A 509005-nucleotide genomic window follows, 5' to 3' on the forward strand; every position below is an offset into this window, starting at 1 on the left:
AATGATGGAGGTGATGGAGTGGGCAATGATGTGGGTAGTGGGGGAGAAAACAATCATAGAGGTGGTGGAAAGGGCAATGATGGGGGTTTTGCGGGAGAAGGCAATGATGGAGGTGGTGGAATGGGCAATGATATGGGTGGTAGGGGAGAAAACAATCAGGTGGTGGAAAGGGCAATGATGGGTTGGTGGGGAGAAGGCAATGATGGAGGTGGTGGAAAGGGAAATGATGGGGGTAGTGGATGAGAAGGCAATGATGGAGGTGGTGATGAGGACAATGATGGGGTGGAGGGGGAGAACAATGATAGAGGTGGTGGAGAGGGGTTATGAGGGGGCTACATTATATTCTATGAGGGGGGCTACATTCTATTCTGTGAGGGGGCTGCATTATACTACATGAGGGCTGCATTATATTATATGAGGGCGGCTGCATTCTATTCTATAAGGGGGCTACCCCAACCCCTGCTACATAATTAAGACGTGTACTACGGTACCTTATATTATACCCTGATATTAGCGTGTTTTACCGCATAATTGGTGGTCTATTTATTTCTATGTAGCTATATAGTGGGCCCAAAGAATGATTTTCTCTGGTGGGCCCAAGGTGCTCCAGTCTGACGCTGCTCCCCACATACACTATAGTTATGGCCTTGTAGGTAAGGAGGGCAGCTGTTTAGTGTTCCATGTCTAGGGAGTAGATTGGGTTACCCCCTTTCCACATTCCTTTTGATTTGTACACACTACTATGTGTCACTGATTATGGGCATCAGAACTTTGCATATTTATGGGGAAGTGGAAGGAGATACTGGTCAGCTAACTAGATATCATGGGGTACAATCTTTTAGAAGTTTTTTTTTTTTTTTTTTAACAGCCTTCAGCTCAATCTTGAGCCATGGCAGCTTGATGGATGAAGATTGAACTAGTGCAAGCCTAGGTAGGTCCACCAGGGTCTTCTTTGCCGATAGTATCAAACCATCAGCTTGCTGGTCTTGTTCTTTGCCTTGTTCCTTCTATTCTTCCGACCATGATGTCTTTCTTCAGTGATCCCTCTTTTCATATGAGTCCATAGTAGGCAAGTTGTACTTTGGTGATCTTTGCTTCAATTGACATGTTTGGCTTGATTTATTCCGAAATCTATTTATTTGTTCTTGTTTGCCATCCATGGTATTGATCACACCCTTCTCCTGCACCACTGCAGTCTATGTGAGTTGGTAATGGGTGGTCATGTATTTATATGCAGCTCTGGCAAAAATTAAGAGACCACTGCAAAATGTAAATTGTTCTTTAATTCTATAAACTTCTGACAACATGTCTCCGAACTTTCAAGTAATACATTTTGTATTTTTTTCTGAAAAGGAGAAATGGTCAAAATTAAAAAAAACAACAACAGTGCTTTCAGACCTCAAATAATGCAAAGAAAACAAGTTTATAGTCATTTGGAAACAACAATACTAATGTTTAAACTCAGGAAGAGTTCAGAAATCAATATTTTGTGGAATAACCTTGATTTTAATCACAGCTTTCATGCGTCTTGGCATGCTTTCCACCAGTCTTTCACACTGCTTCTGGCACAAAAATGTAAGCAGTTCTTTGTTTTATGACTTGTGACTGCCCATCATCCTCTTGATTACTTTCCAGAGGTTTTCAATGGGGTTCAGGTCTGGAGATTGGGCTGCCCATGACAGGGTTTTGATGTGATGGTCTCCTAATTTTTGCCAGAGCTGTATGTCTGGATAGATAAGGACATTTCCTGAATAGAGTTAAGTTGGGAAAGAGAAACTGAAAAGAATATGGCTGGGACCTAGTAAGTGGCCATAGCAGGAGGAAACAGTAGCTTGGACATCAGATAAGAAGTGCACGTAAGTAATATAGATGAGTAGAACATATACAGTGGGGGAAATCAGTATTTTATCCCCTTTGTAAGTTTTCCCACTGACAAAGACATGAACAGTCTATATTATTAAGGGTAGGTTAATTTTATCATTAAGAGATAGAATGTCAAAATAAAATCCAGAAAATCACATTGTATAAATTATATATATTTGCATTTTGCAGTGAGAAATAAGTATTTGATCCCTCTGGCAAACAAGACTTAATACTTGGTGGCAAAAGCCTTGTTGGCAAGCACAGCAGTCTGATGTTTTTTGTAGTTGATAATAAGGTTTGCGCACATGTCAGGAGGAATTTTGGTCCACTCCTCTTTGCAGATCATCTTTAAATCATTAAGATTTTGAGGCCGTCGCTTGGCAACTCAGAGCTTCAACTCCCTCCATAAGTTTTCTATGGGAGGTCTGGAGACTGGCTAGGCCACTCCATGTCCTTAATGTGTTTCTTTTTTAATCACTCCTTTCGTTGCCTTATTGTCTTGCTGGAAGATCAAGCCACGACCCATTTTTAATATCCTGACGAAGGGAAGGAGGTTGTCACTCAGGATTTTACGGTACATGGCTCCAGCCATTCTCTCATAGATGCGGTGAAGTAGTCCTGTGCCCTTAGCAGAGAAACACCCCCAAAATATAATGTTTTCACCTCCATGCGTGACAGTGGGAACAGTGTTCTTTGGGTCATAGGCAGCATCTCTCTTCCTCCACGGTGAGTTGAGTTAATGCCAAAGAGCTCAATTCTTGTCTTATCAGACCACAGCACCTTTTCCCAATCACTCACAGAATCATCCAGGTGTTCATTGGTAAACTTCAGATGGGCCTGCACATGTGTCTTCTTGAGCAGGGGGACCTTGTGAGCACTGCAGGGTTTTAAACCAATACGCTGTAATGTGTTACCAATGGTTTTCTTGGTGACTGTGGGCACAGCTGCCTTGAGATCATTAACAAGCTCCTCCCATGTAGTTTTAGGCTGATGTCTCACCTTCCTCATGATCAAGGATACCCCACGAGGTGAGATTTTACATGGTGCCCCAGAACGATATCGATTGACAGTCATTTTGTATTTCTTCCATTTTTTTGCTATTGCACCAACAGTTGTCTCCTTCTCACCCAGTGTCTTACTTATGGTTTTGTAGCCCATTCTAACTTTGTGCAGGTCTGTGATCTTGTCCTTGACATCCTTATAAAGCTCTTTGGTCTTGCCCATGTTGTAGAGGTTAGAGTCTGACCGATTAATTGAGTCTGAGGACAGGAATCTTTTATAAAGGTGACTGTGTAAGACAGCTGTCTTTAATGCAGGTAACAAATTGATTAGTAGAATCTAACTGGTCTGTAGGAGCCAGAACTCTTAATGGTTGGTAGGGGATCAAATACTTATTTCTCACTGCAAAATGTAAATAAATTTAGATAATTTACACAATGTGATTTTCTGGACTTTATTTTTGATATTCTATCTTTCAATGTTAAAATTAACCTACCCTTAATATTATAAACTACTCATGTCTTTGTCAGTGGGCAAACTTACAAAATCAGCAAGGGATCAAATACTTATTTCCCCCGCTGTAACTGTAGTAGATCATACAGGTACAGAATTATGGTAAAGTCTATTTACCTGTACAGTGTTGGATCGCCGAATGCGTGGTGCTGAGTTCAAGCTGCCGTGGAGTGCAATGAGCAATGAGTGACATTATATATGTCAGTGGAAGTAACCGTCAAATGCGCTTCCGGGTACACTGGATCATCGGGTACAACGCATTGTCTCTGACAATTTGACTCGCATCAAAATATATAAGAGATGAATATGAAATTTCTACTGAGGGGATATACCGCAGAGATATTGGAAACATCACATTCATTAACAACACTGATGCAGAGTCTGCACGTTTCAACCTTTCAGTAGACACATCAATCAATGTATCTTGAGACATTGGTCCTTATTACAAAAAGCCTATCCTAACATACCTGAGTTTACGTGTACACCACTTCTCTGTCACAAGGGATCATCTGGTTAGAGAGGACATTGGTTCCAAGAAATTCAAACTCATACAAGGCACCTTTACCACACCACGTAGAGGCACATTTCCTTGCCTGGGATGTTTACAGTGTTCAAACATCATGAAAGGGGATTCCTTCACTTACCCGCACTCGGGAAAACGTTATTTAGTTATAGGTCACTACACTTGTAAATCTTCTTTTGTCTATCTTATCAAGTGCCCATGCGGTCTTGAATATGTTGGGGAAACCACCCAGCATATTCGAGACCAGATTTCCCAACATAAATCTATGATTAGGTGCGGACGGACCCTTTTACCCATCCCTGCCCACTTTATCTCTAGAGGCCATTCTATCGCCCAATTAAGACATCAAGTCATTGAACAGACCCCCCCACCAAGAAGAGGAGATGATAGAGTTAGAAAACTTAAGGAACATGAATCCTTTTGGATTCACACTCTGCAAACCCTGTCCATAATGCTCCTCAACAGGGAATACGAGGTCAAATATTGATCCCTGATACATTACATTCCATGTAGGCTGGTACATAATCTTTTAGTGGCACATGTATTTTATTGTCATTATATACAGTATACGTGTTTGTTAATCGGCTTTTCATTATGAATCATGCATTAACCTTTTTCCTTCTTTTCCTCTAGATTCTGCAGTAGACACTAACAGGTACATCCATCTCTTTCCCCCTATGGTTTCCATTCTGTTCCCCCCCTTTCTCCCTACTTTCTTTTTTCTCTTTTTCCCACCTTTTTCTGTCTTTTTTCAGTTTTCTTTCCCCTTTTTAACCATTCCTTTTTTCTAATGAACTATAAGGCATATCTTCATTACTTTGAGAACGTTCATGCTGGCTTCACATGCCTTTTATATGCCGTACCTTGCCGCGATTTAACCACACAGGCGCAATTTGCTCAGCTTATGTACACACTTGTATGCAGGCGCTCTATATCCTTGGCTTTCTCTGGTTGCTTTCGGCCCACACACGTGCAAACAGCACTTGACCTCGGCTCCAGTGTACCCGGAAGCGCATTTGTCAGTTACTTCCACAGACGCACAGTATATAATGCCACTCATCATTGAACTCCGCACCACGGTATTTGGCGATCCAACACCGTACAGGTCAATAGACTAACATAATTTTGTATATGATCTACTACAGCTATATGTTCACTTCTTAAATGATGTTCCAGCTACTGTTTCTGCCTGCTATGGCCACATACTGGGTCCAAGCCATAGTCTTTTCAGCTTCTCTTTCCCAACTTAACTCTATTCATGAAATGTTACTCTCTATCCAGACATATATAAATACATGACCACCCATTACCAACTCACATAGGTTGCAGTGACTACTCTTTCCATACAAAATTTTCTCTATTCTTAAGAAAATTTTCTTTATTAAAAACAATCTTTTCTCTTTAATAATATGCATTTTTGTGGATTCTAGACATTAGATTCATTTTCATATTATCGCATATTATAATAAGCAAATGATGAACATGGACACCTGTTAGTTATAATTATGTGTTTGACATTATTTTAATGCTTTATGGTTTTTCATACACAGATATCTTTTGAAAAAAGCCATGAAGGGCCGAAACGTCAAGTTAATTGTATCTGTATTCACTTGGATTTGATTTATTTAATTTCTGCCTTACACAACATTAAAATTCAAAGATTATAATTTTTTTGTGTGCCAAAGTCTACAATTTTCTGCACCCAATCATTAACAGATTCCCTTTAACTCCTTTACCTCCCAAGCCTGTTTTCATCTTCTTGACCAGACCAAATTTTACAATTCTGACCAGTGTCACTTTATGAAGTAATAACTAGAGATGAGCAAATATATCAATGTTCGGTTTGGCTCACCATCGCCCAATTTGCAATATTCGCCAATTTAATAGTTGATTTAATTGCCGAATAGAGCCGAACATACACAGCACAAAAGCCGGTGTTTCCCACTTTGTGTGACAGCGAGGGAAACACCGGTGTAACGCTTCTGGTCAGCGGTGAAATCATCCCAGCTGGTCAAAGAGCCATGGTTCCCATGCTGTCAGAAGACAGCGTGAGCACTCAGCTGTGATCGGAGGTATAAAGTTTACCTCTGGTCACTGGTGTCAGTTGATGGGACTACAGCTCCCATCATCTGGCACTTGCTGCCGCTAATAACAGTGAGAGCAGGAGCGGCGGATGGGTGTATTCATCAGCCACTACTGCGCTGTAAATAAATATAAAAAAAAAAAACCTGTGTAGGTTCCCCTGTATTTTTTATAACCAGCCAGGCAAAACTCACAGCTGGGGGGGCTGCAACCCTCAGCTGTCGGCATCAGCAAGGTTGGCTATCAAGAATAAAGAGCCCCCACACCATATCTATATATATAAGAGGCATCGTGATTACTCGCTACTCCCGCCCTCTGCACAGTAGCTCCGCCCCAACATCACCACACAATCCCACCCCCACATTACCACACATAATCCCGCCCCCACCACATTACCACACACAATCCCGCCCCCACCACATTACCACACACAATCCCACCCCCTACCACATTACCACACACAATCCCGCCCCCACCCCATTACCACACACAATCCCGCCCCCCACCACATTAGCACACAGAATCCCACCCCCCAGCACATCACCACACATAATCCCGCCCCCAACACATCACCACACATAATCCCGCCCCCCAACACATCACCACACACAATCCCGCCTCCTCACCCCATTACCACACATAATCCCGCCCCCCAACATCACCACACATAATCCTGCCCCCAACACATCACCACACATCATCCCTCCCCCCAACACATCACCACACATAATCCCGCCCCCCACCACATCACCACACATAATCCCGCCCCCCACCCCATCACCACACATAATCCCGCCCCCCACCCCATCACCATACATAGTCCCGCCCCCCACCCCATTACCACACATAATCCCGCCCCCCACCCCATTACCACACATAATCCCGCCTCCCCACCCCATTACCACACATAATCCCGCCCCCCCACCCCAGTACCACACATAATCCCGCCCCCCACCCCATTACCACACATAATCCCGCCCCCCACCACATCACCACACATAATCCCACCCCCCACCACATCACCACACATAATCCCGCCCCCCCACCACATTACCACACATAATACTGCCCCACCACATCACCACACATAAACCCGCCCCCCACCACATCACCACACATAAATACGCCCCCACCACATCACCACACATAATCCAGCCCATCACCACACATAATCCCGCCCCCCACCACATCACCACACATAATCCTACCCCCCACCACACATAATCCCGCCCCCCCACCACATTACCACACATAATCCCGCCCCCCCACCACATCACTACACATAATCATGCCCCCCACCACATCACCACACTTAATCCCGCCCCCCACCACATCACCACACATAATCCCGCCCCCCCACATCACCACACATAATCCCGCCCCCCCACCACATCACCACAGATAATCCCGCCTCCCCACCACATTACCACACATAATCCCGCCCCCCACCACATTACCACACATAATCCCGCCCCCTCACCACATTCCCACACATAATCCCGCCCCCTCAACACATCACCACACATAATCCCACCCCCCCACCCCATTACCACACATAATCCCGCCCCCCACCACATCACCACACATAATCCTGCCCCCCACCACATCAACACACATAATCCCGCCCCCACCACATCAACACACATAATCCCGCCCCCCCACCACATCACCACAGATAATCCTGCCCCCTCACCACATTACCACACATAATCCCGCCCCTCAACACATCACCACACATAATCCCGCCCCCCCACCCCATTACCACACATAATCCTGTTCCCCCACAACATCACCACACATAATCCTGCCCCCCACCACATCAACACACATAATCCCGCCCCCACCACATCAACACACATAATCCCGCCCCCCCACATTACCACACATAATCCCGCCCCCTCACCACACATAATCCCGCCCCCTCAACACATCACCACACATAATCCCACCCCCCACCCCATTACCACATATGATCCTGTTCCCCCACATCACCACACATAATCCCACCCCCCCACCACATCACCACACATAATCCTGCCCCCCCACATCACCACACACAATCCCGCCCCCCCACCACACATAATCCCAACCCCCACCACATCACCACACATAATCCCGCCCCCCCACAACACATAATCCCGCCCCCACCACATCACCACACATAATCCCGCCTTCCCACCACCACACATAATCCTGCCCCCTACCACATCACCACACATAATGCCGCACCTCCACCACATCACCACACATAATCCCACCCCTCCACCACATCACCACACATAATCCCGCCCCCCACCACATTACCACAGATAATCCCACCCCCACCACATCACCACACATAATCCCACCCCCCACCACATCACCACACATAATCCCACCCCCAACACACATAATCCCACCCCCCACCACATCACCACACATAATCCCGCCCCTCCACCACATCACCACAGATAATACCGCCCCCCCACCACATTACCACACATAATCCCGCCCCCCACCACATTACCACATGAGGCTCCATCCCCACACATTACCACACGAGGCTCCATCCCCACACATTACCATACGAGGCTCCGTCCCCACACATTACCATGAGGCTCCGTCCCCACACATTACCATGAGGCTCCGTCCCCACACATTACCACACGAGGCTTCGTCCCCCCACATTACCACATGAGGCTCCGTCCCCACACATTACCACTCGAGGCTCCGTCCCCACACATTACCACAAGAGGTTCCGTCCCCACACATTACCACACGAGGCTCCATCCACACACATTACCACACGAGGCTCCGTTCCCCCACATTACCACATGATGCTCCATCCCCCCACATTACAACATGAAGCTCCGTCCCCACACATTACCACACGAGGCTCCGTCCCCGCACATTACCACATGAGGCTCCTGAGCGTGCCGAGCGTTAGCTGGCTGGAAACAGCTAGTTTTTAAATTAAGTAAATAATTTAAAAAACGGCGTGGGGTCCCCCCATTTTTGGCAACCAGCCTGGCTAAAGCTGACAGCTGATCACCCTAAGGCCGGGGTAACACACAGTGTAGGGAAATACGGTCCGTATTTTACATGCGTAATACGCAGAAATGTTCCCAAAATAGTGATTCGTGTGTCATCCATAGGCAGGGTGTGGCAGCGTATTTTGCGCATGTAAACCTCCGTATGTAATCCGTATGGCATCCGTACAGCGAGGTTCTCTCACTGGTTTGCAAAACGGACATACAATGGTTCCATGGGCTCAAATATTCATGAAAACATTATATATATATATAAATTTAATACAGCGCTAGATAGCTTAAAAGCCGGTAATTCAATTGCCGGCTTTTGCTATCTCCTTCCCAAACCCGACAGGATATGAGACATGGTTTACATACAGTAAACCATTTCATATCCCTTATTTTTTTTACATATTCCTCACTAATAATGTTCCAAGTGTCTGTGTGCAAAATTTGGGGGCTCTAGCTGTTAAAATAAAGGGTTAAATCACGGAAAAAATTGGCGTGGGCTCCCGTGCAATTTTTTTCCGCCAGAGTGGGAAAGCCAATGACTGAGGGCAGATATTAATAGCCTAGAGAGGGACCATGGTTATTGGACCCCCCTGGCTAAAAACATCTGCCCCCAGCCACCCCAGAAAAGGCACATCTGTAAGATGCGCCTATTCTGGCACTTAGCCTCTCTCTTCCCACTCCCGTGTACTGGTGGGATATGGGGTAATAAAGGGTTAATGTCACCTTGCTATTGTAAGAAGACATTAAGCCAGGTTAATAATGGAGAGGTGTCAATAAGACACCTATCCATTATTAATCCAATAGTAGTAAATGGTTAATAAAACACACACACATTAGGAATAAAGTATTTTATTGAAATAATGTCACAGGGTGTTGTAATAGTTGATTACACTCTCAATTCAATTGAAGACCCTTGTCACCTGAAACAAAGTTAAAATAAAAAATCAACAATATCCCATACCTTCCGTCGTTCAGTCTTGTCCCACACTGTAAATCCGTCTGAAGGGGTTAAATAATTTTACAAGCAGGAGCCTGCTAATGCAGCCACCCCTGCCTGTAAAAACTGGGGAATGAATGGAAAGCAGGGGAACGTAGTTACCTAGACTTGCGGTGCTGTGCCCCCTGCTGGTATAACCTCAGATGAACTAAAGCGTGAGAAAATATACAGAAAAATTCCCACGCTCGAGTTCATCCGAGGTAATGCCAGCAGGGGGCACAGCACCGCAAGTCTAGGTAGCTACGTTCCCCTGCTTTCCATTCATTCCCCTGTTTTTACAGGCAGGGGCGGCTGCATTAGCAGGCTCCTGCTTGTAAAATTATTTAACCCCTTCAGATGGATTTACAGCATGGGACAAGACTGAACGACCGAAGGTATGGGATATTGCTGATTCCTAATGTGTGTGTGTGTTTTATTAACCATTTAATACTATTGGATTAATAATGGATAGGTGTTTTATTGACACCTCTCCATTATTAACCTGGCTTAATGTCACCTTACAATAGCAAGGTGACATTAACCCTTTATTACCCCTTATCCCACCGCTATACGGGAGTGGGAAGAGAGAGGCTAAGTGCCAGAATAGGTGCATCTTACAGATGTACCTTTTCTGGGGTGGCTGGGGGCAGATGTTTTTAGCCAGGGGGTCCTATAACCATGGTCCCTCTCTAGGCTATTAATATCTGCCCTTAGTCACTGGCTTTCCCACTCTGGTGGAGAAAATTGCACGGGAGCCCACGCCAATTTTTTCCGTGATTTAACCCTTTATTTTAACAGCTAGAGCCCCCAAATTTTGCACACATACACTTGTAACATTACTAATGAGGAATACGTAGAAAAATAAGGGATATGAAATGGTTTACTGTATGTAAACCATGTCTCATATCCTGTCGGGTTTGGGAAGGAGATAGCAAAAGCCGGCAATTGAATTACCGGCCTTTCTGCTATCTAGCGCTGTATGAAATATATATATATACAGTTATATGAAAAAGTTTGGGCACCCCTATTAATCTTAAGCTTAATGTTTTATAAAAAGCACCGGGAATCTTGTTAAAGTTGAGGGACGCATGGATTCCTCTCAGTATCAGCAGATTCTTGACAATAATGTTCATGAATCAGTGACAAAGTTGAAGTTATGCAGGGGATGGGTCTTTCAGCAAGACAATGATCCAAAACACCGCTCCAAATCTACTCAGGCATTCATGCAGAGGAACAATTACACTGTTCTGGAATGGCCATCCCAGTCCCCAGACCTGAATATCATTGAACATCTGTGGGATCATTTGAACAGGGCTGTCCATGCTCGGCGACCATCAAACTTAACTGAACTGGAATTGTTTTGTAAAGAGCAATGGTCAAAAATACCTTCATCCAGGATCCAGGAACTCATTAAAAGCTACAGGAAGCGACGAGAGGCTGTTAATTTTGCAAAAGGAGGATCTACTAAATATTAATGTCACTTTTCTGGTGAGGTGCCCATACTTATGCACCTGTCAAATTTTGTTTGAATGCAGATTGCACATTTTCTGTTAGTACAATAAACCTCATTTCAAGGCAGAAACATTACTGTGTCCAACAGTTATTAGATATATGAAACTAAAATAGCTGTTGCAAAAAAAGCAATTTTTATGAAACATTAAGCTTAAGATTAATAGGGGTGCCCAAACTTTTTCATATAACTGTATGTATATATATATATATATATATATATATATATATATATATATATATATATATATGTGTCTCACTGACATTATGTATATATACAGTATATATATATATCTGTCAGTGAGACACATATATATATATATATATTTATATATATATATATATATACCTATTCTATGTGTAGACATTTATTTTAGCTATTCTGTTCTAACCTGTCAGTGTGATTTTACTGTACACCGCACTGAATTGCCGGATTTTCTATAGAACATCGCTGCGTATTTCTCGCGAGTCCCACTGTTAGTCCCTGTGTAATCCGTATTTTTCTTGCCCCCATTGACTTTCATTGGCGGATTTTTTGCGCAATATGCTGACAAACGCAGCATGCTGCGATTGTCTACGGCCATACAAGACCGTAAAATACGGATGCGTAAAATACACCAGATAGGAGCTGGGCCATAGAGAATCATTGCACCGTGTGCAATGCATATATTCTGCGCCTCTCATACGTCCGTAAAACACGCTAGTGTGACCCCGGCCTAACTGTCAAAAAGTTTTTTCTAATATCTAATCTGTGTCTCCTCCCATTCAGTAGAATTGCTTATGTTCATTCTTTTGAGCAACACTTGATAGGGTTTTCAAATGATCCCAATGGTGGAAGCCGCCTGAAAAAGACATCGTGTGCACATAGCCACCTAGTTGAAACTGAGTGGAAACTCTACAAATGCACCTGCAAATCTCATAGCTCCTCAAAAATTTGGAGTTTCTGCCCAGATTCTGCTCTAAAAACTCAGCTAAAAACCTCTGTGTGCACATAGTCTTGTTGAGCTTCTGCTCCGAAAAAGCCATAACAGGTATTTAAATGCTCCATTGACAGTCCACTGTACATTTCCCCTGACAAAGCTGTCCATGTAACGGCGACACGCGTTGGGTGTCTTTTCCACCTTGCCCTGCTTCCTCCCTCCGGGCCCTCCAGCATGGATCTTTATTAGGTGACTTTCCGCTTTGTTGGGAGCATATCCCGTTATTTGGCCCACAGAGTGGTGTGTTTAGCTCTTACTGGATACTTGTGGCGTTCTCGATCTTGTGGCCAATCAGGTGATTGGTTTCACTTTTTCATTTTGCCACTTTAATCCAGCAATTTTTCATTGAGGGCTATCTTGGCATACATGACAGTAATAAACCTTTACGTCTAACTTACTGCACAATCAGCTTAGCTTCACAAGGCAAATATACACACCCTATGATTCCTGATAAAATTCTGTGATTTGCTTTATTTTATATATTACCGCATTATCATATACTTGCACCTAGGTGTTATTATATGCTTGTACCCAGGTGTTATTATATGCTGGATCAGTGTTATATATAATATTATATGTGAGTGTTTTAAGCACTATCTTGCATTTATCATTTTAGTGCCATGTGGTGTATTTATATACAACTGGTGTATATGTATTTATCCGGAGAGTAGCAGGGCGATGGTGGTTATTGGAATCCACTGTTTTAAGTATGTTTTAAACTAGTTTAAGTCTAGTTTAATTCTTGAGCTCGCCCACATCACCACACATAATCCCGCCCCCCCACCCCATTACCATACATAATCCCGCCCCTACCCCATTACCACACATAATCCCGCCCCCCCACCACATCACACTCACTAATTCCGCCACCTGCATTGTAGCTCCACCCCCACCATATCACCACACAATCCCTCCCCCCACCCAATTACCACATACCATCTTGCCCCCACCACATTACCACACACAATCTGCCCCACATCACCACACACAATCCCGCCCCCACCACATCACCACGCATAATTCCGCCCCCCCACCACATCACCACGCATAATTCCGCCCCCCCAACACATCACCACACATAATCCCGCCCCCACCACATTTCCACGCATAATCCTGCCCCCGACACATCACCACACATAATCCCACCCCCCACCACATCACCACACATAATCCCGCCCCGCACCACATCACCACACATAATCCCGCCCCCACCACATCACCACAGGTAATCCTGCCCCCCACCACATTACCACAGATAATCCCGCCCTCCACCACATTACCACACATAATCCCGCCCCCCACCACATTACCACACATAATCCCGCCTCCCACCACATTACAACACATAATCCCGCCACCCTACCACAGTATCACACATAATCCCGCCCCCACCACATCACCACACATAATCCCGCCCCCCATGACATTACCACAGATAATTCCGCCCCCCACCACATCACCACACATAATCTCGCCCCCCCAGCATATCACCACACATAATCCCACACCCACCACATCACCACACATAATCCCACACCCACCACATCACCACACATAATCCCACCCCTCCACCACATCACTACACATAATCCCACACCCACCACATCACCACACATAATCCCACCCCTCCACCACATCACCACACATAATCCTGCCCCCCACCACATTACCACAGATAATCCCGCCCCCCAGCACATTACCACAAATAATCCCACCCTCCCGCCACATTACCACACATAATCCCACCTCCCCACATTACCACAGGAGGCTCCGTCCCCACACATTACCACACGAGGCTCCGTCCCCACACATTACCACACGAGGCTCCGTCCCCCCACATTACCACACGAGGCTCTGTCCCAACACATTACCACGTGAGGCTCTGGCCCCACACACTACCACACGAAGCTCCGTCACCCCACATTACCATATGAGGCTCCGTCCCACCCCATTACCACACACAATCCTGCCCCAACCACATTACCACACACAATCCCGCCCCCCACCACATCACACTCGCTAATCCCGCCCCCTGCATAGTAGCTCCACCCCTACCACATCACCACACATAATCCCACCCCCCACCCCATTACCACACACAGTCCTGCCCCCCCACATTACCACACACAATCCCGCCCCCCCACCACATTACCACACACAATCCCGCCCCCACCACATTACCACACACAATCCGCACCACATCACCACACACAATCCCGCCCCCCCACCACATCACCACACATAATCCCGCCCCCCCACCACATCACCACACATAATCCCGCCCCCACCACATTACCATAGATAATCCCGCCCCCTACCACAGTATCACACATAATCCCGCCCCCACCACATCACACATAATCCCGCCCCCACGACATTACCACAGATAATCCCGCCCACCACCACACATAATCTCCCCCCCACCACATTACCACACATAATCCCACCCCCCCACATTACCACACGAGGCTCCGTCCCCACACATTACCACATGAGGCTTTGTCCCCACACATTACCACATGAGGCTCCGTCCCCACACATTACCACACGAGGCTCCATCCCCCCACATTACCATACGAGGCTCTGTCCCCACACATTACCAAACGAGGCTCCGTCCCCCCACATTACCACACGAGGCTCCGTACCCACACATTATGTAATTCAACCACTTAAGCCAAGGAAAACGTACATTTAATTGCATAATCACCAGCAGCGTTAATTAGATAGCAATGTGTGTGCCGAGCGCTAGTTGGCTGGAAACAGTTAGTAATTACATTACTTGGAGAGTTTTCATCCATTTCAGGTTTTCAAAAAACCATGGTGGCAAAGAAAAAAGTATTTGTTGCTTCTGTGAAGCAGATCCTGAGGAAAACTACTCCAAACTAGGCACCTTGACATCAAAAATCTGCAAAAAAAGGCTTTAAGAATGAAAATCTCATTGCAAACTCTGCAAAAAATCCCTAGGAAACACATCATGAACATAAAAACTCTTCCCAAAAGTACCTAATAAAGTGGAGTTTTCTTAAGTGGTTTCTGCTTGAGAAACTCATTGTTTTTAAATGCCTTAATAAAATTCCATCTGCAAATAACCTAAAGATTCACACTGAGGTTTTTTCAGCAACTTTTGGATCAAAACTTTTTCAAACACCACTAGGAGTTCAAAAGACACAAGTTTTGTTTGAAGTGTTGGACTGCGCACACACTCAGTTTTTTAATGAATTTTTGGAACAGGAACTGGTATGTGCATATGACGGCTTTTAAACTCAGGAGAACTTGATGAGTTTTTGACGCAGAAGACTTTTCAAGAAATTTAGGACATTTCTTCCCCTGAATCGTCTTTTGTATCATTTTTTTGGTTGTTTCCTGGACAATGTTAAGACGGCTTTTTTCGGAAGGTTTTCCCATGGTTTCGGTGAAGTCTTTTTTTCTGGTCGCATTTTTCACTCCATTGAAAAATGAAGAAACAGTTAGCTCTTTTAAGCAAAATCAATGGCAAACACTCCAAAAAAAAGTCTTGTTGCAGTCCAGGCATGTATTGAGCTTTTCCACTGATTTGTACTGTAAAATACACAGCATGCTCCTGGTGGAAAACGTTAATAGAATGGACATGTGACTTCTTTTAACCGCTTGGCATTTTTAGAAACCTGAAGTGGTCAAAAGACATTTAAAAACCTCAAAATAGACAGAGCAAGTCAGTTTTACATAGAATTGCTTATGTTCATTCTTTTGAGCACTGTTTGATAGGGTTTTCAAATGATTCCAATGGCGGAAGCCGCCTGAAAAAAGATGTCATGTGCGCATAGCCACCTAGTTGAAACTGAGTGGATACTCTACAAATGCACCTGCAAATCTCATAGCTCCTCAAAAATTTGGAGTTTCTGCCCAGATTCTGCTCTGAAAACTCAGCTAAAAACCTCTGTGTGCACATAGTCTTGTAGAGTTTCTGCCCTGAAAATGCAGGAAAAATATAACTTAGTGTGAACACACACTCATAGCTATTTTGAGTGATTTATTCCACTTCAGGGTTTGAGAAATGCTAGGTGAAAATAAAAGGGGATATTGCATCTTTGAAGCATATCCTGATGGAATTTGCTCTAAAGTAGACACTGTAAATCAAAAGGCTGCAAAGAAAAAGCTTTAGGAAAAAAAGTCAAAAACACTTCAAGAACTCTTAAAAAGTGCTTTAGGAGCCACTTTATAAAGCTAAAACTCCTTTAAAAACTCCCCAATGAAAGGGTGTTTTTGCTTTAACCCTTTCGCGACATGCGCCGTACATGTACTGCGCATGTCTGGTCCCCTGCTTTGATGTGCGCTCCGGCGGTGAGCGCACATCAAAGTCGCGACATGTCAGCTGTTTTGTACAGCTGACATGTGCGCGCAATAGCGGCGGGTGAAATCGCTATTCACCCGCCGCTATTAACCTGTTAAATGCCGCTGTCAAATGCAGAGAGCGGCATTTAATTACCGCATCCGGCCGGGCGGCCGGAAATGACGTCATCGCCGACCCCCGTCACATGATCGGGGGTCGACGATGCATCAGGAAGGTAACCATAGAGGTCCTTGAGACCTCTATGGTTACTGATCGCCGGTAGCTGTGAGCGCCCCCCTGTGGTCGGCGCTCACAGCACACCTGCATTTCTGCTGCATAGCAGCGATCTGATGATCGCTGTTATGTAGCAGAGCCGATCGGGCTGTGCCTGCTTCTAGCCTCCCTTGGAGGCTATTGAAGCATGGCAAAAGTGAAAAAAAAGTATTTAAAAATGTGAAAAAAATATTAAAAATATAAAAGTTTAAATCACCCCCCTTTCGCCCCATCCTAAATAAAACAATAAAAAAAAAAAAACCCTACACATATTTGGTATTGCCGCATTCAGAATCGCCCGATCTATCAATTGAATAAAAGCATTAACCTGATACCTAAACAGCGTAGCGAGAAAAAATCCGAAACGCCAGAATTACATTTTTTTGGTCGCCGTGACATTGCGTTAAAATGCAATAACGGGCGATCAAAAAAACGCATCTGCGCCGAAATGGTATCATTAAAAACAACAGCTCGGCATGCAAAAAATAAGCCCTCACCCGACCCCAGATCACGAAAATTGGAGACGCTACGGGTATCGGAAAATGGCACTTTTTTTTTTTTTTTAAACAAAGTTTGGAATTTTTTTTCACCACTTGGATAAAAAATAACCTAGACATGTTAGGTGTCTATGAACTCATAATGACCTAGAGAATCATAATGGCAGGTTAGTTTTAGCATTTAGTGAACCTAGCAAAAAAGCCAAATAAAAAACAAGTGTGAGATTGCACTTTTTTTGCAATTTCACCGCACTTGGAATTTTTTTCCCGTTTTCTAGTACACGACATGGTAAAACCAATGATGTTGTTCAAAAGTACTACTCGTCCCGCAAAAAATAAGCCCTCACATGGTCATATTGACGGAAAAATAAAAAAGTTATGGCTCTGGGAAGGAGGGGAGCGGAAAACGAAAGCACAAAAACGAAAAAGGGCTGCGGCATGAAGGGGTTAAAAAGTCTTTTTTGAATGCCTCTATAAAACTCCATCTGCATATATCCTAATACTGACACAAAAAAAATTCAGACATCATTCTTAAATTTGGCCATGATTTTCATTTACATTTTCAATTATGCCAGAGATCTAATTCTATGTGGAGACAAAGACTTTAGAGCAGATTTGCTTTAAAATTTGCTTTCGTAAAAAGTTTCCACTTGAAAAACTCATCTTTTTTGAATGGCTCCATAAAACTCCATTTGCAGATAGATTAATACTGACCTGAAAAAAGTTTATGAAATTATTCTTAAATTTGGTACAATTGAAAATATAAATAAATCATCGTGCTTCTCTTTACATTTTTTACCACGCCTTACCTTACAATCATTGCTTGTATGGGTTGTAAGTAGTGTTGAGCGATACCGTCCGATACTTGAAAGTATCGGTATCGGAAAGTATCGGCCGATACCGGCAAAGTATCGGATCCAATCCGATACCCGATACCAATACAAGTCAATGGGACTCAAGTATCGGACGGTATCCCTGATGGTTCCCAGGGTCTGAAGGAGAGGAAACTCTCCTTCAGGCCCTGGGATCCATATTAATGTGTAAAAGAAAGAATTAAAATAAAAAATATTGCTATACTCACCTCACCGAGGGAACCGGCAGCGTTGTTTGCTTAAAATTCGCGCGTTTACTTCCTTACGTGAAGTCCCGGCTTGTGATTGGTCGCGTGCCGCCCATGTGGCCACGACGCGATCAATCACAGCAAGCCGTGACATAATTTCAGGTCCTTCAGGATTTTAAAATTACGTTCTGGCTTGTGATTGGTCGCGTCGCGGTCACATGGGCGACGCGACCAATCACAAGCCGTGACGTCACGGGAGGCTGGACACGCGCGCATTTTAAAATGCGCGCGTGTCCAGCCTCCCGTGACGTCACGGCTTGTGATTGGTCGCGTCGCCCATGTGACCGCGACGCGACCAATCACAAGCCAGAACGTAATTTTAAAATCCTGAAGGACCTGAAATTACGTCACGGCTTGCTGTGATTGGTCGCGTCGCGGCCACATGGGCGACGCAACCAATCACAAGCCGGGACGTCACGGGAGGCAGGACACGCGCGCATTTTAAAATGCGCGCGTGTCCAGCCTCCCGTGACGTCACGGCTTGTGATTGGTCGCGTCGCCCATGTGACCGCGACGCGACCAATCACAAGCCAGAACCTAATTTTAAAATCCTGAAGGACCTGAAATTACGTCACGGCTTGCTGTGATTGGTCGCGTCGCGGCCACATGGGCGGCACGTGACCAATCACAAGCCGGGACTTCACGTAAGGAAGTAAACGCGCGAATTTTAAGCAAACAACGCTGCCGGTTCCCTCGGTGAGGTCCATGCTGCGTCGGAGAGGTGAGTATAGCAATATTTTTTATTTTAATTCTCTCTTTTACACATTATTACATTAATGTTGTTTCGATACCGATACCCGATACCACAAAAGTATCGGATCTCGGTATCGGAATTCCGATACCCGCAAGTATCGGCCGATACCCGATACTTGCGGTATCGGAATGCTCAACACTAGTTGTAAGTTTTCATATGCATTTCAAGTTGATATTTTTCCCATGTCAATGTCAAATTGGTACCTAAAGAAAAATCTTTGTACAGTTTCTTTGCATTTCTCCCATGTAGCATAGTAAATGATCCTTAGGAGTTACTGAGCATATGCATACCTCTAACAGGCTAATCCCTACATCGCTTAAGAAAGTGTTCGTTTTCAATGGCTTCATAGCTCAGAGGTTAGAGCACTGGTCTTGTAAACCAGGGGTCGTGAGTTCGACTCTCACTGAAGCCTTAAAAACTCTTTGTCTCTCATATGAAAATTGCTTATCTGTTTGGTCAGTGGTACAAAGTTGGTGTGATTCAATATTGACTTTATGTTAAGTTACGACATCCTTTTCAAAAGTTCTGGATAAGACCTTGATCATATATGACATTCGGGTAACATGTTTGTCAAATTCCTTTCTTATGCCACCTCTATCAGAGCTTTAGGAGTCTAATGACCCTTCATCAATTCTTGATGTGTGATTTTGTAATATAAAGAATTACATATTTTATTAAAGCAAGCAGTAGAATTCTCTTCTTTGCCAATCCATCTGATTTCATTTTTTTGCACATCAGATTGCCAATAAACAGGTAGTCAGTTATAGAACTGAAGCTTTAGAATGTTTGCAAGTCATGCTTTTGCGTTGCAAGAGCAGTTGTTGGTTTGTTGGTGATGGGACATTACGTTAAGAGTGTGATTTCAAACTAGAAATGAAAGGACTTGTGTTGGTAATGCAACTGAATGGCTATTGCACTGTTCGAAATAGAGATCAAAAGATGTGGCAAAGGTTCGCTGGCTTCATAGCTCAGTGGTTAGAACACTGGTCTTGTAAACCAGGGGTCGTGAGTTCAATTCTCACTGGAGCCTTTGTGTTATTTTGAAACTGAATAGTTTAATTCTTGAGCTTATCTATAAAAATACCTGCTAAGTTGAAGGTTTATTATACTGAGAAAAAAATGTTCAGACATAATAATTACATTACTTGGAGAGTTTTCATCCATTTTAGGTTTTCAAAAAAACGTGGTGGCAAAGAAAAAAAATACTTGTTGCTTCTGTGAAGCGGATCCTGAGGAAAACTACTCCAAACTAGGCACATTCAAATCAAAAATCTGCAAAAAAGGCTTTAAGAATGAAAATCTCATTGCAAACTCTGCAAAAAATCCCCAGGAAACACATCATGAATAGTGTTGAGCGATACCTTCCGATATCGGAAAGTATCGGTATCAGAAAGTATCGGCCGATACCGGCAAAATATTGGATCTCGCCGAAACCGATACCCGATACCAATGCAAGTCAATGGGACGAAAATATCGGAATTAAAATAAACCCTTTCTTTCCTTGTAGGTTCATTCTACATGAAGGAAAACAGCTAAGAATAATGTAGGATGTATTGGGGGAGGTGGCGGAGACATTAAAGGCATAGAGGTTTAGCCCAATCACATAGAATAGCAGGAATTTTAATTTTTTTTAATACGTTCGGAGTTATAAAGATATTGACTATGTTAAGATTTTTTTTATTTTGTCAGATATTGATGTTTCACTACTTCCACGCCCTTCACCCTCTTTTTTACTTCTCCCACACTTTCTTCTTCATCATCATCAGCATCTTTGACATCAACTTCTTCTTCACCTTATTCATCTTCTTCTTCATCTTCTACCTATTATTTTTTTGTTACATTGTTCATATTCTTTTTATTTAACTATTATTCTTCTTCATATTCAACTTCTTCATCATATTCTTATTTGTGACAGGCATTCCCGTAGTTGTTATCTCTAAAAGTTTGAAAATTACACCTTCCGTTCTGCCTGTCACAAAAGAGTTACATTTGTCCGCGTTCAGTTTGGCCTGCAGCATCAGGCTTTATCCAGGGGCACCACGAGGAGGAACGGACTCACCCCCATACACTGCTTAGTCTTCTTCTGCTTATAATTTAGATAATATCTTTTGCTCTGATATTTAGTGTTATGCTTAATGTTCTTCTGCTCTTTGTTCTGCAGCCTCTTGTTCTTCTGCTTCTCGGTCTCCCATGTCGTCGTCGTCTCCAGGGTCGTCGTCTCTGGGGTCGTCGTCATCGGGGTGGTCTTCAGGGTCATCGTCTCCAGGGTCGTCGTCATCTCAGTGGTTGTCGTCTCTGGTGTCATCGTCATCTTAGGGGTGGTCTTCCGGGTCGTCGTCTTTAGGGTCTTGAACTTGGAAATGTAGTAGAAGGTACAAGAAGGCTGAGAAAATGCCGAGAAACAGCTGATGGAACTGGAACTCGGATGGCTACCCGAAGGTCCAAGAGCCAATGGAACTACCAAAGACCAGCTGACGTTACTGGAACCCGGTTACTAAACAGGAGGTACCCGTGCCTGAAAGCACTACCAAGGACCACCTGACGTTGGTGGAACTCGGATACCCAGAAGGAGGCACCTAAGCCAAAGGCTCTGCCCGGAACCAGCTGAAGGTACTGGAACTAGGATGGGGAGCAGAAGGTACAAGAGCAAAAGACACTGCCGAGAACCAGCTGACGGTACTGGAACCCGAATGGGTAGCCGAATGTCCAAGAGCCAATGGAACTACCGAGGACCAGCTGACGTTACTGGAACCCGGTTACTAAGCAGGAGGTACCCATGCCAGAAAGCACTACCAAGGACCACCTGACATTGGTGGAACTCGGATACCCAGAAGGAGGCACCTAAGCCAAAGGCTCTACCCGGAACCAGCTGACGGTACTGGAACCAGAATGGGGACCTATTCAAGCTTGTCTTCCTAGAGCCCCAACTAGTGGTGTTGGAGCAAAGGGTCAGCAGGGGGAGCAGAGTGTAGGCCGAAGCCTGCACTGGAGGCATTTGGAGGTCTGTTGTGTCTGCATGGCGTTTGCAGGACACAATGCCGGCTACACAGCAGGGGAACAGCTGGCGTTGCTGAACTCCACTGACACATTGGCGGGGTGTTTTTCTCTGTGCAGCCAGCACTTCCGGGCGCCAACTGGCGGTGTTAGAGCCCAGGGACAGCAGGATGAGCAGAGGGAGCAGAGTGTAGGCCGAAGCCTGCACTGGCGGCAGCTTTGTGTCTGCGTGGCGTTTGCAGGACACGTTGCCGGCTACACAGCAGGTGAACAGCTGGCGTTGCTGAACCTCACTGACACATTGGCGGGTGTTTTTCTCTGTGCAGCCAGCACTTCCGGGCACCAACTGGCGGTGTTAGAGCCCAGGGTCTGCAGGAGGAGCAGAGTGTAGGCCGAAGCCTTATTGAACCAATTTTTTTAACCCCCCCACAGGTGTTACAAACTAGAAGAGCCACACCTTGTGCAGCTGTAATGCTGCACAAGTGAAAGGTTGCTCTTTAAGTTTTGAAACTTGCAGACGCTGAACGAAACATGTATAAAATTTAGCCCCTTATGCAGTCAAACTGTCTTGGAGGTGTGACTTTCCTTCTTAATGAGACGCAGCACAGCTGTCAAAAATCCCACCTTGGTGCTAGGCGCAGCCTCCTGAGCATCGTTATTAGCTGTACAGGAGTCTGCGCTGTTGTGTTATCCCTTGGCCATGCGCTGTTAGCGCTGCCCGTCTTCTGACATCATTTCATGTCGGCCGGTGCGGTTCGCGATGCCCATGAATCCCAGCCCCGCAGTGTCTTTTCATTAATTCACACTGCGGGGCTGGGATTCATGGCCTTGCGCAGTCAATATGTTCACCTCTCACTCGTGTCCTTATACCTGCTACAGACTGTGCGGCGTCAGCTGCTCCCTTATCGCATGCCACGGCCATGAAGCCGTACAGTCTGAAGAAGGCGGAAGGAGATGAGTGACAGGCGAAGATATACACTGCTCATGCCCGTCAATCACACCCTCGCAGTCAAAATAAATAAGACACCGAGGGACGTTGTGTCGGCCAGGGCGGCCGCAGAGGCGCACCCAGACAACCAATGATGTCAGAAGACGGGCAGCGCTACCAAGGGGGTTGCAGCATGTCATTACAAAGGAAAGTCACACCTCAGGGACGGTTTAATGGTTTCAGGGGACACATTTTAAACGTGTTGCGTTCGGCGTGTGCAAGGAGAATAACTTAATGAGCCACCTTGTACAAATGCAGCATTACTGCTGTACAAGGTGGCTGTTATACATGCCAACGCCTGGGGGGGACAGGTTCCCTTCAATTTCAGTTCTTGTGTCTGCGTGACGTTTGCAGGACACGATGCCCGCTACACAGCGGGGGAACAGCTGGCGTTACTGAACCCCACTGACACATTGGCTGGTGTTTTTCTCTGTGCAGCCAGCACTTCCGGGCACCAACTGGCGGTGTTAGAGCCCAGGGACAGCAGGAGGAGAGGCAGCAGAGTGTAGGCCGAAGCCTGCACTGGCAGCAGCTTTGTGTCTGCGTGGCGTTTGCAGGACACGTTGCCGGCTACACAGCAGGGGCACAGCTGGCGTTGCTGAACCCCACTGACACATTGGCGGGTGTTTTTCTCTGTGCAGCCAGCACTTCCGGGCACCAACTGGCGGTGTTAGAGCCCAGGGACAGCAGGAGGAGCAGAGGGAGCAGAGTGTAGGCCGAAGCCTGCACTGGCGGCAGCTTTGTGTCTGCGTGGCGTTTGCAGGACACGTTACCGTCTACACAGCAGGTGAACAGCTGGCATTGCTGAACCCCACTGACACATTGGCGGGTGTTTTTCTCTGTGCAGCCAGCACTTCCGGGCACCAACTGGCGGTGTTAGAGCCCAGGGTCTGCAGGAGGAGCAGAGTGTAGGCCGAAGCCTTATTGAACCAATTTTAAAGGTAACCTTTAACCCCCCCCTCAGGTGTTACAAACTAGAAGAGCCACACCTTGTGCAGCTGTAATGCTGCACAAGTGAAAGGTTGCTCTTTAAGTTTTGAAACTTGCAGACGCTGAACGAAACACGTATAAAATTTAGCCCCTTATACAGTCAAACTGTCTTGGAGGCGTGACTTTCCTTCTTAATGAGACGCAGCACAGCTGTCAAAAATCCCACCTTGGTGCTGGGCGCAGCCTCCTGAGCGTCGTTATTAGCTGTACAGGAGCCTGCGCTGTTGTGTTATCCCTTGGCCATGCGCTGTTAGCGCTGCCCATCTTCTGGCATAATTTCAGGTCGGCCGGTGCGGTTTGCGATGCCCATGAATCCCAGCCCCGCAGTGTCTTTTCATTAATTCACACTGCGGGGCTGGGATTCATGGCCTTGCGCAGTCAATAAGTTTGCCTCTCACTCGTGTCCTTACACCTGATACAGACTGTGCGGCGTCAGCTGATCCCTTATCGCATGCCACGGCCATGAAGCCGTACAGTCTGAAGAAGGCGGAAGGAGATGAGTGACAGGCGAAGATATGCACTGCTTATGCCCATCAATCACACCCTCGCAGTCAAAATAAATAAGACACCGAGGGGCATTGAGTCGGGCAGGGCGGCCGCACAGGTGCAGCTAGCCAACCAATGATGTCAGAAGACGGGCAGCGCTACCAAGGGGGTTGCTGCATGTCATTTCAAAGGAAAGTCACACCTCAGGGATGGTTTATTGGTATCAGGGGACACATTTTAAATGTGATGAGTTTGGCGTGTGCAAGGAGAATAACTTAATGAGCCACCTTGTACAAATGCAGCATTACTGCTGTACAAGGTGGCTGTTATACATGCCAACGCCTGGGGGGGGGGACAGGTTCCCTTCAATTTCAGTTCTTGTGTCTGCGTGGTGTTTGCAGGACACGATGCCGGCTACACAGCAGGGGAACAGCTGGCATTACTGAACCCCACTGACACATTGGCGGGTGTTTTTCTCTGTGCAGCCAGCACTTCCAGGCACCAACTGGCGGTGTTAGAGCCCAGGGACAGCAGGAGGAGAGGGAGCAGAGTGTAGGCCGAAGCCTGCACTGGCGGCAGCTTTGTGTCTGCGTGGCGTTTGCAGGACACGTTGCCGGCTACACAGCAGGTGAACAGCTGGCGTTGCTGAACCCCACTGACACATTTGCGGGTGTTTTTCTCTGTGCAGCCAGCACTTCCGGGCACCAACTGGCGGTGTTGAAGCACAGGGACAGCAGGAGGAGCAGGCTGGAGGTATTGCTGCAACACAGCAGGAGAGCAGCTGGCGTTACTGAACCCCAATAACAGAGGAGCGACTGGCTGTTGACTGTGCAGACAGCACTTCTGGGCAGCAACTTGCAGTGTTGAAGCCCAGGGACAGCAGGAGGATCAGAGTGTAGGCTGAAGCCTGCACTGGAGGCATGTAAATGTCTGTTAGTGTGCCAACGTGGCGGTCGCATGACACATTGCCGGATACACAGCAGGGGAGCAGCTGACGTTACTGAACCCCACTAACACTTTGGTGAGGTGTTTGGCTTTGTGCAAACAGCAGTTCCGGGCAGCAACCAGCAGTGTTGGAGCCCAGCGATAGCAGGAGGAGCAGAGTGTAGGCAGAAGCCTGCACTGGAGGCATGTAAATGTCTGTTAGTGTGCCAGCATGGCGGTCGCATGACACGTTGCCGGATACACAGCAGGGGAGCAGCTGACGTTACTGAACCCCAATAACAGAGGAGCGACTGTTGACTGTGCGGACAGCACTTCCAGGCACCAACTAGCGGTGTTAGAGCCCAGGGACAGCAGGAGGAGCAGATTGGAGGTATTGCCGCACACACAGCTGGGGAACAGCTGACGTTACTGAACCCCAATAACAGAGGAGCGACTGTTGACTGTGCAGACAGCACTTCCAGGCACCAACTAGCGGTGTTAGAGCCCAGGGACAGCAGGAGGAGCAGATTGGAGGTATTGCCGCACACACAGCTGGGGAACAGCTGATGTTACTGAACCCCAATAACAGAGGAGCAACTGTTGACTGTGCGGACAGCACTTCCAGGCACCAACTAGCGGTGTTAGAGCCCAGGGACAGCAGGAGGAGCAGATTGGAGGTATTGCCGCACACACAGCTGGGGAACAGCTGACGTTACTGAACCCCAATAACAGAGGAGCGACTGTTGACTGTGCGGACAGCACTTCCAGGCACCAACTAGCGGTGTTAGAGCCCAGGGACAGCAGGAGGAGCAGATTGGAGGTATTGCCGCACACACAGCTGGGGAACAGCTGACGTTACTGAACCCCAATAACAGAGGAGCGACTGTTGACTGTGCGGACAGCACTTCCAGGCACCAACTAGCGGTGTTAGAGCCCAGGGACAGCAGGAGGAGCAGATTGGAGGTATTGCCGCACACACAGCTGGGGAACAGCTGACGTTACTGAATCTCAATAACAGAGGAGCGACTGTTGACTGTGCGGACAGCACTTCCAAGCACCAACTAGCGGTGTTAGAGCCAAGGGACAGCAGGAGGAGCAGATTGGAGGTATTGCCACACACACAGCTGGGGAACAGCTGACGTTACTGAACCCCAATAACAGAGGAGCGACTGTTGACTGTGCGGACAGCACTTCCAGGCACCAACTAGCGGTGTTAGAGCCCTGGGACAGCAGGAGGAGCAGAGGAACACCGTGTAGGCCGAAGCCTGATTGGAGCAAGTCGAAAGGGAACCTTTAACCCCCCCAAGGTGTTTGTAGCTGAAAGAGCCAGCTTGTGCAGCACAAAGGATGCAAAAGGAAAAGGTGGCTCTTTTCATCATGCTCCTTGCAAACACAGAACTAAAACACTTATAAAATGTGTCCCCTGATACCGTGAGACCGTCCCGGAGGTGGGACTTTCATTCATAATGGGACGCAGCACAGCCGTCATTCCTACCCCCTTTATGGCGTGCGCCGCCTCCTCAGCATTGTTTGACTCTGTCCCGGAGCCTGCGCTGTTATGTTATCCCTTGGCCAGGCGCACTTAGTGCTGCCCGTCTTCTGACATCATTTGGTGTCAGGCTGGCTGCGCCTGTGCGGCCGCGCTGGCCGAGATCCCGCCTCGCAGTGTCATCTAATGTAATCCCACTGCGGGCCTGGGATCCGTGGCCATGCGCAGTGCTTATCCTCGCCTCTCACTCCCCTCCCTCCGGCTTCTTCAGACTGTGCGCCGTCACGGCCGTGGCATGCTATTAGGGATCAGCTGACGGTGCACAGTCTGAAGAAGGCGGAAGGAGATGATTGACAGCCTGAGGTGAAGATATGCACTGCACATGCCCATGGATCCCAGGCCCGCAGTGTGATTAAATCAGAAGACACTGCGAGGTGGGATCTTGGCCAGCGCGGCTGCACAGGTGCAGTCAGCCTGACACCAAATGATGTCAGAAGACGGGCAGCGCTAAGTGTGCCTGGCCAAGGGATAACATAACAGCGCAGGCTCCGGGACAGAATCAAACAATGCTGAGGAGGCGGCGCACGGCACCAAGGGGGTAGGAATGACGGCTGTGCTGCGTCACATTATGAAGGAAAGTTCCACCTCCGGGACGGTTTTACGGTATCAGTGGACACATTTTATATATGTTAAGTTCTGCGTGTGCAAGGAGCTAAACAAAAATAGCTACCTTTTCCTTGTGCAGCATTACTGCTGCACAAGGTTGCTCTTTCAGTAACAAACGCCTGGGGGGGGACAGGTTCCCTTAAATTTCAGTTGTTGTGTCAGCGTGGCGGTCGCAGGACACATTGCCAACTACACAGCTGGGGATCAGCTGACGTTACTGACACCCAATAACACTGGGTCGTATGTTTTGACTGTGCAGACGGCACTTCTGAGCCTCAACTGGCGTTGTTGGAGCCCAGGAATTACAGTTCAGGTGGTAGAAAGATGAATACAACAGGAGACCTGGATACTGTAGACAGTCACTCAATTATTTAATCAGGAAGAGGAGTGGCAAATTCCTGCGAGATCCAGGCCTGGTTCATTTTCAGGAAAATAAGCCGGTCAACGTTATCGGAGGATAGTCGCATGCGACGGTCTGTTAGTACACCACCTGCAGCACTAAAGACGCGTTCCGATAATACACTAGCCGCAGGGCAAGCCAGCACCTCCAATGCATACTGGCTTAGCTCTGGCCATGTATCCAGCTTAGAGACCCAAAACTTGAAAGGGGAAGAGCCGTCTGGGAGTACAGTAAGAGGGCAAGACATGTAGTCTGTCACCATCTGACGGAACCGTTGCCTCCTGCTGACTGGAGCCGCCTGTGATGGTGTAGACACTTGGGGCAGGCACACAAAACTGTGCCACAGTTGGGCCATACTGGTCTTGCCTTGGGCAGAGGCACTGCTTCTGCTCCCTCTTTGTGCAGAGCCTCCTCCACTGCCTGGATGCACTGAGCTGCTTTGTAAAGCACTAGCAGCACTTCTCTCAGTTGGACTGGAGAAGATGATGGAATTCACCAGTGTGTTTTGGTACTCCCGCATTTTGCGCTCCCGGTTCAATGGTGTGATGAGGCTTTGTACGTTGTCCCGGTAGCGAGGATCGAGGAGGGTGTACACTAGGGTTGAGCGAAATGGATCGTTCATTTTCATAAGTCGCTGACTTTTGGCAAAGTCGGCGTCTCATGAAACCGAGCCGATCCCTGTGTGGGGTCTGCCATGCGGTACGCGACTTTCGCGCCAAAGTCGCGTTTCAATGACGCTAAAAGCGCCATTTCTCAGCCAATGAAGGTGGACGCAGAGTGTGGGCAGCGTGATGACATAGATCTCAGTCCCCACCATCTTAGAGAAGGGCATTGCAGTGATTGGCTTGCTTTCTGCGGCGTCACAGGGGCTATAAAGGGGCGTTCCCGCCGACCGCCATCTTACTGCTGCTGATCTGAGCGTAGGGAGAGGTTGCTGCAGCTTCTTCGGAAGCAGGGATAGTGATAGGCAGGGTACATAAAGCTACAAACCGCTTGTGCTGTAGCGATTTCCACTGTCCAACACCACCTTTTGATTGCAGGGACAGTGGAAGCTACATTTTTTTTTCCTCAGCGCTGTAGCTCATTGGGCTGCACTAGAAGGCTCCCTGACCCTGATAGCTGCGTTGCTGTGCCTGTGTGTACGCCGCTGTGCAAACCAACTGCTTTTTTCAAAGCACAAATCCTGTTTTTCCTTCCTTTCTGCACAGCTATCTTGTGTGTTTGTCCACACTTTTGTGTGCAGCAGTCCTTTTTATATCTGCCTGCCATACTTTTCTGAGATAACTGCAGTGAGATAAATATTGGCAAGTCTGCCTCCGTGCCATTGCTGTGTGTGGCATCTGTCTCTCATTATGTGGCACCGAAAACACTGCGTAATACTTGGCCATTTTTTTTTTTTTTGGGTATATTCTCGCTTTTCCCAAAAAAAAATTAGTGGGAGATAAATATTGGCAAGTCTGCCTCCGTGCCATTGCTGTGTGTGGCATCTGTCTCTCATTGTGTGTCACCGAAAACACTGTGTAATACTTGGCCATTTTTTTTGGGGGGGTACATTCTCCCTTTTCCAAAAAAAAAAATTAGTGGGAGATAAATATTGGCAAGTCTGCCTCCGTGCCATTGCTGTGTGTGGCATCTGTCTCTCATTGTGTGGCACCGAAAACACTGTGTAATACTTGGCCTTTTTTTTTTTTTGGGTACATTCTCCCTTTTCCAAAAAAAAATAGTGGGAGATAAATATTGGCAAGTCTGCCTCCGTGCCATTGCTGTGTGTGGCATCTGTCTCTCATTGTGTGCCACCGAAAACACTGTGTAATACTTGGCCATTTTTTTTTGGGGGGGGGTACATTCTCCCTTTTCCAAAAAAAAAATTAGTGGGAGATAAATATTGGCAAGTCTGCCTCCGTGCCATTGCTGTGTGTGGCATCTGTCTCTCATTGTGTGGCACCGAAAACACTGTGTAATACTTGGCCATTTTTTTTTTTTTTGGGGTACATTCTCCCTTTTCCCAAAAAAAAATTAGTGGGAGATAAATATTGGCAAGTCTGCCTCCGTGCCATTGCTGTGTGTGGCATCTGTCTCTCATTGTGTGGCACCGAAAACACTGTGTAATACTTGGCCATTTTTTTTTTTTTTTTATAAATTCTCCCTTTTCCAAAAAAAAAATTAGTGGGAGATAAATATTGGCAAGTCTGCCTCCGTGCCATTGCTGTGTGTGGCATCTGTCTCTCATTGTGTGCCACCGAAAACACTGTGTAATACTTGGCCATTTTTTTTTTCTTGGGGGGTACATTCTCCCTTTTCAAAAAAAAATTAGTGGGAGATAAATATTGGCAAGTCTGCCTCCGTGCCATTGCTGTGTGTGGCATCTGTCTCTCATTGTGTGCCACCGAAAACACTGTGTAATACTTGGCCATTTTTTTTTTCTTTGGGGGTACATTCTCCCTTTTCAAAAAAAAATTAGTGGGAGATAAATATTGGCAAGTCTGCCTCCGTGCCATTGCTGTGTGTGGCATCTGTCTCTCATTGTGTGCCACCAAAAACCACTGTGTAATACTGGGCCTTTTTTTTTTTTTAGGGTAAATTCTCCCAGAAAAAAAAAATAAAATAGTGGGAGATTAAGATTGGCATTTCTGCTTGAGTGCTGGTCCTGTGTGTGCCATCTGTCTTAAATTATTGGGGCACAGAAAACCTAGTGTGTAACATTGGGCCTGATTTTCCTTTCAGTGTCAGGCACCTATAAAGGTATATATAAATCCTACAGAAGTTTGAGTTCACCTCATAAGTTGTTTTACAGTAACAAATAGCGTTACTTTGGTTACATTTTGCAAACAATGAGGAAGTCTAGTGGAAGAGGTCGTGGCCGTGGGCGGTCATTGTCATCTGGTAATGATGGTAGTGGTGGTGGAGCATCAGGTGGTCGTGGTAAAAGCAGTACAGCACCTAAGTCTCGAGTTGTTGAGCCAGGTTCGTTGTCTGGCTACTAGTGTTGAGCGATACCGTCCGATACTTGAAAGTATCGGTATCGGAAAGTATCGGCCGATACCGGCAAAATATCGGATCCAATCCGATACCGATACCCGATACCAATACAAGTCAATGGGACTCAAGTATCGGACGGTATCCCTGATGGTTCCCAGGGTCTGAAGGAGAGGAAACTCTCCTTCAGGCCCTGGGAACCATATAAATGTGTAAAAGAAAGAATTAAAATAAAAAATATTGCTATACTCACCTGTCCGACGCAGCCGGGACTTCAGCGAGGGAACCGGCAGCGTTGTTTGTTTAAAAATCGCGCTATTACTTGGTTACGTGAATTCCCGGCTTGTGATTGGTCAGGTCGGCCATGTTGCCGGGACGCGGACCAATCACAGCAAGCCGTGACGAAATTACGTCACGGCTTGCTGTGATTGGTCCGCGTCCCGGCAATATGGCCGCCCTGACCAATCACAAGCCGGGACGTCACGGGAGGCTGGACACGCGCTCATTTTAAAATGGGCGCGTGTCCAGCCTCCCGTGACGTCACGGCTTGTGATTGGTTGCGCCGCGATCAACCAATCACAAGCCGGGAGGCTGGACGCGCTCATTTTGAAATGGGCGCGTGTCCAGCCTCCCGTGACGTCACGGCTTGTGATTGGTTGCGCCGCGATCAACCAATCACAAGCCGGGAGGCTGGACGCGCTCATTTTGAAATGGGCGCGTGTCCAGCCTCCCGGCTTGTGATTGGTTGACCGCGACGCAACCAATCACAAGCCGTGACGTCACGGGAGGCTGGACACGCGCCCTTTTTAAAATGAGCGCGTTTCCAGCCTCCCGTGACGTCACGGCTTGTGATTGGTTAATGGCGGCCATGTTGCCGGGACGCGGACCAATCACAGCAAGCCGTGACGTATTTTCGTCACGGCTTGCTGTGATTGGTCCGCGGCCCGGCAACATGGCCGCCCTGACCAATCACAAGCCGGGACTTCGCGTAACCATGTAAAAGCGGGAATTTTAAACAAACAACGCTGCCGGTTCCTGCGCTGAGGTCCCGGCTGCGTCGGACAGGTGAGTATAGCGATATTTTTTATTTTAATTCTCTATTTTACACATTTTAACATTAATGTTGTTCCGATACCCGATACCCGATACCACAAGAGTATCGGAATCCCGGTATCGGAATTCCGATACAGCAAGTATCGGCCGATACCCGATACTTGCAGCATCGGAATGCTCAACACTACTGGCTACACAAGGCCTCGAACGCTCTCTTTTCTGGGAGTGGGAAAACCACTTTTGAAGTCGGAGCAGGAGGAACAAGTATTGGCTTTCATTGCTGACTCTGCCTCTAACTCTTTCGCCTCCTCCTCGGAAGGTGCCAAATGTCAGAGCAGTGCATCGTCAGTGGATGCTCCTGGTCAGGAACAAGTCGCTTCCTTGTGTCCTTCACTAAAAACAACAGTTAAGGATGCGTCAGTCGACACAACAGGTTACTCCATGGAGCTCTTTACACATACCGTTCCTGGGTTAGACAGTGAAACAGTTAACAGGCCATGCCCATTAGAAGTTGAATCGGACATGGAGTGCACAGATGCACAGCCACAGCCAGATTACTATGCTGTTCCTTTGACTCAGACCAGAACATTGCCCTCGCAGTGTACTGAGGCAGAATCAAACCCAGCGGAGACTATGGTGCCCCGTCACGAACGCTATACCACCGGCTTACACGGTGACACAGACGAAATTGCACACGACATAGAAGAGGAGGTCATAGATGACCCAGTTGTGGACCCCGATTGGCAGCCATTGGGGGAACAGGGTGCAGGCGGCAGTAGTTCTGAAGCGGAGGAGGAGGAGCCGCAGGAGGCATCAACATCACAACAGGTTCCATCTACCGGGCCCGTATCTGGCCAAAAACGCGAGGCAAAAACAAAACCAGTTGGAGGACAGCGTGGCCATCCAGTTAAAGAAGCTCAGTCTGCAATGCCTGAAAAGGTATCCGATAGTAGAAAGAGTGCAGTCTGGCATTTTTTTAAACAACATTCAAATGATCAGCGCAAAGTCATCTGTCAAAAATGTTCAACTACCTTAAGCAGAGGTCAGAATCTTAAAAGTCTAAATACAAGTTGCATGCATAGACATTTATCCACCATGCATTTGCAAGCCTGGACTAACTACCAAACATCCCTAAAGGTTGCAGCACCCTCGGCCAATGAAGCTAGTCAGCAATGCTACATCCCTTCCCTCCCTGTAAGCCCACCATTTCCCGCGCCACCTGCAGTATCTGTGCAGCTTTCGTCGCCAGGCCAAAGCAGTCAGGGAATCACCAGGTTAGTAGTAGGAAACACTGCATGTAGGGCACCGGCAAGAATAACATCTCCAACCCTCTCTCACTCACCCATGTCCACCGGCACCACCGCTAGTTCCACGATCTCCAGCTCTCCAGTCCAGCTCACCCTACATGAGACTCTTGTTAGGAAAAGGAAGTTGTTGTGAACTCTGTTTTTGGGCTCCCTCTTGTGGTCACAACTGGTACTGTGTAGTGCTGTCTTTGGGCTCCCTCTGGTGGTTCTTTGTGTCATTCTGCAGGTCTGAGGCTGATCAGCTGTCTCGTTATCTGTTAGCTGGTTTCCTATTTAGTTCAACTGGACTCTCAGTTGTTGCCTGCTGTCAATGTCTTCAGTGCTATTTTGGAGCTCTTCTGCAGTCCTTCGTTATCAGTCTCTTCAAGAGAAGCTAAGTTTTGCTTGATTCATTTTTTGACCATCAGTGGTCATATGTTTCTTGGTCTATTTTTGTTTTCTTGCCCAGCTTGCTTTTCCTTGCTTGCTGGTAGCTCTAGGGGGCTGAGTTTCTCCCCTCACACCGTTAGTTGGTGTGGGGGTTCTTGTATTCTCAGCGTGGATATTTTGCATAGGGTTTTTTATTGACCGCACAGTTCACTATCTGTCTTCTGCTATCTAGTATTAGCGGGCCTCATTTGCTGAATCTGTTTTCATTTCTACGTTTGTGTTTTCCCCTTACCTCACCGTTATTATTTGTTGGGGGCTTCCTATATCTTTGGGGTGATTTCTCTTGAGGCAAGTGAGGTCTTACTTTCCCTCCAGGAGTAGATAGTTTCTCAGGCTGCGTCGAGACGTCCAGGATTTTAGGCACGTTCACTGTTATGGTTCTCAATGGCAAGAGAACATAGCCCAGCAAACATAAGAACTAGCTCTTGGAAGGATGGAAACTAAACTGACCATGAACTAAACCTGCCGCACAACTAACAGTAGCCGGGTAGCGTTGCCTGCGTTTTATCCCTAGACGCCCAGCGCCGGCCGGAGGACTAACTAATCCTGGCAGAAGAAAATATAGTCCTGGCTCACCTCTAGAGAAATTTCCCCGAAAGGCAGACAGAGGCCCCCACATATATTGGCGGTGATTTTAGATGAAATAACAAACGTAGTATGAAAATAGGTTTAGCAAAATTGAGGTCCGCTTACTAGATAGCAGGAAGACAGAAAGGACACTTTCATGGTCAGCTGAAAACCCTATCAAAATACCATCCTGAAATTACTTTAAGACTCTAGTATTAACTCATAACATCAGAGTGGCAATTTCAGATCACAAGAGCTTTCCAGACACAGAAACGAAACTACAGCTGTGAACTGGAACAAAATGCAAAAACAAACAAGGACTAAAGTCCAACTTAGCTGGAAGTTGTCTAGCAGCAGGAACATGCACAGAAAGGCTTCTGATTACAATGTTGACCGGCATGGAAGTGACAGAGGAGCAAGGCTAAATAGCGACTCCCACATCCTGATGGGAACAGGTGAACAGAGGGGATGATGCACACCAGTTCAATTCCACCAGTGGCCACCGGGGGAGCCGAAAATCCAATTTCACAACAGTACCCCCCCCTCAAGGAGGGGGCACCGAACCCTCACCAGAACCACCAGGGCGATCAGGATGAGCCCTATGAAAGGCACGGACCAGATCGGAGGCATGAACATCAGAGGCAGTCACCCAAGAATTATCCTCCTGACCGTATCCCTTCCATTTGACCAGATACTGGAGTTTCCGTCTGGAAACACGGGAGTCCAAGATTTTTTCCACAACGTACTCCAACTCGCCCTCAACCAACACCGGAGCAGGAGGCTCAACGGAAGGCACAACCGGTACCTCATACCTGCGCAATAATGACCGATGAAAAACATTATGAATAGAAAAAGATGCAGGGAGGTCCAAACGGAAGGACACAGGGTTAAGAATCTCCAATATCTTGTACGGGCCGATGAACCGAGGCTTAAACTTGGGAGAAGAAACCCTCATAGGGACAAAACGAGAAGACAACCACACCAAGTCCCCAACACAAAGCCGAGGACCAACCCGACGCCGGCGGTTGGCAAAAAGCTGAGTCTTCTCCTGGGACAACTTCAAATTGTCCACTACCTGCCCCCAAATCTGATGCAACCTCTGCACCACAGCATCCACTCCAGGACAATCCGAAGATTCCACCTGACCAGAAGAAAATCGAGGATGAAACCCCGAATTACAGAAAAAGGGAGACACCAAGGTGGCAGAGCTGGCCCGATTATTGAGGGCAAACTCCGCTAAAGGCAAAAAAGCAACCCAATCATCCTGATCTGCAGACACAAAACACCTCAAATATGTCTCCAAGGTCTGATTCGTCCGCTCGGTCTGGCCATTAGTCTGAGGATGGAAAGCAGACGAGAAAGACAAATCTATGCCCATCCTAGCACAGAATGCTCGCCAAAATCTAGACACGAATTGTGTACCTCTGTCAGAAACGATATTCTCCGGAATACCATGCAAACGGACCACATTTTGAAAAAACAGAGGAACCAACTCGGAAGAAGAAGGTAACTTAGGCAGGGGAACCAAATGGACCATCTTAGAGAAACGATCACACACCACCCAAATGACAGACATCTTCTGAGAAACAGGAAGATCCAAAATAAAATCCATCGAGATGTGCGTCCAGGGCCTCTTCGGGATAGGCAAGGGCAACAACAATCCACTAGCCCGAGAACAACAAGGCTTGGCCCGAGCACAAACGTCACAAGACTGCACGAAGCCTCGCACATCTCGAGACAGGGAAGGCCACCAGAAGGACCTTGCCACCAAATCCCTAGTACCAAAGATTCCAGGATGACCTGCCAACGCAGAAGAATGAACCTCAGAAATGACTTTACTGGTCCAATCATCAGGAACAAACAGTCTACCAGGTGGGCAACGATCAGGTCTATCCGCCTGAAACTCCTGCAAGGCCCGCCGCAGGTCTGGAGAAACGGCAGACAATATCACTCCATCCTTAAGGATACCTGTAGGTTCAGAATTACCAGGGGAGTCAGGCTCAAAACTCCTAGAAAGGGCATCCGCCTTAACATTCTTAGAACCCGGCAGGTAGGACACCACAAAATTAAACCGAGAGAAAAACAATGACCAGCGCGCCTGTCTAGGATTCAGGTGTCTGGCGGACTCAAGATAAATTAGATTTTTGTGGTCAGTCAATACCACCACCTGATGTCTAGCCCCCTCAAGCCAATGACGCCACTCCTCAAAAGCCCACTTCATGGCCAAAAGCTCCCGATTCCCAACATCATAATTCCGCTCGGCGGGCGAAAATTTACGCGAGAAAAAAGCACAAGGTCTCATCACGGAGCAATCGGAACTTCTCTGCGACAAAACCGCCCCAGCTCCTATTTCAGAAGCGTCGACCTCAACCTGAAAAGGAAGAGCAACATCAGGCTGACGCAACACAGGGGCGGAAGAAAAGCGGCGCTTAAGCTCCCGAAAGGCCTCCACAGCAGCAGGGGACCAATCAGCAACATCAGCACCCTTCTTAGTCAAATCAGTCAATGGTTTAACAACATCAGAAAAACCAGCAATAAATCGACGATAAAAGTTAGCAAAGCCCAAAAATTTCTGAAGACTCTTAAGAGAAGAGGGTTGCGTCCAATCACAAATAGCCTGAACCTTGACAGGATCCATCTCGATGGAAGAGGGGGAAAAAATATATCCCAAAAAGGAAATCTTTTGAACCCCAAAAACGCACTTAGAACCCTTCACACACAAGGAATTAGACCGCAAAACCTGAAAAACCCTCCTGACCTGCTGGACATGAGAGTCCCAGTCATCCGAAAAAATCAAAATATCATCCAGATACACAATCATAAATTTATCCAAATCATCACGGAAAATGTCATGCATAAAGGACTGAAAGACCGAAGGTGCATTAGAAAGACCAAAAGGCATCACCAAATACTCAAAGTGGCCCTCGGGCGTATTAAATGCGGTTTTCCACTCATCCCCCTGCTTAATTCGCACCAAATTATACGCCCCACGGAGATCTATCTTAGAGAACCACTTGGCCCCCTTTATGCGAGCAAACAAATCAGTCAGCAGTGGCAACGGATATTGATATTTAACCGTGATTTTATTCAAAAGCCGATAATCAATACACGGTCTCAAAGAGTCATCTTTCTTAGCCACAAAGAAAAAACCGGCTCCTAAGGGAGATGACGAAGGACGAATATGTTCCTTTTCCAAGGACTCCTTTATATATTCTCGCATAGCAGCATGTTCAGGCACAGACAGATTAAATAAACGACCCTTAGGGTATTTACTACCCGGAATCAAATCTATGGCACAATCGCACTCCCGGTGCGGAGGTAATGAACCAAGCTTAGGTTCTTCAAAAACGTCACGAAATTCAGTCAAGAATTCAGGAATCTCAGAGGGAATAGATGATGAAATGGAAACCACAGGTACGTCCCCATGCGTCCCCTTACATCCCCAGCTTAACACAGACATAGCTTTCCAGTCAAGGACTGGGTTATGAGATTGCAGCCATGGCAATCCAAGCACCAACACATCATGTAGGTTATACAGCACAAGAAAGCGAATAATCTCCTGGTGATCCGGATTAATCCGCATAGTTACTTGTGTCCAGTATTGTGGTTTATTACTAGCCAATGGGGTGGAGTCAATCCCCTTCAGGGGTATAGGAGTTTCAAGAGGCTCCAAATCATACCCACAGCGTTTGGCAAAGGACCAATCCATAAGACTCAAAGCGGCGCCTGAGTCGACATAGGCATCCGCGGTAATAGATGATAAAGAACAAATCAGGGTCACAGATAGAATAAACTTAGACTGTAAAGTGCCAATTGAAACAGACTTATCAAGCTTCTTAGTACGCTTAGAGCATGCTGATATAACATGAGTTGAATCACCGTAATAGAAGCACAACCCATTTTTTCGTCTTAAATTCTGCCGTTCACTTCTGGACAGAATTCTATCACATTGCATATTCTCTGGCGTCTTCTCAGTAGACACCGCCAAATGGTGCACAGGTTTGCGCTCCCGCAGACGCCTATCGATCTGGATAGCCATTGTCATGGACTCATTCAGACCCGCAGGCACAGGGAACCCCACCATAACATCCTTAATGGCATCAGAGAGACCCTCTCTGAAATTCGCCGCCAGGGCGCACTCATTCCACTGAGTAAGCACAGCCCATTTACGGAATTTCTGGCAGTATATTTCAGCTTCGTCTTGCCCCTGAGATAGGGACATCAAGGCCTTTTCCGCCTGAAGCTCTAACTGAGGTTCCTCATAAAGCAACCCCAAGGCCAGAAAAAACGCATCCACATTGAGCAACGCAGGATCCCCTGGAGCCAATGCAAAAGCCCAATCCTGAGGGTCGCCCCGGAGCAAGGAAATCACAATCCTGACCTGCTGAGCAGGATCTCCAGCAGAGCGAGATTTCGAGAAAACAAAATCGTGGAAAGATGAAAGGTCACCACCATAGTAATTATCTACCCACCCAGGGTATGTATCTATATATATATATATATATATATATATATATGTCTCGACTGGGACCCAATAGATAGGACCATACTGGACTAACTGCCAGACAATAGAACACAAAGCCACATGGAGAAAAAGAGCAGCAAACAGTCCGATTCTTACAAATATACAAAATTCTTTATTAAATATCAAGACCAGGAAAAAACATGACAAAGGGAAGTTATCCCTGTGCAAATAACAACATGCATCAAGTAGGGACAGGGTATAGGTGACTAAAAATACATGCAATTAACTATATACTTGCCGGCAACAATCATATTTACTAGGTCTCCTGTATCAGAGTATCCACATCTGATATAGTAAGGACATAGTGTCCACAGAAATAACAGGAAAACTCTAATACATCAGAGGATCCAAAGTGTACATACCGGTCAGTGTAAGGATCTGTCAGGCTGGAATAGCACCTCACCCTCGTCCACCCCGACGTACGTTTCGACGGATGTCTTTATCAAGGGGTACATCCCCTTGATTTCAGGGACAAAAACAACTTGCAATTATTTTTAAAATTTTGAAAGCAAGATCTATTCCCCGAGAAAAATTCAGGCAAAGGAATTCTAGGTTCAGATATAGGAACATGAACAACAAAATCTTGTAAATTTTGAACTTTCGTGGTGAGATTATTCAAACCTGCAGCTAAACTCTGAATATCCATTTTAAACAGGTGAACACAGAGCCATTCCAGGATTAGAAGGAGAGAGAGAGAGAGAAAGGCTGCAATATAGGCAGACTTGCAAGAGATTCAATTACAAGCACACTCAGAACTGAAGGGAAGGGAAAAAAAAAAAAAAAAAAAAAAATCTTCAGCAGACTTCTCTTTTCTCTCCTTTCTCTGTCAATTAATTTAACCCTTTTTGGGCCGGTCAAACTGTTATGGTTCTCAATGGCAAGAGAACATAGCCCAGCAAACATAAGTACTAGCTCTTGGAAGGATGGAAACTAAACTGACCATGAACTAAACCTGCCGCACAACTAACAGTAGCCGGGTAGCGTTGCCTACGTTTTTTATCCCTAGACGCCCAGCGCCGGCCGGAGGACTAACTAATCCTGGCAGAGGAAAATATAGTCCTGGCTCACCTCTAGAGAAATTCCCCTGATAGGCAGACAGAGGCCCCCACATATATTGGCGGTGATTTTAGATGAAATGACAAACGTAGTATGAAAATAGGTTTAGCAAAATTGAGGTCCGCTTACTAGATAGCAGGAAGACAGAAAGGGCACTTTCATGGTCAGCTGAAAACCCTATCAAAATACCATCCTGAAATTACTTTAAGACTCTAGTATTAACTCATAACATCAGAGTGGCAATTTCAGATCACAAGAGCTTTCCAGACACAGAAACGAAACTACAGCTGTGAACTGGAACAAAATGCAAAAACAAACGAGGACTAAAGTCCAACTTAGCTGGGAGTTGTCTAGCAGCAGGAACATGCACAGAAAGGCTTCTGATTACAATGTTGACCGGCATGGAAGTGACAGAGGAGCAAGGTTAAATAGCGACTCCCACATCCTGATGGAAACAGGTGAACAGAGGGGATGATGCACTCCAGTTCAATTCCACCAGTGGCCACCGGGGGAGCCCAAAATCCAATTTCACAACAGTGGACCTTGCTACTGATGGCGTTCAGTAGCACGTGTTTTATGTGTCCCTCCACATGCTTGTGCAGGGCAGGGACGGCTTGCCTGCTGAAATAAAAGCGGCTGGGCACATTGTACTGTGGGACTGCCAATGCCATCAAGTCACGGAAGCTGTCAGTCTCCACCAGCCTGAATGACAGCATTTCCAGTGACAGAAGTTTGGCAATGCCTGCATTCAGAGCCTGTGCTCGTGGGTGGTTTGACGAGAATGGCCACCTTTTCTCCCATGCCTGTACTACCGATGGCTGTAGACTGGCCTGGGAGTGTGAGGATGACTAGGAACGTGGTGCTGTGGGTGGAATAACAGTGGGTCTCTGGACAACAGTGCCAGAGGTTCTTCCATGGCGATCCTGGGAGGAAGCCGAACCAGCTGTGTGTGAGCTGGAGGAAGAGGCAACACGAGCTGAAGAGGTGGTAGCTGCCGCTGTTGGTTGGCCTAGCTCTTCAGTGTGTTTTTGTAACTCCGCCGTGTGCCTGGTCCGCACATGTTTCCACATATTTGAGGTATTGAGGCTGCTGACATTTCTCCCTCTTTTGATTTTCTGATGACACACCTTGCATTTGACAAAGCAAATGTCATCTGCAACTGTGTCAAAAAAGGCCCAGGCACTGCAAGTCTTGGGAGCGCCCTTTTTGGCTGTTGGAAGAGGCATGCTCCTAACGGGTGCCGAAGTGGAGGCTACAGGCTCCGCAGTCTTCCCCCTCCCTCTCCCTCTTTGGCCCATTCGGGGAATCTCTTCCTCAGAGCTGCTCCCACCACCTTCCTGTCCCTCACGCGACGATGGGTCAAGGACCTCATCATCTACACTATCCTCTGCGAACAACTGCTCCTCCTGGGTAGTCTCAGCAGCACAGCACGCACCAGAAAGTGGCACCTGAGAGTCATCAGCGGATGCGTACTGCGGTGTGGTGACCGGAGGCACTGGCCCACCCGCCTCTTCAGACTCAGAGAGAAAAAGCTGTTGGGCATCACTGCACACTGCCTCTTCTTCCATTTCTCCAATGCTGCTTGGCTGACCCCCTGTTTCCAAGCCAAGAGATTCAGAGAACAGAAGTAGACGGCTCCTGTCCTGGGCTCTCTGACTGCCTGGGCAATTTGGCAGGTGGTGAAGAGACAGATGGGTGCTCTCCAGTGCTCTGTGCCTGAGAGGATGTGGCACTAATTGAAGTCGATACGTTAGCTGCCATCCATCCGACAACGGCTTCAATTTGGTCTTCACGCAGCAGCGGTGTACGGCGCTCTCCGACAAAGCTGCGCATGAAGGACTGTTCCCTGCTGAAACTGGGTGATGATGAGTCACCGGTGCCCGCAGCAGGCACAGAATCTCCACGTCCTCTCCCTGCTCCGCGCCCACGCCCACGTGCCTTACTCCCTGCCTTCTTCATCTTGGTTGACTGATAAAGATAAGCAGAAAAGTACTAACAGCTTAGTGTGCTTATTCCTGAACAGCTCCTAACAGGTATAAGAAACACTAATTTTCTAAAGTGTGGACTAGACTTTAATATGAGCTAATGTGGCCTACACAACTGTAAAGTGGTGTTTGGTGAACTTTATTAGTTATTTATTTTTTTTGGGCTGAACTGACTACAGGGCGAGCTGCACTCACACGGAGACCGTGCAGACAGCCGTAAACGGCGCTGCAAGGCCCAAAAAACCTCCTCTACGTTATCCTATGTAGTGTTTTTCCACAATTTAGCTGGATACGGGTGGAAAGCCACTAATAGGAATTATTTGAAAAAATGTGCAGCGGGCTGCACTATTTGCAAAAAAGGACAATGTATTTTACGCTATGAGGCAGTGACGCACCCTGAGCTGGATACAACCGGCTGTGGCTGCACAGAGACTACAGGGCGAGCTGCACTCACACGCAGACTGTGCAGACAGCCGTAAACGGCGCTGCAAGGCCCAAAAAACCTCCTCTACGTTATCCTATGTAGTGTTTTTCCACAATTTAGCTGGATACGGGTGGAAAGCCACTAATAGGAACTATTTGAAAAAATGTGCAGCGGGCTGCACTATTTGCAAAAAAGGACAATGTATTTTACGCTATGAGGCAGTGACGCACCCTGAGCTGGATACAACCGGCTGTGGCTGCACACAGACTACAGGATGAGCTGCACTCACATGGAGACCGTGCAGACAGCCGTAAACGGCGCTGCAAGGCCCAAAAAACCTCCTCTACGTTATCCTATGTAGTGTTTTTCCACAATTTAGCTGGATACGGGTGGAAAGCCACTAATAGGAACTATTTGAAAAAATTTGCAGCGGGCTGCACTATTTGCAAAAAAGGACAATGGAATGGATAGAACAGTATGAGACAGTGAACCACCCTGAGCTGAATACAACCGGCTATGGCTGCACACAGACTAGAGAGTGGGCTGCACTCACACACACACACACACACAGAGACCTTGCAGATCGCTGTGAAAACAGCGCTGCAAGGCAAAAGCAAGATGAACACACAGCGGTTGCTAAATTAGCCTGGGAAAAACACAAAGAAGCAAATCGCTATCTCAACTGGCCCTCAGTCAGAACACAGCGTCCTATGCCTAACTGAATTCACAGCAGAGTGAGCCAGAAAGGGCGGCAGCGTATTTATAGTGCATCATGACATCATTTCAGCAGCCAATCGCAGCCTTGCCAGTAGTTACATGCCCACCATGCTGAACAGGATGTGCCCACACTTGTAATCATTCCTCATTGGCTGAATTTGTGCTGTTTGAATTATGGGAACTTCCGATTCCGGTATCCGATATGCGGATCGTATCGGATCTCGGTATCGGAATTCCGATACTGCAAGTATCGGCCGATACTCGATACTTGCGGTATCGGAATGCTCAACACTAAACATGAACATAAAAACTCTTCCTGGTGTTTTCCTAAGTGGTTTCAGCTTGCAAAACTCATTGTTTTTAAATGCCTTAAAAAAAAAACATCTGCAAATAACCTAAAGATTTACACTGAGGTTTTTCCAGGAACTTTTGATCAAAACTTTTCCAAACGCCACTAGGAGTTCAAAAAACACAAGTTTTGTTAGAAGTGTTGGACTGCGCACACACTCAGTTTTTTAATGAATTTTTGGAACAGGAACTGGTATGTGCATATGACGGCTTTTAAACTCAGGAGAACTTGATGAGTTTTTGACGCAGAAGACTTTTCAAGAAATTTAGGACATTTCTTCCCCTGAATCGTCTTTTGTATCATTTTTTTGGTTGTTTCCTGGACAATTTTGAGATGGCTTTTTTCGGAAGGTTTTCCCATGGTTTCGGTGAAGTCTTTTTTTCTGGTCGCATTTTTCACTCCATTGAAAAAATAAGAAACAGTTAGCTCTTTTAAGCAAAATCAATGGCAAAACACTCAAAAAGAAAGTCTTTTTGAAGTCCAGGCATGTATTGAGCTTTTCTACTGATTTGTACTGTAAAATACACAGCATGTTCCTGGTGGAAAACGCTAATAGAATGGACATGTGACTTCTTTTAACCGCTTGGCATTTTTAGAAACCTGAAGTGGTCAAAAAACATTCAAAAACCTCAACATAGACAGAGCAAGTCAGTTTTACATAGAATTGCTTATGTTCATTCTTTTGAGCAATGTTTGATAGTGTTTTCAAATGATTCCAATGGCGGAAGCTGCCTGAAAAAAGACATCATGTGCGCATAGCCACCTAGTTGAAACTGAGTGGAAACTCTACAAATGCTCCTGCAAATCTCATAGCTCCTCAAAAATTTAGAGTTTCTGCCCAGATTCTGCTCTGAAAACTCAGCTAAAAACCTCTGTGTGCACATAGTCTTGTAGAGTTTCTGCCCTGAAAATGCAGGTAAAATATAACTTAGTGTGAACACACACTCATAGCTATTTTGAGTGATTTATTCCACTTCAGGGTTTGAAAAATGCTAGGTGAAAATAATAGGGGATATTGCATCTTTGAAGCAGATCCTGATGGAATTTGCTCTAAAGTAGACACTGTAAATCAAAAGGCTGCAAAGAAAAAGCTTTAGAAAAAAACTCTTCAAAAACACTTCAAGAACTCTCAAAAACTGCTTTAGGAGCCACTTTATAAAGCTAAACCTCCTTTAAAAGCTCCCCAATAAAAGGGTGTTTTTGCTTTAAAAAGTCTTCTTTTTTGAATGCCTCAATAAAACTCCATCTGCATATATCCTAATACTGACACAAAAAAAATTCAGACCTCATTCTTAAATTTGGCATAATTGAAAATGTAAATGAAAATCATGGCCAGAGATCTAATTCTATGTGGAGACAAAGACTTTAGAGCAGATTTGCTTTAAAATTTGCTTTCGTAAAAAGTTTCCACTTGAAAAACTCATCTTTTTTGAATGGCTCCATAAAACTCCATTTGCAGATAGATTAATACTGACCTGAAAAAAGTTAATGAAATCATTCTTAAATTTGGTACAATTGAAAATATAAATAAATCATCGTGCTTCTGTTTATATTTTTTACCATGCCTTACCTTACAATCATTGCTTGTATGGGTTGTAAGTTTTCATATGCATTTCAAGTTGATATTTTTCCCATGTCAATGTCAAATTGGTACCTAAAGAAAAATCTTTGTACAGTTTCTTTGCATTTCTCCCATGTAGCATAGTAAACGATACTTAGGAGTTACTGAGCATATGCATACCTCTAACAGGCTAATCCCTACATTGCTTAAGAAATTGCTCCTTTTCAATGGCTTCATAGCTCAGAGGTTAGAGCACTGGTCTCGTAAACCAGGGGTCGTGAGTTCGACTCTCACTGAAGCCTTAAAAACTCTTTGTCTCTCATATGAAAATTGCTTATCTATTTGGTCAGTGGTACAAAGTTGGTGAGATTCAATATTGACTTTATGTGAAGTTACAACATCCTTTTCAAAAGTTCTGGATAAGACCTTGATCATATATGACATTCGGGTAACGTGTGTCAAATTCCTTTTTTATGCCACCTCTATCAGAGCTTTAGGAGTCTAATGACCCTTCTTCATCAATTCTTGATGTGTCATTTTGTAATATAAAGAATTACATATTTTATTATAGCAAGCAGTAGAATTCTCTTCTTTGCCAATCCATCTGATTTCATTTTTTTGCACATCAGATTGCCAATAAACAGGTAGTCAGTTATAGAACTGAAGCTTTAGAATGTTTGCAAGTCATGCTTTTGCGTTGCAAGAGCAGTTGTTGGTTTGTTGGTGATGGGACATTACGTTAAGAGTGTGATTTCAAACTAGAAATGAAAGGACTTGTGTTGGTAATACACCTGAATGGCTATTGCACTGTTCGAAATAGAGATCAAAAGATGTGTCAAAGCTTCGCTGGCTTTATAGCTCAGTGGTTAGAGCACTGGTCTTGTAAACCAGGGGTCGTGAGTTCAATTCTCACTGGAGCCTTTGTGTTATTTTGAAACTGAACAGTTTAATTCTTGAGCTTATCTATAAAAATACCTGCTTAGTTGAAGGTTTATTATAATGAGAAAAAAATGTTCAGGCATAATAATTACATTACTTGGAGAGTTTTCATCCATTTCAGGTTTTCAAAAAAACGTGGTAGCAAGTAAAAAAAATACTAGTTGCTTCTGTGAAGTGGATCCTGAGGAAAACTACTCCAAACTAGGCACATTCAAATCAAAAATCTGCAAAAAAGGCTTTAAGAATGAAAATCTCATTGCAAACTCTGCAAAAAATCCCCAGGAAACACATCATGAACATAAAAACTCTTCCCAAAAATACCTAATAAAGTGGTGTTTTCCTAAGTGGGTTCTGCTTGCAAAACTCATTGTTTTTAAATGCCTTAATAAAATTCCATCTGCAAATAACCTAAAGATTCGCACTGAGGTTTTTTCAGGAAATTTTGACCAAAACTTTTCCAAACACCACTAGGAGTTCAAAAAACACAAGTTTTGTTTGAAGTGTTGGACTGTGCACACACTCAGTTTTTTAATGAATTTTTGGAACAGGAACTGGTATGTGCATATGACGGCTTTTAAACTGAGGAGAAGTTGATGAGTTTTTCAAGCAGAGGACTTTTCAAGAAATTTAGGACATTTCTTCCCCTGAATCGTCTTTTGTATCATTTTTTTGGTTGTTTCCTGGACAATTTTGAGACGGCTTTTTTCGGAAGGTTTTCCCATGGTTTCGGTGAAGTCTTTTTTTCTGGTTGCATTTTTCACTCCATTGAAAAAAGAAGAAACAGCTCTTTTAAGCAAAATCAATGGAAAAAAAAGAAAAAAAAAAGTCTTTTTGAAGTCCAGGCATGTATTGAGCTTTTCCACTGATTTGTACTGTAAAATACACAGCATGTTCCTGGTGGAAAACGCTAATAGAATGGACATGTGACTTCTTTTAACCGCTTGGCATTTTTAGAAACCTGAAGTGGTCAAAAGACATTCAAAAACCTCAACATAGACAGAGCAAGTCAGTTTTACATAGAATTGCTTATTTTCATTCTTTTGAGCAATGTTTGATAGTGTTTTCAAATGATTCCAATGGCGGAAGCTGCCTGAAAAAAGACGTCATGTGCGCATAGCCACCTAGTTGAAACTGAGTGGAAACTCTACAAATGCTCCTGCAAATCTCATAGCTCCTCAAAAATTTGGAGTTTCTGCCCAGATTCTGCTCTGAAAACTCAGCTAAAAACCTCTGTGTGCACATAGTCTTGTAGAGTTTCTGCCCTGAAAATGCAGGAAAAATATAACTTAGTGTGAACACACACTCATAGCTATTTTGAGTGATTTATTCCACTTCAGGGTTTGAAAAATGCCAGGTGAAAATAAAAGGGGATATTGCATCTTTGAAGCAGATCCTGATGGAATTTGCTCTAAAGTAGACACTGTAAATCAAAAGGCTGCAAAGAAAAAGCTTTAGAAAAAAACTCTTCAAAAACACTTCAAGAACTCTCAAAAAGTGCTTTAGGAACCACTTTATAAAGCTAAACCTCCTTTAAAAGCTCCCCAAAGAAAGGGTGTCTTTGCTTTAAAAAGTCTTCTTTTTTGAATGCCTCAATAAAACTCCATCTGCATATATCCTAATACTGACACACAAAAAATTTAGACATCATTCTTAAATTTGGCATAATTGAAAATGTAAATGCAAATCATGGCCAGAGATCTAATGCTATGTGGAGACAAAGACTTTAGAGCAGATTTGCTTTCGTAAAAAGTTTCCACTTGAAAAACGCATCTTTTTTTGAATGGCTCCATAAAACTCCATTTGCACATAGATTAATACTGACCTGAAAAAAGTTTATGAAATCATTCTTAAATTTGGTACAATTGAAAATATAAATAAATCATCGTGCTTCTCTTTACATTTTTTACCACGCCTTACCTTACAATCATTGCTTGTATGGGTTGTAAGTTTTCATATGCATTTCAAGTTGATATTTTTCCCATGTCAATGTCAAATTGGTACCTAAAGAAAAATCTTTGTACAGTTTCTTTGCATTTCTCCCATGTAGCATAGTAAACGATACTTAGGAGTTACTGAGCATATGCATACCTCTCTCAGGCTAATCCCTACATTGCTTAAGAAATTGTTGTTTTTCAATGGCTTCATAGCTCATAGGTTAGAGCACTGGTCTCGTAAACCAGGGGTCGTGAGTTTGACTCTCACTGAAGCCTTAAAAACTCTTTGTCTCTCATATGAAAATTGCTTATCTGTTTGGTCAGTGGTACAAAGTTGGTGCGATTCAATATTGACTTTATGTGAAGTTACGACATCCTTTTCAAAAGTTCTGGATAAGTCCTTGATCATATATGACATTCGGGTAACATGTGTGTCAAATTCCTTTCTTATGCCACCTCTATCAGAGCTTTAGGAGTCTAATGACCCTTCTTCATCAATTCTTGAAGTGTGATTTTGTAATATAAAAAATTACATATTTTATTATAGCAAGCAGTAGAATTCTCTTCTTTGCCAATCCATCTGATTTCATTTTTTTGCACATCAGATTGCCAATAAACAGGTAGTCAGTTATAGAACTGAAGCTTTAGAATGTTTGCAAGTCATGCTTTTGCGTTGCAAGAGCAGTTGTTGGTTTGTTGGTGATGGGACATTACGTTAAGAGTGTGATTTCAAACTAGAAATGAAAGGACTTGTGTTGGTAATGCAACTGAATTGCTATTGCACTGTTTGAAATAGAGATCAAAAGATGTGTCAAAGTTTCGCTGGCTTCATAGCTCAGTGGTTAGAGCACTGGTCTTGTAAACCAGGGGTCGTGAGTTCAATTCTCACTGGAGCCTTTGTGTTATTTTGAAACTGAATAGTTTAATTCTTGAGCTTATCTTTAAAAATACCTGCTTAGTTGAAGGTTTATTATACTGAGAAAAAAATGTTCAGACATAATAATTACATTACTTGGAGAGTTTTCATCCATTTCAGGCTTGCAAAAAAACGTGGTAGCAAGTAAAAAAAATACTTGTTGCTTCTGTGAAGCGGATCCTGAGGAAAACTACTCCAAACTAGGCACATTCAAATCAAAAATCTGCAAAAAAGGCTTTAAGAATGAAAATCTCATTGCAAACTCTGCAAAAAATCCCCAGGAAACACATCATGAACATAGAAACTCTTCCCAAAAGTACCTAATAAAGTGGTGTTTTCCTAAGTGGGTTCTGCTTGCAAAACTCATTGTTTTTAAATGCCTTAATAAAATTCCATCTGCAAATAACCTAAAGATTCACACTGAGTTTTTTTCAGGAAATTTTGATCAAAACTTTTCCAAACACCACTAGGAGTTCAAAAAACACAAGTTTTCTTTGCAGTGTTGGACTGCGCACACACTCAGTTTTTTAATGAATTTTTGGAACAGGAACTGGTATGTGCATATGACGGCTTTTAAACTCAGGAGAACTTGATGAGTTTTTCATGCAGAAGACTTTTCAAGAAATTTAGGACATTTCTTCCCCTGAATAGTCTTTTATATCATTTTTTGGGTTGTTTAATGGACAATTTTGAGATGGCTTTTTTCGGAAGGTTTTCCCATGGTTTCGGTGAAGTCTTTTTTTCTGGTCGCATTTTTCACTCCATTGAAAAAATAAGAAACAGTTAGCTCTTTTAAGCAAAATCAATGGCAAAACACTAAAAAAAAAGTCTTTTTGAAGTCCAGGCATGTATTGAGCTTTTCCACTGATTTGTACTGTAAAATACACAGCATGTTCCTGGTGGAAAACACTAATAGAATGGACATGTGACTTCTTTTAACCGCTTGGCGTTTTTAGAAACCTGAAGTGGTCAAAAGACATTCAAAAACCTCAACATAGACAGAGCAAGTCAGTTTTACATAGAATTGCTCATGTTCATTCTTTTGAGCAATGTTTGATAGTGTTTTCAAATGATTCCAATGGCGGAAGCTGCCTGAAAAAAGACGTCATGTGCGCATAGCCACCTAGTTGAAACTGAGTGGAAACTCTACAAATGCACCTGCAAATCTCATAGCTCCTCAAAAATTTGGAGTTTCTGCCCAGATTCTGCTCTGAAAACTCAGCTAAAAACCTCTGTGTGCACATAGTCTTGTAGAGTTTCTGCCCTGAAAATGCAGGAAAAATATAACTTAGTGTGAACACACACTCATAGCTATTTTGAGTGATTTATTCCACTTCAGGGTTTGAAAAATGCCAGGTGAAAATAATAGGGGATATTGCATCTTTGAAGCAGATCCTGATGGAATTTGCTCTAAAGTAGACACTGTAAATCAAAAGGCTGCAAAGAAAAAGCTTTAGAAAAAAACTCTTCAAAAACACTTCAAGAACTCTCAAAAAGTGCTTTAGGAACCACTTTATAAAGCTAAACCTCCTTTAAAAGCTCCCCAATGAAAGGGTGTTTTTGCTTTAAAAAGTCTTCTTTTTTGAATGCCTCAATAAAACTCCATCTGCATATATCCTAATACTGACACAAAAAAAATTCAGACATCATTCTTAAATTTGGCATAATTGAAAATGTAAATGAAAATCATGGCAAGAGATCTAATGCTATGTGGAGACAAAGACTTTAGAGCAGATTTGCTTTAAAATTTGCTTTCGTAAAAAGTTTCCACTTGAAAAACTCATCTTTTTTGAATGGCTTCATAAAACTCCATTTGCACATAGATTAATACTGACCTGAAAAAAGTTTATGAAATCATTCTTAAATTTGGTACAATTGAAAATATAAATAAATCATCGTGCTTCTCTTTACATTTTTTACCACGCCTTAACTTACAATCATTGCTTGTATGGGTTGTAAGTTTTCATATGCATTTCAAGTTGATATTTTTCGCATGTCAATGTCAAATTGGTACCTAATGAAAAATCTTTGTACAGTTTCTTTGCATTTCTCCCATGTAGCATAGTAAACGATCCTTAGGAGTTACTGAGCATATGCATACCTCTAACAGGCTAATCCCTACATTGCTTAAGAAATTGCTGCTTCTCAATGGCTTCATAGCTCAGAGGTTAGAGCACTGGTCTCGTAAACCAGGGGTCGTGAGTTTGACTCTCACTGAAGCCTTAAAAACTCTTTGTCTCTCATATGAAAATTGCTTATCTGTTTGGTCAGTGGTACAAAGTTGGTGCGATTCAATATTGACTTTATGTGAAGTTACGACATCCTTTTCAAAAGTTCTGGATAAGTCCTTGATCATATATGACATTCGGGTAACGTGTGTCAAATTCCTTTCTTATGCCACCTCTATCAGAGCTTTAGGAGTCTAATGACCCTTCTTCATCAATTCTTGAAGTGTGATTTTGTAATATAAAAAATTACATATTTTATTATAGCAAGCAGTAGAATTCTCTTCTTTGCCAATCCATCTGATTTCATTTTTTTGCACATCAGATTGCCAATAAACAGGTAGTCAGTTATAGAACTGAAGCTTTAGAATGTTTGCAAGTCATGCTTTTGCGTTGCAAGAGCAGTTGTTGGTTTGTTGGTGATGGGACATTACGTTAAGAGTGTGATTTCAAACTAGAAATGAAAGGACTTGTGTTGGTAATGCACCTGAATGGCTATTGCACTGTTCGAAATAGAGATCAAAAGATGTGTCACAGTTTCGCTGGCTTCATAGCTCAGTGGTTAGAGCACTGGTCTTGTAAACCAGGGGTCGTGAGTTCAAGTCTCACTGGAGCCTTTGTGTTATTTTGAAACTGAACAGTTTAATTCTTGAGCTTATCTATAAAAATACCTGCTTAGTTGAAGGTTTATTATAATGAGAAAAAAATGTTCAGGCATAATAATTACATTACTTGGAGAGTTTTCATCCATTTCAGGTTTTCAAAAAAACGTGGTAGCAAGTAAAAAAAATACTAGTTGCTTCTGTGAAGCGGATCCTGAGGAAAACTACTCCAAACTAGGCACATTCAAATCAAAAATCTGCAAAAAAGGCTTTAAGAATGAAAATCTCATTGCAAACTCTGCAAAAAATCCCCAGGAAACACATCATGAACATAAAAACGCTTCCCAAAAGTACCTAATAAAGTGGTGTTTTCCTAAGTGGGTTCTGCTTGCAAAACTCATTGTTTTTAAATGCCTTAATAAAATTCCATCTGCAAATAACCTAAAGATTCGCACTGAGGTTTTTTCAGGAAATTTTGACCAAAACTTTTCCAAACACCACTAGGAGTTCAAAAAACACAAGTTTTGTTTGAAGTGTTGGACTGTGCACACACTCAGTTTTTTAATGAATTTTTGGAACAGGAACTGGTATGTGCATATGACGGCTTTTAAACTGAGGAGAAGTTGATGAGTTTTTCAAGCAGAGGACTTTTCAAGAAATTTAGGACATTTCTTCCCCTGAATCGTCTTTTGTATCATTTTTTTGGTTGTTTCCTGGACAATTTTGAGACGGCTTTTTTCGGAAGGTTTTCCCATGGTTTCGGTGAAGTCTTTTTTTCTGGTTGCATTTTTCACTCCATTGAAAAAAGAAGAAACAGTTAGCTCTTTTAAGCAAAATCAATGGAAAAAAAATTAAAAAAAAAGTCTTTTTGAAGTCCAGGCATGTATTGAGCTTTTCCACTGATTTGTACTGTAAAATACACAGCATGTTCCTGGTGGAAAACGCTAATAGAATGGACATGTGACTTCTTTTAACCGCTTGGCATTTTTAGAAACCTGAAGTGGTCAAAAGACATTCAAAAACCTCAACATAGACAGAGCAAGTCAGTTTTACATAGAATTGCTTATTTTCATTCTTTTGAGCAATGTTTGATAGTGTTTTCAAATGATTCCAATGGCGGAAGCTGCCTGAAAAAAGACGTCATGTGCGCATAGCCACCTAGTTGAAACTGAGTGGAAACTCTACAAATGCTCCTGCAAATCTCATAGCTCCTCAAAAATTTGGAGTTTCTGCCCAGATTCTGCTCTGAAAACTCAGCTAAAAACCTCTGTGTGCACATAGTCTTGTAGAGTTTCTGCCCTGAAAATGCAGGAAAAATATAACTTAGTGTGAACACACACTCATAGCTATTTTGAGTGATTTATTCCACTTCAGGGTTTGAAAAATGCCAGGTGAAAATAAAAGGGGATATTGCATCTTTGAAGCAGATCCTGATGGAATTTGCTCTAAAGTAGACACTGTAAATCAAAAGGCTGCAAAGAAAAAGCTTTAGAAAAAAACTCTTCAAAAACACTTCAAGAACTCTCAAAAAGTGCTTTAGGAACCACTTTATAAAGCTAAACCTCCTTTAAAAGCTCCCCAAAGAAAGGGTGTTTTTGCTTTAAAAAGTCTTCTTTTTTGAATGCCTCAATAAAACTCCATCTGCATATATCCTAATACTGACACACAAAAAATTCAGACATCATTCTTAAATTTGGCATAATTGAAAATGTAAATGCAAATCATGGCCAGAGATCTAATGCTATGTGGAGACAAAGACTTTAGAGCAGATTTGCTTTCGTAAAAAGTTTCCACTTGAAAAACTCATCTTTTTTGAATGGCTCCATAAAACTCCATTTGCACATAGATTAATACTGACCTGAAAAAAGTTTATGAAATCATTCTTAAATTTGGTACAATTGAAAATATAAATAAATCATCGTGCTTCTCTTTACATTTTTTACCACGCCTTACCTTACAATCATTGCTTGTATGGGTTGTAAGTTTTCATATGCATTTCAAGTTGATATTTTTCCCATGTCAATGTCAAATTGGTACCTAAAGAAAAATCTTTGTACAGTTTCTTTGCATTTCTCCCATGTAGCATAGTAAACGATACTTAGGAGTTACTGAGCATATGCATACCTCTCTCAGGCTAATCCCTACATTGCTTAAGAAATTGCTGTTTTTCAATAGCTTCATAGCTCATAGGTTAGAGCACTGGTCTCGTAAACCAGGGGTCGTGAGTTTGACTCTCACTGAAGCCTTAAAAACTCTTTGTCTCTCATATGAAAATTGCTTATCTGTTTGGTCAGTGGTACAAAGTTGGTGCGATTCAATATTGACTTTATGTGAAGTTAGAACATCCTTTTCAAAAGTTCTGGATAAGTCCTTGATCATATATGACATTTGGGTAACATGTGTGTCAAATTCCTTTCTTATGCCACCTCTATCAGAGCTTTAGGAGTCTAATGACCCTTCTTCATCAATTCTTGAAGTGTGATTTTGTAATATAAAAAATTACATATTTTATTATAGCAAGCAGTAGAATTCTCTTCTTTGCCAATCCATCTGATTTCATTTTTTTGCACATCAGATTGCCAATAAACAGGTAGTCAGTTATAGAACTGAAGCTTTAGAATGTTTGCAAGTCATGCTTTTGCGTTGCAAGAGCAGTTGTTGGTTTGTTGGTGATGGGACATTACGTTAAGAGTGTGATTTCAAACTAGAAATGAAAGGACTTGTGTTGGTAATGCACCTGAATGGCTATTGCACTGTTCGAAATAGAGATCAAAAGATGTGTCACAGTTTCGCTGGCTTCATAGCTCAGTGGTTAGAGCACTGGTCTTGTAAACCAGGGGTCGTGAGTTCAAGTCTCACTGGAGCCTTTGTGTTATTTTGAAACTGAACAGTTTAATTCTTGAGCTTATCTATAAAAATACCTGCTTAGTTGAAGGTTTATTATAATGAGAAAAAAATGTTCAGGCATAATAATTACATTACTTGGAGAGTTTTCATCCATTTCAGGTTTTCAAAAAAACGTGGTAGCAAGTAAAAAAAATACTAGTTGCTTCTGTGAAGCGGATCCTGAGGAAAACTACTCCAAACTAGGCACATTCAAATCAAAAATCTGCAAAAAAGGCTTTAAGAATGAAAATCTCATTGCAAACTCTGCAAAAAATCCCCAGGAAACACATCATGAACATAAAAACGCTTCCCAAAAGTACCTAATAAAGTGGTGTTTTCCTAAGTGGGTTCTGCTTGCAAAACTCATTGTTTTTAAATGCCTTAATAAAATTCCATCTGCAAATAACCTAAAGATTCGCACTGAGGTTTTTTCAGGAAATTTTGACCAAAACTTTTCCAAACACCACTAGGAGTTCAAAAAACACAAGTTTTGTTTGAAGTGTTGGACTGTGCACACACTCAGTTTTTTAATGAATTTTTGGAACAGGAACTGGTATGTGCATATGACGGCTTTTAAACTGAGGAGAAGTTGATGAGTTTTTCAAGCAGAGGACTTTTCAAGAAATTTAGGACATTTCTTCCCCTGAATCGTCTTTTGTATAATTTTTTTGGTTGTTTCCTGGACAATTTTGAGACGGCTTTTTTCGGAAGGTTTTCCCATGGTTTCGGTGAAGTCTTTTTTTCTGGTTGCATTTTTCACTCCATTGAAAAAAGAAGAAACAGTTAGCTCTTTTAAGCAAAATCAATGGAAAAAAAATTAAAAAAAAAGTCTTTTTGAAGTCCAGGCATGTATTGAGCTTTTCCACTGATTTGTACTGTAAAATACACAGCATGTTCCTGGTGGAAAACGCTAATAGAATGGACATGTGACTTCTTTTAACCGCTTGGCATTTTTAGAAACCTGAAGTGGTCAAAAGACATTCAAAAACCTCAACATAGACAGAGCAAGTCAGTTTTACATAGAATTGCTTATTTTCATTCTTTTGAGCAATGTTTGATAGTGTTTTCAAATGATTCCAATGGCGGAAGCTGCCTGAAAAAAGACGTCATGTGCGCATAGCCACCTAGTTGAAACTGAGTGGAAACTCTACAAATGCTCCTGCAAATCTCATAGCTCCTCAAAAATTTGGAGTTTCTGCCCAGATTCTGCTCTGAAAACTCAGCTAAAAACCTCTGTGTGCACATAGTCTTGTAGAGTTTCTGCCCTGAAAATGCAGGAAAAATATAACTTAGTGTGAACACACACTCATAGCTATTTTGAGTGATTTATTCCACTTCAGGGTTTGAAAAATGCCAGGTGAAAATAAAAGGGGATATTGCATCTTTGAAGCAGATCCTGATGGAATTTGCTCTAAAGTAGACACTGTAAATCAAAAGGCTGCAAAGAAAAAGCTTTAGAAAAAAACTCTTCAAAAACACTTCAAGAACTCTCAAAAAGTGCTTTAGGAACCACTTTATAAAGCTAAACCTCCTTTAAAAGCTCCCCAAAGAAAGGGTGTTTTTGCTTTAAAAAGTCTTCTTTTTTGAATGCCTCAATAAAACTCCATCTGCATATATCCTAATACTGACACACAAAAAATTCAGACATCATTCTTAAATTTGGCATAATTGAAAATGTAAATGCAAATCATGGCCAGAGATCTAATGCTATGTGGAGACAAAGACTTTAGAGCAGATTTGCTTTCGTAAAAAGTTTCCACTTGAAAAACTCATCTTTTTTGAATGGCTCCATAAAACTCCATTTGCACATAGATTAATACTGACCTGAAAAAAGTTTATGAAATCATTCTTAAATTTGGTACAATTGAAAATATAAATAAATCATCGTGCTTCTCTTTACATTTTTTACCACGCCTTACCTTACAATCATTGCTTGTATGGGTTGTAAGTTTTCATATGCATTTCAAGTTGATATTTTTCGCATGTCAATGTCAAATTGGTACCTAATGAAAAATCTTTGTACAGTTTCTTTGCATTTCTCCCATGTAGCATAGTAAACGATCCTTAGGAGTTACTGAGCATATGCATACCTCTAACAGGCTAATCCCTACATTGCTTAAGAAATTGCTGCTTCTCAACGGCTTCATAGCTCAGAGGTTAGAGCACTGGTCTCGTAAACCAGGGGTCGTGAGTTTGACTCTCACTGAAGCCTTAAAAACTCTTTGTCTCTCATATGAAAATTGCTTATCTGTTTGGTCAGTGGTACAAAGTTGGTGCGATTCAATATTGACTTTATGTGAAGTTAGAACATCCTTTTCAAAAGTTCTGGATAAGTCCTTGATCATATATGACATTTGGGTAACATGTGTGTCAAATTCCTTTCTTATGCCACCTCTATCAGAGCTTTAGGAGTCTAATGACCCTTCTTCATCAATTCTTGAAGTGTGATTTTGTAATATAAAAAATTACATATTTTATTATAGCAAGCAGTAGAATTCTCTTCTTTGCCAATCCATCTGATTTCATTTTTTTGCACATCAGATTGCCAATAAACAGGTAGTCAGTTATAGAACTGAAGCTTTAGAATGTTTGCAAGTCATGCTTTTGCGTTGCAAGAGCAGTTGTTGGTTTGTTGGTGATGGGACATTACGTTAAGAGTGTGATTTCAAACTAGAAATGAAAGGACTTGTGTTGGTAATGCAACTGAATGGCTATTGCACTGTTTGAAATAGAGATCAAAAGATGTGTCACAGTTTCGCTGGCTTCATAGCTCAGTGGTTAGAGCACTGGTCTTGTAAACCAGGGGTCGTGAGTTCAATTCTCTCTGGAGCCTTTGTGTTATTTTGAAACTGAATAGTTTAATTCTTGAGCTTATCTTTAAAAATACCTGCTTAGTTGAAGGTTTATTATACTGAGAAAAAAATGTTCAGACATAATAATTACATTACTTGGAGAGTTTTCATCCATTTCAGGCTTGCAAAAAAACGTGGTAGCAAGTAAAAAAAATACTTGTTGCTTCTGTGAAGCGGATCCTGAGGAAAACTACTCCAAACTAGGCACATTCAAATCAAAAATCTGCAAAAAAGGCTTTAAGAATGAAAATCTCATTGCAAACTCTGCAAAAAATCCCCAGGAAACACATCATGAACATAGAAACTCTTCCCAAAAGTACCTAATAAAGTGGTGTTTTCCTAAGTGGGTTCTGCTTGCAAAACTCATTGTTTTTAAATGCCTTGATAAAATTCCATCTGCAAATAACCTAAAGATTCACACTGAGGTTTTTTCAGGAAATTTTGATCAAAACTTTTCCAAACACCACTAGGAGTTCAAAAAACACAAGTTTTCTTTGCAGTGTTGCACTGCGCACACACTCAGTTTTTTAATGAATTTTTGGAACAGGAACTGGTATGTGCATATGACGGCTTTTAAACTCAGGAGAACTTGATGAGTTTTTCATGCAGAAGACTTTTCAAGAAATTTAGGACATTTCTTCCCCTGAATAGTCTTTTATATCATTTTTTGGGTTGTTTAATGGACAATTTTGAGATGGCTTTTTTCGGAAGGTTTTCCCATGGTTTCGGTGAAGTCTTTTTTTCTGGTCGCATTTTTCACTCCATTGAAAAAATAAGAAACAGTTAGCTCTTTTAAGCAAAATCAATGGCAAAACACTCAAAAAAAAGTCTTTTTGAAGTCCAGGCATGTATTGAGCTTTTCCACTGATTTGTACTGTAAAATACACAGCATGTTCCTGGTGGAAAACACTAATAGAATGGACATGTGACTTCTTTTAACCGCTTGGCGTTTTTAGAAACCTGAAGTGGTCAAAAGACATTCAAAAACCTCAACATAGACAGAGCAAGTCAGTTTTACATAGAATTGCTCATGTTCATTCTTTTGAGCAATGTTTGATAGTGTTTTCAAATGATTCCAATGGCGGAAGCTGCCTGAAAAAAGACGTCATGTGCGCATAGCCACCTAGTTGAAACTGAGTGGAAACTCTACAAATGCACCTGCAAATCTCATAGCTCCTCAAAAATTTGGAGTTTCTGCCCAGATTCTGCTCTGAAAACTCAGCTAAAAACCTCTGTGTGCACATAGTCTTGTAGAGTTTCTGCCCTGAAAATGCAGGAAAAATATAACTTAGTGTGAACACACACTCATAGCTATTTTGAGTGATTTATTCCACTTCAGGGTTTGAAAAATGCCAGGTGAAAATAATAGGGGATATTGCATCTTTGAAGCAGATCCTGATGGAATTTGCTCTAAAGTAGACACTGTAAATCAAAAGGCTGCAAAGAAAAAGCTTTAGAAAAAAACTCTTCAAAAACACTTCAAGAACTCTCAAAAAGTGCTTTAGGAACCACTTTATAAAGCTAAACCTCCTTTAAAAGCTCCCCAATGAAAGGGTGTTTTTGCTTTAAAAAGTCTTCTTTTTTGAATGCCTCAATAAAACTCCATCTGCATATATCCTAATACTGACACAAAAAAAATTCAGACATCATTCTTAAATTTGGCATAATTGAAAATGTAAATGAAAATCATGGCAAGAGATCTAATGCTATGTGGAGACAAAGACTTTAGAGCAGATTTGCTTTAAAATTTGCTTTCGTAAAAAGTTTCCACTTGAAAAACTCATCTTTTTTGAATGGCTTCATAAAACTCCATTTGCACATAGATTAATACTGACCTGAAAAAAGTTTATGAAATCATTCTTAAATTTGGTACAATTGAAAATATAAATAAATCATCGTGCTTCTCTTTACATTTTTTACCACGCCTTACCTTACAATCATTGCTTGTATGGGTTGTAAGTTTTCATATGCATTTCAAGTTGATATTTTTCGCATGTCAATGTCAAATTGGTACCTAATGAAAAATCTTTGTACAGTTTCTTTGCATTTCTCCCATGTAGCATAGTAAACGATCCTTAGGAGTTACTGAGCATATGCATACCTCTAACAGGCTAATCCCTACATTGCTTAAGAAATTGCTGCTTCTCAACGGCTTCATAGCTCAGAGGTTAGAGCACTGGTCTCGTAAACCAGGGGTCGTGAGTTTGACTCTCACTGAAGCCTTAAAAACTCTTTGTCTCTCATATGAAAATTGCTTATCTGTTTGGTCAGTGGTACAAAGTTGGTGCGATTCAATATTGACTTTATGTGAAGTTACGACATCCTTTTCAAAAGTTCTGGATAAGTCCTTGATCATATATGACATTCGGGTAACATGTGTGTCAAATTCCTTTCTTATGCCACCTCTATCAGAGCTTTAGGAGTCTAATGACCCTTCTTCATCAATTCTTGAAGTGTGATTTTGTAATATAAAAAATTACATATTTTATTATAGCAAGCAGTAGAATTCTCTTCTTTGCCAATCCATCTGATTTCATTTTTTTGCACATCAGATTGCCAATAAACAGGTAGTCAGTTATAGAACTGAAGCTTTAGAATGTTTGCAAGTCATGCTTTTGCGTTGCAAGAGCAGTTGTTGGTTTGTTGGTGATGGGACATTACGTTAAGAGTGTGATTTCAAACTAGAAATGAAAGGACTTGTGTTGGTAATGCACCTGAATGGCTATTGCACTGTTCGAAATAGAGATCAAAAGATGTGTCACAGTTTCGCTGGCTTCATAGCTCAGTGGTTAGAGCACTGGTCTTGTAAACCAGGGGTCGTGAGTTCAATTCTCACTGGAGCCTTTGTGTTATTTTGAAACTGAATAGTTTAGTTCTTGAGCTTATCTTTAACCCCTTAGTGACAGAGCCAATTTGGTACTTAATGACCGAGCCAATTTTTACAATTCTGACCAGTGTCACTTTATGAGGTTATAACTCTGGAACGCTTTATCGGATCCCGCTGATTCTGAGATTGTTTTTTCGTGACATGTTGTTCTTCAAGGTAGTGGTAACATTTCTTCAATATTACTTGCGATTATTTATGAAAAAAATGGAAATATGGCGAAAATTTTTAAAATTTTGCAATTTTCAAACTTTGTATTTTTATGCCCTTAAATCAGAGAGATATGTCACAAAAAATAGTTAATAAATAACATTTCTCACATGTCTACTTTACATCAGCACAATTTTGGAAACAATTTTTTTTTTTGTTAGGGAGTTATAAGGGTTAAAATTTGACCAGCAATTTCTCATTTTTACAACACCATGTTTTTTTTAGGGACCACATCACCTTTGAAGTGATTTTGAGGGGTCTATATGATAGAAAATAACCAAGTGTGACACCATTCTAAAAACTGCACCCCTCAAGCTGCTCAAAACCACATTCAAGAAGTTTATTAACCCTTTACGTACTTCACAGGAACTAAAACAATGTGGAAGAAAAAAATGAACATTTTACTTTTTTTTGCAAACATTTTACTTCAGAACCATTTTTTTTAATTTTCACAAGTGTAAAAACAGAAATTTAACCACAAATTTTGTTGTGCTATTTTTCCTGAGTACGCCGATACCCCATATGTGAAGGTAAACCACTGTTTGGGCGCACCGCAGAGCTTGGAAGTGAAGGAGCACCGTTTGACTGTTTCAATGCAGAATTGGCTGGAATTGAGATCGGACGCCATGTCGCGTTTGGAGAGCCACTAATGTGCCTAAACAGTGGAAACCCCCCACAAGTGACACCATTTTGGAAACTAGACCCCCCAAGGAACTTATCTAGATGTGTGGTGAGCACTTTGAACCCCCAAGTGCTTCACAGAAGTTTATAACGTAGAGCCGTGAAAATAAAAAATCGCATTTGTTTTCACAAAAATGATTTTTTCGCCCACAAATTCTTATTTTCACAAGGGTAACAGGAGAAATTAGACCACAAAAGTTGTTGTGCAATTTCTCCTGAGTACGTCGATACCCCATATGTGGAGGTAAACCACTGTTTGGGCGCACCGCAGAGCTTGGAAGTGAAGGAGACCCGTTTGACTTTTTCAATGCAGAATTGGCTGGAATTGAGATCGGATGCCATGTCGCGTTTGGAGAGTCCCTGATGTGCCTAAACAGTGGAAACCCCCCACAAGTGATACCATTTTGGAAACTAGACCCCTTAAGGAACTTATCTAGATGTGTGGTGAGCACTTTGAACCCCCAAGTGCTTCACAGAAGTTTATAACGTAGAGCCGTGAAAATAAAAAATCTAATTTTTTCTACAATAATGATCTTTTTGCCCCCAAATTTTTATTTTCACAAGGGTAACAGGAGAAATTAGACCACAAAAGTTGTTGTGCAATTTCTTCTGAGTACGTCGATACCCCATATATGGGGGTAAACCACTGTTTGGGCGCACCGCAGAGCTTGGAAGAGAAGGAGTGTCATTTTACTTTTTCAATGTAGAATTGGCTGGAATTGAGATCGGACGCCATGTCACGTTTGGAGAGCCGCTGATGTGCCTAAACAGTAGAGACCCCCCACATATGACACCATTTTGGAAACTAGACCCCTTAAGGAACTTATCTAGATGTGTGGTGAGCACTTTAAACCCCCAGGTGCTTCACAGAAGTTTATAATGTAGAGCCGTGAAAATAAAAAAATCGCATTTTTTCTACAAAAATGATCTTTTTGCCTCCAAATTTTTATTTTACCAAGGGTAACAGGAGAAAATGGACCCCAGAAGCTGTTGTACAATTTGTCTTGAGTACGCCGACACCCCATATGTGGGGGTAAACCACTGTTTGGGCGCATGGCTGAGCTCGGAAGCAAAGGAGCGCCATTTGACTTTTTAATGCAAAATTGACTGGAATTGAGATCGGACGCCATGTCGCGTTTGGAGAGCCCCTGATGTGCCTAAACAGCAGAAACCCCCCAAAAGTGACCCCATTTTGGAAACTAGACCCCCCATGGAACTTATCTAGATGTGTAGTGAGAACTTTGAATGCCCAAGTGCATCACAGAAGTTTATAATGCAGAGTCGTGAAAATAAAAAATATATATTTTTTAACAATAAAGATTTTTTAGCCCCCAAGTTTTCATTTTCACAAGGGTAACAAGAGAAATTGGACCCCAAAAGTTGTTGTCCAATTTGTCCTGAGTATGCTGGTACCCCATATGTGGGGGTAAACCACTGTTTGGGCGCACGGCAGAGCTCGGAAGGGAAGGAGTGCCATTTTGGAATGCAGACTTTGATAGAATTGTCTGCGGGCGTTATGTTGCCTTTGCAGACCCCTAATGTACCTAAACAGTAGAAACCCCCAACAAGTGACCCCATTTTGGAAAATAGACCCCACAAGGAACTTATCTAGATATGTGGTGAGAACTTTGAATGCCCAAGTGCTTCACAGAAGTTTATAATGCAGAGTAGTGAAAATAAAAAATATTTTTTTTCCCACAAAAAAGATTTTTTTAGCCCCCAAATTTTTATTTTCACAAGGGTAACAAGAGAAATTGGACCCCAAAAGTTGTTGTCCAATTTGTCCTGAGTATGCTGGTACCCCATATGTGGGGGTAAACCACTGTTTGGGCGCACGGCAGAGCTCGGAAGGGAAGGAGCGCCATTTTGGAATGCAGACTTTGATAGAATTGTCTGCGGGCGTTATGTTGCGTTTGCAGACCCCTAATGTATCTAAACAGTAGAAACCCCCACAAGTGACCAAATTTTGGAAACTAGACCCCCTAAGGAACTTATCTAGATATGTGGTGAGAACTTTGAAAGCTCAAGTGCTTCACAGAAATTTATAATGCAGAGTAGTGAAAATAAAAAAAATATTTTTTTCCAACAAAAAAGATTTTTAGCCCCCAAGTTTTTATTTTCACAAGGGTAGCAGGAGAAATTGGACCCCAAAAGTTGTTGTCCAATTTATCCCGAGTACGCTGATGCCCCATATGTGGGGGTAAACCACTGTTTGGGCGCACGGCAGAGCTCAGAAGGGAGGGAGTACCATTTGACTTTTTTAGCGCAAAATTGGCTGTCGTGTTTGGAGACCCCCTGATGTACCTAAACAGTGGAAACCCCCCAATTCTAACTCCAACCCTAACCCCAACACAGCCCTAACCCTAATCTCAACCCGATCCATAATCCTAATCACAACCCTAACGATAATCACAACCCTAACCCCAAAACAGCCCTAATCTCAACCCTAACCATAACCCTAATCAAAACCCTAAATCCAACACACCCCTAACCCTAATCCCAACCCTAACCCTAATCCCAACCCTAATCCCAAACGTAACACTAATCCCAACCCTAATCCAAACCCTAACCCTAATCCCAACTCTAACCCTAACTTTAGCCCCAACCCTAACTTTAGCCCCAACCCTAACCATAACTTTAGCCCCCGTCGTCACAAAAAAAGTTCAATGTAACCTTTTTTTTGTACGTCGCGTCCGCCATTTCCGCGGATGCGTGGCCGTAACTCTGCCCCCTCCTCCCCAGGACATAGACTGGGCAGCGGATGCGTTGAAAAACTGCATCCGCTGCCCACGTTGTGCACAATTTTCACAACGTGCGTCGGTACATCGGGCCGACGCATTGCGACCGCCCCGTACCGACGCAAGTGTGAAAGAAGCCTAAGGCTACTTTCACACTAGCGTCGTACTCAGCCCATCGCAGTGTGTCGGGCCGACGTACCGACGCTAGCGTTGTAAGCGCCGCACAACGGGTGCAGCGGATGCTGTTTTTTCAACGCATCCGCTGCCCCATTGTGAGGTGCAGGGAGGCGGGGGCGGAGTTCCGGCCACGCATGCGCGGTCGGAAATGGCGGACACGTCGCACAAAAAAGTTACATGTAGTTTTTTTTGTGTCGACGGTCCGCCGAAGCACGACGCATCCGTCGCACGACGGATGCGACATGTGGCAATCCGTCGCAATGCGTCGCTAATGCAAGCCAATGGAGAAAAAACGCATCCTGCAAGCACTTTTGCAGGATGCGTTTTTTCTCCAAAGACGCATTGCGACGGAAGCCAAAAAACGCTAGTGTGAAAGTAGCCTAACCCTAACCCTAGCCCTAACCCTAACCCTAAATTTAGCCCCAACCCTAACCCTAACTCTAACCCTAACCCTAACTCTAACCCTAACCCTAACCCTAACTCTAACCCTAACCCTAACTCTAACCCTAACCCTAACCCTAACCCTAACTCTAACCCTAACCCTAACCCTAACCCTAACTCTAACCCTAACCCTAACTCTAACCCTAACCCTAACCCTAATTTTAGCCCCAACTTGTCTTCTCCTGCCGGCCGGCAGATGGCAGCAGATGGCGGGCGCACTGCGCATGCGCCCGCCATGATGAAAAAGCCGGCTGGCAGGAGAAGACAGAAGAGGACCCAGGGACCCCGGGTGAGTATGATAGGGTCCCCGAATCCCCCTATTTCTCTGTCCTCTGATGAGCGATCACATCAGAGGACAGAGAAATAACTGATCGCTTTTTTTTTTTTTTTTTTTTGCGGTCGCCGGTAAACTGTTAATTACCGGCGATCGCAAAGCAGGGGTCGGTGCAAACCGACCCCGATCATGTTCTTTGGGGTCTCGGCTACCCCCGGCAGCCGAGACCCCAAAGAACATCCGGGTGGCGGGCGGCGGGCGCACTGCGTGTGCGCCCGCCATTTTTTCCCGGAAAAAAGATGGCGGTGCCCATGGGGAGACACGAGGAGCACCGGGGGAGGTAGGTAAGTATTGGGGGGCTATTGGGGGCCATCGGGGACCACATTTCTCTGTCCTCCGATGTGCGATCACATCGGAGGACAGAGAAATTAAACGGCAAATCGCGTTTTTTTTTTTTTGTTGCGACCGCCGGTAAACGGTTAATTACCGGCGATCGCAACTCGGGGGTCGGTAAAAACCCCCCGAATCATGTTCTCTGGGGTCTCGGCTACCCTCGGCAACCGAGACCCCAGAGAAAATCCGACTCTGGGGGGCGCTATTCACTATTTCCACTGTTCCACTCCGCCGCTGTGGATTAAGTACCCTTAGCGGCCGCCGTTAAAAGGCGAATCGGCGGTCGTTAAGGGGTTAAAAATACCTGCTTATTTGAAGGTTTATTATACTGAGAAAAAAATGTTCAGACATAATAATTACATTACTTGGAGAGTTTTCATCCATTTCAGGTTTTCAAAAAAACGTGGTAGCAAGTAAAAAAAATACTTGTTGCTTCTGTGAAGCGGATCCTGAGGAAAACTACTCCAAACTAGGCACATTCAAATCAAAAATCTGCAAAAAAGGCTTTAAGAATGAAAATCTCATTGCAAACTCTGCAAAAAATCCCCAGGAAACACATCATGAACATAAAAACTCTTCCCAAAAGTACCTAATAAAGTGGTGTTTTCCTAAGTGGGTTCTGCTTGCAAAACTCATTGTTTTTAAATGCCTTAATAAAATTCCATCTGCAAATAACCTAAAGATTCACACTGAGGTTTTTTCAGGAAATTTTAACCTCCTTTAAAAGCTCCCCAATGAAAGGGTGTTTTTGCTTTAAAAAGTCTTCTTTTTTGAATGCCTCAATAAAACTCCATCTGCATATATCCTAATACTGACACAAAAAAAATTCAGACATCATTCTTAAATTTGGCATAATTGAAAATGTAAATGAAAATCATGGCCAGAGATCTAATGCTATGTGGAGACAAAGACTTTAGAGCAGATTTGCTTTAAAATTTGCTTTCGTAAAAAGTTTCCACTTGAAAAACTCATCTTTTTTGAATGGCTCCATAAAACTCCATTTGCACATAGATTAATACTGACCTGAAAAAAGTTTATGAAATCATTCTTAAATTTGGTACAATTGAAAATATAAATAAATCATCGTGCTTCTCTTTACATTTTTTACCACGCCTTACCTTACAATCATTGCTTGTATGGGTTTGTAAGTTTTCATATGCATTTCAAGTTGATATTTTTCCCATGTCAATGTCAAATTGGTACCTAAAGAAAAATCTTTGTACAGTTTCTTTGCATTTCTCCCATGTAGCATAGTAAATGATCCTTAGGAGTTACTGAGCATATGCATACCTCTAACAGGCTAATCCCTACATCGCTTAAGAAATTGTTCCTTTTCAATGGCTTCATAGCTCAGAGGTTAGAGCACTGGTCTCGTAAACCAGGGGTCGTGAGTTCGACTCTCACTGAAGCCTTAAAAACTCTTTGTCTCACATATGAAAATTGCTTATCTGTTTGGTCAGTGGTACAAAGTTGGTGCGATTCAATATTGTTGTTATGACATCCTTTTCAAAAGTTCTGGATAAGACCTTGATCATATATGACATTTGGGTAACGTGTGTCAAATTCCTTTCTTATGCCACCTCTATCAGAGCTTTAGGAGTCTAATGACCCTTCTTCATCAATTCTTGATGTGTGATTTTGTAATATAAAGAATTACATATTTTATTAAAGCAAGCAGTAGAATTCTCTTCTTTGCCAATCCATCTGATTTCATTTTTTTGCACATCAGATTGCCAATAAACAGGTAGTTATAGAACTGAAGCTTTAGAATGTTTGCAAGTCATGCTTTTGCGTTGCAAGAGCAGTTGTTGGTTTGTTGGTGATGGGACATTACGTTAAGAGTGTGATTTCAAACTAGAAATGAAAGGACTTGTGTTGGTAATGCACCTGAATGGCTATTGCACTTTTCGAGATAGAGATCAAAAGATGTGTCAAAGTTTCGCTGGCTTCATAGCTCAGTGGTTAGAGCACTGGTCTTGTAAACCAGGGGTTGTGAGTTCAATTCTCACTGGAGCCTTTGTGTTATTTTGAAACTGAATAGTTTAATTCTTGAGCTTATCTTTAAAAATACCTGCTTAGTTGAAGGTTTATTATACTGAGAAAAAAATGTTCAGACATAATAATTACATTACTTGGAGAGTTTTCATCCATTTCAGGTTTGCAAAAAAACGTGGTAGCAAGTAAAAAAAATACTTGTTGCTTCTGTGAAGCGGATCCTGAGGAAAACTACTCCAAACTAGGCACATTCAAATCAAAAATCTGCAAAAAAGGCTTTAAGAATGAAAATCTCATTGCAAACTCTGCAAAAAATCCCCAGGAAACACATCATGAACATAAAAACTCTTCCCAAAAGTACCTAATAAAGTGGTGTTTTCCTAAGTGGGTTCTGCTTGCAAAACTCATTGTTTTTAAATGCCTTAATAAAATTCCATCTGCAAATAACCTAAAGATTCACACTGAGGTTTTTTCAGGAAATTTTGATCAACACTTTTCCAAACACCGCTAGGAGTTCAAAAAACACAAGTTTTGTTTGAAGTGTTGGACTGCGCACACACTCAGTTTTTTAATGAATTTTTGGAACAGGAACTGGTATGTGCATATGACGGCTTTTAAACTCAGGAGAACTTGATGAGTTTTTCACGCAGAAGACTTTTCAAGAAATTTAGGACATTTCTTCCCCTGAATCGTCTTTTGTATCATTTTTTTGGTTGTTTCCTGGACAATTTTGAGACGGCTTTTTTCGGAAGGTTTTCCCATGGTTTCGGTGAAGTCTTTTTTTCTGGTCGCATTTTTCACTCCATTGAAAAAAGAAGAAACAGTTAGCTCTTTTAAGCAAAATCAATGGCAAAACACTCAAAAAAAAAGTCTTTTTGAAGTCCAGGCATGTATTGAGCTTTTCCACTGATTTGTACTGTAAAATACACAGCATGTTCCTGGTGGAAAACGCTAATAGAATGGACATGTGACTTCTTTTAACCGCTTGGCGTTTTTAGAAACCTGAAGTGGTCAAAAGACATTCAAAAACCTCAACATAGACAGAGCAAGTCAGTTTTACATAGAATTGCTTATGTTCATTCTTTTGAGCAATGTTTGATAGTGTTTTCAAATGATTCCAATGGCGGAAGCTGCCTGAAAAAAGACATCATGTGCACATAGCCACCTAGTTGAAACTGAGTGGAAACTCTACAAATGCTCCTGCAAATCTCATAGCTCCTCAAAAATTTGGAGTTTCTGCCCAGATTCTGCTCTGAAAACTCAGCTAAAAACCTCTGTGTGCACATAGTCTTGTAGAGTTTCTGCCCTGAAAATGCAGGAAAAATATAACTTAGTGTGAACACACACTCATAGCTATTTTGAGTGATTTATTCCACTTCAGGGTTTGAAAAATGCCAGGTGAAAATAATAGGGGATATTGCATCTTTGAAGCAGATCCTGATGGAATTTGCTCTAAAGTAGACACTGTAAATCAAAAGGCTGCAAAGAAAAAGCTTTAGAAAAAAACTCTTCAAAAACACTTCAAGAACTCTCAAAAAGTGCTTTAGGAACCACTTTATAAAGCTAAACCTCCTTTAAAAGATCCCCAATGAAAGGGTGTTTTTGCTTTAAAAAGTCTTCTTTTTTGAATGCCTCAATAAAACTCAATCTGCATATATCCTAATACTGACACAAAAAAAATTCAGACATCATTCTTCAATTTGGCATAATTGAAAATGTAAATGAAAATCATGGCCAGAGATCTAATGCTATGTGGAGACAAAGACTTTAGAGCAGATTTGCTTTAAAATTTGCTTTTGTAAAAAGTTTCCACTTGAAAAACTCATCTTTTTTGAATGGCTCCCTAAAACTCCATTTGCACATAGATTAATACTGACCTGAAAAAAGTTTATGAAATCATTCTTAAATTTGGTACAATTGAAAATATAAATAAATCATCGTGCTTCTCTTTACATTTTTTACCACGCCTTACCTTACAATCATTGCTTGTATGGGTTTGTAAGTTTTCATATGCATTTCAAGTTGATATTTTTCCCATGTCAATGTCAAATTGGTACCTAAAGAAAAATCTTTGTACAGTTTCTTTGCATTTCTCTCATGTAGCATAGTAAATGATCCTTAGGAGTTACTGAGCATATGCATACCTCTAACAGGCTAATCCCTACATCGCTTAAGAAATTGTTACTTTTCAATGGCTGCATAGCTCAGAGGTTAGAGCACTGGTCTCGTAAACCAGGGGTCGTGAGTTCGACTCTCACTGAAGCCTTAAAAACTCTTTGTCACATGAAAATTGCTTATCTGTTTGGTCAGTGGTACAAAGTTGGTGCGATTCAATATTGATGTTATGACATCCTTTTCAAAAGTTCTGGATAAGACCTTGATCATATATGACATTCGGGTAACGTGTGTCAAATTCCTTTCTTATGCCACCTCTATCAGAGCTTTAGGAGTCTAATGACCCTTCTTCATCAATTCTTGATGTGTGATTTTGTAATATAAAGAATTACATATTTTATTAAAGCAAGCAGTAGAATTCTTTTCTTTGCCAATCCATCTGATTTCATTTTTTTGCACATCAGATTGCCAATAAACAGGTAGTCAGTTATAGAACTGAAGCTTTAGAATGTTTGCAAGTCATGCTTTTGCATTGCAAGAGCAGTTGTTGGTTTGTTGGTGATGGGACATTACGTTAAGAGTGTGATTTCAAACTAGAAATGAAAGGACTTGTGTTGGTAATGCACCTGAATGGCTATTGCACTGTTCGAAATAGAGATCAAAAGATGTGTCAAAGTTTTGCTGGCTTCATAGCTCAGTGGTTAGAGCACTGGTCTTGTAAACCAGGGGTCGTGAGTTCAATTCTCACTGGAGCCTTTGTGTTATTTTGAAACTGAATAGTTTAATTCTTGAGCTTATCTTTAAAAATACCTGCTTAGTTGAAGGTTTATTATACTGAGAAAAAAATGTTCAGACATAATAATTACATTACTTGGAGAGTTTTCATCCATTTCAGGTTTGCAAAAAAAACGTGGTAGCAAGTAAAAAAAATACTTGTTGCTTCTGTGAAGCGGATCCTGAGGAAAACTACTCCAAACTAGGCACATTCAAATCAAAAATCTGCAAAAAAGGCTTTAAGAATGAAAATCTCATTGCAAACTCTGCAAAAAAAACCCAGGAAACACATCATGAACATAAAAACTCTTCCCAAAAGTACCTAATAAAGTGGTGTTTTCCTAAGTGGGTTCTGCTTGCAAAACTCATTGTTTTTAAATGCCTTAATAAAATTCCATCTGCAAATAACCTAAAGATTCACACTGAGGTTTTTTCAGGAAATTTTGATCAACACTTTTCCAAACACCGCTAGGAGTTCAAAAAACACAAGTTTTGTTTGAAGTGTTGGACTGCGCACACACTCAGTTTTTTAATGAATTTTTGGAACAGGAACTGGTATGTGCATATGACGGCTTTTAAACTCAGGAGAACTTGATGAGTTTTTCACGCAGAAGACTTTTCAAGAAATTTAGGACATTTCTTCCCCTGAATCGTCTTTTGTATCATTTTTTGGGTTGGTTCCTGGACAATTTTGAGATGGCTTTTTTCGGAAGGTTTTCCCATGGTTTCGGTGAAGTCTTTTTTTCTGGTTGCATTTTTCACTCCATTGAAAAAATAAGAAACAGTTAGCTCTTTTAAGCAAAATCAATGGCAAAACACTCAAAAAAAAAGTCTTTTTGAAGTCCAGGCATGTATTGAGCTTTTCCACTGATTTGTACTGTAAAATACACAGCATGTTCCTGGTGGAAAACGCTAATAGAATGGACATGTGACTTCTTTTAACCGCTTGGCATTTTTAGAAACCTGAAGTGGTCAAAAGACATTCAAAAACCTCAACATAGACAGAGCAAGTCAGTTTTACATAGAATTGCTTATGTTCATTCTTTTGAGCAATGTTTGATAGTGTTTTCAAATGATTCCAATGGCGGAAGCTGCCTGAAAAAAGACGTCATGTGCGCATAGCCACCTAGTTGAAACTGAGTGGAAACTCTACAAATGCACCTGCAAATCTCACAGCTCCTCAAAAATTTGGAGTTTCTGCCCAGATTCTGCTCTGAAAACTCAGCTAAAAACCTCTGTGTGCACATAGTCTTGTAGAGTTTCTGCCCTGAAAATGCAGGAAAAATATAACTTAGTGTGAACACACACTCATAGCTATTTTGAGTGATTTATTCCACTTCAGGGTTTGAAAAATGCCAGGTGAAAATAATAGGGGATATTGCATCTTTGAAGCAGATCCTGATGGAATTTGCTCTAAAGTAGACACTGTAAATCAAAAGGCTGCAAAGAAAAAGCTTTAGAAAAAAACTCTTCAAAAACACTTCAAGAACTCTCAAAAAGTGCTGTAGGAACCACTTTATAAAGCTAAACCTCCTTTAAAAGCTCCCCAATGAAAGGGTGTTTTTGCTTTAAAAAGTCTTCTTTTTTGAATGCCTCAATAAAACTCCATCTGCATATATCCTAATACTGACACAAAAAAATTCAGACATCATTCTTAAATTTGGCATAATTGAAAATGTAAATGAAAATCATGGCCAATGATCTAATGCTATGTGGAGACAAAGACTTTAGAGCAGATTTGCTTTAAAATTTGCTTTCGTAAAAAGTTTCCACTTGAAAAACTCATCTTTTTTGAATGGCTCCATAAAACTCCATTTGCACATAGATTAATACTGACCTGAAAAAAGTTTATGAAATCATTCTTAAATTTGGTACAATTGAAAATATAAATAAATCATCGTGCTTCTCTTTACATTTTTTACCACGCCTTACCTTACAATCATTGCTTGTATGGGTTGTAAGTTTTCATATGCATTTCAAGTTGATATTTTTCCCATGTCAATGTCAAATTGGTACCTAAAGAAAAATCTTTGTACAGTTTCTTTGCATTTCTCCCATGTAGCATAGTAAATGATCCTTAGGAGTTACTGAGCATATGCATACCTCTAACAGGCTAATCCCTACATCGCTTAAGAAATAGTTTCTTTTCAATGGCTGCATAGCTCAGAGTTTAGAGCACTGGTCTCGTAAACCAGGGGTCGTGAGTTCGACTCTCACTGAAGCCTTAAAAACTCTTTGTCTCTCATATGAAAATTGCTTATCTGTTTGGTCAGTGGTACAAAGTTGGTGCGATTCAATATTGATGTTACGACATCCTTTTCAAAAGTTCTGGATAAGACCTTGATCATATATGACATTCGGGTAACGTGTGTCAAATTCCTTTCTTATGCCACCTCTATCAGAGCTTTAGGAGTCTAATGACCCTTCTTCATCAATTCTTGATGTGTGATTTTGTAATATAAAGAATTACATATTTTATTAAAGCAAGTAGTAGAATTCTCTTCTTTGCCAATCCATCTGATTTCATTTTTTTGCACATCAGATTGCCAATAAACAGGTAGTCAGTTATAGAACTGAAGCTTTAGAATGTTTGCAAGTCATGCTTTTGCGTTGCAAGAGCAGTTGTTTGTTTGTTGGTGATGGGACATTACGTTAAGAGTGTGATTTCAAACTAGAAATGAAAGGACTTGTGTTGGTAATGCACCTGAATGGCTATTGCACTGTTCGAAATAGAGATCAAAAGATGTGTCAAAGTTTTGCTGGCTTCATATCTCAGTGGTTAGAGCACTGGTCTTGTTAACCAGGGGTCGTGAGTTCAATTCTCACTGGAGCCTTTGTGTTATTTTGAAACTGAATAGTTTAATTCTTGAGCTTATCTTTAAAAATACCTGCTTAGTTGAAGGTTTATTATACTGAGAAAAAAATGTTCAGACATAATAATTACATTACTTGGAGAGTTTTCATCCATTTCAGGTTTGCAAAAAAACGTGGTAGCAAGTAAAAAAAATACTTGTTGCTTCTGTGAAGCGGATCCTGAGGAAAACTACTCCAAACTAGGCACATTCAAATCAAAAATCTGCAAAAAAGGCTTTAAGAATGAAAATCTCATTGCAAACTCTGCAAAAAATCCCCAGGAAACACATCATGAACATAAAAACTCTTCCCAAAAGTACCTAATAAAGTAGTGTTTTCCTAAGTGGGTTCTGCTTGCAAAACTCATTGTTTTTAAATGCCTTAATAAAATTCCATCTGCAAATAACCTAAAGATTCACACTGAGGTTTTTTCAGGAAATTTTGATCAACACTTTTCCAAACACCGCTAGGAGTTCAAAAAACACAAGTTTTGTTTGAAGTGTTGGACTGCGCACACACTCAGTTTTTTAATGAATTTTTGGAACAGGAACTGGTATGTGCATATGACGGCTTTTAAACTCAGGAGAACTTGATGAGTTTTTCACGCAGAAGACTTTTCAAGAAATTTAGGACATTTCTTCCCCTGAATCGTCTTTTGTATCATTTTTTTGGTTGTTTCCTGGACAATTTTGAGACGGCTTTTTTCGGAAGGTTTTCCCATGGTTTCGGTGAAGTCTTTTTTTCTGGTCGCATTTTTCACTCCATTGAAAAAAGAAGAAACAGTTAGCTCTTTTAAGCAAAATCAATGGCAAAACACTCAAAAAAAAAGTATTTTTGAAGTCCAGGCATGTATTGAGCTTTTCCACTGATTTGTACTGTAAAATACACAGCATGTTCCTGGTGGAAAACGCTAATAGAATGGACATGTGACTTCTTTTAACCGCTTGGCATTTTTAGAAACCTGAAGTGGTCAAAAGACATTCAAAAACCTCAACATAGACAGAGCAAGTCAGTTTTACATAGAATTGCTTATGTTCATTCTTTTGAGCAATGTTTGATAGTGTTTTCAAATGATTCCAATGGCGGAAGCTGCCTGAAAAAAGACGTCATGTGCGCATAGCCACCTAGTTGAAACTGAGTGGAAACTCTACTAATGCACCTGCAAATCTCATAGCTCCTCAAAAATTTGGAGTTTCTGCCCAGATTCTGCTCTGAAAACTCAGCTAAAAACCTCTGTGTGCACATAGTCTTGTAGAGTTTCTGCCCTGAAAATGCAGGAAAAATATAACTTAGTGTGAACACACACTCATAGCTATTTTGAGTGATTTATTCCACTTCAGGGTTTGAAAAATGCCAGGTGAAAATAATAGGGGATATTGCATCTTTGAAGCAGATCCTGATGGAATTTGCTCTAAAGTAGACACTGTAAATCAAAAGGCTGCAAAGAAAAAGCTTTAGAAAAAAACTCTTCAAAAACACTTCAAGAACTCTCAAAAAGTGCTTTAGGAACCACTTTATAAAGCTAAACCTCCTTTAAAAGCTCCCCAATGAAAGGGTGTTTTTGCTTTAAAAAGTCTTCTTTTTTGAATGCCTCAATAAAACTCCATCTGCATATATCCTAATACTGACACAAAAAAAATTCAGACATCATTCTTAAATTTGGCATAATTGAAAATGTAAATGAAAATCATGGCCAGAGATCTAATGCTATGTGGAGACAAAGACTTTAGAGCAGATTTGCTTTAAAATTTGCTTTCGTAAAAAGTTTCCACTTGAAAAACTCATCTTTTTTGAATGGCTCCATAAAACTCCATTTGCACATAGATTAATACTGACCTGAAAAAAGTTTATGAAATCATTCTTAAATTTGGTACAATTGAAAATATAAATAAATCATCGTGCTTCTCTTTACATTTTTTACCACGCCTTACCTTACAATCATTGCTTGTATGGGTTGTAAGTTTTCATATGCATTTCAAGTTGATATTTTTCCCATGTCAATGTCAAATTGGTACCTAAAGAAAAATCTTTGTACAGTTTCTTTGCATTTCTCCCATGTAGCATAGTAAATGATCCTTAGGAGTTACTGAGCATATGCATACCTCTAACAGGCTAATCCCTACATCGCTTAAAAAATTGTTCTTTTTCAATGGCTTCATAGCTCAGAGGTTAGAGCACTGGTCTCGTAAACCAGGGGTTGTGAGTTCGACTCTCACTGAAGCCTTAAAAACTCTTTGTCTCTCATATGAAAATTGCTTATCTGTTTGGTCAGTGGTACAAAGTTGGTGCGATTCAATATTGATGTTACGACATCCTTTTCAAAAGTTCTGGATAAGACCTTGATCATATATGACATTCGGGTAACATGTGTGTCAAATTCCTTTCTTATGCCACCTCTATCAGAGCTTTAGGAGTCTAATGACCCTTCTTCATCAATTCTTGATGTGTGATTTTGTAATATAAAGAATTACATATTTTATTAAAGCAAGCAGTAGAATTCTCTTCTTTGCCAATCCATCTGATTTCATTTTTTTGCACATCAGATTGCCAATAAACAGGTAGTCAGTTATAGAACTGAAGCTTTAGAATGTTTGCAAGTCATGCTTTTGCATTGCAAGAGCAGTTGTTGGTTTGTTGGTGATGGGACATTACGTTAAGAGTGTGATTTCAAACTAGAAATGAAAGGACTTGTGTTGGTAATGCACCTGAATGGCTATTGCACTGTTCGAAATAGAGATCAAAAGATGTGTCAACGTTTCGCTGGCTTCATAGCTCAGTGGTTAGAGCACTGGTCTTGTAAACCAGGGGTCGTGAGTTCAATTCTCACTGGAGCCTTTGTGTTGTTTTGAAACTGAATAGTTTAATTCTTGAGCTTATCTTTAAAAATACCTGCTTAGTTGAAGGTTTATTATACTGAGAAAAAAATGTTCAGACATAATAATTACATTACTTGGAGAGTTTTCATCCATTTCAGGTTTGCAAAAAAACGTGGTAGCAAGTAAAAAAAATACTTGTTGCTTCTGTGAAGCGGATCCTGAGGAAAACTACTCCAAACTAGGCACATTCAAATCAAAAATCTGCAAAAAAGGCTTTAAGAATGAAAATCTCATTGCAAACTCTGCAAAAAATCCCCAGGAAACACATCATGAACATAAAAACTCTTCCCAAAAGTACCTAATAAAGTAGTGTTTTCCTAAGTGGGTTCTGCTTGCAAAACTCATTGTTTTTAAATGCCTTAATAAAATTCCATCTGCAAATAACCTAAAGATTCACACTGAGGTTTTTTCAGGAAATTTTGATCAACACTTTTCCAAACACCGCTAGGAGTTCAAAAAACACAAGTTTTGTTTGAAGTGTTGGACTGCGCACACACTCAGTTTTTTAATGAATTTTTGGAACAGGAACTGGTATGTGCATATGACGGCTTTTAAACTCAGGAGAACTTGATGAGTTTTTCACGCAGAAGACTTTTCAAGAAATTTAGGACATTTCTTCCCCTGAATCGTCTTTTGTATCATTTTTTTGGTTGTTTCCTGGACAATTTTGAGACGGCTTTTTTCGGAAGGTTTTCCCATGGTTTCGGTGAAGTCTTTTTTTCTGGTCGCATTTTTCACTCCATTGAAAAAAGAAGAAACAGTTAGCTCTTTTAAGCAAAATCAATGGCAAAACACTCAAAAAAAAAGTATTTTTGAAGTCCAGGCATGTATTGAGCTTTTCCACTGATTTGTACTGTAAAATACACAGCATGTTCCTGGTGGAAAACGCTAATAGAATGGACATGTGACTTCTTTTAACCGCTTGGCATTTTTAGAAACCTGAAGTGGTCAAAAGACATTCAAAAACCTCAACATAGACAGAGCAAGTCAGTTTTACATAGAATTGCTTATGTTCATTCTTTTGAGCAATGTTTGATAGTGTTTTCAAATGATTCCAATGGCGGAAGCTGCCTGAAAAAAGACGTCATGTGCGCATAGCCACCTAGTTGAAACTGAGTGGAAACTCTACAAATGCACCTGCAAATCTCATAGCTCCTCAAAAATTTGGAGTTTCTGCCCAGATTCTGCTCTGAAAACTCAGCTAAAAACCTCTGTGTGCACATAGTCTTGTAGAGTTTCTGCCCTGAAAATGCAGGAAAAATATAACTTAGTGTGAACACACACTCATAGCTATTTTGAGTGATTTATTCCACTTCAGGGTTTGAAAAATGCCAGGTGAAAATAATAGGGGATATTGCATCTTTGAAGCAGATCCTGATGGAATTTGCTCTAAAGTAGACACTGTAAATCAAAAGGCTGCAAAGAAAAAGCTTTAGAAAAAAACTCTTCAAAAACACTTCAAGAACTCTCAAAAAGTGCTTTAGGAACCACTTTATAAAGCTAAACCTCCTTTAAAAGCTCCCCAATGAAAGGGTGTTTTTGCTTTAAAAAGTCTTCTTTTTTGAATGCCTCAATAAAACTCCATCTGCATATATCCTAATACTGACACAAAAAAAATTCAGACATCATTCTTAAATTTGGCATAATTGAAAATGTAAATGAAAATCATGGCCAGAGATCTAATGCTATGTGGAGACAAAGACTTTAGAGCAGATTTGCTTTAAAATTTGCTTTCGTAAAAAGTTTCCACTTGAAAAACTCATCTTTTTTGAATGGCTCCATAAAACTCCATTTGCACATAGATTAATACTGACCTGAAAAAAGTTTATGAAATCATTCTTAAATTTGGTACAATTGAAAATATAAATAAATCATCGTGCTTCTCTTTACATTTTTTACCACGCCTTACCTTACAATCATTGCTTGTATGGGTTGTAAGTTTTCATATGCATTTCAAGTTGATATTTTTCCCATGTCAATGTCAAATTGGTACCTAAAGAAAAATCTTTGTACAGTTTCTTTGCATTTCTCCCATGTAGCATAGTAAATGATCCTTAGGAGTTACTGAGCATATGCATACCTCTAACAGGCTAATCCCTACATCGCTTAAGAAATTGTTCTTTTTCAATGGCTTCATAGCTCAGAGGTTAGAGCACTGGTCTCGTAAACCAGGGGTTGTGAGTTCGACTCTCACTGAAGCCTTAAAAACTCTTTGTCTCTCATATGAAAATTGCTTATCTGTTTGGTCAGTGGTACAAAGTTGGTGCGTTTCAATATTGATGTTACGACATCCTTTTCAAAAGTTCTGGATAAGACCTTGATCATATATGACATTCGGGTAACATGTGTGTCAAATTCCTTTCTTATGCCACCTCTATCAGAGCTTTAGGAGTCTAATGACCCTTCTTCATCAATTCTTGATGTGTGATTTTGTAATATAAAGAATTACATATTTTATTAAAGCAAGCAGTAGAATTCTCTTCTTTGTCAATCCATCTGATTTCATTTTTTTGCACATCAGATTGCCAATAAACAGGTAGTCACTTATAGAACTGAAGCTTTAGAATGTTTGCAAGTCATGCTTTTGCGTTGCAAGAGCAGTTGTTGGTTTGTTGGTGATGGGACATTACGTTAAGAGTGTGATTTCAAACTAGAAATGAAAGGACTTGTGTTGGTAATGCACCTGAATGGCTATTGCACTGTTCGAAATAGAGATCAAAAGATGTGTCAAAGTTTCGCTGGCTTCATAGCTCAGTGGTTAGAGCACTGGTCTTGTAAACCAGGGGTCGTGAGTTCAATTCTCACTGGAGCCTTTGTGTTATTTTGAAACTGAATAGTTTAATTCTTGAGCTTATCTTTAAAAATACCTGCTTAGTTGAAGGTTTATTATACTGAGAAAAAAATGTTCAGACATAATAATTACATTACTTGGAGAGTTTTCATCCATTTCAGGTTTGCAAAAAAACGTGGTAGCAAGTAAAAAAAATACTTGTTGCTTCTGTGAAGCGGATCCTGAGGAAAACTACTCCAAACTAGGCACATTCAAATCAAAAATCTGCAAAAAAGGCTTTAAGAATGAAAATCTCATTGCAAACTCTGCAAAAAATCCCCAGGAAACACATCATGAACATAAAAACTCTTCCCAAAAGTACCTAATCAAGTGGTGTTTTCCTAAGTGGGTTCTGCTTGCAAAACTCATTGTTTTTAAATGCCTTAATAAAATTCCATCTGCAAATAACCTAAAGATTCACACTGAGGTTTTTTCAGGAAATTTTGATCAACACTTTTCCGAACACCGCTAGGAGTTCAAAAAACACAAGTTTTGTTTGAAGTGTTGGACTGCGCACACACTCAGTTTTTTAATGAATTTTTGGAACAGGAACTGGTATGTGCATATGACGGCTTTTAAACTCAGGAGAACTTGATGAGTTTTTCAAGCAGAAGACTTTTCAAGAAATTTAGGAAATTTTTTCCCCTGAATCGTCTTTTGTATCATTTTTTTGGTTGTTTCCTGGACAATTTTGAGATGGCTTTTTTCGGAAGGTTTTCCCATGGTTTCGGTGAAGTCTTTTTTTCTGGTCGCATTTTTCACTCCATTGAAAAAATAAGAAACAGTTAGCTCTTTTAAGCAAAATCAATGGCAAAACACTCAAAAAAAAGTATTTTTGAAGTCCAGGCATGTATTGAGCTTTTCCACTGATTTGTACTGTAAAATACACAGCATGTTCCTGGTGGAAAACGCTAATAGAATTGACATGTGGCTTCTTTTAAACGCTTGGCATTTTTAGAAACCTGAAGTGGTCAAAAGACATTCAAAAACCTCAACATAGACAGAGCAAGTCAGTTTTACATAGAATTGCTTATGTTCATTCTTTTGAGCAATGTTTGATAGTGTTTTCAAATGATTCCAATGGCGGAAGCTGCCTGAAAAAAGATGTCATGTGCGCATAGCCACCTAGTTGAAACTGAGTGGAAACTCTACAAATGCACCTGCAAATCTCATAGCTCCTCAAAAATTTGGAGTTTCTGCCCAGATTCTGCTCTGAAAACTCAGCTAAAAACCTCTGTGTGCACATAGTCTTGTAGAGTTTCTGCCCTGAAAATGCAGGAAAAATATAACTTAGTGTGAACACACACTCATAGCTATTTTGAGTGATTTATTCCACTTCAGGGTTTGAAAAATGCCAGGTGAAAATAATAGGGGATATTGCATCTTTGAAGCAGATCCTGATGGAATTTGCTCTAAAGTAGACACTGTAAATCAAAAGGCTGCAAAGAAAAAGCTTTAGAAAAAAACTCTTCAAAAAACACTTCAAGAACTCTCAAAAAGTGCTTTAGGAACCGCTTTATAAAGCTAAACCTCCTTTAAAAGCTCCCCAATAAAAGGGTGTTTTTGCTTTAAAAAGTCTTTTTTGAATGCCTCCATAAAACTCCATCTGCATATATCCTAATACTGACACAAAAAAAATTCAGACATCATTCTTAAATTTGGCATAATTGAAAATGTAAATGAAAATCATGGCCAGAGATCTAATGCTATGTGGAGACAAAGACTTTAGAGCAGATTTGCTTTAAAATTTGCTTTCGTAAAAAGTTTCCACTTGAAAAACTCATCTTTTTTGAATGGCTCCATAAAACTCCATTTGCACATAGATTAATACTGACCTGAAAAAAGTTTATGAAATCATTCTTAAATTTGGTACAATTGAAAATATAAATAAATCATCGTGCTTCTCTTTACATTTTTTACCACGCCTTACCTTACAATCATTGCTTGTATGGGTTGTAAGTTTTCATATGCATTTCAAGTTGATATTTTTCCCATGTCAATGTCAAATTGGTACCTAAAGAAAAATCTTTGTACAGTTTCTTTGCATTTCTCCCATGTAGCATAGTAAATGATCCTTAGGAGTTACTGAGCATATGCATACCTCTAACAGGCTAATCCCTACATCGCTTAAGAAATTGTGCCTTTTCAATGGCTTCATAGCTCAGAGGTTAGAGCACTGGTCTCGTAAACCAGGGGTCGTGAGTTCGACTCTCACGGAAGCCTTAAAAACTTTTTGTCTCTCATATGAAAATTGCTTATCTGTTTGGTCAGTGGTACAAAGTTGGTGCGATTTATTATTGATGTTACGACATCCTTTTCAAAAGTTCTGGATAAGACCTTGATCATATATGACATTCGGGTAACGTGTGTGTCAAATTCCTTTCTTATGCCACCTCTATCAGAGCTTTAGGAGTCTAATGACCCTTCTTCATCAATTCTTGATGTGTGATTTTGTAATATAAAGAATTACATATTTTATTAAAGCAAGCAGTAGAATTCTCTTCTTTGCCAATCCATCTGATTTCATTTTTTTGCACATCAGATTGCCAATAAACAGGTAGTCAGTTATAGAACTGAAGCTTTAGAATGTTTGCAAGTCACGCTTTTGCGTTGCAAGAGCAGTTGTTGGTTTGTTGGTGATGGGACATTACGTTAAGAGTGTGATTTCAAACTAGAAATGAAAGGACTTGTGTTGGTAATGCACCTGAATGGCTATTGCACTGTTCGAAATAGAGATCAAAAGATGTGTCAAAGTTTAGCTGGCTTCATAGCTCAGTGGTTTGAGCACTGGTCTTGTAAACCAGGGGTCGTGAGTTCAATTCTCACTGGAGCCTTTGTGTTATTTTGAAACTGAATAGTTTAATTCTTGAGCTTATCTTTAAAAATACCTGCTTAGTTGAAGGTTTATTATACTGAGAAAAAAATGTTCAGACATAATAATTGCATTACTTGGAGAGTTTTCATCCATTTCAGGTTTGCAAAAAAACGTGGTAGCAAGTAAAAAAAATACTTGTTGCTTCTGTGAAGCGGATCCTGAGGAAAACTACTCCAAACTAGGCACATTCAAATCAAAAATCTGCAAAAAAGGCTTTAAGAATGAAAATCTCATTGCAAACTCTGCAAAAAATCCCCAGGAAACACATCATGAACATAAAAACTCTTCCCAAAAGTACCTAATAAAGTGGTGTTTTCCTAAGTGGGTTCTGCTTGCAAAACTCATTGTTTTTAAATGCCTTAATAAAATTCCATCTGCAAATAACCTAAAGATTCACACTGAGGTTTTTTCAGGAAATTTTGATCAAAACTTTTCCAAACACCACTAGGAGTTCAAAAAACACAAGTTTTGTTTGAAGTGTTGGACTGCGCACACACTCAGTTTTTTAATGAATTTTTGGAACAGGAACTGGTATGTGCATATGATGGCTTTTAAACTCAGGAGAACTTGATGAGTTTTTCACGCAGAAGACTTTTCAAGAAATTTAGGACATTTCTTCCCCTGAATCGTCTTTTGGTTTCGGTGAAGTCTTTTTTTCTGGTTGCATTTTTCACTCCATTGAAAAAATAAGAAACAGTTAGCTCTTTTAAGCAAAATCAATGGCAAAACACTCAAAAAAAAAGTATTTTTGAAGTCCAGGCATGTATTGAGCTTTTCCACTGATTTGTACTGTAAAATACACAGCATGTTCCTGGTGGAAAACGCTAATAGAATGGACATGTGACTTCTTTTAACCGCTTGGCGTTTTTAGAAACCTGAAGTGGTCAAAAGACATTCAAAAACCTCAACATAGACAGAGCAAGTCAGTTTTACATAGAATTGCTTATGTTCATTCTTTTGAGCAATGTTTGATAGTGTTTTCAAATGATTCCAATGGCGGAAGCTGCCTGAAAAAAGACATCATGTGCACATAGCCACCTAGTTGAAACTGAGTGGAAACTCTACAAATGCTCCTGCAAATCTCATAGCTCCTCAAAAATTTGGAGTTTCTGCACAGATTCTGCTCTGAAAACTCAGCTAAAAACCTCTGTGTGCACATAGTCTTGTAGAGTTTCTGCCCTGAAAATGCAGGAAAAATATAACTTAGTGTGAACACACACTCATAGCTATTTTGAGTGATTTATTCCACTTCAGGGTTTGAAAAATGCCAGGTGAAAATAATAGGGGATATTGCATCTTTGAAGCAGATCCTGATGGAATTTGCTCTAAAGTAGACACTGTAAATCAAAAGGCTGCAAAGAAAAAGCTTTAGAAAAAAACTCTTCAAAAACACTTCAAGAACTCTCAAAAAGTGCTTTAGGAAACACTTTATAAAGCTAAACCTCCTTTAAAAGCTCCCCAATGAAAGGTTGTTTTTGCTTTAAAAAGTCTTCTTTTTTGAATTCCTCAATAAAACTCCATCTGCATATATCCTAATACAGACACAAAAAAATTCAGAAATCATTCTTAAATTTGGCATAATTGAAAATGTAAATGAAAATCATGGCCAGAGATCTAATGCTATGTGGAGACAAAGACTTTAGAGCAGATTTGCTTTAAAATTTGCTTTCGTAAAAAGTTTCCACTTGAAAAACTCATCTTTTTTTGAATGGCTCCATAAAACTCCATTTGCACATAGATTAATACTGTCCTGAAAAAAAGTTTATGAAATCATTCTTAAATTTGGTACAATTGAAAATATAAATAAATCATCATGCTTCTCTTTACATTTTTTACCACGCCTTACCTTACAATCATTGCTTGTATGGGTTGTAAGTTTTCATATGCATTTCAAGTTGATATTTTTCCCATGTCAATGTCAAATTGGTACCTAAAGAAAAATCTTTGTACAGTTTCTTTGCATTTCTCCCATGTAGCATAGTAAATGATCCTTAGGAGTTACTGAGCATATGCATACCTCTAACAGGCTAATCCCTACATCGCTTAAGAAATTGTTCCTTTTCAATGGCTTCATAGCTCAGAGGTTAGAGCACTGGTCTCGTAAACCAGGGGTCGTGAGTTCGACTTTCACTGAAGCCTTAAAAACTCTTTGTCTCTCATATGAAAATTGCTTATCTGTTTGGTCAGTGGTACAAAGTTGGTGCGATTCAATATTGATGTTACGACATCCTTTTCAATAGTTCTGGATAAGACCTTGATCATATATGACATTCGGGTAACGTGTGTGTCAAATTCCTTTCTTATGCCACCTCTATCAGAGCTTTAGGAGTCTAATGACCCTTCTTCATCAATTCTTGATGTGTGATTTTGTAATATAAAGAATTACATATTTTATTAAAGCAAGCAGTAGAATTCTCTTCTTTGCCAATCCATCTGATTTCATTTTTTTGCACATCAGATTGCCAATAAACAGGTAGTCAGTTATAGAACTGAAGCTTTAGAATGTTTGCAAGTCACGCTTTTGCGTTGCAAGAGCAGTTGTTGGTTTGTTGGTGATGGGACATTACGTTAAGAGTGTGATTTCAAACTAGAAATGAAAGGACTTGTGTTGGTAATGCACCTGAATGGCTATTGCACTGTTCAAAATAGAGATCAAAAGATGTGTCAAAGTTTCGCTGGCTTCATAGCTCAGTGGTTAGAGCACTGGTCTTGTAAACCAGGGGTCGTGAGTTCAATTCTCACTGGAGCCTTTGTGTTATTTTGAAACTGAATAGTTTAATTCTTGAGCTTATCTTTAAAAATACCTGCTTAGTTGAAGGTTTATTATACTGAGAAAAAAATGTTCAGACATAATAATTACATTACTTGGAGAGTTTTCATCCATTTCAGGTTTGCAAAAAAACGTGGTAGCAAGTAAAAAAAATACTTGTTGCTTCTGTGAAGCGGATCCTGAGGAAAACTACTCCAAACTAGGCACATTCAAATCAAAAATCTGCAAAAAAGGCTTTAAGAATGAAAATCTCATTGCAAACTCTGCAAAAAATCCCCAGGAAACACATCATGAACATAAAAACTCTTCCCAAAAGTACCTAATAAAGTGGTGTTTTCCTAAGTGGGTTCTGCTTGCAAAACTCATTGTTTTTAAATGCCTTAATAAAATTCCATCTGCAAATAACCTAAAGATTCACACTGAGGTTTTTTCAGGAAATTTTGATCAAAACTTTTCCAAACACCACTAGGAGTTCAAAAAACACAAGTTTTGTTTGAAGTGTTGGACTGCGCACACACTCAGTTTTTTAATGAATTTTTGGAACAGGAACTGGTATGTGCATATGACGGCTTTTAAACTCAGGACAACTTGATGAGTTTTTCACGCAGAAGACTTTTCAAGAAATTTAGGACATTTCTTCCACTGAATCGTCTTTTGTATCATTTTTTGGGTTGTTTCCTGGACAATTTTGAGATGGCTTTTTTCGGAAGGTTTTCCCATGGTTTCGGTGAAGTCTTTTTTTCTGGTCGCATTTTTCACTCCATTGAAAAAATAAGAAACAGCTCTTTTAAGCAAAATCAATGGCAAAACACTCAAAAAAAAAGTCTTTTTGAAGTCCAGGCATGTATTGAGCTTTTCCACTGATTTGTACTGTAAAATACACAGCATGTTCCTGGTGGAAAACGCTAATAGAATGGACATGTGACTTCTTTTAACCGCTTGGCGTTTTTAGAAACCTGAAGTGGTCAAAAGACATTCAAAAACCTCAACATAGACAGAGCAAGTCAGTTTTACATAGAATTGCTTATGTTCATTCTTTTGAGCAATGTTTGATAGTGTTTTCAAATGATTCCAATGGCGGAAGCTGCCTGAAAAAAGACATCATGTGCACATAGCCACCTAGTTGAAACTGAGTGGAAACTCTACAAATGCTCCTGCAAATCTCATAGCTCCTCAAAAATTTGGAGTTTCTGCCCAGATTCTGCTCTGAAAACTCAGCTAAAAACCTCTGTGTGCACATAGTCTTGTAGAGTTTCTGCCCTGAAAATGCAGGAAAAATATAACTTAGTGTGAACACACACTCATAGCTATTTTGAGTGATTTATTCCACTTCAGGGTTTGAAAAATGCCAGGTGAAAATAATAGGGGATATTGCATCTTTGAAGCAGATCCTGATGGAATTTGCTCTAAAGTAGACACTGTAAATCAAAAGGCTGCAAAGAAAAAGCTTTAGAAAAAAATTCTTCAAAAACACTTCAAGAACTCTCAGAAAGTGCTTTAGGAACCACTTTATAAAGCTAAACCTCCTTTAAAAGCTCCCCAATGAAAGGTGTTTTTGCTTTAAAAAGTCTTCTTTTTTGAATGCCTCAATAAAACTCCATCTGCATATATCCTAATACAGACAAAAAAAAATTCAGACATCATTCTTAAATTTGGCATAATTGAAAATGTAAATGAAAATCATGGCCAGAGATCTAATGCTATGTGGAGACAAAGACTTTAGAGCAGATTTGCTTTAAAATTTGCTTTCGTAAAAAGTTTCCACTTGAAAAACTCATCTTTTTTGAATGGCTCCATAAAACTCCATTTGCACATAGATTAATACTGACCTGAAAAAAGTTTATGAAATCATTCTTAAATGTGGTACAATTGAAAATATAAATAAATCATCATGCTTCTCTTTACATTTTTTACCACGCCTTACCTTACAATCATTGCTTGTATGGGTTGTAAGTTTTCATATGCATTTCAAGTTGATATTTTTCAAAAGGTCAATGTCAAATTGGTACCTAAAGAAAAATCTTTGTACAGTTTCTTTGCATTTCTCCCATGTAGCATAGTAAATGATCCTTAGGAGTTACTGAGCATATGCATACCTCTAACAGGCTAATCCCTACATCGCTTAAGAAACTGTTCCTTTTCAATGGCTGCATAGCTCAGAGGTTAGAGCACTGGTCTCGTAAACCAGGGGTTGTGAGTTCGACTCTCTCTGAAGCCTTAAAAACTCTTTGTCTCTCACATGAAAATTGCTTATCTGTTTGGTCAGTGGTACAAAGTTGGTGCGATTCAATATTGATGTTACGACATCCTTTTCAAAAGTTCTGGATAAGACCTTGATCATATATGACATTCAGATAACGTGTGTCAAATTCCTTTCTTATGCCACCTCTATCAGAGCTTTAGGAGTCTAATGACCCTTCTTCATCAAATCTTGATGTGTGATTTTGTAATATAAAGAATTACATATTTTATTAAAGCAAGCAGTAGAATTCTCTTCTTTGCCAATCCATCTGATTTCATTTTTTTGCACATCAGATTGCCAATGAACAGGTAGTCAGTTATAGAACTGAAGCTTTAGAATGTTTGCAAGTCATGCTCTTGCGTTGCAAGAGCAGTTGTTGGTTTGTTGGTGATGGGACATTACGTTAAGAGTGTGACTTCAAACTAGAAATGAAAGGACTTGTGTTGGTAATGCACCTGAATGGCTATTGCACTGTTCGAAATAGAGATCAAAAGATGTGTCAAAGTTTCGCTGGCTTCATAGCTCAGTGGTTAGAGCACTGGTCTTGTAAACCAGGGGTCGTGAGTTCAATTCTCACTGGAGCCTTTGTGTTATTTTGAAACTGAATAGTTTAATTCTTGAGCTTATCTTTAAAAATACCTGCTTAGTTGAAGGTTTATTAGAAAATAATATTTATGAGAAAAAAATGTTCAGACATAATAATTACATTACTTGGAGAGTTTTCATCCATTTCAGGTTTGCAAAAAAACGTGGTAGCAAGTAAAAAAATACTTGTTGCTTCTGTGAAGCGGATCCTGAGGAAAACTACTCCAAACTAGGCACATTCAAATCAAAAATCTGCAAAAAAGGCTTTAAGAATGAAAATCTCATTGCAAACTCTGCAAAAAATCCCCAGGAAACACATCATGAACATAAAAACTCTTCCCAAAAGTACCTAATAAAGTGGTGTTTTCCTAAGTGGGTTCTGCTTGCAAAACTCATTGTTTTTAAATGCCTTAATAAAATTCCATCTGCAAATAACCTAAAGATTCACACTGAGGTTTTTTCAGGAAATTTTGATCAAAACTTTTCCAAACACCACTAGGAGTTCAAAAAACACAAGTTTTGTTTGAAGTGTTGGACTGCGCACACACTCAGTTTTTTAATGAATTTTTGGAACAGGAACTGGTATGTGCATATGACGGCTTTTAAACTCAGGACAACTTGATGAGTTTTTCACGCAGAAGACTTTTCAAGAAATTTAGGACATTTCTTCCACTGAATCGTCTTTTGTATCATTTTTTGGGTTGTTTCCTGGACAATTTTGAGATGGCTTTTTTCGGAAGGTTTTCCCATGGTTTCGGTGAAGTCTTTTTTTCTGGTCGCATTTTTCACTCCATTGAAAAAATAAGAAACAGCTCTTTTAAGCAAAATCAATGGCAAAACACTCAAAAAAAAAGTCTTTTTGAAGTCCAGGCATGTATTGAGCTTTTCCACTGATTTGTACTGTAAAATACACAGCATGTTCCTGGTGGAAAACGCTAATAGAATGGACATGTGACTTCTTTTAACCGCTTGGCGTTTTTAGAAACCTGAAGTGGTCAAAAGACATTCAAAAACCTCAACATAGACAGAGCAAGTCAGTTTTACATAGAATTGCTTATGTTCATTCTTTTGAGCAATGTTTGATAGTGTTTTCAAATGATTCCAATGGCGGAAGCTGCCTGAAAAAAGACATCATGTGCACATAGCCACCTAGTTGAAACTGAGTGGAAACTCTACAAATGCTCCTGCAAATCTCATAGCTCCTCAAAAATTTGGAGTTTCTGCCCAGATTCTGCTCTGAAAACTCAGCTAAAAACCTCTGTGTGCACATAGTCTTGTAGAGTTTCTGCCCTGAAAATGCAGGAAAAATATAACTTAGTGTGAACACACACTCATAGCTATTTTGAGTGATTTATTCCACTTCAGGGTTTGAAAAATGCCAGGTGAAAATAATAGGGGATATTGCATCTTTGAAGCAGATCCTGATGGAATTTGCTCTAAAGTAGACACTGTAAATCAAAAGGCTGCAAAGAAAAAGCTTTAGAAAAAAATTCTTCAAAAACACTTCAAGAACTCTCAGAAAGTGCTTTAGGAACCACTTTATAAAGCTAAACCTCCTTTAAAAGCTCCCCAATGAAAGGTGTTTTTGCTTTAAAAAGTCTTCTTTTTTGAATGCCTCAATAAAACTCCATCTGCATATATCCTAATACAGACAAAAAAAAATTCAGACATCATTCTTAAATTTGGCATAATTGAAAATGTAAATGAAAATCATGGCCAGAGATCTAATGCTATGTGGAGACAAAGACTTTAGAGCAGATTTGCTTTAAAATTTGCTTTCGTAAAAAGTTTCCACTTGAAAAACTCATCTTTTTTGAATGGCTCCATAAAACTCCATTTGCACATAGATTAATACTGACCTGAAAAAAGTTTATGAAATCATTCTTAAATGTGGTACAATTGAAAATATAAATAAATCATCATGCTTCTCTTTACATTTTTTACCACGCCTTACCTTACAATCATTGCTTGTATGGGTTGTAAGTTTTCATATGCATTTCAAGTTGATATTTTTCAAAAGGTCAATGTCAAATTGGTACCTAAAGAAAAATCTTTGTACAGTTTCTTTGCATTTCTCCCATGTAGCATAGTAAATGATCCTTAGGAGTTACTGAGCATATGCATACCTCTAACAGGCTAATCCCTACATCGCTTAAGAAACTGTTCCTTTTCAATGGCTGCATAGCTCAGAGGTTAGAGCACTGGTCTCGTAAACCAGGGGTTGTGAGTTCGACTCTCTCTGAAGCCTTAAAAACTCTTTGTCTCTCACATGAAAATTGCTTATCTGTTTGGTCAGTGGTACAAAGTTGGTGCGATTCAATATTGATGTTACGACATCCTTTTCAAAAGTTCTGGATAAGACCTTGATCATATATGACATTCAGATAACGTGTGTCAAATTCCTTTCTTATGCCACCTCTATCAGAGCTTTAGGAGTCTAATGACCCTTCTTCATCAAATCTTGATGTGTGATTTTGTAATATAAAGAATTACATATTTTATTAAAGCAAGCAGTAGAATTCTCTTCTTTGCCAATCCATCTGATTTCATTTTTTTGCACATCAGATTGCCAATGAACAGGTAGTCAGTTATAGAACTGAAGCTTTAGAATGTTTGCAAGTCATGCTCTTGCGTTGCAAGAGCAGTTGTTGGTTTGTTGGTGATGGGACATTACGTTAAGAGTGTGACTTCAAACTAGAAATGAAAGGACTTGTGTTGGTAATGCACCTGAATGGCTATTGCACTGTTCGAAATAGAGATCAAAAGATGTGTCAAAGTTTCGCTGGCTTCATAGCTCAGTGGTTAGAGCACTGGTCTTGTAAACCAGGGGTCGTGAGTTCAATTCTCACTGGAGCCTTTGTGTTATTTTGAAACTGAATAGTTTAATTCTTGAGCTTATCTTTAAAAATACCTGCTTAGTTGAAGGTTTATTAGAAAATAATATTTATGAGAAAAAAATGTTCAGACATAATAATTACATTACTTGGAGAGTTTTCATCCATTTCAGGTTTGCAAAAAAACGTGGTAGCAAGTAAAAAAAATACTTGTTGCTTCTGTGAAGCGGATCCTGAGGAAAACTACTCCAAACTAGGCACATTCAAATCAAAAATCTGCAAAAAAGGCTTTAAGAATGAAAATCTCATTGCAAACTCTGCAAAAAATCCCCAGGAAACACATCATGAACATAAAAACTCTTCCCAAAAGTACCTAATAAAGTGGTGTTTTCCTAAGTGGGTTCTGCTTGCAAAACTCATTGTTTTTAAATGCCTTAATAAAATTCCATCTGCAAATAACCTAAAGATTCACACTGAGGTTTTTTCAGGAAATTTTGATCAAAACTTTTCCAAACACCACTAGGAGTTCAAAAAACACAAGTTTTGTTTGAAGTGTTGGACTGCGCACACACTCAGTTTTTTAATGAATTTTTGGAACAGGAACTGGTATGTGCATATGACGGCTTTTAAACTCAGGACAACTTGATGAGTTTTTCACGCAGAAGACTTTTCAAGAAATTTAGGACATTTCTTCCACTGAATCGTCTTTTGTATCATTTTTTGGGTTGTTTCCTGGACAATTTTGAGATGGCTTTTTTCGGAAGGTTTTCCCATGGTTTCGGTGAAGTCTTTTTTTCTGGTCGCATTTTTCACTCCATTGAAAAAATAAGAAACAGCTCTTTTAAGCAAAATCAATGGCAAAACACTCAAAAAAAAAGTCTTTTTGAAGTCCAGGCATGTATTGAGCTTTTCCACTGATTTGTACTGTAAAATACACAGCATGTTCCTGGTGGAAAACGCTAATAGAATGGACATGTGACTTCTTTTAACCGCTTGGCGTTTTTAGAAACCTGAAGTGGTCAAAAGACATTCAAAAACCTCAACATAGACAGAGCAAGTCAGTTTTACATAGAATTGCTTATGTTCATTCTTTTGAGCAATGTTTGATAGTGTTTTCAAATGATTCCAATGGCGGAAGCTGCCTGAAAAAAGACATCATGTGCACATAGCCACCTAGTTGAAACTGAGTGGAAACTCTACAAATGCTCCTGCAAATCTCATAGCTCCTCAAAAATTTGGAGTTTCTGCCCAGATTCTGCTCTGAAAACTCAGCTAAAAACCTCTGTGTGCACATAGTCTTGTAGAGTTTCTGCCCTGAAAATGCAGGAAAAATATAACTTAGTGTGAACACACACTCATAGCTATTTTGAGTGATTTATTCCACTTCAGGGTTTGAAAAATGCCAGGTGAAAATAATAGGGGATATTGCATCTTTGAAGCAGATCCTGATGGAATTTGCTCTAAAGTAGACACTGTAAATCAAAAGGCTGCAAAGAAAAAGCTTTAGAAAAAAATTCTTCAAAAACACTTCAAGAACTCTCAGAAAGTGCTTTAGGAACCACTTTATAAAGCTAAACCTCCTTTAAAAGCTCCCCAATGAAAGGTGTTTTTGCTTTAAAAAGTCTTCTTTTTTGAATGCCTCAATAAAACTCCATCTGCATATATCCTAATACAGACAAAAAAAAATTCAGACATCATTCTTAAATTTGGCATAATTGAAAATGTAAATGAAAATCATGGCCAGAGATCTAATGCTATGTGGAGACAAAGACTTTAGAGCAGATTTGCTTTAAAATTTGCTTTCGTAAAAAGTTTCCACTTGAAAAACTCATCTTTTTTGAATGGCTCCATAAAACTCCATTTGCACATAGATTAATACTGACCTGAAAAAAGTTTATGAAATCATTCTTAAATGTGGTACAATTGAAAATATAAATAAATCATCATGCTTCTCTTTACATTTTTTACCACGCCTTACCTTACAATCATTGCTTGTATGGGTTGTAAGTTTTCATATGCATTTCAAGTTGATATTTTTCAAAAGGTCAATGTCAAATTGGTACCTAAAGAAAAATCTTTGTACAGTTTCTTTGCATTTCTCCCATGTAGCATAGTAAATGATCCTTAGGAGTTACTGAGCATATGCATACCTCTAACAGGCTAATCCCTACATCGCTTAAGAAACTGTTCCTTTTCAATGGCTGCATAGCTCAGAGGTTAGAGCACTGGTCTCGTAAACCAGGGGTTGTGAGTTCGACTCTCTCTGAAGCCTTAAAAACTCTTTGTCTCTCACATGAAAATTGCTTATCTGTTTGGTCAGTGGTACAAAGTTGGTGCGATTCAATATTGATGTTACGACATCCTTTTCAAAAGTTCTGGATAAGACCTTGATCATATATGACATTCAGATAACGTGTGTCAAATTCCTTTCTTATGCCACCTCTATCAGAGCTTTAGGAGTCTAATGACCCTTCTTCATCAAATCTTGATGTGTGATTTTGTAATATAAAGAATTACATATTTTATTAAAGCAAGCAGTAGAATTCTCTTCTTTGCCAATCCATCTGATTTCATTTTTTTGCACATCAGATTGCCAATAAACAGGTAGTCAGTTATAGAACTGAAGCTTTAGAAGGTTTGCAAGTCATGCTCTTGCGTTGCAAGAGCAGTTGTTGGTTTGTTGGTGATGGGACATTACGTTAAGAGTGTGACTTCAAACTAGAAATGAAAGGACTTGTGTTGGTAATGCACCTGAATGGCTATTGCACTGTTCGAAATAGAGATCAAAAGATGTGTCAAAGTTTCGCTGGCTTCATAGCTCAGTGGTTAGAGCACTGGTCTTGTAAACCAGGGGTCGTGAGTTCAATTCTCACTGGAGCCTTTGTGTTATTTTGAAACTGAATAGTTTAATTCTTGAGCTTATCTTTAAAAATACCTGCTTAGTTGAAGGTTTATTAGAAAATAATATTTATGAGAAAAAAATGTTCAGACATAATAATTACATTACTTGGAGAGTTTTCATCCATTTCAGGTTTGCAAAAAAACGTGGTAGCAAGTAAAAAAAATACTTGTTGCTTCTGTGAAGCGGATCCTGAGGAAAACTACTCCAAACTAGGCACATTCAAATCAAAAATCTGCAAAAAAGGCTTTAAGAATGAAAATCTCATTGCAAACTCTGCAAAAAATCCCCAGGAAACACATCATGAACATAAAAACTCTTCCCAAAAGTACCTAATAAAGTGGTGTTTTCCTAAGTGGGTTCTGCTTGCAAAACTCATTGTTTTTAAATGCCTTAATAAAATTCCATCTGCAAATAACCTAAAGATTCACACTGAGGTTTTTTCAGGAAATTTTGATCAAAACTTTTCCAAACACCACTAGGAGTTCAAAAAACACAAGTTTTGTTTGAAGTGTTGGACTGCGCACACACTCAGTTTTTTAATGAATTTTTGGAACAGGAACTGGTATGTGCATATGACGGCTTTTAAACTCAGGACAACTTGATGAGTTTTTCACGCAGAAGACTTTTCAAGAAATTTAGGACATTTCTTCCACTGAATCGTCTTTTGTATCATTTTTTGGGTTGTTTCCTGGACAATTTTGAGATGGCTTTTTTCGGAAGGTTTTCCCATGGTTTCGGTGAAGTCTTTTTTTCTGGTCGCATTTTTCACTCCATTGAAAAAATAAGAAACAGCTCTTTTAAGCAAAATCAATGGCAAAACACTCAAAAAAAAAGTCTTTTTGAAGTCCAGGCATGTATTGAGCTTTTCCACTGATTTGTACTGTAAAATACACAGCATGTTCCTGGTGGAAAACGCTAATAGAATGGACATGTGACTTCTTTTAACCGCTTGGCGTTTTTAGAAACCTGAAGTGGTCAAAAGACATTCAAAAACCTCAACATAGACAGAGCAAGTCAGTTTTACATAGAATTGCTTATGTTCATTCTTTTGAGCAATGTTTGATAGTGTTTTCAAATGATTCCAATGGCGGAAGCTGCCTGAAAAAAGACATCATGTGCACATAGCCACCTAGTTGAAACTGAGTGGAAACTCTACAAATGCTCCTGCAAATCTCATAGCTCCTCAAAAATTTGGAGTTTCTGCCCAGATTCTGCTCTGAAAACTCAGCTAAAAACCTCTGTGTGCACATAGTCTTGTAGAGTTTCTGCCCTGAAAATGCAGGAAAAATATAACTTAGTGTGAACACACACTCATAGCTATTTTGAGTGATTTATTCCACTTCAGGGTTTGAAAAATGCCAGGTGAAAATAATAGGGGATATTGCATCTTTGAAGCAGATCCTGATGGAATTTGCTCTAAAGTAGACACTGTAAATCAAAAGGCTGCAAAGAAAAAGCTTTAGAAAAAAATTCTTCAAAAACACTTCAAGAACTCTCAGAAAGTGCTTTAGGAACCACTTTATAAAGCTAAACCTCCTTTAAAAGCTCCCCAATGAAAGGTGTTTTTGCTTTAAAAAGTCTTCTTTTTTGAATGCCTCAATAAAACTCCATCTGCATATATCCTAATACAGACAAAAAAAAATTCAGACATCATTCTTAAATTTGGCATAATTGAAAATGTAAATGAAAATCATGGCCAGAGATCTAATGCTATGTGGAGACAAAGACTTTAGAGCAGATTTGCTTTAAAATTTGCTTTCGTAAAAAGTTTCCACTTGAAAAACTCATCTTTTTTGAATGGCTCCATAAAACTCCATTTGCACATAGATTAATACTGACCTGAAAAAAGTTTATGAAATCATTCTTAAATGTGGTACAATTGAAAATATAAATAAATCATCATGCTTCTCTTTACATTTTTTACCACGCCTTACCTTACAATCATTGCTTGTATGGGTTGTAAGTTTTCATATGCATTTCAAGTTGATATTTTTCAAAAGGTCAATGTCAAATTGGTACCTAAAGAAAAATCTTTGTACAGTTTCTTTGCATTTCTCCCATGTAGCATAGTAAATGATCCTTAGGAGTTACTGAGCATATGCATACCTCTAACAGGCTAATCCCTACATCGCTTAAGAAACTGTTCCTTTTCAATGGCTGCATAGCTCAGAGGTTAGAGCACTGGTCTCGTAAACCAGGGGTTGTGAGTTCGACTCTCTCTGAAGCCTTAAAAACTCTTTGTCTCTCACATGAAAATTGCTTATCTGTTTGGTCAGTGGTACAAAGTTGGTGCGATTCAATATTGATGTTACGACATCCTTTTCAAAAGTTCTGGATAAGACCTTGATCATATATGACATTCAGATAACGTGTGTCAAATTCCTTTCTTATGCCACCTCTATCAGAGCTTTAGGAGTCTAATGACCCTTCTTCATCAAATCTTGATGTGTGATTTTGTAATATAAAGAATTACATATTTTATTAAAGCAAGCAGTAGAATTCTCTTCTTTGCCAATCCATCTGATTTCATTTTTTTGCACATCAGATTGCCAATAAACAGGTAGTCAGTTATAGAACTGAAGCTTTAGAAGGTTTGCAAGTCATGCTCTTGCGTTGCAAGAGCAGTTGTTGGTTTGTTGGTGATGGGACATTACGTTAAGAGTGTGACTTCAAACTAGAAATGAAAGGACTTGTGTTGGTAATGCACCTGAATGGCTATTGCACTGTTCGAAATAGAGATCAAAAGATGTGTCAAAGTTTCGCTGGCTTCATAGCTCAGTGGTTAGAGCACTGGTCTTGTAAACCAGGGGTCGTGAGTTCAATTCTCACTGGAGCCTTTGTGTTATTTTGAAACTGAATAGTTTAATTCTTGAGCTTATCTTTAAAAATACCTGCTTAGTTGAAGGTTTATTATACTGAGAAAAAAATGTTCAGACATAATAATTACATTACTTGGAGAGTTTTCATCCATTTCAGGTTTGCAAAAAAACGTGGTAGCAAGTAAAAAAAATACTTGTTGCTTCTGTGAAGCGGATCCTGAGGAAAACTACTCCAAACTAGGCACATTCAAATCAAAAATCTGCAAAAAAGGCTTTAAGAATGAAAATCTCATTGCAAACTCTGCAAAAAATCCCCAGGAAACACATCATGAACATAAAAACTCTTCCCAAAAGTACCTAATAAAGTGGTGTTTTCCTAAGTGGGTTCTGCTTGCAAAACTCATTGTTTTTAAATGCCTTAATAAAATTCCATCTGCAAATAACCTAAAGATTCACACTGAGGTTTTTTCAGGAAATTTTGATCAAAACTTTTCCAAACACCACTAGGAGTTCAAAAAACACAAGTTTTGTTTGAAGTGTTGGACTGCGCACACACTCAGTTTTTTAATGAATTTTTGGAACAGGAACTGGTATGTGCATATGATGGCTTTTAAACTCAGGAGAACTTAATGAGTTTTTCACGCAGAAGACTTTTCAAGAAATTTAGGACATTTCTTCCCCTGAATCGTCTTTTGTATCATTTTTTGGGTTGTTTCCTGGACAATTTTGAGATGGCTTTTTTCGGAAGGTTTTCCCATGGTTTCGGTGAAGTCTTTTTTTCTGGTCGCATTTTTCACTCCATTGAAAAAATAAGAAACAGTTAGCTCTTTTAAGCAAAATCAATGGCAAAACACTCAAAAAAAAAGTCTTTTTGAAGTCCAGGCATGTATTGAGCTTTTCCACTGATTTGTACTGTAAAATACACAGCATGTTCCTGGTGGAAAACGCTAATAGAATGGACATGTGACTTCTTTTAACCGCTTGGCATTTTTAGAAACCTGAAGTGGTCAAAAGACATTCAAAAACCTCAACATAGACAGAGCAAGTCAGTTTTACATAGAATTGCTTATGTTCATTCTTTTGAGCAATGTTTGATAGTGTTTTCAAATGATTCCAATGGCGGAAGCTGCCTGAAAAAAGACATCATGTGCACATAGCCACCTAGTTGAAACTGAGTGGAAACTCTACAAATGCTCCTGCAAATCTCATAGCTCCTCAAAAATTTGGAGTTTCTGCCCAGATTCTGCTCTGAAAACTCAGCTAAAAACCTCTGTGTGCACATAGTCTTGTAGAGTTTCTGCCCTGAAAATGCAGGAAAAATATAACTTAGTGTGAACACACACTCATAGCTATTTTGAGTGATTTATTCCACTTCAGGGTTTGAAAAATGCCAGGTGAAAATAATAGGGGATATTGCATCTTTGAAGCAGATCCTGATGGAATTTGCTCTAAAGTAGACACTGTAAATCAAAAGGCTGCAAAGAAAAAGCTTTAGAAAAAAACTCTTCAAAAACACTTCAAGAACTCTCAAAAAGTGCTTTAGGAACCACTTTATAAAGCTAAACCTCCTTTAAAAGCTCCCCAATGAAAGGGTTTTTGCTTTAAAAAGTCTTCTTTTTTGAATGCCTCAATAAAACTCCATCTGCATATATCCTAATACAGACACAAAAAAATTCAGACATCATTCTTAAATTTGGCATAATTGAAAATGTAAATGAAAATCATGGCCAGAGATCTAATGCTATGTGGAGACAAAGACTTTAGAGCAGATTTGCTTTAAAATTTGCTTTCGTAAAAAGTTTCCACTTGAAAAACTCATCTTTTTTGAATGGCTCCATAAAACTCCATTTGCACATAGATTAATACTGACATGAAAAAAGTTTATGAAATCATTCTTAAATTTGGTACAATTGAAAATATAAATAAATCATCGTGCTTCTCTTTACATTTTTTACCATGCCTTACCTTACAATCATTGCTTGTATGGGTTGTAAGTTTTCATATGCATTTCAAGTTGATGTTTTTCCCATGTCAATGTCAAATTGGTACCTAAAGAAAAATCTTTGTACAGTTTCTTTGCATTTCTCCCATGTAGCATAGTAAATGATCCTTAGGAGTTACTGAGCATATGCATACCTCTAACAGGCTAATCCCTACATCGCTTTAGAAATTGTTCCTTTTCAATGGCTTCATAGCTCAGAGGTTAGAGCACTGGTCTCGTAAACCAGGGGTCGTGAGTTCGACTCTCACTGAAGCCTTAAAAACTCTTTCTCTCTCATATGAAAATTGCTTATCTGTTTGGTCAGTGGTACAAAGTTGGTGCGATTTGTTATTGATGTTACGACATCCTTTTCAAAAGTTCTGGATAAGACCTTGATCATATATGACATTCGGGTAACGTGTGTGTCAAATTCCTTTCTTATGCCACCTCTATCAGCGCTCTAGGAGTCTAATGACCCTTCTTCATCAATTCTTGATGTGTGATTTTGTAATATAAAGAATTACATATTTTATTAAAGCAAGCAGTAGAATTCTCTTCTTTGCCAATCCATCTGATTTCATTTTTTTGCACATCAGATTGCCAATAAACAGGTAGTCAGTTATAGAACTGAAGCTTTAGAATGTTTGCAAGTCACGCTTTTGCGTTGCAAGAGCAGTTGTTGGTTTGTTGGTGATGGGACATTACGTTAAGAGTGTGATTTCAAACTAGAAATGAAAGGACTTGTGTTGGTAATGCACCTGAATGGCTATTGCACTGTTCGAAATAGAGATCAAAAGATGTGTCAAAGTTTCGCTGGCTTCATAGCTCAGTGGTTAGAGCACTGGTCTTGTAAACCAGGGGTCGTGAGTTCAATTCTCACTGGAGCCTTTGTGTTATTTTGAAACTGAATAGTTTAATTCTTGAGCTTATCTTTAACCCCTTCCCGACATTTGACGTACTATCCCGTCGAGGTGGGGTGGGCCCGTATGACCGCCGACGGGATAGTACGTCATCACCGATCAGCGGCGCTCACGGGGGGAGCGCGGCCGATCGCGGCCGGGTGTCAGCTGCATATCGCAGCTGACATCCGGCACTATGTGCCAGGAGCGGTCACGGACCGCCCCCGGCACATTAACCCCCGGCACACCGCGATCAAACATGATCGCAGTGTACCGGCGGTATAGGGAAGCATCGCGCAGGGAGGGGGCTCCCTGCGGGCTTCCCTGAGACCCCCGGAGCAACGCGATGTGATCGCGTTGCTGCGAGGGTCTCCTACCTCCTTCCTGGCTGCAGGTCCCGGATCCAAGATGGCCGCGGCATCCGGGTCCTGCAGGGAAGGAGGTGGCTTACCGAGTGTCTGCTCAGAGCAGACACTTGGTAAGCCTGCAGCCCTGCACAGCAGATCGTCGATCTGGCAGAGTGCTGTGCACACTGCCAGATCAATGATCTGTGATGTCCCCCCCTGGGACAAAGTAAAAAAGTTAAAAAAAAATTTTTCCACATGTGTAAAAAAAAAAAAAAAAAAAAATCCTAAATAAATAATAATAAAAAAAAATATATTATTCCCATAAATACATTTCTTTATCTAAATAAAAAAAACAAAACTATAAAAGTACACATATTTAGTATCGCCGCGTCCGTAACGACCCAACCTATAAAACTGCCCCACTAGTTAACCCCTTCAGTAAACACCGTAAGAAAAAAAAAAAAAAAACGAGGCAAAAAACAACGCTTTATTACCATACCGCCGAACAAAAAGTGGAATAACACGCGATCAAAAAGACTGATATAAATATCCATGGTACCGCTGAAAACGTCATCTTGTCCCGCAAAAAACAAGCCGCCATACAACATTATCAGCAAAAAAATAAAAAAGTTATAGTCCTGAGAATAAAGCGATACGAAAATAATTATTTTTTCTATATTTTAGTTTTTATCGTATAAAAGCGCCAAAACATAAAAAAATGATATAAATGAGATATCGCTGTAATCGTACTGACCCGAAGAATAAAACTGCTTTATCAATTTAACCAAACGCGGAACGGTATAAACGCCTCCCCCAAAAGAAATTCATGAATAGCTGGTTTTTGGTCATTCTGCCTCACAAAAATCGGAATAAAAAGCGATCAAAAATGGTCACGTGTCCGAAAATGTTACCAATAAAAACGTCAACTCGTCCCGCAAAAAACAAGACCTCACATGACTCTGTGGAGCAAAATGTGGAAAAATTATAGGTCTCAAAATGTGGAGACGCAAAAACTTTTTTGCTATAAAAAGCGTCGCTGGTTTCACACTTGCGTTTTTGTCTGCAGCGTTTTTTGCACAAAAAAACGCATGCGTTTTTTCCCTATATTTAACATTGAAAACGCATGCGGTTTTTTTGTACGCGTTTGGTCGCGTTTTCAAACGCATGCGTTTTTTTTCTGCATGCGTTCATTTTCAGAAATACAACCTGCAGTATTTTCTTGCGTTTTTAAGCACATGCGTTTGTTTGCTTTAAAAACGCATGCATTTAAACACACTGAAAAGCCACCCACCACCATCAAGGTGATAAAGGGATCCAAACCCTAACCCTAACTCTACCCCTAACCTCACCCCTAACCGTTTAATGAACATTTTCTGACAGTCATAGTGCCACGTATTTCAGTGCCACGTATTTCAGTGCCACGTATTTCAGTGCCACGTGTTTCAGTGCCACGTATTTCAGTGCCACGTATCACATATTTCAGTGCCACGTATCACGTATTTCAGTGCCACGTATCACGTATTTCAGTGCCACATATTTTAGTACCACGTATTTCAGTGCCACGTATTTCAGTGCCACGTATTTCAGTGCCACGTATTTCAGTGCCACGTATTTCAGTGCCACGTATCACGTATTTCAGTGCCACGTATTTCAGTGCCACGTATCACGTATTTCAGTGCCACGTATTTCAGTGCCACGTATCACGTATTTCAGTGCCACGTATTTCAGTGCCACGTATTTCAGTGCCACGTATTTCAGTGCCACGTATCACGTATTTCAGTGCCACGTGTTTCAGTGCCACGTATTTAAGTGCCACGTATCACGTATTTCAGTGCCACGTATTTCAGTGCCACGTATTTCAGTGCCACGTATCACGTATTTCAGTGCCACGTATTTCAGTGCCACGTATTTCAGTGCCACGTATTTCAGTGCCACGTATTTCAGTGCCACGTATTTCAGTGCCACGTATTTCAGTGCCACGTATCACATATTTCAGTGCCACGTATTTCAGTGCCACGTATTTCAGTGCCACGTATTTCAGTGCCACGTATTTCAGTGCCACGTATTTCAGTGCCACGTATTTCAGTGCCACGTATTTCAGTGCCACGTATCACGTATTTCAGTGCCACGTGTTTCAGTGCCACGTATTTAAGTGCCACGTATCACGTATTTCAGTGCCACGTATTTCAGTGCCACGTATTTCAGTGCCACGTATTTCAGTGCCACGTATTTCAGTGCCACGTATTTCAGTGCCACGTATTTCAGTGCCACGTATTTCAGTGCCACGTATTTCAGTGCCACGTATTTCAGTGCCACGTATTTCAGTCACGTTTAGGGTTAGGGTTAGGGGTAGGGTTAGGGTTAGGGTTAGGGCTAGGGTTGGAGGTAAAGTTAGGGTTGGGGCTAAAGTTAGGGTTGGGGCTAAAGTTAGGGTTAGGGTTTGGATTACATTTACGTTTGGATTAGGGTTGGGATTAGAATTATGGGTGTGTCAGGGCTAGGGGTGTGGTTAGGGTTACCGTTGGGATTAGGGTTAGGGGTGTGTTTGGGTTAGGGTTTCAGGTAGAATTGGGGAGTTTCCACTGTCCAGGCACATCAGGGGCTCTACAAGCGCGACATGGCGTCCAATCTCAATTCCAGCCAATTCTGCGTTGAAAAAGTAAAACAGTGCTCCTTCCCTTCCGAGCTCTCCCGTGCGCCCAAAAAGGGGTTTACCCCAACATATGTGTTATCAGCGTACTCGGGACAAATTGAACAACAACTTCTGGGGTCCAAGTTCTCTTGTTATCCTTAGGAAAATAAAAATTTGGGGGGCTAAAAATCATTTTTGTGGGAAAAAAAAGATGTTTTATTTTCACGGCTCTGCGTTATAAACTGTAGTGAAACACTTGGGGGTTCAAAGTTCTCACAACACATCTAGATAAGTTCCTTGGGAGGTCTAGTTTCCAATATGGGGTCACTTGTGGGGGGTTTGTACTGTTTGGGTACATCAGGGGCTCTGCAAATGCAACGTGACGCCTGCAGACCAATCCATTTAAGGCTGCATTCCAAATGGCGCTCCTTCCCTTCCGAGCTCTGTCATGCACCCAAACAGTGGTTCCCCCCCACATATGGGGTATCAGCGTACTCAGGACAAATTGGACAACAACTTTTGGGGTCTAATTTATCCTGTTACCCTTGTGAAAATACAAAACTGGGGGCTAAAAAATCATTTTTGTGAAAAAAAAAAAGAATTTTTATTTTCACGGCTTTGCGCTATAAACTTTAGTGAAACACTTGGGGGTTCAAAGTTCTCAAAACACATCTAGATAAGTTCTTTGGGAGGTCTAGTTTCCAATATGGGGTCACTTGTGGGGGGTTTGTACTGTTTGGGTACATCAGGGGCTCTGCAAATGCAACGTGACGGCTGCTGACCAATCCATTTAAGTCTGCATTCCAAATGGCGCTCCTTCCCTTCCGAGCTCTGTCATGCGCCCAAACAGTGGTTCCCCCCCACATATGGGGTATCAGCGTACTCAGGACAAATTGGAAAACAAATTTTGGGGTCCAATTTATTCTGTTACCCTTGTAAAAATACAAAGCTGGGTGCTAAAAAATCATTTTTGAGAAAAAAAATAAAAATTATTTTCACGGCTCTGCGTTATAATCTGTAGTGAAGCACTTGGTGGGTCAAAGTGCTCACCACACATCAAGATAAGTTCCTTAGGGGGTCTACTTTCCAAAATGGTGTCACTTGTAGGGGGTTTCAGTGTTTAGGCACATCAGGGGCTCTCCAAACGCAACATGGCGTCCCATCTCAATTCCAGTCAATTTTGCATTGAAAAGTCAAATGGCGCTCCTTCCCTTCCAAGCTCTGCCATGCGCCCAAACAATGGTTTACACCCACATATGGGGTATCAGCGTACTCAGGACAAATTGCACAACATTTTTTGGGGTCCAATTTCTTCTCTTACCCTTGGGAAAATAAAAAATTGGGGGCAAAAAGATCATTTTTGTGAAAAAATATGATTTTTTATTTTTACGGCTCTGCATTATAAACTTCTGTGAAGCACTTGGTGGGTCAAAGTGCTCACCACACATCTAGATAAGTTCCTTAGGGGGTCTACTTTCCAAAATGGTGTCACTTGTAGGGAGTTTCAATGTTTAGGCACATCAGGGGCTCTCCAAACGCAACATGGCGTCCCATCTCAATTCCAGTCAATTTTGCATTGAAAAGTCAAATGGCGCTCCTTCCCTTCCAAGCTCTGCCATGCGCCCAAACAATGGTTTACACCCACATATGGGGTATCATCGTACTCAGGACAAATTGCACAACATTTTTTGGGGTCCAATTTCTTCTCTTACCCTTGGGAAAATAAAAAATTGGGGGCAAAAAGATCATTTTTGTGAAAAAATATGATTTTTTATTTTTACGGCTCTGCATTATAAACTTCTGTGAAGCACTTGGTGGGTCAAAGTGCTCACCACACATCAAGATAAGTTCCTTAGGGGGTCTACTTTCCAAAATGGTGTCACTTGTAGGGGGTTTCAGTGTTTAGGCACATCAGGGGCTCTCCAAACGCAACATGGCGTCCCATCTCAATTCCAGTCAATTTTGCATTGAAAAGTCAAATGGCGCTCCTTTCCTTCCGAGCTCTGCCATACGCCCAAACAGTGGTTTACCCTCACATATGGGGTATCAGCGTACTCAGGACAAATTGTACAACAACTTTGGGGGTCCATTTTCTCCTGTTACCCTTGGTAAAATAAAACAAATTGGAGCTGAAATAAATTGTGTGTGAAAAAAAGTTAAATGCTCATTTTTATTTAAACATTCAAAAAATTCCTGTGAAACACCTGAAGGGTTAATAAACTTCTTGAATGTGGTTTTGAGCACCTTGAGGGGTGCAGTTTTTAGAATGGTGTCACACTTGAGTATTTTCTATCATATAGACCCCTCAAAATGACTTCAAATGAGATGTGGTCCCTAAAAAAAAATGGTGTTGTAAAAATGAGAAATTGCTGGTTAACTTTTAACCCTTATAACTCCGTCACAAAAAAAAATTTTGGTTCCAAAATTGTACTGATGTAAAGTAGACATGTGGGAAATGTTACTTATTAAGTATTTTGCGTGACATATGTCTGTGATTTAAGGGCATAAAAATTCAAAGTTGGAAAATTGCGAAATTTTCAAAATTTTCGCCAAATATTCTTTTTTTTCACAAATAAATGCAAGTTATATCGAATAAATTTTACCACTAACATGAAGTACAATATGTCACGAGAAAACAATGTCAGAATCGCCAAGATCCGTCAAAGCGTTCCAGAGTTATAGCCTCATAAAGGGACAGTGGTCAGAATTGTAAAAATTGGCCCGGTCATTAACGTGCAAACCACCCTTGGGGGTGAAGGGGTTAAAAATACCTGCTTAGTTGAAGGTTTATTATACTGAGAAAAAAATGTTCAGACATAATAATTACATTACTTGGAGAGTTTTCATCCATTTCAGGTTTGCAAAAAAACGTGGTAGCAAGTAAAAAAAATACTTGTTGCTTCTGTGAAGCGGATCCTTTGGAGGAAAACTACTCCAAACTAGGCACATTCAAATCAAAAATCTGCAAAAAAGGCTTTAAGAATGAAAATCTCATTGCAAACTCTGCAAAAAATCCCCAGGAAACACATCATGAACATAAAAACTCTTCCCAAAAGTACCTAATAAAGTGGTGTTTTCCTAAGTGGGTTCTGCTTGCAAAACTCATTGTTTTTAAATGCCTTAATAAAATTCCATCTGCAAATAACCTAAAGATTCACACTGAGGTTTTTTCAGGAAATTTTGATCAAAACTTTTCCAAACACCACTAGGAGTTCAAAAAACACAAGTTTTGTTTGAAGTGTTGGACTGCGCACACACTCAGTTTTTTAATGAATTTTTGGAACAGGAACTGGTATGTGCATATGACGGCTTTTAAACTCAGGAGAACTTGATGAGTTTTTCACGCAGAAGACTTTTCAAGAAATTTAGGACATTAGGACATAATAGGGGATATTGCATCTTTGAAGCAGATCCTGATGGAATTTGCTCTAAAGTAGACACTGTAAATCAAAAGGCTGCAAAGAAAAAGCTTTAGAAAAAAACTCTTCAAAAACACTTCAAGAACTCTCAAAAAGTGCTTTAGGAACCACTTTATAAAGCTAAACCTCCTTTAAAAGCTCCCCAATGAAAGGTTGTTTTTGCTTTAAAAAGTCTTTTTTTTTTTAATGCCTCAATAAAACTCCATCTGCATATATCCTAATACTGACACAAAAAAAATTCAGACATCATTCTTAAATTTGGCATAATTGAAAATGTAAATGAAAATCATGGCCAGAGATCTAATGCTATGTGGAGACAAAGACTTTAGAGCAGATTTGCTTTAAAATTTGCTTTCGTAAAAAGTTTCCACTTGAAAAACTCATCTTTTTTGAATGGCTCCATAAAACTCCATTTGCACATAGATTAATACTGACATGAAAAAAGTTTATGAAATCATTCTTAAATTTGGTACAATTGAAAATATAAATAAATCATCGTGCTTCTCTTTACATTTTTTACCATGCCTTACCTTACAATCATTGCTTGTATGGGTTGTAAGTTTTCATATGCATTTCAAGTTGATGTTTTTCCCATGTCAATGTCAAATTGGTACCTAAAGAAAAATCTTTGTACAGTTTCTTTGCATTTCTCCCATGTAGCATAGTAAATGATCCTTAGGAGTTACTGAGCATATGCATACCTCTAAAAGGCTAATCCCTACATCGCTTTAGAAATTGTTCCTTTTCAATGGCTTCATAGCTCAGTGGTTAGAGCACTGGTCTTGTAAACCAGGGGTCGTGAGTTCAATTCTCACTGGAGCCTTTGTGTTATTTTGAAACTGAATAGTTTAATTCTTGAGCTTATCTTTAAAAATACCTGCTTAGTTGAAGGTTTATTATACTGAGAAAAAAATGTTCAGACATAATAATTACATTACTTGGAGAGTTTTCATCCATTTCAGGTTTGCAAAAAAAGTGGTAGCAAGTAAAAAAAATACTTGTTGCTTCTGTGAAGCGGATCCTGAGGAAAACTACTCCAAACTAGGCACATTCAAATCAAAAATCTGCAAAAAAGGCTTTAAGAATGAAAATCTCATTGCAAACTCTGCAAAAAATCCCCAGGAAACACATCATGAACATAAAAACTCTTCCCAAAAGTACCTAATAAAGTGGTGTTTTCCTAAGTGGGTTCTGCTTGCAAAACTCATTGTTTTTAAATGCCTTAATAAAATTCCATCTGCAAATAACCTAAAGATTCACACTGAGGTTTTTTCAGGAAATTTTGATCAACACTTTTCCAAACACCGCTAGGAGTTCAAAAAACACAAGTTTTGTTTGAAGTGTTGGACTGCGCACACACTCAGTTTTTTAATGAATTTTTGGAACAGGAACTGGTATGTGCATATGACGGCTTTTAAACTCAGGAGAAGTTGATGAGTTTTTCACGCAGAAGACTTTTCAAGAAATTTAGGAAATTTCTTCCCCTGAATCGTCTTTTGTATCATTTTTTTGGTTGTTTCCTGGACAATTTTGAGACGGCTTTTTTCGGAAGGTTTTCCCATGGTTTCGGTGAAGTCTTTTTTTCTGGTTGCATTTTTCACTCCATTGAAAAAAGAAGAAACAGTTAGCTCTTTTAAGCAAAATCAATGGCAAAACACTCAAAAAAAAAGTATTTTTGAAGTCCAGGCATGTATTGAGCTTTTCCACTGATTTGTACTGTAAAATACACAGCATGTTCCTGGTGGAAAACGCTAATAGAATGGACATGTGACTTCTTTTAACCGCTTGGCGTTTTTAGAAACCTGAAGTGGTCAAAAGACATTCAAAAACCTCAACATAGACAGAGCAAGTCAGTTTTACATAGAATTGCTTATGTTCATTCTTTTGAGCAATGTTTGATAGTGTTTTCAAATGATTCCAATGGCGGAAGCTGCCTGAAAAAAGACATCATGTGCACATAGCCACCTAGTTGAAACTGAGTGGAAACTCTACAAATGCTCCTGCAAATCTCATAGCTCCTCAAAAATTTGGAGTTTCTGCCCAGATTCTGCTCTGAAAACTCAGCTAAAAACCTCTGTGTGCACATAGTCTTGTAGAGTTTCTGCCCTGAAAATGCAGGAAAAATATAACTTAGTGTGAACACACACTCATAGCTATTTTGAGTGATTTATTCCACTTCAGGGTTTGAAAAATGCCAGGTGAAAATAATAGGGGATATTGCATCTTTGAAGCAGATCCTGATGGAATTTGCTCTAAAGTAGACACTGTAAATCAAAAGGCTGCAAAGAAAAAGCTTTAGAAAAAAACTCTTCAAAAACACTTCAAGAACTCTCAAAAAGTGCTTTAGGAACCACTTTATAAAGCTAAACCTCCTTTAAAAGCTCCCCAATGAAAGGGTGTTTTTGCTTTAAAAAGTCTTCTTTTTTGAATGCCTCAATAAAACTCCATCTGCATATATCCTAATACAGACACAAAAAAATTCAGACATCATTCTTAAATTTGGCATAATTGAAAATGTAAATGAAAATCATGGCCAGAGATCTAATGCTATGTGGAGACAAAGACTTTAGAGCAGATTTGCTTTAAAATTTGCTTTCGTAAAAAGTTTCCACTTGAAAAACTCATCTTTTTTGAATGGCTCCATAAAACTCCATTTGCACATAGATTAATACTGACATGAAAAAAGTTTATGAAATCATTCTTAAATTTGGTACAATTGAAAATATAAATAAATCATCGTGCTTCTCTTTACATTTTTTACCATGCCTTACCTTACAATCATTGCTTGTATGGGTTGTAAGTTTTCATATGCATTTCAAGTTGATGTTTTTCCCATGTCAATGTCAAATTGGTACCTAAAGAAAAATCTTTGTACAGTTTCTTTGCATTTCTCCCATGTAGCATAGTAAATGATCCTTAGGAGTTACTGAGCATATGCATACCTCTAACAGGCTAATCCCTACATCGCTTTAGAAATTGTTCCTTTTCAATGGCTTCATAGCTCAGAGGTTAGAGCACTGGTCTCGTAAACCAGGGGTCGTGAGTTCGACTCTCACTGAAGCCTTAAAAACTCTTTGTCTCTCATATGAAAATTGCTTATCTGTTTGGTCAGTGGTACAAAGTTGGTGCGATTCAATATTGATGTTGATCCTTTTCAAAAGTTCTGGATAAGACCTTGATCATATATGACATTCGGGTAACGTGTGTCAAAGTCCTTTCTTATGCCACCTCTATCAGAGCTTTAGGAGTCTAATGACCCTTCTTCATCAATTCTTGATGTGTGATTTTGTAATATAAAGAATTACATATTTTATTAAAGCAAGCAGTAGAATTCTTTTCTTTGCCAATCCATCTGATTTCATTTTTTTGCACATCAGATTGCCAATAAACAGGTAGTCAGTTATAGAACTGAAGCTTTAGAATGTTTGCAAGTCATGCTTTTGCGTTGCAAGAGCAGTTGTTGGTTTGTTGGTGATGGGACATTACGTTAAGAGTGTGATTTCAAACTAGAAATGAAAGGACTTGTGTTGGTAATGCACCTGAATGGCTATTGCACTGTTCGAAATAGAGATCAAAAGATGTGTCAAAGTTTCGCTGGCTTCATAGCTCAGTGGTTAGAGCACTGGTCTTGTAAACCAGGGGTCGTGAGTTCAATTCTCACTGGAGCCTTTGTGTTATTTTGAAACTGAATAGTTTAATTCTTGAGCTTATCTTTAAAAATACCTGCTTAGTTGAAGGTTTATTATACTGAGAAAAAAATGTTCAGACATAATAATTACATTACTTGGAGAGTTTTCATCCATTTCAGGTTTGCAAAAAAAGTGGTAGCAAGTAAAAAAAATACTTGTTGCTTCTGTGAAGCGGATCCTGAGGAAAACTACTCCAAACTAGGCACATTCAAATCAAAAATCTGCAAAAAAGGCTTTAAGAATGAAAATCTCATTGCAAACTCTGCAAAAAATCCCCAGGAAACACATCATGAACATAAAAACTCTTCCCAAAAGTACCTAATAAAGTGGTGTTTTCCTAAGTGGGTTCTGCTTGCAAAACTCATTGTTTTTAAATGCCTTAATAAAATTCCATCTGCAAATAACCTAAAGATTCACACTGAGGTTTTTTCAGGAAATTTTGATCAACACTTTTCCAAACACCGCTAGGAGTTCAAAAAACACAAGTTTTGTTTGAAGTGTTGGACTGCGCACACACTCAGTTTTTTAATGAATTTTTGGAACAGGAACTGGTATGTGCATATGACGGCTTTTAAACTCAGGAGAAGTTGATGAGTTTTTCACGCAGAAGACTTTTCAAGAAATTTAGGAAATTTCTTCCCCTGAATCGTCTTTTGTATCATTTTTTTGGTTGTTTCCTGGACAATTTTGAGACGGCTTTTTTCGGAAGGTTTTCCCATGGTTTCGGTGAAGTCTTTTTTTCTGGTTGCATTTTTCACTCCATTGAAAAAAGAAGAAACAGTTAGCTCTTTTAAGCAAAATCAATGGCAAAACACTCAAAAAAAAAGTATTTTTGAAGTCCAGGCATGTATTGAGCTTTTCCACTGATTTGTACTGTAAAATACACAGCATGTTCCTGGTGGAAAACGCTAATAGAATGGACATGTGACTTCTTTTAACCGCTTGGCGTTTTTAGAAACCTGAAGTGGTCAAAAGACATTCAAAAACCTCAACATAGACAGAGCAAGTCAGTTTTACATAGAATTGCTTATGTTCATTCTTTTGAGCAATGTTTGATAGTGTTTTCAAATGATTCCAATGGCGGAAGCTGCCTGAAAAAAGACATCATGTGCACATAGCCACCTAGTTGAAACTGAGTGGAAACTCTACAAATGCTCCTGCAAATCTCATAGCTCCTCAAAAATTTGGAGTTTCTGCCCAGATTCTGCTCTGAAAACTCAGCTAAAAACCTCTGTGTGCACATAGTCTTGTAGAGTTTCTGCCCTGAAAATGCAGGAAAAATATAACTTAGTGTGAACACACACTCATAGCTATTTTGAGTGATTTATTCCACTTCAGGGTTTGAAAAATGCCAGGTGAAAATAATAGGGGATATTGCATCTTTGAAGCAGATCCTGATGGAATTTGCTCTAAAGTAGACACTGTAAATCAAAAGGCTGCAAAGAAAAAGCTTTAGAAAAAAACTCTTCAAAAACACTTCAAGAACTCTCAAAAAGTGCTTTAGGAACCACTTTATAAAGCTAAACCTCCTTTAAAAGCTCCCCAATGAAAGGGTGTTTTTGCTTTAAAAAGTCTTCTTTTTTGAATGCCTCAATAAAACTCCATCTGCATATATCCTAATACAGACACAAAAAAATTCAGACATCATTCTTAAATTTGGCATAATTGAAAATGTAAATGAAAATCATGGCCAGAGATCTAATGCTATGTGGAGACAAAGACTTTAGAGCAGATTTGCTTTAAAATTTGCTTTCGTAAAAAGTTTCCACTTGAAAAACTCATCTTTTTTGAATGGCTCCATAAAACTCCATTTGCACATAGATTAATACTGACATGAAAAAAGTTTATGAAATCATTCTTAAATTTGGTACAATTGAAAATATAAATAAATCATCGTGCTTCTCTTTACATTTTTTACCATGCCTTACCTTACAATCATTGCTTGTATGGGTTGTAAGTTTTCATATGCATTTCAAGTTGATGTTTTTCCCATGTCAATGTCAAATTGGTACCTAAAGAAAAATCTTTGTACAGTTTCTTTGCATTTCTCCCATGTAGCATAGTAAATGATCCTTAGGAGTTACTGAGCATATGCATACCTCTAACAGGCTAATCCCTACATCGCTTTAGAAATTGTTCCTTTTCAATGGCTTCATAGCTCAGAGGTTAGAGCACTGGTCTCGTAAACCAGGGGTCGTGAGTTCGACTCTCACTGAAGCCTTAAAAACTCTTTGTCTCTCATATGAAAATTGCTTATCTGTTTGGTCAGTGGTACAAAGTTGGTGCGATTCAATATTGATGTTGATCCTTTTCAAAAGTTCTGGATAAGACCTTGATCATATATGACATTCGGGTAACGTGTGTCAAAGTCCTTTCTTATGCCACCTCTATCAGAGCTTTAGGAGTCTAATGACCCTTCTTCATCAATTCTTGATGTGTGATTTTGTAATATAAAGAATTACATATTTTATTAAAGCAAGCAGTAGAATTCTTTTCTTTGCCAATCCATCTGATTTCATTTTTTTGCACATCAGATTGCCAATAAACAGGTAGTCAGTTATAGAACTGAAGCTTTAGAATGTTTGCAAGTCATGCTTTTGCGTTGCAAGAGCAGTTGTTGGTTTGTTGGTGATGGGACATTACGTTAAGAGTGTGATTTCAAACTAGAAATGAAAGGACTTGTGTTGGTAATGCACCTGAATGGCTATTGCACTGTTCGAAATAGAGATCAAAAGATGTGTCAAAGTTTCGCTGGCTTCATAGCTCAGTGGTTAGAGCACTGGTCTTGTAAACCAGGGGTCGTGAGTTCAATTCTCACTGGAGCCTTTGTGTTATTTTGAAACTGAATAGTTTAATTCTTGAGCTTATCTTTAAAAATACCTGCTTAGTTGAAGGTTTATTATACTGAGAAAAAAATGTTCAGACATAATAATTACATTACTTGGAGAGTTTTCATCCATTTCAGGTTTGCAAAAAAAGTGGTAGCAAGTAAAAAAAATACTTGTTGCTTCTGTGAAGCGGATCCTGAGGAAAACTACTCCAAACTAGGCACATTCAAATCAAAAATCTGCAAAAAAGGCTTTAAGAATGAAAATCTCATTGCAAACTCTGCAAAAAATCCCCAGGAAACACATCATGAACATAAAAACTCTTCCCAAAAGTACCTAATAAAGTGGTGTTTTCCTAAGTGGGTTCTGCTTGCAAAACTCATTGTTTTTAAATGCCTTAATAAAATTCCATCTGCAAATAACCTAAAGATTCACACTGAGGTTTTTTCAGGAAATTTTGATCAACACTTTTCCAAACACCGCTAGGAGTTCAAAAAACACAAGTTTTGTTTGAAGTGTTGGACTGCGCACACACTCAGTTTTTTAATGAATTTTTGGAACAGGAACTGGTATGTGCATATGACGGCTTTTAAACTCAGGAGAAGTTGATGAGTTTTTCACGCAGAAGACTTTTCAAGAAATTTAGGAAATTTCTTCCCCTGAATCGTCTTTTGTATCATTTTTTTGGTTGTTTCCTGGACAATTTTGAGACGGCTTTTTTCGGAAGGTTTTCCCATGGTTTCGGTGAAGTCTTTTTTTCTGGTTGCATTTTTCACTCCATTGAAAAAAGAAGAAACAGTTAGCTCTTTTAAGCAAAATCAATGGCAAAACACTCAAAAAAAAAGTATTTTTGAAGTCCAGGCATGTATTGAGCTTTTCCACTGATTTGTACTGTAAAATACACAGCATGTTCCTGGTGGAAAACGCTAATAGAATGGACATGTGACTTCTTTTAACCGCTTGGCGTTTTTAGAAACCTGAAGTGGTCAAAAGACATTCAAAAACCTCAACATAGACAGAGCAAGTCAGTTTTACATAGAATTGCTTATGTTCATTCTTTTGAGCAATGTTTGATAGTGTTTTCAAATGATTCCAATGGCGGAAGCTGCCTGAAAAAAGACATCATGTGCACATAGCCACCTAGTTGAAACTGAGTGGAAACTCTACAAATGCTCCTGCAAATCTCATAGCTCCTCAAAAATTTGGAGTTTCTGCCCAGATTCTGCTCTGAAAACTCAGCTAAAAACCTCTGTGTGCACATAGTCTTGTAGAGTTTCTGCCCTGAAAATGCAGGAAAAATATAACTTAGTGTGAACACACACTCATAGCTATTTTGAGTGATTTATTCCACTTCAGGGTTTGAAAAATGCCAGGTGAAAATAATAGGGGATATTGCATCTTTGAAGCAGATCCTGATGGAATTTGCTCTAAAGTAGATACTGTAAATCAAAAGGCTGCAAAGAAAAAGCTTTAGAAAAAAACTCTTCAAAAACACTTCAAGAACTCTCAAAAAGTGCTTTAGGAACCACTTTATAAAGCTAAACCTCCTTTAAAAGCTCCCCAATGAAAGGGTGTTTTTGCTTTAAAAAGTCTTCTTTTTTGAATGCCTCAATAAAACTCCATCTGCATATATCCTAATACAGACACAAAAAAATTCAGACATCATTCTTAAATTTGGCATAATTGAAAATGTAAATGAAAATCATGGCCAGAGATCTAATGCTATGTGGAGACAAAGACTTTAGAGCAGATTTGCTTTAAAATTTGCTTTCGTAAAAAGTTTCCACTTGAAAAACTCATCTTTTTTGAATGGCTCCATAAAACTCCATTTGCACATAGATTAATACTGACATGAAAAAAGTTTATGAAATCATTCTTAAATTTGGTACAATTGAAAATATAAATAAATCATCGTGCTTCTCTTTACATTTTTTACCATGCCTTACCTTACAATCATTGCTTGTATGGGTTGTAAGTTTTCATATGCATTTCAAGTTGATGTTTTTCCCATGTCAATGTCAAATTGGTACCTAAAGAAAAATCTTTGTACAGTTTCTTTGCATTTCTCCCATGTAGCATAGTAAATGATCCTTAGGAGTTACTGAGCATATGCATACCTCTAACAGGCTAATCCCTACATCGCTTTAGAAATTGTTCCTTTTCAATGGCTTCATAGCTCAGAGGTTAGAGCACTGGTCTCGTAAACCAGGGGTCGTGAGTTCGACTCTCACTGAAGCCTTAAAAACTCTTTGTCTCTCATATGAAAATTGCTTATCTGTTTGGTCAGTGGTACAAAGTTGGTGCGATTCAATATTGATGTTGATCCTTTTCAAAAGTTCTGGATAAGACCTTGATCATATATGACATTCGGGTAACGTGTGTCAAAGTCCTTTCTTATGCCACCTCTATCAGAGCTTTAGGAGTCTAATGACCCTTCTTCATCAATTCTTGATGTGTGATTTTGTAATATAAAGAATTACATATTTTATTAAAGCAAGCAGTAGAATTCTTTTCTTTGCCAATCCATCTGATTTCATTTTTTTGCACATCAGATTGCCAATAAACAGGTAGTCAGTTATAGAACTGAAGCTTTAGAATGTTTGCAAGTCATGCTTTTGCGTTGCAAGAGCAGTTGTTGGTTTGTTGGTGATGGGACATTACGTTAAGAGTGTGATTTCAAACTAGAAATGAAAGGACTTGTGTTGGTAATGCACCTGAATGGCTATTGCACTGTTCGAAATAGAGATCAAAAGATGTGTCAAAGTTTCGCTGGCTTCATAGCTCAGTGGTTAGAGCACTGGTCTTGTAAACCAGGGGTCGTGAGTTCAATTCTCACTGGAGCCTTTGTGTTATTTTGAAACTGAATAGTTTAATTCTTGAGCTTATCTTTAAAAATACCTGCTTAGTTGAAGGTTTATTATACTGAGAAAAAAATGTTCAGACATAATAATTACATTACTTGGAGAGTTTTCATCCATTTCAGGTTTGCAAAAAAACGTGGTAGCAAGTAAAAAAAATACTTGTTGCTTCTGTGAAGCGGATCCTGAGGAAAACTACTCCAAACTAGGCACATTCAAATCAAAAATCTGCAAAAAAGGCTTTAAGAATGAAAATCTCATTGCAAACTCTGCAAAAAATCCCCAGGAAACACATCATGAACATAAAAACTCTTCCCAAAAGTACCTAATAAAGTGGTGTTTTCCTAAGTGGGTTCTGCTTGCAAAACTCATTGTTTTTAAATGCCTTAATAAAATTCCATCTGCAAATAACCTAAAGATTCACACTGAGGTTTTTTCAGGAAATTTTGATCAAAACTTTTCCAAACACCACTAGGAGTTCAAAAAACACAAGTTTTGTTTGAAGTGTTGGACTGCGCACACACTCAGTTTTTTAATGAATTTTTGGAACAGGAACTGGTATGTGCATATGATGGCTTTTAAACTCAGGAGAACTTGATGAGTTTTTCACGCAGAAGACTTTTCAAGAAATTTAGGACATTTCTTCCCCTGAATCGTCTTTTGTATCATTTTTTGTCTTTTTTTCTGGTTGCATTTTTCACTCCATTGAAAAAATAAGAAACAGTTAGCTCTTTTAAGCAAAATCAATGGCAAAACACTCAAAAAAAAAGTCTTTTTGAAGTCCAGGCATGTATTGAGCTTTTCCACTGATTTGTACTGTAAAATACACAGCATGTTCCTGGTGGAAAACGCTAATAGAATGGACATGTGACTTCTTTTAACCGCTTGGCGTTTTTAGAAACCTGAAGTGGTCAAAAGACATTCAAAAACCTCAACATAGACAGAGCAAGTCAGTTTTACATAGAATTGCTTATGTTCATTCTTTTGAGCAATGTTTGATAGTGTTTTCAAATGATTCCAATGGCGGAAGCTGCCTGAAAAAAGACATCATGTGCACATAGCCACCTAGTTGAAACTGAGTGGAAACTCTACAAATGCTCCTGCAAATCTCATAGCTCCTCAAAAATTTGGAGTTTCTGCCCAGATTCTGCTCTGAAAACTCAGCTAAAAACCTCTGTGTGCACATAGTCTTGTAGAGTTTCTGCCCTGAAAATGCAGGAAAAATATAACTTAGTGTGAACACACACTCATAGCTATTTTGAGTGATTTATTCCACTTCAGGGTTTGAAAAATGCCAGGTGAAAATAATAGGGGATATTGCATCTTTGAAGCAGATCCTGATGGAATTTGCTCTAAAGTAGACACTGTAAATCAAAAGGCTGCAAAGAAAAAGCTTTAGAAAAAAACTCTTCAAAAACACTTCAAGAACTCTCAAAAAGTGCTTTAGGAACCACTTTATAAAGCTAAACCTCCTTTAAAAGCTCCCCAATGAAAGGGTGTTTTTGCTTTAAAAAGTCTTCTTTTTTGAATGCCTCAATAAAACTCCATCTGCATATATCCTAATACAGACACAAAAAAATTCAGACATCATTCTTAAATTTGGCATAATTGAAAATGTAAATGAAAATCATGGCCAGAGATCTAATGCTATGTGGAGACAAAGACTTTAGAGCAGATTTGCTTTAAAATTTGCTTTCGTAAAAAGTTTCCACTTGAAAAACTCATCTTTTTTGAATGGCTCCATAAAACTCCATTTGCACATAGATTAATACTGACATGAAAAAAGTTTATGAAATCATTCTTAAATTTGGTACAATTGAAAATATAAATAAATCATCGTGCTTCTCTTTACATTTTTTACCATGCCTTACCTTACAATCATTGCTTGTATGGGTTGTAAGTTTTCATATGCATTTCAAGTTGATGTTTTTCCCATGTCAATGTCAAATTGGTACCTAAAGAAAAATCTTTGTACAGTTTCTTTGCATTTCTCCCATGTAGCATAGTAAATGATCCTTAGGAGTTACTGAGCATATGCATACCTCTAACAGGCTAATCCCTACATCGCTTTAGAAATTGTTCCTTTTCAATGGCTTCATAGCTCAGAGGTTAGAGCACTGGTCTCGTAAACCAGGGGTCGTGAGTTCGACTCTCACTGAAGCCTTAAAAACTCTTTGTCTCTCATATGAAAATTGCTTATCTGTTTGGTCAGTGGTACAAAGTTGGTGCGATTCAATATTGATGTTGATCCTTTTCAAAAGTTCTGGATAAGACCTTGATCATATATGACATTCGGGTAACGTGTGTCAAAGTCCTTTCTTATGCCACCTCTATCAGAGCTTTAGGAGTCTAATGACCCTTCTTCATCAATTCTTGATGTGTGATTTTGTAATATAAAGAATTACATATTTTATTAAAGCAAGCAGTAGAATTCTTTTCTTTGCCAATCCATCTGATTTCATTTTTTTGCACATCAGATTGCCAATAAACAGGTAGTCAGTTATAGAACTGAAGCTTTAGAATGTTTGCAAGTCATGCTTTTGCGTTGCAAGAGCAGTTGTTGGTTTGTTGGTGATGGGACATTACGTTAAGAGTGTGATTTCAAACTAGAAATGAAAGGACTTGTGTTGGTAATGCACCTGAATGGCTATTGCACTGTTCGAAATAGAGATCAAAAGATGTGTCAAAGTTTCGCTGGCTTCATAGCTCAGTGGTTAGAGCACTGGTCTTGTAAACCAGGGGTCGTGAGTTCAATTCTCACTGGAGCCTTTGTGTTATTTTGAAACTGAATAGTTTAATTCTTGAGCTTATCTTTAAAAATACCTGCTTAGTTGAAGGTTTATTATACTGAGAAAAAAATGTTCAGACATAATAATTACATTACTTGGAGAGTTTTCATCCATTTCAGGTTTGCAAAAAAAGTGGTAGCAAGTAAAAAAAATACTTGTTGCTTCTGTGAAGCGGATCCTGAGGAAAACTACTCCAAACTAGGCACATTCAAATCAAAAATCTGCAAAAAAGGCTTTAAGAATGAAAATCTCATTGCAAACTCTGCAAAAAATCCCCAGGAAACACATCATGAACATAAAAACTCTTCCCAAAAGTACCTAATAAAGTGGTGTTTTCCTAAGTGGGTTCTGCTTGCAAAACTCATTGTTTTTAAATGCCTTAATAAAATTCCATCTGCAAATAACCTAAAGATTCACACTGAGGTTTTTTCAGGAAATTTTGATCAACACTTTTCCAAACACCGCTAGGAGTTCAAAAAACACAAGTTTTGTTTGAAGTGTTGGACTGCGCACACACTCAGTTTTTTAATGAATTTTTGGAACAGGAACTGGTATGTGCATATGACGGCTTTTAAACTCAGGAGAAGTTGATGAGTTTTTCACGCAGAAGACTTTTCAAGAAATTTAGGAAATTTCTTCCCCTGAATCGTCTTTTGTATCATTTTTTTGGTTGTTTCCTGGACAATTTTGAGACGGCTTTTTTCGGAAGGTTTTCCCATGGTTTCGGTGAAGTCTTTTTTTCTGGTTGCATTTTTCACTCCATTGAAAAAAGAAGAAACAGTTAGCTCTTTTAAGCAAAATCAATGGCAAAACACTCAAAAAAAAAGTATTTTTGAAGTCCAGGCATGTATTGAGCTTTTCCACTGATTTGTACTGTAAAATACACAGCATGTTCCTGGTGGAAAACGCTAATAGAATGGACATGTGACTTCTTTTAACCGCTTGGCGTTTTTAGAAACCTGAAGTGGTCAAAAGACATTCAAAAACCTCAACATAGACAGAGCAAGTCAGTTTTACATAGAATTGCTTATGTTCATTCTTTTGAGCAATGTTTGATAGTGTTTTCAAATGATTCCAATGGCGGAAGCTGCCTGAAAAAAGACATCATGTGCACATAGCCACCTAGTTGAAACTGAGTGGAAACTCTACAAATGCTCCTGCAAATCTCATAGCTCCTCAAAAATTTGGAGTTTCTGCCCAGATTCTGCTCTGAAAACTCAGCTAAAAACCTCTGTGTGCACATAGTCTTGTAGAGTTTCTGCCCTGAAAATGCAGGAAAAATATAACTTAGTGTGAACACACACTCATAGCTATTTTGAGTGATTTATTCCACTTCAGGGTTTGAAAAATGCCAGGTGAAAATAATAGGGGATATTGCATCTTTGAAGCAGATCCTGATGGAATTTGCTCTAAAGTAGATACTGTAAATCAAAAGGCTGCAAAGAAAAAGCTTTAGAAAAAAACTCTTCAAAAACACTTCAAGAACTCTCAAAAAGTGCTTTAGGAACCACTTTATAAAGCTAAACCTCCTTTAAAAGCTCCCCAATGAAAGGGTGTTTTTGCTTTAAAAAGTCTTCTTTTTTGAATGCCTCAATAAAACTCCATCTGCATATATCCTAATACAGACACAAAAAAATTCAGACATCATTCTTAAATTTGGCATAATTGAAAATGTAAATGAAAATCATGGCCAGAGATCTAATGCTATGTGGAGACAAAGACTTTAGAGCAGATTTGCTTTAAAATTTGCTTTCGTAAAAAGTTTCCACTTGAAAAACTCATCTTTTTTGAATGGCTCCATAAAACTCCATTTGCACATAGATTAATACTGACATGAAAAAAGTTTATGAAATCATTCTTAAATTTGGTACAATTGAAAATATAAATAAATCATCGTGCTTCTCTTTACATTTTTTACCATGCCTTACCTTACAATCATTGCTTGTATGGGTTGTAAGTTTTCATATGCATTTCAAGTTGATGTTTTTCCCATGTCAATGTCAAATTGGTACCTAAAGAAAAATCTTTGTACAGTTTCTTTGCATTTCTCCCATGTAGCATAGTAAATGATCCTTAGGAGTTACTGAGCATATGCATACCTCTAACAGGCTAATCCCTACATCGCTTTAGAAATTGTTCCTTTTCAATGGCTTCATAGCTCAGAGGTTAGAGCACTGGTCTCGTAAACCAGGGGTCGTGAGTTCGACTCTCACTGAAGCCTTAAAAACTCTTTGTCTCTCATATGAAAATTGCTTATCTGTTTGGTCAGTGGTACAAAGTTGGTGCGATTCAATATTGATGTTGATCCTTTTCAAAAGTTCTGGATAAGACCTTGATCATATATGACATTCGGGTAACGTGTGTCAAAGTCCTTTCTTATGCCACCTCTATCAGAGCTTTAGGAGTCTAATGACCCTTCTTCATCAATTCTTGATGTGTGATTTTGTAATATAAAGAATTACATATTTTATTAAAGCAAGCAGTAGAATTCTTTTCTTTGCCAATCCATCTGATTTCATTTTTTTGCACATCAGATTGCCAATAAACAGGTAGTCAGTTATAGAACTGAAGCTTTAGAATGTTTGCAAGTCATGCTTTTGCGTTGCAAGAGCAGTTGTTGGTTTGTTGGTGATGGGACATTACGTTAAGAGTGTGATTTCAAACTAGAAATGAAAGGACTTGTGTTGGTAATGCACCTGAATGGCTATTGCACTGTTCGAAATAGAGATCAAAAGATGTGTCAAAGTTTCGCTGGCTTCATAGCTCAGTGGTTAGAGCACTGGTCTTGTAAACCAGGGGTCGTGAGTTCAATTCTCACTGGAGCCTTTGTGTTATTTTGAAACTGAATAGTTTAATTCTTGAGCTTATCTTTAAAAATACCTGCTTAGTTGAAGGTTTATTATACTGAGAAAAAAATGTTCAGACATAATAATTACATTACTTGGAGAGTTTTCATCCATTTCAGGTTTGCAAAAAAACGTGGTAGCAAGTAAAAAAAATACTTGTTGCTTCTGTGAAGCGGATCCTGAGGAAAACTACTCCAAACTAGGCACATTCAAATCAAAAATCTGCAAAAAAGGCTTTAAGAATGAAAATCTCATTGCAAACTCTGCAAAAAATCCCCAGGAAACACATCATGAACATAAAAACTCTTCCCAAAAGTACCTAATAAAGTGGTGTTTTCCTAAGTGGGTTCTGCTTGCAAAACTCATTGTTTTTAAATGCCTTAATAAAATTCCATCTGCAAATAACCTAAAGATTCACACTGAGGTTTTTTCAGGAAATTTTGATCAAAACTTTTCCAAACACCACTAGGAGTTCAAAAAACACAAGTTTTGTTTGAAGTGTTGGACTGCGCACACACTCAGTTTTTTAATGAATTTTTGGAACAGGAACTGGTATGTGCATATGATGGCTTTTAAACTCAGGAGAACTTGATGAGTTTTTCACGCAGAAGACTTTTCAAGAAATTTAGGACATTTCTTCCCCTGAATCGTCTTTTGTATCATTTTTTGTCTTTTTTTCTGGTTGCATTTTTCACTCCATTGAAAAAATAAGAAACAGTTAGCTCTTTTAAGCAAAATCAATGGCAAAACACTCAAAAAAAAAGTCTTTTTGAAGTCCAGGCATGTATTGAGCTTTTCCACTGATTTGTACTGTAAAATACACAGCATGTTCCTGGTGGAAAACGCTAATAGAATGGACATGTGACTTCTTTTAACCGCTTGGCGTTTTTAGAAACCTGAAGTGGTCAAAAGACATTCAAAAACCTCAACATAGACAGAGCAAGTCAGTTTTACATAGAATTGCTTATGTTCATTCTTTTGAGCAATGTTTGATAGTGTTTTCAAATGATTCCAATGGCGGAAGCTGCCTGAAAAAAGACATCATGTGCACATAGCCACCTAGTTGAAACTGAGTGGAAACTCTACAAATGCTCCTGCAAATCTCATAGCTCCTCAAAAATTTGGAGTTTCTGCCCAGATTCTGCTCTGAAAACTCAGCTAAAAACCTCTGTGTGCACATAGTCTTGTAGAGTTTCTGCCCTGAAAATGCAGGAAAAATATAACTTAGTGTGAACACACACTCATAGCTATTTTGAGTGATTTATTCCACTTCAGGGTTTGAAAAATGCCAGGTGAAAATAATAGGGGATATTGCATCTTTGAAGCAGATCCTGATGGAATTTGCTCTAAAGTAGATACTGTAAATCAAAAGGCTGCAAAGAAAAAGCTTTAGAAAAAAACTCTTCAAAAACACTTCAAGAACTCTCAAAAAGTGCTTTAGGAACCACTTTATAAAGCTAAACCTCCTTTAAAAGCTCCCCAATGAAAGGGTGTTTTTGCTTTAAAAAGTCTTCTTTTTTGAATGCCTCAATAAAACTCCATCTGCATATATCCTAATACAGACACAAAAAAATTCAGACATCATTCTTAAATTTGGCATAATTGAAAATGTAAATGAAAATCATGGCCAGAGATCTAATGCTATGTGGAGACAAAGACTTTAGAGCAGATTTGCTTTAAAATTTGCTTTCGTAAAAAGTTTCCACTTGAAAAACTCATCTTTTTTGAATGGCTCCATAAAACTCCATTTGCACATAGATTAATACTGACATGAAAAAAGTTTATGAAATCATTCTTAAATTTGGTACAATTGAAAATATAAATAAATCATCGTGCTTCTCTTTACATTTTTTACCATGCCTTACCTTACAATCATTGCTTGTATGGGTTGTAAGTTTTCATATGCATTTCAAGTTGATGTTTTTCCCATGTCAATGTCAAATTGGTACCTAAAGAAAAATCTTTGTACAGTTTCTTTGCATTTCTCCCATGTAGCATAGTAAATGATCCTTAGGAGTTACTGAGCATATGCATACCTCTAACAGGCTAATCCCTACATCGCTTTAGAAATTGTTCCTTTTCAATGGCTTCATAGCTCAGAGGTTAGAGCACTGGTCTCGTAAACCAGGGGTCGTGAGTTCGACTCTCACTGAAGCCTTAAAAACTCTTTGTCTCTCATATGAAAATTGCTTATCTGTTTGGTCAGTGGTACAAAGTTGGTGCGATTCAATATTGATGTTGATCCTTTTCAAAAGTTCTGGATAAGACCTTGATCATATATGACATTCGGGTAACGTGTGTCAAAGTCCTTTCTTATGCCACCTCTATCAGAGCTTTAGGAGTCTAATGACCCTTCATCAATTCTTGATGTGTGATTTTGTAATATAAAGAATTACATATTTTATTAAAGCAAGCAGTAGAATTCTTTTCTTTGCCAATCCATCTGATTTCATTTTTTTGCACATCAGATTGCCAATAAACAGGTAGTCAGTTATAGAACTGAAGCTTTAGAATGTTTGCAAGTCATGCTTTTGCGTTGCAAGAGCAGTTGTTGGTTTGTTGGTGATGGGACATTACGTTAAGAGTGTGATTTCAAACTAGAAATGAAAGGATACCAATAAATATACAAACGACACTGGCGCTCGCCACTATTGCCCACTCCCTGAGTGGGGATAACCAATGGGATCACCCAGCTGCTGGTAACACCAAAGAATGTGCCACTTCTATGAAAAACAAATACATATAACAACTGATACCGCGCTTGGGTGATACAGACAGAACCTGGCTAGCAAAAAACCAAAACCACATGAATATATGGCAATAGGTGATAGGCTATACGTTGTGACCAATCCAAATATAAGCTAATATGCGAGCCTTCACCCTGCGTATTGTTGAGACCGTGCATTCAATTGTATGTTGCTTGCAATATGATACCATGGACACATATAGTGCCCGTACCTTATGCGTTACTTATATACTAAAATGAACTCGGTAACGGCCGTGCATAAGTTCTTACCGAATAGAGGTATGGTTTGCAGGGAACAGATATATTGTGTTGTGATCCCGCTGGTCTGCTCGTTCTTTATTATTTAAAATCATGTATTCAAATATGGACCAGTACTGGTCCATATTTGAATACATGATTTTAAATAATAAAGATAGTTCTCATATATTTTGTATTTTTCTTATATTTGCATATTTTTATATTTTTATGCATATCTGCTCAGTATGACAAATATTTATTTAATAAACATATATTTATATTTTTAATGTGGTATACACCATTCTGAATATGGTCCAGAGCTAGTTTTTGTTTGGAGGTCCTAATAAATAGTTGACAGGAAGCGTATATTTTTTACAACCTTGATATGATAGGGTAATATTAATGTGGTGCGACAAATAGGCTGTTATTTTAGACCTATATTAAGTAAGGCAGGTGGGGTGGGACCTCAAGCCCTGAGGGGCAGGCACAGGTGCGCAGTGGAGGTATAAAATAGAGGAGTTCCCAGATAGGGCATCAACCCTGATGAAGAAGGGCGATTACCCTTCGAAACGCGTTGGTTAGTCTTTTTGTCCTAGCAGGGCTCCGTAGGCTCGTGACGTCACACGCTGCTTGTCAGCGGCGGCCATTTTTTTCTTCAGTGTAACCAGGGACGCCTCCGGCCGGGACGTCTTCCTGGCTCTACACTGAGCAGCTACAGCTATTAGACCTGCACGGCTCCAGGCGGCACCAACCCTCGTCTGCCCACCTGTCCACCAACAAACGCAGGTCATCTCATCCTCGCACCTGCCGGGTCTATTGGGGGAATAAGACACATCACCTCCAGGAATCACAACGAGCAGACCAGCGGGATCACAACACAATATATCTGTTCCCTGCAAACCATACCTCTATTCGGTAAGAACTTATGCACGGCCGTTACCGAGTTCATTTTAGTATATAAGTAACGCATAAGGTACGGGCACTATATGTGTCCATGGTATCATATTGCAAGCAACATACAATTGAATGCACGGTCTCAACAATACGCAGGGTGAAGGCTCGCATATTAGCTTATATTTGGATTGGTCACAACGTATAGCCTATCACCTATTGCCATATATTCATGTGGTTTTGGTTTTTTGCTAGCCAGGTTCTGTCTGTATCACCCAAGCGCGGTATCAGTTGTTATAGAAATGAAAGGACTTGTGTTGGTAATGCACCTGAATGGCTATTGCACTGTTCGAAATAGAGATCAAAAGATGTGTCAAAGTTTCGCTGGCTTCATAGCTCAGTGGTTAGAGCACTGGTCTTGTAAACCAGGGGTCGTGAGTTCAATTCTCACTGGAGCCTTTGTGTTATTTTGAAACTGAATAGTTTAATTCTTGAGCTTATCTTTAAAAATACCTGCTTAGTTGAAGGTTTATTATACTGAGAAAAAAATGTTCAGACATAATAATTACATTACTTGGAGAGTTTTCATCCATTTCAGGTTTGCAAAAAAACGTGGTAGCAAGTAAAAAAAATACTTGTTGCTTCTGTGAAGCGGATCCTGAGGAAAACTACTCCAAACTAGGCACATTCAAATCAAAAATCTGCAAAAAAGGCTTTAAGAATGAAAATCTCATTGCAAACTCTGCAAAAAATCCCCAGGAAACACATCATGAACATAAAAACTCTTCCCAAAAGTACCTAATAAAGTGGTGTTTTCCTAAGTGGGTTCTGCTTGCAAAACTCATTGTTTTTAAATGCCTTAATAAAATTCCATCTGCAAATAACCTAAAGATTCACACTGAGGTTTTTTCAGGAAATTTTGATCAAAACTTTTCCAAACACCACTAGGAGTTCAAAAAACACAAGTTTTGTTTGAAGTGTTGGACTGCGCACACACTCAGTTTTTTAATGAATTTTTGGAACAGGAACTGGTATGTGCATATGACGGCTTTTAAACTCAGGAGAACTTGATGTGTTTTTCACGCAGAAGACTTTTCAAGAAATTTAGGACATTTCTTCCCCTGAATCGTCTTTTGTATCATTTTTTGGGTTGTTTCCTGGACAATTTTGAGATGGCTTTTTTCGGAAGGTTTTCCCATGGTTTCGGTGAAGTCTTTTTTTCTGGTCGCATTTTTCACTCCATTGAAAAAATAAGAAACAGTTAGCTCTTTTAAGCAAAATCAATGGCAAAACACTCAAAAAAAAAGTCTTTTTGAAGTCCAGGCATGTATTGAGCTTTTCCACTGATTTGTACTGTAAAATACACAGCATGTTCCTGGTGGAAAACGCTAATAGAATGGACATGTGACTTCTTTTAACCGCTTGGCGTTTTTAGAAACCTGAAGTGGTCAAAAGACATTCAAAAACCTCAACATAGACAGAGCAAGTCAGTTTTACATAGAATTGCTTATGTTCATTCTTTTGAGCAATGTTTGATAGTGTTTTCAAATGATTCCAATGGCGGAAGCTGCCTGAAAAAAGACATCATGTGCACATAGCCACCTAGTTGAAACTGAGTGGAAACTCTACAAATGCTCCTGCAAATCTCATAGCTCCTCAAAAATTTGGAGTTTCTGCCCAGATTCTGCTCTGAAAACTCAGCTAAAAACCTCTGTGTGCACATAGTCTTGTAGAGTTTCTGCCCTGAAAATGCAGGAAAAATATAACTTAGTGTGAACACACACTCATAGCTATTTTGAGTGATTTATTCCACTTCAGGGTTTGAAAAATGCCAGGTGAAAATAATAGGGGATATTGCATCTTTGAAGCAGATCCTGATGGAATTTGCTCTAAAGTAGATACTGTAAATCAAAAGGCTGCAAAGAAAAAGCTTTAGAAAAAAACTCTTCAAAAACACTTCAAGAACTCTCAAAAAGTGCTTTAGGAACCACTTTATAAAGCTAAACCTCCTTTAAAAGCTCCCCAATGAAAGGGTGTTTTTGCTTTAAAAAGTCTTCTTTTTTGAATGCCTCAATAAAACTCCATCTGCATATATCCTAATACAGACACAAAAAAATTCAGACATCATTCTTAAATTTGGCATAATTGAAAATGTAAATGAAAATCATGGCCAGAGATCTAATGCTATGTGGAGACAAAGACTTTAGAGCAGATTTGCTTTAAAATTTGCTTTCGTAAAAAGTTTCCACTTGAAAAACTCATCTTTTTTGAATGGCTCCATAAAACTCCATTTGCACATAGATTAATACTGACATGAAAAAAGTTTATGAAATCATTCTTAAATTTGGTACAATTGAAAATATAAATAAATCATCGTGCTTCTCTTTACATTTTTTACCATGCCTTACCTTACAATCATTGCTTGTATGGGTTGTAAGTTTTCATATGCATTTCAAGTTGATGTTTTTCCCATGTCAATGTCAAATTGGTACCTAAAGAAAAATCTTTGTACAGTTTCTTTGCATTTCTCCCATGTAGCATAGTAAATGATCCTTAGGAGTTACTGAGCATATGCATACCTCTAACAGGCTAATCCCTACATCGCTTTAGAAATTCTTCCTTTTCAATGGCTTCATAGCTCAGAGGTTAGAGCACTGGTCTCGTAAACCAGGGGTCGTGAGTTTGACTCTCACTGAAGCCTTAAAAACTCTTTGTCTCTCATATACAAATTGCTTATCTGTACAAATTGCTTATCAGTGGTACAAAGTTGGTGCGATTCAATATTGATGTTGATCCTTTTCAAAAGTTCTGGATAAGACCTTGATCATTTATGACATTCGGGTAACGTGTGTCAAAGTCCTTTCTTATGCCACCTCTATCAGAGCTTTAGGAGTCTAATGACCCTTCTTCATCAATTCTTGATGTGTGATTTTGTAATATAAAGAATTACATATTTTATTAAAGCAAGCAGTAGAATTCTTTTCTTTGCCAATCCATCTGATTTCATTTTTTTGCACATCAGATTGCCAATAAACAGGTAGTCAGTTATAGAACTGAAGCTTTAGAATGTTTGCAAGTCATGCTTTTGCATTGCAAGAGCAGTTGTTGGTTTGTTGGTGATGGGACATTACGTTAAGAGTGTGATTTCAAACTAGAAATGAAAGGACTTGTGTTGGTAATGCACCTGAATGGCTATTGCACTGTTCGAAATAGAGATCAAAAGATGTGTCAAAGTTTCGCTGGCTTCATAGCTCAGTGGTTAGAGCACTGGTCTTGTAAACCAGGGGTCGTGAGTTCAATTCTCACTGGAGCCTTTGTGTTATTTTGAAACTGAATAGTTTAATTCTTGAGCTTATCTTTAAAAATACCTGCTTAGTTGAAGGTTTATTATACTGAGAAAAAAATGTTCAGACATAATAATTACATTACTTGGAGAGTTTTCATCCATTTCAGGTTTGCAAAAAAACGTGGTAGCAAGTAAAAAAAATACTTGTTGCTTCTGTGAAGCGGATCCTGAGGAAAACTACTCCAAACTAGGCACATTCAAATCAAAAATCTGCAAAAAAGGCTTTAAGAATGAAAATCTCATTGCAAACTCTGCAAAAAATCCCCAGGAAACACATCATGAACATAAAAACTCTTCCCAAAAGTACCTAATAAAGTGGTGTTTTCCTAAGTGGGTTCTGCTTGCAAAACTCATTGTTTTTAAATGCCTTAATAAAATTCCATCTGCAAATAACCTAAAGATTCACACTGAGGTTTTTTCAGGAAATTTTGATCAAAACTTTTCCAAACACCACTAGGAGTTCAAAAAACACAAGTTTTGTTTGAAGTGTTGGACTGCGCACACACTCAGTTTTTTAATGAATTTTTGGAACAGGAACTGGTATGTGCATATGATGGCTTTTAAACTCAGGAGAACTTGATGAGTTTTTCACGCAGAAGACTTTTCAAGAAATTTAGGACATTTCTTCCCCTGAATCGTCTTTTGTATCATTTTTTGGGTTGTTTCCTGGACAATTTTGAGATGGCTTTTTTCGGAAGGTTTTCCCATGGTTTCGGTGAAGTCTTTTTTTCTGGTCGCATTTTTCACTCCATTGAAAAAATAAGAAACAGTTAGCTCTTTTAAGCAAAATCAATGGCAAAACACTCAAAAAAAAAGTATTTTTGAAGTCCAGGCATGTATTGAGCTTTTCCACTGATTTGTACTGTAAAATACACAGCATGTTCCTGGTGGAAAACGCTAATAGAATGGACATGTGACTTCTTTTAACCGCTTGGCGTTTTTAGAAACCTGAAGTGGTCAAAAGACATTCAAAAACCTCAACATAGACAGAGCAAGTCAGTTTTACATAGAATTGCTTATGTTCATTCTTTTGAGCAATGTTTGATAGTGTTTTCAAATGATTCCAATGGCGGAAGCTGCCTGAAAAAAGACATCATGTGCACATAGCCACCTAGTTGAAACTGAGTGGAAACTCTACAAATGTTCCTGCAAATCTCATAGCTCCTCAAAAATTTGGAGTTTCTGCCCAGATTCTGCTCTGAAAACTCAGCTAAAAACCTCTGTGTGCACATAGTCTTGTAGAGTTTCTGCCCTGAAAATGCAGGAAAAATATAACTTAGTGTGAACACACACTCATAGCTATTTTGAGTGATTTATTCCACTTCAGGGTTTGAAAAATGCCAGGTGAAAATAATAGGGGATATTGCATCTTTGAAGCAGATCCTGATGGAATTTGCTCTAAAGTAGATACTGTAAATCAAAAGGCTGCAAAGAAAAAGCTTTAGAAAAAAACTCTTCAAAAACACTTCAAGAACTCTCAAAAAGTGCTTTAGGAACCACTTTATAAAGCTAAACCTCCTTTAAAAGCTCCCCAATGAAAGGGTGTTTTTGCTTTAAAAAGTCTTCTTTTTTGAATGCCTCAATAAAACTCCATCTGCATATATCCTAATACAGACACAAAAAAATTCAGACATCATTCTTAAATTTGGCATAATTGAAAATGTAAATGAAAATCATGGCCAGAGATCTAATGCTATGTGGAGACAAAGACTTTAGAGCAGATTTGCTTTAAAATTTGCTTTCGTAAAAAGTTTCCACTTGAAAAACTCATCTTTTTTGAATGGCTCCATAAAACTCCATTTGCACATAGATTAATACTGACATGAAAAAAGTTTATGAAATCATTCTTAAATTTGGTACAATTGAAAATATAAATAAATCATCGTGCTTCTCTTTACATTTTTTACCATGCCTTACCTTACAATCATTGCTTGTATGGGTTGTAAGTTTTCATATGCATTTCAAGTTGATGTTTTTCCCATGTCAATGTCAAATTGGTACCTAAAGAAAAATCTTTGTACAGTTTCTTTGCATTTCTCCCATGTAGCATAGTAAATGATCCTTAGGAGTTACTGAGCATATGCATACCTCTAACAGGCTAATCCCTACATCGCTTTAGAAATTGTTCCTTTTCAATGGCTTCATAGCTCAGAGGTTAGAGCACTGGTCTCGTAAACCAGGGGTCGTGAGTTCGACTCTCACTGAAGCCTTAAAAACTCTTTGTCTCTCATATGAAAATTGCTTATCTGTTTGGTCAGTGGTACAAAGTTGGTGCGATTCAATATTGATGTTGATCCTTTTCAAAAGTTCTGGATAAGACCTTGATCATATATGACATTCGGGTAACGTGTGTCAAAGTCCTTTCTTATGCCACCTCTATCAGAGCTTTAGGAGTCTAATGACCCTTCTTCATCAATTCTTGATGTGTGATTTTGTAATATAAAGAATTACATATTTTATTAAAGCAAGCAGTAGAATTCTTTTCTTTGCCAATCCATCTGATTTCATTTTTTTGCACATCAGATTGCCAATAAACAGGTAGTCAGTTATAGAACTGAAGCTTTAGAATGTTTGCAAGTCATGCTTTTGCATTGCAAGAGCAGTTGTTGGTTTGTTGGTGATGGGACATTACGTTAAGAGTGTGATTTCAAACTAGAAATGAAAGGACTTGTGTTGGTAATGCACCTGAATGGCTATTGCACTGTTCGAAATAGAGATCAAAAGATGTGTCAAAGTTTCGCTGGCTTCATAGCTCAGTGGTTAGAGCACTGGTCTTGTAAACCAGGGGTCGTGAGTTCAATTCTCACTGGAGCCTTTGTGTTATTTTGAAACTGAATAGTTTAATTCTTGAGCTTATCTTTAAAAATACCTGCTTAGTTGAAGGTTTATTATACTGAGAAAAAAATGTTCAGACATAATAATTACATTACTTGGAGAGTTTTCATCCATTTCAGGTTTGCAAAAAAACGTGGTAGCAAGTAAAAAAAATACTTGTTGCTTCTGTGAAGCGGATCCTGAGGAAAACTACTCCAAACTAGGCACATTCAAATCAAAAATCTGCAAAAAAGGCTTTAAGAATGAAAATCTCATTGCAAACTCTGCAAAAAATCCCCAGGAAACACATCATGAACATAAAAACTCTTCCCAAAAGTACCTAATAAAGTGGTGTTTTCCTAAGTGGGTTCTGCTTGCAAAACTCATTGTTTTTAAATGCCTTAATAAAATTCCATCTGCAAATAACCTAAAGATTCACACTGAGGTTTTTTCAGGAAATTTTGATCAAAACTTTTCCAAACACCACTAGGAGTTCAAAAAACACAAGTTTTGTTTGAAGTGTTGGACTGCGCACACACTCAGTTTTTTAATGAATTTTTGGAACAGGAACTGGTATGTGCATATGATGGCTTTTAAACTCAGGAGAACTTGATGAGTTTTTCACGCAGAAGACTTTTCAAGAAATTTAGGACATTTCTTCCCCTGAATCGTCTTTTGTATCATTTTTTGGGTTGTTTCCTGGACAATTTTGAGATGGCTTTTTTCGGAAGGTTTTCCCATGGTTTCGGTGAAGTCTTTTTTTCTGGTCGCATTTTTCACTCCATTGAAAAAATAAGAAACAGTTAGCTCTTTTAAGCAAAATCAATGGCAAAACACTCAAAAAAAAAGTATTTTTGAAGTCCAGGCATGTATTGAGCTTTTCCACTGATTTGTACTGTAAAATACACAGCATGTTCCTGGTGGAAAACGCTAATAGAATGGACATGTGACTTCTTTTAACCGCTTGGCGTTTTTAGAAACCTGAAGTGGTCAAAAGACATTCAAAAACCTCAACATAGACAGAGCAAGTCAGTTTTACATAGAATTGCTTATGTTCATTCTTTTGAGCAATGTTTGATAGTGTTTTCAAATGATTCCAATGGCGGAAGCTGCCTGAAAAAAGACATCATGTGCACATAGCCACCTAGTTGAAACTGAGTGGAAACTCTACAAATGTTCCTGCAAATCTCATAGCTCCTCAAAAATTTGGAGTTTCTGCCCAGATTCTGCTCTGAAAACTCAGCTAAAAACCTCTGTGTGCACATAGTCTTGTAGAGTTTCTGCCCTGAAAATGCAGGAAAAATATAACTTAGTGTGAACACACACTCATAGCTATTTTGAGTGATTTATTCCACTTCAGGGTTTGAAAAATGCCAGGTGAAAATAATAGGGGATATTGCATCTTTGAAGCAGATCCTGATGGAATTTGCTCTAAAGTAGATACTGTAAATCAAAAGGCTGCAAAGAAAAAGCTTTAGAAAAAAACTCTTCAAAAACACTTCAAGAACTCTCAAAAAGTGCTTTAGGAACCACTTTATAAAGCTAAACCTCCTTTAAAAGCTCCCCAATGAAAGGGTGTTTTTGCTTTAAAAAGTCTTCTTTTTTGAATGCCTCAATAAAACTCCATCTGCATATATCCTAATACAGACACAAAAAAATTCAGACATCATTCTTAAATTTGGCATAATTGAAAATGTAAATGAAAATCATGGCCAGAGATCTAATGCTATGTGGAGACAAAGACTTTAGAGCAGATTTGCTTTAAAATTTGCTTTCGTAAAAAGTTTCCACTTGAAAAACTCATCTTTTTTGAATGGCTCCATAAAACTCCATTTGCACATAGATTAATACTGACATGAAAAAAGTTTATGAAATCATTCTTAAATTTGGTACAATTGAAAATATAAATAAATCATCGTGCTTCTCTTTACATTTTTTACCATGCCTTACCTTACAATCATTGCTTGTATGGGTTGTAAGTTTTCATATGCATTTCAAGTTGATGTTTTTCCCATGTCAATGTCAAATTGGTACCTAAAGAAAAATCTTTGTACAGTTTCTTTGCATTTCTCCCATGTAGCATAGTAAATGATCCTTAGGAGTTACTGAGCATATGCATACCTCTAACAGGCTAATCCCTACATCGCTTTAGAAATTGTTCCTTTTCAATGGCTTCATAGCTCAGAGGTTAGAGCACTGGTCTCGTAAACCAGGGGTCGTGAGTTCGACTCTCACTGAAGCCTTAAAAACTCTTTGTCTCTCATATGAAAATTGCTTATCTGTTTGGTCAGTGGTACAAAGTTGGTGCGATTCAATATTGATGTTGATCCTTTTCAAAAGTTCTGGATAAGACCTTGATCATATATGACATTCGGGTAACGTGTGTCAAAGTCCTTTCTTATGCCACCTCTATCAGAGCTTTAGGAGTCTAATGACCCTTCTTCATCAATTCTTGATGTGTGATTTTGTAATATAAAGAATTACATATTTTATTAAAGCAAGCAGTAGAATTCTTTTCTTTGCCAATCCATCTGATTTCATTTTTTTGCACATCAGATTGCCAATAAACAGGTAGTCAGTTATAGAACTGAAGCTTTAGAATGTTTGCAAGTCATGCTTTTGCGTTGCAAGAGCAGTTGTTGGTTTGTTGGTGATGGGACATTACGTTAAGAGTGTGATTTCAAACTAGAAATGAAAGGACTTGTGTTGGTAATGCACCTGAATGGCTATTGCACTGTTCGAAATAGAGATCAAAAGATGTGTCAAAGTTTCGCTGGCTTCATAGCTCAGTGGTTAGAGCACTGGTCTTGTAAACCAGGGGTCGTGAGTTCAATTCTCACTGGAGCCTTTGTGTTATTTTGAAACTGAATAGTTTAATTCTTGAGCTTATCTTTAAAAATACCTGCTTAGTTGAAGGTTTATTATACTGAGAAAAAAATGTTCAGACATAATAATTACATTACTTGGAGAGTTTTCATCCATTTCAGGTTTGCAAAAAAACGTGGTAGCAAGTAAAAAAAATACTTGTTGCTTCTGTGAAGCGGATCCTGAGGAAAACTACTCCAAACTAGGCACATTCAAATCAAAAATCTGCAAAAAAGGCTTTAAGAATGAAAATCTCATTGCAAACTCTGCAAAAAATCCCCAGGAAACACATCATGAACATAAAAACTCTTCCCAAAAGTACCTAATAAAGTGGTGTTTTCCTAAGTGGGTTCTGCTTGCAAAACTCATTGTTTTTAAATGCCTTAATAAAATTCCATCTGCAAATAACCTAAAGATTCACACTGAGGTTTTTTCAGGAAATTTTGATCAAAACTTTTCCAAACACCACTAGGAGTTCAAAAAACACAAGTTTTGTTTGAAGTGTTGGACTGCGCACACACTCAGTTTTTTAATGAATTTTTGGAACAGGAACTGGTATGTGCATATGACGGCTTTTAAACTCAGGAGTACTTGATGAGTTTTTCACGCAGAAGACTTTTCAAGAAATTTAGGACATTTCTTCCCCTGAATCGTCTTTTGTATCATTTTTTGGGTTGTTTCCTGGACAATTTTGAGATGGCTTTTTTCGGAAGGTTTTCCCATGGTTTCGGTGAAGTCTTTTTTTCTGGTCGCATTTTTCACTCCATTGAAAAAATAAGAAACAGTTAGCTCTTTTAAGCAAAATCAATGGCAAAACACTCAAAAAAAAAGTATTTTTGAAGTCCAGGCATGTATTGAGCTTTTCCACTGATTTGTACTGTAAAATACACAGCATGTTCCTGGTGGAAAACGCTAATAGAATGGACATGTGACTTCTTTTAACCGCTTGGCGTTTTTAGAAACCTGAAGTGGTCAAAAGACATTCAAAAACCTCAACATAGACAGAGCAAGTCAGTTTTACATAGAATTGCTTATGTTCATTCTTTTGAGCAATGTTTGATAGTGTTTTCAAATGATTCCAATGGCGGAAGCTGCCTGAAAAAAGACATCATGTGCACATAGCCACCTAGTTGAAACTGAGTGGAAACTCTACAAATGCTCCTGCAAATCTCATAGCTCCTCAAAAATTTGGAGTTTCTGCCCAGATTCTGCTCTGAAAACTCAGCTAAAAACCTCTGTGTGCACATAGTCTTGTAGAGTTTCTGCCCTGAAAATGCAGGAAAAATATAACTTAGTGTGAACACACACTCATAGCTATTTTGAGTGATTTATTCCACTTCAGGGTTTGAAAAATGCCAGGTGAAAATAATAGGGGATATTGCATCTTTGAAGCAGATCCTGATGGAATTTGCTCTAAAGTAGATACTGTAAATCAAAAGGCTGCAAAGAAAAAGCTTTAGAAAAAAACTCTTCAAAAACACTTCAAGAACTCTCAAAAAGTGCTTTAGGAACCACTTTATAAAGCTAAACCTCCTTTAAAAGCTCCCCAATGAAAGGGTGTTTTTGCTTTAAAAAGTCTTCTTTTTTGAATGCCTCAATAAAACTCCATCTGCATATATCCTAATACAGACACAAAAAAATTCAGACATCATTCTTAAATTTGGCATAATTGAAAATGTAAATGAAAATCATGGCCAGAGATCTAATGCTATGTGGAGACAAAGACTTTAGAGCAGATTTGCTTTAAAATTTGCTTTCGTAAAAAGTTTCCACTTGAAAAACTCATCTTTTTTGAATGGCTCCATAAAACTCCATTTGCACATAGATTAATACTGACATGAAAAAAGTTTATGAAATCATTCTTAAATTTGGTACAATTGAAAATATAAATAAATCATCGTGCTTCTCTTTACATTTTTTACCATGCCTTACCTTACAATCATTGCTTGTATGGGTTGTAAGTTTTCATATGCATTTCAAGTTGATGTTTTTCCCATGTCAATGTCAAATTGGTACCTAAAGAAAAATCTTTGTACAGTTTCTTTGCATTTCTCCCATGTAGCATAGTAAATGATCCTTAGGAGTTACTGAGCATATGCATACCTCTAACAGGCTAATCCCTACATCGCTTTAGAAATTCTTCCTTTTCAATGGCTTCATAGCTCAGAGGTTAGAGCACTGGTCTCGTAAACCAGGGGTCGTGAGTTCGACTCTCACTGAAGCCTTAAAAACTCTTTGTCTCTCATATGAAAATTGCTTATCTGTTTGGTCAGTGGTACAAAGTTGGTGCGATTCAATATTGATGTTGATCCTTTTCAAAAGTTCTGGATAAGACCTTGATCATATATGACATTCGGGTAACGTGTGTCAAAGTCCTTTCTTATGCCACCTCTATCAGAGCTTTAGGAGTCTAATGACCCTTCTTCATCAATTCTTGATGTGTGATTTTGTAATATAAAGAATTACATATTTTATTAAAGCAAGCAGTAGAATTCTTTTCTTTGCCAATCCATCTGATTTCATTTTTTTGCACATCAGATTGCCAATAAACAGGTAGTCAGTTATAGAACTGAAGCTTTAGAATGTTTGCAAGTCATGCTTTTGCGTTGCAAGAGCAGTTGTTGGTTTGTTGGTGATGGGACATTACGTTAAGAGTGTGATTTCAAACTAGAAATGAAAGGACTTGTGTTGGTAATGCACCTGAATGGCTATTGCACTGTTCGAAATAGAGATCAAAAGATGTGTCAAAGTTTCGCTGGCTTCATAGCTCAGTGGTTAGAGCACTGGTCTTGTAAACCAGGGGTCGTGAGTTCAATTCTCACTGGAGCCTTTGTGTTATTTTGAAACTGAATAGTTTAATTCTTGAGCTTATCTTTAAAAATACCTGCTTAGTTGAAGGTTTATTATACTGAGAAAAAAATGTTCAGACATAATAATTACATTACTTGGAGAGTTTTCATCCATTTCAGGTTTGCAAAAAAACGTGGTAGCAAGTAAAAAAAATACTTGTTGCTTCTGTGAAGCGGATCCTGAGGAAAACTACTCCAAACTAGGCACATTCAAATCAAAAATCTGCAAAAAAGGCTTTAAGAATGAAAATCTCATTGCAAACTCTGCAAAAAATCCCCAGGAAACACATCATGAACATAAAAACTCTTCCCAAAAGTACCTAATAAAGTGGTGTTTTCCTAAGTGGGTTCTGCTTGCAAAACTCATTGTTTTTAAATGCCTTAATAAAATTCCATCTGCAAATAACCTAAAGATTCACACTGAGGTTTTTTCAGGAAATTTTGATCAAAACTTTTCCAAACACCACTAGGAGTTCAAAAAACACAAGTTTTGTTTGAAGTGTTGGACTGCGCACACACTCAGTTTTTTAATGAATTTTTGGAACAGGAACTGGTATGTGCATATGATGGCTTTTAAACTCAGGAGAACTTGATGAGTTTTTCACGCAGAAGACTTTTCAAGAAATTTAGGACATTTCTTCCCCTGAATCGTCTTTTGTATCATTTTTTGGGTTGTTTCCTGGACAATTTTGAGATGGCTTTTTTCGGAAGGTTTTCCCATGGTTTCGGTGAAGTCTTTTTTTCTGGTCGCATTTTTCACTCCATTGAAAAAATAAGAAACAGTTAGCTCTTTTAAGCAAAATCAATGGCAAAACACTCAAAAAAAAAGTATTTTTGAAGTCCAGGCATGTATTGAGCTTTTCCACTGATTTGTACTGTAAAATACACAGCATGTTCCTGGTGGAAAACGCTAATAGAATGGACATGTGACTTCTTTTAACCGCTTGGCGTTTTTAGAAACCTGAAGTGGTCAAAAGACATTCAAAAACCTCAACATAGACAGAGCAAGTCAGTTTTACATAGAATTGCTTATGTTCATTCTTTTGAGCAATGTTTGATAGTGTTTTCAAATGATTCCAATGGCGGAAGCTGCCTGAAAAAAGACATCATGTGCACATAGCCACCTAGTTGAAACTGAGTGGAAACTCTACAAATGTTCCTGCAAATCTCATAGCTCCTCAAAAATTTGGAGTTTCTGCCCAGATTCTGCTCTGAAAACTCAGCTAAAAACCTCTGTGTGCACATAGTCTTGTAGAGTTTCTGCCCTGAAAATGCAGGAAAAATATAACTTAGTGTGAACACACACTCATAGCTATTTTGAGTGATTTATTCCACTTCAGGGTTTGAAAAATGCCAGGTGAAAATAATAGGGGATATTGCATCTTTGAAGCAGATCCTGATGGAATTTGCTCTAAAGTAGATACTGTAAATCAAAAGGCTGCAAAGAAAAAGCTTTAGAAAAAAACTCTTCAAAAACACTTCAAGAACTCTCAAAAAGTGCTTTAGGAACCACTTTATAAAGCTAAACCTCCTTTAAAAGCTCCCCAATGAAAGGGTGTTTTTGCTTTAAAAAGTCTTCTTTTTTGAATGCCTCAATAAAACTCCATCTGCATATATCCTAATACAGACACAAAAAAATTCAGACATCATTCTTAAATTTGGCATAATTGAAAATGTAAATGAAAATCATGGCCAGAGATCTAATGCTATGTGGAGACAAAGACTTTAGAGCAGATTTGCTTTAAAATTTGCTTTCGTAAAAAGTTTCCACTTGAAAAACTCATCTTTTTTGAATGGCTCCATAAAACTCCATTTGCACATAGATTAATACTGACATGAAAAAAGTTTATGAAATCATTCTTAAATTTGGTACAATTGAAAATATAAATAAATCATCGTGCTTCTCTTTACATTTTTTACCATGCCTTACCTTACAATCATTGCTTGTATGGGTTGTAAGTTTTCATATGCATTTCAAGTTGATGTTTTTCCCATGTCAATGTCAAATTGGTACCTAAAGAAAAATCTTTGTACAGTTTCTTTGCATTTCTCCCATGTAGCATAGTAAATGATCCTTAGGAGTTACTGAGCATATGCATACCTCTAACAGGCTAATCCCTACATCGCTTTAGAAATTGTTCCTTTTCAATGGCTTCATAGCTCAGAGGTTAGAGCACTGGTCTCGTAAACCAGGGGTCGTGAGTTCGACTCTCACTGAAGCCTTAAAAACTCTTTGTCTCTCATATGAAAATTGCTTATCTGTTTGGTCAGTGGTACAAAGTTGGTGCGATTCAATATTGATGTTGATCCTTTTCAAAAGTTCTGGATAAGACCTTGATCATATATGACATTCGGGTAACGTGTGTCAAAGTCCTTTCTTATGCCACCTCTATCAGAGCTTTAGGAGTCTAATGACCCTTCTTCATCAATTCTTGATGTGTGATTTTGTAATATAAAGAATTACATATTTTATTAAAGCAAGCAGTAGAATTCTTTTCTTTGCCAATCCATCTGATTTCATTTTTTTGCACATCAGATTGCCAATAAACAGGTAGTCAGTTATAGAACTGAAGCTTTAGAATGTTTGCAAGTCATGCTTTTGCGTTGCAAGAGCAGTTGTTGGTTTGTTGGTGATGGGACATTACGTTAAGAGTGTGATTTCAAACTAGAAATGAAAGGACTTGTGTTGGTAATGCACCTGAATGGCTATTGCACTGTTCGAAATAGAGATCAAAAGATGTGTCAAAGTTTCACTGGCTTCATAGCTCAGTGGTTAGAGCACTGGTCTTGTAAACCAGGGGTCGTGAGTTCAATTCTCACTGGAGCCTTTGTGTTATTTTGAAACTGAATAGTTTAATTCTTGAGCTTATCTTTAAAAATACCTGCTTAGTTGAAGGTTTATTATACTGAGAAAAAAATGTTCAGACATAATAATTACATTACTTGGAGAGTTTTCATCCATTTCAGGTTTGCAAAAAAACGTGGTAGCAAGTAAAAAAAATACTTGTTGCTTCTGTGAAGCGGATCCTGAGGAAAACTACTCCAAACTAGGCACATTCAAATCAAAAATCTGCAAAAAAGGCTTTAAGAATGAAAATCTCATTGCAAACTCTGCAAAAAATCCCCAGGAAACACATCATGAACATAAAAACTCTTCCCAAAAGTACCTAATAAAGTGGTGTTTTCCTAAGTGGGTTCTGCTTGCAAAACTCATTGTTTTTAAATGCCTTAATAAAATTCCATCTGCAAATAACCTAAAGATTCACACTGAGGTTTTTTCAGGAAATTTTGATCAAAACTTTTCCAAACACCACTAGGAGTTCAAAAAACACAAGTTTTGTTTGAAGTGTTGGACTGCGCACACACTCAGTTTTTTAATGAATTTTTGGAACAGGAACTGGTATGTGCATATGACGGCTTTTAAACTCAGGAGTACTTGATGAGTTTTTCACGCAGAAGACTTTTCAAGAAATTTAGGACATTTCTTCCCCTGAATCGTCTTTTGTATCATTTTTTGGGTTGTTTCCTGGACAATTTTGAGATGGCTTTTTTCGGAAGGTTTTCCCATGGTTTCGGTGAAGTCTTTTTTTCTGGTCGCATTTTTCACTCCATTGAAAAAATAAGAAACAGTTAGCTCTTTTAAGCAAAATCAATGGCAAAACACTCAAAAAAAAAGTATTTTTGAAGTCCAGGCATGTATTGAGCTTTTCCACTGATTTGTACTGTAAAATACACAGCATGTTCCTGGTGGAAAACGCTAATAGAATGGACATGTGACTTCTTTTAACCGCTTGGCGTTTTTAGAAACCTGAAGTGGTCAAAAGACATTCAAAAACCTCAACATAGACAGAGCAAGTCAGTTTTACATAGAATTGCTTATGTTCATTCTTTTGAGCAATGTTTGATAGTGTTTTCAAATGATTCCAATGGCGGAAGCTGCCTGAAAAAAGACATCATGTGCACATAGCCACCTAGTTGAAACTGAGTGGAAACTCTACAAATGCTCCTGTAAATCTCATAGCTCCTCAAAAATTTGGAGTTTCTGCCCAGATTCTGCTCTGAAAACTCAGCTAAAAACCTCTGTGTGCACATAGTCTTGTAGAGTTTCTGCCCTGAAAATGCAGGAAAAATATAACTTAGTGTGAACACACACTCATAGCTATTTTGAGTGATTTATTCCACTTCAGGGTTTGAAAAATGCCAGGTGAAAATAATAGGGGATATTGCATCTTTGAAGCAGATCCTGATGGAATTTGCTCTAAAGTAGATACTGTAAATCAAAAGGCTGCAAAGAAAAAGCTTTAGAAAAAAACTCTTCAAAAACACTTCAAGAACTCTCAAAAAGTGCTTTAGGAACCACTTTATAAAGCTAAACCTCCTTTAAAAGCTCCCCAATGAAAGGGTGTTTTTGCTTTAAAAAGTCTTCTTTTTTGAATGCCTCAATAAAACTCCATCTGCATATATCCTAATACAGACACAAAAAAATTCAGACATCATTCTTAAATTTGGCATAATTGAAAATGTAAATGAAAATCATGGCCAGAGATCTAATGCTATGTGGAGACAAAGACTTTAGAGCAGATTTGCTTTAAAATTTGCTTTCGTAAAAAGTTTCCACTTGAAAAACTCATCTTTTTTGAATGGCTCCATAAAACTCCATTTGCACATAGATTAATACTGACATGAAAAAAGTTTATGAAATCATTCTTAAATTTGGTACAATTGAAAATATAAATAAATCATCGTGCTTCTCTTTACATTTTTTACCATGCCTTACCTTACAATCATTGCTTGTATGGGTTGTAAGTTTTCATATGCATTTCAAGTTGATGTTTTTCCCATGTCAATGTCAAATTGGTACCTAAAGAAAAATCTTTGTACAGTTTCTTTGCATTTCTCCCATGTAGCATAGTAAATGATCCTTAGGAGTTACTGAGCATATGCATACCTCTAACAGGCTAATCCCTACATCGCTTTAGAAATTCTTCCTTTTCAATGGCTTCATAGCTCAGAGGTTAGAGCACTGGTCTCGTAAACCAGGGGTCGTGAGTTCGACTCTCACTGAAGCCTTAAAAACTCTTTGTCTCTCATATGAAAATTGCTTATCTGTTTGGTCAGTGGTACAAAGTTGGTGCGATTCAATATTGATGTTGATCCTTTTCAAAAGTTCTGGATAAGACCTTGATCATATATGACATTCGGGTAACGTGTGTCAAAGTCCTTTCTTATGCCACCTCTATCAGAGCTTTAGGAGTCTAATGACCCTTCTTCATCAATTCTTGATGTGTGATTTTGTAATATAAAGAATTACATATTTTATTAAAGCAAGCAGTAGAATTCTTTTCTTTGCCAATCCATCTGATTTCATTTTTTTGCACATCAGATTGCCAATAAACAGGTAGTCAGTTATAGAACTGAAGCTTTAGAATGTTTGCAAGTCATGCTTTTGCGTTGCAAGAGCAGTTGTTGGTTTGTTGGTGATGGGACATTACGTTAAGAGTGTGATTTCAAACTAGAAATGAAAGGACTTGTGTTGGTAATGCACCTGAATGGCTATTGCACTGTTCGAAATAGAGATCAAAAGATGTGTCAAAGTTTCGCTGGCTTCATAGCTCAGTGGTTAGAGCACTGGTCTTGTAAACCAGGGGTCGTGAGTTCAATTCTCACTGGAGCCTTTGTGTTATTTTGAAACTGAATAGTTTAATTCTTGAGCTTATCTTTAAAAATACCTGCTTAGTTGAAGGTTTATTATACTGAGAAAAAAATGTTCAGACATAATAATTACATTACTTGGAGAGTTTTCATCCATTTCAGGTTTGCAAAAAAACGTGGTAGCAAGTAAAAAAAATACTTGTTGCTTCTGTGAAGCGGATCCTGAGGAAAACTACTCCAAACTAGGCACATTCAAATCAAAAATCTGCAAAAAAGGCTTTAAGAATGAAAATCTCATTGCAAACTCTGCAAAAAATCCCCAGGAAACACATCATGAACATAAAAACTCTTCCCAAAAGTACCTAATAAAGTGGTGTTTTCCTAAGTGGGTTCTGCTTGCAAAACTCATTGTTTTTAAATGCCTTAATAAAATTCCATCTGCAAATAACCTAAAGATTCACACTGAGGTTTTTTCAGGAAATTTTGATCAAAACTTTTCCAAACACCACTAGGAGTTCAAAAAACACAAGTTTTGTTTGAAGTGTTGGACTGCGCACACACTCAGTTTTTTAATGAATTTTTGGAACAGGAACTGGTATGTGCATATGACGGCTTTTAAACTCAGGAGAACTTGATGAGTTTTTCACGCAGAAGACTTTTCAAGAAATTTAGGACATTTCTTCCCCTGAATCGTCTTTTGTATCATTTTTTGGGTTGTTTCCTGGACAATTTTGAGATGGCTTTTTTCGGAAGGTTTTCCCATGGTTTCGGTGAAGTCTTTTTTTCTGGTCGCATTTTTCACTCCATTGAAAAAATAAGAAACAGTTAGCTCTTTTAAGCAAAATCAATGGCAAAACACTCAAAAAAAAAGTCTTTTTGAAGTCCAGGCATGTATTGAGCTTTTCCACTGATTTGTACTGTAAAATACACAGCATGTTCCTGGTGGAAAACGCTAATAGAATGGACATGTGACTTCTTTTAACCGCTTGGCGTTTTTAGAAACCTGAAGTGGTCAAAAGACATTCAAAAACCTCAACATAGACAGAGCAAGTCAGTTTTACATAGAATTGCTTATGTTCATTCTTTTGAGCAATGTTTGATAGTGTTTTCAAATGATTCCAATGGCGGAAGCTGCCTGAAAAAAGACATCATGTGCACATAGCCACCTAGTTGAAACTGAGTGGAAACTCTACAAATGCTCCTGCAAATCTCATAGCTCCTCAAAAATTTGGAGTTTCTGCCCAGATTCTGCTCTGAAAACTCAGCTAAAAACCTCTGTGTGCACATAGTCTTGTAGAGTTTCTGCCCTGAAAATGCAGGAAAAATATAACTTAGTGTGAACACACACTCATAGCTATTTTGAGTGATTTATTCCACTTCAGGGTTTGAAAAATGCCAGGTGAAAATAATAGGGGATATTGCATCTTTGAAGCAGATCCTGATGGAATTTGCTCTAAAGTAGATACTGTAAATCAAAAGGCTGCAAAGAAAAAGCTTTAGAAAAAACCTCTTCAAAAACACTTCAAGAACTCTCAAAAAGTGCTTTAGGAACCACTTTATAAAGCTAAACCTCCTTTAAAAGCTCCCCAATGAAAGGGTGTTTTTGCTTTAAAAAGTCTTCTTTTTTGAATGCCTCAATAAAACTCCATCTGCATATATCCTAATACAGACACAAAAAAATTCAGACATCATTCTTAAATTTGGCATAATTGAAAATGTAAATGAAAATCATGGCCAGAGATCTAATGCTATGTGGAGACAAAGACTTTAGAGCAGATTTGCTTTAAAATTTGCTTTCGTAAAAAGTTTCCACTTGAAAAACTCATCTTTTTTGAATGGCTCCATAAAACTCCATTTGCACATAGATTAATACTGACATGAAAAAAGTTTATGAAATCATTCTTAAATTTGGTACAATTGAAAATATAAATAAATCATCGTGCTTCTCTTTACATTTTTTACCATGCCTTACCTTACAATCATTGCTTGTATGGGTTGTAAGTTTTCATATGCATTTCAAGTTGATGTTTTTCCCATGTCAATGTCAAATTGGTACCTAAAGAAAAATCTTTGTACAGTTTCTTTGCATTTCTCCCATGTAGCATAGTAAATGATCCTTAGGAGTTACTGAGCATATGCATACCTCTAACAGGCTAATCCCTACATCGCTTTAGAAATTGTTCCTTTTCAATGGCTTCATATCTCAGAGGTTAGAGCACTGGTCTCGTAAACCAGGGGTCGTGAGTTCGACTCTCACTGAAGCCTTAAAAACTCTTTGTCTCTCATATGAAAATTGCTTATCTGTTTGGTCAGTGGTACAAAGTTGGTGCGATTCAATATTGATGTTGATCCTTTTCAAAAGTTCTGGATAAGACCTTGATCATTTATGACATTCGGGTAACGTGTGTCAAAGTCCTTTCTTATGCCACCTCTATCAGAGCTTTAGGAGTCTAATGACCCTTCTTCATCAATTCTTGATGTGTGATTTTGTAATATAAAGAATTACATATTTTATTAAAGCAAGCAGTAGAATTCTTTTCTTTGCCAATCCATCTGATTTCATTTTTTTGCACATCAGATTGCCAATAAACAGGTAGTCAGTTATAGAACTGAAGCTTTAGAATGTTTGCAAGTCATGCTTTTGCATTGCAAGAGCAGTTGTTGGTTTGTTGGTGATGGGACATTACGTTAAGAGTGTGATTTCAAACTAGAAATGAAAGGACTTGTGTTGGTAATGCACCTGAATGGCTATTGCACTGTTCGAAATAGAGATCAAAAGATGTGTCAAAGTTTCGCTGGCTTCATAGCTCAGTGGTTAGAGCACTGGTCTTGTAAACCAGGGGTCGTGAGTTCAATTCTCACTGGAGCCTTTGTGTTATTTTGAAACTGAATAGTTTAATTCTTGAGCTTATCTTTAAAAATACCTGCTTAGTTGAAGGTTTATTATACTGAGAAAAAAATGTTCAGACATAATAATTACATTACTTGGAGAGTTTTCATCCATTTCAGGTTTGCAAAAAAACGTGGTAGCAAGTAAAAAAATACTTGTTGCTTCTGTGAAGCGGATCCTGAGGAAAACTACTCCAAACTAGGCACATTCAAATCAAAAATCTGCAAAAAAGGCTTTAAGAATGAAAATCTCATTGCAAACTCTGCAAAAAATCCCCAGGAAACACATCATGAACATAAAAACTCTTCCCAAAAGTACCTAATAAAGTGGTGTTTTCCTAAGTGGGTTCTGCTTGCAAAACTCATTGTTTTTAAATGCCTTAATAAAATTCCATCTGCAAATAACCTAAAGATTCACACTGAGGTTTTTTCAGGAAATTTTGATCAAAACTTTTCCAAACACCACTAGGAGTTCAAAAAACACAAGTTTTGTTTGAAGTGTTGGACTGCGCACACACTCAGTTTTTTAATGAATTTTTGGAACAGGAACTGGTATGTGCATATGATGGCTTTTAAACTCAGGAGAACTTGATGAGTTTTTCACGCAGAAGACTTTTCAAGAAATTTAGGACATTTCTTCCCCTGAATCGTCTTTTGTATCATTTTTTGGGTTGTTTCCTGGACAATTTTGAGATGGCTTTTTTCGGAAGGTTTTCCCATGGTTTCGGTGAAGTCTTTTTTTCTGGTCGCATTTTTCACTCCATTGAAAAAATAAGAAACAGTTAGCTCTTTTAAGCAAAATCAATGGCAAAACACTCAAAAAAAAAGTATTTTTGAAGTCCAGGCATGTATTGAGCTTTTCCACTGATTTGTACTGTAAAATACACAGCATGTTCCTGGTGGAAAACGCTAATAGAATGGACATGTGACTTCTTTTAACCGCTTGGCGTTTTTAGAAACCTGAAGTGGTCAAAAGACATTCAAAAACCTCAACATAGACAGAGCAAGTCAGTTTTACATAGAATTGCTTATGTTCATTCTTTTGAGCAATGTTTGATAGTGTTTTCAAATGATTCCAATGGCGGAAGCTGCCTGAAAAAAGACATCATGTGCACATAGCCACCTAGTTGAAACTGAGTGGAAACTCTACAAATGTTCCTGCAAATCTCATAGCTCCTCAAAAATTTGGAGTTTCTGCCCAGATTCTGCTCTGAAAACTCAGCTAAAAACCTCTGTGTGCACATAGTCTTGTAGAGTTTCTGCCCTGAAAATGCAGGAAAAATATAACTTAGTGTGAACACACACTCATAGCTATTTTGAGTGATTTATTCCACTTCAGGGTTTGAAAAATGCCAGGTGAAAATAATAGGGGATATTGCATCTTTGAAGCAGATCCTGATGGAATTTGCTCTAAAGTAGATACTGTAAATCAAAAGGCTGCAAAGAAAAAGCTTTAGAAAAAAACTCTTCAAAAACACTTCAAGAACTCTCAAAAAGTGCTTTAGGAACCACTTTATAAAGCTAAACCTCCTTTAAAAGCTCCCCAATGAAAGGGTGTTTTTGCTTTAAAAAGTCTTCTTTTTTGAATGCCTCAATAAAACTCCATCTGCATATATCCTAATACAGACACAAAAAAATTCAGACATCATTCTTAAATTTGGCATAATTGAAAATGTAAATGAAAATCATGGCCAGAGATCTAATGCTATGTGGAGACAAAGACTTTAGAGCAGATTTGCTTTAAAATTTGCTTTCGTAAAAAGTTTCCACTTGAAAAACTCATCTTTTTTGAATGGCTCCATAAAACTCCATTTGCACATAGATTAATACTGACATGAAAAAAGTTTATGAAATCATTCTTAAATTTGGTACAATTGAAAATATAAATAAATCATCGTGCTTCTCTTTACATTTTTTACCATGCCTTACCTTACAATCATTGCTTGTATGGGTTGTAAGTTTTCATATGCATTTCAAGTTGATGTTTTTCCCATGTCAATGTCAAATTGGTACCTAAAGAAAAATCTTTGTACAGTTTCTTTGCATTTCTCCCATGTAGCATAGTAAATGATCCTTAGGAGTTACTGAGCATATGCATACCTCTAACAGGCTAATCCCTACATCGCTTTAGAAATTCTTCCTTTTCAATGGCTTCATAGCTCAGAGGTTAGAGCACTGGTCTCGTAAACCAGGGGTCGTGAGTTCGACTCTCACTGAAGCCTTAAAAACTCTTTGTCTCTCATATACAAATTGCTTATCTGTACAAATTGCTTATCAGTGGTACAAAGTTGGTGCGATTCAATATTGATGTTGATCCTTTTCAAAAGTTCTGGATAAGACCTTGATCATTTATGACATTCGGGTAACGTGTGTCAAAGTCCTTTCTTATGCCACCTCTATCAGAGCTTTAGGAGTCTAATGACCCTTCTTCATCAATTCTTGATGTGTGATTTTGTAATATAAAGAATTACATATTTTATTAAAGCAAGCAGTAGAATTCTTTTCTTTGCCAATCCATCTGATTTCATTTTTTTGCACATCAGATTGCCAATAAACAGGTAGTCAGTTATAGAACTGAAGCTTTAGAATGTTTGCAAGTCATGCTTTTGCATTGCAAGAGCAGTTGTTGGTTTGTTGGTGATGGGACATTACGTTAAGAGTGTGATTTCAAACTAGAAATGAAAGGACTTGTGTTGGTAATGCACCTGAATGGCTATTGCACTGTTCGAAATAGAGATCAAAAGATGTGTCAAAGTTTCGCTGGCTTCATAGCTCAGTGGTTAGAGCACTGGTCTTGTAAACCAGGGGTCGTGAGTTCAATTCTCACTGGAGCCTTTGTGTTATTTTGAAACTGAATAGTTTAATTCTTGAGCTTATCTTTAAAAATACCTGCTTAGTTGAAGGTTTATTATACTGAGAAAAAAATGTTCAGACATAATAATTACATTACTTGGAGAGTTTTCATCCATTTCAGGTTTGCAAAAAAACGTGGTAGCAAGTAAAAAAATACTTGTTGCTTCTGTGAAGCGGATCCTGAGGAAAACTACTCCAAACTAGGCACATTCAAATCAAAAATCTGCAAAAAAGGCTTTAAGAATGAAAATCTCATTGCAAACTCTGCAAAAAATCCCCAGGAAACACATCATGAACATAAAAACTCTTCCCAAAAGTACCTAATAAAGTGGTGTTTTCCTAAGTGGGTTCTGCTTGCAAAACTCATTGTTTTTAAATGCCTTAATAAAATTCCATCTGCAAATAACCTAAAGATTCACACTGAGGTTTTTTCAGGAAATTTTGATCAAAACTTTTCCAAACACCACTAGGAGTTCAAAAAACACAAGTTTTGTTTGAAGTGTTGGACTGCGCACACACTCAGTTTTTTAATGAATTTTTGGAACAGGAACTGGTATGTGCATATGATGGCTTTTAAACTCAGGAGAACTTGATGAGTTTTTCACGCAGAAGACTTTTCAAGAAATTTAGGACATTTCTTCCCCTGAATCGTCTTTTGTATCATTTTTTGGGTTGTTTCCTGGACAATTTTGAGATGGCTTTTTTCGGAAGGTTTTCCCATGGTTTCGGTGAAGTCTTTTTTTCTGGTCGCATTTTTCACTCCATTGAAAAAATAAGAAACAGTTAGCTCTTTTAAGCAAAATCAATGGCAAAACACTCAAAAAAAAAGTCTTTTTGAAGTCCAGGCATGTATTGAGCTTTTCCACTGATTTGTACTGTAAAATACACAGCATGTTCCTGGTGGAAAACGCTAATAGAATGGACATGTGACTTCTTTTAACCGCTTGGCGTTTTTAGAAACCTGAAGTGGTCAAAAGACATTCAAAAACCTCAACATAGACAGAGCAAGTCAGTTTTACATAGAATTGCTTATGTTCATTCTTTTGAGCAATGTTTGATAGTGTTTTCAAATGATTCCAATGGCGGAAGCTGCCTGAAAAAAGACATCATGTGCACATAGCCACCTAGTTGAAACTGAGTGGAAACTCTACAAATGTTCCTGCAAATCTCATAGCTCCTCAAAAATTTGGAGTTTCTGCCCAGATTCTGCTCTGAAAACTCAGCTAAAAACCTCTGTGTGCACATAGTCTTGTAGAGTTTCTGCCCTGAAAATGCAGGAAAAATATAACTTAGTGTGAACACACACTCATAGCTATTTTGAGTGATTTATTCCACTTCAGGGTTTGAAAAATGCCAGGTGAAAATAATAGGGGATATTGCATCTTTGAAGCAGATCCTGATGGAATTTGCTCTAAAGTAGATACTGTAAATCAAAAGGCTGCAAAGAAAAAGCTTTAGAAAAAAACTCTTCAAAAACACTTCAAGAACTCTCAAAAAGTGCTTTAGGAACCACTTTATAAAGCTAAACCTCCTTTAAAAGCTCCCCAATGAAAGGGTGTTTTTGCTTTAAAAAGTCTTCTTTTTTGAATGCCTCAATAAAACTCCATCTGCATATATCCTAATACAGACACAAAAAAATTCAGACATCATTCTTAAATTTGGCATAATTGAAAATGTAAATGAAAATCATGGCCAGAGATCTAATGCTATGTGGAGACAAAGACTTTAGAGCAGATTTGCTTTAAAATTTGCTTTCGTAAAAAGTTTCCACTTGAAAAACTCATCTTTTTTGAATGGCTCCATAAAACTCCATTTGCACATAGATTAATACTGACATGAAAAAAGTTTATGAAATCATTCTTAAATTTGGTACAATTGAAAATATAAATAAATCATCGTGCTTCTCTTTACATTTTTTACCATGCCTTACCTTACAATCATTGCTTGTATGGGTTGTAAGTTTTCATATGCATTTCAAGTTGATGTTTTTCCCATGTCAATGTCAAATTGGTACCTAAAGAAAAATCTTTGTACAGTTTCTTTGCATTTCTCCCATGTAGCATAGTAAATGATCCTTAGGAGTTACTGAGCATATGCATACCTCTAACAGGCTAATCCCTACATCGCTTTAGAAATTCTTCCTTTTCAATGGCTTCATAGCTCAGAGGTTAGAGCACTGGTCTCGTAAACCAGGGGTCGTGAGTTCGACTCTCACTGAAGCCTTAAAAACTCTTTGTCTCTCATATACAAATTGCTTATCTGTACAAATTGCTTATCAGTGGTACAAAGTTGGTGCGATTCAATATTGATGTTGATCCTTTTCAAAAGTTCTGGATAAGACCTTGATCATTTATGACATTCGGGTAACGTGTGTCAAAGTCCTTTCTTATGCCACCTCTATCAGAGCTTTAGGAGTCTAATGACCCTTCTTCATCAATTCTTGATGTGTGATTTTGTAATATAAAGAATTACATATTTTATTAAAGCAAGCAGTAGAATTCTTTTCTTTGCCAATCCATCTGATTTCATTTTTTTGCACATCAGATTGCCAATAAACAGGTAGTCAGTTATAGAACTGAAGCTTTAGAATGTTTGCAAGTCATGCTTTTGCATTGCAAGAGCAGTTGTTGGTTTGTTGGTGATGGGACATTACGTTAAGAGTGTGATTTCAAACTAGAAATGAAAGGACTTGTGTTGGTAATGCACCTGAATGGCTATTGCACTGTTCGAAATAGAGATCAAAAGATGTGTCAAAGTTTCGCTGGCTTCATAGCTCAGTGGTTAGAGCACTGGTCTTGTAAACCAGGGGTCGTGAGTTCAATTCTCACTGGAGCCTTTGTGTTATTTTGAAACTGAATAGTTTAATTCTTGAGCTTATCTTTAAAAATACCTGCTTAGTTGAAGGTTTATTATACTGAGAAAAAAATGTTCAGACATAATAATTACATTACTTGGAGAGTTTTCATCCATTTCAGGTTTGCAAAAAAACGTGGTAGCAAGTAAAAAAATACTTGTTGCTTCTGTGAAGCGGATCCTGAGGAAAACTACTCCAAACTAGGCACATTCAAATCAAAAATCTGCAAAAAAGGCTTTAAGAATGAAAATCTCATTGCAAACTCTGCAAAAAATCCCCAGGAAACACATCATGAACATAAAAACTCTTCCCAAAAGTACCTAATAAAGTGGTGTTTTCCTAAGTGGGTTCTGCTTGCAAAACTCATTGTTTTTAAATGCCTTAATAAAATTCCATCTGCAAATAACCTAAAGATTCACACTGAGGTTTTTTCAGGAAATTTTGATCAAAACTTTTCCAAACACCACTAGGAGTTCAAAAAACACAAGTTTTGTTTGAAGTGTTGGACTGCGCACACACTCAGTTTTTTAATGAATTTTTGGAACAGGAACTGGTATGTGCATATGATGGCTTTTAAACTCAGGAGAACTTGATGAGTTTTTCACGCAGAAGACTTTTCAAGAAATTTAGGACATTTCTTCCCCTGAATCGTCTTTTGTATCATTTTTTGGGTTGTTTCCTGGACAATTTTGAGATGGCTTTTTTCGGAAGGTTTTCCCATGGTTTCGGTGAAGTCTTTTTTTCTGGTCGCATTTTTCACTCCATTGAAAAAATAAGAAACAGTTAGCTCTTTTAAGCAAAATCAATGGCAAAACACTCAAAAAAAAAGTATTTTTGAAGTCCAGGCATGTATTGAGCTTTTCCACTGATTTGTACTGTAAAATACACAGCATGTTCCTGGTGGAAAACGCTAATAGAATGGACATGTGACTTCTTTTAACCGCTTGGCGTTTTTAGAAACCTGAAGTGGTCAAAAGACATTCAAAAACCTCAACATAGACAGAGCAAGTCAGTTTTACATAGAATTGCTTATGTTCATTCTTTTGAGCAATGTTTGATAGTGTTTTCAAATGATTCCAATGGCGGAAGCTGCCTGAAAAAAGACATCATGTGCACATAGCCACCTAGTTGAAACTGAGTGGAAACTCTACAAATGTTCCTGCAAATCTCATAGCTCCTCAAAAATTTGGAGTTTCTGCCCAGATTCTGCTCTGAAAACTCAGCTAAAAACCTCTGTGTGCACATAGTCTTGTAGAGTTTCTGCCCTGAAAATGCAGGAAAAATATAACTTAGTGTGAACACACACTCATAGCTATTTTGAGTGATTTATTCCACTTCAGGGTTTGAAAAATGCCAGGTGAAAATAATAGGGGATATTGCATCTTTGAAGCAGATCCTGATGGAATTTGCTCTAAAGTAGATACTGTAAATCAAAAGGCTGCAAAGAAAAAGCTTTAGAAAAAAACTCTTCAAAAACACTTCAAGAACTCTCAAAAAGTGCTTTAGGAACCACTTTATAAAGCTAAACCTCCTTTAAAAGCTCCCCAATGAAAGGGTGTTTTTGCTTTAAAAAGTCTTCTTTTTTGAATGCCTCAATAAAACTCCATCTGCATATATCCTAATACAGACACAAAAAAATTCAGACATCATTCTTAAATTTGGCATAATTGAAAATGTAAATGAAAATCATGGCCAGAGATCTAATGCTATGTGGAGACAAAGACTTTAGAGCAGATTTGCTTTAAAATTTGCTTTCGTAAAAAGTTTCCACTTGAAAAACTCATCTTTTTTGAATGGCTCCATAAAACTCCATTTGCACATAGATTAATACTGACATGAAAAAAGTTTATGAAATCATTCTTAAATTTGGTACAATTGAAAATATAAATAAATCATCGTGCTTCTCTTTACATTTTTTACCATGCCTTACCTTACAATCATTGCTTGTATGGGTTGTAAGTTTTCATATGCATTTCAAGTTGATGTTTTTCCCATGTCAATGTCAAATTGGTACCTAAAGAAAAATCTTTGTACAGTTTCTTTGCATTTCTCCCATGTAGCATAGTAAATGATCCTTAGGAGTTACTGAGCATATGCATACCTCTAACAGGCTAATCCCTACATCGCTTTAGAAATTGTTCCTTTTCAATGGCTTCATAGCTCAGAGGTTAGAGCACTGGTCTCGTAAACCAGGGGTCGTGAGTTCGACTCTCACTGAAGCCTTAAAAACTCTTTGTCTCTCATATGAAAATTGCTTATCTGTTTGGTCAGTGGTACAAAGTTGGTGCGATTCAATATTGATGTTGATCCTTTTCAAAAGTTCTGGATAAGACCTTGATCATATATGACATTCGGGTAACGTGTGTCAAAGTCCTTTCTTATGCCACCTCTATCAGAGCTTTAGGAGTCTAATGACCCTTCTTCATCAATTCTTGATGTGTGATTTTGTAATATAAAGAATTACATATTTTATTAAAGCAAGCAGTAGAATTCTTTTCTTTGCCAATCCATCTGATTTCATTTTTTTGCACATCAGATTGCCAATAAACAGGTAGTCAGTTATAGAACTGAAGCTTTAGAATGTTTGCAAGTCATGCTTTTGCGTTGCAAGAGCAGTTGTTGGTTTGTTGGTGATGGGACATTACGTTAAGAGTGTGATTTCAAACTAGAAATGAAAGGACTTGTGTTGGTAATGCACCTGAATGGCTATTGCACTGTTCGAAATAGAGATCAAAAGATGTGTCAAAGTTTCGCTGGCTTCATAGCTCAGTGGTTAGAGCACTGGTCTTGTAAACCAGGGGTCGTGAGTTCAATTCTCACTGGAGCCTTTGTGTTATTTTGAAACTGAATAGTTTAATTCTTGAGCTTATCTTTAAAAATACCTGCTTAGTTGAAGGTTTATTATACTGAGAAAAAAATGTTCAGACATAATAATTACATTACTTGGAGAGTTTTCATCCATTTCAGGTTTGCAAAAAAACGTGGTAGCAAGTAAAAAAAATACTTGTTGCTTCTGTGAAGCGGATCCTGAGGAAAACTACTCCAAACTAGGCACATTCAAATCAAAAATCTGCAAAAAAGGCTTTAAGAATGAAAATCTCATTGCAAACTCTGCAAAAAATCCCCAGGAAACACATCATGAACATAAAAACTCTTCCCAAAAGTACCTAATAAAGTGGTGTTTTCCTAAGTGGGTTCTGCTTGCAAAACTCATTGTTTTTAAATGCCTTAATAAAATTCCATCTGCAAATAACCTAAAGATTCACACTGAGGTTTTTTCAGGAAATTTTGATCAAAACTTTTCCAAACACCACTAGGAGTTCAAAAAACACAAGTTTTGTTTGAAGTGTTGGACTGCGCACACACTCAGTTTTTTAATGAATTTTTGGAACAGGAACTGGTATGTGCATATGACGGCTTTTAAACTCAGGAGAACTTGATGAGTTTTTCACGCAGAAGACTTTTCAAGAAATTTAGGACATTTCTTCCCCTGAATCGTCTTTTGTATCATTTTTTGGGTTGTTTCCTGGACAATTTTGAGATGGCTTTTTTCGGAAGGTTTTCCCATGGTTTCGGTGAAGTCTTTTTTTCTGGTCGCATTTTTCACTCCATTGAAAAAATAAGAAACAGTTAGCTCTTTTAAGCAAAATCAATGGCAAAACACTCAAAAAAAAAGTCTTTTTGAAGTCCAGGCATGTATTGAGCTTTTCCACTGATTTGTACTGTAAAATACACAGCATGTTCCTGGTGGAAAACGCTAATAGAATGGACATGTGACTTCTTTTAACCGCTTGGCGTTTTTAGAAACCTGAAGTGGTCAAAAGACATTCAAAAACCTCAACATAGACAGAGCAAGTCAGTTTTACATAGAATTGCTTATGTTCATTCTTTTGAGCAATGTTTGATAGTGTTTTCAAATGATTCCAATGGCGGAAGCTGCCTGAAAAAAGACATCATGTGCACATAGCCACCTAGTTGAAACTGAGTGGAAACTCTACAAATGCTCCTGCAAATCTCATAGCTCCTCAAAAATTTGGAGTTTCTGCCCAGATTCTGCTCTGAAAACTCAGCTAAAAACCTCTGTGTGCACATAGTCTTGTAGAGTTTCTGCCCTGAAAATGCAGAAAAAATATAACTTAGTGTGAACACACACTCATAGCTATTTTGAGTGATTTATTCCACTTCAGGGTTTGAAAAATGCCAGGTGAAAATAATAGGGGATATTGCATCTTTGAAGCAGATCCTGATGGAATTTGCTCTAAAGTAGATACTGTAAATCAAAAGGCTGCAAAGAAAAAGCTTTAGAAAAAAACTCTTCAAAAACACTTCAAGAACTCTCAAAAAGTGCTTTAGGAACCACTTTATAAAGCTAAACCTCCTTTAAAAGCTCCCCAATGAAAGGGTGTTTTTGCTTTAAAAAGTCTTCTTTTTTGAATGCCTCAATAAAACTCCATCTGCATATATCCTAATACAGACACAAAAAAATTCAGACATCATTCTTAAATTTGGCATAATTGAAAATGTAAATGAAAATCATGGCCAGAGATCTAATGCTATGTGGAGACAAAGACTTTAGAGCAGATTTGCTTTAAAATTTGCTTTCGTAAAAAGTTTCCACTTGAAAAACTCATCTTTTTTGAATGGCTCCATAAAACTCCATTTGCACATAGATTAATACTGACATGAAAAAAGTTTATGAAATCATTCTTAAATTTGGTACAATTGAAAATATAAATAAATCATCGTGCTTCTCTTTACATTTTTTACCATGCCTTACCTTACAATCATTGCTTGTATGGGTTGTAAGTTTTCATATGCATTTCAAGTTGATGTTTTTCCCATGTCAATGTCAAATTGGTACCTAAAGAAAAATCTTTGTACAGTTTCTTTGCATTTCTCCCATGTAGCATAGTAAATGATCCTTAGGAGTTACTGAGCATATGCATACCTCTAACAGGCTAATCCCTACATCGCTTTAGAAATTGTTCCTTTTCAATGGCTTCATAGCTCAGAGGTTAGAGCACTGGTCTCGTAAACCAGGGGTCGTGAGTTTGACTCTCACTGAAGCCTTAAAAACTCTTTGTCTCTCATATGAAAATTGCTTATCTGTTTGGTCAGTGGTACAAAGTTGGTGCGATTCAATATTGATGTTGATCCTTTTCAAAAGTTCTGGATAAGACCTTGATCATATATGACATTCGGGTAACGTGTGTCAAAGTCCTTTCTTATGCCACCTCTATCAGAGCTTTAGGAGTCTAATGACCCTTCTTCATCAATTCTTGATGTGTGATTTTGTAATATAAAGAATTACATATTTTATTACAGCAAGCAGTAGAATTCTTTTCTTTGCCAATCCATCTGATTTCATTTTTTTGCACATCAGATTGCCAATAAACAGGTAGTCAGTTATAGAACTGAAGCTTTAGAATGTTTGCAAGTCATGCTTTTGCGTTGCAAGAGCAGTTGTTGGTTTGTTGGTGATGGGACATTACGTTAAGAGTGTGATTTCAAACTAGAAATGAAAGGACTTGTGTTGGTAATGCACCTGAATGGCTATTGCACTGTTCGAAATAGAGATCAAAAGATGTGTCAAAGTTTTGCTGGCTTCATAGCTCAGTGGTTAGAGCACTGGTCTTGTAAACCAGGGGTCGTGAGTTCAATTCTCACTGGAGCCTTTGTGTTATTTTGAAACTGAATAGTTTAATTCTTGAGCTTATCTTTAAAAATACCTGCTTAGTTGAAGGTTTATTATACTGAGAAAAAAATGTTCAGACATAATAATTACATTACTTGGAGAGTTTTCATCCATTTCAGGTTTGCAAAAAAACGTGGTAGCAAGTAAAAAAAATACTTGTTGCTTCTGTGAAGCGGATCCTGAGGAAAACTACTCCAAACTAGGCACATTCAAATCAAAAATCTGCAAAAAAGGCTTTAAGAATGAAAATCTCATTGCAAACTCTGCAAAAAATCCCCAGGAAACACATCATGAACATAAAAACTCTTCCCAAAAGTACCTAATAAAGTGGTGTTTTCCTAAGTGGGTTCTGCTTGCAAAACTCATTGTTTTTAAATGCCTTAATAAAATTCCATCTGCAAATAACCTAAAGATTCACACTGAGGTTTTTTCAGGAAATTTTGATCAAAACTTTTCCAAACACCACTAGGAGTTCAAAAAACACAAGTTTTGTTTGAAGTGTTGGACTGCGCACACACTCAGTTTTTTAATGAATTTTTGGAACAGGAACTGGTATGTGCATATGATGGCTTTTAAACTCAGGAGAACTTGATGAGTTTTTCACGCAGAAGACTTTTCAAGAAATTTAGGACATTTCTTCCCCTGAATCGTCTTTTGTATCATTTTTTTGTCTTTTTTTCTGGTCGCATTTTTCACTCCATTGAAAAAATAAGAAACAGTTAGCTCTTTTAAGCAAAATCAATGGCAAAACACTAAAAAAAAAAGTCTTTTTGAAGTCCAGGCATGTATTGAGCTTTTCCACTGATTTGTACTGTAAAATACACAGCATGTTCCTGGTGGAAAACGCTAATAGAATGGACATGTGACTTCTTTTAACCGCTTGGCGTTTTTAGAAACCTGAAGTGGTCAAAAGACATTCAAAAACCTCAACATAGACAGAGCAAGTCAGTTTTACATAGAATTGCTTATGTTCATTCTTTTGAGCAATGTTTGATAGTGTTTTCAAATGATTCCAATGGCGGAAGCTGCCTGAAAATAGACATCATGTGCACATAGCCACCTAGTTGAAACTGAGTGGAAACTCTACAAATGCTCCTGCAAATCTCATAGCTCCTCAAAAATTTGGAGTTTCTGCCCAGATTCTGCTCTGAAAACTCAGCTAAAAACCTCTGTGTGCACATAGTCTTGTAGAGTTTCTGCCCTGAAAATGCAGGAAAAATATAACTTAGTGTGAACACACACTCATAGCTATTTTGAGTGATTTATTCCACTTCAGGGTTTGAAAAATGCCAGGTGAAAATAATAGGGGATATTGCATCTTTGAAGCAGATCCTGATGGAATTTGCTCTAAAGTAGATACTGTAAATCAAAAGGCTGCAAAGAAAAAGCTTTAGAAAAAAACTCTTCAAAAACACTTCAAGAACTCTCAAAAAGTGCTTTAGGAACCACTTTATAAAGCTAAACCTCCTTTAAAAGCTCCCCAATGAAAGGGTGTTTTTGCTTTAAAAAGTCTTCTTTTTTGAATGCCTCAATAAAACTCCATCTGCATATATCCTAATACAGACACAAAAAAATTCAGACATCATTCTTAAATTTGGCATAATTGAAAATGTAAATGAAAATCATGGCCAGAGATCTAATGCTATGTGGAGACAAAGACTTTAGAGCAGATTTGCTTTAAAATTTGCTTTCGTAAAAAGTTTCCACTTGAAAAACTCATCTTTTTTGAATGGCTCCATAAAACTCCATTTGCACATAGATTAATACTGACATGAAAAAAGTTTATGAAATCATTCTTAAATTTGGTACAATTGAAAATATAAATAAATCATCGTGCTTCTCTTTACATTTTTTACCATGCCTTACCTTACAATCATTGCTTGTATGGGTTGTAAGTTTTCATATGCATTTCAAGTTGATGTTTTTCCCATGTCAATGTCAAATTGGTACCTAAAGAAAAATCTTTGTACAGTTTCTTTGCATTTCTCCCATGTAGCATAGTAAATGATCCTTAGGAGTTACTGAGCATATGCATACCTCTATCAGGCTAATCCCTACATCGCTTTAGAAATTGTTCCTTTTCAATGGCTTCATAGCTCAGAGGTTAGAGCACTGGTCTCGTAAACCAGGGGTCGTGAGTTCGACTCTCACTGAAGCCTTAAAAACTCTTTGTCTCTCATATGAAAATTGCTTATCTGTTTGGTCAGTGGTACAAAGTTGGTGCGATTCAATATTGATGTTGATCCTTTTCAAAAGTTCTGGATAAGACCTTGATCATATATGACATTCGGGTAACGTGTGTCAAAGTCCTTTCTTATGCCACCTCTATCAGAGCTTTAGGAGTCTAATGACCCTTCTTCATCAATTCTTGATGTGTGATTTTGTAATATAAAGAATTACATATTTTATTAAAGCAAGCAGTAGAATTCTTTTCTTTGCCAATCCATCTGATTTCATTTTTTTGCACATCAGATTGCCAATAAACAGGTAGTCAGTTATAGAACTGAAGCTTTAGAATGTTTGCAAGTCATGCTTTTGCGTTGCAAGAGCAGTTGTTGGTTTGTTGGTGATGGGACATTACGTTAAGAGTGTGATTTCAAACTAGAAATGAAAGGACTTGTGTTGGTAATGCACCTGAATGGCTATTGCACTGTTCGAAATAGAGATCAAAAGATGTGTCAAAGTTTCGCTGGCTTCATAGCTCAGTGGTTAGAGCACTGGTCTTGTAAACCAGGGGTCGTGAGTTCAATTCTCACTGGAGCCTTTGTGTTATTTTGAAACTGAATAGTTTAATTCTTGAGCTTATCTTTAAAAATACCTGCTTAGTTGAAGGTTTATTATACTGAGAAAAAAATGTTCAGACATAATAATTACATTACTTGGAGAGTTTTCATCCATTTCAGGTTTGCAAAAAAACGTGGTAGCAAGTAAAAAAAATACTTGTTGCTTCTGTGAAGCGGATCCTGAGGAAAACTACTCCAAACTAGGCACATTCAAATCAAAAATCTGCAAAAAAGGCTTTAAGAATGAAAATCTCATTGCAAACTCTGCAAAAAATCCCCAGGAAACACATCATGAACATAAAAACTCTTCCCAAAAGTACCTAATAAAGTGGTGTTTTCCTAAGTGGGTTCTGCTTGCAAAACTCATTGTTTTTAAATGCCTTAATAAAATTCCATCTGCAAATAACCTAAAGATTCACACTGAGGTTTTTTCAGGAAATTTTGATCAAAACTTTTCCAAACACCACTAGGAGTTCAAAAAACACAAGTTTTGTTTGAAGTGTTGGACTGCGCACACACTCAGTTTTTTAATGAATTTTTGGAACAGGAACTGGTATGTGCATATGACGGCTTTTAAACTCAGGAGAACTTGATGAGTTTTTCACGCAGAAGACTTTTCAAGAAATTTAGGACATTTCTTCCCCTGAATCGTCTTTTGTATCATTTTTTGGGTTGTTTCCTGGACAATTTTGAGATGGCTTTTTTCGGAAGGTTTTCCCATGGTTTCGGTGAAGTCTTTTTTTCTGGTCGCATTTTTCACTCCATTGAAAAAATAAGAAACAGTTAGCTCTTTTAAGCAAAATCAATGGCAAAACACTCAAAAAAAAAGTCTTTTTGAAGTCCAGGCATGTATTGAGCTTTTCCACTGATTTGTACTGTAAAATACACAGCATGTTCCTGGTGGAAAACGCTAATAGAATGGACATGTGACTTCTTTTAACCGCTTGGCGTTTTTAGAAACCTGAAGTGGTCAAAAGACATTCAAAAACCTCAACATAGACAGAGCAAGTCAGTTTTACATAGAATTGCTTATGTTCATTCTTTTGAGCAATGTTTGATAGTGTTTTCAAATGATTCCAATGGCGGAAGCTGCCTGAAAAAAGACATCATGTGCACATAGCCACCTAGTTGAAACTGAGTGGAAACTCTACAAATGTTCCTGCAAATCTCATAGCTCCTCAAAAATTTGGAGTTTCTGCCCAGATTCTGCTCTGAAAACTCAGCTAAAAACCTCTGTGTGCACATAGTCTTGTAGAGTTTCTGCCCTGAAAATGCAGGAAAAATATAACTTAGTGTGAACACACACTCATAGCTATTTTGAGTGATTTATTCCACTTCAGGGTTTGAAAAATGCCAGGTGAAAATAATAGGGGATATTGCATCTTTGAAGCAGATCCTGATGGAATTTGCTCTAAAGTAGATACTGTAAATCAAAAGGCTGCAAAGAAAAAGCTTTAGAAAAAAACTCTTCAAAAACACTTCAAGAACTCTCAAAAAGTGCTTTAGGAACCACTTTATAAAGCTAAACCTCCTTTAAAAGCTCCCCAATGAAAGGGTGTTTTTGCTTTAAAAAGTCTTCTTTTTTGAATGCCTCAATAAAACTCCATCTGCATATATCCTAATACAGACACAAAAAAATTCAGACATCATTCTTAAATTTGGCATAATTGAAAATGTAAATGAAAATCATGGCCAGAGATCTAATGCTATGTGGAGACAAAGACTTTAGAGCAGATTTGCTTTAAAATTTGCTTTCGTAAAAAGTTTCCACTTGAAAAACTCATCTTTTTTGAATGGCTCCATAAAACTCCATTTGCACATAGATTAATACTGACATGAAAAAAGTTTATGAAATCATTCTTAAATTTGGTACAATTGAAAATATAAATAAATCATCGTGCTTCTCTTTACATTTTTTACCATGCCTTACCTTACAATCATTGCTTGTATGGGTTGTAAGTTTTCATATGCATTTCAAGTTGATGTTTTTCCCATGTCAATGTCAAATTGGTACCTAAAGAAAAATCTTTGTACAGTTTCTTTGCATTTCTCCCATGTAGCATAGTAAATGATCCTTAGGAATTACTGAGCATATGCATACCTCTAACAGGCTAATCCCTACATCGCTTTAGAAATTGTTCCTTTTCAATGGCTTCATAGCTCAGAGGTTAGAGCACTGGTCTCGTAAACCAGGGGTCGTGAGTTTGACTCTCACTGAAGCCTTAAAAACTCTTTGTCTCTCATATGAAAATTGCTTATCTGTTTGGTCAGTGGTACAAAGTTGGTGCGATTCAATATTGATGTTGATCCTTTTCAAAAGTTCTGGATAAGACCTTGATCATATATGACATTCGGGTAACGTGTGTCAAAGTCCTTTCTTATGCCACCTCTATCAGAGCTTTAGGAGTCTAATGACCCTTCTTCATCAATTCTTGATGTGTGATTTTGTAATATAAAGAATTACATATTTTATTAAAGCAAGCAGTAGAATTCTTTTCTTTGCCAATCCATCTGATTTCATTTTTTTGCACATCAGATTGCCAATAAACAGGTAGTCAGTTATAGAACTGAAGCTTTAGAATGTTTGCAAGTCATGCTTTTGCGTTGCAAGAGCAGTTGTTGGTTTGTTGGTGATGGGACATTACGTTAAGAGTGTGATTTCAAACTAGAAATGAAAGGACTTGTGTTGGTAATGCACCTGAATGGCTATTGCACTGTTCGAAATAGAGATCAAAAGATGTGTCAAAGTTTCGCTGGCTTCATAGCTCAGTGGTTAGAGCACTGGTCTTGTAAACCAGGGGTCGTGAGTTCAATTCTCACTGGAGCCTTTGTGTTATTTTGAAACTGAATAGTTTAATTCTTGAGCTTATCTTTAAAAATACCTGCTTAGTTGAAGGTTTATTATACTGAGAAAAAAATGTTCAGACATAATAATTACATTACTTGGAGAGTTTTCATCCATTTCAGGTTTGCAAAAAAACGTGGTAGCAAGTAAAAAAAATACTTGTTGCTTCTGTGAAGCGGATCCTGAGGAAAACTACTCCAAACTAGGCACATTCAAATCAAAAATCTGCAAAAAAGGCTTTAAGAATGAAAATCTCATTGCAAACTCTGCAAAAAATCCCCAGGAAACACATCATGAACATAAAAACTCTTCCCAAAAGTACCTAATAAAGTGGTGTTTTCCTAAGTGGGTTCTGCTTGCAAAACTCATTGTTTTTAAATGCCTTAATAAAATTCCATCTGCAAATAACCTAAAGATTCACACTGAGGTTTTTTCAGGAAATTTTGATCAAAACTTTTCCAAACACCACTAGGAGTTCAAAAAACACAAGTTTTGTTTGAAGTGTTGGACTGCGCACACACTCAGTTTTTTAATGAATTTTTGGAACAGGAACTGGTATGTGCATATGATGGCTTTTAAACTCAGGAGAACTTGATGAGTTTTTCACGCAGAAGACTTTTCAAGAAATTTAGGACATTTCTTCCCCTGAATCGTCTTTTGTATCATTTTTTGTCTTTTTTTCTGGTCGCATTTTTCACTCCATTGAAAAAATAAGAAACAGTTAGCTCTTTTAAGCAAAATCAATGGCAAAACACTCAAAAAAAAAGTCTTTTTGAAGTCCAGGCATGTATTGAGCTTTTCCACTGATTTGTACTGTAAAATACACAGCATGTTCCTGGTGGAAAACGCTAATAGAATGGACATGTGACTTCTTTTAACCGCTTGGCGTTTTTAGAAACCTGAAGTGGTCAAAAGACATTCAAAAACCTCAACATAGACAGAGCAAGTCAGTTTTACATAGAATTGCTTATGTTCATTCTTTTGAGCAATGTTTGATAGTGTTTTCAAATGATTCCAATGGCGGAAGCTGCCTGAAAAAAGACATCATGTGCACATAGCCACCTAGTTGAAACTGAGTGGAAACTCTACAAATGCTCCTGCAAATCTCATAGCTCCTCAAAAATTTGGAGTTTCTGCCCAGATTCTGCTCTGAAAACTCAGCTAAAAACCTCTGTGTGCACATAGTCTTGTAGAGTTTCTGCCCTGAAAATGCAGGAAAAATATAACTTAGTGTGAACACACACTCATAGCTATTTTGAGTGATTTATTCCACTTCAGGGTTTGAAAAATGCCAGGTGAAAATAATAGGGGATATTGCATCTTTGAAGCAGATCCTGATGGAATTTGCTCTAAAGTAGATACTGTAAATCAAAAGGCTGCAAAGAAAAAGCTTTAGAAAAAAACTCTTCAAAAACACTTCAAGAACTCTCAAAAAGTGCTTTAGGAACCACTTTATAAAGCTAAACCTCCTTTAAAAGCTCCCCAATGAAAGGGTGTTTTTGCTTTAAAAAGTCTTCTTTTTTGAATGCCTCAATAAAACTCCATCTGCATATATCCTAATACAGACACAAAAAAATTCAGACATCATTCTTAAATTTGGCATAATTGAAAATGTAAATGAAAATCATGGCCAGAGATCTAATGCTATGTGGAGACAAAGACTTTAGAGCAGATTTGCTTTAAAATTTGCTTTCGTAAAAAGTTTCCACTTGAAAAACTCATCTTTTTTGAATGGCTCCATAAAACTCCATTTGCACATAGATTAATACTGACATGAAAAAAGTTTATGAAATCATTCTTAAATTTGGTACAATTGAAAATATAAATAAATCATCGTGCTTCTCTTTACATTTTTTACCATGCCTTACCTTACAATCATTGCTTGTATGGGTTGTAAGTTTTCATATGCATTTCAAGTTGATGTTTTTCCCATGTCAATGTCAAATTGGTACCTAAAGAAAAATCTTTGTACAGTTTCTTTGCATTTCTCCCATGTAGCATAGTAAATGATCCTTAGGAGTTACTGAGCATATGCATACCTCTAACAGGCTAATCCCTACATCGCTTTAGAAATTCTTCCTTTTCAATGGCTTCATAGCTCAGAGGTTAGAGCACTGGTCTCGTAAACCAGGGGTCGTGAGTTCGACTCTCACTGAAGCCTTAAAAACTCTTTGTCTCTCATATGAAAATTGCTTATCTGTTTGGTCAGTGGTACAAAGTTGGTGCGATTCAATATTGATGTTGATCCTTTTCAAAAGTTCTGGATAAGACCTTGATCATATATGACATTCGGGTAACGTGTGTCAAAGTCCTTTCTTATGCCACCTCTATCAGAGCTTTAGGAGTCTAATGACCCTTCTTCATCAATTCTTGATGTGTGATTTTGTAATATAAAGAATTACATATTTTATTAAAGCAAGCAGTAGAATTCTTTTCTTTGCCAATCCATCTGATTTCATTTTTTTGCACATCAGATTGCCAATAAACAGGTAGTCAGTTATAGAACTGAAGCTTTAGAATGTTTGCAAGTCATGCTTTTGCGTTGCAAGAGCAGTTGTTGGTTTGTTGGTGATGGGACATTACGTTAAGAGTGTGATTTCAAACTAGAAATGAAAGGACTTGTGTTGGTAATGCACCTGAATGGCTATTGCACTGTTCGAAATAGAGATCAAAAGATGTGTCAAAGTTTCGCTGGCTTCATAGCTCAGTGGTTAGAGCACTGGTCTTGTAAACCAGGGGTCGTGAGTTCAATTCTCACTGGAGCCTTTGTGTTATTTTGAAACTGAATAGTTTAATTCTTGAGCTTATCTTTAAAAATACCTGCTTAGTTGAAGGTTTATTATACTGAGAAAAAAATGTTCAGACATAATAATTACATTACTTGGAGAGTTTTCATCCATTTCAGGTTTGCAAAAAAACGTGGTAGCAAGTAAAAAAAATACTTGTTGCTTCTGTGAAGCGGATCCTGAGGAAAACTACTCCAAACTAGGCACATTCAAATCAAAAATCTGCAAAAAAGGCTTTAAGAATGAAAATCTCATTGCAAACTCTGCAAAAAATCCCCAGGAAACACATCATGAACATAAAAACTCTTCCCAAAAGTACCTAATAAAGTGGTGTTTTCCTAAGTGGGTTCTGCTTGCAAAACTCATTGTTTTTAAATGCCTTAATAAAATTCCATCTGCAAATAACCTAAAGATTCACACTGAGGTTTTTTCAGGAAATTTTGATCAAAACTTTTCCAAACACCACTAGGAGTTCAAAAAACACAAGTTTTGTTTGAAGTGTTGGACTGCGCACACACTCAGTTTTTTAATGAATTTTTGGAACAGGAACTGGTATGTGCATATGATGGCTTTTAAACTCAGGAGAACTTGATGAGTTTTTCACGCAGAAGACTTTTCAAGAAATTTAGGACATTTCTTCCCCTGAATCGTCTTTTGTATCATTTTTTGTCTTTTTTTCTGGTCGCATTTTTCACTCCATTGAAAAAATAAGAAACAGTTAGCTCTTTTAAGCAAAATCAATGGCAAAACACTCAAAAAAAAAGTCTTTTTGAAGTCCAGGCATGTATTGAGCTTTTCCACTGATTTGTACTGTAAAATACACAGCATGTTCCTGGTGGAAAACGCTAATAGAATGGACATGTGACTTCTTTTAACCGCTTGGCGTTTTTAGAAACCTGAAGTGGTCAAAAGACATTCAAAAACCTCAACATAGACAGAGCAAGTCAGTTTTACATAGAATTGCTTATGTTCATTCTTTTGAGCAATGTTTGATAGTGTTTTCAAATGATTCCAATGGCGGAAGCTGCCTGAAAAAAGACATCATGTGCACATAGCCACCTAGTTGAAACTGAGTGGAAACTCTACAAATGCTCCTGCAAATCTCATAGCTCCTCAAAAATTTGGAGTTTCTGCCCAGATTCTGCTCTGAAAACTCAGCTAAAAACCTCTGTGTGCACATAGTCTTGTAGAGTTTCTGCCCTGAAAATGCAGGAAAAATATAACTTAGTGTGAACACACACTCATAGCTATTTTGAGTGATTTATTCCACTTCAGGGTTTGAAAAATGCCAGGTGAAAATAATAGGGGATATTGAATCTTTGAAGCAGATCCTGATGGAATTTGCTCTAAAGTAGATACTGTAAATCAAAAGGCTGCAAAGAAAAAGCTTTAGAAAAAAACTCTTCAAAAACACTTCAAGAACTCTCAAAAAGTGCTTTAGGAACCACTTTATAAAGCTAAACCTCCTTTAAAAGCTCCCCAATGAAAGGGTGTTTTTGCTTTAAAAAGTCTTCTTTTTTGAATGCCTCAATAAAACTCCATCTGCATATATCCTAATACAGACACAAAAAAATTCAGACATCATTCTTAAATTTGGCATAATTGAAAATGTAAATGAAAATCATGGCCAGAGATCTAATGCTATGTGGAGACAAAGACTTTAGAGCAGATTTGCTTTAAAATTTGCTTTCGTAAAAAGTTTCCACTTGAAAAACTCATCTTTTTTGAATGGCTCCATAAAACTCCATTTGCACATAGATTAATACTGACATGAAAAAAGTTTATGAAATCATTCTTAAATTTGGTACAATTGAAAATATAAATAAATCATCGTGCTTCTCTTTACATTTTTTACCATGCCTTACCTTACAATCATTGCTTGTATGGGTTGTAAGTTTTCATATGCATTTCAAGTTGATGTTTTTCCCATGTCAATGTCAAATTGGTACCTAAAGAAAAATCTTTGTACAGTTTCTTTGCATTTCTCCCATGTAGCATAGTAAATGATCCTTAGGAGTTACTGAGCATATGCATACCTCTAACAGGCTAATCCCTACATCGCTTTAGAAATTGTTCCTTTTCAATGGCTTCATAGCTCAGAGGTTAGAGCACTGGTCTCGTAAACCAGGGGTCGTGAGTTCGACTCTCACTGAAGCCTTAAAAACTCTTTGTCTCTCATATGAAAATTGCTTATCTGTTTGGTCAGTGGTACAAAGTTGGTGCGATTCAATATTGATGTTGATCCTTTTCAAAAGTTCTGGATAAGACCTTGATCATATATGACATTCGGGTAACGTGTGTCAAAGTCCTTTCTTATGCCACCTCTATCAGAGCTTTAGGAGTCTAATGACCCTTCTTCATCAATTCTTGATGTGTGATTTTGTAATATAAAGAATTACATATTTTATTAAAGCAAGCAGTAGAATTCTTTTCTTTGCCAATCCATCTGATTTCATTTTTTTGCACATCAGATTGCCAATAAACAGGTAGTCAGTTATAGAACTGAAGCTTTAGAATGTTTGCAAGTCATGCTTTTGCGTTGCAAGAGCAGTTGTTGGTTTGTTGGTGATGGGACATTACGTTAAGAGTGTGATTTCAAACTAGAAATGAAAGGACTTGTGTTGGTAATGCACCTGAATGGCTATTGCACTGTTCGAAATAGAGATCAAAAGATGTGTCAAAGTTTCGCTGGCTTCATAGCTCAGTGGTTAGAGCACTGGTCTTGTAAACCAGGGGTCGTGAGTTCAATTCTCACTGGAGCCTTTGTGTTATTTTGAAACTGAATAGTTTAATTCTTGAGCTTATCTTTAAAAATACCTGCTTAGTTGAAGGTTTATTATACTGAGAAAAAAATGTTCAGACATAATAATTACATTACTTGGAGAGTTTTCATCCATTTCAGGTTTGCAAAAAAACGTGGTAGCAAGTAAAAAAAATACTTGTTGCTTCTGTGAAGCGGATCCTGAGGAAAACTACTCCAAACTAGGCACATTCAAATCAAAAATCTGCAAAAAAGGCTTTAAGAATGAAAATCTCATTGCAAACTCTGCAAAAAATCCCCAGGAAACACATCATGAACATAAAAACTCTTCCCAAAAGTACCTAATAAAGTGGTGTTTTCCTAAGTGGGTTCTGCTTGCAAAACTCATTGTTTTTAAATGCCTTAATAAAATTCCATCTGCAAATAACCTAAAGATTCACACTGAGGTTTTTTCAGGAAATTTTGATCAAAACTTTTCCAAACACCACTAGGAGTTCAAAAAACACAAGTTTTGTTTGAAGTGTTGGACTGCGCACACACTCAGTTTTTTAATGAATTTTTGGAACAGGAACTGGTATGTGCATATGACGGCTTTTAAACTCAGGAGAACTTGATGAGTTTTTCACGCAGAAGACTTTTCAAGAAATTTAGGACATTTCTTCCCCTGAATCGTCTTTTGTATCATTTTTTGGGTTGTTTCCTGGACAATTTTGAGATGGCTTTTTTCGGAAGGTTTTCCCATGGTTTCGGTGAAGTCTTTTTTTCTGGTCGCATTTTTCACTCCATTGAAAAAATAAGAAACAGTTAGCTCTTTTAAGCAAAATCAATGGCAAAACACTCAAAAAAAAAGTCTTTTTGAAGTCCAGGCATGTATTGAGCTTTTCCACTGATTTGTACTGTAAAATACACAGCATGTTCCTGGTGGAAAACGCTAATAGAATGGACATGTGACTTCTTTTAACCGCTTGGCGTTTTTAGAAACCTGAAGTGGTCAAAAGACATTCAAAAACCTCAACATAGACAGAGCAAGTCAGTTTTACATAGAATTGCTTATGTTCATTCTTTTGAGCAATGTTTGATAGTGTTTTCAAATGATTCCAATGGCGGAAGCTGCCTGAAAAAAGACATCATGTGCACATAGCCACCTAGTTGAAACTGAGTGGAAACTCTACAAATGCTCCTGCAAATCTCATAGCTCCTCAAAAATTTGGAGTTTCTGCCCAGATTCTGCTCTGAAAACTCAGCTAAAAACCTCTGTGTGCACATAGTCTTGTAGAGTTTCTGCCCTGAAAATGCAGGAAAAATATAACTTAGTGTGAACACACACTCATAGCTATTTTGAGTGATTTATTCCACTTCAGGGTTTGAAAAATGCCAGGTGAAAATAATAGGGGATATTGCATCTTTGAAGCAGATCCTGATGGAATTTGCTCTAAAGTAGATACTGTAAATCAAAAGGCTGCAAAGAAAAAGCTTTAGAAAAAAACTCTTCAAAAACACTTCAAGAACTCTCAAAAAGTGCTTTAGGAACCACTTTATAAAGCTAAACCTCCTTTAAAAGCTCCCCAATGAAAGGGTGTTTTTGCTTTAAAAAGTCTTCTTTTTTGAATGCCTCAATAAAACTCCATCTGCATATATCCTAATACAGACACAAAAAAATTCAGACATCATTCTTAAATTTGGCATAATTGAAAATGTAAATGAAAATCATGGCCAGAGATCTAATGCTATGTGGAGACAAAGACTTTAGAGCAGATTTGCTTTAAAATTTGCTTTCGTAAAAAGTTTCCACTTGAAAAACTCATCTTTTTTGAATGGCTCCATAAAACTCCATTTGCACATAGATTAATACTGACATGAAAAAAGTTTATGAAATCATTCTTAAATTTGGTACAATTGAAAATATAAATAAATCATCGTGCTTCTCTTTACATTTTTTACCATGCCTTACCTTACAATCATTGCTTGTATGGGTTGTAAGTTTTCATATGCATTTCAAGTTGATGTTTTTCCCATGTCAATGTCAAATTGGTACCTAAAGAAAAATCTTTGTACAGTTTCTTTGCATTTCTCCCATGTAGCATAGTAAATGATCCTTAGGAGTTACTGAGCATATGCATACCTCTAACAGGCTAATCCCTACATCGCTTTAGAAATTGTTCCTTTTCAATGGCTTCATATCTCAGAGGTTAGAGCACTGGTCTCGTAAACCAGGGGTCGTGAGTTCGACTCTCACTGAAGCCTTAAAAACTCTTTGTCTCTCATATGAAAATTGCTTATCTGTTTGGTCAGTGGTACAAAGTTGGTGCGATTCAATATTGATGTTGATCCTTTTCAAAAGTTCTGGATAAGACCTTGATCATATATGACATTCGGGTAACGTGTGTCAAAGTCCTTTCTTATGCCACCTCTATCAGAGCTTTAGGAGTCTAATGACCCTTCTTCATCAATTCTTGATGTGTGATTTTGTAATATAAAGAATTACATATTTTATTAAAGCAAGCAGTAGAATTCTTTTCTTTGCCAATCCATCTGATTTCATTTTTTTGCACATCAGATTGCCAATAAACAGGTAGTCAGTTATAGAACTGAAGCTTTAGAATGTTTGCAAGTCATGCTTTTGCGTTGCAAGAGCAGTTGTTGGTTTGTTGGTGATGGGACATTACGTTAAGAGTGTGATTTCAAACTAGAAATGAAAGGACTTGTGTTGGTAATGCACCTGAATGGCTATTGCACTGTTCGAAATAGAGATCAAAAGATGTGTCAAAGTTTCGCTGGCTTCATAGCTCAGTGGTTAGAGCACTGGTCTTGTAAACCAGGGGTCGTGAGTTCAATTCTCACTGGAGCCTTTGTGTTATTTTGAAACTGAATAGTTTAATTCTTGAGCTTATCTTTAAAAATACCTGCTTAGTTGAAGGTTTATTATACTGAGAAAAAAATGTTCAGACATAATAATTACATTACTTGGAGAGTTTTCATCCATTTCAGGTTTGCAAAAAAACGTGGTAGCAAGTAAAAAAAATACTTGTTGCTTCTGTGAAGCGGATCCTGAGGAAAACTACTCCAAACTAGGCACATTCAAATCAAAAATCTGCAAAAAAGGCTTTAAGAATGAAAATCTCATTGCAAACTCTGCAAAAAATCCCCAGGAAACACATCATGAACATAAAAACTCTTCCCAAAAGTACCTAATAAAGTGGTGTTTTCCTAAGTGGGTTCTGCTTGCAAAACTCATTGTTTTTAAATGCCTTAATAAAATTCCATCTGCAAATAACCTAAAGATTCACACTGAGGTTTTTTCAGGAAATTTTGATCAAAACTTTTCCAAACACCACTAGGAGTTCAAAAAACACAAGTTTTGTTTGAAGTGTTGGACTGCGCACACACTCAGTTTTTTAATGAATTTTTGGAACAGGAACTGGTATGTGCATATGATGGCTTTTAAACTCAGGAGAACTTGATGAGTTTTTCACGCAGAAGACTTTTCAAGAAATTTAGGACATTTCTTCCCCTGAATCGTCTTTTGTATCATTTTTTGTCTTTTTTTCTGGTCGCATTTTTCACTCCATTGAAAAAATAAGAAACAGTTAGCTCTTTTAAGCAAAATCAATGGCAAAACACTCAAAAAAAAAGTCTTTTTGAAGTCCAGGCATGTATTGAGCTTTTCCACTGATTTGTACTGTAAAATACACAGCATGTTCCTGGTGGAAAACGCTAATAGAATGGACATGTGACTTCTTTTAACCGCTTGGCGTTTTTAGAAACCTGAAGTGGTCAAAAGACATTCAAAAACCTCAACATAGACAGAGCAAGTCAGTTTTACATAGAATTGCTTATGTTCATTCTTTTGAGCAATGTTTGATAGTGTTTTCAAATGATTCCAATGGCGGAAGCTGCCTGAAAAAAGACATCATGTGCACATAGCCACCTAGTTGAAACTGAGTGGAAACTCTACAAATGCTCCTGCAAATCTCATAGCTCCTCAAAAATTTGGAGTTTCTGCCCAGATTCTGCTCTGAAAACTCAGCTAAAAACCTCTGTGTGCACATAGTCTTGTAGAGTTTCTGCCCTGAAAATGCAGGAAAAATATAACTTAGTGTGAACACACACTCATAGCTATTTTGAGTGATTTATTCCACTTCAGGGTTTGAAAAATGCCAGGTGAAAATAATAGGGGATATTGAATCTTTGAAGCAGATCCTGATGGAATTTGCTCTAAAGTAGATACTGTAAATCAAAAGGCTGCAAAGAAAAAGCTTTAGAAAAAAACTCTTCAAAAACACTTCAAGAACTCTCAAAAAGTGCTTTAGGAACCACTTTATAAAGCTAAACCTCCTTTAAAAGCTCCCCAATGAAAGGGTGTTTTTGCTTTAAAAAGTCTTCTTTTTTGAATGCCTCAATAAAACTCCATCTGCATATATCCTAATACAGACACAAAAAAATTCAGACATCATTCTTAAATTTGGCATAATTGAAAATGTAAATGAAAATCATGGCCAGAGATCTAATGCTATGTGGAGACAAAGACTTTAGAGCAGATTTGCTTTAAAATTTGCTTTCGTAAAAAGTTTCCACTTGAAAAACTCATCTTTTTTGAATGGCTCCATAAAACTCCATTTGCACATAGATTAATACTGACATGAAAAAAGTTTATGAAATCATTCTTAAATTTGGTACAATTGAAAATATAAATAAATCATCGTGCTTCTCTTTACATTTTTTACCATGCCTTACCTTACAATCATTGCTTGTATGGGTTGTAAGTTTTCATATGCATTTCAAGTTGATGTTTTTCCCATGTCAATGTCAAATTGGTACCTAAAGAAAAATCTTTGTACAGTTTCTTTGCATTTCTCCCATGTAGCATAGTAAATGATCCTTAGGAGTTACTGAGCATATGCATACCTCTAACAGGCTAATCCCTACATCGCTTTAGAAATTGTTCCTTTTCAATGGCTTCATAGCTCAGAGGTTAGAGCACTGGTCTCGTAAACCAGGGGTCGTGAGTTCGACTCTCACTGAAGCCTTAAAAACTCTTTGTCTCTCATATGAAAATTGCTTATCTGTTTGGTCAGTGGTACAAAGTTGGTGCGATTCAATATTGATGTTGATCCTTTTCAAAAGTTCTGGATAAGACCTTGATCATATATGACATTCGGGTAACGTGTGTCAAAGTCCTTTCTTATGCCACCTCTATCAGAGCTTTAGGAGTCTAATGACCCTTCTTCATCAATTCTTGATGTGTGATTTTGTAATATAAAGAATTACATATTTTATTAAAGCAAGCAGTAGAATTCTTTTCTTTGCCAATCCATCTGATTTCATTTTTTTGCACATCAGATTGCCAATAAACAGGTAGTCAGTTATAGAACTGAAGCTTTAGAATGTTTGCAAGTCATGCTTTTGCGTTGCAAGAGCAGTTGTTGGTTTGTTGGTGATGGGACATTACGTTAAGAGTGTGATTTCAAACTAGAAATGAAAGGACTTGTGTTGGTAATGCACCTGAATGGCTATTGCACTGTTCGAAATAGAGATCAAAAGATGTGTCAAAGTTTCGCTGGCTTCATAGCTCAGTGGTTAGAGCACTGGTCTTGTAAACCAGGGGTCGTGAGTTCAATTCTCACTGGAGCCTTTGTGTTATTTTGAAACTGAATAGTTTAATTCTTGAGCTTATCTTTAAAAATACCTGCTTAGTTGAAGGTTTATTATACTGAGAAAAAAATGTTCAGACATAATAATTACATTACTTGGAGAGTTTTCATCCATTTCAGGTTTGCAAAAAAACGTGGTAGCAAGTAAAAAAAATACTTGTTGCTTCTGTGAAGCGGATCCTGAGGAAAACTACTCCAAACTAGGCACATTCAAATCAAAAATCTGCAAAAAAGGCTTTAAGAATGAAAATCTCATTGCAAACTCTGCAAAAAATCCCCAGGAAACACATCATGAACATAAAAACTCTTCCCAAAAGTACCTAATAAAGTGGTGTTTTCCTAAGTGGGTTCTGCTTGCAAAACTCATTGTTTTTAAATGCCTTAATAAAATTCCATCTGCAAATAACCTAAAGATTCACACTGAGGTTTTTTCAGGAAATTTTGATCAAAACTTTTCCAAACACCACTAGGAGTTCAAAAAACACAAGTTTTGTTTGAAGTGTTGGACTGCGCACACACTCAGTTTTTTAATGAATTTTTGGAACAGGAACTGGTATGTGCATATGACGGCTTTTAAACTCAGGAGAACTTGATGAGTTTTTCACGCAGAAGACTTTTCAAGAAATTTAGGACATTTCTTCCCCTGAATCGTCTTTTGTATCATTTTTTGGGTTGTTTCCTGGACAATTTTGAGATGGCTTTTTTCGGAAGGTTTTCCCATGGTTTCGGTGAAGTCTTTTTTTCTGGTCGCATTTTTCACTCCATTGAAAAAATAAGAAACAGTTAGCTCTTTTAAGCAAAATCAATGGCAAAACACTCAAAAAAAAAGTCTTTTTGAAGTCCAGGCATGTATTGAGCTTTTCCACTGATTTGTACTGTAAAATACACAGCATGTTCCTGGTGGAAAACGCTAATAGAATGGACATGTGACTTCTTTTAACCGCTTGGCGTTTTTAGAAACCTGAAGTGGTCAAAAGACATTCAAAAACCTCAACATAGACAGAGCAAGTCAGTTTTACATAGAATTGCTTATGTTCATTCTTTTGAGCAATGTTTGATAGTGTTTTCAAATGATTCCAATGGCGGAAGCTGCCTGAAAAAAGACATCATGTGCACATAGCCACCTAGTTGAAACTGAGTGGAAACTCTACAAATGCTCCTGCAAATCTCATAGCTCCTCAAAAATTTGGAGTTTCTGCCCAGATTCTGCTCTGAAAACTCAGCTAAAAACCTCTGTGTGCACATAGTCTTGTAGAGTTTCTGCCCTGAAAATGCAGGAAAAATATAACTTAGTGTGAACACACACTCATAGCTATTTTGAGTGATTTATTCCACTTCAGGGTTTGAAAAATGCCAGGTGAAAATAATAGGGGATATTGCATCTTTGAAGCAGATCCTGATGGAATTTGCTCTAAAGTAGATACTGTAAATCAAAAGGCTGCAAAGAAAAAGCTTTAGAAAAAAACTCTTCAAAAACACTTCAAGAACTCTCAAAAAGTGCTTTAGGAACCACTTTATAAAGCTAAACCTCCTTTAAAAGCTCCCCAATGAAAGGGTGTTTTTGCTTTAAAAAGTCTTCTTTTTTGAATGCCTCAATAAAACTCCATCTGCATATATCCTAATACAGACACAAAAAAATTCAGACATCATTCTTAAATTTGGCATAATTGAAAATGTAAATGAAAATCATGGCCAGAGATCTAATGCTATGTGGAGACAAAGACTTTAGAGCAGATTTGCTTTAAAATTTGCTTTCGTAAAAAGTTTCCACTTGAAAAACTCATCTTTTTTGAATGGCTCCATAAAACTCCATTTGCACATAGATTAATACTGACATGAAAAAAGTTTATGAAATCATTCTTAAATTTGGTACAATTGAAAATATAAATAAATCATCGTGCTTCTCTTTACATTTTTTACCATGCCTTACCTTACAATCATTGCTTGTATGGGTTGTAAGTTTTCATATGCATTTCAAGTTGATGTTTTTCCCATGTCAATGTCAAATTGGTACCTAAAGAAAAATCTTTGTACAGTTTCTTTGCATTTCTCCCATGTAGCATAGTAAATGATCCTTAGGAGTTACTGAGCATATGCATACCTCTAACAGGCTAATCCCTACATCGCTTTAGAAATTGTTCCTTTTCAATGGCTTCATATCTCAGAGGTTAGAGCACTGGTCTCGTAAACCAGGGGTCGTGAGTTCGACTCTCACTGAAGCCTTAAAAACTCTTTGTCTCTCATATGAAAATTGCTTATCTGTTTGGTCAGTGGTACAAAGTTGGTGCGATTCAATATTGATGTTGATCCTTTTCAAAAGTTCTGGATAAGACCTTGATCATATATGACATTCGGGTAACGTGTGTCAAAGTCCTTTCTTATGCCACCTCTATCAGAGCTTTAGGAGTCTAATGACCCTTCTTCATCAATTCTTGATGTGTGATTTTGTAATATAAAGAATTACATATTTTATTAAAGCAAGCAGTAGAATTCTTTTCTTTGCCAATCCATCTGATTTCATTTTTTTGCACATCAGATTGCCAATAAACAGGTAGTCAGTTATAGAACTGAAGCTTTAGAATGTTTGCAAGTCATGCTTTTGCGTTGCAAGAGCAGTTGTTGGTTTGTTGGTGATGGGACATTACGTTAAGAGTGTGATTTCAAACTAGAAATGAAAGGACTTGTGTTGGTAATGCACCTGAATGGCTATTGCACTGTTCGAAATAGAGATCAAAAGATGTGTCAAAGTTTCGCTGGCTTCATAGCTCAGTGGTTAGAGCACTGGTCTTGTAAACCAGGGGTCGTGAGTTCAATTCTCACTGGAGCCTTTGTGTTATTTTGAAACTGAATAGTTTAATTCTTGAGCTTATCTTTAAAAATACCTGCTTAGTTGAAGGTTTATTATACTGAGAAAAAAATGTTCAGACATAATAATTACATTACTTGGAGAGTTTTCATCCATTTCAGGTTTGCAAAAAAACGTGGTAGCAAGTAAAAAAAATACTTGTTGCTTCTGTGAAGTGGATCCTGAGGAAAACTACTCCAAACTAGGCACATTCAAATCAAAAATCTGCAAAAAAGGCTTTAAGAATGAAAATCTCATTGCAAACTCTGCAAAAAATCCCCAGGAAACACATCATGAACATAAAAACTCTTCCCAAAAGTACCTAATAAAGTGGTGTTTTCCTAAGTGGGTTCTGCTTGCAAAACTCATTGTTTTTAAATGCCTTAATAAAATTCCATCTGCAAATAACCTAAAGATTCACACTGAGGTTTTTTCAGGAAATTTTGATCAAAACTTTTCCAAACACCACTAGGAGTTCAAAAAACACAAGTTTTGTTTGAAGTGTTGGACTGCGCACACACTCAGTTTTTTAATGAATTTTTGGAACAGGAACTGGTATGTGCATATGATGGCTTTTAAACTCAGGAGAACTTGATGAGTTTTTCACGCAGAAGACTTTTCAAGAAATTTAGGACATTTCTTCCCCTGAATCGTCTTTTGTATCATTTTTTGTCTTTTTTTCTGGTCGCATTTTTCACTCCATTGAAAAAATAAGAAACAGTTAGCTCTTTTAAGCAAAATCAATGGCAAAACACTCAAAAAAAAGTCTTTTTGAAGTCCAGGCATGTATTGAGCTTTTCCACTGATTTGTACTGTAAAATACACAGCATGTTCCTGGTGGAAAACGCTAATAGAATGGACATGTGACTTCTTTTAACCGCTTGGCGTTTTTAGAAACCTGAAGTGGTCAAAAGACATTCAAAAACCTCAACATAGACAGAGCAAGTCAGTTTTACATAGAATTGCTTATGTTCATTCTTTTGAGCAATGTTTGATAGTGTTTTCAAATGATTCCAATGGCGGAAGCTGCCTGAAAAAAGACATCATGTGCACATAGCCACCTAGTTGAAACTGAGTGGAAACTCTACAAATGCTCCTGCAAATCTCATAGCTCCTCAAAAATTTGGAGTTTCTGCCCAGATTCTGCTCTGAAAACTCAGCTAAAAACCTCTGTGTGCACATAGTCTTGTAGAGTTTCTGCCCTGAAAATGCAGGAAAAATATAACTTAGTGTGAACACACACTCATAGCTATTTTGAGTGATTTATTCCACTTCAGGGTTTGAAAAATGCCAGGTGAAAATAATAGGGGATATTGAATCTTTGAAGCAGATCCTGATGGAATTTGCTCTAAAGTAGATACTGTAAATCAAAAGGCTGCAAAGAAAAAGCTTTAGAAAAAAACTCTTCAAAAACACTTCAAGAACTCTCAAAAAGTGCTTTAGGAACCACTTTATAAAGCTAAACCTCCTTTAAAAGCTCCCCAATGAAAGGGTGTTTTTGCTTTAAAAAGTCTTCTTTTTTGAATGCCTCAATAAAACTCCATCTGCATATATCCTAATACAGACACAAAAAAATTCAGACATCATTCTTAAATTTGGCATAATTGAAAATGTAAATGAAAATCATGGCCAGAGATCTAATGCTATGTGGAGACAAAGACTTTAGAGCAGATTTGCTTTAAAATTTGCTTTCGTAAAAAGTTTCCACTTGAAAAACTCATCTTTTTTGAATGGCTCCATAAAACTCCATTTGCACATAGATTAATACTGACATGAAAAAAGTTTATGAAATCATTCTTAAATTTGGTACAATTGAAAATATAAATAAATCATCGTGCTTCTCTTTACATTTTTTACCATGCCTTACCTTACAATCATTGCTTGTATGGGTTGTAAGTTTTCATATGCATTTCAAGTTGATGTTTTTCCCATGTCAATGTCAAATTGGTACCTAAAGAAAAATCTTTGTACAGTTTCTTTGCATTTCTCCCATGTAGCATAGTAAATGATCCTTAGGAGTTACTGAGCATATGCATACCTCTAACAGGCTAATCCCTACATCGCTTTAGAAATTGTTCCTTTTCAATGGCTTCATAGCTCAGAGGTTAGAGCACTGGTCTCGTAAACCAGGGGTCGTGAGTTCGACTCTCACTGAAGCCTTAAAAACTCTTTGTCTCTCATATGAAAATTGCTTATCTGTTTGGTCAGTGGTACAAAGTTGGTGCGATTCAATATTGATGTTGATCCTTTTCAAAAGTTCTGGATAAGACCTTGATCATATATGACATTCGGGTAACGTGTGTCAAAGTCCTTTCTTATGCCACCTCTATCAGAGCTTTAGGAGTCTAATGACCCTTCTTCATCAATTCTTGATGTGTGATTTTGTAATATAAAGAATTACATATTTTATTAAAGCAAGCAGTAGAATTCTTTTCTTTGCCAATCCATCTGATTTCATTTTTTTGCACATCAGATTGCCAATAAACAGGTAGTCAGTTATAGAACTGAAGCTTTAGAATGTTTGCAAGTCATGCTTTTGAACTCAGCTAAAAACCTCTGTGTGCACATAGTCTTGTAGAGTTTCTGCCCTGAAAATGCAGGAAAAATATAACTTAGTGTGAACACACACTCATAGCTATTTTGAGTGATTTATTCCACTTCAGGGTTTGAAAAATGCCAGGTGAAAATAATAGGGGATATTGCATCTTTGAAGCAGATCCTGATGGAATTTGCTCTAAAGTAGATACTGTAAATCAAAAGGCTGCAAAGAAAAAGCTTTAGAAAAAAACTCTTCAAAAACACTTCAAGAACTCTCAAAAAGTGCTTTAGGAACCACTTTATAAAGCTAAACCTCCTTTAAAAGCTCCCCAATGAAAGGGTGTTTTTGCTTTAAAAAGTCTTCTTTTTTGAATGCCTCAATAAAACTCCATCTGCATATATCCTAATACAGACACAAAAAAATTCAGACATCATTCTTAAATTTGGCATAATTGAAAATGTAAATGAAAATCATGGCCAGAGATCTAATGCTATGTGGAGACAAAGACTTTAGAGCAGATTTGCTTTAAAATTTGCTTTCGTAAAAAGTTTCCACTTGAAAAACTCATCTTTTTTGAATGGCTCCATAAAACTCCATTTGCACATAGATTAATACTGACATGAAAAAAGTTTATGAAATCATTCTTAAATTTGGTACAATTGAAAATATAAATAAATCATCGTGCTTCTCTTTACATTTTTTACCATGCCTTACCTTACAATCATTGCTTGTATGGGTTGTAAGTTTTCATATGCATTTCAAGTTGATGTTTTTCCCATGTCAATGTCAAATTGGTACCTAAAGAAAAATCTTTGTACAGTTTCTTTGCATTTCTCCCATGTAGCATAGTAAATGATCCTTAGGAGTTACTGAGCATATGCATACCTCTAACAGGCTAATCCCTACATCGCTTTAGAAATTGTTCCTTTTCAATGGCTTCATAGCTCAACATAGACAGAGCAAGTCAGTTTTACATAGAATTGCTTATGTTCATTCTTTTGAGCAATGTTTGATAGTGTTTTCAAATGATTCCAATGGCGGAAGCTGCCTGAAAAAAGACATCATGTGCACATAGCCACCTAGTTGAAACTGAGTGGAAACTCTACAAATGCTCCTGCAAATCTCATAGCTCCTCAAAAATTTGGAGTTTCTGCCCAGATTCTGCTCTGAAAACTCAGCTAAAAACCTCTGTGTGCACATAGTCTTGTAGAGTTTCTGCCCTGAAAATACAGGAAAAATATAACTTAGTGTGAACACACACTCATAGCTATTTTGAGTGATTTATTCCACTTCAGGGTTTGAAAAATGCCAGGTGAAAATAATAGGGGATATTGCATCTTTGAAGCAGATCCTGATGGAATTTGCTCTAAAGTAGATACTGTAAATCAAAAGGCTGCAAAGATAAAGCTTTAGAAAAAAACTCTTCAAAAACACTTCAAGAACTCTCAAAAAGTGCTTTAGGAACCACTTTATAAAGCTAAACCTCCTTTAAAAGCTCCCCAATGAAAGGGTGTTTTTGCTTTAAAAAGTCTTCTTTTTTGAATGCCTCAATAAAACTCCATCTGCATATATCCTAATACAGACACAAAAAAATTCAGACATCATTCTTAAATTTGGCATAATTGAAAATGTAAATGAAAATCATGGCCAGAGATCTAATGCTATGTGGAGACAAAGACTTTAGAGCAGATTTGCTTTAAAATTTGCTTTCGTAAAAAGTTTCCACTTGAAAAACTCATCTTTTTTGAATGGCTCCATAAAACTCCATTTGCACATAGATTAATACTGACATGAAAAAAGTTTATGAAATCATTCTTAAATTTGGTACAATTGAAAATATAAATAAATCATCGTGCTTCTCTTTACATTTTTTACCATGCCTTACCTTACAATCATTGCTTGTATGGGTTGTAAGTTTTCATATGCATTTCAAGTTGATGTTTTTCCCATGTCAATGTCAAATTGGTACCTAAAGAAAAATCTTTGTACAGTTTCTTTGCATTTCTCCCATGTAGCATAGTAAATGATCCTTAGGAGTTACTGAGCATATGCATACCTCTAACAGGCTAATCCCTACATCGCTTTAGAAATTGCTCCTTTTCAATGGCTTCATAGCTCAGAGGTTAGAGCACTGGTCTCGTAAACCAGGGGTCGTGAGTTTGACTCTCACTGAAGCCTTAAAAACTCTTTGTCTCTCATATGAAAATTGCTTATCTGTTTGGTCAGTGGTACAAAGTTGGTGCGATTCAATATTGATGTTGATCCTTTTCAAAAGTTCTGGATAAGACCTTGATCATATATGACATTCGGGTAACGTGTGTCAAATTCCTTTCTTATGCCACCTCTATCAGAGCTTTAGGAGTCTAATGACCCTTCTTCATCAATTCTTGATGTGTGATTTTGTAATATAAAGAATTACATATTTTATTAAAGCAAGCAGTAGAATTCTTTTCTTTGCCAATCCATCTGATTTCATTTTTTTGCACATCAGATTGCCAATAAACAGGTAGTCAGTTATAGAACTGAAGCTTTAGAATGTTTGCAAGTCATGCTTTTGCGTTGCAAGAGCAGTTGTTGGTTTGTTGGTGATGGGACATTACGTTAAGAGTGTGATTTCAAACTAGAAATGAAAGGACTTGTGTTGGTAATGCACCTGAATGGCTATTGCACTGTTCGAAATAGAGATCAAAAGATGTGTCAAAGTTTCGCTGGCTTCATAGCTCAGTGGTTAGAGCACTGGTCTTGTAAACCAGGGGTCGTGAGTTCAATTCTCACTGGAGCCTTTGTGTTATTTTGAAACTGAATAGTTTAATTCTTGAGCTTATCTTTAAAAATACCTGCTTAGTTGAAGGTTTATTATACTGAGAAAAAAATGTTCAGACATAATAATTACATTACTTGGAGAGTTTTCATCCATTTCAGGTTTGCAAAAAAACGTGGTAGCAAGTAAAAAAAATACTTGTTGCTTCTGTGAAGCGGATCCTGAGGAAAACTACTCCAAACTAGGCACATTCAAATCAAAAATCTGCAAAAAAGGCTTTAAGAATGAAAATCTCATTGCAAACTCTGCAAAAAATCCCCAGGAAACACATCATGAACATAAAAACTCTTCCCAAAAGTACCTAATAAAGTGGTGTTTTTCTAAGTGGGTTCTGCTTGCAAAACTCATTGTTTTTAAATGCCTTAATAAAATTCCATCTGCAAATAACCTAAAGATTCACACTGAGGTTTTTTCAGGAAATTTTGATCAACACTTTTCCAAACACCGCTAGGAGTTCAAAAAACACAAGTTTTGTTTGAAGTGTTGGACTGCGCACACACTCAGTTTTTTAATGAATTTTTGGAACAGGAACTGGTATGTGCATATGACGGCTTTTAAACTCAGGAGAAGTTGATGAGTTTTTCACGCAGAAGACTTTTCAAGAAATTTAGGAAATTTCTTCCCCTGAATCGTCTTTTGTATCATTTTTTTGGTTGTTTCCTGGACAATTTTGAGACGGCTTTTTTCGGAAGGTTTTCCCATGGTTTCGGTGAAGTCTTTTTTTCTGGTCGCATTTTTCACTCCATTGAAAAAAGAAGAAACAGTTAGCTCTTTTAAGCAAAATCAATGGCAAAACACTCAAAAAAAAAGTATTTTTGAAGTCCAGGCATGTATTGAGCTTTTCCACTGATTTGTACTGTAAAATACACAGCATGTTCCTGGTGGAAAACGCTAATAGAATGGACATGTGGCTTTTTTTAACCGCTTGGCATTTTTAGAAACCTGAAGTGGTCAAAAGACATTCAAAAACCTCAACATAGACAGAGCAAGTCAGTTTTACATAGAATTGCTTATGTTCATTCTTTTGAGCAATGTTTGATAGTGTTTTCAAATGATTCCAATGGCGGAAGCTGCCTGAAAAAAGACGTCATGTGCGCATAGCCACCTAGTTGAAACTGAGTGGAAACTCTACAAATGCACCTGCAAATCTCATAGCTCCTCAAAAATTTGGAGTTTCTGCCCAGATTCTGCTCTGAAAACTCAGCTAAAAACCTCTGTGTGCACATAGTCTTGTAGAGTTTCTGCCCTGAAAATGCAGGAAAAATATAACTTAGTGTGAACACACACTCATAGCTATTTTGAGTGATTTATTCCACTTCAGGGTTTGAAAAATGCCAGGTGAAAATAATAGGGGATATTGCATCTTTGAAGCAGATCCTGATGGAATTTGCTCTAAAGTAGACACTGTAAATCAAAAGGCTGCAAAGAGAAAGCTTTAGAAAAAAACTTTTCAAAAACACTTCAAGAACTCTCAAAAAGTGCTTTAGGAACCACTTTATAAAGCTAAACCTCCTTTAAAAGCTCCCCAATGAAAGGGTGTTTTTGCTTTAAAAAGTCTTCTTTTTTGAATGCCTCAATAAAACTCCATCTGCATATATCCTAATACAGACACAAAAAAATTCAGACATCATTCTTAAATTTGGCATAATTGAAAATGTAAATGAAAATCATGGCCAGAGATCTAATGCTATGTGGAGACAAAGACTTTAGAGCAGATTTGCTTTAAAATTTGCTTTCGTAAAAAGTTTCCACTTGAAAAACTCATCTTTTTTGAATGGCTCCATAAAACTCCATTTGCACATAGATTAATACTGACATGAAAAAAGTTTATGAAATCATTCTTAAATTTGGTACAATTGAAAATATAAATAAATCATCGTGCTTCTCTTTACATTTTTTACCATGCCTTACCTTACAATCATTGCTTGTATGGGTTGTAAGTTTTCATATGCATTTCAAGTTGATGTTTTTCCCATGTCAATGTCAAATTGGTACCTAAAGAAAAATCTTTGTACAGTTTCTTTGCATTTCTCCCATGTAGCATAGTAAATGATCCTTAGGAGTTACTGAGCATATGCATACCTCTAACAGGCTAATCCCTACATCGCTTTAGAAATTCTTCCTTTTCAATGGCTTCATAGCTCAGAGGTTAGAGCACTGGTCTCGTAAACCAGGGGTCGTGAGTTCGACTCTCACTGAAGCCTTAAAAACTCTTTGTCTCTCATATGAAAATTGCTTATCTGTTTGGTCAGTGGTACAAAGTTGGTGCGATTCAATATTGATGTTGATCCTTTTCAAAAGTTCTGGATAAGACCTTGATCATATATGACATTCGGGTAACGTGTGTCAAATTCCTTTCTTATGCCACCTCTATCAGAGCTTTAGGAGTCTAATGACCCTTCTTCATCAATTCTTGATGTGTGATTTTGTAATATAAAGAATTACATATTTTATTAAAGCAAGCAGTAGAATTCTTTTCTTTGCCAATCCATCTGATTTCATTTTTTTGCACATCAGATTGCCAATAAACAGGTAGTCAGTTATAGAACTGAAGCTTTAGAATGTTTGCAAGTCATGCTTTTGCGTTGCAAGAGCAGTTGTTGGTTTGTTGGTGATGGGACATTACGTTAAGAGTGTGATTTCAAACTAGAAATGAAAGGACTTGTGTTGGTAATGCACCTGAATGGCTATTGCACTGTTCGAAATAGAGATCAAAAGATGTGTCAAAGTTTCGCTGGCTTCATAGCTCAGTGGTTAGAGCACTGGTCTTGTAAACCAGGGGTCGTGAGTTCAATTCTCACTGGAGCCTTTGTGTTATTTTGAAACTGAATAGTTTAATTCTTGAGCTTATCTTTAAAAATACCTGCTTAGTTGAAGGTTTATTATACTGAGAAAAAAATGTTCAGACATAATAATTACATTACTTGGAGAGTTTTCATCCATTTCAGGTTTGCAAAAAAACGTGGTAGCAAGTAAAAAAAATACTTGTTGCTTCTGTGAAGCGGATCCTGAGGAAAACTACTCCAAACTAGGCACATTCAAATCAAAAATCTGCAAAAAAGGCTTTAAGAATGAAAATCTCATTGCAAACTCTGCAAAAAATCCCCAGGAAACACATCATGAACATAAAAACTCTTCCCAAAAGTACCTAATAAAGTGGTGTTTTCCTAAGTGGGTTCTGCTTGCAAAACTCATTGTTTTTAAATGCCTTAATAAAATTCCATCTGCAAATAACCTAAAGATTCACACTGAGGTTTTTTCAGGAAATTTTGATCAAAACTTTTCCAAACACCACCAGGAGTTCAAAAAACACAAGTTTTGTTTGAAGTGTTGGACTGCGCACACACTCAGTTTTTTAATGAATTTTTGGAACAGGAACTGGTATGTGCATATGATGGCTTTTAAACTCAGGAGAACTTGATGAGTTTTTCACGCAGAAGACTTTTCAAGAAATTTAGGACATTTCTTCCCCTGAATCGTCTTTTGTATCATTTTTTGGGTTGTTTCCTGGACAATTTTGAGATGGCTTTTTTCGGAAGGTTTTCCCATGGTTTCGGTGAAGTCTTTTTTTCTGGTCGCATTTTTCACTCCATTGAAAAAATAAGAAACAGTTAGCTCTTTTAAGCAAAATCAATGGCAAAACACTCAAAAAAAAAGTCTTTTTGAAGTCCAGGCATGTATTGAGCTTTTCCACTGATTTGTACTGTAAAATACACAGCATGTTCCTGGTGGAAAACGCTAATAGAATGGACATGTGACTTCTTTTAACCGCTTGGCGTTTTTAGAAACCTGAAGTGGTCAAAAGACATTCAAAAACCTCAACATAGACAGAGCAAGTCAGTTTTACATAGAATTGCTTATGTTCATTCTTTTGAGCAATGTTTGATAGTGTTTTCAAATGATTCCAATGGCGGAAGCTGCCTGAAAAAAGACATCATGTGCACATAGCCACCTAGTTGAAACTGAGTGGAAACTCTACAAATGCTCCTGCAAATCTCATAGCTCCTAAAAAATTTGGAGTTTCTGCCCAGATTCTGCTCTGAAAACTCAGCTAAAAACCTCTGTGTGCACATAGTCTTGTAGAGTTTCTGCCCTGAAAATGCAGGAAAAATATAACTTAGTGTGAACACACACTCATAGCTATTTTGAGTGATTTATTCCACTTCAGGGTTTGAAAAATGCCAGGTGAAAATAATAGGGGATATTGCATCTTTGAAGCAGATCCTGATGGAATTTACTCTAAAGTAGACACTGTAAATCAAAAGGCTGCAAAGAAAAAGCTTTAGAAAAAAACTCTTCAAAAACACTTCAAGAACTCTCAAAAAGTGCTTTAGGAACCACTTTATAAAGCTAAACCTCCTTTAAAAGCTCCCCAATGAAAGGGTGTTTTTGCTTTAAAAAGTCTTCTTTTTTGAATGCCTCAATAAAACTCCATCTGCATATATCCTAATACTGACACAAAAAAAATTCAGACATCATTCTTAAATTTGGCATAATTGAAAATGTAAATGAAAATCATGGCCAGAGATCTAATGCTATGTGGAGACAAAGACTTTAGAGCAGATTTGCTTTAAAATTTGCTTTTGTAAAAAGTTTCCACTTGAAAAACTCATCTTTTTTGAATGGCTCCATAAAACTCCATTTGCACATAGATTAATACTGACCTGAAAAAAGTTTATGAAATCATTCTTAAATTTGGTACAATTGAAAATATAAATAAATCATCGTGCTTCTCTTTACATTTTTTACCACGCCTTACCTTACAATCATTGCTTGTATGGGTTGTAAGTTTTCATATGCATTTCAAGTTGATATTTTTCCCATGTCAATGTCAAATTGGTACCTAAAGAAAAATCTTTGTACAGTTTCTTTGCATTTCTCCCATGTAGCATAATAAATGATCCTTAGGAGTTACTGAGCATATGCATACCTCTAACAGGCTAATCCCTACATCGCTTTAGAAATTGTTCCTTTTCAATGGCTTCATAGCTCAGAGGTTAGAGCACTGGTCTCGTAAACCAGGGGTCGTGAGTTCGACTCTCACTGAAGCCTTAAAAACTCTTTGTCTCTCATATGAAAATTGCTTATCTGTTTGGTCAGTGGTACAAAGTTGGTGCGATGCAATATTGATGTTACGACATCCTTTTCAAAAGTTCTGGATAAGACCTTGATCATATATGACATTCGGGTAACGTGTGTCAAATTCCTTTCTTATGCCACCTCTATCAGAGCTTTAGGAGTCTAATGACCCTTCTTCATCAATTCTTGATGTGTGATTTTGTAATATAAAGAATTACATATTTTATTAAAGCAAGCAGTAGAATTCTTTTCTTTGCCAATCCATCTGATTTCATTTTTTTGCACATCAGATTGCCAATAAACAGGTAGTCAGTTATAGAACTGAAGCTTTAGAATGTTTGCAAGTCATGCTTTTGCGTTGCAAGAGCAGTTGTTGGTTTGTTGGTGATGGGACATTACGTTAAGAGTGTGATTTCAAACTAGAAATGAAAGGACTTGTGTTGGTAATGCACCTGAATGGCTATTGCACTGTTCGAAATAGAGATCAAAAGATGTGTCAAAGTTTCGCTGGCTTCATAGCTCAGTGGTTAGAGCACTGGTCTTGTAAACCAGGGGTCGTGAGTTCAATTCTCACTGGAGCCTTTGTGTTATTTTGAAACTGAATAGTTTAATTCTTGAGCTTATCTTTAAAAATACCTGCTTAGTTGAAGGTTTATTATACTGAGAAAAAAATGTTCAGACATAATAATTACATTACTTGGAGAGTTTTCATCCATTTCAGGTTTGCAAAAAAACGTGGTAGCAAGTAAAAAAAATACTTGTTGCTTCTGTGAAGCGGATCCTGAGGAAAACTACTCCAAACTAGGCACATTCAAATCAAAAATCTGCAAAAAAGGCTTTAAGAATGAAAATCTCATTGCAAACTCTGCAAAAAATCCCCAGGAAACACATCATGAACATAAAAACTCTTCCCAAAAGTACCTAATAAAGTGGTGTTTTCCTAAGTGGGTTCTGCTTGCAAAACTCATTGTTTTTAAATGCCTTAATAAAATTCCATCTGCAAATAACCTAAAGATTCACACTGAGGTTTTTTCAGGAAATTTTGATCAACACTTTTCCAAACACCGCTAGGAGTTCAAAAAACACAAGTTTTGTTTGAAGTGTTGGACTGCGCACACACTCAGTTTTTTAATGAATTTTTGGAACAGGAACTGGTATGTGCATATGACGGCTTTTAAACTCAGGAGAAGTTGATGAGTTTTTCACGCAGAAGACTTTTCAAGAAATTTAGGAAATTTCTTCCCCTGAATCGTCTTTTGTATCATTTTTTTGGTTGTTTCCTGGACAATTTTGAGACGGCTTTTTTCGGAAGGTTTTCCCATGGTTTCGGTGAAGTCTTTTTTTCTGGTCGCATTTTTCACTCCATTGAAAAAAGAAGAAACAGTTAGCTCTTTTAAGCAAAATCAATGGCAAAACACTCAAAAAAAAAGTATTTTTGAAGTCCAGGCATGTATTGAGCTTTTCCACTGATTTGTACTGTAAAATACACAGCATGTTCCTGGTGGAAAACGCTAATAGAATGGACATGTGGCTTTTTTTAACCGCTTGGCATTTTTAGAAACCTGAAGTGGTCAAAAGACATTCAAAAACCTCAACATAGACAGAGCAAGTCAGTTTTACATAGAATTGCTTATGTTCATTCTTTTGAGCAATGTTTGATAGTGTTTTCAAATGATTCCAATGGCGGAAGCTGCCTGAAAAAAGACGTCATGTGCGCATAGCCACCTAGTTGAAACTGAGTGGAAACTCTACAAATGCACCTGCAAATCTCATAGCTCCTCAAAAATTTGGAGTTTCTGCCCAGATTCTGCTCTGAAAACTCAGCTAAAAACCTCTGTGTGCACATAGTCTTGTAGAGTTTCTGCCCTGAAAATGCAGGAAAAATATAACTTAGTGTGAACACACACTCATAGCTATTTTGAGTGATTTATTCCACTTCAGGGTTTGAAAAATGCCAGGTGAAAATAATAGGGGATATTGCATCTTTGAAGCAGATCCTGATGGAATTTGCTCTAAAGTAGACACTGTAAATCAAAAGGCTGCAAAGAGAAAGCTTTAGAAAAAAACTTTTCAAAAACACTTCAAGAACTCTCAAAAAGTGCTTTAGGAACCACTTTATAAAGCTAAACCTCCTTTAAAAGCTCCCCAATGAAAGGGTGTTTTTGCTTTAAAAAGTCTTCTTTTTTGAATGCCTCAATAAAACTCCATCTGCATATATCCTAATACAGACACAAAAAAATTCAGACATCATTCTTAAATTTGGCATAATTGAAAATGTAAATGAAAATCATGGCCAGAGATCTAATGCTATGTGGAGACAAAGACTTTAGAGCAGATTTGCTTTAAAATTTGCTTTCGTAAAAAGTTTCCACTTGAAAAACTCATCTTTTTTGAATGGCTCCATAAAACTCCATTTGCACATAGATTAATACTGACATGAAAAAAGTTTATGAAATCATTCTTAAATTTGGTACAATTGAAAATATAAATAAATCATCGTGCTTCTCTTTACATTTTTTACCATGCCTTACCTTACAATCATTGCTTGTATGGGTTGTAAGTTTTCATATGCATTTCAAGTTGATGTTTTTCCCATGTCAATGTCAAATTGGTACCTAAAGAAAAATCTTTGTACAGTTTCTTTGCATTTCTCCCATGTAGCATAGTAAATGATCCCTAGGAGTTACTGAGCATATGCATACCTCTAACAGGCTAATCCCTACATCGCTTTAGAAATTCTTCCTTTTCAATGGCTTCATAGCTCAGAGGTTAGAGCACTGCTCTCGTAAACCAGGGGTCGTGAGTTCGACTCTCACTGAAGCCTTTAAAACTCTTTGTCTCTCATATGAAAATTGCTTATCTGTTTGGTCAGTGGTACAAAGTTGGTGCGATTCAATATTGATGTTGATCCTTTTCAAAAGTTCTGGATAAGACCTTGATCATATATGACATTCGGGTAACGTGTGTCAAATTCCTTTCTTATTCCACCTCTATCAGAGCTTTAGGAGTCTAATGACCCTTCTTCATCAATTCTTGATGTGTGATTTTGTAATATAAAGAATTACATATTTTATTAAAGCAAGCAGTAGAATTCTTTTCTTTGCCAATCCATCTGATTTCATTTTTTTGCACATCAGATTGCCAATAAACAGGTAGTCAGTTATAGAACTGAAGCTTTAGAATGTTTGCAAGTCATGCTTTTGCGTTGCAAGAGCAGTTGTTGGTTTGTTGGTGATGGGACATTACGTTAAGAGTGTGATTTCAAACTAGAAATGAAAGGACTTGTGTTGGTAATGCACCTGAATGGCTATTGCACTGTTCGAAATAGAGATCAAAAGATGTGTCAAAGTTTCGCTGGCTTCATAGCTCAGTGGTTAGAGCACTGGTCTTGTAAACCAGGGGTCGTGAGTTCAATTCTCACTGGAGCCTTTGTGTTATTTTGAAACTGAATAGTTTAATTCTTGAGCTTATCTTTAAAAATACCTGCTTAGTTGAAGGTTTATTATACTGAGAAAAAAATGTTCAGACATAATAATTACATTACTTGGAGAGTTTTCATCCATTTCAGGTTTGCAAAAAAACGTGGTAGCAAGTAAAAAAAATACTTGTTGCTTCTGTGAAGCGGATCCTGAGGAAAACTACTCCAAACTAGGCACATTCAAATCAAAAATCTGCAAAAAAGGCTTTAAGAATGAAAATCTCATTGCAAACTCTGCAAAAAATCCCCAGGAAACACATCATGAACATAAAAACTCTTCCCAAAAGTACCTAATAAAGTGGTGTTTTCCTAAGTGGGTTCTGCTTGCAAAACTCATTGTTTTTAAATGCCTTAATAAAATTCCATCTGCAAATAACCTAAAGATTCACACTGAGGTTTTTTCAGGAAATTTTGATCAAAACTTTTCCAAACACCACCAGGAGTTCAAAAAACACAAGTTTTGTTTGAAGTGTTGGACTGCGCACACACTCAGTTTTTTAATGAATTTTTGGAACAGGAACTGGTATGTGCATATGACGGCTTTTAAACTCAGGAGAACTTGATGAGTTTTTCACGCAGAAGACTTTTCAAGAAATTTAGGACATTTCTTCCCCTGAATCGTCTTTTGTATCATTTTTTGGGTTGTTTCCTGGACAATTTTGAGATGGCTTTTTTCGGAAGGTTTTCCCATGGTTTCGGTGAAGTCTTTTTTTCTGGTCGCATTTTTCACTCCATTGAAAAAATAAGAAACAGTTAGCTCTTTTAAGCAAAATCAATGGCAAAACACTCAAAAAAAAAGTCTTTTTGAAGTCCAGGCATGTATTGAGCTTTTCCACTGATTTGTACTGTAAAATACACAGCATGTTCCTGGTGGAAAACGCTAATAGAATGGACATGTGACTTCTTTTAACCGCTTGGCGTTTTTAGAAACCTGAAGTGGTCAAAAGACATTCAAAAACCTCAACATAGACAGAGCAAGTCAGTTTTACATAGAATTGCTTATGTTCATTCTTTTGAGCAATGTTTGATAGTGTTTTCAAATGATTCCAATGGCGGAAGCTGCCTGAAAAAAGACATCATGTGCACATAGCCACCTAGTTGAAACTGAGTGGAAACTCTACAAATGCTCCTGCAAATCTCATAGCTCCTAAAAAATTTGGAGTTTCTGCCCAGATTCTGCTCTGAAAACTCAGCTAAAAACCTCTGTGTGCACATAGTCTTGTAGAGTTTCTGCCCTGAAAATGCAGGAAAAATATAACTTAGTGTGAACACACACTCATAGCTATTTTGAGTGATTTATTCCACTTCAGGGTTTGAAAAATGCCAGGTGAAAATAATAGGGGATATTGCATCTTTGAAGCAGATCCTGATGGAATTTACTCTAAAGTAGACACTGTAAATCAAAAGGCTGCAAAGAAAAAGCTTTAGAAAAAAACTCTTCAAAAACACTTCAAGAACTCTCAAAAAGTGCTTTAGGAACCACTTTATAAAGCTAAACCTCCTTTAAAAGCTCCCCAATGAAAGGGTGTTTTTGCTTTAAAAAGTCTTCTTTTTTGAATGCCTCAATAAAACTCCATCTGCATATATCCTAATACTGACACAAAAAAAATTCAGACATCATTCTTAAATTTGGCATAATTGAAAATGTAAATGAAAATCATGGCCAGAGATCTAATGCTATGTGGAGACAAAGACTTTAGAGCAGATTTGCTTTAAAATTTGCTTTTGTAAAAAGTTTCCACTTGAAAAACTCATCTTTTTTGAATGGCTCCATAAAACTCCATTTGCACATAGATTAATACTGACCTGAAAAAAGTTTATGAAATCATTCTTAAATTTGGTACAATTGAAAATATAAATAAATCATCGTGCTTCTCTTTACATTTTTTACCACGCCTTACCTTACAATCATTGCTTGTATGGGTTGTAAGTTTTCATATGCATTTCAAGTTGATATTTTTCCCATGTCAATGTCAAATTGGTACCTAAAGAAAAATCTTTGTACAGTTTCTTTGCATTTCTCCCATGTAGCATAATAAATGATCCTTAGGAGTTACTGAGCATATGCATACCTCTAACAGGCTAATCCCTACATTGCTTTAGAAATTGTTCCTTTTCAATGGCTTCATAGCTCAGAGGTTAGAGCACTGGTCTCGTAAACCAGGGGTCGTGAGTTCGACTCTCACTGAAGCCTTAAAAACTCTTTGTCTCTCATATGAAAATTGCTTATCTGTTTGGTCAGTGGTACAAAGTTGGTGCGATGCAATATTGATGTTACGACATCCTTTTCAAAAGTTCTGGATAAGACCTTGATCATATATGACATTCGGGTAACGTGTGTCAAATTCCTTTCTTATGCCACCTCTATCAGAGCTTTAGGAGTCTAATGACCCTTCTTCATCAATTCTTGATGTGTGATTTTGTAATATAAAGAATTACATATTTTATTAAAGCAAGCAGTAGAATTCTTTTCTTTGCCAATCCATCTGATTTCATTTTTTTGCACATCAGATTGCCAATAAACAGGTAGTCAGTTATAGAACTGAAGCTTTAGAATGTTTGCAAGTCATGCTTTTGCGTTGCAAGAGCAGTTGTTGGTTTGTTGGTGATGGGACATTACGTTAAGAGTGTGATTTCAAACTAGAAATGAAAGGACTTGTGTTGGTAATGCACCTGAATGGCTATTGCACTGTTCGAAATAGAGATCAAAAGATGTGTCAAAGTTTCGCTGGCTTCATAGCTCAGTGGTTAGAGCACTGGTCTTGTAAACCAGGGGTCGTGAGTTCAATTCTCACTGGAGCCTTTGTGTTATTTTGAAACTGAATAGTTTAATTCTTGAGCTTATCTTTAAAAATACCTGCTTAGTTGAAGGTTTATTATACTGAGAAAAAAATGTTCAGACATAATAATTACATTACTTGGAGAGTTTTCATCCATTTCAGGTTTGCAAAAAAACGTGGTAGCAAGTAAAAAAAATACTTGTTGCTTCTGTGAAGCGGATCCTGAGGAAAACTACTCCAAACTAGGCACATTCAAATCAAAAATCTGCAAAAAAGGCTTTAAGAATGAAAATCTCATTGCAAACTCTGCAAAAAATCCCCAGGAAACACATCATGAACATAAAAACTCTTCCCAAAAGTACCTAATAAAGTGGTGTTTTCCTAAGTGGGTTCTGCTTGCAAAACTCATTGTTTTTAAATGCCTTAATAAAATTCCATCTGCAAATAACCTAAAGATTCACACTGAGGTTTTTTCAGGAAATTTTGATCAACACTTTTCCAAACACCGCTAGGAGTTCAAAAAACACAAGTTTTGTTTGAAGTGTTGGACTGCGCACACACTCAGTTTTTTAATGAATTTTTGGAACAGGAACTGGTATGTGCATATGACGGCTTTTAAACTCAGGAGAAGTTGATGAGTTTTTCACGCAGAAGACTTTTCAAGAAATTTAGGAAATTTCTTCCCCTGAATCGTCTTTTGTATCATTTTTTTGGTTGTTTCCTGGACAATTTTGAGACGGCTTTTTTCGGAAGGTTTTCCCATGGTTTCGGTGAAGTCTTTTTTTCTGGTCGCATTTTTCACTCCATTGAAAAAAGAAGAAACAGTTAGCTCTTTTAAGCAAAATCAATGGCAAAACACTCAAAAAAAAAGTATTTTTGAAGTCCAGGCATGTATTGAGCTTTTCCACTGATTTGTACTGTAAAATACACAGCATGTTCCTGGTGGAAAACGCTAATAGAATGGACATGTGGCTTTTTTTAACCGCTTGGCATTTTTAGAAACCTGAAGTGGTCAAAAGACATTCAAAAACCTCAACATAGACAGAGCAAGTCAGTTTTACATAGAATTGCTTATGTTCATTCTTTTGAGCAATGTTTGATAGTGTTTTCAAATGATTCCAATGGCGGAAGCTGCCTGAAAAAAGACGTCATGTGCGCATAGCCACCTAGTTGAAACTGAGTGGAAACTCTACAAATGCACCTGCAAATCTCATAGCTCCTCAAAAATTTGGAGTTTCTGCCCAGATTCTGCTCTGAAAACTCAGCTAAAAACCTCTGTGTGCACATAGTCTTGTAGAGTTTCTGCCCTGAAAATGCAGGAAAAATATAACTTAGTGTGAACACACACTCATAGCTATTTTGAGTGATTTATTCCACTTCAGGGTTTGAAAAATGCCAGGTGAAAATAATAGGGGATATTGCATCTTTGAAGCAGATCCTGATGGAATTTGCTCTAAAGTAGACACTGTAAATCAAAAGGCTGCAAAGAGAAAGCTTTAGAAAAAAACTTTTCAAAAACACTTCAAGAACTCTCAAAAAGTGCTTTAGGAACCACTTTATAAAGCTAAACCTCCTTTAAAAGCTCCCCAATGAAAGGGTGTTTTTGCTTTAAAAAGTCTTCTTTTTTGAATGCCTCAATAAAACTCCATCTGCATATATCCTAATACAGACACAAAAAAATTCAGACATCATTCTTAAATTTGGCATAATTGAAAATGTAAATGAAAATCATGGCCAGAGATCTAATGCTATGTGGAGACAAAGACTTTAGAGCAGATTTGCTTTAAAATTTGCTTTCGTAAAAAGTTTCCACTTGAAAAACTCATCTTTTTTGAATGGCTCCATAAAACTCCATTTGCACATAGATTAATACTGACATGAAAAAAGTTTATGAAATCATTCTTAAATTTGGTACAATTGAAAATATAAATAAATCATCGTGCTTCTCTTTACATTTTTTACCATGCCTTACCTTACAATCATTGCTTGTATGGGTTGTAAGTTTTCATATGCATTTCAAGTTGATGTTTTTCCCATGTCAATGTCAAATTGGTACCTAAAGAAAAATCTTTGTACAGTTTCTTTGCATTTCTCCCATGTAGCATAGTAAATGATCCTTAGGAGTTACTGAGCATATGCATACCTCTAACAGGCTAATCCCTACATCGCTTTAGAAATTCCTCCTTTTCAATGGCTTCATAGCTCAGAGGTTAGAGCACTGGTCTCGTAAACCAGGGGTCGTGAGTTCGACTCTCACTGAAGCCTTAAAAACTCTTTGTCTCTCATATGAAAATTGCTTATCTGTTTGGTCAGTGGTACAAAGTTGGTGTGATTCAATATTGATGTTGATCCTTTTCAAAAGTTCTGGATAAGACCTTGATCATATATGACATTCAGGTAACGTGTGTCAAATTCCTTTCTTATGCCACCTCTATCAGAGCTTTAGGAGTCTAATGACCCTTCTTCATCAATTCTTGATGTGTGATTTTGTAATATAAAGAATTACATATTTTATTAAAGCAAGCAGTAGAATTCTTTTCTTTGCCAATCCATCTGATTTCATTTTTTTGCACATCAGATTGCCAATAAACAGGTAGTCAGTTATAGAACTGAAGCTTTAGAATGTTTGCAAGTCATGCTTTTGCGTTGCAAGAGCAGTTGTTGGTTTGTTGGTGATGGGACATTACGTTAAGAGTGTGATTTCAAACTAGAAATGAAAGGACTTGTGTTGGTAATGCACCTGAATGGCTATTGCACTGTTCGAAATAGAGATCAAAAGATGTGTCAAAGTTTCGCTGGCTTCATAGCTCAGTGGTTAGAGCACTGGTCTTGTAAACCAGGGGTCATGAGTTCAATTCTCACTGGAGCCTTTGTGTTATTTTGAAACTGAATAGTTTAATTCTTGAGCTTATCTTTAAAAATACCTGCTTAGTTGAAGGTTTATTATACTGAGAAAAAAATGTTCAGACATAATAATTACATTACTTGGAGAGTTTTCATCCATTTCAGGTTTGCAAAAAAACGTGGTAGCAAGTAAAAAAAATACTTGTTGCTTCTGTGAAGCGGATCCTGAGGAAAACTACTCCAAACTAGGCACATTCAAATCAAAAATCTGCAAAAAAGGCTTTAAGAATGAAAATCTCATTGCAAACTCTGCAAAAAATCCCCAGGAAACACATCATGAACATAAAAACTCTTCCCAAAAGTACCTAATAAAGTGGTGTTTTCCTAAGTGGGTTCTGCTTGCAAAACTCATTGTTTTTAAATGCCTTAATAAAATTCCATCTGCAAATAACCTAAAGATTCACACTGAGGTTTTTTCAGGAAATTTTGATCAAAACTTTTCCAAACACCACTAGGAGTTCAAAAAACACAAGTTTTGTTTGAAGTGTTGGACTGCGCACACACTCAGTTTTTTAATGAATTTTTGGAACAGGAACTGGTATGTGCATATGATGGCTTTTAAACTCAGGAGAACTTGATGAGTTTTTCACGCAGAAGACTTTTCAAGAAATTTAGGACATTTCTTCCCCTGAATCGTCTTTTGTATCATTTTTTGGGTTGTTTCCTGGACAATTTTGAGATGGCTTTTTTCGGAAGGTTTTCCCATGGTTTCGGTGAAGTCTTTTTTTCTGGTCGCATTTTTCACTCCATTGAAAAAATAAGAAACAGTTAGCTCTTTTAAGCAAAATCAATGGCAAAACACTCAAAAAAAAAGTCTTTTTGAAGTCCAGGCATGTATTGAGCTTTTCCACTGATTTGTACTGTAAAATACACAGCATGTTCCTGGTGGAAAACGCTAATAGAATGGACATGTGACTTCTTTTAACCGCTTGGCGTTTTTAGAAACCTGAAGTGGTCAAAAGACATTCAAAAACCTCAACATAGACAGAGCAAGTCAGTTTTACATAGAATTGCTTATGTTCATTCTTTTGAGCAATGTTTGATAGTGTTTTCAAATGATTCCAATGGCGGAAGCTGCCTGAAAAAAGACATCATGTGCACATAGCCACCTAGTTGAAACTGAGTGGAAACTCTACAAATGCTCCTGCAAATCTCATAGCTCCTCAAAAATTTGGAGTTTCTGCCCAGATTCTGCTCTGAAAACTCAGCTAAAAACCTCTGTGTGCACATAGTCTTGTAGAGTTTCTGCCCTGAAAATACAGGAAAAATATAACTTAGTGTGAACACACACTCATAGCTATTTTGAGTGATTTATTCCACTTCAGGGTTTGAAAAATGCCAGGTGAAAATAATAGGGGATATTGCATCTTTGAAGCAGATCCTGATGGAATTTGCTCTAAAGTAGATACTGTAAATCAAAAGGCTGCAAAGAAAAAGCTTTAGAAAAAAACTCTTCAAAAACACTTCAAGAACTCTCAAAAAGTGCTTTAGGAACCACTTTATAAAGCTAAACCTCCTTTAAAAGCTCCCCAATGAAAGGGTGTTTTTGCTTTAAAAAGTCTTCTTTTTTGAATGCCTCAATAAAACTCCATCTGCATATATCCTAATACAGACACAAAAAAATTCAGACATCATTCTTAAATTTGGCATAATTGAAAATGTAAATGAAAATCATGGCCAGAGATCTAATGCTATGTGGAGACAAAGACTTTAGAGCAGATTTGCTTTAAAATTTGCTTTCGTAAAAAGTTTCCACTTGAAAAACTCATCTTTTTTGAATGGCTCCATAAAACTCCATTTGCACATAGATTAATACTGACATGAAAAAAGTTTATGAAATCATTCTTAAATTTGGTACAATTGAAAATATAAATAAATCATCGTGCTTCTCTTTACATTTTTTACCATGCCTTACCTTACAATCATTGCTTGTATGGGTTGTAAGTTTTCATATGCATTTCAAGTTGATGTTTTTCCCATGTCAATGTCAAATTGGTACCTAAAGAAAAATCTTTGTACAGTTTCTTTGCATTTCTCCCATGTAGCATAGTAAATGATCCTTAGGAGTTACTGAGCATATGCATACCTCTAACAGGCTAATCCCTACATCGCTTTAGAAATTGTTCCTTTTCAATGGCTTCATAGCTCAGAGGTTAGAGCACTGGTCTCGTAAACCAGGGGTCGTGAGTTCGACTCTCACTGAAGCCTTAAAAACTCTTTGTCTCTCATATGAAAATTGCTTATCTGTTTGGTCAGTGGTACAAAGTTGGTGCGATTCAATATTGATGTTACGACATCCTTTTCAAAAGTTCTGGATAAGACCTTGATCATATATGACATTCGGGTAACGTGTGTCAAATTCCTTTCTTATGCCACCTCTATCAGAGCTTTAGGAGTCTAATGACCCTTCTTCATCAATTCTTGATGTGTGATTTTGTAATATAAAGAATTACATATTTTATTAAAGCAAGCAGTAGAATTCTTTTCTTTGCCAATCCATCTGATTTCATTTTTTTGCACATCAGATTGCCAATAAACAGGTAGTCAGTTATAGAACTGAAGCTTTAGAATGTTTGCAAGTCATGCTTTTGCGTTGCAAGAGCAGTTGTTGGTTTGTTGGTGATGGGACATTACGTTAAGAGTGTGATTTCAAACTAGAAATGAAAGGACTTGTGTTGGTAATGCACCTGAATGGCTATTGCACTGTTCGAAATAGAGATCAAAAGATGTGTCAAAGTTTCGCTGGCTTCATAGCTCAGTGGTTAGAGCACTGGTCTTGTAAACCAGGGGTCGTGAGTTCAATTCTCACTGGAGCCTTTGTGTTATTTTGAAACTGAATAGTTTAATTCTTGAGCTTATCTTTAAAAATACCTGCTTAGTTGAAGGTTTATTATACTGAGAAAAAAATGTTCAGACATAATAATTACATTACTTGGAGAGTTTTCATCCATTTCAGGTTTGCAAAAAAACGTGGTAGCAAGTAAAAAAAATACTTGTTGCTTCTGTGAAGCGGATCCTGAGGAAAACTACTCCAAACTAGGCACATTCAAATCAAAAATCTGCAAAAAAGGCTTTAAGAATGAAAATCTCATTGCAAACTCTGCAAAAAATCCCCAGGAAACACATCATGAACATAAAAACTCTTCCCAAAAGTACCTAATAAAGTGGTGTTTTCCTAAGTGGGTTCTGCTTGCAAAACTCATTGTTTTTAAATGCCTTAATAAAATTCCATCTGCAAATAACCTAAAGATTCACACTGAGGTTTTTTCAGGAAATTTTGATCAACACTTTTCCAAACACCGCTAGGAGTTCAAAAAACACAAGTTTTGTTTGAAGTGTTGGACTGCGCACACACTCAGTTTTTTAATGAATTTTTGGAACAGGAACTGGTATGTGCATATGACGGCTTTTAAACTCAGGAGAAGTTGATGAGTTTTTCACGCAGAAGACTTTTCAAGAAATTTAGGAAATTTCTTCCCCTGAATCGTCTTTTGTATCATTTTTTTGGTTGTTTCCTGGACAATTTTGAGACGGCTTTTTTCGGAAGGTTTTCCCATGGTTTCGGTGAAGTCTTTTTTTCTGGTCGCATTTTTCACTCCATTGAAAAAAGAAGAAACAGTTAGCTCTTTTAAGCAAAATCAATGGCAAAACACTCAAAAAAAAAGTATTTTTGAAGTCCAGGCATGTATTGAGCTTTTCCACTGATTTGTACTGTAAAATACACGGCATGTTCCTGGTGGAAAACGCTAATAGAATGGACATGTGGCTTTTTTTAACCGCTTGGCATTTTTAGAAACCTGAAGTGGTCAAAAGACATTCAAAAACCTCAACATAGACAGAGCAAGTCAGTTTTACATAGAATTGCTTATGTTCATTCTTTTGAGCAATGTTTGATAGTGTTTTCAAATGATTCCAATGGTGGAAGCTGCCTGAAAAAAGACGTCATGTGCGCATAGCCACCTAGTTGAAACTGAGTGGAAACTCTACAAATGCACCTGCAAATCTCATAGCTCCTCAAAAATTTGGAGTTTCTGCCCAGATTCTGCTCTGAAAACTCAGCTAAAAACCTCTGTGTGCACATAGTCTTGTAGAGTTTCTGCCCTGAAAATGCAGGAAAAATATAACTTAGTGTGAACACACACTCATAGCTATTTTGAGTGATTTATTCCACTTCAGGGTTTGAAAAATGCCAGGTGAAAATAATAGGGGATATTGCATCTTTGAAGCAGATCCTGATGGAATTTGCTCTAAAGTAGACACTGTAAATCAAAAGGCTGCAAAGAGAAAGCTTTAGAAAAAAACTTTTCAAAAACACTTCAAGAACTCTCAAAAAGTGCTTTAGGAACCACTTTATAAAGCTAAACCTCCTTTAAAAGCTCCCCAATGAAAGGGTGTTTTTGCTTTAAAAAGTCTTCTTTTTTGAATGCCTCAATAAAACTCCATCTGCATATATCCTAATACAGACACAAAAAAATTCAGACATCATTCTTAAATTTGGCATAATTGAAAATGTAAATGAAAATCATGGCCAGAGATCTAATGCTATGTGGAGACAAAGACTTTAGAGCAGATTTGCTTTAAAATTTGCTTTCGTAAAAAGTTTCCACTTGAAAAACTCATCTTTTTGAATGGCTCCATAAAACTCCATTTGCACATAGATTAATACTGACATGAAAAAAGTTTATGAAATCATTCTTAAATTTGGTACAATTGAAAATATAAATAAATCATCGTGCTTCTCTTTACATTTTTTACCATGCCTTACCTTACAATCATTGCTTGTATGGGTTGTAAGTTTTCATATGCATTTCAAGTTGATGTTTTTCCCATGTCAATGTCAAATTGGTACCTAAAGAAAAATCTTTGTACAGTTTCTTTGCATTTCTCCCATGTAGCATAGTAAATGATCCTTAGGAGTTACTGAGCATATGCATACCTCTAACAGGCTAATCCCTACATCGCTTTAGAAATTGTTCCTTTTCAATGGCTTCATAGCTCAGAGGTTAGAGCACTGGTCTCGTAAACCAGGGGTCGTGAGTTCGACTCTCACTGAAGCCTTAAAAACTCTTTGCCTCTCATATGAAAATTGCTTATCTGTTTGGTCAGTGGTACAAAGTTGGTGCGATTCAATATTGATGTTGATCCTTTTCAAAAGTTCTGGATAAGACCTTGATCATATATGACATTCGGGTAACGTGTGTCAAATTCCTTTCTTATGCCACCTCTATCAGAGCTTTAGGAGTCTAATGACCCTTCTTCATCAATTCTTGATGTGTGATTTTGTAATATAAAGAATTACATATTTTATTAAAGCAAGCAGTAGAATTCTTTTCTTTGCCAATCCATCTGATTTCATTTTTTTGCACATCAGATTGCCAATAAACAGGTAGTCAGTTATAGAACTGAAGCTTTAGAATGTTTGCAAGTCATGCTTTTGCGTTGCAAGAGCAGTTGTTGGTTTGTTGGTGATGGGACATTACGTTAAGAGTGTGATTTCAAACTAGAAATGAAAGGACTTGTGTTGGTAATGCACCTGAATGGCTATTGCACTGTTCGAAATAGAGATCAAAAGATGTGTCAAAGTTTCGCTGGCTTCATAGCTCAGTGGTTAGAGCACTGGTCTTGTAAACCAGGGGTCGTGAGTTCAATTCTCACTGGAGCCTTTGTGTTATTTTGAAACTGAATAGTTTAATTCTTGAGCTTATCTTTAAAAATACCTGCTTAGTTGAAGGTTTATTATACTGAGAAAAAAATGTTCAGACATAATAATTACATTACTTGGAGAGTTTTCATCCATTTCAGGTTTGCAAAAAAACGTGGTAGCAAGTAAAAAAAATACTTGTTGCTTCTGTGAAGCGGATCCTGAGGAAAACTACTCCAAACTAGGCACATTCAAATCAAAAATCTGCAAAAAAGGCTTTAAGAATGAAAATCTCATTGCAAACTCTGCAAAAAATCCCCAGGAAACACATCATGAACATAAAAACTCTTCCCAAAAGTACCTAATAAAGTGGTGTTTTCCTAAGTGGGTTCTGCTTGCAAAACTCATTGTTTTTAAATGCCTTAATAAAATTCCATCTGCAAATAACCTAAAGATTCACACTGAGGTTTTTTCAGGAAATTTTGATCAAAACTTTTCCAAACACCACTAGGAGTTCAAAAAACACAAGTTTTGTTTGAAGTGTTGGACTGCGCACACACTCAGTTTTTTAATGAATTTTTGGAACAGGAACTGGTATGTGCATATGATGGCTTTTAAACTCAGGAGAACTTGATGAGTTTTTCACGCAGAAGACTTTTCAAGAAATTTAGGACATTTCTTCCCCTGAATCGTCTTTTGTATCATTTTTTGGGTTGTTTCCTGGACAATTTTGAGATGGCTTTTTTCGGAAGGTTTTCCCATGGTTTCGGTGAAGTCTTTTTTTCTGGTCGCATTTTTCACTCCATTGAAAAAATAAGAAACAGTTAGCTCTTTTAAGCAAAATCAATGGCAAAACACTCAAAAAAAAAGTCTTTTTGAAGTCCAGGCATGTATTGAGCTTTTCCACTGATTTGTACTGTAAAATACACAGCATGTTCCTGGTGGAAAACGCTAATAGAATGGACATGTGATTTCTTTTAACCGCTTGGCGTTTTTAGAAACCTGAAGTGGTCAAAAGACATTCAAAAACCTCAACATAGACAGAGCAAGTCAGTTTTACATAGAATTGCTTATGTTCATTCTTTTGAGCAATGTTTGATAGTGTTTTCAAATGATTCCAATGGCGGAAGCTGCCTGAAAAAAGACATCATGTGCACATAGCCACCTAGTTGAAACTGAGTGGAAACTCTACAAATGCTCCTGCAAATCTCATAGCTCCTAAAAAATTTGGAGTTTCTGCCCAGATTCTGCTCTGAAAACTCAGCTAAAAACCTCTGTGTGCACATAGTCTTGTAGAGTTTCTGCCCTGAAAATGCAGGAAAAATATAACTTAGTGTGAACACACACTCATAGCTATTTTGAGTGATTTATTCCACTTCAGGGTTTGAAAAATGCCAGGTGAAAATAATAGGGGATATTGCATCTTTGAAGCAGATCCTGATGGAATTTACTCTAAAGTAGACACTGTAAATCAAAAGGCTGCAAAGAAAAAGCTTTAGAAAAAAACTCTTCAAAAACACTTCAAGAACTCTCAAAAAGTGCTTTAGGAACCACTTTATAAAGCTAAACCTCCTTTAAAAGCTCCCCAATGAAAGGGTGTTTTTGCTTTAAAAAGTCTTCTTTTTTGAATGCCTCAATAAAACTCCATCTGCATATATCCTAATACTGACACAAAAAAAATTCAGACATCATTCTTAAATTTGGCATAATTGAAAATGTAAATGAAAATCATGGCCAGAGATCTAATGCTATGTGGAGACAAAGACTTTAGAGCAGATTTGCTTTAAAATTTGCTTTTGTAAAAAGTTTCCACTTGAAAAACTCATCTTTTTTGAATGGCTCCATAAAACTCCATTTGCACATAGATTAATACTGACCTGAAAAAAGTTTATGAAATCATTCTTAAATTTGGTACAATTGAAAATATAAATAAATCATCGTGCTTCTCTTTACATTTTTTACCACGCCTTACCTTACAATCATTGCTTGTATGGGTTGTAAGTTTTCATATGCATTTCAAGTTGATATTTTTCCCATGTCAATGTCAAATTGGTACCTAAAGAAAAATCTTTGTACAGTTTCTTTGCATTTCTCCCATGTAGCATAATAAATGATCCTTAGGAGTTACTGAGCATATGCATACCTCTAACAGGCTAATCCCTACATCGCTTTAGAAATTGTTCCTTTTCAATGGCTTCATAGCTCAGAGGTTAGAGCACTGGTCTCGTAAACCAGGGGTCGTGAGTTCGACTCTCACTGAAGCCTTAAAAACTCTTTGCCTCTCATATGAAAATTGCTTATCTGTTTGGTCAGTGGTACAAAGTTGGTGCGATTCAATATTGATGTTGATCCTTTTCAAAAGTTCTGGATAAGACCTTGATCATATATGACATTCGGGTAACGTGTGTCAAATTCCTTTCTTATGCCACCTCTATCAGAGCTTTAGGAGTCTAATGACCCTTCTTCATCAATTCTTGATGTGTGATTTTGTAATATAAAGAATTACATATTTTATTAAAGCAAGCAGTAGAATTCTTTTCTTTGCCAATCCATCTGATTTCATTTTTTTGCACATCAGATTGCCAATAAACAGGTAGTCAGTTATAGAACTGAAGCTTTAGAATGTTTGCAAGTCATGCTTTTGCGTTGCAAGAGCAGTTGTTGGTTTGTTGGTGATGGGACATTACGTTAAGAGTGTGATTTCAAACTAGAAATGAAAGGACTTGTGTTGGTAATGCACCTGAATGGCTATTGCACTGTTCGAAATAGAGATCAAAAGATGTGTCAAAGTTTCGCTGGCTTCATAGCTCAGTGGTTAGAGCACTGGTCTTGTAAACCAGGGGTCGTGAGTTCAATTCTCACTGGAGCCTTTGTGTTATTTTGAAACTGAATAGTTTAATTCTTGAGCTTATCTTTAAAAATACCTGCTTAGTTGAAGGTTTATTATACTGAGAAAAAAATGTTCAGACATAATAATTACATTACTTGGAGAGTTTTCATCCATTTCAGGTTTGCAAAAAAACGTGGTAGCAAGTAAAAAAAATACTTGTTGCTTCTGTGAAGCGGATCCTGAGGAAAACTACTCCAAACTAGGCACATTCAAATCAAAAATCTGCAAAAAAGGCTTTAAGAATGAAAATCTCATTGCAAACTCTGCAAAAAATCCCCAGGAAACACATCATGAACATAAAAACTCTTCCCAAAAGTACCTAATAAAGTGGTGTTTTCCTAAGTGGGTTCTGCTTGCAAAACTCATTGTTTTTAAATGCCTTAATAAAATTCCATCTGCAAATAACCTAAAGATTCACACTGAGGTTTTTTCAGGAAATTTTGATCAAAACTTTTCCAAACACCACTAGGAGTTCAAAAAACACAAGTTTTGTTTGAAGTGTTGGACTGCGCACACACTCAGTTTTTTAATGAATTTTTGGAACAGGAACTGGTATGTGCATATGATGGCTTTTAAACTCAGGAGAACTTGATGAGTTTTTCACGCAGAAGACTTTTCAAGAAATTTAGGACATTTCTTCCCCTGAATCGTCTTTTGTATCATTTTTTGGGTTGTTTCCTGGACAATTTTGAGATGGCTTTTTTCGGAAGGTTTTCCCATGGTTTCGGTGAAGTCTTTTTTTCTGGTCGCATTTTTCACTCCATTGAAAAAATAAGAAACAGTTAGCTCTTTTAAGCAAAATCAATGGCAAAACACTCAAAAAAAAAGTCTTTTTGAAGTCCAGGCATGTATTGAGCTTTTCCACTGATTTGTACTGTAAAATACACAGCATGTTCCTGGTGGAAAACGCTAATAGAATGGACATGTGATTTCTTTTAACCGCTTGGCGTTTTTAGAAACCTGAAGTGGTCAAAAGACATTCAAAAACCTCAACATAGACAGAGCAAGTCAGTTTTACATAGAATTGCTTATGTTCATTCTTTTGAGCAATGTTTGATAGTGTTTTCAAATGATTCCAATGGCGGAAGCTGCCTGAAAAAAGACATCATGTGCACATAGCCACCTAGTTGAAACTGAGTGGAAACTCTACAAATGCTCCTGCAAATCTCATAGCTCCTAAAAAATTTGGAGTTTCTGCCCAGATTCTGCTCTGAAAACTCAGCTAAAAACCTCTGTGTGCACATAGTCTTGTAGAGTTTCTGCCCTGAAAATGCAGGAAAAATATAACTTAGTGTGAACACACACTCATAGCTATTTTGAGTGATTTATTCCACTTCAGGGTTTGAAAAATGCCAGGTGAAAATAATAGGGGATATTGCATCTTTGAAGCAGATCCTGATGGAATTTACTCTAAAGTAGACACTGTAAATCAAAAGGCTGCAAAGAAAAAGCTTTAGAAAAAAACTCTTCAAAAACACTTCAAGAACTCTCAAAAAGTGCTTTAGGAACCACTTTATAAAGCTAAACCTCCTTTAAAAGCTCCCCAATGAAAGGGTGTTTTTGCTTTAAAAAGTCTTCTTTTTTGAATGCCTCAATAAAACTCCATCTGCATATATCCTAATACTGACACAAAAAAAATTCAGACATCATTCTTAAATTTGGCATAATTGAAAATGTAAATGAAAATCATGGCCAGAGATCTAATGCTATGTGGAGACAAAGACTTTAGAGCAGATTTGCTTTAAAATTTGCTTTTGTAAAAAGTTTCCACTTGAAAAACTCATCTTTTTTGAATGGCTCCATAAAACTCCATTTGCACATAGATTAATACTGACCTGAAAAAAGTTTATGAAATCATTCTTAAATTTGGTACAATTGAAAATATAAATAAATCATCGTGCTTCTCTTTACATTTTTTACCACGCCTTACCTTACAATCATTGCTTGTATGGGTTGTAAGTTTTCATATGCATTTCAAGTTGATATTTTTCCCATGTCAATGTCAAATTGGTACCTAAAGAAAAATCTTTGTACAGTTTCTTTGCATTTCTCCCATGTAGCATAATAAATGATCCTTAGGAGTTACTGAGCATATGCATACCTCTAACAGGCTAATCCCTACATCGCTTTAGAAATTGTTCCTTTTCAATGGCTTCATAGCTCAGAGGTTAGAGCACTGGTCTCGTAAACCAGGGGTCGTGAGTTCGACTCTCACTGAAGCCTTAAAAACTCTTTGTCTCTCATATGAAAATTGCTTATCTGTTTGGTCAGTGGTACAAAGTTGGTGCGATTCAATATTGATGTTACGACATCCTTTTCAAAAGTTCTGGATAAGACCTTGATCATATATGACATTCGGGTAACGTGTGTCAAATTCCTTTCTTATGCCACCTCTATCAGAGCTTTAGGAGTCTAATGACCCTTCTTCATCAATTCTTGATGTGTGATTTTGTAATATAAAGAATTACATATTTTATTAAAGCAAGCAGTAGAATTCTTTTCTTTGCCAATCCATCTGATTTCATTTTTTTGCACATCAGATTGCCAATAAACAGGTAGTCAGTTATAGAACTGAAGCTTTAGAATGTTTGCAAGTCATGCTTTTGCGTTGCAAGAGCAGTTGTTGGTTTGTTGGTGATGGGACATTACGTTAAGAGTGTGATTTCAAACTAGAAATGAAAGGACTTGTGTTGGTAATGCACCTGAATGGCTATTGCACTGTTCGAAATAGAGATCAAAAGATGTGTCAAAGTTTCGCTGGCTTCATAGCTCAGTGGTTAGAGCACTGGTCTTGTAAACCAGGGGTCGTGAGTTCAATTCTCACTGGAGCCTTTGTGTTATTTTGAAACTGAATAGTTTAATTCTTGAGCTTATCTTTAAAAATACCTGCTTAGTTGAAGGTTTATTATACTGAGAAAAAAATGTTCAGACATAATAATTACATTACTTGGAGAGTTTTCATCCATTTCAGGTTTGCAAAAAAACGTGGTAGCAAGTAAAAAAAATACTTGTTGCTTCTGTGAAGCGGATCCTGAGGAAAACTACTCCAAACTAGGCACATTCAAATCAAAAATCTGCAAAAAAGGCTTTAAGAATGAAAATCTCATTGCAAACTCTGCAAAAAATCCCCAGGAAACACATCATGAACATAAAAACTCTTCCCAAAAGTACCTAATAAAGTGGTGTTTTCCTAAGTGGGTTCTGCTTGCAAAACTCATTGTTTTTAAATGCCTTAATAAAATTCCATCTGCAAATAACCTAAAGATTCACACTGAGGTTTTTTCAGGAAATTTTGATCAACACTTTTCCAAACACCGCTAGGAGTTCAAAAAACACAAGTTTTGTTTGAAGTGTTGGACTGCGCACACACTCAGTTTTTTAATGAATTTTTGGAACAGGAACTGGTATGTGCATATGACGGCTTTTAAACTCAGGAGAAGTTGATGAGTTTTTCACGCAGAAGACTTTTCAAGAAATTTAGGAAATTTCTTCCCCTGAATCGTCTTTTGTATCATTTTTTTGGTTGTTTCCTGGACAATTTTGAGACGGCTTTTTTCGGAAGGTTTTCCCATGGTTTCGGTGAAGTCTTTTTTTCTGGTCGCATTTTTCACTCCATTGAAAAAAGAAGAAACAGTTAGCTCTTTTAAGCAAAATCAATGGCAAAACACTCAAAAAAAAAGTATTTTTGAAGTCCAGGCATGTATTGAGCTTTTCCACTGATTTGTACTGTAAAATACACAGCATGTTCCTGGTGGAAAACGCTAATAGAATGGACATGTGGCTTTTTTTAACCGCTTGGCATTTTTAGAAACCTGAAGTGGTCAAAAGACATTCAAAAACCTCAACATAGACAGAGCAAGTCAGTTTTACATAGAATTGCTTATGTTCATTCTTTTGAGCAATGTTTGATAGTGTTTTCAAATGATTCCAATGGCGGAAGCTGCCTGAAAAAAGACGTCATGTGCGCATAGCCACCTAGTTGAAACTGAGTGGAAACTCTACAAATGCACCTGCAAATCTCATAGCTCCTCAAAAATTTGGAGTTTCTGCCCAGATTCTGCTCTGAAAACTCAGCTAAAAACCTCTGTGTGCACATAGTCTTGTAGAGTTTCTGCCCTGAAAATGCAGGAAAAATATAACTTAGTGTGAACACACACTCATAGCTATTTTGAGTGATTTATTCCACTTCAGGGTTTGAAAAATGCCAGGTGAAAATAATAGGGGATATTGCATCTTTGAAGCAGATCCTGATGGAATTTGCTCTAAAGTAGACACTGTAAATCAAAAGGCTGCAAAGAGAAAGCTTTAGAAAAAAACTTTTCAAAAACACTTCAAGAACTCTCAAAAAGTGCTTTAGGAACCACTTTATAAAGCTAAACCTCCTTTAAAAGCTCCCCAATGAAAGGGTGTTTTTGCTTTAAAAAGTCTTCTTTTTTGAATGCCTCAATAAAACTCCATCTGCATATATCCTAATACAGACACAAAAAAATTCAGACATCATTCTTAAATTTGGCATAATTGAAAATGTAAATGAAAATCATGGCCAGAGATCTAATGCTATGTGGAGACAAAGACTTTAGAGCAGATTTGCTTTAAAATTTGCTTTCGTAAAAAGTTTCCACTTGAAAAACTCATCTTTTTTGAATGGCTCCATAAAACTCCATTTGCACATAGATTAATACTGACATGAAAAAAGTTTATGAAATCATTCTTAAATTTGGTACAATTGAAAATATAAATAAATCATCGTGCTTCTCTTTACATTTTTTACCATGCCTTACCTTACAATCATTGCTTGTATGGGTTGTAAGTTTTCATATGCATTTCAAGTTGATGTTTTTCCCATGTCAATGTCAAATTGGTACCTAAAGAAAAATCTTTGTACAGTTTCTTTGCATTTCTCCCATGTAGCATAGTAAATGATCCTTAGGAGTTACTGAGCATATGCATACCTCTAACAGGCTAATCCCTACATCGCTTTAGAAATTGTTCCTTTTCAATGGCTTCATAGCTCAGAGGTTAGAGCACTGGTCTCGTAAACCAGGGGTCGTGAGTTCGACTCTCACTGAAGCCTTAAAAACTCTTTGTCTCTCATATGAAAATTGCTTATCTGTTTGGTCAGTGGTACAAAGTTGGTGCGATTCAATATTGATGTTGATCCTTTTCAAAAGTTCTGGATAAGACCTTGATCATATATGACATTCGGGTAACGTGTGTCAAATTCCTTTCTTATGCCACCTCTATCAGAGCTTTAGGAGTCTAATGACCCTTCTTCATCAATTCTTGATGTGTGATTTTGTAATATAAAGAATTACATATTTTATTAAAGCAAGCAGTAGAATTCTCTTCTTTGCCAATCCATCTGATTTCATTTTTTTGCACATCAGATTGCCAATAAACAGGTAGTCAGTTATAGAACTGAAGCTTTAGAATGTTTGCAAGTCATGCTTTTGCGTTGCAAGAGCAGTTGTTGGTTTGTTGGTGATGGGACATTACGTTAAGAGTGTGATTTCAAACTAGAAATGAAAGGACTTGTGTTGGTAATGCACCTGAATGGCTATTGCACTGTTCGAAATAGAGATCAAAAGATGTGTCAAAGTTTCGCTGGCTTCATAGCTCAGTGGTTAGAGCACTGGTCTTGTAAACCAGGGGTCGTGAGTTCAATTCTCACTGGAGCCTTTGTGTTATTTTGAAACTGAATAGTTTAATTCTTGAGCTTATCTTTAAAAATACCTGCTTAGTTGAAGGTTTATTATACTGAGAAAAAAATGTTCAGACATAATAATTACATTACTTGGAGAGTTTTCATCCATTTCAGGTTTGCAAAAAAACGTGGTAGCAAGTAAAAAAAATACTTGTTGCTTCTGTGAAGCGGATCCTGAGGAAAACTACTCCAAACTAGGCACATTCAAATCAAAAATCTGCAAAAAAGGCTTTAAGAATGAAAATCTCATTGCAAACTCTGCAAAAAATCCCCAGGAAACACATCATGAACATAAAAACTCTTCCCAAAAGTACCTAATAAAGTGGTGTTTTCCTAAGTGGGTTCTGCTTGCAAAACTCATTGTTTTTAAATGCCTTAATAAAATTCCATCTGCAAATAACCTAAAGATTCACACTGAGGTTTTTTCAGGAAATTTTGATCAAAACTTTTCCAAACACCACTAGGAGTTCAAAAAACACAAGTTTTGTTTGAAGTGTTGGACTGCGCACACACTCAGTTTTTTAATGAATTTTTGGAACAGGAACTGGTATGTGCATATGACGGCTTTTAAACTCAGGAGAACTTGATGAGTTTTTCACGCAGAAGACTTTTCAAGAAATTTAGGACATTTCTTCCCCTGAATCGTCTTTTGTATCATTTTTTGGGTTGTTTCCTGGACAATTTTGAGATGGCTTTTTTCGGAAGGTTTTCCCATGGTTTCGGTGAAGTCTTTTTTTCTGGTCGCATTTTTCACTCCATTGAAAAAATAAGAAACAGTTAGCTCTTTTAAGCAAAATCAATGGCAAAACACTCAAAAAAAAAGTCTTTTTGAAGTCCAGGCATGTATTGAGCTTTTCCACTGATTTGTACTGTAAAATACACAGCATGTTCCTGGTGGAAAACGCTAATAGAATGGACATGTGACTTCTTTAAACCGCTTGGCGTTTTTAGAAACCTGAAGTGGTCAAAAGACATTCAAAAACCTCAACATAGACAGAGCAAGTCAGTTTTACATAGAATTGCTTATGTTCATTCTTTTGAGCAATGTTTGATAGTGTTTTCAAATGATTCCAATGGCGGAAGCTGCCTGAAAAAAGACATCATGTGCACATAGCCACCTAGTTGAAACTGAGTGGAAACTCTACAAATGCACCTGCAAATCTCATAGCTCCTCAAAAATTTGGAGTTTCTGCCCAGATTCTGCTCTGAAAACTCAGCTAAAAACCTCTGTGTGCACATAGTCTTGTAGAGTTTCTGCCCTGAAAATGCAGGAAAAATATAACTTAGTGTGAACACACACTCATAGCTATTTTGAGTGATTTATTCCACTTCAGGGTTTGAAAAATGCCAGGTGAAAATAATAGGGGATATTGCATCTTTGAAGCAGATCCTGATGGAATTTGCTCTAAAGTAGACACTGTAAATCAAAAGGCTGCAAAGAGAAAGCTTTAGAAAAAAACTTTTCAAAAACACTTCAAGAACTCTCAAAAAGTGCTTTAGGAACCACTTTATAAAGCTAAACCTCCTTTAAAAGCTCCCCAATGAAAGGGTGTTTTTGCTTTAAAAAGTCTTCTTTTTTGAATGCCTCAATAAAACTCCATCTGCATATATCCTAATACAGACACAAAAAAATTCAGACATCATTCTTAAATTTGGCATAATTGAAAATGTAAATGAAAATCATGGCCAGAGATCTAATGCTATGTGGAGACAAAGACTTTAGAGCAGATTTGCTTTAAAATTTGCTTTCGTAAAAAGTTTCCACTTGAAAAACTCATCTTTTTTGAATGGCTCCATAAAACTCCATTTGCACATAGATTAATACTGACATGAAAAAAGTTTATGAAATCATTCTTAAATTTGGTACAATTGAAAATATAAATAAATCATCGTGCTTCTCTTTACATTTTTTACCATGCCTTACCTTACAATCATTGCTTGTATGGGTTGTAAGTTTTCATATGCATTTCAAGTTGATGTTTTTCCCATGTCAATGTCAAATTGGTACCTAAAGAAAAATCTTTGTACAGTTTCTTTGCATTTCTCCCATGTAGCATAGTAAATGATCCTTAGGAGTTACTGAGCATATGCATACCTCTAACAGGCTAATCCCTACATCGCTTTAGAAATTCTTCCTTTTCAATGGCTTCATAGCTCAGAGGTTAGAGCACTGGTCTCGTAAACCAGGGGTCGTGAGTTCGACTCTCACTGAAGCCTTAAAAACTCTTTGTCTCTCATATGAAAATTGCTTATCTGTTTGGTCAGTGGTACAAAGTTGGTGTGATTCAATATTGATGTTGATCCTTTTCAAAAGTTCTGGATAAGACCTTGATCATATATGACATTCGGGTAACGTGTGTCAAATTCCTTTCTTATGCCACCTCTATCAGAGCTTTAGGAGTCTAATGACCCTTCTTCATCAATTCTTGATGTGTGATTTTGTAATATAAAGAATTACATATTTTATTAAAGCAAGCAGTAGAATTCTTTTCTTTGCCAATCCATCTGATTTCATTTTTTTGCACATCAGATTGCCAATAAACAGGTAGTCAGTTATAGAACTGAAGCTTTAGAATGTTTGCAAGTCATGCTTTTGCGTTGCAAGAGCAGTTGTTGGTTTGTTGGTGATGGGACATTACGTTAAGAGTGTGATTTCAAACTAGAAATGAAAGGACTTGTGTTGGTAATGCACCTGAATGGCTATTGCACTGTTCGAAATAGAGATCAAAAGATGTGTCAAAGTTTCGCTGGCTTCATAGCTCAGTGGTTAGAGCACTGGTCTTGTAAACCAGGGGTCGTGAGTTCAATTCTCACTGGAGCCTTTGTGTTATTTTGAAACTGAATAGTTTAATTCTTGAGCTTATCTTTAAAAATACCTGCTTAGTTGAAGGTTTATTATACTGAGAAAAAAATGTTCAGACATAATAATTACATTACTTGGAGAGTTTTCATCCATTTCAGGTTTGCAAAAAAACGTGGTAGCAAGTAAAAAAAATACTTGTTGCTTCTGTGAAGCGGATCCTGAGGAAAACTACTCCAAACTAGGCACATTCAAATCAAAAATCTGCAAAAAAGGCTTTAAGAATGAAAATCTCATTGCAAACTCTGCAAAAAATCCCCAGGAAACACATCATGAACATAAAAACTCTTCCCAAAAGTACGTAATAAAGTGGTGTTTTCCTAAGTGGGTTCTGCTTGCAAAACTCATTGTTTTTAAATGCCTTAATAAAATTCCATCTGCAAATAACCTAAAGATTCACACTGAGGTTTTTTCAGGAAATTTTGATCAAAACTTTTCCAAACACCACTAGGAGTTCAAAAAACACAAGTTTTGTTTGAAGTGTTGGACTGCGCACACACTCAGTTTTTTAATGAATTTTTGGAACAGGAACTGGTATGTGCATATGATGGCTTTTAAACTCAGGAGAACTTGATGAGTTTTTCACGCAGAAGACTTTTCAAGAAATTTAGGACATTTCTTCCCCTGAATCGTCTTTTGTATCATTTTTTGGGTTGTTTCCTGGACAATTTTGAGATGGCTTTTTTCGGAAGGTTTTCCCATGGTTTCGGTGAAGTCTTTTTTTCTGGTCGCATTTTTCACTCCATTGAAAAAATAAGAAACAGTTAGCTCTTTTAAGCAAAATCAATGGCAAAACACTCAAAAAAAAAGTCTTTTTGAAGTCCAGGCATGTATTGAGCTTTTCCACTGATTTGTACTGTAAAATACACAGCATGTTCCTGGTGGAAAACGCTAATAGAATGGACATGTGACTTCTTTTAACCGCTTGGCGTTTTTAGAAACCTGAAGTGGTCAAAAGACATTCAAAAACCTCAACATAGACAGAGCAAGTCAGTTTTACATAGAATTGCTTATGTTCATTCTTTTGAGCAATGTTTGATAGTGTTTTCAAATGATTCCAATGGCGGAAGCTGCCTGAAAAAAGACATCATGTGCACATAGCCACCTAGTTGAAACTGAGTGGAAACTCTACAAATGCTCCTGCAAATCTCATAGCTCCTCAAAAATTTGGAGTTTCTGCCCAGATTCTGCTCTGAAAACTCAGCTAAAAACCTCTGTGTGCACATAGTCTTGTAGAGTTTCTGCCCTGAAAATACAGGAAAAATATAACTTAGTGTGAACACACACTCATAGCTATTTTGAGTGATTTATTCCACTTCAGGGTTTGAAAAATGCCAGGTGAAAATAATAGGGGATATTGCATCTTTGAAGCAGATCCTGATGGAATTTGCTCTAAAGTAGATACTGTAAATCAAAAGGCTGCAAAGAAAAAGCTTTAGAAAAAAACTCTTCAAAAACACTTCAAGAACTCTCAAAAAGTGCTTTAGGAACCACTTTATAAAGCTAAACCTCCTTTAAAAGCTCCCCAATGAAAGGGTGTTTTTGCTTTAAAAAGTCTTCTTTTTTGAATGCCTCAATAAAACTCCATCTGCATATATCCTAATACAGACACAAAAAAATTCAGACATCATTCTTAAATTTGGCATAATTGAAAATGTAAATGAAAATCATGGCCAGAGATCTAATGCTATGTGGAGACAAAGACTTTAGAGCAGATTTGCTTTAAAATTTGCTTTCGTAAAAAGTTTCCACTTGAAAAACTCATCTTTTTTGAATGGCTCCATAAAACTCCATTTGCACATAGATTAATACTGACATGAAAAAAGTTTATGAAATCATTCTTAAATTTGGTACAATTGAAAATATAAATAAATCATCGTGCTTCTCTTTACATTTTTTACCATGCCTTACCTTACAATCATTGCTTGTATGGGTTGTAAGTTTTCATATGCATTTCAAGTTGATGTTTTTCCCATGTCAATGTCAAATTGGTACCTAAAGAAAAATCTTTGTACAGTTTCTTTGCATTTCTCCCATGTAGCATAGTAAATGATCCTTAGGAGTTACTGAGCATATGCATACCTCTAACAGGCTAATCCCTACATCGCTTTAGAAATTGTTCCTTTTCAATGGCTTCATAGCTCAGAGGTTAGAGCATTGGTCTTGTAAACCAGGGGTCGTGAGTTCGACTCTCACTGAAGCCTCATATGAGAGACTCTTTGTCTCTCATATGAAAATTGCTTATCTGTTTGGTCAGTGGTACAAAGTTGGTGCGATTCAATATTGATGTTACGACATCCTTTTCAAAAGTTCTGGATAAGACCTTGATCATATATGACATTCGGGTAACGTGTGTCAAATTCCTTTCTTATGCCACCTCTATCAGAGCTTTAGGAGTCTAATGACCCTTCTTCATCAATTCTTGATGTGTGATTTTGTAATATAAAGAATTACATATTTTATTAAAGCAAGCAGTAGAATTCTTTTCTTTGCCAATCCATCTGATTTCATTTTTTTGCACATCAGATTGCCAATAAACAGGTAGTCAGTTATAGAACTGAAGCTTTAGAATGTTTGCAAGTCATGCTTTTGCGTTGCAAGAGCAGTTGTTGGTTTGTTGGTGATGGGACATTACGTTAAGAGTGTGATTTCAAACTAGAAATGAAAGGACTTGTGTTGGTAATGCACCTGAATGGCTATTGCACTGTTCGAAATAGAGATCAAAAGATGTGTCAAAGTTTCGCTGGCTTCATAGCTCAGTGGTTAGAGCACTGGTCTTGTAAACCAGGGGTCGTGAGTTCAATTCTCACTGGAGCCTTTGTGTTATTTTGAAACTGAATAGTTTAATTCTTGAGCTTATCTTTAAAAATACCTGCTTAGTTGAAGGTTTATTATACTGAGAAAAAAATGTTCAGACATAATAATTACATTACTTGGAGAGTTTTCATCCATTTCAGGTTTGCAAAAAAACGTGGTAGCAAGTAAAAAAAATACTTGTTGCTTCTGTGAAGCGGATCCTGAGGAAAACTACTCCAAACTAGGCACATTCAAATCAAAAATCTGCAAAAAAGGCTTTAAGAATGAAAATCTCATTGCAAACTCTGCAAAAAATCCCCAGGAAACACATCATGAACATAAAAACTCTTCCCAAAAGTACCTAATAAAGTGGTGTTTTCCTAAGTGGGTTCTGCTTGCAAAACTCATTGTTTTTAAATGCCTTAATAAAATTCCATCTGCAAATAACCTAAAGATTCACACTGAGGTTTTTTCAGGAAATTTTGATCAACACTTTTCCAAACACCGCTAGGAGTTCAAAAAACACAAGTTTTGTTTGAAGTGTTGGACTGCGCACACACTCAGTTTTTTAATGAATTTTTGGAACAGGAACTGGTATGTGCATATGACGGCTTTTAAACTCAGGAGAAGTTGATGAGTTTTTCACGCAGAAGACTTTTCAAGAAATTTAGGAAATTTCTTCCCCTGAATCGTCTTTTGTATCATTTTTTTGGTTGTTTCCTGGACAATTTTGAGACGGCTTTTTTCGGAAGGTTTTCCCATGGTTTCGGTGAAGTCTTTTTTTCTGGTCGCATTTTTCACTCCATTGAAAAAATAAGAAACAGTTAGCTCTTTTAAGCAAAATCAATGGCAAAACACTCAAAAAAAAAGTATTTTTGAAGTCCAGGCATGTATTGAGCTTTTCCACTGATTTGTACTGTAAAATACACGGCATGTTCCTGGTGGAAAACGCTAATAGAATGGACATGTGGCTTTTTTTAACCGCTTGGCATTTTTAGAAACCTGAAGTGGTCAAAAGACATTCAAAAACCTCAACATAGACAGAGCAAGTCAGTTTTACATAGAATTGCTTATGTTCATTCTTTTGAGCAATGTTTGATAGTGTTTTCAAATGATTCCAATGGCGGAAGCTGCCTGAAAAAAGACGTCATGTGCGCATAGCCACCTAGTTGAAACTGAGTGGAAACTCTACAAATGCACCTGCAAATCTCATAGCTCCTCAAAAATTTGGAGTTTCTGCCCAGATTCTGCTCTGAAAACTCAGCTAAAAACCTCTGTGTGCACATAGTCTTGTAGAGTTTCTGCCCTGAAAATGCAGGAAAAATATAACTTAGTGTGAACACACACTCATAGCTATTTTGAGTGATTTATTCCACTTCAGGGTTTGAAAAATGCCAGGTGAAAATAATAGGGGATATTGCATCTTTGAAGCAGATCCTGATGGAATTTGCTCTAAAGTAGACACTGTAAATCAAAAGGCTGCAAAGAGAAAGCTTTAGAAAAAAACTTTTCAAAAACACTTCAAGAACTCTCAAAAAGTGCTTTAGGAACCACTTTATAAAGCTAAACCTCCTTTAAAAGCTCCCCAATGAAAGGGTGTTTTTGCTTTAAAAAGTCTTCTTTTTTGAATGCCTCAATAAAACTCCATCTGCATATATCCTAATACAGACACAAAAAAATTCAGACATCATTCTTAAATTTGGCATAATTGAAAATGTAAATGAAAATCATGGCCAGAGATCTAATGCTATGTGGAGACAAAGACTTTAGAGCAGATTTGCTTTAAAATTTGCTTTCGTAAAAAGTTTCCACTTGAAAAACTCATCTTTTTTGAATGGCTCCATAAAACTCCATTTGCACATAGATTAATACTGACATGAAAAAAGTTTATGAAATCATTCTTAAATTTGGTACAATTGAAAATATAAATAAATCATCGTGCTTCTCTTTACATTTTTTACCACGCCTTACCTTACAATCATTGCTTGTATGGGTTGTAAGTTTTCATATGCATTTCAAGTTGATGTTTTTCCCATGTCAATGTCAAATTGGTACCTAAAGAAAAATCTTTGTACAGTTTCTTTGCATTTCTCCCATGTAGCATAGTAAATGATCCTTAGGAGTTACTGAGCATATGCATACCTCTAACAGGCTAATCCCTACATCGCTTTAGAAATTGTTCCTTTTCAATGGCTTCATAGCTCAGAGGTTAGAGCACTGGTCTCGTAAACCAGGGGTCGTGAGTTCGACTCTCACTGAAGCCTTAAAAACTCTTTGTCTCTCATATGAAAATTGCTTATCTGTTTGGTCAGTGGTACAAAGTTGGTGCGATTCAATATTGATGTTGATCCTTTTCAAAAGTTCTGGATAAGACCTTGATCATATATGACATTCGGGTAACGTGTGTCAAATTCCTTTCTTATGCCACCTCTATCAGAGCTTTAGGAGTCTAATGACCCTTCTTCATCAATTCTTGATGTGTGATTTTGTAATATAAAGAATTACATATTTTATTAAAGCAAGCAGTAGAATTCTTTTCTTTGCCAATCCATCTGATTTCATTTTTTTGCACATCAGATTGCCAATAAACAGGTAGTCAGTTATAGAACTGAAGCTTTAGAATGTTTGCAAGTCATGCTTTTGCGTTGCAAGAGCAGTTGTTGGTTTGTTGGTGATGGGACATTACGTTAAGAGTGTGATTTCAAACTAGAAATGAAAGGACTTGTGTTGGTAATGCACCTGAATGGCTATTGCACTGTTCGAAATAGAGATCAAAAGATGTGTCAAAGTTTCGCTGGCTTCATAGCTCAGTGGTTAGAGCACTGGTCTTGTAAACCAGGGGTCGTGAGTTCAATTCTCACTGGAGCCTTTGTGTTATTTTGAAACTGAATAGTTTAATTCTTGAGCTTATCTTTAAAAATACCTGCTTAGTTGAAGGTTTATTATACTGAGAAAAAAATGTTCAGACATAATAATTACATTACTTGGAGAGTTTTCATCCATTTCAGGTTTGCAAAAAAACGTGGTAGCAAGTAAAAAAAATACTTGTTGCTTCTGTGAAGCGGATCCTGAGGAAAACTACTCCAAACTAGGCACATTCAAATCAAAAATCTGCAAAAAAGGCTTTAAGAATGAAAATCTCATTGCAAACTCTGCAAAAAATCCCCAGGAAACACATCATGAACATAAAAACTCTTCCCAAAAGTACCTAATAAAGTGGTGTTTTCCTAAGTGGGTTCTGCTTGCAAAACTCATTGTTTTTAAATGCCTTAATAAAATTCCATCTGCAAATAACCTAAAGATTCACACTGAGGTTTTTTCAGGAAATTTTGATCAAAACTTTTCCAAACACCACTAGGAGTTCAAAAAACACAAGTTTTGTTTGAAGTGTTGGACTGCGCACACACTCAGTTTTTTAATGAATTTTTGGAACAGGAACTGGTATGTGCATATGATGGCTTTTAAACTCAGGAGAACTTGATGAGTTTTTCACGCAGAAGACTTTTCAAGAAATTTAGGACATTTCTTCCCCTGAATCGTCTTTTGTATCATTTTTTGGGTTGTTTCCTGGACAATTTTGAGATGGCTTTTTTCGGAAGGTTTTCCCATGGTTTCGGTGAAGTCTTTTTTTCTGGTCGCATTTTTCACTCCATTGAAAAAATAAGAAACAGTTAGCTCTTTTAAGCAAAATCAATGGCAAAACACTCAAAAAAAAAGTCTTTTTGAAGTCCAGGCATGTATTGAGCTTTTCCACTGATTTGTACTGTAAAATACACAGCATGTTCCTGGTGGAAAACGCTAATAGAATGGACATGTGACTTCTTTTAACCGCTTGGCGTTTTTAGAAACCTGAAGTGGTCAAAAGACATTCAAAAACCTCAACATAGACAGAGCAAGTCAGTTTTACATAGAATTGCTTATGTTCATTCTTTTGAGCAATGTTTGATAGTGTTTTCAAATGATTCCAATGGCGGAAGCTGCCTGAAAAAAGACATCATGTGCACATAGCCACCTAGTTGAAACTGAGTGGAAACTCTACAAATGCTCCTGCAAATCTCATAGCTCCTAAAAAATTTGGAGTTTCTGCCCAGATTCTGCTCTGAAAACTCAGCTAAAAACCTCTGTGTGCACATAGTCTTGTAGAGTTTCTGCCCTGAAAATGCAGGAAAAATATAACTTAGTGTGAACACACACTCATAGCTATTTTGAGTGATTTATTCCACTTCAGGGTTTGAAAAATGCCAGGTGAAAATAATAGGGGATATTGCATCTTTGAAGCAGATCCTGATGGAATTTGCTCTAAAGTAGACACTGTAAATCAAAAGGCTGCAAAGAGAAAGCTTTAGAAAAAAACTTTTCAAAAACACTTCAAGAACTCTCAAAAAGTGCTTTAGGAACCACTTTATAAAGCTAAACCTCCTTTAAAAGCTCCCCAATGAAAGGGTGTTTTTGCTTTAAAAAGTCTTCTTTTTTGAATGCCTCAATAAAACTCCATCTGCATATATCCTAATACAGACACAAAAAAATTCAGACATCATTCTTAAATTTGGCATAATTGAAAATGTAAATGAAAATCATGGCCAGAGATCTAATGCTATGTGGAGACAAAGACTTTAGAGCAGATTTGCTTTAAAATTTGCTTTCGTAAAAAGTTTCCACTTGAAAAACTCATCTTTTTTGAATGGCTCCATAAAACTCCATTTGCACATAGATTAATACTGACATGAAAAAAGTTTATGAAATCATTCTTAAATTTGGTACAATTGAAAATATAAATAAATCATCGTGCTTCTCTTTACATTTTTTACCACGCCTTACCTTACAATCATTGCTTGTATGGGTTGTAAGTTTTCATATGCATTTCAAGTTGATGTTTTTCCCATGTCAATGTCAAATTGGTACCTAAAGAAAAATCTTTGTACAGTTTCTTTGCATTTCTCCCATGTAGCATAGTAAATGATCCTTAGGAGTTACTGAGCATATGCATACCTCTAACAGGCTAATCCCTACATCGCTTTAGAAATTGTTCCTTTTCAATGGCTTCATAGCTCAGAGGTTAGAGCACTGGTCTCGTAAACCAGGGGTCGTGAGTTCGACTCTCACTGAAGCCTTAAAAACTCTTTGTCTCTCATATGAAAATTGCTTATCTGTTTGGTCAGTGGTACAAAGTTGGTGCGATTCAATATTGATGTTGATCCTTTTCAAAAGTTCTGGATAAGACCTTGATCATATATGACATTCGGGTAACGTGTGTCAAATTCCTTTCTTATGCCACCTCTATCAGAGCTTTAGGAGTCTAATGACCCTTCTTCATCAATTCTTGATGTGTGATTTTGTAATATAAAGAATTACATATTTTATTAAAGCAAGCAGTAGAATTCTTTTCTTTGCCAATCCATCTGATTTCATTTTTTTGCACATCAGATTGCCAATAAACAGGTAGTCAGTTATAGAACTGAAGCTTTAGAATGTTTGCAAGTCATGCTTTTGCGTTGCAAGAGCAGTTGTTGGTTTGTTGGTGATGGGACATTACGTTAAGAGTGTGATTTCAAACTAGAAATGAAAGGACTTGTGTTGGTAATGCACCTGAATGGCTATTGCACTGTTCGAAATAGAGATCAAAAGATGTGTCAAAGTTTCGCTGGCTTCATAGCTCAGTGGTTAGAGCACTGGTCTTGTAAACCAGGGGTCGTGAGTTCAATTCTCACTGGAGCCTTTGTGTTATTTTGAAACTGAATAGTTTAATTCTTGAGCTTATCTTTAAAAATACCTGCTTAGTTGAAGGTTTATTATACTGAGAAAAAAATGTTCAGACATAATAATTACATTACTTGGAGAGTTTTCATCCATTTCAGGTTTGCAAAAAAACGTGGTAGCAAGTAAAAAAAATACTTGTTGCTTCTGTGAAGCGGATCCTGAGGAAAACTACTCCAAACTAGGCACATTCAAATCAAAAATCTGCAAAAAAGGCTTTAAGAATGAAAATCTCATTGCAAACTCTGCAAAAAATCCCCAGGAAACACATCATGAACATAAAAACTCTTCCCAAAAGTACCTAATAAAGTGGTGTTTTCCTAAGTGGGTTCTGCTTGCAAAACTCATTGTTTTTAAATGCCTTAATAAAATTCCATCTGCAAATAACCTAAAGATTCACACTGAGGTTTTTTCAGGAAATTTTGATCAAAACTTTTCCAAACACCACTAGGAGTTCAAAAAACACAAGTTTTGTTTGAAGTGTTGGACTGCGCACACACTCAGTTTTTTAATGAATTTTTGGAACAGGAACTGGTATGTGCATATGATGGCTTTTAAACTCAGGAGAACTTGATGAGTTTTTCACGCAGAAGACTTTTCAAGAAATTTAGGACATTTCTTCCCCTGAATCGTCTTTTGTATCATTTTTTGGGTTGTTTCCTGGACAATTTTGAGATGGCTTTTTTCGGAAGGTTTTCCCATGGTTTCGGTGAAGTCTTTTTTTCTGGTCGCATTTTTCACTCCATTGAAAAAATAAGAAACAGTTAGCTCTTTTAAGCAAAATCAATGGCAAAACACTCAAAAAAAAAGTCTTTTTGAAGTCCAGGCATGTATTGAGCTTTTCCACTGATTTGTACTGTAAAATACACAGCATGTTCCTGGTGGAAAACGCTAATAGAATGGACATGTGACTTCTTTTAACCGCTTGGCGTTTTTAGAAACCTGAAGTGGTCAAAAGACATTCAAAAACCTCAACATAGACAGAGCAAGTCAGTTTTACATAGAATTGCTTATGTTCATTCTTTTGAGCAATGTTTGATAGTGTTTTCAAATGATTCCAATGGCGGAAGCTGCCTGAAAAAAGACATCATGTGCACATAGCCACCTAGTTGAAACTGAGTGGAAACTCTACAAATGCTCCTGCAAATCTCATAGCTCCTTAAAAATTTGGAGTTTCTGCCCAGATTCTGCTCTGAAAACTCAGCTAAAAACCTCTGTGTGCACATAGTCTTGTAGAGTTTCTGCCCTGAAAATGCAGGAAAAATATAACTTAGTGTGAACACACACTCATAGCTATTTTGAGTGATTTATTCCACTTCAGGGTTTGAAAAATGCCAGGTGAAAATAATAGGGGATATTGCATCTTTGAAGCAGATCCTGATGGAATTTACTCTAAAGTAGACACTGTAAATCAAAAGGCTGCAAAGAAAAAGCTTTAGAAAAAAACTCTTCAAAAACACTTCAAGAACTCTCAAAAAGTGCTTTAGGAACCACTTTATAAAGCTAAACCTCCTTTAAAAGCTCCCCAATGAAAGGGTGTTTTTGCTTTAAAAAGTCTTCTTTTTTGAATGCCTCAATAAAACTCCATCTGCATATATCCTAATACTGACACAAAAAAAATTCAGACATCATTCTTAAATTTGGCATAATTGAAAATGTAAATGAAAATCATGGCCAGAGATCTAATGCTATGTGGAGACAAAGACTTTAGAGCAGATTTGCTTTAAAATTTGCTTTTGTAAAAAGTTTCCACTTGAAAAACTCATCTTTTTTGAATGGCTCCATAAAACTCCATTTGCACATAGATTAATACTGACATGAAAAAAGTTTATGAAATCATTCTTAAATTTGGTACAATTGAAAATATAAATAAATCATCGTGCTTCTCTTTACATTTTTTACCATGCCTTACCTTACAATCATTGCTTGTATGGGTTGTAAGTTTTCATATGCATTTCAAGTTGATGTTTTTCCCATGTCAATGTCAAATTGGTACCTAAAGAAAAATCTTTGTACAGTTTCTTTGCATTTCTCCCATGTAGCATAGTAAATGATCCTTAGGAGTTACTGAGCATATGCATACCTCTAACAGGCTAATCCCTACATCGCTTTAGAAATTCTTCCTTTTCAATGGCTTCATAGCACAGAGGTTAGAGCACTGGTCTCGTAAACCAGGGGTCGTGAGTTCGACTCTCACTGAAGCCTTAAAAACTCTTTGTCTCTCATATGAAAATTGCTTATCTGTTTGGTCAGTGGTACAAAGTTGGTGCGATTCAATATTGATGTTGATCCTTTTCAAAAGTTCTGGATAAGACCTTGATCATATATGACATTCGGGTAACGTGTGTCAAATTCCTTTCTTATGCCACCTCTATCAGAGCTTTAGGAGTCTAATGACCCTTCTTCATCAATTCTTGATGTGTGATTTTGTAATATAAAGAATTACATATTTTATTAAAGCAAGCAGTAGAATTCTTTTCTTTGCCAATCCATCTGATTTCATTTTTTTGCACATCAGATTGCCAATAAACAGGTAGTCAGTTATAGAACTGAAGCTTTAGAATGTTTGCAAGTCATGCTTTTGCGTTGCAAGAGCAGTTGTTGGTTTGTTGGTGATGGGACATTACGTTAAGAGTGTGATTTCAAACTAGAAATGAAAGGACTTGTGTTGGTAATGCACCTGAATGGCTATTGCACTGTTCGAAATAGAGATCAAAAGATGTGTCAAAGTTTCGCTGGCTTCATAGCTCAGTGGTTAGAGCACTGGTCTTGTAAACCAGGGGTCGTGAGTTCAATTCTCACTGGAGCCTTTGTGTTATTTTGAAACTGAATAGTTTAATTCTTGAGCTTATCTTTAAAAATACCTGCTTAGTTGAAGGTTTATTATACTGAGAAAAAAATGTTCAGACATAATAATTACATTACTTGGAGAGTTTTCATCCATTTCAGGTTTGCAAAAAAACGTGGTAGCAAGTAAAAAAAATACTTGTTGCTTCTGTGAAGCGGATCCTGAGGAAAACTACTCCAAACTAGGCACATTCAAATCAAAAATCTGCAAAAAAGGCTTTAAGAATGAAAATCTCATTGCAAACTCTGCAAAAAATCCCCAGGAAACACATCATGAACATAAAAACTCTTCCCAAAAGTACCTAATAAAGTGGTGTTTTCCTAAGTGGGTTCTGCTTGCAAAACTCATTGTTTTTAAATGCCTTAATAAAATTCCATCTGCAAATAACCTAAAGATTCACACTGAGGTTTTTTCAGGAAATTTTGATCAAAACTTTTCCAAACACCACTAGGAGTTCAAAAAACACAAGTTTTGTTTGAAGTGTTGGACTGCGCACACACTCAGTTTTTTAATGAATTTTTGGAACAGGAACTGGTATGTGCATATGACGACTTTTAAACTCAGGAGAACTTGATGAGTTTTTCACGCAGAAGACTTTTCAAGAAATTTAGGACATTTCTTCCCCTGAATCGTCTTTTGTATCATTTTTTGGGTTGTTTCCTGGACAATTTTGAGATGGCTTTTTTCGGAAGGTTTTCCCATGGTTTCGGTGAAGTCTTTTTTTCTGGTCGCATTTTTCACTCCATTGAAAAAATAAGAAACAGTTAGCTCTTTTAAGCAAAATCAATGGCAAAACACTCAAAAAAAAAGTCTTTTTGAAGTCCAGGCATGTATTGAGCTTTTCCACTGATTTGTACTGTAAAATACACAGCATGTTCCTGGTGGAAAACGCTAATAGAATGGACATGTGACTTCTTTAAACCGCTTGGCGTTTTTAGAAACCTGAAGTGGTCAAAAGACATTCAAAAACCTCAACATAGACAGAGCAAGTCAGTTTTACATAGAATTGCTTATGTTCATTCTTTTGAGCAATGTTTGATAGTGTTTTCAAATGATTCCAATGGCGGAAGCTGCCTGAAAAAAGACATCATGTGCACATAGCCACCTAGTTGAAACTGAGTGGAAACTCTACAAATGCTCCTGCAAATCTCATAGCTCCTAAAAAATTTGGAGTTTCTGCCCAGATTCTGCTCTGAAAACTCAGCTAAAAACCTCTGTGTGCACATAGTCTTGTAGAGTTTCTGCCCTGAAAATGCAGGAAAAATATAACTTAGTGTGAACACACACTCATAGCTATTTTGAGTGATTTATTCCACTTCAGGGTTTGAAAAATGCCAGGTGAAAATAATAGGGGATATTGCATCTTTGAAGCAGATCCTGATGGAATTTACTCTAAAGTAGACACTGTAAATCAAAAGGCTGCAAAGAAAAAGCTTTAGAAAAAAACTCTTCAAAAACACTTCAAGAACTCTCAAAAAGTGCTTTAGGAACCACTTTATAAAGCTAAACCTCCTTTAAAAGCTCCCCAATGAAAGGGTGTTTTTGCTTTAAAAAGTCTTCTTTTTTGAATGCCTCAATAAAACTCCATCTGCATATATCCTAATACTGACACAAAAAAAATTCAGACATCATTCTTAAATTTGGCATAATTGAAAATGTAAATGAAAATCATGGCCAGAGATCTAATGCTATGTGGAGACAAAGACTTTAGAGCAGATTTGCTTTAAAATTTGCTTTTGTAAAAAGTTTCCACTTGAAAAACTCATCTTTTTTGAATGGCTCCAGAAAACTCCATTTGCACATAGATTAATACTGACCTGAAAAAAGTTTATGAAATCATTCTTAAATTTGGTACAATTGAAAATATAAATAAATCATCGTGCTTCTCTTTACATTTTTTACCACGCCTTACCTTACAATCATTGCTTGTATGGGTTGTAAGTTTTCATATGCATTTCAAGTTGATATTTTTCCCATGTCAATGTCAAATTGGTACCTAAAGAAAAATCTTTGTACAGTTTCTTTGCATTTCTCCCATGTAGCATAATAAATGATCCTTAGTAGTTACTGAGCATATGCATACCTCTAACAGGCTAATCCCTACATCGCTTTAGAAATTGTTCCTTTTCAATGGCTTCATAGCTCAGAGGTTAGAGCACTGGTCTCGTAAACCAGGGGTCGTGAGTTCGACTCTCACTGAAGCCTCATATGAGAGACTCTTTGTCTCTCATATGAAAATTGCTTATCTGTTTGGTCAGTGGTACAAAGTTGGTGCGATTCAATATTGATGTTACGACATCCTTTTCAAAAGTTCTGGATAAGACCTTGATCATATATGACATTCGGGTAACGTGTGTCAAATTCCTTTCTTATGCCACCTCTATCAGAGCTTTAGGAGTCTAATGACCCTTCTTCATCAATTCTTGATGTGTGATTTTGTAATATAAAGAATTACATATTTTATTAAAGCAAGCAGTAGAATTCTTTTCTTTGCCAATCCATCTGATTTCATTTTTTTGCACATCAGATTGCCAATAAACAGGTAGTCAGTTATAGAACTGAAGCTTTAGAATGTTTGCAAGTCATGCTTTTGCGTTGCAAGAGCAGTTGTTGGTTTGTTGGTGATGGGACATTACGTTAAGAGTGTGATTTCAAACTAGAAATGAAAGGACTTGTGTTGGTAATGCACCTGAATGGCTATTGCACTGTTCGAAATAGAGATCAAAAGATGTGTCAAAGTTTCGCTGGCTTCATAGCTCAGTGGTTAGAGCACTGGTCTTGTAAACCAGGGGTCGTGAGTTCAATTCTCACTGGAGCCTTTGTGTTATTTTGAAACTGAATAGTTTAATTCTTGAGCTTATCTTTAAAAATACCTGCTTAGTTGAAGGTTTATTATACTGAGAAAAAAATGTTCAGACATAATAATTACATTACTTGGAGAGTTTTCATCCATTTCAGGTTTGCAAAAAAACGTGGTAGCAAGTAAAAAAAATACTTGTTGCTTCTGTGAAGCGGATCCTGAGGAAAACTACTCCAAACTAGGCACATTCAAATCAAAAATCTGCAAAAAAGGCTTTAAGAATGAAAATCTCATTGCAAACTCTGCAAAAAATCCCCAGGAAACACATCATGAACATAAAAACTCTTCCCAAAAGTACCTAATAAAGTGGTGTTTTCCTAAGTGGGTTCTGCTTGCAAAACTCATTGTTTTTAAATGCCTTAATAAAATTCCATCTGCAAATAACCTAAAGATTCACACTGAGGTTTTTTCAGGAAATTTTGATCAAAACTTTTCCAAACACCACTAGGAGTTCAAAAAACACAAGTTTTGTTTGAAGTGTTGGACTGCGCACACACTCAGTTTTTTAATGAATTTTTGGAACAGGAACTGGTATGTGCATATGACGACTTTTAAACTCAGGAGAACTTGATGAGTTTTTCACGCAGAAGACTTTTCAAGAAATTTAGGACATTTCTTCCCCTGAATCGTCTTTTGTATCATTTTTTGGGTTGTTTCCTGGACAATTTTGAGATGGCTTTTTTCGGAAGGTTTTCCCATGGTTTCGGTGAAGTCTTTTTTTCTGGTCGCATTTTTCACTCCATTGAAAAAATAAGAAACAGTTAGCTCTTTTAAGCAAAATCAATGGCAAAACACTCAAAAAAAAAGTCTTTTTGAAGTCCAGGCATGTATTGAGCTTTTCCACTGATTTGTACTGTAAAATACACAGCATGTTCCTGGTGGAAAACGCTAATAGAATGGACATGTGACTTCTTTAAACCGCTTGGCGTTTTTAGAAACCTGAAGTGGTCAAAAGACATTCAAAAACCTCAACATAGACAGAGCAAGTCAGTTTTACATAGAATTGCTTATGTTCATTCTTTTGAGCAATGTTTGATAGTGTTTTCAAATGATTCCAATGGCGGAAGCTGCCTGAAAAAAGACATCATGTGCACATAGCCACCTAGTTGAAACTGAGTGGAAACTCTACAAATGCTCCTGCAAATCTCATAGCTCCTAAAAAATTTGGAGTTTCTGCCCAGATTCTGCTCTGAAAACTCAGCTAAAAACCTCTGTGTGCACATAGTCTTGTAGAGTTTCTGCCCTGAAAATGCAGGAAAAATATAACTTAGTGTGAACACACACTCATAGCTATTTTGAGTGATTTATTCCACTTCAGGGTTTGAAAAATGCCAGGTGAAAATAATAGGGGATATTGCATCTTTGAAGCAGATCCTGATGGAATTTACTCTAAAGTAGACACTGTAAATCAAAAGGCTGCAAAGAAAAAGCTTTAGAAAAAAACTCTTCAAAAACACTTCAAGAACTCTCAAAAAGTGCTTTAGGAACCACTTTATAAAGCTAAACCTCCTTTAAAAGCTCCCCAATGAAAGGGTGTTTTTGCTTTAAAAAGTCTTCTTTTTTGAATGCCTCAATAAAACTCCATCTGCATATATCCTAATACTGACACAAAAAAAATTCAGACATCATTCTTAAATTTGGCATAATTGAAAATGTAAATGAAAATCATGGCCAGAGATCTAATGCTATGTGGAGACAAAGACTTTAGAGCAGATTTGCTTTAAAATTTGCTTTCGTAAAAAGTTTCCACTTGAAAAACTCATCTTTTTTGAATGGCTCCAGAAAACTCCATTTGCACATAGATTAATACTGACCTGAAAAAAGTTTATGAAATCATTCTTAAATTTGGTACAATTGAAAATATAAATAAATCATCGTGCTTCTCTTTACATTTTTTACCACGCCTTACCTTACAATCATTGCTTGTATGGGTTGTAAGTTTTCATATGCATTTCAAGTTGATATTTTTCCCATGTCAATGTCAAATTGGTACCTAAAGAAAAATCTTTGTACAGTTTCTTTGCATTTCTCCCATGTAGCATAATAAATGATCCTTAGTAGTTACTGAGCATATGCATACCTCTAACAGGCTAATCCCTACATCGCTTTAGAAATTGTTCCTTTTCAATGGCTTCATAGCTCAGAGGTTAGAGCACTGGTCTCGTAAACCAGGGGTCGTGAGTTCGACTCTCACTGAAGCCTCATATGAGAGACTCTTTGTCTCTCATATGAAAATTGCTTATCTGTTTGGTCAGTGGTACAAAGTTGGTGCGATTCAATATTGATGTTACGACATCCTTTTCAAAAGTTCTGGATAAGACCTTGATCATATATGACATTCGGGTAACGTGTGTCAAATTCCTTTCTTATGCCACCTCTATCAGAGCTTTAGGAGTCTAATGACCCTTCTTCATCAATTCTTGATGTGTGATTTTGTAATATAAAGAATTACATATTTTATTAAAGCAAGCAGTAGAATTCTTTTCTTTGCCAATCCATCTGATTTCATTTTTTTGCACATCAGATTGCCAATAAACAGGTAGTCAGTTATAGAACTGAAGCTTTAGAATGTTTGCAAGTCATGCTTTTGCGTTGCAAGAGCAGTTGTTGGTTTGTTGGTGATGGGACATTACGTTAAGAGTGTGATTTCAAACTAGAAATGAAAGGACTTGTGTTGGTAATGCACCTGAATGGCTATTGCACTGTTCGAAATAGAGATCAAAAGATGTGTCAAAGTTTCGCTGGCTTCATAGCTCAGTGGTTAGAGCACTGGTCTTGTAAACCAGGGGTCGTGAGTTCAATTCTCACTGGAGCCTTTGTGTTATTTTGAAACTGAATAGTTTAATTCTTGAGCTTATCTTTAAAAATACCTGCTTAGTTGAAGGTTTATTATACTGAGAAAAAAATGTTCAGACATAATAATTACATTACTTGGAGAGTTTTCATCCATTTCAGGTTTGCAAAAAAACGTGGTAGCAAGTAAAAAAAATACTTGTTGCTTCTGTGAAGCGGATCCTGAGGAAAACTACTCCAAACTAGGCACATTCAAATCAAAAATCTGCAAAAAAGGCTTTAAGAATGAAAATCTCATTGCAAACTCTGCAAAAAATCCCCAGGAAACACATCATGAACATAAAAACTCTTCCCAAAAGTACCTAATAAAGTGGTGTTTTCCTAAGTGGGTTCTGCTTGCAAAACTCATTGTTTTTAAATGCCTTAATAAAATTCCATCTGCAAATAACCTAAAGATTCACACTGAGGTTTTTTCAGGAAATTTTGATCAACACTTTTCCAAACACCGCTAGGAGTTCAAAAAACACAAGTTTTGTTTGAAGTGTTGGACTGCGCACACACTCAGTTTTTTAATGAATTTTTGGAACAGGAACTGGTATGTGCATATGACGGCTTTTAAACTCAGGAGAAGTTGATGAGTTTTTCACGCAGAAGACTTTTCAAGAAATTTAGGAAATTTCTTCCCCTGAATCGTCTTTTGTATCATTTTTTTGGTTGTTTCCTGGACAATTTTGAGACGGCTTTTTTCGGAAGGTTTTCCCATGGTTTCGGTGAAGTCTTTTTTTCTGGTCGCATTTTTCACTCCATTGAAAAAAGAAGAAACAGTTAGCTCTTTTAAGCAAAATCAATGGCAAAACACTCAAAAAAAAAGTATTTTTGAAGTCCAGGCATGTATTGAGCTTTTCCACTGATTTGTACTGTAAAATACACAGCATGTTCCTGGTGGAAAACGCTAATAGAATGGACATGTGGCTTTTTTTAACCGCTTGGCATTTTTAGAAACCTGAAGTGGTCAAAAGACATTCAAAAACCTCAACATAGACAGAGCAAGTCAGTTTTACATAGAATTGCTTATGTTCATTCTTTTGAGCAATGTTTGATAGTGTTTTCAAATGATTCCAATGGCGGAAGCTGCCTGAAAAAAGACGTCATGTGCGCATAGCCACCTAGTTGAAACTGAGTGGAAACTCTACAAATGCACCTGCAAATCTCATAGCTCCTCAAAAATTTGGAGTTTCTGCTCAGATTCTGCTCTGAAAACTCAGCTAAAAACCTCTGTGTGCACATAGTCTTGTAGAGTTTCTGCCCTGAAAATGCAGGAAAAATATAACTTAGTGTGAACACACACTCATAGCTATTTTGAGTGATTTATTCCACTTCAGGGTTTGAAAAATGCCAGGTGAAAATAATAGGGGATATTGCATCTTTGAAGCAGATCCTGATGGAATTTGCTCTAAAGTAGACACTGTAAATCAAAAGGCTGCAAAGAGAAAGCTTTAGAAAAAAACTTTTCAAAAACACTTCAAGAACTCTCAAAAAGTGCTTTAGGAACCACTTTATAAAGCTAAACCTCCTTTAAAAGCTCCCCAATGAAAGGGTGTTTTTGCTTTAAAAAGTCTTCTTTTTGAATGCCTCAATAAAACTCCATCTGCATATATCCTAAAACAGACACAAAAAAATTCAGACATCATTCTTAAATTTGGCATAATTGAAAATGTAAATGAAAATCATGGCCAGAGATCTAATGCTATGTGGAGACAAAGACTTTAGAGCAGATTTGCTTTAAAATTTGCTTTCGTAAAAAGTTTCCACTTGAAAAACTCATCTTTTTTGAATGGCTCCATAAAACTCCATTTGCACATAGATTAATACTGACCTGAAAAAAGTTTATGAAATCATTCTTAAATTTGGTACAATTGAAAATATAAATAAATCATCGTGCTTCTCTTTACATTTTTTACCATGCCTTACCTTACAATCATTGCTTGTATGGGTTGTAAGTTTTCATATGCATTTCAAGTTGATGTTTTTCCCATGTCAATGTCAAATTGGTACCTAAAGAAAAATCTTTGTACAGTTTCTTTGCATTTCTCCCATGTAGCATAGTAAATGATCCTTAGGAGTTACTGAGCATATGCATACCTCTAACAGGCTAATCCCTACATCGCTTTAGAAATTGTTCCTTATCAATGGCTTCATAGCTCAGAGGTTAGAGCACTGGTCTCGTAAACCAGGGGTCGTGAGTTCGACTCTCACTGAAGCCTCATATGAGAGACTCTTTGTCTCTCATATGAAAATTGCTTATCTGTTTGGTCAGTGGTACAAAGTTGGTGCGATTCAATATTGATGTTACGACATCCTTTTCAAAAGTTCTGGATAAGACCTTGATCATATATGACATTCGGGTAACGTGTGTCAAATTCCTTTCTTATGCCACCTCTATCAGAGCTTTAGGAGTCTAATGACCCTTCTTCATCAATTCTTGATGTGTGATTTTGTAATATAAAGAATTACATATTTTATTAAAGCAAGCAGTAGAATTCTTTTCTTTGCCAATCCATCTGATTTCATTTTTTTGCACATCAGATTGCCAATAAACAGGTAGTCAGTTATAGAACTGAAGCTTTAGAATGTTTGCAAGTCATGCTTTTGCGTTGCAAGAGCAGTTGTTGGTTTGTTGGTGATGGGACATTACGTTAAGAGTGTGATTTCAAACTAGAAATGAAAGGACTTGTGTTGGTAATGCACCTGAATGGCTATTGCACTGTTCGAAATAGAGATCAAAAGATGTGTCAAAGTTTCGCTGGCTTCATAGCTCAGTGGTTAGAGCACTGGTCTTGTAAACCAGGGGTCGTGAGTTCAATTCTCACTGGAGCCTTTGTGTTATTTTGAAACTGAATAGTTTAATTCTTGAGCTTATCTTTAAAAATACCTGCTTAGTTGAAGGTTTATTATACTGAGAAAAAAATGTTCAGACATAATAATTACATTACTTGGAGAGTTTTCATCCATTTCAGGTTTGCAAAAAAACGTGGTAGCAAGTAAAAAAAATACTTGTTGCTTCTGTGAAGCGGATCCTGAGGAAAACTACTCCAAACTAGGCACATTCAAATCAAAAATCTGCAAAAAAGGCTTTAAGAATGAAAATCTCATTGCAAACTCTGCAAAAAATCCCCAGGAAACACATCATGAACATAAAAACTCTTCCCAAAAGTACCTAATAAAGTGGTGTTTTCCTAAGTGGGTTCTGCTTGCAAAACTCATTGTTTTTAAATGCCTTAATAAAATTCCATCTGCAAATAACCTAAAGATTCACACTGAGGTTTTTTCAGGAAATTTTGATCAACACTTTTCCAAACACCGCTAGGAGTTCAAAAAACACAAGTTTTGTTTGAAGTGTTGGACTGCGCACACACTCAGTTTTTTAATGAATTTTTGGAACAGGAACTGGTATGTGCATATGACGGCTTTTAAACTCAGGAGAAGTTGATGAGTTTTTCACGCAGAAGACTTTTCAAGAAATTTAGGAAATTTCTTCCCCTGAATCGTCTTTTGTATCATTTTTTTGGTTGTTTCCTGGACAATTTTGAGACGGCTTTTTTCGGAAGGTTTTCCCATGGTTTCGGTGAAGTCTTTTTTTCTGGTCGCATTTTTCACTCCATTGAAAAAAGAAGAAACAGTTAGCTCTTTTAAGCAAAATCAATGGCAAAACACTCAAAAAAAAAGTATTTTTGAAGTCCAGGCATGTATTGAGCTTTTCCACTGATTTGTACTGTAAAATACACAGCATGTTCCTGGTGGAAAACGCTAATAGAATGGACATGTGGCTTTTTTTAACCGCTTGGCATTTTTAGAAACCTGAAGTGGTCAAAAGACATTCAAAAACCTCAACATAGACAGAGCAAGTCAGTTTTACATAGAATTGCTTATGTTCATTCTTTTGAGCAATGTTTGATAGTGTTTTCAAATGATTCCAATGGCGGAAGCTGCCTGAAAAAAGACGTCATGTGCGCATAGCCACCTAGTTGAAACTGAGTGGAAACTCTACAAATGCACCTGCAAATCTCATAGCTCCTCAAAAATTTGGAGTTTCTGCCCAGATTCTGCTCTGAAAACTCAGCTAAAAACCTCTGTGTGCACATAGTCTTGTAGAGTTTCTGCCCTGAAAATGCAGGAAAAATATAACTTAGTGTGAACACACACTCATAGCTATTTTGAGTGATTTATTCCACTTCAGGGTTTGAAAAATGCCAGGTGAAAATAATAGGGGATATTGCATCTTTGAAGCAGATCCTGATGGAATTTGCTCTAAAGTAGACACTGTAAATCAAAAGGCTGCAAAGAGAAAGCTTTAGAAAAAAACTTTTCAAAAACACTTCAAGAACTCTCAAAAAGTGCTTTAGGAACCACTTTATAAAGCTAAACCTCCTTTAAAAGCTCCCCAATGAAAGGGTGTTTTTGCTTTAAAAAGTCTTCTTTTTTGAATGCCTCAATAAAACTCCATCTGCATATATCCTAAAACAGACACAAAAAAATTCAGACATCATTCTTAAATTTGGCATAATTGAAAATGTAAATGAAAATCATGGCCAGAGATCTAATGCTATGTGGAGACAAAGACTTTAGAGCAGATTTGCTTTAAAATTTGCTTTCGTAAAAAGTTTCCACTTGAAAAACTCATCTTTTTTGAATGGCTCCATAAAACTCCATTTGCACATAGATTAATACTGACATGAAAAAAGTTTATGAAATCATTCTTAAATTTGGTACAATTGAAAATATAAATAAATCATCGTGCTTCTCTTTACATTTTTTACCATGCCTTACCTTACAATCATTGCTTGTATGGGTTGTAAGTTTTCATATGCATTTCAAGTTGATGTTTTTCCCATGTCAATGTCAAATTGGTACCTAAAGAAAAATCTTTGTACAGTTTCTTTGCATTTCTCCCATGTAGCATAGTAAATGATCCTTAGGAGTTACTGAGCATATGCATACCTCTAACAGGCTAATCCCTACATCGCTTTAGAAATTGTTCCTTTTCAATGGCTTCATAGCTCAGAGGTTAGAGCACTGGTCTCGTAAACCAGGGGTCGTGAGTTCGACTCTCACTGAAGCCTTAAAAACTCTTTGTCTCTCATATGAAAATTGCTTATCTGTTTGGTCAGTGGTACAAAGTTGGTGCGATTCAATATTGATGTTGATCCTTTTCAAAAGTTCTGGATAAGACCTTGATCATATATGACATTCGGGTAACGTGTGTCAAATTCCTTTCTTATGCCACCTCTATCAGAGCTTTAGGAGTCTAATGACCCTTCTTCATCAATTCTTGATGTGTGATTTTGTAATATAAAGAATTACATATTTTATTAAAGCAAGCAGTAGAATTCTTTTCTTTGCCAATCCATCTGATTTCATTTTTTTGCACATCAGATTGCCAATAAACAGGTAGTCAGTTATAGAACTGAAGCTTTAGAATGTTTGCAAGTCATGCTTTTGCGTTGCAAGAGCAGTTGTTGGTTTGTTGGTGATGGGACATTACGTTAACCCCTTAGTGACGGAGCCAAATTTTTGAAATCTGATCAATGTCACTTTATGTGGTAATAACTCTGGAATGATTCAACATATCCCAGTGATTTTGAGATTGTTTTTTCATGACACATTATACTTTATGATAATGGTAAATTTAGGTCAATATGTTTTGTGTTTATTTATAAAAAATATCAGAAATTTGAGAAAAATGTTAAAAAATTAGCAATTTTCTAACTTTGAATGATTATCCCTTTAATCCAGATAGTCATACCATAGAAAAACATTAATAAATAACATTTCCCACATGTCGCCTTTACATCTGCACCGTTTGTAAAGTGTTCTTTTATTTTGTTAGTATTTTAGGAGGTTTAAAAATGTAGCAGTAATTTTTCATTTTTTCAAGGAAATGTACAAAATTTATTTTTTTAGGGACCTATCCATGTTTGAAGTGACTTTAGAGGTCCTATATATTGGAAACCCCCAATAGTGATACCATTTTAAAAACATCACCCCCTGACATATTGAAAACTGCTGTCAGGTTGTTAATTAACCCTTCAGTTGCTTTTCAGGAATTAATGCAAATTGACATAACAGAAATGAAAATGTGTATGTTTACCACCTAAATATCTCTAACTTCTGAACAGGTTACAACAGCTGTCAGACTCTAAGGCCACTATTTGGTCATGAATAGCCATGGCAAGCATCAGGACCACACAATCATGATCCGAGAGCACCAATTGGGATAAAGAGGAAGTCCTCACACTCTGTTAACCATTTATAATGATGTAGTATTTATTGACAGCAGCATCTAAGGGGTTAAACAGATTTTTAAGGTGCAAACACTGATTGTGGCCGATGCAGCAAGTTGTCAGCTGTAGTGTACAGCCGACAGCTGCTGGATTGTCACCTGTGTGGGGAGGCTATTCTCTTATATCTCAGGTCAGTTAAAAGACGTATTGGCTGTCATTAAGGGGTTAAGAGTGTGATTTCAAACTAGAAATGAAAGGACTTGTGTTGGTAATGCACCTGAATGGCTATTGCACTGTTCGAAATAGAGATCAAAAGATGTGTCAAAGTTTCGCTGGCTTCATAGCTCAGTGGTTAGAGCACTGGTCTTGTAAACCAGGGGTCGTGAGTTCAATTCTCACTGGAGCCTTTGTGTTATTTTGAAACTGAATAGTTTAATTCTTGAGCTTATCTTTAAAAATACCTGCTTAGTTGAAGGTTTATTATACTGAGAAAAAAATGTTCAGACATAATAATTACATTACTTGGAGAGTTTTCATCCATTTCAGGTTTGCAAAAAAACGTGGTAGCAAGTAAAAAAAATACTTGTTGCTTCTGTGAAGCGGATCCTGAGGAAAACTACTCCAAACTAGGCACATTCAAATCAAAAATCTGCAAAAAAGGCTTTAAGAATGAAAATCTCATTGCAAACTCTGCAAAAAATCCCCAGGAAACACATCATGAACATAAAAACTCTTCCCAAAAGTACCTAATAAAGTGGTGTTTTCCTAAGTGGGTTCTGCTTGCAAAACTCATTGTTTTTAAATGCCTTAATAAAATTCCATCTGCAAATAACCTAAAGATTCACACTGAGGTTTTTTCAGGAAATTTTGATCAAAACTTTTCCAAACACCACTAGGAGTTCAAAAAACACAAGTTTTGTTTGAAGTGTTGGACTGCGCACACACTCAGTTTTTTAATGAATTTTTGGAACAGGAACTGGTATGTGCATATGATGGCTTTTAAACTCAGGAGAACTTGATGAGTTTTTCACGCAGAAGACTTTTCAAGAAATTTAGGACATTTCTTCCCCTGAATCGTCTTTTGTATCATTTTTTGGGTTGTTTCCTGGACAATTTTGAGATGGCTTTTTTCGGAAGGTTTTCCCATGGTTTCGGTGAAGTCTTTTTTTCTGGTCGCATTTTTCACTCCATTGAAAAAATAAGAAACAGTTAGCTCTTTTAAGCAAAATCAATGGCAAAACACTCAAAAAAAAAGTCTTTTTGAAGTCCAGGCATGTATTGAGCTTTTCCACTGATTTGTACTGTAAAATACACAGCATGTTCCTGGTGGAAAACGCTAATAGAATGGACATGTGACTTCTTTTAACCGCTTGGCGTTTTTAGAAACCTGAAGTGGTCAAAAGACATTCAAAAACCTCAACATAGACAGAGCAAGTCAGTTTTACATAGAATTGCTTATGTTCATTCTTTTGAGCAATGTTTGATAGTGTTTTCAAATGATTCCAATGGCGGAAGCTGCCTGAAAAAAGACATCATGTGCACATAGCCACCTAGTTGAAACTGAGTGGAAACTCTACAAATGCTCCTGCAAATCTCATAGCTCCTAAAAAATTTGGAGTTTCTGCCCAGATTCTGCTCTGAAAACTCAGCTAAAAACCTCTGTGTGCACATAGTCTTGTAGAGTTTCTGCCCTGAAAATACAGGAAAAATATAACTTAGTGTGGACACACACTCATAGCTATTTTGAGTGATTTATTCCACTTCAGGGTTTGAAAAATGCCAGGTGAAAATAATAGGGGATATTGCATCTTTGAAGCAGATCCTGATGGAATTTGCTCTAAAGTAGATACTGTAAATCAAAAGGCTGCAAAGAAAAAGCTTTAGAAAAAAACTCTTCAAAAACACTTCAAGAACTCTCAAAAAGTGCTTTAGGAACCACTTTATAAAGCTAAACCTCCTTTAAAAGCTCCCCAATGAAAGGGTGTTTTTGCTTTAAAAAGTCTTCTTTTTTGAATGCCTCAATAAAACTCCATCTGCATATATCCTAATACAGACACAAAAAAATTCAGACATCATTCTTAAATTTGGCATAATTGAAAATGTAAATGAAAATCATGGCCAGAGATCTAATACTATGTGGAGACAAAGACTTTAGAGCAGATTTGCTTTAAAATTTGCTTTCGTAAAAAGTTTCCACTTGAAAAACTCATCTTTTTTGAATGGCTCCATAAAACTCCATTTGCACATAGATTAATACTGACTAGTGTTGAGCATTCCGATGCTGCAAGTATCGGGTATCGGCCGATACTTGCTGTATCGGAATTTCCGATACCGAGATCCGATATTTTTGTAATATCGGATATCGGTATCGAAACAACATTAATGTAAAAAGGTGTAAAAGAAAGAATTAAAATAAAAAAAATCGCTATACTCACCTGTCCGACGCAGCCGGGACCTCGGCGATTGTAAGCGGCAGCGTTGTTTCTTTAAAATTCGCGCTTTTACTTGCTTACGTGAATTCCCGGCTTCTGATTGGTCAGGGCGGCCATGTTGCCGGGACTCGGACCAATCACAGCAAGCCGTGACGAAATTACGTCACGGCTTGCTGTGATTGGTCCGCGTCCCGGCAACATGGCCGCCATTAACCAATCACAAGCCGTGACGTCACGGGAGGCTGGACACGCGCTTATTTTGAAAAGCGCGCGTGTCCAGCCTCCCGTGACGTCACGGCTTGTGATTGGTCACGGCGCCATATTGCCGGGACGCGGACCAATCACACCAAGCCGTGACGTAATTTCGTCACGGCTTGCTGTGATTGGTCCGAGTCCCGGCAACATGGCCGCCCTGACCAATCAGAAGCCGGGAATTCACGTAAGCAAGTAAAAGCGCGAATTTTAAAGAAACAACGCTGCCACTTACAATCGCCGAGGTCCCGGCTGCGTCGGACAGGTGAGTATAGCGATATTTTTTATTTTAATTCTTTATTTTACACATTTATATGGTTCCCAGGGCCTGAAGGAGAGTTTCCTCTCCTTCAGACCCTGGGAACCATCAGGAATACCGTCCGATACCTGAGTCCCATTGACTTGTATTGGTATCGGGTATCGGTATCGGATTGGATCCGATATTTTGCCGGTATCGGCCGATACTTTCCGATACCGATACTTTCAAGTATCGGACGGTATCGCTCAACACTAATACTGACATGAAAAAAGTTTATGAAATCATTCTTAAATTTGGTACAATTGAAAATATAAATAAATCATCGTGCTTCTCTTTACATTTTTTACCATGCCTTACCTTACAATCATTGCTTGTATGGGTTGTAAGTTTTCATATGCATTTCAAGTTGATGTTTTTCCCATGTCAATGTCAAATTGGTACCTAAAGAAAAATCTTTGTACAGTTTCTTTGCATTTCTCCCATGTAGCATAGTAAATGATCCTTAGGAGTTACTGAGCATATGCATACCTCTAACAGGCTAATCCCTACATCGCTTTAGAAATTGTTACTTTTCAATGGCTTCATAGCTCAGAGGTTAGAGCACTGGTCTCGTAAACCAGGGGTCGTGAGTTCGACTCTCACTGAAGCCTTAAAAACTCTTTGTCTCTCATATGAAAATTGCTTATCTGTTTGGTCAGTGGTACAAAGTTGGTGCGATTCAATATTGATGTTGATCCTTTTCAAAAGTTCTGGATAAGACCTTGATCATATATGACATTCGGGTAACGTGTGTCAAATTCCTTTCTTATGCCACCTCTATCAGAGCTTTAGGAGTCTAATGACCCTTCTTCATCAATTCTTGATGTGTGATTTTGTAATATAAAGAATTACATATTTTATTAAAGCAAGCAGTAGAATTCTTTTCTTTGCCAATCCATCTGATTTCATTTTTTTGCACATCAGATTGCCAATAAACAGGTACTCAGTTATAGAACTGAAGCTTTAGAATGTTTGCAAGTCATGCTTTTGCGTTGCAAGAGCAGTTGTTGGTTTGTTGGTGATGGGACATTACGTTAAGAGTGTGATTTCAAACTAGAAATGAAAGGACTTGTGTTGGTAATGCACCTGAATGGCTATTGCACTGTTCGAAATAGAGATCAAAAGATGTGTCAAAGTTTCGCTGGCTTCATAGCTCAGTGGTTAGAGCACTGGTCTTGTAAACCAGGGGTCGTGAGTTCAATTCTCACTGGAGCCTTTGTGTTATTTTGAAACTGAATAGTTTAATTCTTGAGCTTATCTTTAAAAATACCTGCTTAGTTGAAGGTTTATTATACTGAGAAAAAAATGTTCAGACATAATAATTACATTACTTGGAGAGTTTTCATCCATTTCAGGTTTGCAAAAAAACGTGGTAGCAAGTAAAAAAAATACTTGTTGCTTCTGTGAAGCGGATCCTGAGGAAAACTACTCCAAACTAGGCACATTCAAATCAAAAATCTGCAAAAAAGGCTTTAAGAATGAAAATCTCATTGCAAACTCTGCAAAAAATCCCCAGGAAACACATCATGAACATAAAAACTCTTCCCAAAAGTACCTAATAAAGTGGTGTTTTCCTAAGTGGGTTCTGCTTGCAAAACTCATTGTTTTTAAATGCCTTAATAAAATTCCATCTGCAAATAACCTAAAGATTCACACTGAGGTTTTTTCAGGAAATTTTGATCAAAACTTTTCCAAACACCACTAGGAGTTCAAAAAACACAAGTTTTGTTTGAAGTGTTGGACTGCGCACACACTCAGTTTTTTAATGAATTTTTGGAACAGGAACTGGTATGTGCATATGATGGCTTTTAAACTCAGGAGAACTTGATGAGTTTTTCACGCAGAAGACTTTTCAAGAAATTTAGGACATTTCTTCCCCTGAATCGTCTTTTGTATCATTTTTTGGGTTGTTTCCTGGACAATTTTGAGATGGCTTTTTTCGGAAGGTTTTCCCATGGTTTCGGTGAAGTCTTTTTTTCTGGTCGCATTTTTCACTCCATTGAAAAAATAAGAAACAGTTAGCTCTTTTAAGCAAAATCAATGGCAAAACACTCAAAAAAAAGTCTTTTTGAAGTCCAGGCATGTATTGAGCTTTTCCACTGATTTGTACTGTAAAATACACAGCATGTTCCTGGTGGAAAACGCTAATAGAATGGACATGTGACTTCTTTTAACCGCTTGGCGTTTTTAGAAACCTGAAGTGGTCAAAAGACATTCAAAAACCTCAACATAGACAGAGCAAGTCAGTTTTACATAGAATTGCTTATGTTCATTCTTTTGAGCAATGTTTGATAGTGTTTTCAAATGATTCCAATGGCGGAAGCTGCCTGAAAAAAGACGTCATGTGCGCATAGCCACCTAGTTGAAACTGAGTGGAAACTCTACAAATGCACCTGCAAATCTCATAGCTCCTCAAAAATTTGGAGTTTCTGCCCAGATTCTGCTCTGAAAACTCAGCTAAAAACCTCTGTGTGCACATAGTCTTGTAGAGTTTCTGCCCTGAAAATGCAGGAAAAATATAACTTAGTGTGAACACACACTCATAGCTATTTTGAGTGATTTATTCCACTTCAGGGTTTGAAAAATGCCAGGTGAAAATAATAGGGGATATTGCATCTTTGAAGCAGATCCTGATGGAATTTGCTCTAAAGTAGATACTGTAAATCAAAAGGCTGCAAAGAAAAAGCTTTAGAAAAAAACTCTTCAAAAACACTTCAAGAACTCTCAAAAAGTGCTTTAGGAACCACTTTATAAAGCTAAACCTCCTTTAAAAGCTCCCCAATGAAAGGGTGTTTTTGCTTTAAAAAGTCTTCTTTTTTGAATGCCTCAATAAAACTCCATCTGCATATATCCTAATACAGACACAAAAAAATTCAGACATCATTCTTAAATTTGGCATAATTGAAAATGTAAATGAAAATCATGGCCAGAGATCTAATGCTATGTGGAGACAAAGACTTTAGAGCAGATTTGCTTTAAAATTTGCTTTCGTAAAAAGTTTCCACTTGAAAAACTCATCTTTTTTGAATGGCTCCATAAAACTCCATTTGCACATAGATTAATACTGACATGAAAAAAGTTTATGAAATCATTCTTAAATTTGGTACAATTGAAAATATAAATAAATCATCGTGCTTCTCTTTACATTTTTTACCATGCCTTACCTTACAATCATTGCTTGTATGGGTTGTAAGTTTTCATATGCATTTCAAGTTGATGTTTTTCCCATGTCAATGTCAAATTGGTACCTAAAGAAAAATCTTTGTACAGTTTCTTTGCATTTCTCCCATGTAGCATAGTAAATGATCCTTAGGAGTTACTGAGCATATGCATACCTCTAACAGGCTAATCCCTACATCGCTTTAGAAATTGTTCCTTTTCAATGGCTTCATAGCTCAGAGGTTAGAGCACTGGTCTCGTAAACCAGGGGTCGTGAGTTCGACTCTCACTGAAGCCTTAAAAACTCTTTGTCTCTCATATGAAAATTGCTTATCTGTTTGGTCAGTGGTACAAAGTTGGTGCGATTCAATATTGATGTTGATCCTTTTCAAAAGTTCTGGATAAGACCTTGATCATATATGACATTCGGGTAACGTGTGTCAAAGTCCTTTCTTATGCCACCTCTATCAGAGCTTTAGGAGTCTAATGACCCTTCTTCATCAATTCTTGATGTGTGATTTTGTAATATAAAGAATTACATATTTTATTAAAGCAAGCAGTAGAATTCTTTTCTTTGCCAATCCATCTGATTTCATTTTTTTGCACATCAGATTGCCAATAAACAGGTAGTCAGTTATAGAACTGAAGCTTTAGAATGTTTGCAAGTCATGCTTTTGCATTGCAAGAGCAGTTGTTGGTTTGTTGGTGATGGGACATTACGTTAAGAGTGTGATTTCAAACTAGAAATGAAAGGACTTGTGTTGGTAATGCACCTGAATGGCTATTGCACTGTTCGAAATAGAGATCAAAAGATGTGTCAAAGTTTCGCTGGCTTCATAGCTCAGTGGTTAGAGCACTGGTCTTGTAAACCAGGGGTCGTGAGTTCAATTCTCACTGGAGCCTTTGTGTTATTTTGAAACTGAATAGTTTAATTCTTGAGCTTATCTTTAAAAATACCTGCTTAGTTGAAGGTTTATTATACTGAGAAAAAAATGTTCAGACATAATAATTACATTACTTGGAGAGTTTTCATCCATTTCAGGTTTGCAAAAAAACGTGGTAGCAAGTAAAAAAAATACTTGTTGCTTCTGTGAAGCGGATCCTGAGGAAAACTACTCCAAACTAGGCACATTCAAATCAAAAATCTGCAAAAAAGGCTTTAAGAATGAAAATCTCATTGCAAACTCTGCAAAAAATCCCCAGGAAACACATCATGAACATAAAAACTCTTCCCAAAAGTACCTAATAAAGTGGTGTTTTCCTAAGTGGGTTCTGCTTGCAAAACTCATTGTTTTTAAATGCCTTAATAAAATTCCATCTGCAAATAACCTAAAGATTCACACTGAGGTTTTTTCAGGAAATTTTGATCAAAACTTTTCCAAACACCACTAGGAGTTCAAAAAACACAAGTTTTGTTTGAAGTGTTGGACTGCGCACACACTCAGTTTTTTAATGAATTTTTGGAACAGGAACTGGTATGTGCATATGACGGCTTTTAAACTCAGGAGAACTTGATGAGTTTTTCACGCAGAAGACTTTTCAAGAAATTTAGGACATTTCTTCCCCTGAATCGTCTTTTGTATCATTTGTTGGGTTGTTTCCTGGACAATTTTGAGATGGCTTTTTTCGGAAGGTTTTCCCATGGTTTCGGTGAAGTCTTTTTTTCTGGTCGCATTTTTCACTCCATTGAAAAAAGAAGAAACAGTTAGCTCTTTTAAGCAAAATCAATGGCAAAACACTCAAAAAAAAAGTCTTTTTGAAGTCCAGGCATGTATTGAGCTTTTCCACTGATTTGTACTGTAAAATACACAGCATGTTCCTGGTGGAAAACGCTAATAGAATGGACATGTGACTTCTTTAAACCGCTTGGCGTTTTTAGAAACCTGAAGTGGTCAAAAGACATTCAAAAACCTCAACATAGACAGAGCAAGTCAGTTTTACATAGAATTGCTTATGTTCATTCTTTTGAGCAATGTTTGATAGTGTTTTCAAATGATTCCAATGGCGGAAGCTGCCTGAAAAAAGACATCATGTGCACATAGCCACCTAGTTGAAACTGAGTGGAAACTCTACAAATGCTCCTGCAAATCTCATAGCTCCTCAAAAATTTGGAGTTTCTGCCCAGATTCTGCTCTGAAAACTCAGCTAAAAACCTCTGTGTGCACATAGTCTTGTAGAGTTTCTGCCCTGAAAATGCAGGAAAAATATAACTTAGTGTGAACACACACTCATAGCTATTTTGAGTGATTTATTCCACTTCAGGGTTTGAAAAATGCCAGGTGAAAATAATAGGGGATATTGCATCTTTGAAGCAGATCCTGATGGAATTTACTCTAAAGTAGACACTGTAAATCAAAAGGCTGCAAAGAAAAAGCTTTAGAAAAAAACTCTTCAAAAACACTTCAAGAACTCTCAAAAAGTGCTTTAGGAACCACTTTATAAAGCTAAACCTCCTTTAAAAGCTCCCCAATGAAAGGGTGTTTTTGCTTTAAAAAGTCTTCTTTTTTGAATGCCTCAATAAAACTCCATCTGCATATATCCTAATACTGACACAAAAAAAATTCAGACATCATTCTTAAATTTGGCATAATTGAAAATGTAAATGAAAATCATGGCCAGAGATCTAATGCTATGTGGAGACAAAGACTTTAGAGCAGATTTGCTTTAAAATTTGCTTTCGTAAAAAGTTTCCACTTGAAAAACTCATCTTTTTTGAATGGCTCCAGAAAACTCCATTTGCACATAGATTAATACTGACCTGAAAAAAGTTTATGAAATCATTCTTAAATTTGGTACAATTGAAAATATAAATAAATCATCGTGCTTCTCTTTACATTTTTTACCACGCCTTACCTTACAATCATTGCTTGTATGGGTTGTAAGTTTTCATATGCATTTCAAGTAGATATTTTTCCCATGTCAATGTCAAATTGGTACCTAAAGAAAAATCTTTGTACAGTTTCTTTGCATTTCTCCCATGTAGCATAATAAATGATCCTTAGGAGTTACTGAGCATATGCATACCTCTAACAGGCTAATCCCTACATCGCTTTAGAAATTGTTCCTTTTCAATGGCTTCATAGCTCAGAGGTTAGAGCACTGGTCTCGTAAACCAGGGGTCGTGAGTTCGACTCACACTGAAGCCTCATATGAGAGACTCTTTGTCTCTCATATGAAAATTTCTTATCTGTTTGGTCAGTGGTACAAAGTTGGTGCGATTCAATATTGATGTTACGACATATTTTTCAAAAGTTCTGGATAAGACCTTGATCATATATGACATTCGGGTAACGTGTGTCAAATTCCTTTCTTATGCCACCTCTATCAGAGCTTTAGGAGTCTAATGACCCTTCTTCATCAATTCTTGATGTGTGATTTTGTAATATAAAGAATTACATATTTTATTAAAGCAAGCAGTAGAATTCTTTTCTTTGCCAATCCATCTGATTTCATTTTTTTGCACATCAGATTGCCAATAAACAGGTAGTCAGTTATAGAACTGAAGCTTTAGAATGTTTGCAAGTCATGCTTTTGCGTTGCAAGAGCAGTTGTTGGTTTGTTGGTGATGGGACATTACGTTAAGAGTGTGATTTCAAACTAGAAATGAAAGGACTTGTGTTGGTAATGCACCTGAATGGCTATTGCACTGTTCGAAATAGAGATCAAAAGATGTGTCAAAGTTTCGCTGGCTTCATACCTCAGTGGTTAGAGCACTGGTCTTGTAAACCAGGGGTCGTGAGTTCAATTCTCACTGGAGCCTTTGTGTTATTTTGAAACTGAATAGTTTAATTCTTGAGCTTATCTTTAAAAATACCTGCTTAGTTGAAGGTTTATTATACTGAGAAAAAAATGTTCAGACATAATAATTACATTACTTGGAGAGTTTTCATCCATTTCAGGTTTGCAAAAAAACGTGGTAGCAAGTAAAAAAAATACTTGTTGCTTCTGTGAAGCGGATCCTGAAGAAAACTACTCCAAACTAGGCACATTCAAATCAAAAATCTGCAAAAAAGGCTTTAAGAATGAAAATCTCATTGCAAACTCTGCAAAAAATCCCCAGGAAACACATCATGAACATAAAAACTCTTCCCAAAAGTACCTAATAAAGTGGTGTTTTCCTAAGTGGGTTCTGCTTGCAAAACTCATTGTTTTTAAATGCCTTAATAAAATTCCATCTGCAAATAACCTAAAGATTCACTCTGAGGTTTTTTTAGGAAATTTTGATCAACACTTTTCCAAACACCGCTAGGAGTTCAAAAAACACAAGTTTTGTTTGAAGTGTTGGACTGCGCACACACTCAGTTTTTTAATGAATTTTTGGAACAGGAACTGGTATGTGCATATGACGGCTTTTAAACTCAGGAGAAGTTGATGAGTTTTTCACGCAGAAGACTTTTCAAGAAATTTAGGAAATTTCTTCCCCTGAATCGTCTTTTGTATCATTTTTTTGGTTGTTTCCTGGACAATTTTGAGACGGCTTTTTTCGGAAGGTTTTCCCATGGATTCGGTGAAGTCTTTTTTTCTGGTCGCATTTTTCACTCCATTGAAAAAAGAAGAAACAGTTAGCTCTTTTAAGCAAAATCAATGGCAAAACACTCAAAAAAAAAGTATTTTTGAAGTCCAGGCATGTATTGAGCTTTTCCACTGATTTGTACTGTAAAATACACAGCATGTTCCTGGTGGAAAACGCTAATAGAATGGACATGTGGCTTTTTTTAACCGCTTGGCATTTTTAGAAACCTGAAGTGGTCAAAAGACATTCAAAAACCTCAACATAGACAGAGCAAGTCAGTTTTACATAGAATTGCTTATGTTCATTCTTTTGAGCAATGTTTGATAGTGTTTTCAAATGATTCCAATGGCGGAAGCTGCCTGAAAAAAGACGTCATGTGCGCATAGCCACCTAGTTGAAACTGAGTGGAAACTCTACAAATGCACCTGCAAATCTCATAGCTCCTCAAAAATTTGGAGTTTCTGCCCAGATTCTGCTCTGAAAACTCAGCTAAAAACCTCTGTGTGCACATAGTCTTGTAGAGTTTCTGCCCTGAAAATGCAGGAAAAATATAACTTAGTGTGAACACACACTCATAGCTATTTTGAGTGATTTATTCCACTTCAGGGTTTGAAAAATGCCAGGTGAAAATAATAGGGGATATTGCATCTTTGAAGCAGATCCTGATGGAATTTGCTCTAAAGTAGACACTGTAAATCAAAAGGCTGCAAAGAGAAAGCTTTAGAAAAAAACTTTTCAAAAACACTTCAAGAACTCTCAAAAAGTGCTTTAGGAACCACTTTATAAAGCTAAACCTCCTTTAAAAGCTCCCCAATGAAAGGGTGTTTTTGCTTTAAAAAGTCTTCTTTTTTGAATGCCTCAATAAAACTCCATCTGCATATATCCTAATACAGACACAAAAAAATTCAGACATCATTCTTAAATTTGGCATAATTGAAAATGTAAATGAAAATCATGGCCAGAGATCTAATGCTATGTGGAGACAAAGACTTTAGAGCAGATTTGCTTTAAAATTTGCTTTCGTAAAAAGTTTCCACTTGAAAAACTCATCTTTTTTGAATGGCTCCATAAAACTCCATTTGCACATAGATTAATACTGACATGAAAAAAGTTTATGAAATCATTCTTAAATTTGGTACAATTGAAAATATAAATAAATCATCGTGCTTCTCTTTACATTTTTTACCATGCCTTACCTTACAATCATTGCTTGTATGGGTTGTAAGTTTTCATATGCATTTCAAGTTGATGTTTTTCCCATGTCAATGTCAAATTGGTACCTAAAGAAAAATCTTTGTACAGTTTCTTTGCATTTCTCCCATGTAGCATAGTAAATGATCCTTAGGAGTTACTGAGCATATGCATACCTCTAACAGGCTAATCCCTACATCGCTTTAGAAATTGCTCCTTTTCAATGGCTTCATAGCTCAGAGGTTAGAGCACTGGTCTCGTAAACCAGGGGTCGTGAGTTCGACTCTCACTGAAGCCTTAAAAACTCTTTGTCTCTCATATGAAAATTGCTTATCTGTTTGGTCAGTGGTACAAAGTTGGTGCGATTCAATATTGATGTTGATCCTTTTCAAAAGTTCTGGATAAGACCTTGATCATATATGACATTCGGGTAACGTGTGTCAAATTCCTTTCTTATGCCACCTCTATCAGAGCTTTAGGAGTCTAATGACCCTTCTTCATCAATTCTTGATGTGTGATTTTGTAATATAAAGAATTACATATTTTATTAAAGCAAGCAGTAGAATTCTTTTCTTTGCCAATCCATCTGATTTCATTTTTTTGCACATCAGATTGCCAATAAACAGGTAGTCAGTTATAGAACTGAAGCTTTAGAATGTTTGCAAGTCATGCTTTTGCGTTGCAAGAGCAGTTGTTGGTTTGTTGGTGATGGGAAATTACGTTAAGAGTGTGATTTCAAACTAGAAATGAAAGGACTTGTGTTGGTAATGCACCTGAATGGCTATTGCACTGTTCGAAATAGAGATCAAAAGATGTGTCAAAGTTTCGCTGGCTTCATAGCTCAGTGGTTAGAGCACTGGTCTTGTAAACCAGGGGTCGTGAGTTCAATTCTCACTGGAGCCTTTGTGTTATTTTGAAACTGAATAGTTTAATTCTTGAGCTTATCTTTAAAAATACCTGCTTAGTTGAAGGTTTATTATACTGAGAAAAAAATGTTCAGACATAATAATTACATTACTTGGAGAGTTTTCATCCATTTCAGGTTTGCAAAAAAACGTGGTAGCAAGTAAAAAAAATACTTGTTGCTTCTGTGAAGCGGATCCTGAGGAAAACTACTCCAAACTAGGCACATTCAAATCAAAAATCTGCAAAAAAGGCTTTAAGAATGAAAATCTCATTGCAAACTCTGCAAAAAATCCCCAGGAAACACATCATGAACATAAAAACTCTTCCCAAAAGTACCTAATAAAGTGGTGTTTTCCTAAGTGGGTTCTGCTTGCAAAACTCATTGTTTTTAAATGCCTTAATAAAATTCCATCTGCAAATAACCTAAAGATTCACACTGAGGTTTTTTCAGGAAATTTTGATCAAAACTTTTCCAAACACCACTAGGAGTTCAAAAAACACAAGTTTTGTTTGAAGTGTTGGACTGCGCACACACTCAGTTTTTTAATGAATTTTTGGAACAGGAACTGGTATGTGCATATGATGGCTTTTAAACTCAGGAGAACTTGATGAGTTTTTCACGCAGAAGACTTTTCAAGAAATTTAGGACATTTCTTCCCCTGAATCGTCTTTTGTATCATTTTTTGGGTTGTTTCCTGGACAATTTTGAGATGGCTTTTTTCGGAAGGTTTTCCCATGGTTTCGGTGAAGTCTTTTTTTCTGGTCGCATTTTTCACTCCATTGAAAAAATAAGAAACAGTTAGCTCTTTTAAGCAAAATCAATGGCAAAACACTCAAAAAAAAAGTATTTTTGAAGTCCAGGCATGTATTGAGCTTTTCCACTGATTTGTACTGTAAAATACACAGCATGTTCCTGGTGGAAAACGCTAATAGAATGGACATGTGACTTCTTTTAACCGCTTGGCGTTTTTAGAAACCTGAAGTGGTCAAAAGACATTCAAAAACCTCAACATAGACAGAGCAAGTCAGTTTTACATAGAATTGCTTATGTTCATTCTTTTGAGCAATGTTTGATAGTGTTTTCAAATGATTCCAATGGCGGAAGCTGCCTGAAAAAAGACATCATGTGCACATAGCCACCTAGTTGAAACTGAGTGGAAACTCTACAAATGCTCCTGCAAATCTCATAGCTCCTCAAAAATTTGGAGTTTCTGCCCAGATTCTGCTCTGAAAACTCAGCTAAAAACCTCTGTGTGCACATAGTCTTGTAGAGTTTCTGCCCTGAAAATACAGGAAAAATATAACTTAGTGTGAACACACACTCATAGCTATTTTGAGTGATTTATTCCACTTCAGGGTTTGAAAAATGCCAGGTGAAAATAATAGGGGATATTGCATCTTTGAAGCAGATCCTGATGGAATTTGCTCTAAAGTAGATACTGTAAATCAAAAGGCTGCAAAGAAAAAGCTTTAGAAAAAAACTCTTCAAAAACACTTCAAGAACTCTCAAAAAGTGCTTTAGGAACCACTTTATAAAGCTAAACCTCCTTTAAAAGCTCCCCAATGAAAGGGTGTTTTTGCTTTAAAAAGTCTTCTTTTTTGAATGCCTCAATAAAACTCCATCTGCATATATCCTAATACAGACACAAAAAAATTCAGACATCATTCTTAAATTTGGCATAATTGAAAATGTAAATGAAAATCATGGCCAGAGATCTAATGCTATGTGGAGACAAAGACTTTAGAGCAGATTTGCTTTAAAATTTGCTTTCGTAAAAAGTTTCCACTTGAAAAACTCATCTTTTTTGAATGGCTCCATAAAACTCCATTTGCACATAGATTAATACTGACATGAAAAAAGTTTATGAAATCATTCTTAAATTTGGTACAATTGAAAATATAAATAAATCATCGTGCTTCTCTTTACATTTTTTACCATGCCTTACCTTACAATCATTGCTTGTATGGGTTGTAAGTTTTCATATGCATTTCAAGTTGATGTTTTTCCCATGTCAATGTCAAATTGGTACCTAAAGAAAAATCTTTGTACAGTTTCTTTGCATTTCTCCCATGTAGCATAGTAAATGATCCTTAGGAGTTACTGAGCATATGCATACCTCTAACAGGCTAATCCCTACATCGCTTTAGAAATTGTTCCTTTTCAATGGCTTCATAGCTCAGAGGTTAGAGCACTGGTCTCGTAAACCAGGGGTCGTGAGTTCGACTCTCACTGAAGCCTTAAAAACTCTTTGTCTCTCATATGAAAATTGCTTATCTGTTTGGTCAGTGGTACAAAGTTGGTGCGATTCAATATTGATGTTGATCCTTTTCAAAAGTTCTGGATAAGACCTTGATCATATATGACATTCGGGTAACGTGTGTCAAAGTCCTTTCTTATGCCACCTCTATCAGAGCTTTAGGAGTCTAATGACCCTTCTTCATCAATTCTTGATGTGTGATTTTGTAATATAAAGAATTACATATTTTATTAAAGCAAGCAGTAGAATTCTTTTCTTTGCCAATCCATCTGATTTCATTTTTTTGCACATCAGATTGCCAATAAACAGGTAGTCAGTTATAGAACTGAAGCTTTAGAATGTTTGCAAGTCATGCTTTTGCGTTGCAAGAGCAGTTGTTGGTTTGTTGGTGATGGGACATTACGTTAAGAGTGTGATTTCAAACTAGAAATGAAAGGACTTGTGTTGGTAATGCACCTGAATGGCTATTGCACTGTTCGAAATAGAGATCAAAAGATGTGTCAAAGTTTCGCTGGCTTCATAGCTCAGTGGTTAGAGCACTGGTCTTGTAAACCAGGGGTCGTGAGTTCAATTCTCACTGGAGCCTTTGTGTTATTTTGAAACTGAATAGTTTAATTCTTGAGCTTATCTTTAAAAATACCTGCTTAGTTGAAGGTTTATTATACTGAGAAAAAAATGTTCAGACATAATAATTACATTACTTGGAGAGTTTTCATCCATTTCAGGTTTGCAAAAAAACGTGGTAGCAAGTAAAAAAAATACTTGTTGCTTCTGTGAAGCGGATCCTGAGGAAAACTACTCCAAACTAGGCACATTCAAATCAAAAATCTGCAAAAAAGGCTTTAAGAATGAAAATCTCATTGCAAACTCTGCAAAAAATCCCCAGGAAACACATCATGAACATAAAAACTCTTCCCAAAAGTACCTAATAAAGTGGTGTTTTCCTAAGTGGGTTCTGCTTGCAAAACTCATTGTTTTTAAATGCCTTAATAAAATTCCATCTGCAAATAACCTAAAGATTCACACTGAGGTTTTTTCAGGAAATTTTGATCAAAACTTTTCCAAACACCACTAGGAGTTCAAAAAACACAAGTTTTGTTTGAAGTGTTGGACTGCGCACACACTCAGTTTTTTAATGAATTTTTGGAACAGGAACTGGTATGTGCATATGACGGCTTTTAAACTCAGGAGAACTTGATGAGTTTTTCACGCAGAAGACTTTTCAAGAAATTTAGGACATTTCTTCCCCTGAATCGTCTTTTGTATCATTTTTTGGGTTGTTTCCTGGACAATTTTGAGATGGCTTTTTTCGGAAGGTTTTCCCATGGTTTCGGTGAAGTCTTTTTTTTCTGGTCGCATTTTTCACTCTATTGAAAAAATAAGAAACAGTTAGCTCTTTTAAGCAAAATCAATGGCAAAACACTCAAAAAAAAAGTCTTTTTGAAGTCCAGGCATGTATTGAGCTTTTCCACTGATTTGTACTGTAAAATACACAGCATGTTCCTGGTGGAAAACGCTAATAGAATGGACATGTGACTTCTTTTAACCGCTTGGCGTTTTTAGAAACCTGAAGTGGTCAAAAGACATTCAAAAACCTCAACATAGACAGAGCAAGTCAGTTTTACATAGAATTGCTTATGTTCATTCTTTTGAGCAATGTTTGATAGTGTTTTCAAATGATTCCAATGGCGGAAGCTGCCTGAAAAAAGACATCATGTGCACATAGCCACCTAGTTGAAACTGAGTGGAAACTCTACAAATGCTCCTGCAAATCTCATAGCTCCTCAAAAATTTGGAGTTTCTGCCCAGATTCTGCTCTGAAAACTCAGCTAAAAACCTCTGTGTGCACATAGTCTTGTAGAGTTTCTGCCCTGAAAATACAGGAAAAATATAACTTAGTGTGAACACACACTCATAGCTATTTTGAGTGATTTATTCCACTTCAGGGTTTGAAAACTGCCAGGTGAAAATAATAGGGGATATTGCATCTTTGAAGCAGATCCTGATGGAATTTGCTCTAAAGTAGATACTAGGGTTGAGCGAAACGGGTCGATCATTTTCAAAAGTCGCCGACTTTTGGCTAAGTCGGCGTCTCATGAAACCCGATCCGACCCCTGTGCTTGTCGGCCATGCGGTACGCGACTTTCGCGCCAAAGTCGCGTTTCAATGACGCGAAAAGCGCCATTTCTCAGCCAATGAAGGTGAACGCAGAGTGTGGGCAGCGTGATGACATAGATCCTGGTCCCCACCATCTTAGAGAAGGGCATTGCAGTGATTGGCTTGCTGTCTGCGGCGTCACAGGGGCTATAAAGGGGCGTTCCCGCCGACCGCCATCTTACTGCTGCTGATCTGAGCTTAGGGACAGGTTGCTGCCGCTTCGTCAGAAGCAGGGAGAGCGTTAGGCAGGGTCCACTAACCACCAAACCGCTTGTGCTGCAGCGATTTCCACTGTCCAACACCACCTTCGGTGTGCAGGGACTGTGGAAGCTATTTTTTTTTTTTTTTCCCCTCAGCGCTGTAGCTCATTGGGCTGCCCTAGAAGGCTCCGTGATAGCTGTATTGCTGTGTGTACGCCACTGTGGAAACCAACTGCTTTTTTCAAAGCACATATCCTCTTGTTCCTTCCTTTCTGCACAGCTATCTTTTTTGTTTGTCCACACTTTTTATTTAATTTGTGCATCAGTCCACTCCTATTGCTGCCTGCCATACCTGGCTTACATTACTGCAGGGAGATAGTAATTGTAGGACAGTTTTTTTTTTTTTTTTGTATTTTTTTTGTGGGAGATTAAGATTGGCATTTCTGCTACAGTGCCATCCCTGTGTGTGCCATCTCTCACTGAGTGGGCCATAGAAAGCCTATTTATTTTTTCCGTGATTTGTGTTCTAAAATCTACCTCAACACAAAAACACTACATCAATCAGTGGGAGAAAAATATTGGCCTCAGTCAGGGCTTGTGTGCCACTGCTGTGTGTGCTATCTCTCATTCAGTGGGCTATAGCAAGCCTATTTTTTTTTTTTTTTTTTAATATTATTTGGTTTCTAAAGTCTCCCTGAAAAAACAAAAAATACATAAAAAAACAGTGGGAGAGTAATATTGCCCTTTCAGCTTGTGTGCCAGTCTTGACTCCTGGGTGTGCCACCTCTCTCCCTTTCATTCAGTGGGCCATAGAAAGCCTATTTATTTTTTCCGTGATTTGTGTTCTAAATTCTACCTCAACACAAAAACACTACATCAATCAGTGGGAGAAAAATATTGGCCTCAGTCAGGGCTTGTGTGCCACTGCTGTGTGTGCTATCTCTCATTCAGTGGGCTATAGCAAGCCTATTTTTTTTTTTTTTTAATATTATTTGGTTTCTAAAGTCTCCCTGAAAAAAAAAAAAAAACCTAAAAAAACAGTGGGAGAGTAATATTGCCCTTTCAGCTTGTGTGCCAGTCTTGACTCCTGGGTGTGCCACCTCTCTCCCTCTCATTCAGTGGGCCATAGAAAGCCTATTTATTTTTTTTTTTTAATATTATTTGGTTTCTAATTCTCCCTGAAAAAAAAAAAAAAAACCTAAAAAAACAGTGGGAGAATAATATTGCCCTTTCAGCTTGTGTGCCAGTCTTGACTCCTGGGTGTGCCACCTCTCTCCCTCTCATTCAGTGGGCCATAGAAAGCCTATTTATTTTTTTTTTAAATATTATTGGGTTTCTAAAGTCTCCCTGAAAAAACAAAAAATACATAAAAAAACAGTGGGAGAGTAATATTGCCCTTTCAGCTTGTGTGCCAGTCTTGACTCCTGGGTGTGCCACCTCTCTCCCTTTCATTCAGTGGGCCATAGAAAGCCTATTTATTTTTTCCGTGATTTGTGTTCTAAATTCTACCTCAACACAAAAACACTACATCAATCAGTGGGAGAAAAATATTGGCCTCAGTCAGGGCTTGTGTGCCACTGCTGTGTGTGCTATCTCTCATTCAGTGGGCTATAGCAAGCCTATTTTTTTTTTTTTTTTTTTTTTTTAATATTATTTGGTTTCTAAAGTCTCCCTGAAAAAAAAAAAAAACCTAAAAAAACAGTGGGAGAGTAATATTGCCCTTTCAGCTTGTGTGCCAGTCTTGACTCCTGGGTGTGCCACCTCTCTCCCTCTCATTCAGTGGGCCATAGAAAGCCTATTTATTTTTTTTTTTTAATATTATTTGGTTTCTAATTCTCCCTGAAAAAAAAAAAAAACCTAAAAAAACAGTGGGAGAATAATATTGCCCTTTCAGCTTGTGTGCCAGTCTTGACTCCTGGGTGTGCCACCTCTCTCCCTCTCATTCAGTGGGCCATAGAAAGCCTATTTATTTTTTTTTAAAAATATTATTGGGTTTCTAAAGTCTCCCTGAAAAAACAAAAAATACATAAAAAAACAGTGGGAGAGTAATATTGCCCTTTCAGCTTGTGTGCCAGTCTTGACTCCTGGGTGTGCCACCTCTCTCCCTTTCATTCAGTGGGCCATAGAAAGCCTATTTATTTTTTCCGTGATTTGTGTTCTAAATTCTACCTCAACACAAAAACACTACATCAATCAGTGGGAGAAAAATATTGGCCTCAGTCAGGGCTTGTGTGCCACTGCTGTGTGTGCTATCTCTCATTCAGTGGGCTATAGCAAGCCTATTTTTTTTTTTTTTTTTTTTTTTAATATTATTTGGTTTCTAAAGTCTCCCTGAAAAAAAAAAAAAAACCTAAAAAAACAGTGGGAGAGTAATATTGCCCTTTCAGCTTGTGTGCCAGTCTTGACTCCTGGGTGTGCCACCTCTCTCCCTCTCATTCAGTGGGCCATAGAAAGCCTATTTTTTTTTTTTTTTTAATATTATTTGGTTTCTAATTCTCCCTGAAAAAAAAAAAAAAAACCTAAAAAAACAGTGGGAGAATAATATTGCCCTTTCAGCTTGTGTGCCAGTCTTGACTCCTGGGTGTGCCACCTCTCTCCCTCTCATTCAGTGGGCCATAGAAAGCCTATTTATTTTTTTTTTTAAATATTATTGGGTTTCTAAAGTCTCCCTGAAAAAACAAAAAATACATAAAAAAACAGTGGGAGAGTAATATTGCCCTTTCAGCTTGTGTGCCAGTCTTGACTCCTGGGTGTGCCACCTCTCTCCCTTTCATTCAGTGGGCCATAGAAAGCCTATTTATTTTTTCCGTGATTTGTGTTCTAAATTCTACCTCAACACAAAAACACTACATCAATCAGTGGGAGAAAAATATTGGCCTCAGTCAGGGCTTGTGTGCCACTGCTGTGTGTGCTATCTCTCATTCAGTGGGCTATAGCAAGCCTATTTTTTTTTTTTTTTTTTTTTTTTTTAATATTATTTGGTTTCTAAAGTCTCCCTGAAAAAAAAAAAAAAACCTAAAAAAACAGTGGGAGAGTAATATTGCCCTTTCAGCTTGTGTGCCAGTCTTGACTCCTGGGTGTGCCACCTCTCTCCCTCTCATTCAGTGGGCCATAGAAAGCCTATTTATTTTTTTTTTTTAATATTATTTGGTTTCTAATTCTCCCTGAAAAAAAAAAAAAAAACCTAAAAAAACAGTGGGAGAATAATATTGCCCTTTCAGCTTGTGTGCCAGTCTTGACTCCTGGGTGTGCCACCTCTCTCCCTCTCATTCAGTGGGCCATAGAAAGCCTATTTATTTATTTTTTTAAATATTATTGGGTTTCTAAAGTCTCCCTGAAAAAACAAAAAATACATAAAAAAACAGTGGGAGAGTAATATTGCCCTTTCAGCTTGTGTGCCAGTCTTGACTCCTGGGTGTGCCACCTCTCTCCCTTTCATTCAGTGGGCCATAGAAAGCCTATTTATTTTTTCCGTGATTTGTGTTCTAAATTCTACCTCAACACAAAAACACTACATCAATCAGTGGGAGAAAAATATTGGCCTCAGTCAGGGCTTGTGTGCCACTGCTGTGTGTGCTATCTCTCATTCAGTGGGCTATAGCAAGCCTATTTTTTTTTTTTTTAATATTATTTGGTTTCTAAAGTCTCCCTGAAAAAAAAAAAAAACCTAAAAAAACAGTGGGAGAGTAATATTGCCCTTTCAGCTTGTGTGCCAGTCTTGACTCCTGGGTGTGCCACCTCTCTCCCTCTCATTCAGTGGGCCATAGAAAGCCTTTTTTTTTTTTGGTTTTTTTAATATTATTTGGTTTCTAAAGTCTCCCTGAAAAAAACAAAAAAAACATAAAAAACAGTGGGAGAGTAATATTGCCCTTTCAGCTTGTGCGCCAGTCTTGACTCCTGGTTGTGCCACCTCTCTCTCTCTAATTGTGGGCCATAGAAAGCCTTTTTTTTTTTTTTTTTTTAATATTATTTGGTTTCTAAAGTCTCCCTGAGAAAAAAAAATAAATAAATTAGGTGGGAGATTAATATTGACATTAGTGCTTGAGTGACAGTCCTGCGTGTGTGTCATCTCTGTGATTTTGTGCCACAGAAAACAGAGTGTGTAACATTGTGCCTGATTTTCCTTGTGGTCTCACCAACCTGTTAAGGGATATTGAAATCATACTGAAGTTATAGCTCACCGTGTAAGTTGTTTGACAGCAACAAATAAAGTTACTTTGGTTAAGATTTTAAAACAATGAGGAAGTCTGGTGCAAGAGGTCGTCGTGGGCGTTCATTGTCAGCTGGTAATGATGGTAGTGGTAGTGGAGCATCAGGTGGTCGTGGGGATAAAAATATTCCACCTAAGTCTGGAGCTGTGGAGCCAGTTTCGTCGTCAGGCTACACAAGGCCTCGAACGCTCTCTTTTCTGGGAGTAGGAAAACCGCTTTTAAAGGCGGAGCAGCAACAGCAAGTTTTGGCTTACATTGCAGACTCAGCCTCTAGCTCTTTTGCCTCCTCTTCCGAAACTGGTAAATGTAAAAGCAGCGCGTCGCTTGTGGATGTTCACGGTCAGGGACAAGTCGCTTCCTTGTCCTCCTCAGCAAAAACTACAACAAGAGAGAAGGATGCAGCAGGCGACACAACGGGTCACTCCATGGAGCTCTTTACACATACCGTCCCTGGCTTAGAAAGTGAAACATTTAACAGGCCATGCCCATTACAAGTATATTCTGACATGGAGTGCACTGATGCACAGCCACAGCCAGAGTACTATGCTGCTCCTTTGACTCAGACCACCACATTGCCCTCTCAGGGTACAGATCCACAATCAGACCCTGATGAGACTATGTTGCCCCGCCACGAACGCTATACCACCGACCGACACAGTGACACAGACGAAGTTGCACACGAGCTCGAAGAGGAGGTAATAGATGACCCAGTTATTGACCCCGATTGGCAGCCATTGGGGGAACAGGGTGCAGGCGGCAGTAGTTCAGAAGCGGAGGTGGAGGAGGGGCCGCAGCAGGCATCAACATCGCAACAGGTTCCATCTGCCGTGCCCGTATCTGGACCAAAACGCGTGTCAAAGCCAAAACCTGTTGGAGCACAGCGTTGCCATCCGGTTAAAGCTCAGTCTGCAATCCCTGAAAAGGGATCCGAGTCTAGGAAGAGTGCAGTCTGGCATTTTTTTAAACAACATCCAACTGATCAGCGCAAAGTCATCTGTCAAAAATGTTCAACTAGCTTAAGCAGAGGTCAGAATCTGAAAAGTCTAAATACTAGTTGCATGCATAGACACTTAACCACCATGCATTTTCAAGCCTGGACTAACTACCAAACGTCCCTCAAGGTTGTAGCACCCTCGGCCAATGAAGCTAGTCAGCAACGCAACATCCCTTCCGTCACTGTAAGGCCACCATTTTCCGCACCACCGGCAGTATCTGTGCAGGTTTCTTTGCCAGCCAAAAGCAGTCAGGGTCAGGGAATCACCAGTTTTGTAGGAGGAAATATTGCATCTAGGGCACCGGCGGAAACAATACCGTCTCCAACCGTCTCTCAGTCTGCCATGTACACCGGCACACCCGAAAGTTCCACGATCTCCAGCTCTCCAGTCCAGCTCACCCTACATGAGACTCTGGTTAGAAAAAGGAAGTACTTATCCTCGCATCCGCGTACACAGGGTTTTAACGCCCACATAGCTAGACTAATCTCGTTAGAGATGATGCCCTACCGGTTAGTTGAAAGCGAAGCTTTCAAAGCCCTGATGGAGTACGCTGAACCACGATACGAGCTACCCAGTCGACACTTTTTTTCCAGAAAAGCCATCCCAGCCCTGCACCAGCATGTTAAACAGCGCATCGTCCATGCACTCAGGCAATCTGTGAGTACAAAGGTGCACCTGACTACAGATGCATGGACCAGTAGGCATGGCCAGGGACGTTATGTGTCCATCACGGCACACTGGGTGAATGTGGTGGATGCAGGGTCCACAGGCGACATCAATTTAGGGACAGTTGTGCCTAGCCCACGGTCTAGGAAACAGTTGGCTGTAGGCGTTCGCACCCCCTCCTCCTCCTCCTCCTCGTCCTCCTGCAGAAGCTACAGCTCTTCCACAGAACGCAGTCTGCCAACCACTCCATCGGCAGATGACACTGTTGCACACCAGTTGTCCCATTATGGGCCAGCTACTGCCAAGCGTCAGCAGGCTGTATTGGCTATGAAGTGCTTGGGCGACAATAGACACACCGCGGAAGTTCTGTCCGAGTTCTTGCAACAAGAAACGCAGTCGTGGCTGGGCACAGTAGATCTTGAGGCAGGCAAGGTAGTGAGTGATAACGGAAGGAATTTCATGGCTGCCATCTCCCTTTCCCAACTGAAACACATTCCTTGCCTGGCTCACACCTTAAACCTGGTGGTGCAGTGCTTATTGAAAACTTATCCTGGGTTCTCCGACCTGCTCCTCAAAGTGCGTGCACTTTGCTCACATATCCGACGTTCGCCTGTACACGCCAGCCGTATGCAGACCTATCAGCGGTCTTTGAACCTTCCCCAGCATCGCCTAATCATAGACGTTGCAACAAGGTGGAACTCAACACTGCACATGCTTCAGAGACTGTGCGAACAGAGGCGTGCTGTTATTTATTTGTGGGAGGATACACGGGCAGGCAGTAGGATGGCAGACATGGAGTTGTCAGGTGTGCAGTGGTCTAAGATACAAGACATGTGTCAAGTCCTTCAGTGCTTTGAGGAATGCACATGGCTGGTTAGTGCAGACAACGCCGTAATAAGCATGAGCATCCCCCTAATGCGTCTGCTGATGCAAAGTTTGACGCACATAAAGGAGCAGGCGTCTGCACCAGAGGAAGAGGAAAGCCTTGATGACAGTCAGCCATTGTCTGGTCAGGGCAGTGTACAGGACGAGGTAGCGGGCGAAGAGGAGGTGGAGGACGAGGAGGATGATGGGGATGAGTATATTTTTAATGCCGAACCTTTCCCGGGGGCACAGGAATTTGGTTGCGTGTCACGGCCGGGTTCTGGTTTTTTGAGGGACACAAGTGACGTAGATTTGCCTGCAACTGCCCCTCAACCAATCACAACCGGAGATTTGACAACTGGAACTTTGGCCCACATGGCGGATTATGCCTTACGTATCCTAAAAAGGGACACACGCATTACGAAAATGATGAACGATGACGATTACTGGTTGGCCTGCCTCCTTGATCCACGCTATAAAGGCAAATTGCAAAATATTATGCCACATGAGAACTTGGAACTAATATTAGCAACCAAACAATCAACTCTTGTTGACCGTTTGCTTCAGGCATTCCCAGCACACAGCGCACGTGATCGTTCTCACACGAGCTCCAGGGGGCAGCAGACTAGGAGTGTTAGGGGTGCACACATCAGAAGTGGCGTTGGACAGAGGGGTTTTCTGACCAGGTTGTGGAGTGATTTTGCTATGACCGCAGACAGGACAGGTACTGCTGCATCAATTGAAAGTGACAGGAGACAACATTTGTCCAGTATGGTTACTAACTATTTTTCATCCCTTATCGATGTTCTCCCTCAACCGTCATTCCCATTTGATTACTGGGCCTCCAAATTAGACACCTGGCCAGAATTGGCAGAATATGCATTGCAGGAGCTTGCTTGCCCGGCAGCAAGTGTCCTATCAGAAAGAGTATTCAGTGCTGCAGGTTCAATATTAACCGAAAAAAGGACTCGTCTGGCTACCCAAAATGTTGACGATCTAACATTCATTAAAATGAACCACAACTGGATTTCGAAATCTTTTGCCCCACCTTGCCCGGCCGACACCTAGCTTTCCTATGAAAAGCTCTTGCCTGTGAATTACTTTTCTAATGTCTAATTTGCTGCAGCTGATTGTACAGCATACGACATGTTTACACCTCCCTAAATGGCAAAACTCCCCACACGGGGCCGTGGTATCGCGACTTGGCGCAAGCACCCGTGAGACTGCTGTTTGTCTGAAGAGGTGGGTGTGCTCGCTTTTGGTTGACGGCATTGCTACTGGGTCCCTCATAGTACAATGTAGTGTCTCTGGCGGTGGTGGTGCGCACCCAACGTCAGACACACCGTTGTAACATGAGGGGCCCTGGGGCGGTCCCGCCGGCCTCAAGAGAGTTCCCCCCTACCCCAGCTCAAAATGTGCTCTACCATGTGCAAAATTATGTCGCACAGCTCCACCAATCTTTAGTCTATTCGCTGACATCATTCAATGTCTGGCACTGACAATACAAATTTGTAGACATCTATGATGCAACTTAAAGTAGTCTGTGTCTGTGTCCTATATTGGCACCATTAAATAGTTACTGCCAAATTACTATGTCAGAAACTCAGTAGATGAGCCCACCCCTGTACCTAAGTATGCCACCTTTTTTTTTTGTTTTGGTTGTTTTGCGAGACATTAACATCTATTTATATTTTGGGAGTACTGGGACAGACACTCCTTGCACTACTCCTCCACTCACCACCAAGCTGCCTGTGTATCCATGTAACCGCTGTAAAACTGCCATGAGCCTATTGTTTGTTATTTTAGGCCTTTGATAACCTGTCTGCGGCCCCTACTTGCAATACTCCTCCACTGACCACCAAGCTGCCTGCCCGTGTATCCATGTAACCGCTGTAAAACTGCCATGAGCCTATTGTTTGTTATTTTAGGCCTTTGATAGCCTGTCTGCGGTCCCTACTTTAAATACTCCTCCACTGACCACCAAGCTGCCTGCCCGTGTATCCATGTAACCGCTGTGAAACTGCCATGAGCCTATTGTTTGTTATGTTAGGCCTTTGATAGCCTGTCTGCGGTCCCTACTTTAAATACTCCTCCACTGACCAGACCACTGCTGCCCGTGTACCCCTGGAACCAATTATAAAGTGCCTACAGCCAGCCCATTTTCTTATGTTAGGCCTTTGAAGCCTGTCTGCGGTCCCTACTTTAAATACTCCTCCACTGACCACCAAGCTGCCTGCCCGTGTATCCATGTAACCGCTGTAAAACTGCCATGAGCCTATTGTTTGTTATTTTAGGCCTTTGATAGCCTGTCTGCGGTCCCTACTTTAAATACTCCTCCACTGACCACCAAGCTGCCTGCCCGTGTATCCATGTAACCGCTGTGAAACTGCCATGAGCCTATTGTTTGTTATGTTAGGCCTTTGATAGCCTGTCTGCGGTCCCTACTTTAAATACTCCTCCACTGACCAGACCACTGCTGCCCGTGTACCCCTGGAACCAATTATAAAGTGCCTACAGCCAGCCCATTTTCTTATGTTAGGCCTTTGAAGCCTGTCTGCGGTCCCTACTTTAAATACTCCTCCACTGACCACCAAGCTGCCTGCCCGTGTATCCATGTAACCGCTGTAAAACTGCCATGAGCCTATTGTTTGTTATTTTAGGCCTTTGATAGCCTGTCTGCGGTCCCTACTTTAAATACTCCTCCACTGACCACCAAGCTGCCTGCCCGTGTATCCATGTAACCGCTGTGAAACTGCCATGAACCTATTGTTTGTTATGTTAGGCCTTTGATAGCCTGTCTGCGGTCCCTACTTTAAATACTCCTCCACTGACCAGACCACTGCTGCCCGTGTACCCCTGGAACCAATTATAAAGTGCCTACAGCCAGCCCATTTTCTTATGTTAGGCCTTTGAAGCCTGTCTGCGGTCCCTACTTTAAATACTCCTCCACTGACCACCAAGCTGCCTGCCCGTGTATCCATGTAACCGCTGTAAAACTGCCATGAGCCTATTGTTTGTTATTTTAGGCCTTTGATAGCCTGTCTGCGGTCCCTACTTTAAATACTCCTCCACTGACCACCAAGCTGCCTGCCCGTGTATCCATGTAACCGCTGTGAAACTGCCATGAGCCTATTGTTTGTTATGTTAGGCCTTTGATAGCCTGTCTGCGGTCCCTACTTTAAATACTCCTCCACTGACCAGACCACTGCTGCCCGTGTACCCCTGGAACCAATTATAAAGTGCCTACAGCCAGCCCATTTTCTTATGTTAGGCCTTTGAAGCCTGTCTGCGGTCCCTACTTTAAATACTCCTCCACTGACCAGACCACTGCTGCCCGTGTACCCCTGGAACCAATTATAAAGTGCCTACAGCCAGCCCATTTTCTTATGTTAGGCCTTTGAAGCCTGTCTGCGGTCCCTACTTTAAATACTCCTCCACTGACCACCAAGCTGCCTGCCCGTGTATCCATGTAACCGCTGTAAAACTGCCATGAGCCTATTGTTTGTTATTTTAGGCCTTTGATAGCCTGTCTGCGGCCCCTACTTGCAATACTCCTCCACTGACCACAATGCTGCCTGGAGTGCCTGCCTGTGTATCCATGTAACCGATGTAAAACTGCCATGACTGCCTACTGTTTGTTATTTTAGGCCTTTGATAGCCTGTCTGCAGCCCCTACTTGCAATACTCCTCCACTGACCACACCAATGCTGCCCGTGTACCCCTGGAACCTATTTAAAAGTTCATAGAGCCTAGTTATATATTTTATTTACTATTAATAAGGCCATGATGGACTACGCTGTACCACGCTACAAGCTAACCAGTCGACACTTCTTTTGCGAGAAAAGCCATCCCAACCCTCCACCAGCATGTAGAAGACCGCATTGTCCATGCACTCTGGCAATCTGTGAGTACAAAGGTGCACCTGACAACAGACGCATGGACCTGTAGGCATGGCCACGGAAGATTACGTGTCCATTACGGCGCAATGGGTTAATGTGGTGGATGCATGGTCCACAGGGGACAGCCTACTAAGTCTGTCTGCAGTCCCTAATTCAAATTGTCCTCCACTGTCTAAATCGGAACTTCCACCTTCTGGCTTTCGGCCTATAGTATCAGAAATTAAACTGCATTTGGCCTTCAACTTTGGTTAGGGCCTACTAACGGCTTCTGCCCCTCCCTGGTGTTGCCCTCAACTAAATAAAGCTGAGCTTCAACCTTCTGCTCCAAATTACCATTTTGAAAAATGCAATAGGCTTTTCAGGCCTACTAAAGGTGTCTGTCTGTGTGCCCCTGCCTGGTGTTGTCCTCAACTAAATAAAGCTGAGCTTCAACCTTCCGGCTCTCATTAAGTGGTTTTAAAAAAAAAAAATGGTGGTTAGGGCCTACTAACGGCTTCTGCCCCTCCCTGGTGTTGCCCTCAACTAAATAAAGCTGAGCTTCAACCTTCTGCTCCAAATTACCATTTTGAAAAATGCAATAGGCTTTTCAGGCCTACTAAAGGTGTCTGTCTGTGTGCCCCTCCCTGGTGTTGTCCTCAACTAAATAAAGCTGAGCTTCAACCTTCCGGCTCTCATTATGTGGTTTTAAAAAAAAAAAATGGTGGTTAGGGCCTACTAACGGCTTCTGCCCCTCCCTGGTGTTGTCCTCAACTAAATAAAGCTGAGCTTCAACCTTCCGGCTCTCATTAAGTGGTTTTAAAAAAAAAAAATGGTGGTTAGGGCCTACTAACGGCTTCTGCCCCTCCCTGGTGTTGTCCTCAACTAAATAAAGCTGAGCTTCAACCTTCCGGCTCTCATTAAGTGGTTTTAAAAAAAAAAATGGTGGTTAGGGCCTACTAACGGCTTCTGCCCCTCCCTGGTGTTGCCCTCAACTAAATAAAGCTGAGCTTCAACCTTCTGCTCCAAATTACCATTTTGAAAAATGCAATAGGCTTTTCAGGCCTACTAAAGGTGTCTGTCTGTGTGCCCCTCCCTGGTGTTGTCCTCAACTAAATAAAGCTGAGCTTCAACCTTCCGGCTCTCATTATGTGGTTTTAAAAAAAAAAATGGTGGTTAGGGCCTACTAACGGCTTCTGCCCCTCCCTGGTGTTGCCCTCAACTAAATAAAGCTGAGCTTCAACCTTCTGCTCCAAATTACCATTTTGAAAAATGCAATAGGCTTTTCCGGCCTACTAAAGGTGTCTGTCTGTGTGCCCCTCCCTGGTGTTGTCCTCAACTAAATAAAGCTGAGCTTCAACCTTCCGGCTCTCATTATGTGGTTTTAAAAAAAAAAATGGTGGTTAGGGCCTACTAACGGCTTCTGCCCCTCCCTGGTGTTGTCCTCAACTAAATAAAGCTGAGCTTCAACCTTCCGGCTCTCATTAAGTGGTTTTAAAAAAAAAAAATGGTGGTTAGGGCCTACTAACGGCTTCTGCCCCTCCCTGGTGTTGTCCTCAACTAAATAAAGCTGAGCTTCAACCTTCCGGCTCTCATTAAGTGGTTTTAAAAAAAAAAATGGTGGTTAGGGCCTACTAACGGCTTCTGCCCCTCCCTGGTGTTGCCCTCAACTAAATAAAGCTGAGCTTCAACCTTCTGCTCCAAATTACCATTTTGAAAAATGCAATAGGCTTTTCAGGCCTACTAAAGGTGTCTGTCTGTGTGCCCCTCCCTGGTGTTGTCCTCAACTAAATAAAGCTGAGCTTCAACCTTCCGGCTCTCATTATGTGGTTTTAAAAAAAAAAATGGTGGTTAGGGCCTACTAACGGCTTCTGCCCCTCCCTGGTGTTGCCCTCAACTAAATAAAGCTGAGCTTCAACCTTCTGCTCCAAATTACCATTTTGAAAAATGCAATAGGCTTTTCCGGCCTACTAAAGGTGTCTGTCTGTGTGCCCCTCCCTGGTGTTGTCCTCAACTAAATAAAGCTGAGCTTCAACCTTCCGGCTCTCATTATGTGGTTTTAAAAAAAAAAATGGTGGTTAGGGCCTACTAACGGCTTCTGCCCCTCCCTGGTGTTGTCCTCAACTAAATAAAGCTGAGCTTCAACCTTCCGGCTCTCATTAAGTGGTTTTAAAAAAAAAAAATGGTGGTTAGGGCCTACTAACGGCTTCTGCCCCTCCCTGGTGTTGTCCTCAACTAAATAAAGCTGAGCTTCAACCTTCCGGCTCTCATTAAGTGGTTTTAAAAAAAAAAATGGTGGTTAGGGCCTACTAACGGCTTCTGCCCCTCCCTGGTGTTGCCCTCAACTAAATAAAGCTGAGCTTCAACCTTCTGCTCCAAATTACCATTTTGAAAAATGCAATAGGCTTTTCAGGCCTACTAAAGGTGTCTGTCTGTGTGCCCCTCCCTGGTGTTGTCCTCAACTAAATAAAGCTGAGCTTCAACCTTCCGGCTCTCATTATGTGGTTTTTAAAAAAAAAATGGTGGTTAGGGCCTACTAACGGCTTCTGCCCCTCCCTGGTGTTGCCCTCAACTAAATAAAGCTGAGCTTCAACCTTCTGCTCCAAATTACCATTTTGAAAAATGCAATAGGCTTTTCCGGCCTACTAAAGGTGTCTGTCTGTGTGCCCCTCCCTGGTGTTGTCCTCAACTAAATAAAGCTGAGCTTCAACCTTCCGGCTCTCATTATGTGGTTTTAAAAAAAAAAATGGTGGTTAGGGCCTACTAACGGCTTCTGCCCCTCCCTGGTGTTGCCCTCAACTAAATAAAGCTGAGCTTCAACCTTCTGCTCCAAATTACCATTTTGAAAAATGCAATAGGCTTTTCCGGCCTACTAAAGGTGTCTGTCTGTGTGCCCCTCCCTGGTGTTGTCCTCAACTAAATAAAGCTGAGCTTCAACCTTCCGGCTCTCATTATGTGGTTTTAAAAAAAAAAATGGTGGTTAGGGCCTACTAACGGCTTCTGCCCCTCCCTGGTGTTGTCCTCAACTAAATAAAGCTGAGCTTCAACCTTCCGGCTCTCATTAAGTGGTTTTAAAAAAAAAAAATGGTGGTTAGGGCCTACTAACGGCTTCTGCCCCTCCCTGGTGTTGTCCTCAACTAAATAAAGCTGAGCTTCAACCTTCCGGCTCTCATTAAGTGGTTTTAAAAAAAAAAATGGTGGTTAGGGCCTACTAACGGCTTCTGCCCCTCCCTGGTGTTGCCCTCAACTAAATAAAGCTGAGCTTCAACCTTCTGCTCCAAATTACCATTTTGAAAAATGCAATAGGCTTTTCAGGCCTACTAAAGGTGTCTGTCTGTGTGCCCCTCCCTGGTGTTGTCCTCAACTAAATAAAGCTGAGCTTCAACCTTCCGGCTCTCATTATGTGGTTTTAAAAAAAAAAATGGTGGTTAGGGCCTACTAACGGCTTCTGCCCCTCCCTGGTGTTGCCCTCAACTAAATAAAGCTGAGCTTCAACCTTCTGCTCCAAATTACCATTTTGAAAAATGCAATAGGCTTTTCAGGCCTACTAAAGGTGTCTGTCTGTGTGCCCCTCCCTGGTGTTGTCCTCAACTAAATAAAGCTGAGCTTCAACCTTCCGGCTCTCATTATGTGGTTTTAAAAAAAAAAATGGTGGTTAGGGCCTACTAACGGCTTCTGCCCCTCCCTGGTGTTGCCCTCAACTAAATAAAGCTGAGCTTCAACCTTCTGCTCCAAATTACCATTTTGAAAAATGCAATAGGCTTTTCAGGCCTACTAAAGGTGTCTGTCTGTGTGCCCCTCCCTGGTGTTGTCCTCAACTAAATAAAGCTGAGCTTCAACCTTCCGGCTCTCATTATGTGGTTTTAAAAAAAAAAATGGTGGTTAGGGCCTACTAACGGCTTCTGCCCCTCCCTGGTGTTGTCCTCAACTAAATAAAGCTGAGCTTCAACCTTCCGGCTCTCATTATGTGGTTTTAAAAAAAAAAATGGTGGTTAGGGCCTACTAACGGCTTCTGCCCCTCCCTGGTGTTGCCCTCAACTAAATAAAGCTGAGCTTCAACCTTCTGCTCCAAATTACCATTTTGAAAAATGCAATAGGCTTTTCAGGCCTACTAAAGGTGTCTGTCTGTGTGCCCCTCCCTGGTGTTGTCCTCAACTAAATAAAGCTGAGCTTCAACCTTCCGGCTCTCATTATGTGGTTTTAAAAAAAAAAATGGTGGTTAGGGCCTACTAACGGCTTCTGCCCCTCCCTGGTGTTGTCCTCAACTAAATAAAGCTGAGCTTCAACCTTCCGGCTCTCATTATGTGGTTTTAAAAAAAAAAATGGTGGTTAGGGCCTACTAACGGCTTCTGCCCCTCCCTGGTGTTGCCCTCAACTAAATAAAGCTGAGCTTCAACCTTCTGCTCCAAATTACCATTTTGAAAAATGCAATAGGCTTTTCAGGCCTACTAAAGGTGTCTGTCTGTGTGCCCCTCCCTGGTGTTGTCCTCAACTAAATAAAGCTGAGCTTCAACCTTCCGGCTCTCATTATGTGGTTTTAAAAAAAAAAATGGTGGTTAGGGCCTACTAACGGCTTCTGCCCCTCCCTGGTGTTGCCCTCAACTAAATAAAGCTGAGCTTCAACCTTCTGCTCCAAATTACCATTTTGAAAAATGCAATAGGCTTTTCAGGCCTACTAAAGGTGTCTGTCTGTGTGCCCCTCCCTGGTGTTGTCCTCAACTAAATAAAGCTGAGCTTCAACCTTCCGGCTCTCATTATGTGGTTTTAAAAAAAAAAATGTTGGTTAGGGCCTACTAACGGCTTCTGCCCCTCCCTGGTGTTGTCCTCAACTAAATAAAGCTGAGCTTCAACCTTCCGGCTCTCATTATGTGGTTTTAAAAAAAAAAATGGTGGTTAGGGCCTACTAACGGCTTCTGCCCCTCCCTGGTGTTGCCCTCAACTAAATAAAGCTGAGCTTCAACCTTCTGCTCCAAATTACCATTTTGAAAAATGCAATAGGCTTTTCAGGCCTACTAAAGGTGTCTGTCTGTGTGCCCCTCCCTGGTGTTGTCCTCAACTAAATAAAGCTGAGCTTCAACCTTCCGGCTCTCATTATGTGGTTTTAAAAAAAAAAATGGTGGTTAGGGCCTACTAACGGCTTCTGCCCCTCCCTGGTGTTGTCCTCAACTAAATAAAGCTGAGCTTCAACCTTCCGGCTCTCATTATGTGGTTTTAAAAAAAAAAATGGTGGTTAGGGCCTACTAACGGCTTCTGCCCCTCCCTGGTGTTGTCCTCAACTAAATAAAGCTGAGCTTCAACCTTCCGGCTCTCATTAAGTGGTTTTAAAAAAAAAAAATGGTGGTTAGGGCCTACTAACGGCTTCTGCCCCTCCCTGGTGTTGTCCTCAACTAAATAAAGCTGAGCTTCAACCTTCCGGCTCTCATTAAGTGGTTTTAAAAAAAAAATGGTGGTTAGGGCCTACTAACGGCTTCTGCCCCTCCCTGGTGTTGCCCTCAACTAAATAAAGCTGAGCTTCAACCTTCTGCTCCAAATTACCATTTTGAAAAATGCAATAGGCTTTTCCGGCCTACTAAAGGTGTCTGTCTGTGTGCCCCTGCCTGGTGTTGCCCTCAACTAAATAAAGCTGAGCTTCAACCTTCTGCTCCAAATTACCATTTTAAAAAATGCAATAGGCTTTTCCGGCCTACTAAAGGTGTCTGCCCCTCCCTGGTGTTGTCCTCAACTGAACAAAGCTGAGCTTCCACATTCTGGCTTTCGCCCTATACTATCAGATATTAAACTGCATTTGGCCTACTAGTGTGGTTAGGCCCTTGAAACAGTGTCTGCTGCTCTTGGGTTTGCTACTCCACTGAACAAAGCAATGCCGCCTGTTTAGTCCTGTTACCAATTTTGAACTGCATGTAGCCTACTTTATTCTTTGGCCCTATATCTGTTTCCTCCTCATCCTGCCCATTGCCCAGCCACTGCTAAATGAGTCTGCTGGTACATTGACCTAGACCACTACATTCCCCTTGTACTCTACACAGCCAGAATCTGTCCCTGCTGAAAGTAAGGTTCCCCTTCCCGCATGTTATACCACCTTACACAGGGACAAAGAGGAAGGTGCAGATGAAAGTGCAGGTTCCTTCATCAGGTGGGGGGGCATACTCGTTGGCGACGTCACTGGCACAGGGCCCCTCAGAGTACGCAAAAGTGTCGCTGCTGGTGGGAGGCGCCCCCGCCATGCAAACACACCGCCGTACTTTGAGGGGCCCTGTGCCAGTGGCAATGCGAACGAGTGGGCCCCCCCCCTGCTTGCTCAGGATCACAGCACTTGCAACTTTTAAATACTTACCTTTCCCTGCAACACCGCCGTGACGTAGTCCGCATTTCCTGGGCCCACGAAAAACTTGAGCCAGCCCTACTCCCCCCACAACTTTCCCCCAATTCCCTATGCCCAACTATTATTATACAGTTAATTAAGATTGGCAAGCTTCAGAAACAAGAATGGATGTTTTTGGCATTAAAATGGGCACTGTAGGTGTTTTCCTGGCCTCCACTCACTGCCGACTATGCTTCCCCATTGACTTGCATTGGGTTTCGTGTTTCGGTCGATCCCCGACTTTTAGCGATAATCGGCCGACTGCACTCGACTCGACTCTGGACAAAATCGGGTTTCCCAAAACCCTACTCGATCTTAAAAAAATGAAAGTCGCTCAACCCTAGTAGATACTGTAAATCAAAAGGCTGCAAAGAAAAAGCTTTAGAAAAAAACTCTTCAAAAACACTTCAAGAACTCTCAAAAAGTGCTTTAGGAACCACTTTATAAAGCTAAACCTCCTTTAAAAGCTCCCCAATGAAAGGGTGTTTTTGCTTTAAAAAGTCTTCTTTTTTGAATGCCTCAATAAAACTCCATCTGCATATATCCTAATACAGACACAAAAAAATTCAGACATCATTCTTAAATTTGGCATAATTGAAAATGTAAATGAAAATCATGGCCAGAGATCTAATGCTATGTGGAGACAAAGACTTTAGAGCAGATTTGCTTTAAAATTTGCTTTCGTAAAAAGTTTCCACTTGAAAAACTCATCTTTTTTGAATGGCTCCATAAAACTCCATTTGCACATAGATTAATACTGACATGAAAAAAGTTTATGAAATCATTCTTAAATTTGGTACAATTGAAAATATAAATAAATCATCGTGCTTCTCTTTACATTTTTTACCATGCCTTACCTTACAATCATTGCTTGTATGGGTTGTAAGTTTTCATATGCATTTCAAGTTGATGTTTTTCCCATGTCAATGTCAAATTGGTACCTAAAGAAAAATCTTTGTACAGTTTCTTTGCATTTCTCCCATGTAGCATAGTAAATGATCCTTAGGAGTTACTGAGCATATGCATACCTCTAACAGGCTAATCCCTACATCGCTTTAGAAATTGTTCCTTTTCAATGGCTTCATAGCTCAGAGGTTAGAGCACTGGTCTCGTAAACCAGGGGTCGTGAGTTCGACTCTCACTGAAGCCTTAAAAACTCTTTGTCTCTCATATGAAAATTGCTTATCTGTTTGGTCAGTGGTACAAAGTTGGTGCGATTCAATATTGATGTTGATCCTTTTCAAAAGTTCTGGATAAGACCTTGATCATATATGACATTCGGGTAACGTGTGTCAAAGTCCTTTCTTATGCCACCTCTATCAGAGCTTTAGGAGTCTAATGACCCTTCTTCATCAATTCTTGATGTGTGATTTTGTAATATAAAGAATTACATATTTTATTAAAGCAAGCAGTAGAATTCTTTTCTTTGCCAATCCATCTGATTTCATTTTTTTGCACATCAGATTGCCAATAAACAGGTAGTCAGTTATAGAACTGAAGCTTTAGAATGTTTGCAAGTCATGCTTTTGCGTTGCAAGAGCAGTTGTTGGTTTGTTGGTGATGGGACATTACGTTAAGAGTGTGATTTCAAACTAGAAATGAAAGGACTTGTGTTGGTAATGCACCTGAATGGCTATTGCACTGTTCGAAATAGAGATCAAAAGATGTGTCAAAGTTTCGCTGGCTTCATAGCTCAGTGGTTAGAGCACTGGTCTTGTAAACCAGGGGTCGTGAGTTCAATTCTCACTGGAGCCTTTGTGTTATTTTGAAACTGAATAGTTTAATTCTTGAGCTTATCTTTAACCCCTTAATGACAGCCAATACGTCTTTTAACTGACCTGCGATATAAGAGAATAGTCTCCCCATACAGGTGACAATCCAGCAGCTGTCGGCTGTACACTATAGCTGACAACTTGCGGTATCAGCCAAGATCAGTGTTTGCACCGTCCAAATCTGTTTAACCCCTTAGATGCTGCTGTCAATAGTGACTACATCATTATAAATGGTTAAAAGAGTGTAAGGGCTTCCTCTTTATCCAAATTGGTGCCCTCGGATCATGATTTTGTGGTCCTGATGTTTGCCATGGCAATTCATGACCAAATAGCGGCCTTAGAGTCTGACTGCTGTAGTAATCTGTTCAGAAGTTAGAGACATTTAGGTGGTAAAAATACACATTTTCATTTCTGTCATGTCACTTTGCATTAATTCCTGTAAAGCACCTGAAGGGTTAACAAACTACCTGACAGCAGTTTTCAATATGTCAGGGGGTGCTGTTTTTAAAATGGTATCACGTTTGGGGGGTTTCCAATATAAAGGACCCCTAAAGTCACTTTAGACATGGATAAGTCCTTAAAAAAAGAAATTTTGTAAATTTCCTTGAAAATATGAAAAATTGATGCTACATTTTTAAAACTCCTAAAATGCTAACAAAATAAAATAACATTTTACAAATGGTGCTGATGTAAAGCCGACATGTGGGAAATGTTATTTATTAATGGTTTCCTGTGGTATGACTATCTGGATTAAAGGGATAATCATTCAAATTTAGAAAAGTGCAAATTTTTTAACAGTTTTCTAACATTTTTGATACTTTTTATAAATAAACACAAAACATATTGACCTAAATTTACCATTATCATAAAGTATAATGTGTCATGAAAAAACAGTCTCAAAATCACTGGGATTTGTTGAAGCGTTGCAGAGTTATTACCACATAAAGTGACACTGGTCAGATTTCAAAAATTTGGCTCCGTCACTAAGGGGTTAAAAATACCTGCTTAGTTGAAGGTTTATTATACTGAGAAAAAAATGTTCAGACATAATAATTACATTACTTGGAGAGTTTTCATCCATTTCAGGTTTGCAAAAAAACGTGGTAGCAAGTAAAAAAAATACTTGTTGCTTCTGTGAAGCGGATCCTGAGGAAAACTACTCCAAACTAGGCACATTCAAATCAAAAATCTGCAAAAAAGGCTTTAAGAATGAAAATCTCATTGCAAACTCTGCAAAAAATCCCCAGGAAACACATCATGAACATAAAAACTCTTCCCAAAAGTACCTAATAAAGTGGTGTTTTCCTAAGTGGGTTCTGCTTGCAAAACTCATTGTTTTTAAATGCCTTAATAAAATTCCATCTGCAAATAACCTAAAGATTCACACTGAGGTTTTTTCAGGAAATTTTGATCAAAACTTTTCCAAACACCACTAGGAGTTCAAAAAACACAAGTTTTGTTTGAAGTGTTGGACTGCGCACACACTCAGTTTTTTAATGAATTTTTGGAACAGGAACAGGTATGTGCATATGACGGCTTTTAAACTCAGGAGAACTTGATGAGTTTTTCACGCAGAAGACTTTTCAAGAAATTTAGGACATTTCTTCCCCTGAATCGTCTTTTGTATCATTTTTTGGGTTGTTTCCTGGACAATTTTGAGATGGCTTTTTTCGGAAGGTTTTCCCATGGTTTCGGTGAAGTCTTTTTTTCTGGTCGCATTTTTCACTCCATTGAAAAAATAAGAAACAGTTAGCTCTTTTAAGCAAAATCAATGGCAAAACACTCAAAAAAAAGTCTTTTTGAAGTCCAGGCATGTATTGAGCTTTTCCACTGATTTGTACTGTAAAATACACAGCATGTTCCTGGTGGAAAACGCTAATAGAATGGACATGTGACTTCTTTTAACCGCTTGGCGTTTTTAGAAACCTGAAGTGGTCAAAAGACAATCAAAAACCTCAACATAGACAGAGCAAGTCAGTTTTACATAGAATTGCTTATGTTCATTCTTTTGAGCAATGTTTGATAGTGTTTTCAAATGATTCCAATGGCGGAAGCTGCCTGAAAAAAGACATCATGTGCACATAGCCACCTAGTTGAAACTGAGTGGAAACTCTACAAATGCTCCTGCAAATCTCATAGCTCCTCAAAAATTTGGAGTTTCTGCCCAGATTCTGCTCTGAAAACTCAGCTAAAAACCTCTGTGTGCACATAGTCTTGTAGAGTTTCTGCCCTGAAAATACAGGAAAAATATAACTTAGTGTGAACACACACTCATAGCTATTTTGAGTGATTTATTCCACTTCAGGGTTTGAAAAATGCCAGGTGAAAATAATAGGGGATATTGCATCTTTGAAGCAGATCCTGATGGAATTTGCTCTAAAGTAGATACTGTAAATCAAAAGGCTGCAAAGAAAAAGCTTTAGAAAAAAACTCTTCAAAAACACTTCAAGAACTCTCAAAAAGTGCTTTATGAACCACTTTATAAAGCTAAACCTCCTTTAAAAGCTCCCCAATGAAAGGGTGTTTTTGCTTTAAAAAGTCTTCTTTTTTGAATGCCTCAATAAAACTCCATCTGCATATATCCTAATACAGACACAAAAAAATTCAGACATCATTCTTAAATTTGGCATAATTGAAAATGTAAATGAAAATCATGGCCAGAGATCTAATGCTATGTGGAGACAAAGACTTTAGAGCAGATTTGCTTTAAAATTTGCTTTCGTAAAAAGTTTCCACTTGAAAAACTCATCTTTTTTGAATGGCTCCATAAAACTCCATTTGCACATAGATTAATACTGACATGAAAAAAGTTTATGAAATCATTCTTAAATTTGGTACAATTGAAAATATAAATAAATCATCGTGCTTCTCTTTACATTTTTTACCATGCCTTACCTTACAATCATTGCTTGTATGGGTTGTAAGTTTTCATATGCATTTCAAGTTGATGTTTTTCCCATGTCAATGTCAAATTGGTACCTAAAGAAAAATCTTTGTACAGTTTCTTTGCATTTCTCCCATGTAGCATAGTAAATGATCCTTAGGAGTTACTGAGCATATGCATACCTCTAACAGGCTAATCCCTACATCGCTTTAGAAATTGTTCCTTTTCAATGGCTTCATAGCTCAGAGGTTAGAGCACTGGTCTCGTAAACCAGGGGTCGTGAGTTCGACTCTCACTGAAGCCTTAAAAACTCTGTCTCTCATATGAAAATTGCTTATCTGTTTGGTCAGTGGTACAAAGTTGGTGCCATTCAATATTGATGTTGATCCTTTTCAAAAGTTCTGGATAAGACCTTGATCATATATGACATTCGGGTAACGTGTGTCAAAGTCCTTTCTTATGCCACCTCTATCAGAGCTTTAGGAGTCTAATGACCCTTCTTCATCAATTCTTGATGTGTGATTTTGTAATATAAAGAATTACATATTTTATTAAAGCAAGCAGTAGAATTCTTTTCTTTGCCAATCCATCTGATTTCATTTTTTTGCACATCAGATTGCCAACAGGTAGTCAGTTATAGAACTGAAGCTTTAGAATGTTTGCAAGTCATGCTTTTGCGTTGCAAGAGCAGTTGTTGGTTTGTTGGTGATGGGACATTACGTTAAGAGTGTGATTTCAAACTAGAAATGAAAGGACTTGTGTTGGTAATGCACCTGAATGGCTATTGCACTGTTCGAAATAGAGATCAAAAGATGTGTCAAAGTTTCGCTGGCTTCATAGCTCAGTGGTTAGAGCACTGGTCTTGTAAACCAGGGGTCGTGAGTTCAATTCTCACTGGAGCCTTTGTGTTATTTTGAAACTGAATAGTTTAATTCTTGAGCTTATCTTTAAAAATACCTGCTTAGTTGAAGGTTTATTATACTGAGAAAAAAATGTTCAGACATAATAATTACATTACTTGGAGAGTTTTCATCCATTTCAGGTTTGCAAAAAAACGTGGTAGCAAGTAAAAAAAATACTTGTTGCTTCTGTGAAGCGGATCCTGAGGAAAACTACTCCAAACTAGGCACATTCAAATCAAAAATCTGCAAAAAAGGCTTTAAGAATGAAAATCTCATTGCAAACTCTGCAAAAAATCCCCAGGAAACACATCATGAACATAAAAACTCTTCCCAAAAGTACCTAATAAAGTGGTGTTTTCCTAAGTGGGTTCTGCTTGCAAAACTCATTGTTTTTAAATGCCTTAATAAAATTCCATCTGCAAATAACCTAAAGATTCACACTGAGGTTTTTTCAGGAAATTTTGATCAAAACTTTTCCAAACACCACTAGGAGTTCAAAAAACACAAGTTTTGTTTGAAGTGTTGGACTGCGCACACACTCAGTTTTTTAATGAATTTTTGGAACAGGAACTGGTATGTGCATATGACGGCTTTTAAACTCAGGAGAACTTGATGAGTTTTTCACGTAGAAGACTTTTCAAGAAATTTAGGACATTTCTTCCCCTGAATCGTCTTTTGTATCATTTTTTGGGTTGTTTCCTGGACAATTTTGAGATGGCTTTTTTCGGAAGGTTTTCCCATGGTTTCGGTGAAGTCTTTTTTTCTGGTCGCATTTTTCACTCCATTGAAAAAATAAGAAACAGTTAGCTCTTTTAAGCAAAATCAATGGCAAAACACTCAAAAAAAAAGTCTTTTTGAAGTCCAGGCATGTATTGAGCTTTTCCACTGATTTGTACTGTAAAATACACAGCATGTTCCTGGTGGAAAACGCTAATAGAATGGACATGTGACTTCTTTTAACCGCTTGGCGTTTTTAGAAACCTGAAGTGGTCAAAAGACATTCAAAAACCTCAACATAGACAGAGCAAGTCAGTTTTACATAGAATTGCTTATGTTCATTCTTTTGAGCAATGTTTGATAGTGTTTTCAAATGATTCCAATGGCGGAAGCTGCCTGAAAAAAGACATCATGTGCACATAGCCACCTAGTTGAAACTGAGTGGAAACTCTACAAATGCTCCTGCAAATCTCATAGCTCCTCAAAAATTTGGAGTTTCTGCCCAGATTCTGCTCTGAAAACTCAGCTAAAAACCTCTGTGTGCACATAGTCTTGTAGAGTTTCTGCCCTGAAAATGCAGGAAAAATATAACTTAGTGTGAACACACACTCATAGCTATTTTGAGTGATTTATTCCACTTCAGGGTTTGAAAAATGCCAGGTGAAAATAATAGGGGATATTGCATCTTTGAAGCAGATCCTGATGGAATTTGCTCTAAAGTAGATACTGTAAATCAAAAGGCTGCAAAGAAAAAGCTTTAGAAAAAAACTTCAAAAACACTTCAAGAACTCTCAAAAAGTGCTTTAGGAACCACTTTATAAAGCTAAACCTCCTTTAAAAGCTCCCCAATGAAAGGGTGTTTTTGCTTTAAAAAGTCTTCTTTTTTGAATGCCTCAATAAAACTCCATCTGCATATATCCTAATACAGACACAAAAAAATTCAGACATCATTCTTAAATTTGGCATAATTGAAAATGTAAATGAAAATCATGGCCAGAGATCTAATGCTATGTGGAGACAAAGACTTTAGAGCAGATTTGCTTTAAAATTTGCTTTCGTAAAAAGTTTCCACTTGAAAAACTCATCTTTTTTGAATGGCTCCATAAAACTCCATTTGCACATAGATTAATACTGACATGAAAAAAGTTTATGAAATCATTCTTAAATTTGGTACAATTGAAAATATAAATAAATCATCGTGCTTCTCTTTACATTTTTTACCATGCCTTACCTTACAATCATTGCTTGTATGGGTTGTAAGTTTTCATATGCATTTCAAGTTGATGTTTTTCCCATGTCAATGTCAAATTGGTACCTAAAGAAAAATCTTTGTACAGTTTCTTTGCATTTCTCCCATGTAGCATAGTAAATGATCCTTAGGAGTTACTGAGCATATGCATACCTCTAACAGGCTAATCCCTACATCGCTTTAGAAATTGTTCCTTTTCAATGGCTTCATAGCTCAGAGGTTAGAGCACTGGTCTCGTAAACCAGGGGTCGTGAGTTCGGCTCTCACTGAAGCCTTAAAAACTCTTTGTCTCTCATATGAAAATTGCTTATCTGTTTGGTCAGTGGTACAAAGTTGGTGTGATTCAATATTGATGTTGATCCTTTTCAAAAGTTCTGGATAAGACCTTGATCATATATGACATTCGGGTAACGTGTGTCAAATTCCTTTCTTATGCCACCTCTATCAGAGCTTTAGGAGTCTAATGACCCTTCTTCATCAATTCTTGATGTGTGATTTTGTAATATAAAGAATTACATATTTTATTAAAGCAAGCAGTAGAATTCTTTTCTTTGCCAATCCATCTGATTTCATTTTTTTGCACATCAGATTGCCAATAAACAGGTAGTCAGTTATAGAACTGAAGCTTTAGAATGTTTGCAAGTCATGCTTTTGCGTTGCAAGAGCAGTTGTTGGTTTGTTGGTGATGGGACATTACGTTAAGAGTGTGATTTCAAACTAGAAATGAAAGGACTTGTGTTGGTAATGCACCTGAATGGCTATTGCACTGTTCGAAATAGAGATCAAAAGATGTGTCAAAGTTTCGCTGGCTTCATAGCTCAGTGGTTAGAGCACTGGTCTTGTAAACCAGGGGTCGTGAGTTCAATTCTCACTGGAGCCTTTGTGTTATTTTGAAACTGAATAGTTTAATTCTTGAGCTTATCTTTAAAAATACCTGCTTAGTTGAAGGTTTATTATACTGAGAAAAAAATGTTCAGACATAATAATTACATTACTTGGAGAGTTTTCATCCATTTCAGGTTTGCAAAAAAACGTGGTAGCAAGTAAAAAAAATACTTGTTGCTTCTGTGAAGCGGATCCTGAGGAAAACTACTCCAAACTAGGCACATTCAAATCAAAAATCTGCAAAAAAGGCTTTAAGAATGAAAATCTCATTGCAAACTCTGCAAAAAATCCCCAGGAAACACATCATGAACATAAAAACTCTTCCCAAAAGTACCTAATAAAGTGGTGTTTTCCTAAGTGGGTTCTGCTTGCAAAACTCATTGTTTTTAAATGCCTTAATAAAATTCCATCTGCAAATAACCTAAAGATTCACACTGAGGTTTTTTCAGGAAATTTTGATCAAAACTTTTCCAAACACCACTAGGAGTTCAAAAAACACAAGTTTTGTTTGAAGTGTTGGACTGCGCACACACTCAGTTTTTTAATGAATTTTTGGAACAGGAACTGGTATGTGCATATGACGGCTTTTAAACTCAGGAGAACTTGATGAGTTTTTCACGCAGAAGACTTTTCAAGAAATTTAGGACATTTCTTCCCCTGAATCGTCTTTTGTATCATTTTTTGGGTTGTTTCCTGGACAATTTTGAGATGGCTTTTTTCGGAAGGTTTTCCCATGGTTTCGGTGAAGTCTTTTTTTCTGGTCGCATTTTTCACTCCATTGAAAAAATAAGAAACAGTTAGCTCTTTTAAGCAAAATCAATGGTAAAACACTCAAAAAAAAAGTATTTTTGAAGTCCAGGCATGTATTGAGCTTTTCCACTGATTTGTACTGTAAAATACACAGCATGTTCCTGGTGGAAAACGCTAATAGAATGGACATGTGACTTCTTTAAACCGCTTGGCGTTTTTAGAAACCTGAAGTGGTCAAAAGACATTCAAAAACCTCAACATAGACAGAGCAAGTCAGTTTTACATAGAATTGCTTATGTTCATTCTTTTGAGCAATGTTTGATAGTGTTTTCAAATGATTCCAATGGCGGAAGCTGCCTGAAAAAAGACATCATGTGCACATAGCCACCTAGTTGAAACTGAGTGGAAACTCTACAAATGCTCCTGCAAATCTCATAGCTCCTCAAAAATTTGGAGTTTCTGCCCAGATTCTGCTCTGAAAACTCAGCTAAAAACCTCTGTGTGCACATAGTCTTGTAGAGTTTCTGCCCTGAAAATGCAGGAAAAATATAACTTAGTGTGAACACACACTCATAGCTATTTTGAGTGATTTATTCCACTTCAGGGTTTGAAAAATGCCAGGTGAAAATAATAGGGGATATTGCATCTTTGAAGCAGATCCTGATGGAATTTACTCTAAAGTAGACACTGTAAATCAAAAGGCTGCAAAGAAAAAGCTTTAGAAAAAAACTCTTCAAAAACACTTCAAGAACTCTCAAAAAGTGCTTTAGGAACCACTTTATAAAGCTAAACCTCCTTTAAAAGCTCCCCAATGAAAGGGTGTTTTTGCTTTAAAAAGTCTTCTTTTTTGAATGCCTCAATAAAACTCCATCTGCATATATCCTAATACTGACACAAAAAAAATTCAGACATCATTCTTAAATTTGGCATAATTGAAAATGTAAATGAAAATCATGGCCAGAGATCTAATGCTATGTGGAGACAAAGACTTTAGAGCAGATTTGCTTTAAAATTTGCTTTCGTAAAAAGTTTCCACTTGAAAAACTCATCTTTTTTGAATGGCTCCATAAAACTCCATTTGCACATAGATTAATACTGACCTGAAAAAAGTTTATGAAATCATTCTTAAATTTGGTACAATTGAAAATATAAATAAATCATCGTGCTTCTCTTTACATTTTTTACCACGCCTTACCTTACAATCATTGCTTGTATGGGTTGTAAGTTTTCATATGCATTTCAAGTTGATATTTTTCCCATGTCAATGTCAAATTGGTACCTAAAGAAAAATCTTTGTACAGTTTCTTTGCATTTCTCCCATGTAGCATAATAAATGATCCTTAGGAGTTACTGAGCATATGCATACCTCTAACAGGCTAATCCCTACATCGCTTTAGAAATTGTTCCTTTTCAATGGCTTCATAGCTCAGAGGTTAGAGCACTGGTCTCGTAAACCAGGGGTCGTGAGTTCGACTCTCACTGAAGCCTTAAAAACTCTTTGTCTCTCATATGAAAATTGCTTATCTGTTTGGTCAGTGGTACAAAGTTGGTGCGATTCAATATTGATGTTACGACATCCTTTTCAAAAGTTCTGGATAAGACCTTGATCATATATGACATTCGGGTAACGTGTGTCAAATTCCTTTCTTATGCCACCTCTATCAGAGCTTTAGGAGTCTAATGACCCTTCTTCATCAATTCTTGATGTGTGATTTTGTAATATAAAGAATTACATATTTTATTAAAGCAAGCAGTAGAATTCTTTTCTTTGCCAATCCATCTGATTTCATTTTTTTGCACATCAGATTGCCAATAAACAGGTAGTCAGTTATAGAACTGAAGCTTTAGAATGTTTGCAAGTCATGCTTTTGCGTTGCAAGAGCAGTTGTTGGTTTGTTGGTGATGGGACATTACGTTAAGAGTGTGATTTCAAACTAGAAATGAAAGGACTTGTGTTGGTAATGCACCTGAATGGCTATTGCACTGTTCGAAATAGAGATCAAAAGATGTGTCAAAGTTTCGCTGGCTTCATAGCTCAGTGGTTAGAGCACTGGTCTTGTAAACCAGGGGTCGTGAGTTCAATTCTCACTGGAGCCTTTGTGTTATTTTGAAACTGAATAGTTTAATTCTTGAGCTTATCTTTAAAAATACCTGCTTAGTTGAAGGTTTATTATACTGAGAAAAAAATGTTCAGACATAATAATTACATTACTTGGAGAGTTTTCATCCATTTCAGGTTTGCAAAAAAACGTGGTAGCAAGTAAAAAAAATACTTGTTGCTTCTGTGAAGCGGATCCTGAGGAAAACTACTCCAAACTAGGCACATTCAAATCAAAAATCTGCAAAAAAGGCTTTAAGAATGAAAATCTCATTGCAAACTCTGCAAAAAATCCCCAGGAAACACATCATGAACATAAAAACTCTTCCCAAAAGTACCTAATAAAGTGGTGTTTTCCTAAGTGGGTTCTGCTTGCAAAACTCATTGTTTTTAAATGCCTTAATAAAATTCCATCTGCAAATAACCTAAAGATTCACACTGAGGTTTTTTCAGGAAATTTTGATCAAAACTTTTCCAAACACCACTAGGAGTTCAAAAAACACAAGTTTTGTTTGAAGTGTTGGACTGCGCACACACTCAGTTTTTTAATGAATTTTTGGAACAGGAACAGGTATGTGCATATGACGGCTTTTAAACTCAGGAGAACTTGATGAGTTTTTCACGCAGAAGACTTTTCAAGAAATTTAGGACATTTCTTCCCCTGAATCGTCTTTTGTATCATTTTTTGGGTTGTTTCCTGGACAATTTTGAGATGGCTTTTTTCGGAAGGTTTTCCCATGGTTTCGGTGAAGTCTTTTTTTCTGGTCGCATTTTTCACTCCATTGAAAAAATAAGAAACAGTTAGCTCTTTTAAGCAAAATCAATGGCAAACACTCAAAAAAAAGTCTTTTTGAAGTCCAGGCATGTATTGAGCTTTTCCACTGATTTGTACTGTAAAATACACAGCATGTTCCTGGTGGAAAACGCTAATAGAATGGACATGTGGCTTTTTTTAACCGCTTGGCATTTTTAGAAACCTGAAGTGGTCAAAAGACATTCAAAAACCTCAACATAGACAGAGCAAGTCAGTTTTACATAGAATTGCTTATGTTCATTCTTTTGAGCAATGTTTGATAGTGTTTTCAAATGATTCCAATGGCGGAAGCTGCCTGAAAAAAGACATCATGTGCGCATAGCCACCTAGTTGAAACTGAGTGGAAACTCTACAAATGCACCTGCAAATCTCATAGCTCCTCAAAAATTTGGAGTTTCTGCCCAGATTCTGCTCTGAAAACTCAGCTAAAAACCTCTGTGTGCACATAGTCTTGTAGAGTTTCTGCCCTGAAAATGCAGGAAAAATATAACTTAGTGTGAACACACACTCATAGCTATTTTGAGTGATTTATTCCACTTCAGGGTTTGAAAAATGCCAGGTGAAAATAATAGGGGATATTGCATCTTTGAAGCAGATCCTGATGGAATTTACTCTAAAGTAGACACTGTAAATCAAAAGGCTGCAAAGAAAAAGCTTTAGAAAAAAACTCTTCAAAAACACTTCAAGAACTCTCAAAAAGTGCTTTAGGAACCACTTTATAAAGCTAAACCTCCTTTAAAAGCTCCCCAATGAAAGGGTGTTTTTGCTTTAAAAAGTCTTCTTTTTTGAATGCCTCAATAAAACTCCATCTGCATATATCCTAATACTGACACAAAAAAAATTCAGACATCATTCTTAAATTTGGCATAATTGAAAATGTAAATGAAAATCATGGCCAGAGATCTAATGCTATGTGGAGACAAAGACTTTAGAGCAGATTTGCTTTAAAATTTGCTTTCGTAAAAGTTTCCACTTGAAAAACTCATCTTTTTTGAATGGCTCCATAAAACTCCATTTGCACATAGATTAATACTGACCTGAAAAAAGTTTATGAAATCATTCTTAAATTTGGTACAATTGAAAATATAAATAAATCATCGTGCTTCTCTTTACATTTTTTACCACGCCTTACCTTACAATCATTGCTTGTATGGGTTGTAAGTTTTCATATGCATTTCAAGTTGATATTTTTCCCATGTCAATGTCAAATTGGTACCTAAAGAAAAATCTTTGTACAGTTTCTTTGCATTTCTCCCATGTAGCATAGTAAATGATCCTTAGGAGTTACTGAGCATATGCATACCTCTAACAGGCTAAGGCTACGTTCACATTCGCGGCGGGCGCCGCAGCGTCGGGCGCCGCAGCGGCGCCGCATGCGTCATGCGCCCCTATATTTAACATGGGGGCGCATGGACATGCGTTGTGCTGCGTTTTGCGCCGCATGGCCGCAAGCGTTGGACGCAAGAAACGCATCAAGTTGCATTTTTTTTGCGTCCAACTTTCGGCCAAAATCGACGCATGCGGCGCAAAACGCAGCGTTTTAGCGTGCGTTTTGCCGCGTTTTTGTTTGCGTTGTGCGCTGCGGCGCCGACGCTGCGGCGCACAACGCAAATGTGAACGTAGCTTAATCCCTACATCGCTTTAGAAATTGTTCCTTTTCAATGGCTTCATAGCTCAGAGGTTAGAGCACTGGTCTCGTAAACCAGGGGTCGTGAGTTCGACTCTCACTGAAGCCTTAAAAACTCTTTGTCTCTCATATGAAAATTGCTTATCTGTTTGGTCAGTGGTACAAAGTTGGTGCGATTCAATATTGATGTTACGACATCCTTTTCAAAAGTTCTGGATAAGACCTTGATCATATATGACATTCGGGTAACGTGTGTCAAATTCCTTTCTTATGCCACCTCTATCAGAGCTTTAGGAGTCTAATGACCCTTCTTCATCAATTCTTGATGTGTGATTTTGTAATATAAAGAATTACATATTTTATTAAAGCAAGCAGTAGAATTCTTTTCTTTGCCAATCCATCTGATTTCATTTTTTTGCACATCAGATTGCCAATAAACAGGTAGTCAGTTATAGAACTGAAGCTTTAGAATGTTTGCAAGTCATGCTTTTGCGTTGCAAGAGCAGTTGTTGGTTTGTTGGTGATGGGACATTACGTTAAGAGTGTGATTTCAAACTAGAAATGAAAGGACTTGTGTTGGTAATGCACCTGAATGGCTATTGCACTGTTCGAAATAGAGATCAAAAGATGTGTCAAAGTTTCGCTGGCTTCATAGCTCAGTGGTTAGAGCACTGGTCTTGTAAACCAGGGGTCGTGAGTTCAATTCTCACTGGAGCCTTTGTGTTATTTTGAAACTGAATAGTTTAATTCTTGAGCTTATCTTTAAAAATACCTGCTTAGTTGAAGGTTTATTATACTGAGAAAAAAATGTTCAGACATAATAATTACATTACTTGGAGAGTTTTCATCCATTTCAGGTTTGCAAAAAAACGTGGTAGCAAGTAAAAAAAATACTTGTTGCTTCTGTGAAGCGGATCCTGAGGAAAACTACTCCAAACTAGGCACATTCAAATCAAAAATCTGCAAAAAAGGCTTTAAGAATGAAAATCTCATTGCAAACTCTGCAAAAAATCCCCAGGAAACACATCATGAACATAAAAACTCTTCCCAAAAGTACCTAATAAAGTGGTGTTTTCCTAAGTGGGTTCTGCTTGCAAAACTCATTGTTTTTAAATGCCTTAATAAAATTCCATCTGCAAATAACCTAAAGATTCACACTGAGGTTTTTTCAGGAAATTTTGATCAACACTTTTCCAAACACCGCTAGGAGTTCAAAAAACACAAGTTTTGTTTGAAGTGTTGGACTGCGCACACACTCAGTTTTTTAATGAATTTTTGGAACAGGAACTGGTATGTGCATATGACGGCTTTTAAACTCAGGAGAACTTGATGAGTTTTTCACGCAGAAGACTTTTCAAGAAATTTAGGACATTTCTTCCCCTGAATCGTCTTTTGTATCATTTTTTGGAATGTTTCCTGGACAATTTTGAGATGGCTTTTTTCGGAAGGTTTTCCCATGGTTTCGGTGAAGTCTTTTTTTCTGGTCGCATTTTTCACTCCATTGAAAAAATAAGAAACAGTTAGCTCTTTTAAGCAAAATCAATGGCAAAACACTCAAAAAAAAGTCTTTTTGAAGTCCAGGCATGTATTGAGCTTTTCCACTGATTTGTACTGTAAAATACACAGCATATTCCTGGTGGAAAACGCTAATAGAATGGACATGTGACTTCTTTTAACCGCTTGGCATTTTTAGAAACCTGAAGTGGTCAAAAGACATTCAAAAACCTCAACATAGACAGAGCAAGTCAGTTTTACATAGAATTGCTTATGTTCATTCTTTTGAGCAATGTTTGATAGTGTTTTCAAATGATTCCAATGGCGGAAGCTGCCTGAAAAAAGACATCATGTGCGCATAGCCACCTAGTTGAAACTGAGTGGAAACTCTACAAATGCTCCTGCAAATCTCATAGCTCCTCAAAAATTTGGAGTTTCTGCCCAGATTCTGCTCTGAAAACTCAGCTAAAAACCTCTGTGTGCACATAGTCTTGTAGAGTTTCTGCCCTGAAAATGCAGGAAAAATATAACTTAGTGTGAACACACACTCATAACTATTTTGAGTGATTTATTCCACTTCAGGGTTTGAAAAATGCCAGGTGAAAATAATAGGGGATATTGCATCTTTGAAGCAGATCCTGATGGAATTTGCTCTAAAGTAGACACTGTAAATCAAAAGGCTGCAAAGAAAAAGCTTTAGAAAAAAACTCTTCAAAAACACTTCAAGAACTCTCAAAAAGTGCTTTAGGAACCACTTTATAAAGCTAAACCTTTAAAAGCTCCCCAATGAAAGGGTGTTTTTGCTTTAAAAAGTCTTCTTTTTTGAATGCCTCAATAAAACTCCATCTGCATATATCCTAATACTGACACAAAAAAATTCAGACATCATTCTTAAATTTGGCATAATTGAAAATCTAAATGAAAATCATGGCCAGAGATCTAATGCTATGTGGAGACAAAGACTTTAGAGCAGATTTGCTTTAAAATTTGCTTTCGTAAAAAGTTTCCACTTGAAAAACTCATCTTTTTTGAATGGCTCCATAAAACTCCATTTGCACATAGATTAATACTGACATGAAAAAAGTTTATGAAATCATTCTTAAATTTGGTACAATTGAAAATATAAATAAATCATCGTGCTTCTCTTTACATTTTTTACCATGCCTTACCTTACAATCATTGCTTGTATGGGTTGTAAGTTTTCATATGCATTTCAAGTTGATGTTTTTCCCATGTCAATGTCAAATTGGTACCTAAAGAAAAATCTTTGTACAGTTTCTTTGCATTTCTCCCATGTAGCATAGTAAATGATCCTTAGGAGTTACTGAGCATATGCATACCTCTAACAGGCTAATCCCTACATCGCTTTAGAAATTGTTACTTTTCAATGGCTTCATAGCTCAGAGGTTAGAGCACTGGTCTCGTAAACCAGGGGTCGTGAGTTCGACTCTCACTGAAGCCTTAAAAACTCTTTGTCTCTCATATGAAAATTGCTTATCTGTTTGGTCAGTGGTACAAAGTTGGTGCGATTCAATATTGATGTTGATCCTTTTCAAAAGTTCTGGATAAGACCTTGATCATATATGACATTCGGGTAACGTGTGTCAAATTCCTTTCTTATGCCACCTCTATCAGAGCTTTAGGAGTCTAATGACCCTTCTTCATCAATTCTTGATGTGTGATTTTGTAATATAAAGAATTACATATTTTATTAAAGCAAGCAGTAGAATTCTTTTCTTTGCCAATCCATCTGATTTCATTTTTTTGCACATCAGATTGCCAATAAACAGGTAGTCAGTTATAGAACTGAAGCTTTAGAATGTTTGCAAGTCATGCTTTTGCGTTGCAAGAGCAGTTGTTGGTTTGTTGGTGATGGGACATTACGTTAAGAGTGTGATTTCAAACTAGAAATGAAAGGACTTGTGTTGGTAATGCACCTGAATGGCTATTGCACTGTTCGAAATAGAGATCAAAAGATGTGTCAAAGTTTCGCTGGCTTCATAGCTCAGTGGTTAGAGCACTGGTCTTGTAAACCAGGGGTCGTGAGTTCAATTCTCACTGGAGCCTTTGTGTTATTTTGAAACTGAATAGTTTAATTCTTGAGCTTATCTTTAAAAATACCTGCTTAGTTGAAGGTTTATTATACTGAGAAAAAAATGTTCAGACATAATAATTACATTACTTGGAGAGTTTTCATCCATTTCAGGTTTGCAAAAAAACGTGGTAGCAAGTAAAAAAAATACTTGTTGCTTCTGTGAAGCGGATCCTGAGGAAAACTACTCCAAACTAGGCACATTCAAATCAAAAATCTGCAAAAAAGGCTTTAAGAATGAAAATCTCATTGCAAACTCTGCAAAAAATCCCCAGGAAACACATCATGAACATAAAAACTCTTCCCAAAAGTACCTAATAAAGTGGTGTTTTCCTAAGTGGGTTCTGCTTGCAAAACTCATTGTTTTTAAATGCCTTAATAAAATTCCATCTGCAAATAACCTAAAGATTCACACTGAGGTTTTTTCAGGAAATTTTGATCAAAACTTTTCCAAACACCACTAGGAGTTCAAAAAACACAAGTTTTGTTTGAAGTGTTGGACTGCGCACACACTCAGTTTTTTAATGAATTTTTGGAACAGGAACTGGTATGTGCATATGACGGCTTTTAAACTCAGGAGAACTTGATGAGTTTTTCACGCAGAAGACTTTTCAAGAAATTTAGGACATTTCTTCCCCTGAATCGTCTTTTGTATCATTTTTTGGGTTGTTTCCTGGACAATTTTGAGATGGCTTTTTTCGGAAGGTTTTCCCATGGTTTCGGTGAAGTCTTTTTTTCTGGTCGCATTTTTCACTCCATTGAAAAAATAAGAAACAGTTAGCTCTTTTAAGCAAAATCAATGGCAAAACACTCAAAAAAAAAGTATTTTTGAAGTCCAGGCATGTATTGAGCTTTTCCACTGATTTGTACTGTAAAATACACAGCATGTTCCTGGTGGAAAACGCTAATAGAATGGACATGTGACTTCTTTAAACCGCTTGGCGTTTTTAGAAACCTGAAGTGGTCAAAAGACATTCAAAAACCTCAACATAGACAGAGCAAGTCAGTTTTACATAGAATTGCTTATGTTCATTCTTTTGAGCAATGTTTGATAGTGTTTTCAAATGATTCCAATGGCGGAAGCTGCCTGAAAAAAGACATCATGTGCACATAGCCACCTAGTTGAAACTGAGTGGAAACTCTACAAATGCTCCTGCAAATCTCATAGCTCCTCAAAAATTTGGAGTTTCTGCCCAGATTCTGCTCTGAAAACTCAGCTAAAAACCTCTGTGTGCACATAGTCTTGTAGAGTTTCTGCCCTGAAAATGCAGGAAAAATATAACTTAGTGTGAACACACACTCATAGCTATTTTGAGTGATTTATTCCACTTCAGGGTTTGAAAAATGCCAGGTGAAAATAATAGGGGATATTGCATCTTTGAAGCAGATCCTGATGGAATTTACTCTAAAGTAGACACTGTAAATCAAAAGGCTGCAAAGAAAAAGCTTTAGAAAAAAACTCTTCAAAAACACTTCAAGAACTCTCAAAAAGTGCTTTAGGAACCACTTTATAAAGCTAAACCTCCTTTAAAAGCTCCCCAATGAAAGGGTGTTTTTGCTTTAAAAAGTCTTCTTTTTTGAATGCCTCAATAAAACTCCATCTGCATATATCCTAATACTGACACAAAAAAAATTCAGACATCATTCTTAAATTTGGCATAATTGAAAATGTAAATGAAAATCATGGCCAGAGATCTAATGCTATGTGGAGACAAAGACTTTAGAGCAGATTTGCTTTAAAATTTGCTTTCGTAAAAAGTTTCCACTTGAAAAACTCATCTTTTTTGAATGGCTCCATAAAACTCCATTTGCACATAGATTAATACTGACCTGAAAAAAGTTTATGAAATCATTCTTAAATTTGGTACAATTGAAAATATAAATAAATCATCGTGCTTCTCTTTACATTTTTTACCACGCCTTACCTTACAATCATTGCTTGTATGGGTTGTAAGTTTTCATATGCATTTCAAGTTGATATTTTTCCCATGTCAATGTCAAATTGGTACCTAAAGAAAAATCTTTGTACAGTTTCTTTGCATTTCTCCCATGTAGCATAATAAATGATCCTTAGGAGTTACTGAGCATATGCATACCTCTAACAGGCTAATCCCTACATCGCTTAAGAAATTGTTCCTTTTCAATGGCTTCATAGCTCAGAGGTTAGAGCACTGGTCTCGTAAACCAGGGGTCGTGAGTTCGACTCTCACTGAAGCCTTAAAAACTCTTTGTCTCTCATATGAAAATTGCTTATCTGTTTGGTCAGTGGTACAAAGTTGGTGCGATTCAATATTGATGTTACGACATCCTTTTCAAAAGTTCTGGATAAGACCTTGATCATATATGACATTCGGGTAACGTGTGTCAAATTCCTTTCTTATGCCACCTCTATCAGAGCTTTAGGAGTCTAATGACCCTTCTTCATCAATTCTTGATGTGTGATTTTGTAATATAAAGAATTACATATTTTATTAAAGCAAGCAGTAGAATTCTTTTCTTTGCCAATCCATCTGATTTCATTTTTTTGCACATCAGATTGCCAATAAACAGGTAGTCAGTTATAGAACTGAAGCTTTAGAATGTTTGCAAGTCATGCTTTTGCGTTGCAAGAGCAGTTGTTGGTTTGTTGGTGATGGGACATTACGTTAAGAGTGTGATTTCAAACTAGAAATGAAAGGACTTGTGTTGGTAATGCACCTGAATGGCTATTGCACTGTTCGAAATAGAGATCAAAAGATGTGTCAAAGTTTCGCTGGCTTCATAGCTCAGTGGTTAGAGCACTGGTCTTGTAAACCAGGGGTCGTGAGTTCAATTCTCACTGGAGCCTTTGTGTTATTTTGAAACTGAATAGTTTAATTCTTGAGCTTATCTTTAAAAATACCTGCTTAGTTGAAGGTTTATTATACTGAGAAAAAAATGTTCAGACATAATAATTACATTACTTGGAGAGTTTTCATCCATTTCAGGTTTGCAAAAAAACGTGGTAGCAAGTAAAAAAAATACTTGTTGCTTCTGTGAAGCGGATCCTGAGGAAAACTACTCCAAACTAGGCACATTCAAATCAAAAATCTGCAAAAAAGGCTTTAAGAATGAAAATCTCAATGCAAACTCTGCAAAAAATCCCCAGGAAACACATCATGAACATAAAAACTCTTCCCAAAAGTACCTAATAAAGTGGTGTTTTCCTAAGTGGGTTCTGCTTGCAAAACTCATTGTTTTTAAATGCCTTAATAAAATTCCATCTGCAAATAACCTAAAGATTCACACTGAGGTTTTTTCAGGAAATTTTGATCAACACTTTTCCAAACACCGCTAGGAGTTCAAAAAACACAAGTTTTGTTTGAAGTGTTGGACTGCGCACACACTCAGTTTTTTAATGAATTTTTGGAACAGGAACTGGTATGTGCATATGACGGCTTTTAAACTCAGGAGAAGTTGATGAGTTTTTCACGCAGAAGACTTTTCAAGAAATTTAGGAAATTTCTTCCCCTGAATCGTCTTTTGTATCATTTTTTTGGTTGTTTCCTGGACAATTTTGAGACGGCTTTTTTCGGAAGGTTTTCCCATGGTTTCGGTGAAGTCTTTTTTTCTGGTCGCATTTTTCACTCCATTGAAAAAAGAAGAAACAGTTAGCTCTTTTAAGCAAAATCAATGGCAAAACACTCAAAAAAAAAAGTCTTTTTGAAGTCCAGGCATGTATTGAGCTTTTCCACTGATTTGTACTGTAAAATACACAGCATGTTCCTGGTGGAAAACGCTAATAGAATGGACATGTGGCTTTTTTTAACCGCTTGGCATTTTTAGAAACCTGAAGTGGTCAAAAGACATTCAAAAACCTCAACATAGACAGAGCAAGTCAGTTTTACATAGAATTGCTTATGTTCATTCTTTTGAGCAATGTTTGATAGTGTTTTCAAATGATTCCAATGGCAGAAGCTGCCTGAAAAAAGACATCATGTGCGCATAGCCACCTAGTTGAAACTGAGTGGAAACTCTACAAATGCACCTGCAAATCTCATAGCTCCTCAAAAATTTGGAGTTTCTGCCCAGATTCTGCTCTGAAAACTCAGCTAAAAACCTCTGTGTGCACATAGTCTTGTAGAGCTTCTGCCCTGAAAATGCAGGAAAAATATAACTTAGTGTGAACACACACTCATAGCTATTTTGAGTGATTTATTCCACTTCAGGGTTTGAAAAATGCCAGGTGAAAATAATAGGGGATATTGCATCTTTGAAGCAGATCCTGATGGAATTTACTCTAAAGTAGACACTGTAAATCAAAAGGCTGCAAAGAAAAAGCTTTAGAAAAAAACTCTTCAAAAACACTTCAAGAACTCTCAAAAAGTGCTTTAGGAACCACTTTATAAAGCTAAACCTCCTTTAAAAGCTCCCCAATGAAAGGGTGTTTTTGCTTTAAAAAGTCTTCTTTTTTGAATGCCTCAATAAAACTCCATCTGCATATATCCTAATACTGACACAAAAAAAATTCAGACATCATTCTTAAATTTGGCATAATTGAAAATGTAAATGAAAATCATGGCCAGAGATCTAATGCTATGTGGAGACAAAGACTTTAGAGCAGATTTGCTTTAAAATTTGCTTTCGTAAAAAGTTTCCACTTGAAAAACTCATCTTTTTTGAATGGCTCCATAAAACTCCATTTGCACATAGATTAATACTGACCTGAAAAAAGTTTATGAAATCATTCTTAAATTTGGTACAATTGAAAATATAAATAAATCATCGTGCTTCTCTTTACATTTTTTACCACGCCTTACCTTACAATCATTGCTTGTATGGGTTGTAAGTTTTCATATGCATTTCAAGTTGATATTTTTCCCATGTCAATGTCAAATTGGTACCTAAAGAAAAATCTTTGTACAGTTTCTTTGCATTTCTCCCATGTAGCATAGTAAATGATCCTTAGGAGTTACTGAGCATATGCATACCTCTAACAGGCTAATCCCTACATCGCTTTAGAAATTGTTCCTTTTCAATGGCTTCATAGCTCAGAGGTTAGAGCACTGGTCTCGTAAACCAGGGGTCGTGAGTTCGACTCTCACTGAAGCCTTAAAAACTCTTTGTCTCTCATATGAAAATTGCTTATCTGTTTGGTCAGTGGTACAAAGTTGGTGCGATTCAATATTGATGTTACGACATCCTTTTCAAAAGTTCTGGATAAGACCTTGATCATATATGACATTCGGGTAACGTGTGTCAAATTCCTTTCTTATGCCACCTCTATCAGAGCTTTAGGAGTCTAATGACCCTTCTTCATCAATTCTTGATGTGTGATTTTGTAATATAAAGAATTACATATTTTATTAAAGCAAGCAGTAGAATTCTTTTCTTTGCCAATCCATCTGATTTCATTTTTTTGCACATCAGATTGCCAATAAACAGGTAGTCAGTTATAGAACTGAAGCTTTAGAATGTTTGCAAGTCATGCTTTTGCGTTGCAAGAGCAGTTGTTGGTTTGTTGGTGATGGGACATTACGTTAAGAGTGTGATTTCAAACTAGAAATGAAAGGACTTGTGTTGGTAATGCACCTGAATGGCTATTGCACTGTTCGAAATAGAGATCAAAAGATGTGTCAAAGTTTCGCTGGCTTCATAGCTCAGTGGTTAGAGCACTGGTCTTGTAAACCAGGGGTCGTGAGTTCAATTCTCACTGGAGCCTTTGTGTTATTTTGAAACTGAATAGTTTAATTCTTGAGCTTATCTTTAAAAATACCTGCTTAGTTGAAGGTTTATTATACTGAGAAAAAAATGTTCAGACATAATAATTACATTACTTGGAGAGTTTTCATCCATTTCAGGTTTGCAAAAAAACGTGGTAGCAAGTAAAAAAAATACTTGTTGCTTCTGTGAAGCGGATCCTGAGGAAAACTACTCCAAACTAGGCACATTCAAATCAAAAATCTGCAAAAAAGGCTTTAAGAATGAAAATCTCATTGCAAACTCTGCAAAAAATCCCCAGGAAACACATCATGAACATAAAAACTCTTCCCAAAAGTACCTAATAAAGTGGTGTTTTCCTAAGTGGGTTCTGCTTGCAAAACTCATTGTTTTTAAATGCCTTAATAAAATTCCATCTGCAAATAACCTAAAGATTCACACTGAGGTTTTTTCAGGAAATTTTGATCAACACTTTTCCAAACACCGCTAGGAGTTCAAAAAACACAAGTTTTGTTTGAAGTGTTGGACTGCGCACACACTCAGTTTTTTAATGAATTTTTGGAACAGGAACTGGTATGTGCATATGACGGCTTTTAAACTCAGGAGAACTTGATGAGTTTTTCACGCAGAAGACTTTTCAAGAAATTTAGGAAATTTCTTCCCCTGAATCGTCTTTTGTATCATTTTTTTGGTTGTTTCCTGGACAATTTTGAGACGGCTTTTTTCGGAAGGTTTTCCCATGGTTTCGGTGAAGTCTTTTTTTCTGGTCGCATTTTTCACTCCATTGAAAAAAGAAGAAACAGTTAGCTCTTTTAAGCAAAATCAATGGCAAAACACTCAAAAAAAAAGTCTTTTTGAAGTCCAGGCATGTATTGAGCTTTTCCACTGATTTGTACTGTAAAATACACAGCATGTTCCTGGTGGAAAACGCTAATAGAATGGACATGTGGCTTTTTTTAACCGCTTGGCATTTTTAGAAACCTGAAGTGGTCAAAAGACATTCAAAAACCTCAACATAGACAGAGCAAGTCAGTTTTACATAGAATTGCTTATGTTCATTCTTTTGAGCAATGTTTGATAGTGTTTTCAAATGATTCCAATGGCGGAAGCTGCCTGAAAAAAGACATCATGTGCGCATAGCCACCTAGTTGAAACTGAGTGGAAACTCTACAAATGCACCTGCAAATCTCATAGCTCCTCAAAAATTTGGAGTTTCTGCCCAGATTCTGCTCTGAAAACTCAGCTAAAAACCTCTGTGTGCACATAGTCTTGTAGAGTTTCTGCCCTGAAAATGCAGGAAAAATATAACTTAGTGTGAACACACACTCATAGCTATTTTGAGTGATTTATTCCACTTCAGGGTTTGAAAAATGCCAGGTGAAAATAATAGGGGATATTGCATCTTTGAAGCAGATCCTGATGGAATTTACTCTAAAGTAGACACTGTAAACCAAAAGGCTGCAAAGAAAAAGCTTTAGAAAAAAACTCTTCAAAAACACTTCAAGAACTCTCAAAAAGTGCTTTAGGAACCACTTTATAAAGCTAAACCTCCTTTAAAAGCTCCCCAATGAAAGGGTGTTTTTGCTTTAAAAAGTCTTCTTTTTTGAATGCCTCAATAAAACTCCATCTGCATATATCCTAATACTGACACAAAAAAAATTCAGACATCATTCTTAAATTTGGCATAATTGAAAATGTAAATGAAAATCATGGCCAGAGATCTAATGCTATGTGGAGACAAAGACTTTAGAGCAGATTTGCTTTAAAATTTGCTTTCGTAAAAAGTTTCCACTTGAAAAACTCATCTTTTTTGAATGGCTCCATAAAACTCCATTTGCACATAGATTAATACTGACCTGAAAAAAGTTTATGAAATCATTCTTAAATTTGGTACAATTGAAAATATAAATAAATCATCGTGCTTCTCTTTACATTTTTTACCACGCCTTACCTTACAATCATTGCTTGTATGGGTTGTAAGTTTTCATATGCATTTCAAGTTGATATTTTTCCCATGTCAATGTCAAATTGGTACCTAAAGAAAAATCTTTGTACAGTTTCTTTGCATTTCTCCCATGTAGCATAGTAAATGATCCTTAGGAGTTACTGAGCATATGCATACCTCTAACAGGCTAATCCCTACATCGCTTTAGAAATTGTTCCTTTTCAATGGCTTCATAGCTCAGAGGTTAGAGCACTGGTCTCGTAAACCAGGGGTCGTGAGTTCGACTCTCACTGAAGCCTTAAAAACTCTTTGTCTCTCATATGAAAATTGCTTATCTGTTTGGTCAGTGGTACAAAGTTGGTGCGATTCAATATTGATGTTACGACATCCTTTTCAAAAGTTCTGGATAAGACCTTGATCATATATGACATTCGGGTAACGTGTGTCAAATTCCTTTCTTATGCCACCTCTATCAGAGCTTTAGGAGTCTAATGACCCTTCTTCATCAATTCTTGATGTGTGATTTTGTAATATAAAGAATTACATATTTTATTAAAGCAAGCAGTAGAATTCTTTTCTTTGCCAATCCATCTGATTTCATTTTTTTGCACATCAGATTGCCAATAAACAGGTAGTCAGTTATAGAACTGAAGCTTTAGAATGTTTGCAAGTCATGCTTTTGCGTTGCAAGAGCAGTTGTTGGTTTGTTGGTGATGGGACATTACGTTAAGAGTGTGATTTCAAACTAGAAATGAAAGGACTTGTGTTGGTAATGCACCTGAATGGCTATTGCACTGTTCGAAATAGAGATCAAAAGATGTGTCAAAGTTTCGCTGGCTTCATAGCTCAGTGGTTAGAGCACTGGTCTTGTAAACCAGGGGTCGTGAGTTCAATTCTCACTGGAGCCTTTGTGTTATTTTGAAACTGAATAGTTTAATTCTTGAGCTTATCTTTAAAAATACCTGCTTAGTTGAAGGTTTATTATACTGAGAAAAAAATGTTCAGACATAATAATTACATTACTTGGAGAGTTTTCATCCATTTCAGGTTTGCAAAAAAACGTGGTAGCAAGTAAAAAAAATACTTGTTGCTTCTGTGAAGCGGATCCTGAGGAAAACTACTCCAAACTAGGCACATTCAAATCAAAAATCTGCAAAAAAGGCTTTAAGAATGAAAATCTCATTGCAAACTCTGCAAAAAATCCCCAGGAAACACATCATGAACATAAAAACTCTTCCCAAAAGTACCTAATAAAGTGGTGTTTTCCTAAGTGGGTTCTGCTTGCAAAACTCATTGTTTTTAAATGCCTTAATAAAATTCCATCTGCAAATAACCTAAAGATTCACACTGAGGTTTTTTCAGGAAATTTTGATCAACACTTTTCCAAACACCGCTAGGAGTTCAAAAAACACAAGTTTTGTTTGAAGTGTTGGACTGCGCACACACTCAGTTTTTTAATGAATTTTTGGAACAGGAACTGGTATGTGCATATGACGGCTTTTAAACTCAGGAGAACTTGATGAGTTTTTCACGCAGAAGACTTTTCAAGAAATTTAGGACATTTCTTCCCCTGAATCGTCTTTTGTATCATTTTTTTGGTTGTTTCCTGGACAATTTTGAGATGGCTTTTTTCGGAAGGTTTTCCCATGGTTTCGGTGAAGTCTTTTTTTCTGGTCGCATTTTTCACTCCATTGAAAAAAGAAGAAACAGTTAGCTCTTTTAAGCAAAATCAATGGCAAAACACTCAAAAAAAAGTCTTTTTGAAGTCCAGGCATGTATTGAGCTTTTCCACTGATTTGTACTGTAAAATACACAGCATGTTCCTGGTGGAAAACGCTAATAGAATGGACATGTGACTTCTTTTAACCGCTTGGCATTTTTAGAAACCTGAAGTGGTCAAAAGACATTCAAAAACCTCAACATAGACAGAGCAAGTCAGTTTTACATAGAATTGCTTATGTTCATTCTTTTGAGCAATGTTTGATAGTGTTTTCAAATGATTCCAATGGCGGAAGCTGCCTGAAAAAAGACATCATGTGCGCATAGCCACCTAGTTGAAACTGAGTGGAAACTCTACAAATGCTCCTGCAAATCTCATAGCTCCTCAAAAATTTGGAGTTTCTGCCCAGATTCTGCTCTGAAAACTCAGCTAAAAACCTCTGTGTGCACATAGTCTTGTAGAGTTTCTGCCCTGAAAATGCAGGAAAAATATAACTTAGTGTGAACACACACTCATAACTATTTTGAGTGATTTATTCCACTTCAGGGTTTGAAAAATGCCAGGTGAAAATAATAGGGGATATTGCATCTTTGAAGCAGATCCTGATGGAATTTGCTCTAAAGTAGACACTGTAAATCAAAAGGCTGCAAAGAAAAAGCTTTAGAAAAAAACTCTTCAAAAACACTTCAAGAACTCTCAAAAAGTGCTTTAGGAACCACTTTATAAAGCTAAACCTCCTTTAAAAGCTCCCCAATGAAAGGGTGTTTTTGCTTTAAAAAGTCTTCTTTTTTGAATGCCTCAATAAAACTCCATCTGCATATATCCTAATACTGACACAAAAAAATTCAGACATCATTCTTAAATTTGGCATAATTGAAAATCTAAATGAAAATCATGGCCAGAGATCTAATGCTATGTGGAGACAAAGACTTTAGAGCAGATTTGCTTTAAAATTTGCTTTCGTAAAAAGTTTCCACTTGAAAAACTCATCTTTTTTGAATGGCTCGATAAAACTCCATTTGCACATAGATTAATACTGACATGAAAAAAGTTTATGAAATCATTCTTAAATTTGGTACAATTGAAAATATAAATAAATCATCGTGCTTCTCTTTACATTTTTTACCACGCCTTACCTTACAATCATTGCTTGTATGGGTTGTAAGTTTTCATATGCATTTCAAGTTGATATTTTTCCCATGTCAATGTCAAATTGGTACCTAAAGAAAAATCTTTGTACAGTTTCTTTGCATTCTCCCATGTAGCATAGTAAATGATCCTTAGGAGTTACTGAGCATATGCATACCTCTAACAGGCTAATCCCTACATCGCTTAAGAAATTGTTCCTTTTCAATGGCTTCATAGCTCAGAGGTTAGAGCACTGGTCTCGTAAACCAGGGGTCGTGAGTTCGACTCTCACTGAAGCCTTAAAAACTCTTTGTCTCTCATATGAAAATTGCTTATCTGTTTGGTCAGTGGTACAAAGTTGGTGTGATTCAATATTGATGTTACGACATCCTTTTCAAAAGTTCTGGATAAGACCTTGATCATATATGACATTCGGGTAACGTGTGTCAAATTCCTTTCTTATGCCACCTCTATCAGAGCTTTAGGAGTCTAATGACCCTTCTTCATCAATTCTTGATGTGTGATTTTGTAATATAAAGAATTACATATTTTATTAAAGCAAGCAGTAGAATTCTCTTCTTTGCCAATCCATCTGATTTCATTTTTTTGCACATCAGATTGCCAATAAACAGGTAGTCAGTTATAGAACTGAAGCTTTAGAATGTTTGCAAGTCATGCTTTTGCATTGCAAGAGCAGTTGTTGGTTTGTTGGTGATGGGACATTACATTAAGAGTGTGATTTCAAACTAGAAATGAAAGGACTTGTGTTGGTAATGCACCTGAATGGCTATTGCACTGTTCGAAATAGAGATCAAAAGATGTGTCAAAGTTTCGCTGGCTTCATAGCTCAGTGGTTAGAGCACTGGTCTTGTAAACCAGGGGTCGTGAGTTCAATTCTCACTGGAGCCTTTGTGTTATTTTGAAACTGAATAGTTTAATTCTTGAGCTTATCTTTAAAAATACCTGCTTAGTTGAAGGTTTATTATACTGAGAAAAAAATGTTCAGACATAATAATTACATTACTTGGAGAGTTTTCATCCATTTCAGGTTTGCAAAAAAACGTGGTAGCAAGTAAAAAAAATACTTGTTGCTTCTGTGAAGCGGATCCTGAGGAAAACTACTCCAAACTAGGCACATTCAAATCAAAAATCTGCAAAAAAGGCTTTAAGAATGAAAATCTCATTGCAAACTCTGCAAAAAATCCCCAGGAAACACATCATGAACATAAAAACTCTTCCCAAAAGTACCTAATAAAGTGGTGTTTTCCTAAGTGGGTTCTGCTTGCAAAACTCATTGTTTTTAAATGCCTTAATAAAATTCCATCTGCAAATAACCTAAAGATTCACACTGAGGTTTTTTCAGGAAATTTAGATCAACACTTTTCCAAACACCGCTAGGAGTTCAAAAAACACAAGTTTTGTTTGAAGTGTTGGACTGCGCACACACTCAGTTTTTTAATGAATTTTTGGAACAGGAACTGGTATGTGCATATGACGGCTTTTAAACTCAGGAGAACTTGATGAGTTTTTCACGCAGAAGACTTTTCAAGAAATTTAGGACATTTCTTCCCCTGAATCGTCTTTTGTATCTTTTGGTTGTTTCCTGGACAATTTTGAGATGGCTTTTTTCGGAAGGTTTTCCCATGGTTTCGGTGAAGTCTTTTTTTCTGGTCGCATTTTTCACTCCATTGAAAAAATAAGAAACAGTTAGCTCTTTTAAGCAAAATCAATGGCAAAACACTCAAAAAAAAGTATTTTTGAAGTCCAGGCATGTATTGAGCTTTTCCACTGATTTGTACTGTAAAATACACAGCATGTTCCTGGTGGAAAACGCTAATAGAATGGACATGTGACTTCTTTTAACCGCTTGGCGTTTTTAGAAACCTGAAGTGATCAAAAGACATTCAAAAACCTCAACATAGACAGAGCAAGTCAGTTTTACATAGAATTGCTTATGTTCATTCTTTTGAGCAATGTTTGATAGTGTTTTCAAATGATTCCAATGGCGGAAGCTGCCTGAAAAAAGACATCATGTGCGCATAGCCACCTATTTGAAACTGAGTAGAAACTCTACAAATGCTCCTGCAAATCTCATAGCTCCTCAAAAATTTGGAGTTTCTGCCCAGATTCTGCTCTGAAAACTCAGCTAAAAACCTCTGTGTGCACATAGTCTTGTAGAGTTTCTGCCCTGAAAATGCAGGAAAAATATAACTTAGTGTGAACACACACTCATAGCTATTTTGAGTGATTTATTCCACTTCAGGGTTTGAAAAATGCCAGGTGAAAATAAGAGGGGATATTGCATCTTTGAAGCAGATCCTGATGGAATTTGCTCTAAAGTAGACACTGTAAATCAAAAGGCTGCAAAGAAAAAGCTTTAGAAAAAAACTCTTCAAAAACACTTCAAGAACTCTCAAAAAGTGCTTTAGGAACCACTTTATAAAGCTAAACCTCCTTTAAAAGCTCCCCAATGAAAGGGTGTTTTTGCTTTAAAAAGTCTTCTTTTTTGAATGCCTCAATAAAACTCCATCTGCATATATCCTAATACTGACACAAAAAAATTCAGACATCATTCTTAAATTTGGCATAATTGAAAATGTAAATGAAAATCATGGCCAGAGATCTAATGCTATGTGGAGACAAAGACTTTAGAGCAGATTTGCTTTAAAATTTGCTTTCGTAAAAAGTTTCCACTTGAAAAACTCATCTTTTTTGAATGGCTCGATAAAACTCCATTTGCACATAGATTAATACTGACCTGAAAAAAGTTTATGAAATCATTCTTAAATTTGGTACAATTGAAAATATAAATAAATCATCGTGCTTCTCTTTACATTTTTTACCACGCCTTACCTTACAATCATTGCTTGTATGGGTTGTAAGTTTTCATATGCATTTCAAGTTGATATTTTTCCCATGTCAATGTCAAATTGGTACCTAAAGAAAAATCTTTGTACAGTTTCTTTGCATTCTCCCATGTAGCATAGTAAATGATCCTTAGGAGTTACTGAGCATATGCATACCTCTAACAGGCTAATCCCTACATCGCTTAAGAAATTGTTCCTTTTCAATGGCTTCATAGCTCAGAGGTTAGAGCACTGGTCTCGTAAACCAGGGGTCATGAGTTCGACTCTCACTGAAGCCTTAAAAACTCTGTCTCTCATATGAAAATTGCTTATCTGTTTGGTCAGTGGTACAAAGTTGGTGTGATTCAATATTGATGTTACGACATCCTTTTCAAAAGTTCTGGATAAGACCTTGATCATATATGACATTCGGGTAACGTGTGTCAAATTCCTTTCTTATGCCACCTCTATCAGAACTTTAGGAGTCTAATGACCCTTCTTCATCAATTCTTGATGTGTGATTTTGTAATATAAAGAATTACATATTTTATTAAAGCAAGCAGTAGAATTCTCTTCTTTGCCAATCCATCTGATTTCATTTTTTTGCACATCAGATTGCCAATAAACAGGTAGTCAGTTATAGAACTGAAGCTTTAGAATGTTTGCAAGTCATGCTTTTGCATTGCAAGAGCAGTTGTTGGTTTGTTGGTGATGGGACATTACGTTAAGAGTGTGATTTCAAACTAGAAATGAAAGGACTTGTGTTGGTAATGCACCTGAATGGCTATTGCACTGTTCGAAATAGAGATCAAAAGATGTGTCAAAGTTTCGCTGGCTTCATAGCTCAGTGGTTAGAGCACTGGTCTTGTAAACCAGGGGTCGTGAGTTCAATTCTCACTGGAGCCTTTGTATTATTTTGAAACTGAATAGTTTAATTCTTGAGCTTATCTTTAAAAATACCTGCTTAGTTGAAGGTTTATTATACTGAGAAAAAAATGTTCAGACATAATAATTACATTACTTGGAGAGTTTTCATCCATTTCAGGTTTGCAAAAAAACGTGGTAGCAAGTAAAAAAAATACTTGTTGCTTCTGTGAAGCGGATCCTGAGGAAAACTACTCCAAACTAGGCACATTCAAATCAAAAATCTGCAAAAAAGGCTTTAAGAATGAAAATCTCATTGCAAACTCTGCAAAAAATCCCCAGGAAACACATCATGAACATAAAAACTCTTCCCAAAAGTACCTAATAAAGTGGTGTTTTCCTAAGTGGGTTCTGCTTGCAAAACTCATTGTTTTTAAATGCCTTAATAAAATTCCATCTGCAAATAACCTAAAGATTCACACTGAGGTTTTTTCAGGAAATTTTGATCAAAACTTTTCCAAACACCACTAGGAGTTCAAAAAACACAAGTTTTGTTTGAAGTGTTGGACTGCGCACACACTCAGTTTTTTAATGAATTTTTGGAACAGGAACTGGTATGTGCATATGACGGCTTTTAAACTCAGGAGAACTTGATGAGTTTTTCACGCAGAAGACTTTTCAAGAAATTTAGGACATTTCTTCCCCTGAATCGTCTTTTGTATCATTTTTTTGGTTGTTTCCTGGACAATTTTGAGATGGCTTTTTTCGGAAGGTTTTCCCATGGTTTCGGTGAAGTCTTTTTTTCTGGTCGCATTTTTCACTCCATTGAAAAAAGAAGAAACAGTTAGCTCTTTTAAGCAAAATCAATGGCAAAACACTCAAAAAAAAAGTATTTTTGAAGTCCAGGCATGTATTGAGCTTTTCCACTGATTTGTACTGTAAAATACACAGCATGTTCCTGGTGGAAAACGCTAATAGAATGGACATGTGGCTTCTTTTAACCACTTGGCATTTTTAGAAACCTGAAGTGGTCAAAAGACATTCAAAAACCTCAACATAGACAGAGCAAGTCAGTTTTACATAGAATTGCTTATGTTCATTCTTTTGAGCAATGTTTGATAGTGTTTTCAAATTATTCCAATGGCGGAAGCTGCCTGAAAAAAGACGTCATGTGCGCATAGCCACCTAGTTGAAACTGAGTGGAAACTCTACAAATGCACCTGCAAATCTCATAGCTCCTCAAAAATTTGGAGTTTCTGCCCAGATTCTGCTCTGAAAACTCAGCTAAAAACCTCTGTGTGCACATAGTCTTGTAGAGTTTCTGCCCTGAAAATGCAGGAAAAATATAACTTAGTGTGAACACACACTCATAGCTATTTTGAGTGATTTATTCCACTTCAGGGTTTGAAAAATGCCAGGTGAAAATAATAGGGGATATTGCATCTTTGAAGCAGATCCTGATGGAATTTGCTCTAAAGTAGACACTGTAAATCAAAAGGCTGCAAAGAAAAAGCTTTAGAAAAAAACTCTTCAAAAACACTTCAAGAACTCTCAAAAAGTGCTTTAGGAACCACTTTATAAAGCTAAACCTCCTTTAAAAGCTCCCCAATGAAAGGGTGTTTTTGCTTTAAAAAGTCTTCTTTTTTGAATGCCTCAATAAAACTCCATCAGCATATATCCTAATACTGACACAAAAAAATTCAGACATCATTCTTAAATTTGGCATAATTGAAAATGTAAATGAAAATCATGGCCAATGATCTAATGCTATGTGGAGACAAAGACTTTAGAGCAGATTTGCTTTAAAATTTGCTTTCGTAAAAAGTTTCCACTTGAAAAACTCATCTTTTTTGAATGGCTCCATAAAACTCCATTTGCACATAGATTAATACTGACCTGAAAAAAGTTTATGAAATCATTCTTAAATTTGGTACAATTGAAAATATAAATAAATCATCGTGCTTCTCTTTACATTTTTTACCACGCCTTACCTTACAATCATTGCTTGTATGGGTTGTAAGTTTTCATATGCATTTCAAGTTGATATTTTTCCCATGTCAATGTCAAATTGGTACCTAAAGAAAAATCTTTGTACAGTTTCTTTGCATTTCTCCCATGTAGCATAGTAAATGATCCTTAGGAGTTACTGAGCATATGCATACCTCTAACAGGCTAATCCCTACATCGCTTAAGAAATTGTTCCTTTTCAATGGCTTCATAGCTCAGAGGTTAGAGCACTGGTCTCGTAAACCAGGGGTCGTGAGTTCGACTCTCACTGAAGCCTTAAAAACTCTTTGTCTCTCATATGAAAATTGCTTATCTGTTTGGTCAGTGGTACAAAGTTGGTGCGATTCAATATTGATGTTACGACATCCTTTTCAAAAGTTCTGGATAAGACCTTGATCATATATGACATTCGGGTAACGTGTGTCAAATTCCTTTCTTATGCCACCTCTATCAGAGCTTTAGGAGTCTAATGACCCTTCTTCATCAATTCTTGATGTGTGATTTTGTAATATAAAGAATTACATATTTTATTAAAGCAAGCAGTAGAATTCTCTTCTTTGCCAATCCATCTGATTTCATTTTTTTGCACATCAGATTGCCAATAAACAGGTAGTCAGTTATAGAACTGAAGCTTTAGAATGTTTGCAAGTCATGCTTTTGCGTTGCAAGAGCAGTTGTTGGTTTGTTGGTGATGGGACATTACGTTAAGAGTGTGATTTCAAACTAGAAATGAAAGGACTTGTGTTGGTAATGCACCTGAATGGCTATTGCACTGTTCGAAATAGAGATCAAAAGATGTGTCAAAGTTTCGCTGGCTTCATAGCTCAGTGGTTAGAGCACTGGTCTTGTTAACCAGGGGTCGTGAGCTCAATTCTCACTGGAGCCTTTGTGTTATTTTGAAACTGAATAGTTTAATTCTTGAGCTTATCTTTAAAAATACCTGCTTAGTTGAAGGTTTATTATACTGAGAAAAAAATGTTCAGACATAATAATTACATTACTTGGAGAGTTTTCATCCATTTCAGGTTTGCAAAAAAACGTGGTAGCAAGTAAAAAAAATACTTGTTGCTTCTGTGAAGCGGATCCTGAGGAAAACTACTCCAAACTAGGCACATTCAAATCAAAAATCTGCAAAAAAGGCTTTAAGAATGAAAATCTCATTGCAAACTCTGCAAAAAATCCCCAGGAAACACATCATGAACATAAAAACTCTTCCCAAAAGTACCTAATAAAGTGGTGTTTTCCTAAGTGGGTTCTGCTTGCAAAACTCATTGTTTTCAAATGCCTTAATAAAATTCCATCTGCAAATAACCTAAAGATTCACACTGAGGTTTTTTCAGGAAATTTTGATCAAAACTTTTCCAAACACCACTAGGAGTTCAAAAAACACAAGTTTTGTTTGAAGTGTTGGACTGCGCACACACTCAGTTTTTTAATGAATTTTTGGAACAGGAACTGGTATGTGCATATGACGGCTTTTAAACTCAGGAGAACTTGATGAGTTTTTCACGCAGAAGACTTTTCAAGAAATTTAGGACATTTCTTCCCCTGAATCGTCTTTTGTATCATTTTTTGGAATGTTTCCTGGACAATTTTGAGATGGCTTTTTTCGGAAGGTTTTCCCATGGTTTCGGTGAAGTCTTTTTTTCTGGTCGCATTTTTCACTCCATTGAAAAAAGAAGAAACAGTTAGCTCTTTTAAGCAAAATCAATGGCAAAACACTCAAAAAAAAGTCTTTTTGAAGTCCAGGCATGTATTGAGCTTTTCCACTGATTTGTACTGTAAAATACACAGCATGTTCCTGGTGGAAAAAGCTAATAGAATGGACATGTGACTTCTTTTAACCGCTTGGCGTTTTTAGAAACCTGAAGTGGTCAAAAGACATTCAAAAACCTCAACATAGACAGAGCAAGTCAGTTTTACATAGAATTGCTTATGTTCATTCTTTTGAGCAATGTTTGATAGTGTTTTCAAATGATTCCAATGGCGGAAGCTGCCTGAAAAAAGACATCATGTGCGCATAGCCACCTAGTTGAAACTGAGTGGAAACTCTACAAATGCTCCTGCAAATCTCATAGCTCCTCAAAAATTTGGAGTTTCTGCCCAGATTCTGCTCTGAAAACTCAGCTAAAAACCTCTGTGTGCACATAGTCTTGTAGAGTTTCTGCCCTGAAAATGCAGGAAAAATATAACTTAGTGTGAACACACACTCATAGCTATTTTGAGTGATTTATTCCACTTCAGGGTTTGAAAAATGCCAGGTGAAAATAATAGGGGATATTGCATCTTTGAAGCAGATCCTGATGGAATTTGCTCTAAAGTAGACACTGTAAATCAAAAGGCTGCAAAGAAAAAGCTTTAGAAAAAAACTCTTCAAAAACACTTCAAGAACTCTCAAAAAGTGCTTTAGGAACCACTTTATAAAGCTAAACCTCCTTTAAAAGCTCCCCAATGAAAGGGTGTTTTTGCTTTAAAAAGTCTTCTTTTTTGAATGCCTCAATAAAACTCCATCAGCATATATCCTAATACTGACACAAAAAAATTCAGACATCATTCTTAAATTTGGCATAATTGAAAATGTAAATGAAAATCATGGCCAATGATCTAATGCTATGTGGAGACAAAGACTTTAGAGCAGATTTGCTTTAAAATTTGCTTTCGTAAAAAGTTTCCACTTGAAAAACTCATCTTTTTTGAATGGCTCCATAAAACTCCATTTGCACATAGATTAATACTGACCTGAAAAAAGTTTATGAAATCATTCTTAAATTTGGTACAATTGAAAATATAAATAAATCATCGTGCTTCTCTTTACATTTTTTACCACGCCTTACCTTACAATCATTGCTTGTATGGGTTGTAAGTTTTCATATGCATTTCAAGTTGATATTTTTCCCATGTCAATGTCAAATTGGTACCTAAAGAAAAATCTTTGTACAGTTTCTTTGCATTTCTCCCATGTAGCATAGTAAATGATCCTTAGGAGTTACTGAGCATATGCATACCTCTAACAGGCTAATCCCTACATCGCTTAAGAAATTGTTCCTTTTCAATGGCTTCATAGCTCAGAGGTTAGAGCACTGGTCTCGTAAACCAGGGGTCGTGAGTTCGACTCTCACTGAAGCCTTAAAAACTCTTTGTCTCTCATATGAAAATTGCTTATCTGTTTGGTCAGTGGTACAAAGTTGGTGCGATTCAATATTGATGTTACGACATCCTTTTCAAAAGTTCTGGATAAGACCTTGATCATATATGACATTCGGGTAACGTGTGTCAAATTCCTTTCTTATGCCACCTCTATCAGAGCTTTAGGAGTCTAATGACCCTTCTTCATCAATTCTTGATGTGTGATTTTGTAATATAAAGAATTACATATTTTATTAAAGCAAGCAGTAGAATTCTCTTCTTTGCCAATCCATCTGATTTCATTTTTTTGCACATCAGATTGCCAATAAACAGGTAGTCAGTTATAGAACTGAAGCTTTAGAATGTTTGCAAGTCATGCTTTTGCGTTGCAAGAGCAGTTGTTGGTTTGTTGGTGATGGGACATTACGTTAAGAGTGTGATTTCAAACTAGAAATGAAAGGACTTGTGTTGGTAATGCACCTGAATGGCTATTGCACTGTTCGAAATAGAGATCAAAAGATGTGTCAAAGTTTCGCTGGCTTCATAGCTCAGTGGTTAGAGCACTGGTCTTGTTAACCAGGGGTCGTGAGCTCAATTCTCACTGGAGCCTTTGTGTTATTTTGAAACTGAATAGTTTAATTCTTGAGCTTATCTTTAAAAATACCTGCTTAGTTGAAGGTTTATTATACTGAGAAAAAAATGTTCAGACATAATAATTACATTACTTGGAGAGTTTTCATCCATTTCAGGTTTGCAAAAAAACGTGGTAGCAAGTAAAAAAAATACTTGTTGCTTCTGTGAAGCGGATCCTGAGGAAAACTACTCCAAACTAGGCACATTCAAATCAAAAATCTGCAAAAAAGGCTTTAAGAATGAAAATCTCATTGCAAACTCTGCAAAAAATCCCCAGGAAACACATCATGAACATAAAAACTCTTCCCAAAAGTACCTAATAAAGTGGTGTTTTCCTAAGTGGGTTCTGCTTGCAAAACTCATTGTTTTCAAATGCCTTAATAAAATTCCATCTGCAAATAACCTAAAGATTCACACTGAGGTTTTTTCAGGAAATTTTGATCAAAACTTTTCCAAACACCACTAGGAGTTCAAAAAACACAAGTTTTGTTTGAAGTGTTGGACTGCGCACACACTCAGTTTTTTAATGAATTTTTGGAACAGGAACTGGTATGTGCATATGACGGCTTTTAAACTCAGGAGAACTTGATGAGTTTTTCACGCAGAAGACTTTTCAAGAAATTTAGGACATTTCTTCCCCTGAATCGTCTTTTGTATCATTTTTTGGAATGTTTCCTGGACAATTTTGAGATGGCTTTTTTCGGAAGGTTTTCCCATGGTTTCGGTGAAGTCTTTTTTTCTGGTCGCATTTTTCACTCCATTGAAAAAAGAAGAAACAGTTAGCTCTTTTAAGCAAAATCAATGGCAAAACACTCAAAAAAAAGTCTTTTTGAAGTCCAGGCATGTATTGAGCTTTTCCACTGATTTGTACTGTAAAATACACAGCATGTTCCTGGTGGAAAAAGCTAATAGAATGGACATGTGACTTCTTTTAACCGCTTGGCGTTTTTAGAAACCTGAAGTGGTCAAAAGACATTCAAAAACCTCAACATAGACAGAGCAAGTCAGTTTTACATAGAATTGCTTATGTTCATTCTTTTGAGCAATGTTTGATAGTGTTTTCAAATGATTCCAATGGCGGAAGCTGCCTGAAAAAAGACATCATGTGCGCATAGCCACCTAGTTGAAACTGAGTGGAAACTCTACAAATGCTCCTGCAAATCTCATAGCTCCTCAAAAATTTGGAGTTTCTGCCCAGATTCTGCTCTGAAAACTCAGCTAAAAACCTCTGTGTGCACATAGTCTTGTAGAGTTTCTGCCCTGAAAATGCAGGAAAAATATAACTTAGTGTGAACACACACTCATAGCTATTTTGAGTGATTTATTCCACTTCAGGGTTTGAAAAATGCCAGGTGAAAATAATAGGGGATATTGCATCTTTGAAGCAGATCCTGATGGAATTTGCTCTAAAGTAGACACTGTAAATCAAAAGGCTGCAAAGAAAAAGCTTTAGAAAAAAACTCTTCAAAAACACTTCAAGAACTCTCAAAAAGTGCTTTAGGAACCACTTTATAAAGCTAAACCTCCTTTAAAAGCTCCCCAATGAAAGGGTGTTTTTGCTTTAAAAAGTCTTCTTTTTTGAATGCCTCAATAAAACTCCATCTGCATATATCCTAATACTGACACAAAAACAATTCAGACATCATTCTTAAATTTGGCATAATTGAAAATGTAAATGAAAATCATGGCCAGAGATCTAATGCTATGTGGAGACAAAGACTTTAGAGCAGATTTGCTTTAAAATTTGCTTTCGTAAAAAGTTTCCACTTGAAAAACTCATCTTTTTTGAATGGCTCCATAAAACTCCATTTGCACATAGATTAATACTGACCTGAAAAAAGTTTATGAAATCATTCTTAAATTTGGTACAATTGAAAATATAAATAAATCATCGTGCTTCTCTTTACATTTTTTACCACGCCTTACCTTACAATCATTGCTTGTATGGGTTGTAAGTTTTCATATGCATTTCAAGTTGATATTTTTCCCATGTCAATGTCAAATTGGTACCTAAAGAAAAATCTTTGTACAGTTTCTTTGCATTCTCCCATGTAGCATAGTAAATGATCCTTAGGAGTTACTGAGCATATGCATACCTCTAACAGGCTAATCCCTACATCGCTTAAGAAATTGTTCCTTTTCAATGGCTTCATAGCTCAGAGGTTAGAGCACTGGTCTCGTAAACCAGGGGTCGTGAGTTCGACTCTCACTGAAGCCTTAAAAACTCTTTGTCTCTCATATGAAAATTGCTTATCTGTTTGGTCAGTGGTACAAAGTTGGTGTGATTCAATATTGATGTTACGACATCCTTTTCAAAAGTTCTGGATAAGACCTTGATCATATATGACATTCGGGTAACGTGTGTCAAATTCCTTTCTTATGCCACCTCTATCAGAGCTTTAGGAGTCTAATGACCCTTCTTCATCAATTCTTGATGTGTGATTTTGTAATATAAAGAATTACATATTTTATTAAAGCAAGCAGTAGAATTCTCTTCTTTGCCAATCCATCTGATTTCATTTTTTTGCACATCAGATTGCCAATAAACAGGTAGTCAGTTATAGAACTGAAGCTTTAGAATGTTTGCAAGTCATGCTTTTGCGTTGCAAGAGCAGTTGTTGGTTTGTTGGTGATGGGACATTACGTTAAGAGTGTGATTTCAAACTAGAAATGAAAGGACTTGTGTTGGTAATGCACCTGAATGGCTATTGCACTGTTCGAAATAGAGATCAAAAGATGTGTCAAAGTTTCGCTGGCTTCATAGCTCAGTGGTTAGAGCACTGGTCTTGTAAACCAGGGGTCGTGAGTTCAATTCTCACTGGAGCCTTTGTGTTATTTTGAAACTGAATAGTTTAATTCTTGAGCTTATCTTTAAAAATACCTGCTTAGTTGAAGGTTTATTATACTGAGAAAAAAATGTTCAGACATAATAATTACATTACTTGGAGAGTTTTCATCCATTTCAGGTTTGCAAAAAAACGTGGTAGCAAGTAAAAAAAATACTTGTTGCTTCTGTGAAGCGGATCCTGAGGAAAACTACTCCAAACTAGGCACATTCAAATCAAAAATCTGCAAAAAAGGCTTTAAGAATGAAAATCTCATTGCAAACTCTGCAAAAAATCCCCAGGAAACACATCATGAACATAAAAACTCTTCCCAAAAGTACCTAATAAAGTGGTGTTTTCCTAAGTGGGTTCTGCTTGCAAAACTCATTGTTTTTAAATGCCTTAATAAAATTCCATCTGCAAATAACCTAAAGATTCACACTGAGGTTTTTTCAGGAAATTTTGATCAAAACTTTTCCAAACACCACTAGGAGTTCAAAAAACACAAGTTTTGTTTGAAGTGTTGGACTGCGCACACACTCAGTTTTTTAATGAATTTTTGGAACAGGAACTGGTATGTGCATATGACGGCTTTTAAACTCAGGAGAACTTGATGAGTTTTTCACGCAGAAGACTTTTCAAGAAATTTAGGACATTTCTTCCCCTGAATCGTCTTTTGTATCATTTTTTGGAATGTTTCCTGGACAATTTTGAGATGGCTTTTTTTGGAAGGTTTTCCCATGGTTTCGGTGAAGTCTTTTTTTCTGGTCGCATTTTTCACTCCATTGAAAAAATAAGAAACAGTTAGCTCTTTTAAGCAAAATCAATGGCAAAACACTCAAAAAAAAGTCTTTTTGAAGTCCAGGCATGTATTGAGCTTTTCCACTGATTTGTACTGTAAAATACACAGCATGTTCCTGGTGGAAAAAGCTAATAGAATGGACATGTGACTTCTTTTAACCGCTTGGCGTTTTTAGAAACCTGAAGTGGTCAAAAGACATTCAAAAACCTCAACATAGACAGAGCAAGTCAGTTTTACATAGAATTGCTTATGTTCATTCTTTTGAGCAATGTTTGATAGTGTTTTCAAATGATTCCAATGGCGGAAGCTGCCTGAAAAAAGACATCATGTGCGCATAGCCACCTAGTTGAAACTGAGTGGAAACTCTACAAATGCTCCTGCAAATCTCATAGCTCCTCAAAAATTTGGAGTTTCTGCCCAGATTCTGCTCTGAAAACTCAGCTAAAAACCTCTGTGTGCACATAGTCTTGTAGAGTTTCTGCCCTGAAAATGCAGGAAAAATATAACTTAGTGTGAACACACACTCATAGCTATTTTGAGTGATTTATTCCACTTCAGGGTTTGAAAAATGCCAGGTGAAAATAATAGGGGATATTGCATCTTTGAAGCAGATCCTGATGGAATTTGCTCTAAAGTAGATACTGTAAATCAAAAGGCTGCAAAGAAAAAGCTTTAGAAAAAAACTCTTCAAAAACACTTCAAGAACTCTCAAAAAGTGCTTTAGGAACCACTTTATAAAGCTAAACCTCCTTTAAAAGCTCCCCAATGAAAGGGTGTTTTTGCTTTAAAAAGTCTTCTTTTTTGAATGCCTCAATAAAACTCCATCTGCATATATCCTAATACTGACACAAAAAAATTCAGACATCATTCTTAAATTTGGCATAATTGAAAATGTAAATGAAAATCATGGCCAGAGATCTAATGCTATGTGGAGACAAAGACTTTAGAGCAGATTTGCTTTAAAATTTGCTTTCGTAAAAAGTTTCCACTTGAAAAACTCATCTTTTTTGAATGGCTCCATAAAACTCCATTTGCACATAGATTAATACTGACCTGAAAAAAGTTTATGAAATCATTCTTAAATTTGGTACAATTGAAAATATAAATAAATCATCGTGCTTCTCTTTACATTTTTTACCACGCCTTACCTTACAATCATTGCTTGTATGGGTTGTAAGTTTTCATATGCATTTCAAGTTGATATTTTTCCCATGTCAATGTCAAATTGGTACCTAAAGAAAAATCTTTGTACAGTTTCTTTGCATTCTCCCATGTAGCATAGTAAATGATCCTTAGGAGTTACTGAGCATATGCATACCTCTAACAGGCTAATCCCTACATCGCTTAAGAAATTGTTCCTTTTCAATGGCTTCATAGCTCAGAGGTTAGAGCACTGGTCTCGTAAACCAGGGGTCGTGAGTTCGACTCTCACTGAAGCCTTAAAAACTCTTTGTCTCTCATATGAAAATTGCTTATCTGTTTGGTCAGTCGTACAAAGTTGTGTGATTCAATATTGATGTTACGACATCCTTTTCAAAAGTTCTGGATAAGACCTTGATCATATATGACATTCGGGTAACGTGTGTCAAATTCCTTTCTTATGCCACCTCTATCAGAGCTTTAGGAGTCTAATGACCCTTCTTCATCAATTCTTGATGTGTGATTTTGTAATATAAAGAATTACATATTTTATTAAAGCAAGCAGTAGAATTCTCTTCTTTGCCAATCCATCTGATTTCATTTTTTTGCACATCAGATTGCCAATAAACAGGTAGTCAGTTATAGAACTGAAGCTTTAGAATGTTTGCAAGTCATGCTTTTGCATTGCAAGAGCAGTTGTTGGTTTGTTGGTGATGGGACATTACGTTAAGAGTGTGATTTCAAACTAGAAATGAAAGGACTTGTGTTGGTAATGCACCTGAATGGCTATTGCACTGTTCGAAATAGAGATCAAAAGATGTGTCAAAGTTTCGCTGGCTTCATAGCTCAGTGGTTAGAGCACTGGTCTTGTAAACCAGGGGTCGTGAGTTCAATTCTCACTGGAGCCTTTGTGTTATTTTGAAACTGAATAGTTTAATTCTTGAGCTTATCTTTAAAAATACCTGCTTAGTTGAAGGTTTATTATACTGAGAAAAAAATGTTCAGACATAATAATTACATTACTTGGAGAGTTTTCATCCATTTCAGGTTTGCAAAAAAACGTGGTAGCAAGTAAAAAAAATACTTGTTGCTTCTGTGAAGCGGATCCTGAGGAAAACTACTCCAAACTAGGCACATTCAAATCAAAAATCTGCAAAAAAGGCTTTAAGAATGAAAATCTCATTGCAAACTCTGCAAAAAATCCCCAGGAAACACATCATGAACATAAAAACTCTTCCCAAAAGTACCTAATAAAGTGGTGTTTTCCTAAGTGGGTTCTGCTTGCAAAACTCATTGTTTTTAAATGCCTTAATAAAATTCCATCTGCAAATAACCTAAAGATTCACACTGAGGTTTTTTCAGGAAATTTTGATCAACACTTTTCCAAACACCGCTAGGAGTTCAAAAAACACAAGTTTTGTTTGAAGTGTTGGACTGCGCACACACTCAGTTTTTTAATGAATTTTTGGAACAGGAACTGGTATGTGCATATGACGGCTTTTAAACTCAGGAGAACTTGATGAGTTTTTCACGCAGAAGACTTTTCAAGAAATTTAGGACATTTCTTCCCCTGAATCGTCTTTTGTATCATTTTTTTGGTTGTTTCCTGGACAATTTTGAGATGGCTTTTTTCGGAAGGTTTTCCCATGGTTTCGGTGAAGTCTTTTTTTCTGGTCGCATTTTTCACTCCATTGAAAAAAGAAGAAACAGTTAGCTCTTTTAAGCAAAATCAATGGCAAAACACTCAAAAAAAAAGTATTTTTGAAGTCCAGGCATGTATTGAGCTTTTCCACTGATTTGTACTGTAAAATACACAGCATGTTCCTGGTGGAAAACGCTAATAGAATGGACATGTGGCTTCTTTTAACCACTTGGCATTTTTAGAAACCTGAAGTGGTCAAAAGACATTCAAAAACCTCAACATAGACAGAGCAAGTCAGTTTAAGGCTACGTTCACACGATCCGTTTTTCACTGCGGATTTTTCCGGTCCTTTTTCGGGGAAATCCGCAGTGGAAAACGGCGGTGCTTCTCTCGGCGGATTTGTGTCCTTTTTCTTCTGCGGATTCCACTGCGGGTTTCCAACTGCAGTTTCCTATTGGTGCTGTTGGAAACCCGCAGCGGAATCCGCTGAAAGAATTGACATGGTACTTCTTTTTTCCGTTGGCAAATCCGCGCGGATTTTCCAGCGAAAAAAAGGATCGTCGGCACAGCGGGTTTTGTTTTCCATAGGGTAACATTGTACTGTACCCTGCATGGAAAACGGCTGCGGATCCGTAGCTGCAATTCCGCTACGGATCCGCAGCAAAAAACGGATCGTGTGAACGTAGCCTTACATAGAATTGCTTATGTTCATTCTTTTGAGCAATGTTTGATAGTGTTTTCAAATTATTCCAATGGCGGAAGCTGCCTGAAAAAAGACGTCATGTGCGCATAGCCACCTAGTTGAAACTGAGTGGAAACTCTACAAATGCACCTGCAAATCTCATAGCTCCTCAAAAATTTGGAGTTTCTGCCCAGATTCTGCTCTGAAAACTCAGCTAAAAACCTCTGTGTGCACATAGTTTTGTAGAGTTTCTGCCCTGAAAATGCAGGAAAAATATAACTTAGTGTGAACACACACTCATAGCTATTTTGAGTGATTTATTCCACTTCAGGGTTTGAAAAATGCCAGGTGAAAATAATAGGGGATATTGCATCTTTGAAGCAGATCCTGATGGAATTAGCTCTAAAGTAGACACTGTAAATCAAAAGGCTGCAAAGAAAAAGCTTTAGAAAAAAACTCTTCAAAAACACTTCAAGAACTCTCAAAAAGTGCTTTAGGAACCACTTTATAAAGCTAAACCTCCTTTAAAAGCTCCCCAATGAAAGGGTGTTTTTGCTTTAAAAAGTCTTCTTTTTTGAATGCCTCAATAAAACTCCATCTGCATATATCCTAATACTGACACAAAAAAATTCAGACATCATTCTTAAATTTGGCATAATTGAAAATGTAAATGAAAATCATGGCCAATGATCTAATGCTATGTGGAGACAAAGACTTTAGAGCAGATTTGCTTTAAAATTTGCTTTCGTAAAAAGTTTCCACTTGTAAAACTCATGTTTTTTGAATGGCTCCATAAAACTCCATTTGCACATAGATTAATACTGACCTGAAAAAAGTTTATGAAATCATTCTTAAATTTGGTACAATTGAAAATATAAATAAATCATCGTGCTTCTCTTTACATTTTTTACCACGCCTTACCTTACAATCATTGCTTGTATGGGTTGTAAGTTTTCATATGCATTTCAAGTTGATATTTTTCCCATGTCAATATCAAATTGGTACCTAAAGAAAAATCTTTGTACAGTTTCTTTGCATTTCTCCCATGTAGCATAGTAAATGATCCTTAGGAGTTACTGAGCATATGCATACCTCTAACAGGCTAATCCCTACATCGCTTAAGAAATTGTTCCTTTTCAATGGCTTCATAGCTCAGAGGTTAGAGCACTGGTCTCGTAAACCAGGGGTCGTGAGTTCGACTCTCACTGAAGCCTTAAAAATTCTTTGTCTCTCATATGAAAATTGCTTATCTGTTTGGTCAGTGGTACAAAGTTGGTGCGATTCAATATTGTTGTTACGACATCCTTTTCAAAAGTTCTGGATAAGACCTTGATCATATATGACATTCGGGTAACATGTGTGTCAAATTCCTTTCTTATGCCACCTCTATCAGAGCTTTAGGAGTCTAATGACCCTTCTTCATCAATTCTTGATGTGTGATTTTGTAATATAAAGAATTACATATTTTATTAAAGCAAGCAGTAGAATTCTATTCTTTGCCAATCCATCTGATTTCATTTTTTTGCACATCAGATTGCCAATAAACAGGTAGTCAGTTATAGAACTGAAGCTTTAGAATGTTTGCAAGTCATGCTTTTGCGTTGCAAGAGCAGTTGTTGGTTTGTTGGTGATGGGACATTACGTTAAGAGTGTGATTTCAAACTAGAAATGAAAGGACTTGTGTTGGTAATGCACCTGAATGGCTATTGCACTGTTCGAAATAGAGATCAAAAGATGTGTCAAAGTTTCGCTGGCTTCATAGCTCAGTGGTTAGAGCACTGGTCTTGTAAACCAGGGGTCGTGAGTTCAATTCTCACTGGAGCCTTTGTGTTATTTTGAAACTGAATAGTTTAATTCTTGAGCTTATCTTTAAAAATACCTGCTTAGTTGAAGGTTTATTATACTGAGAAAAAAATGTTCAGACATAATAATTACATTACTTGGAGAGTTTTCATCCATTTCAGGTTTGCAAAAAAACGTGGTAGCAAGTAAAAAAAATACTTGTTGCTTCTGTGAAGCGGATCCTGAGGAAAACTACTCCAAACTAGGCACATTCAAATCAAAAATCTGCAAAAAAGGCTTTAAGAATGAAAATCTCATTGCAAACTCTGCAAAAAATCCCCAGGAAACACATCATGAACATAAAAACTCTTCCCAAAAGTACCTAATAAAGTGGTGTTTTCCTAAGTGGGTTCTGCTTGCAAAACTCATTGTTTTTAAATGCCTTAATAAAATTCCATCTGCAAATAACCTAAAGATTCACACTGAGGTTTTTTCAGGAAATTTTGATCAACACTTTTCCAAACACCGCTAGGAGTTCAAAAAACACAAGTTTTGTTTGAAGTGTTGGACTACGCACACACTCAGTTTTTTAATGAATTTTTGGAACAGGAACTGGTATGTGCATATGACGGCTTTTAAACTCAGGAGAACTTGATGAGTTTTTCACGCAGAAGACTTTTCAAGAAATTTAAGACATTTCTTCCCCTGAATCGTCTTTTGTATCATTTTTTTGGTTGTTTCCTGGACAATTTTGAGACGGCTTTTTTCGGAAGGTTTTCCCATGGTTTCGGTGAAGTCTTTTTTTCTGGTCGCATTTTTCACTCCATTGAAAAAAGAAGAAACAGTTAGCTCTTTTAAGCAAAATCAATGGCAAAACACTCAAAAAAAAAGTATTTTTGAAGTCCAGGCATGTATTCAGCTTTTCCACTGATTTGTACTGTAAAATACACAGCATGTTCCTGGTGGAAAACGCTAATAGAATGGACATGTGGCTTCTTTTAACCGCTTGGCATTTTTAGAAACCTGAAGTGGTCAAAAGACATTCAAAAACCTCAACATAGACAGAGCAAGTCAGTTTTACATAGAATTGCTTATGTTCATTCTTTTGAGCAATGTTTGATAGTGTTTTCAAATGATTCCAATGGCGGAAGCTGCCTGAAAAAAGACATCATGTGCACATAGCCACCTAGTTGAAACTGAGTGGAAACTCTACAAATGCTCCTGCAAATCTCATAGCTCCTCAAAAATTTGGAGTTTCTGCCCAGATTCTGCTCTGAAAACTCAGCTAAAAACCTCTGTGTGCACATAGTCTTGTAGAGTTTCTGCCCTGAAAATGCAGGAAAAATATAACTTAGTGTGAACACACACTCATAGCTATTTTGAGTGATTTATTCCACTTCAGGGTTTGAAAAATGCCAGGTGAAAATAATAGGGGATATTGCATCTTTGAAGCAGATCCTGATGGAATTTGCTCTAAAGTAGACACTGTAAATCAAAAGGCTGCAAAGAAAAAGCTTTAGAAAAAAACTCTTCAAAAACACTTCGAGAACTCTCAAAAAGTGCTTTAGGAACCACTTTATAAAGCTAAACCTCCTTTAAAAGCTCCCCAATGAAAGGGTGTTTTTGCTTTAAAAAGTCTTCTTTTTTGAATGCCTCAATAAAACTCCATCTGCATATATCCTAATACTGACACAAAAAAATTCAGACATCATTCTTAAATTTGGTATAATTGAAAATGTAAATGATAATCATGGCCAATGATCTAATGCTATGTGGAGACAAAGACTTTAGAGCAGATTTGCTTTAAAATTTGCTTTCGTAAAAAGTTTCCACTTGAAAAACTCATCTTTTTTGAATGGCTCCATAAAACTCCATTTGCACATAGATTAATACTGACCTGAAAAAAGTTTATGAAATCATTCTTAAATTTGGTACAATTGAAAATATAAATAAATCATCGTGCTTCTCTTTACATTTTTTACCACGCCTTACCTTACAATCATTGCTTGTATGGGTTGTAAGTTTTCATATGCATTTCAAGTTGATATTTTTCCCATGTCAATGTCAAATTGGTACCTAAAGAAAAATCTTTGTACAGTTTCTTTGCATTTCTCCCATGTAGCATAGTAAATGATCCTTAGGAGTTACTGAGCATATGCATACCTCTAACAGGCTAATCCCTACATCGCTTAAGAAATTGTTCCTTTTCAATGGCTTCATAGCTCAGATGTTAGAGCACTGGTCTCGTAAACCAGGGGTCGTGAGTTCGACTCTCACTGAAGCCTTAAAAATTATTTGTCTCTCATATGAAAATTGCTTATCTGTTTGGTCAGTGGTACAAAGTTGGTGCGATTCAATATTGATGTTACGACATCCTTTTCAAAAGTTCTGGATAAGACCTTGATCATATATGACATTCGGGTAACATGTGTGTCAAATTCCTTTCTTATGCCACCTCTATCAGAGCTTTAGGAGTCTAATGACCCTTCTTCATCAATTCTTGATGTGTGATTTTGTAATATAAAGAATTACATATTTTATTAAAGCAAGCAGTAGAATTCTCTTCTTTGCCAATCCATCTGATTTCATTTTTTTGCACATCAGATTGCCAATAAACAGGTAGTCAGTTATAGAACTGAAGCTTTAGAATGTTTGCAAGTCATGCTTTTGCGTTGCAAGAGCAGTTGTTGGTTTGTTGGTGATGGGACATTACGTTAAGAGTGTGATTTCAAACTAGAAATGAAAGGACTTGTGTTGGTAATGCACCTGAATGGCTATTGCACTGTTCGAAATAGAGATCAAAAGATGTGTCAAAGTTTCGCTGGCTTCATAGCTCAGTGGTTAGAGCACTGGTCTTGTAAACCAGGGGTCGTGAGTTCAATTCTCACTGGAGCCTTTGTGTTATTTTGAAACTGAATAGTTTAATTCTTGAGCTTATCTTTAAAAATACCTGCTTAGTTGAAGGTTTATTATACTGAGAAAAAAATGTTCAGACATAATAATTACATTACTTGGAGAGTTTTCATCCATTTCAGGTTTGCAAAAAAACGTGGTAGCAAGTAAAAAAAATACTTGTTGCTTCTGTGAAGCGGATCCTGAGGAAAACTACTCCAAACTAGGCACATTCAAATCAAAAATCTGCAAAAAAGGCTTTAAGAATGAAAATCTCATTGCAAACTCTGCAAAAAATCCCCAGGAAACACATCATGAACATAAAAACTCTTCCCAAAAGTACCTAATAAAGTGGTGTTTTCCTAAGTGGGTTCTGCTTGCAAAACTCATTGTTTTTAAATGCCTTAATAAAATTCCATCTGCAAATAACCTAAAGATTCACACTGAGGTTTTTTCAGGAAATTTTGATCAACACTTTTCCAAACACCGCTAGGAGTTCAAAAAACACAAGTTTTGTTTGAAGTGTTGGACTGCGCACACACTCAGTTTTTTAATGAATTTTTGGAACAGGAACTGGTATGTGCATATGACGGCTTTTAAACTCAGGAGAACTTGATGAGTTTTTCACGCAGAAGACTTTTCAAGAAATTTAGGACATTTCTTCCCCTGAATCGTCTTTTGTATCATTTTTTGGGTTGTTTCCTGGACAATTTTGAGACGGCTTTTTTCGGAAGGTTTTCCCATGGTTTCGGTGAAGTCTTTTTTTCTGGTCGCATTTTTCACTCCATTGAAAAAAGAAGAAACAGTTAGCTCTTTTAAGCAAAATCAATGGCAAAACACTCAAAAAAAAAGTATTTTTGAAGTCCAGGCATGTATTGAGCTTTTCCACTGATTTGTACTGTAAAATACACAGCATGTTCCTGGTGGAAAACGCTAATAGAATGGACATGTGACTTCTTTTAACCGCTTGGCGTTTTTAGAAACCTGAAGTGGTCAAAAGACATTCAAAAACCTCAACATAGACAGAGCAAGTCAGTTTTACATAGAATTGCTTATGTTTAGTGTTGAGCATTCCGATACTGCAAGTATCGGGTATCGGCCGATATTTGCTGTATCGGAATTTCCGATACCGAGATCCGATACTTTTGTGGTATCGGGTATCGGGTATCGCAACAACATTAATGTAATAATGTGTAAAAGAGAGAATTAAAATAAAAAATATTGCTATACTCACCTGTCTGACGCAGCCTGGACCTCAGCGAGGGAACCGGCAGCGTTGTTTGTTTAAATTTCGCGCTTTTACTTGGTTACGTGAAGTCCCGGCTTGTGATTGGTCAGGGCGGCCATGTTGCCGGGACGCGGACCAATCACAGCAAGCCGTGACGAAATTACGTCACGGCTTGCTGTGATTGGTCCGCGTCCCGGCAACATGGCCGCCATTAACCAATCACAAGCCGTGACGTCACGGGAGGCTGGACATGCGCGTATTTTAAAAAGCGCGCGTGTCCAGCCTCCCGTGACGTCACGGCTTGTGATTGGTTAATGGCGGCCATGTTGCCGGGACGCGGACCAATCACAGCAAGCCGTGACATAATTTCGTCACGGCTTGCTGTGATTGGTCCGCGTCCCGGCAACATGGCCGCCCTGACCAATCACAAGCCGGGACTTCACATAACCAAGTAAAAACGTGAATTTTAAACAAACAACGCTGCCGGTTCCCTCGCTGAGGTCCAGGCTGCGTCGGAGAGGTGAGTATAGCAATATTTTTTATTTTAATTCTTTATTTTACACATTTATATGGATCCCAGGGTCGGAAGGAGAGTTTCCTCTCCTTCAGACCCTGGGAACCATCAGGAATACCGTCCGATACTTCAGTCCCATTGACTTGTATTGGTATCGGGTATCGGTATCGGATTGGATCCGATACTTTGCCGGTATCGGCCGATACTTTCCGATACCGATACTTTCAAGTATCGGACGGTATCGCTCAACACTACTTATGTTCATTCTTTTGAGCAATGTTTGATAGTGTTTTCAAATGATTCCAATGGTGGAAGCTGCCTGAAAAAAGACATCATGTGCACATAGCCACCTAGTTGAAACTGAGTGGAAACTCTACAAATGCTCCTGCAAATCTCATAGCTCCTCAAAAATTTGGAGTTTCTGCCCAGATTCTGCTCTGAAAACTCAGCTAAAAACCTCTGTGTGCACATAGTCTTGTAGAGTTTCTGCCCTGAAAATGCAGGAAAAATATAACTTAGTGTGAACACACATTCATAGCTATTTTGAGTGATTTATTCCACTTCAGGGTTTGAAAAATGCCAGGTGAAAATAATAGGGGATATTGCATCTTTGAAGCAGATCCTGATGGAATTTGCTCTAAAGTAGACACTGTGAATCAAAAGGCTGCAAAGAAAAAGCTTTAGATAAAAACTCTTCAAAAACACTTCAAGAACTCTCAAAAAGTGCTTTAGGAACCACTTTATAAAGCTAAACCTCCTTTAAAAGCTCCCCAATGAAAGGGTGTTTTTGCTTTAAAAAGTCTTCTTTTTTGAATGCCTCAATAAAACTCCATCTGCATATATCCTAATACTGACACAAAAAAAATTCAGACATCATTCTTAAATTTGGCATAATTGAAAATGTAAATGAAAATCATGGCCAGAGATCTAATGCTATGTGGAGACAAAGACTTTAGAGCAGATTTGCTTTAAAATTTGCTTTCGTAAAAAGTTTCCACTTGAAAAACTCATCTTTTTTGAATGGCTCCATAAAACTCCATTTGCACATAGATTAATACTGACCTGAAAAAAGTTTATGAAATCATTCTTAAATTTGGTACAATTGAAAATATAAATAAATCATCGTGCTTCTCTTTACATTTTTTACCACGCCTTACCTTACAATCATTGCTTGTATGGGTTGTAAGTTTTCATATGCATTTCAAGTTGATATTTTTCCCATGTCAATGTCAAATTGGTACCTAAAGAAAAATCTTTGTACAGTTTCTTTGCATTTCTCCCATGTAGCATAGTAAATGATCCTTAGGAGTTACTGAGCATATGCATACCTCTAACAGGCTAATCCCTACATCGCTTAAGAAATTGCTCCTTTTCAATGGCTTCATAGCTCAGAGGTTAGAGCACTGGTCTCGTAAACCAGGGGTCGTGAGTTCGACTCTCACTGAAGCCTTAAAAACTCTTTGTCTCTCATATGAAAATTGCTTATCTGTTTGGTCAGTGGTACAAAGTTGGTGCGATTCAATATTGATGTTACGACATCCTTTTCAAAAGTTCTGGATAAGACCTTGATCATATATGACATTCGGGTAACATGTGTGTCAAATTCCTTTCTTATGCCACCTCTATCAGAGCTTTAGGAGTCTAATGACCCTTCTTCATCAATTCTTGATGTGTGATTTTGTAATATAAAGAATTACATATTTTATTAAAGCAAGCAGTAGAATTCTATTCTTTGCCAATCCATCTGATTTCATTTTTTTGCACATCAGATTGCCAATAAACAGGTAGTCAGTTATAGAACTGAAGCTTTAGAATGTTTGCAAGTCATGCTTTTGCGTTGCAAGAGCAGTTGTTGGTTTGTTGGTGATGGGACATTACGTTAAGAGTGTGATTTCAAACTAGAAATGAAAGGACTTGTGTTGGTAATGCACCTGAATGGCTATTGCACTGTTCGAAATAGAGATCAAAAGATGTGTCAAAGTTTCGCTGGCTTCATAGCTCAGTGGTTAGAGCACTGGTCTTGTAAACCAGGGGTCGTGAGTTCAATTCTCACTGGAGCCTTTGTGTTATTTTGAAACTGAATAGTTTAATTCTTGAGCTTATCTTTAAAAATACCTGCTTAGTTGAAGGTTTATTATACTGAGAAAAAAATGTTCAGACATAATAATTACATTACTTGGAGAGTTTTCATCCATTTCAGGTTTGCAAAAAAACGTGGTAGCAAGTAAAAAAAATACTTGTTGCTTCTATGAAGCGGATCCTGAGGAAAACTACTCCAAACTAGGCACATTCAAATCAAAAATCTGCAAAAAAGGCTTTAAGAATGAAAATCTCATTGCAAACTCTGCAAAAAATCCCCAGGAAACACATCATGAACATAAAAACTCTTCCCAAAAGTACCTAATAAAGTGGTGTTTTCCGAAGTGGGTTCTGCTTGCAAAACTCATTGTTTTTAAATGCCTTAATAAAATTCCATCTGCAAATAACCTAAAGATTCACACTGAGGTTTTTTCAGGAAATTTTGATCAACACTTTTCCAAACACCGCTAGGAGTTCAAAAAACACAAGTTTTGTTTGAAGTGTTGGACTGCGCACACACTCAGTTTTTTAATGAATTTTTGGAACAGGAACTGGTATGTGCATATGACGGCTTTTAAACTCAGGAGAACTTGATGAGTTTTTCACGCAGAAGACTTTTCAAGAAATTTAGGACATTTCTTCCCCTGAATCGTCTTTTGTATCATTTTTTTGGTTGTTTCCTGGACAATTTTGAGACGGCTTTTTTGGAAGGTTTTCCCATGGTTTCGGTGAAGTCTTTTTTTCTGGTCGCATTTTTCACTCCATTGAAAAAAGAAGAAACAGTTAGCTCTTTTAAGCAAAATCAATGGCAAAACACTAAAAAAAAAAGTATTTTTGAAGTCCAGGCATGTATTGAGCTTTTCCACTGATTTGTACTGTAAAATACACAGCATGTTCCTGGTGGAAAACGCTAATAGAATGGACATGTGACTTCTTTTAACCGCTTGGCGTTTTTAGAAACCTGAAGTGGTCAAAAGACATTCAAAAACCTCAACATAGACAGAGCAAGTCAGTTTTACATAGAATTGCTTATGTTCATTCTTTTGAGCAATGTTTGATAGTGTTTTCAAATGATTCCAATGGCGGAAGCTGCCTGAAAAAAGACATCATGTGCACATAGCCACCTAGTTGAAACTGAGTGGAAACTCTACAAATGCTCCTGCAAATCTCATAGCTCCTCAAAAATGTGGAGTTTCTGCCCAGATTCTGCTCTGAAAACTCAGCTAAAAACCTCTGTGTGCACATAGTCTTGTAGAGTTTCTGCCCTGAAAATGCAGGAAAAATATAACTTAGTGTGAACACACACTCATAGCTATTTTGAGTGATTTATTCCACTTCAGGGTTTGAAAAATGCCAGGTGAAAATAATAGGGGATATTGCATCTTTGAAGCAGATCCTGATGGAATTTGCTCTAAAGTAGACACTGTAAATCAAAAGGCTGCAAAGAAAAAGCTTTAGAAAAAAACTCTTCAAAAACACTTCAAGAACTCTCAAAAAGTGCTTTAGGAACCACTTTATAAAGCTAAACCTCCTTTAAAAGCTCCCCAATGAAAGGGTGTTTTTGCTTTAAAAAGTCTTCTTTTTTGAATGCCTCAATAAAACTCCATCTGCATATATCCTAATACTGACACAAAAACAATTCAGACATCATTCTTAAATTTGGCATAATTGAAAATGTAAATGAAAATCATGGCCAGAGATCTAATGCTATGTGGAGACAAAGACTTTAGAGCAGATTTGCTTTAAAATTTGCTTTCGTAAAAAGTTTCCACTTGAAAAACTCATCTTTTTTGAATGGCTCCATAAAACTCCATTTGCACATAGATTAATACTGACCTGAAAAAAGTTTATGAAATCATTCTTAAATTTGGTACAATTGAAAATATAAATAAATCATCGTGCTTCTCTTTACATTTTTTACCACGCCTTACCTTACAATCATTGCTTGTATGGGTTGTAAGTTTTCATATGCATTTCAAGTTGATATTTTTCCCATGTCAATGTCAAATTGGTACCTAAAGAAAAATCTTTGTACAGTTTCTTTGCATTTCTCCCATGTAGCATAGTAAATGATCCTTAGGAGTTACTGAGCATATGCATACCTCTAACAGGCTAATCCCTACATCGCTTAAGAAATTGCTCCTTTTCAATGGCTTCATAGCTCAGAGGTTAGAGCACTGGTCTCGTAAACCAGGGGTCGTGAGTTCGACTCTCACTGAAGCCTTAAAAACTCTTTGTCTCTCATATGAAAATTGCTTATCTGTTTGGTCAGTGGTACAAAGTTGGTGCGATTCAATATTGATGTTACGACATCCTTTTCAAAAGTTCTGGATAAGACCTTGATCATATATGACATTCGGGTAACATGTGTGTCAAATTCCTTTCTTATGCCACCTCTATCAGAGCTTTAGGAGTCTAATGACCCTTCTTCATCAATTCTTGATGTGTGATTTTGTAATATAAAGAATTACATATTTTATTAAAGCAAGCAGTAGAATTCTATTCTTTGCCAATCCATCTGATTTCATTTTTTTGCACATCAGATTGCCAATAAACAGGTAGTCAGTTATAGAACTGAAGCTTTAGAATGTTTGCAAGTCATGCTTTTGCGTTGCAAGAGCAGTTGTTGGTTTGTTGGTGATGGGACATTACGTTAAGAGTGTGATTTCAAACTAGAAATGAAAGGACTTGTGTTGGTAATGCACCTGAATGGCTATTGCACTGTTCGAAATAGAGATCAAAAGATGTGTCAAAGTTTCGCTGGCTTCATAGCTCAGTGGTTAGAGCACTGGTCTTGTAAACCAGGGGTTGTGAGTTCAATTCTCACTGGAGCCTTTGTGTTATTTTGAAACTGAATAGTTTAATTCTTGAGCTTATCTTTAAAAATACCTGCTTAGTTGAAGGTTTATTATACTGAGAAAAAAATGTTCAGACATAATAATTACATTACTTGGAGAGTTTTCATCCATTTCAGGTTTGCAAAAAAACGTGGTAGCAAGTAAAAAAAATACTTGTTGCTTCTATGAAGCGGATCCTGAGGAAAACTACTCCAAACTAGGCACATTCAAATCAAAAATCTGCAAAAAAGGCTTTAAGAATGAAAATCTCATTGCAAACTCTGCAAAAAATCCCCAGGAAACACATCATGAACATAAAAACTCTTCCCAAAAGTACCTAATAAAGTGGTGTTTTCCGAAGTGGGTTCTGCTTGCAAAACTCATTGTTTTTAAATGCCTTAATAAAATTCCATCTGCAAATAACCTAAAGATTCACACTGAGGTTTTTTCAGGAAATTTTGATCAACACTTTTCCAAACACCGCTAGGAGTTCAAAAAACACAAGTTTTGTTTGAAGTGTTGGACTGCGCACACACTCAGTTTTTTAATGAATTTTTGGAACAGGAACTGGTATGTGCATATGACGGCTTTTAAACTCAGGAGAACTTGATGAGTTTTTCACGCAGAAGACTTTTCAAGAAATTTAGGACATTTCTTCCCCTGAATCGTCTTTTGTATCATTTTTTTGGTTGTTTCCTGGACAATTTTGAGACGGCTTTTTTGGAAGGTTTTCCCATGGTTTCGGTGAAGTCTTTTTTTCTGGTCGCATTTTTCACTCCATTGAAAAAAGAAGAAACAGTTAGCTCTTTTAAGCAAAATCAATGGCAAAACACTCAAAAAAAAAGTATTTTTGAAGTCCAGGCATGTATTGAGCTTTTCCACTGATTTGTACTGTAAAATACACAGCATGTTCCTGGTGGAAAACGCTAATAGAATGGACATGTGACTTCTTTTAACCGCTTGGCGTTTTTAGAAACCTGAAGTGGTCAAAAGACATTCAAAAACCTCAACATAGACAGAGCAAGTCAGTTTTACATAGAATTGCTTATGTTCATTCTTTTGAGCAATGTTTGATAGTGTTTTCAAATGATTCCAATGGCGGAAGCTGCCTGAAAAAAGACATCATGTGCACATAGCCACCTAGTTGAAACTGAGTGGAAACTCTACAAATGCTCCTGCAAATCTCATAGCTCCTCAAAAATGTGGAGTTTCTGCCCAGATTCTGCTCTGAAAACTCAGCTAAAAACCTCTGTGTGCACATAGTCTTGTAGAGTTTCTGCCCTGAAAATGCAGGAAAAATATAACTTAGTGTGAACACACACTCATAGCTATTTTGAGTGATTTATTCCACTTCAGGGTTTGAAAAATGCCAGGTGAAAATAATAGGGGATATTGCATCTTTGAAGCAGATCCTGATGGAATTTGCTCTAAAGTAGACACTGTAAATCAAAAGGCTGCAAAGAAAAAGCTTTAGAAAAAAACTCTTCAAAAACACTTCAAGAACTCTCAAAAAGTGCTTTAGGAACCACTTTATAAAGCTAAACCTCCTTTAAAAGCTCCCCAATGAAAGGGTGTTTTTGCTTTAAAAAGTCTTCTTTTTTGAATGCCTCAATAAAACTCCATCTGCATATATCCTAATACTGACACAAAAACAATTCAGACATCATTCTTAAATTTGGCATAATTGAAAATGTAAATGAAAATCATGGCCAGAGATCTAATGCTATGTGGAGACAAAGACTTTAGAGCAGATTTGCTTTAAAATTTGCTTTCGTAAAAAGTTTCCACTTGAAAAACTCATCTTTTTTGAATGGCTCCATAAAACTCCATTTGCACATAGATTAATACTGACCTGAAAAAAGTTTATGAAATCATTCTTAAATTTGGTACAATTGAAAATATAAATAAATCATCGTGCTTCTCTTTACATTTTTTACCACGCCTTACCTTACAATCATTGCTTGTATGGGTTGTAAGTTTTCATATGCATTTCAAGTTGATATTTTTCCCATGTCAATGTCAAATTGGTACCTAAAGAAAAATCTTTGTACAGTTTCTTTGCATTTCTCCCATGTAGCATAGTAAATGATCCTTAGGAGTTACTGAGCATATGCATACCTCTAACAGGCTAATCCCTACATCGCTTAAGAAATTGTTCCTTTTCAATGGCTTCATAGCTCAGAGGTTAGAGCACTGGTCTCGTAAACCAGGGGTCGTGAGTTCGACTCTCACTGAAGCCTTAAAAACTCTTTGTCTCTCATATGAAAATTGCTTATCTGTTTGGTCAGTGGTACAAAGTTGGTGCGATTCAATATTGATGTTACGACATCCTTTTCAAAAGTTCTGGATAAGACCTTGATCATATATGACATTCGGGTAACATGTGTGTCAAATTCCTTTCTTATGCCACCTCTATCAGAGCTTTAGGAGTCTAATGACCCTTCTTCATCAATTCTTGATGTGTGATTTTGTAATATAAAGAATTACATATTTTATTAAAGCAAGCAGTAGAATTCTATTCTTTGCCAATCCATCTGATTTCATTTTTTTGCACATCAGATTGCCAATAAACAGGTAGTCAGTTATAGAACTGAAGCTTTAGAATGTTTGCAAGTCATGCTTTTGCGTTGCAAGAGCAGTTGTTGGTTTGTTGGTGATGGGACATTACGTTAAGAGTGTGATTTCAAACTAGAAATGAAAGGACTTGTGTTGGTAATGCACCTGAATGGCTATTGCACTGTTCGAAATAGAGATCAAAAGATGTGTCAAAGTTTCGCTGGCTTCATAGCTCAGTGGTTAGAGCACTGGTCTTGTAAACCAGGGGTTGTGAGTTCAATTCTCACTGGAGCCTTTGTGTTATTTTGAAACTGAATAGTTTAATTCTTGAGCTTATCTTTAAAAATACCTGCTTAGTTGAAGGTTTATTATACTGAGAAAAAAATGTTCAGACATAATAATTACATTACTTGGAGAGTTTTCATCCATTTCAGGTTTGCAAAAAAACGTGGTAGCAAGTAAAAAAAATACTTGTTGCTTCTATGAAGCGGATCCTGAGGAAAACTACTCCAAACTAGGCACATTCAAATCAAAAATCTGCAAAAAAGGCTTTAAGAATGAAAATCTCATTGCAAACTCTGCAAAAAATCCCCAGGAAACACATCATGAACATAAAAACTCTTCCCAAAAGTACCTAATAAAGTGGTGTTTTCCGAAGTGGGTTCTGCTTGCAAAACTCATTGTTTTTAAATGCCTTAATAAAATTCCATCTGCAAATAACCTAAAGATTCACACTGAGGTTTTTTCAGGAAATTTTGATCAACACTTTTCCAAACACCGCTAGGAGTTCAAAAAACACAAGTTTTGTTTGAAGTGTTGGACTGCGCACACACTCAGTTTTTTAATGAATTTTTGGAACAGGAACTGGTATGTGCATATGACGGCTTTTAAACTCAGGAGAACTTGATGAGTTTTTCACGCAGAAGACTTTTCAAGAAATTTAGGACATTTCTTCCCCTGAATCGTCTTTTGTATCATTTTTTTGGTTGTTTCCTGGACAATTTTGAGACGGCTTTTTTGGAAGGTTTTCCCATGGTTTCGGTGAAGTCTTTTTTTCTGGTCGCATTTTTCACTCCATTGAAAAAAGAAGAAACAGTTAGCTCTTTTAAGCAAAATCAATGGCAAAACACTCAAAAAAAAAGTATTTTTGAAGTCCAGGCATGTATTGAGCTTTTCCACTGATTTGTACTGTAAAATACACAGCATGTTCCTGGTGGAAAACGCTAATAGAATGGACATGTGACTTCTTTTAACCGCTTGGCGTTTTTAGAAACCTGAAGTGGTCAAAAGACATTCAAAAACCTCAACATAGACAGAGCAAGTCAGTTTTACATAGAATTGCTTATGTTCATTCTTTTGAGCAATGTTTGATAGTGTTTTCAAATGATTCCAATGGCGGAAGCTGCCTGAAAAAAGACATCATGTGCACATAGCCACCTAGTTGAAACTGAGTGGAAACTCTACAAATGCTCCTGCAAATCTCATAGCTCCTCAAAAATGTGGAGTTTCTGCCCAGATTCTGCTCTGAAAACTCAGCTAAAAACCTCTGTGTGCACATAGTCTTGTAGAGTTTCTGCCCTGAAAATGCAGGAAAAATATAACTTAGTGTGAACACACACTCATAGCTATTTTGAGTGATTTATTCCACTTCAGGGTTTGAAAAATGCCAGGTGAAAATAATAGGGGATATTGCATCTTTGAAGCAGATCCTGATGGAATTTGCTCTAAAGTAGACACTGTAAATCAAAAGGCTGCAAAGAAAAAGCTTTAGAAAAAAACTCTTCAAAAACACTTCAAGAACTCTCAAAAAGTGCTTTAGGAACCACTTTATAAAGCTAAACCTCCTTTAAAAGCTCCCCAATGAAAGGGTGTTTTTGCTTTAAAAAGTCTTCTTTTTTGAATGCCTCAATAAAACTCCATCTGCATATATCCTAATACTGACACAAAAACAATTCAGACATCATTCTTAAATTTGGCATAATTGAAAATGTAAATGAAAATCATGGCCAGAGATCTAATGCTATGTGGAGACAAAGACTTTAGAGCAGATTTGCTTTAAAATTTGCTTTCGTAAAAAGTTTCCACTTGAAAAACTCATCTTTTTTGAATGGCTCCATAAAACTCCATTTGCACATAGATTAATACTGACCTGAAAAAAGTTTATGAAATCATTCTTAAATTTGGTACAATTGAAAATATAAATAAATCATCGTGCTTCTCTTTACATTTTTTACCACGCCTTACCTTACAATCATTGCTTGTATGGGTTGTAAGTTTTCATATGCATTTCAAGTTGATATTTTTCCCATGTCAATGTCAAATTGGTACCTAAAGAAAAATCTTTGTACAGTTTCTTTGCATTTCTCCCATGTAGCATAGTAAATGATCCTTAGGAGTTACTGAGCATATGCATACCTCTAACAGGCTAATCCCTACATCGCTTAAGAAATTGTTCCTTTTCAATGGCTTCATAGCTCAGAGGTTAGAGCACTGGTCTCGTAAACCAGGGGTCGTGAGTTCGACTCTCACTGAAGCCTTAAAAACTCTTTGTCTCTCATATGAAAATTGCTTATCTGTTTGGTCAGTGGTACAAAGTTGGTGCGATTCAATATTGATGTTACGACATCCTTTTCAAAAGTTCTGGATAAGACCTTGATCATATATGACATTCGGGTAACATGTGTGTCAAATTCCTTTCTTATGCCACCTCTATCAGAGCTTTAGGAGTCTAATGACCCTTCTTCATCAATTCTTGATGTGTGATTTTGTAATATAAAGAATTACATATTTTATTAAAGCAAGCAGTAGAATTCTATTCTTTGCCAATCCATCTGATTTCATTTTTTTGCACATCAGATTGCCAATAAACAGGTAGTCAGTTATAGAACTGAAGCTTTAGAATGTTTGCAAGTCATGCTTTTGCGTTGCAAGAGCAGTTGTTGGTTTGTTGGTGATGGGACATTACGTTAAGAGTGTGATTTCAAACTAGAAATGAAAGGACTTGTGTTGGTAATGCACCTGAATGGCTATTGCACTGTTCGAAATAGAGATCAAAAGATGTGTCAAAGTTTCGCTGGCTTCATAGCTCAGTGGTTAGAGCACTGGTCTTGTAAACCAGGGGTTGTGAGTTCAATTCTCACTGGAGCCTTTGTGTTATTTTGAAACTGAATAGTTTAATTCTTGAGCTTATCTTTAAAAATACCTGCTTAGTTGAAGGTTTATTATACTGAGAAAAAAATGTTCAGACATAATAATTACATTACTTGGAGAGTTTTCATCCATTTCAGGTTTGCAAAAAAACGTGGTAGCAAGTAAAAAAAATACTTGTTGCTTCTATGAAGCGGATCCTGAGGAAAACTACTCCAAACTAGGCACATTCAAATCAAAAATCTGCAAAAAAGGCTTTAAGAATGAAAATCTCATTGCAAACTCTGCAAAAAATCCCCAGGAAACACATCATGAACATAAAAACTCTTCCCAAAAGTACCTAATAAAGTGGTGTTTTCCGAAGTGGGTTCTGCTTGCAAAACTCATTGTTTTTAAATGCCTTAATAAAATTCCATCTGCAAATAACCTAAAGATTCACACTGAGGTTTTTTCAGGAAATTTTGATCAACACTTTTCCAAACACCGCTAGGAGTTCAAAAAACACAAGTTTTGTTTGAAGTGTTGGACTGCGCACACACTCAGTTTTTTAATGAATTTTTGGAACAGGAACTGGTATGTGCATATGACGGCTTTTAAACTCAGGAGAACTTGATGAGTTTTTCACGCAGAAGACTTTTCAAGAAATTTAGGACATTTCTTCCCCTGAATCGTCTTTTGTATCATTTTTTTGGTTGTTTCCTGGACAATTTTGAGACGGCTTTTTTGGAAGGTTTTCCCATGGTTTCGGTGAAGTCTTTTTTTCTGGTCGCATTTTTCACTCCATTGAAAAAAGAAGAAACAGTTAGCTCTTTTAAGCAAAATCAATGGCAAAACACTCAAAAAAAAAGTATTTTTGAAGTCCAGGCATGTATTGAGCTTTTCCACTGATTTGTACTGTAAAATACACAGCATGTTCCTGGTGGAAAACGCTAATAGAATGGACATGTGACTTCTTTTAACCGCTTGGCGTTTTTAGAAACCTGAAGTGGTCAAAAGACATTCAAAAACCTCAACATAGACAGAGCAAGTCAGTTTTACATAGAATTGCTTATGTTCATTCTTTTGAGCAATGTTTGATAGTGTTTTCAAATGATTCCAATGGCGGAAGCTGCCTGAAAAAAGACATCATGTGCACATAGCCACCTAGTTGAAACTGAGTGGAAACTCTACAAATGCTCCTGCAAATCTCATAGCTCCTCAAAAATGTGGAGTTTCTGCCCAGATTCTGCTCTGAAAACTCAGCTAAAAACCTCTGTGTGCACATAGTCTTGTAGAGTTTCTGCCCTGAAAATGCAGGAAAAATATAACTTAGTGTGAACACACACTCATAGCTATTTTGAGTGATTTATTCCACTTCAGGGTTTGAAAAATGCCAGGTGAAAATAATAGGGGATATTGCATCTTTGAAGCAGATCCTGATGGAATTTGCTCTAAAGTAGACACTGTAAATCAAAAGGCTGCAAAGAAAAAGCTTTAGAAAAAAACTCTTCAAAAACACTTCAAGAACTCTCAAAAAGTGCTTTAGGAACCACTTTATAAAGCTAAACCTCCTTTAAAAGCTCCCCAATGAAAGGGTGTTTTTGCTTTAAAAAGTCTTCTTTTTTGAATGCCTCAATAAAACTCCATCTGCATATATCCTAATACTGACACAAAAACAATTCAGACATCATTCTTAAATTTGGCATAATTGAAAATGTAAATGAAAATCATGGCCAGAGATCTAATGCTATGTGGAGACAAAGACTTTAGAGCAGATTTGCTTTAAAATTTGCTTTCGTAAAAAGTTTCCACTTGAAAAACTCATCTTTTTTGAATGGCTCCATAAAACTCCATTTGCACATAGATTAATACTGACCTGAAAAAAGTTTATGAAATCATTCTTAAATTTGGTACAATTGAAAATATAAATAAATCATCGTGCTTCTCTTTACATTTTTTACCACGCCTTACCTTACAATCATTGCTTGTATGGGTTGTAAGTTTTCATATGCATTTCAAGTTGATATTTTTCCCATGTCAATGTCAAATTGGTACCTAAAGAAAAATCTTTGTACAGTTTCTTTGCATTTCTCCCATGTAGCATAGTAAATGATCCTTAGGAGTTACTGAGCATATGCATACCTCTAACAGGCTAATCCCTACATCGCTTAAGAAATTGCTCCTTTTCAATGGCTTCATAGCTCAGAGGTTAGAGCACTGGTCTCGTAAACCAGGGGTCGTGAGTTCGACTCTCACTGAAGCCTTAAAAACTCTTTGTCTCTCATATGAAAATTGCTTATCTGTTTGGTCAGTGGTACAAAGTTGGTTCGATTCAATATTGATGTTACGACATCCTTTTCAAAAGTTCTGGATAAGACCTTGATCATATATGACATTCGGGTAACATGTGTGTCAAATTCCTTTCTTATGCCACCTCTATCAGAGCTTTAGGAGTCTAATGACCCTTCTTCATCAATTCTTGATGTGTGATTTTGTAATATAAAGAATTACATATTTTATTAAAGCAAGCAGTAGAATTCTATTCTTTGCCAATCCATCTGATTTCATTTTTTTGCACATCAGATTGCCAATAAACAGGTAGTCAGTTATAGAACTGAAGCTTTAGAATGTTTGCAAGTCATGCTTTTGCGTTGCAAGAGCAGTTGTTGGTTTGTTGGTGATGGGACATTACGTTAAGAGTGTGATTTCAAACTAGAAATGAAAGGACTTGTGTTGGTAATGCACCTGAATGGCTATTGCACTGTTCGAAATAGAGATCAAAAGATGTGTTAAAGTTTCGCTGGCTTCATAGCTCAGTGGTTAGAGCACTGGTCTTGTAAACCAGGGGTTGTGAGTTCAATTCTCACTGGAGCCTTTGTGTTATTTTGAAACTGAATAGTTTAATTCTTGAGCTTATCTTTAAAAATACCTGCTTAGTTGAAGGTTTATTATACTGAGAAAAAAATGTTCAGACATAATAATTACATTACTTGGAGAGTTTTCATCCATTTCAGGTTTGCAAAAAAACGTGGTAGCAAGTAAAAAAAATACTTGTTGCTTCTATGAAGCGGATCCTGAGGAAAACTACTCCAAACTAGGCACATTCAAATCAAAAATCTGCAAAAAAGGCTTTAAGAATGAAAATCTCATTGCAAACTCTGCAAAAAATCCCCAGGAAACACATCATGAACATAAAAACTCTTCCCAAAAGTACCTAATAAAGTGGTGTTTTCCGAAGTGGGTTCTGCTTGCAAAACTCATTGTTTTTAAATGCCTTAATAAAATTCCATCTGCAAATAACCTAAAGATTCACACTGAGGTTTTTTCAGGAAATTTTGATCAACACTTTTCCAAACACCGCTAGGAGTTCAAAAAACACAAGTTTTGTTTGAAGTGTTGGACTGCGCACACACTCAGTTTTTTAATGAATTTTTGGAACAGGAACTGGTATGTGCATATGACGGCTTTTAAACTCAGGAGAACTTGATGAGTTTTTCACGCAGAAGACTTTTCAAGAAATTTAGGACATTTCTTCCCCTGAATCGTCTTTTGTATCATTTTTTTGGTTGTTTCCTGGACAATTTTGAGACGGCTTTTTTCGGAAGGTTTTCCCATGGTTTCGGTGAAGTCTTTTTTTCTGGTCGCATTTTTCACTCCATTGAAAAAAGAAGAAACAGTTAGCTCTTTTAAGCAAAATCAATGGCAAAACACTAAAAAAAAAAGTATTTTTGAAGTCCAGGCATGTATTGAGCTTTTCCACTGATTTGTACTGTAAAATACACAGCATGTTCCTGGTGGAAAACGCTAATAGAATGGACATGTGACTTCTTTTAACCGCTTGGCGTTTTTAGAAACCTGAAGTGGTCAAAAGACATTCAAAAACCTCAACATAGACAGAGCAAGTCAGTTTTACATAGAATTGCTTATGTTCATTCTTTTGAGCAATGTTTGATAGTGTTTTCAAATGATTCCAATGGCGGAAGCTGCCTGAAAAAAGACATCATGTGCACATAGCCACCTAGTTGAAACTGAGTGGAAACTCTACAAATGCTCCTGCAAATCTCATAGCTCCTCAAAAATGTGGAGTTTCTGCCCAGATTCTGCTCTGAAAACTCAGCTAAAAACCTCTGTGTGCACATAGTCTTGTAGAGTTTCTGCCCTGAAAATGCAGGAAAAATATAACTTAGTGTGAACACACACTCATAGCTATTTTGAGTGATTTATTCCACTTCAGGGTTTGAAAAATGCCAGGTGAAAATAATAGGGGATATTGCATCTTTGAAGCAGATCCTGATGGAATTTGCTCTAAAGTAGACACTGTAAATCAAAAGGCTGCAAAGAAAAAGCTTTAGAAAAAAACTCTTCAAAAACACTTCAAGAACTCTCAAAAAGTGCTTTAGGAACCACTTTATAAAGCTAAACCTCCTTTAAAAGCTCCCCAATGAAAGGGTGTTTTTGCTTTAAAAAGTCTTCTTTTTTGAATGCCTCAATAAAACTCCATCTGCATATATCCTAATACTGACACAAAAACAATTCAGACATCATTCTTAAATTTGGCATAATTGAAAATGTAAATGAAAATCATGGCCAGAGATCTAATGCTATGTGGAGACAAAGACTTTAGAGCAGATTTGCTTTAAAATTTGCTTTCGTAAAAAGTTTCCACTTGAAAAACTCATCTTTTTTGAATGGCTCCATAAAACTCCATTTGCACATAGATTAATACTGACCTGAAAAAAGTTTATGAAATCATTCTTAAATTTGGTACAATTGAAAATATAAATAAATCATCGTGCTTCTCTTTACATTTTTTACCACGCCTTACCTTACAATCATTGCTTGTATGGGTTGTAAGTTTTCATATGCATTTCAAGTTGATATTTTTCCCATGTCAATGTCAAATTGGTACCTAAAGAAAAATCTTTGTACAGTTTCTTTGCATTTCTCCCATGTAGCATAGTAAATGATCCTTAGGAGTTACTGAGCATATGCATACCTCTAACAGGCTAATCCCTACATCGCTTAAGAAATTGTTCCTTTTCAATGGCTTCATAGCTCAGAGGTTAGAGCACTGGTCTCGTAAACCAGGGGTCGTGAGTTCGACTCTCACTGAAGCCTTAAAAACTCTTTGTCTCTCATATGAAAATTGCTTATCTGTTTGGTCAGTGGTACAAAGTTGGTGCGATTCAATATTGATGTTACGACATCCTTTTCAAAAGTTCTGGATAAGACCTTGATCATATATGACATTCGGGTAACATGTGTGTCAAATTCCTTTCTTATGCCACCTCTATCAGAGCTTTAGGAGTCTAATGACCCTTCTTCATCAATTCTTGATGTGTGATTTTGTAATATAAAGAATTACATATTTTATTAAAGCAAGCAGTAGAATTCTATTCTTTGCCAATCCATCTGATTTCATTTTTTTGCACATCAGATTGCCAATAAACAGGTAGTCAGTTATAGAACTGAAGCTTTAGAATGTTTGCAAGTCATGCTTTTGCGTTGCAAGAGCAGTTGTTGGTTTGTTGGTGATGGGACATTACGTTAAGAGTGTGATTTCAAACTAGAAATGAAAGGACTTGTGTTGGTAATGCACCTGAATGGCTATTGCACTGTTCGAAATAGAGATCAAAAGATGTGTCAAAGTTTCGCTGGCTTCATAGCTCAGTGGTTAGAGCACTGGTCTTGTAAACCAGGGGTCGTGAGTTCAATTCTCACTGGAGCCTTTGTGTTATTTTGAAACTGAATAGTTTAATTCTTGAGCTTATCTTTAAAAATACCTGCTTAGTTGAAGGTTTATTATACTGAGAAAAAAATGTTCAGACATAATAATTACATTACTTGGAGAGTTTTCATCCATTTCAGGTTTGCAAAAAAACGTGGTAGCAAGTAAAAAAAATACTTGTTGCTTCTATGAAGCGGATCCTGAGGAAAACTACTCCAAACTAGGCACATTCAAATCAAAAATCTGCAAAAAAGGCTTTAAGAATGAAAATCTCATTGCAAACTCTGCAAAAAATCCCCAGGAAACACATCATGAACATAAAAACTCTTCCCAAAAGTACCTAATAAAGTGGTGTTTTCCGAAGTGGGTTCTGCTTGCAAAACTCATTGTTTTTAAATGCCTTAATAAAATTCCATCTGCAAATAACCTAAAGATTCACACTGAGGTTTTTTCAGGAAATTTTGATCAACACTTTTCCAAACACCGCTAGGAGTTCAAAAAACACAAGTTTTGTTTGAAGTGTTGGACTGCGCACACACTCAGTTTTTTAATGAATTTTTGGAACAGGAACTGGTATGTGTATATGACGGCTTTTAAACTCAGGAGAACTTGATGAGTTTTTCACGCAGAAGACTTTTCAAGAAATTTAGGACATTTCTTCCCCTGAATCGTCTTTTGTATCATTTTTTTGGTTGTTTCCTGGACAATTTTGAGACGGCTTTTTTCGGAAGGTTTTCCCATGGTTTCGGTGAAGTCTTTTTTTCTGGTCGCATTTTTCACTCCATTGAAAAAAGAAGAAACAGTTAGCTCTTTTAAGCAAAATCAATGGCAAAACACTCAAAAAAAAAGTATTTTTGAAGTCCAGGCATGTATTGAGCTTTTCCACTGATTTGTACTGTAAAATACACAGCATGTTCCTGGTGGAAAACGCTAATAGAATGGACATGTGACTTCTTTTAACCGCTTGGCGTTTTTAGAAACCTGAAGTGGTCAAAAGACATTCAAAAACCTCAACATAGACAGAGCAAGTCAGTTTTACATAGAATTGCTTATGTTCATTCTTTTGAGCAATGTTTGATAGTGTTTTCAAATGATTCCAATGGCGGAAGCTGCCTGAAAAAAGACATCATGTGCACATAGCCACCTAGTTGAAACTGAGTGGAAACTCTACAAATGCTCCTGCAAATCTCATAGCTCCTCAAAAATGTGGAGTTTCTGCCCAGATTCTGCTCTGAAAACTCAGCTAAAAACCTCTGTGTGCACATAGTCTTGTAGAGTTTCTGCCCTGAAAATGCAGGAAAAATATAACTTAGTGTGAACACACACTCATAGCTATTTTGAGTGATTTATTCCACTTCAGGGTTTGAAAAATGCCAGGTGAAAATAATAGGGGATATTGCATCTTTGAAGCAGATCCTGATGGAATTTGCTCTAAAGTAGACACTGTAAATCAAAAGGCTGCAAAGAAAAAGCTTTAGAAAAAAACTCTTCAAAAACACTTCAAGAACTCTCAAAAAGTGCTTTAGGAACCACTTTATAAAGCTAAACCTCCTTTAAAAGCTCCCCAATGAAAGGGTGTTTTTGCTTTAAAAAGTCTTCTTTTTTGAATGCCTCAATAAAACTCCATCTGCATATATCCTAATACTGACACAAAAACAATTCAGACATCATTCTTAAATTTGGCATAATTGAAAATGTAAATGAAAATCATGGCCAGAGATCTAATGCTATGTGGAGACAAAGACTTTAGAGCAGATTTGCTTTAAAATTTGCTTTCGTAAAAAGTTTCCACTTGAAAAACTCATCTTTTTTGAATGGCTCCATAAAACTCCATTTGCACATAGATTAATACTGACCTGAAAAAAGTTTATGAAATCATTCTTAAATTTGGTACAATTGAAAATATAAATAAATCATCGTGCTTCTCTTTACATTTTTTACCACGCCTTACCTTACAATCATTGCTTGTATGGGTTGTAAGTTTTCATATGCATTTCAAGTTGATATTTTTCCCATGTCAATGTCAAATTGGTACCTAAAGAAAAATCTTTGTACAGTTTCTTTGCATTTCTCCCATGTAGCATAGTAAATGATCCTTAGGAGTTACTGAGCATATGCATACCTCTAACAGGCTAATCCCTACATCGCTTAAGAAATTGTTCCTTTTCAATGGCTTCATAGCTCAGAGGTTAGCGCACTGGTCTCGTAAACCAGGGGTCGTGAGTTCGACTCTCACTGAAGCCTTAAAAACTCTTTGTCTCTCATATGAAAATTGCTTATCTGTTTGGTCAGTGGTACAAAGTTGGTGCGATTCAATATTGATGTTACGACATCCTTTTCAAAAGTTCTGGATAAGACCTTGATCATATATGACATTCGGGTAACATGTGTGTCAAATTCCTTTCTTATGCCACCTCTATCAGAGCTTTAGGAGTCTAATGACCCTTCTTCATCAATTCTTGATGTGTGATTTTGTAATATAAAGAATTACATATTTTATTAAAGCAAGCAGTAGAATTCTATTCTTTGCCAATCCATCTGATTTCATTTTTTTGCACATCAGATTGCCAATAAACAGGTAGTCAGTTATAGAACTGAAGCTTTAGAATGTTTGCAAGTCACGCTTTTGCGTTGCAAGAGCAGTTGTTGGTTTGTTGGTGATGGGACATTACGTTAAGAGTGTGATTTCAAACTAGAAATGAAAGGACTTGTGTTGGTAATGCACCTGAATGGCTATTGCACTGTTCGAAATAGAGATCAAAAGATGTGTCAAAGTTTCGCTGGCTTCATAGCTCAGTGGTTAGAGCACTGGTCTTGTAAACCAGGGGTCGTGAGTTCAATTCTCACTGGAGCCTTTGTGTTATTTTGAAACTGAATAGTTTAATTCTTGAGCTTATCTTTAAAAATACCTGCTTAGTTGAAGGTTTATTATACTGAGAAAAAAATGTTCAGACATAATAATTACATTACTTGGAGAGTTTTCATCCATTTCAGGTTTGCAAAAAAACGTGGTAGCAAGTAAAAAAAATACTTGTTGCTTCTATGAAGCGGATCCTGAGGAAAACTACTCCAAACTAGGCACATTCAAATCAAAAATCTGCAAAAAAGGCTTTAAGAATGAAAATCTCATTGCAAACTCTGCAAAAAATCCCCAGGAAACACATCATGAACATAAAAACTCTTCCCAAAAGTACCTAATAAAGTGGTGTTTTCCGAAGTGGGTTCTGCTTGCAAAACTCATTGTTTTTAAATGCCTTAATAAAATTCCATCTGCAAATAACCTAAAGATTCACACTGAGGTTTTTTCAGGAAATTTTGATCAACACTTTTCCAAACACCGCTAGGAGTTCAAAAAACACAAGTTTTGTTTGAAGTGTTGGACTGCGCACACACTCAGTTTTTTAATGAATTTTTGGAACAGGAACTGGTATGTGCATATGACGGCTTTTAAACTCAGGAGAACTTGATGAGTTTTTCACGCAGAAGACTTTTCAAGAAATTTAGGACATTTCTTCCCCTGAATCGTCTTTTGTATCATTTTTTTGGTTGTTTCCTGGACAATTTTGAGACGGCTTTTTTCGGAAGGTTTTCCCATGGTTTCGGTGAAGTCTTTTTTTCTGGTCGCATTTTTCACTCCATTGAAAAAAGAAGAAACAGTTAGCTCTTTTAAGCAAAATCAATGGCAAAACACTCAAAAAAAAAGTATTTTTGAAGTCCAGGCATGTATTGAGCTTTTCCACTGATTTGTACTGTAAAATACACAGCATGTTCCTGGTGGAAAACACTAATAGAATGGACATGTGACTTCTTTTAACCGCTTGGCGTTTTTAGAAACCTGAAGTGGTCAAAAGACATTCAAAAGCCTCAACATAGACAGAGCAAGTCAGTTTTACATAGAATTGCTTATGTTCATTCTTTTGAGCAATGTTTGATAGTGTTTTCAAATGATTCCAATGGCGGGCTGCCTGAAAAAAGACATCATGTGCACATAGCCACCTAGTTGAAACTGAGTGGAAACTCTACAAATGCTCCTGCAAATCTCATAGCTCCTCAAAAATGTGGAGTTTCTGCCCAGATTCTGCTCTGAAAACTCAGCTAAAAACCTCTGTGTGCACATAGTCTTGTAGAGTTTCTGCCCTGAAAATGCAGGAAAAATATAACTTAGTGTGAACACACACTCATAGCTATTTTGAGTGATTTATTCCACTTCAGGGTTTGAAAAATGCCAGGTGAAAATAATAGGGGATATTGCATCTTTGAAGCAGATCCTGATGGAATTTGCTCTAAAGTAGACACTGTAAATCAAAAGGCTGCAAAGAAAAAGCTTTAGAAAAAAACTCTTCAAAAACACTTCAAGAACTCTCAAAAAGTGCTTTAGGAACCACTTTATAAAGCTAAACCTCCTTTAAAAGCTCCCCAATGAAAGGGTGTTTTTGCTTTAAAAAGTCTTCTTTTTTGAATGCCTCAATAAAACTCCATCTGCATATATCCTAATACTGACACAAAAACAATTCAGACATCATTCTTAAATTTGGCATAATTGAAAATGTAAATGAAAATCATGGCCAGAGATCTAATGCTATGTGGAGACAAAGACTTTAGAGCAGATTTGCTTTAAAATTTGCTTTCGTAAAAAGTTTCCACTTGAAAAACTCATCTTTTTTGAATGGCTCCATAAAACTCCATTTGCACATAGATTAATACTGACCTGAAAAAAGTTTATGAAATCATTCTTAAATTTGGTACAATTGAAAATATAAATAAATCATCGTGCTTCTCTTTACATTTTTTACCACGCCTTACCTTACAATCATTGCTTGTATGGGTTGTAAGTTTTCATATGCATTTCAAGTTGATATTTTTCCCATGTCAATGTCAAATTGGTACCTAAAGAAAAATCTTTGTACAGTTTCTTTGCATTTCTCCCATGTAGCATAGTAAATGATCCTTAGGAGTTACTGAGCATATGCATACCTCTAACAGGCTAATCCCTACATCGCTTAAGAAATTGTTCCTTTTCAATGGCGTCATATCTCAGAGGTTAGAGCACTGGTCTCGTAAACCAGGGGTCGTGAGTTCGACTCTCACTGAAGCCTTAAAAACTCTGTCTCTCATATGAAAATTGCTTATCTGTTTGGTCAGTGGTACAAAGTTGGTGCGATTCAATATTGATGTTACGACATCCTTTTCAAAAGTTCTGGATAAGACCTTGATCATATATGACATTCGGGTAACATGTGTGTCAAATTCCTTTCTTATGCCACCTCTATCAGAGCTTTAGGAGTCTAATGACCCTTCTTCATCAATTCTTGATGTGTGATTTTGTAATATAAAGAATTACATATTTTATTAAAGCAAGCAGTAGAATTCTATTCTTTGCCAATCCATCTGATTTCATTTTTTTGCACATCAGATTGTCAATAAACAGGTAGTCAGTTATAGAACTGAAGCTTTAGAATGTTTGCAAGTCATGCTTTTGTGTTGCAAGAGCAGTTGTTGGTTTGTTGGTGATGGGACATTACGTTAAGAGTGTGATTTCAAACTAGAAATGAAAGGACTTGTGTTGGTAATGCACCTGAATGGCTATTGCACTGTTCGAAATAGAGATCAAAAGATGTGTCAAAGTTTCGCTGGCTTCATAGCTCAGTGGTTAGAGCACTGGTCTTGTAAACCAGGGGTCGTGAGTTCAATTCTCACTGGAGCCTTTGTGTTATTTTGAAACTGAATAGTTTAATTCTTGAGCTTATCTTTAAAAATACCTGCTTAGTTGAAGGTTTATTATACTGAGAAAAAAATGTTCAGACATAATAATTACATTACTTGGAGAGTTTTCATCCATTTCAGGTTTGCAAAAAAACGTGGTAGCAAGTAAAAAAAATACTTGTTGCTTCTATGAAGCGGATCCTGAGGAAAACTACTCCAAACTAGGCACATTCAAATCAAAAATCTGCAAAAAAGGCTTTAAGAATGAAAATCTCATTGCAAACTCTGCAAAAAATCCCCAGGAAACACATCATGAACATAAAAACTCTTCCCAAAAGTACCTAATAAAGTGGTGTTTTCCGAAGTGGGTTCTGCTTGCAAAACTCATTGTTTTTAAATGCCTTAATAAAATTCCATCTGCAAATAACCTAAAGATTCACACTGAGGTTTTTTCAAGAAATTTTGATCAACACTTTTCCAAACACCGCTAGGAGTTCAAAAAACACAAGTTTTGTTTGAAGTGTTGGACTGCGCACACACTCAGTTTTTTAATGAATTTTTGGAACAGGAACTGGTATGTGCATATGACGGCTTTTAAACTCAGGAGAACTTGATGAGTTTTTCACGCAGAAGACTTTTCAAGAAATTTAGGACATTTCTTCCCCTGAATCGTCTTTTGTATCATTTTTTTGGTTGTTTCCTGGACAATTTTGAGACGGCTTTTTTCGGAAGGTTTTCCCATGGTTTCGGTGAAGTCTTTTTTTCTGGTCGCATTTTTCACTCCATTGAAAAAATAAGAAACAGTTAGCTCTTTTAAGCAAAATCAATGGCAAAACACTCAAAAAAAAAGTATTTTTGAAGTCCAGGCATGTATTGAGCTTTTCCACTGATTTGTACTGTAAAATACACAGCATGTTCCTGGTGGAAAACGCTAATAGAATGGACATGTGACTTCTTTTAACCGCTTGGCGTTTTTAGAAACCTGAAGTGGTCAAAAGACATTCAAAAACCTCAACATAGACAGAGCAAGTCAGTTTTACATAGAATTGCTTATGTTCATTCTTTTGAGCAATGTTTGATAGTGTTTTCAAATGATTCCAATGGCGGAAGCTGCCTGAAAAAAGACATCATGTGCACATAGCCACCTAGTTGAAACTGAGTGGAAACTCTACAAATGCTCCTGCAAATCTCATAGCTCCTCAAAAATGTGGAGTTTCTGCCCAGATTCTGCTCTGAAAACTCAGCTAAAAACCTCTGTGTGCACATAGTCTTGTAGAGTTTCTGCCCTGAAAATGCAGGAAAAATATAACTTAGTGTGAACACACACTCATAGCTATTTTGAGTGATTTATTCCACTTCAGGGTTTGAAAAATGCCAGGTGAAAATAATAGGGGATATTGCATCTTTGAAGCAGATCCTGATGGAATTTGCTCTAAAGTAGACACTGTAAATCAAAAGGCTGCAAAGAAAAAGCTTTAGAAAAAAACTCTTCAAAAACACTTCGAGAACTCTCAAAAAGTGCTTTAGGAACCACTTTATAAAGCTAAACCTCCTTTAAAAGCTCCCCAATGAAAGGGTGTTTTTGCTTTAAAAAGTCTTCTTTTTTGAATGCCTCAATAAAACTCCATCTGCATATATGCTAATACTGACACAAAAAAAATTCAGACATCATTCTTAAATTTGGCATAATTGAAAATGTAAATGAAAATCATGGCCAGAGATCTAATGCTATGTGGAGACAAAGACTTTAGAGCAAATTTGCTTTAAAATTTGCTTTCGTAAAAAGTTTCCACTTGAAAAACTCATCTTTTTTGAATGGCTCCATAAAACTCCATTTGCACATAGATTAATACTGACCTGAAAAAAGTTTATGAAATCATTCTTAAATTTGGTACAATTGAAAATATAAATAAATCATCATGCTTCTCTTTACATTTTTTACCACGCCTTACCTTACAATCATTGCTTGTATGGGTTGTAAGTTTTCATATGCATTTCAAGTTGATATTTTTCCCATGTCAATGTCAAATTGGTACCTAAAGAAAAATCTTTGTACAGTTTCTTTGCATTTCTCCCATGTAGCATAGTAAATGATCCTTAGGAGTTACTGAGCATATGCATACCTCTAACAGGCTAATCCCTACATCGCTTAAGAAATTGTTCCTTTTCAATGGCTTCATAGCTCAGAGGTTAGAGCACTGGTCTCGTAAACCAGGGGTCGTGAGTTCGACTCTCACTGAAGCCTTAAAAACTCTTTGTCTCTCATATGAAAATTGCTTGTCTGTTTGGTCAGTGGTACAAAGTTAGTGCGATTCAATATTGATGTTACGACATCCTTTTCAAAAGTTCTGGATAAGACCTTGATCATATATGACATTCGGGTAACATGTGTGTCAAATTCCTTTCTTATGCCACCTCTATCAGAGCTTTAGGAGTCTAATGACCCTTCTTCATCAATTCTTGATGTGTGATTTTGTAATATAAAGAATTACATATTTTATTAAAGCAAGCAGTAGAATTCTCTTCTTTGCCAATCCATCTGATTTCATTTTTTTGCACATCAGATTGCCAATAAACAGGTAGTCAGTTATAGAACTGAAGCTTTAGAATGTTTGCAAGTCATGCTTTTGCGTTGCAAGAGCAGTTGTTGGTTTGTTGGTGATGGGACATTACGTTAAGAGTGTGATTTCAAACTAGAAATGAAAGGACTTGTGTTGGTAATGCACCTGAATGGCTATTGCACTGTTCGAAATAGAGATCAAAAGATGTGTCAAAGTTTCACTGGCTTCATAGCTCAGTGGTTAGAGCACTGGTCTTGTAAACCAGGGGTCGTGAGTTCAATTCTCACTGGAGCCTTTGTGTTATTTTGAAACTGAATAGTTTAATTCTTGAGCTTATCTTTAAAAATACCTGCTTAGTTGAAGGTTTATTATACTGAGAAAAAAATGTTCAGACATAATAATTACATTACTTGGAGAGTTTTCATCCATTTCAGGTTTGCAAAAAAACGTGGTAGCAAGTAAAAAAAATACTTGTTGCTTCTGTGAAGCGGATCCTGAGGAAAACTACTCCAAACTAGGCACATTCAAATCAAAAATCTGCAAAAAAGGCTTTAAGAATGAAAATCTCATTGCAAACTCTGCAAAAAATCCCCAGGAAACACATCATGAACATAAAAACTCTTCCCAAAAGTACCTAATAAAGTGGTGTTTTCCTAAGTGGGTTCTGCTTGCAAAACTCATTGTTTTTAAATGCCTTAGGCCGGCCTCACACTAGCGAGTTTTACGGACGTATGAGCCCATAAACTACGTCCGTAAAACTCGCAAAATAAACGGCACAATTATTCTCAATGGGGCTGCTCCTATTAGCCGTATATTACGGTTCAGTATTATACGGCTTTCTACGGCCGTACAAAATCGCAGCATGCTGCGTTTGTCACCGTATTGCGCAAAAAAATCGCCAATGAAAGTCTATGGGGGCGAGAAAAATACGGATTCCACACGGACCAGCAGTGTGACTTGCGAGAAATACGCAGCGGTGTTAGTGAAAAGTCGGTAATTCAATTGCCGGCTTTTCACTTCTCCTGCACAAACCCGACAGGAAATGAGACATGGTTACATACAGTAAACCATCTCATATCCCCTTTTTTTTTGCATATTCCACACTACTAATGTTAGTAGTGTGTATGTGCAAAATTTCAGCGCTGTAGCTGCTAAAATAAAGGGTTAAATGGCGGAAAAAATTGGCGTGGGCTCCCGCGCAATTTTCTCCGCCAGAGCAGTAAAGCCAGTGACTGAGGGCAGATATTAATAGCCAGGAGAGGGTCCATGGTTATTGCCCCCCCCCGTGGCTAAAAACATCTGCCCCCAGCCACCCCAGAAAAGGCACATGTGGAAGATCCGCCTATTCTGGCACTTGGCCACTCTCTTCCCACTCCCTGTAGCGGTGGGATATGGGGTAATGAAGGGTTAATGCCACCTTGCTATTGTAAGGTGACATTAAGCCAGATTAATAATGGAGAGGCGTCAATTATGACACCTATCCATTATTAATCCAATTGTAGGAAAGGGTTAAAAAACACACACACACATGATTTAAAAGTATTTTAATGAAATAAACACAGCGGTTGTTGTAATAATTTATTGTTCTCTCAATCCATCAGGAACACCCTCGCTTGGAAAAATAATAAACGCACAAGATACATACCTTCTCATGTCAGATCACGTCCAACGATGTAATCCATCTGAAGGGGTTAACTAATATTACAGGCACGAGCTGCGATAAACCACTCGCTCGTGCCTGTAATCCCCGGGTGCTGAAAGGAAAGCAGGATCTATACTTACATTGAGTCGCGGTGATGCGCCCCTGCTGGATGTTCTCATGAACTGCAGCCTGGGAACTTTTTCCCACGCTCCAGGTCATATGAGGACATCCACCAGAGGGTGCCTCACCGCGACTGAAGGAAATGTAGGTCAATGACCTACATTTCATTCATTCGCCGGGGAATTACAAGCTCGAGCATAGCTGAATTTAGCAGGGCTCCTGCCTGTAATATTAGTTAACCCCTTCAGATGGATTACATCGTTGGACGTGATCTGACATCAGAAGGTATGTATCTTGTGCGTTTATTATTTTTCCAAGCGAGGGTGTTCCGGATGGATTGAGAGAACAATAAATTATTACAACAACCGCTGTGTTTATTTCATTAAAATACTTTTAAATCATGTGTGTGTGTGTTGTTTAACCCTTTCATACAATTGGATTAATAATGGATAGGTGTCATAATTGACGCCTCTCCATTATTAATCTGGCTTAATGTCACCTTACAATAGCAAGGTGGCATTAACCCTTCATTACCCCATATCCCACCGCTACAGGGAGTGGGAAGAGAGTGGCCAAGTGCCAGAATAGGCGCATCTTCCAGATGTGCCTTTTCTGGGGTGGCTGGGGGCAGATGTTTTTAGCCACGGGGGGGCCAATAACAATGGACCCTCTCCTGGCTATTAATATCTGCCCTCAGTCACTGGCTTTACCATTCTGGCGGAGAAAATTGCGCGGGAGCCCACGCCAATTTTTTCCGCCATTTAACCCTTTATTTTAGCAGCTACAGCGCTGAAATTTTGCACATACACACTACTAACATTAGTAGTGTGGAATATGCAAAAAAAAAGGGGATATGAGATGGTTTACTGTATGTAAACCATGTCTCATATCCTGTCGGGTTTGTGCAGGAGAAATGAAAAGCCGGCAATTGAATTACCGGCTTTTCACAGCTATCGCGCTGAATGAAATCTAAATACAGAATATACATATATGTGTCTCAATGACATATATATATATATATATATACTGTATATATGTTTTCCCTAACATTTGAGCACATAAATCCATTAGATGTCGGTTTTGCAAGCCTGCGCGAAAATCTCGCAGTACGGATGCCATACGGATTACATACGGAGGATGCCATGCGCAAAATACGCTGACACACCCTGACTACGGATCACTATTTTGGGAACATTTCTCCATATTACGGCCGTAGTACGGACGTAAAAAACGGACCGTATTGTCTTACGCCGAGTGTGAGGCCGGCCTTAATAAAATTCCATCTGCAAATAACCTAAAGATTCACACTGAGGTTTTTTCAGGAAATTTTGATCAACACTTTTCCAAACACCGCTAGGAGTTCAAAAAACACAAGTTTTGTTTGAAGTGTTGGACTGCGCACACACTCAGTTTTTTAATGAATTTTTGGAACAGGAACTGGTATGTGCATATGACGGCTTTTAAACTCAGGAGAACTTGATGAGTTTTTCACGCAGAAGACTTTTCAAGAAATTTAGGACATTTCTTCCCCTGAATCGTCTTTTGTATCATTTTTTTGGTTGTTTCCTGGACAATTTTGAGACGGCTTTTTTCGGAAGGTTTTCCCATGGTTTCGGTGAAGTCTTTTTTTCTGGTCGCATTTTTCACTCCATTGAAAAAAGAAGAAACAGTTAGCTCTTTTAAGCAAAATCAATGGCAAAACACTCAAAAAAAAGTATTTTTGAAGTCCAGGCATGTATTGAGCTTTTCCACTGATTTGTACTGTAAAATACACAGCATGTTCCTGGTGGAAAACGCTAATAGAATGGACATGTGACTTCTTTTAACCGCTTGGCATTTTTAGAAACCTGAAGTGGTCAAAAGACATTCAAAAACCTCAACATAGACAGAGCAAGTCAGTTTTACATAGAATTGCTTATGTTCATTCTTTTGAGCAATGTTTGATAGTGTTTTCAAATGATTCCAATGGCGGAAGCTGCCTGAAAAAAGACGTCATGTGCGCATAGCCACCTAGTTGAAACTGAGTGGAAACTCTACAAATGCACCTGCAAATTTCATAGCTCCTCAAAAATTTGGAGTTTCTGCCCAGATTCTGCTCTGAAAACTCAGCTAAAAACCTCTGTGTGCACATACTCTTGTAGATTTTCTGCCCTGAAAATGCAGGAAAAATATAACTTAGTGTGAACACACACTCATAGCTATTTTGAGTGATTTATTCCACTTCAGGGTTTGAAAAATGCCAGGTGAAAATAATAGGGGATATTGCATCTTTGAAGCAGATCCTGATGGAATTTGCTCTAAAGTAGACACTGTAAATCAAAAGGCTGCAAAGAAAAAGCTTTAGAAAAAAACTCTTCAAAAACACTTCAAGAACTCTCAAAAAGTGCTTTAGGAACCACTTTATAAAGCTAAACCTCCTTTAAAAGCTCCCCAATGAAAGGGTGTTTTTGCTTTAAAAAGTCTTCTTTTTTGAATGCCTCAATAAAACTCCATCTGCATATATCCTAATACTGACACAAAAACAATTCAGACATCATTCTTAAATTTGGCATAATTGAAAATGTAAATGAAAATCATGGCCAGAGATCTAATGCTATGTGGAGACAAAGACTTTAGAGCAGATTTGCTTTAAAATTTGCTTTCGTAAAAAGTTTCCACTTGAAAAACTCATCTTTTTTGAATGGCTCCATAAAACTCCATTTGCACATAGATTAATACTGACCTGAAAAAAGTTTATGAAATCATTCTTAAATTTGGTACAATTGAAAATATAAATAAATCATCGTGCTTCTCTTTACATTTTTTACCACGCCTTACCTTACAATCATTGCTTGTATGGGTTGTAAGTTTTCATATGCATTTCAAGTTGATATTTTTCCCATGTCAATGTCAAATTGGTACCTAAAGAAAAATCTTTGTACAGTTTCTTTGCATTTCTCCCATGTAGCATAGTAAATGATCCTTAGGAGTTACTGAGCATATGCATACCTCTAACAGGCTAATCCCTACATCGCTTAAGAAATTGTTCCTTTTCAATGGCTTCATAGCTCAGAGGTTAGAGCACTGGTCTCGTAAACCAGGGGTCGTGAGTTCGACTCTCACTGAAGCCTTAAAAACTCTTTGTCTCTCATATGAAAATTGCTTATCTGTTTGGTCAGTGGTACAAAGTTGGTGCGATTCAATATTGATGTTACGACATCCTTTTCAAAAGTTCTGGATAAGACCTTGATCATATATGACATTTGGGTAACATGTGTGTCAAATTCCTTTCTTATGCCACCTCTATCAGAGCTTTAGGAGTCTAATGACCCTTCTTCATCAATTCTTGATGTGTGATTTTGTAATATAAAGAATTACATATTTTATTAAAGCAAGCAGTAGAATTCTCTTCTTTGCCAATCCATCTGATTTCATTTTTTTGCACATCAGATTGCCAATAAACAGGTAGTCAGTTATAGAACTGAAGCTTTAGAATGTTTGCAAGTCATGCTTTTGCGTTGCAAGAGCAGTTGTTGGTTTGTTGGTGATGGGACATTACGTTAAGAGTGTGATTTCAAACTAGAAATGAAAGGACTTGTGTTGGTAATGCACCTGAATGGCTATTGAACTGTTCGAAATAGAGATCATAAGATGTGTCAAAGTTTCTCTGGCTTCATAGCTCAGTGGTTAGAGCACTGGTCTTGTAAACCAGGGGTCGTGAGTTCAATTCTCACAGGAGCCTTTGTGTTATTTTGAAACTGAATAGTTTAATTCTTGAGCTTATCTTTAAAAATACCTGCTTAGTTGAAGGTTTATTATACTGAGAAAAAAATGTTCAGACATAATAATTACATTATTATTATTTTTCGCCCCCAATTTTTTATTTTCCCAAGGGTAAGAGAAGAAATTGGACCCCAAAAGTTGTTGTACAATTTTTCCTGAGTACGCTGATACCCCATATGTGGGGATAAACCACTGTTTGGGCGCATGGGAGACCTCGGAAGGGAAGGAGCGCCGTTTGACTTTTCAATGCAAAATTGACAGGAATTGAGATGGGACGTCATGTTGCGTTTGGAGAGCCCCTGATGTGCATAAACATTGAAACCCCCCACAAGTGACACCATTTTGGAAAGTAGACCCCCTAAGGAACTTATCTAGAGGTGTGGTGAGCACTTTGACCCACCAAGTGCTTCACAGAAGTTTATAATGCAGAACCGTAAAAATAAAAAATCATATTTTTTCACAAAAATTATTTTTCGCCCCCAATTTTTTATTTTTCCAAGGGTAAGAGAAGAAATTGGACCCCAAAAGTTGTTGTACAATTTGTCCTGAGTACGCTGATACCCCATATGTGGGGATAAACCACTGTTTGGGCGCATGGGAGACCTCGGAAGGGAAGGAGCGCCGTTTGACTTTTCAATGCAAAATTGACAGGAATTGAGATGGGACGTCATGTTGCGTTTGGAGAGCCCCTGATGTGCGTAAACATTGAAACCCCCCACAAGTGACACCATTTTGGAAAGTAGACCCCCTAAGGAACTTATCTAGATGTGTTTTGAGCGCTTTGACCCACCAAGGGCTTCACAGAAGTTAATAATGCAGAGCCGTAAAAATAAAACAAAAATTTTTTCCCACAAAAATTATTTTTTTAGCCCCAAGTTTTGTATTTTCCCGAGGGTAGCAGGAGAAATTGGACCCCAAAATTTGTTGTCCAATTTGTCCTGAGTGCGCTGATACCCCATATGTGGGGGGGAACCACCGTTTGGACGCATGGAAGGGCTCGGAAGTGAAGGAGCGCCATTTGGAATGCAGACTTTTCATGAATTTCTTTTGGGAGAGGCGTTTATACTGTTCCGCGTTTGGTAAAATTGATAAAGCAGTTTTATTCTTCGGGTCAGTACGATTACAGCGATACCTCATTTATATTATTTTTTAATGTTTTGGCGCTTTTATACGATAAAAACTATTTTATGGAAAAAAATAATTATTTTTGCATCGCTTTATTCTCAGGACTATAACTTTTTTATTTTTTTGCTGATCATGCTGTATGGCGGCTCGTTATTTGCGGGACAAGATGACGCTTTCAGCGGTACCATGGTTATTTATATCTGTCTTTTTGATCGAGTGTTATTCCACTTTTTGTTCGGCGGTATGATAATAAAGCGTTGTTTTTTGCCTCGTTTTTTTTTCTTACGGTATTTACTGAAAGGGTTAACTAGTGGGCCAGTTTTATAGGTGGGGTCGTTACGGACGCGGCGTTACTAAATATGTGTACTTTTATTGTTTGTTTTTTTATTTAGATAAAGAAATGTATTTATGGGAATAATATATTTTTTTTTTTCATTATTTTGGAATATTTTTTTTTATTTTTTTTTACACATTTGGAAATTTTTTTTTTACTTTTTTACTTTGCCCCAGGGGGGGACAATACAGATCGGTGATCTGCCAGTTTGCATAGCACTCTGACAGATCACCGATCTGAGAGAAGTGCAGGCTGCTTCACAGTGCCTGCTCTGAGCAGGCTTCTGTGAAGCCACCTCCCTCCCTGCAGGACCCGGATCCGCGGCCATCTTGGATCCAGGTCTGGAGCAGCCGGTTGGGAGGTAAGACCATCGCAGCAACGCGATCACATCGCGTTGCTGCGGGGGGCTCAGGGAAGCCCGCAGGGAGCCCCCTCCCCGCGCGATGCTTCCCTGCACCGCCGGCACATCGCGATCATGTTTGATCGCGGTGTGCCGGGGGTTAATGTGCCGGGAGTGGTCCATGACCGCTCCTGGCACATAGTGCCGGATGTCAGCTGCGATAGGCTTCCCCCGTGAGCGCCGCCGATCGCGCTGGACGTACTATCCCATCGGTGGTCATACGGGCCCACCCCACCTCGACGGGATAGTACGTCCGATGTCAGAAAGGGGTTAAATTTGGCATAATTGAAAATGTAAATGAAAATCATGGCCAGAGATCTAATGCTATGTGGAGACAAAGACTTTAGAGCAGATTTGCTTTAAAATTTGCTTTCATAAAAAGTTTCCACTTGAAAAACTCATCTTTTTTGAATGGCTCCATAAAACTCCATTTGCAGATAGATTTATACTGACCTGAAAAAAGTTTATGAAATCATTCTTAAATTTGGTACAATTGAAAATATAAATAAATCATCGTGCTTCTCTTTACATTTTTTACCACGCCTTACCTTACAATCATTGCTTGTATGGGTTGTAAGTTTTCATATGCATTTCAAGTTGATATTTTTCCCATGTCATTATCAAATTGGTACCTAAAGAAAAATCTTTGTACAGTTTCTTTGCATTTCTCCCATGTAGCATAGTAAACGATCCTTAGGAGTTACTGAGCATATGCATACCTCTAACAGGCTAATCCCTACATTGCTTAAGAAATTGCTCCTTGTCAATGGCTTCATAGCTCAGAGGTTAGAGCACTGGTCTCGTAAACCAGGGGTCGTGAGTTCGACTCTCACTGAAGCCTTAAAAACTCTGTGTCTCATATGAAAATTGTTTATCTGTTTGGTCAGTGGTACAAAGTTGGTGCGATTCAATATTGACTTTATGTGAAGTTACAACATCCTTTTCAAAAGTTCTGGATTAGACCTTGATCATATATGACATTCGGGTAACGTGTGTCAAATTCCTTTCTTATGCCACCTCTATCAGAGCTTTAGGAGTCTAATGACCCTTCTTCATCAATTCTTGATGTGTGATTTTGTAATATAAAGAATTACATTTTTTATTAAAGCAAGCAGTAGAATTCTCTTCTTTGCCAATCCATCTGATTTCATTTTTTTGCACATCAGATTGCCAATAAACAGGTAGTCAGTTATAGAACTGAAGCTTTAGAATGTTTGCAAGTCATGCTTTTGCGTTGCAAGAGCAGTTGTTGGTTTGTTGGTGATGGGACATTATGTTAAGAGTGTGATTTCAAACTAGAAATGAAAGGACTTGTGTTGGTAATGCACCTGAATGGCTATTGCACTGTTCGAAATAGAGATCAAAAGATGTGTCAAAGTTTCGCTGGCTTCATAGCTCAGTGGTTAGAGCACTGGTCTTGTAAACCAGGGGTCATGAGTTAAATTCTCACTGGTTCCTTTGTGTTATTTTGAAACTGAACAGTTTAATTCTTGAGCTTATCTTTAAAAATACCTGCTTAGTTGAAGGTTTATTATACTGAGAAAAAAATGTTCAGACATAATAATTACATTATTATTATTTTTCGCCCCCAATTTTTAATTTTCCCAAGGGTAAGAGAAGAAATTGGACCCCAAAAGTTGTTGTACAATTTTTCCTGAGTACGCTGATACCCCATATGTGGGGATAAACCACTGTTTGGGCGCATGGGAGACCTCGGAAGGGAAGGAGCGCCGTTTGACTTTTCAATGCAAAATTGACAGGAATTGAGATGGGACGTCATGTTGCGTTTGGAGAGCCCCTGATGTGCATAAACATTGAAACCCCCCACAAGTGACACCATTTTGGAAAGTAGACCCCCTAAGGAACTTATCTAGAGGTGTGGTGAGCACTTTGACCCACCAAGTGCTTCACAGAAGTTTATAATGCAGAACCGTAAAAATAAAAAATCATATTTTTTCACAAAAATTATTTTTCGCCCCCAATTTTTTATTTTTCCAAGGGTAAGAGAAGAAATTGGACCCCAAAAGTTGTTGTACAATTTGTCCTGAGTACGCTGATACCCCATATGTGGGGATAAACCACTGTTTGGGCGCATGGGAGACCTCGGAAGGGAAGGAGCGCCGTTTGACTTTTCAATGCAAAATTGACAGGAATTGAGATGGGACGTCATGTTGCGTTTGGAGAGCCCCTGATGTGCGTAAACATTGAAACCCCCCACAAGTGACACCATTTTGGAAAGTAGACCCCCTAAGGAACTTATCTAGAGGTGTGGTGAGCACTTTGACCCACCAAGTGCTTCACAGAAGTTTATAATGCAGAACCGTAAAAATAAAAAATCATATTTTTTCACAAAAATTATCTTTTCACCCCCAATTTTATATTTTCCCAAGGGTAAGAGAAGAAATTGGACCCCAAAAGTTGTTGTACAATTTGTCCTGAGTACGCTGATACCCGATATGTGGGGGTAAACCACTGTTTGGGCGCATGGGAGAGCTCGGAAGGGAAGTAGCACCGTTTGACTTTTCAATGCAAAATTGACAGGAATTGAGATGGGACACCATGTTGCGTTTGGAGAGCCACTGATGTGCCTAAACATTGAAACCCCCCACAAGTGACACCATTTTGGAAAGTAGACCCCCTAAGGAACTTATCTAGATGTGTTTTGAGCGCTTTGACCCACCAAGGGCTTCACAGAAGTTAATAATGCAGAGCCGTAAAAATAAAACAAAAATTTTTTCCCACAAAAATTATTTTTTTAGCCCCAAGTTTTGTATTTTCCCGAGGGTAGCAGGAGAAATTGGACCCCAAAATTTGTTGTCCAATTTGTCCTGAGTGCGCTGATACCCCATATGTGGGGGGGAACCACCGTTTGGACGCATGGAAGGGCTCGGAAGTGAAGGAGCGCCATTTGGAATGCAGACTTTTCATGAATTTCTTTTGGGAGAGGCGTTTATACTGTTCCGCGTTTGGTAAAATTGATAAAGCAGTTTTATTCTTCAGGTCAGTACGATTACAGCGATACCTCATTTATATTATTTTTTTATGTTTTGGCGCTTTTATACGATAAAAACTATTTTATGGAAAAAAATAATTATTTTTGCATCGCTTTATTCTCAGGACTATAACTTTTTTATTTTTTTGCTGATCATGCTGTATGGCGGCTCGTTATTTGCGGGACAAGATGACGCTTTCAGCGGTACCATGGTTATTTATATCTGTCTTTTTGATCGAGTGTTATTCCACTTTTTGTTCGGCGGTATGATAATAAAGCGTTGTTTTTTGCCTCGTTTTTTTTTTTTTTTTCTTACGGTATTTACTGAAAGGGTTAACTAGTGGGCCAGTTTTATAGGTGGGGTCGTTACGGACGCGGCGTTACTAAATATGTGTACTTTTATTGTTTGTTTTTTTATTTAGATAAAGAAATGTATTTATGGGAATAATATATATATTTTTTTCATTATTTTGGAATATTTTTTTTTATTTTTTTTTACACATTTGGAAATTTTTTTTTTACTTTTTTACTTTGCCCCAGGGGGGGACAATACAGATCGGTGATCTGCCAGTTTGCATAGCACTCTGACAGATCACTGATCTGAGAGAAGTGCAGGCTGCTTCACAGTGCCTGCTCTGAGCAGGCTTCTGTGAAGCCACCTCCCTCCCTGCAGGACCCGGATCCGCGGCCATCTTGGATCCAGGTCTGGAGCAGCCGGTTGGGAGGTAAGACCCTTCAACAGACGGAAAGGGACCTGAAGGACACCGAAATGTGAGTATGTACGTTTTTTTTTTTTTACTTTTACGCTGGTAACCACGGTAAACATCGGGTTACTAAGCGCGGCCCTGCGCTTAGTAACCCGATGTTTACCCTGGTTACCCGGGACCTTGGCATCGTTGGTCGCTGGAGAGCGGTCTGTGTGACAGCTCCCCAGCGACCACACAACGACTTTCCAACGATCACGGCCAGGTCGTATCGCTGGTCGTGAACGTTGGTAAATCGTTATGTGAGACGGTACCCTTAGGGTTGGAATTAGGGCTAGGGTTGGAAATAGGGTTAAGATTAGGCTTGTGGTTAGGGTTAAGGATAGGGTTAGGGTTGTGTTGAGGTTACAGTTGTGGGTAGGGTTGGGATTAGGGTTAGGATTAGGGTTAGGGTTGGATTTAGGGTTACGGGTGTGTTGGGGTTAGGGTTGTGGTTAGGGGTGTGTTGGGGTTAGGGTTGTGATTAGGGTTATGGCTACAGTTGGGATTAGGGTTAGGGGTGTGTTGGGGTTAGTGTTGAAGTTAGAATTGAGGGGTTTCCACTGTTTAGGCAAATCAGGGGTCTACAAACGCAACATGGCGCCACCATTGATTCCAGCCAATCTTGCGTTCAAAAAGTCAAATGGTGCGCCCTCCCTTCCAAGCCCCGACGTGCGCCCAAACAGTGGTTTACCCCCACATATGGGATACCAGAGTACTCAGGACAAACTGGGCAACAACTATTGTGGTCCAATTTCTCCTGTTACCCTTGCAAAAATAAAAAATTACTTGCTAAAACATAATTTTTGATGAAAGAACAATTATTTTTTATTTTCATGGCTCTACGTTATAAACTTATGTGAAGCACTTGGGGGTTGAAAGTGCTCACCACACATCTAGATAAGATCCTTTTGGGGTCTACTTTCCAAAATGGGGTCACTTGTGGGGTGTTTCTACTGTTTAGGCACATCAGGGGCTCTGCAAATGCAACGTGACGCCCGCAGACCATTCCATCAAAGTCTGCATTTCAAATGTCACTACTTCCCTTCCGAGCCCTGACGTGCGCCCAAACAGTGGTTTACCCCAACATATGAGGTATCAGCGTACTCACAGCAAACTTGGCAACAAATATTGGGGTCCAATTTCTCCTGTTACCCTTGTGAAAATAAACAATTGCTTGCTAAAACATCTTTTTTGAGGAAAGAAAAATGATTTTTTATTTTCACGGCTCTGCGTTGTAAACTTCTGTGAAGCACTTGGGGGTTGAACGTGCTCACCACACATCTAGATAAGTTCTTTGTGGGGTCTAGTTTCCAAAATGGGGTCACTTAGAGGGGGTTTCTACTGTTTAGGCACATCAGGGGCTCTGCAAATGCAACGTGACGCCCGCAGACCATTCCATCAAAGTCTGCATTTCAAATGTCACTACTTCCCTTCCGAGCCCTGACGTGCGCCCAAACAGTGGTTTACCCCCACATATGAGGTATCAGCGTACTCACAGCAAACTGGGCAACAAATATTGGGGTCCAATTTCTCCTGTTACCCTTGTGAAAATAAATAATTGCTTGCTAAAACATCTTTTTTGAGGAAAGAAAAATGATTTTTTATTTTCACGGCTCTGCATTGTAAACTTCTGTGAAGCACTTGGGGGTTGAACGTGCTCACCACACATCTAGATAAGTTCCTTGCGGGGTCTAGTTTCCAAAATGGGGTCACTTGTGGGGGGTTTCTACTGTTTAGGCACATTAGGGGCTCTGCAAACGTAACATGATTCCCGCAGACCATTCCATCAAAGTCTGCATTCCAAATCGTCACTACTTCCCTTCCGAGCCCCGGCATGTGCCCAAACAGTGGTTTACCCCCACATATGGGGTATCAGCGTACTCAGGAGAAACTGGACAACAACTTTTGGGGTCCAATTTCTCCTGTTACCCTTGGGAAAATAAAAAATTGTGGGTTAAAAAATCATTTTTGAGGAAAGAAAAATAATTTTTTATTTTCATGGCTCTGCGTTATAAACTTCTGTGAAGCACTTGGGGGTTCAAAGTGCTCACCCCACATCTAGATTAGTTCCTTGGGAGGTCTAGTTTCCAAAATGGGGTCACTTGTGCAGGAGCTCCAATGTTTAGGCACACAGGGGCTCTCCAAACGCGACATGGTGTCCGCTAATGATTGAAGCTAATTTTCCATTCAAAAAGCCAAATGGCGTGCCTTCCCTTCCGAGCCCTGCCGTGCGCCCAAACAGTGGTTTACCCCCACATATGGGGTATCATCGTACTCAGGACAAACTGGACAACAACATTTGGGTTCCAATTTCTCCTATTATCCTTGGGAAACTAAAAAAATCCGGGCTAAAAATCATTTTTGAGGAAAGAAAAATATTTTTTTTATTTTCATGGCTCTGCGTTATAAACTTCTGTGAAGCACCTGGGGGTTTTAAGTGCTCACTATGCATCTAGATTAGTTTCTTGGGGGGTCTAGTTTCCAAAATGGGGTCACTTGTAGGGGAGCTCCAATGTTTAGGCACACAGGGGCTCTCCAAACGCGACATGGTGTCCACTAACGATTGGAGCTAATTTTCCATTCAAAAAGTCAAATGGCGCGCCTTCCCTTCCGAGCCTTGCCGTGCACCCAAACAGTGGTTTACCCCCACATATGAGGTATCGGCGTACTCAGCAGAAATTGACCAACAAATTTTAGGATCCATTTTATCCTGTTGCCCATGTGAAAATGAAAAAATTGAGGCTAAAAGAAATTTTGTGTGAAAAAAAAGTACTTTTTCATTTTTACGGATCAATTTGTGAAGCACCTGAGTGTTTAAAGTGCTCACTATGCATCTAGATAAGTTCCTTGGGGGGTCTAGTTTCCAAAATGGGGTCACTTGTGGGGGAGCTCCAATGTTTAGGCACACAGGGCCTCTCCAAACCTGACATGGTGTCCGCTAACTATGGAGATAATTTTTCATTCAAAAAGTCAAATGGCGCTCCTTCCCTTCCGAACCTTACCATGTGCCCAAACAGTAGTTTACCCCCACATATGAGGTATTGGCGTACTCAGGAGAAATTGCCCAACCAATTTTAGGATCCATTTTATCCTGTTGCCCATGTGAAAATGAAAAAATTGAGGCTAAAAAAATTTTGTGTGAAAAAAGTACTTTTTCATTTTTACGGATTAATTTGTGAAGCACCTGGGGGTCTAAAGTGCTCACTATGCTTCTAGATAAGTTCCTTGGGGGGTCTAGTTTCCAAAATGGGGTCACTTGTGGGGGAGCTCCAATGTTTAGGCACACGGGGGCTCTCCAAACGTGACATGGTGTCCGCTAAAGATTGGAGCCAATTTTTCATTCAAAAAGTCAAATGGCGCTCCTTCCCTTCCGAGCCCTGCCGTGCGCCCAAACAGTGGTTTACCCCCACATATGAGGTATCAGCGTACTCAGGACAAATTGGACAACAACATTCATGGTCCAGTTTCTCCTTTTACCCTTGGGAAAATAAAAAAATTGTTGCGAAAAGATCATTTTTGTGACTAAAAAGTTAAATGTTAATTTTTCCCCTCCATGTTGCTTCTGCTGAAGGGTTAATAAACTTCTTGAATGTGGTTTTGAGCACCTTGATGGGTGCAGTTTTTAGAATGGTGTCATTTTGGGGTATTTTCAGCCATATAGAACCCTCAAACTGACTTCAAATGTGAGGTGGTCCCTAAAAAAAATGGTTTTATAAATTTTGTTGTAAAAATGAGAAATCACTGGTCAAATTTTAACCCTTATAACTTCCTAGCAAAATAAAAATTTGTTTCCAAAATTGTGCTGATGTAAAGTAGACATGTGGGAAATGTTATTTATTAACTATTTTGTGTCACATACCTCTCTGGTTTAACAGAATAAAAATTCAAAATGTGAAAATTGCAAAATTTTCAAATTTTTCGCCAAATTTCCGTTTTTTTCACAAATAAACTCAGAAATTATCGACCTAAATTTACCACTAACATGAAGCCCAATATGTCACGAAAAAACAATCTCAGAACCACAAGGATCCGTTGAAGCGTTCCTGAGTTATTACCTCATAAAGGGACACTGGTCAGAATTGCAAAAAGTGGCAAGGTCATTAAGGCCAAAATAGGCTGGGTCATGAAGGGGTTAAGCAAAATCAATGGCAAAACACTCAAAAAAAAGTATTTTTGAAGTCCAGGCATGTATTGAGCTTTTCCACTGATTTGTACTGTAAAATACACAGCATGTTCCTGGTGGAAAACGCTAATAGAATGGACATGTGACTTCTTTTAACCGCTTGGCATTTTTAGAAACCTGAAGTGGTCAAAAGACATTCAAAAACCTCAACATAGACAGAGCAAGTCAGTTTTACATAGAATTGTTTATGTTCATTCTTTTGAGCAATGTTTGATAGTGTTTTCAAATGATTCCAATGGCGGAAGCTGCCTGAAAAAAGACATCATGTGCACATAGCCACCTAGTTGAAACTGAGTGGAAACTCTACAAATGCACCTGCAAATCTCATAGCTCCTCAAAAATTTGGAGTTTCTGCCCAGATTCTGCTCTGAAAACTCAGCTAAAAACCTCTGTGTGCACATAGTCTTGTAGAGTTTCTGCCCTGAAAATGCAGGAAAAATATAACTTAGTGTGAACACACACTCATAGCTATTTTGAGTGATTTATTCCACTTCTGGTTTTGAAAAATGCCAGGTGAAAATAAAAGGGGATATTGCATCTTTGAAGCAGATCCTGATGGAATTTGCTCTAAAGTAGACACTGTAAATCAAAAGGCTGCAAAGAAAAAGCTTTAGAAAAAAACTCTTCAAAAACACTTCAAGAACTCTCAAAAAGTGCTTTAGGAACCACTTGATAAAGCTAAACCTCCTTTAAAAGCTCCCCAATGAAAGGGTGTTTTTGCTTTAAAAAGTCTTCTTTTTTGAATGCCTCAATAAAACTCCATCTGCATAAATCCTAATACTGACACAAAAAAAATTCAGACATCATTCTTAACCCCTTCACCCCCGAGGGTGGTTTGCACGTTAATGACCGGGCCAATTTTTACAATTCTGACCACTGTCCCTTTATGAGGTTATAACTCTGGAACGCTTCAACGGATCTTGGCGATTCTGACATTGTTATCTCGTGACATATCGTACTTCATGATAGTGGTAAAATTTCTTTGATATTACCTGCGTTTATTTGCAAAAAAAATGGAAATTTGGCGAAAATCTTGAAAATTTTGCAATTTTCCAACTTTGAATTTTTATGCCCTTAAATCACAGAGATATGTCACACAAAATACTTAATAAGTAACATTTCCCACATGTCTACTTTACATCAGCACAATTTTGGAACCAAAATTTTTTTTTGTTAGGGAGTTATAAGGGTAAAAAGTTGACCAGCAATTTTTCATTTTTACAACACCATTTTTTTTTAGGGACCACATCTCATTTGAAGTCATTTTGAGGGGTCTATATGATAGAAAATACCCAAGTGTGACACCATTCTAAAAACTGCACCCCTCAAGGTGCTCAAAACCATATTCAAGAAGTTTATTAACCCTTCTGGTGCTTCACAGGAATTTTTGGAATGTTTAAATAAAAATGAACATTTAACTTTTTTTCACAAAAAATTTACTTCAGCTCCAATTTGTTTTATTTTACCAAGGGTAACAGGAGAAAATGGACCCCAAAAGTTGTTGTACAATTTGTCCTGAGTACGCCGATACCCCATATGTGGGGGTAAACCACTGTTTGGGCGCATGACAGAGCTCGGAAGCGAAGGAGCGCCATTTGACTTTTCAATGCAAAATTGACTGGAATTGAGATGGGACGCCATGTTGCGTTTGGGGAGCCCCTGATGTGCCTAAACATTGAAACCCCCCACAAGTGACACCATTTTGGAAAGTAGACCCCCTAAGGAACTTATCTAGAGGTGTGGTGAGCACTTTGACCCACCAAGTGCTTCACAGAAGTTTATAATGCAGAACCGTAAAAATAAAAAATCATATTTTTTCACAAAAATTATTTTTCACCCCCAATTTTTTATTTTCCCAAGGGTAAGAGAAGAAATTGGACCCCAAAAGTTGTTGTACAATTTGTCCTGAGTACGCTGATACCCCATATGTGGGGATAAACCACTGTTTGGGCGCATGGGAGACCTCGGAAGGGAAGGAGCGCCGTTTGACTTTTCAATGCAAAATTGACAGGAATTGAGATGGGACGTCATGTTGCGTTGGGAGAGCCCCTGATGGGCGTAAACATTGAAACCCCCCACAAGTGACACCATTTTGGAAAGTAGACCCCCTAAGGAACTTATCTAGAGGTGTGGTGAGCACTTTGACCCACCAAGTGCTTCACAGAAGTTTATAATGCAGAACCGTAAAAATAAAAAATCATATTTTTTCACAAAAATTATTTTTCGCCCCCAATTTTTTATTTTCCCAAGGGTAAGAGAAGAAATTGGACCCCAAAAGTTGTTGTACAATTTGTCCTGAGTACGCTGATACCCCATATGTGGGGATAAACCACTGTTTGGGCGCATGGGAGACCTCGGAAGGGAAGGAGCGCCGTTTGACTTTTCAATGCAAAATTGACAGGAATTGAGATGGGACGTCATGTTGCGTTTGGAGAGCCCTCGATGTGCGTAAACATTGAAACCCCCCACAAGTGACACCATTTTGGAAAGTAGACCCCCTAAGGAACTTATCTAGAGGTGTGGTGAGCACTTTGACCCACCAAGTGCTTCACAGAAGTTTATAATGCAGAACCGTAAAAATAAAAAATCATATTTTTTCACAAAAATTATCTTTTCACCCCCAATTTTATATTTTCCCAAGGGTAAGAGAAGAAATTGGACCCCAAAAGTTGTTGTACAATTTGTCCTGAGTACGCTGATACCCGATATGTGGGGGTAAACCACTGTTTGGGCGCATGGGAGAGCTCGGAAGGGAAGTAGCACCGTTTGACTTTTCAATGCAAAATTGACAGGAATTGAGATGGGACACCATGTTGCGTTTGGAGAGCCACTGATGTGCCTAAACATTGAAACCCCCCACAAGTGACACCATTTTGGAAAGTAGACCCCCTAAGGAACTTATCTAGATGTGTTTTGAGCGCTTTGACCCACCAAGGGCTTCACAGAAGTTAATAATGCAGAGCCGTAAAAATAAAACAAAAATTTTTTCCCACAAAAATTATTTTTTTAGCCCCAAGTTTTGTATTTTCCCGAGGGTAGTAGGAGAAATTGGACCCCAAAATTTGTTGTCCAATTTGTCCTGAGTGCGCTGATACCCCATATGTGGGGGGGAACCACCGTTTGGACGCATGGAAGGGCTCGGAAGTGAAGGAGCGCCATTTGGAATGCAGACTTTTCATGAATTTCTTTTGGGAGAGGCGTTTATACTGTTCCGCGTTTGGTAAAATTGATAAAGCAGTTTTATTCTTCGGGTCAGTACGATTACAGCGATACCTCATTTATATTATTTTTTTATGTTTTGGCGCTTTTATACGATAAAAACTATTTTATGGAAAAAAATAATTATTTTTGCATCGCTTTATTCTCAGGACTATAACTTTTTTATTTTTTTGCTGATCATGCTGTATGGCGGCTCGTTATTTGCGGGACAAGATGACGCTTTCAGCGGTACCATGGTTATTTATATATGTCTTTTTGATCGCGTGTTATTCCACTTTTTGTTCGGCGGTATGATAATAAAGCGTTGTTTTTTGCCTCGTTTTTTTTTTTCTTACGGTATTTACTGAAGGGGTTAACTAGTGGGCCAGTTTTATAGGTGGGGTCGTTACGGACGCGGCATTACTAAATATGTGTACTTTTATTGTTTGTTTTTTTATTTAGATAAAGAAATGTATTTATGGGAATAATATTTTTTTTTTTTTTCATTATTTTGGAATATTTTTTTTTTTTTTTTTTTACACATTTGGAAAAATTTTTTTAACTTTTGTACTTTGCCCCAGGGGGGGACAATACAGATCGGTGATCTGCCAGTTTGCATAGCACTCTGACAGATCACCGATCTGAGAGAAGTGCAGGCTGCTTCACAGTGCCTGCTCTGAGCAGGCTTCTGTGAAGCCACCTCCCTCCCTGCAGGACCCGGATCCGCGTCCATCTTGGATCCGGGTTTGGAGCAGGCAGGGAGGGAGGTAAGACCCTTGCAGCAACGCGATCACATCGCGTTGCTGCGGGGGGCTCAGGGAAGCCCGCAGGGAGCCCCCTCCCTGCGCGATGCTTCTCTGCACCGCCGGCACATCGCGATCATGTTTGATCGCGGTGTGCCGAGGGTTAATGTGCCGGGAGCGGTCCGTGACCGCTCCTGGCACATAGTGCCGGATGTCAGCTGCGATAGGCAGCTGACACCCGGCCGCGATCGGCCGCGCTCCCCCCGTGAGCGCCGCCGATCGCGCTGGACGTACTATCCCGTCGGTGGTCATACGGGCCCACCCCACCTCGACGGGATAGTACGTCCGATGTCAGAAAGGGGTTAAATTTGGCATAATTGAAAATGTAAATGAAAATCATGGCCAGAGATCTAATGCTATGTGGAGACAAAGACTTTAGAGCAGATTTGCTTTAAAATTTGCTTTCGTAAAAAGTTTCCACTTGAAAAACTCATCTTTTTTGAATGGCTCCATAAAACTCCATTTGCAGATAGATTTATACTGACCTGAAAAAAGTTTATGAAATCATTCTTAAATTTGGTACATTTGAAAATATAAATAAATCATCGTGCTTCTCTTTACATTTTTTACCACGCCTTACCTTACAATCATTGCTTGTATGGGTTGTAAGTTTTCATATGCATTTCAAGTTGATATTTTTCCCATGTCATTATCAAATTGGTACCTAAAGAAAAATCTTTGTACAGTTTCTTTGCATTTCTCCCATGTAGCATAGTAAACGATCCTTAGGAGTTACTCAGCATATGCATACCTCTAACAGGCTAATCCCTACATTGCTTAAGAAATTGTTTCTTGTCAATGGCTTCATAGCTCAGAGGTTAGAGCACTGGTCTCGTAAACCAGGGGTCGTGAGTTCGACTCTCACTGAAGCCTTTAAAACTCTTTGTCTCTCATATGAAAATTGCTTATCTGTTTGGTCAGTGGTACAAAGTTGGTGCGATTCAATATTGACTTTATGTGAAGTTACAACATCCTTTTCAAAAGTTCTGGATAAGACCTTGATCATATATGACATTCGGGTAACGTGTGTCAAATTCCTTTCTTATGCCACCTCTATCAGAGCTTTAGGAGTCTAATGACCCTTCTTCATCAATTCTTGATGTGTGATTTTGTAATATAAAGAATTACATTTTTTATTAAAGCAAGCAGTAGAATTCTCTTCTTTGCCAATCCATCTGATTTCATTTTTTTGCACATCAGATTGCCAATAAACAGGTAGTCAGTTATAGAACTGAAGCTTTAGAATGTTTGCAAGTCATGCTTTTGCGTTGCAAGAGCAGATGTTGGTTTGTTGGTGATGGGACATTACGTTAAGAGTGTGATTTCAAACTAGAAATGAAAGGACTTGTGTTGGTAATGCAACTGAATGGCTATTGCACTGTTCGAAATAGAGATCGAAAGATGTGTCAAAGCTTCGCTGGCTTCATAGCTCAGTGGTTAGAGCACTGGTCTTGTAAACCAGGGGTCGTGAGTTCAATTCTCACTGGAGCCTTTGTGTTATTTTGAAACTGAACAGTTTAATTCTTGAGCTTATCTATAAAAATACCTGCTTAGTTGAAGGTTTATTATAATGAGAAAAAAATGTTCAGGCATAATAATTACATTACTTGGAGAGTTTTCATCCATTTCAGGTTTTCAAAAAAACGTGGTAGCAAGTAAAAAAAATACTAGTTGCTTCTGTGAAGCAGATCCTGAGGAAAACTACTCCAAACTAGGCACATTCAAATCAAAAATCTGCAAAAAAGGCTTTAAGAATGAAAATCTCATTGCAAACTCTGCAAAAAATCCCCAGGAAACACATCATGAACATAAAAACTCTTCCCAAAAGTACCTAATAAAGTGATGTTTTCCTAAGTGGGTTCTGCTTGCAAAACTCATTGTTTTTAAATGCCTTAATAAAATTCCATCTGCAAATAACCTAAATATTCACACTGAGGTTTTTTCAGGAAATTTTGATCAAAACTTTTCCAAACACCACTAGGAGTTCAAAAAACACAAGTTTTCTTTGAAGTGTTGGACTGCGCACACACTCAGTTTTTTAATGAATTTTTGGAACAGGAACTGGTATGTGCATATGACGGCTTTTAAACTCAGGAGAACTTGATGAGTTTTTCACGCAGAAGACTTTTCAAGAAATTTAGGACATTTCTTCCCCTGAATCGTCTTTTGTATCATTTTTTTGGTTGTTTCCTGGACAATTTTGAGACGGCTTTTTTCAGAAGGTTTTCCCATGGTTTCGGTGAAGTCTTTTTTTCTGGTCGCATTTTTCACTCCATTGAAAAAAGAAGAAACAGTTAGCTCTTTTAAGCAAAATCAATGGCAAAACACTAAAAAAAAAAGTATTTTTGAAGTCCAGGCATGTATTGAGCTTTTCCACTGATTTGTACTGTAAAATACACAGCATGTTCCTGGTGGAAAACGCTAATAGAATGGACATGTGACTTCTTTTAACCGCTTGGCATTTTTAGAAACCTGAAGTGGTCAAAAGACATTCAAAAACCTCAACATAGACAGAGCAAGTCAGTTTTACATAGAATTGCTTATGTTCATTCTTTTGAGCAATGTTTGATAGTGTTTTCAAATGATTCCAATGGCGGACGCTGCCTGAAAAAAGACGTCATGTGCGCATAGCCACCTAGTTGAAACTGAGTGGAAACTCTATAAATGCTCCTGCAAATCTCATAGCTCCTCAAAAATTTGGAGTTTCTGCCCAGATTCTGCTCTGAAAACTCAGCTAAAAACCTCTGTGTGCACATAGTCTTGTAGAGTTTCTGCCCTGAAAATGCAGGAAAAATATAACTTAGTGTGAACACACACTCATAGCTATTTTGAGTGATTTATTCCACTTCTGGTTTTGAAAAATGCCAGGTGAAAATAAAAGGGGATATTGCATCTTTGAAGCAGATCCTGATGGAATTTTCTCTAAAGTAGACACTGTAAATCAAAAGGCTGCAAAGAAAAAGCTTTAGAAAAAAACTCTTCAAAAACACTTCAAGAACTCTCAAAAAGTGCTTTAGGAACCACTTGATAAAGCTAAACCTCCTTTAAAAGCTCCCCAATGAAAGGGTGTTTTTGCTTTAAAAAGTCTTCTTTTTTGAATGCCTCAATAAAACTCCATCTGCATAAATCCTAATACTGACACACACAAAATTCAGACATCATTCTTAACCCCTTCACCCCCGAGGGTGGTTTGCACGTTAATGACCGGGCCAATTTTTACAATTCTGACCACTGTCCCTTTATGAGGTTATAACTCTGGAACGCTTCAACGGATCTTGGCGATTCTGACATTGTTATCTCGTGACATATCGTACTTCATGATAGTGGTAAAATTTCTTTGATATTACCTGCGTTTATTTGCACAAAAAATGGAAATTTGGCGAAAATTTTGAAAATTTTGCAATTTTTCAACTTTGAATTTTTATGCCCTTAAATCACAGAGATATGTCACACAAAATACTTAATAAGTAACATTTCCCACATGTCTACTTTACATCAGCTCAATTTTGGAACCAAAATTTTTTTTTGTTAGGGAGTTATAAGGGTTAAAAGTTGACCAGCAATTTCTCATTTTTACAACACCATTTTTTTTTAGGGACCACATCTCATTTGAAGTCATTTTGAGGGGTCTATATGATAGAAAATACCCAAGTGTGACACCATTCTAAAAACTGCACCCCTCAAGGTGCTCAAAACCATATTCAAGAAGTTTATTAACCCTTCTGGTGCTTCACAGGAATTTTTGGAATGTTTAAATAAAAATGAACATTTAACTTTTTTTCACAAAAAATTTACTTCAGCTCCAATTTGTTTTATTTTACCAAGGGTAACAGGAGAAAATGGACCCCAAAAGTTGTTGTACAATTTGTCCTGAGTACGCCGATACCCCATATGTGGGGGTAAACCACTGTTTGGGCGCATGACAGAGCTCGGAAGCGAAGGAGCGCCATTTGACTTTTCAATGCAAAATTGACTGGAATTGAGATGGGACGCCATGTTGCGTTTGGGGAGCCCCTGATGTGCCTAAACATTGAAACCCCCCACAAGTGACACCATTTTGGAAAGTAGACCCCCTAAGGAACTTATCTAGAGGTGTGGTGAGCACTTTGACCCACCAAGTGCTTCACAGAAGTTTATAATGCAGAACCGTAAAAATAAAAAATCATATTTTTTCACAAAAATTATTTTTCGCCCCCAATTTTTTATTTTCCCAAGGGTAAGAGAAGAAATTGGACCCCAAAAGTTGTTGTACAATTTGTCCTGAGTACGCTGATACCCCATATGTGGGGATAAACCACTGTTTGGGCGCATGGGAGACCTCGGAAGGGAAGGAGCGCCGTTTGACTTTTCAATGCAAAATTGACAGGAATTGAGATGGGACGTCATGTTGCGTTTGGAGAGCCCCTGATGTGCGTAAACATTGAAACCCCCCACAAGTGACACCATTTTGGAAAGTAGACCCCCTAAGGAACTTATCTAGAGGTGTGGTGAGCACTTTGACCCACCAAGTGCTTCACAGAAGTTTATAATGCAGAACCGTAAAAATAAAAAATCATATTTTTTCACAAAAATTATTTTTCGCCCCCAATTTTTTATTTTCCCAAGAGTAAGAGAAGAAATTGGATCCCAAAAGTTGTTGTACAATTTGTCCTGAGTACGCTGATACCCCATATGTGGGGATAAACCACTGTTTGGGCGCATGGGAGACCTCGGAAGGGAAGGAGCGCCGTTTGACTTTTCAATGCAAAATTGACAGGAATTGAGATGGGACGTCATGTTGCGTTTGGAGAGCCCCTGATGTGCGTAAACATTGAAACCCCCACAAGTGACACCATTTTGGAAAGTAAACCCCCTAAGGAACTTATCTAGAGGTGTGGTGAGCACTTTGACCCACCAAGTGCTTCACAGAAGTTTATAATGCAGAACCGTAAAAATAAAAAATCATATTTTTTCACAAAAATTATCTTTTCACCCCCAATTTTATATTTTCCCAAGGGTAAGAGAAGAAATTGGACCCCAAAAGTTGTTGTACAATTTGTCCTGAGTACGCTGATACCCGATATGTGGGGGTAAACCACTGTTTGGGCGCATGGGAGAGCTCGGAAGGGAAGTAGCACCGTTTGACTTTTCAATGCAAAATTGACAGGAATTGAGATGGGACACCATGTTGCGTTTGGAGAGCCACTGATGTGCCTAAACATTGAAACCCCCCACAAGTGACACCATTTTGGAAAGTAGACCCCCTAAGGAACTTATCTAGATGTGTTTTGAGCGCTTTGACCCACCAAGGGCTTCACAGAAGTTAATAATGCAGAGCCGTAAAAATAAAACAAAAATTTTTTCCCACAAAAATTATTTTTTTAGCCCCAAGTTTTGTATTTTCCCGAGGGTAGCAGGAGAAATTGGACCCCAAAATTTGTTGTCCAATTTGTCCTGAGTGCGCTGATACCCCATATGTGGGGGGGAACCACCGTTTGGACGCATGGAAGGGCTCGGAAGTGAAGGAGCGCCATTTGGAATGCAGACTTTTCATGAATTTCTTTTGGGAGAGGCGTTTATACTGTTCCGCGTTTGGTAAAATTGATAAAGCAGTTTTATTCTTCGGGTCAGTACGATTACAGTGATACCTCATTTATATTATTTTTTTATGTTTTGGCGCTTTTATACGATAAAAACTATTTTATGGAAAAAAATAATTATTTTTGCATCGCTTTATTCTCAGGACTATAACTTTTTTATTTTTTTGCTGATCATGCTGTTTGGCGGCTCGTTATTTGCGGGACAAGATGACGCTTTCAGCGGTACCATGGTTATTTATATCTGTCTTTTTGATCGCGTGTTATTCCACTTTTTGTTCGGCGGTATGATAATAAAGCGTTGTTTTTTGCCTCGTTTTTTTTTTTTCTTACGGTATTTACTGAAGGGGTTAACTAGTGGGCCAGTTTTACAGGTGGGGTCGTTACGGACGCGGCGATACTAAATATGTGTACTTTTATTGTTTGTTTTTTTTATTTAGATAAAGAAATGTATTTATGGGAATAATATATATATATTTTTTTTCATTATTTTGGAATATTTTTTTTTATTTTTTTTTACACATTTGGAAAAATTTTTTTTACTTTTTTACTTTGCCCCAGGGGGGGACAATACAGATCGGTGATCTGCCAGTTTGCATAGCACTCTGACAGATCACCGATCTGAGAGAAGTGCAGGCTGCTTCACAGTGCCTGCTCTGAGCAGGCTTCTGTGAAGCCACCTCCCTCCCTGCAGGACCCGGATCCGCGTCCATCTTGGATCCGGGTTTGGAGCAGGCAGGGAGGGAGGTAAGACCCTCGCAGCAACGCGATCACATCGCGTTGCTGCGGGGGGCTCAGGGAAGCCCGCAGGGAGCCCCCTCCCTGCGCGATGCTTCCCTGCACCGCCGGCACATCGCGATCATGTTTGATCGCGGTGTGCCGAGGGTTAATGTGCCGGGAGCGGTCCGTGACCGCTCCTGGCACATAGTGCCGGATGTCAGCTGCGATAGGCAGCTGACACCCGGCCGCGATCGGCCGCGCTCCCCCCGTGAGCGCCGCCGATCGCGCTGGACGTACTATCCCGTCGGTGGTCATACGGGCCCACCCCACCTCGACGGGATAGTACGTCCGATGTCAGAAAGGGGTTAAATTTGGCATAATTGAAAATGTAAATGAAAATCATGGCCAGAGATCTAATGCTATGTGGAGACAAAGACTTTAGAGCAGATTTGCTTTAAAATTTGCTTTCGTAAAAAGTTTCCACTTGAAAAACTCATCTTTTTTGAATGGCTCCATAAAACTCCATTTGCAGATAGATTTATACTGACCTGAAAAAAGTTTATGAAATCATTCTTAAATTTGGTACATTTGAAAATATAAATAAATCATCGTGCTTCTCTTTACATTTTTTACCACGCCTTACCTTACAATCATTGCTTGTATGGGTTGTAAGTTTTCATATGCATTTCAAGTTGATATTTTTCCCATGTCATTATCAAATTGGTACCTAAAGAAAAATCTTTGTACAGTTTCTTTGTATTTCTCCCATGTAGCATAGTAAACGATCCTTAGGAGTTACTCAGCATATGCATACCTCTAACAGGCTAATCCCTACATTGCTTAAGAAATTGTTCCTTGTCAATGGCTTCATAGCTCAGAGGTTAGAGCACTGGTCTCGTAAACCAGGGGTCGTGAGTTCGACTCTCACTGAAGCCTTTAAAACTCTTTGTCTCTCATATGAAAATTGCTTATCTGTTTGGTCAGTGGTACAAAGTTGGTGCGATTCAATATTGACTTTATGTGAAGTTACAACATCCTTTTCAAAAGTTCTGGATAAGACCTTGATCATATATGACATTCGGGTAACGTGTGTCAAATTCCTTTCTTATGCCACCTCTATCAGAGCTTTAGGAGTCTAATGACCCTTCTTCATCAATTCTTGATGTGTGATTTTGTAATATAAAGAATTACATTTTTTATTAAAGCAAGCAGTAGAATTCTCTTCTTTGCCAATCCATCTGATTTCATTTTTTTGCACATCAGATTGCCAATAAACAGGTAGTCAGTTATAGAACTGAAGCTTTAGAATGTTTGCAAGTCATGCTTTTGCGTTGCAAGAGCAGATGTTGGTTTGTTGGTGATGGGACATTACGTTAAGAGTGTGATTTCAAACTAGAAATGAAAGGACTTGTGTTGGTAATGCAACTGAATGGCTATTGCACTGTTCGAAATAGAGATCGAAAGATGTGTCAAAGCTTCGCTGGCTTCATAGCTCAGTGGTTAGAGCACTTGTCTTGTAAACCAGGGGTCGTGAGTTCAATTCTCACTGGAGCCTTTGTGTTATTTTGAAACTGAACAGTTTAATTCTTGAGCTTATCTATAAAAATACCTGCTTAGTTGAAGGTTTATTATAATGAGAAAAAAATGTTCAGGCATAATAATTACATTACTTGGAGAGTTTTCATCCATTTCAGGTTTTCAAAAAAACGTGGTAGCAAGTAAAAAAAATACTTGTTGCTTCTGTGAAGCAGATCCTGAGGAAAACTACTCCAAACTAGGCACATTCAAATCAAAAATCTGCAAAAAAGGCTTTAAGAATGAAAATCTCATTGCAAACTCTGCAAAAAATCCCCAGGAAACACATCATGAACATAAAAACTCTTCCCAAAAGTACCTAATAAAGTGATGTTTTCCTAAGTGGGTTCTGCTTGCAAAACTCATTGTTTTTAAATGCCTTAATAAAATTCCATCTGCAAATAACCTAAATATTCACACTGAGGTTTTTTCAGGAAATTTTGATCAAAACTTTTCCAAACACCACTAGGAGTTCAAAAAACACAAGTTTTCTTTGAAGTGTTGGACTGCGCACACACTCAGTTTTTTAATGAATTTTTGGAACAGGAACTGGTATGTGCATATGACGGCTTTTAAACTCAGGAGAACTTGATGAGTTTTTCACGCAGAAGACTTTTCAAGAAATTTAGGACATTTCTTCCCCTGAATCGTCTTTTGTATCATTTTTTTGGTTGTTTCCTGGACAATTTTGAGACGGCTTTTTTCAGAAGGTTTTCCCATGGTTTCGGTGAAGTCTTTTTTTCTGGTCGCATTTTTCACTCCATTGAAAAAAGAAGAAACAGTTAGCTCTTTTAAGCAAAATCAATGGCAAAACACTAAAAAAAAAAGTATTTTTGAAGTCCAGGCATGTATTGAGCTTTTCCACTGATTTGTACTGTAAAATACACAGCATGTTCCTGGTGGAAAACGCTAATAGAATGGACATGTGACTTCTTTTAACCGCTTGGCATTTTTAGAAACCTGAAGTGGTCAAAAGACATTCAAAAACCTCAACATAGACAGAGCAAGTCAGTTTTACATAGAATTGCTTATGTTCATTCTTTTGAGCAATGTTTGATAGTGTTTTCAAATGATTCCAATGGCGGACGCTGCCTGAAAAAAGACGTCATGTGCGCATAGCCACCTAGTTGAAACTGAGTGGAAACTCTATAAATGCTCCTGCAAATCTCATAGCTCCTCAAAAATTTGGAGTTTCTGCCCAGATTCTGCTCTGAAAACTCAGCTAAAAACCTCTGTGTGCACATAGTCTTGTAGAGTTTCTGCCCTGAAAATGCAGGAAAAATATAACTTAGTGTGAACACACACTCATAGCTATTTTGAGTGATTTATTCCACTTCTGGTTTTGAAAAATGCCAGGTGAAAATAAAAGGGGATATTGCATCTTTGAAGCAGATCCTGATGGAATTTGCTCTAAAGTAGACACTGTAAATCAAAAGGCTGCAAAGAAAAAGCTTTAGAAAAAAACTCTTCAAAAACACTTCAAGAACTCTCAAAAAGTGCTTTAGGAACCACTTGATAAAGCTAAACCTCCTTTAAAAGCTCCCCAATGAAAGGGTGTTTTTGCTTTAAAAAGTCTTCTTTTTTGAATGCCTCAATAAAACTCCATCTGCATAAATCCTAATACTGACACACACAAAATTCAGACATCATTCTTAACCCCTTCACCCCCGAGGGTGGTTTGCACGTTAATGACCGGGCCAATTTTTACAATTCTGACCACTGTCCCTTTATGAGGTTATAACTCTGGAACGCTTCAACGGATCTTGGCGATTCTGACATTGTTATCTCGTGACATATCGTACTTCATGATAGTGGTAAAATTTCTTTGATATTACCTGCGTTTATTTGCACAAAAAATGGAAATTTGGCGAAAATTTTGAAAATTTTGCAATTTTCCAACTTTGAATTTTTATGCCCTTAAATCACAGAGATATGTCACACAAAATACTTAATAAGTAACATTTCCCACATGTCTACTTTACATCAGCTCAATTTTGGAACCAAAATTTTTTTTTGTTAGGGAGTTATAAGGGTTAAAAGTTGACCAGCAATTTCTCATTTTTACAACACCATTTTTTTTTAGGGACCACATCTCATTTGAAGTCATTTTGAGGGGTCTATATGATAGAAAATACCCAAGTGTGACACCATTCTAAAAACTGCACCCCTCAAGGTGCTCAAAACCATATTCAAGAAGTTTATTAACCCTTCTGGTGCTTCACAGGAATTTTTGGAATGTTTAAATAAAAATGAACATTTAACTTTTTTTCACAAAAAATTTACTTCAGCTCCAATTTGTTTTATTTTACCAAGGGTAACAGGAGAAAATGGACCCCAAAAGTTGTTGTACAATTTGTCCTGAGTACGCCGATACCCCATATGTGGGGGTAAACCACTGTTTGGGCGCATGACAGAGCTCGGAAGCGAAGGAGCGCCATTTGACTTTTCAATGCAAAATTGACTGGAGTTGAGATGGGATGCCATGTTGCGTTTGGGGAGCCCCTGATGTGCCTAAACATTGAAACCCCCCACAAGTGACACCATTTTGGAAAGTAGACCCCCTAAGGAACTTATCTAGAGGTGTGGTGAGCACTTTGACCCACCAAGTGCTTCACAGAAGTTTATAATGCAGAACCGTAAAAATAAAAAATCATATTTTTTCACAAAAATTATTTTTCGCCCCCAATTTTTTATTTTCCCAAGGGTAAGAGAAGAAATTGGACCCCAAAAGTTGTTGTACAATTTGTCCTGAGTACACTGATACCCCATATGTGGGGATAAACCACTGTTTGGGCGCATGGGAGACCTCGGAAGGGAAGGAGCGCCGTTTGACTTTTCAATGCAAAATTGACAGGAATTGAGATGGGACGTCATGTTGCGTTTGGAGAGCCCCTGATGTGCGTAAACATTGAAACCCCCCACAAGTGACACCATTTTGGAAAGTAGACCCCCTAAGGAACTTATCTAGAGGTGTGGTGAGCACTTTGACCCACCAAGTGCTTCACAGAAGTTTATAATGCAGAACCGTAAAAATAAAAAATCATATTTTTTCACAAAAATTATTTTTCGCCCCCAATTTTTTATTTTCCCAAGAGTAAGAGAAGAAATTGGATCCCAAAAGTTGTTGTACAATTTGTCCTGAGTACGCTGATACCCCATATGTGGGGATAAACCACTGTTTGGGCGCATGGGAGACCTCGGAAGGGAAGGAGCGCCGTTTGACTTTTCAATGCAAAATTGACAGGAATTGAGATGGGACGTCATGTTGCGTTTGGAGAGCCCCTGATGTGCGTAAACATTGAAACCCCCCACAAGTGACACCATTTTGGAAAGTAGACCCCCTATGGAACTTATCTAGAGGTGTGGTGAGCACTTTGACCCACCAAGTGCTTCACAGAAGTTTATAATGCAGAACCGTAAAAATAAAAAATCATATTTTTTCACAAAAATTATCTTTTCACCCCCAATTTTATATTTTCCCAAGGGTAAGAGAAGAAATTGGACCCCAAAAGTTGTTGTACAATTTGTCCTGAGTACGCTGATACCCGATATGTGGGGGTAAACCACTGTTTGGGCGCATGGGAGAGCTCGGAAGGGAAGTAGCACCGTTTGACTTTTCAATGCAAAATTGACAGGAATTGAGATGGGACACCATGTTGCGTTTGGAGAGCCACTGATGTGCCTAAACATTGAAACCCCCCACAAGTGACACCATTTTGGAAAGTAGACCCCCTAAGGAACTTATCTAGATGTGTTTTGAGCGCTTTGACCCACCAAGGGCTTCACAGAAGTTAATAATGCAGAGCCGTAAAAATAAAACAAAAATTTTTTCCCACAAAAATTATTTTTTTAGCCCCAAGTTTTGTATTTTCCCGAGGGTAGCAGGAGAAATTGGACCCCAAAATTTGTTGTCCAATTTGTCCTGAGTGCGCTGATACCCCATATGTGGGGGGGAACCACCGTTTGGACGCATGGAAGGGCTCGGAAGTGAAGGAGCGCCATTTGGAATGCAGACTTTTCATGAATTTCTTTTGGGAGAGGCGTTTATACTGTTCCGCGTTTGGTAAAATTGATAAAGCAGTTTTATTCTTCGGGTCAGTACGATTACAGCGATACCTCATTTATATTATTTTTTTATGTTTTGGCGCTTTTATACGATAAAAACTATTTTATGGAAAAAAATAATTATTTTTGCATCGCTTTATTCTCAGGACTATAACTTTTTTATTTTTTTGCTGATCATGCTGTTTGGCGGCTCGTTATTTGCGGGACAAGATGACGCTTTCAGCGGTACCATGGTTATTTATATCTGTCTTTTTGATCGCGTGTTATTCCACTTTTTGTTCGGCGGTATGATAATAAAGCGTTGTTTTTTGCCTCGTTTTTTTTTTTTTTTTCTTACGGTATTTACTGAAGGGGTTTACTAGTGGGCCAGTTTTACAGGTGGGGTCGTTACGGACGCGGCGATACTAAATATGTGTACTTTTATTGTTTGTTTTTTTTATTTAGATAAAGAAATGTATTTATGGGAATAATATATATATTTTTTTTTTCATTATTTTGGAATATTTTTTTTTACACATTTGGAAATTTTTTTTTTACTTTTTTACTTTGCCCCAGGGGGGGACAATACAGATCGGTGATCTGCCAGTTTGCATAGCACTCTGACAGATCACCGATCTGAGAGAAGTGCAGGCTGCTTCACAGTGCCTGCTCTGAGCAGGCTTCTGTGAAGCCACCTCCCTCCCTGCAGGACCCGGATCCGCGTCCATCTTGGATCCGGGTTTGGAGCAGGCAGGGAGGGAGGTAAGACCCTCGCAGCAACGCGATCACATCGCGTTGCTGCGGGGGGCTCAGGGAAGCCCGCAGGGAGCCCCCTCCCTGCGCGATGCTTCCCTGCACCGCCGGCACATCGCGATCATGTTTGATCGCGGTGTGCCGAGGGTTAATGTGCCGGGAGCGGTCCGTGACCGCTCCTGGCACATAGTGCCGGATGTCAGCTGCGATAGGCAGCTGACACCCGGCCGCGATCGGCCGCGCTCCCCCCGTGAGCGCCGCCGATCGCGCTGGACGTACTATCCCGTCGGTGGTCATACGGGCCCACCCCACCTCGACGGGATAGTACGTCCGATGTCAGAAAGGGGTTAAATTTGGCATAATTGAAAATGTAAATGATAATCATGGCCAGAGATCTAATGCTATGTGGAGACAAAGACTTTAGAGCAGATTTGCTTTAAAATTTGCTTTCGTAAAAAGTTTCCACTTGAAAAACTCATCTTTTTTGAATGGCTCCATAAAACTCCATTTGCAGATAGATTTATACTGACCTGAAAAAAGTTTATGAAATCATTCTTAAATTTGGTACATTTGAAAATATAAATAAATCATCGTGCTTCTCTTTACATTTTTTACCACGCCTTACCTTACAATCATTGCTTGTATGGGTTGTAAGTTTTCATATGCATTTCAAGTTGATATTTTTCCCATGTCATTATCAAATTGGTACCTAAAGAAAAATCTTTGTACAGTTTCTTTGCATTTCTCCCATGTAGCATAGTAAATGATCCTTAGGAGTTACTCAGCATATGCATACCTCTAACAGGCTAATCCCTACATTGCTTAAGAAATTGTTCCTTGTCAATGGCTTCATAGCTCAGAGGTTAGAGCACTGGTCTCGTAAACCAGGGGTCGTGAGTTCGACTCTCACTGAAGCCTTTAAAACTCTTTGTCTCTCATATGAAAATTGCTTATCTGTTTGGTCAGTGGTACAAAGTTGGTGCGATTCAATATTGACTTTATGTGAAGTTACAACATCCTTTTCAAAAGTTCTGGATAAGACCTTGATCATATATGACATTCGGGTAACGTGTGTCAAATTCCTTTCTTATGCCACCTCTATCAGAGCTTTAGGAGTCTAATGACCCTTCTTCATCAATTCTTGATGTGTGATTTTGTAATATAAAGAATTACATTTTTTATTAAAGCAAGCAGTAGAATTCTCTTCTTTGCCAATCCATCTGATTTCATTTTTTTGCACATCAGATTGCCAATAAACAGGTAGTCAGTTATAGAACTGAAGCTTTAGAATGTTTGCAAGTCATGCTTTTGCGTTGCAAGAGCAGATGTTGGTTTGTTGGTGATGGGACATTACGTTAAGAGTGTGATTTCAAACTAGAAATGAAAGGACTTGTGTTGGTAATGCAACTGAATGGCTATTGCACTGTTCGAAATAGAGATCAAAAGATGTGTCAAAGCTTTGCTGGCTTCATAGCTCAGTGGTTAGAGCACTGGTCTTGTAAACCAGGGGTTGTGAGTTCAATTCTCACTGGAGCCTTTGTGTTATTTTGAAACTGAACAGTTTAATTCTTGAGCTTATCTATAAAAATACCTGCTTAGTTGAAGGTTTATTATAATGAGAAAAAAATGTTCAGGCATAATAATTACATTACTTGGAGAGTTTTCATCCATTTCAGGTTTTCAAAAAAACGTGGTAGCAAGTAAAAAAAATACTAGTTGCTTCTGTGAAGCGGATCCTGAGGAAAACTACTCCAAACTAGGCACATTCAAATCAAAAATCTGCAAAAAAGGCTTTAAGAATGAAAATCTCATTGCAAACTCTGCAAAAAATCCCCAGGAAACACATCATGAACATAAAAACTCTTCCCAAAAGTACCTAATAAAGTGATGTTTTCCTAAGTGGGTTCTGCTTGCAAAACTCATTGTTTTTAAATGCCTTAATAAAATTCCATCTGCAAATAACCTAAATATTCACACTGAGGTTTTTTCAGGAAATTTTGATCAAAACTTTTCCAAACACCACTAGGAGTTCAAAAAACACAAGTTTTCTTTGAAGTGTTGGACTGCGCACACACTCAGTTTTTTAATGAATTTTTGGAACAGGAACTGGTATGTGCATATGACGGCTTTTAAACTCAGGAGAACTTGATGAGTTTTCACGCAGAAGACTTTTCAAGAAATTTAGGACATTTCTTCCCCTGAATCGTCTTTTGTATCATTTTTTTGGTTGTTTCCTGGACAATTTTGAGACGGCTTTTTTCAGAAGGTTTTCCCATGGTTTCGGTGAAGTCTTTTTTTCTGGTCGCATTATTCACTCCATTGAAAAAAGAAGAAACAGTTAGCTCTTTTAAGCAAAATCAATGGCAAAACACTAAAAAAAAAAGTATTTTTGAAGTCCAGGCATGTATTGAGCTTTTCCACTGATTTGTACTGTAAAATACACAGCATGTTCCTGGTGGAAAACGCTAATAGAATGGACATGTGACTTCTTTTAACCGCTTGGCATTTTTAGAAACCTGAAGTGGTCAAAAGACATTCAAAAACCTCAACATAGACAGAGCAAGTCAGTTTTACATAGAATTGCTTATGTTCATTCTTTTGAGCAATGTTTGATAGTGTTTTCAAATGATTCCAATGGCAGAAGCTGCCTGAAAAAAGACGTCATGTGCGCATAGCCACCTAGTTGAAACTGAGTGGAAACTCTATGAATGCTCCTGCAAATCTCATAGCTCCTCAAAAATTTGGAGTTTCTGCCCAGATTCTGCTCTGAAAACTCAGCTAAAAACCTCTGTGTGCACATAGTCTTGTAGAGTTTCTGCCCTGAAAATGCAGGAAAAATATAACTTAGTGTGAACACACACTCATAGCTATTTTGAGTGATTTATTCCACTTCTGGTTTTGAAAAATGCCAGGTGAAAATAAAAGGGGATATTGCATCTTTGAAGCAGATCCTGATGGAATTTGCTCTAAAGTAGACACTGTAAATCAAAAGGCTGCAAAGAAAAAGCTTTAGAAAAAACTCTTCAAAAACACTTCAAGAACTCTCAAAAAGTGCTTTAGGAACCACTTGATAAAGCTAAACCTCCTTTAACCCCTTCACGACCTTTGACGCATACGCTGCGTCATGAAAGTCGGTGCCAATCCGACCTATGCGTCATGGAATGATCGCGCTCCTGCAGATCGGGTGAAAGGGTTAACTCCAATCTCACCCGATCTGCAGAGACAGGGGGAGTGGTGCTTCAGCCAAGTGGGGGTGGCTACACCCCCCCGTGGCTACGATCGCTCTGATTGGCTGTTGAAAGTGAAACTGCCAATCAGAGCGATTTGTAATATTTCACCTAAAAAACAGGTGAAATATTACAATCCAGCCATGGCCGATGCTGCAATATCATCGGCCATGGCTGGAAATACTGATGTGAGCCCCCCCCCCACCCCACCGATCGCCCCCCCAGTCCTCCGTTATGGGGTCCGGTCCCCTCCGTCCTGTGCTGCGCTGCCCCGTGCTCCTGCCCGCTCCCCCGTCCTGCTGTCCGCTCCCCCCTGTGGTCCGATCACCCCCCCTGTGCTCCAATCCACCCCCCCACCACCCCTTCATACTTACCGATCCTCCCGGTGTCCGGCCGTCTCCTCGCTGGGCGCCGCCATCTTCCAAAATGGCGGGCGCATGCTCAGTACGCCCGCCGGCAGATTCCATTCAAGTACATTTTGATCGCTGTGGTAGGTTCTACCACAGCGATCAAAATAAAAAAAATAATAAATAAACCCCCCCCTTTATCACCCCCATAGATAGGGATAATAATAAAATAAAGAAAATATATATATTTTTTTTTTCCACTTGGGTTAGGGTTAGAACTAGGGTTAGGGTTAGAACTAGGGTTAGGGTTACGGGTAGGGTTAGGGTTAGGGGTAGGGTTAGGGTTAGGGGTAGGGTTAGGGTTATGGCATGTGTGGATTTGGCGCGGATCCGCAGCGGATTGGCCGCGGATCCGCAGCGGATTGGCCGCGGATCCGCAGCGGATTGGATGCGGATCCGCAGCGGATTGGCCGCGGATCCGCAGCGGATTGGCCGCTGCGAATTCGTAGCAGTTTTCCATCAGGTTTACAGTACCGTGTACACCTTTGGAAAACCAAATCCGCTGTGCCCATGGTGCGGAAAATTCCGTGCAGAAACGCTGCGTTGTATTTTCCACAGCATGTCAATTCTTTGTGCGGATTCCGCAGCGTTTTACACCTGTTCCTCAATAGGAATCCGCAGGTGAAATCCGCACAAAAAAACACTGGAAATCTGCTGTAAATCCGCAGGTAAAACGCAGTGCCTTTTACTTGCAGATTTTTCAAAAGTCGTGCGGAAAAATCTCACACGAATCCGCTACGTGGGCACATACCCTTAGGGTTAGGGTTGGAATTAGGGCTAGGGTTGGAAATAGGGTTAAGATTAGGCTTGTGGTTAGGGTTACGGATAGGGTTAGGGGTGTGTTGGGGTTACAGTTGTGGTTAGGGTTGGGATTAGGGTTAGGGTTGGGATTAGGGTTAGGATTAGGGTTGGAATTAGGGTTACGGGTGTGTTGGGGTTAGGGTTGTGGTTAGGGGTGTGTTGGGGTTAGGGTTGGGATTAGGGTTATGGCTACAGTTGGGATTAGGATTAGGGGTGTGTTGGGGTTAGTGTTGAAGTTAGAAATGAGGGGTTTCCACTGTTTAGGCACATCAGGGGTCTCCAAACGCAACATGGCGCCACCATTGATTCCAGCCAATCTTGCATTCAAAAAGTCAAATGGTGCTCCCTCCCTTCCAAGCCCCGACGTGTGCCCAAACAGTGGTTTACCCCCACATTTGGGGTACCAGCGTACTCAGGACAAACTGGGCAACAACTGTTAGGGTCCAATTTCTCCTGTTACCCTTGCAAAAATAAAAAATTACTTGCTAAGACATAATTTTTGAGGAAAGAAGAATGATTTTTTATTTTCACGGCTCTGCGTTGTAAACTTCTGTGAAGCACTTGGGGGTTGAACGTGCTCATCACACATCTAGATAAGTTCCTTGGGGGGTCTAGTTTCCAAAATGGGGTCACTTGTGGGGTGTTTCTACTGTTTAGGCACATCAGGGGCTCTGCAAATGCAACGTGACGCCCGCAGACCATTCCATCAAAGTCTGCATTTCAAATGTCACTACTTCCCTTCCGAGCCCTGACGTGCACCCAAACAGTGGTTTACCCCCACATATGGGGTATCACTGTACTCACAACAAACTGGGCAACAAACATTGGGGCCCAATTTCTCCTGTTACCCTTGTGAAAATAAAAAATTGCTTGCTAAAACATCTTTTTTGAGGAAAGAAAAATGATTTTTTATTTTCACGGCTCTGCGTTGTAAACTTCTGTGAAGCACTTGGGGGTTCAACGTGCTCATCACACATCTAGATAAGTTCCTTGGGGGGTCTAGTTTCCAAAATGGGGTCACTTGTGGGGTGTTTCTACTGTTTAGGCACATCAGGGGCTCTGCAAATGCAACGTGACGCCCGCAGACCGTTCCATCAAAGTCTGCATTCCAAAACGTCACTACTTCCCTTCCGAGCCCTGGCATGTGCCCAAACAGTGGTTTACCCCCACATATGGGGTATCAGCGTACTCAGGAGAAACTGGACAACAACTTTTGGGGTCCAATTTCTCCTGTTACCCTTGCAAAAATAAAAAATTCTGGGCTAAAAAAATATTTTTGAGGAAAGGAAACACATTTATTATTTTCACGGCTCTGCGTTATAAACTTCTGCGAAGCACTTGGGGGTTATCACTGTACTCACAACAAACTGGGCAACAAACATTGGGGCCCAATTTCTCCTGTTACCCTTGTGAAAATAAAAAATTGCTTGCTAAAACATCTTTTTTGAGGAAAGAAAAATGATTTTTTATTTTCACGGCTCTGCGTTGTAAACTTCTGTGAAGCACTTGGGGGTTCAAAGTGCTCACCACACATCTAGATTAGTTCCTTGGGAGGTCTAGTTTCCAAAATGGGGTCACTTGTGCGGGAGCTCCAATGTTTAGGCACACAGGGGCTCTCCAAACGTGACATGGTGTCCGCTAATGATTGGAGCTAATTTTCCATTCAAAAAGCCAAATGGCGTGCCTTCCCTTCCGAGCCCTGCCGTGTGCCCAAACAGTGGTTTACCCCCACATATGGGGTATCATCGTACTCAGGACAAACTGGACAACAACATTTGGGGTCCAATTTCTCCTATTACCCTTGGAAAATTAAAAAATCCTGAGCTAAAAATCATTTTTGAGGAAAGAAAAATTATTTTTTATTTTCACGGCTCTGCGTTATAAACTTCTGTGAAGCACCTGGGGGTTATAAGTGCTCACTATGCATCTAGATAAGTTCCTTGGGGGGTCTAGTTTCCAAAATGCGGTCACTTGTAGGGGAGCTCCAATGTTTAGGCACACAGGGGCTCTCCAAACGCGACATGGTGTCCGCTAACGATTGGAGCTAATTTTCCATTCAAAAAGTCAAATGGCACGCCTCCCCTTCCGAGCCTTGTCGTGCACCCAAACAGTGGTTTACCCCCACATATGAGGTATCAACGTACTCAGCAGAAATTGCCCAACAAATTTTAGGATCCATTTTATCCTGTTGCCCATGTGAAAATGAAAAAATTGAGGCTAAAAGAAATTTTGTGTGAAAAAAAAGTACTTTTTCATTTTTACGGATCAATTTGTGAAGCACCTGAGAGTTTAAAGTGCTCACTATGCTTCTAGATAAGTTCCTTGGGGGTAGAGGGGGTCCCCCATTTCCCCTTTATATGTTGTTGTCATATCTCCAGCATTCTGTTTCTGCTTTATGTCCTTATTTTTTAATAATAAACGAATTTTGTACATTTGTACTTCTGGCTCCTTGTTTCTCCTGTCTATATAATGTTTCTGGAGCAATGATTTAAGCGCCCGGGTAATTATTAATTATCACACTTGTGCTTTTTCCCCGGGTTTGGCTCATTATGGTTTCTGTTTTCTTGATATTATTAACTATTTCTGTGTGGTTCACAGCTTTCTTTGTTACTAAAATGGACTTTCGTGCACGCGACCGCACCTGGCGTGCACAACTTAATGAGGTACTTCATGACAACATTGAAGGGGATATCAGCGGGCCCAACAGAGAGCTGCAGGAGGTCATCATACGGTTTAAGGACCTTCTGCGTAAAAGAACACGCACATGGTGGAACTTTGAATTTCTTGATCGTTACATACAAAAGGATCTTATCCCCAGGGGACTCCGTATTCAGGTGTTCCCATCTTTCCCAATTGAGGATGAGGAGTTTAGGGGTAAATGGGAGGGCCTTACTAATACCTGTTCCAAGGGATTCATGACTCTCCTTAAACAGATTAATCAGAAGTCCCTTGACTCCATTGAAATTTAGATTGATAATCTACAGGCCACCTTGCTTAAAGATATGACAGGTGAGGCACTGAAAAAACTCAATGATGAAGTCGATGGGGATCTTCAGAGGTGGGCTAAGGAAATACAAGCTACTAAAGCAAAAAAATTCCAGCGGGATATACTGGACAAGCAACAGTCGAGAATGTACAGATGGCAGAATCCGTCTGGTCGTTCCCGCAACAGGTCAAGAAGTGCTTTCCAATCAAGATCTAGGTCTGCCTCTAATCGATCCAATAAATCCACCCGTGATGATGATTCTCTTACCAATGGTCATTCCGGCGGTTCCGCTCCATTGGGTCCCGGTGATGGTAGAATGACCACGAGACAGCTCAGCAAGGCCCACATGTCTGGAGGGAGGGTTGCCCAGGTTGGTACACAGGGCTGTTTACAAGTGATAAATCTATCCACTCATACCCTTACTGAGGATCAGTTATTTGTCCTCAGCATGGGCCTTACGTTTTCTCCTACTAATTCCTTTAATTACTTTGCAGCATTAAAAGATCTACATTTGTTTTCCCGCAAACTCATTCTGAAGAAACTGCATTCCAGCAGGAACCACATGGCTGGTCTGAGTGAGAAAGAGAGGGAGACCCTTCGTGATTTGGAGGATTTACTTGAGGAACAACAGACATCTGATGTAAGTAAATTTCCCTCCTTCACCCGGCCTAGATCGACCAGGTTTCCCCCCTTGTCTCTATCGCCCGCTATAGAAGTCTTTACCAAATTGGTGAGTGAAGACTTCAAAAAATTATCAACTCGGCGGACCCATGATAATTTGACCTCTAGGCACCGCCTGGCAATACAACAACTCAAATCTTTAAAAGACGTGGTATTTAAACAAGCGGACAAGGGGGGAAACGTGGTGGTCTGGCCGTGTGTTAAGTATGAGCGGGAAGCCCTTCGGCAGCTTAGAGATTCAAATACTTACCTCAGGCTATCCTCCAATCCGACGGCTCCCTTCCTACAAGAACTCCAAAACATTTTGATTGGGGCCCTTGATGATAACATTATCTCTAAGCAGGTGTTTGATGGGCTGCTTGTGAGATCACCGAGGGTTCCCACCTTTTATCTTCTGCCCAAGGTCCATAAGGATGCCCTCGACCCTCCGGGACGCCCCATCGTGTCGGGGATTGACGGCATTTGTGATCCGGTTTGCCGTTTTATTGATTATTACCTCAAACCTTTAGTTGAGACCCTTCCGTCTTTTGTCAAAGACACGACGGACGTCCTGTCCAGGGTCGACGGCATCCTTGTGGACCAGGGCACTATTCTTGTTACGGCTGACGTTGAAAGCCTTTATACATGCATAGATCACCCACATGGCCTGGCGGCTGTCCGTCGCTTCCTGGGGGCCTCCGACCTGGGCGGCCCTTTATGTAGGCTTATCCTCGAGCTGGTTGGATATATCCTTTCCCACAACTTTTTTGTCTTCAAGGACCATTTCTATCTTCAGAAGCGTGGCACAGCCATGGGCGCAGCGTGTGCGCCCTCGTACGCCAACCTCTTCCTAGGCGCCTGGGAGAGGGAGATCTTTGGCGACGGGGGCCCACCGCTTGCTGCCCATGTGCTGTGCTGGTATCGCTATATTGACGACATTTTGTTTTTGTGGGGGGGGGGTCTGCTCACCAGCTCGAGGAATTTATGAGGCATCTTAATGAAAATTCTCTTAATATACATCTTACCCACCAGAGCAGCATGGCCGCGGTCGACTTCTTGGATGTCCACCTGGAGGTAGATTCAGACCGGCGCATCCAGGCGGACGTATATCGGAAGCCGACCGCTGTCAATTCTTTATTGCATGCCTCATCTGCTCACTATCCAGCCACCATTAGGGCCGTCCCGGTCGGACAATTCCTCAGGGTGCGACGGATTTGTTCCACTGAGGCCAAATTCGAATCACAGGCCCTGGACCTTAAGGACAGATTTGCTGTCCGTGGGTACAGCCGCAGGTCGATTAAAGCCGGCTATGATCGGGCACGGTTTACACAACGTAGTGATCTATTGCATTCAAGGGCCCGTCGCCGTACTGTGGGTGGAGATGGACATACCAGGTTCATTTCCACCTACAACCATGAATGGGAAAATATGCGGGCTGTTTTGAAAAAACATTGGCCGGTGCTTCAGGCCGAACCATCCCTGTGTGCCACCCTGGGCACTACTCCCCTCATGACCCCCAGAAGGGGCACTAACCTGAGTAATTTGCTTGTGAGGAGCCGTTACATTCCTGCTCCCACAAGGAATTTCTTTGGTACAAGTGGTCCCCGTGCTGGCTGTACCCCCTGCGGGCACTGTCTTGCCTGCGCCAATGTCCTGCGCTGCTCTGATTTTGCCACCAGTGATGGTATAAAAACCTTTCAGATCAAAGAACGTATATCTTGTGGCACTACAAATGTTATATATTACGCTACTTGTCCGTGCCCCAAGATATACGTTGGTCTCACCACCCGTGAACTGAGAGTCCGGGTTAGGGAGCATGTGCGGGACATTGGCGCGGCCAGGACGGTGTCCCCTGGGGTAGAGATTAAAACAATCCCCCGCCATTTTAGGGCATACCATCATTGTGATGGGGGTTTGCTCAAAGTGAGGGGTATTGATGTGCTCCATCTGGGGATCAGAGGTGGGGACAATAAGAAACGACTAGCACAGATAGAAACTAAATGGATCGCTTTGCTTGATACCATGACCCCTAGGGGTCTTAATGAGACCCTTAGTTTCGCTCCCTACCTCTGATCCTTGTTCCTTGCTGTGCTCTCTCTTATACCCAGTGGTCTTCTCCATTTTTTCCGGTGTTTTTAATGTTGGTGTCTTTTAATGTTTTTAATTTTTCTTATTGTTTCCCTCATTCACAGTATTTTTCCCTTGGCCCTGTGGTCCTCCCCTCCCTGTTGCATGCTATGAGACTCTGGCGCGACTACTGATTTTTCCATCTCAGCGAACTTCTGGATGATTCTTCGGACATCAGTAACATGAAGATGGATTTCTCTGCGGTGTTTACCCATACTAATCTTTGTACCAATTATGTATATATGTCCCTCTTCTTATTTCTACCTATGTTCACATTGCCGCGTTTTGTATGTTTTATCACACACATACTGTGTGTTTTCCATAAACCGCACTCAGGTCTCCTTATTCCTTACCACTGTGTGGGTCCACATTCGGCCGTGCGCGTCGCGCTGTGTGTGGGTGGTTGCCGTGCCGGGACGGGCGTCTCCTGGGCTTGCTGCGCAGACCTGGGGAATTTTCTCCTGGTCTGCGCATCTGGCTTGACGCCAGGTCCTTGTGCGGCACCGCTCTGCCGCAGTGCGCATGCGCCGACAGCGCCAATATGATTGGAGGCCGCCGACCATGTGATCAGGGTCAGGGAGGTTAAAGCAGGTCCTGCACTCCCCATACACCACTTCCCCTTGAGAAAGCAGCGTCCGAGCGCTGCGAAACGTGCGTTGGGGCACTTCCACCGGTGGGACCCTCGCCTATCTCCCTCCCTCTATTTCGGTAAGCATGGCACTCTTTCTGGATATTGCTGTGTGGCGGGACGTTGTATAAATATACAGGGCACTTGCCCTTTGATTTCTTTCCTGTATGACCGCACGGCAACTTTGCTTTATTCTGTGCTCCATGCCTCCCACCCTCCCACCACTCTGCACCGTATTGGCACTTTATTATTGTGTATTTTTTATCTGTGCCTGTTCATAGTCATCCTATTTGGTGCTTTTTTTGGGGGGGGTTGACAGGTAGAGGGGGTCCCCCATTTCCCCTTTATATGTTGTTGTCATATCTCCAGCATTCTGTTTCTGCTTTATGTCCTTATTTTTTAATAATAAACAAATTTTGTACATTTGTACTTCTGGCTCCTTGTTTCTCCTGTCTATATAAAGTTCCTTGGGGGGTCTAGTTTCCAAAATGGGGTCACTTGTGGGAGCGCTCCAATGTTTAGGCACACAGGGGCTCTCCAAACGTGACATGGTCTCTGCTAGCGATGGAGATAATTTTTCATTCAAAAAGTCAAATGGCGCTCCTTCCCTTCCGAGCCTTACCATGTGCCCAAACAGTGGTTTACCCCCACATGTGAGGTATCAGTGTACTCAGGAGAAACTGTCCAACAAATTTTATGATCCATTTTATCCTGTTGCCCATGTGAAAATGAAAAAATTGAGGCTAAAATAATTTTTTTGTGAAAAAAAAAGTACTGTTTCATTTTTACGGATCAATTTGTGAAGCACCTGGTGGTTTAAAGTGCTCACTATGCTTCTAGATAAGTTCCTTGGGGGGTCTAGTTTCCAAAATGGGGTCACTTGTGGGGGAGCTCCAATGTTTAGGCACACGGGGGCTCTCCAAACGCGACATGGTGTCCGCTAAAGATTGGAGCCAATTTTTCATTCAAAAAGTCAAATGGCGCTCCTTTCCTTCCAAGCCCTGCCGTATGCCCAAACAGTGGTTTACCCCCACATATGAGGTATCAGCGTACTCAGGACAAATTGGACAACATCGTTCGTGGTCCAGTTTCTCCTTTTACCCTTGGGAAAATAAACAAATTGTTGCTAAAAGATCATTTTTGTGACTAAAAAGTTAAATGTTAATTTTTTCCTTCCATGTTGCTTCTGCTGCTGTGAAACACCTGAAGGGTTAATAAACTTCTTGAATGTGGTTTTGAGCACCTTGAGGGGTGCAGTTTTTAGAATGGTGTCACTTTTGGGTATTTTCAGCCATATAGAACCCTCAAACTGACTTCAAATGTGAGGTGGTCCCTAAAAAAAATGGTTTTGTAAATTTTGTTGTAAAAATGGGAAATCACTGGTCAAATTTTAACCCTTATAACTTCCTAGCAAAAAAAAAATTTGTTTCCAAAATTGTGCTGATGTAAAGTAGACATGTGGGAAACGTTATTTATTAACTATTTTGTGTCACATAACTCTCTGGTTTAACAGAATAAAAATTCAAAATGTGAAAATTGCGAAATTTTCAAAATTTTCGCCAAATATCCGTTTTTTTCACAAATAAACTCAGAAATTATCGACCTAAATTTACCACTAACATGAAGCTCAATATGTCACGAAAAAACAATCTCAGAATCGCTAGGATCCGTTGAAGCGTTCCTGAGTTATTACCTCATAAAGGGACACTGGTCAGAATTGCAAAAAACGGCAAGGTCATTAAGGCCAAAATAGGCTGGGTCATGAAGGGGTTAAAAGCTCCCCAATGAAAGGGTGTTTTTGCTTTAAAAAGTCTTCTTTTTTGAATGCCTCAATAAAACTCCATCTGCATAAATCCTAATACTGACCCAAAAAAAATTCAGACATCATTCTTAACCCCTTCACCCCCGAGGGTGGTTTGCACGTTAATGACCGGGCCAATTTTTACAATTCTGACCACTGTCCCTTTATGAGGTTATAACTCTGGAACGCTTCAACGGATCTTGGCGATTCTGACATTGTTATCTCGAGACATATTGTACTTCATGATAGTGGTAAAATTTCTTTGATATTACCTGCGTTTATTTGCAAAAAAAATGGAAATTTGGCAAAAATTTTGAAAATTGTGCAATTTTCCAACTTTGAATTTTTATGCCCTTAAATCACAGAGATATGTCACACAAAATACTTAATAAGTAACATTTCCCACATGTCTACTTTACATCAGCACAATTTTGGAACCAAAATTTTTTTTTGTTAGGGAGTTATAAGGGTAAAAAGTTGACCAGCAATTTCTCATTTTTACAACACCATTTTTTTTTAGGGACCACATCTCATTTGAAGTCATTTTGAGGAGTCTATATGATAGAAAATACCCAAGTGTGACACCATTCCAAAAACTGCACCCCTCAAGGTGCTCAAAACCATATTCAAGAAGTTTATTAACCCTTCTGGTGCTTCACAGGAATTTTTGGAATGTTTAAATAAAAATGAACATTTAACTTTTTTTCACAAAAAATTTACTTCAGCTCCAATTTGTTTTATTTTACCAAGGGTAACAGGAGAAAATGGACCCCAAAAGTTGTTGTACAATTTGTCCTGAGTACGCCGATACCCCATATGTGGGGGTAAACCACTGTTTGGGCGCATGACAGAGCTCGGAAGCGAAGGAGCGCCATTTGACTTTTCAATGCAAAATTGACTGGAATTGAGATGGGACACCATGTTGCGTTTGGGGAGCCCCTGATGTGCCTAAACATTGAAACCCCCCACAAGTGACACCATTTTGGAAAGTAGACCCCCTAAGGAACTTATCTAGAGGTGTGGTGAGCACTTTGACCCACCAAGTGCTTCACAGAAGTTTATAATGCAGAACCGTAAAAATAAAAAATCATATTTTTTCACAAAAATTATTTTTCGCCCCCAATTTTTTATTTTCCCAAGGGTAAGAGAAGAAATTGGACCCCAAAAGTTGTTGTACAATTTGTCCTGAGTACGCTGATACCCCATATGTGGGGATAAACCACTGTTTGGGCGCATGGGAGACCTCGGAAGGGAAGGAGCGCCGTTTGACTTTTCAATGCAAAATTGACAGGAATTGAGATGGGACGTCATGTTGCGTTTGGAGAGCCCCTGATGTGCGTAAACATTGAAACCCCCCACAAGTGACACCATTTTGGAAAGTAGACCCCCTAAGGAACTTATCTAGAGGTGTGGTGAGCACTTTGACCCACCAAGTGCTTCACAGAAGTTTATAATGCAGAACCGTAAAAATAAAAAATCATATTTTTTCACAAAAATTATTTTTCGCCCCCAATTTTTTATTTTCCCAAGGGTAAGAGAAGAAATTGGACCCCAAAAGTTGTTGTACAATTTGTCCTGAGTACGCTGATACCCCATATGTGGGGATAAACCACTGTTTGGGCGCATGGGAGACCTCGGAAGGGAAGGAGCACCGTTTGACTTTTCAATGCAAAATTGACAGGAATTGAGATGGGACACCATGTTGCGTTTGGAGAGCCACTGATGTGCCTAAACATTGAAACCCCCAACAAGTGACACCATTTTGGAAAGTAGACCCCCTAAGGAACTTATCTAGATGTGTTTTGAGCGCTTTGACCCACCAAGGGCTTCACAGAAGTTAATAATGCAGAGCCGTAAAAATAAAACAAAAATTTTTTCCCACAAAAATTATTTTTTTAGCCCCAAGTTTTGTATTTTCCCGAGGGTAGCAGGAGAAATTGGACCCCAAAATTTGTTGTCCAATTTGTCCTGAGTGCGCTGATACCCCATATGTGGGGGGGAACCACCGTTTGGACGCATGGAAGGGCTCGGAAGTGAAGGAGCGCCATTTGGAATGCAGACTTTTCATGAATTTCTTTTGGGAGAGGCGTTTATACTGTTCCGCGTTTGGTAAAATTGATAAAGCAGTTTTATTCTTCGGGTCAGTACGATTACAGCGATACCTCATTTATATTATTTTTTTATGTTTTGGCGCTTTTATACGATAAAAACTATTTTATGGAAAAAAATAATTATTTTTGCATCGCTTTATTCTCAGGACTATAACTTTTTTATTTTTTTGCTGATCATGCTGTATGGTGGCTCGTTATTTGCGGGACAAGATGACGCTTTCAGCGGTACCATGGTTATTTATATCTGTCTTTTTGATCGAGTGTTATTCCACTTTTTGTTCGGCGGTATGATAATAAAGCGTTTTTTGCCTCGTTTTTTTTTTTTTTTTCTTACGGTATTTACTGAAGGGGTTAACTAGTGGGCCAGTTTTATAGGTGGGGTCTTTACGGACGCGGCGATACTAAATATGTGTACTTTTATTGTTTGTTTTTTTATTTAGATAAAGAAATGTATTTATGGGAATAATATTATTTTTTTTTTTCATTATTTTGGAATTTTTTTTTTTTTTTTTACACATTTGGAAATTTTTTTTTTTACTTTTTTACTTTGCCCCAGGGGGGGACAATACAGATCGGTGATCTGCCAGTTTGCATAGCACTCTGACAGATCACCGATCTGAGAGAAGTGCAGGCTGCTTCACAGTGCCTGCTCTGAGCAGGCTTCTGTGAAGCCACCTCCCTCCCTGCAGGACCCGGATCCGCGGCCATCTTGGATCCGGGTTTGGAGCAGGCAGGGAGGGAGGTAAGACCCTCGCAGCAACGCGATCACATCGCGTTGCTGCGGGGGGCTCAGGGAAGCCCGCAGGGAGCCCCCTCCCTGCGCGATGCTTCCCTGCACCGCCGGCACATCGCGATCATGTTTGATCGCGGTGTGCCGAGGGTTAATGTGCCGGGAGCGGTCCGTGACTGCTCCTGGCACATAGTGCCGGATGTCAGCTGCGATAGGCAGCTGACACCAGGCCGCGATCGGCCGCGCTCCCCCCGTGAGCGCCGCCGATCACGCTGGACGTACTATCCCGTCGGTGGTCATACGGGCCCACCCCACCTCGACGGGATAGTACGTCCGATGTCAGAAAGGGGTTAAATTTGGCATAATTGAAAATGTAAATGAAAATAATGGCCAGAGATCTAATGCTATGTGGAGACAAAGACTTTAGAGCAGATTTGCTTTAAAATTTGCTTTCGTAAAAAGTTTCCACTTGAAAAACTCATCTTTTTTGAATGGCTCCATAAAACTCCATTTGCAGATAGATTTATACTGACCTGAAAAAAGTTTATGAAATCATTCTTAAATTTGGTACAATTGAAAATATAAATAAATCATCGTGCTTCTCTTTATATTTTTTACCACGCCTTACCTTACAATCATTGCTTGTATGGGTTGTAAGTTTTCATATGCATTTCAAGTTGATATTTTTCCCATGTCATTATCAAATTGGTACCTAAAGAAAAATCTTTGTACAGTTTCTTTGCATTTCTCCCATGTAGCATAGTAAACGATCCTTAGGAGTTACTGAGCATATGCATACCTGTAACAGGCTAATCCCTACATTGCTTAAGAAATTTTTACTTGTCAATGGCTTCATAGCTCAGAGGTTAGAGCACTAGTCTCGTAAACCAGGGGTCGTGAGTTCGACTCTCACTGAAGCCTTAAAAACTCTGTCTCTCATATGAAAATTGCTTATTTGTTTGGTCAGTGGTGCAAAGTTGGTGCGATTCAATATTGACTTTATGTGAAGTTACAACATCCTTTTCAAAAGTTCTGGATAAGACCTTGATCATATATGACATTCGGGTAACGTGTGTCAAATTCCTTTCTTATGCCACCTCTATCAGAGCTTTAGGAGTCTAATGACCCTTCTTCATCAATTCTTGATGTGTGATTTTGTAATATAAAGAATTACATTTTTTATTAAAGCAAGCAGTAGAATTCTCTTCTTTGCCAATCCATCTGATTTCATTTTTTTGCACATCAGATTGCCAATAAACAGGTAGTCAGTTATAGAACTGAAGCTTTAGAATGTTTGCAAGTCATGCTTTTGCGTTGCAAGAGCAGTTGTTGGTTTGTTGGTGATGGGACATTACGTTAAGAGTGTGATTTCAAACTAGAAATGAAAGGACTTGTGTTGGTAATGCAACTGAATGGCTATTGCACTGTTCGACATAGAGATCAAAAGATGTGTCAAAGCTTCGCTGGCTTCATAGCTCAGTGGTTAGAGCACTGGTCTTGTAAACCAGGGGTCGTGAGTTCAATTCTCACTGGAGCCTTTGTGTTATTTTGAAACTGAACAGTTTAATTCTTGAGCTTATCTATAAAAATACCTGCTTAGTTGAAGGTTTATTATAATGAGAAAAAAATGTTCAGGCATAATAATTACATTACTTGGAGAGTTTTCATCCATTTCAGGTTTTCAAAAAAACGTGGTAGCAAGTAAAAAAAACACTAGTTGCTTCTGTGAAGCGGATCCTGAGGAAAACTACTCCAAACTAGGCACATTCAAATCAAAAATCTGCAAAAAAGGCTTTAAGAATGAAAATCTCATTGCAAACTCTGCAAAAAATCCCCAGGAAACACATCATGAACATAAAAACTATTCCCAAAAGTACCTAATAAAGTGATGTTTTCCTAAGTGGGTTCTGCTTGCAAAACTCATTGTTTTTAAATGCCTTAATAAAATTCCATCTGCAAATAACCTAAAGATTCACACTGAGGTTTTTTCAGGAAATTTTGATCAAAACTTTTCCAAACACCACTAGGAGTTCAAAAAACACAAGTTTTCTTTGAAGTGTTGGACTGCGCACACACTCAGTTTTTTAATGAATTTTTGGAACAGGAACTGGTATGTGCATATGACGGCTTTTAAACTCAGGAGAACTTGATGAGTTTTTCACGCAGAAGACTTTTCAAGAAATTTAGGACATTTCTTCCCCTGAATCGTCTTTTGTATCATTTTTTTGGTTGTTTCCTGGACAATTTTGAGACGGCTTTTTTCAGAAGGTTTTCCCATGGTTTCGGTGAAGTCTTTTTTTCTGGTCGCATTTTTCACTCCATTGAAAAAAGAAGAAACAGTTAGCTCTTTTAACCCCTTCCCGACCTTTGACGCATACGCTGCGTCATGAAAGTCTGTGCCAATCCGACCTATGACGCAGCGTATGCGTCATGGAATGATCGCGTCCCTGCAGATCGGGTGAAGGGGTTAACTCCCATTTTACCCGATCTGCAGAGACAGGGGGAGTGGTGCTTCAGCCCAGGGGGGGTGGCTTCACCCCCCCCGTGGCTACGATCGCTCTGATTGGCTGTTGAAAGTGAAACTGCCAATCAGAGCGATTTGTAATATTTCACCTAAAAAAATGGTGAAATATTACAATCCAGCCATGGCCGATGCTGCAATATCATCGGCCATGGCTGGAAATACTTAAGTGACCCCTCCCCACACCCACCGATCGCCCCCCCAGTCCTCCGTTATGGGGTCCGGTCCCCTCCGTCCGCCTGCCGGCTCCCCCGTCCTCCTGTCCGCTCCCTCCTTGTTTGAATTCACCCCCCCCTGTGGTCCGATCACCCCCCCTGTTCTCCAATCCACCCCCCCACCACCCCTTCATACTTACCGATCCTCCCGGTGTCCGTACGTCTCCTCGCTGGGCGCCGCCATCTTCCAATATGGCGGGCGCATGCTCAGTGCGCCCGCCGAATCTGCCAGCCGGCAGATTCCTTACAAGTACATTTTGATCGCTGTGGTAGGTTCTATCACAGCGATCAAAATAAAAAAAATAATAAATACCCCCCTCCTTTATCACCCCCATAGGTAGGGAGAATAATAAAATAAAGAAAATATTTTATTTTTTTTGTTTTTGTTTTCCACTAGGGTTAGGGTTAGAACTAGGGTTAGGGTTAGAACTAGGGGTAGGGTTAGGGGTAGGGTTAGGGTTACGGGTAGGGTTAGGGTTAGGGTTATGGCATGTGCGGATTTGGCTGCGGATCCGCAGCGGATTGGCCGCGGATCCGCAGCGGATTGGCCGCGGATCCGCAGCGGATTTGGCTGCGGATCCGCAGCGGATTGGCCGCTGCGAATTCGTTGCAGTTTTCCAGCAGGTTTACAGTACCATGTACACCTATGGAAAACCAAATCCACTGTGCCCATGGTGCGGAAAATTCCGTGCAGAATCGCTGCGTTGTATTTTCTGCAGCATGTCAATTCTTTGTGCGGATTCCACAGCGTTTTACACCTGTTCCTCAATAGGAATCCGCAGGTGAAATCCGCACAAAAAAACACTGGAAATCTGCTGTAAATCTGCAGGTAAAACGCAGTGCCTTTTACCTGCGGATTTTTCAAAAATCGTGCGGAAAAATCTCACACGAATCCGCAACGTGGGCACATAGCCTTAGGGTTAGGGTTGGAATTAGAGTTAGGGTACCGTCTCACAGTGGCACTTTGATCGCTACGACGGTACGATCCGTGACGTTCCAGCGATATCCATACGATGTCGCTGTGTCTGACACGCAGCAGCGATCAGGGACCCTGCTGAGAATCGTACGTTGTAGCAGATCGTTTGGAACTTTCTTTCGTCGCTGGATCTCCCGCTGTCATCGCTGGATCGTTGTGACAGCGATCCAGCGATGCGTTCGCTTGTAACCAGGGTAAACATCGGGTTACTAAGCGCAGGGCCGCGCTTAGTAACCCGATGTTTACCGTGGTTACCAGCGTAAAAGTAAAAAAAATAAAACCGTACATACTCACATTTCGGTGTCCTTCAGGTCCCTTGCCGTCTGCTTCCCGCTCTGACTGTCTGCCGGCCGGAAAGTGAGAGCACAGCACAGCAGTGACGTCACCGCTGCACTCTGCTCTCACTGTACGGCGGCACTCAGTCAGAGCGGGAAGCAGACGGCAAGGGACCTGAAGGACACCGAAATGTGAGTATGTACGTCTTTTTTTTTTTACTTTTACGCTGGTAACCACGGTAAACATCGGGTTACTAAGCGCGGCCCTGCGCTTAGTAACCCGATGTTTACCCTGGTTACCCGGGACCTTGGCAACGTTGGTCGCTGGAGAGCGTTCTGTGTGACAGCTCCCCAGCGACCACACAACGACTTTCCAACGATCACGGCCAGGTCGTATCGCTGGTCGTGAACGTTGGTAAATCGTTATGTGAGACGGTACCCTTAGGGTTGGAATTAGGGCTAGGGTTGGAAATAGGGTTAAGATTAGGCTTGTGGTTAGGGTTAAGGATAGGGTTAGGGTTGTGTTGGGGTTACAGTTGTGGGTAGGGTTGGGATTAGGGTTAGGATTAGGGTTAGGGTTGGATTTAGGGTTACGGGTGTGTTGGGGTTAGGGTTGTGGTTAGGGGTGTGTTGGGGTTAGGGTTGTGATTAGGGTTATGGCTACAGTTGGGATTAGCGTTAGGGGTGTGTTGGGGTTAGTGTTGAAGTTAGAATTGAGGGGTTTCCACTGTTTAGGCACATCAGGGGTCTCCAAACGCAACATGGCGCCACCATTGATTCCAGCCAATCTTGCGTTCAAAAAGTCAAATGGTGCGCCCTCCCTTCCAAGCCCCGACGTGCGCCCAAACAGTGGTTTACCCCCACATATGGGATACCAGCGTACTCAGGACAAACTGGGCAACAACTATTGGGGTCCAATTTCTCCTGTTACCCTTGCAAAAATAAAAAATTACTTGCTAAAACATAATTTTTGAGGAAAGAACAATTATTTTTTATTTTCATGGCTCTACGTTATAAACTTATGTGAAGCACTTGGGGGTTGAAAGTGCTCACCACACATCTAGATAAGATCCTTTTGGGGTCTACTTTCCAAAATGGGGTCACTTGTGGGGTGTTTCTACTGTTTAGGCACATCAGGGGCTCTGCAAATGCAACGTGACGCCCGCAGACCATTCCATCAAAGTCTGCATTTCAAATGTCACTACTTCCCTTCCAAGCCCTGACGTGCGCCCAAACAGTGGTTTACCCCCACATATGAGGTATCCGCGTACTCACAACAAACTGGGCAACAAATATTGGGGTCCAATTTCTCCTGCTACCCTTGTGAAAAAAAAATTGCTTGCTAAAACATCTTTTTTGAGGACAGAAAAATGATTTTTAATTTTCACGGCTCTGCGTTGTAAACTTCTGTGAAGCACTTGGGGGTTGAACGTGCTCACCACACATCTAGATAAGTTCTTTGGGGGGTCTAGTTTCCAAAATGGGGTCACTTAGGGGGGGTTTCTACTGTTTAGGCACATCAGGGGCTCTGCAAATTGTTATGGTTCTCAATGGCAAGAGAACATAGCCCAGCAAACATAAGAACTAGCTCTTGGAAGGATGGAAACTAAACTGACCATGAACTAAACCTGCCGCACAACTAACAGTAGCCGGGTAGCGTAGCCTGCGTTTTATCCCTAGACGCCCAGCGCCGGCCGGAGGACTAACTAATCCTGGCAGAGGAAAATATAGTCCTGGCTCACCTCTAGAGAAATTTCCCCGAAAGGCAGACAGAGGCCCCCACAAATATTGGCGGTGATTTTAGATGAAATGACAAACGTAGTATGAAAATAGGTTTAGCAAAATTGAGGTCCGCTTTCTAGATAGCAGGAAGACAGAAAGGGCACTTTCATGGTCAGCTGAAAACCCTATCAAAAAACCATCCTGAAATTACTTTAAGACTCTAGTATTAACTCATAACATCAGAGTGGCAATTTCAGATCACAAGAGCTTTCCAGACACAGAAACGAAACTACAGCTGTGAACTGGAACAAAATGCAAAAACAAACAAGGACTAAAGTCCAACTTAGCTGGGAGTTGTCTAGCAGCAGGAACATGCACAGAAAGGCTTCTGATTACAATGTTGACCGGCATGGAAGTGACAGAGGAGCAAGGCTAAATAGCGACTCCCACATCCTGATGGAAACAGGTGAACAGAGAGGATGATGCACACCAGTTCAATTCCACCAGTGGCCACCGGGGGAGCCCAAAATCCAATTTCACAACAGTACCCCCCCCTCAAGGAGGGGGCACCGAACCCTCACCAGAACCACCAGGGCGATCAGGATGAGCCCTATGAAAGGCACGGACCAAATCGGAGGCATGAACATCAGAGGCAGTCACCCAAGAATTATCCTCCTGACCGTATCCCTTCCATTTGACCAGATACTGGAGTTTCCATCTGGAAACACGGGAGTCCAAGATCTTTTCCACAACGTACTCCAACTCGCCCTCAACCAACACCGGAGCAGGAGGCTCAACGGAAGGCACAACCAGTACCTCATACCTGCGCAATAATGACCGATGAAAAACATTATGAATAGAAAAAGATGCAGGGAGGTCCAAACGGAAGGACACAGGGTTAAGAATCTCCAATATCTTGTACGGGCCGATGAACCGAGGTTTAAACTTGGGAGAAGAAACCCTCATAGGGACAAAACGAGAAGACAACCACACCAAGTCCCCAACACAAAGCCGAGGACCAACCCGACGCCGGCGGTTGGCAAAAAGCTGAGTCTTCTCCTGGGACAACTTCAAATTGTCCACTACCTGCCCCCAAATCTGATGCAACCTCTCCACCACAGCATCCACTCCAGGACAATCCGAAGATTCCACCTGACCAGAAGAAAATCGAGGATGAAACCCCGAATTACAGAAAAAGGGAGACACCAAGGTGGCAGAGCTGGCCCGATTATTGAGGGCAAACTCCGCTAAAGGCAAAAAAGCAACCCAATCATCCTGATCTGCAGACACAAAACACCTCAAATATGTCTCCAAGGTCTGATTCGTCCGCTCGGTCTGGCCATTAGTCTGAGGATGGAAAGCAGACGAGAAAGACAAATCTATGCCCATCCTAGCACAGAATGCTCGCCAAAATCTAGACACGAATTGGGTACCTCTGTCAGAAACGATATTCTCCGGAATACCATGCAAACGGACCACATTTTGAAAAAACAGAGGAACCAACTCGGAAGAAGAAGGCAACTTAGGCAGGGGAACTGTTGTGATTTTGCTTTTTGCTCCCTCTAGTGGTCATTAGTGATTTGACTCTGGAGCGTCTGTCTTTTCCTATATCCTCACCTGGGCCGTTAGTTCAGGGGCGTTGCTATATAAGCTCCCTGGACCTTCAGTTCAATGCCTGGCATCGTTGAAATCAGAGCTAATCTGTTGTGCTCTTGTCCTCTGATCCTGGTTCCTGTTTTTCAAGCTAAGTCTGCTTCTTTGCTTTTTGCTTTTGTTTTGTTTGGTATTTTTGTCCAGCTTGTTCCTATCTGTATCCTGACCTTTGCTGGAAGCTCTAGGGGGCTGGTGTTCTCCCCCCGGACCGTTAGACGGTTCGGGGGTTCTTGAATCTCCAGCGTGGATTTTTATAGGGTTTTTGTTGACCAGATAAGTTATCTTGCTATATTCTGCTATTAGTAAGCTGGCCTCTCTTTGCTGAACCTGGTTCATTTCTGTGTTTGTCATTTCCTCTTACCTCACCGTTATTATTTGTGGGGGGCTTGTATCTTGCTTTGGGGTCCCTTTCTCTGGAGGCAAGAGAGGTCTTTGTTTTCTTCTCCTAGGGGTAGTTAGATTCTCCGGCTGGCGCGAGTCATCTAGCGATCACCGTAGGCATGATTCCCGGCTACTTCTAGTGTTGGCGTTAGGAGTAGCTATTTGGTCAACCCAGTTACCACAGCCCTATGAGCTGGATTTTTGTATCTTGCAGACTTACACGTTCCTCTGAGACCCTGTCCACTGGGGTCATAACAGTATGCCAGGCCAGTATTAAATGTTTAATGCATTGCAGAAGTGGGATTATAAGAAAGAAAATTTTGAGTTTTTTTTTTCCCTCTCTCATTTTTTTTTTTCTTTTCCCCTTTACCTCAGAGTGGCTTAAGCTTGCTGCAGACATGAATGTCCAGACCTTGATTACAAGTGTGGACCAGCTTGCCGCTCGTGTGCAGGGTATACAAGATTATGTTACCAGAAATCCTAGGTCTGAACCCAAGATTCCGATTCCTGAACTGTTTTCAGGAGACCGATTTAAGTTTAGGAATTTCAGGAATAATTGTAAATTATTTTTGTCCCTGAAACCTTGTTCGTCTGGAGACTCTGCTCAACAATTAAAAATTGTTATTTCATTCTTACGGGGTGACCCTCAGGATTGGGCTTTTTCGTTGGCGCCAGGAGATCCGGCATTGGCTGATATTGATGCGTTTTTTCTGGCGCTCGGTTTACTTTATGAGGAACCCAATCTTGAGATTCAGGCAGAGAAAGCCTTGCTGGCTATGTCTCAGGGCCAGGACGAGGCTGAGGTGTATTGCCAAAAATTTCGGAAATGGTCCGTGCTGACACATTGGAACGAGTGTGCACTGGCCGCTAATTTTAGAAATGGCCTTTCTGAGGCCATTAAGAATGTTATGGTGGGTTTTCCCATTCCCACAGGTCTGAATGATACCATGTCCCTGGCTATTCAAATTGACCGGCGGTTGCGGGAGCGCAAAACCGCAAATTCCCTCATGTTGTTGTCTGAACAGACACCTGATGTGATGCAATGTGATAGAAAAACCGCAAATTCCCTCATGGTGTTGTCTGAACGGACACCTGATTTAATGCAATGTGATAGAATCCTGACTAGAAATGAGAGGAAAATTCATAGACGCCAGAATGGCTTGTGCTACTACTGTGGTGATTCTACACATGTTATCTCAGCATGCTCTAAACGTATATCTAAGGTTGTTAGTCCTGTCACCGTTGGTAATTTGCATCCTAAGTTTATTCTGTCTGTAACTTTGATTTGCTCACTGTCATCTTATCCTGTCATGGCGTTTGTAGATTCAGGTGCTGCCCTGAGTCTTTTGGATCTCTCATTTGCTAAGCGCTGTGGTTTTATTCTTGAACCATTAGAAAATCCTATCCCTCTTAGGGGTATTGATGCTACGCCATTGGCGCAAAATAAGCCGCAGTATTGGACACAGGTTACCATGTGCATGACTCCTGAACACCGCGAGGTGATACGTTTTCTCGTTCTACATAAAATGCATGATTTGGTTGTTTTGGGGCTGCCATGGTTACAGACCCATAATCCAGTCCTTGACTGGAAGGCTATGTCAGTGTCTAGTTGGGGCTGTCGTGGTATTCATGAGGATTCCCTGCCTGTGTCTATTGCTTCTTCTATGCCTTCGGAAGTTCCGGAGTACTTGTCTGATTATCAGGATGTCTTTAGCGAGTCCAGGTCCAGTGCATTGCCTCCTCATAGGGAATGTGACTGTGCAATAGATTTGATTCCAGGCAGTAAATTTCCTAAGGGAAGACTGTTTAATCTGTCGATACCTGAACATACCGCTATGCGTTCATATATCAAGGAGTCTCTGGAGAAAGGACACATCCGTCCGTCTTCTTCCCCTCTTGGTGCGGGATTCTTTTTTGTGGCTAAAAAGGACGGATCTTTGAGGCCTTGTATTGACTATCGGCTTTTAAATAAGATCACTGTCAAATTTCAGTATCCTTTGCCGCTGTTGTCTGACTTGTTTGCCCGGATTAAAGGTGCCAAGTGGTTTACCAAGATAGACCTTCGTGGTGCGTACAACCTTGTGCGCATTAAGCAAGGGGATGAATGGAAAACCGCATTCAATACGCCCGAAGGTCATTTTGAGTACTTGGTGATGCCTTTTGGGCTCTCTAATGCCCCTTCAGTTTTTCAGTCCTTTATGCATGACATTTTCCGGAACTATCTGGATAAATTTCTGATCGTTTATCTGGATGATATTCTGTTTTTTTCTGATGACTGGGACTCGCATGTGGAGCAGGTCAGGATGGTCTTTAAAATTTTGCGTGAAAATTCTTTGTTTGTCAAGGGCTCAAAGTGTCTTTTTGGTGTACAGAAGGTTCCCTTTTTGGGGTTCATTTTTTCCCCTTCTGCTGTGGAGATGGACCCAGTCAAGGTCCGAGCTATTCTTGATTGGACTCAGCCCTCGTCAGTTAAGAGTCTTCAGAAGTTCTTGGGTTTCGCTAACTTCTACCGTCGTTTTATCGCTAACTTTTCTAGCATTGTGAAACCCTTGACGGATATGACCAAGAAGGGCTCCGATGTGGTTAATTGGGCTCCTGCTGCCGTGGAGGCTTTCCAGGAGTTGAAACGTCGGTTTACTTCGGCACCTGTTTTGTGCCAGCCTGATGTCTCGCTTCCCTTTCAAGTTGAGGTGGATGCTTCAGAGATTGGAGCAGGGGCCGTTTTGTCGCAGAGAGGCCCTGGTTGCTCTGTTATGAGACCTTGCGCCTTTTTCTCTAGGAAGTTTTCGCCTGCGGAGCGAAATTATGATGTGGGCAATCGGGAGTTGTTGGCCATGAAATGGGCATTTGAGGAGTGGCGTCATTGGCTCGAGGGTGCTAAGCATCGTGTGGTGGTCTTGACTGATCACAAAAATCTGATGTATCTCGAGTCTGCTAAACGCCTGAATCCTAGACAGGCCCGCTGGTCATTGTTTTTCTCCCGTTTTGACTTTGTTGTCTCGTATTTACCAGGTTCAAAGAATGTGAAGGCCGATGCTCTTTCCAGGAGCTTTGTGCCTGATGCTCCTGGAGTCGCTGAACCTGTTGGTATTCTTAAGGATGGTATTATCTTGTCAGCTATTTCTCCTGATCTGCGACGTGTGTTGCAGAGATTTCAGGCTGATAGGCCTGATTCTTGTCCACCTGACAGACTGTTTGTGCCTGATAAGTGGACCAGCAGAGTCATTTCCGAGGTTCATTCCTCGGTGTTGGCAGGTCACCCAGGAATTTTTGGCACCAGAGATCTGGTGGCCAGATCCTTTTGGTGGCCTTCCTTGTCTAGGGATGTGCGGTCATTTGTACAGTCCTGTGGGACTTGTGCTCGAGCTAAGCCTTGCTGTTCTCGTGCCAGCGGGTTGCTCTTGCCCTTGCCTGTCCCTAAGAGACCTTGGACACATATCTCCATGGATTTCATTTCTGATCTTCCGGTGTCTCAGGGCATGTCTGTTATCTGGGTGATATGTGATCGCTTCTCCAAGATGGTCCATTTGGTTCCTTTGCCTAAACTGCCTTCCTCTTCCGATCTGGTTCCTGTGTTTTTCCAGAACGTGGTTCGTTTGCACGGCATCCCTGAGAATATTGTGTCAGACAGAGGATCCCAGTTCGTTTCCAGATTCTGGCGATCCTTTTGTAGTAGGATGGGCATTGACTTGTCGTTTTCGTCTGCTTTCCATCCTCAGACTAATGGACAGACGGAGCGAACTAATCAGACTTTGGAGGCTTATTTGAGGTGTTTTGTCTCTGCTGATCAGGACGATTGGGTGACCTTCTTGCCGTTAGCTGAGTTTGCCCTTAATAATCGGGCTAGTTCCGCCACCTTGGTTTCGCCGTTTTTCTGCAACTCTGGTTTCCACCCTCGTTTTTCTTCGGGTCATGTGGAACCTTCTGACTGCCCTGGGGTGGATTCTGTGGTGGATAGGTTGCAGCGGATCTGGAATCTTGTGGTGGACAACTTGAAGTTGTCACAGGAGAGGGCTCAGCGCTTTGCCAACCGCCGCCGCGGTGTGGGTCCCCGACTACGTGTTGGGGATTTGGTGTGGCTTTCTTCCCGCTTTGTTCCTATGAAGGTTTCCTCTCCCAAATTTAAACCTCGTTTTATTGGTCCTTACAAGATATTGGAAATTCTTAATCCTGTATCCTTTCGCCTGGATCTTCCTGTGTCGTTTGCTATCCACAACGTGTTTCATAGGTCCTTGTTGCGGCGGTACGTTGTGCCTGTGGTTCCTTCTGCTGAGCCTCCTGCTCCGGTGTTGGTTGAGGGCGAGTTGGAGTACGTGGTGGAGAAGATCTTGGATTCTCGTCTCTCCAGGCGGAGGCTTCAGTACCTGGTCAAGTGGAAGGGCTATGGTCAGGAAGATAATTCCTGGGTGGTCGCCTCTGATGTTCATGCGGCCGATTTAGTTTGTGCCTTTCACGCCGCTCATCCTGATCACCCTGGTGGTCGTGGTGAGGGTTCGGTGACCCCTCACTAAGGGGGGGGTACTGTTGTGATTTTGCTTTTTGCTCCCTCTAGTGGTCATTAGTGATTTGACTCTGGAGCGTCTGTCTTTTCCTATATCCTCACCTGGGCCGTTAGTTCAGGGGCGTTGCTATATAAGCTCCCTGGACCTTCAGTTCAATGCCTGGCATCGTTGAAATCAGAGCTAATCTGTTGTGCTCTTGTCCTCTGATCCTGGTTCCTGTTTTTCAAGCTAAGTCTGCTTCTTTGCTTTTTGCTTTTGTTTTGTTTGGTATTTTTGTCCAGCTTGTTCCTATCTGTATCCTGACCTTTGCTGGAAGCTCTAGGGGGCTGGTGTTCTCCCCCCGGACCGTTAGACGGTTCGGGGGTTCTTGAATCTCCAGCGTGGATTTTTATAGGGTTTTTGTTGACCAGATAAGTTATCTTGCTATATTCTGCTATTAGTAAGCTGGCCTCTCTTTGCTGAACCTGGTTCATTTCTGTGTTTGTCATTTCCTCTTACCTCACCGTTATTATTTGTGGGGGGCTTGTATCTTGCTTTGGGGTCCCTTTCTCTGGAGGCAAGAGAGGTCTTTGTTTTCTTCTCCTAGGGGTAGTTAGATTCTCCGGCTGGCGCGAGTCATCTAGCGATCACCGTAGGCATGATTCCCGGCTACTTCTAGTGTTGGCGTTAGGAGTAGCTATTTGGTCAACCCAGTTACCACAGCCCTATGAGCTGGATTTTTGCATCTTGCAGACTTACACGTTCCTCTGAGACCCTGTCCACTGGGGTCATAACAGGGAACCAAATGGACCATCTTAGAGAAACGATCACACACCACCCAGATGACAGACATCTTCTGAGAAACAGGAAGATCCGAAATAAAATCCATCGAGATGTGCGTCCAGGGCCTCTTCGGGATAGGCAAGGGCAACAACAATCCACTAGCCCGAGAACAACAAGGCTTGGCCCGAGCACAAACGTCACAAGACTGCACGAAGCCTCGCACATCTCGAGACAGGGAAGGCCACCAGAAGGACCTTGCCACCAAATCCCTGGTACCAAAGATTCCAGGATGACCTGCCAACGCAGAAGAATGAACCTCAGAAATGACTTTACTGGTCCAATCATCAGGAACAAACAGTCTACCAGGTGGGCAACGATCAGGTCTATCCGCCTGAAACTCCTGCAAGGCCCGCCGCCGGTCTGGAGAAACGGCAGACAATATCACTCCATCCTTAAGGATACCTGTAGGTTCAGAATTACCAGGGGAGTCAGGCTCAAAACTCCTAGAAAGGGCATCCGCCTTAACATTCTTAGAACCCGGCAGGTAGGATACCACAAAATTAAACCGAGAGAAAAACAACGACCAGCGCGCCTGTCTAGGATTCAGGCGTCTGGCGGACTCAAGATAAATTAGATTTTTGTGGTCAGTCAATACCACCACCTGATATCTAGCCCCCTCCAGCCAATGACGCCACTCCTCAAAAGCCCACTTCATGGCCAAAAGCTCCCGATTCCCAACATCATAATTCCGCTCGGCGGGCGAAAATTTACGCGAGAAAAAAGCACAAGGTCTCATCACGGAGCAATCGGAACTTCTCTGCGACAAAACCGCCCCAGCTCCTATTTCAGAAGCGTCGACCTCAACCTGAAAAGGAAGAGCAACATCAGGCTGACGCAACACAGGGGCGGAAGAAAAGCGGCGCTTAAGCTCCCGAAAGGCCTCCACAGCAGCAGGGGACCAATCAGCAACATCAGCACCCTTCTTAGTCAAATCAGTCAATGGTTTAACAACATCAGAAAAACCAGCAATAAATCGACGATAAAAGTTAGCAAAGCCCAAAAATTTCTGAAGACTCTTAAGAGAAGAGGGTTGCGTCCAATCACAAATAGCCTGAACCTTGACAGGATCCATCTCGATGGAAGAGGGGGAAAAAATATATCCCAAAAAGGAAATCTTTTGAACCCCAAAAACGCACTTAGAATCCTTCACACACAAGGAATTAGACCGCAAAACCTGAAAAACCCTCCTGACCTGCTGGACATGAGAGTCCCAGTCATCCGAAAAAATCAAAATATCATCCAGATACACAATCATAAATTTATCCAAATAATCACGGAAAATGTCATGCATAAAGGACTGAAAGACTGAAGGGGCATTTGAAAGACCAAAAGGCATCACCAAATACTCAAAGTGGCCCTCGGGCGTATTAAATGCGGTTTTCCACTCATCCCCCTGCTTAATTCGCACCAAATTATACGCCCCACGGAGATCTATCTTAGAGAACCACTTGGCCCCCTTTATGCGAGCAAACAAATCAGTCAGCAGTGGCAACGGATATTGATATTTAACCGTGATTTTATTCAAAAGCCGATAATCAATGCACGGCCTCAAAGAGCCATTTTTCTTAGCCACAAAGAAAAAACCGGCTCCTAAGGGAGATGACGAAGGACGAATATGTCCCTTTTCCAAGGACTCCTTTATATATTCTCGCATAGCAGCATGTTCAGGCACAGACAGATTAAATAAACGACCCTTAGGGTATTTACTACCCGGAATCAAATCTATGGCACAATCGCACTCCCGGTGCGGAGGTAATGAACCAAGCTTAGGTTCTTCAAAAACGTCACGATATTCAGTCAAGAATTCAGGAATCTCAGAGGGAATAGATGATGAAATGGAAACCACAGGTACGTCCCCATGCGTCCCCTTACATCCCTGTTGTGAATTTGCTTTTTGCTCCCTCTAGTGGTTACTAGTTTTTTGACTCTGGTTTTTCTGTCATTCCTTTTATCCGCACCTGGGTCGTTAGTTAGGGGTGTTGCTATATAAGCTCCCTGGACCTTCAGTTCTATGCCTGGCAACGTAGTTATCAGAGCTAGTCTGCTGTGCTCTTGTCTACTGATCCTGGTTCCAGTTATATCAGCTAAGTCTGCCTTTTGCTTTTTGCTATTTGTTTTGGTTTTGTATTTTTGTCCAGCTTGTTCCTAATCTATATCCTGACCTTTGCTGGAAGCTCTAGGGGGGCTGGTGTTCTCCCCCCGGACCGTTAGACGGTTCGGGGGTTCTTGAATTTCCAGTGTGGATTTTGATAGGGTTTTTGTTGACCATATAAGTTACCTTTCTTTATTCTGCTATTAGTAAGCGGGCCTCTCTGTGCTAAACCTGGTTCATTTCTGTGTTTGTCATTTCCTCTTACCTCACCGTCATTATTTGTGGGGGGCTTCTATCCAGCTTTGGGGTCCCCTTCTCTGGAGGCAAGAAAGGTCTTTGTTTTCCTCTACTAGGGGTAGCTAGATTCTCCGGCTGGCGCGTGTCATCTAGAATCAACGTAGGAATGATCCCCGGCTACTTCTAGTGTTGGCGTTAGGAGTAGATATATGGTCAACCCAGTTACCACTGCCCTATGAGCTGGATTTTTGTATTCTGCAGACTTCCACGTTCCTCTGAGACCCTCGCCATTGGGGTCATAACAGTTTGCCAGGCCAGTATTAAATGTTTAATGCATTGCAGAAGAGGGATTATAAGAAAGAAGATTCTGAGTTTTTTTTTTTTTTTCTCTTTTTCCCCTTTACCTCAGAGTGGCTATGCTTGCTGCAGACATGAATGTCCAGACCTTGATTACAAGTGTGGACCAGCTGGCTACTCGTGTGCAGGGCATACAAGATTATGTTATCAGAAATCCTAGGTCAGAACCTAAAATACCGATTCCTGAACTGTTTTCCGGAGACAGGTTTAAGTTTAGGAATTTCGTGAATAATTGTAAATTGTTTTTGTCCCTGAGACCCTGTTCATCTGGAGATTCTGCTCAGCAAGTAAAAATTGTTATTTCGTTCTTACGGGGCGACCCTCAGGATTGGGCTTTTTCGCTGGCGCCAGGAGATCCGGCATTGGCTGATCTTGATGCGTTTTTTCTGGCGCTCAGTTTACTTTATGAGGAACCCAATCTTGAGATTCAGGCAGAAAAGGCCTTGCTGGCTATGTCTCAGGGGCAGGACGAGGCTGAAGTGTATTGCCAAAAATTTCGGAAATGGTCCGTGCTGACACATTGGAACGAGTGTGCACTGGCCGCTAATTTTAGAAATGGCCTTTCTGAAGCCATTAAGAATGTTATGGTGGGTTTTCCCATTCCCACAGGTCTGAATGATACTATGGCACTGGCTATTCAAATTGACCGGCGGTTGCGGGAGCGCAAAACCGCAAATTCCCTCATGGTGTTGTCTGAACAGACACCTAATTCGGTGCAATGTGATAGAAAAACCGCAAATTCCCTCATGGTGTTGTCTGAACAGACACCTGATTTAATGCAATGTGATAGAATCCTGACTAGAAATGAGCGGAAAATTCATAGACGCCGGAATGGCTTGTGCTACTACTGTGGTGATTCTACACATGTTATCTCAGCATGCTCTAAACGTATAGCTAAGGTTGTTAGTCCTGTCACCGTTGGTAATTTGCAACCTAAATTTATTCTGTCTGTAACTTTGATTTGCTCACTGTCATCTTATCCTGTCATGGCGTTTGTAGATTCAGGTGCTGCCCTGAGTCTCATGGATCTCTCATTTGCTAAGCGCTGTGGTTTTACTCTTGAACCATTAGAAAATCCTATTCCTCTTAGGGGTATTGATGCTACACCATTGGCAGCAAATAAACCGCAGTATTGGACACAGGTTACCATGTGCATGACTCCTGAACACCGCGAGGTGATACGTTTCCTGGTTTTACATAAAATGCATGATTTGGTTGTTTTAGGGCTGCCATGGTTACAGACCCATAATCCAGTCCTGGACTGGAAGGCTATGTCAGTCTCAAGTTGGGGCTGTCGTGGTATTCATGGGGATTCCCTGCCTGTGTCTATTGCTTCCTCTACGCCTTCGGAAGTTCCGGAGTATTTGTCTGATTATCAGGATGTCTTCAGTGAGTCTGAGTCCAGTGCACTGCCTCCTCATAGGGACTGTGACTGTGCTATAGATTTGATCCCAGGCAGTAAATTTCCTAAGGGAAGACTGTTTAATCTGTCGGTACCTGAACATACCGCTATGCGTTCATATATCAAGGAGTCTCTGGAGAAAGGACATATTCGTCCGTCTTCTTCCCCTCTTGGTGCGGGATTCTTTTTTGTGGCAAAAAAGGACGGATCTTTGAGACCTTGTATTGATTATCGGCTTTTAAATAAGATCACTGTCAAGTTTCAGTATCCTTTACCGCTGTTGTCTGACTTGTTTGCCCGGATTAAGGGTGCCAAGTGGTTCACCAAGATAGACCTTCGTGGTGTGTACAACCTTGTGCGCATTAAGCAAGGTGATGAATGGAAAACCGCATTCAATACGCCCGAAGGTCATTTTGAGTACTTGGTGATGCCTTTTGGGCTCTCCAATGCGCCTTCAGTTTTTCAGTCCTTTATGCATGACATTTTCCGGAAGTATCTGGATAAATTTTTGATTGTTTATCTGGATGATATTTTGGTTTTTTCTGATAATTGGGATTCGCATGTGGAGCAGGTCAGGTTGGTCTTTAAAATTTTGCGTGAAAATTCTTTGTTTGTCAAGGGCTCAAAGTGTCTCTTTGGTGTACAGAAGGTTCCCTTTTTGGGGTTCATTTTTTCCCCTTCTGCTGTGGAGATGGACCCAGTCAAGGTCCGAGCTATTCTTGATTGGATTCAGCCCTCGTCAGTTAAGAGTCTTCAGAAGTTCTTGGGCTTCGCTAACTTCTACCGTCGTTTTATCGCTAATTTTTCTAGCATTGTGAAACCTTTGACGGATATGACCAAGAAGGGCTCCGATGTAGCTAACTGGGCTCCTGCTGCCGTGGAGGCTTTCCAGGAGTTGAAACGCCGGTTTACTTCGGCGCCTGTTTTGTGCCAGCCTGACGTCTCACTTCCCTTTCAGGTTGAGGTGGATGCTTCGGAGATTGGGGCAGGGGCCGTTTTGTCGCAGAGAGGCCCTGGTTGCTCTGTTATGAAACCTTGTGCCTTTTTCTCTAGGAAGTTTTCGCCTGCCGAGCGAAATTATGATGTGGGCAATCGGGAGTTGTTGGCCATGAAATGGGCATTTGAGGAGTGGCGTCATTGGCTCGAGGGTGCTAAGCATCGTGTGGTGGTCTTGACTGATCACAAAAATCTGATGTATCTCGAGTCTGCTAAACGCCTTAATCCGAGACAGGCCCGCTGGTCATTGTTTTTCTCCCGCTTTGATTTTGTTGTCTCGTATTTACCAGGTTCAAAGAATGTGAAGGCCGATGCTCTTTCTAGGAGCTTTGTGCCTGATGCTCCTGGAGTCGCTGATCCTGTTGGTATTCTTAAAGATGGAGTTATCTTGTCAGCTATTTCTCCGGATCTGCGACGTGTGTTGCAGAGATTTCAGGCTGATAGGCCTGAGTCTTGTCCACCTGACAGACTGTTTGTCCCGGATAAGTGGACCAGCAGAGTCATTTCCGAGGTTCATTCCTCGGTGTTGGCAGGTCACCCGGGAATTTTTGGCACCAGAGATCTGGTGGCCAGGTCCTTTTGGTGGCCTTCCTTGTCACGGGATGTGCGGTCATTTGTGCAGTCCTGTGGGACTTGTGCTCGAGCTAAGCCTTGCTGTTCTCGTGCCAGCGGTTTGCTCTTGCCCTTGCCTGTCCCGAAGAGACCTTGGACACATATCTCCATGGATTTCATTTCTGATCTTCCGCTATCTCAGGGCATGTCCGTTATCTGGGTGATATGTGATCGCTTTTCCAAGATGGTCCATTTGGTTCCTTTGCCTAAGCTGCCTTCCTCTTCCGATCTGGTTCCTGTGTTTTTTCAGAACGTGGTTCGTTTGCACGGCATCCCTGAGAATATTGTGTCAGACAGAGGATCCCAGTTCGTTTCCAGGTTCTGGCGATCCTTTTGTAGTAGGATGGGCATTGATTTGTCGTTTTCGTCTGCTTTCCATCCTCAGACTAATGGACAGACGGAGCGAACTAATCAGACTTTGGAGGCTTATTTGAGGTGTTTTGTCTCTGCTGATCAGGACGATTGGGTGACATTCTTGCCGTTGGCTGAGTTTGCCCTTAATAATCGGGCTAGTTCCGCCACCTTGGTTTCGCCTTTTTTCTGCAACTCTGGTTTCCATCCTCGTTTTTCTTCGGGTCATGTGGAGCCTTCTGACTGTCCTGGGGTGGATTCTGTGGTGGATAGGTTGCAGCAGATCTGGAATCATGTGGTGGACAACTTGAAGTTGTCACAGGAGAAGGCTCAGCGCTTTGCCAACCGCCGCCGCGGTGTGGGTCCCCGACTACGCGTTGGGGATTTGGTATGGCTTTCTTCCCGCTTTGTTCCTATGAAGGTCTCCTCTCCCAAATTTAAACCTCGTTTTATTGGGCCTTACAAGATATTGGAAATCCTTAATCCTGTATCTTTTCGTCTGGATCTTCCTGTGTCGTTTGCTATTCACAATGTATTTCATAGGTCCTTGTTGCGGCGGTACATTGTGCCTGTAGTTCCTTCTGTTGAGCCTCCTGCTCCGGTGTTGGTTGAGGGCGAGTTGGAGTACGTGGTGGAGAAGATCTTGGATTCTCGCCTCTCCAGGCGGAGGCTTCAGTACCTGGTCAAGTGGAAGGGCTATGGTCAGGAGGATAATTCCTGGGTGGTCGCCTCTGATGTTCATGCGGCCGATTTAGTTCGTGCCTTTCATGCCGCTCATCCTGATCGCCCTGGTGGTCGTGGTGAGGGTTCGGTGACCCCTCACTAAGGGGGGGGTACTGTTGTGAATTTGCTTTTTGCTCCCTCTAGTGGTTACTAGTTTTTTGACTCTGGTTTTTCTGTCATTCCTTTTATCCGCACCTGGGTCGTTAGTTAGGGGTGTTGCTATATAAGCTCCCTGGACCTTCAGTTCTATGCCTGGCAACGTAGTTATCAGAGCTAGTCTGCTGTGCTCTTGTCTACTGATCCTGGTTCCAGTTATATCAGCTAAGTCTGCCTTTTGCTTTTTGCTATTTGTTTTGGTTTTGTATTTTTGTCCAGCTTGTTCCTAATCCGAGAACAACAAGGCTTGGCCCGAGCACAAACGTCACAAGACTGCACGAAGCCTCGCACATCTCGAGACAGGGAAGGCCACCAGAAGGACCTTGCCACCAAATCCCTGGTACCAAAGATTCCAGGATGACCTGCCAACGCAGAAGAATGAACCTCAGAAATGACTTTACTGGTCCAATCATCAGGAACAAACAGTCTACCAGGTGGGCAACGATCAGGTCTATCCGCCTGAAACTCCTGCAAGGCCCGCCGCAGGTCTGGAGAAACGGCAGACAATATCACTCCATCCTTAAGGATACCTGTAGGTTCAGAATTACCAGGGGAGTCAGGCTCAAAACTCCTAGAAAGGGCATCCGCCTTAACATTCTTAGAACCCGGCAGGTAGGATACCACAAAATTAAACCGAGAGAAAAACAACGACCAGCGCGCCTGTCTAGGATTCAGGCGTCTGGCGGACTCAAGATAAATTAGATTTTTGTGGTCAGTCAATACCACCACCTGATATCTAGCCCCCTCCAGCCAATGACGCCACTCCTCAAAAGCCCACTTCATGGCCAAAAGCTCCCGATTCCCAACATCATAATTCCGCTCGGCGGGCGAAAATTTACGCGAGAAAAAAGCACAAGGTCTCATCACGGAGCAATCGGAACTTCTCTGCGACAAAACCGTCCCAGCTCCTATTTCAGAAGCGTCGACCTCAACCTGAAAAGGAAGAGCAACATCAGGCTGACGCAACACAGGGGCGGAAGAAAAGCGGCGCTTAAGCTCCCGAAAGGCCTCCACAGCAGCAGGGGACCAATCAGCAACATCAGCACCCTTCTTAGTCAAATCAGTCAATGGTTTAACAACATCAGAAAAACCAGCAATAAATCGACGATAAAAGTTAGCAAAGCCCAAAAATTTCTGAAGACTCTTAAGAGAAGAGGGTTGCGTCCAATCACAAATAGCCTGAACCTTGACAGGATCCATCTCGATGGAAGAGGGGGAAAAAATATATCCCAAAAAGGAAATCTTTTGAACCCCAAAAACGCACTTAGAATCCTTCACACACAAGGAATTAGACCGCAAAACCTGAAAAACCCTCCTGACCTGTTGGACATGAGAGTCCCAGTCATCCGAAAAAATCAAAATATCATCCAGATACACAATCATAAATTTATCCAAATAATCACGGAAAATGTCATGCATAAAGGACTGAAAGACTGAAGGGGCATTTGAAAGACCAAAAGGCATCACCAAATACTCAAAGTGGCCCTCGGGCGTATTAAATGCGGTTTTCCACTCATCCCCCTGCTTAATTCGCACCAAATTATACGCCCCACGGAGATCTATCTTAGAGAACCACTTGGCCCCCTTTATGCGAGCAAACAAATCAGTCAGCAGTGGCAACGGATATTGATATTTAACCGTGATTTTATTCAAAAGCCGATAATCAATGCACGGCCTCAAAGAGCCATTTTTCTTAGCCACAAAGAAAAAACCGGCTCCTAAGGGAGATGACGAAGGACGAATATGTCCCTTTTCCAAGGACTCCTTTATATATTCTCGCATAGCAGCATGTTCAGGCACAGACAGATTAAATAAACGACCCTTAGGGTATTTACTACCCGGAATCAAATCTATGGCACAATCGCACTCCCGGTGCGGAGGTAATGAACCAAGCTTAGGTTCTTCAAAAAGTCACGATATTCAGTCAAGAATTCAGGAATCTCAGAGGGAATAGATGATGAAATGGAAACCACAGGTACGTCCCCATGCGTCCCCTTACATCCCTGTTGTGAATTTGCTTTTTGCTCCCTCTAGTGGTTACTAGTTTTTTGACTCTGGTTTTTCTGTCATTCCTTTTATCCGCACCTGGGTCGTTAGTTAGGGGTGTTGCTATATAAGCTCCCTGGACCTTCAGTTCTATGCCTGGCAACGTAGTTATCAGAGCTAGTCTGCTGTGCTCTTGTCTACTGATCCTGGTTCCAGTTATATCAGCTAAGTCTGCCTTTTGCTTTTTGCTATTTGTTTTGGTTTTGTATTTTTGTCCAGCTTGTTCCTAATCTATATCCTGACCTTTGCTGGAAGCTCTAGGGGGGCTGGTGTTCTCCCCCCGGACCGTTAGACGGTTCGGGGGTTCTTGAATTTCCAGTGTGGATTTTGATAGGGTTTTTGTTGACCATATAAGTTACCTTTCTTTATTCTGCTATTAGTAAGCGGGCCTCTCTGTGCTAAACCTGGTTCATTTCTGTGTTTGTCATTTCCTCTTACCTCACCGTCATTATTTGTGGGGGGCTTCTATCCAGCTTTGGGGTCCCCTTCTCTGGAGGCAAGAAAGGTCTTTGTTTTCCTCTACTAGGGGTAGCTAGATTCTCCGGCTGGCGCGTGTCATCTAGAATCAACGTAGGAATGATCCCCGGCTACTTCTAGTGTTGGCGTTAGGAGTAGATATATGGTCAACCCAGTTACCACTGCCCTATGAGCTGGATTTTTGTATTCTGCAGACTTCCACGTTCCTCTGAGACCCTCGCCATTGGGGTCATAACACATCCCCAGCTTAACACAGACATAGCTTTCCAGTCAAGGACTGGGTTATGAGATTGCAGCCATGGCAATCCAAGCACCAACACATCATGTAGGTTATACAGCACAAGAAAGCGAATAATCTCCTGGTGATCCGGATTAATCCGCATAGTTACTTGTGTCCAGTATTGTGGTTTATTGCTAGCCAATGGGGTGGAGTCAATCCCCTTCAGGGGTATAGGAGTTTCAAGAGGCTCCAAATCATACCCACAGCGTTTGGCAAAGGACCAATCCATAAGACTCAAAGCGGCGCCAGAGTCGACATAGGCATCCGCGGTAATAGATGATAAAGAACAAATCAGGGTCACAGATAGAATAAACTTAGACTGTAAAGTGCCAATTGAAACAGACTTATCAAGCTTCTTAGTACGCTTAGAGCATGCTGATATAACATGAGTTGAATCACCGCAATAGAAGCACAACCCATTTTTTCGTCTAAAATTCTGCCGTTCACTTCTGGACAGAATTCTATCACATTGCATATTCTCTGGCGTCTTCTCAGTAGACACCGCCAAATGGTGCACAGGTTTGCGCTCCCGCAGACGCCTATCGATCTGGATAGCCATTGTCATGGACTCATTCAGACCCGCAGGCACAGGGAACCCCACCATAACATCCTTAATGGCATCAGAGAGACCCTCTCTGAAATTCGCCGCCAGGGCGCACTCATTCCACTGAGTAAGCACAGCCCATTTACGGAATTTCTGGCAGTATATTTCAGCTTCGTCTTGCCCCTGAGATAGGGACATCAAGGCCTTTTCCGCCTGAAGTTCTAACTGAGGTTCCTCATAAAGCAACCCCAAGGCCAGAAAAAATGCATCCACATTGAGCAACGCAGGATCCCCTGGAGCCAATGCAAAAGCCCAATCCTGAGGGTCGCCCCGGAGCAAGGAAATCACAATCCTGACCTGCTGAGCAGGATCTCCAGCAGAGCGAGATTTCAGGGACAAAAACAACTTGCAATTATTTTTGAAATTTTGAAAGCAAGATCTATTCCCCGAGAAAAATTCAGGCAAAGGAATTCTAGGTTCAGATATAGGAACCTGAACAACAAAATCTTGTAAATTTTGAACTTTCGTGGTGAGATTATTCAAACCTGCAGCTAAACTCTGAATATCCATTTTAAACAGGTGAACACAGAGCCATTCCAGGATTAGAAGGAGAGAGAGAGAGAAATGCTGCAATATAGGCAGACTTGCAAGAGATTCAATTACAAGCACACTCAGAACTGAAGGGAAAAAAAAAAAAAAAAATCTTCAGCAGACTTCTCTTTTCTCTCCTTTCTCTGTCAATTAATTTAACCCTTTGTGGCCGGTCAAACTGTTATGGTTCTCAATGGCAAGAGAACATAGCCCAGCAAACATAAGAACTAGCTCTTGGAAGGATGGAAACTAAACTGACCATGAACTAAACCTGCCGCACAACTAACAGTAGCCGGGTAGCGTAGCCTGCGTTTTATCCCTAGACGCCCAGCGCCGGCCGGAGGACTAACTAATCCTGGCAGAGGAAAATATAGTCCTGGCTCACCTCTAGAGAAATTTCCCCGAAAGGCAGACAGAGGCCCCCACAAATATTGGCGGTGATTTTAGATGAAATGACAAACGTAGTATGAAAATAGGTTTAGCAAAATTGAGGTCCGCTTTCTAGATAGCAGGAAGACAGAAAGGGCACTTTCATGGTCAGCTGAAAACCCTATCAAAAAACCATCCTGAAATTACTTTAAGACTCTAGTATTAACTCATAACATCAGAGTGGCAATTTCAGATCACAAGAGCTTTCCAGACACAGAAACGAAACTACAGCTGTGAACTGGAACAAAATGCAAAAACAAACAAGGACTAAAGTCCAACTTAGCTGGGAGTTGTCTAGCAGCAGGAACATGCACAGAAAGGCTTCTGATTACAATGTTGACCGGCATGGAAGTGACAGAGGAGCAAGGCTAAATAGCGACTCCCACATCCTGATGGAAACAGGTGAACAGAGAGGATGATGCACACCAGTTCAATTCCACCAGTGGCCACCGGGGGAGCCCAAAATCCAATTTCACAACAGCAAATGCAACGTGACGCCCGCAGACCATTTCATCAAAGTCTGCATTTCAAATGTCACTACTTCCCTTCCGAGCCCTGACGTGCGCCCAAACAGTGGTTTACCCCCACATATGAGGTATCAGCGTACTCACAGCAAACTGGGCAACAAATATTGGGGTCCAATTTCTCCTGTTACCCTTGTGAAAATAAACAATTGCTTGCTAAAACATCTTTTTTGAGGAAAGAAAAATGATTTTTTATTTTCACGGCTCTGCGTTGTAAACTTCTGTGAAGCACTTGGGGGTTGAACGTGCTCACCACACATCTAGATAAGTTCCTTGGGGGGTCTAGTTTCCAAAATGGGGTCACTTGTGGGGGGTTTCTACTGTTTAGGCACATCAGGGGCTCTCCAAACGTAACATGATTCCCGCAGACCATTCCATCAAAGTCTGCATTCCAAATCGTCACTACTTCCCTTCCGAGCCCCGGCATGTGCCCAAACAGTGGTTTACCCCCACATATGGGGTATCAGCGTACTCAGGAGAAACTGGACAACAACTTTTGGGGTCCAATTTCTCCTGTTACCCTTGGGAAAATAAAAAATTGTGGGTTAAAAAATCATTTTTGAGGAAAGAAAAATAATTTTTTATTTTCATGGCTCTGCGTTATAAACTTCTGTGAAGCACTTGGGGGTTCAAAGTGCTCACCCCACATCTAGATTAGTTCCTTGGGAGGTCTAGTTTCCAAAATGGGGTCACTTGTGCAGGAGCTCCAATGTTTAGGCACACAGGGGCTCTCCAAACGCGACATGGTGTCCGCTAATGATTGAAGCTAATTTTCCATTCAAAAAGCCAAATGGCGTGCCTTCCCTTCCGATCCCTGCTGTGCGCCCAAACAGTGGTTTACCCCCACATATGGGGTATCATCGTACTCAGGACAAACTGGACAACAACATTTGGGGTCCAATTTCTCCTATTATCCTTGGGAAAATAAAAAACTCCGGGCTAAAAATCATTTTTGAGGAAAGAAAAATATTTTTTTTATTTTCATGGCTCTGCGTTATAAACTTCTGTGAAGCACCTGGGGGTTTTAAGTGCTCACTATGCATCTAGATTAGTTTCTTGGGGGGTCTAGTTTCCAAAATGGGGTCACTTGTAGGGGAGCTCCAATGTTTAGGCACACAGGGGCTCTCCAAACGCGACATGGTGTCCACTAACGATTGGAGCTAATTTTCCATTCAAAAAGTCAAATGGCGCGCTGTTGTGAATTTGCTTTTTGCTCCCTCTAGTGGTTACTAGTTTTTTGATTCTGGTTTTTCTGTCATTCCTTTTATCCGCACCTGGGTCGTTAGTTAGGGGTGTTGCTATATAAGCTCCCTGGACCTTCAGTTCAATGCCTGGCAACGTAGTTATCAGAGCTAGTCTGCTGTGCTCTTGTCTACTGATCCTGGTTCCAGTTATATCAGCTAAGTCTGCCTTTTGTTTTTTGCTATTTGTTTTGGTTTTGTATTTTTGTCCAGCTTGTTCCAAATCTACATCCTGACCTTTGCTTAAGCTCTAGGGGGCTGGTGTTCTCCCCCCGGACCGTTAGACGGTTCGGGGGTTCTTGAATTTCCAGTGTGGATTTTGATAGGGTTTTTGTTGACCATATAAGTTACCTTTCTTTATTCTGCTATCAGTAAGCGGGCCTCTCTGTGCTAAACCTGGTTCATTTCTGTGTTTGTCATTTCCTCTTACCTCACCGTCATTATTTGTGGGGGGCTTCTATCCAGCTTTGGGGTCCCCTTCTCTGGAGGCAAGTAAGGTCTTTGTTTTCCTCTACTAGGGGTAGCTAGATTCTCCGGCTGGCGCGTGTCATCTAGAATCAACGTAGGAATGATCCCCGGCTACTTCTAGTGTTGGCGTTAGGAGTAGATATATGGTCAACCCAGTTACCACTGCCCTATGAGCTGGATTTTTGTATTCTGCAGACTTCCACGTTCCTCTGAGACCCTCGCCATTGGGGTCATAACAGTTTGCCAGGCCAGTATTAAATGTTTAATGCATTGCAGAAGAGGGATTATAAGAAAGAAGATTCTGAGTTTTTTTTTTTTTTTCTCTTTTTCCCCTTTACCTCAGAGTGGCTATGCTTGCTGCAGACATGAATGTCCAGACCTTGATTACAAGTGTGGACCAGCTGGCTACTCGTGTGCAGGGCATACAAGACTATGTTATCAGAAATCCTATGTCAGAACCTAAAATACCGATTCCTGAACTGTTTTCCGGAGACAGGTTTAAGTTTAGGAATTTCGTGAATAATTGTAAATTGTTTTTGTCCCTGAGACCCTGTTCATTTGGAGATTCTGCTCAGCAAGTAAAAATTGTTATTTCGTTCTTACGGGGCGACCCTCAGGATTGGGCTTTTTCGCTGGCACCAGGAGATCCGGCATTGGCTGATCTTGATGCGTTTTTTCTGGCGCTCGGTTTACTTTATGAGGAACCCAATCTTGAGATTCAGGCAGAAAAGGCCTTGCTGGCTATGTCTCAGGGGCAGGACGAGGCTGAAGTGTATTGCCAAAAATTTCGGAAATGGTCCGTGCTGACACATTGGAACGAGTGTGCACTGGCCGCTAATTTTAGAAATGGCCTTTCTGAAGCCATTAAGAATGTTATGGTGGGTTTTCCCATTCCCACAGGTCTGAATGATACTATGGCACTGGCTATTCAAATTGACCGGCGGTTGCGGGAGCGCAAAACCGCAAATTCCCTCATGGTGTTGTCTGAACAGACACCTAATTCGGTGCAATGTGATAGAAAAACCGCAAATTCCCTCATGGTGTTGTCTGAACAGACACCTGATTTAATGCAATGTGATAGAATCCTGACTAGAAATGAGCGGAAAATTCATAGACGCCGGAATGGCTTGTGCTACTACTGTGGTGATTCTACACATGTTATCTCAGCATGCTCTAAACGTATAGCTAAGGTTGTTAGTCCTGTCACCGTTGGTAATTTGCAACCTAAATTTATTCTGTCTGTAACTTTGATTTGCTCACTGTCATCTTATCCTGTCATGGCGTTTGTAGATTCAGGTGCTGCCCTGAGTCTCATGGATCTCTCATTTGCTAAGCGCTGTGGTTTTACTCTTGAACCATTAGAAAATCCTATTCCTCTTAGGGGTATTGATGCTACACCATTGGCAGCAAATAAACCGCAGTATTGGACACAGGTTACCATGTGCATGACTCCTGAACACCGCGAGGTGATACGTTTCCTGGTTTTACATAAAATGCATGATTTGGTTGTTTTAGGGCTGCCATGGTTACAGACCCATAATCCAGTCCTGGACTGGAAGGCTATGTCAGTCTCAAGTTGGGGCTGTCGTGGTATTCATGGGGATTCCCTGCCTGTGTCTATTGCTTCTTCTACGCCTTCGGAAGTTCCGGAGTATTTGTCTGATTATCAGGATGTCTTCAGTGAGTCTGAGCCCAGTGCACTGCCTCCTCATAGGGACTGTGACTGTGCTATAGATTTGATCCCAGGCAGTAAATTTCCTAAGGGAAGACTGTTTAATCTGTCGGTACCTGAACATACCGCTATGCGTTCATATATCAAGGAGTCTCTGGAGAAAGGACATATTCGTCCGTCTTCTTCCCCTCTTGGTGCGGGATTCTTTTTTGTGGCAAAAAAGGACGGATCTTTGAGACCTTGTATTGATTATCGGCTTTTAAATAAGATCACTGTCAAATTTCAGTATCCTTTACCGCTATTGTCTGACTTGTTTGCCCGGATTAAGGGTGCCAAGTGGTTCACCAAGATAGACCTTTGTGGTGCGTACAACCTTGTGCGCATTAAGCAAGGTGATGAATGGAAAACCGCATTCAATACGCCCGAAGGTCATTTTGAGTACTTGGTGATGCCTTTTGGGCTCTCCAATGCGCCTTCAGTTTTTCAGTCCTTTATGCATGACATTTTCCGGAAGTATCTGGATAAATTTTTGATTGTTTATCTGGATGATATTTTGGTTTTTTCTGATAATTGGGATTCGCATGTGGAGCAGGTCAGGTTGGTCTTTAAAATTTTGCGTGAAAATTCTTTGTTTGTCAAGGGCTCAAAGTGTCTCTTTGGTGTACAGAAGGTTCCCTTTTTGGGGTTCATTTTTTCCCCTTCTGCTGTGGAGATGGACCCAGTCAAGGTCCGAGCTATTCTTGATTGGACTCAGCCCTCGTCAGTTAAGAGTCTTCAGAAGTTCTTGGGCTTCGCTAACTTCTACCGTCGTTTTATCGCTAATTTTTCTAGCATTGTGAAACCTTTGACGAATATGACCAAGAAGGGCTCCGATGTAGCTAACTGGGCTCCTGCTGCCGTGGAGGCTTTCCAGGAGTTGAAACGCCGGTTTACTTTGGCGCCTGTTTTGTGCCAGCCTGACGTCTCACTTCCCTTTCAGGTTGAGGTGGATGCTTCGGAGATTGGGGCAGGGGCCGTTTTGTCGCAGAGAGGCCCTGGTTGCTCTGTTATGAAACCTTGTGCCTTTTTCTCTAGGAAGTTTTCGTCTGCCGAGCGAAATTATGATGTGGGCAATCGGGAGTTGTTGGCCATGAAATGGGCATTTGAGGAGTGGCGTCATTGGCTTGAGGGTGCTAAGCATCGTGTGGTGGTCTTGACTGATCACAAAAATCTGATGTATCTCGAGTCTGCTAAACGCCTTAATCCGAGACAGGCCCGCTGGTCATTGTTTTTCTCCCGCTTTGATTTTGTTGTCTCGTATTTACCAGGTTCAAAGAATGTGAAGGCCGATGCTCTTTCTAGGAGCTTTGTGCCTGATGCTCCTGGAGTCGCTGATCCTGTTGGTATTCTTAAAGATGGAGTTATCTTGTCAGCTATTTCTCCGGATCTGCGACGTGTGTTGCAGAGATTTCAGGCTGATAGGCCTGAGTCTTGTCCACCTGACAGACTGTTTGTCCCGGATAAGTGGACCAGCAGAGTCATTTCCGAGGTTCATTCCTCGGTGTTGGCAGGTCACCCGGGAATTTTTGGCACCAGAGATCTGGTGGCCAGGTCCTTTTGGTGGCCTTCCTTGTCAAGGGATGTGCGGTCATTTGTGCAGTCCTGTGGGACTTGTGCTCGAGCTAAGCCTTGCTGTTCTCGTGCCAGCGGTTTGCTCTTGCCCTTGCCTGTCCCGAAGAGACCTTGGACACATATCTCCATGGATTTCATTTCTGATCTTCCGCTATCTCAGGGCATGTCCGTTATCTGGGTGATATGTGATCGCTTCTCCAAGATGGTCCATTTGGTTCCTTTGCCTAAGCTGCCTTCCTCTTCCGATCTGGTTCCTGTGTTTTTCCAGAACGTGGTTCGTTTGCACGGCATCCCTGAGAATATTGTGTCAGACAGAGGATCCCAGTTCGTTTCCAGGTTCTGGCGATCCTTTTGTAGTAGGATGGGCATTGATTTGTCGTTTTCGTCTGCTTTCCATCCTCAGACTAATGGACAGACGGAGCGAACCAATCAGACTTTGGAGGCTTATTTGAGGTGTTTTGTCTCTGCTGATCAGGACGATTGGGTGACATTCTTGCCGTTGGCTGAGTTTGCCCTTAATAATCGGGCTAGTTCCGCCACCTTGGTTTCGCCTTTTTTCTGCAACTCTGGTTTCCATCCTCGCTTTTCTTCGGGTCATGTGGAGCCTTCTGACTGTCCTGGGGTGGATTCTGTGGTGGATAGGTTGCAGCAGATCTGGAATCATGTGGTGGACAACTTGAAGTTGTCACAGGAGAAGGCTCAGCGCTTTGCCAACCGCCGCCGCGGTGTGGGTCCCCGACTACGCGTTGGGGATTTGGTATGGCTTTCTTCCCGCTTTGTTCCTATGAAGGTCTCCTCTCCCAAATTTAAACCTCGTTTTATTGGGCCTTACAAGATATTGGAAATCCTTAATCCTGTATCTTTTCGTCTGGATCTTCCTGTGTCGTTTGCTATTCACAATGTATTTCATAGGTCCTTGTTGCGGCGGTACATTGTGCCTGTAGTTCCTTCTGCTGAGCCTCCTGCTCCGGTGTTGGTTGAGGGCGAGTTGGAGTACGTGGTGGAGAAGATCTTGGATTCTCGCCTCTCCAGGCGGAGGCTTCAGTACCTGGTCAAGTGGAAGGGCTATGGTCAGGAGGATAATTCCTGGGTGGTCGCCTCTGATGTTCATGTGGCCGATTTAGTTTGTGCCTTTCATGCCGCTCATCCTGATCGCCCTGGTGGTCGTGGTGAGGGTTCGGTGACCCCTCACTAAGGGGGGGGTACTGTTGTGAATTTGCTTTTTGCTCCCTCTAGTGGTTACTAGTTTTTTGATTCTGGTTTTTCTGTCATTCCTTTTATCCGCACCTGGGTCGTTAGTTAGGGGTGTTGCTATATAAGCTCCCTGGACCTTCAGTTCAATGCCTGGCAACGTAGTTATCAGAGCTAGTCTGCTGTGCTCTTGTCTACTGATCCTGGTTCCAGTTATATCAGCTAAGTCTGCCTTTTGTTTTTTGCTATTTGTTTTGGTTTTGTATTTTTGTCCAGCTTGTTCCAAATCTACATCCTGACCTTTGCTTAAGCTCTAGGGGGCTGGTGTTCTCCCCTCGGACCGTTAGACGGTTCGGGGGTTCTTGAATTTCCAGTGTGGATTTTGATAGGGTTTTTGTTGACCATATAAGTTACCTTTCTTTATTCTGCTATCAGTAAGCGGGCCTCTCTGTGCTAAACCTGGTTCATTTCTGTGTTTGTCATTTCCTCTTACCTCACCGTCATTATTTGTGGGGGGCTTCTATCCAGCTTTGGGGTCCCCTTCTCTGGAGGCAAGAAAGGTCTTTGTTTTCCTCTACTAGGGGTAGCTAGATTCTCCGGCTGGCGCGTGTCATCTAGAATCAACGTAGGAATGATCCCCGGCTACTTCTAGTGTTGGCGTTAGGAGTAGATATATGGTCAACCCAGTTACCACTGCCCTATGAGCTGGATTTTTGTATTCTGCAGACTTCCACGTTCCTCTGAGACCCTCGCCATTGGGGTCATAACAGCGCGCCTTCCCTTCCGAGCCTTGCCGTGCACCCAAACAGTGGTTTACCCCCACATATGAGGTATCGGCGTACTCAGGAGAAATTGCCCAACAAATTTTAGGATCCATTTTATCCTGTTGCCCATGTGAAAATGAAAAAATTGAGGCTAAAAAAAATTTTGTGTGAAAAAAAAGTACTTTTTCATTTTTACGGATCAATTTGTGAAGCACCTGAGGGTTTAAAGTGCTCACTATGCATCTAGATAAGTTCCTTGGGGGGTCTAGTTTCCAAAATGGGGTCACTTGTGGGGGAGCTCCAATGTTTAGGCACACAGGGCCTCTCCAAACCTGACATGGTGTCCGCTAACTATGGAGATAATTTTTCATTCAAAAAGTCAAATGGCGCTCCTTCCCTTCCGAGCCTTACCATGTGCCCAAACAGTAGTTTACCCCCACATATAAGGTATTGGCGTACTCAGGAGAAATTGCCCAACCAATTTTAGGATCCATTTTATCCTGTTGCCCATGTGAAAATGAAAAAATTGAGGCTAAAAGAAATTTTGTGTGAAAAAAAGTACTTTTTCATTTTTACGGATTAATTTGTGAAGCACCTGGGGGTTTAAAGTGCTCACTATGCTTCTAGATAAGTTCCTTTGGGGGTCTAGTTTCCAAAATGTGGTCACTTGTGGGGGAGCTCCAATGTTTAGGCACACGGGGGCTCTCCAAACGCGACATGGTGTCCGCTAAAGATTGGAGCCAATTTTTCATTCAAAAAGTCAAATGGCGCTCCTTCCCTTCCGAGCCCTGCCGTGCGCCCAAACAGTGGTTTACCCCCACATATGAGGTATCAGCGTACTCAGGACAAATTGGACAACAACATTCATGGTCCAGTTTCTCCTTTTACCCTTGGGAAAATAAAAAAATTGTTGCGAAAAGATCATTTTTGTGACAAAAGTTAAATGTTAATTTTTCCCCTCCATGTTGCTTCTGCTGCTGTGAAACACCTGAAGGGTTAATAAACTTCTTGAATGTGGTTTTGAGCACCTTGAGGGGTGCAGTTTTTAGAATGGTGTCACTTTTGGGTATTTTCAGCCATATAGAACCCTCAAACTGACTTCAAATGTGAGGTGGTCCCTAAAAAAAATGGTTTTGTAAATTTTGTTGTAAAAATGAGAAATCACTGGTCAAATTTTAACCCTTATAACTTCCTAGCAAAATAAAAATGTGTTTCCAAAATTGTGCTGATGTAAAGTAGACATGTGGGAAATGTTATTTATTAACTATTTTGTGTCACATACCTCTCTGGTTTAACAGAATAAAAATTCAAAATGTGAAAATTGCAAAATTTTCAAATTTTTCGCCAAATTTCCGTTTTTTTCACAAATAAACTCACAAATTATCGACCTAAATTTACCACTAGCATGAAGCCCAATATGTCATGAAAAAACAATCTCAGAACCGCAAGGATCCGTTGAAGCGTTCCTGAGTTATTACCTCATAAAGGGACACTGGTCAGAATTGCAAAAAATGGCAAGGTCATTAAGGCCAAAATAGGCTGGGTCATGAAGGGGTTAAGCAAAATCAATGGCAAAACACTCAAAAAAAAAGTATTTTTGAAGTCCAGGCATGTATTGAGCTTTTCCACTGATTTGTACTGTAAAATACACAGCATGTTCCTGGTGGAAAACGCTAGTAGAATGGACATGTGACTTCTTTTAACCGCTTGGCATTTTTAGAAACCTGAAGTGGTCAAAAGACATTCAAAAACCTCAACATAGACAGAGCAAGTCAGTTTTACATAGAATTGCTTATGTTCATTCTTTTGAGCAATGTTTGATAGTGTTTTCAAATGATTCCAATGGCGGAAGCTGCCTGAAAAAAGACATCATGTGCACATAGCCACCTAGTTGAAACTGAGTGGAAACTCTACAAATGCTCCTGCAAATCTCATAGCTCCTCAAAAATTTGGAGTTTCTGCCCAGATTCTGCTCTGAAAACTCAGCTAAAAACCTCTGTGTGCACATAGTCTTGTAGAGTTTCTGCCCTGAAAATGCAGGAAAAATATAACTTAGTGTGAACACACACTCATAGCTATTTTGAGTGATTTATTCCACTTCTGGTTTTGAAAAATGCCAGGTGAAAATAAAAGGGGATATTGCATCTTTGAAGCAGATCCTGATGGAATTTGCTCTAAAGTAGACACTGTAAATCAAAAGGCTGCAAAGAAAAAGCTTTAGAAAAAAACTCTTCAAAAACACTTCAAGAACTCTCAAAAAGTGCTTTAGGAACCACTTGATAAAGCTAAACCTCCTTTAAAACCTCCCCAATGAAAGGGTGTTTTTGCTTTAAAAAGTCTTCTTTTTTGAATGCCTCAATAAAACTCCATCTGCATAAATCCTAATACTGACACAAAAAAAATTCAGACATCATTCTTAAATTTGGCATAATTGAAAATGTAAATGAAAATCATGGCCAGAGATCTAATGCTATGTGGAGACAAAGACTTTAGAGCAGATTTGCTTTAAAATTTGCTTTCGTAAAAAGTTTCCACTTGAAAAACTCATCTTTTTTGAATGGCTCCATAAAACTCCATTTGCAGATAGATTTATACTGACCTGAAAAAAGTTTATGAAATCATTCTTAAATTTGGTACAATTGAAAATATAAATAAATCATCGTGCTTCTCTACATTTTTTACAACGCCTTACCTTACAATCATTGCTTGTATGGGTTGTAAGTTTTCATATGCATTTCAAGTTGATATTTTTCCCATGTCATTATCAAATTGGTACCTAAAGAAAAATCTTTGTACAGTTTCTTTGCATTTCTCCCATGTAGCATAGTAAACGATCCTTAGGAGTTACTGAGCATATGCATACCTCTAACAGGCTAATCCCTACATTGCTTAAAGGGAACCTGTCACCACGTTTTTGGAAGATGGGATAAAAATAGCGTTAAATAGGGGCAGAGGTGGGCATTACATTAGTGTGTTTGTTATGCGTTTATTACCCACCTAAGTTGCCGAAATACCTTTGCAAAGTCTCCGTTTTCGCCTGTCAATCAGGCTGGTCTGGTCAAAAGGGCGTCTTGTCTTCCCCCAGATTTTGCGTAGTTTTCCGTTGGTGGCGTAGTGGTGTGCGCATGCCCAAAGTCCTGAATCCTCTGCCAGGGGATTTAAAAGAGCGCGCTGTTCGTTTTCATTGGTGATCGGTGGGCGCGGCCATCTTCCTTTGGCCGCGCGTGCGCAGAAGCGGCGCTCTGCTGGCCACGGCTTCAGGAAAATGGCCGCGGGATGCCGCGCGTGCGCAGATGGATATCGCGGCGGCCATTTTCCTGAAGCCGCGGCCAGCAGAGCGCCGCTTCTGCGCACGCGCGGCCAAAGGAAGATGGCCGCGCCCACCGATCACCAATGAAAACGAACAGCGCGCTCTTTTAAATCCCCTGGCAGAGGATTCGGGACCTTGGGCATGCGCACAACACTACGCCACCAACGGAAAACTACGCAAAATCTGGGGGAAGACAACGCCCTTTTGACCAGACCAGCCTGATTGACAGGCGAAAACGGAGACTTTGCAAAGGTATTTCGGCAACTTAGGTGGGTAATAAACGCATAACAAACACACTAATGTAATGCCCACCTCTGCCCCTATTTAACGCTATTTTTATCCCATCTTCCAAAAACGTGGTGACAGGTTCCCTTTAAGAAATTGTTCCTTGTCAATGGCTTCATAGCTCAGAGGTTAGAGCACTGGTCTCGTAAACCAGGGGTCGTGAGTTCGACTCTCACTGAAGCCTTAAAAACTCTTTGTCTCTCATATGAAAATTGCTTATCTGTCTGGTCAGTGGTACAAAGTTGGTGCGATTCAATATTGACTTTATGTGAAGTTACGACATCCTTTTCAAAAGTTCTGGATAAGACCTTGATCATATATGACATTCGGGTAATGTGTGTCAAATTCCTTTCTTATGCCACCTCTATCAGAGCTTTAGGAGTCTAATGACCCTTCTTCATCAATTCTTGATGTGTGATTTTGTAATATAAAGAATTACATATTTTATTAAAGCAAGCAGTAGAATTCTCTTCTTTGCCAATCCATCTGATTTCATTTTTTTGCACATCAGATTGCCAATAAACAGGTAGTCAGTTATAGAACTGAAGCTTTAGAATGTTTGCAAGTCATGCTTTTGCGTTGCAAGAGCAGTTGTTGGTTTGTTGGTGATGGGACATTACATTAAGAGTGTGATTTCAAACTAGAAATGAAAGGACTTGTGTTGGTAATGCAACTGAATGGCTATTGCACTGATTGAAATAGAGATCAAAAGATGTTGCAAAGCTTCGCTGGCTTCATAGCTCAGTGGTTAGAGCTCTGATCTTGTAAACCAGGGGTCATGAGTTCAATTCTCACTGGGGCCTTTGTGTTATTTTGAAACTGTTTAATTCTTGAGCTTATCTATAAAAATACCTGCTTAGTTGAAGGTTTATTATAATGAGAAAAAAATGTACAGACATAATAATTAAATTACTTGGAGAGCTTTCATCCATTTCAGGTTTGCAAAAAAACGTGGTAGCAAGTAAAAAAAATACTTGTTGCTTCTGTGAAGCGGATCCTGAGGAAAACTACTCCAAACTAGGCACATTCAAATCAAAAATCTGCAAAAAAGGCTTTAAGAATGAAAATCTCATTGCAAACTCTGCAAAAAATCCCCAGGAAACACATCATGAACATAAAAACTCTTCCCAAAAGTACCTAATAAAGCTGTGTTTTCCTAAGTGGGTTCTGCTTGCAAAACTCATTGTTCTTAAATGCCTTAATAAAATTCCATCTGCAAATAACCTAAAGATTCACACTGAGGTTTTTTTCAGGAAATTTTGATCAAAACTTTTCCAAACACCACTAGGAGTTCAAAAAACAAAAGTTTTGTTTGAAGTGTTGGACTGCGCACACACTCAGTTTTTTAATGAATTTTTGGAACAGGAACTGGTATGTGCATATGATGGCTTTTAAACTCAGGAGAACTTGATGAGTTTTTCACGCAGAAGACTTTTCAAGAAATTTAGGACATTTCTTCTCCTGAATCGTCTTTTGTATCATTTTTTTGGTTGTTTCCTGGACAATTTTGAGACGGCTTTTTTCGGAAGGTTTTCCCATGGTTTCGGTGAAGTCTTTTTTTCTGGTCGCATTTTTCACTCCATTGAAAAATGAAGAAACAGTTAGCTCTTTTAAGCAAAATCAATGGCAAAACACTCAAAAAAAAAAAGTCTTGTTGCAGTCCAGGCACGTATTGAGCTTTTCCACTGATTTGTACTGTAAAATACACAGCATGTTCCTGGTGGAAAATGCTAATAGAATGGACATGTGACTTCTTTTAACCGCTTGGCATTTTTAGAAACCTGAAGTGGTCAAAAGACATTCAAAAACCTCAACATAGGCAGAGCAAGTCAGTTTTACATAGAATTGCTTATGTTCATTCTTTTGAGCAATGTTTGATAGGGATTTCAAATGATTCCAATGGCGGAAGTCACCTGAAAAAGACGTCATGTGCACATAGCCACCTAGTTGAAACTGAGTGGAAAGTCTACAAGTGCACCTGCAAATCTCATAGCTCCTCAAAAATTTGGAGTTTCTGCCCAGATTCTGCTCTGAAAACTCAGATAAAAACCTCTGTGTGCACATAGTCTTGTAGAGTTTCTGCCCCGAAAATGCAGGAAAAATATAGTGTGAACACAGATTCATAGCTATTTTGAGTGATTTATTCCACTTCAGGTTTTGAAAAATGCCAGGTGAAAATAAAAGGGGATATTGCATCTTTGAAGCAGATCCTGATGCAATTTGCTCTAAAGTAGACACTGTAAATCAAAAGGCTGCAAAGAAAAAGCTTTAGGAAAAAAACTCTTCAAAAACATTTCAAGAACCCTTAAAAAGTGCTTTGGGAGCCAGTTTATAAAGCTAAACCTCCTTTAAAAGCTCCCCAATGAAAGGGTGTTATTGCTTTGAAAAGTCTTCTTTTTTGAATGCCTCAATAAAACTCCATCTGCATATATCCTAATACTGACACAAAAAAAATTCAGACATCATTCTTAAATTTGGCACAATTGAAAATGTAAATGAAAATCATGGCCAGAGATCTAATGCTATGTGGAGACAAAGACTTTAGAGCAGATTTGCTTTAAAATTTGCTTTCGTAAAAAATCTCCACTTTAAAACTCATCTTTTTTTAACCCCTTCATGACCCAGCCTATTTTGGCCTTAATGACCTTGCCGTTTTTTGTAATTCTGACCAGTGTCCCTTTATGAGGTAATAACTCAGGAACGCTTCAACGGATCCTAGCGATTCTGAGACTGTTTTTTCGTGACATATTGGGCTTCATGTTAGTTGTAAACTTAGGTCGATAATTTCTGAGTTTATTTGTGAAAAAAACGGAAATTTGGCGAAAATTTTGAAAATTTTGCAATTTTCACATTTTGAATTTTTATTCTGTTAAACCAGAGAGTTATGTGACACAAAATAGTTAATAAATAACATTTCCCACATGTCTACTTTACATCAGCACAATTTTGGAAACAAATTTTTTTTTTGCTAGGAAGTTATAAGGGTTAAAATTTGACCAGTGATTTCTCATTTTTACAACAAAATTTACAAAACCATTTTTTTTAGGGACCACCTCACATTTGAAGTCAGTTTGAGGGTTCTATATGGCTGAAAATACCCAAAAGTGACACCATTCTAAAAACTGCACCCCTCAAGGTGCTCAAAACCACATTCAAGAAGTTTATTAACCCTTCAGGTGTTTCACAGCAGCAGAAGCAACATGGAAGTAAAAAATGAACATTTAACTTTTTAGTCACAAAAAAGATCTTTTAGCAACAATTTTTTTATTTTCCCAAGGGTAAAAGGAGAAACTGGACCACGAATGTTGTTGTCCAATTTGTCCTGAGTACGCTGATACTTCATATGTGGGGGTAAACCACTGTTTGGGCGCACGGCAGGGCTCGGAAGGGAAGGAGCGCCATTTGACTTTTTGAATGAAAAATTGGCTCCACTCTTTAGCGGACACCATGTCGCGTTTGGAGAGCCCCCTTGTGCCTAAACATTGGAGCTCCCCCACAAGTGACCCCATTTTGGAAACTAGACCCCCCAAGGAACTTATCTAGATGCATAGTGAGCACTTTAAACCCCCAGGTGCTTCACAAATTGATCCGTAAAAATGAAACAGTACTTTTTCTTCACAAAAAAATTATTTTAGCCTCAATTTTTTCATTTTCACATGGGCAACAGGATAAAATGGATCCTAAAATTTGTTGGACAATTTCTCCTGAGTACACCGATACCTCACATGTGGGGGTAAACCACTGTTTGGGCACATGGTAAGGCTCGGAAGGGAAGGAGCGCCATTTGACTTTTTGAATGAAAAATTATCTCCATCGCTAGCAGACACCATGTCACGTTTGGAGAGCCCCTGTGTGCCTAAACATTGGAGCTCCCCCACAAGTGACCCCATTTTGGAAACTAGACCCCCCAAGGAACTTATCCAGAAGCATAGTGATCACTTTAAACCCTCAGGTGCTTCACAAATTGATCCGTAAAAATGAAAAAGTACTTTTTTTCACACAAAATTTATTTTAGCCTCAGTTTTTTCATTTTCACATGGGCAACAGGATAAAATGGATCCTAAAATTTGTTGGGCAATTTCTCCTGAGTACGCCGATACCTCATATGTGGGGGTAAACCACTGTTTGGGTGCACGGCAAGGCTCGGAAGGGGAGGCGTGCCATTTGACTTTTTGAATGGAAAATTAGCTCCAATCGTTAGCGGACAAAATGTCGCGTTTGGAGAGCCCCTGTGTGCCTAAACATTGGAGCTCCCCTACAAGTGACCCCATTTTGGAAACTAGACCTCCCACGGAACTAATCTAGATGTGTGGTGAGCACTTTGAACCCCCAAGTGCTTCACAGAAGTTTATAACGCAGAGCCATGAAAATAAAAAATAATTTTTCTTTTCTCAAAAATGATTTTTTAGCCCACAATTTTTTATTTTCCCAAGGGTAACAGGAGAAATTGGACCCCAAAAGTTGTTTTCCAGTTTCTCCTGAGTACGCTGATACACCATATGTGGGGTAAACCACTGTTTGGGCACATGCCGGGGTTCGGAAGGGAAGTAGTGACGTTTTGAAATGCAGACTTTGATGGAATGCTCTGCGGGCGTCAGGTTACGTTTGCAGAGCCCCTGATGTGCCTAAACAGTAGGAACTCCCCACAAGTGACTCCATTTTGGAAACTAGATCCCTCATGGAACTTATCTAGATGTGTGATGAGCACTTTGAACCCCCAAGTGCTTCACAGAAGTTTATAACGCAGAGCCGTGAAAATAATAAATGTGTTTCCTTTCCTCAAAAATATTTTTTTAGCCCAAAATGTTTTATTTTCGCAAGGGTAACAGGAGATATTTGACCCCAAAAGTTGTTGTCCAGTTTCTCCTGAGTACGCTGATACCCTATATGTGGGGGTAAACCACTGTTTGGGCACATGCCGGGGCTCGGAAGGGAAGTAGTGACGTTTTGGAATGCAGACTTTGATGGAATGGTCTGCGGGCATCATGTTACGTTTGCAGAGCCCCTGATGTGCCTAAACAGTAGAAACCCCCCACAAGTGACCCCATTTTGGAAACTAGACCCTCCAAGGATCTTATCTAGATGTGTGGTGAGCACGTTCAACCCCAAAGAGCTTCACAGAAGTTTACAACGCAGAGCCGTGAAAATAAAAAATCATTTTTCTTTCCTCAAAAAAGATGTTTTAGCAAGCAATTTTTTATTTTCCCAAGTATAACAGGAGAAATTTGACCCCAAAAGTTGTTGTCCAGTTTCTCCTGAGTACGCTGATACCCCATATGTGGGGGTAAACCACTGTTTGGGCGCACGTCAGGGCTCGGAAGGGAAGTAGTGACATTTGAAATGCAGACTTTGATGGAATGGTCTGCGGGCGTCATGTTGCATTTGCAGAGCCCCTGATGTGCCTAAACAGTAGAAACACCCCACAAGTGACCCCATTTTGGAAACTAGACCCCCCAAGGAACTTATCTAGATGTGTGGTGAGCACTTTCAACCCCCAAGTGTTTCACAGAAGTTTATAACGCAGAGCCGTGAAAATGAAAAATAATTGTTCTTTCCTCAAAAATTATGTTTTAGCAAGTAATTTTTTATTTTTGCAAGGGTAACAGGAGAAATTGGACCCCAATAGTTGTTGCCCAGTTTGTCCTGAGTACGCTGGTACCCCATATGTGGGGGTAAACCACTGTTTGGGTGCATGTCAGGGCTCGGAAGGGAAGTAGTGACATTTGAAATGCAGACTTTGATGGAATGGTCTGCGGGCGTCATGTTGCATTTGCAGAGCCCCTGATGTGCCTAAACAGTAGAAACACCCCACAAGTGACCCCATTTTGGAAACTAGACCCCCCAAGGAACTTATCTAGATGTGTGGTGAGCACTTTCAACCCCCAAGTGTTTCACAGAAGTTTATAACGCAGAGCCGTGAAAATAAAAAATAATTGTTCTTTCCTCAAAAATTATGTTTTAGCAAGTAATTTTTTATTTTTGCAAGGGTAACATGAGAAATTGGACCCCAATAGTTGTTGCCCAGTTTGTCCTGAGTACACTGGTACCCCATATGTGGGGGTAAACCACTGTTTGGGCGCACGTCAGGGCTTGGAAGGGAGGGAGCACCATTTGACTTTTTGAACGCAAGATTGGTTGGAATCAATGGTGGCACCATGTTACGTTTGTAGACCCCTGATGTGCCTAAACAGTGGAAACCCCTGAATTCTAACTTCAACGCTAACCCCAACACACCCCTAACCCTAATCCCAACTGTAGCCATAACCCTAATCACAACCCTAACCCCAACACACCCCTAACCACAACCCTAACCCCAACACAGCCGTAACCCTAATCCCAACCCTAACCCTAATCCTAACCCCAACCCTAACCCCAACCCTAACCACAACTGTAACCCCAACACACCGCTAACCCTATCCGTAACCCTAACCACAAGCCTAATCTTAACCCTATTTCTAAACCTAGCCCTAATTCCAACCCTAACTCTAATTCCAACCCTAACCCTAAGGCTATGTGCACACGTTGCGGATTCGTGTGAGATTTTTCCGCACGATTTTTGAAAGATCTGCAGGTAAAAGGCACTGCATTTTACCTGCGGATTTACAGCGGATTTCCAGTGTTTTTTGTGCGGATTTCACCTGCGGATTCCTATTGAGGAACAGGTGTAAAACGCTGCGGAATTAGCACAAAGAATTGACATGCTGCAGAAAATACAACGCAGCGTTTCCGCACGGAATTTTCCGCACCATGGGCACAGCGGATTTGGTTTTCCATAGGTTTACATGGTACTGTAAACCTCATGGAAAACTGCTTCGAATTCGCAGCGGCCAATCCGCTGCGGATCCGCGGCCAATCTGCTGCCCATCCGCGGCCAATCCGCTGCGGATCTGCAGCCAAATCCGCACTGTGTGCACATACTATAACCCTAACCCTACCCCTAACCCTAACCCTACCCCTAACCCTAGTTCTAACCCTAACCCTAGTGGAAAAAGAAAAAAAAATATTTTCTTTTTTTTATTATTGTCCCTACCTATGGGAGTGATAAAGGGGGGGTTATTTATTATTTTTTTATTTTGATCGCTGTGATAGAACCTATCACAGCGATCAAAATGTACTTGTAATGAATCTGCCGGCCGGCAGATTCGGCGGGCGCATTGCGCATGCGCCCGCCATTTTGGAAGATGGCGGCGCCCATGGAGAAGACGGACGAGCACCGGGAGCCTCGGTAAGTATAATGGGGGGAGATTGGGGCACGGGGGGGGCGTCGGAGCACGGGGGGTGGCATAGGTGCACAGGGGGAGCGGACAGGAGGATGGGGGAGCGGAGCACAGGACGGAGGGGACTACGGGACAGATCGGTGACTTGGGGGGGTGATCGGTGGGGTGGGGGGGGCTCACATCAGGGTTTCCAGCCATGGCCGATGATATTGCAGCATCGGCCATGGCTGGATTGTAATATTTCACCAGTTTTTTAGGTGAAATATTACAAATTGCTCTGATTGGCAGTTTCACTTTCAACAGCCAATCAGAGCGATCGTAGCCACGGGGGGGTGAAGCCACCCCCCCTGGGCTGAAGTACCACTCCCCCTGTCCCTGCAGATTGGGTGAAATTGGAGTTAACCCTTTCACCCGATCTGCAGGGACGCGATCATTCCATGACGCCACATAGGCGTCATGGGTTGGATTGGCACGGGTTTTCATGACGCCTACGTGGCGTCATGGGTCGGGAAGGGGTTAATGGTTCCATAAACCTCCATTTGCACATAGATTAATACTGACCTGAAAAAAGTTTATGAAATCATTCTTAAATTTGGTACAATTGAAAATATAAATAAATCATCGTGCTTCTCTTTACATTTTTTACCACGCCTTACCTTACAATCATTGCTTGTATGGGTTGTAAGTTTTCATATGCATTTCAAGTTGATATTTTTCCCATGTCAATGTCAAATTGGTACCTAAAGAAAAATCTTTGTAGTTTCTTTGCATTTCTCCCATGTAGCATAGTAAACGATCCTTAGGAGTTACTGAGCATATGCATACCTCTAACAGGCTAATCCCTACATTGCTTAAGAAAATGTTCCTTTTCAATGGCTTCATAGCTCAGAGGTTAGAGCACTGGTCTCGTAAACCAGGGGTTGTGAGTTCGACTCTCACTGAAGCCTTAAAAACTCTTTGTCTCTCATATGAAAATTGCTTATCTGTTTGGTCAGTGGTACAAAGTTGGTGCGATTCAATATTGACTTTATGTGAAGTTACGACATTCTTTTCAAAAGTTCTGGATAAGACCTTGATCATATATGACATTCGGGTAACATGTGTGTCAAATTCCTTTCTTATGCCACCTCTATCAGAGCTTTAGGAGTCTAATGACCCTTCTTCATCAATTCTTGATGTGTGATTTTGTAATATAAAGAATTACATATTTTATTAAAGCAAGCAGTAGAATTCTCTTCTTTGCCAATCCATCTGATTTCATTTTTTTGCACATCAGATTGCCAATAAACAGGTAGTCAGTTATAGAACTGAAGCTTTAGAATGTTTGCAAGTCATGCTTTTGCGTTGCAAGAGCAGTTGTTGGTTTGTTGGTGATGGGACATTACGTTAAGAGTGTGATTTCAAACTAGAAATGAAAGGACTTGTGTTGGTAATGCACCTGAATGGCTATTGCACAGTTCGAAATAGAGATCAAAAGATGTGTCAAAGTTTCGCTGGCTTCATAGCTCAGTGGTTAGAGCACTGGTCTTGTAAACCAGGGGTCATGAGTTCAATTCTCACTGGAGCCTTTGTGTTATTTTGAAACTGAATAGTTTAATTCTTGAGCTTATCTTTAAAAATACCTGCTTAGTTGAAGGTTTATTATACTGAGAAAAAAATGTACAGACATAATAATTAAATTACTTGGAGAGCTTTCATCCATTTCAGGTTTGCAAAAAAACGTGGTAGCAAGTAAAAAAAATACTTGTTGCTTCTGTGAAGCGGATCCTGAGGAAAACTACTCCAAACTAGGCACATTCAAATCAAAAATCTGCAAAAAAGGCTTTAAGAATGAAAATCTCATTGCAAACTCTGCAAAAAATCCCCAGGAAACACATCATGAACATAAAAACTCTTCCCAAAAGTACCTAATAAAGCTGTGTTTTCCTAAGTGGGTTCTGCTTGCAAAACTCATTGTTCTTAAATGCCTTAATAAAATTCCATCTGCAAATAACCTAAAGATTCACACTGAGGTTTTTTTCAGGAAATTTTGATCAAAACTTTTCCAAACACCACTAGGAGTTCAAAAAACAAAAGTTTTGTTTGAAGTGTTGGACTGCGCACACACTCAGTTTTTTAATGAATTTTTGGAACAGGAACTGGTATGTGCATATGACGGCTTTTAAACTCAGGAGAACTTGATGAGTTTTTCACGCAGAAGACTTTTCAAGAAATTTAGGACATTTCTTCTCCTGAATCGTCTTTTGTATCATTTTTTTGGTTGTTTCCTGGACAATTTTGAGACGGCTTTTTTCGGAAGGTTTTCCCATGGTTTCGGTGAAGTCTTTTTTTCTGGTCGCATTTTTCACTCCATTGAAAAATGAAGAAACAGTTAGCTCTTTTAAGCAAAATCAATGGCAAAACACTCAAAAAAAAAAAGTCTTGTTGCAGTCCAGGCACGTATTGAGCTTTTCCACTGATTTGTACTGTAAAATACACAGCATGTTCCTGGTGGAAAATGCTAATAGAATGGACATGTGACTTCTTTTAACCGCTTGGCATTTTTAGAAACCTGAAGTGGTCAAAAGACATTCAAAAACCTCAACATAGGCAGAGCAAGTCAGTTTTACATAGAATTGCTTATGTTCATTCTTTTGAGCAATGTTTGATAGGGATTTCAAATGATTCCAATGGCGGAAGTCACCTGAAAAAGACGTCATGTGCACATAGCCACCTAGTTGAAACTGAGTGGAAACTCTACAAATGCTCCTGCAAATCTCATAGCTCCTCAAAAATTTGGAGTTTCTGCCCAGATTCTGCTCTGAAAACTCAGATAAAAACCTCTGTGTGCACATAGTCTTGTAGAGTTTCTGCCCCGAAAATGCAGGAAAAATATAGTGTGAACACAGATTCATAGCTATTTTGAGTGATTTATTCCACTTCAGGTTTTGAAAAATGCCAGGTGAAAATAATAGGGGATATTGCATCTTTGAAGCAGATCCTGATGCAATTTGCTCTAAAGTAGACACTGTAAATCAAAAGGCTGCAAAGAAAAAGCTTTAGGAAAAAAACTCTTCAAAAACATTTCAAGAACCCTTAAAAAGTGCTTTGGGAGCCAGTTTATAAAGCTAAACCTCCTTTAAAAGCTCCCCAATGAAAGGGTGTTATTGCTTTGAAAAGTCTTCTTTTTTGAATGCCTCAATAAAACTCCATCTGCATATATCCTAATACTGACACAAAAAAAATTCAGACATCATTCTTAAATTTGGCACAATTGAAAATGTAAATGAAAATCATGGCCAGAGATCTAATGCTATGTGGAGACAAAGACTTTAGAGCAGATTTGCTTTAAAATTTGCTTTCGTAAAAAATCTCCACTTTAAAACTCATCTTTTTTTAACCCCTTCATGACCCAGCCTATTTTGGCCTTAATGACCTTGCCGTTTTTTGTAATTCTGACCAGTGTCCCTTTATGAGGTAATAACTCAGGAACGCTTCAACGGATCCTAGCGATTCTGAGACTGTTTTTTCGTGACATATTGGGCTTCATGTTAGTGGTAAACTTAGGTCGATAATTTCTGAGTTTATTTGTGAAAAAAACGGAAATTTGGCGAAAATTTTGAAAATTTTGCAATTTTCACATTTTGAATTTTTATTCTGTTAAACCAGAGAGTTATGTGACACAAAATAGTTAATAAATAACATTTCCCACATGTCTACTTTACATCAGCACAATTTTGGAAACAAATTTTTTTTTTGCTAGGAAGTTATAAGGGTTAAAATTTGACCAGTGATTTCTCATTTTTACAACAAAATTTACAAAACCATTTTTTTTAGGGACCACCTCACATTTGAAGTCAGTTTGAGGGTTCTATATGGCTGAAAATACCCAAAAGTGACACCATTCTAAAAACTGCACCCCTCAAGGTGCTCAAAACCACATTCAAGAAGTTTATTAACCCTTCAGGTGTTTCACAGCAGCAGAAGCAACATGGAAGTAAAAAATGAACATTTAACTTTTTAGTCACAAAAATGATCTTTTAGCAACAATTTTTTTATTTTCCCAAGGGTAAAAGGAGAAACTGGACCACGAATGTTGTTGTCCAATTTGTCCTGAGTACGCTGATACTTCATATGTGGGGGTAAACCACTGTTTGGGCGCACGGCAGGGCTCGGAAGGGAAGGAGCGCCATTTGACTTTTTGAATGAAAAATTGGCTCCACTCTTTAGCGGACACCATGTCGCGTTTGGAGAGCCCCCTTGTGCCTAAACATTGGAGCTCCCCCACAAGTGACCCCATTTTGGAAACTAGACCCCCCAAGGAACTTATCTAGATGCATAGTGAGCACTTTAAACCCCCAGGTGCTTCACAAATTGATCCGTAAAAATGAAACAGTACTTTTTCTTCACAAAAAAATTATTTTAGCCTCAATTTTTTCATTTTCACATGGGCAACAGGATAAAATGGATCCTAAAATTTGTTGGACAATTTCTCCTGAGTACACCGATACCTCACATGTGGGGGTAAACCACTGTTTGGGCACATGGTAAGGCTCGGAAGGGAAGGAGCGCCATTTGACTTTTTGAATGAAAAATTATCTCCATCGCTAGCAGACACCATGTCACGTTTGGAGAGCCCCTGTGTGCCTAAACATTGGAGCTCCCCCACAAGTGACCCCATTTTGGAAACTAGACCCCCCAAGGAACTTATCCAGAAGCATAGTGATCACTTTAAACCCTCAGGTGCTTCACAAATTGATCCGTAAAAATGAAAAAGTACTTTTTTTCACACAAAATTTATTTTAGCCTCAGTTTTTTCATTTTCACATGGGCAACAGGATAAAATGGATCCTAAAATTTGTTGGGCAATTTCTCCTGAGTACGCCGATACCTCATATGTGGGGGTAAACCACTGTTTGGGTGCACGGCAAGGCTCGGAAGGGGAGGCGTGCCATTTGACTTTTTGAATGGAAAATTAGCTCCAATCGTTAGCGGACAAAATGTCGCGTTTGGAGAGCCCCTGTGTGCCTAAACATTGGAGCTCCCCTACAAGTGACCCCATTTTGGAAACTAGACCTCCCACGGAACTAATCTAGATGTGTGGTGAGCACTTTGAACCCCCAAGTGCTTCACAGAAGTTTATAACGCAGAGCCATGAAAATAAAAAATAATTTTTCTTTTCTCAAAAATGATTTTTTAGCCCACAATTTTTTATTTTCCCAAGGGTAACAGGAGAAATTGGACCCCAAAAGTTGTTTTCCAGTTTCTCCAGAGTACGCTGATACACCATATGTGGGGTAAACCACTGTTTGGGCACATGCCGGGGTTCGGAAGGGAAGTAGTGACGTTTTGAAATGCAGACTTTGATGGAATGCTCTGCGGGCGTCAGGTTGCGTTTGCAGAGCCCCTGATGTGCCTAAACAGTAGGAACTCCCCACAAGTGACTCCATTTTGGAAACTAGATCCCTCATGGAACTTATCTAGATGTGTGATGAGCACTTTGAACCCCCAAGTGCTTCACAGAAGTTTATAACGCAGAGCCGTGAAAATAATAAATGTGTTTCCTTTCCTCAAAAATATTTTTTTAGCCCAAAATGTTTTATTTTCGCAAGGGTAACAGGAGATATTTGACCCCAAAAGTTGTTGTCCAGTTTCTCCTGAGTACGCTGATACCCTATATGTGGGGGTAAACCACTGTTTGGGCACATGCCGGGGCTCGGAAGGGAAGTAGTGACGTTTTGGAATGCAGACTTTGATGGAATGGTCTGCGGGCATCATGTTACGTTTGCAGAGCCCCTGATGTGCCTAAACAGTAGAAACCCCCCACAAGTGACCCCATTTTGGAAACTAGACCCTCCAAGGATCTTATCTAGATGTGTGGTGAGCACGTTCAACCCCCAAGAGCTTCACAGAAGTTTACAACGCAGAGCCGTGAAAATAAAAAATCATTTTTCTTTCCTCAAAAAAGATGTTTTAGCAAGCAATTTTTTATTTTCCCAAGTATAACAGGAGAAATTTTACCCCAAAAGTTGTTGTCCAGTTTCTCCTGAGTACGCTGATACCCCATATGTGGGGGTAAACCACTGTTTGGGCGCACGTCAGGGCTCGGAAGGGAAGTAGTGACATTTGAAATGCAGACTTTGATGGAATGGTCTGCGGGCGTCATGTTGCATTTGCAGAGCCCCTGATGTGCCTAAACAGTAGAAACACCCCACAAGTGACCCCATTTTGGAAACTAGACCCCCCAAGGAACTTATCTAGATGTGTGGTGAGCACTTTCAACCCCCAAGTGTTTCACAGAAGTTTATAACGCAGAGCCGTGAAAATGAAAAATAATTGTTCTTTCCTCAAAAATTATGTTTTAGCAAGTAATTTTTTATTTTTGCAAGGGTAACAGGAGAAATTGGACCCCAATAGTTGTTGCCCAGTTTATCCTGAGTACGCTGGTACCCCATATGTGGGGGTAAACCACTGTTTGGGTGCATGTCAGGGCTCGGAAGGGAAGTAGTGACATTTGAAATGCAGACTTTGATGGAATGGTCTGCGGGCGTCATGTTGCATTTGCAGAGCCCCTGATGTGCCTAAACAGTAGAAACACCCCACAAGTGACCCCATTTTGGAAACTAGACCCCCCAAGGAACTTATCTAGATGTGTGGTGAGCACTTTCAACCCCCAAGTGTTTCACAGAAGTTTATAACGCAGAGCCGTGAAAATAAAAAATAATTGTTCTTTCCTCAAAAATTATGTTTTAGCAAGTAATTTTTTATTTTTGCAAGGGTAACATGAGAAATTGGACCCCAATAGTTGTTGCCCAGTTTGTCCTGAGTACACTGGTACCCCATATGTGGGGGTAAACCACTGTTTGGGCGCACGTCAGGGCTTGGAAGGGAGGGAGCACCATTTGACTTTTTGAACGCAAGATTGGTTGGAATCAATGGTGGCACCATGTTACGTTTGTAGACCCCTGATGTGCCTAAACAGTGGAAACCCCTGAATTCTAACTTCAACGCTAACCCCAACACACCCCTAACCCTAATCCCAACTGTAGCCATAACCCTAATCACAACCCTAACCCCAACACACCCCTAACCACAACCCTAACCCCAACACAGCCGTAACCCTAATCCCAACCCTAACCCTAATCCTAACCCCAACCCTAACCCCAACCCTAACCACAACTGTAACCCCAACACACCGCTAACCCTATCCGTAACCCTAACCACAAGCCTAATCTTAACCCTATTTCTAAACCTAGCCCTAATTCCAACCCTAACTCTAATTCCAACCCTAACCCTAAGGCTATGTGCACACGTTGCGGATTCGTGTGAGATTTTTCCGCACGATTTTTGAAAGATCTGCAGGTAAAAGGCACTGCATTTTACCTGCGGATTTACAGCGGATTTCCAGTGTTTTTTGTGCGGATTTCACCTGCGGATTCCTATTGAGGAACAGGTGTAAAACGCTGCGGAATTAGCACAAAGAATTGACATGCTGCAGAAAATACAACGCAGCGTTTCCGCACGGAATTTTCCGCACCATGGGCACAGCGGATTTGGTTTTCCATAGGTTTACATGGTACTGTAAACCTCATGGAAAACTGCTTCGAATTCGCAGCGGCCAATCCGCTGCGGATCCGCGGCCAATCTGCTGCCCATCCGCGGCCAATCCGCTGCGGATCTGCAGCCAAATCCGCACTGTGTGCACATACTATAACCCTAACCCTACCCCTAACCCTAACCCTACCCCTAACCCTAGTTCTAACCCTAACCCTAGTGGAAAAAGAAAAAAAAATATTTTCTTTTTTTTATTATTGTCCCTACCTATGGGAGTGATAAAGGGGGGGTTATTTATTATTTTTTTATTTTGATCGCTGTGATAGAACCTATCACAGCGATCAAAATGTACTTGTAATGAATCTGCCGGCCGGCAGATTCGGCGGGCGCATTGCGCATGCGCCCGCCATTTTGGAAGATGGCGGCGCCCATGGAGAAGACGGACGAGCACCGGGAGCCTCGGTAAGTATAATGGGGGGAGATTGGGGCACGGGGGGGGCGTCGGAGCACGGGGGGTGGCATAGGTGCACGGGGGGAGCGGACAGGAGGATGGGGGAGCGGAGCACAGGACGGAGGGGACTACGGGACAGATCGGTGACTTGGGGGGGTGATCGGTGGGGTGGGGGGGGCTCACATCAGGGTTTCCAGCCATGGCCGATGATATTGCAGCATCGGCCATGGCTGGATTGTAATATTTCACCAGTTTTTTAGGTGAAATATTACAAATTGCTCTGATTGGCAGTTTCACTTTCAACAGCCAATCAGAGCGATCGTAGCCACGGGGGGGTGAAGCCACCCCCCCTGGGCTGAAGTACCACTCCCCCTGTCCCTGCAGATTGGGTGATCGATCTGCAGGGACGCGATCATTCCATGACGCCACATAGGCGTCATGGGTCGGATTGGCACGGGTTTTCATGACGCCTACGTGGCGTCATGGGTCGGGAAGGGGTTAATGGTTCCATAAACCTCCATTTGCACATAGATTAATACTGACCTGAAAAAAGTTTATGAAATCATTCTTAAATTTGGTACAATTGAAAATATAAATAAATCATCGTGCTTCTCTTTACATTTTTTACCACGCCTTACCTTACAATCATTGCTTGTATGGGTTGTAAGTTTTCATATGCATTTCAAGTTGATATTTTTCCCATGTCAATGTCAAATTGGTACCTAAAGAAAAATCTTTGTAGTTTCTTTGCATTTCTCCCATGTAGCATAGTAAACGATCCTTAGGAGTTACTGAGCATATGCATACCTCTAACAGGCTAATCCCTACATTGCTTAAGAAAATGTTCCTTTTCAATGGCTTCATAGTTCAGAAGTTAGAGCACTGGTCTCGTAAACCAGGGGTCGTGAGTTCGACTCTCACTGAAGCCTTAAAAACTCTTTGTCTCTCATATGAAAATTGCTTATCTGTTTGGTCAGTGGTACAAAGTTGGTGCGATTCAATATTGACTTTATGTGAAGTTACGACATTCTTTTCAAAAGTTCTGGATAAGACCTTGATCATATATGACATTCGGGTAACATGTTTGTTAAATTCCTTTCTTATGCCACCTCTATCAGAGGTTTAGGAGTCTAATGACCCTTCTTCATCAATTCTTGATGTGTGATTTTGTAATATAAAGCATTACATATTTTATTAAAGCGAGCAGAATTCTGTTCTTTGTCAATCCATCCGATTTCCTTTTTCTGCTTAAAAGACTGCCAATAAACAGGTAGTCAGTTATAGAACAGAAGCTTCAGAATGTTTGCAAGTCATGCTTTTGTGTCGCAGGAGCAGTTGGTTTGTTGATGACGGGACATTATTAGTGATGAGCGAATATACTCGTTACTCGAGATTTCTCGAGCATGCTCGGGTGTCCTCCGAGTATTTGTAAGTGCTCGGAGATTTAGTTTTCCTTACAGCAGCTGAATTGTTTACATCTGTTAGCCAGCTTGATTACATGTGGGGATTCCCTAGAAACCAGGCAACCCCCACATGTACTTATGCTGGCTAACAGATGTAAATCATTCAGCTGCGGCAATGAAAACTAAATCTCCGAGCACTTACAAATACTCGGAGGACACCCGAGCGTGCTAGGGAAATCTCGAGTAAGGAGTATATTCACTCATCACTAGATATTATGCTAACAGTGTGATTTCAAAATAGAAATTAAAGGACTTGTGTTGGTAACATAGCTGAGTGGTTATTTTGACACCGAATAGTTACATTTTTAAGCTCTTCCATCAAGATACCTGCTAAGTTGAAAGTTTCTTATACTGAGAAAAGAATGTTCAGACATAATTATTACATTTTTGGAGAGTTTTCATCCATTTCAAGTTTTCAAAAACACCTGATGGCAATGAAAAAAAACATTTGTTGCTTCTGTGAAGCGAATCCTGATGAAAACTATTCCAAACTTGAGACATTGATTTGGCTTTTATCCTGTCATATTGCCCGACTCGTTAGAGGGTTGATTGTGACTTGTAGGATCGCTACTTCCAACAGGTGGCGCTATAGTGTTCAAGTCCTCTTTTTCTCTGAAGAGGCAATTTGCATATTAAATTTTCCAGAGGAGAATTGCACGGCGAATAAGCCTCCTTACCTTGACAAGCCAGAGCTGGTATGTCACTCTCCACATGGAGAAACTTTAGACCTCATTCCAGAGCCTCTCACCTAGCCAAATGAGTTCTCATGCTTCGCACTGACGAGGGCCAACAGCCCGAAACACCGTGTCTGCGAATTGAGATACTGATTTGGCTTTTATCCTAAGTCATATTGCAAGACTCGTTAAAGGGTTGATTGTGACTTGTAGGATCGCTACTTCCAATAGGTGGCGCTATAGAGTTCAAGTCCTCTTTTAGTCTGCAGAAGCAATTTGCATATTCCAAACTAGGCACCTTCACATCAAAAATCTGCAAAAAGAAGGCTTTAAGAAATAAAATCTCATTGAAAAAGCTGCAAAACAGCCCCAGGAAACAAATTATGAATAGAGATATTTCAATGTTCGATTCGGATTACATTAGCCGAATTTGCAATATTTGCCGATTAATTTGTTGAATATTCGCCGAACATAACCAAAAGCCATTCACGTCAATGGGGGCAAAAAAAAAATTCACAACACCTTATAATGGCCCCAAATGCTGCCAAAACACATCAAATGATGGGCAGACACCGGGAAAGTAGCCTTAATTCATACACAGTACAGATTTTAGCATGGCACTGCAGCAATCAGCCAGGCATTAGCTATCGGGGTCTAAGAGAGCATTTACAGCTTTCAAATGAATGTCACTCACAGTAAGACGAGGTGGGTGAGAGATCAGTGTTAGGCCCCTTTGCTGGAAGCCCGAATACCACATGCAACACATCTGCTTGCTTTGATGCTCAGCCACACTCAGGTGGCACAATTTTCAGTTTTGTAGACTACCATTGTCAGAAAAATTTAAGGATAGTTACACGGGTAGTTGAGTCCAAGGAAGTGGAGGCCTGGCGGTTTTGGAGGCCTACTGCTACAGGCAACATGAAGGAGACTCAACCATCAGTGTTCACATTTCCAAAAATTATTGGCAGACACCACCAAAGTGGCATCAATTTCACAACAGTAGAAATAGTATAATAGGGTCTGAGAGGTCTTCCACTACACCCAGTGTAGCACATGGCACCCTACAAGGAGTGTTCACATTTAATGAAATTAGGGCCTTACACCACAGAAGTGGCATAAATTTCACCACAATTGAAATAGTATAATAGGGATCAACAGGTGTCCCACTACTCCCAATCCAGCAGATGGACACCCTACAAGGAATGTTCACATTAAAAGAAATGAGCGCCTTACACCACCGAAGTGGCCTCAATTTCACCCCAGTAGAAATAGTATAAAATGGACCAACAAATCTTCCAGTACAGCCAACCCAGCAGATGGACACCCAACCAGGATTGTTCACATTTCCAAAAATCAGTGGCAGACACCAACAAAGTGGCATCAATTTCACCACAGTAGAAACAGTATAATAGGGACCAGCAGGTCTTCCACTACACTGAACTCAGCAGATGGACAGATGGACACCCAACCAGGAGTGCTAACATTTCAAACAATTAGTGGCAGAGACCACCAAAGTGGCATCAATTTCACCAGAGTAAAAATAGTATAATGGGGAGTGACATCTCTTCCACTACAGCCAACCCAGTAGATGTACACACAACCACGAGTGCACATATTTACAAAAATTTGTTGGAGACACCAACAAAGTGGTATCAATTTCAAGAGAGTAGAAATAGTATAAGGACCGACGCATCTTCCACTACAGCTAACCCAGCAAATGGACACCCAACCAAGAGTGTACACATTTCCAAAAATTAGTGGCAGACACCAATAAAGTGGCTTCAATTTCACCACCTACCCCATTTACACCTCAAACACCGAGCATAATTCCCCTTCAACCACTACCTCGCTTTTCCCAGCCATGTTGCTCAGATAGTGTGCTATGAGCACAGTATTAGCAACTAAAAATTAGATTTTTTACTCTGCACCACCTCTGCACAGCTGAATTTCAGTGGCACTAAATGATAAGGTGTAATATGGCGTGCTGAATAGCATTAGTCACAGAAAAAAAAATGTCAGTGTGGATGAGGCCTGTATGACAAAGAAGATGTGCTCCAAACAATTTTAAAATGAGATCTCCCCTATTGTATAATGTTAGTAACTGAAGGATTTTTTTGGGCCTGTCGATAAGGCCTGTATAAGATTGAATGGATGCTCCAAACAATTTAAAAGTGACATTTCCCCTACTGTATGATGTTGGTAACATAAGATTTTTTGTGGCCTATGGATCAGGCCTCTATAACACACCAGATGCTGCAAACTATTTTTAAAGTCAGTCCCCTTACTGTATGACGTTAATAACAGAAGATTTTTGTGGTCTATGGATCAGGCCTCTACAGCTTAATTTCAACCCAACCAAATGACAAAGTGTGATACGGCGGGTTGTCTAACTGTTGGCAACTGAAATTTTTAAATTTTTTTTAATGTGCCTTACGTCTGCAGACAGGTTCATATCACCACCGCAAAATGACAACGTGGGATACAGCAGGCTGTTTCACATTTAGCAACAGAAAAAAATAAAACTTTTTTTTAATGTGCCTTACGTCTGCAGACAATTTTATATCACCACAGCACTAAATGACAAGGTGGGATACAGCAGGCTGTTTAATACTTTTTCACTAGCTACATGTGAATTAGAATGCTATACTTGTGCATGAATCACACTAGAAGCAGTGCACAGCACGTGCACTGTGAACCTCAGTAATGTCCCAAAAAAAAAAAAGAAATTCTGGAAGGTAAATTTAACAGCCACACTGGACAATAGCTCGATACACTATCTGATATACGACCCCTTATCTAACTAGCAAAAATGTGGGATAAAGCAGGCTTTTTCACATTTAGCTGCTGAAAACATATAATTTAGAATGCTATACTCATGCATGGAGCATAATAGAAGCAGTGCACAACAAGTGCCCTGCTGGCTTTTTCTGTAGACCTCCGTAAAGGCCAAAAAAGAAAAAAAAATGCTGGAAGGCAAATTTAACAGCCACACTGGACAGTAGCTCGCTACACTATCTGATATACGACCACCTATCTAACTAGCAAAAATGTGGGATACAGCAGGCTTTTTCACATTTAGCTGCTGAAAAAATATTATTTAGAATGCTATATTCATGCATGGAGCATAATAGAAGCAGTGCACAACACACTTGTAGGACATGTGCCCTGCTGGCTTTGTCTGTGGACCTCAGTAAATGCCCCCCCCCCCAAAAAAAAAATACAACGGCATAACTAAGTAGCGAAAATCTTGCTGTTAATGGTGGCAGTGGAGCGCCAGCCAGGGCCATGTCCGACGGTGCTTCGGGGGTTGTCATGGCAGCAGTGACCTGATCCGTGGCCCTGGGCATCCAATAAAATTAAAATGAAGGGGAAATAAAGTTTATAGGGGATTAGTTCATGATGAGGTATTTGGCAATAAGAAGGTGGCCGACACTGCGGTTCAGGTCCACTGGGACAGTTGGTGACACAGCAGAGATGTTACAGCTCTCCATGGGTAGAGCTAGGCCCCAGGGCAGTTAAAGTGTAAAATATGAAGATGGTGAATGCTACGGTGCTGGGCAGGTGACACAGTAATAATTCTGAAAACACAGCAGGGTGCAGTTTTCACACTTTTACTCACAGTCTGCTGGTCACATTCACCAGCCAGATGCGGTGTCCTCTGGGTCTGTGGTCCAGTCAGCTCTCAGGTAATTTGGGTGCACTTTTTCGAGACTCCCTTCCTTGTGTACCTTACCTGGTCATCTCTCTGTGCTGGCTCTCGCCCTCCTGCCCTGCGCCACACAGTGTCCCAAAGCCAGACACCTCAGATCCTGTCGGGCAATGTCCTCCTGGTGCCCTTGATCCTATATGGCTGCCTTTTCAGCGAATGTGTGTGTATTTGGCTGTGGCACATACAGATACCACAGCCTCCGGTTTTCTAGCCGAGTCTTGCAGTTCCTCCACTAGTCTGGGGACCGGTCCCCCCCACACTGCGACCTGGTCCTTCCACCCGACTATGGTCAGTGTGGATTCAGGTGCCACGAGTGGATTCCTCACTTCCCTGGTCTCTAGGACCCCTTCCATTTAGTAGCTTCTCTCCTCAAGTCTGCTCTCATCAACTCCTCCCCACAAACTAACAACTTTCTCTCCAACTGTCACACCACTCCCCACCAGAGCTGGGGTCTCACGTCCCTAGCCTGGAGCAGTGTAGTGTTGGATGCACATGTGCGAGTCCTGGGTAATGCCCCCTCCTTACCCAAGAGCGGAGAACCACAACTGTTGCTGAGATGCAGTACCTCTGTTGCGACTGGACCCTCAGGGGTTCCAGAGCAGCATCAGGAGCAGCCTCTCTGTGCTGTTACATTGTCAAAATGGCACTAAAACAAGATGTCTGCTATTTATATGGAGAGGGACAAGTGATTTCAGCAGCCAATGACACAAGCGGTAGTGTCAGGACATTGTGGGTGTTTCCTGTGCACTATTTGGCTAGCCACAATGTGCACACATAAAGTTAGGAAAAAAGAAAAAAAAATTATTGCTGTGCTGTGTTTACAAGAACGCTGCACCTCTGAACTCTGCAAACCCCCTTCCCTCATCAGACATATTGGTAGATGGTCAGCTGGAGTACGAGGTAGGGCATATCATTGATTCACGGTGGGTGCGTTGAAGGCTTCAGTACCTAATACATTGGAAGGGGTTTTCTATTGAGGATAGGTCATGGGTTCTGGCCAGTTCTGTGCATGCTGATCGACTGGTTCGGTCTTTTCATGCAAGATACCGAGAAGCCTGGGGGTCCAGTAGCCCCCCTTTAAGGGGGGGTACTGTCATGGTCAGGACATGGTTAATGTCCTGTCAGGGTTAATTTTGCTAGCCTCTTTTCCAAAATGGGAGGGGTATTTATACTCGCTCCTAACCTAGTTTCTCTGTCAGCTATAGATTCTGTTTCTGTCTGTATGCGTGACTCCTGGAGTGTGTGCCCGGCTTGCATAGCGTTATCTTGCTTTCCATGCTTTACTCTGTTTGTGTTCCTGGCTACTGAACTCTGGCTTTGCTTCTGACTATCCCGTCTCTCCGTTTTAGTACCTCGTAATCTCCTGGCTATGACCTCTGCTTGTTTGATTATTCTTTAGTGCTTGTCTCTTCTCTGTTTCCCCGGTGTCTGGCTCCGCCCCCTTTCCTCCTCCCACTCTGTCACATGGTCTAAGGTCCTGTTCATTACCTGTACACTCTGTTTCATGTCAAAGGTCCAGTGGGTTCAGGTTAGTAACTTGGCGTCTTGCTCAGCTGCTGTGTGCAGCTTCCCCAGCAGCATTGATACCAGGGCGCCGTGACATATACTTTATGTTGTCACATGCAGAGGCTGATATATCAGTGTACTTAACTATATCATATATTAATTCAGTTAATGGCCGCACATTAACATACCTCTGTATTCCACATACCGTTAGTAGAAGTAATAGAATCCGGTGAGTGAAAGAGAAGGTGCTGTGTGAAGATGCCCCGTGATTCGCTGGATGAGCAGCTGCTAGTTGTTTATGAGTGCAGAGCTGAGCGGGTATGCGCAACTCCTGCATTGCTCGAGGATTTCAATGTTAGGCAGAGGGGAAGTGCCGTAGCATGCAGAGCCAGAGACGTCCTGGCCGGTGGCGTCCCTGGTTGCACGAGAAGAAAAAAAGATGGCCGATGCTGCTCGGCCGTACGACCAACTGTGACATCACAGGTCTACGGAATCGCAAAGGGGTCAGAAACAACCAACGCGTTTCGGAGTGAATTGCACTCCTTCATCAGGGTTATGGCCCCCTGCAGGTGATTCCGTTTATATTTTGCAATCGGTCACTATCCCCGCCTGTTATTGTTAACCCTATATATAACAAATAGTCTGTTTAGCTCTGCTGCGAGCAAGATTGTTCAATATACATTCCCACATCTAAATCGGATGTTAAGTTAATTATATTTTGGTACATTTAAAACATAGTTTTTTTAAATTAACCCCTTTCTGACCTCGGACGGGATAGTACGTCCGAGGTCAGAAGCCCCTCTTTGATGCGGGCTCCGGCGGTGAGCCCGTATCAAAGCCGGGACATGTCAGCTGTTTTGAACAGCTGACATGTGCTCCCAATAGGCACGGGCAGAATCGCGATCTGCCTGCGCCTATTAACTAGTTAAATGCCGCTGTCAAATGCAGACAGCGGCATTTAACTACCGCAACCGGCCGGGCGGCCGGAAATGACGGCATCGCCGACCCCGTCACATGATCGGAGGTCGGCGATGCTTGTACATTGTAATCATAGAGGTCCTTGAGACCTCTATGGTTACAGATTCCCGGCAGCTGTGAGCGCCACCCAGTGGTCGGCACTCACAGCACACCTGATTTTCTGCTACATAGCAGCGAACAGCAGATCGCTGCTAAGTAGCAGAGCCGATCATGCTGTGCCTGCTTCTAGCCTCCCATGGAGGCTATTGAAGCATGGCAAAAGTAAAAAAAAGTAAAAAAAAATGTGAAAAAAATAAAAAAAATATAAAAGTTTAAATCACCCCCCTTTCGCCCCAATCAAAATAAATCAATTAAAAAAAAAATCAAACCTACACATATTTGGTATTGCCGCGTTCAGAATCGCCTGATCTATCAATAAAAAAAAAGCATTAACCTGATCGCTAAACAGCGTAGCGAGAAAAAAATTAGAAACGCCAGAATTAAGTTTTTTTGGTCGCCGCGACATTGCATTAACGGGCGATTAAAAAAATGTATCTGCACCAAAATGCTATCATTAAAAACGCCAGCTCGGCACGCAAAAAATAAGCCCTCAACCGACCCCAGATCATGAAAAATGGAGACGCTAGGAGTATCGGAAAACGGCGCAATTTTTTTTTTTTTTTTTTAGCAAAGTTTGGAATTTTTTTTCACCACTTAGGTAAAAAAGAACCTAGTCATGTTAGGTATCTATGAACTCGTAGTGACCTGGAGAATCATAATGGCAGGTCAGTTTTAGCATTTAGTGAACCTAGCAAAAAAGCCAAACAAAAAACCAGTGTGGGACTGCACTTTTTTTGCAATTTCACTGCACTTCGAATTTTTTTCCCGTTTTCTAGTACACAACATGCTAAAACCAATGATGTCGTTCAAAAGTACAACTTGTCCCGCAAAAAATAAGCCCTCACATGGCCAAATTGACGGAAAAATAAAAAAGTTATGGCTCTGGGAAGAAGGGGAGTGAAAAACGAACAAGGAAAATGAAAAATCCCAAGGTCATGAAGGGGTAAAGGTTAAAAATAAGGTTAAAATAATAATTAAAAAATGAAACTTACTAAAAAGGACAAAAATAAGACTTAGTTTCAATTGAGTTCAATTGAAGTCCCTTATCACATAAAATAATGTAGCATTTGCTTGTTTTAAAAGTTGTCTGAAACAAATTGCAGCGTTGAGTAGAAGGGGGTGCTTGTACTTGTGTATGTGCCAAGATATTTACACCTGTACTTTGTGACCCTTCTCAGAAGGTTATCATAAGGCTATCATAGTGATGATGTCAATATATGTTGTTCTATGCCACAATATATTAAAATATATAGGATGCAGCGGTCCTCCTCGTTATGGGTGAAACTAAAAGTCATATAGCTCCAATTCACAATTAAGACCGTTTGGGACCAAGCTGTCTAGCATAAAAATCCATTAAGACTCCCTTCTGGACATTTGTTTAATAAAATCTCCTCCCCTCCAGTTTTGGTGTACCACCTGAATTCCACAAAAATGGATGTCTTTGAGTGATTGTCTATATTTTTCTTTAAAGTCGCGTGAGAGGGGGTGTCCCATAAAACCTTTTAAAATGTTCTTGAAGTGTTCCTTCAAGTGTACACTAAGATGCCGTTTTGTGCTGCCCACACAGAGCTTTTTGCACGGGCATTGTAAGGTGTAAATATCGCCCTTTGAATTACAGGATATATAATCCTTCATAGCGAATTCCTTCGTTTCATCTGCTTTTGAAAATGTCACCAGTATTTTTTTCCGGAAGGTAGTGTGTACACATGCGAAACACACTCCATACAGTAAAAATCAGATTTTTGATTTAACCAAAGTTTTTGGATTATGCAACGTGTTTGTATAGGTCATTCTAGTTGTAGGGGCTATAAGCTGGCCCAGTGACTAAGATTTTCTATATACAATCCTGGGATTGATGGAAAGGATGGCAAGTTGTATTTTAGAGGATTATTTTTATTATTGATCAACAACTATGTTCTCAATCAACCCAAAAGACTCATAAATATCAAAGCTTAATATTTTTGGAAGTTGGAGTGGGTTTTTTAAAATTTGGATATCTTAGGAGGATATCTGTTTGTGCAGGTAACTATTACTGTGCAGAATTATTAGGCAACGTAATAAAAACCAAATATATTCCCATCTCACTTGTTTATTTTCACCAGGTAAACCAATATAACTGCACAAAATTTAGAAATAAACATTTCTGACATGCAAAAACAAAACTCCCAAAAATTTGTGACCAATATAGCCTCCTTTCTTTATGATGACACTCAACAGCCTTCCATCCATAGATTCTGTCAGTTGCTTGATCTGTTTACGATCAACATTGCGTGCAGCAGCCACCACAGCCTCCCAGACACTGTTCCGAGAGGTGTACTGTTTTCCCTCCCTGTAGATCTCACATTTTATGAGTGACCACAGGTTCTCTATGGGGTTCAGATCAGGAGAATCAGTGGGCCATGTCATTATTTTACCCTTCGCCATGACAGCACCCCACATGAGAGAGAGAGGGATCCGCCCATAGGAACAGGAAACCTACAGAATAAAAGGAGGCGGTTCCCTCTCCTCCTCAGTTTAGGTTTCCTGTTTCTATGGGAACCCGAAGTACCTGCAGTTCAAGAGGATTCCTGGGCCATGCACCCGCCTGCGTCGGTCTCTGTGGGAACGGCAGGGGCTGCGGTACCAGAGGCAGCGGCGGGGGAGCCACTGTTTGCAGCCTCCCCCCTCGTCTGATCGTCGCCATGGTCCAGGTTCGGTGCCGCTGGTCCGCCCGGCTCCATGAGGACGCGCACGCTCAGCGGCCGGCTCCTTATCCAGCAGCCGCAGCATGGTAAGGAGGAGCGGCGCGTCTAATCCGGAAGTCGCTGGAGCACTTCCGGGTTGGGTCCGGGGAGGCAGGAGATTCGGCGCCAGATTTAAAAGTGCAGCACTAGCGTTGGCCGGTGTGTGTAAGTATGGCTTCACCGGCCGATGTAGCGCACTTGCCTGCAACAGAGCGGTCTCCCAGTAAGGAGACAAGCGCCAGGAGCAGCACCAAAAGTGGAGATCGATCCCAGGAAAAGCGATCTGCCACCAAACAGAAGGATCTTTCATCTAAGAATCCGCCTCCAGAACCGGTACCTGTCAGCTTCACTGGGTGAGTTTTAAAAGAGTCTCTTCCCATATGCTGATATATGTTCCTCCTATATCCCCTTCCTCTAGTCTAAGAAAAGGACACATAAAACCAAACACAGAGAATGTGCCTTATGTTTGCAACCCCTCCCGGACTCATATACTAAGAGATTGTGTGCAGACTGCATCATTTTGACCTTACGGCAAGAAGACGTAATGACTCCGTCTGACGTTAGAGCCATAATTCGCGAAGAGATGCAGGGTCTGGCGCATACAAGTAGCACCAGTACCCGTCAGCCTAGCAGGTCCCGATCTCCAGTAAGCACGGAGTCAGAGGTAGTACAAAAATCCTCTGATGAAGAGTAGTCCCAGCCAAGTTCATCGGAATATGAAGGAGGGCTTTGTCTACCAAATAGTAGTGTAGACAGTTTAATTAAAGCCGTCAGGAGCACGATGGGGTGCCCAGATGAGAAGGGAAAGAAGTCAGCACAGGACATCATGTTTGCGGGGTTAGGACAAAGAAAATGAAGGTCCTTCCCCGCCATACCCACAATTAAGGAGCTGGTTAAAAAAGAGTGGGAGAAACAACATACAAGAGGATTCTTACCATCCTCTGCTAAAAGACGCTACCCCTTCAGTGATGAAGAACTTAATTCCTGGCAAAAGATACCAAAAGTTGATGCTGCAGTGGCTTCAACTTCTAAACAGTCGGTCTTGCCTGTGGAGGACTCAGGGACTCTAACTGATCCGTTAGACCGAAAAGCAGAAGCCTTACTTAAGAGATCATGGGAGGCTAATACGGGGGCATTCAGTCCAGCCATATCTAGCACCTGTACTGCAAGGTCACTGCTAGTATGGACAGAGCAGCTGGAGGAACAAATTAGAAGTGGAGCTTCGAGAAATACAATTCTGTCGAAAATCCCTCTAATGAAAGATGCAGTAGCATTTCTAGCCGATGCGTCGGTGGATTCGCTACGCCTAACAGCCAGGTCAGCCGGCCTAGTAAACACAGCCCGGCGAGCACTCTGGTTGAAAAATTGGAAAGGGGACGCACAGGCCAAAGCAAAACTTTGTGCGATCCCCTGCAGGGTGAGTTCCTATTTGGGAAAACTCTGGACGAGCTCTTAAATAAGGCAGGAGAGCGGAAGAAAGGCTTCCCTAACCAGTACCTTCCCTCTTACAGGAGAGCTTTCAGGAGACGCCCCTTTACCAGGAACAAACCTACTGAACAAAGGGAGCGCTGGGAGACAAAGGATCCAAAACAAAGAGGTGCTCTGTTTTCCGGATCCTATAACCAAAAACGTAATAAGTACCGTTAATTATGAAGTGGGCGGTAGATTGAAATATTTCTTTTCTAAATGGAAGCTGATAACATCTAGTCTTTGGATTCTGGACATTATTGGAAACGGATTAAAATTAGAATTTGATAGGATCCCTTGGGATTCTTTTATTGTAACATCTCCGAGAGGTCAACAACAACAAGAAGCTCTAGAATCAGAGATCCTGTCGCTTCTATCTAAAAAAGTATTGATAGAGGTTCCCCGAGATCAAGAAGGGAGGGGGTTCTATTCCCCTTTATTCTTGATCAATAAACCAGATGGTTCATTCAGAACCATCATAAACCTCAAAAAACTAAATTCCTTTTTACGTAACCACACTTTCAAAATGGAATCCATTAGTTCTACCATCAAGCTTTTGTTCCCTAGGTGTGTCATGGCCGGGATAGACCTAAAAGATGCTTACTATCACCTTCCTATACATGCCGAACACCAGCAGTATCTAAGAGTAGCGGTCATCCTGGAGGGACAGGTTCATCACTTCCAATATGTAGCAATGCCATTTGGGCTTTCTATGGCCCCCCGCATCTTTACAAAAGTGATGTTAGAGGTGATGGCTCATCTACGCCAACGGGACACTTTAATAATACCCTACCTGGATGACTTTTTAGTGATAGGAAATTCTGTGGCTCAATGTAAATTGCGGTTGTCTAACACAATCTCATCCCTGCAGGAGTTGGGTTGGATTATCAACTTCGAAAAGTCCAGACTGAATCCAGACACTACTCAAATGTTTCTAGGGATCCAGCTAGACTCCGTAAGTCAAAAAAGCTTCCTCCCGCATTCAAAGAAAATGACTATACAGTCAAAGGTGTCAGAAGCAATAAAAAACCCCTACATGACACTAAGAAAGGCTATGTCCTTATTAGGATCATTGTCCTCATGTATCCCGGCTGTACCATGGGCTCAATTCCATACCCGCCAATTACAGTACGAAGTACTGTCAGCCCAGGGACGGAAAGGACACCTAGAGAGTAAACTAACTCTCTCTAGAGATGTCATAGAATCTCTATCCTGGTGGCTAGATATGGGACACCTTTCAGGGGGTGTACCTTGGATAGTAGATCCATCCAAAATAATTACTACAGATGCCAGCCCTACGGGATGGGGTGCACATATGGAGGATGACATAGTCCAGGATACCTTGAATCAGTCAGAATCATCATGTTCGTCAAATTGGAAAGAATTAACAGCAGTAGGGAAAGCCTTAAATTATTTTCTTCCACAGATTCAAGGAGCAGATGTAAGAGTTTTCTCAGACAACTCCACCACAGTGGCCTATGTAAACCGTCAGGGCGGTACACGGTCAGGAAGTCTGATGACCATCGCAGGGGAGATCTTCCAGTTCGCAGAGACTCATCTTGCGTCCCTAACAGCCCTACACATCAGAGGAATAGAGAATACCAAAGCGGACTACCTCAGTCGAAACAGGCTGCGCCAGGGAGAATGGTCCTTAAACAGAACCGTGTTCAGACTAATAACAAGAGCATGGGGAGTGCCTCAGATAGATCTATTTGCCACAAGAGGCAACAGACAGGTAGAAAGATTCGCTTCCCTGAACTCCATGGATCATCCAGACATGCTGGACTCCCTACACCATCCTTGGAACTTCAAACTGGCTTACGCCTTTCCTCCAATGTCTCTAATTCCGCTAGTGATCAGGAAGATCAGGAGGGAACGTGCAAGGGTGATCCTCATTGCACCCTTCTGGCCAAAGAGGCCGTGGTTCTCCTGCCTCCAGAACATGTGTCTATGCGATGCATGGATTCTTCCATTGGACAGGGAACTACTGTTCCAGGGGCCGTTTTTCCACCCGCAAGTGAAAGGGCTTCACTTGACGGCGTGGAACTTGAGCGGCAGTTACTAAGCTCAAGGGGTTTTTCAGAACAGCTAGTAAAAACCCTGCTACTAAGTAGAAAAAGATCTACCACCCTGATATATAGCAGGGTATGGAAAAAATTCTTAGACTTTCATACAATACCATTCACTAAACAGGTTCCGATAACTCCTATTCTAGAGTTCCTACAAAAAGGTAGAGAATTAGGATTATCAGTGAACACCTTAAGAGTCCAGATATCAGCGTTAGGAGCCCTATATGGATATAATTTAGCCGCTGATAGATGGGTCTCCAGATTCATTAAGTCTTGTGAATGAAGTAACCCAGTACATATTCCCCGTCTACCTCCGTGGGATTTAAATCTAGTGCTAGAAGCCTTAACCAGCTCCCCATTTGAGCCTCTAGATTCTATACCTCTAAATGTCCTCACATATAAAGTAGCCCTCTTGGTAGCCCTGACCTCAGCCAGACGTGTTAGCGACATCCAGGCCCTATCAGTAGACCCACCATTCTTACTGATATTCCATGATCGAATAGTCCTAAAACCAGACCCCTCATACCTCCCTAAGGTAGCATCCACCTACCACAGGTCACAGGAAATATTTCTCCCTTCCTTTTTTGATTCTCCTGTAACCCCTGAACAACATAAGTTCCACACCTTAGATGTCAGAAGAGCCATCCTGACTTATATAGAAAGGTGTCAAACATGGAGGGAGAGTAGGGCTCTGTTTATCTCCTTTCAGGGCCACAAGAAAGGACATGGGTTCACGAGAGCTACCATATCTCGATGGATCAGAGATGCTATCTGCTTGACCTATACATCAAAAGGCGAGATTCCTCCAGTGGGTATTAAAGCACACTCAACACGAGCCATGGCTTCCTCCTGGGCGGAACAAGCGGATGTCCCGATCCATTTAATATGTAAGGCCGCAACTTGGTCTACACCTTCTACCTTTTACAACCATTATAGACTTGCTCTATCTTCATCTTCTGATTTGACCTTTGGTAGAGCTGTTCTTAGTACAGTAATCCCACCCGAATAATGACTCTCTGAAAGTCTCTCATGTGGGGTGCTGTCGTGGCGAAGGGTAAAAAGCCGGATTACTCACCGGTAATGCTCTTTTAATGAGTCCACGACAGCACCCATTTACAACCCTCCCTGATTATGCACAGCTCTTTCTTTAATTCACAAATAATGGTTGTATAGAGTTTTTAAGATATTTTGCTGAATAAGAATTAATACTAAAGCTTTTGCGGTTCCCTTTTTATACTCTGTAAACTAAACTGAGGAGGAGAGGAGACCGCCTCCTTTTATTCTGTAGTTTTCCTGTTCCTATGGGCGGATCCCTCTCTCTCTCATGTGGGGTGCTGTCGTGGACTCATTAAAAGAGCATTACCGGTGAGTAATCCGGCTTTTTTTCTTCTTTGAGACCTTTACTGGCCAGCCACGCTGTGGAGTAGTTGGAGGCAGGTGATGGAGCATTGTCCTGCATAAAAATCATGTTTTTCTTGAACGATACCGTCTTCTTCCTGTACCACTGCTTGAAGTTGTCTTCCAGAAACTGGCAGTAGGTCTGGGAGTTGAGCTTCACTCCATCCTCAACCCGAAAAGGTCCACAAGTCCACTTTTGATGATACCAGCCCATACCATTATTGAGTTAATAGCACTCTGTGTCTGTACTGCTACATACTTAAGCAGTTAACTGGTTCATGCAGCTTTACATGAACACCCGAGCTTTACACTATGGCTAGTCCAAATAACTAAAGCAATTGTTACCATCCACCTCTCGTGTCTCCCCTTTTCCTCATAGTTTGTAAGCTTGCGAGCAGGGCCCTCATTCCTCCTGGTATGTTTTTAACTGTGATTTCTGTTATGCTGTTATGTCTAGTGTTGAGCATTCCGATACCGCAAGTATCGGGTATCAGCCGATACTTGCGGGTATCGGAATTCCGATACCGAGATCCGATACTTTTGTGGTATCGGGTATCGGTATCGAAACAACATTAATGTAATAATGTGTAAAAGAGAGAATTAAAATAAAAAATATTGCTATACTCACCTCTCCGACGCAGCCTGCACCTTACCGAGGGAACCGGGAGCGTTCTTTGCTTAAAATTCGCGCGTTTACTTCCTTACGTGAAGTCCCGGCTTGTGATTGGTCGCGTGCCACCCATGTGGCCGCGACGCGACCAATCACAGCAAGCCGTGACGTAATTTCAGGTCAAGGACGCGACCAATCACAAGCCAGAACGTAATTTTAAAATCCTGAAGGACATGAAATTACGTCACGGCTTGCTGTGATTGGTCGCGTCGCGGCCACATGGGCGGCACGCGACCAATCACAAGCCGGGACTTCACGTAAGGAAGTAAACGCGCAAATTTTAAGCAAAGAACGCTCCCGGTTCCCTCGGTAAGGTGCAGGCTGCGTCGGAGAGGTGAGTATAGCAATATTTTTTATTTTAATTCTTTCTTTTACACATTAATATGGATCCCAGGGACTGAAGGAGAGTTTCCTCTCCTTCAGACCCTGGGAACCATCAGGGATACCGTCCGATACTTGAGTCCCATTGACTTGTATTGGTATCGGGTATCGGTATCGGATTGGATCCGATACTTTGCCGGTATCGGCCGATACTTTCCGATACCGATACTTTCAAGTATCGGACGGTATCGCTCAACACTAGTTATGTCTATTGTCTGTACAAGTCCCCTCTATAATTTGTAAAGCACTGCGGAATATATTGGCGCTATATAAATAAAAATTATTATTATTATTATTATTATTATACCAGTACCCCACCTCCACCTTGCTGGCGTCTGAGTCGAAGTGGAGCTCTCTGCCCTTTACTGATCCAGCCTCTGGCTCATCCATCTGGCCCATCAAGAGTCACTCATTTCATCAGTCCATAAAACCTTTCAAAAGTCAGTCTTAAGATATTTCTTGGCCCAGTCTTTACGTTTTATCTTATGTTTCTCGTTCAAAGGTGGTCGTTTTTCAGCCTTCCTTACCTTGGCCATGTCCCTGAGTATCGCACACCTTGTGCTTTTTGTTACTCCAGTAACATTGCAGCTCTGAAATGTGGCAAAACTGGTAGCAAATGGCATCTTCACGCTTGATTTTCCTCAATTCATGGGCAGTTATTTGGCGCCTTTTTTGCCCAACAGCTTCTTGCGACCCTGTTGGCTATTTGCCATGAAACGCTTGATTGTTCAGTGATCACGCTTCAAAAGTTTGGCAATTTCAAGACTGCTGCATCCCTCTGCAAAACATCTCACAATTTTGGACTTTTCAGAGCCCATCAAAACTCTCTTCTGACCCATTTTGCCAAAGGAAAGGAAATTGCCTAATAATTAAGCACACCTTATATAGGGTGTTGATGTCAATAGACAACACCCCTCCTCATTACAGAGATGCACATCACTGATTTACTTAATTGGTAGTTGGCTCTCAAGCCTGAACAGCTTGGAGTAGGACAACATTTATAAAAAGTGTCATGTGATCAAAATACAACTTGCCTAATAATTCTGCACAGTGTGTGTGTGTGTGTGTGTGTGTGTGTGTGTGTGTGTGTGTGTGTGTATGTATGTATGTATGTATGTATGTATGTATGTATGTATGTATGTATGTGTATATATATATATATATATATATATATATATATATATATATATATATATATATATATATATATATATATATAATTTGTCTAAGGTCCACTTCCGCCTGTTTGTCTGTAACGGAAATCCTGCGTCGCTGATTGTTCGCGCCCGGCCGGCCGCGACCAATCAGCGACATTGGTTTAAACACAGTACGCGACCAATCAGTGAAGCGTGGTTCAAATCCCGTGCCAATTCGCGGCCGGACTGCACCTGTCGCTGATTGGTCGGTGCCGGCTGGACGCGACCAATCAGCAATATTGGGGCAGGATTTAAACACCGCTTCACTTTTCTTTTTACTATTGATGCTGCCTATGCAGCATCAATAGTAAAATCATATAATGTTAAAAATAATAAAAAAAACAAAAGATTATATTCTCACCTTCCGCGCCAGCCTTTCCCGCTCCTTGCGACGCTCTGGGTCCCAAGAATGCATTGCGGCAATGACCCCAGATGATGTAGCGGTCTCACGAGACCGCTACATCATCACGGGTTATTGCCGCAAGGCATTACTGGGAACGGAGCGTCGCAAGGAGCATCGCTAAAGGCCTGGGCTGGATCCAGGGGCCGCCGGAAGGTGAGTATATAACAAATTTTTACTTTAATTCTTTTTTTCACAGGGATATGGTGCCCACATTGCTATATACTACGTGGGCTATTATATACTGCATGGCCTGTGTTATATACTGTGTGGGCTGTGTTATATACTATCTCGCTCTGCTATATACTACGTGGGCTGTGCTATATACTATGTGGCTGTGCTATATACTACGTGGCTGTTATATACTACGTGGCCTGTGTTCTATACTGCGTGGGCTGTGCTATATACTATGTTAGCTGTGCTATATACTATGTGGGCTGTGTTATATACTGCGTGGGCTGTGTTACAGTTATATGAAAAAGTTTGGGCATCCCTATTAATCTTAAGCTTAATGTTTTATAAAAATAGTTTTTTTTTGCAACAGCTATTTCAGTTTCATATATCTAATAACTGTTGGACACAGTAATGTTTCTGCCTTGAAATGAGGTTTATTGTACTAACAGAAAATGTGCAATCTGCATTCAAACAAAATTTGAAAGGTGCATAAGTATGGGCACCTCACCAGAAAAGTGACATTAATATTTAGTAGATCCTCCTTTTGTAAAAATAACAGCCTCTAGTCGCTTCCTGTAGCTTTTAATGAGTTCCTGGATCCTGGATGAAGGTATTTTTGACCATTCCTCTTTACAAAACAATTCCAGTTCAGTTAAGTTTGATGGTCGCCGAGCATGGACAGCCCTCTTCAAATGATCCCACAGATGTTCAATGATATTCAGGTCTGGGGACTGGGATGGCCATTCCAGAACAGTGTAATTGTTCCTCTGCATGAATGCCTGAGTAGATTTGGAGCGGTGTTTTGGATCATTGTCTTGCTGATAGATCCATCCCCTGCGTAACTTCAATTTGTCACTGAATCATGAACATTATTGTTAAGAATCTGCTGATACTGAGAGGAATCCATGCGTCCCTCAACTTTAACAAGATTTCTGGTGCCGGCATTGGCCACACAGCCCCAAAGCATGATGGAACCTCCACCAAATTTTACTGTGGGTAGCAAGTGTTTTTCTTGGAATGCTGTGTTTTTTTGCCGCCATGCATAACGCCTTTTTGTATGACCAAACAACTCAATCTTGGTTTCATCAGTCCACAGGACCTTCTTCCAAAAACAAATTGGCTTCTCCAAATGTGCTTTTGCATACCTCAGCTGACTCTGTGGCGTGCTTGCAGAAATGGCTTCTTTCGCATCACTCTCCCATACAGCTTCTCCTTGTGCAAAGTGCGTTGTATAGTTGACCGATGCACAGTGACACCATCTGCAGCAAGTTGATGCTGCAGCTCTCTGGAGGTGGTCTGAGGATTGTCCCTGACTGATCTCACCATTGTTCTTCTCTGCCTTTCTGATGTTTTTCTTGGCCTGCCACTTCTGGCCTTAACAAGAACTGTACCTGTGTTCTTCCATTTCCTTACTATGTTCCTCACAGTGGAAATTGACAGGTTAAATCTCTGAGACAGCTTTTTGTATCCTTCCCCTGAACAACTATGTTGAATAATCTTTGTTTTCAGATCATTTGACAGTTGTTTTGAGGATCCCATGATGCCACTCTTCAGAGGAGATTCAAACAGGAGAACAACTTGCAAGTGGCCACTTTAAGTAGCTTTTCTCATGATTGCATACACCTGGCTATGAAGTTCAAAACTCAATGAGGTTACAAAACCAAAAAAAGTGCTTTAGTAAGTCAGTAAAAAGTAGGTAGGAGTATTTAAAACAAGAAAATGATAAGGGTGCCCATACTTATGCACCTGTCAAATTTTGTTTGAATGCAGATTGCACATTTTCTGTTAGTACAATAAACCTCATTTCAAGGCAGAAACATTACTGTGTCCAACAGTTATTAGATATATGAAACTGAAATAGCTGTTGCAAAAAAAACAATTTTTATAAAACATTAAACTTAAGATTAATAGGGGTGCCCAAACTTTTTCATATAACTGTATATACTACGTTGCTGTGCTCTATACTACGTGGGCTGTGTTATATACGGCATGGGCTGTTATATACTGCGTGGGCTGTGCTACATACTGCATGGGCTGTGCTATATACTACTTAGGCTGCGGTATATATTGCGTGGGCTGTGCTCTATACTACGCGGCTGTGCAATATACTACATGGGCTGTGCTATATACTATGTGGCTGTGCTATATACTATGTAGCTGTGCTATATACTACATGGCTGTGGTATATACTACGTGGGCTGTGTTATATACTACCTGGCTGCTATATACTACGTGGCTGTGCTATATACTATGTGGCTGTGCTATACACTACGTGGCTGTACAATACTACGTGGGCTGTGCTATATACTACGTGGGCTGTGCTATATACTACGTGGCTATGATATATACTATGTAGCGGTGCTATATACTACATGGCTGTGCTATATACTACGTGGGCTGTGTTATATACTACGTGGCTGCTATATACTACGTGGCTCTGCTATACACTACGTGTCTGTGCTATACACTATGTGTCTGTGCTATATACTACGTAGCTGTGCTATATACTACGTAGCTGTGCTATATACTACGTAGCTGTGCTATATACTATGTAGCTGTGCTATATACTATGTAGCTGTGCTATATACTACGTGGGCTGTGCTATATACTACGTGGGCTGTGCTATATACTACGTGACTGTGCTATATACTTCATGGGCTGTTTTATATGCTACGTGGGCTGTCAGACTCTTTCGCCCGGGGCCCTCAAAAACCTGGAGCTGGCCCTGGCTTCACTAATTGGTCACGCCTGGCCGGCCGCGAACAATCAGCGACAGACGCTGTCCGGCTGTGAATTCACGTGGGATTTGCACCACTCTTCGCTGATTGGCCGCGCCCGGCCAGCCAAATCCTGTGTATTCATTGCATTTTTCTGAAATCTTCATAAATAAACTACATATACACTCACTGGCCACTTTATTAGGTACACCTGTCCAACTTCTTGTTAACACTTAATTTCTAATCAGCCAATCACATGGCGGCAACTCAGTGCATTTAGGCATGTAGACATGGTCAAGACAATCTCCTGCAGTTCAAACCGAGCATCAGTATGGGGAAGAAAGGTGATTTGAGTGCCTTTGAACGTGGCATGGTTGTTGGTGCCAGAAGGGCTGGTCTGAGTATTTCAGAAACTGCTGATCTACTGGGATTTTCACGCACAACCATCTCTAGGGTTTACAGAGAATGGTCCGAAAAAGAAAAAAAATCCAGTGAGCGGCAGTTCTGTGGGCGGAAATGCCTTGTTGATGCCAGAGGTCAGAGAATGGGCAGACTGGTTCGAGCTGATAGAAAGGCAACAGTGACTCAAATCGCCACCCGTTACAACCAAGGTAGGCCTAAGAGCATCTCTGAATGCACAGTGCATCGAACTTTGAGGCAGATGGGCTACAGCAGCAGAAGACCACACCGGGTACCACTCCTTTCAGCTAAGAACAGGAAACTGAGGCTACAATTTGTACAAGCTCATCGAAATTGGACAGTAGAAGATTGGAAAAACGTTGCTTGGTCTGATGAGTCTCGATTTCTGCTGCGACATTCGGATGGTAGGGTCAGAATTTGGCGTAAACAACATGAAAGCATGGATCCATCCTGCCTTGTATGGAGCATCTTTGGGATGTGCAGCCGACAAATCTGCGGCAACTGTGTGATGCCATCATGTCAAAATGGACCAAAATCTCTGAGGAATGCTTCCAGCACCTTGTTGAATCTATGCCACGAAGAATTGAGGCAGTTCTGAAGGCAAAAGGGGGTCCAACCCGTTACTAGCATGGTGTACCTAATAAAGTGGCCGGTGAGTGTATATTCTAATACCCGATGCGTTAGAATTGGGCCACCATCTAGTAGATATATATATATATATATATATATATATATATATATATATATATATATATATATATATATATATATATATATATATTATGATGTTCACCACAGACCCCCCCATAAATAGTATGATGTCCAAAACAGCTCCCATGTGTACTATAATAATCCCCACAACACCGTATGCAGTATTATGGCCAACAAACAACACCCCATACAGTATGATATTCACAACAGCCCCCAGTATAATGATCTCCACAGCCCCATATACAGTATGGTCACCACAGCTTCTCATATACTTTGTTGTCCCTCCTTCACAGCCCCCCATTTCATGGCCCAAATGCATATCCCCTCATTTTGACCCCCGCACTACAACTCATTTCATGCCCTCCTGAACAGCTCATTTTATTTATCACCTCTGCACAGCTTCTCAGTTTATTCCCCCATCTGCATAGCCCCTCATTTTATTCCCCCCACTGCACAGCTCATCGGTTTATTCCCCATCCTCACAGCCCCTCATTTTATTCCCATCTGCACAGCCCCTCATTTTACCCCTCTTTGCACAGCCCCAGTTTATTCCCATCTGCACAGCCCTCAGGTTATTCTCCGTCTGCAAAACCCCACTGTTTATTAACCAGCACAGCCCCTCATTTTATCTGCACAACTCTTTATTTTATCCCCCCTCTGCCCATCCCCACAGCTTATTCCCCCATCTGCACAGCCCTTTATTTTATCTCCCCTCTGCCTAGTGTTACGGAACTGCAGCACAGAATTAGGATAGAAGTGGGAAAGCTGACCCTGCACTATGACTAGGCTGATACCCTACGATAGAGTGAGTGACCCATTCCTTGCGAATAGACCCACCGACCATCCTAGGTTAAACTCAGAGAAGACCTATAGATAAGGGGAAGGAGGTCCCTAAAAGATCTAATGACTGGGTATAAAAAACAGGTCACCTCCTAATAGGAAACACAGAGAAGGCTGCAGACCCCAACTGAAAACAGAAACAAAAGATAGCAGAACCAGAGATCCCAGAACTGCACAATATCAAACACAGAAAGCTGTCAAAGCACCTAGCCAGAACTCTAGCAGATTAACACTGTTGTCCAGCAAGAAATGGTAGGCAGGTGCTAGGTAATAAAGGGTGATACAATCACCTGACCTAAGACAACCCACCAGCAGGGAAAAAAGATCAGCAGCCAGAAAACCACAACAAGATGGCGGATGGTCAAAACAAAACAGATTCTAACACCTAGCCCCTCAGCTTATTCCCTCCATCAGCATAACCCCTCAGTTTATCCCCCATCTGCACAGCACATCAGTTTATTCCCTCCCATCAGCACAGTCCCACATTTTATCCCCATCAGCACAGCCCATCTGTTATGATCCGGTGACCTTGGAGCCGCATGAGAGACTTTCTCAGGAGTAAGTGGTATCTGTACTGACCGCAAACCCTAAACTGACACCGCAACTAGAAGTAGCCGTGGGGTGTGCCTAACATGTCCTAGACACCTCGACACAGCCGGAGGACTAAATACCCCTATAGGTGGAAATGGGAATTCTATCTTGCCTCAGAGCAGAACCCCAAAGGATAGGCAGCCCCCCACAAATATTGACTGTGAGTATAAGAGGAAAGACACACGCAGGCAGAAAAACAGAATTTAGCAAAAGAGGCACTTCTAGCTAAATAGAAAAGGATAGGACAGAATTCTAAGCGGTCAGTATTAAAATCCTAAAAAATATCCACAGCAGAAAATACAAATATTCAACATCTAACTAAAGACATAGCAAGTATATCTGCAACTCCTAAGAATCCAGCATGACTGAAAAATCCAAACAAAGTCTAAGCTGGACAAAAACACAATGAATTGCACTGAATTGCAAAGCACACTGCATGTGTGCACAGAGACAAACAAAAACCCAGACACTTAGCTTAATTGGCAGCAGAGAATGAGGAACCAGAGAGAGATGTCCCTCCAAGAACAATGGACAACTGGCCAAGAGTAATGGATCCTGCACACCTAAATACCTAGTAGAGCTGCAATCAGCAGAAACACCTGCCCTGGATTACAACCCCAAGACAACTGCACTATCATTAACAACCACCGGAGGGAGCCCAAGAGCAGAATTCACAACAGTACCCCCCCTTGAAGAGGGGTCACCGAACCCTCACCAGAGCCCCCAGGCCAATCAGGACGAGCCAGATGAAAGGCACGAACCAAATCAGCAGCATGGACATTAGAGGCAAAAACCCAAGAATTATCCTCCTGGCCATAACCCTTCCATTTGACAAGGTACTGAAGCCTCCGCCTCGAAAGGCGAGAATCCAAAATCTTCTCCACCACATACTCCAACTCCCCATCAACCAACACAGGAGCAGGAGGATCAACAGAGGGAACAACGGGCACCACATATTTCCGCAATAAAGATCTATGGAAAACATTATGGATGGCAAAAGAGGCCGGAAGGGCCAAACGAAAAGACACCGGATTGATAATCTCAGAAATCCTATAAGGACCAATAAACCGAGGCTTAAACTTAGGGGAAGAAACCTTAATAGGAACATGACGGGAAGACAACCAGACCAAATCCCCAACCCGAAGCCGGGAACCAACACACCGATGACGGTTAGCAAAACGCTGAGCCTCCTCCTGAGACAACACCAAATTGTCTACCACATGAGCCCAAATCTGCTGCATCCTGTCAACCACAGAATCCACACCAGGACAATCAGAAGGCTCAACCTGCCCCGAAGAAAAATGAGGATGAAAACCAAAATTACAGAAGAAGGGCAAAACCAAGGTAGCCGAACTAGCCCGATTATTAAGGGCGAACTCGGCCAATGGCAAGAAAGCCACCCAATCATCCTGATCAGCAAACACAAAGCATCTCAAATAAGTTTCCAAAGTCTGATTAGTTCGCTCGGTCTGGCCATTTGTCTGCGGATGAAATGCGGAAGAAAAAGACAAATCAATGCCCAACCTAGCACAAAAGGCCCGCCAAAACCTAGAAACAAACTGGGAACCTCTGTCGGACACAATATTCTCCGGAATACCATGCAAACGAACCACATGCTGAAAAAACAATGGAACCAAATCAGAAGAGGAAGGCAATTTAGGCAAAGGCACCAAATGAACCATCTTAGAGAACCGGTCACAAACCACCCAGATAACTGACATCCTCAGAGAAACCGGAAGATCTGAAATAAAATCCATAGAAATATGCGTCCAGGGCCTCTCAGGGACCGGCAAAAGCAACCTGCTAGCACGGGAACAACAAGGCTTCGCCCGCGCACAAGTCCCACAGGACTGCACAAAAGAACGCACATCACGCGACAAAGAAGGCCACCAAAAGGACCTACCAACCAAATCTCTGGTACCAAAAATACCAGGATGGCCTGCCAACACAGAACAATGAACCTCAGAAATCACTCTACTAGTCCATCTGTCAGGAACAAACAGTTTGCCTACTGGACAGCGGTCAGGTTTGTCAGCCTGAAATTCCTGCAGAACCCGTCGCATATCAGGGGAAATGGCCGAAAGGACCACCCCTTCCTTCAGAATGCCGACCGATTCCAGTACCTCAGGAGAATCAGGCAAAAAACTCCTAGAGAGGGCATCAGCCTTAATATTCTTAGAACCCGGAAGATACGAGACCACAAAATCAAAACGGGAGAAAAACAAGGACCATCGAGCCTGTCTGAGATTCAGCCGTTTGGCAGACTCGAGGTAAATCGATCATAAAAATCTGGTCAAGACCACAATACGGTGCTTGGCTCCCTCAAGCCAATGTCGCCATTCCTCAAACGCCCACTTCATAGCCAACAACTCCCGATTGCCGACATCATAATTGCGTTCAGCAGGCGAAAACTTACGGGAAAAGAAGGCACACGGTTTCATCAAGGAACCAACAGAATTCCTCTGAGACAAAACGGCCCCTGCCCCAATCTCAGAAGCGTCAACCTCAACCTGAAACGGAAGAGAAACATCCGGCTGACGCAACACCGGGGCAGAAGTTAATCGGCGTTTAAGCTCCTGAAAGGCAGAATCAGCCACAGAGGACCAATTCGTTACATCAGCGCCTTTCTTCGTCAAATCGGTCAGGGGTTTAACCACACTGGAGAAGTTAGCGATGAAACGGCGATAAAAATTAGCAAAGCCCAAAAATTTCTGAAGGCTCTTCACGGATGTGGGCTGAATCCAATCATGAATGGCCTGAACCTTAACCGGATCCATCTCTATAGGTGAGGGAGAAAAAATGAAGCCCAAAAAAGAAACCACCTGCACTCCAAAGAGACACTTAGACCCCTTCACAAACAGAGCATTATCACGAAGGATCTGAAACACCATCCTGACCTGTTTCACATGAGACTCCCAATCATTGGAAAAAATCAAGATATCATCCAAATATACAATCATGACTTTATCAAGATAATTCCGGAAGATATCATGCATGAAGGACTGAAAAACAGATGGAGCATTAGAGAGTCCGAATAGCATCACAAGGTATTCAAAATGGCCTTCGGGCGTATTAAACGCAGTTTTCCATTCATCACCCTGCTTAATACGAACAAGATTATATGCCCCCCGAAGGTCAATCTTAGTAAACCAACTAGCCCCCTTAATCCTGGCAAACAAATCGGAAAGCAAAGGTAAAGGGTATTGAAACTTGACCGTGATCTTATTCAAGAGGCGATAATCAATACAGGGTCTCAAGGAGCCATCCTTCTTAGCAACAAAAAAAAATCACGCTCCCAACGGTGAAGATGGCCGAATATGCCCCTTCTCCAAAGACTCCTTAACATAACTCCGCATGGCGGTATGTTCAGGCACAGACAGGTTGAAAAGTCAGCCCTTGGGAAACTTACAGCCTGGAATCAAGTCAATAGCACAATCACAGTCCCTATGCGGTGGAAGGGAACTGGACTTGGGCTCAACGAATACATCCTGAAAATCAGACAAAAACTCTGGAACCTCAGAAGAGGTGGAAGAGGAGATTGACATCAAAGGAACGTCATTATGAACCCCCTGACAACCCCAACTAGCCACAGACATAGACTTCCAATCCAACACAGGATTATGTATCTGCAACCATGGAAAACCCAGCACAATAGCATCATGCAATTATGCAACACCAGAAAACGACAATCTTCCTGATGGGCTGGCGCCATGCACATGGTCACCTGTGTCCAAAACTGGGGTTTATTTTTAGCCAAAGGTGCAGCATCAATGCCCCTTAAAGGAATAGGGTTCTGCAAAGACTGCAAGGGGAAACCACAATGCTTGGCAAATTCAAAGTCCATTAAGTTCAAAGCGGCGCCTGAATCCACAAACGCCATGACAGAAAAAGACGACAATGAGCAGATCAAGGTCACAGATAACAGAAATTTAGGTTGTACAGTACTGATAGTAACTGAACTAGCGATTCTCTTTGCACGCTTAGGGCAGACTGAAATAACATGAGAAGCATCGCCACAATAAAAACACAACCTATTCTGACGTCTGAATCCTTGTTGTTCCATTCTAGACAGAATCCTATCACACTGCATAGGCTCAGGCATCTGCTCTGAGGACAATGCCACAGCGCGCACAGTTCTGCGCTCCCGCAAGCGTCGATCAATCTGAATGGCCAGAGACATAGAATCATTCAGACCAACAGGCATGGGAAACTGTCATGATCTCTGCAGGCAGAGATCATAGCAAGCCTATAGAGGGACAAGCTCTCGGAAGATGGAACTATACTGACCATGAACTAAGCCTGCCGCGCAACTAGAAATAGCCAGGTAGCATTTCCTATTTATCGCTAGATGCCCAGCTCTGGCCTAAGACCTAAATAGCTAGCAGAGGGAAATTTAAGACCTGGCTCACCTCTAGAGAAATATTCCAAAGAAGACAGTAGCCCCCCACATATAATGACGGTGAGTTCAGATGAAACAACAAACGCAGCAGGAAAATAGTCTTAGCAAATTTGAGGTCCGCTTACTAGATAGCAGAAGACAGATAGTATACTTTCATGGTCAGCAGAAAAACACTAACAAAACACCATCCAGAGATTACCTTAAACTCTGGCATTAACTCATAACGCCAGAGTAGCAATCCCTGATCAACGAGAGCTTTCCAGACACAGTAACAAAACTTCAGCTGTGAACTGGAACAAATAGGCAAAACAAAACATGGACAAAAGTCCAACTTATCTAGTAGTTGTCTAGAAGCAGGAACAAGCACTGAGAGGCATCAGATAACATTGTTGACCGGCAAGAAACCACCAGAGAAATGAGCTTAAATAGCGACACCCACTACTGATGGAACCAGGTGAAACAGGAAAGAGGATGACAAGTCCAATTCCACAAGCGGCCACCGGGGGAGCCCAGAATCCAAATTCACAACAGTACCCCCCCCTCAAGGAGGGGGCACCGAACCCTCACCAGATCCACCAGGGCGACCAGGACGAGCCCTATGGAAGGCACGAACAAGATCAGAAGCATGAACATCAGATGCATTGACCCAAGAATTATCCTCCTGGCCGTAACCCTTCCAGTTGACCAGATACTGGAGTTTCCGTCTGGAAACACGAGAGTCCAAAATTTTCTCCACAACGTACTCCAACTCACCCTCAACCAACACCGGAGCAGGAGGCTCAACCGAAGGCACAACAGGTACCTCATACCTGCGCAATAACGACCGATGAAAAACGTTATGAATGGAAAAGGACGCAGGGAGGTCCAAACGGAAAGAAACAGGATTAAGAATCTCCAATATTCTATAAGGGCCGATGAACCGAGGTTTAAACTTAGGAGAAGAGACCCTCATAGGGACAAAACGAGAAGACAACCACACTAAATCTCCAACACAAAGCCGAGAACCAACACGACGATGACGGTTGGCAAAACGCTGAGTCTTCTCCTGGGACAACTTCAAATTGTCCATAACCTGCCCCCAGATGTGATGCAATCTCTCCACCACCGCATCCACTCCAGGACAATCCGAGGATTCCACCTGACCGGAGGAAAATCGAGGGTGAAACCCCGAATTACAGAAAAACGGGGACACCAAGGTGGAAGAACTGGCCCGATTATTGAGGGCGAACTCTGCCAATGGCAAAAAAGCAACCCAATCATCCTGGTCAGCAGAGACAAAACACCTCAGATATGTCTCAAGGGTCTGATTAGTCCGCTCGGTCTGGCCATTAGTCTGAGGGTGAAAAGCAGATGAAAAAGACAAATCTATGCCCATCCTAGCACAGAATGCCCGCCAAAATCTAGACACAAATTGGGTACCTCTGTCAGAAACAATATTCTCAGGAATACCGTGCAATCGGACAACATTCTGAAAAAACAGAGGAACCAACTCAGAAGAAGAAGGCAACTTGGGCAGAGGAACCAAATGGACCATTTTAGAGAAACGGTCACAGACCACCCAGATGACAGACATCTTCTGGGAAACAGGCAGATCTGAAATAAAATCCATCGAGATGTGTGTCCAAGGCCTCTTAGGAATAGGCAAGGGCAACAGCAGTCCGCTAGCCCGAGAACTACAAGACTTGGCCCGAGCACAAACGTCACATGACTGCACAAAGACTCGCACATCTCGTGACAGGGAAGGCCACCAGAAGGATCTTGCCACCAAATCCCTGGTACCAAAAATTCCGGGATGACCTGCCAATGCAGAAGAATGTACCTCAGAGATGACTCTGCTGGTCCAATCATCCGGAACAAACAGTCTATCAGGCGGACAACGATCCGGTCTATCCGCCTGAAACTCTTGCAAGGACCGCCGCAGATCAGGAGAAACGGCCGACAAAATTACTCCCTCCCTAAGGATACCTGTGGGTTCAGAATTACCAGGAGAGTCCGGGTCAAAACTCCTAGAAAGGGCATCTGCCTTAACATTCTTAGAACCCGGTAGGTATGACACCACAAAATTAAAGCGAGAAAAAAATAAAGACCAGCGCGCCTGTCTAGGATTCAGGCGTCTGGCAGTCTCAAGATAAATCAAATTTTTGTGGTCAGTCAATACCACCACCTGATGCCTAGCCCCCTCGAGCCAATGGCGCCACTCCTCAAACGCCCACTTCATGGCCAAAAGCTCCCGATTCCCAACATCATAATTCCGCTCTGCGGGCGAAAATTTGCGAGAAAAGAAGGCACAAGGCCTAATGACGGAGCAGTCGGAACCTTTCTGCGACAACACTGCCCCAGCTCCGATCTCCGAAGCGTCAACCTCAACCTGAAAAGGCAGATTCACATCAGGCTGACGCAACACAGGGGCAGAGGCAAAACGGCGCTTAAGCTCCTGAAAGGCCTCTACAGCATGAGGGGACCAATTAGCAACATCAGCGCCTTGTCTGGTCAAATCAGTCAGTGGTTTAACGACATCCGAAAAACCAGCAATAAATCGGCGGTAAAAGTTGGCAAAGCCCAAAAATCTCTGAAGACCCTTAAGAGAGGAGGGCTGAGTCCAGTCACAAATAGCTTGCACCTTGACGGGATCCATCTCAATGGAAGAGGGAGAAAAAATATACCCCAAAAAGGAAATTTTCTGGACCCCAAAAACGCACTTAGACCCCTTCACACATAAAGAATTAGACCGCAGAACCTGAAAAACTCTCCTGACCTGCTGGACATGAGAGTCCCAGTCATCAGAAAAAATCAGAATATCATCCAGATATATTATCATAAATTTATCCAGAAAATCGCGGAAAATATCATGCATAAAAGACTGGAAAACTGAAGGGGCATTAGAAAGACCAAAAGGCATGACCAAATACTCAAAGTGGCCCTCGGGCGTATTAAATGCGGTCTTCCACTCATCCCCCTGCCTGATCCGCACCAAATTATACGCCCCATGAAGATCAATTTTAGAGAACCACTTAGCACCCTCTATACGAGCAAACAAATCAGTAAGCAATGGCAATGGGTATTGATACTTAACAGTGATCTTATTCAGAAGCCGATAATCAATACATGGTCTCAAAGAGCCGTCTTTTTTTGAGACAAAGAAAAACCCAGCTCCCAAGGGAGAAGAAGATGGACGAATATGTCCCTTTTCCAAAGACTCCTTTATATATTCCCGCATAGCAGCATGTTCCGGCACAGACAAATTAAACAAACGACCCTTTGGATATTTACAACCCGGTATCAAATCTATGGCACAATCGCACTCACGGTGCGGAGGTAACGACCCAAGCTTGGGTTCGTCAAAGACGTCTTGATAATCGGAGAGGAACTCAGGGACTTCAGAGGGAATGGACGACGAAATAGAAACCAAAGGTACGTCCCCATGAATACCCTTACATCCCCAGCTCAACACAGACATTGCTCTCCAGTCCAAGACTGGGTTGTGAGACTGCAACCATGGCAATCCCAGTACCAAATCGTCATGTAAATTATACAGCACCAGGAAACGAATAATCTCCTGGTGATCCGGATTGATACGCATGGTTACTTGTGTCCAGTATTGTGGTTTATTATTAGCCAATGGGGTGGAGTCAATCCCCTTCAGAGGAATAAGAGTCTCCAAAGGCTCTAAATCAAAACCGCAACGATTGGCAAAGGACCAATCCATAAGACTCAGAGCGGCGCCAGAGTCAACATAGGCGTCCGTGGCAATGGATGACAAAGAGCAAATCAGGGTTACAGACAAAATAAACTTAGACTGAATGGTGCCAATGGAAACAGACTTATCAAGCTTCTTTGTACGCCTAGAGCATGCTGATATAACATGAGTAGAATCCCCACAATAGAAACACAATCCATTCTTCCGTCTAAAATTCTGTCGCTCGCTCCTGGACAGAATTCTATCACACTGCATACTTTCTGGCGTCTTTTCCATAGACACCGCCAGATGGTGCACCGGTTTGCGCTCCCGCAGACGCCTATCAATCTGAATAGCCATTGTCATGGACTCATTCAGACCTGCAGGCAAAGGGAACCCCACCATAACATCCTTAACGGCATCAGAGAGACCTTCTCTGAAAGTTGCCGCCAAGGCGCACTCATTCCACTGAGTAAGCACAGACCATTTACGGAATTTTTGGCAGAAAACTTCAGCTTCGTCTTGCCCCTGAGATAGTGCCATCAAAGTTTTTTCTGCCTGAAGTTCCAAATGAGGTTCCTCATAAAGCAAGCCCAAGGCCAGAAAAAACGCATCCACATCGCGTAACGCAGGATCCCCTGCTGGCAATGAGAAGGCCCAATCTTGAGGGTCACCCCTGAGCAAGGAAATCACAATCCTAACCTGCTGAGCAGGGTCTCCAGCTGAACGAGACTTCAGGGACAAATAAAGCTTACAATTATTTCGGAAATTCTGGAAGCTAGCTCGATTCCCTGTGAAGAACTCCGGCAAAGGAATTCTCGGCTCAGATACCGGAGCATGTACCACAAAATCTTGTAAATTTTGTACTTTCGTGATGAGATTATTCAAACCCGCAGTTACACTCTGGAGATCCATTATTGTCAGGTGCACACAGAGCATACAGAGATTAGGAGGAGAGAGAGAAAAAAAACTGCAGCAAGGCAGACTGGAGGAAAAAAAAAAAAAAAAAAAATACCAGCAGACTTCTTATAACTCTCCTTTCTCAACCTGGGTCTTTAACACTTTATTGGTCCGGTCAAACTATCATGATCTCTGCAGGCAGAGATCATAGCAAGCCTATAGAGGGACAAGCTCTCGGAAGATGGAACTATACTGACCATGAACTAAGCCTGCCGCGCAACTAGAAATAGCCAGGTAGCATTTCCTATTTATCGCTAGATGCCCAGCTCTGGCCTAAGACCTAAATAGCTAGCAGAGGGAAATTTAAGACCTGGCTCACCTCTAGAGAAATATTCCAAAGAAGACAGTAGCCCCCCACATATAATGACGGTGAGTTCAGATGAAACAACAAACGCAGCAGGAAAATAGTCTTAGCAAATTTGAGGTCCGCTTACTAGATAGCAGAAGACAGATAGTATACTTTCATGGTCAGCAGAAAAACACTAACAAAACACCATCCAGAGATTACCTTAAACTCTGGCATTAACTCATAACGCCAGAGTAGCAATCCCTGATCAACGAGAGCTTTCCAGACACAGTAACAAAACTTCAGCTGTGAACTGGAACAAATAGGCAAAACAAAACATGGACAAAAGTCCAACTTATCTAGTAGTTGTCTAGAAGCAGGAACAAGCACTGAGAGGCATCAGATAACATTGTTGACCGGCAAGAAACCACCAGAGAAATGAGCTTAAATAGCGACACCCACTACTGATGGAACCAGGTGAAACAGGAAAGAGGATGACAAGTCCAATTCCACAAGCGGCCACCGGGGGAGCCCAGAATCCAAATTCACAACAGGAAACCCCACCATAACATCTTTAACAGATTCAGAAAGACCCTTTCTGAAAATTGCAGCCAAAGCATCATCATTCCATTTAGTCAGCACAGACCATTTTCTAAATTTCTGACAATATAATTCTGCCGCTTCTTGACCCTGAGACAGGGCCAACAAGGTCTTCTCCGCTTGATCCACAGAATTTGGTTCATCATATAATAATCCTAGAGCCTGAAAAAAGGCGTCTACATTAAGGCCGGATTCCCAGATTCCAGTGAAAATGCCCAATCCTGAGGGTCGCCACGCAACAGGGAGATGACAATTTTAACCTGCTGAATAGGATCACCAGAGGAACGAGGTTTCAGAGCAAAAAACAGTTTACAGTTGTTTTTAAAACTCAAAAATTTGGACCTGTCTCCAAAAAACAAATCAGGAGTAGGAATCCTAGGCTCTAAAAGCGGAGTCTGAACAATAAAATCAGTAATACCCTGTACCCTAGCAGCAAGCTGGTCTACACGAGAAACTAATCCCTGAACATCCATGCTAGCACAAGTCTCCTCAGTCACCCAGAGGAAAAGAGGGAAGGAAAGAAAAAACAGGCTACAGAAAAAAAAATGGCTCAACCTCTTTCTTCCCTTCTTCTGAGATGCATTTAACTCATTGTTGGCCAGTTGTACTGCTATGATCCGGTGACCTTGGAGCCGCATGAGAGACTTTCTCAGGAGTAAGTGGTATCTGTACTGACCGCAAACCCTAAACTGACACCGCAACTAGAAGTAGCTGTGGGGTGTGCCTAACACGTCCTAGACACCTCGACACAGCCGGAGGACTAAATACCCCTATAGGTGGAAATGGGAATTCTATCTTGCCTCAGAGCAGAACCCCAAAGGATAGGAAGCCCCCCACAAATACTGACTGTGAGTATAAGAGGAAAGACACACGCAGGCAGAAAAACAGAATTTAGCAAAAGAGGCACTTCTAGCTAAATAGAAAAGGATAGGACAGAATTCTAAGCGGTCAGTATTAAAATCCTAAAAAATATCCACAGCAGAAAATACAAATATTCAACATCTAACTAAAGACATAGCAAGTATATCTGCAACTCCTGAGAATCCAGCATGACTGAAAAATCCAAAGTCTAAGCTGGACAAAAACACAATGAATTGCACTGAATTGCAAAGCCCACTGCATGTGTGCACAGAGACAAAAAAAAAACCAGACACTTATCTTAGCTGAATTGGCAGCAGAGAATGAGGAACCAGAGAGAGATGTAATCCCTCCAAGAACAATGGACAACTGGCCTGGAGTAATGGATCCTGCACACCTAAATACCTAGTAGAGCTGCAATCAGCAGAAACACCTGCCCTGGATTACAACCCCAAGACAACTGCACTATCATTAACAACCACCGGAGGGAGCCCAAGAGCAGAATTCACAACACCCATCACCTAATTTTATTCCCCTCAATAGCACAGAACCTCTAGTCATTTTAATTCCTACATCTACACAGCCCCTCATTGTATACCATCACCACAGCCCCTCCATTCATTTTGTTCCCTATCAGCATAGCCCCTCCGCTCATTTTATCCCACTTATCTGCACAGCCCTTCTCATTTTATGCATCCCTGCACAGTAATATAAGAATAATAATAAAAAAAGCTCAGTGATAGTAGGGTGTTGTGAATTTGCTTTTTGCTCCCTCTAGTGGTTACTAGTTTTTTGACTCTGGTTTTTCTGTCATTCCTTTTATCCGCACCTGGGTCGTTAGTTAGGGGTGTTGCTATATAAGCTCCCTGGACCTTCAGTTCAATGCCTGGCAACGTAGTTATCAGAGCTAGTCTGCTGTGCTCTTGTCTACTGATCCTGGTTCCAGTTATATCAGCTAAGTCTGCCTTTTGCTTTTTGCTATTTGTTTTGGTTTTGTATTTTTGTCCAGCTTGTTCCATATCTACATCCTGACCTTTGCTGGAAGCTCTAGGGGGCTGGTGTTCTCCCCCCGGACCGTTAGACGGTTCGGGGGTTCTTGAATTTCCAGTGTGGATTTTGATAGGGTTTTTGTTGACCATATAAGTTACCTTTCTTTATTCTGCTATCAGTAAGCGGGCCTCTCTGTGCTAAACCTGGTTCATTTCTGTGTTTGTCATTTCCTCTTACCTCACCGTCATTATTTGTGGGGGGCTTCTATCCAGCTTTGGGGTCCCCTTCTCTGGAGGCAAGAAAGGTCTTTGTTTTCCTCTACTAGGGGTAGCTAGATTCTCCGGCTGGCGCGTGTCATCTAGAATCAACGTAGGAATGATCCCCGGCTACTTCTAGTGTTGGCGTTAGGAGTAGATATATGGTCAACCCAGTTACCACTGCCCTATGAGCTGGATTTTTGTATTCTGCAGACTTCCACGTTCCTCTGAGACCCTCGCCATTGGGGTCATAACAGTTTGCCAGGCCAATATTAAATGTTTAATGCATTGCAGAAGAGGGATTATAAGAAAGAAGATTCTGAGTTTTTTTTTTTTTTTTTTTTTTTTCTTCTTCCCCTTTACCTCAGAGTGGCTATGCTTGCTGCAGACATGAATGTCCAGACCTTGATTACAAGTGTGGACCAGCTGGCTACTCGTGTGCAGGGCATACAAGACTATGTTATCAGAAATCCTATGTCAGAACCTAAAATACCGATTCCTGAACTGTTTTCCGGAGACAGGTTTAAGTTTAGGAATTTCGTGAATAATTGTAAATTGTTTTTGTCCCTGAGACCCTGTTCATCTGGAGATTCTGCTCAGCAAGTAAAAATTGTTATTTCGTTCTTACGGGGCGACCCTCAGGATTGGGCTTTTTCGCTGGCACCAGGAGATCCGGCATTGGCTGATCTTGATGCGTTTGTTCTGGCGCTCCTTTATGAGGAACCCAATCTTGAGATTCAGGCAGAAAAGGCCTTGCTGGCTATGTCTCAGGGGCAGGACGAGGCTGAAGTGTATTGCCAAAAATTTCGGAAATGGTCCGTGCTGACACATTGGAACGAGTGTGCACTGGCCGCTAATTTTAGAAATGGTCTTTCTGAAGCCATTAAGAATGTTATGGTGGGTTTTCCCATTCCCACAGGTCTGAATGATACTATGGCACTGGCTATTCAAATTGACCGGCGGTTGCGGGAGCGCAAAACCGCAAATTCCCTCATGGTGTTGTCTGAACAGACACCTAATTCGGTGCAATGTGATAGAAAAACCGCAAATTCCCTCATGGTGTTGTCTGAACAGACACCTGATTTAATGCAATGTGATAGAATCCTGACTAGAAATGAGCGGAAAATTCATAGACGCCGGAATGGCTTGTGCTACTACTGTGGTGATTCTACACATGTTATCTCAGCATGCTCTAAACGTATAGCTAAGGTTGTTAGTCCTGTCACCGTTGGTAATTTGCAACCTAAATTTATTCTGTCTGTAACTTTGATTTGCTCACTGTCATCTTATCCTGTCATGGCGTTTGTAGATTCAGGTGCTGCCCTGAGTCTCATGGATCTCTCATTTGCTAAGCGCTGTGGTTTTACTCTTGAACCATTAGAAAATCCTATTCCTCTTAGGGGTATTGATGCTACACCATTGGCAGCAAATAAACCGCAGTATTGGACACAGGTTACCATGTGCATGACTCCTGAACACCGCGAGGTGATACGTTTCCTGGTTTTACATAAAATGCATGATTTGGTTGTTTTAGGGCTGCCATGGTTACAGACCCATAATCCAGTCCTGGACTGGAAGGCTATGTCAGTCTCAAGTTGGGGCTGTCGTGGTATTCATGGGGATTCCCTGCCTGTGTCTATTGCTTCTTCTACGCCTTCGGAAGTTCCGGAGTATTTGTCTGATTATCAGGATGTCTTCAGTGAGTCTGAGTCCAGTGCACTGCCTCCTCATAGGGACTGTGACTGTGCTATAGATTTGATCCCAGGCAGTACATTTCCTAAGGGAAGACTGTTTAATCTGTCGGTACCTGAACATACCGCTATGCGTTCATATATCAAGGAGTCTCTGGAGAAAGGACATATTCGTCCGTCTTCTTCCCCTCTTGGTGCGGGATTCTTTTTTGTGGCAAAAAAGGACGGATCTTTGAGACCTTGTATTGATTATCGGCTTTTAAATAAGATCACTGTCAAATTTCAGTATCCTTTACCGCTGTTGTCTGACTTGTTTGCCCGGATTAAGGGTGCCAAGTGGTTCACCAAGATAGACCTTCGTGGTGCGTACAACCTTGTGCGCATTAAGCAAGGTGATGAATGGAAAACCGCATTCAATACGCCCGAAGGTCATTTTGAGTACTTGGTGATGCCTTTTGGGCTCTCCAATGGCCTTCAGTTTTTCAGTCCTTTATGCATGACATTTTCCGGAAGTATCTGGATACATTTTTGATTGTTTATCTGGATGATATTTTGGTTTTTTCTGATAATTGGGATTCGCATGTGGAGCAGGTCAGGTTGGTCTTTAAAATTTTGCGTGAAAATTCTTTGTTTGTCAAGGGCTCAAAGTGTCTCTTTGGTGTACAGAAGGTTCCCTTTTTGGGGTTCATTTTTTCCCCTTCTGCTGTGGAGATGGACCCAGTCAAGGTCCGAGCTATTCTTGATTGGACTCAGCCCTCGTCAGTTAAGAGTCTTCAGAAGTTCTTGGGCTTCGCTAACTTCTACCGTCGTTTTATCGCTAATTTTTCTAGCATTGTGAAACCTTTGACGGATATGACCAAGAAGGGCTCCGATGTAGCTAACTGGGCTCCTGCTGCCGTGGAGGCTTTCCAGGAGTTGAAACGCCGGTTTACTTCGGCGCCTGTTTTGTGCCAGCCTGACGTCTCACTTCCCTTTCAGGTTGAGGTGGATGCTTCGGAGATTGGGGCAGGGGCCGTTTTGTCGCAGAGAGGCCCTGGTTGCTCTGTTATGAAACCTTGTGCCTTTTTCTCTAGGAAGTTTTCGCCTGCCGAGCGAAATTATGATGTGGGCAATCGGGAGTTGTTGGCCATGAAATGGGCATTTGAGGAGTGGCGTCATTGGCTCGAGGGTGCTAAGCATCGTGTGGTGGTCTTGACTGATCACAAAAATCTGATGTATCTCGAGTCTGCTAAACGCCTTAATCCGAGACAGGCCCGCTGGTCATTGTTTTTCTCCCGCTTTGATTTTGTTGTCTCATATTTACCAGGTTCAAAGAATGTGAAGGCCGATGCTCTTTCTAGGAGCTTTGTGCCTGATGCTCCTGGAGTCGCTGATCCTGTTGGTATTCTTAAAGATGGAGTTATCTTGTCAGCTATTTCTCCGGATCTGCGACGTGTGTTGCAGAGATTTCAGGCTGATAGGCCTGAGTCTTGTCCACCTGACAGACTGTTTGTCCCGGATAAGTGGACCAGCAGAGTCATTTCCGAGGTTCATTCCTCGGTGTTGGCAGGTCACCTGGGAATTTTTGGCACCAGAGATCTGGTGGCCAGGTCCTTTTGGTGGCCTTCCTTGTCAAGGGATGTGCGGTCATTTGTGCAGTCCTGTGGGACTTGTGCTCGAGCTAAGCCTTGCTGTTCTCGTGCCAGCGGTTTGCTCTTGCCCTTGCCTGTCCCGAAGAGACCTTGGACTCATATCTCCATGGATTTCATTTCTGATCTTCCGCTATCTCAGGGCATGTCCGTTATCTGGGTGATATGTGATCGCTTCTCCAAGATGGTCCATTTGGTTCCTTTGCCTAAGCTGCCTTCCTCTTCCGATCTGGTTCCTGTGTTTTTCCAGAACGTGGTTCGTTTGCACGGCATCCCTGAGAATATTGTGTCAGACAGAGGATCCCAGTTCGTTTCCAGGTTCTGGCGATCCTTTTGTAGTAGGATGGGCATTGATTTGTCGTTTTCGTCTGCTTTCCATCCTCAGACTAATGGACAGACGGAGCGAGCCAATCAGACTTTGGAGGCTTATTTGAGGTGTTTTGTCTCTGCTGATCAGGACGATTGGGTGACATTCTTGCCGTTGGCTGAGTTTGCCCTTAATAATCGGGCTAGTTCCGCCACCTTGGTTTCGCCTTTTTTCTGCAACTCTGGTTTCCATCCTCGCTTTTCTTCGGGTCATGTGGAGCCTTCTGACTGTCCTGGGGTGGATTCTGTGGTGGATAGGTTGCAGCAGATCTGGAATCATGTGGTGGACAACTTGAAGTTGTCACAGGAGAAGGCTCAGCGCTTTGCCAACCGCCGCCGCGGTGTGGGTCCCCGACTACGCGTTGGGGATTTGGTATGGCTTTCTTCCCGCTTTGTTCCTATGAAGGTCTCCTCTCCCAAATTTAAACCTCGTTTTATTGGGCCTTACAAGATATTGGAAATCCTTAATCCTGTATCTTTTCGTCTGGATCTTCCTGTGTCGTTTGCTATTCACAATGTATTTCATAGGTCCTTGTTGCGGCGGTACATTGTGCCTGTAGTTCCTTCTGCTGAGCCTCCTGCTCCGGTGTTGGTTGAGGGCGAGTTGGAGTACGTGGTGGAGAAGATCTTGGATTCTCGCCTCTCCAGGCGGAGGCTTCAGTACCTGGTCAAGTGGAAGGGCTATGGTCAGGAGGATAATTCCTGGGTGGTCGCCTCTGATGTTCATGCGGCCGATTTAGTTCGTGCCTTTCATGCCGCTCATCCTGATCGCCCTGGTGGTCGTGGTGAGGGTTCGGTGACCCCTCACTAAGGGGGGGGTACTGTTGTGAATTTGCTTTTTGCTCCCTCTAGTGGTTACTAGTTTTTTGACTCTGGTTTTTCTGTCATTCCTTTTATCCGCACCTGGGTCGTTAGTTAGGGGTGTTGCTATATAAGCTCCCTGGACCTTCAGTTCAATGCCTGGCAACGTAGTTATCAGAGCTAGTCTGCTGTGCTCTTGTCTACTGATCCTGGTTCCAGTTATATCAGCTAAGTCTGCCTTTTGCTTTTTGCTATTTGTTTTGGTTTTGTATTTTTGTCCAGCTTGTTCCATATCTACATCCTGACCTTTGCTGGAAGCTCTAGGGGGCTGGTGTTCTCCCCCCGGACCGTTAGACGGTTCGGGGGTTCTTGAATTTCCAGTGTGGATTTTGATAGGGTTTTTGTTGACCATATAAGTTACCTTTCTTTATTCTGCTATCAGTAAGCGGGCCTCTCTGTGCTAAACCTGGTTCATTTCTGTGTTTGTCATTTCCTCTTACCTCACCGTCATTATTTGTGGGGGGCTTCTATCCAGCTTTGGGGTCCCCTTCTCTGGAGGCAAGAAAGGTCTTTGTTTTCCTCTACTAGGGGTAGCTAGATTCTCCGGCTGGCGCGTGTCATCTAGAATCAACGTAGGAATGATCCCCGGCTACTTCTAGTGTTGGCGTTAGGAGTAGATATATGATCAACCCAGTTACCACTGCCCTATGAGCTGGATTTTTGTATTCTGCAGACTTCCACGTTCCTCTGAGACCCTCGCCATTGGGGTCATAACAGTAGGGTGAGACTTTAGCCTGTTCTGGGTCTTATGGGGGAAGTTGGGGATAAAAAGTGGCTCAGACAGAAGCCAGCTCAACCCTGATGAAACGCCATCGCAGTCAGTGGTGGATAAGTTCCCCCTTGTGTGTCCTGGCTGGTGAAGAGAATGACAGTGACCTGTGAGGCCGAGATTCCTGAACTGTGGGTTTCTGTGGGAAATTTTGGAGCTGCTGAAATGCGGGGTCTTTGTTATGATTGAACTGATGGTTAGGAGCACTAGAAATGACCAGATGAGCAAACTAGTAATACAGGACAAGCTCTGGGAAGTGGGAGCTTTGCTGACCGCAACCCCTAATCCTATAACAACAACTAGAAATAGCCGTGGAGCGTTCCTGACTCTGCCTAGACGCCTCTTCACAGCCTAAGAGCTAACTACCCCTAAAGATAGAAAATACAGCCTACTTTGCCTCAGAGAAATTCCCCAAAGAAAATAGGCAGCCCCCCACATATATTGACTGAGTTAAGATGGAAGTCACAAACACAGGAATGAAATAGGTTTCAGCAAACCAGGCCAGACTTAACTAAATAGACTGAGGATAGAAAAGGTATCTTTGCGGTCAGCATAAAAAACTAACAAAAAACCACGCAGAGTGTGCAAAAGAGAGCACTGCACCGACTCACGGCGCGGTGGTGCCACTCTGCATCCCAGAGCTTCCAGCTAACAAGACAAAATCATAATAGCAAGCTGGACAAAAACATAATGGTAACAAATAAGCTAGCAGGGACTTAGCTTTTGCTGAAGTAGACAGGTCATCTGAAAGATCTAAGAAAACTGAACCAGTACTAGGACATTGACAGCTGGCATCAGGTAACGATCTGACTGGAGTTAAATAGAGCAGCCAGCCAAGGCCTAAATGAGATCAGCTGGAGAAGGAACCTCAGAACCAGCAGCTCCACTCACAGCCACCAGAGGGAGTCCATGGACAGAACTCACCGAAGTACCATTCATAACCACAGGAGGGAGTTCGAGAACAGAATTCACAACAGGTCTTACCCTAAAAGGGGCATTTGAAAATGTAACTGTGATAAATGGGGTTGACCAAGAGCCAGGGGATGATATCATAGGGTGTAGGGTACTAGACTTGGCCCATTTTCATGTCTTGGTGGGCATCTGGGAGTAGACAAAACTCAAGAACGGGTCCTTATGAGGTGCTACTGGCCTGGGTGTCAGATAGATTGTTAACTACTACTGATCCTGCCCTACTTGTCAGCTTACTGCTCCAGTAACCCATTTCCTAAGTCTGCTAGTGCCGCCTATTATAGATGTCCCATTTGACCAGATTGCTATGGACCTGGTAGGGCACCTAGTTAAGTCCGCCAGAGGGCACCAATACACCCTAGTAGTGATGGACTAAGCAATGCGGTACCCCTTAGATTCTCCTCCACCAGGAGCATAGCCTGAGAGTTAGTCCATATTTTTTCCTGGATGGGCCTGCTAAAGGAGATCCTGACAGACCAAGGAGGTTCATTTATGTCCAAAGTGATGAGGGAGTTGTGTAAGGCTCTCCAGATTACACAGCTCCGCAACACCCTCGGGGACTTCTAGATGTTGCAAATGAGACCTGGGATGCAGAGATACACCCCACCAGAGCATCATTGAACATGTGGAGCAAATGCAGGACCGGATCGCAAAGGTAATGCCGAATGTGAAGGAGAGTCTTCTTCAAGCAAGAGGCCCAGCGAACGTCTACAACCGAGCAACGAGTCCAAGACTGTTTAGCCCTGGAGAACGGGTGTTGGTGCTGATCCCCACAGTGGAAAGTAAGTTCCTGGCCCGGTGGTAAGGGCCATAAGAAGTGGTCGAAAAGATGAGTTATGTCAGCTACAAGGTCCACCAACCAAGACAGTGACAGTGGCGAGACAGAGAACTGGTGGAAGCTATGTGCCTGGGGGTTGAGGATGTTATAGTGGCAGAGATAGTCACCGTACCAGAAGCAAAAGTGATAAACATAAGCCATACAGGGCAACATTAGTATAGAGGTGCCATAGACACCAAGACCCATGTGAATGTCTCAAAGGTGCACCTACAGGACACTCCTAGGCATGATCTAAAACATAAGAAAATTGGAGCATAGTCCAAGGGTACTCAAGAATATAAATGTATTGAAATAATACACACTACATATAAATAGACTAGGATCAGGTAATAAAAACACAGACAATAGTGTCCTGACTACAGATGTTATTGCTATTCATGGGTAAAAAGTGCTCAAGTGCCGCAAGAAGGACCCTTAAGTCCAGACAAACAATATATAGTAACGATACAAGTATCCAAATGGCTGCAGTAATCTGCGCGCTATGCCATTAAACAGGGCAGGGTCATATGCTCATATCCATGCTTAGCCATGATGTTGCTAAATCAGGACACGTGTCCTGACTTAGCAACATCATGGGTAAGCACGGATATGAGCATATGACCCTGCCCTGTTTAATGGCATAGCGCGCAGATTACTACAGCCATTTGGATACATGTATCGTTACTATATATTGTTTGTCTGGACTTAAGGGTCCTTCTTGTGGCATGTCAGCACTTTTTACCCATGAATAGCAAAAACATATGTAGTCAGGACACTACTGTCTGTGTTTTTATTACCTGATGCTAGTCTATTAGTGTGTATTATTTCAATAAATTTATATTCTTGATTACCGTTGGACTATGCTCCAATTTTCTTATGTTTTAACAGAAGCAAAAGTGGCGAGAACTGCTTCAGCAGAACTGGGACCTGTTTTCAGATTTGCCAGGTTGTACACAGGTCATGGAGCATCACATCCTGACGGAACTGAATGTGAGAGTGAACCAAATGCCATATCGGATTCCTGAAGCCACCATGAGGTGATCTTCAAGGAGGTGAGGAGACTGTTGACCATTTGAGTCATCGAGGAGTCAAAGAGCAGATGGTTTAGCCCCACTGTGTCCTTGTGCCAAAGTCGGATGGAGAGTGGCGGTTCTGTAACGACTAAAGGAAGCTAAATGAGGTGTTCAAGTTTGACTCATATCCGATGCTCCAGTTCGATGAGTATATTGAGAGGTTAGGGTCAGGCCAGATATATCAGCACACTGGGCCTAACAAAAAGGTAAAGGTACTGGGAAATTCCCCTGTCCCCAAGTCGCAAGGAAAAGACTGCCTTCTCTACACCTGATGGGTCCTTTAAATATACCAGGATGCCTTTCAGTTTGCAGGGAGCCCCAGCTACCTTCCAGAAGGCCATGGATTGGATCTTGGCCTCTCACAAAACATACACCGCCATTTATCTGGACATCGTGATCTTCAGCCTGGATTGGAAAAGTCACCTGGAGAAGGTCCAGGCGGTACTGGATACAATGAGAAAGGCAGGGTTTACCACAAACCCAAAGAAGTGTACCATGGGGAAAGAGGCAAAATAAATGAGCTACATCGTTGGAAGGGGCGAAATAAAGCCGCAAATAGATAAAATGTAGGCAATCCAAAAGTGTCCGCAATCAGTCTCCAAAAAGCAGGTTGTTTCTGGAAATTGTGGGATACTATCGTCTCAAGGGCACAAAGACGTCAATGGCCAAATGGTTCTCTGAAGCTCAGATGGCATTCCAGAGTTGAAACTCGCCCTGTGCAGGCAGCCGGTCTTGTTCGCACCGGATTTCACTAAGAAGTTTATGCCCCAGCCGGACATCTCCAATGTCAGGGTGGGAGCAGTCTTGTCCAAGGAGATAGATGGGATGAAAATCCAGTCCTATACCAAAGTAGGAAGCTTCCCTGTGAAAAAAAACTATGCCATCGTAGAAAAAGAGTGCTTGGCCATCAAATGGGCAATTGACTCCCTGAAATAGTACCTGTTAGGCTGTTCAGGCTTGTGTCAGATCATGTGCCCCTGAGATGGATGAGAGAAAGGAAGGGGAAGAATGTCCCGGTCACTAGATGTATTTTTTTTTTTTAAACTGTCTTTATTGGACAATAGACAAAATACAAAAACTATAAAGAAACATCAGAGAAAGATCCGATAAGTGAGATTTCACAATGCTTTGACTGTTAGACAGTGTTTTATAACCACAACTAATTTCCCCTCCCCACCCTCCCAGGGCACACGCCTGCATTTTCAGAAAGTAACCTCAATTCAGCTTAACCGGAGTTCTGCCATCCATCTGCTCTCTCATGTACCAATCTGTAAATTGGAAACAGTCATGAATCACCTGACGTATAGATCGTGTCTGAGTATTGATAAAAGACAATGTAAGGAAAAAAACGTTTAGTGTGTTTTTCTTTGTTCAATATGGACTCTACCCAGTTCATCCTGAAGAGATAGGCCACCTTTGAAGAAATTAAGTTTAAAGAATGGGTACTATCCTGTGCCCATAGATGCATTATACTTTTACGAATAGCTGCCGCCCATAACAATAGAACACAACGTTGCTGACCAGAAAGCCTTACCAATTGATCTCTTGGGAGAATGTTGAATATCGCCCACACTGGAGAGAGAGAGAAAAATTTACACCAAAAGTGTTAGAGATACTGCAGAAGTGTATCCCGTATTTTTAGACAGTCCCAGAGACAATGAAAAATATCAGCTGGAGAATGTGAGCATTTAGAGCAAGGAAAATCACCTATGGGGGACATTTTAGATTTAATTTCTGGGGAGATATATGCTCTATGAAATATCATGAGAGTCATGGTGATATAACTATCATACGGTAGCATACACTGTGTGCAGAATTATTAGGCAAGTTGTATTTTAGAGGATTATTTTTATTATTGATCAACAACTATGTCTATGTTCTCAATCAACCCCAAAGACTCAAATATGAAAGCTTAATATTTTTGGAAGTTGGAGTGGGTTTTTTTTAGATTTGGCTATCTTAGTAGAATATCTGTTTGTGCAGGTAACTATTACTGTGCAGAATTATTAGGCAACTTAATAAAAACCAAATATATTCCCATCTCACTTGTTTATTTTCACCAGGTAAACCAAAATAACTGCATAAAATTTAGAAATAAACATTTCTGACATGCAAAAACATAACCCCCAAAAATGAGTGACCAATATAGCCACCTTTATGATGACACTCAACAGCCTTCTATCCTCTGTCAGTTGCTTGATCTGTTTACGATCAACATTGTGTGCAGCAGCCACCACAGCCTCCCAGACACTGTTCCGAGAGGTGTACTGTTTTCCCTCCCTGTAGATCTCACATTTTATGAGGGACCACAGGTTCTCTATGGGGTAAAGATCAGGTGAACAAGGGGGCCATGTCATTATTTTTTCTTCTTTGAGACCTTTACTGGCCAGCCACGCTGTGGAGTAGTTGGAGGCATGTGATGGAGTATTGTCCTGCATGAAAATCATTTTTCTTGAAGGATACCGACTTCTTCCTGTACCACTGCTTGAAGAAGTTGTCTTCCAGAAACTGGCATTAGGTCTGGGAGTTGAGCTTCACTCCATCCTCAACCCAAAAAGGTCCCACAAGTTCATCTTTGATGATACCAGCCCATACCAGTACCCCACCTCCACCTTGCTGGCGTCTGAGTCAGAGTGGAGCATAGCGCCCTTTACTGATCCAGCTTCTGGCCCATCCATCTGGCCCATCAAGAGTCACTGTCATTTCATCAGTCCATAAAACATTTGAAAAGTCAGTCTTAAGATATTTCTTGGCCCAGTCTTGACGTTTTATCTTCTGTTTCTTGTTCAAAGGTGGTCATTTTTTAGCCTTCCTTACCTTGGCCATGTCCCTGAGTATCGCACACCTTGTGCTTTTTGTTACTCCGGTAACTTTGCAGCTCTGAAATATGGCAAAACTGGTGGCAAATGGCATCTTGGCAGCTTCACGCTTTATTTTCCTCAATTGATGGGCAGTTATTTTGCGCCTTTTTTGCCCAACACGCTTCTTGCGACCCTGTTGGCTATTTGCTATGAAACGCTTGATTGTTCAGTGATCACGCTTCAAAAGTTTGGCAATTTCAAGACTGCTGCATCCCTCTGCAAGACATCTCACAATTTTGGACTTTTCAGAGCCAGTCAAAACTCTCTTCTGACCCATTTTGACAAAGGAAAGGAAGTTGCCTAATAATTAAGCACACCTTATATAGGGTTTTGATGTCATTAGACAACACTTCTCATTACAGAGATGCACATCACCTGATTTACTTAATTGGTAGTTGGCTCTCAAGCCTGAACAGCAAGGAGTAGGACAACATGTATAAAAAGTATCATGTGATCAAAATACAACTTGCCTAAAAATTCTGCACACAGTGTAGAGTTAATGCATAATGTGGCTTTCAAAAGGTCTTTTACCTGAAAGCCGGTCAGCGGAGATACCCATCTCCCCAGGCATGGTGAAGAGTCTGACCACTGTATGGAAGGTTTTATTGATTTATAAACAAGACGTAAAGAATAATTTCCCGTCTGAGCTCCAGAGATCACATTTAGAGGGTGTGTTCTAGCGTCTGGTATATCCTGCAAAATCGAGCCTATATAATGTCTAATTTGGGCGATAGTAAAATTATCTCCTACTAGGAATGGGTATTTTAAAACAATGTCTTCCAAAGTGAGGGGACATTGATTGTCTGCTAACATATCACAAACTAGTCGACAACCATTATTTTCAAGCACATGATAGATGGGAGGTGGCTTGCCTTGTAGAAAGGAGGGATGGCCTCAGAAGGGAAGAAACACCGAAATATGTGGGTCGAGTCCACTAATTCTTCTAGCATGACACCATCCCAACATTACTAACCACAGGAGGGGATTATCCCTAATCTCCACCAGAATCTCAGTCTGGCGTAAGTGAAGTAAAGGTGAAGGACTAAAGGGTTTGCACATCATCTCATCTATTGGAGTATTGATAAAGAGGGTAAAAGCATAAATCCAGTCCAGAGAATGACGAAATGCAGCTGTTATATTGTATAGATGTATATTAGGGAGATTGAGACCAAAGATTTAGTTTGTTGTAGTTTAAAAATACTGATTCTAGAGCCCCAAATAAACTGCCGAAAAACTTGTCAAAAGCCTGTCATCAGCTTTAGATAACAGAACCGGCAAAGTCTGTAAGGGATATAGTATTTTAAGAAAATAAATCATTTTTATCAGATGGGCCTTACCTGCAAAGGACAATTTAAGAGATTTCCAAGATTGTATTTCCTGCACAACTGCTGAAATGAGGGGTCTAACATTTAGTTTATAAATGTCATGGGGGTTTGAGGGGAGACAATACCCCAGGATACCGCAAGGATTCCCTCCTCCACTGAAAAGGGGAAAGGGAACGGCCACTGTTTTTGGGCAGTTTTGAAGATAGCCAAAGTGTGAGATTTGTCATAATTTATACGAAATCACGCAACTGCTCCAAACTCGTTAAAGGTATCCATTATAGAGGGAATGGATTCCTTAGGATTGGCTATCATGAGTAAAATATCAAATGCTAGTGTTTTAAGCATGTGGTGACCGATCTCAATACCCCCCAAAGGAAGGGATCGTCTCCAGATAGCTCAGGAGAGGATCAACAGCGATATTAAATAACAAATGTGATAGGAGACATCCCTGCCTCGAACCCCCGAAAATGGAAAAAGATGATTGAATACCATTAGCCAAATAAGTTTGGGGTTAGTATAAATTGTCCTTATAAGATTTGAAAAAGTGAAGCCAAATAATATATACTTGAGGGTTCGAATTAGGTGAGACCAAAAAACTCGGGCAAAAGCCTGATCAGCATCAAGGCTGACTAATATATGCTGTTTGGCTTTGGCCTGGTGACTATGTATAATGGCAGCTAGTGCCATCCTAATATTATAAGTGATAGACCGGCCAAGGACAAAACCCGTTTGAGGTGAGAATATCAGGGAACATAGACTGAAGTCTATTAGCCATGATTTTAGTAAGCAGTTTAAAATCGACATTAAGGAGGGAGATCGGACGGTACAAGGCAGGGAGAAGCGGGGCCTTGCCTGGCTTAAGCAACAAAGATAAACAAGCCTCATTAGATAGGTTAGGTATAGAACCCAAATCAAAAAAGAGATTAAAAAGAAAAGTTAAGTGGGTAGTGAGTAAAGGTTGTAACATTTTATAGAATTCCACAGAGAACCCGTCCGGGCCAGGTGCTTTGAGCAGCTTTGAGGACTTAATGACTGATCCCACCTCCTCAGATGAGACCAGCTTATTTAAAGTTTCCCTTCAGGATGTAGAGAGTTTTAGCGGATTAACTTTGGTAGAAATTTGCATCCATCCTGGGAGTCCAGGGATGGGCCAAAAAGATCTGCATAAAAGTCTCTAAAAACAGCACAGATTTGAGTTGGGTCATGAGTAATAGAACCATCGGGTAGTGTATTATTAGGGATTCTAGTGGCCGCTTTGAATGGTTTCATTAGGAACGCCAAAAGACAGCCTAGTTTATTTCCCCACCGAAAATAACGGTTACGTTGATGAGCTAACTGATTGTGTGCCTGTTCATGAAGTAGAGTGTCCAAGTTTTGTTTAGCTGTAAGATGAGCTTCTCTGATGGAGGGAGTGTTATGTAACTTAAAATCCCTATATGCCCGAGTAAGTCGGTCTAAGAGAGGACGCAGGGAGGACAATTTTTTTCTTTATGAGATACATGAGATATGTCCCCAAAGCACAGTCTTAGCACTGGCCCAAAATAAATTGATATCTTCCAAGTGTTCTAAGTTGTCCTCCATGAAAGCCTCCCACCAACCGACTAAAGAACGTTTAAAGTCATCTGAAGTGTAGATATATGCGGGGAAGTGCAAAACAAAAAGAAATCATTCTACTAGTGGAGAGTTCTAGAGTAAGTAAAACCGGGGAGTGGTCTGAAATAACTGATGGGAGAATATCAGCTGTTTTTAAGAAGGGAAGAAGAGTGGCAGAGAACAACCAATAATCAATACGAGTATGAACATCCTGCACTATAGAAGGTGTATTCTCTGTGTGGGGTGGCAGCACCTCCAAACATCAACTAAGTCAAGCCTATCTAGTAGGTTAGAAATCGCTCCAGTTGGAGAATGAGATACCTGCATGGGTGTAGATCTATCAAGGAATGTGTCATGAACGGTATTTAAATCTCCACCTAATATATTAGTGGGATGCCAGCCATGGACATCTTCTAATTTAGCAAAAAAAAGCATTGGCAGTGTTAGGTGCATAAACATTAATGAGAGCAGTCATGTGGTTTGATAAGAACTCTGACTAGTAAGTATCGTCCCGCCTTATCCCTAACCAAATCTTGTATAGTGTAATCAAGATTTTTATGAAACAAAATAGCCACCCCACGCTTCTTCCATGAAAAAGCCTCCAAGCACTCCAAATAATGTCTATTACAGAGCGCTGGGTGACCCCTGCAAAGCCAGTGAGTTTCTTGTAGGAAGACGATATGCGGGCATAGGCAGGTAATATAATCTAACACATTCCTGCGCTTTACCGGGGAGTTTAGACCAGCTACAGTCCAAGATAAAAGTTTGAGAGCGTCAATATTAATATGGGAAGTTACATCATTAAATGTGGTCATATTAGCCTAACCCACATAGAGACCAAAAAGTAGAAATAGTAAAAAGAAAACATATGGGCAAAGGTCCGTCCCAATGAGCAAACTCCAATACCAAAATTGACCAAAAAAACTGAATGCAGACTGTGCCCCAGGAAATAAAACCCACCCCTCATTCCCAAACCCCAAATAAACTGAGAAATATCATATATAATATCAGGTTAAATTATCCCTGCCAATAGTATCCCCTTAAAAGGAATTTTACATAAAAGCAAACACTGTGCAAGCAAATAAAGGAAAACCTAGGTAATTCTTGTACAACAAAATCACATCACCCAGATCCCAATACTTAAAGGAAAAAGAACATTTGACCAGGAATCAGAGTTAAGTAACTGGAGAAGGTGCCCGGGAGGAATGTTCCACCTCCCTGCATCAGGGTCATAAAAAAACATTGGCTTTCCGTGGAGCATTACCCGAAGGCATGCAGAGTATTAGAAGTGTAAAACGAATGCTCCTGTCATGTAACATTTTACAAACTGGTAAAAAAGCACGGCGCTTGGCCGCTACCAAAGCGGAAAAATTTTGAAAGATAAGAAGGGAATGCCCCTCATACTTCAACGTGGAGATGACTCGAAATGCCCGAAGCAGTTGCAATTCATCCTGGTAATTGAGCAACTTAAAAAGAATAGGACGTGGGAGAGCTTTTGGGTTGGAACATTCGGATTCAGTCCTGTGAGCTCACTCTACTACCATAGAGCCAGGCAGGTCAGGCAAATTGAGTGCCCGTGGGAGTCATGAGGAGGTAAAGTGATGAAGGTCTTTCACTGTCTCAGGGATGCCAATGATCCAAAGATTGTTTCGACGACTCAGATTTTCCAAGTCATCGGGTTTTTCCTGGAGCTGCTCTATTGCATGATCCTTGTCCTTTATTTCAGCAGTGTAGGATTGTACAGTATCCTCCAGGATGAAAATCCGCTGCTTTGCCGCTGAGATTTTATTAGTGTGATCAGTTAACTGAGATGTGATTGTTTCCAAAGAGGATTGAAAAGATTGAAGTCTGGCGTCGAATGCCAGCATAAGATTAGATGTGATAGAAGTGGCGATAGGTTGTAAAGAGTCTTCAGACATGGCGATAGAAGAGCCCGATGTTTTAGGAGAAAATTTAGCAATCTGTGCTCTGGTTTTAATATTTAAAACTACCAGTGTCCACAAATGTTTCCATGGGTGACGATGCGAAGTATGCCGCCACAAGGTATGTGCAGCGCCCCAGAGTCCTGGTCGTTGCAGTAATGTCGCTCTCCCACCAGGGGGAGTGATATTACGTCTGATGGTACTAAAGGAGTTCACCTTGCCAGGTATCACAGTCAATCACAGTCACACACTACACATCACACTCCAGTCCACCAGGGGGAGCATTGCTTCTATTAGGGCACTCCTCACACACGGGTAAAACTGGTGGGTTGGATAGGAAGTCAGGGAGAAGCAGACTGGGCTTCGACCCGATAACATCGAGTCGGAAGCTACCTGGGTTAGACCCAGAGAGAACCTGTCAGGCAGACAGGGGAAGGAGGAGGAACATCTGAGCTGCAGACAGAGGTCAAGCACGAGATAGAACGTTACGGAGCTGCGCCTGCACCCATTGCGGCAGCATCCTAAGAAAGGACAAGAAAGGAATTGTATTGTGGAGAGTGAGAAACGAAGTCACAGCACAAGGAGATAATACTGGGAGGAGTTCTGCTCCAAGATCGGCAGCCTCCTTCTGAGGTGCTTAGCCGGTGGCCGGAACACCGAGGGAGTAATTGACTGTACGCATTACTTCAAAGAAAGGCAGGACAGTCAATTCCAAGTTGGCTGCCCGACTTTAATACCTAAGAAGACACGGAGGCAAATTGTGGGAGAGGGGCATCTCTAGGGTCCCTATAAATAAGCTCCAGGCCTACCCCGTCATACGGGTTGTCCTATCCATACCATCTGGGGGACAGAGAGAGAGAACATCAGAAACATTCACGAAAGTTGTGAGGACTATCCCGTGGTGCTCAGCAGGGAGGTACTACAACACACAGGCGCTAGTAGGAAGGCTACTGATTTCCACCTGGACAAGGGAACTCTGGATGTGCCTTCGGACCGGCCGGACTCTGGCTGCCCTGTGAACGGTACTCTGGACTGTGGATGCTGAAGTCTTCAGTAAAAGATAAAGAGACTGCAACCTTTGTGTCCTCGTTATTCATTGCGCCTTACAACGTCCACCATCACTACCTACACATCAGGGAAGCCCTGGGGACATACTTCACCTGTGGGAAGGTATACCATCTAGCTGCCATTCCATCACCCCAGCGGACCCCTAGCAGCGTCGGTCACCCTGACCGAATACCACAGGTGGCATCACAAACACCAGACAAACCACCTTTAATTGGACGCCCCTCAGAAGGGCCACGGACCGGGTCGGGCCCCCGTGACATCCCCAGGACCGAGACAGAGGGACCCGGTACCGAGTACCCCATTGCCCTTAATGTGGGGGCGCTCCATATGCATGTAACGGAAGAGGGAGACAATACAGCAGTGATTCAGCTGAAACAACTTACATGACAGTAAGTATGGTTAAGTAACAAGCAGGCACCAATTTGTCCCAAATAGGGCCGGGGTTAACCGCAATACTGAAGGCGAGCCCTAAAACGAAGAGGGCTTTATCAGTTATCTATCCCAGCACGTATAGGCGGGCGCCGTAATAAAAGCGCAATAATCACTGCGTAGCGTTGACCTCCGGAAAGAGCAAGTAGAAAGTTCACTTCAGTATTTGGAGGGAGAGGTGAAGGCCAGGCTGAAACCAGTAGATGGCGCTGAAAGGATGCAGCATTGAATCTTGTAAAATACTGGAGCTGGTTGTGGGGACAGTAATAGTAATAACAGTCGCTGCCTAAGTTCTGTATTAATATCCCCTGCAAAGGGGTTGCACAGCTTTGTAGAAAGATGGGTGGGCTGTGAGTTCCCTGGGTCTTCACAGGTTAATCTTCCCCAGACAGGGATCCTCCACGAAGCCTTTCACCTCACCCCCTCCTCATAACTTAGTAGTCCTCCGATTCCCTAACTCCTAGGCAGCTTCTGCTCTCCAGCCTCGTCGCCAGTGAAGCGCAGGGTGGGTCTCCAGAGGGAGATCTGAAATTTCTGCTTCTTATAGTTTGCCAGCAACTGATGTAGGTGAGTGCCAGGGAGTCCCCCCCCACCCCAGGAGCCAGGCAACAGTGAGGACTACTCCTTCGGGCACCCGGATGGGGCCGACGGCAAGGACACAGGCCAAGGACTGGGCTCGCAGACAGAGGGAACCTCTGGGAAAAGCACCTCCACCCCACCTGTCACAGGTTTAGAGATGCTCAGAGTAGGCGCAGGAGTGCATCTCCAGGCCAGGTAAGGGGTCTTCAGCTCCGGGTGTGGGGAAGTCCCAGGGGTGTCCGTCCAGCATGTTTGAGCTCCGCGATGCATCTCCTGACATCGGCGCGTCCGCGCCATTTGCCACTTTAGGCTGCGGTCGCACCGGAAGTGTAGGCCGCGGCGCAGCAGAGCCCGCAGAACTCACCAGCAGCTCCGAGGACAGTCACTGTAGCTCCCGGGATGGAGAGCAGGAGAGGTATGTGTCAAGCCTCTCTCTGTCCCGGATCTCCACCGCAGTAGGAAGGCATCCAGAGGTAGGCAAGGAAGCAAGGCCTCGGCAGGCCTCAGGCCCATGTGAAGGCCTCAGGCCCATGTGAAGGCCTCAGGCCCATGTGAAGGCCTCTAACCCAGACTCCAACAAGCAGGCCAGGCTAAATAAAATGGAGGCTGGTATCTGCCGCTAGAACCATCCAAGGGTCTTCAAGCTCCGTGGGATGTGTGGATGGACCCTCCAGGGCCAGATATAAGCCAGATTGCAGGCTCAGTCCCAGGAGTTCCAGATCATGAGGAGTCCTCATTCGGCAGCTGGCCACGCCCCCCCACTATCTGATTTTTAGCGCTCCAGAATTTTAATTTTCATGTCGAGCATAGGCCAGGGAAGCTGCAAAGTAATGCAGATGCCCTGTTCAGACTTCTCTGTTTAGCGAGTGAAGGTGCCAAAACCCCCGGCTATGGTAAAGTGATGTAGGGGAGATATGTATTGCTGCAGTTATTGCCTTCAGTGACATAAAAACCCAGACGTTTTCCTCCAGCACATTAAGTGCTGCAAGGGGTTAACAGACAATTAGTTTAAAGGGCTGGGTTTTGTGGACAACCATAGAGAGAATGGGAGGTTGTCCAGCTTATCTCCACCCCAGGCCTCCAGAGGCAGTCATTGTTCAGTACGGCTGGAGGACCTCCAGTGTTTTGTTTCCCCGAGAAGGAAAAACAAACATTTTATGGTTGTCATCCTGAGCGGGTGGGATCCCTGCAGATGCAGAGACTGTACCCAGTTTTGTTTTGCCCGAAGGGCTGCGTTTATCTTCACTTCATGTTGATTTATGGCACCTGTACAATAAACCAACAGAAGATTTAAAGCAGTGTTTCTCAACTCCAGTCCTCAAGACCCACCAGCAGGTCATGTTTTCAGGATTTCCTTAGTATTGCATAGGCGATGGAATGCTTGAGCAGGTGATGAAATTATCACCTGTGCGCTACTAAGGAAATCCTGAAAACGTGACCTGTTGGTGGGTCTAGAGCAGTGATTTTCAACCTTTTTTGAGCCGCGGCACACTTTTTATACTTAAAAAAATCCCGAGGCACACCACCAACCAAAATGGCACAAAATGGTGCGTCCAGGTTTGAGATGAAAGTCTGCAGTCATTCTATGTGACTGCAGGCTTCTGAATTCTCACAGCGCAAGCACTGCACACTTTCAGGATTCTCCCTTGCCGGTGGCCAGAGTGGACGGTCATGACAGCACAAGTGTGTGATTTGGATACTTCTGGTCACATTCTAACTAGACGTGTCCGGCCTCAGTCAATTCATTTTCATTGAATGAGGCCACACATGTCTAGTCAGCACGTGACCGCATGTATGTAAATCACCAACATCAGAGAATTATGATAGCAGTGTGCACTGTGAGAATTCAGAAGTCTGCAGTCACATAGTATGACTGCAGACTCATCACAACCTTGGACATCCCCTTTAATGTTCCTAACAAATAAAAATGAGAATTAGTATCACAAAAAAAACACATTTACATCCATGTACCTGATAGATGACGTTGTTTGTGGAGTCGCCTCTTTCTTTTCATCTTCACCTTGTCCAGATGCCATGATGACTCTTCTCATCCACCGGCAGAGCTCGTTTCTGCAGACTTCCATCTTCTCCTGTCTTCTGCAGCACATCCCGACACAACACCCTTAAAGATAGCAGTGTTATTATAATGCTCCGGAATAACAATATCTGCCCTAGGCTGAGCCTCTGAGTAAATAATTGCCCCTCACTTTATTCCCAGCACATAATATGACCCTCACTGTCCCTCTTATGGTACATGCCATCCACAATACCCTCTCTCTCTTTTCCATACTTCACACTGCCTTCTCATACGGTGTCCCTCAGAGAGCCCAGTCTCTCTACTGTGCCCCTTCATTACACTCCTCCTACTTGGCATACTGTCTCCTCCTGGCTGTTACCCTCACACTACTCAGTATCTATTATGTGTCCACTCACACTTTCATCCCCCCATACTGTCTGCACACATTTCTAATAGCCTCCTTCTGTACATCCCCCCCCTGCTAACATACCCCTTTGCTCTCTCCATATTTCCTCCTCACACATTCCCCCCTCACACATTCCCCCGACTCCCCATACTGTCCTCACACATCCCATCACCGTTGCTCCCAGTACTGTCAGCACACATTTTTCCCCTCGCTACTGTGTCCACCCCCATCTCCCCACTCACCCCCACAGAATATATCCACTGCCCTTCCGATAGAATAAATCCATCCCCTTCCACAGAATAAATGCACCCTGCCCCACACATGCTAAATAAATTCCAGCCCCCCCCCCCACGTACACACTGAATAAATCCCCCACACACACTGAATAAATCCCCCCACACACTGAATAAATCCCCCCCCACACTGAATAAATCCCCCCCCACACTGAATAAATCCCCCCCCCCACACTGAATAAATCCCCCCACATACTCCCCATAAACCCACCCCACGCTGAATCTTCGGTGTCTTCAGCTCCACAGCACAGGAGCACTTCCCACCAAGTCTCTTCTTTCTCCTGCGCGCCGGATAGTGACGTCAGCAGCGTGATCACATGACTTGATCACGCTGCTGGCGTCGCTCTGACCCGGCAGTCAGAGCCTCAATTGTACTCGCAGCTGGTAGATGTCTGCGAGTACAATTGATCTCCGGGAGCCGGCGCGCTGCAGCTTCTCTGTGCCGGCTGTCAGCTTGACAGTCGGCACAGAGAACAGCTGACTCCCGTTCCCCGCGGCACACCCGACCATGTGTCGCGGCACACTAGTGTGCCGCGGCACACTGGTTGAAAAACACTGGTCTAGAGGACTGGAGTTGAGAAACACTGATTTAAAGAGACAGTGTACCTGTGTATACCTCTGTGTGCAGCCACAATATATATTTCACACAGTCACCATCAATCTTTGATCATACCTATACTGGACAGCCTTCTCTTCAGTTTTTAATTTCTCATATATTTCAATATATGCATATTATGTATCTATTCTGTTTGTTTCCATTTTTACATAGGGTTTATACTCCTTGTTTAATGATGGGTATATTGTATCAATCAACAAACCTGTATACATTATGCTTTGATATTTTATTTTACTTTTTGTATACATTATACTCATCTTTTTCAGGCCACAGTCTGCAGATGACCGAAACATTGTCCATTGTCCATCTTGGAGCTTTATTCTGACACTTCGGTAATACTGTATATACAGTCATGGCAGAAAATATTGCAACCCTTGAAATTCTTCCAGAAAATGTTTGCAATTACAAATTTTTGTTATACACAAAGTTCTTGGCAACTTCCAAAATTGTGGGTAAACAACTTTGTTTCAAGCATGTGATGCTCATTCAAACTCACTTGTGGCAAGTAATGGATGTGGGCACCATTAAAATAACACCTGAAACCAGATAAAAAGGCGACAAGCTGACTCAATCTTTGCACTGTGTATCTGTGAGTGCCGCACTAAGCACAGAGAACAGAAAAAGGAGAAGAGAACTATCTGAGGACTTGAGAACCAAAATTGTTTAAAAATATAAACAATCTCAAGATTACAAGTCCATTTCCAGAGATCTTGATATTCTTTGGAGATGATCAACCCATGGCACAGGAGCTAATCTGCCTGGACTTGGAAGGCAAAGAAAAATAGTTGAAATGTTGCAACGCGAGATAGTCCGGATGGTGGATAAGCAGCCCCCAAAAAATCAAGCTGTTGTGCAGTCTTAGGGCTCATTTCCACATGCGAGGCACACGTCCGTATCTCGCATGTGGAAACCAAGCTCTGGCGCCGGCACTTTGGAGCGGAGCTGTGCAGCTCCATGTGTTCCTATGCAGCCGCACGCTCCGCTCTGGAGTGCCGGCTCCACAGCTTGGTTTCCACATGCGAGATACGGACGTGTGCCTCGCATGTGGAAATGAGCCCTTAGAGTGGATTAGTGTCAGCGCAAACTATTCGTCGACATTTGAGTGAAATGAAACGCTATGACAGGACCTGAGTAGTTGGTGGATCTGACTCACTCTGGGTAGTGGTCAGAATACTAGGAGTAGCAGTGGAGATAAGCACAAACTCCACAATGATGACCAAAGGTCTGACACACCTTGATCCATTCAGCCATAAATTGGGACAAAGAAACAGCCTCTACAGGAAGGGGGGGGGAGGGAACACTCTCTGTAGGTCATGGGTGAAGATGGGCAAGTACAAGCAGCGCAGGGCACAAAAAGTTGGCTCAACAGAAATTTGCGCTTACATGACGTGCAGGTAACATGGTTCCTGATGGACTGCCATTCTTTGTACTCTCTGGGGGGACAGACATAAAGGAGAGATAGGGACAGTGTGATAGAGAGGAAGGATTAGGCACAAGCTGGAGCCCAGAAAGAGAGAATATGTGGGAGCCTAGCTGGGGGAACAGAAGCCAGGGCTTACTTGGAGTCCTGGCTCCAGCAGGATGTTTTTGCATTTTTTGTCAGAACCAACATCAGACTACGGGATTACCAGTGAAGCCAAATTGTAGGACTAGGCCCTCTCAGGAGCACTCAGATATGAGAAAGCACACAGGTTGCGAGCATATGCAATTCTGTTTAATGCCCTGTATGCAGTTTTCTTATACCATTTACAGTCAAAAGGAACATTGCATGGAAAGTTCCCATTGGAAGTTGCACCAGCAGCCCTCTTCTCAGAAGTAGGTCATGATAACTTTTAGCTATCTTGCTTTTCCCAGTATACTACCCATAGCACACAGTTTCTTAGAACACCACAAATGAGATGAGAAAATATTAGACCACATATAAAATCTTAAACAAAATTTCAGACTAGTTAATATTGCACAAAATATAAACTGGGAAAAATATTAACCCTTCTATATCAGGAGTACCTGAACAACAGGATGTGCTACAAAGACCAGATAAACAGTGTTTAAAATAATAGCAGTCCAATAGACTAACCCGAATAATCACCGATTTTGGCATAAATTATATTACCACATGTCAAACAATTTATCAACTGGTGCAGTAGATTCTAATAAAAACCAACAGAATCAGCATAAGGCCATGTTCACACTTTGCGGGTGACCTCTGCGGGTTCTCCCGCAGCGGATTTGATAAATCTGCAGAGCAAAACCGCTGTGGTTGTCCCTGCAGATTTATCGCGGTTTGTTCCGCGGTTTCCGCTGCGGGTTTCCGCCTATACTATTGATTGATGCTGCATATGCAGCAATATGCAGCATCAATCGTAATGTTAAAATAAAAAAAAAGTTTATATACTCACCCTCTGACGTCCCGATCTCCTAGGCGCTGCACCCGGCGGTCCGGTTCCAAAGATGATGTGCGAGAAGGACCCTTCGTGACGTCACGGTCATGTGACCGCGACGTCACGGTCATGTGACCGCGACGTCACGGTCATGTGACCGCGACGTCACCGCAGGTCCTGTTCGCACAGCAACTCTGACCGGACGGCCGCGTGCAGCGCTGAGAGGTGAGTATAACATGATTTTTTATTTTAATTCTTTTTTTTACACACAAATATGGTTCCCAGGGCCTGGAGGAGAGTCTCCTCTCCTCCACCCCGGGTACCACCCGCACATTATCCGCTTACTTCCCGCAACGTGGGCACAGCCCCATGCGGGAAGTAAGCGGTTCAATGCATCCCTATGGGTGCAGAATCGCAGCGATTGTGCACAAAGAAGTGACATGCTGCGGGTTTTAAACCGCTGCGGTTCTGCACGGTTTTTCCCGCAGCATGTGCAGAGCGGTTTGCGGTTTCCATAGGGTTTACATGTAAATGTAAACGCAATGGAAACTGCTGCGGACCCGCAGCATCAAAATCGCGGCGGTTCTGCGGTAAAAAAGTGTGAACATGGCCTTAATGATCTGCATGTTTTTGAGTCTGTGTATTAGAGTAATCAAATGAAAGGAGATATGTTCAACATAATAGCAGTGTGGAGTTCAATTAAAGAAGTCACTCATTCTGTGAAGAAACAGGTGAATCAGCTGTTTTGAATAGCTTACATGTGCCTCTAACAGCTGTGGGTGAAATCGCGCTCCACCAGCAGCTTTTAACTAGTTAAATGCTGCTGTCAATCTCCCGCCCATCGGTGACCCTGTGACATGATATGATCATTGCCTGTATGTAGCAGAGCCGATTGGATTATGGCAGCTTCTAGTCTCCCATGTAGACTATAGAAGCATTCCAACAGTAAAAAAAAAAGTTTATATATTTTTATTTAAATTTTTTTTCAATATTTTAAAGTGTTCAAATCACCCCCTTTTCTCTCCATTCAAAATAAATAAAAAATCAAACATGCACATATTTGTTATTGCCGCGTTCAGAATCGCCCGATATATCAATATAAATTTAAAAAAAAAGAAAAAAGAAAGAATTAACCCGATCGCTAAACGGCGTAACGAGAACAAAAGTCAAATGCCAGAATTACGCTTTTTTGGTCGCCACAATATTGCATTAAAATGCAATAACGGGTAATCAAAAGATCATATCTGCACCAAAATGATATTAAAAATGTCAGCTCAGCATGCAAAAATTAAGCCCTCACCCAACCCCAGATTACGAAAAATGGAGACACTATGGGTATCAAAAATGGCACAAATTGTAAAAAAAAAAAAAAAAAAAAAAAAAAATTTGGAATTTTTTTTCACCATTTAAATTAAAAAAAAAACAAAAAAAAAAACGACATATTTGGAGTCTATGAACTAGTAGTGACCTGGAGAATCATAATGGCAGGTCACTTTGACCATTTAGTGAACATGGGGAAAAAATAAAAAAATGTGGGACTGCACTTTTTTTTGCAATTTCACCACACTTGGAATTTTGTTCCTGTTTTCCAGTAGGCGATATGCAGGGTCGGACTGGGGCACCGGAGAATCCTCCGGTGGGCCCCGCCCCCAGCCCCTGCCCTGCATGCTCATAGCTGCGGGGAGCAGTGCGCACTTTATTGTATAGCCGGCATCGGCTGGCAGACTGCACAGGTGATGGGAAGTGCAGGAGCAGCTCCTTCACATCACCTGCTGTCGGCTTCCATTACTCTGCCAGGAGAGCTGGGTGTGCATGCTGACCCTCACTTCAGCCAGCACAGTCAGCGGAACAGCTGACTGTGAGGCTGAGTGAGAGGAGACAGGCACACACTGACCCGCAGTCACCTGTTTCCTGTGCTGCATCTCTCTGCTCCTCTTCAACAAAGCACTGGACAGCAGTGTAAACAATGATTGGCTGCAATTCAGCCAATCAGCGTTAGATTTCTTTGTGTGACCTCACAGCACAGCTCAGGCAAGGATCTATGCTGCGATTGGTCAGCTATCCTGCCCAAGCAGCACACAGCACTGCCAAATATTGTACAGAGGAGCTGAGGGATAGCTGCAGTCAGTGTGACTAAGGCTACTTTCACATTAGCGTCATGTGACGCACGTCGCAATGCGTCGTTTTGGAGAAAAAAACGCATCCTGCAAAGTTGCCTGCAGAATGCGTTTTTTCTCCATAGACGCATTAGCGACGGATTGCCGTGCGACGGATGCGTCGTGTTTTGGCGGACCATCGGCACAAAAAAATGTTCCATGTAACTTTTTTTGTGCGTCGTGTCCGCCATTTTCGACTGCGCATGCGCGGCCGAAACTCCGCCCCCTCCTCCCTGGACATTACAATGGGCAGCGGATGCGTTGTAAAACTGCACCCGCTGCCCATGTTGCGCTACATTAACACACTGTCCGTCGGGCCGACGGTTTGCGACGGCCCGTACTGACGGACTAGTGTGAAAGTAGCCTAAGTAAATAACTATATGATGCCTGCACCCTGACTAGATCTCCAGCCACAGAGGCAGTTAGGGGAGGGGGTTCCATGCAACCTAAAGGTGACACAGGGGAGGGGGCCCACAGTAATATTCTAATTTTCTTGCGGGCCCCCTCCCCTATTGTGTCAACGATCTCTATTTTACTGTGGCTCCCCTTTCCCTCTCTGAGCAAGCCCATAGCAAATTAGAGGTGAAATAGTGGGGGAGGGGGCCCACAGCGTATCAGGTGACACAGTGGGGGAGGGGGCCCACAGCATATTGCGTGACACAGTGGGGGAGGGGGCCCACAGCATATTGCGTGACACAGTGGGGGATGGGGCCCACAGGAAAATAGAGGTGAAACAGTGGAGACGGGGGTCCTCAGGTAATTAACACCTTTACGACATCAGCCTTAAATGTATGGCGCGTGTTAAATGCCACTGTAAATCTCTGACAGCAGCATATAACACATGCCAACATGCGTGTGCATCATTCTCTCACCCATTGGCGCCCATGATGTGATCGTGGGTCGCCTATGGGTTGTAATGACAGCCAGGGGTCTTCTTTCTGTGGCCAGGCTTTAAAGGAGACCGTGAATTCTGCTATATGCAATGATGCTGTGGCATCACTGTATATAATAGCACATGTGATCGGATGATCGCATCTTCATGTCCTCTAAGGGGGCTAACTGTACCAGTGAAAGGTAACAAAAAAATTAAAAAAAATTCCTAAAAGTTCAAGTCACCCCTTTTCATCACATTGAAAATAAAGATTTAAAAAATAAAAAACAACACATTTGGTATTGCTGGCTTCAGAAAAGTCCGATCTATCAAACTATAAAAAAATTTACCCGATCAGTAAACACCGTAAACAGAAACAACTCAAGAACGCCAAATGTCCTTTTTTTTCTGTTCGCCACAATTCCACAAAAAAAAGCCTCATCTATCCCAGAATCGTACTAATAAAAACAATGTCTCGCCCCCAACAAAAAGCTATCATACAGCCTCCCTGTGTGTAATAAAATACGCAGCAGTTGCCTCGTTGCTTCTGTCTTCTTCATTGCAGTGAAATATGGCCACCGGTAAGTATTTTACTACACACACTGGACCTAAATTACTGCTCTCCTCTGTAGTGTAGTATATAGAGGATCTGTCAGCTCTCCTGTGTGGTGTAGTATATAGAGGATCTGTCAGCTCTCCCGTGTGGTGTAGTATATAGAGGATCTGTCAGCTCTCCCGTGTGGTGTAGTATATAGAGGATCTGTCAGCTCTCCCGTGTGGTGTAGTATATAGAGGATCTGTCAGCTCTCCTGGGTGGTGTAGTATATAGAGGATCTGTCAGCTCTCCCGTGTGGTGTAGTATATAGAGGATCTGTCAGCTCTCCTGGGTGGTGTAGTATATAGAGGATCTGTCAGCTCTCCTGGGTGGCGTAGTATATAGAGGATCTGTCAGCTGTCCCATGTGGTGTTGTATATAGAGGATCTGTCAGCTCTCCCGTGTGGTGGAGTATATAGAGGTTCTGTCAGCTCTCCTTTGTGGTGTAGTATATAGAGGATCTGTCAGCTCTCCTGTGTGGTGTAGTATATAGAGGATCTGTCAGCTCTCCTGTGTGGTGTAGTATATAGAGGATCTGTCAGCTCTCCCATGTGGTGTAGTATATAGAGGATCTGTCAGCTCTACCGTGTGGTGGAGTATATAGAGGATCTGTCAGCTCTCCTGTGTGGTGTAGTATATAAAGGATCTGTCAGCTTTCCCATATGGTGTAGTATATAGAGGATCTGTCAGCTCTCCTGTGTGGTGTAGTATATAGAGGATCTGTCAGCTCTCCAGTGTGGTGTAGTATATAGAGGTTCTGTCAGCTCTCCTGTGTTGGTGTAGTATATAGAGGATCTGTCAGCTCTCCTGTGTGGTGTAGTATATAGAGGATCTGTCAGCTCTCCCGTGTAGTGTAGTATATAGAGGATCTGTCAGCTCTCCTGTGTTGGTGTAGTATATAGAGGATCTGTCAGCTCTCCTGTGTGGTGTAGTATATAGAGGATCTGTCAGCTCTCCTGTGTGGTGTAGTATATAGAGGATCTGTCAGCTCTCCCGTGTGGTGTAGTATATAGAGGTTCTGTCAGCTCTCCTGTGTGGTGTAGTGTAGTATATAGAGGATCTGTCAGCTCTCCTGTGTGGTGTAGTATATAGAGGATCTGTCAGCTCTCCCGTGTGGTGTAGTATATAGAGGATCTGTCAGCTCTCCTGTGTGGTGTAGTATATAGAGGTTCTGTCAGCTCTCCCGTGTGGTGTAGTATATAGAGGATCTGTCAGCTCTCATGTGTGGTGTGGTATATAGGATCTATCCTGTGTGGTATTTTTAAATAACTGCATGGTGGGCCCCAAGAATGATTCTTCTCTCATGGGCCCAAGGTACTCCAGTCCAACGCTGGCGATATGTTAAAACCAATGTTGTCGTTCAAAAGTACAACTCGTCTTGCAAAAAACAAACTTTCACATGGCCACTTTGACAAAAAAAAAATAAAAAAGTTATGCACTGGGAAGAAGGAGAGAAAAAATGAAAAATGCAAAACCAAAAATACCTCTGGTCATTAAGGGGTTAAAGAGAAATGAATAATCACTGTTCCCCCCCATGCCCATAATCCCTCCCATGTCTATGCACTGAAGCTGGCGCCAAGAGGTGGAAGGGCTGTGGAAGTGGGGGGCAGTGAACACTCACCTTCTTTAACAGCAGGCACATGGTTAGCCGCAGCCGCCGGCTCCTGAAGGCTGGGCGATGTGTGCTCACTATTACAGAGAATCAATATTCACTGCTCCCCACGCCCATGGGAGTGGAGATCAGTGAATATTCATTCTCTTTAGTAGAAAATAGTGCAGGAGAGAGCATGCACGATGCTGGGCAGTGTCGTGCAGTAAATACCCGCCCACAGCCCAATCACTCAGCGCTAGTGGGTCCCGCCTTGGTGGTGCCGGGGTCAGCTTCCAATTCCAATGACATCAGAGGAGATCAGAGGTTGATGCAGACAGGCGTCACGTGAATGGGATGAACAGACAGCCATTGTGCCGCTCACAGGTACATTTGGAAACGCAAGGTATTTGAAGAAAGCCTAATTTCCAAGCTTTAAATCAATCTGCCCTCTACACAATGCAGTGGACAACCTCTAAGTAAAAAAGGGAATGGCAGTAGAGCTCGGCAATGTAAATTCTAGGCTTACAATCTTATTTCTCCAAGGTAACTGCTCCCATACAATTAATT

The 509005-nt window shown here is 39.7% G+C and overlaps 1 protein-coding gene and 202 non-coding genes across 203 annotated transcripts; all 203 read left to right on the forward strand.

The window, feature by feature from the left end:
• Positions 1 to 19757: 19757 nt before the first annotated feature.
• TRNAT-UGU (transfer RNA threonine (anticodon UGU)) lies at positions 19758 to 19830 on the forward strand. The gene has a single exon. It is a non-coding gene; the product is annotated as a tRNA-Thr (tRNA).
• Positions 19831 to 20375: 545 nt separating this feature from the next.
• Positions 20376 to 20448, forward strand: TRNAT-UGU (transfer RNA threonine (anticodon UGU)). The gene has a single exon. It is a non-coding gene; the product is annotated as a tRNA-Thr (tRNA).
• Positions 20449 to 45533: 25085 nt separating this feature from the next.
• Positions 45534 to 45606, forward strand: TRNAT-CGU (transfer RNA threonine (anticodon CGU)). Its single transcript has one exon. It is a non-coding gene; the product is annotated as a tRNA-Thr (tRNA).
• A 546-nt stretch (positions 45607 to 46152) lies between these two features.
• On the forward strand, positions 46153 to 46225 carry TRNAT-UGU (transfer RNA threonine (anticodon UGU)). Its single transcript has one exon. It is a non-coding gene; the product is annotated as a tRNA-Thr (tRNA).
• A 2155-nt stretch (positions 46226 to 48380) lies between these two features.
• On the forward strand, positions 48381 to 48453 carry TRNAT-CGU (transfer RNA threonine (anticodon CGU)). The gene has a single exon. It is a non-coding gene; the product is annotated as a tRNA-Thr (tRNA).
• Positions 48454 to 49001: 548 nt separating this feature from the next.
• Positions 49002 to 49074, forward strand: TRNAT-UGU (transfer RNA threonine (anticodon UGU)). The gene has a single exon. It is a non-coding gene; the product is annotated as a tRNA-Thr (tRNA).
• A 2169-nt stretch (positions 49075 to 51243) lies between these two features.
• TRNAT-CGU (transfer RNA threonine (anticodon CGU)) lies at positions 51244 to 51316 on the forward strand. The gene has a single exon. It is a non-coding gene; the product is annotated as a tRNA-Thr (tRNA).
• A 546-nt stretch (positions 51317 to 51862) lies between these two features.
• On the forward strand, positions 51863 to 51935 carry TRNAT-UGU (transfer RNA threonine (anticodon UGU)). The gene has a single exon. It is a non-coding gene; the product is annotated as a tRNA-Thr (tRNA).
• Positions 51936 to 54093: 2158 nt separating this feature from the next.
• Positions 54094 to 54166, forward strand: TRNAT-CGU (transfer RNA threonine (anticodon CGU)). The gene has a single exon. It is a non-coding gene; the product is annotated as a tRNA-Thr (tRNA).
• A 548-nt stretch (positions 54167 to 54714) lies between these two features.
• Positions 54715 to 54787, forward strand: TRNAT-UGU (transfer RNA threonine (anticodon UGU)). The gene has a single exon. It is a non-coding gene; the product is annotated as a tRNA-Thr (tRNA).
• Positions 54788 to 56945: 2158 nt separating this feature from the next.
• On the forward strand, positions 56946 to 57018 carry TRNAT-CGU (transfer RNA threonine (anticodon CGU)). Its single transcript has one exon. It is a non-coding gene; the product is annotated as a tRNA-Thr (tRNA).
• A 548-nt stretch (positions 57019 to 57566) lies between these two features.
• TRNAT-UGU (transfer RNA threonine (anticodon UGU)) lies at positions 57567 to 57639 on the forward strand. Its single transcript has one exon. It is a non-coding gene; the product is annotated as a tRNA-Thr (tRNA).
• A 2169-nt stretch (positions 57640 to 59808) lies between these two features.
• On the forward strand, positions 59809 to 59881 carry TRNAT-CGU (transfer RNA threonine (anticodon CGU)). Its single transcript has one exon. It is a non-coding gene; the product is annotated as a tRNA-Thr (tRNA).
• Positions 59882 to 60429: 548 nt separating this feature from the next.
• Positions 60430 to 60502, forward strand: TRNAT-UGU (transfer RNA threonine (anticodon UGU)). The gene has a single exon. It is a non-coding gene; the product is annotated as a tRNA-Thr (tRNA).
• A 6293-nt stretch (positions 60503 to 66795) lies between these two features.
• TRNAT-CGU (transfer RNA threonine (anticodon CGU)) lies at positions 66796 to 66868 on the forward strand. Its single transcript has one exon. It is a non-coding gene; the product is annotated as a tRNA-Thr (tRNA).
• A 532-nt stretch (positions 66869 to 67400) lies between these two features.
• Positions 67401 to 67473, forward strand: TRNAT-UGU (transfer RNA threonine (anticodon UGU)). The gene has a single exon. It is a non-coding gene; the product is annotated as a tRNA-Thr (tRNA).
• A 2171-nt stretch (positions 67474 to 69644) lies between these two features.
• TRNAT-CGU (transfer RNA threonine (anticodon CGU)) lies at positions 69645 to 69717 on the forward strand. The gene has a single exon. It is a non-coding gene; the product is annotated as a tRNA-Thr (tRNA).
• Positions 69718 to 70249: 532 nt separating this feature from the next.
• Positions 70250 to 70322, forward strand: TRNAT-UGU (transfer RNA threonine (anticodon UGU)). Its single transcript has one exon. It is a non-coding gene; the product is annotated as a tRNA-Thr (tRNA).
• A 2170-nt stretch (positions 70323 to 72492) lies between these two features.
• Positions 72493 to 72565, forward strand: TRNAT-CGU (transfer RNA threonine (anticodon CGU)). The gene has a single exon. It is a non-coding gene; the product is annotated as a tRNA-Thr (tRNA).
• A 2779-nt stretch (positions 72566 to 75344) lies between these two features.
• TRNAT-CGU (transfer RNA threonine (anticodon CGU)) lies at positions 75345 to 75417 on the forward strand. Its single transcript has one exon. It is a non-coding gene; the product is annotated as a tRNA-Thr (tRNA).
• Positions 75418 to 75955: 538 nt separating this feature from the next.
• Positions 75956 to 76028, forward strand: TRNAT-UGU (transfer RNA threonine (anticodon UGU)). The gene has a single exon. It is a non-coding gene; the product is annotated as a tRNA-Thr (tRNA).
• A 2170-nt stretch (positions 76029 to 78198) lies between these two features.
• Positions 78199 to 78271, forward strand: TRNAT-CGU (transfer RNA threonine (anticodon CGU)). The gene has a single exon. It is a non-coding gene; the product is annotated as a tRNA-Thr (tRNA).
• Positions 78272 to 78809: 538 nt separating this feature from the next.
• Positions 78810 to 78882, forward strand: TRNAT-UGU (transfer RNA threonine (anticodon UGU)). Its single transcript has one exon. It is a non-coding gene; the product is annotated as a tRNA-Thr (tRNA).
• Positions 78883 to 81049: 2167 nt separating this feature from the next.
• TRNAT-CGU (transfer RNA threonine (anticodon CGU)) lies at positions 81050 to 81122 on the forward strand. Its single transcript has one exon. It is a non-coding gene; the product is annotated as a tRNA-Thr (tRNA).
• Positions 81123 to 81660: 538 nt separating this feature from the next.
• Positions 81661 to 81733, forward strand: TRNAT-UGU (transfer RNA threonine (anticodon UGU)). Its single transcript has one exon. It is a non-coding gene; the product is annotated as a tRNA-Thr (tRNA).
• A 2107-nt stretch (positions 81734 to 83840) lies between these two features.
• TRNAT-CGU (transfer RNA threonine (anticodon CGU)) lies at positions 83841 to 83913 on the forward strand. The gene has a single exon. It is a non-coding gene; the product is annotated as a tRNA-Thr (tRNA).
• A 538-nt stretch (positions 83914 to 84451) lies between these two features.
• On the forward strand, positions 84452 to 84524 carry TRNAT-UGU (transfer RNA threonine (anticodon UGU)). The gene has a single exon. It is a non-coding gene; the product is annotated as a tRNA-Thr (tRNA).
• Positions 84525 to 86689: 2165 nt separating this feature from the next.
• Positions 86690 to 86762, forward strand: TRNAT-CGU (transfer RNA threonine (anticodon CGU)). Its single transcript has one exon. It is a non-coding gene; the product is annotated as a tRNA-Thr (tRNA).
• Positions 86763 to 87298: 536 nt separating this feature from the next.
• TRNAT-UGU (transfer RNA threonine (anticodon UGU)) lies at positions 87299 to 87371 on the forward strand. Its single transcript has one exon. It is a non-coding gene; the product is annotated as a tRNA-Thr (tRNA).
• A 2175-nt stretch (positions 87372 to 89546) lies between these two features.
• On the forward strand, positions 89547 to 89619 carry TRNAT-CGU (transfer RNA threonine (anticodon CGU)). Its single transcript has one exon. It is a non-coding gene; the product is annotated as a tRNA-Thr (tRNA).
• A 536-nt stretch (positions 89620 to 90155) lies between these two features.
• TRNAT-UGU (transfer RNA threonine (anticodon UGU)) lies at positions 90156 to 90228 on the forward strand. Its single transcript has one exon. It is a non-coding gene; the product is annotated as a tRNA-Thr (tRNA).
• Positions 90229 to 92404: 2176 nt separating this feature from the next.
• TRNAT-CGU (transfer RNA threonine (anticodon CGU)) lies at positions 92405 to 92477 on the forward strand. Its single transcript has one exon. It is a non-coding gene; the product is annotated as a tRNA-Thr (tRNA).
• A 536-nt stretch (positions 92478 to 93013) lies between these two features.
• Positions 93014 to 93086, forward strand: TRNAT-UGU (transfer RNA threonine (anticodon UGU)). Its single transcript has one exon. It is a non-coding gene; the product is annotated as a tRNA-Thr (tRNA).
• Positions 93087 to 95262: 2176 nt separating this feature from the next.
• TRNAT-CGU (transfer RNA threonine (anticodon CGU)) lies at positions 95263 to 95335 on the forward strand. Its single transcript has one exon. It is a non-coding gene; the product is annotated as a tRNA-Thr (tRNA).
• A 536-nt stretch (positions 95336 to 95871) lies between these two features.
• Positions 95872 to 95944, forward strand: TRNAT-UGU (transfer RNA threonine (anticodon UGU)). The gene has a single exon. It is a non-coding gene; the product is annotated as a tRNA-Thr (tRNA).
• Positions 95945 to 98111: 2167 nt separating this feature from the next.
• On the forward strand, positions 98112 to 98184 carry TRNAT-CGU (transfer RNA threonine (anticodon CGU)). The gene has a single exon. It is a non-coding gene; the product is annotated as a tRNA-Thr (tRNA).
• Positions 98185 to 98722: 538 nt separating this feature from the next.
• TRNAT-UGU (transfer RNA threonine (anticodon UGU)) lies at positions 98723 to 98795 on the forward strand. The gene has a single exon. It is a non-coding gene; the product is annotated as a tRNA-Thr (tRNA).
• Positions 98796 to 105954: 7159 nt separating this feature from the next.
• On the forward strand, positions 105955 to 106027 carry TRNAT-UGU (transfer RNA threonine (anticodon UGU)). Its single transcript has one exon. It is a non-coding gene; the product is annotated as a tRNA-Thr (tRNA).
• A 2168-nt stretch (positions 106028 to 108195) lies between these two features.
• On the forward strand, positions 108196 to 108268 carry TRNAT-CGU (transfer RNA threonine (anticodon CGU)). Its single transcript has one exon. It is a non-coding gene; the product is annotated as a tRNA-Thr (tRNA).
• A 532-nt stretch (positions 108269 to 108800) lies between these two features.
• On the forward strand, positions 108801 to 108873 carry TRNAT-UGU (transfer RNA threonine (anticodon UGU)). Its single transcript has one exon. It is a non-coding gene; the product is annotated as a tRNA-Thr (tRNA).
• A 2168-nt stretch (positions 108874 to 111041) lies between these two features.
• On the forward strand, positions 111042 to 111114 carry TRNAT-CGU (transfer RNA threonine (anticodon CGU)). The gene has a single exon. It is a non-coding gene; the product is annotated as a tRNA-Thr (tRNA).
• A 532-nt stretch (positions 111115 to 111646) lies between these two features.
• On the forward strand, positions 111647 to 111719 carry TRNAT-UGU (transfer RNA threonine (anticodon UGU)). The gene has a single exon. It is a non-coding gene; the product is annotated as a tRNA-Thr (tRNA).
• Positions 111720 to 113887: 2168 nt separating this feature from the next.
• On the forward strand, positions 113888 to 113960 carry TRNAT-CGU (transfer RNA threonine (anticodon CGU)). The gene has a single exon. It is a non-coding gene; the product is annotated as a tRNA-Thr (tRNA).
• A 532-nt stretch (positions 113961 to 114492) lies between these two features.
• On the forward strand, positions 114493 to 114565 carry TRNAT-UGU (transfer RNA threonine (anticodon UGU)). Its single transcript has one exon. It is a non-coding gene; the product is annotated as a tRNA-Thr (tRNA).
• Positions 114566 to 116670: 2105 nt separating this feature from the next.
• TRNAT-CGU (transfer RNA threonine (anticodon CGU)) lies at positions 116671 to 116743 on the forward strand. Its single transcript has one exon. It is a non-coding gene; the product is annotated as a tRNA-Thr (tRNA).
• Positions 116744 to 117275: 532 nt separating this feature from the next.
• TRNAT-UGU (transfer RNA threonine (anticodon UGU)) lies at positions 117276 to 117348 on the forward strand. The gene has a single exon. It is a non-coding gene; the product is annotated as a tRNA-Thr (tRNA).
• Positions 117349 to 119516: 2168 nt separating this feature from the next.
• TRNAT-CGU (transfer RNA threonine (anticodon CGU)) lies at positions 119517 to 119589 on the forward strand. The gene has a single exon. It is a non-coding gene; the product is annotated as a tRNA-Thr (tRNA).
• Positions 119590 to 120121: 532 nt separating this feature from the next.
• On the forward strand, positions 120122 to 120194 carry TRNAT-UGU (transfer RNA threonine (anticodon UGU)). Its single transcript has one exon. It is a non-coding gene; the product is annotated as a tRNA-Thr (tRNA).
• Positions 120195 to 122299: 2105 nt separating this feature from the next.
• TRNAT-CGU (transfer RNA threonine (anticodon CGU)) lies at positions 122300 to 122372 on the forward strand. Its single transcript has one exon. It is a non-coding gene; the product is annotated as a tRNA-Thr (tRNA).
• Positions 122373 to 124474: 2102 nt separating this feature from the next.
• Positions 124475 to 124547, forward strand: TRNAT-UGU (transfer RNA threonine (anticodon UGU)). The gene has a single exon. It is a non-coding gene; the product is annotated as a tRNA-Thr (tRNA).
• Positions 124548 to 126716: 2169 nt separating this feature from the next.
• Positions 126717 to 126789, forward strand: TRNAT-CGU (transfer RNA threonine (anticodon CGU)). The gene has a single exon. It is a non-coding gene; the product is annotated as a tRNA-Thr (tRNA).
• Positions 126790 to 127329: 540 nt separating this feature from the next.
• On the forward strand, positions 127330 to 127402 carry TRNAT-UGU (transfer RNA threonine (anticodon UGU)). Its single transcript has one exon. It is a non-coding gene; the product is annotated as a tRNA-Thr (tRNA).
• A 2169-nt stretch (positions 127403 to 129571) lies between these two features.
• On the forward strand, positions 129572 to 129644 carry TRNAT-CGU (transfer RNA threonine (anticodon CGU)). The gene has a single exon. It is a non-coding gene; the product is annotated as a tRNA-Thr (tRNA).
• Positions 129645 to 130176: 532 nt separating this feature from the next.
• TRNAT-UGU (transfer RNA threonine (anticodon UGU)) lies at positions 130177 to 130249 on the forward strand. Its single transcript has one exon. It is a non-coding gene; the product is annotated as a tRNA-Thr (tRNA).
• Positions 130250 to 132418: 2169 nt separating this feature from the next.
• TRNAT-CGU (transfer RNA threonine (anticodon CGU)) lies at positions 132419 to 132491 on the forward strand. The gene has a single exon. It is a non-coding gene; the product is annotated as a tRNA-Thr (tRNA).
• Positions 132492 to 133023: 532 nt separating this feature from the next.
• TRNAT-UGU (transfer RNA threonine (anticodon UGU)) lies at positions 133024 to 133096 on the forward strand. Its single transcript has one exon. It is a non-coding gene; the product is annotated as a tRNA-Thr (tRNA).
• Positions 133097 to 135265: 2169 nt separating this feature from the next.
• TRNAT-CGU (transfer RNA threonine (anticodon CGU)) lies at positions 135266 to 135338 on the forward strand. Its single transcript has one exon. It is a non-coding gene; the product is annotated as a tRNA-Thr (tRNA).
• Positions 135339 to 135870: 532 nt separating this feature from the next.
• Positions 135871 to 135943, forward strand: TRNAT-UGU (transfer RNA threonine (anticodon UGU)). Its single transcript has one exon. It is a non-coding gene; the product is annotated as a tRNA-Thr (tRNA).
• Positions 135944 to 138112: 2169 nt separating this feature from the next.
• Positions 138113 to 138185, forward strand: TRNAT-CGU (transfer RNA threonine (anticodon CGU)). The gene has a single exon. It is a non-coding gene; the product is annotated as a tRNA-Thr (tRNA).
• A 532-nt stretch (positions 138186 to 138717) lies between these two features.
• TRNAT-UGU (transfer RNA threonine (anticodon UGU)) lies at positions 138718 to 138790 on the forward strand. Its single transcript has one exon. It is a non-coding gene; the product is annotated as a tRNA-Thr (tRNA).
• Positions 138791 to 140959: 2169 nt separating this feature from the next.
• Positions 140960 to 141032, forward strand: TRNAT-CGU (transfer RNA threonine (anticodon CGU)). Its single transcript has one exon. It is a non-coding gene; the product is annotated as a tRNA-Thr (tRNA).
• Positions 141033 to 141564: 532 nt separating this feature from the next.
• Positions 141565 to 141637, forward strand: TRNAT-UGU (transfer RNA threonine (anticodon UGU)). The gene has a single exon. It is a non-coding gene; the product is annotated as a tRNA-Thr (tRNA).
• A 2169-nt stretch (positions 141638 to 143806) lies between these two features.
• On the forward strand, positions 143807 to 143879 carry TRNAT-CGU (transfer RNA threonine (anticodon CGU)). Its single transcript has one exon. It is a non-coding gene; the product is annotated as a tRNA-Thr (tRNA).
• A 532-nt stretch (positions 143880 to 144411) lies between these two features.
• On the forward strand, positions 144412 to 144484 carry TRNAT-UGU (transfer RNA threonine (anticodon UGU)). Its single transcript has one exon. It is a non-coding gene; the product is annotated as a tRNA-Thr (tRNA).
• Positions 144485 to 146652: 2168 nt separating this feature from the next.
• TRNAT-CGU (transfer RNA threonine (anticodon CGU)) lies at positions 146653 to 146725 on the forward strand. The gene has a single exon. It is a non-coding gene; the product is annotated as a tRNA-Thr (tRNA).
• Positions 146726 to 147265: 540 nt separating this feature from the next.
• Positions 147266 to 147338, forward strand: TRNAT-UGU (transfer RNA threonine (anticodon UGU)). Its single transcript has one exon. It is a non-coding gene; the product is annotated as a tRNA-Thr (tRNA).
• A 2168-nt stretch (positions 147339 to 149506) lies between these two features.
• TRNAT-CGU (transfer RNA threonine (anticodon CGU)) lies at positions 149507 to 149579 on the forward strand. Its single transcript has one exon. It is a non-coding gene; the product is annotated as a tRNA-Thr (tRNA).
• Positions 149580 to 150119: 540 nt separating this feature from the next.
• Positions 150120 to 150192, forward strand: TRNAT-UGU (transfer RNA threonine (anticodon UGU)). Its single transcript has one exon. It is a non-coding gene; the product is annotated as a tRNA-Thr (tRNA).
• Positions 150193 to 152360: 2168 nt separating this feature from the next.
• TRNAT-CGU (transfer RNA threonine (anticodon CGU)) lies at positions 152361 to 152433 on the forward strand. The gene has a single exon. It is a non-coding gene; the product is annotated as a tRNA-Thr (tRNA).
• A 532-nt stretch (positions 152434 to 152965) lies between these two features.
• On the forward strand, positions 152966 to 153038 carry TRNAT-UGU (transfer RNA threonine (anticodon UGU)). Its single transcript has one exon. It is a non-coding gene; the product is annotated as a tRNA-Thr (tRNA).
• Positions 153039 to 155207: 2169 nt separating this feature from the next.
• TRNAT-CGU (transfer RNA threonine (anticodon CGU)) lies at positions 155208 to 155280 on the forward strand. The gene has a single exon. It is a non-coding gene; the product is annotated as a tRNA-Thr (tRNA).
• Positions 155281 to 155812: 532 nt separating this feature from the next.
• On the forward strand, positions 155813 to 155885 carry TRNAT-UGU (transfer RNA threonine (anticodon UGU)). Its single transcript has one exon. It is a non-coding gene; the product is annotated as a tRNA-Thr (tRNA).
• Positions 155886 to 157991: 2106 nt separating this feature from the next.
• Positions 157992 to 158064, forward strand: TRNAT-CGU (transfer RNA threonine (anticodon CGU)). Its single transcript has one exon. It is a non-coding gene; the product is annotated as a tRNA-Thr (tRNA).
• A 532-nt stretch (positions 158065 to 158596) lies between these two features.
• Positions 158597 to 158669, forward strand: TRNAT-UGU (transfer RNA threonine (anticodon UGU)). Its single transcript has one exon. It is a non-coding gene; the product is annotated as a tRNA-Thr (tRNA).
• Positions 158670 to 160838: 2169 nt separating this feature from the next.
• Positions 160839 to 160911, forward strand: TRNAT-CGU (transfer RNA threonine (anticodon CGU)). Its single transcript has one exon. It is a non-coding gene; the product is annotated as a tRNA-Thr (tRNA).
• A 532-nt stretch (positions 160912 to 161443) lies between these two features.
• On the forward strand, positions 161444 to 161516 carry TRNAT-UGU (transfer RNA threonine (anticodon UGU)). The gene has a single exon. It is a non-coding gene; the product is annotated as a tRNA-Thr (tRNA).
• Positions 161517 to 163621: 2105 nt separating this feature from the next.
• Positions 163622 to 163694, forward strand: TRNAT-CGU (transfer RNA threonine (anticodon CGU)). Its single transcript has one exon. It is a non-coding gene; the product is annotated as a tRNA-Thr (tRNA).
• Positions 163695 to 164226: 532 nt separating this feature from the next.
• TRNAT-UGU (transfer RNA threonine (anticodon UGU)) lies at positions 164227 to 164299 on the forward strand. Its single transcript has one exon. It is a non-coding gene; the product is annotated as a tRNA-Thr (tRNA).
• Positions 164300 to 166404: 2105 nt separating this feature from the next.
• TRNAT-CGU (transfer RNA threonine (anticodon CGU)) lies at positions 166405 to 166477 on the forward strand. Its single transcript has one exon. It is a non-coding gene; the product is annotated as a tRNA-Thr (tRNA).
• Positions 166478 to 167009: 532 nt separating this feature from the next.
• Positions 167010 to 167082, forward strand: TRNAT-UGU (transfer RNA threonine (anticodon UGU)). The gene has a single exon. It is a non-coding gene; the product is annotated as a tRNA-Thr (tRNA).
• Positions 167083 to 169251: 2169 nt separating this feature from the next.
• Positions 169252 to 169324, forward strand: TRNAT-CGU (transfer RNA threonine (anticodon CGU)). Its single transcript has one exon. It is a non-coding gene; the product is annotated as a tRNA-Thr (tRNA).
• Positions 169325 to 169856: 532 nt separating this feature from the next.
• Positions 169857 to 169929, forward strand: TRNAT-UGU (transfer RNA threonine (anticodon UGU)). Its single transcript has one exon. It is a non-coding gene; the product is annotated as a tRNA-Thr (tRNA).
• Positions 169930 to 172034: 2105 nt separating this feature from the next.
• TRNAT-CGU (transfer RNA threonine (anticodon CGU)) lies at positions 172035 to 172107 on the forward strand. Its single transcript has one exon. It is a non-coding gene; the product is annotated as a tRNA-Thr (tRNA).
• Positions 172108 to 172639: 532 nt separating this feature from the next.
• Positions 172640 to 172712, forward strand: TRNAT-UGU (transfer RNA threonine (anticodon UGU)). Its single transcript has one exon. It is a non-coding gene; the product is annotated as a tRNA-Thr (tRNA).
• A 2169-nt stretch (positions 172713 to 174881) lies between these two features.
• Positions 174882 to 174954, forward strand: TRNAT-CGU (transfer RNA threonine (anticodon CGU)). Its single transcript has one exon. It is a non-coding gene; the product is annotated as a tRNA-Thr (tRNA).
• Positions 174955 to 175486: 532 nt separating this feature from the next.
• TRNAT-UGU (transfer RNA threonine (anticodon UGU)) lies at positions 175487 to 175559 on the forward strand. Its single transcript has one exon. It is a non-coding gene; the product is annotated as a tRNA-Thr (tRNA).
• A 2104-nt stretch (positions 175560 to 177663) lies between these two features.
• TRNAT-CGU (transfer RNA threonine (anticodon CGU)) lies at positions 177664 to 177736 on the forward strand. The gene has a single exon. It is a non-coding gene; the product is annotated as a tRNA-Thr (tRNA).
• Positions 177737 to 180220: 2484 nt separating this feature from the next.
• On the forward strand, positions 180221 to 180293 carry TRNAT-CGU (transfer RNA threonine (anticodon CGU)). The gene has a single exon. It is a non-coding gene; the product is annotated as a tRNA-Thr (tRNA).
• A 532-nt stretch (positions 180294 to 180825) lies between these two features.
• Positions 180826 to 180898, forward strand: TRNAT-UGU (transfer RNA threonine (anticodon UGU)). Its single transcript has one exon. It is a non-coding gene; the product is annotated as a tRNA-Thr (tRNA).
• A 2169-nt stretch (positions 180899 to 183067) lies between these two features.
• TRNAT-CGU (transfer RNA threonine (anticodon CGU)) lies at positions 183068 to 183140 on the forward strand. The gene has a single exon. It is a non-coding gene; the product is annotated as a tRNA-Thr (tRNA).
• Positions 183141 to 183672: 532 nt separating this feature from the next.
• TRNAT-UGU (transfer RNA threonine (anticodon UGU)) lies at positions 183673 to 183745 on the forward strand. The gene has a single exon. It is a non-coding gene; the product is annotated as a tRNA-Thr (tRNA).
• A 2170-nt stretch (positions 183746 to 185915) lies between these two features.
• On the forward strand, positions 185916 to 185988 carry TRNAT-CGU (transfer RNA threonine (anticodon CGU)). Its single transcript has one exon. It is a non-coding gene; the product is annotated as a tRNA-Thr (tRNA).
• Positions 185989 to 186524: 536 nt separating this feature from the next.
• On the forward strand, positions 186525 to 186597 carry TRNAT-UGU (transfer RNA threonine (anticodon UGU)). The gene has a single exon. It is a non-coding gene; the product is annotated as a tRNA-Thr (tRNA).
• A 2169-nt stretch (positions 186598 to 188766) lies between these two features.
• Positions 188767 to 188839, forward strand: TRNAT-CGU (transfer RNA threonine (anticodon CGU)). The gene has a single exon. It is a non-coding gene; the product is annotated as a tRNA-Thr (tRNA).
• A 532-nt stretch (positions 188840 to 189371) lies between these two features.
• Positions 189372 to 189444, forward strand: TRNAT-UGU (transfer RNA threonine (anticodon UGU)). Its single transcript has one exon. It is a non-coding gene; the product is annotated as a tRNA-Thr (tRNA).
• Positions 189445 to 191614: 2170 nt separating this feature from the next.
• TRNAT-CGU (transfer RNA threonine (anticodon CGU)) lies at positions 191615 to 191687 on the forward strand. Its single transcript has one exon. It is a non-coding gene; the product is annotated as a tRNA-Thr (tRNA).
• Positions 191688 to 192223: 536 nt separating this feature from the next.
• Positions 192224 to 192296, forward strand: TRNAT-UGU (transfer RNA threonine (anticodon UGU)). The gene has a single exon. It is a non-coding gene; the product is annotated as a tRNA-Thr (tRNA).
• A 2169-nt stretch (positions 192297 to 194465) lies between these two features.
• On the forward strand, positions 194466 to 194538 carry TRNAT-CGU (transfer RNA threonine (anticodon CGU)). Its single transcript has one exon. It is a non-coding gene; the product is annotated as a tRNA-Thr (tRNA).
• A 532-nt stretch (positions 194539 to 195070) lies between these two features.
• TRNAT-UGU (transfer RNA threonine (anticodon UGU)) lies at positions 195071 to 195143 on the forward strand. The gene has a single exon. It is a non-coding gene; the product is annotated as a tRNA-Thr (tRNA).
• A 2169-nt stretch (positions 195144 to 197312) lies between these two features.
• Positions 197313 to 197385, forward strand: TRNAT-CGU (transfer RNA threonine (anticodon CGU)). The gene has a single exon. It is a non-coding gene; the product is annotated as a tRNA-Thr (tRNA).
• A 536-nt stretch (positions 197386 to 197921) lies between these two features.
• TRNAT-UGU (transfer RNA threonine (anticodon UGU)) lies at positions 197922 to 197994 on the forward strand. The gene has a single exon. It is a non-coding gene; the product is annotated as a tRNA-Thr (tRNA).
• A 2168-nt stretch (positions 197995 to 200162) lies between these two features.
• Positions 200163 to 200235, forward strand: TRNAT-CGU (transfer RNA threonine (anticodon CGU)). Its single transcript has one exon. It is a non-coding gene; the product is annotated as a tRNA-Thr (tRNA).
• Positions 200236 to 200767: 532 nt separating this feature from the next.
• Positions 200768 to 200840, forward strand: TRNAT-UGU (transfer RNA threonine (anticodon UGU)). Its single transcript has one exon. It is a non-coding gene; the product is annotated as a tRNA-Thr (tRNA).
• Positions 200841 to 203010: 2170 nt separating this feature from the next.
• Positions 203011 to 203083, forward strand: TRNAT-CGU (transfer RNA threonine (anticodon CGU)). Its single transcript has one exon. It is a non-coding gene; the product is annotated as a tRNA-Thr (tRNA).
• A 532-nt stretch (positions 203084 to 203615) lies between these two features.
• On the forward strand, positions 203616 to 203688 carry TRNAT-UGU (transfer RNA threonine (anticodon UGU)). Its single transcript has one exon. It is a non-coding gene; the product is annotated as a tRNA-Thr (tRNA).
• Positions 203689 to 205858: 2170 nt separating this feature from the next.
• Positions 205859 to 205931, forward strand: TRNAT-CGU (transfer RNA threonine (anticodon CGU)). The gene has a single exon. It is a non-coding gene; the product is annotated as a tRNA-Thr (tRNA).
• Positions 205932 to 206467: 536 nt separating this feature from the next.
• TRNAT-UGU (transfer RNA threonine (anticodon UGU)) lies at positions 206468 to 206540 on the forward strand. Its single transcript has one exon. It is a non-coding gene; the product is annotated as a tRNA-Thr (tRNA).
• A 2169-nt stretch (positions 206541 to 208709) lies between these two features.
• Positions 208710 to 208782, forward strand: TRNAT-CGU (transfer RNA threonine (anticodon CGU)). Its single transcript has one exon. It is a non-coding gene; the product is annotated as a tRNA-Thr (tRNA).
• Positions 208783 to 209314: 532 nt separating this feature from the next.
• Positions 209315 to 209387, forward strand: TRNAT-UGU (transfer RNA threonine (anticodon UGU)). The gene has a single exon. It is a non-coding gene; the product is annotated as a tRNA-Thr (tRNA).
• Positions 209388 to 211556: 2169 nt separating this feature from the next.
• On the forward strand, positions 211557 to 211629 carry TRNAT-CGU (transfer RNA threonine (anticodon CGU)). Its single transcript has one exon. It is a non-coding gene; the product is annotated as a tRNA-Thr (tRNA).
• Positions 211630 to 212161: 532 nt separating this feature from the next.
• Positions 212162 to 212234, forward strand: TRNAT-UGU (transfer RNA threonine (anticodon UGU)). The gene has a single exon. It is a non-coding gene; the product is annotated as a tRNA-Thr (tRNA).
• Positions 212235 to 214403: 2169 nt separating this feature from the next.
• Positions 214404 to 214476, forward strand: TRNAT-UGU (transfer RNA threonine (anticodon UGU)). Its single transcript has one exon. It is a non-coding gene; the product is annotated as a tRNA-Thr (tRNA).
• Positions 214477 to 215017: 541 nt separating this feature from the next.
• TRNAT-UGU (transfer RNA threonine (anticodon UGU)) lies at positions 215018 to 215090 on the forward strand. Its single transcript has one exon. It is a non-coding gene; the product is annotated as a tRNA-Thr (tRNA).
• A 2169-nt stretch (positions 215091 to 217259) lies between these two features.
• TRNAT-CGU (transfer RNA threonine (anticodon CGU)) lies at positions 217260 to 217332 on the forward strand. The gene has a single exon. It is a non-coding gene; the product is annotated as a tRNA-Thr (tRNA).
• A 532-nt stretch (positions 217333 to 217864) lies between these two features.
• On the forward strand, positions 217865 to 217937 carry TRNAT-UGU (transfer RNA threonine (anticodon UGU)). Its single transcript has one exon. It is a non-coding gene; the product is annotated as a tRNA-Thr (tRNA).
• A 2169-nt stretch (positions 217938 to 220106) lies between these two features.
• Positions 220107 to 220179, forward strand: TRNAT-CGU (transfer RNA threonine (anticodon CGU)). The gene has a single exon. It is a non-coding gene; the product is annotated as a tRNA-Thr (tRNA).
• A 532-nt stretch (positions 220180 to 220711) lies between these two features.
• Positions 220712 to 220784, forward strand: TRNAT-UGU (transfer RNA threonine (anticodon UGU)). The gene has a single exon. It is a non-coding gene; the product is annotated as a tRNA-Thr (tRNA).
• Positions 220785 to 222954: 2170 nt separating this feature from the next.
• Positions 222955 to 223027, forward strand: TRNAT-CGU (transfer RNA threonine (anticodon CGU)). Its single transcript has one exon. It is a non-coding gene; the product is annotated as a tRNA-Thr (tRNA).
• A 532-nt stretch (positions 223028 to 223559) lies between these two features.
• Positions 223560 to 223632, forward strand: TRNAT-UGU (transfer RNA threonine (anticodon UGU)). The gene has a single exon. It is a non-coding gene; the product is annotated as a tRNA-Thr (tRNA).
• A 2170-nt stretch (positions 223633 to 225802) lies between these two features.
• TRNAT-CGU (transfer RNA threonine (anticodon CGU)) lies at positions 225803 to 225875 on the forward strand. The gene has a single exon. It is a non-coding gene; the product is annotated as a tRNA-Thr (tRNA).
• A 541-nt stretch (positions 225876 to 226416) lies between these two features.
• On the forward strand, positions 226417 to 226489 carry TRNAT-UGU (transfer RNA threonine (anticodon UGU)). The gene has a single exon. It is a non-coding gene; the product is annotated as a tRNA-Thr (tRNA).
• A 2170-nt stretch (positions 226490 to 228659) lies between these two features.
• TRNAT-CGU (transfer RNA threonine (anticodon CGU)) lies at positions 228660 to 228732 on the forward strand. Its single transcript has one exon. It is a non-coding gene; the product is annotated as a tRNA-Thr (tRNA).
• Positions 228733 to 229273: 541 nt separating this feature from the next.
• Positions 229274 to 229346, forward strand: TRNAT-UGU (transfer RNA threonine (anticodon UGU)). The gene has a single exon. It is a non-coding gene; the product is annotated as a tRNA-Thr (tRNA).
• A 2168-nt stretch (positions 229347 to 231514) lies between these two features.
• TRNAT-CGU (transfer RNA threonine (anticodon CGU)) lies at positions 231515 to 231587 on the forward strand. The gene has a single exon. It is a non-coding gene; the product is annotated as a tRNA-Thr (tRNA).
• A 541-nt stretch (positions 231588 to 232128) lies between these two features.
• On the forward strand, positions 232129 to 232201 carry TRNAT-UGU (transfer RNA threonine (anticodon UGU)). The gene has a single exon. It is a non-coding gene; the product is annotated as a tRNA-Thr (tRNA).
• A 2169-nt stretch (positions 232202 to 234370) lies between these two features.
• On the forward strand, positions 234371 to 234443 carry TRNAT-CGU (transfer RNA threonine (anticodon CGU)). The gene has a single exon. It is a non-coding gene; the product is annotated as a tRNA-Thr (tRNA).
• Positions 234444 to 235938: 1495 nt separating this feature from the next.
• On the forward strand, positions 235939 to 236011 carry TRNAT-UGU (transfer RNA threonine (anticodon UGU)). Its single transcript has one exon. It is a non-coding gene; the product is annotated as a tRNA-Thr (tRNA).
• A 3113-nt stretch (positions 236012 to 239124) lies between these two features.
• On the forward strand, positions 239125 to 239197 carry TRNAT-CGU (transfer RNA threonine (anticodon CGU)). The gene has a single exon. It is a non-coding gene; the product is annotated as a tRNA-Thr (tRNA).
• Positions 239198 to 239729: 532 nt separating this feature from the next.
• Positions 239730 to 239802, forward strand: TRNAT-UGU (transfer RNA threonine (anticodon UGU)). Its single transcript has one exon. It is a non-coding gene; the product is annotated as a tRNA-Thr (tRNA).
• Positions 239803 to 241970: 2168 nt separating this feature from the next.
• TRNAT-CGU (transfer RNA threonine (anticodon CGU)) lies at positions 241971 to 242043 on the forward strand. Its single transcript has one exon. It is a non-coding gene; the product is annotated as a tRNA-Thr (tRNA).
• Positions 242044 to 242575: 532 nt separating this feature from the next.
• TRNAT-UGU (transfer RNA threonine (anticodon UGU)) lies at positions 242576 to 242648 on the forward strand. Its single transcript has one exon. It is a non-coding gene; the product is annotated as a tRNA-Thr (tRNA).
• Positions 242649 to 244818: 2170 nt separating this feature from the next.
• Positions 244819 to 244891, forward strand: TRNAT-CGU (transfer RNA threonine (anticodon CGU)). The gene has a single exon. It is a non-coding gene; the product is annotated as a tRNA-Thr (tRNA).
• A 541-nt stretch (positions 244892 to 245432) lies between these two features.
• Positions 245433 to 245505, forward strand: TRNAT-UGU (transfer RNA threonine (anticodon UGU)). The gene has a single exon. It is a non-coding gene; the product is annotated as a tRNA-Thr (tRNA).
• A 2169-nt stretch (positions 245506 to 247674) lies between these two features.
• Positions 247675 to 247747, forward strand: TRNAT-CGU (transfer RNA threonine (anticodon CGU)). Its single transcript has one exon. It is a non-coding gene; the product is annotated as a tRNA-Thr (tRNA).
• A 532-nt stretch (positions 247748 to 248279) lies between these two features.
• On the forward strand, positions 248280 to 248352 carry TRNAT-UGU (transfer RNA threonine (anticodon UGU)). Its single transcript has one exon. It is a non-coding gene; the product is annotated as a tRNA-Thr (tRNA).
• A 2169-nt stretch (positions 248353 to 250521) lies between these two features.
• TRNAT-CGU (transfer RNA threonine (anticodon CGU)) lies at positions 250522 to 250594 on the forward strand. Its single transcript has one exon. It is a non-coding gene; the product is annotated as a tRNA-Thr (tRNA).
• A 532-nt stretch (positions 250595 to 251126) lies between these two features.
• On the forward strand, positions 251127 to 251199 carry TRNAT-UGU (transfer RNA threonine (anticodon UGU)). Its single transcript has one exon. It is a non-coding gene; the product is annotated as a tRNA-Thr (tRNA).
• A 19820-nt stretch (positions 251200 to 271019) lies between these two features.
• Positions 271020 to 271092, forward strand: TRNAT-CGU (transfer RNA threonine (anticodon CGU)). The gene has a single exon. It is a non-coding gene; the product is annotated as a tRNA-Thr (tRNA).
• A 532-nt stretch (positions 271093 to 271624) lies between these two features.
• TRNAT-UGU (transfer RNA threonine (anticodon UGU)) lies at positions 271625 to 271697 on the forward strand. Its single transcript has one exon. It is a non-coding gene; the product is annotated as a tRNA-Thr (tRNA).
• Positions 271698 to 274829: 3132 nt separating this feature from the next.
• TRNAT-CGU (transfer RNA threonine (anticodon CGU)) lies at positions 274830 to 274902 on the forward strand. Its single transcript has one exon. It is a non-coding gene; the product is annotated as a tRNA-Thr (tRNA).
• Positions 274903 to 275428: 526 nt separating this feature from the next.
• On the forward strand, positions 275429 to 275501 carry TRNAT-UGU (transfer RNA threonine (anticodon UGU)). Its single transcript has one exon. It is a non-coding gene; the product is annotated as a tRNA-Thr (tRNA).
• Positions 275502 to 277668: 2167 nt separating this feature from the next.
• TRNAT-CGU (transfer RNA threonine (anticodon CGU)) lies at positions 277669 to 277741 on the forward strand. The gene has a single exon. It is a non-coding gene; the product is annotated as a tRNA-Thr (tRNA).
• A 532-nt stretch (positions 277742 to 278273) lies between these two features.
• Positions 278274 to 278346, forward strand: TRNAT-UGU (transfer RNA threonine (anticodon UGU)). The gene has a single exon. It is a non-coding gene; the product is annotated as a tRNA-Thr (tRNA).
• Positions 278347 to 280516: 2170 nt separating this feature from the next.
• On the forward strand, positions 280517 to 280589 carry TRNAT-CGU (transfer RNA threonine (anticodon CGU)). The gene has a single exon. It is a non-coding gene; the product is annotated as a tRNA-Thr (tRNA).
• Positions 280590 to 281125: 536 nt separating this feature from the next.
• On the forward strand, positions 281126 to 281198 carry TRNAT-UGU (transfer RNA threonine (anticodon UGU)). Its single transcript has one exon. It is a non-coding gene; the product is annotated as a tRNA-Thr (tRNA).
• Positions 281199 to 283676: 2478 nt separating this feature from the next.
• Positions 283677 to 283749, forward strand: TRNAT-CGU (transfer RNA threonine (anticodon CGU)). Its single transcript has one exon. It is a non-coding gene; the product is annotated as a tRNA-Thr (tRNA).
• Positions 283750 to 284285: 536 nt separating this feature from the next.
• TRNAT-UGU (transfer RNA threonine (anticodon UGU)) lies at positions 284286 to 284358 on the forward strand. The gene has a single exon. It is a non-coding gene; the product is annotated as a tRNA-Thr (tRNA).
• A 2165-nt stretch (positions 284359 to 286523) lies between these two features.
• TRNAT-CGU (transfer RNA threonine (anticodon CGU)) lies at positions 286524 to 286596 on the forward strand. The gene has a single exon. It is a non-coding gene; the product is annotated as a tRNA-Thr (tRNA).
• A 532-nt stretch (positions 286597 to 287128) lies between these two features.
• Positions 287129 to 287201, forward strand: TRNAT-UGU (transfer RNA threonine (anticodon UGU)). The gene has a single exon. It is a non-coding gene; the product is annotated as a tRNA-Thr (tRNA).
• A 2170-nt stretch (positions 287202 to 289371) lies between these two features.
• TRNAT-CGU (transfer RNA threonine (anticodon CGU)) lies at positions 289372 to 289444 on the forward strand. Its single transcript has one exon. It is a non-coding gene; the product is annotated as a tRNA-Thr (tRNA).
• A 536-nt stretch (positions 289445 to 289980) lies between these two features.
• On the forward strand, positions 289981 to 290053 carry TRNAT-UGU (transfer RNA threonine (anticodon UGU)). The gene has a single exon. It is a non-coding gene; the product is annotated as a tRNA-Thr (tRNA).
• Positions 290054 to 292224: 2171 nt separating this feature from the next.
• On the forward strand, positions 292225 to 292297 carry TRNAT-CGU (transfer RNA threonine (anticodon CGU)). Its single transcript has one exon. It is a non-coding gene; the product is annotated as a tRNA-Thr (tRNA).
• Positions 292298 to 292833: 536 nt separating this feature from the next.
• TRNAT-UGU (transfer RNA threonine (anticodon UGU)) lies at positions 292834 to 292906 on the forward strand. Its single transcript has one exon. It is a non-coding gene; the product is annotated as a tRNA-Thr (tRNA).
• Positions 292907 to 295076: 2170 nt separating this feature from the next.
• TRNAT-CGU (transfer RNA threonine (anticodon CGU)) lies at positions 295077 to 295149 on the forward strand. The gene has a single exon. It is a non-coding gene; the product is annotated as a tRNA-Thr (tRNA).
• Positions 295150 to 295685: 536 nt separating this feature from the next.
• TRNAT-UGU (transfer RNA threonine (anticodon UGU)) lies at positions 295686 to 295758 on the forward strand. Its single transcript has one exon. It is a non-coding gene; the product is annotated as a tRNA-Thr (tRNA).
• Positions 295759 to 297925: 2167 nt separating this feature from the next.
• Positions 297926 to 297998, forward strand: TRNAT-CGU (transfer RNA threonine (anticodon CGU)). The gene has a single exon. It is a non-coding gene; the product is annotated as a tRNA-Thr (tRNA).
• Positions 297999 to 298534: 536 nt separating this feature from the next.
• Positions 298535 to 298607, forward strand: TRNAT-UGU (transfer RNA threonine (anticodon UGU)). The gene has a single exon. It is a non-coding gene; the product is annotated as a tRNA-Thr (tRNA).
• A 2163-nt stretch (positions 298608 to 300770) lies between these two features.
• On the forward strand, positions 300771 to 300843 carry TRNAT-CGU (transfer RNA threonine (anticodon CGU)). Its single transcript has one exon. It is a non-coding gene; the product is annotated as a tRNA-Thr (tRNA).
• A 534-nt stretch (positions 300844 to 301377) lies between these two features.
• Positions 301378 to 301450, forward strand: TRNAT-UGU (transfer RNA threonine (anticodon UGU)). Its single transcript has one exon. It is a non-coding gene; the product is annotated as a tRNA-Thr (tRNA).
• A 2169-nt stretch (positions 301451 to 303619) lies between these two features.
• Positions 303620 to 303692, forward strand: TRNAT-CGU (transfer RNA threonine (anticodon CGU)). The gene has a single exon. It is a non-coding gene; the product is annotated as a tRNA-Thr (tRNA).
• A 2777-nt stretch (positions 303693 to 306469) lies between these two features.
• Positions 306470 to 306542, forward strand: TRNAT-CGU (transfer RNA threonine (anticodon CGU)). The gene has a single exon. It is a non-coding gene; the product is annotated as a tRNA-Thr (tRNA).
• A 2777-nt stretch (positions 306543 to 309319) lies between these two features.
• TRNAT-CGU (transfer RNA threonine (anticodon CGU)) lies at positions 309320 to 309392 on the forward strand. The gene has a single exon. It is a non-coding gene; the product is annotated as a tRNA-Thr (tRNA).
• A 536-nt stretch (positions 309393 to 309928) lies between these two features.
• On the forward strand, positions 309929 to 310001 carry TRNAT-UGU (transfer RNA threonine (anticodon UGU)). The gene has a single exon. It is a non-coding gene; the product is annotated as a tRNA-Thr (tRNA).
• Positions 310002 to 312168: 2167 nt separating this feature from the next.
• TRNAT-CGU (transfer RNA threonine (anticodon CGU)) lies at positions 312169 to 312241 on the forward strand. The gene has a single exon. It is a non-coding gene; the product is annotated as a tRNA-Thr (tRNA).
• Positions 312242 to 312776: 535 nt separating this feature from the next.
• TRNAT-UGU (transfer RNA threonine (anticodon UGU)) lies at positions 312777 to 312849 on the forward strand. Its single transcript has one exon. It is a non-coding gene; the product is annotated as a tRNA-Thr (tRNA).
• Positions 312850 to 315406: 2557 nt separating this feature from the next.
• On the forward strand, positions 315407 to 315479 carry TRNAT-CGU (transfer RNA threonine (anticodon CGU)). The gene has a single exon. It is a non-coding gene; the product is annotated as a tRNA-Thr (tRNA).
• Positions 315480 to 316017: 538 nt separating this feature from the next.
• TRNAT-UGU (transfer RNA threonine (anticodon UGU)) lies at positions 316018 to 316090 on the forward strand. Its single transcript has one exon. It is a non-coding gene; the product is annotated as a tRNA-Thr (tRNA).
• A 2169-nt stretch (positions 316091 to 318259) lies between these two features.
• Positions 318260 to 318332, forward strand: TRNAT-CGU (transfer RNA threonine (anticodon CGU)). The gene has a single exon. It is a non-coding gene; the product is annotated as a tRNA-Thr (tRNA).
• A 538-nt stretch (positions 318333 to 318870) lies between these two features.
• On the forward strand, positions 318871 to 318943 carry TRNAT-UGU (transfer RNA threonine (anticodon UGU)). Its single transcript has one exon. It is a non-coding gene; the product is annotated as a tRNA-Thr (tRNA).
• A 3115-nt stretch (positions 318944 to 322058) lies between these two features.
• On the forward strand, positions 322059 to 322131 carry TRNAT-CGU (transfer RNA threonine (anticodon CGU)). The gene has a single exon. It is a non-coding gene; the product is annotated as a tRNA-Thr (tRNA).
• Positions 322132 to 322669: 538 nt separating this feature from the next.
• TRNAT-UGU (transfer RNA threonine (anticodon UGU)) lies at positions 322670 to 322742 on the forward strand. Its single transcript has one exon. It is a non-coding gene; the product is annotated as a tRNA-Thr (tRNA).
• A 2169-nt stretch (positions 322743 to 324911) lies between these two features.
• TRNAT-CGU (transfer RNA threonine (anticodon CGU)) lies at positions 324912 to 324984 on the forward strand. Its single transcript has one exon. It is a non-coding gene; the product is annotated as a tRNA-Thr (tRNA).
• Positions 324985 to 325522: 538 nt separating this feature from the next.
• On the forward strand, positions 325523 to 325595 carry TRNAT-UGU (transfer RNA threonine (anticodon UGU)). The gene has a single exon. It is a non-coding gene; the product is annotated as a tRNA-Thr (tRNA).
• Positions 325596 to 327764: 2169 nt separating this feature from the next.
• TRNAT-CGU (transfer RNA threonine (anticodon CGU)) lies at positions 327765 to 327837 on the forward strand. Its single transcript has one exon. It is a non-coding gene; the product is annotated as a tRNA-Thr (tRNA).
• Positions 327838 to 328375: 538 nt separating this feature from the next.
• TRNAT-UGU (transfer RNA threonine (anticodon UGU)) lies at positions 328376 to 328448 on the forward strand. The gene has a single exon. It is a non-coding gene; the product is annotated as a tRNA-Thr (tRNA).
• A 2169-nt stretch (positions 328449 to 330617) lies between these two features.
• Positions 330618 to 330690, forward strand: TRNAT-CGU (transfer RNA threonine (anticodon CGU)). Its single transcript has one exon. It is a non-coding gene; the product is annotated as a tRNA-Thr (tRNA).
• Positions 330691 to 331228: 538 nt separating this feature from the next.
• TRNAT-UGU (transfer RNA threonine (anticodon UGU)) lies at positions 331229 to 331301 on the forward strand. Its single transcript has one exon. It is a non-coding gene; the product is annotated as a tRNA-Thr (tRNA).
• Positions 331302 to 333470: 2169 nt separating this feature from the next.
• Positions 333471 to 333543, forward strand: TRNAT-CGU (transfer RNA threonine (anticodon CGU)). Its single transcript has one exon. It is a non-coding gene; the product is annotated as a tRNA-Thr (tRNA).
• Positions 333544 to 334081: 538 nt separating this feature from the next.
• Positions 334082 to 334154, forward strand: TRNAT-UGU (transfer RNA threonine (anticodon UGU)). Its single transcript has one exon. It is a non-coding gene; the product is annotated as a tRNA-Thr (tRNA).
• A 2170-nt stretch (positions 334155 to 336324) lies between these two features.
• Positions 336325 to 336397, forward strand: TRNAT-CGU (transfer RNA threonine (anticodon CGU)). The gene has a single exon. It is a non-coding gene; the product is annotated as a tRNA-Thr (tRNA).
• Positions 336398 to 336935: 538 nt separating this feature from the next.
• On the forward strand, positions 336936 to 337008 carry TRNAT-UGU (transfer RNA threonine (anticodon UGU)). The gene has a single exon. It is a non-coding gene; the product is annotated as a tRNA-Thr (tRNA).
• A 2170-nt stretch (positions 337009 to 339178) lies between these two features.
• On the forward strand, positions 339179 to 339251 carry TRNAT-CGU (transfer RNA threonine (anticodon CGU)). The gene has a single exon. It is a non-coding gene; the product is annotated as a tRNA-Thr (tRNA).
• Positions 339252 to 339789: 538 nt separating this feature from the next.
• TRNAT-UGU (transfer RNA threonine (anticodon UGU)) lies at positions 339790 to 339862 on the forward strand. The gene has a single exon. It is a non-coding gene; the product is annotated as a tRNA-Thr (tRNA).
• A 2168-nt stretch (positions 339863 to 342030) lies between these two features.
• Positions 342031 to 342103, forward strand: TRNAT-CGU (transfer RNA threonine (anticodon CGU)). Its single transcript has one exon. It is a non-coding gene; the product is annotated as a tRNA-Thr (tRNA).
• Positions 342104 to 342639: 536 nt separating this feature from the next.
• TRNAT-UGU (transfer RNA threonine (anticodon UGU)) lies at positions 342640 to 342712 on the forward strand. The gene has a single exon. It is a non-coding gene; the product is annotated as a tRNA-Thr (tRNA).
• A 2170-nt stretch (positions 342713 to 344882) lies between these two features.
• On the forward strand, positions 344883 to 344955 carry TRNAT-CGU (transfer RNA threonine (anticodon CGU)). Its single transcript has one exon. It is a non-coding gene; the product is annotated as a tRNA-Thr (tRNA).
• A 538-nt stretch (positions 344956 to 345493) lies between these two features.
• On the forward strand, positions 345494 to 345566 carry TRNAT-UGU (transfer RNA threonine (anticodon UGU)). The gene has a single exon. It is a non-coding gene; the product is annotated as a tRNA-Thr (tRNA).
• A 4504-nt stretch (positions 345567 to 350070) lies between these two features.
• On the forward strand, positions 350071 to 350143 carry TRNAT-CGU (transfer RNA threonine (anticodon CGU)). Its single transcript has one exon. It is a non-coding gene; the product is annotated as a tRNA-Thr (tRNA).
• A 538-nt stretch (positions 350144 to 350681) lies between these two features.
• On the forward strand, positions 350682 to 350754 carry TRNAT-UGU (transfer RNA threonine (anticodon UGU)). The gene has a single exon. It is a non-coding gene; the product is annotated as a tRNA-Thr (tRNA).
• Positions 350755 to 353422: 2668 nt separating this feature from the next.
• On the forward strand, positions 353423 to 353495 carry TRNAT-CGU (transfer RNA threonine (anticodon CGU)). Its single transcript has one exon. It is a non-coding gene; the product is annotated as a tRNA-Thr (tRNA).
• An 11881-nt stretch (positions 353496 to 365376) lies between these two features.
• Positions 365377 to 365449, forward strand: TRNAT-CGU (transfer RNA threonine (anticodon CGU)). The gene has a single exon. It is a non-coding gene; the product is annotated as a tRNA-Thr (tRNA).
• A 546-nt stretch (positions 365450 to 365995) lies between these two features.
• Positions 365996 to 366068, forward strand: TRNAT-UGU (transfer RNA threonine (anticodon UGU)). Its single transcript has one exon. It is a non-coding gene; the product is annotated as a tRNA-Thr (tRNA).
• A 5667-nt stretch (positions 366069 to 371735) lies between these two features.
• On the forward strand, positions 371736 to 371808 carry TRNAT-CGU (transfer RNA threonine (anticodon CGU)). Its single transcript has one exon. It is a non-coding gene; the product is annotated as a tRNA-Thr (tRNA).
• A 546-nt stretch (positions 371809 to 372354) lies between these two features.
• Positions 372355 to 372427, forward strand: TRNAT-UGU (transfer RNA threonine (anticodon UGU)). Its single transcript has one exon. It is a non-coding gene; the product is annotated as a tRNA-Thr (tRNA).
• A 5662-nt stretch (positions 372428 to 378089) lies between these two features.
• TRNAT-CGU (transfer RNA threonine (anticodon CGU)) lies at positions 378090 to 378162 on the forward strand. The gene has a single exon. It is a non-coding gene; the product is annotated as a tRNA-Thr (tRNA).
• A 546-nt stretch (positions 378163 to 378708) lies between these two features.
• Positions 378709 to 378781, forward strand: TRNAT-UGU (transfer RNA threonine (anticodon UGU)). Its single transcript has one exon. It is a non-coding gene; the product is annotated as a tRNA-Thr (tRNA).
• Positions 378782 to 393570: 14789 nt separating this feature from the next.
• Positions 393571 to 393643, forward strand: TRNAT-CGU (transfer RNA threonine (anticodon CGU)). The gene has a single exon. It is a non-coding gene; the product is annotated as a tRNA-Thr (tRNA).
• A 544-nt stretch (positions 393644 to 394187) lies between these two features.
• TRNAT-UGU (transfer RNA threonine (anticodon UGU)) lies at positions 394188 to 394260 on the forward strand. The gene has a single exon. It is a non-coding gene; the product is annotated as a tRNA-Thr (tRNA).
• Positions 394261 to 428259: 33999 nt separating this feature from the next.
• Positions 428260 to 428332, forward strand: TRNAT-CGU (transfer RNA threonine (anticodon CGU)). The gene has a single exon. It is a non-coding gene; the product is annotated as a tRNA-Thr (tRNA).
• Positions 428333 to 436239: 7907 nt separating this feature from the next.
• TRNAT-CGU (transfer RNA threonine (anticodon CGU)) lies at positions 436240 to 436312 on the forward strand. Its single transcript has one exon. It is a non-coding gene; the product is annotated as a tRNA-Thr (tRNA).
• A 548-nt stretch (positions 436313 to 436860) lies between these two features.
• Positions 436861 to 436933, forward strand: TRNAT-UGU (transfer RNA threonine (anticodon UGU)). The gene has a single exon. It is a non-coding gene; the product is annotated as a tRNA-Thr (tRNA).
• Positions 436934 to 444205: 7272 nt separating this feature from the next.
• Positions 444206 to 444278, forward strand: TRNAT-CGU (transfer RNA threonine (anticodon CGU)). Its single transcript has one exon. It is a non-coding gene; the product is annotated as a tRNA-Thr (tRNA).
• An 11650-nt stretch (positions 444279 to 455928) lies between these two features.
• LOC143795662 (uncharacterized) lies at positions 455929 to 487703 on the forward strand. Its single transcript, XM_077281018.1, has 4 exons — positions 455929 to 456638; positions 456840 to 456923; positions 457395 to 457925; positions 487551 to 487703. Exons 1-4 carry the CDS (start codon positions 456495 to 456497, stop codon positions 487701 to 487703), a joined length of 912 nt encoding a protein of 303 aa, XP_077137133.1. The 5' UTR covers positions 455929 to 456494.
• The last annotated feature ends 21302 nt before the right edge of the window (positions 487704 to 509005 follow it).

This window comes from Ranitomeya variabilis, chromosome 1 (assembly GCF_051348905.1).
Source record: "Ranitomeya variabilis isolate aRanVar5 chromosome 1, aRanVar5.hap1, whole genome shotgun sequence".
In the NCBI taxonomy this organism is placed as follows: domain Eukaryota; kingdom Metazoa; phylum Chordata; class Amphibia; order Anura; family Dendrobatidae; genus Ranitomeya; species Ranitomeya variabilis.

What these genes read in the sequence shown, in the direction of transcription:
- LOC143795662 (XM_077281018.1), top strand. Translation starts at nt 456,495, where the DNA reads ATGGAATCCATTAGTTCTACCATCAAGCTTTTGTTCCCTAGGTGTGTC. An exon ending in TAGGGATCCAGCTAGACTCC is followed by an intron (nt 456,924 to 457,394) that starts GTAAGTCAAAAA and finishes TTTCTTCCACAG; the next exon opens with ATTCAAGGAGCAGATGTAAG. An exon ending in AGAACATGTGTCTATGCGAT is followed by an intron (nt 457,926 to 487,550) that starts GCATGGATTCTT and finishes ATGTTTTAACAG; the next exon opens with AAGCAAAAGTGGCGAGAACT.